Raw genomic sequence first — 564,333 nt, forward strand, 5'->3', positions numbered from 1 at the left:
GTAGATTGCCTTTACTGTGATGTTCCTTCTTCAGTAGATAGCCTGTAGTGTGATGTTCCTTCTTCAGTAGTAGCCTTTACTGTGGTGTTCCTTCTTCAGTAGATTGCCTTTACTGTGGTGTTCCTTCTTCAGTAGATAGCCTGTACTGTGGTGTTCCTTCTTCAGTAGATAGCCTGTAATGTGGTGTTCCTTCTTCAGTAGATTGCCTGTACTGTGGTGTTCCTCCTTCAGTAGATTGCCTTTACTGTGGTGTTCCTTCTTCAGTAGATAGCCTGTACTGTGGTGTTCCTTCTTCAGTAGATTGCCTTTACTGTGGTGTTCCTTCTTCAGTAGTAGCCTGTACTGTGGTGTTCCTTCTTCAGTAGATTGCCTTAACTGTGGTGTTCCTTCTTCAGTAGATAGCCTGTACTGTGGTGTTCCTTCTTCAGTAGATAGCCTGTACTGTGGTGTTCCTTCTTCAGTAGATAGCCTGTACTGTGGTGTTCCTTCTTCAGTAGATTGCCTGTACTGTGGTGTTCCTTCTTCAGTAGATAGCCTGTTCTGTGATGTTCCTTCTTCAGTAGATTGCCTTTACTGTGGTGTTCCTTCTTCAGTAGATAGCCTGTACTGTGGTGTTCCTTCTTCAGTAGTAGCCTGTACTGTGGTGTCCTTCTTCAGTAGATTGCCTTTACTGTGGTGTTCCTTCTTCAGTAGATAGCCTGTACTCTGGTGTTCCTTCTTCAGTAGATAGCCTGTACTGTGGTGTTCCTTCTTCAGTAGATAGCCTGTACTGTGGTGGTCCTTCTTCAGTAGATAGCCTCTACTGTGGTGTTCCTTCAGTAGATAGCCTGTGCTGTAGTGTTGCTTCTTCAGTAGATAGCCTGTACTGTGGTGTTCCTTCAGTAGATAGCCTGTGCTGTGGTGTTCCTTCTTCAGTAGATAGCCTGTGCTGTAGTGTTGCTTCTTCAGTAGATAGCCTGTACTGTGGTGTTCCTTCAGTAGATAGCCTGTGCTGTGGTGTTCCTTCTTCAGTAGATAGCCTGTGTTGTGGTGTTCCTTCTTCACTAGATAGTCTGTTCTGTGGTGTTCCTTCTTCAGTAGATAGCCTGTGCTGTGGTGTTCCTTCTTCAGTAGTTAGCCTGTACTGTGGTGTTCCTTCAGTAGATAGCCTGTACTGTGGTGTTCCTTCTTCAGTAGATAGCCTGTACTGTGGTGTTCCTTCTTCAGTAGATTGCATTTACTGTGGTGTTCCGTCTTCAGTAGATAGCCTGTGCTGTGGTGTTCCTTCTTCAGTAGATAGCCTGTGCTGTGGCGTTCCTTCTTCACTAGATAGCCTGTACTGTGGTGTTCATTCAGTAGACAGCCTGTGCTGTGGTGTTCCTTCTTCAGTAGATAGCCTGTACTGTGGTGTTCCTTCAGTAGATAGCCTGTGCTGTGGTGTTCCTTCTTCAGTAGATAGCCTTTGCTGTGGTGTTCCTTCTTCACTAGATAGTCTGTGCTGTGGTGTTCCTTCTTCAGTAGATAGCCTGTGCTGTGGTGTTCCTTCTTCAGTAGATAGCCTGTACTGTGGTGTTCCTTCAGTAGATAGCCTGTACTGTGGTGTTCCTTCTTCAGTAGATATCCTGTACTGTGGTGTTCCTTCTTCAGTAGATAGCCTGTACTGTGGTGGTCCTTCTTCAGTAGATAGCCTCTACTGTGGTGTTCCTTCAGTAGATAGCCTGTGCTGTGGTGTTCCTTCTTCAGTAGATAGTCTGTGCTGTGGTGTTCCTTCTTCACTAGATAGTATGTGCTGTGGTGTTCCTTCTTCAGTAGATAGCCTGTGCTGTGGTGTTCCTTCTTCAGTAGATAGCCTGTACTGTGGTGTTCCTTCAGTAGATAGCCTGTACTGTGGTGTCCTTCTTCAGTAGATAGCCTGTGCGGTGGTGTTCCTTCTTCAGTAGATAGCCTGTGCTGTGGTGTTCCTTCTTCAGTAGATAGCCTGTGCTGTGGTGTTCCTTCTTCACTAGATAGCCTGTACTGTGGTGTTCATTCAGTAGACAGCCTGTGCTGTGGTGTTCCTTCTTCAGTAGATAGCCTGTGCTGTGGTGTTCCTTCTTCAGTAGATAGCCTGTACTGTGGTGTCCTTCTTCAGTAGATTGCCTTTACTGTGGTGTTCCTTCTTCAGTAGATAGCCTGTACTCTGGTGTTCCTTCTTCAGTAGATAGCCTGTACTGTGGTGTTCCTTCTTCAGTAGATAGCCTGTACTGTGGTGTTCCTTCTTCAGTAGATAGCCTGTACTCTTGTGTTCCTTCTTCAGTAGATAGCCTGTGCTGTGGTGTTCCTTCTTCAGTAGATAGCCTGTACTGTGGTGTTCCTTCAGTAGATAGCCTGTACTGTGGTGTTCCTTCGTCAGTAGATATCCTGTACTGTGGTGTTCCTTCTTCAGTAGATAGCCTGTACTGTGGTGGTCCTTCTTCAGTAGATAGCCTCTACTGTGGTGTTCCTTCAGTAGATAGCCTGTGCTGTAGTGTTGCTTCTTCAGTAGATAGCCTGTACTGTGGTGTTCCTTCAGTAGATAGCCTGTGCTGTGGTGTTCCTTCTTCAGTAGGTAGCCTGTGCTGTAGTGTTGCTTCTTCAGTAGATAGCCTGTACTGTGGTGTTCCTTCAGTAGATAGCCTGTGCTGTGGTGTTCCTTCTTCAGTAGATAGCCTGTGTTGTGGTGTTCCTTCTTCACTAGATAGTCTGTTCTGTGGTGTTCCTTCTTCAGTAGATAGCCTGTGCTGTGGTGTTCCTTCTTCAGTAGTTAGCCTGTACTGTGGTGTTCCTTCAGTAGATAGCCTGTACTGTGGTGTTCCTTCTTCAGTAGATAGCCTGTACTGTGGTGTTCCTTCTTCAGTAGATTGCATTTACTGTGGTGTTCCGTCTTCAGTAGATAGCCTGTGCTGTGGTGTTCCTTCTTCAGTAGATAGCCTGTGCTGTGGTGTTCCTTCTTCACTAGATAGCCTGTACTGTGGTGTTCATTCAGTAGACAGCCTGTGCTGTGGTGTTCCTTCTTCAGTAGATAGCCTGTACTGTGGTGTTCCTTCAGTAGGTAGCCTGTACTGTGGTGTTCCTTCTTCAGTAGATAGCCTTTGCTGTGGTGTTCCTTCTTCACTAGATAGTCTGTGCTGTGGTGTTCCTTCTTCAGTAGATAGCCTGTGCTGTGGTGTTCCTTCTTCAGTAGATAGCCTGTACTGTGGTGTTCCTTCAGTAGATAGCCTGTACTGTGGTGTTCCTTCTTCAGTAGATATCCTGTACTGTGGTGTTCCTTCTTCAGTAGATAGCCTGTACTGTGGTGGTCCTTCTTCAGTAGATAGCCTCTACTGTGGTGTTCCTTCAGTAGATAGCCTGTGCTGTGGTGTTCCTTCTTCAGTAGATAGTCTGTGCTGTGGTGTTCCTTCTTCACTAGATAGTATGTGCTGTGGTGTTCCTTCTTCAGTAGATAGCCTGTGCTGTGGTGTTCCTTCTTCAGTAGATAGCCTGTACTGTGGTGTTCCTTCAGTAGATAGCCTGTACTGTGGTGTCCTTCTTCAGTAGATAGCCTGTGCGGTGGTGTTCCTTCTTCAGTAGATAGCCTGTGCTGTGGTGTTCCTTCTTCAGTAGATAGCCTGTGCTGTGGTGTTCCTTCTTCACTAGATAGCCCGTACTGTGGTGTTCATTCAGTAGACAGCCTGTGCTGTGGTGTTCCTTCTTCAGTAGATAGCCTGTGCTGTGGTGTTCCTTCTTCAGTAGATAGCCTGTACTGTGGTGTTCCTTCAGTAGATAGCCTGTACTGTGGTGTTCCTTCTTCAGTAAAACGCCTTTACTGTGGTGTTCCTTCTTCAGTAGATAGCCTGTACTGTGGTGTTCCTTCTTCAGTAGATATCCTGTACTGTGGTGTTCCTTCTTCAGTAGATTGCCTTTACTGTGGTGTTCCTTCTTCAGTAGATAGCTTGTACTGTGGTGTTCCTCCTTCAGTAGATTGCCTGTACTGTGGTGTTCCTTCTTCAGTAGATAGCCTGTACTGTGGTGTTCCTTCTTCAGTAGATTGCCTTTACTGTGATGTTCCTTCTTCAGTAGATAGCCTGTAGTGTGGTGTTCCTTCTTCAGTAGTAGCCTGTACTGTGGTGTTCCTTCTTCAGTAGATTGCCTTTACTGTGGTGTTCCTTCTTCAGTAGATAGCCTGTACTGTGGTGTTCCTTCTTCAGTAGATGGCCTTTACTGTGGTGTTCCTTCTTCAGTAGATAGCCTGTACTGTGGTGTTCCTTCTTCAGTAGATTGCCTTTACTGTGGTGTTCCTTCTTCAGTAGTAGCCTGTACTGTGGTGTTTCTTCTTCAGTAGATTGCCTTTACTGTGGTGTTCCTTCTTCAGTAGATAGCCTGTACTGTGGTGTTCCTTCTTCAATAGATAGCCTGTACTGTGGTGTTCCTTCTTCAGTAGATAGCCTGTACTCTGGTGTTCCTTCTTCAGTAGATTGCCTGTACTGTGGTGTTCCTTCTTCAGTAGATAGCCTGTTCTGTGATGTTCCTTCTTCAGTAGATTGCCTTTACTGTGGTGTTCCTTCTTCAGTAGATAGCCTGTACTGTGGTGTTCCTTCTTCAGTAGTAGCCTGTACTGTGGTGTTCCTTCTTCAGTAGATTGCCTTTACTGTGGTGTTCCTTCTTCAGTAGATAGCCTGTACTCTGGTGTTCCTTCTTCAGTAGATAGCCTGTACTGTGGTGTTCCTTCTTCAGTAGATAGCCTGTACTGTGGTGTTCCTTCTTCAGTAGATAGCCTGTACTGTGGTGTTCCTTCTTCAGTAGATAGCCTGTACTCTGGTGTTCCTTCTTCAGTAGATAGCCTGTACTGTGGTGTTCCTTCTTCAGTCTTCAGTAGAAAGCCTGTACTGTGGTGTTCCTTCTTCAGTAGATAGCCTGTACGGTGGTGTTCCTTCTTCAGTAGATAGCCTGTACTCTGGTGTTCCTTCTTCAGTAGATAGCCTGTACTGTGGTGTTCCTTCTTCAGTAGATAGCCTGTACTGTGATGTTCCTTCTTCAGTAGATTGCCTGTACTGTGGTGTTCCTTCTTCAGTAGATAGCCTGTACTGTGGTGTTCCTTCTTCAGTAGATAGCCTGTACTGTGGTGTTCCTTCAGTAGATAGCCTGTGCTGTGGTGTTCCTTCTTCAGTAGATAGCCTGTACTGTGGTGTTCCTTCTTCAGTAGACTGCCTTTACTGTGGTGTTCCTTCTTCAGTAGATAGCCTGTGCTGTGGTGTTCCTTCTTCAGTAGTAGCCTGTACTGTGGGGTTCCTTCTTCAGTAGATTGCCTTTACTGTGGTGTTCCTTCTTCAGTAGATAGCCTGTACTGTGGTGTTCCTTCTTCAGTAGATAGCCTGTACTGTGGTGTTCCTTCAGTAGATAGCCTGTACTGTGGTGTTCCTTCTTCAGTAGATAGCCTGTACTGTGGTGTTCCTTCTTCCGTAGATAGCCTGTGCGGTGTTGTTCCTTCTTCAGTAGATAGCCTGTGCTGTGGTGTTCCTTCTTCAGTAGATAGCCTGTGCTGTGGTGTTCCTTCTTCACTAGATAGCCTGTACTGTGGTGTTCATTCAGTAGACAGCCTGTGCTGTGGTGTTCCTTCTTCAGTAGATAGCCTGTGCTGTGGTGTTCCTTCTTCAGTAGATAGCCTGTACTGTGGTGTTCCTTCAGTAGATAGCCTGTACTGTGGTGTTCCTTCTTCAGTAGATAGCCTTTACTGTGGTGTTTCTTCTTCAGTAGATAGCCTGTACTGTGGTGTTCCTTCTTCAGTAGATATCCTGTACTGCGGTGTTCCTTCTTCAGTAGATTGCCTTTACTGTGGTGTTCCTTCTTCAGTAGATAGCCTGTACTGTGGTGTTCCTCCTTCAGTAGATTGCCTTTACTGTGGTGTTCCTTCTTCAGTAGATAGCCTGTACTGTGGTGTTCCTTCTTCAGTAGATTGCCTTTACTGTGATGTTCCTTCTTCAGTAGATAGCCTGTACTGTGGTGTTCCTTCTTCAGTAGTAGCCTGTACAATGGTGTTCCTTCTTCAGTAGATTGCCTTTACTGTGATGTTCCTTCTTCAGTAGATAGCCTGTACTGTGGTGTTCCTTCTTCAGTAGTAGCCTGTACAATGGTGTTCCTTCTTCAGTAGATATCCTGTACTGCGGTGTTCCTTCTTCAGTAGATAGCCTGTACTGTGGTGTTCCTTCTTCAGTAGATAGCCTGTACTGTGGTGTTCCTTCTTCAGTAGATTGCCTGTACTGTGGTGTTCCTCCTTCAGTAGATTGCCTTTACTGTGGTGTTCCTTCTTCAGTAGATAGCCTGTACTGTGGTGTTCCTTCTTCAGTAGATTGCCTTTACTGTGGTGTTCCTTCTTCAGTAGTAGCCTGTACTGTGATGTTCCTTCTTCAGTAGATTGCCTTTACTGTGGTGTTCCTTCTTCAGTAGATAGCCTGTACTGTGGTGTTCCTTCTTCAGTAGATAGCCTGTACTGTGGTGTTCCTTCTTCAGTAGATAGCCTGTACTGTGGTGTTCCTTCTTCAGTAGATTGCCTGTACTGTGGTGTTCCTTCTTCAGTAGATAGCCTGTTCTGTGATGTTCCTTCTTCAGTAGATTGCCTTTACTGTGGTGTTCCTTCTTCAGTAGATAGCCTGGACTGTGGTGTTCCTTCTTCAGTAGTAGCCTGTACTGTGGTGTTCCTTCTTCAGTAGATTGCCTTTACTGTGGTGTTCCTTCTTCAGTAGATAGCCTGTACTCTGGTGTTCCTTCTTCAGTAGATAGCCTGTACTGTGGTGTTCCTTCTTCAGTAGATAGCCTGTACTGTGGTGTTCCTTCTTCAGTAGATAGCCTGTACTCTGGTGTTCCTTCTTCAGTAGATAGCCTGTGCTGTGGTGTTCCTTCTTCAGTCTTCAGTAGAAAGCCTGTACTGTGGTGTTCCTTCTTCAGTAGATAGCCTGTACTGTGGTGTTCCTTCTTCAGTAGATTGCATTTACTGTGGTGTTCCTTCTTCAGTAGATAGCCTGTGCTGTGGTGTTCCTTCTTCAGTAGATAGCCTGTGCTGTGGTGTTCCTTCTTCACTAGATAGCCTGTACTGTGGTGTTCATTCAGTAGACAGCCTGTGCTGTGGTGTTCCTTCTTCAGTAGATAGCCTGTACTGTGGTGTTCCTTCAGTAGATAGCCTGTGCTGTGGTGTTCCTTCTTCAGTAGATAGCCTGTGCTGTGGTGTTCCTTCTTCAGTAGATAGCCTGTGCTGTGGTGTTCCTTCTTCACTAGATAGCCTGTACTGTGGTGTTCATTCAGTAGACAGCCTGTGCTGTGGTGTTCCTTCTTCAGTAGATAGCCTGTGCTGTGGTGTTCCTTCTTCAGTAGATAGCCTGTGCTGTGGTGTTCCTTCTTCAGTAGATAGCCTGTGCCGTGGTGTTCCTTCTTCCGTAGATAGCCTGTGCTGTGGTGTCCCTTCTTCACTAGATAGCCTGTACTGTGGTGTTCATTCAGCAGACAGCCTGTGCTGTGGTGTTCCTTCTTCAGAAGATAGCCTGTGCTGTGGTGTTCCTTCTTCAGTAGATAGCCTGTACTGTGGTGTTCCTTCAGTAGATAGCCTGTGCTGTGGTGCTCCTTCTTCAGTAGATAGCCTGTGCTGTGGTGTTTCTTCTTCACTAGATAGTCTGTGCTGTGGTGTTCCTTCTTCAGTAGATAGCCTGTGCTGTGGTGTTCCTTCTACAGTAGATAGCCTGTACTGTGGTGTTCCTTCTTCAGTAGATTGCCTTTACTGTGGTGTTCCTTCTATAGTAGATAGCCTGTACTGTGGTGTTCCTCCTTCAGTAGGTAGCCTGTGCTGTGGTGTTCCTTCTTCAGTAGATAGCCTGTGCTGAGGTGTTCCTTCTTCAGTAGATAGCCTGTGCTGTGGTGTTCCTTCTACAGTAGATAGCCTGTACTGTGGTGTTCCTGCTTAGAAAGCCTGTACTGTAGTGTTCCTTCTTAGATAGCCTGTGCTGTGGTGTTCCTCCTTCAGTAGATAGCCTGTGCTGTGGTTTTCCTCCTTCAGTAGATAGCCTGTGCTGTTGTGTTCCTCCTTCAGTAGATAGCCTGTGCTGTGGTGTTCCTTCTTCAGTAGATAGCCTGTGCTGTGGTGTTCCTTCTTCAGTAGATAGCCCGTGCTGTGGTGTTCCTCCTTCAGTAGATAGCCCGTACTGTGGTGTTCCTTTTTCCGTAGATAGCCTGTGCTGTGGTGTTCCTTCTTCAGTAGATAGCTTGTGCTGTGGTGTTCCTTCTTCAGTAGATAGCCTGTGTGGTGGCGTTCCTTCTTCACTAGATAGCCTGTACTGTGGTGTTCATTCAGTTGACAGCCTGTGCTGTGGTGTTCCTTCTTCAGTAGATAGCCTGTGCTGTAGTGTTCCTTCTTCAGTAGATAGCCTGTACTGTGGTGTTGCTTCAGTAGATAGCCTGTGCTGTGGTGTTCCTTCTTCAGTAGATAGCCTGTGTTGTGGTGTTCCTTCTTCACTAGATAGTCTGTTCTGTGGTGTTCCTTCTTCAGTAGATAGCCTGTGCTGTGGTGTTCCTTCTTCAGTAGTTAGCCTGTACTGTGGTGTTCCTTCAGTAGATAGCCTGTACTGTGGTGTTCCTTCTTCAGTAGATAGCCTGTACTGTGGTGTTCCTTCTTCAGTAGATTGCATTTACTGTGGTGTTCCGTCTTCAGTAGATAGCCTGTGCTGTGGTGTTCCTTCTTCAGTAGATAGCCTGTGCTGTGGTGTTCCTTCTTCAGTAGATAGCCTGTTCTGTGATGTTCCTTCTTCAGTAGATTGCCTTTACTGTGGTGTTCCTTCTTCAGTAGATAGCCTGTACTGTGGTGTTCCTTCTTCAGTAGTAGCCTGTACTGTGGTGTTCCTTCTTCAGTAGATTGCCTTTACTGTGGTGTTCCTTCTTCAGTAGATAGCCTGTACTCTGGTGTTCCTTCTTCAGTAGATAGCCTGTACTGTGGTGTTCCTTCTTCAGTAGATAGCCTGTACTGTGGTGTTCCTTCTTCAGTAGATAGCCTGTACTCTGGTGTTCCTTCTTCAGTAGATAGCCTGTGCTGTGGTGTTCCTTCTTCAGTCTTCAGTAGAAAGCCTGTACTGTGGTGTTCCTTCTTCAGTAGATAGCCTGTACTGTGGTGTTCCTTCTTCAGTAGATTGCATTTACTGTGGTGTTCCTTCTTCAGTAGATAGCCTGTGCTGTGGTGTTCCTTCTTCAGTAGATAGCCTATGCTGTGGTGTTCCTTCTTCAGTAGATAGCCTGTACTGTGGTGTTCCTTCAGTAGATAGCCTGTACTGTGGTGTTCCTTCTTCAGTAGATAGCCTGTACTGTGGTGTTCCTTCTTCCGTAGATAGCCTGTGCGGTGGTGTTCCTTCTTCAGTAGATAGCCTGTGCTGTGGTGTTCCTTCTTCAGTAGATAGCCTGTGCTGTGGTGTTCCTTCTTCACTAGATAGCCTGTACTGTGGTGTTCATTCAGTAGACAGCCTGTGCTGTGGTGTTCCTTCTTCAGTAGATAGCCTGTGCTGTGGTGTTCCTTCTTCAGTAGATAGCCTGTACTGTGGTGTTCCTTCAGTAGATAGCCTGTACTGTGGTGTTCCTTCTTCAGTAGAAAGCCTTTACTGTGGTGTTCCTTCTTCAGTAGATAGCCTGTACTGTGGTGTTCCTTCTTCAGTAGATATCCTGTACTGTGGTGTTCCTTCTTCAGTAGATTGCCTTTACTGTGGTGTTCCTTCTTCAGTAGATAGCTTGTACTGTGGTGTTCCTCCTTCAGTTGATTGCCTGTGCTGTGGTGTTCCTTCTTCAGTAGATTGCCTTTACTGTGATGTTCCTTCTTCAGTAGATAGCCTGTAGTGTGGTGTTCCTTCTTCAGTAGTAGCCTGTACTGTGGTGTTCCTTCTTCAGTAGATTGCCTTTACTGTGGTGTTCCTTCTTCAGTAGATTGCATTTACTGTGGTGTTCCGTCTTCAGTAGATAGCCTGTGCTGTGGTGTTCCTTCTTCAGTAGATAGCCTGTGCTGTGGTGTTCCTTCTTCACTAGATAGCCTGTACTGTGGTGTTCATTCAGTAGACAGCCTGTGCTGTGGTGTTCCTTCTTCAGTAGATAGCCTTTGCTGTGGTGTTCCTTCTTCATTAGATAGTCTGTGCTGTGGTGTTCCTTCTTCAGTAGATAGCCTGTGCTGTGGTGTTCCTTCTTCAGTAGATAGCCTGTACTGTGGTGTTCCTTCAGTAGATAGCCTGTACTGTGGTGTTCCTTCTTCAGTAGATATCCTGTACTGTGGTGTTCCTTCTTCAGTAGATAGCCTGTACTGTGGTGGTCCTTCTTCAGTAGATAGCCTCTACTGTGGTGTTCCTTCAGTAGATAGCCTGTGCTGTGGTGTTGCTTCTTCAGTAGATAGTCTGTGCTGTGGTGTTCCTTCTTCACTAGATAGTATGTGCTGTGGTGTTCCTTCTTCAGTAGATAGCCTATGCTGTGGTGTTCCTTCTTCAGTAGATAGCCTGTACTGTGGTGTTCCTTCAGTAGATAGCCTGTACTGTGGTGTTCCTTCTTCAGTAGATAGCCTGTACTGTGGTGTTCCTTCTTCCGTAGATAGCCTGTGCGGTGGTGTTCCTTCTTCAGTAGATAGCCTGTGCTGTGGTGTTCCTTCTTCAGTAGATAGCCTGTGCTGTGGTGTTCCTTCTTCACTAGATAGCCTGTACTGTGGTGTTCATTCAGTAGACAGCCTGTGCTGTGGTGTTCCTTCTTCAGTAGATAGCCTGTGCTGTGGTGTTCCTTCTTCAGTAGAAAGCCTTTACTGTGGTGTTCCTTCTTCAGTAGATAGCCTGTACTGTGGTGTTCCTTCTTCAGTAGATATCCTGTACTGTGGGGTTCCTTCTTCAGTAGATTGCCTTTACTGTGGTGTTCCTTCTTCAGTAGATAGCTTGTACTGTGGTGTTCCTCCTTCAGTTGATTGCCTGTACTGTGGTGTTCCTTCTTCAGTAGATAGCCTGTACTGTGGTGTTCCTTCTTCAGTAGATTGCCTTTACTGTGATGTTCCTTCTTCAGTAGATAGCCTGTAGTGTGGTGTTCCTTCTTCAGTAGTAGCCTGTACTGTGGTGTTCCTTCTTCAGTAGATTGCCTTTACTGTGGTGTTCCTTCTTCAGTAGATAGCCTGTACTGTGGTGTTCCTTCTTCAGTAGATAGCCTGTACTGTGGTGTTCCTTCTTCAGTAGATAGCCTGTACTGTGGTGTTCCTTCTTCAGTAGATTGCCTTTACTGTGGTGTTCCTTCTTCAGTAGTAGCCTGTACTGTGATGTTCCTTCTTCAGTAGATTGCCTTTACTGTGGTGTTCCTTCTTCAGTAGATAGCCTGTACTGTGGTGTTCCTTCTTCAGTAGATAGCCTGTACTGTGGTGTTCCTTCTTCAGTAGATAGCCTGTACTGTGGTGTTCCTTCTTCAGTAGATTGCCTGTACTGTGGTGTTCCTTCTTCAGTAGATAGCCTGTTCTGTGATGTTCCTTCTTCAGTAGATTGCCTTTACTGTGGTGTTCCTTCTTCAGTAGATAGCCTGTACTGTGGTGTTCCTTCTTCAGTAGTAGCCTGTACTGTGGTGTTCCTTCTTCAGTAGATTGCCTTTACTGTGGTGTTCCTTCTTCAGTAGATAGCCTGTACTCTGGTGTTCCTTCTTCAGTAGATAGCCTGTACTGTGGTGTTCCTTCTTCAGTAGATAGCCTGTACTGTGGTGTTCCTTCTTCAGTAGATAGCCTGTACTCTGGTGTTCCTTCTTCAGTAGATAGCCTGTGCTGTGGTGTTCCTTCTTCAGTCTTCAGTAGAAAGCCTGTACTGTGGTGTTCCTTCTTCAGTAGATAGCCTGTACTGTGGTGTTCCTTCTTCAGTAGATTGCATTTACTGTGGTGTTCCTTCTTCAGTAGATAGCCTGTGCTGTGGTGTTCCTTCTTCAGTAGATAGCCTGTGCTGTGGTGTTCCTTCTTCACTAGATAGCCTGTACTGTGGTGTTCATTCAGTAGACAGCCTGTGCTGTGGTGTTCCTTCTTCAGTAGATAGCCTGTACTGTGGTGTTCCTTCAGTAGATAGCCTGTGCTGTGGTGTTCCTTCTTCAGTAGATAGCCTGTGCTGTGGTGTTCCTTCTTCAGTAGATAGCCTGTGCTGTGGTGTTCCTTCTTCACTAGATAGCCTGTACTGTGGTGTTCATTCAGTAGACAGCCTGTGCTGTGGTGTTCCTTCTTCAGTAGATAGCCTGTGCTGTGGTGTTCCTTCTTCAGTAGATAGCCTGTGCTGTGGTGTTCCTTCTTCAGTAGATAGCCTGTGCCGTGGTGTTCCTTCTTCCGTAGATAGCCTGTGCTGTGGTGTCCCTTCTTCACTAGATAGCCTGTACTGTGGTGTTCATTCAGCAGACAGCCTGTGCTGTGGTGTTCCTTCTTCAGTAGATAGCCTGTGCTGTGGTGTTCCTTCTTCAGTAGATAGCCTGTACTGTGGTGTTCCTTCAGTAGATAGCCTGTGCTGTGGTGCTCCTTCTTCAGTAGATAGCCTGTGCTGTGGTGTTTCTTCTTCACTAGATAGTCTGTGCTGTGGTGTTCCTTCTTCAGTAGATAGCCTGTGCTGTGGTGTTCCTTCTACAGTAGATAGCCTGTACTGTGGTGTTCCTTCTTCAGTAGATTGCCTTTACTGTGGTGTTCCTTCTATAGTAGATAGCCTGTACTGTGGTGTTCCTCCTTCAGTAGGTAGCCTGTGCTGTGGTGTTCCTTCTTCAGTAGATAGCCTGTGCTGAGGTGTTCCTTCTTCAGTAGATAGCCTGTGCTGTGGTGTTCCTTCTACAGTAGATAGCCTGTACTGTGGTGTTCCTGCTTAGAAAGCCTGTACTGTAGTGTTCCTTCTTAGATAGCCTGTGCTGTGGTTTTCCTCCTTCAGTAGATAGCCTGTGCTGTTGTGTTCCTCCTTCAGTAGATAGCCTGTGCTGTGGTGTTCCTTCTTCAGTAGATAGCCTGTGCTGTGGTGTTCCTTCTTCAGTAGATAGCCCGTGCTGTGGTGTTCCTCCTTCAGTAGATAGCCCGTACTGTGGTGTTCCTTTTTCCGTAGATAGCCTGTGCTGTGGTGTTCCTTCTTCAGTAGATAGCTTGTGCTGTGGTGTTCCTTCTTCAGTAGATAGCCTGTGTGGTGGCGTTCCTTCTTCACTAGATAGCCTGTACTGTGGTGTTCATTCAGTTGACAGCCTGTGCTGTGGTGTTCCTTCTTCAGTAGATAGCCTGTGCTGTAGTGTTCCTTCTTCAGTAGATAGCCTGTACTGTGGTGTTGCTTCAGTAGATAGCCTGTGCTGTGGTGTTCCTTCTTCAGTAGATAGCCTGTGTTGTGGTGTTCCTTCTTCACTAGATAGTCTGTTCTGTGGTGTTCCTTCTTCAGTAGATAGCCTGTGCTGTGGTGTTCCTTCTTCAGTAGTTAGCCTGTACTGTGGTGTTCCTTCAGTAGATAGCCTGTACTGTGGTGTTCCTTCTTCAGTAGATAGCCTGTACTGTGGTGTTCCTTCTTCAGTAGATTGCATTTACTGTGGTGTTCCGTCTTCAGTAGATAGCCTGTGCTGTGGTGTTCCTTCTTCAGTAGATAGCCTGTGCTGTGGTGTTCCTTCTTCAGTAGATAGCCTGTTCTGTGATGTTCCTTCTTCAGTAGATTGCCTTTACTGTGGTGTTCCTTCTTCAGTAGATAGCCTGTACTGTGGTGTTCCTTCTTCAGTAGTAGCCTGTACTGTGGTGTTCCTTCTTCAGTAGATTGCCTTTACTGTGGTGTTCCTTCTTCAGTAGATAGCCTGTACTCTGGTGTTCCTTCTTCAGTAGATAGCCTGTACTGTGGTGTTCCTACTTCAGTAGATAGCCTGTACTGTGGTGTTCCTTCTTCAGTAGATAGCCTGTACTCTGGTGTTCCTTCTTCAGTAGATAGCCTGTGCTGTGGTGTTCCTTCTTCAGTCTTCAGTAGAAAGCCTGTACTGTGGTGTTCCTTCTTCAGTAGATAGCCTGTACTGTGGTGTTCCTTCTTCAGTAGATTGCATTTACTGTGGTGTTCCTTCTTCAGTAGATAGCCTGTGCTGTGGTGTTCCTTCTTCAGTAGATAGCCTATGCTGTGGTGTTCCTTCTTCAGTAGATAGCCTGTACTGTGGTGTTCCTTCAGTAGATAGCCTGTACTGTGGTGTTCCTTCTTCAGTAGATAGCCTGTACTGTGGTGTTCCTTCTTCCGTAGATAGCCTGTGCGGTGGTGTTCCTTCTTCAGTAGATAGCCTGTGCTGTGGTGTTCCTTCTTCAGTAGATAGCCTGTGCTGTGGTGTTCCTTCTTCACTAGATAGCCTGTACTGTGGTGTTCATTCAGTAGACAGCCTGTGCTGTGGTGTTCCTTCTTCAGTAGATAGCCTGTGCTGTGGTGTTCCTTCTTCAGTAGATAGCCTGTACTGTGGTGTTCCTTCAGTAGATAGCCTGTACTGTGGTGTTCCTTCTTCAGTAGAAAGCCTTTACTGTGGTGTTCCTTCTTCAGTAGATATCCTGTACTGTGGTGTTCCTTCTTCAGTAGATTGCCTTTACTGTGGTGTTCCTTCTTCAGTAGATAGCTTGTACTGTGGTGTTCCTCCTTCAGTTGATTGCCTGTGCTGTGGTGTTCCTTCTTCAGTAGATAGCCTGTACTGTGGTGTTCCTTCTTCAGTAGATTGCCTTTACTGTGATGTTCCTTCTTCAGTAGATAGCCTGTAGTGTGGTGTTCCTTCTTCAGTAGTAGCCTGTACTGTGGTGTTCCTTCTTCAGTAGATTGCCTTTACTGTGGTGTTCCTTCTTCAGTAGATTGCATTTACTGTGGTGTTCCGTCTTCAGTAGATAGCCTGTGCTGTGGTGTTCCTTCTTCAGTAGATAGCCTGTGCTGTGGTGTTCCTTCTTCACTAGATAGCCTGTACTGTGGTGTTCATTCAGTAGACAGCCTGTGCTGTGGTGTTCCTTCTTCAGTAGATAGCCTTTGCTGTGGTGTTCCTTCTTCATTAGATAGTCTGTGCTGTGGTGTTCCTTCTTCAGTAGATAGCCTGTGCTGTGGTGTTCCTTCTTCAGTAGATAGCCTGTACTGTGGTGTTCCTTCAGTAGATAGCCTGTACTGTGGTGTTCCTTCTTCAGTAGATATCCTGTACTGTGGTGTTCCTTCTTCAGTAGATAGCCTGTACTGTGGTGGTCCTTCTTCAGTAGATAGCCTCTACTGTGGTGTTCCTTCAGTAGATAGCCTGTGCTGTGGTGTTGCTTCTTCAGTAGATAGTCTGTGCTGTGGTGTTCCTTCTTCACTAGATAGTATGTGCTGTGGTGTTCCTTCTTCAGTAGATAGCCTATGCTGTGGTGTTCCTTCTTCAGTAGATAGCCTGTACTGTGGTGTTCCTTCAGTTGATAGCCTGTACTGTGGTGTTCCTTCTTCAGTAGATAGCCTGTACTGTGGTGTTCCTTCTTCCGTAGATAGCCTGTGCGGTGGTGTTCCTTCTTCAGTAGATAGCCTGTGCTGTGGTGTTCCTTCTTCAGTAGATAGCCTGTGCTGTGGTGTTCCTTCTTCACTAGATAGCCTGTACTGTGGTGTTCATTCAGTAGACAGCCTGTGCTGTGGTGTTCCTTCTTCAGTAGATAGCCTGTGCTGTGGTGTTCCTTCTTCAGTAGAAAGCCTTTACTGTGGTGTTCCTTCTTCAGTAGATAGCCTGTACTGTGGTGTTCCTTCTTCAGTAGATATCCTGTACTGTGGTGTTCCTTCTTCAGTAGATTGCCTTTACTGTGGTGTTCCTTCTTCAGTAGATAGCTTGTACTGTGGTGTTCCTCCTTCAGTTGATTGCCTGTACTGTGGTGTTCCTTCTTCAGTAGATAGCCTGTACTGTGGTGTTCCTTCTTCAGTAGATTGCCTTTACTGTGATGTTCCTTCTTCAGTAGATAGCCTGTAGTGTGGTGTTCCTTCTTCAGTAGTAGCCTGTACTGTGGTGTTCCTTCTTCAGTAGATTGCCTTTACTGTGGTGTTCCTTCTTCAGTAGATAGCCTGTACTGTGGTGTTCCTTCTTCAGTGGATAGCCTGTACTGTGGTGTTCCTTCTTCAGTAGATTGCCTGTACTGTGGTGTTCCTCCTTCAGTAGATTGCCTTTACTGTGGTGTTCCTTCTTCAGTAGATAGCCTGTACTGTGGTGTTCCTTCTTCAGTAGATTGCCTTTACTGTGGTGTTCCTTCTTCAGTAGTAGTCTGTACTGTGGTGTTCCTTCTTCAGTAGATTGTCTTTACTGTGGTGTTCCTTCTTCAGTAGATAGCCTGTACTGTGGTGTTCATGTGGTGTTCCTTCTTCAGTAGATAGCCTGTACTGTGGTGTTCCTTCTTCAGTAGATAGCCTGAACTGTGGTGTTCCTTCTTCAGTAGATTGCCTGTACTGTGGTGTTCCTTCTTCAGTAGATAGCCTGTTCTGTGATGTTCCTTCTTCAGTAGATTGCCTTTACTGTGGTGTTCCTTCTTCAGTAGATAGCCTGTACTGTGGTGTTCCTTCTTCAGTAGTAGCCTGTACTGTGGTGTTCCTTCTTCAGTAGATTGCCTTTACTGTGGTGTTCCTTCTTCAGTAGATAGCCTGTACTCTGGTGTTCCTTCTTCAGTAGATAGCCTGTACTGTGGTGTTCCTTCTTCAGTAGATAGCCTGTACTGTGGTGTTCCTTCTTCAGTAGATAGCCTGTACTGTGGTGTTTCTTCTTCAGTAGATAGCCTGTACTCTGGTGTTCCTTCTTCAGTATATAGCCTGTACTGTGGTGTTCCTTCTTCAGTCTTCAGTAGAAAGCCTGTACTGTGGTGTTCCTTCTTCAGTAGATAGCCTGTACGGTGGTGTTCCTTCTTCAGTAGATAGCCTGTACTCTGGTGTTCCTTCTTCAGTAGATAGCCTGTACTGTGGTGTTCCTTCTTCAGTAGATAGCCTGTACTGTGATGTTCCTTCTTCAGTAGATTGCCTGTACTGTGGTGTTCCTTCTTCAGTAGATAGCCTGTACTGTGGTGTTCCTTCTTCAGTAGATAGCCTGTACTGTGGTGTTCCTTCAGTAGATAGCCTGTGCTGTGGTGTTCCTTCTTCAGTAGATAGCCTGTACTGTGGTGTTCCTTCTTCAGTAGACTGCCTTTACTGTGGTGTTCCTTCTTCAGTAGATAGCCTGTGCTGTGGTGTTCCTTCTTCAGTAGTAGCCTGTACTGTGGGGATCCTTCTTCAGTAGATTGCCTTTACTGTGGTGTTCCTTCTTCAGTAGATAGCCTGTACTGTGGTGTTCCTTCTTCAGTAGATAGCCTGTACTGTGGTGTTCCTTCTTCCGTAGATAGCCTTTACTGTGGTGTTCCTTCTTCAGTAGATAGCCTGTACTGTGGTGTTCCTTCTTCAGTAGATAGCCTGTACTGTGGTGTTCCTTTCTCAGTGTAAAGCCTGTGATGACGTGTCCTTCCTTTGGTGTAAAGCCTGTATCTTGTTGCCTCCTTTTGGTGAACAACCTGTATCTTCTTCTATCCTGTGGAGGACAGCCTGTGTCTTGTGAAATAAGATGTTGGATGATTAATCTAAATGTAAGGAAGGGGGCAGGGTCTGATGTTCCAATTAGACTCCCTGACACCTGGAGGGACAAAATAGTGTGTGTTGTAAAACTAATCCTATGTCTTTCTTTCTGAAGTTACAGCTGGCTGAGCATTGAAGTTGTATGAATCATTCTGCTGTGAGTGTTAGAATGCCTCTGCTAAACAGGAGACTCTGGAAATGAATAATTCTGACATCAGATGCATCCTTGCTCTGTCTTTGTATCTAAATAATCAATATGAGAGCAGAGAGATTGTGTGTAGTTTATGTATTGGTGTGGGTTGGTTTCTGCTAGTCTGTTTAGGTGCATTAGTGTGTTCGAATATATGTGTGTGTTTTCTTGAGTGTGTGTGCCTTTTTCCTGTTAATCGTATTGTTACTGTTTGTGTTTTTGTTTATGGTAATGTGTGCACATGCATACATATGTGTGAATCTGCTTGTGCCTTTCATTGTATTGGGTTTGCTTGTATGGATTTGTGTAGTTTCTGTTTGCCTTCTTCTCTTTTTATTTATGTTTTGGATTTGTGCACAGCCAGAGAGAAAAGCAAGTGATTGGAATTTTCTCAGTGTAGAGGAGGAACTAAAAGGTGGGTGGAGAGGGGGTGGAGAGGGGGTGAAGAGGGGGTGGAGAGGAGGTGAAGAGGGGGTGGAGACAATAACAAGCATGACTATAAGTCATCAGTTCCCTTATTTACCTCTGCTCAGAGCTACAAGTCTAACTGAATAAATATTGTAATTAAAAGTTGCAGAAAAAGAACTTGCAGAACAGGATTGCACCAGAAGACAAAACACACAGCTGTACACCGGACGCACCTGTGATTTCAGACAGTAAGTGATGTTTATTTAACCCTTTGCGGGGTCGCCTGTGTTGAGATTGTGAACTCCAGGCAGGTTGTGTGGTGTATTTTACTCTCTGTGGTTGGGACGATGATACAAAGATCCGATGAGAAATTCAAAACAGTGTCCTCTTGTTTGGAGAGGACACTGGCAGCTGGTTGATGCTTTAACCAAGGAAAAGAGGTGAGGCTGGATGCTGGTCGACCCCCCTCAAAACCTACCCGGGATTGTACCCCCCATGATAATGTTGTAATTCGGACCTTCAAATTGGTCTATCTTTCAAGATGTTTGTAAAATGTGTTTTCTCCTGTAACTACTTAAGTTGGAGGTTACATGAAGGACTTCTGCTACATTATGTTGGTGCCCTGGCACCACTGTGTGTGCTTTATATACAAATGCAAGGGTATTTGGCAACAATCTAAACAATGAATTTTATTTGTGATGGATGTGTGGTTAGGTCAGAGGATACTGCCAGACTCTAGGCAGACTCAAGGTCAAGGAATGTCTGCTGATGCAAGTAGTGTACAGAGGCAGAAGAGCGGCAGAGGCACACACCAGGAAAGAACAGCACAAGCAGCACAGGAGCAAGAAAGAGAAGGGAAAACAACCTTAATGTGAACAGGAAACTGAACCAGTAATGGTCAGAGACTCTGGGCTACAACTAGGGCTGTTCACAGGAAAGACTCAGAACTTCCAAAGCAACAGGGAATGTCAATGTCTCTGTGCAGATCACTGTTACAGATAGTCACCCTGTAAACCCCATAGAAAGGACGCAGCAAAGGTGATTCTTTACCTGGGGGCAGATGGACCAACTTAATTTGTATTCGCAAAAAAGCAGCGTTTGTGACTAAAAATTCGCAAAACGGTATGTAGTGGGGAAATCGCATCGCAAAATTAAGGAATCTCAAATTGCGTTTCCTTAAATGCTATGCAACAAGCATTCAATTTTTGGGATTTCTCCTTAAGAAATCGCAAATTACCACCAACTTCAAGTTGGTGGTAATTTGCAATTTCTTTCACAAATGCACTTTTTGACATTTGTGAAGGTGCTATGTGGCGCACATACATGCCCTTAGGGCATGTATGTGTGCCATATGCGCACACATGTTCATTTCAGGGGTGCATCAGGGTGTCCTTATGACACCCTTGCACCCTTGAAATTATTCTCAATTTGCGATTCTCAAATTGCGAATCGCAAATTGAGAATGACTTCCCATTCATTCCTATGGACCTCCTGGCCCATAGAAATGAATGGGAAAGTATTCCTTAATTGCGATTTCGCAATTTGCTATCGCAATTAAGGACAAATAAGAAATCGCTAAAAATTTGCAATTTTTTACATACATCCTTTTTGCAATTCTCAAATAGCGATTTTCAAAAAATCGCTATTTGGAGAATCGCAAACAGTGATTTTCATACATATGCCCCCTGGTCCGTAGAGCACAAGTAAGGATTGTACTTACATACACGAGACAAGCCATTATGGATCCAGCAGGAGACACAGTGGTGATCCATAAAACAAATAGATATAACACACTGTCACAGGTAAGACACTTAAGAATACATGTAGCACAAGACACAGGGTGGGACATGCACTGCCATCGGAAGCTGGAAGCCAACATCTGTGCAAATAAATGCCACCTATACACAGGGGTAGAAAAAATAGCACACTTTCCAGACCCAAGAGCCCAGAAGGAGAAACAAAGAGAAAGCACTAGAAAGCAATCTTAGAGCTGTAGCAAAGGGTCAAGATCATGGTATACAAGGGAAAAACAGAGAACAAATGAGAAAGAACAAGCAGCAGCATTCCAGGAAATGTAACAAGCCGGAGACTGGAACTTTAAGGGAACAAGAGACTGCAAGAGAAATACTGAGAAAATGAAAAAAACAAAGGGAAACATGTGGAAGACTGGGGAGAAAATATAAGAGTTATGACAAGCCAAGGATTATGCAAAGGGAATGAATAACAGAAACAGAAAAAACGAACTAAGAAGAGTTAGAAAGGAAGATGCCCAGGGGAAGCACTTGAATGAAGAAAAGGGCAGAGAAAGGAGTAAAGCAAAAACAAGGCAAAGGGGAGAGAAATCTGTCAAAAGTGACACAGGAAGAAAACACAGGCTCTGGCTAAAGCAAGAAACTGGACAGGAAAACATGCAATAAGAGGTCTGGTACACAGACACTCATAATTCAATGCACACACAAGGAACAAATTTCAATGCACAAACAAGGAACAAAATTCAATGCACAAACAAGGAACAAAATTCAATGCACAAATAATTTGCAGATAATAAGCAGTCTGAGACAGCAACACGGCCTGGGCGGAATCTCAAGACAAGTCACAGGTGGGTATTATTCCCATCAAACAATCCTGGAGGCGAGATTCTAGTCATGAGGAACAACAGGACGACTCCTATAGAAAGGAATGCACATTCAATGCCGGGTCTGAGCAAATACTTGGAAGTGAATTATGGGACCCTAGTGCAAGGAAGCAACTGTAGGTTTTCCAATGTCCCCAAGGTCGAAATGGGAAGCAGGTAGAAGGCATACACGGACTGTGCATTAGTTTTAGGGGTGATTTCCAAGCTGCATTTGGCCCATGTACAGCCTCCGCCAAAGGTGCAATGATGGAATTGTGACGGTTATATTGCAAAGGCTTTTTTTTGTTTTCTTAATAATTTTGTTGCTGCTTGACACATTTTTTAAAAAAGTGCGCCAATTTTCGGATCGTCAACGCATGTTTCCTGTTGCAGCTGCTATTACCCATTGCTTGTGAATAAAGGCAGTCCCTGCAGCTTGTTCCCTCTCCGCCTGGGCATGCTGTCATAACCTAAACCTTTGTAAAGAGTTTGATTGACAGAGCACAACCCAATCAAGTTACAAAAACAGGACTCCAGTGAGTCAACAGTAACATAGGCAGAAACAGATCCAATGGTATATGTAGCCAAAATTATGTTATTCTTAAGTCTTCTTCTTTGTTGACCCACAGAGACAGAAACAAAAACAGCCGACACGTGTTTCGTCTTGAGACGACTTTTTCAAGGCTAAGAACAGAAGTTCTAATCAGAACTTAATGTGTGATGACACTTTCTGAATTGCACTCAATGTGTTCATAACAGAATAACCGGGCTCTCAATCTGATGAAGCGAAAGTATCTTGTAATCCAATCCGCACAGTCCGATTAAATGTATGCAAAGTACGCAAAGGCTCTTTCAGATGTGAGACACATAAGTGTCCAGCAGTTAAAATAACGGTGTCCGTATGTCAGAGAAATATTATTATCAAGTTCATCCACTTAGTAAACGGAGCCCATATGAGTACAGAAATAGATACGCAAAAAAGGGTAAAAGTAAAAAAACTCACGCGCTAGAGCGGTTCTCCGGGGAACGTCTGGGCAGGAAGCCTCACTTGATAATGAATATCTTCCAGCCGCTCACAAGGTCGGACAGCCCGTCTGAGTAGAAGCTGCTTGCTATTGGATACACACCTCTAGGGCAAGATATGCAGACATTTTGCCATGGGCTAGTGACAGGAAGAATTCTCAAAGGCAATCTAAGAAAGTGAGCCCCCAGGCCCAAATGGTTTTCCTCTAGAGTGTTTAAACGTTTGAGCTGAAAGATAATTGGACCACTGTGAGTCATGTTGCATGAATCCAGGGATGAAGGATGCCTCCGCAAAGACATTAGAGCTGCCACAATGGTCCTGCATCACAAACAGGGCAATCCTTAGAAGAGGTGTTCCTTGTATAGACCCATTACAATGCTCACTATGGAGGTCACATTTTTAGCAAACAACTTTGCAAATCACCTACTAGACATAAGGCATTAGACTCTGTGGAGTTGCCTAATCTCTTTGGTATTTGTAGAAAATGGTAATTGGCCTTGGGTTTCTTTCCTGTGTTTGCTTATTATAAACTAGACCTGTGTCTATGGTCCAAGTCAACTGTGTGCGTGCTGTAGGGGGTGTTTAGTTTGATGGGAGGGTCCAGATAGGTAGCCCTATTCCCCCTATTGTGTGTCTGGGCACTGGAGTGGCTGATATGTCAGATAAGGTAATATTTTGCAAAAGTCAACCATACCTGCTACTTGCATTTGTAAGCTACTGTAGTGAACTTGAAAATACGGTGAACTTGTGACCTGCCACTGCAGTTGAATGCTGCAGAAACTGTTACTATGGAAACGGATTAAGTAGAATGGGGAAGGGTTGAAAGTTAATTGTGGATTTAAAATGTGAAAAGGTGACTTATATTTATGATATGTTACTAAATTAGGTTTTTCTAAATCAGTACTATGTGTAGAAGTACTCTGTTGTTTTCTAAAAACTAGTATTAATAGAAGTAGGTTTTTAAACTCCCGTATGGAATCGTGGCACCATCGCGACGCTACACTGCGACAGTTCTGGCACTTTTAGAAGACAGTTTCAAAGAGTTAATATGTCTAGTCAATATAAATGTGTTTGACAATTTGAATTAATGTAGGAATCAATTAGATTTGTTACTTACATTTATTTGGGTGCAGAAAGAGAGGGAACGTTTGCCATTACTGGTTTTACCTTGTTGAGAGTGGTGCATTACATTTATTGTGTGCAACAGAAAATCTCTTCTGAGTTTCTGATATTTCATATTCGGCAATACTATTGGACAGGTGAGTTACACATCTGTGAGGTGTGATATGTATTATGCAGTAGTGCTTTACTCTTTGTAGTGGTATTTTTATATTTGAAATGCTTTATTTTCAAACTTTTGAAATTATTCAAGAACTGTGATGTTTGAAATATGTTATGAAATTTAGAGAAGTATATTGAAGTTTGTTTTATTGTACTGAAATGATGATTAAAATCGATTGTGCATAGTAACATGTGTATATTGGTAGATAGATTCGCGATTATGGTAGTTTGTATTAATTTAACAAGGATGCCTCAGCATTGGAAGAGCACTCAACGGTGTCCTTATACCATCAGGTAAGTCTCAGCCTCACTGCAGCTCGCTCCTCCACTGCCTCATGTTAATCTTGCCACCGACGCATTTCAAGGCTAAACGCCTCTCCTTCATGGGCTTTAACAAGAAAAACCGGCATTGCAAACATCCCCTCCATGAGCAGTTTTTATTTGACAAACACGCCCACAGTGGGCTTGGCTTGACTTGCCTACAGAACACATCCTTTAAATTCCTATACCTACTAAGGAAACTAATTAGGCTTAAATTGTGATGACGCATCTAAACCTACTAAAGGGAAATAAAGATTTGCTCACATCTGAACTGCATGTCCCAGAATGCATCTACAAAGATGTGCATTCAGTAATGCCCATTGAGAGCCTAAAAGTGAATGAAAAGCACATGAAACAGATGGTGAGCTCAAGGTGTGTCATTCCAGCATGCCCATAAAGAAGGGGACCTAACCCTGAAACGCGTCAACGAATTATGCAAATGATTTGGGAAAGCGAAGGCAAAGTTATGCATCGTACTTGGTGAGGCATGCTGGGAGTGCTCTCCTAATGCTCCTGGCATATTGTTGAAAATAGTTTGTATTGGTGTGCAGAAATGTACATTTTAAGTACACCGCATAATTGTAGGTGTCGGTTTCAAAGTGGAAGTGCAGTCTGTCAAGTTTTAAGGTGTGCATGGACTTGTGACTGAGGTATGTCTCTACCTGCATATGTATTCTCATACGTGTTATGCATCTAAAGATGCTGGAGGCATAAAACACAGATCTACATCTATCTGTTTATTTCTTTTATGTATGATAGTACTAGGAAAATGTGTAGACACGTGCATGCTTTCAGGAATATGATAAGACATACAACGCTGCCTTACGAGGCCAATACAGAGCTACAGACCTTATAATAAATTAGAAATACCATTAACATATCAGGAACATCAAAATCAGTTCCAAGGCGCCCTACCACACACATTACACAACATTCGACTAGGACCCTCAGCAATGAAGGAGCTACATGGCTGGTCCTAGTGGCCTACCCATCATACCAAATTTACACCGCTAAATATATGTGAAATACCCCAGGTCGCTCCCCACGCCGCACGGCTCCTCCTGCTGTGCCCGTGTCTCTGCCCCACTGCTGCCGCTGCCGAGGGTTCGTCGCTGGTGTGCCCCTTGTGACTGTGTTACGCTTCCACTGTATTGCTAATCTGTTTTTCTCCTAACTTGGCATTTGTATTTTTGTAATTTTGGTTTTCTGCTCCTAGGCGTTCCTTTTGTGCCTATGCCCTCTGTGCCCCCCCTACTCCCCGCTTCCCGCCGCTGCTTCCCTGCGGCCCGCCCCCTTTTGCCTTTTGTCTCCCATGCCCTCGCCCATTGGCTGCCCCGCTCCCGCCTCCCAGCTGCTCCTCCCTCCCACTTCGCCTCTTATGGAGGACGGCGCGCGGAAGCGCGCAGCGGGCACGCCTCCGGCGCGCCAAATGCAAGCCCGTCTGCACCCGTCTGCGCCTGGACCGTGCCCAACGCCAGAACCCCTGGCCTCCGCAGGAACCAGGACACCCGACTGAGATACAACACCGCCGCCCTGAACGCACTCAACACCGGACGACCACCCCTCTGCTACCGAGCCACCCCGAAGCGCACCCACGGACCCTTCACCTGCCTAGCCTGCAAATTCACTAGCCTCCGAACCTGCACCCCGCCCGCTGGACCTAATATCAACAACAACCACCTCAAGTGCATCCTCCTCAACACCCGCTCCGTCCACAAGCACGCCATTGAACTCTGGGACCTCCTCAACACAACAGCAGCGGACGTCGCCTTCCTCACGGAAATCTGGATGAACGCCTCCTCGGCCCCTGACATCGCCATAGCCATCCTGGATGGCTACAAGATCACCCGGAAGGACCGCGTCAACCAAACCGGAGGAGGATTCGCTATCATCTACAGGAACACCATCTGCGTCACGACCAACGCCGAAGACACACTCTCCACCGCCGAACACCTACACTTCCAGATCCACACCGACCCCAAAACCACACTCAGAGGAACCCTCATCTACAGACCCCCGGGCCCGCACACACAATTCAGTGAAACCATCGCCGACTTCGTCAGCCCGCACGCACTAACCTCACCAGAATACATCCTCCTAGGGGACCTGAACTTCCACCTGGAGAACAACAAAGACAACAACACCACCACCCTGCTCGCCAACCTCGCCAACCTCAGACTCAAGCAACTGGTGAACACCCCCACCCACTACGCCGGCCACACGCTCGACCCCATCTTCTCCACTAGCAACCACGTCTCCTTCAGCCACTCCACCGGACTACACTGGACCGACCACAGCTGCATCCACTTCACCTACAAGATGCTGGAGCAGAGTCACCACAGACCAGCTAACCACATCACTGAGCCAGAACCCACCAGCCGACACCACTGACACCAACGACGCAGCTCACAATCTCGCACAGTGGATCACCAACTGCGCCGACGACTTTGCTCCACTGAAAACCCCCCCAGGCAAGACCAGCAACAGGAAAACCACTTGGTTCACCGACGCCCTCAAAGACTCAAAGAAAGCATGACAGTCCTCAAGAACGCCACTCGCGAACACCACCAGCTGATCCGCACCACCAAAAGGACATCATTCAAAGAGCGACTGGACAACAACACCCACAACAGCAAGGAACTCTTCAGCATCGTAAAAGAGCTCTCCCACCCCAGCGCCAGCAACAACGACATCACACCGTCACAAGACCTCTGCAACTCCCTTGCCACTTTCTTCTACCGCAAGATCGCAGATATACACAACAGCTTTGACGCCCAGACTCCGCCTCCAGTCACCAAATCAACGATCCCCACCACCACCCTAAGCAACTGGACCCCAATCAGCACAGAAGACACCACCCACATCATGAACACCATCCACTCGGGCTCTCCCTCTGACTCATGCCCCCATCACATCTACAACTAAGCCGACACCATCATCGCAACCCACCTCCAGAATGTCAAAAACAACTCCTTCGCATCAGCCACCTTCCCAGAGAGCTGGAAGGACGCAGAGATCAACGCCCTTCTGAAAAAACCCACAGCTGACCTCAAGAACTTCCGCCACATCTCTCTTCTTCCCTTCCCGGCTAAAGTCATCGAGAAGACCGTCAATAAACAGCTGACTGCATTCCTCGAGGCAAACAACTCGCTCGACCCATCCCAATTTGGATTTCGAGCCAACCACTGCACCGAGACAGCCCTCATCGCAGCCACCGACGACATCAGGACCCTGATGGACATCGGGGAGACAACCGCCCTCATCCTCCTAGACCTCTCAGCCGCCTTTGATACCGTCTGCCACCGCACCCTAATAACCCGCCTCCACAACACTGAGATCCAAGGAAAAGCACTGGACTGGATCACCTCGTTCCTCTCCAACAGAACCCAGAGAGTCCGCCTCCCGCTGTTCCGCTCCACGGCCACCAAGATCATCTGCGGCGTACCCCAAGGCTCCTCACTCAGCCCAACCCTCTTCAATATCTACATGAGCCCCCTCGCCGCCATCGCACGCCAACACAACCTCAACATCATCTCCTACGCCGACGACACCCAGCTGATACTCTCCCTCACCAATGACCCATCCACCGCCAAAACCAACCTCCAGGAAGGAATGAAAGATGTTGCGGAATGGATGAAGCTCAGTTGGCTGAAACGGAACTCAGACAAGACGGAGGTCCTCATCCTCAGACAATCCCCATCACCCTGGGACGACTCCTGGTGGCCCACAGCACTGGGCACCGCACCGACACCCACAGACCACGCACGCAACCTGGGATTCATCCTGGACTCCTCCCTCACGATGACCAAACAAGTCAACGCCATCTCATCCTCATGCTTCAACGCCCTGCGCATGCTCCGAAAGATCTTCTGGTGGATCCCCACAGAAACCAGAAAGACGGTCACCCAGGCCCTCGTCACCAGCCGACTGGACTACAGGAACGCCCTCTACGCAGGAACCACAGCCAAACTCCCAAAACGACTTCAGGGCATACAGAACGCCTCCGCACGACTCATCCTCAACATTCCTTGCCACAGCCACACATCTGCCCACCTGAGAAACCTGCACTGGCTCTCTGTCAGCAAGAAGATCATGTTCAGACTTCTCACCCATGCAAACAAAGCACTCCACGACATGGGGCCCGAATACCTCAACAACCGCCTCTTGTGCTACACTCCTACCCGCCAGCTCCGCTCTGCCAACCTCGCTCTCGCAACCGTCCCACGGATCCGCAGAGCCACCACCGGAGGAAGATCGTTCTCCTACCTGCCCGCCAAGACTTGGAACTCCCTTCCCGCACACCTACGACTAACCCAGGACCATCTCACCTTCAGGAAACACCTCAAGACCTGGATATTCGAGCAGTAGCAGCCCGCCCCTCTCCCCTCAGCGCCTTGATACCCTCGCGGGTGAGTAGCATGCTCTATCAATGTATTGATTGATTGATTGATTGATTGATTGAAATGCACACTCTCTATACTGGTCTAGTTAAACTATGTAGATGCATAACGCCGTTTGGTATGCACACAGTAACAACTGCTCCAGTGAGAGCTGTTTAAACTGTCCACTCACAGTTAGCTGTGCCTGCGATTAGTCCTGTAACTATCAATGCTATTATGGGCAAGATTCCCATCATATGTGTGGAAATTCTGTTCTAAATTGCACAAAAAGACAAATCAGCTTGGAACTGTGTTTCCCCATATGGGACCCAGGATAAACAGAGAATCCTCAAAATATGCTTGTCACTCGGGATGATTCCCCCACTAGACGACTATGACACTTGGGGTACACCTTTTGCTGTATATTATACCATAACTCATGCCACACCATTACTTGCTGTTGTGTCTGAAGTGCTAAACCTGATTCAAAATAAATATGAACTTAATTGGCAACTTTGCTACAGTATCCTCAATCATATTAAGTAACATTAAAGGGGAAGCAGCAGTACTGGCGATACACCAACACCTTGTACGAGTTGCTGCTGTAGACCAGGAGTGCGAGTTACCAAAATGTATTGCGGAAACCTATACATCTACAGGTCATGATAATTTGGGGGCAGACCAAATAAGTTACCGCTTAAAGGTAGTTCCGAAAAAGACTATACCATACATGCACCAGATGCATCAGAGGCTTCTAAAAAATGCTGGGACAAACAAAAGAATACAGAAAAAAAAAATCACTGGATGGATCTCTGCAACCGGCGACCTCAGATAAATGTTATAATTGCTGGAACAGTGATTAATTAAAACAGCCTGAAAGGTATCAGTACACTGATACACATCCTTCTAGTTCCTTTCAAGATTCATCGGAAAAATGTTCTGAGAGAGGGGAACAATAAGAGTGCAGACAAGAAGAGTATGTGAAACTAAAAAAGGACTCACAATGCTCTACTGACAAAAAAAAAGGAAGAGAAGCGTCGACAACAAAAACATCAATCTAAAAAGAAGAAGTTTGCAAGAATGTGCCTGACATATTGAGAAATATCCTTTAAGACAAGACATGGGCAGTGACTCAGCTAGACAGCGCAGCAGAGATCCCAATAGTTTGCCTGAATCTTTGAGAGTTTCTGGATGTGAAAGCAACACATTACTTTATTGAAATCAAAACTCCAGATCACTGTGTCAGCCCTCCAGACAGACTATACAAATCAAACATACAGATTGAGGGTGACATAATGCAGACTGTTAAAGTAATATTCTGAGAGAAACTAACACTTAGTGATATTCTCTTAGTGGAGGTAGATTGTCCACCGTAGTTTATAAGAACAGCCCCATAAGGAGAGGAAGAAATGTTGCCATCTTTCTCTGTGCTTGTCCCTGAAGAAGTTAAACAAGCATATGGCGCAGAATGGGTCCCTACACAAGCCATGTCATTATGCCGCAACCATGTAGGCTGGGATAAGGATTTCCCTTATCACATTATACCCATAAGGTCCAGCCTGCAAGTACAACCACAGTACTTACCTCATTAAACATGAAGCAAAAGCCTCTGTGAGAGAAATTCTCTCACGGCTAGAGTACCAGGGAGTAGTTGAACCATGTTCATCTCCAATGAATAATCCCTTATTTACGGTATAAACCAGATCATTCCTATTGCATAGTCTTAGGCTACAGAGAGTTATACATACACATTTGCAATTCAATTCAGTATGGTTTTATTACATACCATAGTCCATAAAAAATAAAAAACAATCTTATCTATTTCTAACATTTATTCTGCCAAGACATGGTGCCTGAAAGGAGAGATGTGACATTTGTTTCCATGCTTGGCCCACAACACCACTTTTACTGGCTACCCCAGGGGAATAAGAGCATTCCTGGACTGTTTGCTGCCCGAGTATCATCACTTCTACATGATATAGACCCAGAAGCCTTTTCAATCAATCAATCAATCAATCAGTAGTGTGGCTAATCACCCGTGAGGGTATCCAGGTGCTGGGTTTCTCATCTTAGTCAAAAAGCCAGGTCTTGATTGTCTTCCTGAAGTCTGTCAGTAAGGGTGCTGCTCTGAGCTGGCGAGGGAGAGTGAGCAAGGACTTGGCGGCGAGCTGAGAGAAGGAGCCGCCACTATGTCTTCGGCCATTGGAGGTTTCTCAGGTGTTGGGTCCATTTGTGCATGTTGAAGATCAATCTGACTGCACCATTCTGTATCAGGTGGTAGGGGGGGAAGAATCTAACTTATTGTTTTCTGTTACAGGAAGAGTTACAGGGCAATCCAGAGTCTGCAAGGTACAGAAGGGTACTATATGCAGCAGCACAACAAGGGTGCTAAGCCAAGGATACCCATGGATGTCTTAGCATTGTCCCCAGAAAGAACGACGGCGCCCCGTTAGTCCTATGGGTGGTTGTGGGTCTAAGCAACCGGGGACTGCCTGGAACGCTCTGCCCACCTTTTGGGGGGATTGAGTAAGGGCGTGGACTGGCGGTCCACTGATGGGAGTAGTGGCCCCTCCCAAAAATGGTAACCACCGATTGGCGACGGCCACGGTGTAATTTGGCTCATCAGGCGGGCAGGCGGCATAGGGGCTAGCCTGCCCTACGATATTCACTCCACTGTACAACAATGTACACAACTGTTTACATGTCATTCCATCCCACTCTACTCTGTGGTACAGTAATCTTCTCTGCTCCACTTCTCCATAGTATGCCACTGCCAATCAACTCGACCATTCTCTACAATACTATCCAAAACTGTTGTGCTCTACCCCACCCCACTCAAGTGTACTGTGCTCCACTCCACACCACAACACTGGATCCTACTCTATGCGACTGTATGATACTCTACGCTGCTCCACTGTCCAATACTCTGCTCCACTCTATGCAACTCCACTCTTCAACACTGTATAACACTCCATGCCACTCTATGACACTCTGCTCCACTCTATGCAACTCCACTCTACAACACTGTACAACACTCCATGCCACTCTATGACACTCTGCTCCACTCTATGCAACTCCACTCTACAACACTGTACAACACTCCTTGCCACTCTATGACACTCTGCTCCACTCTATGCAACTCCACTCTACAACACTGTACAACACTCCATGCCACTCTATGACACTCTGCTCCACTCTATGCAACTCCACTCTACAACACTGTACAACACTCCATGCCACTCTATGACACTCTGCTCCACTCTATGCAACTCCACTCTACAACACTGTACAACACTCCATGCCACTCTGTGACACTCTGCTCCACTCTATGCAACTCCACTCTACAACACTGTACAACACTCCATGCCACTCTATGACACTCTGCTCCACTCTATGCAACTCCACTCTACAACACTGTACAACTCTCCATGCCACTCTATGACACTCTGCTCCACTCTATGCAACTCCACTCTACAACACTGTATAACACTCCATGCCACTCTATGACACTCTGCTCCACTCTATGCAACTCCACTCTACAACACTGTACAACACTCCATGCCACTCTATGACACTCTGCTCCACTCTATGCAACTCCACTCTACAACACTGTACAACACTCCATGCCACTCTATGACACTCTGCTCCACTCTATGCAACTCCACTCTACAACACTGTACAACACTCCATGCCACTCTATGACACTCTGCTCCACTCTATGCAACTCCACTCTACAACACTGTACAACACTCCATGCCACTCTATGACACTCTGCTCCACTCTATGCAACTCCACTCTACAACACTGTACAACACTCCATGCCACTCTATGACACTCTGCTCCACTCTATGCAACTCCACTCTACAACACTGTACAACACTCCATGCCACTCTATGACACTCTGCTCCACTCTATGCAACTCCACTCTACAACACTGTATAACACTCCATGCCACTCTGCTCCACTCTGCTCCACTCTATGCAACTCCACTCTACAACACTGTACAACACTCCATGCCACTCTATGACACTCTGCTCCACTCTATGCAACTCCACTCTACAACACTGTACAACACTCCATGCCACTCTATGACACTCTGCTCCACTCTATGCAACTCCACTCTACAACACTGTACAACACTCCATGCCAGTCTATGACACTCTGCTCCACTCTATGCAACTCCACTCTACGACACTGTACAACACTCCATGCCACTCTATGACACTCTGCTCCACTCTATGCAATTCCACTCTACAACACTGTACAACACTCCATGCCACTCTATGACACTCTGCTCCACTCTATGCAACTCCACTCTACAACACTGTACAACACTCCATGCCACTCTATGACACTCTGCTCCACTCTATGCAACTCCAATCTACAACACTGTACAACACTCCATGCCACTCTATGACACTCTGCTCCACTCTATGCAACTCCACTCTACAACACTGTACAGCACTCCATGCCACTCTATGACACTCTGCTCCACTCTATGCAACTCCACTCTACAACACTGTACAACACTCCGTGCCAGTCTATGACACTCTGCTCCACTCTATGCAACTCCAATCTACAACACTGTACAACACTCCATGCCAGTCTATGACACTCTGCTCCACTCTATGCAACTCCACTCTTCAACACTGTACAACACTCCATGCCACTCTATGACACTCTACTCCACTCTATGCAACTCCACTCTACAACACTGTACAACACTCCATGCCACTCTATGACACTCTGCTCCACTCTATGCAACTCCAATCTACAACACTGTACAACACTCCATGCCACTCTATGACACTCTGCTCCACTCTATGCAACTCCACTCTACAACACTGTACAGCACTCCATGCCACTCTATGACACTCTGCTCCACTCTATGCAACTCCACTCTACAACACTGTACAACACTCCGTGCCACTCTATGACACTCTGCTCCACTCTATGACACTCTGCTCCACTCTATGCAACTCCAATCTACAACACTGTACAACACTCCATGCCACTCTATGACACTCTGCTCCACTCTATGCAACTCCACTCTACAACACTGTACAGCACTCCATGCCACTCTATGACACTCTGCTCCACTCTATGCAACTCCACTCTACAACACTGTACAACACTCCGTGCCAGTCTATGACACTCTGCTCCACTCTATGCAACTCCAATCTACAACACTGTACAACACTCCATGCCAGTCTATGACACTCTGCTCCACTCTATGCAACTCCACTCTTCAACACTGTACAACACTCTGTGCCAGTCTATGACACTCTGCTCCACTCTATGCAACTCCAATCTACAACACTGTACAACACTCCATGCCACTCTATGACACTCTGCTCCACTCTATGCAACTCCACTCTACAACACTGTACAGCACTCCATGCCACTCTATGACACTCTGCTCCACTCTATGCAACTCCACTCTACAACACTGTACAACACTCCGTGCCAGTCTATGACACTCTGCTCCACTCTATGCAACTCCAATCTACAACACTGTACAACACTCCATGCCAGTCTATGACACTCTGCTCCACTCTATGCAACTCCACTCTTCAACACTGTACAACACTCCATGCCACTCTATGACACTCTGCTCCACTCTATGCAACTCCACTCTTCAACACTGTACAACACTCCATGCCGCTCTATAACACTCTGCTCCACTCTATGCCCTTCAAGTCTACGCCACTGTACTTCACTCTATGGCTCTCTAGTCCATTCCACTCCACTCTGTGCCACTCCACTTTACATAAAGAAAGATTGATAGGCGGAATGCTGAAAAATGACAAACATTCACCCCCAGTACAGTAATCCATTGTTTATTGCTCACCATGTGTGGTATCCTGCTTTCTTCTCTGCTTTGTCCTTTCTCAGTGTTCTGTACTCTGCTGCTCAGCCAGTCTTGTGATGTCATAGAATGTTCCTCCTGTGTATGTTTAAGTGTATCAGTCAGTTGCTGTATGTAAGCTGAGCTGCAGGGTTGCTGCTCCCGGTGGGGCTGTACATGCTTACTTGGATTATTATGTTGTTTATCTTGTAACTTCTTCCCAAGAATAAACCTTCAACTTGGATACCGCTACCACTGAGTCTACCTTCATTTTCTTTGAATTCCACACTGGTGACGAGCAAAAAACGACTCACTTGGGAAAAAAGGACTTCACTGAACTTATAAAGGTCATGTTTGCAACTATAGAAAAGAAGAGACATATTAAAAAAAATTCTTGCTTGCGTCTGGCTGCCTCACCGGTGACTAGTTCCAACGGACAGCCTCAACCCAGAGCATTGTTTTAACCATTGCTGACGTAGCTTTACTTCTAAATTATCTGCAACACGCTCTAGGTAGAAGAGAACTTCAGACGTGACGCCGACCTGCAGGGCAAACTCCTTTGTGTTTCAACATGGCGAGGGTTGTGATTACACTGTATTCCTGAGGGGTTCAACACACATTGCCGGTCATTTCTTCGTTCTGAACTGTGTGGTGAGGAAATCGGCAACAGAATACTCGGCACCAGAGTTCGGATATTGGTGTCATTTTCCTTATTTTCCCTGCACAGTTCATTGATTTATTGTAATTAATTATTTTGTCAAATTCAATTGTAAACAAAATGTCATTAAGTATAGTTTATGTTTGGTTGCTGCCTGTCTTTATATGCTCATACCATGATAGTTTTGTAAGGTATAATTCGTATGGCTCCGCTGAATTTTATTCCGTTATTTATGTGTAAGCATTTAATGAGATGCTGCAAGTATGGACTTGGCCATTCTTGTTTCATAATGTTAATATTCTGCACTTTTATACGTGTGTTCTTTCTCGTACAATTCATTGCCGGATCCTTCTGTTTACAGCTGCTGATGTTAAGTTGGTTACTCTATGCACGTGCTTACGGCTATATTTCTGTGTGAGCAAGTTATTTAGCTCTTTCTATTCTCTTTTTATAGTGTTTCTTTTAAATCTGAAGTTTGCTGGTGCTGAGCCAATGAGGTGCTCAATTCTGTTTATGCTTTCTGGTGCTGAGCCAATGAGGTGCTCAATTCTGTTTACGCTTTCTGGTGCTGAGCCAATGAGGTGCTCAATTCTGTTTACGCTTTCTGGTGCTGAGCCAATGAGGTGCTCAATTCTGTTTACGCTTTCTGGTGCTGAGCCAATGAGGTGCTCAATTCTGTTTACGCTTTCTGGTGCTGAGCCAATGAGGTGCTCAATTCTGTTTACGCTTTCTGGTGCTGAGCCAATGAGGTGCTCAATTCTGTTTACGTTTTTTGGTACTGAGCCATTAAGGTGCTCAATTCTTTGTGTTGGTGGTGGTGAGCAAGTTATTTAGCTCTACGTGTTTTTGACAGTGTTTCCTTTAAATGTTATGTCTATTTGTGATGGGCCATTGAGGTGCTCAATTCTTTTTACGCTTTCTAGTGCTGGGATTGCATTGTACTTGCGTCCTAAACTATTGTGGTGGTAAACCTTTATTTGAAGTGACTTGTTGTGAACATCATTTTTAAGCTCAATGTGGGGGCACCTAACATTGATTAGTGTTGAGCATAATTATTTCTTCCCAAACCACTTTTACAGAGCATGTTCGCTCCACCTTTCCATTTGCTTTTGTCCGGTGGTGGACTGAAATCCGTTAAGTGAGGGTTTTCACTTATTCCTTGCATGTATTGCGGTACACTATTCTTTTTGGTTGTTCTGGGTGTTGAGACACATTAATGGGCTCAAAGCCATTTTCATTATGTTTTATGTTATTGAACACTTCTCCCTGCTGTTGAAATGGTGTGTGAGTGTGTGTTCTGAGTCCTTTGAATTCCTTTCTCTTCTATATTCTGTTATCACCTTCTTAATTCTTGCCTCCCTAGTTGTTATTGTCTCTGTTAGAGAGGGAGGTGTGTGGTATCTTGCTTTCTTCTCTGCTTTGTCGTTTCTCTGTGTTCTGTAATATGCTGCTCAGCCAGTCTTGTGATGTCATAGAATGTTCCTCCTGTGTATGTTTAAGTGTATCTGTCAGTTGATGTATGTAGGCTGAGCTGCAGGGTTGCTGCTACCAGTGGGGCTGTACATGTGTACTTGGATTATTATGGTGGCCAGTCGTAGGCCGTAGGTTTCCTCATCTTCCGCTTTATTGTTTTATTGTATTTCATTGTTGTGTCTGTGACTGCTGTTGTTCTGTCTTCCCCTGCTGCCTGTTCATGGTCCGTGCCTGTTTTCTTCCCTCTGTTCCCCTCGCTGTCCCTGTGTCTCTCAGCCCAGTTTTCCCTTCTGTTCCCCTCGCTACCCCCGTGCCTCTCTGCCAGTTTTTGCCTTCTGTTTCTCAGCTGCCCCTGTATTTTTGTGCCCTGTTTGTCTTCTGTGCCACTCGTTTTCCCTGTATCTCTGTGCCCTCTTGCCTTCTGTGACACTCGTTTTTCCTGTATTTCTGTGCCCTTTTTGCCTTCTGTGCCACTTGTTTTTTCCCTGTATTTCTGTGTCCTCGTGCTTTCTGTGACACTCGTTTTCCCTTAATTTTGTGCCCTTTCTGCCTTCTGTGCCACTCGTTTTCACTAGTTTTCCCTCGTTGTTTGTGCCCTTTTGCCTTCTGTTCCCTTCTTCGTCCCTCACCGCCCCCCGCCGCTGCGTCCTCTGTGGCCCGCCCCCCTGACTGCTCATTCCCTGCCCCCGCCTCCCGCCTCCCAGCTGCTCCTTCCTTCCACCTCCCCATATAGGCCGGCCGCTGCGCGGTGAGGAGAGCTACCCTTGACCCCGCCAGGTAGCACAGTGCCGCCTGTGTGTCCCTGCCCCAGCTGCCGCTGCTGAGGAAGTTTGAGGCCCTCCACCACCCGCAGGCTACCATCTGCACCTCATCTCTGGTGGCCAGTGGTAGACCTTAGGTTTCATCATCTTCCGCTTTATTGTTTTATTGTATTGCCTGTATTTCATTGTTGTGACTGCTGTTGTTCTGTTTTCCCCCGCTGCTTGTTTGTGGTCCGTGCCCATTTTCCTTTCTCTGTTCCCCTCGCTGTCCCCGTGTCTCTCAGGCTGGTTTTTCCTTCTGTACCCCTCACTGCCCCCGTGTTCCTGCCTGGTTTTTCCTTCTCTATCCCTCACTGTCCCCTGTGTCTCTGCACAGTTTTTCCTTTTCTACCCCTCGCTGCCCCCGTGTCTCTGCCCAGTTTTTCCTTCTGTACCCCTCGCTGCCCTGTGTCTCTCAGCCTGGTTTTCCCGTCTGTTCCCCTTGCTGCAATCGTGCCTCTCTGCCCGTTTTTGCCTTCTGTTTCTCAGCTGCCCTGTATTCTTGTGCCCAGTTTGCCTTCTGTGCCACTCGTTTTCCCTGTATCTCAGGGCACTCTTGCCTTCTGTGACACTCGTTTTTCCTGTATTTCTGTGCCCTCTTGCCTTCTGTGACACCTGAGGCAAGCCCGTCTGTGCCCGTCCACATCTGGACCACGCCCAGTGCCAGAACCCCTGCCCCCCCGAACCCGCCAAGACGAACGCCGCCACTACGACGCCAGCACTCTGCACGCTCTCAACTCCGGACAGACCCACACCTGCTTCAAGGCCGCCCCGAAACCCACACACGGTCCCTTCACCTGCCGGAACTGCAGCTACATCAGCCTCAGAGCGGATGAACCACCCGCCAAGAAAGACCCCAACCACCTCCGATGCATACTACTGAACAACCGGTCTGCACGCAAACACGCCGTTGAGCTCTGGGACCTGCTCAACACAACATCCCCGGACATCGCCTTCCGGACAGAGACCTGGTTGAACGACTCCTCTGCACCCGACATCGCCATAGCCATCCCAGACAGCTACAAGATCACCCGCAGAGACAGCACCAACGGAGTCGGAGGAGGAATCGCCATCATCAACAAGAACAGCATCAGGACCGCGACTAGCACCGACGACATGCTTAGCACCGCCGAAAACATGCACTTCCAGATCCACACAGACCCTAACTCCACCCTCAGAGGCCCCCTCGTCTACCGACCCCCCAGACCCCACCCCAGTTCAGCGACTCCATCGCCATCTTTATCAGCACGCACACCCTGACCTCCACCGACTACATCCTACTCGGAGATATGAACTTTCACCTTGAGAACAACAATGACAACAACTCCACTACCCTGATCGATAACCTCGCCAAACTCGGACTGAAGCAACTTTTCACAACGCCCTCCCACTCCGCCGGCCACATGCTCGACCCCGTCTTCTCTTCAAGCCTGCACGTCTCAGTCAGCCACACCACCGAACTCCTCTGGACCGACCAACGCTGCATCCACTTCACCTTCCAGAAACCTACCACACACCACCGCACCCAACAGATCCCCCGCCGCTGCTGGAGCAAAATCACCTAAGACCAACTACATGCAAACCCTCACTCTCAGCCCACCCACCGAACCCTCCAACACCAACAACGCTGCCCACAGCCTCAGACGCTTGATTGAGGACTACGCCAACACCCTCGCCCCGCTGAAGAAACCCCCCACAGGGACACCAGCAAGAGGGCCAAGTGGTTCACCACAGAACTCCTTGCCTCCAAGCAAGCCTGCCGGAAACTAGAGAAGCAATGGCACAGTGAACATACTCCGGACAGCCACAGAGCACACAAGGACGCCACAACCCCCACCTCAACAGGGCAGCCAAGAGGACCTCCTTCAAAGACAGCCTCGACAACAACGCACACAATAGCAAGGAGCTCTTCAACATCGTGAAGGAACTCTCCAACCCCAGCTCCAACACCAATGACATCCCGCCGTTGCAAGCCCTGTGCGACTCCCTCGCCACCTTCTTCCACCACAAGATAGCAGACATCCACGACAGCTTCAACACCCAGATAGCCCCAACAGACAGCAACACAACACACCCTCCGCACACCATTGACCACGACCCCCTGCTAGCCTGGGCCAGCGTGAGCGTTGATGACACCATCAAGACCATGAGCACAATCCACTCCAGCTCTCCGTCAGACCCATTCCCGCACCACGTCTTCAACAAAGCAAGCAGCTCCATCACACCCCACCTGCGCAACGTCATCAATCTCTCCATCTAGACCGCGACCTTCCCAGGGAGCTGGAAACACGCCGAGATCAACGCCCTACTCAAAAAACCTAAGGCAGACCCAAGAGACCTCAAGAACTTCCGGCCCAACTCCCTGCACCCCTTCCTGGCCAAGATCATCAAGAAAATTGTCAACAGACAGCTAACCGGATACCTCGAAGAAAATAGAATCCTGGACCCTTCCCAGTCAGGGTTCCGCAGCAACCACAGCACCGAGACTGCCCTCATCACCACCACCGACGACATCAGGACCCTGCTGGACAACGGTGCAACCGCAGCCCTCATCCTCCTAGACCTCTCCGCCGCCTTCTACACCATCTGCCACCGCACACTACGCGCATGCCTCCATGCTGCAGGGATCCGAGACAAGGCTCTGGAATGGACCACTTCCTTCCTCTCCAGCAGAACCCAGAGCGCCCGCCTCCCCCCATTCCGTTCCAAAGCCTCCTAGATCATCTGCAGCGTACCCCAGGGATCCTGCCTCAGCCCAACACTGTTCAACATTTACATGTCCCCGCTCGCACATGTCACCCGACAGCACAACCTCAACATAATCTCCAATCTCCTACGCTGAAGACACTCAACTGATCCTCTCCCTCACCAAGGACCCCATCACCGCCAAAGCCAACCTCCACGAAGGAATGAAGGCCGTCACCAACTGGATGAAGATCAGCCATCTGAAGCTGAACTCGAACAAGACGGAGGTCCTCATCCTTGGCTCCAACCCTTCAGCCTGGGACGACAGCTGGTGGGCGACAGCACTGGGGGCAGCCCCGACACCCACCGACCACGCATGCAACCTGTGAATCATCCTTGACTCAATGCTCTCAATGACCAAGCAAGTCAACACCGTCTCCTCCTTCTGCTTCAACACCCTCCACATGCTCCATTTCATTTACTGTTTGCTTGGGAGACATTATTTTGTGAGTATCCTTTTTGTTCAATGTTTAGAAATGGGTTTGTTTTATGGTCCCATACATGGGTTTACAGTCATGCTGCCTTTCGCATCAGTCATGGGGTACTTTTTGTTGGTTTTCTTTCCAGGACCTTCCTCAGACGAGGTGGGAAATTTGCATTGTTTGGACGTATGGCAGTCTTTACTGTGGTACTTGGTTGTGGTAAATCATTCTGGAACGAGGAAGCATTTCAGTGACTTGATCCTGCACAGTATGGTGCAGTCTGCTACAGCAGTAACTGAGTTGCAGGAGACCTCTTAGTAGAGATCTGTATGGCTGTGACATGGGCTATTCTATCCACTTTTGTTCATCACTATAAGATTGCTGAGTTGGGACCTCTGGATCCGGTTTTGAGCACAGAGTTTTGACTTCTATGTAGGGATCGAGGTATCTCTGTATATGATCTGGGCACTCTATTAAGCTGTGAGTTTAATGCACAGTTGTCCTTTTCCATTACATTGTTTGGACGTATGACGGTCTTTAATGTGGTACTTGGTTGAGTTAAAGTCATTGTGGAAGAAGGAAGCATTTAGGTGACTTTTGGTGCTGCACAGTATGGTGCAGCCCTCTACAGTGGTGGCTGAGTTGCAGGGGACCTCAGTGGTGGAGATTTGTAGAGCTGTGACATGGACTACTCCATCCACTTTTATCCATCACTGTTAGATTACTGAGTTGGGTTGGCTGTTAAAGATCTGGGCACTCTATTAAGTTGGCTATTTGCAACTCAGTTGTCTGTTTTAATTTACTTGCTACATCTCATTGGTTAAGAAGGAAGGCAAGGGAGGGATGGGAGGTAATGCGTCTATTACTTACTGATAATGGCTTTAATCCTAGTCCTACTCTCTTGCCTTCCTTCAAGGTCCCTCCCGCTCTCCCAGTATGGAACAGCTGAGTTTCTGGTTTGGCTTGTTTACGTACAGAACGAGGTGGGGGTGCTTTTTTCTAAAGAGGGTAGGGGTCTTTTGGAAGCAAGGGAGCCTCATTGGTAAAGAAGGAAGGTGAGGCAGTAGGATTAGGAGTAATGCTGTTATTGTAAGTAATGGGCGCATTAAAGAAGGAGGCATGGAGCACAAAGACAGAAAGGCGGCCTGTGGCAAAAACAAACACAGGCTGCAAACAATGGCCACCTCTGCATGACCAGCAAAGAAGCCACGGAAAACAAAGAACTAATGACTACCTATGACAAACACACACACACTGGCCACATGCATGGGCAGCAAAAAAAGGAGGTATGGAGAAGAAAGAATACATGCAGCCTACGGCAAAAACATGCACTGACTACACAAAATGGCCACCGCCTCTGGTCCAGCTTAGAGAGGGACATGGAGTACAAAGAAGAAGTTGCACTGTTCTGTCAGACCACTTTCCTCTCCCTTGAAGAAACAACTTGCTACATTGCATGCAAAAATAATATTTACTCATTGAGTATGGGCCCACACATGCAACTGCTCTTTACCCACTGAAAGCAATGGCAGAGCTGAAAATTAAATGAAGTTTAGAAATTCTCCAACCATAGTACATCAAACATGACAGACATGCACAAACTCACGAAAATGGTAGTCAAGCTCATGGGTTAAAATAAGTTAGATGAGAACAACGGAAGGAGCCTGGCTTCATGGGCCTGGACTGCAGGAGCCACTCCAACCCGAGCCAGCAGCAGGCACTGGAAGGCAAACAATAACATATATTTAGAATTCCATACAAGGCCATCCATCACAACCTGCAGTGAGAACACGTTTTATTGACATTAATTGTATTGACACTGCAATGGTTACCTTTATAATGAAGCCCTTTGAATATGGTTGCTGTCCATATTGATTTTATTGGTGGTGAGATTTCAAAACATGGCGTGTCTGGTTTTACTAATGTGTTGACACCCTGATGAAGGCAGTAGGCCTGCCCCATTTAAATATCCTTCATATTGTGATGTTGCATGAAGTATTAATGGGAGTATTGTTATTGTAGGTTCAGCATCCAAGGAGATTTCCTTCCACAGTATTAGTGGCAAGTTTGTAATCAAGAGAAATAAATCAAAGAAAAAGCAGTGTCTGGATTAACATTTATTGAGCGTTATTGTTAGTTGCCAGTGGATTGGATTACGAGCCCACACCTCGCCCTTGAGTAGCCCTTGGTCTGCTCTGATTTGCTGCCCTGAGAGACTCAAGAGCTGCTATGAGGTACTTGGTTCCCAGTAAAGAAACAAATCTGAACTTATTACTAGTTAAGGCCTCATGTCCTTCCCAACTAATAACCAATTTTCTGTAATAAGCGCTTGGGATTGGAAGACTGACGCTTTCCAACTCCTTTTAAATGCTTCTCTTTTCTGAGCTTTGCTGCTTTAACTTTAATGCTGCTCCACAGAAGAACCAGGTTTCATGTCAAAAGAGTGAGATGTAGATTTTTGTTCCTCAATGTCCAGCCCATTCTTAATTTTTTATTTACTCTGCTGTTTGTTATCACTAAAATGTCCTAGTTTACTGAGAGATGGAGAATGAACCAGGTCAGTCCAGAGTAAACTAGTCTTTTCATTCTTTTCCACAGCCTCAAGGATGCTGCTGAAGACTCTTCTTCTGGTCCTGAGTGTCGTTGCCCTTCTTGCTGGCTTCGGTGAGTACGGACTCAGACTGAGGAAGGGGTAGTAATGTCATCGGTCAATCAATCAAACCACTTTATTTGGTTAATGAAAACCATAAAAGTACCATACTTAAATCACAAAACGATACATAAATCACATGCAACACACAGTAAAATGTCATAACCGAATCATCTCAAATAAGGGCGACATAAGACAATATAGAAGGCTATAAATCAGAGTACATGAGGTTCCATAAAAATCTTAGCTGTAGATAAAACAATTAAAACAGTGCATCACTGCGATAAAATAATTTAAGGCAAGTATTAAAAGATTAATAATATAAGCTTTGCGAATACTCTTATGATAACCTTGGGTGCCGTATTTTCCTAAGTCTTACAGCAGCGACAAAAAGCTTGCAATGTTCAAAAATCTCCCGTGGGTCATTAAGCAGCTGTAAGTGCAGCAAAGCAGTTTTGATCTATATACAACCTTTCCCCATTAAAATCGGAACTAGGAACCTCCTGCGAATATCACGATAATGGTCACAGAACATAGTAAAATGCATTGTTTCCTGAATCTAAATATTGTCACATGAACAGGGACCTAAATCACACGTCGTACTCCAGCCTTGCGAATTACCCAGAAAAAAGTGAATTAAGTTAAAATAAAATCTGGTTAAAAGCAGGCAGTGGGACTGCTTTGTGACAATCCTCAAGTAAGGTTCAAACTCGGGGTAGGATTTTAACAAAAAATGGTCTATAACAGACAGTTTCATTAACTCAATCTCCTCCCGCTCTACCGGCTTCAGATTCAGAAAGTGTATTTTTACCCACGCCAAGTCATCTTTTCTTATTTTATCAGGGAAATCAAAAAGGGCTGAACATCCAAGCCTAGTTTGATGTCCTTAACATAATTTAGCCATGGAATATTGTTAACTCGGTCCAGGGTGAAAAAATCACTAATAATCTTATGATTCAGAGTTAATTGGGGGCTGAGCCAAGTTTTAAGCCAACAGAGCACCGGGCCAGCCTCAGCCTGTCTGCCACATAACGAACACCTAACTCTCGATGAATCACAAAAGTACGAGTGGATTGGGAGACAGACAAGAGGGTACGTAGGATTTTTTTTTCAACTGTCTGTAGCCCTCCATTGACTTGTAACCCCAAATGGCCAAGCCATATAGTACAATGGCTAAACATTTGGACCTGTAAATATTGATCATGGCCTCTGTTTGTTTGGCCCCCAGTCGCTGTGCAAATCCATTCACAGCGGCCGTCAACCTTGCCATCACATTCATTTTTAATTTCTGTTGTGGAAACCAGTAACCCCTGTCATCAAAAAGTACTCCTAGATAGGTAAAGAAGGTCACCCTAGTCAGTTCAGCACCTTCGCAAAGGAATGCTTTTGTTTTTTTATGTTTCCAGCCCATGGTCATTATGTGTAATTTGACTATGTTAACCACTAGATCCAAAGATTTCATGTAGGCCCCAAAGGAGTCTAAAAGCTTTTGGACCCCTACAGCTGTGCAGGCTAATAGGACGGCATTGTCCGCGTATAGGAGCACAGGACCGAGCCTGTCCCCTTCCCGCGGTATGTCCAGACTAGCCGTTTCTAAAAACTAGTAGTGGTGCTAGAATACAGCCTTGGCCAACGCCGCTACCAGATGTAAAGTGCCTAGTGTATTTTCCGTCTTGGTTGAGCCCAACCCTTGCAGTGAGATCCCTGTGTAGGTCAGCCAGGAAGTAGACTACATTTATATTGATGCCCATTTCTAGTAGGATATGCCAGATATTGGATCAATTTACCAGGTTGAAAGCCGGTGAGAGATCCATAAATACCCGCTAAAGCATATCCTCTTTAGCTATAGTGTATTTGCCGACGAATAGATATAAATTTAGACACTGATCCAAAGTACCCCTACCACTTCGAAAACCATATTGAAAATTAGGTAAAACCTCATTTTTTTCCAACCAATCCATTAACTTAGTTGAAATCACTCTCCCTAAAACTTTAACTGAGGAATCTATTAGTGAAATTCGTCCTATAGCAGCGTGGGTCCCCTTACTGACCCTTTTTGAAAACCGGAATGATGATAGAAGATGCCCACGATGGCAGGGAACCCTGACAACTAGACACATTAAAAACTTCTGTCAGGATTTTAGCCCAGAGGATGGATTTTGTTTATATAAATCCGCTGTAACACCATCTTATTTCTAGTCATTTGTATAATCGCCAATTCTACTTCACCTTCATTAAAAACTTAATGAGGCCCTTCTAGGTTCACAACTAGTTGGTGCTTCCAGGCTATCAGTGGCTTCGTATATGGTTTCAAAATGAGAAAGCCCCTGGGCTTCTGTGATATTGCATTCAATGGGGGCTTTTCCTTGCCCCGATTAAAAAAGGTTTGTTATAAATGGCCCAGAAGCTAGAGCTATCTTTTATAACCTTTATTGATAGTAGAGCACTCCAGGCTTTTTCTTTGATTTTCTTTTTTTATATAGATAGGGCAAGCTTGTACTCCTTTCGTAACCTAGCTATGTAGTCTCGGTCTTGTGAGGTCTTTTCAGTTCCGCTATCAATTTTCGGTGTGCTTCAGACCAGTTACTGTCAAACCTTTCCCTCCTATGGAATGCCTAAATCTTGTTGGTAGGGTGAGGTCTGATGCTACCTGCACACAGATGCGTTCAAAGGCTAAAGGACCCCCTTGACCCTGTCTGGAGTTATCAAGAAAGGTTACAATCATATCCCCAGCCTTCTCACAAAGGTCCTGGAATAAGAGGTCCGGGAGTACGTTGGCCCATTTTAGCCTCCGCCCTTGAAGAGTAGTAATGTCATGTAATGATGACCAAAGGCTGTTGAAATAAAGTCCACATTTGTAAAGCGCACAATCACCCGTAAGGGTCTCTAGGCGCTGGGGGCCGTCGGGAAGATTAAGCGAGCTATTGCCCAGAGTCACATGGTGCTGGGCTAACCTGCCGCCGGAGCCGGGGATCGAACCGTGGTCCCCAGATTCCAGCGTCAGTCGCCCTGGCCGCGGCGCCACACCTCTCCTTAACCTGACCTAGAGAGGTGAAGAGTGCAACATAAAGCTCAGTAGCATCTAAAGTGCTACTAGTGATGCAAGTCCAGTCCGAGTGAAAGAATATGTAAAGCAATGAACTCTAAGATTAGAGGCAGCTGCAGGCATGTGCCTGAGATGCTTCCTCAGTTGAATAGAATCCAACACATTCCAAGAGAGACGATTTGTACTAGTAATTAATGTATTGACCACATATGTGTATCAAGAAACCGCTTCCAAACACGCCCAGCAACATTCACACCTGAGACCTTCTAGAGGTGCCTGGAGCACAAGGAATGCATTTAATGAGCTATGACGTCCACTCTGCACATTCCCCCCTGAGAGACTGGGGGGCATATATACCGACATGTCACGCAGTGTAGCAAGACACCTTGCTGCGTTGCACTGCAAGACACTGCGAGACACGAAAAGGGCAGGAGTGCGCCATATTTAAGACAATGCTGCACACTCCTGTCTTTTACCAGCACTGGCGTACAATATGCTGCCTAGCACCAACGCAGGCACCCTTGCACCATGGCTTTACCTGAAGCCATCTATCCCTAGAAGTGGACTATCCTCAGCAGGCAACGGGGCCTTCATATCCACATGGTCTTCATGTCTCTCCACTCTGGGGATAATCCATCTATCCCTAGAGGTGGACTCTCCTCAGCAGGCAACGGGGCCTTGATACCCACATGGTCTTCATGTCCCTCCACTCTGGGGATAATCCATCTATCCCTAGAAGTGGGATGTATGACGTTACAATGCATGCTATTACAACGCATGTCTTTACGACACAAGTTTTACAACGCAAGTCGTTACAACGACTTGCGTTGGGGGGCGCTGGGTAGTGAATAGTATAATTTACTATTCCAACTCCAGTCCCCGTGGATAGTAGGGAAGGTGTTGGAAACTATTCCCTATCCTAGAGCGACCCCCAGCGCAAGTCGTTGTAAAAGCTGCGTTGTAATGGTTGCGTCGTAAAGGCACTTCATTGTAAAAGTTGCGTTGTAAAGGATTTTCCCCCTAGAAGTGGACTATCATCATCAGGCACCTGGGCCTCGATACCCACATGCTCTTCATGTCTTTTCACTCCAAGGATCATCCAACTATCCCTAGAGGTGGGCTCTCCTCAGCAGGCAATGGGGCCTTGATACCCACATGGTCTTCATGTCTTTTCACTCCAAGGATCATCCTTCTATCCCTAGAGGTGGACTCTCCTCAGCAGGCAAAGGGGTCTTGATACCCACATGGTCTTCATTTCCCTCCACTCTGGGGATAATCCATCAATCCCTAGAAGTCAATCAATCAATCAGTGACACTTGTAGAGCGCGCTACATACCCGTAGGGTCTCAAGGCGCTGGGGGGTGGGGGGGGGTGCCGCTACTGCTCGAACAGCCAGGTCTTCAGCTTCTTCCTGAAGGAGAGGTGGTCTTGGGTCAGGCGCAGGTCGGGAGGGAGGGAGTTCCAGGTCTTGGCGGCCAGGTAGGAGAAGGACCTTCCTCCTGTAGTCGCTCTTCGGATGCGGGGGACGGCGGCGAGGGCGTGGTTGGCTGATCGGAGGTGGCGTTTGGGAGCGTAGAAGTTGACTCGGCTGTTGAGGTAACTCGGGCCTCGGTCGTGTAGGGCTTTGTGTGCGTGGGTGAGGAGGCGGAAGGTGATTCTTTTGTTGACGGGGAGCCAGTGAAGGTCTCTCAGATGTCCGGAGATGTGGCTGGTTCGTGGGATGTCGAGGATGAGTCTGGCTGAGGCGTTCTGGATCCGCTGGAGTCTCTTCTGGAGCTTGGCGGTGGTACCGGCGTATAGGGCGTTGCCGTAGTCCAGACGGCTGGTGACGAGGGCCTGGGTGACGGTCTTCCTGGTCTCGGTGGGGATCCACCAGAAGATCTTCCGTAGCATGCGTAGGATGTTGAAGCATGCCGAGGAGACGTTGTTAACTTGCCTGGTCATGGAGAGGGAGTAGTCCAGGATGAAGCCCAGGTTGCGTGCATGGTCTGTCGGTTTGGGTGCGGTGCCCAGGGCGGGAGGCCACCAGGAGTCGTCCCAGGCGGAGGGTGAGGAGCCCAGGATGAGGATCTCCGTCTTGTCCGAGTTCAGTTTCAGGCGGCTGATCGTCATCCACTCGGCTACCTCTTTCATCCCTTCGTGCAGGTTGGCTCTGGCGGCGGCGGGGTCGTTGGTCAGGGAGAGGATCAGCTGGGTGTCGTCGGCGTAGGAGATTATGCTGAGGTTGTGTTTGCGTACGATGGCCGCGAGGGGGCTCATGTAGACGTTGAAGAGGGTGGGGCTCAGAGATGATCCTTGGGGGACGCCGCAGATGACTTCGGAGGCCTCTGACTTGTACGGTGGTAGGCGGACTCTCTGTGTTCTTCCGTCGAGGAAGGAGATGATCCATTCCAGAGCCTTCTCCTGAATTCCGACGTTGCTGAGGCGCTGCACTAGGGTGCGGTGGCAGACAGTGTCGAATGCCGCGGAGAGGTCCAGGAGGATGAGGGCCGCTGTTTCTCCATTGTCCATCAGGGCTCGGATGTCATCGGTGGCGGCGATGAGGGCGGTCTCGGTGCTGTGGTTGGCACGGAAGCCGGACTGTGAGGGGTCGAGGGATCCGTTTGTCTCGAGGAAGGCGGCCATCTGCTTGTTGACGGTCTTCTCGATGACTTTGGCTGGAAACGGGAGAAGCGAGATGGGGCGGTAATTCTTGAGGTCGGTGGGGTCCGCTGTTGGTTTCTTGAGTAGAGCGCTGAGTTCGGCGTGTTTCCAGCTCTCCGGGAAGATGGTGGTGTCGAAGGATGTGTTGATGATGTCTCGCAGGTGGGGTGCGATGACAGCGTCGGCCTTGTTGAAGACGTGGTGAGGGCAGGGGTCGGTCGGTGATCCGGAGTGGATGGAGTTCATTGTGCGGATGGTGTCTTCGGTGCTGATCGGGGTCCAGGCGTGGAGGATGGTGGTGGGGGGTGGTTGTTCGGTCATGGTGTGCGTTGGTTGGTTGTTGAAGCTGCTGTGTATGTCCGTGATCTTGTTGTGGAAGTATGAAGCGAGGGAGTTGCAGAGGTCTTGCGATGGGGTGACGTCGTTGTTTCCTGCGCTGGGGTTGGAAAGCTCTTTCACGATGTTGAAGAGTTCCTTGCAGTTGTGTGCGTTGTTGTCCAACCGGTCCTTAAATGCTGTTTTCTTGGCGGCGCGGATCAGCTGGTGGTGTTTCCGGGTGGCAAGTTTGTAGGAGGTCCTGTTGTCCGGTGTCGGTTCCCTTTTCCAGACTTTCTCGAGGGCTCGGCAGTTCTTCTTGGAGCTCTTGAGTTCGTTGGTGAACCATGGGGCCTTCTTGCTGCCGGGTCTGCTAGGCGGGGTCCTCAGAGGGGCGAGTTCGTCCGCGCAGTTGCTGATCCACTTCGTGAGGTTGTCGGCGGCCTGGCTGGGGTTCGCTGAGCTGGCAGGAGGGTGCTGGCTCAGGGAGGTGGCGAGCTGGTCTGCTGTGATCTTGTTCCAGCTTCTGCGGGCGGCCTGTTGCTGGTGTTGGTGGGTCGTCGTTCTCTTGAAGGTGAAGTGGACGCAACTGTGGTCCGTCCATTGAAGCTCTGTGGCGTGGCTGAACTCGATGTCTGTGCTGGAAGAGAAGACTGCGTCGAGTGTGTGTCCGGCGAGGTGGGTGGGGGTGGACACCAGTTGCTTGAGTCCAAGGTTGGCGAGGTTGTCGAGCAGGGTGGTGGTGTTGCGGTCGTTGTTGTTCTCCAGATGGAAGTTGAGGTCTCCCAGGAGGATGTAGTCAGCGGAGGGGAGGGCATGCGGGCTGACGAAGTCGGCGATGTCCTCGCTGAATTGTGTGCGTGGTCCAGGGGGTCGGTAGATCAGTGTGCCTCTGAGGGTGGTGTTCGGGTTGGTGTGGATCTGGAAATGCAGGTGTTCGGCGCTGGTCAGGGTGTTGTCGGTGCTGGTCGTGAGACGGATGGTGTTCCTGTGGATGATGGCGATGCCTCCTCCCATCTGGTTGGCGTTTCGGTCCCTCCGGACGATCTTGTAGCCCTCTGGGATGGCGATGGCGATGTCGGGAGCTGAAGAGGCGTTCATCCAGGTCTCCGTGAGGAAGGCAACGTCAGGGGCTGTGGTGTCTAGGAGGTTCCAGAGTTCGATGGCGTGTCTGTGGACGGAGCGGGTGTTGATCAGGATGCACTTGAGGTGGGTGCTGCTGGAGTTCGACTTAGCGGGTGTTGGTGCGAGGCAGGTCCGGGTGCAGGAGAACTTGCAGGCGTGGCAGCTGAAGGGTCCCTGGGTGCGTCGTGGTGTGGCTTGGTGGCACTCTGGGCGTCGGCCGGTGTTGAGTGCGCTGAGGGTGGCGGCTGAGTACGTCCTGCGGGTCGGTCGGGATCGTCGAGGTCCAGGGGTCCTGGCCCTGGGCGCGGTCCAGGCGCGGACAGGCGCAGACGGGCTTACCTTTGGCGCGCCTTCGGCGCACAATCGGCGCGCCCGCTGCGCGTCAACGCTGCGCGTTCGCACGGTCGCCATTTAAGGCGAAGTGCGCGGGTGGGCGGAGCAGCTGGGAGGCGGGAGCGGGGAGGGTACAGAATAGAAAAAGGGCAGGGAAAAGCGGCGTTGGCGGGAAGGGAGGGCGGAGGGCGGCGGGCAACAAGGAAGGAAAGGCAAAACACGGGGAAAAAGAGATTAAGACAAAACAGGCACAAGTAATCGCAAAAACAAGGGAAAAATCAGATTAAAACAAGCAGGCACAAATTCTCGTCAAAACAAAGGGCAAAAACAACCGCAGCGGCGGCAACCGGCAAACGAGGCAGCAGCGAGGCACAGGCAGGCAAGGGGCACACGCAGCAGCTGGTGGCCGTGCGGCGCGGGGGTGTCCCACAAGTGGACTATCCTCATCAGGCACCTGGGCCTTGATACCCACATGGTCTTCATGTCTCTCCACTCTGGAGATAATCCATCAATCCCTATCGTGGGCTCCCTCAGCAGGCAACGGGGCCTTGATACCCACATGGTCTTCATGTCTTTCGACTCTGTGGATAATCCTTCCTAAAGTGCTGCCAAGAACAAGTGGGGTATTTTATCTCTTCTAATAAAGTGCTTATTATGAATATACATTTAACCTGACATTGACTTGCAGATACCCCTCATGGACCTTATTTATGCTCAATGGAGGTGAACCCTGCAAGGGAGTCCAAGGTTTGACGAGATTACACCAACACAAAATACTGCAGTACTAAGCAACTAAGTACCAAGGGCCATATTATCAAGCAAGGGCGATACATTATCGCCCCTTTTATCTGCAGGAAACTGCCATTAAAGCGGCGATAATGGGCTTAATAATATACCCTTGTGAATTCCCATAGAAGCCCAGGTTAACACCAGAACGTGGGCTTCTATGCGAATTCACAAGGGAGTATTATCAAGCCCATTATCGCCGCTTTAGGGTCAGTTTCCTGCCGATAAAATCAGCGATAATGTATCACCCTTTCTTGATAATATGGCCCTGAGTTCTTGACAAATCCAGTTCGGGGAGGGGGGACAAAGGAAAGAGACAAGTGTCAGGTGACAAAGAGGTTCTCTAAACAAAGTGATTGTGTGCTGCCCTGGGCGAGATGCAATGTAGAGCGTCAGCTATCCATTCGGGAGAGATCGGTTGCGAAAAAGGTCTTTGGCTGGCTTTTGAACTTTGGAAAGGAGGGGTTAGTCCTGATATGGACTAGGATGGAGTTCCAAATTGTGTGCGCATTTCTAGAGAAGGAGCATGATAGGCCTTTTTGTTTGCGAGTTTTTGGAGAAATGAGAAGTAGAGAGTTAGTACTCCAGAGGTTCCTGGTCTGACCGGCTTTGTTAAGTGTAGAGGCCAGGTATGGGTGTTTACCGTTATGCAGGGATTTGTGTGCGAGACAGCCAGTCATTTCCAGTTGATGGGAGGTTGCCTGGGTAGATTGTGGTCTTCTTTTCTGGGGGGCAGGATTATATTGGGCAATCTGTGGTTGATGTCCAAGGAGAGCTCAATATTGGTGATCTTCTCATTAAAGAAATTGGCAAAGTTGTTACATAGTTCAAGTACAAGTGGAAGTTTATTGTCTAATGATATTAAAGAGTTCTTTGGGTCAATTTTTGGCATTGTTTAGTGCATTACAGTAGAATTCGTTTTTTTTGTTCTTGAGGTGTTTTTTATATTCCCTACGTTTAGATTTGTGTAGGCCGCTGTGGACTATGGTCGGGTTGTTTCTCCAGAGTCTTTCTGCAGCTCTTAGTTTTCTTCTTTCTGAGTTTAGGTCATTGTTGAACCAAGATCTTTAAGAAACGGACATGGCTTTCTTTGTTTTCAGGGGGCAAACTGGTCGAGAATAGAGGTCATTGTTGCATTGTAGTGCGAGGTGAGTTTAGTTGTCGAAAGGTCACCTGCGGAGGTGGGAATGAGTGAGCGTACCCTTTCTTCTAGGCAGGCAAAGGGGATCTGTCTTAGATTACTCACCCAATGGGGGGATTCCTGTGTACGATGTAGGTGGTGGCATGTCTGGATGGCATCTATAGGACAGATCGTGTACATTTTACAGATGAGGGTCACAGAGTCTTCTTCATCAACTTTAGACTCTGCATAGGTACTTACTTGTTGGTACCAAAATCTCTCAAGAAACACAACAGCTCTTTTTAGACCCACCCAAGATCTAAACACATAAGCTTGATGTATATCTGAAAAATATTGTGTACCCAACTCGTTGAACTCGTGCACCCAACGCTCGGTGGAGCGGCGCACCCTACACGATAGAAATCGTGCATCCAACGCTTGCACATCAGGGGACCATGCTGAGCCACGCTGGATGCGCCACTCCTGATTTTACCGCAAAAAAAATAGCACCTATCACTAATTTCTATTATCCCCGGGGACCCTATCCCCTGAGGCCTATATGCAATGCTGGGGACCGTGGAGGGAGCCCCAATGCCCCCATGGTCCCAGCAGGCTCCCTGCGTCCTTCGGGAGCCGGTATTGCTTTTCCACATGAGGAGCTGGTAACATACAGCTCCCGGTGTGGAAAAGCATTATGGTTTGGATTTTGAAAGAGAAAGCAGGTTTCCCTGCTCTGTCTTTCAAAATCACAACCAAGTTTGCTATGGGAGAGCGGGAGCTGCAAGACTTCCGCCCTCTCATAGCAAACAGCAGTGTCCCGGGGTGGGCACCCCGAGACACTGCAGGAGCTGGCCCTGGGGGGTGGCAGTCCCCAGGGCCCTCAATGGCTCCAGGAGGGGGGCCAAGGTTGCCCCCTCTCCCACAAAACACAAAGCCCCAGGGGATGGTGTTCTTCGGGGCTTGGGGGGCCTTTAAGTACCCCCACCACTTTTTAGAAAGCCCCAGGGTTAGCAGTCCCCGGGGCTAGGGGGCCATTGAGCCCCCCCACCCATGTATTTTGCTGGGGGAGTCCTTTGAGCTCCCCAACCATTTATTTTGTAGCCCCGGGGGATGGTGGTACCCATGGCAGGGGAGCCCCTCTGGACCCCCATAACAGCGCTTTGTTTTATTGTTATTTTTTTTTACAGCAGGATCCGCGCACCCTGCGTGCATTTTGCCGTTTAAAACAAATATATATATTTTGGGGTATCCTGGGGGTTTTTGTGGGACCCCTAAGCAGGTCTAGATGGTCATGGCTTTTCTACCCTGCCCCATTCATACGATTTGCACACTTGTTGAACTGATTACTTCAGCCTCGCTTCTACCGAAGCACAAAATGGCTGCCAACACTTCCTGGTTTGGAGTGTTGACAACCAGTTGACAGCAAATTACCATGCAGCTCGTGATCGGAGGGGTGCGCTTAGGGTGCGCTCAGGATGCGCTGATCCACCGCGGCCTTAGATATATATGTGATTTTACTTTAGATTTTCTCAGCAACTACTGAACAGATGTACACCATTTAAGTAAAAGGCACCTGTCTGGCGCAAGGGTTACCTCTTTGCCAAATTTGGTGTAATTCTGTTCAGCAGTTCTGGCTGAAGCTGCGATGAACCTTTTTTCTCGGCCCCCGCTTTACGAATCACCCCGAAACTTCCAGGATAGGAGCAGATCGGCCCACCAGTTTTGAAAATTTCGCAAAGATTCGCCAACCGGCACCAAGGTTATTCCAAATAGAATGTTGTGGATTTCCTATGGATAAGAAGTCCTAACTATAACTACGTACTTGCGACTGCCAGTAGGTAACATACATAGTAATTGTATATATATATATTTTAATTGTATTTATATAGCATCTTCAACCCCTGATGAGGCATAAGTTGGTATTTTTTAGTTCCCAAAACCATCCCCTTCCCAACATTAAGCTACAGAGTGAAGTTGTATGTTTGAGTGTAAACTGTAAATACCATCACTAGGTGGGGACACATTTCTAAATGTTATTTGCCCATCATGGTTACCGAAATAAACATTACTCCCTTCATAACCCACTATAATACAAGGCCCAACTCTAGAGACTGTGTAAGAAAAGAAAGAGAATTCATGATTTTTCCCAAATGTGTTATAATAGCCAAGTATTTAGCATTACAGTCAAAGAATAATTTTAGTAATAAAGCATTGGCAAAATCAAATGTCACTTACCACAGTGAGTATCAGCCATTTCCTGGTCCAGCGATGAGATTAGATAACCACCCCAAGACTGACGCCTATTAGCTACTATCCTAATACTTTACATACAAATGCACTTCAGGGAAAACTCTAACACAAGTTACATTTAGTGTGCAAGGACAGTCTCAAAGAATAATACCATGTGGGTTCCATGTTAGAATGCTTGCCATGCAAAGAAATGTTGAGGAGCAATTCAGGAAATATTATTTTACAATGCATGAGAAATGTCCCTTCACCAACCATGGCACTTGAAGTCAATGAAGCCTCACTGTGGTACTCTGCACAAGTTCTAGATCCCTTCTGTAAAGGCACATTTCTCAGGACTTTGAAAAGTACTGCTTCATTTTTGACCACTTCCATAACTCTGAGGGGATAAGCGCCTAGTTCAATGCCTATGTTGCAGAACCTGTCCCAGAGAATAGCAATGTTCAGGTGCACCAGCATTGGCATAGAAAGTTATGTCAGTGGCCATATTTAGCAAATTATGTACTAACTGTTTTGGTGTTGCCTGTCTCGAGTTCCAAAGTTGAGAGGGTCTTTTCACACATAAAAGTTTATATCGGAAGGAAAGAGCGAGCGAGCGTGACCATGACATACTGAAAAAGCATTGTATGGTGCACTACAATAACTTTAATTTGTAGAAATGCATTTGGACCTCATACATGCGGTACATACACTGTCTGTATGGCATGCAGTACAGAGACCCTGCATTAATAAAAGCAAAACATTCCATAAACACCGGAAAAACACTGTTTCTGTTGTTTTTAATGGTGCAAAAATGTGTAATTACTGATAACCACTGTTCGTTTAAGGGATTGAAATCACTGGAAAACACTGAAAAAAAACACAAGAATTTACCAAAAATAGAAACTGAAAACAGGGAAGCCTATACATTACTCATGACATGATCCATGACATCACTAATGACATCTCAAATGACATCACTGATGACGCCGTCCAATGAGTGTAAGAGTTTATGACTGTTAAACATATATCCTAAAATACTATAAAACTTAAAGTAGTATACCAGGGTTACTTCTATTGATTGATACTACTTTTAATATATATGATATGTGTGACTGTATGTATCCTTGTGCATATAAGTGTGTGAGTGGCCGTATAAGTGGTGGTGTAATGGCTGTGTGGGTGAGTCAGATGCTGTGTGAGTGGGTGTATTGGTGAGTGAGTTGGTATGCCAGTGGATGTATGGGTGGATGAGGGACAGTGTAAGTAGCTCTAGCGGTGTGTTTAAGTTTAAGTGTTTATTTATTAACTGTATAATTAATTAAAATCATTGCAGTAAAAGCAATTGACCTATTGAATCTGAAACAGTGATAAAACTTCAGTTTATAGTAAAAAAAGAATTTTGATAAAGGGGATTTGACGCCCACCCCAGTTCCACCATGATCAGCCTTCCCCAGGGTTTGTGATCATGGACATGTGGTCTTATTCACAATCCAGAATCCCACTTTGTTGTGTGAAAATGGGTAGCATTACAAAACTGTGACTCGTTCACCTTGACCTCTAGTCAGTTATCCTATAAGGCGCTATCCTAGAGGGGGTACTGGAAGTGCGAAAAGGCATCAGTGCTCAATGAAAACCCCCTTATCTAACTTCGCTGCATTTACGGTGCTCTTCTCTGGAGTTTTATTACATTTGTTAGCCGCTTTTAAGGCACTCCTGATGTAATGGATACATTTCCCCAGTCTTGGAAGGGTCATTGTGCTCGAAGTAGAAAAGCACATGGCTAACGCTTCACTGCAGGATTTTATTCCATTGGTGGTACAAATCGGGTGCAGTAGTCACCGACGTTCATCGATGAGATTGGAGCAACAGCATAGGAGGTGCAGACATGATTCCCTCTTGTAGGTGCACAGTCTACAGTTTGGGGCTTCCCCCCTTCGGGCCCATGAAGGATAGAAATCCCAAATTCCTAGAGTGATTATTCTCACAGACAGAATTTTACTTCGGGCCAATAGAGTAAGAGCTTCGCTTTGGGAAGGCTAAGCTTTGCCTGCCGTATAGGAGCTATTCAGCGGATCTAAGTGTGAACTTGAACGGAGAGATTTGCGGTCGAGATCTAATGAGGTTTCACGGACTTGTTTGTTTATGGCTCTTTTCCAAGCATTCAGGGGAATTTCAGGCTGTGATATGCTCTCTTCCACTATCTTCAATGTTTCAATTGCTTTTTCAAGGCTGGTGTGCCAGGTCATGCATTGCTCTACAAAAATAGATCTCAGTTGGTGTTTTAGTGTGTTATCTGGGGCCCTTAAAATCCTGGGATAGAGCTTTATAATCTCCCCCTGGCATATTAATTCCGACCTCGCCACGCCTAGTTCCAGCCTTACCCTTGCTTTCCTTGCTGACCTCGGGATATGAAGCACTGTTTTGTATGCTTTAGATTGTGCTAAATTGAGACAGGTGTGCAGTGACCGGGGAAGGCCAGGTGGCCATAGCTTATTGCTGATGAAGTTTCACTTTTAAAATTTTCAGTATTGGACCGGCAGTTGGACTGATCAGGTGGTTGCTTAATTCCTTTAGTAGGTGTTTGACCTTATTAGCCCTGGTGCTCTGATGTTTCAAGTGGGTGTTCGCCTTAGCCCGTTCCGTCAGACAAACCACTAGGTAATCGCCATTGTGCTTTCTTTTTCGGGTGGTAAGTCCCAAAACTAAAATAAAGGTCTTTCCTCGATTTACTGTCAGGTTGTTGATGTTATTGAAGCGATTTAGTGCATTTAGGACTCTTTGTAGGCCAATCTTCATGTGATCCATTATGGCTGTGTCGTCAGCGTATTGGAGCACCGGTAGCCTCATGTTTCCTAGTCTTGGTGCTACATGGCAAGCTGCTTTTAGGGCATCCCACAGATCCGCCGTATATAGGTTAAAAAGGATGGGTACAGCACAGAGCCTTGCTTCAGCCCTTTCCCCGTGGTTATTTTAGGGGACACTCACCTGGCACTGGTTTTACCCCATAACCAAGTGTCTTCATATAGTGATCTTATTTCCTTCAGTAGGTTTGGTGGAATGCCCCAGTTTTCTAGCTTCCACCATAATCTTCTATGAACAACTTAATCGAAGGCTGTAGTATAATCCATGAAGCAGCAGAAAAGTGGAGGGTGGTTCTTCACGGTTGCCTGGGCCGATAAGTATTCTAGTGCCAATACATTGTCCATGGTCGATGCCTGTGACCTGAAGCCAGTCTGGTAAAAAGGTATGATGCTATTCTCTTCCACCCATGTCTCCAAGTCCTTTAGTAGTAGGCGGGCTTAAGCCTTGGCTTTGAGGTCAAGTAGGGTGATGAGCCTGTAATTTGATGGCTTTGAACGGTCTCCTTTTTGAAAAATAGGGACCAAGATGGAGCCCCTCCAAGAATCAGGGGTTATGGCTGTCTGGAAAGTGTTGTTGTATAACGGAGTAAGCATTGCTGCCCAGAAATCGGGGGCCTTTTCGAAGACCAGAGCTGGTGTCTCATTAGGCCCAGGGGCCCCATCGTTCTTCATGTTCTTGAAGGTCTTGATGACCATGTGGGGATTTATCTGGGCTGGTGGTGTACAGTATGTTTCCACCGGAGTTCTATTACCCACAGACCAGTTGCATTGGCCAGCGATCATATCTCCTGGCTTGTTGTTTGGTTGCCGGTCGCGGCCCATCCCACCACTGGCACCTTCTGTGCTATCTTTGTATGAGGGGGCGATTGCATAGAGCTGCTTATCTTGGATCAGCCAGTCCTTTTCTGCTTCTCCGTTATCTCTTGAAATTCCACTACTACTCAGCTTGTTTATATGTCTCCACAGTTGTGCTGGGTTATTCTGCTTAATCAAGGAGAAGCCATTCCCTTTCCATGGTGGCATTGTTATGTTCCCATATTTTCTTCCTTAGTGCTGCCCTCAATGATGCAACCGACGGTCCCTCCGATGGTCCACCCCCTTTTTTCTTTTTTACGAGGTCCTTACGAAGAAGCCGTTTGCCATCTTGTATGTCTTTGTTTGGCCCTGTGCTGCCACATCTTGGTTGCCCTTTGGACCTGGGTGGTTGTGGCTGGGAGTTCCAGAGCTTTGCTTGTAGGTCTCTACTGGTGGGCAGTGAGGTTTCTGATGTGCACGGTCTAATGGTTTTATTATCTAAGACCAGATTCACAAGAGTTGCATCAATGGGAACTCAAAACAGCCACCACCCCATGTTGTTAATTCACAAGTGCAAGCGATTGCTAAAGAAAGAAAAAAAATGGTTCCCTGAGCAACAGCAAAATATATATATATCTGTTTTATATAGTCAGATTCTTGATCGTAAGTCCATGAATAATAATGATATCAAGTGTTAATCCGCAGTTTTTATTCTTGTGTTCTGCGTTCTCAAGAAGACTTGTTTACACACAAATTCAGTTCTCAGATAATACAGCCAACAGCCACAGCCGACACCTGTTTCGTCTATGGTACAATATCCAAAAGACTTCCTCAGGGCTGTAATAAATAAATATACAATCCAATTACCATCTACCACATCTATCAGTCAAAGTTAGGCCTAACCTCCACCAAAAGAAGGGAATAAGAAACGGAAACCGAGAAATAGAGAGCACCCATAATGTGCATAACTCCTACCAATCACCAAAGGAAGTAAATAGGGCCTGGTTTTTATCATCAGTTAAAATCATATGATGATCCAACACCTCTATTTTCATACCAAGAGTGTTCCAAGAAAATCAAAACCAATTAGTAAATCTAATCATAATAAGTGCATCAAAATGTGAGTTTAAAGACAATCAAATAACCCCATGCTCAACAAATTACCAGATTAAAGCTACTCACCTTGAGCAACATATTCAATATAATCAACCAATTCTTCATTCATAAACATCACCATAAAACCTAATTTAATAGGAGAACACGACTACTATCAAATCTGGTCCTGGTATTATACTGGAATCAGTATTATCTATAAGTCCATTTAATAATACCTAACCCTATTGAATTAAAATACACACTTACCTAAATCCAAGTATAGTACATATCATTCACGTAATTCTGGCTCAGAGATAACAGTCTTTGCAAGCAACCAGTCCACGGACAATCTTCTCCTGTCCAGGGTCTCCTTATGCAAAAAGACACAAAACTTTAATAGGAAGCTGATTCCCGCTTCCCATTACCAACATTCTTCTCATTCATGTATATCAAATTGTATGAGTCAGCAATACACCCTAAAAGCCAATTACTATATAATTGTAATGTGTCTTTTTGCATTAGGAGACACTGGGAGCTGAGTGGGAGTTCACAAAAGGGTGTCCACCTTGTTGGCCATACTCCCTTCTCCACCAAAGCAGTCAGCATTAACTTAGAGGCAATGAGTAAAGTATTTACACAACACGTCAAACAGTAATAAAGTGACAACACAACACAGGAAAAATCCCACTTCAATTTACAAAAATAGAGCAATGTTGGATGAATAATTTAAGACCATAGTGACAAAATCCAATCAGTGGAACTGGAGATATGCAATTTTAAGAGTTTTACGAAAATATGGACCCTAAAAGCACAAAGCAACCCACATGTTTATCTTGTCATGGGAGACTGGTGGAAGTCAAAAGTTCAGGCAGTCCCACTGAAATGTAACCTTCTCAAAATCTGGCGGGAAGTGTACAGTTTGAGGTGGAGCGGGCCGCGAGGAGCACCGAGATTGCCATAGATTGTCGTAGATGTAGCGGGAAGAGTCGGCTAGGCACCGTGGACTGTCATTGCTACAGCGTGAAGATACTGTTGGGGGTTGCAGATGATCATTGCTGGAGCTTCACTCTGGGGGTCACCGCAGGGTATTGAACCTGTAGCACAACGTGCAGATCTCATGTTAATGGTAGTCACAAGCGCTGCTGTAGAGCAAAGAGTCAAGCTCACAGGAGCTTCGCATTGACAATCAGCATGGGCGGCAAGATCTTGGCATAAAGTGGCATGTTTGTGGTCACAAAGAGGCCAAAACTTCAGGAAGTGGTTAACTGAGACCATATCAAGGGTCCAGGACCGGAAGGACACCCTTGGAGGCCAGGAACTCACTCCAGCAGAGCCACCAGGCCTCAGGAAGGTCCAGCAGCAAGTCCAGGCAGCAGGCTCAGGTAGGAAGTTGCACAGATTCCACTGGAGCTTGTTGTTTCCTTGTAGCTCAGGACAGAAGGTTAATTAGCGGACCCTTGAAGTCACTTCAGCCTATAGTGATAGGTACAGGTTGAGTCTTACATCTCATTAAGCAGAACAGCTGGCCAGAAGAGTATCAGTCCTTCTTTCAGCAGAGCAGCACCGCAATCCTTCATTTGTAGTATCCACATTTTCAGGAGTGTACTAAAGAGTTGGGGGCCTGAAGTCCACTGTTTATCCTTGGTGCCTGCCTTTGAAGTAGAAGAAGTTTCTAATGGCTTCCACCCCTAGAGGAGTTTGGAATTTCCTACCGCCCTGTCCTGGCCCCAGATTGTCTGTGATCACAATAGTCCACAGTCAAACCCTTGGGAGTTTGCTGGAGCAGTAGCTTTGAAATGTTAGTGTGACAGGTGACAGCTTCACCTTGTAATCTGGACAGAGATGGCCCATCCTGACAACACCCATTCCCCTTTGTCTCACTTGTTTGGGAGGATTACACAAAGACAAACTACATTAGTCATGTGACCCAGGAAAAGGCTGCAAGCACCAACTGTTGGAACAAGAAAATGAAAGCTTTCTAAAAGTAACATTATCAGAAATGTGACTTAAAATCTGACTTTACCATTAAGAAGAGCTTTAAATTGCAACTTTTCAGACATCAGTATCAATATTACTCCCTGTGCCCAATTGAAAGTTATGACTTTATAAATGTAATCAATAAGCCAAATTTACTATGTTTTAAGGAAGAGAACACATGTACTTTAGCACTGGTTAGCAGAGGTAAAGTGCACAGAGTCCTAAAAGCCAACGAAAATGGGTTCAGATAACAGGAGGGTGAAGGCACAATATTTGGAGAGTCCAACATGGGGTTATCAAATAAATTCCATTGTCTACATTTTTTCTCCTGCTAGAAAAGTATTTTTATTAGTGCATTCCCAACCGTCATGTCAACATATTTGTTTTCTGTCACAATGCCTCTCTCATGTGTATGACAGCAGCTTAACTCATATGAGTATCTTAAACCGTCTCCTTGATTTTTTTCTTTAAAAGCACTTTGTCAGAAGTTCCTAAAATGTAATATTTTTTGTGATGCACATTTTGATGTTATTCGCATAGTTTTGTTTTGTCTGTCTGATGCACAGAAAACCATCAATTGGAATTTGAAAGGTCAGTAAAAATACACTGACAGGGGACTGTGCATCACTGATGAATTAATTATGTCCCAACTCATCTAGACAAATCTACTGGATGGTGTCTCCAGGCTTTTTGTTTCCCATAATGCGCGATTTGTATGAGCCGGGAAGCTACCTAATTAAAAGTAGAAAGATTGAAGTGTGAACACTTTAAAAGTATTTTTAATAAAGATCTGTTTAATGGGAGCTGACCTCAGAATTAATTAGGGTGCATTTAAATGTCAGTAGTACTTCTCTCTTTTCTTGTCTCTGTATTACTTGAAAACTATTATTGATAAAGGTGAATAAATATTAAAGTTTATCTATAAATATATTCTCCTTCTTTTAAGACACTGCAGATGTTCGACTGACAGGCTCCAAAGCCCCCTGTGCTGGGATTGTACAGGTGAGGCTGATTAGAAGCTGGAAAAGAGTCTGTGACAGCCAATGGGACATGAAGGATGCTGCTGTGGTGTGTAAAGAGCTGAGCTGTGGAGTTCCAAATTCAGTCCCTCCAGCCTCAGCCTTCGGAGCACAGAAGAATGATCCAGTTGAGATTTCTGATGTCCAGTGCAAAGGAGATGAAAACAGCCTGCTGCAGTGTCCCTACAGCACCAAGACACAGGACTTTTGTTATGATGGGAGGTATGCAGCCGTGAACTGCACAGGTAAGAGCTGCAAAACCACTTCTGGCTGACATGGAATCCAAACTCAATAAAACCTACTGCAGAGTACAGGACTTCCCCCATCTACCACCTCATGATCACCATTCTCTTGCAGTTTATGATAGAGTGCTCCCAACTAAAATTGTATGACCTATTTAGTGCAACCACACATCCTCCTGCAGCACTACTTCCCTTTCCACACAGCGTGATTACTAGGGGTGGGTGGAATTTACATAGTTGCGCTACACAAAGCTCCGCGAAACTGTAATAAATCTCCGTGAGCACGGAGAGTTCCGCGAACATGCGGAATTGCTTGTTCTGCCCGTTCGAGATGCCTTTTTCCTGTTTGCGAACGCTGTTTGCATGCTCGGGGGAAAATATCTCGCAAACACGCATTTTGAAAGCGCGAACAAGCAAAAAATTCCGCGAAGCCTCGGGACATGAAATTACCCAAATTCTGCAAGCGGAACGGAATTTACCGCCCAGGCCTAGTGATTACACCTCCTACTGCATAACTTCTTCCATTTCCATCCAATATGATTACACCTTCTCCTTCAGCATTTCTTCACTTTCTTTCCATTGTGATTACACTGATTCCTACAGAATGTCTTCCCTTTCTATCTAGTGTGATTACATTTCCATTCTGCATAGCTGTTTACCTTTCCATCAGTGTGAATATATCTACTCCTACATCACCTCTTCCCTTTATATCTAGTGTGATATCACCTCTTTCAATAGCAGTTCTTACCTTTCCATCCATTGTGATTACCCTTGCTCCTGCACAAATTATTTCCATTTTATCCAGTGTGACTGATTTTTATCTCCTACAGCACTTCTTTCCTTTCCATCTAGTTTGATTAGACAACCTTTTACACTGCTTTTCCCCTCTATCTAGTTTCATTACATCTCCTCCTACAACAGTGCTCTCCTTTCCATCCAATGTGATTACACCTCTGCCTAAAACACCTCTTCCCTTTCCATCCAGGGTGACTACACCTCCTCCTGTACAGCTGCTTTCCTTTTTATTCAGTGTGATTATATCTCCTATGTAGGAGAGTAGGATCTGCTTCTTATAGTTTCCCCCACTTTTTGCTGATGTTTCAGTGTTTTTCGACTTTAGTCTGGCTAGGGCCCTGCTATCCTGGACCCCAGCCTAGCTGCTTCCGCTCTAAATTGATTAACAGTACTTTAGGTACACTCCATATTGGATTCTGGGGTACCCTTATAAGTCCCTAGTATATGGTATACTATGTACCCAGGACATAGGTACACCTCAGGCCTCCCAGGGGCTGCAGCATGTATTGTGCCACCCCGGGAAGCCGTCCAAAATGACACCACAGGTCTGCTACTGCAGCATGGGTAAGGTGGTGTATGCACCCCTTACTGAGATATAGGTGTTGTATCCTGCTTCTCACTGCTCTTCTCTCATTCTTGTCCTTTCTTAGTCTCTTGTCCTCTCCTGCTCAGCCTGTCTCTATGATGTCATCCTTAGTTCTATCTGTGTATCTTTAAGTGTACTGTCCGTTACCTTGGAGGCTGAGCAGCAGGGCAGCTGCTCCCGGTGGGGCATTTACCTTAACCGTTACTGAAACCTGGATTACTACCTTATCTAAATGCTGTACTTGATTATTTAACTACCAAGAATAAACATACCTCCTGACACAGCAAACAAGAATTCATCTTTCAATTATTGGATGTGACACTGGCGACGATTTAAGGAAAGAAACCATGCCTGATCAAAAAGTATTTTTTTTTTGGTTGCTGTTGGAGGAGGAGCCATGCTACCGCTGCTGCCTGCCGCCACACTCGGCTTTCAGCCTGCTGCCTGCTTGTTGTTGTTGGCAGCTTGTAGGCTGCTCTCACCCGCGGCCACGGCCGCCTCACGGCCGCCTCTATCTACTGGCTCTTATCTACGGCCGCCGGTCCGCCTGCCTGGTCCCGCTGGTTTTACTGCAGCTCCCAGCCAGTGAATCAGTGAGCCATCTGAGCTCCCGGTTCCGGTCCGTCCACCGGCTGACTCCCGCTTGTTCCCAGCTGTCTGCTGGTGCCTCGTCCGGGTTTGAAGGCCAGGAGGTGCTGCATGATTTCACCGTGGACCGGAGGACGGGACTGATGACGGTAGGACAGACGACATCAGAAGATTTGGAAAGGGAGGTGAGAGGAGCAAGACGGTCTTCGAGTGTGGGTTGCAGCGAGCTTCATTCTCCATAAAATACGGGCAGTGCATAAACTGTGAAAGAAAGACTCTATTTGTCATCTGTTGGAGGTTTTGGTCAGAGATCCCGTGAGCCAATCCGCAAGTGCGGTAAAAACAAACAGTAAGGCGGAGCCGGAGGTTGGCGTTAGTGCCGCGAGTGCCACGAGGCGGGTGCCGAGAGTACATGCTCCAGTATGACTGACTTTGAGTGAACTGCTTAGGCGAACAAAGGACGAAGTGGGAGGTTGCTGCTGGTTACCACGTGGCCATGTTCGTGAGGCCGTTTCTGCAGTGGGAGCCGCTTGAACTCTGGGCACCCTGAACGCCCTGAACGCTGTCCAAAAGCGTCAGGAGCCGCGAGAAAAGTCTCTGGTAGCGGCCGGAGTCGCAAGAGCATTTCTGTAGTGGTTGGAGCTGCGAGAGCCTCTTGTAGCGGCCGGAACCGCTAAAATCTACCTTGTGGCGGCCGGAGCCGCGAAAGCTTCCCTGCAGCGGCCGGAGACGGAAAAACCTTCTGCAGTGGCCGGAGCCGCGGAAAAACACCATGCAGCGTTCAGAGCCTCTAAAGCCACCCTGCAGCGGCCGGAGCCGCGAAAGCCTTTTGCAGCGGCTGGGGCCGCGAAAGGCATTTCACAAGCAGTGGAGCTGCGAAAGACTTTCTGTTAGCAGCAGCAATGATAGGAGGAGGAGTAGTAAGAGCTTCCAGTAGCGCCGAACAACGTGGATCTGCATGAGTGGCGTCTGCAGCCTGTCCAGGAGATTAGAGCATCCAGAAATTTGGCAAGTAGACAGGCAGGCTTCAATACGGTACTCTGTGGACAGCTGCCGCAGCCGCCTACAAACAAACAAACAAACTAATAATAATTATTGATGGAGGAGCACGTCTGAACGTGAATTAGCTTGAAGGAACACTGCCTGAAAGGAAAGGGGAAACTGTAGTCTTGGATTATAGTCTTGTGTATATATACATATATATACCAGCAGTGTTACTGTGTAGCGTTTTTAGGCAACCTCAGCCCTTGTCTTTCTGTACTCCCTTTCGCACTTTTTTTTTCTAATGACAGCAAATAAATTAAGGTCAGGGCACTTATAGGTGTGCAAAAACAAAATCAAATCCCCTACGAAATAAGGATGTCTCTGCCATATTGACTAAAGGAAAAAAATCAATGATTTAGTCTATGTGAAAGGGGAAAGGATACAATCCCCAAAGTTACATCAAATACTGTAATAATTGGAGACAGAGGGGAAAATGCGAGTGGGATTAGAAAAGAGTGTGAAAAGGTAAATACTGCTGAAGAGTCCCATATTACTGGTAGTAATTCTAGAGGAGGAGAATCCCGAGAATCCCGAGAACTCCAAGAACCCCAGAGACATCCAGCGCGAAGTCCTGGGGATCAAATCAGTTCTTTAATTCCGCAGGTAACCTTGGGACCTGCTCTAATAACAGTAGATGTGACTGTACATAGAACACCACACGCTTCCCATGGTTCCATAGAAGAGCCCCTTGGTCCTAACCCAGCTGAGGATGTTCAAAGTAATGATTTTACTCTCCCGGATCTAGAGTTAGAACTCTGCAGGAGATGTGTTTCTTGTGATGCTAGCAAGATTATAGAACTAGAAAATACTCCTACAAAAGCAGGTTTAAAATTATGCAGCAGTACGCCATCAAATAAATCAAACAGTTCCCTTTTGCACTCCCTCACCTCTATGACCCCTGATTTAAATATTAATGATACCTCTTCCAGTCAAATACCTAGGAAGGAGATATTGGTCTCGGACTCACTATTATCCTTAGAATATCTAATATCCTCTATTTTAACGCTACAAGAAAAATTTGTAGGAGGTTCTGATTGTGTGTTGGAAACTGTAACCCAAATCCTAAAGGTATTGTTAAAAATCAATCAGGAGAAGGAGGTTAGTTTAAAAACTGATCTCAAACAAATAGAAGGAGAAGTAAAAATAGAAGATGTTGCGGTGAATATACTTGAGAATGCAAATAGTCATCAAATCTATATTAAGCATGACGTTAGTTCTCAAACGGAAAAGCAAATGAACAAATCGATACAGCTAAATTAGGATTCAGCCCAAGAACAAAAAGACTCAGTAGACTCAGCGAAAAGGATAGATAAGGAAGTTTTCCCCATTTTTAGAACCCAGTTAAATGATGAGAAAGAAGATGCTTTAGGAATAGTACACTTGGAAAAAAAAGAGAAAAATTAGAAAAGTGGAAAGAATAGAGGGAAAAAGATTAAATGAATACGAAGAATCTCAAAAAAGAAGCAGCGGAGAATCTGTTTTAAAGAAAATATAGAAGCCCCTGGTATTAAGGAATCTTCCGCTGAATCTCTGTAAAATGCATCACAAGATATGATTCAGGAAAATGAAGCTAATCTCGTGAGTCCAGAGACTAAAGATCCAGTATTAGGGCCAATAGTGGCCTATGAAGCTCCCATCTCAAATATCGCATATCCCACAACAGTATTTGATAATTTCACAATAGAGGGGTCTTCATCCGTGATAACGCAGAGCAGCAGAAGTCTGATAGTCTTTCTTCTTCAGCGCTTAATCCTTTGGCTATTCCCTTTTCCGACATTGTGAAAAGTAATGTTAGATCAAAGAAAACTGAGGTTGATCACATCAGGGAAAGTATAGACACATTCCAATTAGATTTTATACCTCTGTTTGATACGGATTTAAAACTAAATAGGTCTCGGCTTCTCAAATGTTTCCAGGAGATTGAAAGTTTAAAACTTATTCAAAGTAGTGATATAAGGTTAGTCTCCCTTTTAGAAACAGAAGTTGGCTATATATCGAGGGTAAGATTTAATTCCAAAATTGTTGTTAACCTTGTAGTTCAATGGTCAGAAGACCTACAAAGTAGGGGGATCAATGTTACCCCTTTCTCAGAGAACCCCGAATCAGAACCCTCGATAATAAGTTCATGCCAACACAGATAGTTTCATGTAGTAAAGATTGCCCGCATGATACGGAGGAATTAAAAATCTGTATTACAAAAAGCGGCAGACGAGTGAATTTTAAAGATTCAGTTTCACTCTATTCTCAAGGGAACTATAAAGAAGAGAGCTCTAACTGGAACTGGCTTCCTGGTGTTCTATTGAGTAGTTCTAATAATAAACTTCCTCAACAGCTATCCCTTTAGTAATGAATTAAAAATAATACCTTGGAATGCTGCAGGAATAAAGAACAATAAGGAAAAGTCACACTACATATGTACACTTGGTGCAAATATGATTTGTCTACAAGAGACCTGGTGTACAGAGGAAATTCTATGTAAGGATTATTTTACTTTAGATTGTTCGGCAGTTCCATCTAGGAGAGGACATGCAAGGGGAGGAGTGGCATGCCTGTTGTCAAATAAGATAAAATGGAACTATAACTGCAATAAAGATCCTAGTAACCTTTTTCTGGCAATAACGTTATATAACTCGAATAATGATGTAAATTGTAAACCATTGACGTTGATAAATGCTTATATTCCTCCTGACGCCTGTCATGATACACTTTTGAGGAAGGTTTTCTCTTATATTAAAAAAGTCAATGAAGCAGAACTCTCCTCTCATATGGTTTTGGTAGGGGATCTGAACTGTAAATTTTCGAATTCCACTTTGGACATATTCCGAAATGAGGAAAAAGAAGAATCCTTACAGATCCCACAAGCTCTTCTCCCACAAAATATTAAGACAAATAAGAGGGGAAAAATGCTTTTGGATGAGTTATCAAAAGTTGATGGCATTGTAGTAAATGGAAGACTTCCCTCTGATAAACCAGCAAATTTTACTTGTAAATCTAACAACAGAGAATCTATTTTAGATTACGTGGCAGTGGGAAGTATATCCTTTTTCTTATTGAAGGATCTTAAGGTTTCCAATTCTCTCTATAGTGACCATAAGATATTAACTCTTACTGTAAATTTAGATCTTCTTGGGTGTGACCCATGGTCACTAAACAGAAAAGCAGTTAGTTTCACTAAGAATTCCGGGAAATGCTATTGGGATACCAAGGCTATTTTGGGTTTGGATGCTATCTTAGAGGCTACTGTAGAGAACTTGGCTAACTGGAATGGATCAGAAGTTGCTAGTTTTATTGATTTTATGATGAAATTGATAGCTTATGTTAGGAAGTCAAATAAAAAAAGAAGTATTAAAGTAGCCCCTAAATCCTTACATTCATTTAATCTTGTAATAAATAAGCTGATTAGAGAACAGTACCTTCACTACTCCTCTGATAGATATCGCACAATATTGCTATTAAAGAGGAGGAGGACTATGGCAAAGGCAAAGTTAAGAAAAGAGAGGGAAGATAAAATTTGCATAAACTTGAGAGAAGCAGTGTCTAAACGCCAAGTAAGAAAGTATTGGTCTCTCATTGGGGAGGGATGTGGAGCTAGATCATGTCCTCTCCCAATTGCTATTGAGGAGCATAAATGGGTTAGTTATATACAGGACCTATATGCGAGTAATGCAGCTACAATGGTATGCACTGCATTAAAGGAAGATCTATCTTTATATGGCTCGCCATCTGAAAAAGATATTGAAATGGCAATCAAGGGGATGCGGTCCTCCGGGGCGATGGGCCCGGATGAGCTTCCGATTACGGTTTTAAAACAAAACAGTAAAATGTGGAGTAAAATCCTTTATCCGGTGTTTAACTACTGCTATGTAAACAAAACGGTTCTTCCATCCTGGAAGGGGAGTATAGTGCTCCCCCTTTTTAAGAAGGGAGACCGAGATGCCCCAAAAAACTATTGTCAAATTACCCTCTTAGATGCAATAGGTAAAGTTTTCGCCAAATGCCTCCTGATGCAAATAAATGAATGGGTAAACGGGGCTGACATTTTACCTTGTGAACAAACAGGTTTAGGTCTAAACATGGAACTATGGATAATCTAACGGCTTTACAGGTAATAAATGAAAAATATGTTAGAGTCAGAGGTGGAAGAGTGTACACAGCGTTTATAGACTTCTCCACAGCATTTGATAAAGTAGATCGATTATTGCTGTGGGGAAAATTGTCGAACCTGGGTATGCCAGCCATCCTCTTGGAGTTGGTCCGTGCCCTCTACACAGATACCTGGTGTAGAGTCTTATTGGGAGGGGAAAGAGGTCTCTCCCAAATAATTCCCACTGTAAATGGCCTAAAACAGGGATGCTTATTGGCCCCCCTACTTTTCTCCCTTTATATCTCTGACCTTCCTTATGTTCTGTCTCAAGGTGAAGGCATTGCTCCATTATTGGGGGGGAAATCAATTGTTTGTTTACTTTATGCAGACGACATTTTAATATTGGATCTGACCCCGAGGGGATTAAATAGTCGTGTTCAGATGCTCCATGAATATGCAGAGGCCCATTTTTTAAAGATAAATGTAACTAAAAGCAAAGTAAAGTGCATGCATGGTAGAAAAAAGGTGAAGTATGGAAACTTCGTTTGGTCTGTAGGTGGGCAAAAACTTGTAAAATCCTATGTTTTCTTGGGAAAAACGGTGTGTAGCAACTTAAGTGATAAAGCACACATAGAAAATAGTACTCTTAAAGCAATTACACAGGGGAAAAGTTTGGGCTCCCTTTACAGATCAACCGGAAGGAGACACTTTGGAATGCTATTGGAGGTCTTTCGTGTTAAAATTCCTTCCTCCTTGTTATATGGTATGGAATTACTTGACCTAGGAAAATGGGGTTTGTTAAATATAACAGAAGGCAAAATTTTACGGAGCCTAGCCTCAGTTAACTCTGCTTGTCCTGTGGCCACTTTAAGATTGGAATTTGGATTAAGAAGTACCTGGGTACAGGGCCTTGCAGGGATAGTACGTTGGGTTAGAAGTCTTGTAAAGGGTGAGATAGGTACAATAAGAATTACTGGGAAGTCTAAATGAGCAATCTCTAATTGTTAAAAATTTTAGAGCTGCGGTAGACTTACTCCAGCTAGATGTAACCGCACTTTTCACCCTAACACCATATAAATTAAAAGCGACTCTGAAACAGGCTACCTGGAAATTAAGTTTTTCAAGGGATAGGGAAGCCCGCATCTTAAAGAGAGGCACTGATCCGTCTATTGACTCCTGTATGATAAACAAAGCACAGGCATATATTACTTGGAACCTGCCTCATGGAGTGCGCCGTTTTTGGTATTATTGAGGCAAGGTTTACTCCCCTTAAACAACTTAATATCTAAATGGTATGGTTCCTCTCCAGCCTGTAATTTGTGCAATAATCCTGTCCAGGACATTATGCATGTACTATTTACTTGTCCTGCTCTACTATCATGTCGTCGTAAATGGATAAGGCCTATTTTATTTCATCTTTCCTGGCAAACCGTACCCAGACAGTAAAGTTGGGAGATTTCTATTCCCCTATCTCTGCACTCCCTTGTGGAGTCCCACAAGGCTCCTCGCTAAGCCCTATGCTTTTCAATATCTATGTAGCGGACTTGGCGAGGATAATAAAGGCCTATGGGATACAGCTTACATCGTATGCAGATGATACCCAGCTGGTGCTGGGTATCCACAAGGATGGTCACACTGTAGCAGCCAACTTCCAGAAAGCTATGCTTGAGGTCAGTAGCTGGATGGCCCTGAACTGCCTTCGCCTCAACTCGGATAAGACCGAGATTATGACCTTCGGAAGACTCTCCCCTGAATGGTCTTATGGTTGGTGGCCAGAAAAGCTAGGCCCCCCACCTGTTCCAGTGGAAAAAACCCGAAATTTGGGAGTGATCTTTGACACTAAGTTGGTCTTTGACCTTCATACCAACAAGGTTGTGTCATCATCTTTTTTCATTCTGAAAAAAATAAAGAAGTTGCTGCCTTACCGCCCGCCGTCAGCTGGGAAGACTCTGGTTTCTACCCTAGTCTTCTCCAGGATAGACTATGGGAATGCACTCTTCCTTCATACTCAGAAGCGTGTCACAACGAAGCTGCAATCTATTCAGAATGCGGCTGCTAGGATTCTTCTTAACATCCCTCGTCGCAAATCCACCACTTTCGGTATTCGTCAGCTTCATTGGCTGAGAGTCGAGAGCCGCGTTAAGTTTAAGGCCCTCTGTATTGCTTATAAGGCTGTACATGGCACGGGACCTAGGTTCTTGGTTGAAGCCTTTCAACTGTATACTCCCAGCAGGCAATTAAGATCGGCCAATATCAGTCTCCTCCCTGTGCCACGCACAAGATCGGTCACCTGGGGAGACAGGCGCTTTCTTGTGGCCACTCCAAAACTTTGGAACCTTTTGCCACTAGCCATCAAAACCGCCCGAATCTGATGAGCTTTCGCAGGCTCTTGAAAACATGGCTGTTTAATCAGTAAGAGGATGGTTTGATGATAGACTCCAGTTGCTCTACAGCGCCGAGACACCTTCGGGTATTTGTCGCGCTATAAAAGTTGCGTAAATAAAATAAATAAATAAAAATAAATATTTGTTTTTCTTTATCTATTCTCTCTGCCCGGGATCTGACAGATTCCATCTATGTACCACCAAATTTTGTCATAGAATTTTTTACTTTTTTAAGTGTTTTTTAGATATATATTGAAACATGTACTTGCTGGGTATTTTAGTGAAAATTGGTTTTACTGTGATTTTTTATTATATTTATAACATTTGTATATTATAATTGAATGTTTTGAAAATGTAAATTTCAAATTTTATGTGGATCTCTTCAGGGTTCCAAGATCATAAATAAAATAAATTGAATTGATAGGATCATAAAGATACTGCAACAGAAGAAACTATCTGAACCTCATGCCCAACCTCTTGAGTGCCCCACCGGTGTCTACAACTACCGGCAGCCAGAAGAAAGTTGGGTTTGGACATGTTAAAGTACGCCTATACATTGGATGTTTAAGTTGTCACCTTCTGTTTGAAATCTGCTTTTACATATTATAATATTCAGCTACATGTGGAGACTCCCTGCCTTACAGTCATCTTACAAAAGGAAGTGATTCGATTTGAATAACTTGGAACTTGTACATGGATACTTTATGCTGCCTGCTACCAACTTTCATGTGACTGAAAATGAGTAGATAATGTATTCAGAAACAAACTTTGCTGCCATCAGAGTTGTGAAATAATCTAGCGTTGGTGTGATGTGAACAGTTATCAATTTTGGTTGTGCATCTGAGATGAGCCGGAGAGTCTGTGAACCCTGCTGAGATTACTTGGTGTACTTTAAAGGAAATTCCTGCCTCCCCGATGGTATCATCCTTCGCAATACTTTGGGGAAAAGGTGCCTTTTATGGACTTTTATGTGCGCTCTACCATGGCCATTGGCATGCAAAAGCGTGCCATTAGCCACTCTGCCCCTCGTCAAAAGCGTGCTGCCATTTTGTGGTTGGTCGTGGCTCAGAGTAAAGGTTAATCAAGGCAGTTTCCGAGAAGGATCTGGTGGATATTTTCTTTTCCGCCTGGATCGTTTGGTGGATTTTTGTGGTGGTGAGGTGACGACTTCGTGGAGACAGCTATGGGTTCGGGTGAGATGTCGCTCACCATATCTTCTTCAGTGTAGACTATGTTGTGTTTACAATCTTCTTGCAGTTGGTGACAGTCTCTATGTGGAAAAGTTTACCGGAGTTTTCAGAAAGCTGCCTCCGAAAATTAGACAACGGTGACTACATTTATTTTTTTTATTTGTTATGTTTAAAATATTGCTAATTGCACCTTGCATTTCAATTAATTTACGAACTGTGCTGTTGGTCTGATGTTTTACAGTTTATTGTAATTTATTACCTGTTATATGATACTTTATGCAAGCCATTTTATGCTGGTCTGTTCATAATTCTTCCTTTGAAGCTCAGGGTGGCTCAGAGCTGGGCATCCTAATCTTTTTGTGGGGAGCCATTTTTGTGCTCAATATATTTATTGAGGTGCGCTATCCCGTTTATCGTTCAGTTGTTTAGTTTACTTGTCCTGGACCTCGTTAGGGCTCAATTAGTTTGAGGTGTATAATGCTATTTATTATTACAGGTAATGAGCAATTGTGACGATCGATTCTGTCTATGTTTACCTGTACTGAAATTAAGCATTTGATGCTCAATTTATTTGAGGAGTTCATTTCCATTTGTATTTTCTGGAGGTTAGTTGTAGGGATTTTAATTCTGCTACGTTTGTTGGAGCCATTTATTTGCTCAATATCTATTGAGGTGCTCCATTCTTGTTATGCTTATTGCTGAAGGGCCATACAGGGCTCAGTGCTTATGATGAGCCATAGGGGTGCTCAGTTTTATTTCGTATTGCTAGTGAGCCATTTATTTGCTCGACTTTTGTTGAGGTGCTCAGTGTTATCTATGCTTACCTCTATTTAATTAGAAGGGTTCATATTACATTTTCATGCTCAGTGTTTGTAAGGAGCCGTAGATGTGCTCAGTTATATATATGCTTAAATTTTGTGACCCACTTTGGTGCTCTGCTTTGCTAGAGGTGTTCTATTCGTATTGAGATTGTCAGTTCTATTTCGTATTACTGGTGATGAGCCTAGGGCTCAATTCTCTTGGAGCTTATGTATGCTCAACCACTTCGGTGCTATATGCTTTTTAGAGGTGTTCAGATTTCATTTATGATTGACGGTACTGAACCTTTATTGCTCAAATTTTCATTGAGGTGTTCAGTTCCATTTTCATTCTAATGTTGATTTTGTCAAGTGGTTTACCAAAACCACTTTTATTCTTGTTAGCTCATGGTGTTGGTACAATGTTGGTACCTTCACACTTACCTCTTCTCTTCACCATTCTGAAGAGGGTGTTTATTTTTGTGCTTTTTATGTTGTTCCTTTATTCTACACTTCTGCTCTCTGTTTTATCTTCTTCAACTTTCCGTTTAAAGGGGGAAGGTGTATTGTATCCTGCTTCTCCCTGCTCTTCTCTCTTTCTTGTCCTTTCTTAGTCTCTTGTACTCTGCTGCTCAGCCTGTCTCTATGATGTCATCCTTATTTCTATTTGTGTATCTTGAAGTGTACTGTCCGTTACCTTGGAGGCTGAGCAGCAGGGCAGCTGCTCCCGGTGGGGCATTTACCTTAACCTTTACTGAAACCTGGATTACTATCTTATCTAAATGCTGTACTTGATTATTTAATTACCAAGAATAAACATACATCCTGACACAGCAAATAAGAAGTCATCTTTCAATTATTGGATGTTACAATAGGTTCACTGTGTCTCTCCATATCACTGCACATGTAAACCTATCAGTCACCCCTATGGCAGGCCTTTACAATCTTGATGGCAGGGTGCTGGGTTTCATGTGAGAGAGTGCCATGCATGAGCAGAGCCCAATAGCAGGTTTCAGAACCTTTATTACGGGGTTGTTTGTGATGCAGCCAAACCATATACTCTTAAGTGCATTATAACCTTGCGGTAAATGCTAACTTTGGAATGGCTGCATAGAAACATGTTGTGTTTGGTGTCAAACACATTGGAATCATACCCCCACACAAGTAAATGGTGTGGGAGAATGATCCCACCCTTCTAGAGGGAGAAACATGACAGCACTGGTATACCCGTACCAACTCAACAGAGCCCTGGCATCACAAAATGGATGCTGCAGCCACAGACATGAGTCTGGCCTCCTGCTGCTGGATGATACTCCAGCAGGGGAGGCCTATACAATAGGTTTACTGTCACAGGGAGGTGTGGCCACCTCACAGACAGGCTTTAAGTGTATTGGGGCTTGGTGGGTGCACTCCAAGAGTGCTATGAACTCTGCACTGGGGGCACATTTGGTGTCCCTGTGCATAGTCCAGCTCAAACTGGTTTGCTGGGACTACCAACCCCTGCTCTGGTGAGAAACTGGACAAAGGAAATGGGTGTAGCCACCCCTCCTTCCTGACCCTCCCATAGATGGGTCCTTAGAGTTTGTCCCATCCTTCCTTGGGTATAAGATAGGAACCCCTGGCTACAGGACTTTATATTTACCTGGACGAATCTCAGATACATAATCTTGGAACTTCGAGGATCTACAAGGTGCTACATGACTGAAGAATCTCCCTTGGAGTAAAGGAGTTATACCCGTACAAAGTAGGCACCTAAGCCACATCTGACTGGTTTGTATCTCCGAAGTTCCCGCCGGACTCCAAAGAATCTACAATACAGGAGGTGGGTCCCCAGACTTCGCACAGGCTGACCCGAGCTCCCTGCAAAGCTGAGACCCGTAGCCCTCGTGAGGACTGCGGAACCAGAACCCCTGGATACCGTGCACATTTGCAAGTGCATATGCTTCTTGTTAATCCTTGAGGCTGTGCTTTGCACTCCTTGTAGTCCATACCCCGAGCAGCGTTTTCACCGAAGATTTCTGGCCTACACTCATGAGTGTCCCGTGGGCTGGTATTGTGTGATTCCTCTCGTGGTCCCTTCGAGATCCCTGGTCCGTCGACTGGTGGGTCCCTATGAGGCAACTCTAACTTTAATTGGGCTTATCTGGTTGCTCCAGATGTGCTCTGACTCTCCATTGCTTGGGGAGTCCCAGGACCGTGCTGGTCCGCACCAAAGCATCTTTTCTCTTAAGAAAAATCCTAAACTTACTACCATTTTGGTATTCACAGAAGGCACTTACTCATTTCGGTATTCACAGAAGTTAGGACTCCTAACTTTAGGACTTCTAAATGCCTTCTGTGAATACCGAAAGTCTTAAAGTTAGGATATTTCTCGGTTTAGGAGTAGTAAAGTTAGGACTCCTACCTTTAGGACTCCTAAATGCCTTCTGTGAATACCGAAAGTCTTAAAGTTAGGATTTTTCTCAGTTTAGGAGTAGTAAAGTTAGTACTCCTAACTTTACTACTCCTAAACTGAGAAACATCCTAACTAGGACTCCTAACTTCTGTGAATACCGAAATGAGTAAGTGCCTTCTGTGAATACCAAAATGAGTAAGTGCCTTCAGTGAATACCAAAATGGTAGTAAGTTTAGTATTTTGTCTTAAGTTAGTTCTGTGAATCGGGCCCACTGTCATTACACCTCCTCCTGCAAAGCTTCTTCCCTTTCCATCAAGTGTTATTACACCTGCTCCTGCACAGCTTATTCCTTTTCCATCCAGTGTCATTACACATACTCCCACAAAACGTCTTCCCTTTCTATTGAGTGATTACACCTCCTCCTACAAGACTTTTTCCCTTTCTATTCAGTACACCTCCTCCTGTACATCTTCTTCCCTTTCCATCCAGTGCCATTACACCTTCTCCTGCACAGCTTCTTCCTTTTCTATTCAGTGTGATTACACCTCCTCCTCTACAGCTTCTCCCCTTACCATCCAGTGTGATTACACCTCCTCCACCAGCACTTCTTCCCTTTCCATCAAGTTTGATTACACCTCCTCCTGCACAGCTTCTTCTCTTTCCATCCTGTGCCATTATACCTTCTCCTACAAGACTTCTTCCCTTTCTTTTCAGTGTAATTACACCTCCTCCTATAATACTTCTTCCCTTTCCATCCAGTGTGATTATGCCTCAACCTGCACAGCTTCTTCCCTTTCCATCAAGTGTGATTACACCTCCTCCTACAACACTTCTTCACTTTCTATTCAGTGTGATTACACCTCCTCCTACAAGACTTCGTCCCTTTCCATCGAGTGTGATTACACCTCCTCCTGCACAGCTTCTTCTCTTTCCATCTTGTGCCATTATACCTTCTCCTACAAGACTTCTTCCCTTTCTTTTCAGTGTAATTACACCTCCTCCTATAATACTTCTTCCCTTTCCATCCAGTGTGATTACACCTCCTCCTACAAGACTTCTTCCCTTTCCATCCAGTGTGATTACACCTCCTCCTGCACAGCTTCTTCCATTTCCATCCTGTGTCATTACACCTTCTCCTACAAGAATTCTTCCATTTCTTTTCAGTGTAATTACACCTCCTCCTACAACACTTCTTCCCTTTCTATTCAGTGTGATTACACCTCCTCCTACAAGACTTCTTCCCTTTCCATCCAGTGTGATTACACCTCCTCCTGCAGCACTTCTTCCCTTTCCATCCAGTGTGATTACACCTTCTCCTACAAGACTTCTTCCCAATCCATCCAATGTGATTACACCTCCTCCTACAACACTTCTTCCCTTTCCATCCAGTGTCATTACACCTCCTCCTGCACAACTTCTCCCCTTTCTATCCAGTGTGATTACAACTCCTCCTGCACAGCTTCTTCCCTTTCCATCCAGTGTCATTACACCTCCTCCTGCACAGCTTCCTCCCTTTCCATCCAGTGTCATTACACCTCCTCCTGCACAGCTTCTTCCCTTTCCATCCAGTGTGATTACACCTCCTCCTGCACAGCTTCTTCACTTTCCGTCTAGTGTGATTACTCCTCCATTTACAACACTTCTCCCCTTTCCATCCAGTGTCATTACACCTCCTCCTGCAAGACTTCTTCCCTTTCCATCCAGTGTGATTACACCTCCTCCTGCACAGCTTCTTCCCTTTCCATCCAGTGTCATTACACCTCCTCCTGCACAGCTTCTTTCCTTTCCGTCCAGTGTGATTACACCTCCATTTACAACACTTCTCCCCTTTCCATCCAGTGTCATTACACCTCCTCCTGCAAGACTTCTTCCCTTTCCATCCAGTGTGATTACACCTCCTCCTGCACAGCTTCTTCCCTTTCCATCCAGTGTGATTACACCTCCTTCTGCCCAGCTTCTTCCCTTTCTATTCAGTGTCATTACTATCCTTATTGTATGCCGCACTCTTACTATCCGTGTCGGATGCCACACTCTTACTATCCTTGTGGGATGCCGCAGTCTTACTATCCTTGTCCGATGCTGCAGTCTTACTATCCTTGTCGGATGCCACACTCTTACTATCCTTGTGAGATGCCACACTCTTACTACCCTTGTGGGATGCCACAATAATACTATCCTTGTGGGATACTGCACTATTACTATCACTGTGAGATGCCACACTCCTACTATCCTTGTGGTGTGCCATGCTCTTACTATCCTTGTGTGATGCCACACTCTTACTACGATTGTGGGATGCCACAATAATATTGTCCTTGTGGGATACTGCACTATTACTATCTTTGTGGGATGCCGCGCTCTCATGTTGTGGGATGACACACTCTTACTATCCTTGTGGGGTGCCACATTCTGACTATCCTTGTGGGATGCCAAACTCTTACTATCCTTTTGGGAAGCCAAACTCTTATTAACCTTTGTGGGATGCCACACTGTTACAATCCTTGTGGGGTACCAAACTCTTACTATCCTTGTGGGATGCCACACTCATAGTATCCTTGTGGTATACCACACTCTTACTATCCTAGTGGGATCCCGTTCTATTACAGTCACTCAGGGATGCTGCATTCTTACTATCCTTGTGGGATGCCACACTATTACTAGCACTGTTGATGCCACACTCTTACTATCATTGTGGGATGCTGCACTCATACTATCCTTGTGGGATGCCACACTCATACTATCACTGTAGGATGAAACACTCTTACTATCCTTGTGGTATGCTGCACATATCCTCGTGGGATGTCGCACTCTTACTATCCTTGTGGTATGCTGCACATATCCTTGTGGGATGACGCACTCTTACTATCATTGTGGGATGCTGCACTCATACTATCCTTGTGGGGTGCCACACTCATACTATCACTGTAGGATGAAACACTCTTACTATCCTTGTGGTATGCTGCACATATCCTCGTGGGATGTCGCACTCTTACTATCCTTGTGGGATGCCACACTCATACTATCCCGGTGGGATGCTGCACTCTTACTATCCTAGCGGCATGCCACACTTTTTCTGTCACTGTGGGATGCCCAGTCTTACTATCTTTGTGGGAGGCCACACTCTTACTAGCACTGTTGATGCCACACTCTTACTATCACTGTGGGATCCCACACTCTTACTATCATTGTGGGATGAAGCACTCTTACTATCCTTGTGGTATGCTGCACATATCCTCGTGGGATGCCACACTCTTACTATTCTTGTGGGATGCCACACTCTTACTATCCTAGCGGCATGCTACACTCTTTCTATCACTCTGGGATGTCCAGTCTTACTTTCTTTGTGGGAGGCCACACTCTTACTATCCTTGTGGGATCCTGTTCTATTACAGTCACTCAGGGATGCTGCACTCTTACTATCACTGTGTGATGCCACACTCTTACTTTCCTTGTGGGATGCTGCACTCTTACTATCACTGTGTGATGCCACTCTCTTACTATCATTGTGGGAAGTTGCACTCATACTATCCTTGTGGGATGCTGCACTCATACTATCCTTGTGGGATGACGCACTCATACTATCCTTGTGGGATGACGCACTCATACTATCCTTGTGGGATGACGCACTCATACTATCCTTGTGGGATGCTGCACTTTTACTATCCTTGTATGATGTCGCACTCTTACTATCCTTGTGGGATGCCACACTCTTACTATCCTTGTCGGATGCCGCACTCATGATATCCTTGTGGGATGGCACACTCTTACTATCCTTTTGGCAAAAAGTAAGTACCATAACACACAAAATGCACAACTGTGGTCAAGGTCATGTGTATATGGTAAATGAGTAAGTTATCCTCTCTCAACACCCCTGTGATGTCATACACCTAACTTGGGGAGACATCCCTTAAGGATAAGAACCTTCACTCACCCGAAGGTGACATGCTTCATCATATGGGTCCCCCTTACCAGTGTGGAAAACCTAGTCCACACTGGGAGCTACTACTCCGGGATCTTAAAGGAGGAGCTCAGAGATGTTTTATGGGCAAAGGGATGATAATCCCATATGTGAGCAAAATAGGTGTAGTGAGAATAGCAGCGCTGTGTACAACATCAACAAGTGAGTTTAAAACTATCTAAGGGGATACACTAACTATTTTATTGATGTGCTCCGCTTGACAGGGTTAAAAAAGGAACAGCACAGTGGTATAGAGGTAGAACCACTGTCACTAAGTGGTCGACATGTTTCAGCCTCTTGATCACAAGGTATCATCGGCTTTCTTCAGGACCAGTTGAGAAAGATGTGATATTGCTGCTGCCAATATGTGACAAAAACAAAATTAAATTGAAATAATACTACACCGGTATTCCTGTCTTATATTCTGGTGATCAGGTCATACCCAGGTATCTGCAGGGTGAAATAGCAAAACGAAAAGAGAGAAACATATACACATTTGGTCAAAATCACACATGTACCTTAGATATATATCATCTGTTTTAATGGTGTCAAATATTTAGGGTTGTTACACTCATAAGGACTTACCCTCAATAAGTAGGAAATCCTGCCTCACCTCTACCTGGCAGGCTGCTCTGGGAGGAGGCCCCGCACTAAGGGGAAAATTTAATACATATTCATGTATCTATACTTTTTACCTGCAAAAGGCAGACTGTCCAACAGGTACATAATACAAATTCCAAAATAAGGCTCAACTAAAAAGGAGTTTAAAGGCACTCAAAAGGTATTTACAATGCACTGACCCATAAAAACACATGAAGGTGCATAGAGGGAGGAAATTCTTATAACTAGGTCTCTTCCCTCAGTCTTAATTGGGGAACGCACATTCAGTGGTCTTTAATAATTTCCCCCATAGACCCTCAATCTACGGTAGTTTTTCATAAAAAGTAAGTACCACCTACGCAATCCTAAACACCTTAGGCAAATATCAAGCAGGGAACCATGAACTCACTAGCATCACCTATACTAGGAAAAACAACCTGCTAAGAATAAAAATACATTCAGAGGTATAGGCAGAAAGCATTACACATGATGCAGAAATCACATTAGGCAGGTAACCACATTTGTGCAAAAGATCACATAGGGCATAAACACGTACCCCACAAAAGGGCACAACACATGGAACTGTCCCCAGGCCAACTGGCCTCTCAGGGGCTGAAACGCCCTGTGTCCAAAATGTTAGAGCAGGCTGCGCAGGCAGCCAAAGGAGATGCGCAAGGGGCCTAAACGTAGTAGCTGCCCACTAAGTGCTGGGCAGCTGGGAATCTCCTCTGGGCTTCCACAAGGAACAGTAGGTTCCAAGAACAATGTGGGAGCCTCCTGGGCTCTGGCACAGCCGTGCCCCAACCACGCGAGAAACAAGATCTCTGACCCTGTTCACCAGGCAGGTCACTCCCCTCACCGCCACGCAGCCCCCTGTGTGACCGTGCTCCGGCCGCCTCTAGCTGCCGCCTCTGTACATTCTGTTGTGCCCATCCTTTGCCTATCCTCTGACCATCTTCCCTGACCCCTGTGCCCCCTCGTTCCCCCCGCCTCCTGTGTCCCTGCCGTTTCCCGCCTCTGCGTCCCTGCGGCCCCACCCCCTTGCCCCCCATTGGCCGCCCCGCTACCCACCTCCCAGCTGCTCCTCCCTCCCTCTGCCCCTCATATGGAGGCCGTCTGCATCTGGACCGCGCCCAGCGCCAGAACCCCAGGACCCCGTGCCCCCCGCAACGCCAGACTGCACTACGACTCTGACACTCTACATGCACTCAACACCGGACAAGACCACCCCTGCTACCGGGTCACCCCGAAGCGCACCCAAGGGCCCTTCGCCTGCCGGAACTACAGATTCACCAGCATCCGTCCACCAGACCACCAACCAGAGAACCCAACCATCTCCGCTGCATCCTCCTCAACACCCGCTCCGCTCGTAAGCACGCCATCGAACTCTGGGACCTCCTAGACTCCACCACCCCCGACATCACCATAGCCATCCCTGAGGGCTACAAGATCTTCCGCAGAGACTGCACCAACTGAGCTGTAGGGGGAATCGCCATCATCCACAAGGACACCCTCAGAGTCTCGACCAACACAGACGACACCCTCACCACTGCCGAACATATGCACTTCCAGATCCACACCTACCCCAACACAACCCTCCTAGGAACACTCGTCTACAGACCACCCGGACCAAGACCACAGTTCAGCGACACCATCACCGACCTCGTCAGCACCCACGCCCTTGTTTCCTTGGACTACATCCTTCTTGGGGACCTGAACTTCCACCTTGAGAATAACAACAACGCCAACTCCACCGCCCTGATAGACAACCCCGCCAACCTCGGACTAAAACAGCTCGTGATGACACCCACCCACGCCGCCGGACATACGCTAGACCTCATCTTCTCCACAAGCCCCCACGTCTCCTTCAACGACATCACCGAACCCCACTGGACCAACCACAGATGCGTCCACTTCACCTTCAGGAAGCCCACAACACACCACTGCACCCAACATCTGCCACCCTGCTGCTGGGGTAAGGTCACCAAGGACCAACTGACTACAACCCTCGCCCTGAGACCACCCGCCGACCCCACCAACCCCGACACTGCCACAACCAACCTCAAACAGTGGATCAACGACTGCGCCAACACCCTCGCCCCTCTCAAGACCTCCGTAACCAACCACACCAACAATAAAGCTGCTTGGTTCACCGAAGACCTCCGGATCTCTAAGCGCACCTGTCGCAAGCTGGAGAAGAAATGGCTCCACGACCAAAGACCAGACAGCCACACAGCCCACAAGAGCGCCACCTGCAAACACCGCTAACTAATCAGGACCACCAAGAGGACCGCCTTCAAGGACCGCCTTGACAACAACGCACACAACTCCAAGGAGCTCTTCAGCATCGTGAAAGAACTCTCCAACCCCAGCTCCAACACCAACGACATACCACCATCACAAGACCTGTGCGACTCCCTGGCCACCTTCTTTCACCGCAAGATCACCGACATCCACGACAGCTTCATCTCCGAGACCCCCGCACCCACCACCGAGTCCACCACCCCCGCGACCACCACCCGCATCAGCCGCCTGACCGCCTGGTCCAATGTCAGCGACGAAGACACCATCAAAACCATGAACTCCATCCACTCCGGATCCCCATCCGACCCCTGCCCTCACCACGTCTTCAACAAAGCCAGCACAACCATCGCGCCCCACCTCCGGAAAACTATCAACAGCTCCTTCGAGACAGCACCTTCCCGGAAAGCTGGAAGCACGCCGAGATCTACGCCCTCCTGAAGAAACCCAAGGCAGACCCCAAGGACCTCAAGAACTTCGACCCATCTCCCTGCTCCCGTTCCCGGCGAAAGTGACCGAGAAGATTGTCAACAAACAGCTAACCCGCTACCTCGAAGATAACAACATCTTGGACCCTTCCCAATCCGGTTTTCGCTGCAACCACAGCACCGAGACCGCCCTCATTGCCGCCACTGATGACATCAGGATCCTAATGGACAAAGGAGAAACAGCCACCCTCATCCTCCTGGACCTATCAGCAGCCTTTGACACAGTCTGCCACCGCACCCTATCAGCACGCCTCCATGAGGCCGGAATTCAAGAGAAGGCCCTGGCCTGGACTACATCCTTCCTCTCCGGCAGAACCCAGGGCGTCCGCCTCCCACCCTTTCGCTCAAAAAACACCGAGATCATCTGCGGCATCCCACAGGGATCCTCCCTCAGCCCAACGCTGTTCAATATCTACATGGCACCACTCACCTACATCGCACGCCAACATAACCTCAACATCATCTCCTACGCCGACGACACCCAGCTGATCATATCCCTCACCGAAGAACCCCACACCGCCAAAGCCAACCTCCACAGAGGAATGAAGGCCGTAGCCGACTGGATGAAGGACAGCAGACTGCAGCTGAATTCAGACAAGATGGAGGTCCTCATTCTCGGACCCACCCCATCAGCCTGGGACGACTCGTGGTGGCCCACATCGCTTGGCACAGCCCCGGAACCCACAGACCATGCATGCAACCTGGGGGTCATCCTCGACACCACCCTCTCCATGACCAGGCAAGTCAACGCCGTCTCTGCATCCTGCTTCAACACCCTCCGAATGCTCAGCAGGATCTTCAAGTGGATCCCTCCCGACACGAGAAGAACCGCCACCCAGGCTCTCATCACCAGCAGACTCGACTACGAGAACGCCCTCTATTCAGGAACAACTACCAAGCTCCTGAGACGACTACAACGAATCCAGAACGCCTCGGCACGTCTGATCCTCGACGTCCCCTGACGCAGCCACATCACACCCCACCTGAGGGGCCTACACTGGCTCCCCGGTAACAAAAGGATCACCGTCAAAATCCTCATCCACGCACGCAAGGCACTGCACAACACCGGACCTACATACCTCAACAACTGTCTCAGCTTCCACATCCCCACCTGTAGCCTCTGCTCAGCCAACCTCGCCCTCGCCACAGTTCCTCGGAACCGAAAAACCACCGCCGGCGGCAGATCCTTCTCCTACCTCGCCGCCAAGACCTGGAACGCTCTCCCTACCAGCCTACGACAGACTCAGGACCTGCTGGCCTTCAGAAAACTTCTCAAGACCTGGCTCTTCTGTCAGTAGCGGCCTACCCCCCAAGCGCCTAGAGACCCTCACGGGTATGTAGCGCGCTTTAGAAATGCATTGATTGATTGAAGATGCCCCTTGGAGCCTCGTGGGCTCGAGAAGAGATGCTTCCAACACTGGGGGAAGCGGCCCACTGCCAGCCGGGGCCGCTCTATCACCCTAAATGCCCCTGTCATTGGAGTCCACCCTATGGGGACTCGGAACCAACAAATGCCCCCTCAACGTCGGAGGAGCCTCTCGGGCTCGAAATTACAAATGCCCCCACACGTCGGGATTAAATTGAGAGCAGCCCGCTGCCTCCCGTGGCCGCTCTATAACAAAAGAAATGCCCCCGATGTTGGGGCCACGTGGGCTCAAAACACGACAATGCCCCCTTCTTCAACAATGCCCCCTTCAGCGTGGGAGTGGTCCGCTGCACTGCGGGCCCGCTCGGGGAGAACAGGGACCGGCGATGGGAGGCAACATCCCACTCACCTGGGACTCCCTCATGGTCTCCTCTCCCTCTCAGCGACTCTTCTGGGCGGGGGCAGCTCGGGAGGAGCCCTCCTTCTTGGGCTCCACTGGCGGCCTCCTTTTACTGGTCCTTGGCTATGGCTGCGGGGCTCTCCGGTGGGAGACACACGCAGGGCTCACACCGGCGTCATCCCCCGCCCTCGTCTCAGCGAGGGCTACCGTAGGCTCCCTCTTTAAAGTAAAAGCGCTGAAGCCGGGTGGCACCCGCAAAATAAATAATAAAACTGGGTGGGCACCCGTATTAAATTATAAACAGCACATAAAGACGCAGGGTGGGTACCTGCGCACGGGGGATGATTAAACACCGAACCAGCGAATACCACGCAGCAACGGGGCATGGCCCAGGGCTACCAGGAGGAGAAGCGCTCCTCAGGATACAAAATGGAAACCAGCGCTTCCCAGGCGCTGTAGACAAAGGTTAAGAACAAAAATCCTTAGGAAGAAAGAGGGGCAAAGTCTGGGCCCAGGGGCCAGCTCACAGGGCCCTCCAGGCAGGGAGGCAGTCCCCTGTGGTGGTCCTCCTGGCACCCAGCAGCAGCAGCAGGCCCCCCCTCAAGTTAAGGTCAGCAGAGAACATTTTGTAAGGGGTCACAACCCCTTTTTATACACCTAAATCCTTTGTCTGTTTCTGTAGGGTGGGGGGAAAACCAGTCGTAGCTGGTTTTGGAGCACTCTGTTATGCTCAGCCCCTCTCACCATTCACTAATCAGGCTAGGGACATCAGTCGCACCACAGGGAGCGGAGCCAGCATTGTGTGGGGAAAGCCCAGCCTTATTCAGGTCCCAGGTGCACCCCTCCCACCCATCTGGCTGTCAATCTGGCTGTCAATCTCCCTATTCACCACCGGGGCACACCCATCCTGACTCCTTGAACCAGGCTCACCAGCCAGCTGCAGCCAATCACACGCCAGACAGCCAATTCACATAAATTACACAGACATGCCAACTTCTAGAAGTGGCACTTCCACACTAGGCACATTAACGCCGCACACATCATCGCGCAACATTTAATCACACGAGTCTGCACATACCAAACTCGACCCTGCAATCCCCACACATCAGGAACTAACATGGACAAATACATTCCCCTTGCATTCCTATGGGAGGGCAGGCCAATCTCACCACACGCACTCAGAGTGCGCACGCACTTTACACTAGGACACAGTGAAAGTGCGCAGAAGCCAAAATAACTAGCACCAAGTCACAATTAAAAGCAAACAGTTTAGGGGTGAACCTGTCAGAAGGGCCAAGTCCAACACACACTCTTACTATCCGACCCTTGACCCCCACCAGGTAGGTCGCTCCCCTTCTGAACTGACCGCCTGTGTCTCCCTGCCCCAGCTGCCGCTGCTGAGGAAGTCGAGGCCCTCCACCAACCGCAGGCTACCACCTGAGCTTCATCCCTGTTGCCCAGAGGTAGGCCGTAAGTAGGTTTGTTCATCCTCCGCTTTATTGCTTTTATTGTACTGCCTTTATTTTCATTGTTGTGTCTGTGACTGCTGTTGTATGTTTTCCCCCGCTGCCTGTACGTAGTCCGTGACCCTTTTTCTTCTTCCATCTGTTCCCCTCGCTGACCCCGTGCTCTCTCTACCCGGTCTTTCTTTCTGTACCCCTCGATGCCCCCGTGTCTCTGCCCGGTTTTCCCTTCTGTTCCCCTTGCTACGCCCGTCCCTCTCTGCCCGTTCTGCTTTCCGTTCTTAGCTGCCCCTGTATTTCTGTATTCTGTATTTTGCCTCTTTGCCACTCGTTTTTCCGGTATTTCTGTGCCCTTTTTGCCTTCTGTGCCACTCGTTTTTCCCTCATTTTTGTGCCCCTTTTGCCTTCTGTTGCCCTCGTTTTTTGTGCCATTCTGCCCTCTGATCCACTCGTTTTTTTTGTGCCCTTCTGCCCTCTGTGCCACTCATTTTTTGTGCCTTCCTGCCCTCTGTGCCACTCGTTTTTCCCTTGTTTTTGTGTCCCTTTTGCCTTCTGTTCCACTCATTTTCTGTGCCATTCTGCCCTCTGTTCCACTCGTTTTTTTGTGCCCGCTGTGCCACTCGTTTTTCCCTCATTTCTGTGCCCCTTTTGCCTTCTGTTCCACTCGTTTTTTGTTCCCTTTTGCCTTCTGTGCCACTCGTTTTACCCTTGATTTTGTCCCCCTTTTCCTTCTGTTACCTGTTGTCCATCACAGCCCTCACCGCTGCGTCCCCTGCAGCCCCGCCCCCCTGACTGCCCATTGTCCATTTGCTGCCCCCGCCTCACAGCTGCTCCTCCCTCCCACCGCCTCATAAATGACAGCTGCTGCCCGTCTGCGCCGCTAGCGCGGCGAAGGCGTGCCTAAGGTGAGTCTGCCTGGAACGTGCCCAGCGCCAGAACCCCTGACCCGTGCACCCGCCACGACGACCGCCACCACTACGATGCCAGCACTCTGCACGCTCTCAACTCCGGACGGAGCCACACCTCCTTCAAGGCCGCCCCCAAACGCACACACGGCCCCTTCACCTGCCGGAACTGCAGCTACACCAGCCTCAGAGCCGACGAACCACCCGCCAAGAAAGACCCCAACCACCTCCGATGCATACTACGGAACACCCGCTCCACACGCAAGCATGCCGTCGAGCTCTGGGACTTGCTCGACACAACAGTCCCGGACGTCGCCTTCCTGACAGACCTGGTTTAACGACTCCTCCGCACCCGACATCATTATAGCCATCCCAGACGGCTACAAGATCACCCGCAGAGACCATTCCAACGGAGTCAGAGGAGGAATCGCCATCGTCCACAAGAACAGCCTCAGCGTCTCGACTAGCACCGACGACGCGCTCAGCACCGCCGAACACATGCATTTCCAGATCCACACAGAGCCTAATTCTACCCTCAGAGGCACCCTCATCTATCAACCCCCCCGACCCCGCCCCCAGTTCAGCGACTCCATCGCCGAATTGATCAGCACGCATGCCCTGACCTCCACCAACTACATCCTCCTCGGAGACCTCAACTTTCACCTTGAGAACAACAATGACAACAACTCCACAACCCTGATCGATAACCTCGCCAACCTTGCACTGAAGCAACTCGTCACAACGCCCAGCCACTCGCCCGGCCACACGCTCGAACCCGTCGTCTCCATCAGCCACACCACGGAACTCTTCTGGACTGACCACCGCTGCATCCACTTCGCCTTCCAGAAACCCACCACACACCACCTCACCCAACACATCCCCGCCGCTGCTGGAGCAAAATCACCGAAGACCAACTACACGCAAACCTCGCTCTGAGCCCACCCACCGAACCCTCCAACAACGATGAAGCTGCCCACAGCCTCAGACGCTGGAGCGAGGACTGCGCCAACACCCTCACCCCACTGAAGAAACCCCCCCACAGAGACACCAGCAAGAGGGCCAGCTGGTTCACCCCAGAACTCCTAGCCTCCAAGCAAGCCTGCCAGAAACTAGAGAAGAAATGGCACAGTGAACAAACTCCGGACAGCCACTCAGCACACAAGGACGCCATCCGCAACCACCACCACCTCATCAGGGAGGCCAAGAGGACCTCCTTTAAAGACCGCCTCACCAACAACACACACAATAGCAAGGATCTCTTCAACATCGTGAAGGAACTCTCCAACCCCAGCTTCTACACCAACGGCATTGCGCTGTTGCAAGACCTGTGCGAATCCCTCGCCACCTTCTTCCACCGCTAGATAGTAGACATCCACAACAGCTTCAACACCCAGACAGCCCCAACAGACAACAACACAACAGACCATCGACCACGACCCCCTCCTAGCCTAGGCCAGCGTGAGCATCGATGACACCATCAAGACCATGCGCTCAATCCACTCCGGCTCTCCGCCAGATCCATTCTCGCACCACATGTTCAACAGAGCAAGCAGCTCCATCGCACCGCACCTGCGCAACATCATCAATCTCTCCCTTGAGACCGCGACCTTCCCAGAGATCTGGAAACACGCCGAGATCAAGGCCCTACTCAAAAAACCTACGCCAGACCCAAGAGATCTCAAGAACTTCCGACCCATTACTCTGCTCCCCTTCCCAGCCAAGGTCATCGAGAAAACCATCAACAGACAGTTAACCCGATACCTTGAAGAAAACAGAATCCTGGACCCTTCCCAGTCAGGGTTCCGCAGCAACCACAGCACAGAGACTGCCCTCATCGCGGCTACCGACAACATCAGTACCCTGCTGGGCAACGGCGAGACCGCAGCAGTCATCCTCTTAGACCTCTCTGCTGCCTTCAACACTGTCTGCCACCGCACACTACGCACATGCCTCCATGCTGCAGGGATCCAGGACAAGGCTCTGGATTTGACCACCTCCTTCCTCTCCGGCAGAACCCATAGCGTCCGCCTCCCCGCATTCCATTCCAAAGCCTCGGAGATCATCTGCAGCGTACCCTCAGCCCGACGCTGTTCAACATTTACATGGCCCCCTCGCACATGTAGCCCGACAGCACGACTTCAACATAATCTCCTTGGCCGACGACACTCAGCTGATCCTCTCCCTCACCAAGGACCCCATCACCGCCAAAGTCCACGAAGAAATGAAGGTCGTCGCCGACTGGATGAAGACCAGCCGTCTAAAGCTGAACTCGGACAAGACAGAGGTCCTCATCCTCGGCTCCAACCCTTCAGACTGGGATGACTCCTGGTGCCCGACGGCCATGGGGGCAGCCCCAACACACACCAACCACGCATGCAACATGGGAATCATCCTCGACTCAATGCTCTCGATGACCAAGCAGGTAAACGCCGTCTCCTTCTCCTGCTTCAATACCCTCCGCATGCTCCACAAGATCTACAGATGGATCCCGACAGATACAAGAAAGACGGGCATCCAGGCCCTCGTCAGCAGCAGACTCGACTACGGAAACACCTTGTATGCAGGAGCCCCAACCAAGCTCATCAAACGACTACAACGCATCCAAAACGCCTCAGCACGACTGATCTTCGACGTACCACGCCACAGCCACGTCACTCCTCACATGAGAAACCTGCACTGGCTCCCCCTCGACAAGAGGATATCCTTCAAGCTCCTCACCCACAAACACAAGGCACTCCGCAAGACTGGCCAAGCCTACCTCAACAGACGGCTCTCCTTCTACATCCCCAAACACTAGCTATGCTCTGCCAACCTCTCAATCGCCACCGTCCCGCGCATCCGAAGAACAACCACCGGTGGGAGATACTTCTCCCACCTCGCCGCCAAGACATGGAACACCCTCACACTGAGCCTACGACAGACCCAATACCTGCTGACCTCCAGGAGGATACTCAAGACCTGGTTGTTCGATCAGTAGCGGCCCCCTCAGTGCCTTTAGACCCTCGCGGGTATGTAGTGCACTTTACAAATGATTGATTGATTGATCCTTGTGGGATGCCACACTCTTACTATCCTTGTGAGATGCCACACCCTTACTATCCTTGTGGGATGCTGCACTTTTACTAAGCGTGTGGGATGCAACACTATTACTATTCTTGTGGGATGCCACACTCTTACTATCCTTGTGGGATGCTACACTCTTACGATCCTTGTGGGATGCCACATTCTTACTATCCTGGTGGGATGCCACACTCTTACTATCCTTGTGGGATGCTACACTCTTACGATCCTTGTGGGATGCCACATTCTTACTATCCTTGTGGGATGCTTTACTCTTACTATCCTTGTGGGATGCCGCACTCTTACTATCACTGTGGGATGCCACATTCTTACCATCCTTATGGGATGCCACACTCTTACTATCCTTGTGGGATGCTGCACTCTTACTATTCTTGTGAGGATGCCAAACTCTTACTATCACTATGGGATGCCACGCTCTTACTATCCTTGTGGGATGCCACACTCTTACTATCACTGTGGAATGCTGCACTCATGATATCCTTGTGGGATGCCACACTCTTACTTTCCTTGTGGGATGCCACAATCTTGCTATCCTTGTGGGATACTGCACTCTTACTCTCAGTGTGAGATGCCACACTCTTACTATCCTTGTGGAATGCGCACTCTTACTATGCTTGTGGGATGCCACACTCTTACTTTCATTGTGGGATGCCACACTCTAACTGTCACTATGTGATGCCACACTATTACTATCCTTGTGGGATGCAGCACTCTTACTATCTTTGTGGGATCCCCTTCTCTTTTATCACTCAGGGATGCTGCACTCTTACTATCCTTGTTGTATGCCGCACTCTTACTATCCTTGTGGGATGCCGCACTCTTACTATCCTTGTGTGAAGCGTACTCTTACTATCCTTGTGGGATACCACACTCTTACTATTCTTGATGAACGATTCACTCTTACTATCACTGTGGGATGCCGCACTCTTACTATAATTGTGGGATACAGAACTCATACTATCCTTGTAGGATGCCGCATGCTTGCCATCATTGTGGGATGCCACACTCTTACTATCACTGTGGGATGCCGCACTCTTACTATCATAGTGTGAATGCACAATCTTACTATCCTTGTGGGATGCTGCACTCTTACTATCCTTGAGGGGATGCCAAACTCTTACTATCACAGTGGGATGCCGCGCTCTTACTATCCTTGTGGGATGCCGCACTCTTACTTTCACTGTGGGATGCGCACTCTTAATATCATTGTGTGATGACACACACTTACTATCGCTGTGGGATGCCAAACTTGTACTATCCTTGTGGGATGCCACACTCCTACTATCACAGTCGGGTGCCACACTCTTACTATCATTGTGGGATGCCTCACTCTTCCTATCCTTTTGGGATGCCACACTATTACTATCCTTGTGAGATGCCACACTCTTACTAACATTGTGGGATGCCACACTCTTACTATCCTTGTGAGATGCCGCACTCTTACTATCATTGTGTGATGCCATACTCTTACTATCCCTGTGGGATGCCACACTTTTACTACCCTTGTGGGATCTCCTTCTCTTGCAATCACTCAGGGATGTTACACTTGTACTATCCTTGTGGGATGCCGCTCTTTTACTATCCTTGTGGGATGCCACACTCTTACTATCACTGTGGGATGCCGCACTCTTACTATCCTTGTGGGATGCTGCACTCTTACTATCACTGTGGTATGCTGCACTCTTACTATCCTTGTGGGATGCCACACTCTTACTATCCTTGTGGGATGCCACATTCTTACTATCCTTGTGGGATGCTGCACTCTTACTATCCTTGTGGGATGCTGCACTCCTACTATCGCTGTGGGATACCATACTCTTACTCTCCTTGTGTGATGCCACTCTCTTACTATATTTGTGGGATGCTGCAATCTTATTATCCTTGTGGGACGCCACACTCTTACTATCACTGTGGGATGCTGCACTCCTACTATCATTGTGTGATGCCACACTCTGAATATCCTTGTGGGATACAGCACTCTTACTATTCTTGTGGGATGTCGCATTCTTGCTATCACTGTGGGATGTCGCACTCTTACTATCACTGTCGCATGCCGCATTCTTACCATCCTTGAGGGGATGCCAAACTCTTGCTATCTCTGTGGGATGCCATACTCTTACTATCCTTGTGGGATCACACTCTACTATCAATGTGGGATGCTGCACTCTTACTATCCTTGTGGGATGCTGCACACTTACTATCCTTGTGGGATGCTGCACTCTTACTATCCTTGTGGGATTTCGCATTCTTGCTAGCACTGTGGGATGCCGCACTCTTACTATCACTGTTGCATGCCGCATTCTTACCATCCTTGAGGGGATGGCAAACTCTTGCTATCTCTGTGGGATGCCATACTCTTACTATCCTTGTGGGATCACACTCTACTATCACTGTGGGATGTGCACTCTTAATATCATTGTGTGATGCCATACTCTTACTATCACTGTGGGATGCCATACTCGTACTATCCTTGTGGGATTCCACACTCCTACTATCACTGTGGGGTGCCACACTCTTACTATCATTGTGAGATGCCTCACTCTTACAATCCTTTGTGAGAAGCCACCCTCTTGCTTTCACTGTGGGATGCCACAATATTACTATCTTTGTGAGGTGCCACACTCTTACTATCACTGTGGGATGCTGCACTCTTACTATAATTGTGTGATGCCACTCTTACTGTCACTGTGTGATAAGACACTTTTACTATCCTTGTGGGATGCCACACTCTTACTATCCTTGTGGGATGCCACACTCTTACTATCCTTGTGTGATGCCGCACTCTTACTTTCCTTGTGCGATGCCGCACTCTTACTATCCTTGTGGGATGCCGCACTCTTACTATGCTTGTGGGATGCCGCACTCTTACTATCCTTGTGGGATGCCGCACTCTTACTTTCCTTGTGTGATGCCGCACTCTTACTATCCTTTTGCGATGCCACACTCTTACTATCATTGTGGGGTGCCACACTCTTACTATCCTTGCGGGATGCCACACTCTTACTATCATTGTGGGGTGCTGCACTCTCAGTATCATTATGGGATGCTGCACTCTTACTATCATTGTGGGGTGCTGCACTCCTACTATCCTTGTGGGATGCCACACTCTTACGATCAGTGTGGGGTGCTGCACTCTTACTATCACTGTGGGATGCCGCACTCTTACTATAATTGTGTGATGCCACTCTTACTGTCACTGTGTGATAACACACTTTTACTATCCTTGTGCGATGCCACACTCTTACTATCCTTGTGGGATGCCACACACTTACTATCCTTGTGTGATGCCGCACTCTTACTATCCTTGTGGGATGCGGCACTCTTACTATCCTTGTGGGATGCCGCACTCTTACTATCCTTGTGGGATGCCGCACTCTTACTATGCTTGTGGGATGCCGCACTCTTACTATCCTTGTGGATGCCACACTCTTACTATCCTTGTGGGATGCCACACTCTTACTATCCTTGTGGTATGCTGCACTTTTACTATCCTTGTGGGATGCCACACACTTACGATCCTTGTGGGATTCCGCACTCTTACTATCATTGTGGGATGCCGCACTCTTACTATCATTGTGGGGTGCTGCACTCTCAGTATCATTGTGGGATGCTGCACTCTTACGATCATTGTGGGGTGCTGCACTCTTACTATCCTTGTGGGATGCCACACACTTACTATCCTTGTGGGATGCCGCACTCTTACTATCATTGTGGGGTGCTGCACTCTTGCTATCATTGTGGGATGCCACACTCTCAGTATCATTGTGGAATGCTGCACTCTTACTATCCTTGTGGGATGCCGCACACTTACTATCCTTGTGGGATGCTGCACTCTTACTATCATTGTGGGGTGCCGCACTCTTACTATCATTGTGGGATGCTGCACTCCTTCTATCCTTGTTGGATGCCACACTCTTACGATCATTGTGGGGTGCTGCACTCTTACTATCACTGTGGGATGCCGCACTCTCACTATCATTGTGGGACATCACACTCTTACTATTTAGCTACAATTTAACTGAGCTTGAATAGATTGCAAATGTTATGACCTTTTACCTGCTCTTATTACCCATCTGTTTACAATGAACCACAAAGTGACTGGGCTTATGTTACTTTTGTTTGACCTTTTTATTGATATATTCCCAATGTACATATAGTGGTTTAACTGATGATTTGCACAAATAAAGAAGCTTTAAGACAAATGTAAAATGTTGACATATTACCTGATTTTGTAACTGTTGCTTGATATGTCATCTGCACATGTGTTTCCAGGTCCTGATGAGGTCCGGTTGGTCAACGGCACATCTGTCTGTTCTGGGAGAGTGGAGGTCAAACACAATGGAGTTTGGGGGACGGTGTGTGATGATTCCTGGGATCTGAATGATGCTTCAGTTGTCTGCAGACAGCTCGGATGTATTTCAGTGAAAGAATATGAGTATAATCCAACATTTGGAAGAAGTTCTCTGCCTGTAAGGATGAGTAATCTTCAGTGCAAAGGAGATGAGGCTGCTCTATGGAAATGTCCACAACAAGGCTGGGAGCACAATACCTGTCCTACAGGAAGGGACGCTGGGGTGACCTGCACAGGTAAGGAATGGAATCCAAGTGAAATAAAGTAATCTTTCCTCAAAAAATGGATTGAACGGATAGTGCAAGCACATATCTCGGGCAAGATGCAAAGTGAAAGATTACAACACACAATATAGTCTGACTGTAATGACTACTGATGTAAGTTCTGTCCTGGCTTTCCTCTGAGAAAGTCATAGATTCTCACCCAACACATAGGCAGCAGTCACCCAGAGACAGGCACTCTGGCACTCACTCTCCCTTCTGTACCAAATTAACAGAGCACTCACTTGCCAGTATCTACCCACACATCTGGAACCACTGAAGAGCATTCTACAAATGGCCACTAGATTCTCCAGAGTACTGAGGGATCACTCCCAGATCTGTCTAGAATTATCATTCCCCCACTTCTGAAAGTAACTAATGAGTCACATCTTTAAGGAACTTCTTGATTTGCAGAATCGATACCTCTTACAGTCTCAGCACTGGATTTCATCCCAGAAGTGACCTATGTACCTGTCCACCACAGTAAACGGTACTTCCTCCCTTCATCTACAGTGCTCAGCAGCTGTGTAGCTAGGTTTGCGCTCGATTGTTCCCCTACAGACAGACATTGAGTCTGATACACGTCATGATTAACAATTATATTTATGTACTCTAGAACCGTTTGTTTACAGTGCTGTAATACTACAATCATTAGCACAGAAAACAACACCTAGTCATGCATGCGGTTAACCAAACACAGTACACCAAACCAACACAGTAAACTAAACACAGTACACCAAACCATCACGGTAAACCAAACACAGTACACCAAATCAACACAGTGAATCAAACACAGTACACCAAACCAACACGGTAAACCAAACACAGTACACCAAACCAGCACAGTGAACCAAACACAGTACACCAAACCAACACAGTAAACTAAACACAGTACACCAAATCAACACAGTGAACCAAACACAGTACACCAAACCAACACGGTAAACCAAACACAGTACACCAAACCAGCACAGTGAACCAAACACAGTACATCAAACCAACACAGTGAACCAAACACAGTACACCAAACCAACACAGTGAACCACACACAGTACACCAAACAAACATGGTAAACCAAACACAGTACACCAAACCAACACGGTAAATCAAACACAGTACACCAAACTAACACAGTGAACCAAACACAGTACACCAAACCAACAGAGTAAACCAAACACAGTATACCAAACCAACACGGTAAACCAAACACAGTGCATCAAACCAACACAGTAAACCAAACACATTCACATAGTGTCAACCTGTGCTCAGCACGGATTCCCATTAAGTGGTCCTCAATTATGACAGTACATTTCTGCTACAGCTCTCTGACTCAGGCAGTAGACACCTGGAGTAAAATGACACCTAAATGTTCTTACAATATATCTGTGTCTAATAATGTTAGTTGTAAAATGTTCCAGAGAATACATAATATGGTAAATAGTATGGTATATGTGTGTGTGTGCAAAGGGAGATGCTAACATCATTACTTACTGGAGTGAAAATGTGGGATTCCCTCCATTCAAAGTGGGAGGGGAGGAAGGGGATTTGTTCCCACATGTTAGGAGGGGATCACTAAAATAATATCGGGGGACAGAATATCGACCATCAAAAATATCGTTGACAAAATATCGACAGTCAAAATATCGAGTTTCTATCTACAAACAGGTAAGTACAAAAATATCGAGTTAAAAATATCGTTTACAAAAATATAGTTGTAAAAAATATCGTATTTACTAAAAACAGTGCTAAATTAAATTAATATTAATAATTAATTACTAAAATATACTTAAAATTACTTAAATGAACTTATAATAATTAAATAATTAATGAAAGTTAAATAATTTTTTTTATTTCATATTTATTAAAACATATATATATAGTAACTAAATATAATAAAATAATACCCAAAACCTGAAAACTGACCCTGAACCCTAAAAAATACCCCTTTACCCAAAAACCCAAAACTGACCCTAAACCCTAAAAATACCCCTTTACCCAAAAACTGAAAACTGACCCTGAACCCTAAAAATACCCCTTTACCCAAAAACTGAAAACTGACCCTGAACCCTAAAAATACCCCTTTACCCAAAAACTGAAAACTGACCCTGAACCCTAAAACTACCCCTTTGCCCAAAAACCCAAAACTGACCCTGAACCCTAAAAATACCCCTTTACCCAAAAACCCAAAACTGACCCTGAACCCTAAAAATAAAAACGAATTTTTTTACTATCTATATTATATACTTACATATTTTCACTTTCTATATTATTTACAGTCGATATTACTTCACTTACCTTAAAAACGATATTTTGGCTGTCTATATTCTGTCCTGTCGATATTTTGTCCAAACGATATTTTTGACTCGATATTCTGTCCAAACGATATTTTGGAGTCGATATTATGTCTGTGCACCGTTAGGAGGACCTCTCACAATACCATTCCAGTGCAAGATTAGGGATCTGGTTGTCTGAATGGATGGAGTTGGATAAAACTTCAATTCCGAAGTTCCTGCTGAAATTGTACATGATGGAACAATCAGATAATGCATTTCCTCGTTCCATTAAGGTGGATGCCGTCCTGGCAACCTTAATTGGGACAACAGCATTGAATCCTGGGGAATGAGTTCAAACTGAGACCCCAAATAAGAAAGTAGTTTCAGCTTTAAGAAAGGTTTTTTCCACCAAGAAGATGGCACTAACATTTTATGTGGTGCAGTCCAGGGTTAGAGACTTTGATAAGTTATCAGAAGCCAGTCATAAAGGTACAGACTGTGCAGAGTTATTAATGGCAATGGAACAACAATCACAAATTCACTTGACATAATCAAGACTAGAGCAATGTCAGCTGAGTCTGTGGATTCAGTTGGAAGGAATTCATGAAAGTGAAAGTGGAAATTAGAAGCATCCGAAAACTGTCTTCTTAAAGATTTCTTTTGAGAGCAAAATGCAATTTGGATCTTAGCTTGATAGTGATACAGCACCAATTCCAATAATTGATCAGGGATCGATACTCAACAATTTGCTACAATGGCCTATATACATTCAACGGGTATCCCTGATGCGCTGGGGTCAATTTGTTTAATTCATTACATATTTCTTTTATAAATCTCCTAGGACATTTGTTTAAATAACTAATCTTGACATGAACTCTTCTTCTACTTGGTTGATGGACCAATTCGTTGAATAGTTGAAGATAATGATAAATACTAACTCACTAACCATTTGTCAAAAACTAATTACAGACTCTCAGTAAGGTTATTAAATGAGTTTTTATCTCAGAATTAAAGGTAAATGCTCATCTGAATCAGGTCATGATTATAAACATCGAATCTCACAACCAAAGAAATAATCAAATTGATACAGACCCATTCTGCAACGACATTATGCAATGAAAGAGTGGATAGAGTAAAAGACAATGGATTCAGCAAAAATAATTATGCCAAACAAATATTACCTAACGGAGGGATAGATGTAGAGACATCAGATTTGTCTAAAATAATGCATATCAATATATTGTTGACGGAGTGAATAGGTGGAGAGACAAAAGATTCATCAATAAATGAATTAATGCTGAGATTCTGAGTTGTCTAAATACAAACCTATCGGACTGTAGGAAATACCACCCCCTGGACCAGGAGATGATGGTGGTTCCTAAAAAGGTAATCAGGAAACGCAAGCTATTTGGTCAGGATCAGGGCAGGAAAGAAACAGCTAGGCCTCTCTGCAAACCGAAGGACAGCAACGCATTTCCCCTCTTCCCACCTGTTAGCCTAAGCTTCTTTTTATTCCCGACACGCCCCTAAAGGTACCATAATTATAGTCTAAGATGACATGTCCATCCCTCAAATGTTGTATTTTACTTTCTAACTTGCACAGGGATTGGTGAGAAGGGAAGGTGTCGTTGTCACACCACCATGAGTTTGCATTTACTCAACAACTTTATTGTGTAAGAAGGTTTCCATGGTCAAAATTTCAGTTTATTCATGCTTTCCCCATATAAGATGCATTTTTGTACATTCTTCTTTCATCAGTCAATATTTCCGCAGAGCACATCCCCGGTCTCACACTTGAGTACAACAATTGGCAGTCATCTGACGCTCTGGCTTTCATTCGTTCGTGTCATCTGCGATGCTCAGCACATCTTGCTTATCTCATGTCAGAGCAGACTCGTTCCGACGAAACCATCCACAGCAACCACAGCACCGAGACCGGCCTCCTCGCCACCACTGACGACATCCTCATGCTACTGGATCAGGGACACAGCTCTGCCCTCATCCTTCTAGACCTCTCTCGCAGTGTTCAACACCGTCTCACATCGCACGCTCGCAGCCAGACTTCACTACGGAGGAATAAATGGAGTCGCCCTCGACTGGATCCAATCCTTCCTCTTCGGCAGAACCCAGAGGATCTGACTCCCTCCCTTCCTCTCCACACCCACAGAAATCAGCTGCGGAGTACCCCAGGGATCATCACTCAGCCTCACGCTCTTCAACATCTACATGGCCCCCCTCGCCGCCATCATCAGACAACATGGGCTCAGCATCGTGTCCTACGCCAACGACACCAAGCTCATACTCTCGCTCACAAAGAAACCAGATTCTGCTTCCAGATGATATGCAACTTGTCTTTTCAATGGAAGGGAATCAAGCGGTACCATTGGACAGATTCCATGAGTGCTTAGGGACAACTCCTTCTAATTTAATGGAGATAAACAGAAACTGTGTATTGTACAGCGAACAAAATACCTCATCCACTCCCAGTTCACTTCTGGCCCACCACTACAGAAAAACCACAAATTCCAACTGTTAGATTTGGGGGTCTCTGGTTGGCACAGGTAGGTACTTGTGACAAGCAGGGACCCTCTCCTCTAGTCAGGACAAGGGGATTACACTCCTAAAATAACCCCTGCTCACCCTCTAGGTAGCATGGCGAGAGCAGTCAAGGCTTATTTCAGAGGCGTTTTAAGTGAAGCAGTTGTGACCACATACAGTAACCCAGTGACAACACTACAAATGGACACCACACAGGTTTTATATAAAAAATGAGTAGACTTTATATAGAGTTACCACAAGACCATAAATGACAAAAATACACACTATGATTACTTTAAGATGGTAGATTTAAGCTTAGTTCAGTTCAGTTCTTAGATGCGACACTCTGCGTCAATGTACCTTAGGTTGCGTTGCGCTTCCATGACAAGTAATGTCGCAGCGATGGGAATGCAGCAACGTTCAGATACAAAGAAATGAAGACATGAAGATCTTCCAGATGTGGCACGCAGGTTTTGTTTGCTGTGAAGGTAGGTGTAGTCGTAGTCACAGCCAATAGTCCTCATCCCACATGGCCCAGGAATACCCCCATGCACCATGCTCACCTCACAGGGAGTGGAAAAGTACTGCCAAGAAGGCTGACACTGGGCTTTGATGTGGGGACATTTGCCTATTTCTCCCCTGAGGCAGAAGCCGGGGGCGCTCTGTACTATCCCTGTTTACTCGCGAATTTCCAGAAATTTAGCGAAGCTAAGCTCGTTTTAAAAAACTGTAGATATTTTAATCTGTAATTTTTAATTACCTAGTCATTCGTACTTCGGGGCGAGATTTGCGTCGCACTGAAGGTACCAACACCTCATTTCCTCGCACGGCGCAGCCCATTCAGGCGCTGACACCGTGACTTGATCCACCTCAGCTGCCATCATGCTGGGAGGAAAGGGTTGCGGTCCAGTTGTTGGACGCCTCCCGCCCTCCCAGGATACTTAAGGGGCGTTACTCGAAACTGTGCAGACATTTGCCTATTTCTCCCCTGAGGCGGAAGCCGGGGGCGCTCTGTACTATCCCTGTTTACTCGCGAATTTCCAGAACTTTAGCAAAGCTAAGCTCGTTTTTAAAAACTGTAGATATTTTAATCTGTCATTTTTAATTACCTAGTCATTCGTACTTCGGGGCGAGATTTGCGTCGCACTGAAGGTACCAACACCTTATTTCCTGGCACGGCGCAGCCGATTCAGGCGCTGACACCGTGACTTGATCCACATCAGCCGCCATCTTGCTGGGAGAAAAGGGTTGCGGTCCAGTTGTTGGACGCCTCCCACCCTCTTCTAACATGTATAAAAACACCTGGCCTCCCCGTCCTTCCCCTGGTCCAGACGCCCCAGACCCCCGTGTCCAATATTCGAACACTACGTTGCACAAGTTGCGCCCACGCGATCATAATGACTGCCTAAAGCTTGATCCTATATTCATCCCCGGTCCATCCATGCAGTAATGCCCTCATTGTAAGGCTTCCATTCTTCTGACAAATAAAACAAATCTCTCCGGCAACAAAAATACTCGGTTCGGTTCAAGTAACTTTATTTCGATTCCTCAAAGGAAATCATAAAAGTATACAACATTTTTAAGAATAAACCAACAGTAAATCACAATACATTACTATGTAATCTAAAACAAAAAAGGAAAAAAGAAGAAACATCATAATACATTATTACATAATTCTAATTTACACAAGATAAATCAATAACGGTTTCTGATTGCAAGAGCCGATCTAATAAAACTTAATACAGCATTACAGATCTTTTCAGTTGACAATGATAACAAATATTCATAACCTTCTTTATAATAGGGCGTTCCAAGGGATAATAATAATGGTCTAATGAAGGAATTTCTTGGGTCTTTATACAAGGTACAAAATAAAATAAGGTGCAAGGTATTCTGTGACACCTTATTATTACAGGGACAGCAAGGTAATGTCCCCTTCCAACCCCCCTGCTTTGGAAAAGCAAAAAGGAAGTGTAAGGTTCCGAGACGAAACCTAGTGAGATAGAAACGCCCTTGCGTATTAAATAAAATGGGCGCACTAATCTTCCCTGAACACGTAGTACCTGTTCATTCATTTTCAAGGATCCCAATTTTTGGCTATATGCTTTTTTTATAATTCTCTTAGAATCCTTTTTCAAAATATCAGGATTTTTAAACATAATGTCTAACCCGATTTTATCAAAGGTGTCTCTGACATATCGGAGCCAAGGGATTTCCCCAAAATGCTCAAGTTTGAGACAATCTGTAAGAATATCTTTCGTCAATTTCAAATCATCAGATTGCCAAACTTTAGACCATAATACTAAAGGTGCAACATGAATAGTATCACAAACAAACTCAATTCCAACCTCACCATGACAGAAAGAGTTTGAAGTACCCGAAGGAACGCATAATAAACGTTTTAAGAATTTGTTCTCCATAATCTGTATTTTGTCACAATTCTGTGACCCCCAGACGCCAGCACCATATGTTATAGCAGAAATGCATTTGGCTTGGTACAAAGATATCATTTCAGCAATGCGTCGTTGTCCTAACTTACTGGCAAAGCGAAAGAGAGCCTCATTTAACTGTGAAACCTTTTGAACTCGGTTTAACAACAGCGGTTCCCAATTCAGTTTTTTGTTAAAAAGGTTACCCAGATAATTGAAGTTATCAACTTTCTCAATGCTAAAATCCCTCACCTTAAAGTTGCGGGTTTTTACATTCTTTAAACCACACATCATGGCAAAGGATTTGGTAAAATTGACCCCAAGGTCTAATTCTCCCATAAACGTAGTAAAGGCATTCAGACAAGTCTGCATGCTATTGGGGGTAAGGGTCATTAGGACAGTGTCAACAAAAATACTCCTACGAGCACATTGATAGCACTTACAAACGTCCGTTCACTTGGTAAACATAGACAGGATATAGCAGACCTGATAGAGGATAGGAAATTAGACATATTATTCATGACTGAGACATGGATGGACAACACATCTGACCCAGACATAGTCATTGCGGTCCCAAGAGGCTTTGCGGTTTATAGACAGGATAGACAGCGCAAAAAAGGGGGAGGGCTAGCCATTATCGCTCGCGACACATTCAATGTGAGGACCTTCGCTATCCCCTCATCCTCTTGTGAAGCCATGCAATTTGCCATCAATCTATCCCCCTCCAATAATTTAAGAGGGATTCTCGTATACAGACCACCAGGACCACGGTCAGATTTCCTCACTGATTTAAGCTCTATCCCCGAGTCTCTTGCACTTGAAGAATCATTAACAGTACTGGGTGACTTTAATTTCCACTTAGATAAATTAGAGGACAGGGATATGTCCTCTCTTCTTTCGGATATGAATACCCTTGGTCTCCCCCTATTGGTCAATTCCCCCACTCACGACGGCGGCCACACTCTGGATGGCATCTTCTCCAATTTGGAGGATTTTCATATAACTCACATCCTCCCACTCACATGGTCGGATCACCATGCCATTCTGGGCTCAATTACCATCTATGAAACACCTATACCCAAAGTACCCTTTTAAAGCCTGGAACGACATAGTTAGCTCAAGCCTAAAAATTTTACTAGATAATTCCCAGCCTGTATTTTCCACTGACCCTAATACAGCCACTAAGCAATTCCAGGATTGGCTGGGCATTGCCACAAATTCACTGGTTCCTCTCAAACATGTGACCAGAAATAGATCGGTCCCCTCTGCCCCATGGTTTACCGAAAACCTAAGGACCCAGAAACAACTCTGTAGGAACAAGGAGAGGCACTGGCGGACGTCCTACAGCGAAGAAAACAAAATTCGCTATAAGGAGACGTTGGTCAAATACAAATCCATGATCTCTGAGGCTAAGAAGAAGTAGTTCAGCGAACGGATAGAGCTAGCCAAGAATTCCTCCAAAGAACTTTATGATACTACCAAGCAGCTAGCAGGGTACTCCCCTGATCTAAACCCACCTCCCTCTCAATCCCTCTGTGATGTCTTGGCCACTTTCTTCTTTACAAAGGTCAACGAAATTTTTTCAGCCTTCTCGGATAATATCAACACCCCCTCAAGCATCATTAACCTCAAACACTCTGTTCCCAAATTTACCCACTTCAAAGACATCACTGACGCTCAAACAGCGGATATCATCACCACGATCAAAACTGGTTCTGCACTAGACCCATGCCCCTTTAAAATTCTCCCACCAATCATGGACTCCCTGATACCCGCCATTACCCAAATCTGTAATGCCATGTTTAGATCAGGAACCTAACCAGATTGACTCAAAAAAACTCTCCTTAAACCATTATTAAAAAAATCACATCTTGATAAGGACGAACTGAAAAATTACCGGCCAATAGCAAGCCTCCCATTTCTGGCAAAAGTCGCTGAAAAAGCTATGAACTCTGTTATCTGAATTCATAGAGGAACATCACCTACTTGACAACTCCCAATTTGGGTTCCGTAGGTTCCATGGCACTGAGACCGCCTTGATTAAAGCCGCAGACGACATTAGAACTATTCGAGATCAGGGAGGAACAGCAGTAGTAGTACTACTAGATTTATCTGCAGCTTTTGACACGGTCGATCATTCGATCTTGGTCGACCGTGTCGAAAAAATGGGCATTCAACAAACAGCTAAAAAACTACTGGCATCTTTCCTGTCCGAAAGAACTCAGGCTGTTACACTGGGATCGTTCCAATCGTCCAACCTGTCTCTGCCATGCGGGGTTCCACAAGGCTCATCCCTGAGTCCGACACTCTTTAACATCTATGTGTCGGACCTAGCTAACATCATTCGGGCACATGGGATGAGCCTAACCTCGTATGCGGACGACACGCAGTTAGTCCTGGCCGTCAAAAACAACGGCGACAAGGTGGCCGAGAGTTTCAAAGAAGGAATGTTGGCAATTGGGGCCTGGATGGCCTCCAATTGTCTAAAACTCAACTCCGAAAAGACGGAAGTTGTCATATTTGGACAACTTACTCCAAGTTGGTCCCCTGCATGGTGGCCCACGGCTTTCGGAACCCCGCCTAAACCTGCCCTAAAGGTAAGGAACCTGGGCGTTGTTTTTGACGACCACCTCAACTTCGTCTCCCATGCCAACTAAATCGCCTCCTCAGCCTTCCACAAATTACGCTTAATAAAGAAAATCATTCCCTTCCTTCCTGAAACGGCCGGCAAAACCTTAGTGACCTCTCTAGTGCTGTCCACTTTGGACTACTGTAATGGTCTTTTTGCAAACGCTCAGGTTAGGGTTATTAAAAAAATGCAGACCGTTCAAAACTCAGCAGCAAGACTACTTGCCAGAATCCCTAAATACAAGTCTGCGACTGACACCATCAGAAACCTTCATTGGCTCCCTATCAGAAGCAGGATTAAGTTTAAAACTCTCTGCATTGTATACAAGGCACTGCACAAACAAGGACCCTCGTTTCTCAAAGAACAATTGATCCCTTATTGTCCTTCCAGATTACTTCGATCTACCACCCACAATGATTTAGTGGTCCCCCGCACCAAAACTGTTTCTTGGGGAGAACGCAGGTTCTTGGTCTCGGCACCTAAATTGTGGAATACCTTGCCCCAGTCAATTAGGACCAATCCCACTCTCCGGTCCTTCCGCAAACAGCTAAAGACCTGGCTGTTTAACCAGTAACACCGGAACACACTTTCCGCAGCAGGAGAATTTTCTGCAGATATTGCAGCGCAGAGACGCCCACGGGCATTTGTTCGCGCTTTATCAAATGTCAAAATAAATAAATAAAGGCATTGCTGCGACTTGGGCTCCAACAAACAACAAGACAACACTGTAAGCCATCACGCCCTCCCAGGATACTTAAGGGGCGTTACTCGAAACTGTGCAGACATTTGCACTGCATCACTCACTCCCAGGGAAGCAGACTCCCGGGAACAAAGGTTTTGTTTGCTTGGAAGGTGTGTGTAGCCAAAAGCATGATCAATCAATCAATCATAGACATTTATAGAGCGCTCTACTTACCCGGAGGGTCTCAAGGCGCTAGGGGGGGGTGCTGCTACTGCCCGAACAGCCAGGTCTTGAGCTTCTTCCTGAAGGCGAGGTGGTCTTGGGTCAGGCGCAGGTCGGTCGGGAGGGAGTTCCAGGTCTTGGCAGCCAGGTAGGAGAAGGACCTTCCTCCTGTTGTCGTTCTTCGGATGCGGGGGACGGCGGCGAGGGCGTGACTGGCTGATCGGAGGTGTCGTTTGGGAGCGTAGAAGTTGATGCGGTTGTTGAGGTAGCTCGGGCCTTGATCGTGTAGGGCTTTGTGTGCGTGGGTGAGGAGACGGAAGGTGATTCTCTTGTTGACCGGGAGCCAGTGCAGGTCTCTTAGGTGTCCGGAGATGTGGCTGTGTCGTGGGATGTGGAGGATGAGTCTGGCTGAGGCGTTCTGGATCCATTGGAGTCTCTTCTGGAGCTTGGCGGTGGTTCCGGCGTAGAGTGCGTTGCCGTAGTCCAGTCGGCTGGTGACGAGGGCCTGGGTGACAGTCTTCCTGGTCTCGGTGGGGATCCACCGGAAGATTTTCCGTAGCATGCGCAGGATGTTGAAGCACGACAAGGAGACTGCGTTGACTTGCTTGGTCATGGAGAGGGAGGAGTCCAGGATGAAGCCCAGGTTGCGTGCGTGGTCTGTCGGTTTGGGTGCAGTTCCCAGGGCGGGGGGCCACCAGGAGTCGTCCCAGGCGGAGGGCGAGGATCCCAGGATGAGGACTTCCGTCTTGTCCGAGTTCAGCTTCAGGCGGCTGGTCGCCATCCACTCGGCTACTTCTTTCATTCCTTCGTGGAGGTTGGCTCTGGCGGCGGCGGGGTCGTTGGTAAGGGAGAGGATCAGCTGGGTATCGTCGGCGTAGGAGATGATGTTCAGGTTGTGTTGGCGTGCGATGGCCGCGAGGGGGCTCATGTAGACGTTGAAGAGGGTTGGGCTCAGCGAGGATCCTTGGGGTACGCCGCAGATGACTTCGGTGGCCTTTGATTTGTACGGAGGTAGGCGGACTCTCTGGGTTCTTCCGTCGAGAAAGGAGATGATCCATTCCAGTGCCTTCTCCTGGATTCCGACGTCGTAGAGGCGCTGCACTAGGGTGCGGTGGCAGACGGTGTCAAAGGCCGCGGAGAGGTCTAGGAGGATGAGCGCCGCTGTTTCTCCGTTATCCATCAGGGTTCGGATGTCATCGGTGGCAGCGATGAGGGCGGTCTCGGTGCTGTGGTTGGCTCGGAAGCCAGACTGTGAGGGGTCGAGGGATCCGTTCGTCTCAAGGAAGGCGGCCAGCTGCTTGTTGACGGTCTTCTCGATGACTTTGGCTGGAAACGGGAGGAGCGAGATGGGGCGGTAATTCTTCAGTTCGGTGGGGTCCGCTGTTGGTTTCTTGAGTAGAGCGCTGAGTTCGGCGTGCTTCCAGCTCTCAGGGAAGGTGGCGGTGTCGAATGAGGTGTTGATGATGTCCCGCAGGTGGGGTGCGATGACAGCGTCGGCCTTGTTGAAGACGTGGTGAGGGCAAGGGTCGGTCGGAGATCCGGAGTGGATGGAGTTCATCGTGCGGACGGTGTCTTCGGTGCTGATAGGAGTCCAGGCGCGGAGGGTGGTGGTGGGGGGCGGTGGTTCGGTTGAGTCGGGCGTGGCGTTCGTCGGTTGGGTGTTGAAGCTGTTGTGTATGTCCGCGATCTTGTTGTGGAAGTAGGAGGCGAGGGAGTTGCAGAGTTCTTGCGATGGGGTGATGTCGTTGTTTCCGGCGTTGGGGTTGGAGAGCTCTTTCACGATGTTGAAGAGTTCCTTGCAGTTGTGTGCGTTGTTGTCCAGTCGGTCCTTGAATGCAGTTTTCTTGGTGTCGCGGATCAGCTGGTGGTGCTTCCGGGTGGCAAGCTTGAGGGTGGTCATGTTGTCCGGTGTTGGCTCCCTTCTCCAGGCTTTCTCGAGGGCTCGGCAGTTCTTCTTGGAGCTCTTGAGTTCGTCGGTGAACCATGGGGCCTTCTTGCTGCCGGGTCTGCTGGGCGGGGTCTTCAGTGGGGCGAGTACGTCCGCGCAGTTGCTGATCCACTTCGTGAGGTTGTCGGCGGCCTGGCTGGGGTTCGCTGAGCTGGCGGGAGGGTGCTGGCTCAGGGCAGCGGCGAGCTGGTCGGCTGTGATCTTGCTCCAGCTTCTTCGGGCAACCTGTTGCTGGTGGTGGTGGGTCGTCGTTCTTCTGAAGGTGAAGTGGACGCAGCTGTGGTCCGTCCAGTGGAGTCCAGTGGCATGGCTGAAGGTGATGTCTTTGCTGGATGAGAAGACGGCGTCGAGTGTGTGTCCGGCGAGGTGGGTGGGGGTGGTCACCAGCTGCTTGAGTCCGAGGTTGGCGAGGTTGTCCAGCAGGGTGGTGGTGTTGCGGTCGTTGTTGTTCTCCAGGTGGAAGTTGATGTCCCCCAGGAGGATGTAGTCAGCGGAGGGGAGGGCATGCGGGCTGATGGGAGTCGTAGTCACAGCTAACAATCCTCCACCCACATGGTCCATCAAGCACACCTTAAACTATGTCCATCTCACAGTGTGTGGAAAAGTACTGCCAAGATGGCTGACACTGGGCTTTGCTGTTGGGAGCACAAGGCCCTGTTGGGACTTGTGTTCAACCAAACACCAGGACACCACTGTCAGCCATCTTGCCAGCACTGCGTCACTCACTCACTCACTCACAGGGAAGCAGAGTCCCCGGAAGGATGTTTGGTTTTCTGGGAAGGTAGGTGTAGTCAAAAGCATGATGGGAATTAAAGTCACAGCCAATAGTCCTCATCCCACATGGCTCAGGAATACCCCATGCACCATGCTCACTTGGAGCAGAAACATACTGGCAAGATGTCTGATACTGGCCTCTGGTGTGGGGAGCACAAGGCCCTGCTGGTAGTAGTGCTCAAACAAACCCTCCACATGCTCCGGATTCTGCCGGTGGTCTTCCCAGACCTGGATAGGCAGTTGAAGGCCAGACAGCAGCAAGGAGGGGGTGAGTCCATGAATATTTGGTATATATAATACAATCTGCAGTTTGCACTCCTTCAGCCTTGTTACACTCCCACAGTGTGTCTGTCTACTCACACAAGTACCATGTGGCTAAATTTGGTGATGCCACATTCTCATCTGATGACCAGGTTTATCCCTTCCCCTCTTTAACATGTGTCACTTGGGTTGTGTGTATTTGCTGTTGTCCAAGGGAATGTTGAGAGCCACATCTGCATCAGGGGCATTGAATTGAGCATCATGGAATTGCGCATTGGGGGACAACATAAACTTAGAATGGTGCCAGACTGATTCCATGCACTCCCGCTGGATATGTTGTCCCTTGGTTCAGCTCACAGTGCCACCATTAAATCTTCCGAATGTAGACAGGCAGAGAAAAGTTCTGGTAACTAATGAACATGACAACCCTTTTCCCTCAGGAACCGTGGTTACAGACCTAAAACTTTTTGTTCAGTCACTCATGCTCTCTTTCACTCAGAGAACTATACAAGGAATACTCGAAGGGAGGTTTTTCAATATTTATTGAACATATGTTATTCTAGTTTAGAAAATATGGGCTGTAATAATTAATAGACAGAAGCAGACAAAGAATATGATGAGTGTCAAAAGAGTGAATAAAACAAAGAGATCCAATACCTTGTGGATACAGTTTATATATGCATACAAATACAGTATTATAACAATCTAGTGTACGTCTATGATGCAAACCCTAACCGACGTGACTAGGGTGTGAATGTCTAGTCCGCCAAGAAACCCCCTTATGGAGGATATAAGTATAACCCCTTTACCTGGAAGGTAAGAATGTTGGAGCCCATCTTGGTCAGGAACTGAACACCCTTAAGGTAGGTGTCTGTCAGCTGCTAGTCAAAAACGTCAGCATGCAGGGACCCCTTGAAGTCAGCAGAAGTTTCGCCTCTCGTTATGTTAGGAAACAAAAGGCTATATATAGAAAATGTCCTCCTTGCCAAGAGCCGAGATTGTGATCGGGCAACCATTGTTTGTGCTCTACAGATAGATGTGTTGCTATATGGACGTAAATATCAAACATTTGTATCACACATGTGAGGGCCTTGCACCTAATGCCAAGGCTGTGTGATAGTGTTCTCACAAAGTTCTTTTATATCAACAAGGTCAGTGTTTCTTACCCAAGCATTGTAAATGCAAATGTGTGTCAAAGGTCGATGTGACAAAGGGAAGGCAACTCTAGGAAAGAACCATGCACATTTAAAGTGACACTATTTCCTTCCAGGCTTAACCCGGGCCCATGACAGCCCCAGAGCCTGAGTGAGCATCCTGTGAGGGGGAAGATTACCCCATGATTGCATGTTTCTGGCCTCTCTCTTCACAAATGAAAAAGCCTTGTTGGGAGTAGGCGAGGTTGGACGAGGAGAAAGGACCGCAGCAGCTGGCTTTCACACCAGCAAACTAGCAAATGCCTGCTAAGCAGCAGCCATCTTGAATGCGCACGCAAACCTCCTGGTGGAGGCTGCATACCAACTAACCCCGTGATTATGCAGACACGAGAGTAATATAGCGGAGAATCAAAATATACCGCTACCGAAAAAACATCTACTCACGTGCATGAGGGTTTTTTACCAAGGGACATCCCACTTACCTGTAAAATCCAGGTTAGCAGGACAAGTGATCCTTCCTCCCCCCAATTGACTGATGATATTATGTTCCAAGGAAACTGGATGGATCACATATCTTTTCCTTCTCCCCTTCCAATGATTGATGAGTAATCCAGCATAGGATCACCAGAGTATATTAAGGGCCTCATTTATATTTTGGGGGATAGTTTACTCCGTCAGAATTGTGAAATGATATTCCATTCACTGACATATAAATTCCATTATATTCCATTGGATTTATATTTTGGCAGAAGGGATATCCGACACCATTTGGATGGAGTAACCTGTCCACCAACATATAAACCATGCACTTAATGGATTACTTGACCTTTGTGACCTTTTCTGCAGTGCACTGCAAGGAAAGTGGTTTATTATAGGGTGTGGTTGTGTGACCTCACTGTGTAATAAACTTACTACCTGTACTGGGTCTAGTGAGGCTCGTTTGTGAAAACTCAGCTCAACCCAGTTTAATGTTCACGGCCTCCTTGTGAGGGCTTGACTGAGGGCTAATTGTAATGTTCTAACTTTGCAGATTCATAGTGAGTGTTACCTTTAGGTGGAAGCACCCATGAATGGATTATTGCTCACCTCTGACATCTGCTGTGTCCTGCACTTCATGAGCTCAGAACCTGGAACTGAGCTTCTCAGGTTCTGTGGTGAATAATTTTAGTACCAATAAACTAAGTAATAGTAAAGAACACCTAAAGTTGGAGATTGTATGGGATGAAGCTTTATATAAATGCTTTAAACAAAGGAATTAATAAGGGCAACAGTAATAAACGTTGGCTGCCAAACGCATAGTCAGCTAACCCAATTTAGAGTCCAGTGGACAACCAGGTTAACACTAATAGAGCAAAATTTAATCCTTCAGTGTAAATCTTTCTCTGAGGCCCAGAGTAAGCATGAGACGTCAGAGGTAAGCCATTCCACCATCCACCTTTCACAGAGTGGGTGGTCAGATGGCTTTTTTTACTCTCTGTCAAATTCACGAATATCCTGGCAGTGAGTGACAGTTAAAATAAATAATGTGATACACCTACACTGGGGGAGAAAAGAAAACTTCCTTGGTGTTGGGGCTGTTTGTTTTTACTTATCCACAAACAAACTCCCACTCTAAATGACTTTGTATAAAGTGCTGTGATGGTGGTTCTTACAAACCCATAGAGTGGTCTTAGGACCGACAGTTAGCTTTACATTTTGTGGGTGAAAGTTTGCTGGACATACCACCCTGGCTGCCTTCACTCCATCTGCCAAACTCTAAACCAGGCCACCACAGTTGGAATTATAGACTGCTGAATTCTATAGTCTAATATTTTAATATTCTTCTTGGAAAGACTCTAATATTCTTAAAGTTATCCATTCAAAACGCTCTCAGGGAACTGATTTTATTTTGTAGATGCAAATGATTGTTTAAGACCAGCAACTCATGTTGCATCATGTATTAACAACAGCTTATGTGTACTCATTTAATGTACCTATGTATTTAATGGTGAGCTTGTGCTATACGCCAGAATCTCTAAATGGCATGATTCAGTCTCAGACCTTTTTTTAGATCTTGTTATGGCTATACATTCAGAATTGACTGTAGGACCATGCTCAGCTTCTCAGATCTGTCTGCCCATGTGGGAGCTCAGGGAGGAGAAGCAGTGAAAGCTGCTGACTGCTGATAGTGGATCTCTTTACTGACCTTTCAATGTCTCCCTTCTAGTAGTGGTCACTGTACTCAATATCTGATCCCTTCTCTCTCACTGGTCACAGGTGAAGCTGATGAGGAAGGGTATCTCTTTACTGACCTTTGAATGTACTCAATATCTGTTCCTTTCTCTCCCATTGGCCACAGGTGTTGTCGATGAGATCCGCTTGGTCAATGCTGGTGACGAATGCAGCGGGAGGGTGGAGATCCGGCATGGGAAGCGATGGGGGACGGTCTGCGATAATCACTGGGATCTGAAGGACGCTGAGGTGGTCTGTAGACATCTTGGATGCGGATCAGCTTTAAGAGCACCAGGTAACAATGGAGTGTTTGGAGCAGGATGGTACCCGGTGTGGCTGAGTCGGGTTCGATGCACGGGAGCAGAGGCGTCCTTCTTCGATTGTCCTCATGATGCGTGGGGACATGATGCCTGTCACATCAGAAGTGATGCTGGAGTGCAATGTTCAGGTAAGAGAAAGAAGAACAAAGGGAAGTATTCAGTTATGAAAACTAATGTCATTAAAGATGTGAATGTAGTAATGCTATGACTGCTGAAGGATTGGATTGGATTCCCAAAAACAGGGTATCCAGAGTGTGATACAGGATGACTCATTGATAGTGCCAGCCAATCACATTGCCTGGGTCTCTCTTGTATACTGTTTCATCATGGTAAGGAATTACCATAAAATATAAATGCCAGCACCTCTACTGGGTCAAGCATGAGAGGAGGCAGCACAGCTTCAAGAGTCAATCAATAAGCAGGTATCTTCAATCAGACCCTGCCTGCTTCTGGAGAAACCCCCAAATCTTGGGAAGGAGGTTTGGGGGCCTTGAATGTTCAGCCCTGTGTATCTGTGCTTCCATGTGAGTTGGGGTGGTGATGGTTGGAGCAACAGAGAAGGTGAATAGGAGGATAAAAGACAGAACAGACAGACAGCAGTGAACAGAAAGGAGAGAGTTGGAAAGGTATTTTATTTAACTGGGTTAATAGTTTTTAGGTTTTTTTCTTCATCTCATTGTTTTGATTTATTTTATTTAAAATAATGTTTATATAATGACTGATCAAGCTGATATCTTTTACAAGCTACTGTTTTTATCTACCTACGTCCATTTCTTGGTGTTTTTAAGGCCCGTATCTGAACTTTAATTACGCTGGAGTAATTGGAGTAATTTCTGTACACCTGCTCACGAAAAATTTGGGGGATAAATTCTCCAATGAGAGCACATTTATTGAGCATGAGTGCCTTATTGCACGCGCTACTTACATTCTGCTTCATTCAGTAAATTCCATAGCACAAAATGCTTCTTCACATCCATTTTGTGTTAATAAAATAGTGCTAAAACATGGATTAAGTTGGGGTAAATCCGACTCTAAAAGCACATTTGCTGAGTGGCTTCTCACGCTCACTGTTCATGTTCTTTTGCATTCAGCATATTTCTTCCCTCACGTCCAATATGGACATTATAAATAGTACTAAGCCCAGAATTACTCCTCTTGCGGAATTCTGCATGATCTTGCGGAATTCAGAAGAAATTCAATATGATTAGGCTACACAGCTTTACACAAGCTATGCCCACTAATTGTTTTTACTTCTAGAGACCTAGGCCCAAGCTCCCACTCACTTTGGACTGGTCATGTGACAAGTCTAAAGCCCTTTTAAGACCCGACCCACTGCCGCGAGGCCTCGCCTCACTGCGCTCCTTGTCTCTCCCTCTCCATCTACTCCCAATCTTCTCCCACCAACTCCTTCACACTTTCACTTGGACTTGTGCTTTGTACTCTGCCTTTTGTGCTGTGTTGTGCTTGGCATCTCTGAAATTTGTTTTCTATGCCCTTTTGTCTTTTGAGCTTTTTCTGCTTCATTGCCAGTTTGTCTTTTGTGCCTTTTGTCTTTTGTACCCATTTCATAGCTCAGCCCAGTCTTCTGTGTTCTTTCCAAGTCATTTTGTGCCTGTTTTTGTTTCCTTGACTTGTTGCTTTTTCTGCTTTTGCTCCTCTTGTCTCACCCACTTCTCCCTTCACCACAGGAACTACCCCCACATGCTCCCTCCCTCGCTTTTTCCACATCCATCCTCCGCCCTCTCCTTACCTGTTCTCCCCATGCCTTCTCCCACTATGGATTCCCACCTGTCTGTAGCCTGAACCTTACGCTCCTCCGTCTCCTAGGACATACCTAATGGTGGCCACTGTGCGACCCCATTGAGCAGGTGCCTAAGCCCCAGTTTCCAATTACCTTGGACTGGTCCACTAACCAATCAAATGCCCTCCTTGGACCCGGCTGCCTGCCTCGCTGTGCTCCTCCTTTCTCCTTTTCCATCATCTCTCCTTCTTCTCTCTGCTCTAACTCACTCATTCACACTCTCGCTTTGACCTGTGTTTTATACTCTTTTTTTTTTTTAACTTTATTTTAGAAATTTTTACATCGAAGACAATTCCGGCAAGGTGCATTATTGTTACACATCAAATCTCCATGCATAGGACAAGCGTCTGACGAGTCAGCAGTACACATTTTACAACATGGCAATTATGCAGTAACAGGTGACAATGAAATATGACAGTCCAGCGTAGAAGGTAACATAGTCAGGCAGTGAGTTGACCAAATGACCTCAAGGAGTGGTGTGACCGTCCCTGAAGCAGACACTGGAGTGTAGGGGGTCAGCTCCATTGAGGGTCAGAGCAGACGTAGTTTGTCATGAGAGGTCAGCCCATACTGGCAATTCCGCTCTATTGTCTAGTATGTTAAGCAAAGTAAGGGCCGTGACACTTAAACCATAAGGCGATAAGCATAGTTACATCGATTAAGCTGGGGATCAAGAGGAGCCAGGGAGAAGCGGGCCGGGGGCTGGCGTGGTCTCGCCAGGACTAGCAGTAGTACGGGAAAGGTAACCTCTCAAGGGGTCCCATATGTCACGTGGGCGTGAAGCAGTTGGTAATAGTTCAGAATATGTAGTTAGCTGTTCCTGACAATAAGTGAGATCGTGCAACCAGTCTTTGAATTTAGGGGCCCTGCCCCTGCCCCATCGACACGCCACCCTCCGTTTCGCAACTAGTAGAGCCAGTGCAATAAATTTGCGATGTGTAGCCTGTATGGGTTCCACGTAGCCCAATAGCGCCAGGACTGGGGAAGGAGGTATATCAGTGTGGATCATGACAGAGAGTGCAGCTATTACCTGAATCCAGTAGAGCCTAACTGTGTCACATGTCCAGGCTAAATGCAAGAAGTCAGCCCCGGGGGCATGGCATCTATCACAATTGTCTGTGGTGCGGAGTTTAAGTCTGTACATTCGGGCAGGGGTAAAACGCAGACGATGTAAGAACTTATAGTGGATAATTCTATGTCTGTTGAAGGCTGAATGCCCACTGTTTGTCAGTGAGGGGTCTGTACAGCTCCTGGTCCCACTTTAGTTTGGCTGCCAAGGATGGGTAATTGATTTGTGTGTGCACTGTCTTACAAATTAACGATACCAATTTGCGAGGGACGTCAGTGTCGAGTACAAGCTGTAAAGGGGTGAGGGCGTCAGGTTCATGTGGAAAGTCAGGTGTAAGTGCTCGAATTCCCTGGCGAAGCCTAATGTAGAGGAATACGTCGAGTGGTGTGGGCTGTATCCCTTCATATAGGTGTGCCATAGAGCGAAAAGTGCCATCTTGGTAGAGGTCTCCCCAGGTTGTCACGTGTAATCTGTGTAGCAATTTACGGAATCCCGGTTCTTGCAATAAGGGCATAGCGGGGTGATACACTAGCAGCAATGCCGGGGCATACAGCATCGACACTTCAAGCTTAGCAGCTATTCGGGCCCACGCGGTGATTGTGCTGAACACTGTCGTGGATGTTTTGTCTCTGCCGTCCACCACCGTATGAAGAGCACCATCTATAGGGAGAGGGTGAGCCAGCCAGTGTTCAGCGGCCAGCTGGGGCATATATCTAGGTTGGTGGAACCAGAAAGAAGCATAGTGGGCCTGAGCCGCTTGGTAATATAATTAAAAATTCGGAATAATGAAACCACCTTGGGAGTTGGGTCTAATCAGGACATCCCATTTTAAACGAGGAGATTTACCGCCCCAGACAAGTTTATTGAGCTCAGATCGGAGCTGCTGGAAAAAGGATTTGCCAGGATAGAACGGGATGTTCAAAAAGAGGTATAGTAATTGCGGGAGGATCACCATTTTGATCAGGGATGCTCTGCCCGCCATAGAAAGGGGTAGTGTAATCTAACGGGCAACATTATCAATGATGCGATTCATAGTAGTGCCATAATTGGCACGCATAAGCTCATCCCTATCTCTCTCTATGTGTATACCCAGATATTTAAAATCACCGTCGCTCCAGGCAATGGGGTAGTCCAATTCAAATCGCGATGTGGAGGGGGTAAGTGGAAATATGCAGGACTTACTCCAGTTAATTTGGACACCTGAAAGTCTTCCAAATTGTATGAATTCCCGTAGAATAGGGTTCAAATTGTCACAAGGGTTGCGTATATACAAAGTTATATCATCAGCATACATTGATATCAATATTTGCCTTTGAAGACAACGAAGTGCGCTGTCGTTATGACGTTGCCGCAGCTTTGCGGCTAGAGGTTCCGTGGCGATCGCGAAGAGGAGAGGCAAAAGGGGACATCCCTGTCTGGTCCCCCTGGTAATGGGGAATACCTCCGACAGTCTACCATTTATAAGGAGTTTGGCAACAGGGCGATCGTAAAGGAGCCGAATCCAGGAAATGAAAATCACTGGAAAGCCCATCCTCTCCAAGATGCTAAATACATAGTCCCATTCCAGGGAATCGAATGCTTTAGTAGCATCAAGAAATATAGCAGCCATGGGCAGGTCTTCATGCACTGAGTTGAGGATTGTAAAAAAGGTACGCAAATTATGAGGAGTGGCCCTGTGTTTTATACTCTGCTTGGTGTCTGTCCATGCCTATCGTCTGTGCTCGTTTCTCCTTTTTGCTTGCCTCTTGTGCTCTTTTTTTGCTTTTTCTGCTAGTTTGTCCTTTGTGTCAGTTTGTCTTTTGTACCCATTTAATTGCTCATCCCAGACTTCTGTACCCATTTTTTGTGCCCTTTCCTATCCTTTTTGTGCTCATATTTGTGCCCGCTTTATTGTCTTGGGTTGTTTTTTCTGCTTTTGTTCCTCTTGTCTCTCTCATTTTTCTCTTCTTTTTGGGGACTCCTCCCCCTTTCCTTACCTGTTCTCCCGTGTGCCTTCTCTTACTGCAGTAACCCCCCGAAGCTCCTGCCCCACCCGCGACCTACTTAATGGCGGCTGCTGCGTGACCCCATTGAGCCTTCACCCCAGCTCCCACTTACCTGGCCCTTCTTCCAGTCAAAGGCCCGACTCAGAATTGGCCGCCTGCTGCAAAGCCCTTGGATTTACTCATAAAAGCCTCATTCATATTACCGAACACACACTCGACCCAATCTTCACAGCCCACAGCAAGAGTTCCTTCAGCGACATCACTCCACTCAAAGTACACTTCTACACCAAAGCACCCCACTCCAGTAAAGCAAAACCAGTCAAAAACTTCAGTCGCAACTGGAACAACATAACAGAAGCAAACTGGACCCAAACCCTCAGATCCAACCAACCTATCCTCACAGGTGGCCTGTAGAACTACCTATCCACTTTCCACAACTGGACCTCAGACTGTGCCAACACCTTTGTTCCAATGAAGAAGATCAGGCATACAAGAATTCACATTCAAGCATGTTGATATAAGGAATACCTGAGACTTCAAGTGTCTTCTCAAAAAACTAGAAAGAAGATGGAAAACCAGAAGACAAAACCTCTAGTGACACCAACAAATCCGCACTCAGAAGCTACCTCGTCCAGATCAAAGAAGCCAAGAAAGCTGTCCTTGTGCTCATGCTAGAATCCTGGTACAACTCTGGCAAAGAGCTCTTAAACATTGTCAAAGTATTCATCAATCCAAAAGCTGCCTCCAATACCATCATCCCCCACAGGTCATCTGCAATGACCTTTCTGAGTTTTCCCCAATTAAATACTTAAGATCAACACCAACTTTGCATTCCCAACCTACCATGATAGACATCAGTACCGCAAACCCCTTCACAAAAAGAGCACCCACATTCTGTAGCCCTCTCACCACAGATGACACTGCCAGAATGATGCAGACCACCCACTCAGGGTTCACTGCAGACCCTGCCCTCACCACATAGACATCTTGGGAAGCACACTGATCAGCACTAACATTACCACCATAATCTACAACTCCATTTTCAAGGGAAACTTCCCAGAAAGCTGGGAACATGCAGACATCCTTGCCTGACCAGAAAGATGTCAGCACCACAGACCCATCTAGCTCCTTCCTTTCCTAGCCAAAGTATTGGAGAAAGAGTTCAGCAAGCAACTCTCTGCCCATCTTGAACAGCAACACCTCCTGGACTTCACCGAGTCAGGGTTCCACAGGAACAACAGCACAAAAACTGCCCTCCTGGGAGCAACAAATGACATCTGGTCCATCATGAACAGAGGGAAAACCATCACTCTCAGCCTGTGTGACCTCTCAGTGACCTTAAAACCCATCTCCCATGGCAATCTAATTGCCAGATTCCAGGACTCAAGAATGCAAGGGCCTGCCCAATGCTGGATTGCCTCCTTCTCCAACGAGTCAGAGTCCCCACTTTCACCTCTAAACATTCAAAGCTTCTCTGTAGAGTCTCCAAGGGCTCTTTCATCAACCTATTTCTGTTTAATGTGTGCATGGCACCCCTAGTCCACACTATCAGAGCCCACAGCATCAACACAGACTCCTACACCTACACCATCGACACTCAACTCATACTGACACAAACAAAACCACTAGGTTCAATTTCACCTTCTGCATGTTCACCGTGGCCAACTGAATTCGAGAGAACTTCCTTAAACCCATAAAAGACAAAATGGAGATCCTGATTTTCAGAAACAAGGGATCATCTTGGGACTCCTCTTGATGGCTACCCGACTTAGGTTCCACGCCCACATTCACAGACCATGCCAGAAACGTTGTCATCAACCTCAACAAAAACCTCCCAATAAAAAGCATGTCTACGCTCTGGTTACATCCTGCTGCCTCATCCTCAGAATGCTTCACAAGATTTTCAAAGGACTCCAGGCTTACAAGGCGCATTGTCACCTAGGCGCTCATAACCAGTAGACTCCACTATGACAACTTTAACTACGTCAGCATCTCCAAGAAGCTCACACAAAGATTCAATACCATCCAAAGCACTGCCACCAGACCCCTCATACAACCATGCCTGCAAAGCCTTTCACAACATTTGACCAGCATACCTCAACAACCGACTTCCACTCTACCAACCTTCCAGACAGCTACGCTCCATATCTTTTTTCCTCTTATGAGTCCCATGCATCTGCATACGCAAGCCAGGCCGGCACACCTTCTCCTTCATCACTGCCAAGCACTGGAACTAACTTCCTCAACACACCAGGATGGCTACTGCGCTTGTCAATTCCTGCAAGAAACTGAAGACCTGGCTGTACAATTAGGAGCACCTAATTACCATCGCTGGGGATAATCTACAAATCCACATAAGATACCATAACGTAAACTCGATAAAAATACAACAGTTCAACAAAACCACCCCCAAAAGACAAACTGAACTGTACAATTCAACAATGCCTAAGTAAGGTAGGGAGAGATGGAAGGTAGATAATGAAAGGGGAAATAGCAAGAATTTAAAGAGTGGTAGAAAGAGGAAAATGGAAGGGTATAAGAGCGAATGGTTGAACATCCCCTCAACTTTATACAATAACATGTGTCTGAGGAAGCTGTTGAAATTACCATGGATGGATTTCAAGCTGTAATTCTGCAATCTTTTGTATCCCAGTCACGGCCATCGCCCCTTGGGTAGAAGAATAGAAAGTTTTGAAAATTGAACATAGTCACTTGAGGGTGCAACTTTCTCATCTTATCGCCCTTATAGAGGAAAGTGTTATTGTGAAGTGCACCGTGGAAAGCAGACCATGGCATCTTTAAGCATCTCTCACAATTGTGAACACTTACAATGTGATAGTAGGTGACACTTCTAAGGAAGTCAAAATTAAACAGGAGATCAGGCTCGCTTTATTGGACAATATTTATATGATACACCTCAAATTCTATATGCAGCTGCAAAAGCCTAATGCACATGAGACTTTGAATGCTCCCAATAAACTGCTGACGGTGGATAGTGGCCTGTGACCCCCCAGAAGACACTTCTCCTGGCTAATGCAAGTTAATTTCATGTGTGCATGCAACTCGGTCACTGGATTTATTGCAAAAATCTCTGAACCTGAACATGCCAAATTTGAGGCCCTTGCAGGTGCACCTTTTTAAGACCGGGGTGTGACATCCTGTAGAAGTGTACACTTTTACTGCGAATAGTACAATTATCAATTAAGTAAGAAAATACATAAAGAAATCATTGAATGAATCAGTAAAGAAAGAAAGAAATTGAGCTTTTTTGCAAAGGTCAAAATCCAAAGTAGCTGACTTGTTTCCTGCATGCAGTGGCACTAGAACTTCAGGGTTGGAGCTTAAGATTCCTGATCACCATTTTTTGATTAAATCAGTTTTTATTGATTTTGGTTTTACATCTCCATGAAAGGCAACTTACATTGTGGAAAGCCAACCATACACCGAACCATTAATCAATATTAAAGAGACATTCCATTTGAGCAGATATTAAACATAACATGCATGTCAATGACGTTGTTGTCTCAGACACAAGATGAACCTCAACAGTTAGTCCATTTCATCAAGGGTAAAGGGTACAGTACAATAGTGGCATGGTTCCATTAGCATGTTGTACAGAGTCCTTTCAGGACATTCAGCGTGGGCAATTGAACAGATGTTATAGGCAAGAACAAACCTAACTCCAAACCAATAACAGCAGCATTGACCGTTGTGTGCTTCATCATCTCTCACATTGTCCCCCCACCCCATCGTCTCATGGCGTGGTACCAGCCAGACAGCCGTCTTCACTTTCATTGACTGCGGTGATGTCCACCCAGGTGTCAGATGGTGTATGTGCGTGTACATGGTATTACGGTTATCTACTGGTGGGATACCTGCCACTCTCTACAGACACACATCCCTCATTCTTAGGCTGTCCCTCAAGGCTGCCATCTTCTATTTGCTTTAAGGCCAGGAGTAGTCCTCCCACTGCGCCGCTATAAGTTCTTTCTGTAGCCCCAACAGGATGGCAATTCCCTCTGCTTTGGCCCATGCCAGGGACGAGTACCTCCATGCCCGTAAATGTGACGGGTCATGTGCCTTCCACCTCTTAGTTAGAAGCCGCTTAGCGACCACCAATCCCAGGTCAAGGAACCGAGATGAGACTTTTGTGGCCGGGGTTCTCCGGAAATAGTGTAACAAGTAAAGAGGGCACTCAAAGGGTATGTTGCAACCTGTACATGTGTGTAGTAGCCCACTGACTGCCCGCCAATATGTATGTAGTTTGTGACAGCTCCACAGCATATGTACCAGTCCAGCCCCTGGTTTGGTGCAGCGAGGACATACTGCGTCTTTGCGGTGGAACTATCAAGTATCTATTAATTGTCTCGGGGGTGAGGTATGCTCTGTAGACTATGAACAATTGTATTTGTCTGAACCTCATGTTTTTGGGTATTCACACTGTGCTCTTTATGATCTTTTCCCATTCCCTGTCCTAAAGTTGTCACTCTAGGTCTGCTTCCCATTTGCGGCGGAGTGGATCCAGACTTATCGCTGCATGTGTGCGGAGGGACGCCACAAACCAGCGAACCAAGTGTCTGCCACGCCCCATAACATAGAGGTACTGTACAGTGAGGTGTTGGCTCGGCTCCGTGTTCGTGTCCCCCATCTAGATGTGAGTATCGCAATCAGCAAGTGTGCCTCAGGAATTGCCCCGGTGGCAGTCCCGCCTCCTCAACCAGGGATTCATATGGTATAAGTGTGCCATCCCGATACAAATCTCCCAGGGTTTGTATATCCGCTTTGCGCCACTCTGTACGTTCAAGAGGTGTAAGCAGCCCAGGCCCGCTAGCGGAACCTTCCAATGGTATGGCTGGTGCGTAGGGGACTAGTGCTCTGATGAGATACAGACTGCGGCGGTAGCACTTATACACCACCGCTAGGAGAAGCGGTGTCGGCGTTGGCGCTTTGGTGGCAGGGTGAAAGAGTTTGGTTATATGATCCAGAGAGCGGGGAGATTATGTGGTCGCAATGACTTCACGACCTCTATCTGCAAGCCAGTGGGCTATCCACTGCAATTGTGCAGCAAAATAGTAGTGTTCAAAACAAGGCTCAGCAAAACCCCCTTGGTCAGTGGGCAGGTACAACTTTGCCAATGCCATCTTGTGTTGGGCGTTTCCCCAGAGGAAGTCCCTGAGTAATTAAGTGAGTGTGTCAAAGAAGGACGCCAGAACATATATAGGAAGATTAGCAAAGTAATATAGGAGACGGGGAAGGATCACCATCTTGGATAGTGCTACCCTGCCAGTGACCGTTAGTGGAGGCGTTTTCCAGAAGTGTACCTGTGACTTGATGGCCGACAAGGTCCTTCCCAGGTTGCCATCAAAGAGGTCTGTCGGCTGACGGTATATCTAAATTCCTAGATAATGGAAGGTGTCAGTCTTCCATTGCACCCTTGCACCATTTAGAGTATAACCCGGGTCTTGGGTTCCCTCCCTGAATGCATAAAGACAGGACTTGTTAGCATTCGAGTCTCGAGAGGGTGGCAAAGTCACGCAGTGTGTGTGTCAGCTGATCTGGTATATTTTCCTCGTCTCTCATAAAGACCAGGAGGTCGTCTGTGTACAACGACACTTGGTGCACCGCATCTCCCAGGGGTATTCCATCTCCCAGTGTTGCTCGCAATGCCGCCACCAGGGGTTCGATTGCCAGTGCGAACAGGAGGGGTGATAGCGGGCACCCCTGCCTGGTTCCCCTACGTATTGGTATGGTGTCAGAAATGTATGGGCCCAGCCGCACCCGGACTGTGGGATGTTTGTATAATAGGCCAATCATCTGGAGAAACCCCAGGCCCAGCTCATATCGCAACAGCACTGCCTCTAGATAGCTCCATTCTAAACAATCAAAGGCCTTCTCCAGGTCCAGCACAAAGTATCCCGCTCTGGGCCACATTAGCACACTATCCGACGGCACCCTAAAAAACCTTTGCAAATTCAGTGATGTGCTATGCTAGGGCACAAATCCATTTTGGTCGCGTGAACCAATTCGGGAACCACCATTGCCAATCGCTCCGCTAACACTTTAGCGAGTATCTTGTGGTCCGGTTGAGGATCACCAGGGGTCTGCACGATCTTAGGTTTGTAGGGTCCTTATCTGGATTGAGCTGGAACACCAGGTAAGCCTCGCGCATCGATGGGGGCAGTGTGTGTTCCTCCAGAGCTATGGTGTAAAGGGTGTGTAGTCGTTGCAACAGAGTCTCCCAGTAGGCCTTGTAATATTCGGCAGGTAGGCCATCTGGTCCCGGTGTCTTCCCAGATACCATGGACCGAATTGCCTCCCCAATTTCCTCAAAAGTAAGGGACCATTGAGCACCTCCTGGTGTGCTTCTGAGTCTGTGGGCAGCTGGACAGGCTTGAGAAATCTCTCCAGATCAGGCCGGAGCAGCATCCCTTAGATTGGTACAGTTGCATGTAATTTTCCGATATCACCCTGTGAATCTCACACTGTGTGTACACCAGGCCCCCTCCGGTGTACATATGGCTCCGATTGCGGTGTGACTAATCTCTTGCTTCAGCAGCCAAGCCAGCAGATGGCCCGCCCTGTCCGCTGTGGCTTGTGTACGAGCTGTGTGGGCCATATAATTGTGGGACCGCAATCGCTCCATGAGTTTCGCATGTTGTGTCCTAAGACTCTTCAGATGGCCCGAATGTCTGCCTCCGACCTCTCCCTCGCGTTCATAATGGAGTAATTGCGATTCTAGGTGGTTGAGTGATAATGTTAGTTGTTTATGTATTGTCCATGTGGCTCCGAGGCAATGATCCCTAACAGCAATTTTGTGGGCATCCCATTCCACTAGTCTCTTCATTGAGTTTGAAATACTCGAGAACCTTTGTCTACAATGATGAGTGGAATTCGGGGTCTTCTAGTGCGTGTGGTTGGAGGCGCCATGTGGGTATGGGAGAACGATCGGCTTCCCAACTGAGCTGGAGTCTCACAGGGTTGTGATCAGAGTGTGTCCGCCCTGATGCCTCAACTAGCAGGATTAGGGATTGGGAGCCCACCACCCTATCCAGTCGGACATGCAGGTCATGTACTACAGAGTAATAGGAATAAATACGTTCATTAGGGTGAAGGGCACGCCACATGTCTAGCAATGCCCAATGTGAGAGCCAGTCTTTGAGCGCCTGCGCATTTGACACAGCAGGCATCTTCCGGAAGGGTGGAAGGATCTGTCCATGCGGACATTGAGCACCGAATTGAAGTCCCCACCCAGTAACCAGGCAAGCCCAACGTAAGGGGTCAGCACTGTAGACAACTGTGTTAGGAACAAGGGCTGGTCTTCGTTTGGAGCAGATATTGAGCCCAGCAATATCAATTGACCATTAATTGCCCCCCACACTAAGGTGTATCTGCCTTCAGAGTCTGTCACCACGTCTGATTAATGTGCCCCGTGCATGCGCTGAGTATACCGTGCCATACACCTGTCCCATCCAGCACCTACGCAATCTGTCCAGTTTCGGCTGTGTCATGTGTGTTTCCTGCAATAGGGCAATTCCAGCCGAGTGTCTCTGGAGGTAAGCTAATATGGAATAGCGTCACTTGGATGTGTGCATGCCGAATATGTTCCATGTGATTATGTTAGCACACCCCATTTCTGGTGGGTTTAATCAACAGGGGTGTCAAGGCCAGGACGTGCCATGGGGCACGGGGGTCGGGGACAGGTAAATGTGTTTCGGCTTGCTGCAACAAAAAGAATAGATGAACTAAGAACAACTTAAAATATGTGTCGAACATTGCGAAATATCCGTCCAAACCTCTGTAACAACTAAGTAGTACAAACTAGGTCAGTGTGTTGCCTTGTTGTATATCATTTTAGATTCCAAATGGATTTTCCCGATTCATGCCCTTATGTAGGTACAATTCATATTGCCCTTATATAGGCATAGAAATCAAGCCCTTATTTAGGCATAGCCTATGCTACCCAAATACAGGCATGGCTAGTTCCATCCGTTCACCAAACGTCACAACGATTTCTTGAAAAACCAGCTGAAGCCATTAGGGACTTCCCCTTGCTTGAATATTGATTTCTCCAAGAACCCAGTTAGTTTTACATTGAACAACTATTCCCCAAGGGGTTCATTATGATGTTCATATAACTGACTTTACGTCAAACTATGGCACTATGGCATTCCTAAACACCTTCAAGGTATAAATATACTTTAACTTGCTATGGCAAACTACGGTGGTTCGGAGCAGTTCGACTATCTACTTGCCCGACGCAGCTCGCTACAGCAAGTGCCGAAGGAAGCCAACTCTCCAGCTGACGCACTGATCAAGAGGCTTCCCTTCTCCTGCTGAGAATCCAGCTCCAGTGTTTCCAAGCTCCCCTTGCGGGGTGTTGGGAAATCGAGTCCCGAGACTGAGATACCAGACCTCCTTCATTCTAAACCAATGTATGGAGTTGATTAGAACCTAGAGAAACCTTTGACAGATTCTTGGCAAAGAAACTAAAACCTATGCTACATAATACTTACTTCTTCCCGCGTACTAGACTTAGGTTAGGTTCATTGGGGTAGGTGTATTTTAGAAGCACCAGTAGAGTATTTTAGACTATGTTATTTATGTATGTATTTTTATATGGCTTAGAAACCATACAATGCTTTTACAGTATTATTTTATATTACTGTTCACGCTGTACGCATTATACTTTGCAGTCTACCTAACAATTGTAGTAGTTCACTTCTCTTGCATGAGAAGACTGTCCAAGAAACTTTTTATTGAAAACGCCCGGCTCTCTATTTCTCTGCAACCCTATAGAAACGAAGCATGCACGATTGACTGAGTGAAATACTTTTCTATTGTTTCTGCAACTCTGAGAGATATATTCTTATTCTTGGGAAACAAAGTTGTCATGTTTATGCGGTTGTGAGAAACTAATCCCTTATTGTGAATTCGAGAAAGTTTCTAGTGACCTATGAGGTAGCTGGCACTCACTATTAAGTTCAATATATTCGATAGAGACCTAGTCGACCTCAGTCCTACGTCTAATCTGTAGGATATATTATTCCAATGCGCAGAGCCTATTAGGAATATAGGAACTACACTGCATGGCGTCTAACGTTTGGTAAGGCACTAATTAAAGGCTAGATACTAAAGTAACTCAGTCCTGCTTTTCTCAGAGACCCATTTTTTCCGTAATACTCCACTAGACGTCTGGAGTGGGTAAAAGGATAAAATATCCGCCATAGCTGAGTAGGACGAAAATCCTATGTATTCTTTTTTGGTTTATTCAACGTTGAAGGATACAGTGTTCCAAAATATTGTGCACCTTATCTTTGTTTCCTCGAAACTTGCTCTGCAAACTTTCAGTCAACAAAATGCCGGATGGCAACAACACCGAAACCGGTGGAGCTGCGGATGCTCCAGCCATGGCAGCTTTTGACATTACAGGTTTTATTGAAACCGACGAGGATGCTATACGCATTCCAAAAAATTTAAGAAAAGCCATTACTATAAAACTCATACAAAATGGCTTTATCATCAAGAGGTTTTAGAGTAGTATTTGTGATAGAAGCACATGAATATCACCAGACAGAGGTATTCTATTCATGGATAACCTTCCCTGAAGCAAATCCAGTAACTAAAGTGTTTAACTTCTACAAAGAAGATGAAGCCCCAACGGAATACATTCCTTTCGAGGATGTTGAATTTCCATTCACATACCAAGAGCATGCACTCTGGTTTAAAGGCGCCCTGAAACATATAAATCACATTACCAGGCTTGGTTCAGTAGGTAGACCAGGAGCAACATGGCCGGTGTTAGCTGGCTATACACCACATCCTCAAATCGAAGCAGTATTTCCTGATACCACCCCTCATGAGAAACACAGAATTCTAATTTCTTAAACTCATGGTGTTCCATCTATGGCGGTAATACCAGACGTCCTGAAACAGATTCAAAATGAATACGGGGCAGAGCCTGCTTTAAATCTGGGTATGCAATTACCGAAGGATTTCAAACAGGTCTCAACAATAATATTAGCAAATATGAAAGGTGAAGCAGCATCCGTGGCGATCCGCCAGAAATTAAGGCAATTCGATGTAACTGAGCAACCTCAGGTACTAGCCAGAATAATTGAAAAATCCTATGAAGAATTAGGCAGAGACAGTATGGATGGTCAACCAGTTAAACCATAACTGACTGAATGTCCTGAAAGGGTCTTTATTAAAAACACTCCTACTCCTCTAAAAAAGAAGTGGGAGAACACTATACAAACTTCTAAAGAGAAGCATTCTCTTTCCCGAGGTAGGTCTGCTCAAAAGGAGCCCTCTGAAAGGAGATATAACCTCAGGAATAGGGATGATTTGAGAAAACCTGATAGATATCAAGATACTGACACATTCCTCATGTACCTTTCAGACTTCATCACAGAAATCGGAAAGAAGAGGACAGTCAGAACAGAAGGAAGAACGCATAAAATCCAAAGACGATCAACACGTTCAGAAAAACAAGAAACCTCAATTCAACAAAAAGAAGGTAGCAGGTCTAAAGATTAGACATGCCGATGATCTTGAAGACACAACTCAAGAAGGGGGAATGGGCTCAAACAATGTTGGACAGCGCAGCAGAAGTCACCATAGCTCGCAAGTACTTGAAAGATCATCTGGAGACAGTGGACTTGAATGAGTACATTCAAGTTCAAACTGCAGATACCAGGGTTAGTGTCCCACTAAGTTATATGAAGTAACACTCCGGACGGAATGGAGATATAACAAGAAAAATAAGAGCACTCTTTTGGGAGAAACTCACTCAGGATTATGACATTCTTCTCGCTGAACAAGATTGGCCACCTGAATTTGTCAGGGAGTGCCCACATGGCGAAGACATCATTATGCTAGCCTTCTCCAATCATATTCAAATTCATAAAAAAATATACCTATGCTAGGAAATGGGCAGTACAGCATTATATACAAATCATGTAGGATGGGATAAGGATTCTCCCCACCATGAAATCAACTAAAAACTCAACCAACTGCACAAAGGCAGTACCCAGTTAAGCAAGAAGCTAAAAAACAGGTCAGGGAGATCTTAGATCAACTTGAATACCAAGGGGTGATTGAAACATGCACCTCGTCTATGAACATCCTTTGTTTCCTTTCTCTAAACCAGACAATAAATATCGTCCAGTTTTAGATTACAGACATTTAAACTCTTGTTGCAAAACGTTTGCAGTACAAAAAGCACATAGTACAGCATTATTGAATAACATTGTGCGTAAAAAATATAAAACCACATTAGATATTTCAAATGGTTTCTTCTGTCAAAACATTGCACCAGAAAGCAGGTATCTGACCGCTTTCTCCATTATGTGGACACAGCGTCACCTCTGTCGTCTCCCTCAGGGATTCAAGAATAGTCCTAGGTTATTTTCAGCTAGAGTAACAGAGTTACTACAAACATATGATGATGACGCTCTATCATATGTAGATGACATCTATCTGACAGACGATGACTTGGATAGGCACTTGAACAGGGTGAACACAATGATACTTGGCTTCGCCTCTGAAGGCTAAAAATTCAATTTTAAGAAATCGAGAATTGCCCACCTCCACGTCCTTTTCTAGGATATGATTTATCAAGTGAAGGTAAACACCTGGCAGCCAACTTTTTAGAAAAATGTGCGCTGCTCCAACCTCCAAAACCACTGAAAAACTTACAGTTGATTCTAGGTTTCCTGAACTTCAGAAAAACATACATTCTAAATTACACAGAATGGGTTAAACCTCTCTACGAATTAATCAAACCTGATTTCAAAACAGTTAATTGGACACAAAAACACACAGAAATGTTGCGTTCTGTGCAAACAGACATGTTAGAAACAAAACATTTTCAAGCACGCTTAAACGTACGCAATTTGGTGATCTGAATGTAGTATACTTGTAAAGCGCACAGCTGCCCCAGCAACGGGGCGTCCCGGCGCTGTATAACTCTGGAGAACCCGTCCTGGCTTTCCCTGTGGGATGGTCCCTTGCTGGGAGTCCCCAAGGTGGAGCCAGGCATCCCCGGAATTGGTGGGGCCGTTGTGGAGATTAGGCAAGCTAATGCCCAGAGTTGCCGAGTGGAACCCCTGATTAGAGTAAGCACCGAAGCGAGAATTATCGAGTCCGCTGATCAAGTTCCACGACCCTGCCGCGTCGGGAATTGAACCCTGGTCCCGGGCTGAATTCTGCTCTCAGGCCTGCCGCCTCTAACCAGTGAGCCACACTACTCCACTCATCAATCATTCCAGGAAGATGCGGATTCACGTAATTGACCTTTAATGAAGGAGAAAAAGTACCGATAGCTTATAAATCGCACTTGTACACACAAGCAGAAATGAAATTCACTTCTACAGAAAAAATTCTGACAGCGGTTCCAACTGCAGTAGCAAAAGAGAAAGTCCTCGAACAGGGTAAACACATTATGGTCGTTTCACCTGTACCTGCCTTAGAGGCAGGGACAAAAGCTAGAATTCCGAATGCTAAAGCATTACATCCGAGATGGATACAATGGGTTCATTCTCTTGCTGCAACAGATGTTGAATACGTTTTTGACCAATACTTGAAAACACAAGAATTTCTACAATACGAACATGAACGTCCTCTGCCTATTGAGATTCTGCCACTAGAACATTACAGATGTATAATATATACAGACGGATCAGCTCAGCCCGCAATTGGGGGTAAAGAAGCATATAGTGCCGCGTGCGCGATTGTTAAAGGTTTCTGGCCCAATGGTAAATTCCGACCCATGGTTACAAAAACTCAATCTCTAGGAGACTGTACAGCTCAGCGAGCTGAACCACAGGCTTTTAAGATGGAGCTTAAAAATACTGATCGCGAATTTCCCATACTCATAGTTGCGATTCATATTACTGCGTCCAATTGTAGCAGGGTTTCCGTTCTCCCACAGAACTGTGCACAGAGGATTGGAACCTCAGCGAATTAGGGTGACCCAAAACTCACCTCAGTACCCAAAAACCCCTTACCGAGCTAGCTACAGTGTCTCATTGGTCATAGCAACACTCCCAATGTTTAGACAAACCAGAACATGAACTTGCAATACCTCAGGTTACGTGGAACACATGAACACTCTTTCGTTATACAATCATTTCAACCGAGAACGTGGAGTAAATGAGGACACGTGCACATTTGAAATATTTATTTACTAATGCCGTTTTCTCAAGCGCAGTATCTTAGATAATACAAGGAAACATATTATCATAAGCAAAGTTATCAGCATAGTTACTAGTCCATAGAAAGCGAACGGTGACAGCATGCTATTATGCTGAAATGAATAAGTGCTAACCACACATAATTCTCACGCTCCCTAACTGGTATATTACATTAATATATTAGAAGGTCTCTCTGGGTTTTAGCAGGGCGGGCCCATACCTCAAGATCCTAGTATGAAGAGATCACATCTGCTCCCACCAGCTCTCTGCATGCGAACCGCATCAAGTGTGTATGTGTGCACCAAGCATTGCAATATAAAACGCGCTTGAAGCCAGAATTTGGCAGGAGCTGCACTTGTGTTATGTCTATGAAGGTGCGGAGATCAGTTCTCATAACAATCTGTGTTGTGTTATCCTTGTAGCTTCAGCACTCACTGTACAGACATAGTTTATTAAGCAAAGCTGATTCGAGAGCAATAACATATTATTCTCATGTAAACTACTAGGTTGAAATCTAAATCAACAATTATGCATCGTGTGCAGAAGCAGCAAAAGGAAACAATGGCGTTTAAACATTTAATGAGCCTATGCTAACTTAACACGGTATTCAGATGAACAGTAGCTATATGACAGCCCCCCCATGATCCGAGCAAGGATAAGATAAGATAACATAAGGGCCATCACTTGAGAGCAGAGTTCAAGAACTATGAGCCTGGTGTATACTTTAAAAATATTGGTAAAACTTTGGCATAATGAAACAATTTGAAAAAGCCAGAGTTCATGTTTGCTCAAGGCAATAGGCCTGGGAAGGTTAAAAGAATTGTAACACATTCTGCAAAAATAATGTCAGTAGGAAGGTAGTAGGCAGGATCTGAAAGCTGGAAAAGTTTTTAGGACATGACCGTATATGCAAAATAAGCAGCAACAGCCTCCAACATAAAATCACCGTCTTCATCCGAAAACAGTTCAGCCACCCAATTTAAAAGTGGAAAAGAACAGACGTGTTCTCCTAGTACCGGAGCCTCTATTACCATCAGAGGACAACTCGGTGGGTTTTCAAGAAAGCTCAGTGCCAAGAAATCTTGCGCTGCTGTGAGTATGTTCCAAGGATCCATTAGTCCATGCATCGCTGCTAAGGCCATAATCCTTTCGCCAGTACAAACCAACTCGTGAGTAACGACGGAACTCATCAGCTGATTAAAATCGACGTCAGGAGAAACCGGTCGGCAGAGACACAAATCAATGGCCCAGTCAAAATCACAGCTTAGGCAATGAAACACAGGCTGGACACAGGTGAAGTAGGAAAATCGAAATGATAATCCATATGCCGTGCTTAAAATCGCAAGCGGCAGTGTGCCATAGTATTCAAGCATCCGGTTGCGAAACGGCGCCAGAAGGGGCTGGGCGGCTTCTTCCACATGTGGGGCATCCAAATTTAATGAAGCAAAAAATCACCAGAACGGCTGCAGCTAGTGCCAGTAAAACCGGGAATCCACCAAACAAACTCGAAAAAATGGAATGAAAGAAAGCAGGGATGACTCCAAATATTTTCTCAAATGAAGTAACAAGACTGCTGCTAACCGTTTAAAAAAAATGTGCCAGCCCTGTTGTGGAGGACGCGTTAAAGATAGAATGAACCATCTCGCTGAAATGCAACGGTAAATCAGTATTTAAAAGAGCCTGTACCTCAGTTCGGGTGTTAGCTATGTGAAGCAAGAAAGTTTCCCGTGCCGAACTCATGGCCACTTCTTTCTGGGAGAATAGAGCTCTTATTCTGCTCATGCCGTTGAACTCCGCTGTCAAGGTTGGGATGCGCGGCCAGATGGAAACATCCCTATTCTCATGTGTGGGTGGGTACAGTACATTTCTGCAGCAAACTACACGCTCAGCTACAGTTACCGCATAAGGAACACCTTTTATTAACCCACAACAATCCTCATTATTCAAAAGTAAATAAATTCCGTTTCCCAATAAGGTAAAAGTTGGGATGATCGCTGGAACTGGCGTCCCTTTTAAAACACAGGCTAAATTTGGCCGGTCCTGATTGCAAGAACCGTGTAATTGTATGTGCCTACACATTAATGAATGATCAGGTGTCTCTGTACACTCCTCCCCATTCAGATAAACCTCTTGTCCATCTTTCAAACATCTGTAAGTGAAAGGAAGGGACCACACTTCATGAAGGAAACCACTACCTAACGGTTCATATCGACCAATCGCAATATATCGCATACAATTTGTAAATTTATACAAAGCAAAAGGCAACTTTATTAAACCGTGGATAAGCCACGTTGCAGCAGTGGCCTCTGCCACAGAAAAAGGCAAGGACTCTAATCTCTCAATATGTAACATTGAAAAAGAAGCATCCCGCATGGAAAGCAAGCGCTGCTTGTTAGTCAAATTAAAAGGGGCAAAGAGGGATGAAACGTTCATGTAGGTCCATGGCACTTTGCCAGCTTTTAACGTCTGTAGGGTCCATGCAAATTGCATGATCGAACTCAATTGATTTTGACCATGGTATAATACAGATACTTCATCCTGTACAATATCCACAACAGAGGACACAATATTATCTAAAGTGTAAATGCGGGAAGAAAGCATGTTAATACTATTATCAACTACTGCAAGCACTTTCTCAAGATTAGCGTGATCAATTGCCCTAAGGCGTGTCGCTGCCTCAACCTGTGATGTTTTCCAGATTTCATTGTAAATTGCATATATCCATCTCTTTGATCTACCACTAGCCGGGCCTTTTATGAAATCATTCAAATCTACATCTTCATTCAGTTTCGAAAGATGAAGTTTTACAGCAGCCAATGTAGAATGTTTCAGCCAATTCTGACATAAATTGCCCACTGAATAAGTTGTGACAGTATGGACCATGTCAAAACGGGGATCCAGTTTAATCTGTTTAAACCCATCAGATAAACCTAGAAAACGGTGCTGGCACGAATCCGCACTACGGTGCCACATCAGCCAACATTTAGGATCCATACTGGATATGTTAAAGGAAGAATTAAGTGAAAGGGTCTGTAATTCTCTAATGGAAAACTGTGCAAAATTACTCCAGCCAGTGTATTCCTCTAAATCTGGGACAGTTGGGGTATTTAATTTTTTAGAAGTAGCCAATCCAAAGCAAGTAGTTTGGGAAATTGTTTCATTCAAAAACAGCATATGATTTGGGATGAGACATGCACGGTGCAGAGCCTCTGTGCCTTGTACCTGCCAGGCTCTTGAACCCCAAACTGATTTGAGGTCAATTGTTTCCTTCCATAGCTCGTAGCCTCCAGTAACTAACTGATCAAGGAAGGACTTCGAGTACAATAATTTGGTATCGGTAAGTCTAACCTTGAACGTCGGCTTATTCGAAATTTTTAAATAAAAAGACTCGGACTGGACTGATTAAAGTCAGCAAAATAAGTGTACTTTTTTAGAAATGTATCTGAACTGCCTTGTTTAGGTGCTGGGCAATGTTCCCACTGTGTAAAATTAACAGTATTCCTCCTGGAAGATGTTTTGTGTAAGAAGTGATTGCCAAAATGTTGGAAGCAAAACAAATCACCATAAAGCGGATTCTAAATATAAATCCTCAGCATCAAAGGCAGCATAGTATTTCAAATCAGAAAATAAACTTTCTACTGCATGAACATCCCAATCATCAGAACGTATGTTTTATTTAACTACATCCCCCATGTTCACTCTAAGGACATTAGGAACATTAACCACTTCTGTAGGGCCATGAATTTGAAATCTAACTGCATTCCACACAATTCCATCAAGGACTGGCCAGGCAGTGATGTTAACGAATGTCAAGTCTCTTTTCAATCTGTGTGCAGAATGTGACGAGGAAAGTGGGGCCAAAGTTCCATTGAGATGTCTAATGCATGTTCTTTCCTCGACATAGTGTCCATTGATGAGTCGAAAAAAATAAAACACAAAACCAATTGACATAAAAAGGTAAAATGAAAAAAGTATCAGCCAAATGTATGTCCAGGGTGGAATTAAAAAATGTTTTTTAAACAACGTGGCATAAACTGCAAAACGTGAGGGTTTCTGCGAGGCAATGGAAACAGTGTCAAATGAAAATCTTGATTCAGTGGCCAAACGGGTTTGCAGGTCAGGCATCGATAAGTCAGTGGGGTAAGTGTAATCGATATCATCATGGTCTGTACCAGGCAAAGTACTTAATAAAGGACTGGAAAGGGCAGGTAATTCGATGGCCACATCAGGCTCAGGATTTGATGTAGTAGCCAAAACTGAATTTCTCACCATGGAAGGACAGGATACAGCTGGTGTCATACTAAGAAGAATCGGCCATTCTGTGTACCTTGACATTGTCAATGGAGATAAACCTGTTTTCTTTACGACCTGGAAGAGGGGGTAAAATGACTGTTCTTGTGCCCTTCACTCCAAGGACTGGGACCGGAGCTCGATAGGAAGGTCCAAATTCTTTCTTGTTTTCGATCTTCTCCCGAACCAGTTCTCCAACTTGGGGTAGCCAGCCAACTACCAGGATCAGCAATGCATCATCCGATGTGGAGGGCAAATGTTCCTTTGCAAGACTGTCTCTGGTCTTTTGTAGATCCTGTAAAACATTGCAATGTTCATCTGCGTTAAAGGTTGTGGCGCGAACCACACAGTCTAGACCGTCAAGGTCAGGGACGTACATCTTGATGCCAAAGAGCATTTCATATGGGGTCCGCCCACCCAGAGACCTTCTAGGGAGATTATTAAGAGCACGCTGCACGCCATTGAGTTGGGCCAGCCAGTTTCTGCCAGTGCCTATAACTCGGGCTGTCAAAGATTGCTTTAAGTCGCGGTTCATTCGCTCTACTACACTATTACCCTCAGGTCTGCAGGGAGACGAAAACTTGACTTGGACCCCCATCGAAGTCATGGCATCCTTGTACGCCTTAGAGGCGAAAGCCAGACCCTGATCCGAATGGAAGGTACCACAGGCAAAAATTCCCACAAAGACACGCAAATCTCTAATGACAGTCCGTGAATCAGCGCTGCGATGGGGCCAAATCCATTCAAAGCGTGTGCATGAATCAACTGCTACTAAGATGTACTTATAATACGCAGTATCAGAGGAAAATGGACCGCAGTGATCCAAATAAACACAACCAAGGGGTTTATTTGAGATGTACAACTGTGTCTGTGGCGGACGCGCAGCAGTAGAAGGTTTAATCTGCTGGCAAATGTCACATTGAAGGACATAGTCGCGCGTCTGTTTGTACAGTCCCCGCCATCAGAAACTCTGTTGTAATTGAGTTACAGTGGCCGAGACGCCCGCATGCGCAGACGCCACACCTTCATGAGCCGCTGTAATCAAGCTAGCCCTGCGATCCGAGTTGGGAATCAAACGTTCACTAACATCAGGTATTTTCACAAAAGGAACTTTTTCGGGACTTAAGTGGTATGTGTACTTTGAAGGGAACCCCGCAGGATGTTTACCTCCCTTCTCAGTGGCAGCCACTGCCGCCAAGATGCCGCTGATTTCGCTGCTTCATCAGCAAGCGAGTTACTGACAGCGTGAACTCCTACACGCTGGTGGCCGAGAGTATGAATTACAAAAACAAGTGGCAGTAGAGCCTTAAGCTCAGCCACTCGAACCCAGATCATCTTGTGTTTTATTGTGCAACCCTTGGAATCACGAAAGTCATTCTGAATCCAAAAGAACAAGTTTTCATTGTAAGACTGGACACAGTAGTAAGAATCACTCACGATAAGAGTCGTCACACTCGGATCTGCGTACTCCAACGATAGTAAAAGAGCACGAAGCTCTGCCAATTGTGCAGTGCAGTCCCCTAGAGTCTGCGAATGCACTACTCTGGACTTGAACTCATTGTTCACCATGGCACCGACCACAATAGCGCATGCGGAAACGTAGGCATGTTTAGAGCCATGAGCAACCTGTGCCGAACCATCAGTGTAAATGATGCAATGGAAATCCTCCAAAGGTCGCATTGCTATAGGAGCAGGATGAACGAATTCATACTGCAAGTACTCCTGCAACCGCAATGAGGCGTCAAAAATAAACGTGACATCCGTGGATGTCAAGGAAGCAGCCCATTGAATCCACCGAGGGTGCAAAGCTTTCGAATTTGGTACACTGGCTTTCGTAACTGACTCCAAGTGAGGACATGGTGTAACAACCAACATGCGTTTTCCCTGTGACAGTGCACGTTCCTTCAGAATCGCCATCTGCACAGCCGTTAAAACCTTTTCCACAGTGGAAAACCGCATTTCAGCCGAAGTGTACAAGTGTGACTTGTAAGCAATAGGTACTGTATCTCCTTCATTAAAAGTCAGGTACGTGAAAACCACCGTCCCAGGAATAATTCTTATCACCAGGTTAGTGTGGTTATCACGAGTCAGTAGAAATTTAGAAGCTAGCAGATCAGCCTGCAAAGATTGCAAAATGGCTGAATGTTCAGGCAGCCAGCATGATTTGGAAAAAGTAGGTTGTATCAAAGCATACAAAGGCTTGATACGCTGGGCATATTCCGGAATGTATGTCCTTCCGAAATTCAGAAAGCCCAGTAAAGACTGTAATTTTTTCAATGTTGTAGGAGCGAGCAATTGTGCGCATTTCTCCAGGAAGTGAGGAGCCAAACCTCTACCTTCATTGTTGAGTTCATAGCCCAGAAACCACACTGTGTACTCTGCAATGTGCGACTTCGCAAAGTTAAATTTGTAACCCATGTCTGCAAAGGTACAAATTATGCTGTTGAAGCGACACAGATGCTCCCAAATTTTGTCGTCTGTGAGATAAATGTCATCCACATACGAACAAGCATCCGGATCGATTCTCTCCAAAAGAGAGACTATGCGGGCAGTGAAAATTCCAGGACTATTCTTATAGCCCATTGGAAGACGCCGGAATTGTTTTTGGACCCCGGCTGAAGTAAAACTGGTCCATTGGGAACTAAGACCGTCCAATTTGTGGGCATAAAAACCATTGGAAATGTCAAGCGTCGTTTTAAAACGCTTACGCACAAGACTATTCACGAGTGCAGAGCCGTGAGTATTCTGTACTGAACAGTTACGGCAATGCGAGTTTAAATGCCTATAATACAAAACCAAACGATACGTTCCGTCCGGCTTTGTCACAGTAAAAAGGGGGTTATTCATCGGGGCGCTTACCAAAAACGGAATTGACCATAACCGGATTGAGTTTTAAACCGCCATGTTCCGTTTGAACAGCCGGACCCCCCGGGGGACCACCCGGGAGATGACGGCCAATGTATTGCACTAATGCACGAATCACGGCAATTGAAACAACATGTAGTCTACGAATATCCGCTAGGGGACACGCGCCGTGATTCGGATGCGGGGTAAATCCAGCCAACGCAGGCCAATTTGTGCCTGGAATGGACAAAGGACCTAACCTCGCAGCGGATAAAGAATGGGGTAGGGCGCCACCAAACCAAACGCGATGCTGCCAATGATCAATAGGTATTTCCAGTGCCCTGTACAGTGTATATTCAGCCGGTACAGGTGAGGGCGTGTAAGTGTGGAACACACCAGAATTTGCGTCCACTGCCGGAAACGTCACCCACGAGTAAAATAGTTCGTAAGGGTACGCCGGATCTGCACACACCACCAAAATCACCGCCAAGCCATCTACCGGGACTTGGAAAGTCTGTAAATGGTTGCGCACCGCAATGCGACTATGCTGCGGAATGTCCACAGCCTGTGCCATGATTACACTGGAACTACAGAAAAACAAAGTAAACTTTGTAGCACAACTAGGTAGTAATTCAAAGAAACCGTTTTAGATAGATTCAAGCTTGAAAAGACCTATAGAAAAAAGAGGTAGGTTTGTCCGACACCACCGTTTTCCGGAAACGACAGTGAAGGGGTTAAGGATTGAATGATATACTACTCAAGTGTCATGATATAAGACCACCAACGTATGGGCGCCATGTAGCAGGGTTTCCGTTCTCCCACAGAACTGTGCACAGAGGATTGGAACCTCAGCGAATTAGGGTGACCCAAAACTCACCCCAGTACCCAAAAACCCCTTACCGAGCTAGCTACAGTGTCTCATTGGTCATAGCAACACTCCCAATGTTTAGACAAACCAGAACATGAACTTGCAATAATTCAGGTTACGTGGAACACATGAACACTCTTTCGTTATACAATCATTTCAACCCAGAACGTGGAGTAAATGAAGACACGTGCACATTTGAAATATTTATTTACTAATGCCGTTTTCTCAAGCGCAGTATCTTAGATAATACAAGGAAACATATTATCATAAGTAAAGTTATCAGCATAGTTACTAGTCCATAGAAAGCGAACGGTGACAGCATGCTATTATGCTGAAATGAATAAGTGCTAACCAAACATAATTCTCACCCTCCCTAACTGGTATATTATATTAATATATTAGAAGGTCTCTCAGGGTTTTAGCAGGGCGGGCCCATACCTCAAGATCCTAGTATGAAGAGATCACATCTGCTCCCACCAGCTCTCTGCATGCGAACCGCATCAAGTGTGTATGTGTGCACCAAGCATTGCAATATAAAACGCGCTTGAAGCCAGAATTTGGCAGGAGCTGCACTTGTGTTATGTCTATGAAGGTGCGGAGATCAGTTCTCATAACAATCTGTGTTGTGTTATCTTTGTAGCTTCAGCACTCACTGTACAGACATAGTTTATTACGCAAAGCTGATTCGAGAGCAATAACATATTATTCTCATGTAAACTACTAGGTTGAAAGCTAAATCAACAATTATGTATCGTGTGCAGAAGCAGCAAAAGGAAAAAATGGTGTTTAAACATTTAATGAGCCTATGCTAACTTAACACGGTATTCAGATGAACAGTAGCTATATGACACAATCTTACAATAAATATCTGCAGACCTGGGTTCTGCCTATTGAGATTCTGCCACTAGAACATTACGGATGTATAATATATACAGACAGATCAGCTCAGCCCGCAATTGGGGGTAAATAAGCTTATAGTGCTGTGTGCCCGATTGTTAAAGGTCGCTGGCGAGATGGCAAATTCTGACCTATGGTCACTAAAACTCAATCTCTAGGAGATTGTACAGCTCAGCGAGCTGAACTACAAACATTCAAGATGGCGCTTGAAAATATTGATTGCGAATTCCCCACACTCATTGTGTTCAATCTTACAATGAATACTTGCAGAACTGGATTAAAAACGGTTTCAAAGATGCAAAAGGTGGCACAATCAAGCATAAGTTGCTTTGGGAACAGATAGTCATGTTACAGAAAGAACTACAAAACACTCACGTGAAACGCACACTGAGTCATCAACCTGATGGCGTTCACATTGCAGGGAATTCATTGGCTGATGAAGCCGCGAAGGCAGCTGTGCAAACGGCTTCCGTAGCTGCAATCACTCATTCAAAAACGAAAATAGACGGCTAAATAATGCAAGCTGACAATGCTTCAAGCAAAGACAGTGGTAAAACATTATGAGTTGAGTTGAGTTGAGTTGGGTTTTGTAAAGCGCGTAGCTACCCTAGGGCGTCCCAGCGCTGTCTTGACCTAATTCCAGAGGGGAGAACAGAAGAGTTTACAGATTTATGGGAAGAGCCAGGTTTTTAGTTGCCTTCGAAAGGCCAGGTGGTTATGTTCTCTCCGCATGGCGAGTGGGAGGGCGTTCCACAGTTTTGGGGCATTGTAGGAGAACAAGCATCCCCTGGAACGGGACTTTTTTATTCTGGGAACGCTGGCAAGGGAGAGGGAGTCTGACCTAAGTTGCTTGTTAGAATGGTGGGGTTTGACGAGGGGTAACAGGATCGGAGGGCCTCTGCCTTGCATTATTTTGTGCGAGATGCATAAGGTCTTAAAGGTAATCCTTTCTTTGACCGGGAGCCAGTGTAGGCTTTTAAATGCTGGTTTAGCCGAGCATCTCGCTTTGGTTCCGGTTAGGAGTCTGGCCGCAGCATTCTGGGCGCATTGTAGTCTAAATCATCAAAAGGCTTTCCACTCAAATACTCTTATGTAACTGATGCAAATAATGTTTCGTTTGCTCGAATCCCTGGAGTGGGGGATAGAGTAATTCCAAACATGGAACATAGATTAGGACTAATCTTAGCAGCACATGAAGGGCTCGCCTATGCAGGTGTTTCCACCACAGTGTCGTTATTAAAAGAAAGATACTGGTGGCCGTGCATGAGGAAACAAACCAGAAACTATGTATTGGAATGTTCAATCTGCCAAAAGATGAAAGTCTCTAATGTGAAACGTCCTGCGCATACGCCCCTGTTAATTTCAGATAAACCATTAGCTTGCGTTTACCTGGATCACTGCGGTCCCTTGCAGAGGGATGGTAACTATAAATATCTCATGGTCGCAGTGGATTCGTGTTCAAGATTCATTTGGTTGTGGCCTCAGCACTCGGCTGACGCTCGAACTGTTATAAAAGATTTACGCAATCGGCACACTACATTTTGACCAGGGTCCTACGTTTAGCTCTCGGGCTTACAAGGAGGCCATGGCCAATCTGGGCGCCTGACCCTGTAGTGGAAAGTCAGGAGTTATGTGATGCAATATTGACCTTTTTCCATTCTGAAATCGTGGATACTTATGACACCCTGGAATCCCTCAATCATGAGCTGGGACCTCCCCCCTATCCTGTCCTTCCCACGGTGGGGTGCCAGGCTGATAATCCCATTCCTAGTTTTCTGAACTTCCCTCTCCTTACTTTGGAGCGGATCAATCAGCTTCTTGATACCTCCAAATCTGGCTCCTCTGTAGATCCCTGTCCACTTAGGGTTCTGAAGGCCTGTAGGGAAGGGGGTATCCCTCCTCTTATGGAGGTGATGAACTCTGCAATTATGGAGGGAATCTTCCCTCTCTCATGTAAAATGGCGGTCGTCAAACCCCTTCTGAAGAAGGCCACTCTGGACCCTGGGGTACTGAAGAACTTTTGGCCTATCTCTCTTTTGCCTGCTCCCGCACAAATCTTGGAAACACATCTTAATCGTCACCTTAGCTCCTTTTTGGAGGACTCTACTCTCCTAGATGCGTCCCAGCACAGCTTTAGAAAATTACATAGCACCGAATCTGCCCTCACTATGGTCATTAATAACATCCGCCTGAAGGTCGACAAGGGTTACACGACTATCTTGGTCCTGCTCGACCTCATGGCGGCCTTCGATACTCTGTCTCCCTCTATTCTAATCACTCGAGATAGGAGTCGGAGGTCCAGCCTTAAGTCTCTAGACCTCCTTTCTCAGCCAAAGAGAACAAAGGGTGAAGCTGGGTGAGTTCCTTTCTCCATCTAAACCTGTGCAGTGTGGGGTCCCACAGGGCTCCGCATTAAGCCCCATACTTTTTAACATCTATGTGGCCCCCCTTGCCAGGGTTGTGAGATCTTTTGGGCTTGAGGTGTTGTCGTATGCCGACGACACCCAAATTATGGTTTCTCCTACCCAGTCAGTGAGGGACTCTGCCCTGAACTTTAGAAACTGTATGGAGGCTATCTCTAGTTGGATGATCCAGAACTTTCTGAAGTTAAATGGGGAGAAGACGGAGGTCTTGATCTTTGGGGGAAAGCAGGACATCTGGTCTAAGGACTGGTGGCCAGCTTCCCTTGGGGAATGCCCCCTTCCATGCCAATTTGCTAGAAATCTAGGGGTTCTTTTAGATACCTCGCTCTCTTTCAATCGTCAGGTCAGTAGGACGGTTTCCACCTGTTGCGGTATCATTCGGATCCTCAGAAAGATCGCCCACTATCTCTCCCCTGAAGCTTGGAAGCAAGCCGCCATGGCACTTGTCTCTTCAAGACTGGACTACTGCAATGCACTGTATGTGGGTATTAACAAGAGTCTTATCCACCGATTGCAGATAGTCCACAATGCGGTGGCTAAAATGGTTCTTGGTCTTCCCAGATTATCCTCAGCATCTTTGGCGAGAAGAAATCTGCACTGGCTGCCCATCCAGTCTAGGATCTCTTTTAAGATTCTATGTCTTGCGCATGGGGCTGTGTATGGGACTGGTCCAGATGATATTAGGTCCCTCCTCCACTCTTACATCCCCACGAGATCTCTACGCTCATCTAATAAAAATCTTCTCCTAGTCCCCAGATTTACAAAAGCTACATGGGGAGGTAGAGCTTTTTCCATCTTAACTCCCAGATTATGGAATTCTTTTCCCCCTGAATTTACAGGACAATCCTCATCTGTGCTTTTCCATAAAGCTTTGAAGACCTGTTTTTTTACTGAGGCTTACCAGTAATGGTGCATTAAGGGAATTACATCTTGATGATCTGTTTTGCGCCTTGATGCCCTTGGGCTAAGTTGCGCAGTAAAAGTCGCCTTTCATTCATTCATTCATTCATTGCGGTACCCTAGTCCATTCCATCCTGAGGGAAATGCGGTAGTGGAAAGAAAAAAACGGGACGTAAAGCAATCTATACCAGCTAGGGTATTAGGCTCGGGTGACGGGTGGGTCAAACACCTAATAGGTGTCCAACGTAGTCTTAACAATCTGCCATGAAGTTCTCTAGGAGGTATCACTCCATATGAAATCCTTTATGGTACTAGAATGATTGTGTCGGACCTCGATTGTCAGACTTCAGTGGTAGAACAAAAACCCTTTGATATCAAAGACCGTTTGGCTATTTTCCAGGACTTAAATGAAATCAGGTCAAGCCAAAGAAATGTGTTCCTGAAGCCAAGAACCACTGAAGAGAAACCGACAGTCCCAGCAAGGCCTGTCTGGATTCCACGGATCAAGAACAGTTTTACTGCCGTCCTTGCTGGTAAAAAGGAGAACAGGTTCATGTCCATCGACCTGGTCAAACCACATCATGTGGCCGATCATAAGTAGTAGGCCAAGTGGACTCCAAAAATTTAGCAGATGCCTGAATCTGGCTACTATCCAAGAGGTTCAAACTGAGAGACTCTTCACCTTTGAAGAATCTGCAGTGCGAAAAGAAGGACTATGCAACAAAGCCATGGAACTTGTACCTCTTGAGACCCATATAATAGTTCATCAAGAAACACCTGCCTACAATGAAATAGCATCTGACTATCCAAATGTAACAAGTGATCAAGTGGTTCCGGCGATTTCATTAAATCCTGATGCAATCCCTACAATTGACAGAACTGCCTCCGGCAATTTCATCAACTTTAATACATTTTCCAAGGATCCCAGCAAACCTGAAACGACGCCAGCAAAAAAAACTTTCAAAGAACAAGCAACAGAACGTTTTCATCATCTGGAAAAGACTTATCTGGTTTCACCATGGATAGAACTTTGGATTGTGTTGGGTGTACTTTTTCTTCTACTTTGGTTGACCCTGGTAATAACTTTGGGAACGCTGATCATGGAAAATATGTTAAAAAGGACACAGCAAGTAAGAACATCAACTCACTCCTCAAGCCACACAAATCATCTCATCATGAACAAAGAGACTTGTCATCATTGAACATCACAGCAGTTCCTATACCTGGTGGTACAGCATGGGACAGAACTGATTTTGACATTTTTGGCCTTGCAGAGCTGTTGAAGATTCCACACCAATTCAAGATTTCCTTGAGTGACTTTGTTTCATCCAGTACCTTTTCTGATGATTGAGACTTCGAGACTATTAATAATATGATGTCAGACTTAGAAATGTCTGCAAAATTTACAAATCATGAATACTTAGAAGGTTCATCAGATTATGAACAAATGTATTGTTATAATCAGTATGGTCACCATTTCTTGCATAAATCTGCAAATCCTAGAAATGTTTATAATTATAATCAATGGGAACATTGTCCAACGCCACCAAAGGGTAGCTCAAAAACATTTTGTGGCAAATTTCCGTACTTTTCAGGCTTTAATGAAACCAATCCAGATTCATTTTACTTTAAGAATGTTAATAAGACAGGAAAGAAAAGTATGTATGACAAATACCAAGAAAATGTATTCTGCTGCCTTTTAGGCTCAGTTGTCTTCACTAGGTTTTGACTTTTGGAGAGATAACATTGAGAAAAAAACTGTCTGGGCACAAAGGATTGTCAAGTGCAGGGATTAGAAGCTTTGTTTAGAGCCTGCATCATCCCAGAAGAAATACTGTTTTTGACTGACACTGTTCATCAGACATCTTGTCTTGGGTTAGCCAAGAAAAAAGATTTAAACAAACCGTCCTTACCCAAACCAACACCTGATAGTAACAACACTTCAGAGGGGGAGGTTGACGTGAATACTATTTTGCATCACAACAGAACAGATCCAGATTGAAAAAAATGGTTAATCTGGCCCACAGACACAAACAACTGTCAAGATAGATTCCTGAAAAAGACACAAGGGTTCACATTCACTAGGCCAGATCCAAGATATGTTCAGGGACAGCATCCAGGAATAGTAACATCATACACTGTAGGGAAACTGTGTCTTGAGTGGCTACGAAAATCTACACTAAAAGAAGTACAACAACATTTATCTTTACTTAAAGATGGCGCTGACCTGAGGGACTTCTTACAAGGACCTATTAAATTGCGTCATAAACGTTTTATATACGCCGGTATCTATGCTACGTATAATGAATTATGAAAGAGTATGCAAGCAGAGACTGCAGAACGAATACGAGAAATTGATCGTATTAACTTAGAGAAATCTCTCTATGTAGTTGACAATGGGTTAACGACTCTGACATCCAGGATATATTCTTTGGACAGCATAGTACCCTCTGCCATAGACATCATGGAACAAGACTTGGTCATGTTGCAACATGTTCAGTCGCAATTGCGTTCTATCATGCTATTGGGCTGAACGTTACAAAACCTTCATTCAGGCTATGTGCCTTGGCTTCTAATCAACACCATGTCACTGTTTCATTAATTTAATCTGACAGATAAACAGATCAATTTGGCACAGAGGGGAGCAGACTATCCGGTGCTGAGCATTGAAAAACTGGAAAGGTTGCCATTAACTGTTTCTGAAAAGCCAGCAACAGAATGGATAATACATGGAACAAACACTCTGCCTGTTACAATTTTTCATTTTCAGTATGGCCTAAAACATATACCAGCAGGCATATATGAAAGGTTGGATAAAGAATACATCAAGACATCCTGGGATTTATCATACACACACAGATGTTGGAGTGGGGGGAAAGAAGTGTTTCTTAGTGGTAGCAATTGCGAAAACGCACTAAGCGGTTCTCTCCTTTGTCAGGGACTAAGCCTACACAGGGCCTGTGATGGTTCCTCTAAAAATGTATCCAAGATAAAAGATTTAAACAATCCGTCCATACCTACACCGACACCTGATAGTAAAAACACTACAGAAGGGGTGGTCGACGTACAAACTATTTTTCTTCAAAACAGAACCGATCCAACTTGGAAAAAAATGGTTAATCTGGCCCACAGACACCAACAACTGTCAAGATAGATTGCTGAAAAAGACGCAAGGGTTCACATTCACTAGGCCAGATCCAAGATATATCCAGAGACAACATCCAGGGATAGTTACATCATAAAGTGTGGGGAAACTCTGTCTTGAGTGGCTACACAAATCTACACTAAAGGAAGTAAAACAACACTTATCTTTACTTAAAGATGGCGTTGATATAAGGGACTTCTTACAAGGACCTACTAAACTGCGTCATAAACGTTTCATATACGCCGGTATCTATGCTGCTTATAATGAAGCATGGAAGATTACGCAAGCAGAGACTGCAGAAAGTATATGAGAAATTGATCGTATTATCTTAGAGAAATCTCTCTCTATAGTTGACAATGGGTTAATAACTCTGTCATCCAGAATATATTCTTTGGACAGCATACTATCCTCTGCCATAGACATAATGGAACAGGACTTGGTCATGTTGCAACATGGTCAATCACAATTGCGTTCTATAATGCTACTGGGCTGGACGTTGCAAAGCCTTTGCTCAGGCTATGTGCCTTGGCGTCTAATCAATACCACGTCATTGTTTTCTGAATTTGACCTTACAGATAAACAAATCACACTGGCACAGAGGGGAGCAGACTATACGGTGCTGAGCATTGAAAAACTGGAAAGATTGCCATTAACTGTTTCTGAGAAACCAGCGACAGAATGGATAATACACGGTACAATCACTCTGCCTATGACGATTTTCCATTTTTAGTATTGCTTAAAACATATACCAGCAGGCCTATATGAAAGGTTGAGTAAAGAATACATCAAGACATCCTGGGATTTACCTTATACACACAGATGTTGGAGTGGGGGGGAAAAAGTGTTTCTTAGTGGTACAAATTGGAACAACGCACTAAGTGGTTCACTTGTATGTCAGGATATTAATTTACACAGAGCCTCCGATGGTTCCACAAATAACTTATCATGCCACCTGCAAGGTTCACCGGCTGCAGTGATTGATCCAATTTTTAGCCATCTTTCTAATGGAAGTTACCTCATGTTGAATGATCACAGCTGCTGTGGCATGTTGCCAGGTTTATCCTTCTCGTAACTGTGTCAGCCAGGTTCACTTGCTGTATGCAAGTATTGGTTCTAAAAACCAAGAAAGACCGGGAGTCACCGTTATGGCCTTCACTGAACATCTCTTCTATACAAATTGATACTTTGAGCAGAATGAAAGCCATTCTTTAAAAAAAAAAAAAGTGCCACTGACCTGGGCCAAAGAGACGTATGATCTGCAAGTTGCAAGGACTTCTGCAGAGATACATGTCCTTTTAACAACAAATTACCCTATGCATTTCTTGGAAATGTTAGGTCGTATCTTAAACATGTCTGATATGAGTGGTATTGAACATGTATTTAAGACAGTTTTTCGGGACTGTTAGCACCCTTTGAAGCAGTCCTAGGAATATTTCTAAACTTCGTGCACTCTGTGTTTGGTGGGTTGCCTCTCATTTTGGGACTCGCTGTAGGAATACTATTTTTGCTCCTATTGCTGCGATAAGGCGAGCCAATCCACAAGCAATACCCAGTTCACCATGGAAAACACTCTTCTGGCGATGAAGTGTCGTGAGCTCATCGTCCAAATTTTGGGACTACCTCGTCTAAGAGAATTTAATACCACATGGTTTCTATCATTCACACAAATTTGGCAAGATTGCATCTTACCTGTTTTACGATGCCTGCTATGCAGAGAAGAATGTGTGTTGGACATCTGTTTTACACTACCATCAGTCCAGCCAAAGGATGTCGATACCTTGCTTGGACCAGTAACGGCTCATGAACTGTGTTGTCCCCAGCGGTTACCAATTCGGATGACGGCATTCATTGAGATCTCACAGACGCAAATTACGACTGCTGAGGTACGAGAAACGACAGGCGCACAGGTACCAACTTATTCGAACATTGCTAATACGACCAATGCTGATGGCGATGCTTCACATCAATGTGCGATTGATCTTCTTAACGAGGTACTCCAACTTTCACCTACAATGGTAGACACATTTAACGTTTAACTAAAATGTTTAACTCTTGATACTCTTTTGTCGAGTAACCAAGTGACTGTCATAATTTGATAGAATTGACCGTATATGTGCAAATCCTTCCCATTATCAAGTGTATTTTATCTCTTGTCTGTTTTTACCACAGCAACTTTTGCATATGTGTACTTAAAAACATGTTCTGTAGTGATTCGACTTGTTCGCAAATTTGAATTCGATATGGAGATGCTCAATATGCTTTTCTGTCTCAACATAACTGGCAACTAGTTTTCCTGCATATATTACCGTCACGTTAGAAATACTTGTAAGTGAACAGTAATCATGTTTTGAAGTAATCGTAAGTAATGCAATTACAATATCGGTCTATTACTTCACAATACTCGCATTGGCACTCAAGACCATTCCGAATTTTCGCAGGACACATTATCCTCATGATGAGACATCCATAATTAGACCATGACACTTTCCCAAAATCGTGCATTTACTTTTAACCAAGCATTCCATTTTCCACACATTAATCACATGATGGCCTCCGTGTCCACACTGTCAGTGAGACACAGCATTTTTGACAGTCAGCGCTTTAGTCTTTTTACGTGACTGACGCTTTTTAAGACACTTCCGGCCCCCTCTCTTGTTCTCCAAACAAACTCCGTTGAGAGACGAGCAACTTCGTGCAGCCTGTTACACCAGGTAGGAGTTCGTCCGTTACCAAACCAACGAGGCGTTACCATTTCAGTGTACCGACACCTTTCCCTCGCTCACTAGCGATTCCTGATTCTCCCCTTTTAAATTTACAGGCTCCAGTTTACCATGGACGAACCCGCCCGCGTTTCATCACCCTTATTTTGCACCCTGACTACCTTCAGCCATACCGGCATGTGAGAACCAACATACCGGTTCGGAATTATCACCGGTCTATAAGTGAGTAACCAAAGCATGGGGTATCTTATTTCTGTAATTTCTCAACTGCCATACTTTAGTTACTAATTAGGGTTCTCCGTTTGCCCCACTTTTCTTTCTTTCCATAGACTTTCCGTACAAGCGCATCAAGGTAGGCGACTGTTCTGGTCGTGCGGCACCAGTTTTGCCTTTAATTATACTTAGACGCAACAACAGCACCTATTGTTGCGCCCTCCCTTACTACATGATAGAGTTTGCAAACGTGACCCCCTTTTTAAATTAATTATGGTGACCGCTTTGGCCTCTTCACATGGCCTACAGTATCCTCATCTTTTGATCTCATACACACGCTACGCACTCAGTGCAAAATGTTTTTGGCTTGGTTGATTAAGAATGTTTGTAATTTTGCTATTATGTTTTTGCATCTATTTTGTCACTTTCACCGCACATGTGCACGCACTACTATTATAATATTTTGAACTCCAAAGTTACGTTGAACTGACAGGTATGCGACTTATATCTTCCCTTTTTGTGTCCCAGGGTCATTGACCTTTACAGTACAACTATTTTCGCATGACCTTGTGTTGTTTTAACCGCCACAGATTAATTCCACACACTGGCGCAATTTTCTCGCATCTTAACATGGGTAAGATATGTATTTTCAGACCGTGTTTATTCGTTTTGTCGTACTCTTTCTGTCTGCGTTTCGAATTGTCACAGTTGGTTACGCTCACTTATTCCCTGAGAAGCACTCTGTTAATGTGCTGGCCAGGTGAATCACTTATTATTCCCCTCCCAGTTTCTAAAATCCTTGCGAATAACTACCATGTATGCCTTCCAAGTGATTTAAAAACTCCAGATACCCTGTTCCTGTCACATTGTAGTTAGTGATACATGCTTCTTCCTTTGTTTATTAAAATTTTGGTCTCAATAGGGTTTCCACTGTTAATGGATGTTATGTGTATACACCTCACCAATTTAGTGCTCCCACTTTGCTAGGTATATTCCTATTGTGATTCACTGCATCATTCATGTACTTTCTTCTTGCCACATTGTTCCCCAGCCCTGAAGAGTCACAGGCACTGACCTGTTGGCAAAACACGTGTCGGCTGGCGTTGTTGTAATTTTTCACATGAAAATCTTCACAAAAACTACTCAAAAAGAAAACCACAGGTGTTGACCACGCCATTAACTTCTAATGTATTAACCTATGATCATACATGTCTGCCCAGCATTGTAATAAAGTATACTCTAGTAAGAGTTTCTTAGCTCTTTCTCTCTTTCCGGAGGTTTTGGGTTTACCTCTGTTCTGGCTGCACCACATATTCACACTCCCCACAAGTCCATATCGGACAAGGTTACCTGTACGAGCGCCATTTTCCTGCTACCCCAAAACCCTTTTCAGAAGCATTTAGCACATTTTTTACTGACTTGGAAGATTTGATGTTTTCTCCAAACAATAACACTGACTTTTGATTTGGCACACAGTGTTCTGAGAGACCCTGAATTCGACCTTCATTTTTCAAAACAAAGTTTCTAACTTGAGACTCTATTCTTTCTATGATCTACTTTTTGTTTTTCCAAATTTGTACTTTTTAATTTTTTGGCACAAAGTAATCTGCTCATAGTAGATATTTATCAAAATAACAATTCCTAGGCAACTATGGGGTCTTGTAAGGATAGCAGATACATTGACACAATACTGATAAAGGTACAATAATAATAACCCATTTTAATACCATCTCTAGTACAATTAAGGAAGCTTTGTGGGTTGAAAGGAAAAACTTTTTAAAGTCCAATAGGAAATGGTTCGATAGGAACTGCACTAGAGCCTTAACAAAGCTTAGACTTGCAATTCATAAAAGACCACGGGATGTAATCCCAATTAGAATTGCTAGGAAGGACTACAACTTAGCACTGAAGGACAGGAAGGCCTCGATAAAAAGGGAGGCTTGGGACAATCTATGCGCTGCCTCAAAATCAAAGGATCCGGCTGCTTTTTGGAGGGTTATTAATACCCCCCTTTTATATGAACAAAAAGCACGCTTAGAAATTGCTATCACAGAAGATGAGTGGGTGGCTCATTTTTCTTCCCTTTATAAGGCTGTGGAACCAACCCCTGACACAGGCCAGGATGTGGGGATGTTAAAGTTAGACACTACCAGAACTTTGACTGTAACCCTTCCAGAAGTTATATCAAGTTTGAAGGCGACTAAGGGGGGCAAGGCAGCAGGGCCAGACGGCATACCAGCTGACCTCTATAAAGCTAACATCGAATTATGGGGGCCACTGCTGGTTCAGCTTTTTAATGCCGCCTTGGTAAATAGCCCAATTTCTACCTGGTTTACATCGGTAATAGTCCCAATTTTTAAGAAAGGGGACAGGCTAAGCTGTACTTGCTATAGGCCAATTTCATTATTGGACTCCTCTATAAAAATTTTGGGTAGAGTGATTTTAGCAAAACTACAGAGCTGGGCTGAGGATAATGGGGTGTTAAGTGATTTCCAATTTGGGTTCCAAAAGGGTTTGGGGACCATAGAGCAAGGTCTGAATCTTTTCACCTTGCAACAGAAATATATAAAGGTTAAAAAACAACGTCTATACCTCACTTTTGTTGATTTAACATCAGCCTTCGACTGTGTGTCACACACCAAATTATGGTCAATTATGGCCGAATTGGGGGTAGACAATGCCATTATATGTTTTCTGAGAGAACTTTATTCTGGGGCCACTGCTAGTGTCAGGTACGGAAATAATGGTGAATGCAGTAGACAATTTGGGATTGGTCGGGGTGTGCGCCAAGGGTGCGTTCTAGCCCCCTTTTTATTCCTGTTATATATAAATGGAATGGAGAAGCATCTCGTGCAGGAGGGCAGAGACATGCCTATGGTGAGAGGTAGGCCTGTCCCTGCACTGATGTACGCTGATGATGCCGTTCTGATGGCACGCACACCAATGGCTTTACAAACTTTGGTTACAGCCTTTAACACCTTCATGCTTGGTTTAGATTTGAAAATTAATTGTTCTAAAACTTTATCTATGTTCTGTGGGTCCAGAACAAGCAAGCATTTGAAGCCAATCTTTATAAATACCAATCCCTTAGAAAGGACCCCTACCTTCCCGTATCTGGGGATATTGTTCCATGAAGGTGGCTCATGGACTACAGCAATTCATGCGAGATCTCTGTTATTTTCTAAGACCATTATGGCCCTAAAATGCTTTATGAAAAAATTAGGTAAAAACCCATAAAGGAGATTTTAACTGTTTATAATGCAACCTGTATATCTGTAGCCACTTATGGTGCCGGATTATGGGGGTATTCAAATGTTAGCGTGATTCAAACCATGGAAAACAAGTTCTTATGTCACATTTTGTCCGTACCCCAAAGTACTGCAACGATGATATGCCATGCTGAATTGGGTATACCCTATATTACAGATACTATTAAAATTCAGCCAGTTCTTCTTTGGCATAGGGTTTGGACAAACGAGGAATGTGCTGTCAATCGGGTCATTTTAAAGGACATCATGGCATTGGACAATATTAGCAACTTTAAATGGATAGGCTTCGTCAAAAAATTTCTTGGGAAAATAAATCTTGAATCTTGATAAAGGTACAAAAACACAAATTAATAAAGGTAAAACAGTGTACAGGAAGGTGGACTGAAAGACAATGTCACAAAGATCTGATTTATTTTAAATATACAGCATAAGTTTATTAAAATACATGTAACAAATAATCAATAAGAAAAATGATATGGGGGATTCTAACATTCATAATCCATCACATTTAAAACCACGTTGCAAAAGTCAAACATATATTCATAAAAACAGCCAAGTGGATGAATGAGTAATCTCTACGCACGTTTCGGCGTTAGACACGCCTTCTTCGGGAGAACCACTTTAGAATTCTAAAAAAAGATAAAATGTATAAACAGACATGTCTTACAAATGTACACTGCCATGAATCACATATGCTAGTGAGCATATAAAGAGGCTGAAATAGCGTGGCTGGTTGGTGCCAGGTAGAAGAGAAAAGAAAGTCCAAATCACCAAACCCATAGGTGCAAAAATGCGCTCGAAATTAACGTGAATGTGAGGGGAGTATCTTCTATAAAGGTGTGGAAAAGATGGAAAGGCCACCCTAAATTTAGGTAAGAATATGCTAATACAAGTGAGGACCCCACGGGATAACGGTGACATGATGAATTTTAGAGACCCTTACCTAAAACAGCGTTTAAAGATAAACGAAAAGGTGGGTTGCAGGTGTCATAATCAGGTGGTGCATAATACGTCTGCCGTCCTTAAACAAGGCAATAACATAGGATTAGACAGACAAAAGGGGGTAGGAAACTCCCTAATTTGAATAAAACTGCAAAATAAGTTTTGATGAAAAGTTACCTATTTGTGGAAAGGTGATGGGAAAGTCACAATGGGATTGCAGACATCTATATGCACAATGTTGTAGCTAACCTTCAGTTAGGTGTTGGACGGTAAGAGTTAATTTGATGCCGTCCTTAAGATATGAGGCAACCTTTGTTGAAAACAATGCAAGAAAAAAATAGCTCAATGTAAAATCTTGCTATCGGGGGTGACAATAATGTGGAGCTAATGGGCTCAATGCTAAATATACCTTCTATAATGTTCAGCGTTTATATGATGTATGCGATGTCTTGCTCGCCTCCAGTAAAACTTTGTATAACAAGAAAAGCAAAATGATAAAAGTACTTAACACGTAAACTGCTGGGATCACTTAGGGTCAATCTGTTGAAGAAAGGGTTGGGAATTATATAAATGATGGTATAGCGCTACCTGTTTTATCAAAAAGATAGAACAATATAGTGTGGAATGGAATATTACCTGAATAGATTGAGGGTTAATTTTCGTTTAGTGGTTTACATCGGGCGTTGATGGCCCCTTGAAACCAGTGGCAGTATCTAAAATAAAAATGCAATAGGAGGTGTCTTAGGTCTGATGCATTACGCTCGATATTATCGAAATTAACAGTGCTCTAATGCTAGCTACTCGGTTTTGTACAGGTCAAATGAGTGCGTGGCTTTAATTAAGGAATTGCATTAGAGAATCGTGTGGATGTATTGGGGCGCTAGTTGCTCGGTATAACAAAGAAAGGGTGCCACAATGTCAGCTAATCCAGATAGGAGGACTTACTTGCCGTGATGGTGCGCCCACAGCGTCTGGAGGGATTCTGGTATGAGTAACGGATCGGGCCGCACGCCACATTATGTATTGAGAACGCCGGGGCGCGGAGGCGTGGACAGCCAAGGGCGGCTCAATTAGATGACGTCATGTGTGGTGGACCAGGTCCGTCGGGAAAACAACTAGACTGGGGGTAGTACAGAAAGCTCAATCAATCAATCAATCAATCAATCAATCAGTGACACTTATAAGCTGAGGTGTAGACATGAATGAAAGACTGCCGTTTATTTAGTGTTATATACTGCTCATAGTAGAACCATTCATAGAGCACTAGACATTCTTTGAAAAGCTTACAAGAGACAATATTGGACCTTGTCCTCATTCAAACAGTTTATATAATCGACCATGGAATGGTCTTGACTTTTTTCTGTAATTAAGAGCCATTTCATAAATGTAGTTTCATGATTCATTCGGAAAGCATTTCAATTATCAAATTATATGCTTTGAAGGAAACATTGGTTTAAATGCGTACAGCAAAATGATCTTTTCATGTACAACCAGTACTGATGCATTTTTATGTATTTTGGGTGGGTTTAACACATCATGTTTAGATATGTTTTACTGTGTTTAGAACTTAGGGGCAGATGTATCAAGCGTTTTTTTGTCGCAAACGCTGCGAATCGCAAAACAGCAGCGTTTGCGTAAAAAAAACAGGATATGCAATGTATGAAAAAAATCGCATCGCAAAATTAAGGAATCGAAAAATTTGCGATTCCTTACTTTTGCGCTACCATTTAAGGAATGGCAAAAAGCGATTCCTTAAATGGTATGTAAGAAACAAGAAAGTTTCGCGAATTCACACTAAGAAATCGCAAATTACCACCAACTTGTAGTTGGTAGTAATTTGCTAATTCTCTTACAAATGTAAAGGTGGCATGTAACGCTCATACATGCCCTTAGGGCATGTATGTACGCCATATGCGCACACATATCAATTTCAGGGGGGCAGCAGGGTGTCCTCAAGACACCCTTGCACCCTTGAAATTATTCTCAATTTGCAATTAGCAAATTGCGAATCGCAAATTGAGAATCATTTCACATTCCTTCCTATGGGCCTCCTGGCCCATAGAAATGAATGGGAAATTATTCCTTAATTGTGATTAGCAATTTGCTAATCACAATTAAGGAATTTTAAGAAATCGCTAAAAAATAGCGAATTTCTACATACATACCAGGCAGAGGTCATCAGAAATTTCAGTTGATGGTGAGGAAGAGCTGCTGACCACCAACGTGTTTTGTGTTTAGGAGTCCAATCGTTCTTTAGGATGTGGAGATCCAAGGGTCGTAACCGGTTCCCGGGCGTCTTGTTTTGCCCCTCTTATTTTCTCCAGACTCGGGCCGCAGTCCCTGATTTCACACTTTGCATTGTCCCTCGCCGTCCGCATCGCCTGGTTCTCCTGCCTCTTAGGTGGTCTCCATCCGGGTCTGAAGGTCTTGTGTCTGTCCACAACCCACCTCTTCCAGCCAATCCCAGGCCTCCAGAGGAGAGTCAAAGAAGCGGGTCCCTTCTTTCGTAACCACTCGCAGCTGGGCCGGGAATAACAGCGAGTACGGTAGCTCCAGAACTCTGAGCTGGCACTTCACCTCCGCGTAGGTGCTTCTACGACGCTGCACAAGGGCGGTGTAGTCTGGGAAGAGCATAACTTGACTACCGCTCACCTTGAGGCTTTCCATCTTGCGAGTTTCATGCAGTACCGCATCTCTATCCCTATAGTGGAGCAGTTTAAAAATGAATGGTTGTGGCCTGCCTCCTGGTTGGGGTTTCTGTGCCGGCACGCGGTGGGCTCTTTCCACCGCAAACTGCATTGACAATGTTCCCTGGGGCAGGAGATCTCGCAGCCAACGCTTTGTGTATTGCTCTGGGTTCCTTCCTTCCTCACCCTTTGGCAGACCCACCACGCAAATGTTGTTGCGGCGGGAGCGTCCCTCTGCATCTTCTGCTCTATCTTAAAGGGCGTGAATGTGGTCTATCATGTCTTGTAGAGCAGCTGTATGGCTTTGAGTAACAGGCTGGAGTTCCCTGAGCGTTTGGCCCTGTGCAGTGACTTTTTCAGCCAGTTTACAATGATTTGCATGGAGTATCGTGAAGTCCGAGGTAACCTTTTCTATCCGTGTTTCCAGAGAGGTTCTGGTGTGTTCTAATGCGGCATTGATTTTCTCCACTGGTGTGAGTACTGAGTCCATTTTGGCTGCCAGGGACGTGGTCATCACCTCCATCTTTCCCCCAGCACCCATGCACATGGGGTCCCAGCTGCCCGTGCGTAGGGGTCCCTGCTGCATCTTGGCTCACATCCAGCCCAGCACAAGCTGTTGCGCAGTGGGCATTCGCTACTAGCTACTAGAGGCGTTGTCACACTGGTAGTACTATCACTTTGAAGATTTCAGGTAGGCACCTGGTTTCCGCACCTGCATGAGCCACTTAAGAGATGCGACCAGGCGGTGCCGCCAGTGGCAGCCGCACCACTTGTCACCGTCCATGTGCGAGGTTGTGCGCTCTGGCCTGTGGGTCCCATGTACAGCCTCCTCTTTAATAGTCTTCCAGTGAGGTAGGGATCCCGGATTTCCAGCAGGTTGACAGTTGACAGCAACTCTTAGCAGGAGGAAGTCTGGTTACATCAAATTGTGTGTAGCGGGGTGCGATGTTGCAGGTCCTCGCAGCTGCAGGACAATGTAGTAATTACGGGTGTCCCGAAAGGCGGCTAGCTGTGTGGGCCCTGTCTCTGCATGTTGTGGTGCCTTTTGTGCATGAGAATGAGGATCCGTAGCTCCGACTCACATTCAGCGCCACCTCCGTGCTCCTCCTCAGCGCTCATCAGCGGTTAATACAGCGCGGTTGCTTATTGAGGATCAGTGCCCCTAGGCCGCAATAGACTCCCTCGTGCAGACCTCTCCCCGAACCTCCTTTCTCTGCCTTTGACGGGGCAGGCCACCTCAGCTTCCCATCTCCGGCGCCTGCTGTTTACTTCGTCGGTGAAATCTTCGCTTGTCTCCCAGGCCCCAAAATGGGGGTGTTCCCTGTGTTCACCCGCTTGACTTCACTAGGCCACACACCCAGGGGCCGGACAGTGTTCCTGCAGGCTGCCTCTGCCCACCAGCATCAGCACAGGTCCACCGAGGCCCCCTGCTGCAAGCGCTGTGTGTCTGCCGTCGTTGCTACGGAAGGGAAAATGAACTGCTTACTAGTGAGGCTACAACAAGAGAAGTGAGCAGCTTTTTCTAACTGTCTGCACTCACCGGGTTGCTCCAGTGCAGGGTGGCTCCAACCACTGCTGTGCAGCCTCCAGGCTACCCAGAGTCTTCACGGAGTCTCAGGCTTACCCCGCAGGGGCCTGGTTTGCTGCACAGTGGCCACCCACGCACAACAGCAGCAGCAACACGCTGGGGACCCAACTCACCAGGCTTGTCACTGCCGAGGTGAGTTGCAATTGTGCCACCGCAAGGCAAAGTCTGGGATGTGCCGCTGCGCCGCTCCTGGTGTCTTGTAATGAGGCCTCTGGCCCTCCACTCCAGCCATTCTCCGCCGCCGAGGGGGGGCCCCCACCTAATCACAGTCGTCCGCCTCCTGCCGTTCGCTGCCCGCGCACGGCTTTGCTGCTTATGGGCCTCAGTTTTTGTCCCCTCGGTGATTGCAGTCCCAGGGGGCAAAGCAGCACAGTTCGGGGCTTTCCGTTGCAGTGATGCCCCAGCTGCCTGGCCCCACATATTTCCAACGGGGAGGGGTGCTCTACCCTATCACAGGAGTCGCTGTTCAATCACGGGTGATCACGCCCTGCCGTGGATTGCCCATGCGCGGCCTAACAGTCAGTAGGCCCCCGTTTTTCTTACCACAGCAGTTACAGCCCCGGGGGGCAAAGCGGCACAACTCAGGGGTCTCCGACTGCAGCGATGCCTCAGCCGTCCACCCCCACTTGGTTCCGACGTGGATGACTATTCTCTGCCGCTGTAGGAGCAGCCGACTAAGCGCGGGCGACCTTCTTCCATCCCGGATTGCCCGTGCGCGGCCTCACAGCTAGCAGGCTCCTTCAATCCTCACCAAAAACGGCCGCAGTTCCGATGGGCGAAACGACTCAGCTCAGGGTTCACTGGATGCAGCAATTCCTTAGCTGCCTGGTCCCACTTGTTACCGACGTGTATGGCTCACTTTCAGGATAAGTTTGATGGATTAAAGGGGGATATCAGTCTGAGCGTTAAGGACTCACGTCCGCCATGTTGGCTGGCTAGCCATGCCCCCCATGATTCACCATGCTTTAATTGCTGGGTTGTAGGGACCCAATGATTAGCAGCGATTTCTCCAGGTAATCAACACTCAGCTGGTCTTAGTGTTTTTTGTGACAGTGAAGAAACTTTAAATTATGTGTTCATAAATATTGTTCTGACCCCAAAAGTTAGGCTTGTTCCAGCGTCACTCGGAATATTTTCAAGAATTGCATTGATAAAGATTTGTACCTGGTACCTTACAGTATTGGCTGATTCTGGAGCCAAAGTGTATCTTTCTCTTAATACCTTAACTCCTGACACCTTTTTTTGGCTATTTGTCATAATGCGCTCTTAGGCATTCATAACTTATTTCCATATTAGCTATCTGTGGCAAAGTTGTGTCTCAGGATAGCTGTGTTCACCTTCCTTGTGAAAGATTAGGGCTCCAATGTTGCCAGCACTGACCTTTCAACCTGCTGCAATCAATAGGACTTCTTCTTGTACTCTGCCTCTCCTTGGCACTTCCTAGACACTCTGACACTGAGAGACTGAGCAGCAGCCCTAGATAGCTTCAGTGAACATGGACCACAACAAACACAGGAGCAAACCTGCAAAACAAATATTCAAGATATGCCCCCTAATCATTAGGTTGTGTAGACCATTTTGCTCATCAGTTGATGGAACCTCTTCATCAGTCGCAAGAACCTCTTTTTTACAGTATCTGCACAAATCTCCCAGATCTGAGAAGATTGTCTCGCGGCATCTCTAATTTCTGCAGGTTCTTCCAGGTACTTTCCCTTGACCTTTGGATTATAATATCTTTAATATTCGAGTCCTATGTGAGGAGCCCAGGGTTTGAGGTAAAAATTACACATGTAGGTAACCCCTCCCCCACCACTGCTCCAGTGTTCTCAGTCTTTAACATGCAAGGTGTGAGGAAGTAGCCCCTCCACCACTACCATCTATTCATATATCAAATGCTGCAACACATTAATTGTATAAATACTTTTTTCAGACAGTAGCTCAAATATTGTTCAACCAACGGACACCGAGAAAAACTATGCAACAATAAAACAACTGCAATGAGTCCCTCTCCTCGATAGAAGGCTTTTTACAGAAACAGCTTTGATCCTCCTCAAACTCTCGGCAGCCTTTGGCAAAGTATGCCACCACATACTGATCGAAAAACTCCACCACATCGGCATTCAAGGGGACGCGCTTAGATAGATCACTTCCCTCCTCACAGGAAGAACCCAACGGCTCCACCTCCCACCTTTCACCTCTGAATCCAAGGAGATCACCTGCGGCGTCCCCCAGGTCTCTTAACACAAATATGACCCGCTGTCCAACATCATCAGAAACAACTTCAACAGATGCATGACAAACATCACTGACTAGATGAAGAACAACTGCCTGCAGATGAACACAGACAAGATGGAAGTACAGAACTTTGGCAACAGCAGCTACACATCGAATGACTCCTGGTGGGCATCAGACCTAGGACCCGCACCCTCTCACTCCGATCATGCCAGAAACTTCTGAATCATCATTTACAACAAGATCACAGTGAAATCACAGATCAACACCATTTCCTCTGCCTCTGCACTGTGCGCATGCTACGTACGATCCTCAAGTGGCTACCCCTACACATGAGTCACACTGTGACACAAGCCCTCATCACCAGCCAACCTATGGTATGCCCTCTGCGTAGGAATTGCCACACGCCTCCTACAGAGACTTACAACCATACAGAACACTGCAGCCAGACTCATCCTTGCCCTTCCCCGATGAACCCACATCATATCCTACCCTAGGCAACTCCACTGGCTCCTCATACAGAAGAGATGCCAATTCAAGCTGCTGATCCACTCATACAAGGCTCTACACAACCTACATTACCCACCACCTGAATGTCCACCAATAGTCACGAAGATAATGCTCCACCTCCCTTGCACTTGCCCATACTCCCTGCATCTACCGGAGCAGAAGTGGTGGATGCTCCTTCTTCCACATCACAGCAAAGGTCTGGAACAGTCTACCCACGCACCTCTGGGCCATCACCTCACTTCCGGAATTCTGAATGGCCCTCAAGAGCTGGCTGTTCGAATAACCTGCAAGCACCTGGATAACTTATTGGGTGATTAGCCGCACTTTATGCATCCAGATTGATTGATTGACAGTCTGTTGCGTGAAAGATGAGACGTTTGTTGCAGGTAAACACGCGTATCTTGCTTCTAAATCAATATTTCTAGTTATGTATACACTACATGGAGCACATTATTCATCAGACAGGAGTTCAAAAGGCTTACAGATGAAGCCAGTTCACCTCAACAGGCTCTCTTTGTATATAGACTGGGCTAGGTTTATTAATGGATTGCGTTGCCCTCGCGTCACACAAGGTGATGCAAGGGCAACGTCATCCATAGATCAGATTTGCCAAGTCACGCAGGGCCACCCTGTGTGGACCTGTGTGGCGTGGTAAAGCTGAAGTAAGACAAGGTGGCGCAACTTACTGTCTGCATAAATCTGCCATGGGAGGGCATAAAATATTAACCAATACTAGTAGACATGGGAAAGCCTCAGAATTCCATGCCTTCCCAGGGAAACGCTACAAGAAATATCTTTACGTCTACTCGTTGTTTCCTCTTTCAAAGTGGGCAGCATTCTGCAGCACACTTAGAAAGAGGAAAAAACTCTGACGATTGTTTCTGTGCAGGAAAGTGTACCTTCCTACACAAAAACAATCCTGCCTGTAACCCAGGCAACCTTGCAACATGGTGTAAGGGTGTCTGCGTTGGCACTAGGCAGCGGTTTGTGCACCAGCTTCGGCAGAGAACAGGAATGCGTCATATCTTGATAGATATGGTGCCTTCCTGCCGTTTCCCTTCCATGCAGTGCAGCAAGATGTCTTGGTGCGTTGTCTGAAAATATTATAAATCTGGGCCCGAGACTCTAGAACAAGCACCTATTGATCCTTAAACATGCTGGTTTGGTGAAGAGATCCAGGGAACGTCTCAACACAGACTGTATCATTTTCCCTCTACACACTGTGAGACATTTGCTGATATAGTCTGCATTCGTACACATTTATTGTTTGGGCATCTATTCCTATTTAAAGCAAGGGTTAATGATTTTATTTTCATTTGTTTCTCTTTATAGAGAAGAGGAAACTTCAACCACAGATGTACAAAGGTAAATGAGTTTTCAAGAATATATGCATATGTTTACACTTGTTTTGCCATAGGATATATTGTGATTCATGTTTGCTAATTTTTTTATATAGCTTATCACAGTTTTGATCATACTACTGACCATACTGATAAGTGCTTAGCTCTTACCACGTGTCCCTACAGACACACCCTTAGTACGTGGCCATGATTGTGACTGAACCGTGGTGTAAGCGCTTCAACTAGGTTTGGAATACCTGCTTTGCGGCTCCATAAGAAAGCTAGGAGCTAAGGGCCAAATATATTAATATATTGCTTTGACCTTGCGTCAAGCAAGCTAACATAAGGTTTACAAAGCCACGCAGCCCACCCTGTACGGCCCTGCATTGCTTGGTAGTTCTGGAGTAACACAGCGTAGGGCAAGTCTTGGGCCAGAGGTACTCGGCCCCTCAGAAGACATCCCATGGATGGAGCGAGGGTGTTACCACACATCCACCAATGGATTCTGAAGCATTTCCAGATTTACGAACACTGTTGACAAATATTTATATAATTTCTCCTCTTTGTTTCCTCCGCTGCACACATAGAAAGAGGAAAACAACTCGGATTACTGTTTTTGGGCAGGAAGGTGTCCCTGCCTGCCCAAAAAATTCTACCCGCAATGCAAGCAGACTTGCACCATGGTGCAAGTGGTGCCTGTTTTGGTGCCAAGCAGCAGTTGTGTGCCAGAGCAGGCAAAGATCAGAAATGTTTATTGTAGGGTAAATAGCGTTTCCTGGCTTGTGGATGTAAAAAGCAACTATTGGTCGAGTGGAAAAAGCATTTAAAAAGGAGTAAAGTGCTGAAATAGAAATAAAATATATAATTTGGCTGCAAATGCAATTAGCAATGCTGTGCCACTGGTTGGAGCCTGAAGGTGTTCCATTATGATAAAGATCAGAAATGTGCCATATTTGTACAGATACACCACAATCCTGACCTCTTCTTTATATGCAATATAGCGCCGTAAGGTGTTTTGCTAGATTTTATTGTGTGAAATAATGATAAAGCAGTATATCAATTCCTCATGAAATAGGTTGTAGGTGTTCACAAACATTGTTTGACTGTCCCACAACAGAAATCATTGCCACACTTCTCATAGATCACCCATCTTGGGCGGATTTGCCTGACTTGATAAATCTAGAGTAACGCAGTGGAGCACGAATCATTGCGTTGTGTTGCTCTGACTCGGGAAGACTTTTCATTGGTGCAGCGTGGGTGTTCCCACGCATTGACCCATGGATTTTGGTGCATTTTTAGATTTACCATTACTGGTAAACATGGCAATGCAGCAAACCCCTACGCCTCCCCAGGTGGGACATAATGAGGGAAAAACATCTTTGTTTCTCCTTGTTACTTCCTCTTAATATGTGTGCTGCCCCAAAGGCTACAGTAAAAAAAATGCCAACTTTCTAAAAGTTTCAATAACAAAAGTAAACTAACCATCACTTTAAAAAAAAAATCTTTATTTGTTTGATTAGAGAAAGCAGAAAGAAGAATAGCGACAATCCCGCACAACTTCCCACACAGGGGGCACATGTAGAGGCAAAAAAGCAAGGATTATGAGTTCCAAAGAGCGGTAGCCATGCAGCCCATAAGGCAGTTCAACGGGGCATTAGGGCAGCGAGGCGCAAGACAACACTGGTCACAATTCAAGACCTCGATGGGCGTGACGCCCCGAGAGACCGGAACATTAGAACCCATACACATCGCCTACCGTACAGGTCTCTTGTATGCCTCATTTATCATTGAGGGTGTCTCAAACAACGAACCAACAAAGAACTTACCCCACCTCCCACCCTTCCCACCCCCCCAGGTGATGGCGACATCATACAATAATTCATTCAACCTAATTCCACAATCATACCTGAAATAAGTGGAGAGCCCGCACCGTAGACGGGCACACTGCAGAAGGTAACCCATTCGAAAGGAAGCGGACCAAGGGTCCCCAGCGGAATACAAAGTTCTTGAAATTGCCCAAGAAGATGTCTGCTACTCGTTCCATGCTCAGCAGCTGCCACAACTTCGCATGCTACCGGGACAGTGCTGGGGCCTCCGGTTTTTTCCAGGCCGCTGCCAGAGTAAGTTTGGCGGCTCCGACACATAGCCACAAGATGTTTTTATCAGCTCGGGTCTGGTGCTCGAGAGCTGGGTCCCGAAGCCCCAGTAGCACATGGGCCATCGAGTCAGCTATCGGGTAACCAAGAATCTCTTTGATGTGGGAGAGGATCTCCTCCCAGTATGGGCGGATGATCGGGTAGTCCCACCAGATATGGCAGAAATCTCCCAGCAAACCACAGCCCCTCCAGCATCTGTCCGACATAGACAGGAAGATGCAATGTAACTTGGCTGGGTGCAGATACCAGTCCATGAGAGTTTTGAGATGGGCGTCCCTCAAAGCCACCGAATGGTTATGTGCCGTGATGTCCCGCCATAGGGACGACCACTCAACTTCAGAAATCTCTCGTCCGATGATTTCCTCCCAGTGATCCATATACCTGGGGCGAGGTGATACGGCGGAAGTAAGCAGCAGGTTATAAAGAAAGGAGATAGCGCCCCTCATGGCAGTGGTCCGCAAGATGAAGGCCTCAAAGGGAGAGGGGGGCCTTGCGGCTGCCTCATTGCCAATGGCGTTGTGGCCCAATGCAGTAGTTGGAGGTGGCGGAATCTTTCGGATGCAGGGACTCCGCATACAGTTGGCAAAGGTAAGCGGGGCATGGCCATGAAACAGGTGCGTGAGAGCCATACATCCTCCCTCCCTCCATATCTCAAAAGGCCCTTCATGCAACGCCGGTGGGAAGGCCGGGTTGAAGTGTATTGGCGTAAGGGGGGATGGGAACGTAGTCCAGTGTTCATCGCTAGACACTGTGTCCCAAACCTTCAGGGTGGTGCCAGTGGGGGTACTGATGTACGCGTTTTTGGGCCTATCCTTCTTAGGCTTCCACGCCAGATCCCAGATCGACCTCCCCGCTACACTCCTGTCCATATGCAGCCAATGTTTTTCCGAGAATTGCTGGGACCACTCCACCAAAACTCGTAACTAAACTGCTTTGTAGTATAGGTGCATATCGGGGAGGCCCACACCTCCCTCCTTACGCGGCCGACGCAGAGTAGCAAAGGAGAACCGCGCCCTACCCCCTTGCCACATAAAGCGAAGCATCTGGGTCTTGAGGCGCCGGAAGAAATCCATATCCATTGGTATAGGGAGTGCCTGGAAAAGATATAAAAACTTGGGCAGGAGGACCATCTTTAGCGCGTGAATTCTGCCCAGCCACGAGATGTGCTTTGGTTTCCAGAATTATGCTATGTGGGTTAAAATTGAAATAACAATGTGTACCTTTTCCCACATATGAATACATTTTTTAAAAAAAAAGGAAATAATGAATGAATTGAAAATTAAATTTTTATGGTAAACAGAAGGAACGTGTTTATCCATTTTGCTCTCAGTAATTGCAATAATCAAATACATGAAGGGTAGGCTAATCTTTTGTTTATAAAATATTTAATGTATGACACATCATTGCGCAAGGAGTTACAGATACGTCAGTATTTCTGACGTATCTGTATGGCGCAAAAGTGGCACATTGCTGGAGTGTGTCACAAAAGTGACGCAACTCCAGCAATGTATCCTTTCACATGGGGCTTGCTGTGAGGCAGGCGTAAGAAATTGGCGCATTTGTGTCCTAGAAGTGGCGCAGTGAAATCACATAGATTTCACTGCGTCACTTCAACAACCCTTTCTTGCGTCAATACGCCCTCCTTGCATACATTATACCTGGCGCAGGTATAATGTGGCGCAGGGGTTTACAAAGTGACGCATCTACCTAGATACGTCACTTTGTAAATATGGCTCAACAAGGCGCATTTTTTACGCCACTGGTGTGTGGCAAAAAGTGACGCACCAGCGGCGTAAAAGTGACGCATCGACTCATAAATGAGGCCCCAGGTATATATCAAATATATATGTATTTATTTCTAACACAACCCCTCTGCACTCTTTATGAGGTTAGAGATCGAAATACATTACAAGTTACTCATTAAGCATACTATAAGTTGCACAAATACAGTTCTGCCCTAGGGGCCTCACGAACCATATACTAAGTAAGTGGTATAAGAACCACTTCAAAAATAGTGAATAGGCCTAGGGCCTAGGGAATCGCTGGGGCTACACTACAGAAACAAAGGTTAGGAAGTAGGAGGCCCACGGGCGGCGCCTGAAGTGTGGGAACACAGTGTGAGTCAAATCCGGGAGACCAGAAAGCACAAACTCAGGGGAAACACGCCAAAAGATGCCAAGTCTAACAGTAGATGATCCAATGCTTTGTGGGAAATATAGTCCTGATCTCAGGAAATTGAAGGTGGCTACGTTCTCCCTGGACCTTGTGACGCTGAAGTACTGATTTGCTGACCTTACCACTACCAAGACTTGTTGGTGACCGGTCTGGTTGCCACTCCCTTTCCTCGACATTTCAACAAGAGGCAACCATGCAACACCTTGAACTGACCATGACAGTGGCCTCGTAGTTGACCTTTTGCACACATGTCCTCGCTAGCACAGTCTTATCTATAATCCCTGTTCTCCCAAGGCTTTTGCTTCAGCACCAAAGACAGCCAGGACAACTCTGCACTCAGGCTTCTGAGGCCAGGTAAAATTGAACTGACAGTAGTCGCTTGGTCCGGGGACCTGCATCACCTTAACACTCTGTGGGTTCTCCATAACTCGACCTGCAAGTGACCGATTGTCACTTATACCTTTTGCAAGGGGAAAATCCATTACAACGCATGCATTAAAACACAATGCTTTTACAACGCAGCCGTTACAACAATTACCAGCACCTTCCCTGAGGTAAGCACCCGCTGGTGTTAGAATAGTAAATTAGATAGTAATGAAGCTTGCTTAGTAAAAGCCACCTTGTAAAAGCATGCGTTGTGATAGTTTGCATTGTATCGTCAAACATCCCTTTTTCCCATTGACCGCAATGGCAAAGTTTACAGCATCGAATTGGGCTGATATATGAATTCTTCTAAAAAACCTAACTCCAGTTCTATGCATCTAATTGTGTTCATTTTGATGTATTATTTCTTTAAAAATCTGCTTTTCTTATAAATTGGAGTCGGATTTTCTTTGAGCCGGGTCAATTACTTATCTTCCATGTTGGTACTCTAAAATGCGAAAGACATGTTTCTCTGGAAAAGCCTGACTGCTCTCTGCCGCACTTCTAGGAGTGAGCTAAGGATTTATTATTGTGAATCCAAGGAGCATATTTTGGGCATCTTTTAAACATTACATGGTGAAGCCTAAACAGCATCACCACATAATACTCCAGTTTCCTACAACTACTGCAAGGCCTGGAGGCGCTAGAGAACTAATGAGGCATCCCTGCCAGACGGAATAATGATCGGACTAAATTACCGCGTTTAAGGCCGTGCCCGTGGATCTACAGGCAGAATTGCTGATCGGCACACCCCAGGCAACTGATGATGCAGCCATAGTGTTGTAATATTGTCTCAAAGTGTAGAAAAATGCTGATATAGACTGCTGGGACGACCGGGCTGAAAGCTGGCAAGATGGCGGCCATCGCGCTGTATTAATGCACAGCTCCCTATGCTGAAAACTCCGCTACTGGGCCAGATTGCAGTCTGTGAATGTAGCGACACTGCGAAATGACGGAAAACCGGCAAATCCCCAACATAAGAACACTCTGAGGCATTTTGGAGCGCTCTACTACTTAGGCGCGAAAACAGCATAGCGTAAAATAACCGCGATGTACGCGAGAAATGCACGACAACCACATCGGTTGCTTTGAACCTCAGCTGCTCTACCCGACCATGATCTGGGAATATAATCACTGGGGTAAGACTCATGGAAATGCATGAATGTCACCTGTAGCGCGGAGAGGCATGATCACAATGGCGACCCCTTAATTAGCGCTGCATCCTGTGGCATACTGTGGTTAATGGTGACATGGCGCCACAAAAGATCGAGCTGATGCACCTCCACTGGTACTGACATCCTGGGCTGGTGGACTGCACAGAGACCCCCATACATGCGTAGGTGCAGAATGCAAGTGTCGAGAACGTCTGCTTAATTATATGCCACTTTCTACTAATGCAAGCGGGCAGGTTTGCGGTTTGCGCAAGAGGTATAACAACACTTATTGCTGACTGCTGATATCGCTGCGCAGCGGGAACACAGGTCCATTTGAACTGGGGAGGTCATCCTGAGCGGGAGCTAGAAACGATCCCTGACAAAACCCACACTGCGGATTGCCACTTCTATTGCAGGACACATCTGTGCTACCGCCGAAATTACGCACTATTGGGCCACGCAGATAATATCCACTGATGTGAGCTGTCATCCACCTCTGAACCCCTGTACATCTACTGGTGACTACACTGCTCATACTGACCACAGAGAACAAATGTTGGGTTGACTACTGCGGCAGCACACGTGGCAAAGGCGGCGTGCTGAGGAAGAAGCGCAAGAAGGTGGGAATAACCGCAGCTCACAACTTCAGTCAGATTCAAATATACCATTAAACAAGCTATCCCCCACTTAAGCAACAATGGGAAAACCGGAGACGCAACGGCCACAACTAACTTTTGAATCGCGTAGATCGGTACGCGGCCCCACGAATGTAACCGAAGACGAGGCAGGTACGGATGGCGCCAAGGAGAACAGTATGAAAGCCATATTGAAAGCTATTCAAACTAGCCTCCAGGACATCAACGGCAAACTGGACCACCTAACTTGTCGTATGGATAACATGGTGGCGAAAATGGATAGACAAGGCGAGAGGCTAGATGAAGCGGAAAAACGATTGTCGGCAGTGGAGGATGAAGCACACGCTAGTACCACCAAATGCGGCGGGATGGACAAGATACTAGAGGTAATCAAGAACAAGGCCGAAGATTTAGAGGCACGCTCAAGAAGAAATAACATTCGAAAAGCGGGAATACCGGAGTCCGCCAACACAGGCTGCATGGAGCCGTATGTTGAGGAACTCTGCAGAGCGGTTTTCGGTGCAGACCACCTATCATCCATCTTCATACTAGAGCGAGCTCATCGCTCCTTGGCGCCTAGACCACCACTGGGTACGTCCCCTCGGCCTATTGTAGCAAGGGTGTTGAACTACCGTGACCGGGATGGTATACCGAGGATGGCACGGGAACGGAAAGATATTGAATATCAAGGCAATCGACTGGAGTTCTTTCCAGACTACACATTGGCAGTGCAACAGGCTCGGAAGGAATTTACCAATGCAAAGACCAAGCTGCGGAATGTGCAGATTGAATATGCGATGTTATATCCAGCCCGCCTGAAAGTCACCTGGAATGGCAAAACGACGATACTCCCCACACCAAAAGCTGCCCACGACTTCATTAAGAAAATTCACGAGCATGGGAAAGAAGGGAAACAATTGGATCGGGCGCAAGACTCTGAGTGACTGCCTGATGCTACATCTGTTCCTTATCAGGGACACCATGCGTAAGTGTAACAATGGAGGTGTACCCCGAGAACTGCAACCGTAAGGTAATGTGTGACTGATCGCTGATGGCAGTGGATCACGAACTAATCTGATCGCTGTATATGCCGCGCTCTTTCAGCCAGATGGGTTAACTTCTGCAGGTACTACGTGACTTTATGGTGTCCTACGACATAAATACAGCTATTATGTATATGGAGTTGAATAGCTGCATTATGGAACTTGGCGAAATGGCAGATGTCTGAATGATGACTATAGCCTCTGCTACTCAACTGGACGCTGAGGTGTATTACAAGTTATCATATTCTACACTCACCTGACTTTATGTGAATGACAATCCTAAATTCCGACTGATGATATAGTGCCTCCCCCCCCCCCTCCTCTCCTCCTTTAGTAAGCCTGACTGGGCCAAGGCGCCTAACACTAACTGACTACCACTTAGAGGATGCCGGGCAAAGGGGTTTTTACCTTCTCTTACTGCACAGCATATGATCCATTACGATCTGGGGACCAGGTCGTGCAAACTAACTGTTGAGAAGGCGGTGATACAATCAGACCTATTATCTCATGGTGGGAGGGGGGCAAATACAAAAAGTACCCCGCAGAATGAACGATTACAAAATGGTTGTTTTCTACCCACACAGTTTTTACCTATGGAACCTGGCATGACCAGGCCGTTTAACTATTTGCACAAACATCTGCTAATGATTCTCTTGTGTGTAACCCACGGTTACTGTCTGCCACTAAGATATATCCCATTCACATCCATTAGCTTGGATGGAGATGTGTACCCTCGGCGGGCCTCCTAATGGGTGCTCCCCGACCTGGTTTTCTGTTGTTGGTAGTTTTCTGTTTGGGAATGGCTTTGGAAGGATTAGGCTGCTGATGTGGGTGGGGGGGAGTGGGGAAAGGGAAATGTTTTGTTTCATGAACCAAAGCACTTAAGAAGCATTGCTGAACTCTGGGTTCTACAAAATGTATGCGATATATTGATGTTATGCACGTCTTGCTGGCTCTGTGACATACAGGTAACTGACCGCTCTGTCATACGACAATTATTGTCACACATAACAATTGGTTATGGCCTCCAACATGCCCAGTAACACAACGCTGAGCATAATCACGTGGAATATTTGGGGCTTCACGAACCCAAAACAAAATACGACAGATATTTGCATGTATAGATAGGTGGCATGTCGATATTATAATGTTACAAGAGACCCACATGGCTCCACATGCATCTAAAACTGTAGGCACATGATGGGCGGAAACAGTACATCACTCTGCGTATTTCTCTTAGTCTAGGGGAGTGTCCATTTTGGTAAAAAGGGGCACAAATCTCCGAGTGGAGAGCACGATTATTGATAAAGTAGGGCGGTATGTATTACTGAAGGGAATACTATGAGGGCAACGGGTGGCACTACTTAATACATATGGCCCCAACATAGACTCCCCGGAATTCTTCCACGAGATTTGGCAGCATTTACAGGAGGAACTAGACAGGACTCTGTTTTGGGGAGGAGACTTTAATTTAGCCTTGAGCGATCACCTGGACAGGTCGGGACTAACGTCTGAACCTCATAGGAGAGCAAGAGCAAAGATATTGGACAAAATGGCTGACTTGCAGCTATATGACATTTGGAGAGTTAAAAATCCAACGACATAAGAGGCCACACACACCTCCGCGCCTTACAATAGCTGGTCCCGCATTGATTACTGGCTGGGGTCGAAACGTGCATTGTCGTGGGCCACGGATGTGAAACATTTACCAAAAACATTGTCAGATCATAACCCTGTAATATTGACCCTTTAGATTCCACATTACACACCCCCGCCATACAGTTGGAGATTTAATGCCACAGCACTCACTGACTCAGTGTACGCGGACACTGTAGCCAAAGCAATTAAAGATTATTTCTCAAGCAACGAAGGCTCCACAGACAACCCATGCCTGCTTTGGGAGGCTTTTAAAGCGACAATACGAGGAGTTTGCATAAGCACATCGACTGGAATATTGCGGGACATAAGGGCACAACTTACACGCTGTGAGGCGCGCCTCAAAGAACTAGACACTGCATATAACAACACGCAGGACTTGACCATACTAGATGACATTCGACAAACTCTCACAGAATATCAATCATTCGCTCAGGACGAGATTAAGTACATACATAAACACCCCACTGCTAGGAGATTTGGAGAGGGTGGGAGGTCGGGAAGAGTATTGGCGGCCAGAATATGTGAGGGCCACAAACAACAAACAGTCTTGCAAATAAAGGACGTGGGAGGTAATCTATACACAGATACACAAGGGATATTGAGTGGCTTGTGAGAACTTATAAAACATTGTATACAGCACAACCCACCACATCAACGGCTGATATCTTCACTTATCTGGAGAATGTAGCCATTGCGTGGCTCTCTGATACACAAAGGACATACCTATCCCTTCTGATCACTGTAGAGGAGGTAACAGACACGATCAAATCCCTACCCAATGGCAAAGCCCCGGGTACGGCCGGGTTCACGGGCGAATTTTACAAAGCCCACGTAGATATGATAGCACCCCGCCTGGTAGAAATGTTTGGAGCAGCATTTGAAAACGGCATCTTACCCTCAACCCTGCGGGAAGCAGTTATAATAGCGCTACTGAAACCCGCGAAAGATCCAGACAAATGCGACTCTTATAGGCGATTGTCGCTAATAAATGTTGACTCCAAAATTTTTGCCAAAATACTAGCTACACGATTACAACCCCTCATGACAAATTTAGTCCTCCCTGACCAATCCGGATTCATACCCTCTAGATCCACGTCACATAACACCAGGACGTTATTTGCCCTCTCCCACTACCTGACCCCAAATACCAAAGCGGTGGCGGTCATGTTGGATGCCGCCTAGGCTTTTGATTCCATCGAAAGGACTTATCTAATTGCGGTCCTTCAGAGAATGGGATTCCCCCCGATGTTTGTCCAATGGGTGAAACTCTTATATAGCAAGCCGGTGGCTAAGATCCGCCAGTAGGATAGCACTGGAGTTAATCACAACTGATAAGGCAAATCTGAGAGCACCCCAGACGGGCCATGTACTCTCTATGTAGAGAAAAGGGAGAAAGGGCAGACCTGCTTGAGGGCAGGAGGGGAGGGCCGACCGAACAGTCAGTATGAACAACAGTGGACAAGCCACCCCCCTGCCCTCGAGCAGGACCCCCCACCCCCAACCAGGCATTTCTGCTTTCTCGCAGTGCGAGAAAGCAGTAATATAAATGGTACTTATTACCAATTATGTTTCTGCCTTCTCGCACCTCGAGAAAGCAGGGGGGCGGCTCCCAACTGCCCCTATAGAGGAGACTCTTAGCGGTGAGTAGTCTGCGCTTCGCAAAATACTGGATATTCATGTTCTGTTTATTTCATGGTATTGGACTTGGGCCTTTTTGGCAGGTTCACCCATAAACGTTTTGCCTTTAGCATCTGGCACGGTGAGGGGTGATTTTAGACCTCTGCGCACTTTAGCACTGTGGCCCAGTGTAAAGTGCGTGTGCACTCTGAGTGTGTGTGCTGAGAGTGGCCTACCCTCTCATAGGAATGCATGGGGGATATGTGTGTCCATGGTAGTTCCTGATATGTGGGGGATGCAGGGTCGAGTTTGGTATGTGCGGACTCGTGAGAATAAATGCTGCGCAATGGTGTGCACAGATTTATTGAATCTAGTGTAGAAGTGCCATTTTTAGAAGTTGGCATTTCTGTGTCCTGTGAGATGTGAATTGCCTGTCTGGCTTGTGAGTGACAGGGGCTGGCTGGTGTGCCTGGCTCCAGGAGCCAGGGTGAGTCTGCCCGGTGGTGAATAGGGAAATATGCATGTAGATGGGAGGGAGGAGTTGCACCTGGGACCTGAATAGGGCTGGGCCTTCCCTCCACAATGCTGGCTCCACCTCCTGTGGTGCGTCTGATGTCCCTGGCCTGTCCTGTGAATAGGGAGAAGGGCTAAGCAAAACAAAGTGCTCAAGAACCAGTTGCATCTGGTTTTCACCTTGCCCTGCACCTTTGAGACAAAGGGAATGTGTGTATAAAAAGGGGCTGTGACCCCATGAAAATGTTCTTGTTCTTTGACTGGAATCTACCAGGGGTGTGCTGCTGCTGGGGGACAGTGGTAGGCTTGCCTCCCTGGGCTCTGCCCTGCCCCTGGATGCCTAGAGGACTTCTTTCTGGGGCCCTTCTGCCTTGCCCTGGAACCCTTTTGGCTTTACCTTTCTTTCCAGCTCCAAGGACCTTTTGCAGCATGGGAGCGCTGTATTTTACTTTAAGAGTGCTAGCCTGTCAAGCGCTTTATTTTCCCCTAGGGAGCCTTTTTCCTTCGCCTGGTAGCACTGGGCTGTGCATCGTTGCTGCATTATGTCCGCATATTTTAATATTCCCTTGCAGGTGGCCACCCTGCAATTTTTCCACTTATTTAATTATTTCGAGGCGCAGGTGCCCACCCTGCGTCTCCGTTTGGATTTGTTAATTACTTACAGGTGCCCACCCCACTTATTTCTTTAGTTATACTGCGGGTGCCCACCCAGCTCGTAACTCCATTGCTTCTCACGAGTGAGCCTACCCCTCGTTTTCACTGCCGAGAATTGCCGTTGCCATCCCGCCGCGGCCGCCCCGGAAGTCAGGGCAGCCTGCCTGTGACATGGGCAGGGCCGCGGCAGGAACGGAAGAAATAGGCGGTAGCCGAGAGCCTCACGGGCTCCAGATCCCAAGTCCCGGTCCCGAGATGGGGGACCGGGTGAAGCCTGGCGCATTGTAAAGGCGAGGCTCTCGTGAGGAGAGAGAGCCCCACAAAGCGCCACAGCCTGTTTCTTGTGGAGGGGGCACGAGGCACGTTGCCGGTGCCTGCCCCCGCCACATCCACAATGAGGAGAGTTCCGCCCAGATCAGCCCTGTGAGTGAGGCAGGGCTGGGGGCGCAGCATGACCAAGTGATGTTCCTGATTGAGGCACAAGGCTACTTGGACTTCTGGGTGGCCCCGTCTCGCAGCGGGCTGCTCCAACAGTGGGCAGGTTTTATTTTAAGAGCCCCGTGGCTCCAACATTTGGGGGCAGTGTTTAAAGGGTCCAGAGGGGCCAGTGGTATCTCCCTCAGTTTTAGCCTCATTATCCCCGAGCCTCATTGGCTCTGCCAGGTGCACATTTGTCTAAAGCGCCAGCGCGCTCCACAATGCTGGGGTGGCCAGTTCTTCCCCTTGGTGAGTTCACCATTATTTCAGGAGCCAGTGTGCTCCCAGGCACATGTTTGCTTTCTGAGCCTAGAGGGCTCCAACGTTTGGCGCATTTATTTCAAGGGCCCATGAGGGAACGTACCGCAGTTAACTTTCACAGCTGCCCAGACTCGGAAAAAAATGCAGTACCTTGCTAAAGTTAAAGTCTACCACAGAGCCATATGTAGGGCTCGTGCGGCTTATTATTCCCAAGAGTTCAAACGCAGTTCTAATCCTACGAAGCTGATCTTTAAAGTTCTTAAAGACCTGACTGCTAAAAGAGCTCCAGCCGCCGAGATATGCTCAGTGTCCCACTGTGAAGAGCTTGCTTCCTTTTTTCTGGAAAAGGTGCACACTATCTATCGCTCCTTCTCGGGGGCCAATCAGACGGAAGTTACCCGGATGCAGCGCGTGCAGAATGCGGCGGCCAGGGCCCTGGTGGGTCTTCCTAGATTCTGTTCAGCGAAGGAAACTATCCGGAAACTCCACTGGCTCCCCATGGCTCAAATGATTGCGTTTAAGACCCTATGTCTTTCCTTCAAGATTCTTAAACTGTCTTCTCCCCAGATCCTAGAACACCTCCCTTTGTCCCCTCTCGTTCTTTGAGGTCATTGGGTCAAAATGTGACTACAGTTCCACGGTTCAAACGTTGCAGAGCGGGAGGGCGCTCCTTCCGCTTTCGTGCGGCCAAGCGCTGGAACTCTCTACCAGCTCACATCCGTGCCCTAGATGACCTGCTTATGTTCAGGAGGGCTATTAAAACCTACCTTTTCCCTTCTGGACCTTAATGTACTGTTCCACTGCTACTTCTCTTCTTTTTGTTATGTATGCTATGTTCTTTCTGCCAGTCAAAGCGCCGGGACGCCCCTTAGCTGGGGCAGCTGTGCGCTACACAAGTTATTATACCATAACATAACATAACATTTATGTGACAGGTTAACGCTGGGTATAGTGTCTGCCAGTGATTACTGGCTGTGTTCTAAGTTCATATATATTCTTTCTTTTACTATTCGTACCAAGTGCTAATTCTGACAGTGGCCCACGTGGCCCTGTAATGTGTAAATAATCCCTTGCAAATATTGCCGTGCCAGTTGGCACAGTGTATATTGTGTGATTACTATCTGATGTTTTTTTATTATAATTCAAAGGCTATTCTTATACATAACCTTGTGTGGAGTTCCTTTTTGTGGTGTGCCTAGGGTGTTGCCGCTGTGTGTGTGTGATGTGCAAATGCTTTACACATCGCCATCGAGATACGCCTAAGTGCTCGTGCCAAGCTACCAAGGGGTTATCTTTGGAGTGTTATTCCCTTTTCCTGACTGGAGTTGTGGTCTCTGCCTGGCTTTGGTGCAAGCGTTAGCCAACCAGAAATCCAACCGGAGATCCCTATTTCAAACATTGGTATTTAGAACATCCTAGACAAGGTCAAACAACAATGCCCCTTGTTATTGTCTCTGGTCTGGAACTGGAACCATGACATAGCACAAGAGCACAGCACCTGTTTATGAGCACAGAAGTGTTGTCATTTAACCCCTTCCACGCTGATGACGAGCTCAGCTCGTCATGAGGTACACCTCTCGTACTCTCATGACGAGCTGAGCTCGTCATGTAACGCGGTATTTACAAAACTTCAGCGCAAAGCGGGAAAGGCCGCCGTGCATGGGGTTAATGGAGGGAAAAAACACTCATGGAGCGAAAGTTCAGAGCCGAGATCACTACGTCAGCTAAGATATAGAACGTCCATCTGTGTATGCTAAGGTACGGGGTCCACTACTAATCACAGAGATCTATGATATATAATCATTTAGCTTGAGTAGGAAGAGGGGGGTTAGGTTACTCTGTCTTATACCATGACAGGGCTTTTTCTAGCATATGGTTCAATAGTCTTGCTAATCAGGCCTGCGCGTAGTTCGAAGGAGGTTTGCTATGCGGAACTCTGCGAAGTGACTAAAAAACTCCACGGAGTTCCGCAAGTAGCGGAGTACAGTGTGAACTGACGTTCGCACTGAAACTTCCTGCCGCTCGAGTATAAGTTCTGCCCCATTGGCAGCTCACGGTCGCGAACTTACCTTTGGTGAGCAGGAGCGGAGAGTTTTCTACACTCTATGAGTTCCGTGGAGCGCAGAGTGCAGAAAACTCCGCAAATGGATTGGAGTTCACCGCCCAGGCCTATATGCTGTTTCTTATATGTAATTGTTTTCTAATTGTGGCACAAATACTGCTTTTTGGGTCAGAATAGTTTAAACAAACATTCTAAATTTCCTTTTTTGTCATGTATTTATCTTACTGTGTACGAGTGAGAGAGAGAAAGGGTGTGTCCTGTTACCGTGATACATGAGAGAGTCGAGAGGGTTGTATTCGGGGGTGCCAATTCACTTGTTTCTCTGGTAGGGTTATGAGGGCAAGTGGGTCATTATAGCTAGTCAGGCACGGGCTCATAGGTACTGAGGTGTAATGGTGACTCAGTCCCTACATGTGGATGTTCTATGGTCCCAAACATGGTTCAGTTTCTGGGCAGAATCCCTGCTACAAAGGTAATGCCTCCCTTCTTGACAGGATGGCCAGTGAAGTGGCCTATCAAGGTGGTGAGCTTTAAAGCATGCACTGCCTCTGACTCCCCCAGTAGGAAGCTGCCCTCCCCCTGTCCCCAGGTGCATTTGCACCCAGGCTGATGGGAAAATTAGTTAGTCAGAGGGAATACACCCCCAGAAGGCTAGCCAGACTGCTAGTTTGGGGTCCTGGTCTGTACAGCCAAGGAAGGTTTCTGCCATTTCTAGAAGTGACAGGATAGAGGATTCCTGTGTACAAGTGTCTGCCTATAGCCTTGTCTTTGTTTGTGAGCGGGTACAACAGGGAATTGGTGTCTGCAAAACCCCTGTCCCTTGTTCCTGAATGCATGTAAAAATACATCAGTGTCTGCATGTAGTCATGTCCTGTATTCCTGGTTGGATGTAATAAGAAACCAGTGTCTCCAATTAGCTCTGACTGTTATTATTGAACTAGTATAATAGAACATGTCCCTCATTGTTGGATGAAGTGAATAGGAAACTGGTGTTATCTGCATGCAGCCCTACTTATTGGTTAATGGCTGTAATAGAAAGCCGGTGTCTGCATGCAGTCCCGCCTCTTATTGTTGGATTGATGTAATACGAAGCCGGTGTCTGCATGCAGTCATGTGCCTTATTGTTTGATTGATGTAATACGAAGCCGGTGTCTGCATGCAGTCATGTGCCTTATTGTTGGATTGATGTAATACGAAGCCGGTGTCTGCATGCAGTCATGTGCCTTATTGTTGGATTGATGTAATACGAAGCCGGTGTCTGCATGCAGTCATGTGCCATATTGTTTGATTGATGTAATACGAAGCCGGTGTCTGCATGCAGTCATGTGCCTTATTGTTTGATTGATGGAATACGAAGCCGGTGTCTGCATGCAGTCATGGGCCTTATTGTTTGATTGATGTAATACGAAGCGGGTGTCTGCATGCAGTCATGTGCCTTATTGTTGGATTGATGTAATACGAAGCCGGTGTCTGCATGCAGTCATGTGCCTTATTGTTTGATTGATGTAATACGAAGCCACTGTCTGCATGCAGTCATGTGCCTTATTGTTTGATTGATGTAATACGAAGCCGCTGTCTGCATGCAGTCATGTGCCTTATTGTTTGATTGATGTAATACGAAGCCGGTGTCTGCATGCAGTCATGTGCCTTATTGTTTGATTGATGTAATACGAAGCCACTGTCTGCATGCAGTCATGTGCCATATTGTTTGATTGATGTAATACGAAGCCGGTGTCTGAATGCAGTCATGTGCCTTATTGTTTGATTGATGTAATACGAAGCCGGTGTCTGCATGCAGTCATGTGCCTTATTGTTGGATTGATGTAATACGAAGCCGGTGTCTGCATGCAGTCATGTGCCTTATTGTTTGATTGATGTAATACGAAGCCGGTGTCTGCATGCAGTCATGTGCCTTATTGTTTGATTGATGTAATACGAAGCCGGTGTCTGCATGCAGTCATGTGCCTTATTGTTTGATTGATGTAATACGAAGCCGGTGTCTGCATGCAGTCATGTGCCTTATTGTTTGATTGATGTAATACGAAGCCACTGTCTGCATGCAGTCATGTGCCATATTGTTTGATTGATGTAATACGAAGCCGGTGTCTGAATGCAGTCATGTGCCTTATTGTTTGATTGATGTAATACGAAGCCGGTGTCTGCATGCAGTCATGTGCCTTATTGTTGGATTGATGTAATACGAAGCCGGTGTCTGCATGCAGTCATGTGCCTTATTGTTTGATTGATGTAATACGAAGCCGGTGTCTGCATGCAGTCATGTGCCTTATTGTTTGATTGATGTAATACGAAGCCGGTGTCTGCATGCAGTCATGTGCCTTATTGTTTGATTGATGTAATACGAGGCCGGTGTCTGCATGCAGTCATGTGCCTTATTGTTGGATTGATGTAATACGAAGCCTGTGTCTGCATGCAGTCCCGCCTCTTATTGTTTGATTGATGTAATACGAAGCCGGTGTCTGCATGCAGTCATGTGCCTTATTGTTTGATTGATGTAATACGAAGCCACTGTCTGCATGCAGTCATGTGCCATATTGTTTGATTGATGTAATACGAAGCCGGTGTCTGAATGCAGTCATGTGCCTTATTGTTTGATTGATGTAATACGAAGCCGGTGTCTGCATGCAGTCATATGCCTTATTGTTTGATTGATGTAATACGAAGCCGGTGTCTGCATGCAGTCATGTGCCTTATTGTTTGATTGATGTAATACGAAGCCGGTGTCTGCATGCAGTCATGTGCCTTATTGTTTGATTGATGTAATACGAAGCCGGTGTCTGCATGCAGTCATGTGCCTTATTGTTTGATTGATGTAATACGAAGCCGGTGTCTGCATGCAGTCATGTGCCTTATTGTTTGATTGATGTAATACGAAGCCGGTGTCTGCATGCAGTCATGTGCCTTTTTGTTTGATTGATGTAATAGAAAGCCGGTGTCTGCATGCAGTCCCGCCTCTTATTGCTGGATTGATGTAATACGAAGCCGGTGTCTGCATGCAGTCATGTGCCTTATTGTTTGATTGATGTAATACGAAGCCGGTGTCTGCATGCAGTTATGTGCCTTATTGTTTGATTGATGTAATACGAAGCCGGTGTCTGCATGCAGTCATGTGCCTTATTGTTTGATTGATGTAATACGAAGCCGGTGTCTGCATGCAGTCATGTGCCTTTTTGTTTGATTGATGTAATACGAAGCCGGTGTCTGCATGCAGTCATGTGCCTTATTGTTTGATTGATGTAATACGAAGCCACTGTCTGCATGCAGTCATGTGCCATATTGTTTGATTGATGTAATACGAAGCCGGTGTCTGAATGCAGTCATGTGCCTTATTGTTTGATTGATGTAATACGAAGCCGGTGTCTGCATGCAGTCATGTGCCTTATTGTTGGATTGATGTAATATGAAGACGGTGTCTGCATGCAGTCATGTGCCTTATTGTTTGATTGATGTAATACGAAGCCGGTGTCTGCATGCAGTCATGTGCCTTATTGTTTGATTGATGTAATACGAAGCCGGTGTCTGCATGCAGTCATGTGCCTTATTGTTTGATTGATGTAATACGAGGCCGGTGTCTGCATGCAGTCATGTGCCTTATTGTTGGATTGATGTAATACGAAGCCTGTGTCTGCATGCAGTCCCGCCTCTTATTGTTGGATTGATGTAATACGAAGCCGGTGTCTGCATGCAGTCATGTGCCTTATTGTTTGATTGATGTAATACGAAGCCACTGTCTGCATGCAGTCATGTGCCATATTGTTTGATTGATGTAATACGAAGCCGGTGTCTGAATGCAGTCATGTGCCTTATTGTTTGATTGATGTAATACGAAGCCGGTGTCTGCATGCAGTCATATGCCTTATTGTTTGATTGATGTAATACGAAGCCGGTGTCTGCATGCAGTCATGTGCCTTATTGTTTGATTGATGTAATACGAAGCCGGTGTCTGCATGCAGTCATGTGCCTTATTGTTTGATTGATGTAATACGAAGCCGGTGTCTGCATGCAGTCATGTGCCTTATTGTTTGATTGATGTAATACGAAGCCGGTGTCTGCATGCAGTCATGTGCCTTATTGTTTGATTGATGTAATACGAAGCCGGTGTCTGCATGCAGTCATGTGCCTTTTTGTTTGATTGATGTAATAGAAAGCCGGTGTCTGCATGCAGTCCCGCCTCTTATTGCTGGATTTATGTAATACGAAGCCGGTGTCTGCATGATGTCATGTGCCTTGTTGTTTGATTGATGTAATACGAAGCCGGTGTCTGCATGCAGTAATATGCCTTATTGTTTGATTGATGTAATACGAAGCCGGTGTCTGCATGCAGTCATGTGCCTTATTGTTTGATTGATGTAATACGAAGCCACTGTCTGCATGCAGTCATGTGCCTTGTTGTTTGATTGATGTAATAGAAAGCCGGTGTCTGCATGCAGTCCCGCCTCTAATTGCTGGATTTATGTAATACGAAGCCGGTGTCTGCATGCAGTCCAGCCTCTTATTGTTTGATTGATGTAATACAAAGCCACTGTCTGCATGCAGTCATGTGCCATATTGTTTGATTGATGTAATACGAAGCCGGTGTCTGAATGCAGTCATGTGCATTATTGTTTGATTGATGTAATACGAAGCCGGTGTCTGCATGCAGTCATATGCCTTATTGTTTGATTGATGTAATACGAAGCCGGTGTCTGCATGCAGTCATGTGCCTTATTGTTTGATTGATGTAATACGAAGCCGGTGTCTGCATGCAGTCATGTGCCTTATTGTTTGATTGATGTAATACGAAGCCGGTGTCTGCATGCAGTCATGTGCCTCATTGTTGAATTGATGTAATACGAAGCCGGTGTGTGCATGCAGTCATGTGCCTTATTGTGTGATTGATGTAGTACGAAGCCGGTGTCTGCATGCAGTCATGTGCCTTATTGTTTGATTGATGTAATACGAAGCCGGTGTCTGCATGCAGTCATGTGCCTTATTGTTTGATTGATATAATACGAAGCCGGTGTCTGCATGCAGTCATGTGCCTTATTGTTTGATTGATGTAATACGAAGCCGGTGTCTGCATGCAGTCATGTGCCTTATTGTTTGATTGATGTAATAGAAAGCCGGTGTCTGCATGCAGTCCCGCCTCTTATTGCTGGATTTATGTAATACGAAGCCGGTGTCTGCATGCAGTCCAGCCTCTTATTGTTTGATTGATGTAATACGAAGCCGGTGTCTGCATGCAGTCATATGCCTTATTGTTTGATTGATGTAATACGAAGCCGGTGTCTGCATGCAGTCATGTGCCTTATTGTTTGATTGATGTAATACGAAGCCGGTGTCTGCATGCAGTTATGTGCCTTATTGTGTGATTGATGTAATACGAAGCCGGTGTCTGCATGCAGTCATATGCCTTATTGTTTGATTGATGTAATACGAAGCCGGTGTCTGCATGCAGTCATGTGCCTTATTGTTTGATTGATGTAATACGAAGCCGGTGTCTGCATGCAGTCATGTGCCTTATTGTTTGATTGATGTAATACGAAGCCGGTGTCTGCATGCAGTCATGTGCCTTATTGTTTGATTGATGTAATACGAAGCCACTGTCTGCATGCAGTCATGTGCCTTATTGTTTGATTGATGTAATAGAAAGCCGGTGTCTGCATGCAGTCCCGCCTCTTATTGCTGGATTTATGTAATACGAAGCCGGTGTCTGCATGCAGTCCAGCCTCTTATTGTTTGATTGATGTAATACAAAGCCACTGTCTGCATGCAGTCATGTGCCATATTGTTTGATTGATGTAATACGAAGCCGGTGTCTGAATGCAGTCATGTGCCTTATTGTTTGATTGATGTAATACAAAGCCGGTGTCTGCATGCAGTCATATGCCTTATTGTTTGATTGATGTAATACGAAGCCGGTGTCTGCATGCAGTCATGTGCCTTATTGTTTGATTGATGTAATACGAAGCCGGTGTCTGCATGCGGTCATGTGCCTCATTGTTGAATTGATGTAATACGAAGCCGGTGTGTGCATGCAGTCATGTGCCTTATTGTGTGATTGATGTAATACGAAGCCGGTGTCTGCATGCAGTCATGTGCCTTATTGTTTGATTGATGTAATACGAAGCCGGTGTCTGCATGCAGTCATGTGCCTTATTGTTTGATTGATGTAATACGAAGCCACTGTCTGCATGCAGTCATGTGCCTTATTGTTTGATTGATGTAATAGAAAGCCGGTGTCTGCATGCAGTCCCGCCTCTTATTGCTGGATTTATGTAATACGAAGACGGTGTCTGCATGCAGTCCAGCCTCTTATTGTTTGATTGATGTAATACAAAGCCACTGTCGGCATGCAGTCATGTGCCTTATTGTTTGATTGATGTAATACGAAGCCGGTGTCTGAATGCAGTCATGTGCCTTATTGTTTGATTGATGTAATACGAAGCCGGTGTCTGCATGCAGTCATGTGCCTTATTGTTTGATTGATGTAATACGAAGCCGGTGTCTGCATGCAGTCATGTGCCTTATTGTTGGATTGATGTAATACGAAGCCGGTGTCTGCATGCAGTCATGTGCCATATTGTTTGATTGATGTAATGCGAAGCCGGTGTCTGAATGCAGTCATGTGCCTTATTGTTGAATTGATGTAATACGAAGCCGGTGTGTGCATGCAGTCATGTGCCTTATTGTGTGATTGATGTAATACGAAGCCGGTGTCTGCATGCAGTCATGTGCCTTATTGTTTGATTGATGTAATACGAAGCCGGTGTCTGCATGCAGTCATGTGCCTTATTGTTTGATTGATGTAATACGAAGCCACTGTCTGCATGCAGTCATGTGCCTTATTGTTTGATTGATGTAATACGAAGCCGGTGTCTGCATGCAGTCATGTGCCTTATTGTTTGATTGATGTAATACGAAGCCGGTGTCTGCATGCAGTCATGTGCCTTATTGTTTGATTGATGTAATACGAAGCCACTGTCTGCATGCAGTCATGTGCCTTATTGTTTGATTGATGTAATACGAAGCCGGTGTCTGCATGCAGTCATGTGCCTTATTGTTTGATTGATGTAATACGAAGCCGGTGTTTGCATGCAGTCATGTGCCTTATTGTTTGATTGATGTAATACGAAGCCGGTGTTTGCATGCAGTCATGTGCCTTATTGTTGGATTGATGTAATACGAAGCCGGTGTCTGCATGCAGTCATGTGCCTTATTGTTTGATTGATGTAATACGAAGCCACTGTCTGCATGCAGTCATGTGCCTTATTGTTTGATTGATGTAATACGAAGCCGGTGTCTGCATGCAGTCATGTGCCTTATTGTTTGATTGATGTAATACGAAGCCGGTGTCTGCATGCAGTCATGTGCCTTATTGTTTGATTGATGTAATACGAAGCCACTGTCTGCATGCAGTCATGTGCCATATTGTTTGATTGATGTAATACGAAGCCGGTGTCTGAATGCAGTCATGTGCCTTATTGTTTGATTGATGTAATACGAAGCCACTGTCTGCATGCAGTCATGTGCCTTATTGTTTGATTGATGTAATACGAAGCCGGTGTCTGCATGCAGTTATGTGCCTTATTGTGTGATTGATGTAATACGAAGCCGGTGTCTGCATGCAGTCATATGCCTTATTGTTTGATTGATGTAATACGAAGCCGGTGTCTGCATGCAGTCATGTGCCTTATTGTTTGATTGATGTAATACGAAGCCGGTGTCTGCATGCAGTCATGTGCCTTATTGTTTGATTGATGTAATACGAAGCCGGTGTCTGCATGCAGTCATGTGCCTTATTGTTTGATTGATGTAATACGAAGCCACTGTCTGCATGCAGTCATGTGCCTTATTGTTTGATTGATGTAATAGAAAGCCGGTGTCTGCATGCAGTCCCGCCTCTTATTGCTGGATTTATGTAATACGAAGCCGGTGTCTGCATGCAGTCCAGCCTCTTATTGTTTGATTGATGTAATACAAAGCCACTGTCTGCATGCAGTCATGTGCCATATTGTTTGATTGATGTAATACGAAGCCGGTGTCTGAATGCAGTCATGTGCCTTATTGTTTGATTGATGTAATACAAAGCCGGTGTCTGCATGCAGTCATATGCCTTATTGTTTGATTGATGTAATACGAAGCCGGTGTCTGCATGCAGTCATGTGCCTTATTGTTTGATTGATGTAATACGAAGCCGGTGTCTGCATGCGGTCATGTGCCTCATTGTTGAATTGATGTAATACGAAGCCGGTGTGTGCATGCAGTCATGTGCCTTATTGTGTGATTGATGTAATACGAAGCCGGTGTCTGCATGCAGTCATGTGCCTTATTGTTTGATTGATGTAATACGAAGCCGGTGTCTGCATGCAGTCATGTGCCTTATTGTTTGATTGATGTAATACGAAGCCACTGTCTGCATGCAGTCATGTGCCTTATTGTTTGATTGATGTAATAGAAAGCCGGTGTCTGCATGCAGTCCCGCCTCTTATTGCTGGATTTATGTAATACGAAGACGGTGTCTGCATGCAGTCCAGCCTCTTATTGTTTGATTGATGTAATACAAAGCCACTGTCGGCATGCAGTCATGTGCCTTATTGTTTGATTGATGTAATACGAAGCCGGTGTCTGAATGCAGTCATGTGCCTTATTGTTTGATTGATGTAATACGAAGCCGGTGTCTGCATGCAGTCATGTGCCTTATTGTTTGATTGATGTAATACGAAGCCGGTGTCTGCATGCAGTCATGTGCCTTATTGTTGGATTGATGTAATACGAAGCCGGTGTCTGCATGCAGTCATGTGCCATATTGTTTGATTGATGTAATGCGAAGCCGGTGTCTGAATGCAGTCATGTGCCTTATTGTTGAATTGATGTAATACGAAGCCGGTGTGTGCATGCAGTCATGTGCCTTATTGTGTGATTGATGTAATACGAAGCCGGTGTCTGCATGCAGTCATGTGCCTTATTGTTTGATTGATGTAATACGAAGCCGGTGTCTGCATGCAGTCATGTGCCTTATTGTTTGATTGATGTAATACGAAGCCACTGTCTGCATGCAGTCATGTGCCTTATTGTTTGATTGATGTAATACGAAGCCGGTGTCTGCATGCAGTCATGTGCCTTATTGTTTGATTGATGTAATACGAAGCCGGTGTCTGCATGCAGTCATGTGCCTTATTGTTTGATTGATGTAATACGAAGCCACTGTCTGCATGCAGTCATGTGCCTTATTGTTTGATTGATGTAATACGAAGCCGGTGTCTGCATGCAGTCATGTGCCTTATTGTTTGATTGATGTAATACGAAGCCGGTGTTTGCATGCAGTCATGTGCCTTATTGTTTGATTGATGTAATACGAAGCCGGTGTTTGCATGCAGTCATGTGCCTTATTGTTGGATTGATGTAATACGAAGCCGGTGTCTGCATGCAGTCATGTGCCTTATTGTTTGATTGATGTAATATGAAGCCACTGTCTGCATGCAGTCATGTGCCTTATTGTTTGATTGATGTAATACGAAGCCGGTGTCTGCATGCAGTCATGTGCCTTATTGTTTGATTGATGTAATACGAAGCCGGTGTCTGCATGCAGTCATGTGCCTTATTGTTTGATTGATGTAATACGAAGCCACTGTCTGCATGCAGTCATGTGCCATATTGTTTGATTGATGTAATACGAAGCCGGTGTCTGAATGCAGTCATGTGCCTTATTGTTTGATTGATGTAATACGAAGCCGGTGTCTGCATGCAGTCATGTGCCTTATTGTTGGATTGATGTAATACGAAGCCGGTGTCTGCATGCAGTCATGTGCCTTATTGTTTGATTGATGTAATACGAAGCCGGTGTCTGCATGCAGTCATGTGCCTTATTGTTTGATTGATGTAATACGAAGCCGGTGTCTGCATGCAGTCATGTGCCTTATTGTTTGATTGATGTGATACGAAGCCGGTGTCTGCATGCAGTCATGTGCCTTATTGTTTGATTGATGTAATACGAAGCCGGTGTCTGCATGCAGTCATGTGCCTTATTGTTTGATTGATGTAATACGAAGCCACTGTCTGCATGCAGTCATGTGCCATATTGTTTGATTGATGTAATACGAAGCCGGTGTCTGAATGCAGTCATGTGCCTTATTGTTTGATTGATGTAATACGAAGCCGGTGTCTGCATGCAGTCATGTGCCTTATTGTTGGATTGATGTAATACGAAGCCGGTGTCTGCATGCAGTCATGTGCCTTATTGTTTGATTGATGTAATACGAAGCCGGTGTCTGCATGCAGTCATGTGCCTTATTGTTTGATTGATGTAATACGAAGCCGGTGTCTGCATGCAGTCATGTGCCTTATTGTTTGATTGATGTAATACGAGGCCGGTGTCTGCATGCAGTCATGTGCCTTATTGTTGGATTGATGTAATACGAAGCCTGTGTCTGCATGCAGTCCCGCCTCTTATTGTTTGATTGATGTAATACGAAGCCGGTGTCTGCATGCAGTCATGTGCCTTATTGTTTGATTGATGTAATACGAAGCCACTGTCTGCATGCAGTCATGTGCCATATTGTTTGATTGATGTAATATGAAGCCGGTGTCTGAATGCAGTCATGTGCCTTATTGTTTGATTGATGTAATACGAAGCCGGTGTCTGCATGCAGTCATATGCCTTATTGTTTGATTGATGTAATACGAAGCCGGTGTCTGCATGCAGTCATGTGCCTTATTGTTTGATTGATGTAATACGAAGCCGGTGTCTGCATGCAGTCATGTGCCTTATTGTTTGATTGATGTAATACGAAGCCGGTGTCTGCATGCAGTCATGTGCCTTATTGTTTGATTGATGTAATACGAAGCCGGTGTCTGCATGCAGTCATGTGCCTTATTGTTTGATTGATGTAATACGAAGCCGGTGTCTGCATGCAGTCATGTGCCTTTTTGTTTGATTGATGTAATAGAAAGCCGGTGTCTGCATGCAGTCCCGCCTCTTATTGCTGGATTTATGTAATACGAAGCCGGTGTCTGCATGCAGTCATGTGCCTTGTTGTTTGATTGATGTAATACGAAGCCGGTGTCTGCATGCAGTAATATGCCTTATTGTTTGATTGATGTAATACGAAGCCGGTGTCTGCATGCAGTCATGTGCCTTATTGTTTGATTGATGTAATACGAAGCCACTGTCTGCATGCAGTCATGTGCCTTGTTGTTTGATTGATGTAATAGAAAGCCGGTGTCTGCATGCAGTCCCGCCTCTTATTGCTGGATTTATGTAATACGAAGCCGGTGTCTGCATGCAGTCCAGCCTCTTATTGTTTGATTGATGTAATACAAAGCCACTGTCTGCATGCAGTCATGTGCCATATTGTTTGATTGATGTAATACGAAGCCGGTGTCTGAATGCAGTCATGTGCATTATTGTTTGATTGATGTAATACGAAGCCGGTGTCTGCATGCAGTCATATGCCTTATTGTTTGATTGATGTAATACGAAGCCGGTGTCTGCATGCAGTCATGTGCCTTATTGTTTGATTGATGTAATACGAAGCCGGTGTCTGCATGCAGTCATGTGCCTTATTGTTTGATTGATGTAATACGAAGCCGGTGTCTGCATGCAGTCATGTGCCTAATTGTTGAATTGATGTAATACGAAGCCGGTGTGTGCATGCAGTCATGTGCCTTATTGTGTGATTGATGTAGTACGAAGCCGTTGTCTGCATGCAGTCATGTGCCTTATTGTTTGATTGATGTAATACGAAGCCAGTGTCTGCATGCAGTCATGTGCCTTATTGTTTGATTGATGTAATACGAAGCCGGTGTCTGCATGCAGTCATGTGCCTTATTGTTTGATTGATGTAATACGAAGCCGGTGTCTGCATGCAGTCATGTGCCTTATTGTTTGATTGATGTAATAGAAAGCCGGTGTCTGCATGCAGTCCCGCCTCTTATTGCTGGATTTATGTAATACGAAGCCGGTGTCTGCATGCAGTCCAGCCTCTTATTGTTTGATTGATGTAATACGAAGCCTGTGTCTGCATGCAGTCATATGCCTTATTGTTTGATTGATGTAATACGAAGCCGGTGTCTGCATGCAGTCATGTGCCTTATTGTTTGATTGATGTAATACGAAGCCGGTGTCTGCATGCAGTTATGTGCCTTATTGTGTGATTGATGTAATACGAAGCCGGTGTCTGCATGCAGTCATATGCCTTATTGTTTGATTGATGTAATACGAAGCCGGTGTCTGCATGCAGTCATGTGCCTTATTGTTTGATTGATGTAATACGAAGCCGGTGTCTGCATGCAGTCATGTGCCTTATTGTTTGATTGATGTAATACGAAGCCGGTGTCTGCATGCAGTCATGTGCCTTATTGTTTGATTGATGTAATACGAAGCCACTGTCTGCATGCAGTCATGTGCCTTATTGTTTGATTGCTGTAATAGAAAGCCGGTGTCTGCATGCAGTCCCGCCTCTTATTGCTGGATTTATGTAATACGAAGCCGGTGTCTGCATGCAGTCCAGCCTCTTATTGTTTGATTGACGTAATACAAAGCCACTGTCTGCATGCAGTCATGTGCCATATTGTTTGATTGATGTAATACGAAGCCGGTGTCTGAATGCAGTCATGTGCCTTATTGTTTGATTGATGTAATACGAAGCCGGTGTCTGCATGCAGTCATATGCCTTATTGTTTGATTGATGTAATACGAAGCCGGTGTCTGCATGCAGTCATGTGCCTTATTGTTTGACTGATGTAATACGAAGCCGGTGTCTGCATGCGGTCATGTGCCTCATTGTTGAATTGATGTAATACGAAGCCGGTGTGTGCATGCAGTCATGTGCCTTATTGTGTGATTGATGTAATACGAAGCCGGTGTCTGCATGCAGTCATGTGCCTTATTGTTTGATTGATGTAATACGAAGCCGGTGTCTGCATGCAGTCATGTGCCTTATTGTTTGATTGATGTAATACGAGGCCGGTGTCTGCATGCAGTCATGTGCCTTATTGTTGGATTGATGTAATACGAAGCCTGTGTCTGCATGCAGTCCCGCCTCTTATTGTTTGATTGATGTAATACGAAGCCGGTGTCTGCATGCAGTCATGTGCCTTATTGTTGGATTGATGTAATACGAAGCCACTGTCTGCATGCAGTCATGTGCCATATTGTTTGATTGATGTAATACGAAGCCGGTGTCTGAATGCAGTCATGTGCCTTATTGTTTGATTGATGTAATACGAAGCCGGTGTCTGCATGCAGTCATATGCCTTATTGTTTGATTGATGTAATACGAAGCCGGTGTCTGCATGCAGTCATGTGCCTTATTGTTTGATTGATGTAATACGAAGCCGGTGTCTGCATGCAGTCATGTGCCTTATTGTTTGATTGATGTAATACGAAGCCGGTGTCTGCATGCAGTCATGTGCCTTATTGTTTGATTGATGTAATACGAAGCCGGTGTCTGCATGCAGTCATGTGCCTTATTGTTTGATTGATGTAATACGAAGCCGGTGTCTGCATGCAGTCTTGTGCCTTTTTGTTTGATTGATGTAATAGAAAGCCGGTGTCTGCATGCAGTCCCGCCTCTTATTGCTGGATTTATGTAATACGAAGCCGGTGTCTGCATGCAGTCATGTGCCTTGTTGTTTGATTGATGTAATACGAAGCCGGTGTCTGCATGCAGTAATATGCCTTATTGTTTGATTGATGTAATACGAAGCCGGTGTCTGCATGCAGTCATGTGCCTTATTGTTTGATTGATGTAATACGAAGCCACTGTCTGCATGCAGTCATGTGCCTTGTTGTTTGATTGATGTAATAGAAAGCCGGTGTCTGCATGCAGTCCCGCCTCTTATTGCTGGATTTATGTAATACGAAGCCGGTGTCTGCATGCAGTCCAGCCTCTTATTGTTTGATTGATGTAATACAAAGCCACTGTCTGCATGCAGTCATGTGCCATATTGTTTGATTGATGTAATACGAAGCCGGTGTCTGAATGCAGTCATGTGCATTATTGTTTGATTGATGTAATACGAAGCCGGTGTCTGCATGCAGTCATATGCCTTATTGTTTGATTGATGTAATACGAAGCCGGTGTCTGCATGCAGTCATGTGCCTTATTGTTTGATTGATGTAATACGAAGCCGGTGTCTGCATGCAGTCATGTGCCTTATTGTTTGATTGATGTAATACGAAGCCGGTGTCTGCATGCAGTCATGTGCCTCATTGTTGAATTGATGTAATACGAAGCCGGTGTGTGCATGCAGTCATGTGCCTTATTGTGTGATTGATGTAGTACGAAGCCGGTGTCTGCATGCAGTCATGTGCCTTATTGTTTGATTGATGTAATACGAAGCCGGTGTCTGCATGCAGTCATGTGCCTTATTGTTTGATTGATGTAATACGAAGCCGGTGTCTGCATGCAGTCATGTGCCTTATTGTTTGATTGATGTAATACGAAGCCGGTGTCTGCATGCAGTCATGTGCCTTATTGTTTGATTGATGTAATAGAAAGCCGGTCTCTGCATGCAGTCCCGCCTCTTATTGCTGGATTTATGTAATACGAAGCCGGTGTCTGCATGCAGTCCAGCCTCTTATTGTTTGATTGATGTAATACGAAGCCGGTGTCTGCATGCAGTCATATGCCTTATTGTTTGATTGATGTAATACGAAGCCGGTGTCTGCATGCAGTCATGTGCCTTATTGTTTGATTGATGTAATACGAAGCCACTGTCTGCATGCAGTCATGTGCCTTGTTGTTTGATCGATGTAATAGAAAGCCGGTGTCTGCATGCAGTCCCGCCTCTTATTGCTGGATTTATGTAATACGAAGCCGGTGTCTGCATGCAGTCCAGCCTCTTATTGTTTGATTGATGTAATACAAAGCCACTGTCTGCATGCAGTCATGTGCCATATTGTTTGATTGATGTAATACGAAGCCGGTGTCTGAATGCAGTCATGTGCATTATTGTTTGATTGATGTAATACGAAGCCGGTGTCTGCATGCAGTCATATGCCTTATTGTTTGATTGATGTAATACGAAGCCGGTGTCTGCATGCAGTCATGTGCCTTATTGTTTGATTGATGTAATACGAAGCCGGTGTCTGCATGCAGTCATGTGCCTTATTGTTTGATTGATGTAATACGAAGCCGGTGTCTGCATGCAGTCATGTGCCTCATTGTTGAATTGATGTAATACGAAGCCGGTGTGTGCATGCAGTCATGTGCCTTATTGTGTGATTGATGTAGTACGAAGCCGGTGTCTGCATGCAGTCATGTGCCTTATTGTTTGATTGATGTAATACGAAGCCAGTGTCTGCATGCAGTCATGTGCCTTATTGTTTGATTGATGTAATACGAAGCCGGTGTCTGCATGCAGTCATGTGCCTTATTGTTTGATTGATGTAATACGAAGCCGGTGTCTGCATGCAGTCATGTGCCTTATTGTTTGATTGATGTAATAGAAAGCCGGTGTCTGCATGCAGTCCCGCCTCTTATTGCTGGATTTATGTAATACGAAGCCGGTGTCTGCATGCAGTCCAGCCTCTTATTGTTTGATGGATGTAATACGAAGCCGGTGTCTGCATGCAGTCATATGCCTTATTGTTTGATTGATGTAATACGAAGCCGGTGTCTGCATGCAGTCATGTGCCTTATTGTTTGATTGATGTAATACGAAGCCGGTGTCTGCATGCAGTTATGTGCCTTATTGTGTGATTGATGTAATACGAAGCCGGTGTCTGCATGCAGTCATATGCCTTATTGTTTGATTGATGTAATACGAAGCCGGTGTCTGCATGCAGTCATGTGCCTTATTGTTTGATTGATGTAATACGAAGCCGGTGTCTGCATGCAGTCATGTGCCTTATTGTTTGATTGATGTAATACGAAGCCGGTGTCTGCATGCAGTCATGTGCCTTATTGTTTGATTGATGTAATACGAAGCCACTGTCTGCATGCAGTCATGTGCCTTATTGTTTGATTGCTGTAATAGAAAGCCGGTGTCTGCATGCAGTCCCGCCTCTTATTGCTGGATTTATGTAATACGAAGCCGGTGTCTGCATGCAGTCCAGCCTCTTATTGTTTGATTGACGTAATACAAAGCCACTGTCTGCATGCAGTCATGTGCCATATTGTTTGATTGATGTAATACGAAGCCGGTGTCTGAATGCAGTCATGTGCCTTATTGTTTGATTGATGTAATACGAAGCCGGTGTCTGCATGCAGTCATATGCCTTATTGTTTGATTGATGTAATACGAAGCCGGTGTCTGCATGCAGTCATGTGCCTTATTGTTTGACTGATGTAATACGAAGCCGGTGTCTGCATGCGGTCATGTGCCTCATTGTTGAATTGATGTAATACGAAGCCGGTGTGTGCATGCAGTCATGTGCCTTATTCTGTGATTGATGTAATACGAAGCCGGTGTCTGCATGCAGTCATGTGCCTTATTGTTTGATTGATGTAATACGAAGCCGGTGTCTGCATGCAGTCATGTGCCTTATTGTTTGATTGATGTAATACGAGGCCGGTGTCTGCATGCAGTCATGTGCCTTATTGTTGGATTGATGTAATACGAAGCCTGTGTCTGCATGCAGTCCCGCCTCTTATTGTTTGATTGATGTAATACGAAGCCGGTGTCTGCATGCAGTCATGTGCCTTATTGTTGGATTGATGTAATACGAAGCCACTGTCTGCATGCAGTCATGTGCCATATTGTTTGATTGATGTAATACGAAGCCGGTGTCTGAATGCAGTCATGTGCCTTATTGTTTGATTGATGTAATACGAAGCCGGTGTCTGCATGCAGTCATATGCCTTATTGTTTGATTGATGTAATACGAAGCCGGTGTCTGCATGCAGTCATGTGCCTTATTGTTTGATTGATGTAATACGAAGCCGGTGTCTGCATGCAGTCATGTGCCTTATTGTTTGATTGATGTAATACGAAGCCGGTGTCTGCATGCAGTCATGTGCCTTATTGTTTGATTGATGTAATACGAAGCCGGTGTCTGCATGCAGTCTTGTGCCTTTTTGTTTGATTGATGTAATAGAAAGCCGGTGTCTGCATGCAGTCCCGCCTCTTATTGCTGGATTTATGTAATACGAAGCCGGTGTCTGCATGCAGTCATGTGCCTTGTTGTTTGATTGATGTAATACGAAGCCGGTGTCTGCATGCAGTAATATGCCTTATTGTTTGATTGATGTAATACGAAGCCGGTGTCTGCATGCAGTCATGTGCCTTATTGTTTGATTGATGTAATACGAAGCCACTGTCTGCATGCAGTCATGTGCCTTGTTGTTTGATTGATGTAATAGAAAGCCGGTGTCTGCATGCAGTCCCGCCTCTTATTGCTGGATTTATGTAATACGAAGCCGGTGTCTGCATGCAGTCCAGCCTCTTATTGTTTGATTGATGTAATACAAAGCCACTGTCTGCATGCAGTCATGTGCCATATTGTTTGATTGATGTAATACGAAGCCGGTGTCTGAATGCAGTCATGTGCATTATTGTTTGATTGATGTAATACGAAGCCGGTGTCTGCATGCAGTCATATGCCTTATTGTTTGATTGATGTAATACGAAGCCGGTGTCTGCATGCAGTCATGTGCCTTATTGTTTGATTGATGTAATACGAAGCCGGTGTCTGCATGCAGTCATGTGCCTTATTGTTTGATTGATGTAATACGAAGCCGGTGTCTGCATGCAGTCATGTGCCTCATTGTTGAATTGATGTAATACGAAGCCGGTGTGTGCATGCAGTCATGTGCCTTATTGTGTGATTGATGTAGTACGAAGCCGGTGTCTGCATGCAGTCATGTGCCTTATTGTTTGATTGATGTAATACGAAGCCGGTGTCTGCATGCAGTCATGTGCCTTATTGTTTGATTGATGTAATACGAAGCCGGTGTCTGCATGCAGTCATGTGCCTTATTGTTTGATTGATGTAATATGAAGCCGGTGTCTGCATGCAGTCATGTGCCTTATTGTTTGATTGATGTAATAGAAAGCCGGTCTCTGCATGCAGTCCCGCCTCTTATTGCTGGATTTATGTAATACGAAGCCGGTGTCTGCATGCAGTCCAGCCTCTTATTGTTTGATTGATGTAATACGAAGCCGGTGTCTGCATGCAGTCATATGCCTTATTGTTTGATTGATGTAATACGAAGCCGGTGTCTGCATGCAGTCATGTGCCTTATTGTTTGATTGATGTAATACGAAGCCGGTGTCTGCATGCAGTTATGTGCCTTATTGTGTGATTGATGTAATACGAAGCCGGTGTCTGCATGCAGTCATATGCCTTATTGTTTGATTGATGTAATACGAAGCCGGTGTCTGCATGCAGTCATGTGCCTTATTGTTTGATTGATGTAATACGAAGCCGGTGTCTGCATGCAGTCATGTGCCTTATTGTTTGATTGATGTAATACGAAGCCGGTGTCTGCATGCAGTCATGTGCCTTATTGTTTGATTGATGTAATACGAAGCCACTGTCTGCATGCAGTCATGTGCCTTATTGTTTGATTGATGTAATAGAAAGCCGGTGTCTGCATGCAGTCCCGCCTCTTATTGCTGGATTTATGTAATACGAAGCCGGTGTCTGCATGCAGTCCAGCCTCTTATTGTTTGATTGATGTAATACAAAGCCACTGTCTGCATGCAGTCATGTGCCATTTTGTTTGATTGATGTAATACGAAGCCGGTGTCTGAATGCAGTCATGTGCCTTATTGTTTGATTGATGTAATACAAAGCCGGTGTCTGCATGCAGTCATATGCCTTATTGTTTGATTGATGTAATACAAAGCCGGTGTCTGCATGCAGTCATGTGCCTTATTGTTTGATTGATGTAATACGAAGCTGGTGTCTGCATGCGGTCATGTGCCTCATTGTTGAATTGATGTAATACGAAGCCGGTGTGTGCATGCAGTCATGTGCCTTATTGTGTGATTGATGTAATACGAAGCCGGTGTCTGCATGCAGTCATGTGCCTTATTGTTTGATTGATGTAATACGAAGCCGGTGTCTGCATGCAGTCATGTGCCTTATTGTTTGATTGATGTAATACGAAGCCACTGTCTGCATGCAGTCATGTGCCTTATTGTTTGATTGATGTAATAGAAAGCCGGTGTCTGCATGCAGTCCCGCCTCTTATTGCTGGATTTATGTAATACGAAGACGGTGTCTGCATGCAGTCCAGCCTCTTATTGTTTGATTGATGTAATACAAAGCCACTGTCTGCATGCAGTCATGTGCCTTATTGTTTGATTGATGTAATACGAAGCCGGTGTCTGAATGCAGTCATGTGCCTTATTGTTTGATTGATGTAATACGAAGCCGGTGTCTGCATGCAGTCATGTGCCTTATTGTTTGATTGATGTAATATGAAGCCGGTGTCTGCATGCAGTCATGTGCCTTATTGTTGGATTGATGTAATACGAAGCCACTGTCTGCATGCAGTCATGTGCCATATTGTTTGATTGATGTAATACGAAGCCGGTGTCTGAATGCAGTCATGTGCCTTATTGTTTGATTGATGTAATACGAAGCCGGTGTCTGCATGCAGTCATGTGCCTTATTGTTTGATTGATGTAATACGAAGCCACTGTCTGCATGCAGTCATGTGCCATATTGTTTGATTGATGTAATACGAAGCCGGTGTCTGAATGCAGTCATGTGCCTTATTGTTTGATTGATGTAATACGAAGCCGGCGTCTGCATGCAGTCATGTGCCTTATTGTTGGATTGATGTAATACGAAGCCGGTGTCTGCATGCAGTCATGTGCCTTATTGTTTGATTGATGTAATACGAAGCCGGTGTCTGCATGCAGTCATGTGCCTTATTGTTTGATTGATGTAATACGAAGCCGGTGTCTGCATGCAGTCATGTGCCTTATTGTTTGATTGTTGTGATACGAAGCCGGTGTCTGCATGCAGTCATGTGCCTTATTGTTTGATTGATGTAATACGAAGCCGGTGTCTGCATGCAGTCATGTGCCTTATTGTTTGATTGATGTAATACGAAGCCACTGTCTGCATGCAGTCATGTGCCATATTGTTTGATTGATGTAATACGAAGCCGGTGTCTGAATGCAGTCATGTGCCTTATTGTTTGATTGATGTAATACGAAGCCGGTGTCTGCATGCAGTCATGTGCCTTATTGTTGGATTGATGTAATACGAAGCCGGTGTCTGCATGCAGTCATGTGCCTTATTGTTTGATTGATGTAATACGAAGCCGGTGTCTGCATGCAGTCATGTGCCTTATTGTTTGATTGATGTAATACGAAGCCGGTGTCTGCATGCAGTCATGTGCCTTATTGTTTGATTGATGTAATAAGAGGCCGGTGTCTGCATGCAGTCATGTGCCTTATTGTTGGATTGATGTAATACGAAGCCTGTGTCTGCATGCAGTCCCGCCTCTTATTGTTTGATTGATGTAATACGAAGCCGGTGTCTGCATGCAGTCATGTGCCTTATTGTTTGATTGATGTAATACGAAGCCACTGTCTGCATGCAGTCATGTGCCATATTGTTTGATTGATGTAATACGAAGCCGGTGTCTGAATGCAGTCATGTGCCTTATTGTTTGATTGATGTAATACGAAGCCGGTGTCTGCATGCAGTCATATGCCTTATTGTTTGATTGATGTAATACGAAGCCGGTGTCTGCATGCAGTCATGTGCCTTATTGTTTGATTGATGTAATACGAAGCCGGTGTCTGCATGCAGTCATGTGCCTTATTGTTTGATTGATGTAATACGAAGCCGGTGTCTGCATGCAGTCATGTGCCTTATTGTTTGATTGATGTAATACGAAGCCGGTGTCTGCATGCAGTCATGTGCCTTATTGTTTGATTGATGTAATACGAAGCCGGTGTCTGCATGCAGTCATGTGCCTTTTTGTTTGATTGATGTAATAGAAAGCCGGTGTCTGCATGCAGTCCCGCCTCTTATTGCTGGATTTATGTAATACGAAGCCGGTGTCTGCATGCAGTCATGTGCCTTGTTGTTTGATTGATGTAATACGAAGCCGGTGTCTGCATGCAGTAATATGCCTTATTGTTTGATTGATGTAATACGAAGCCGGTGTCTGCATGCAGTCATGTGCCTTATTGTTTGATTGATGTAATACGAAGCCACTGTCTGCATGCAGTCATGTGCCTTGTTGTTTGATTGATGTAATAGAAAGCCGGTGTCTGCATGCAGTCCCGCCTCTTATTGCTGGATTTATGTAATACGAAGCCGGTGTCTGCATGCAGTCCAGCCTCTTATTGTTTGATTGATGTAATACAAAGCCACTGTCTGCATGCAGTCATGTGCCATATTGTTTGATTGATGTAATACGAAGCCGGTGTCTGAATGCAGTCATGTGCATTATTGTTTGATTGATGTAATACGAAGCCGGTGTCTGCATGCAGTCATATGCCTTATTGTTTGATTGATGTAATACGAAGCCGGTGTCTGCATGCAGTCATGTGCCTTATTGTTTGATTGATGTAATACGAAGCCGGTGTCTGCATGCAGTCATGTGCCTTATTGTTTGATTGATGTAATACGAAGCCGGTGTCTGCATGCAGTCATGTGCCTCATTGTTGAATTGATGTAATACGAAGCCGGTGTGTGCATGCAGTCATGTGCCTTATTGTTTGATTGATGTAATACGAAGCCGGTGTCTGCATGCAGTCATGTGCCTTATTGTTTGATTGATGTAATACGAAGCCGGTGTCTGCATGCAGTCATGTGCCTTATTGTTTGATTGATGTAATACGAAGCCGGTGTCTGCATGCAGTCATGTGCCTTATTGTTTGATTGATGTAATAGAAAGCCGGTGTCTGCATGCAGTCCCGCCTCTTATTGCTGGATTTATGTAATACGAAGCCGGTGTCTGCATGCAGTCCAGCCTCTTATTGTTTGATTGATGTAATACGAAGCCGGTGTCTGCATGCAGTCATATGCCTTATTGTTTGATTGATGTAATACGAAGCCGGTGTCTGCATGCAGTCATGTGCCTTATTGTTTGATTTATGTAATACGAAGCCGGTGTCTGCATGCAGTTATGTGCCTTATTGTGTGATTGATGTAATACGAAGCCGGTGTCTGCATGCAGTCATATGCCTTATTGTTTGATTGATGTAATACGAAGCCGGTGTCTGCATGCAGTCATGTGCCTTATTGTTTGATTGATGTAATACGAAGCCGGTGTCTGCATGCAGTCATGTGCCTTATTGTTTGATTGATGTAATACGAAGCCGGTGTCTGCATGCAGTCATGTGCCTTATTGTTTGATTGATGTAATACGAAGCCACTGTCTGCATGCAGTCATGTGCCTTATTGTTTGATTGATGTAATAGAAAGCCGGTGTCTGCATGCAGTCCCGCCTCTTATTGCTGGATTTATGTAATACGAAGCCGGTGTCTGCATGCAGTCCAGCCTCTTATTGTTTGATTGATGTAATACAAAGCCACTGTCTGCATGCAGTCATGTGCCATATTGTTTGATTGATGTAATACGAAGCCGGTGTCTGAATGCAGTCATGTGCCTTATTGTTTGATTGATGTAATACGAAGCCGGTGTCTGCATGCAGTCATATGCCTTATTGTTTGATTAATTTAATACGAAGCCGGTGTCTGCATGCAGTCATGTGCCTTATTGTTTGATTGATGTAATACGAAGCCGGTGTCTGCATGCGGTCATGTGCCTCATTGTTGAATTGATGTAATACGAAGCCGGTGTGTGCATGCAGTCATGTGCCTTATTGTGTGATTGATGTAATACGAAGCCGGTGTCTGCATGCAGTCATGTGCCTTATTGTTTGATTGATGTAATACGAAGCCGGTGTCTGCATGCAGTCATGTGCCTTATTGTTTGATTGATGTAATACGAAGCCACTGTCTGCATGCAGTCATGTGCCTTATTGTTTGATTGATGTAATAGAAAGCCGGTGTCTGCATGCAGTCCCGCCTCTTATTGCTGGATTTATGTAATACGAAGACGGTGTCTGCATGCAGTCCAGCCTCTTATTGTTTGATTGATGTAATACAAAGCCACTGTCTGCATGCAGTCATGTGCCTTATTGTTTGATTGATGTAATACGAAGCCGGTGTCTGAATGCAGTCATGTGCCTTATTGTTTGATTGATGTAATACGAAGCCGGTGTCTGCATGCAGTCATGTGCCTTATTGTTTGATTGATTTAATACGAAGCCGGTGTCTGCATGCAGTCATGTGCCTTATTGTTGGATTGATGTAATACGAAGCCGGTGTCTGCATGCAGTCATGTGCCATATTGTTTGATTGATGTAATACGAAGCCGGTGTCTGAATGCAGTCATGTGCCTTATTGTTTAATTGATGTAATACGAAGCCGGTGTCTGCATGCAGTCATGTGCCTTATTGTTTGATTGATGTAATACGAAGCCGGTGTTTGCATGCAGTCATGTGCCTTATTGTTTGATTGATGTAATACGAATCCGGTGTTTGCATGCAGTCATGTGCCTTATTGTTTGATTGATGTAATACGAAGCCAGTGTCTGCATGCAGTCATGTGCCTTATTGTTTGATTGATGTAATACGAAGCCGGTGTCTGCATGCAGTCCATCCTCTTATTGTTGGATTGATGTAATACGAAGCCGGTGTCTGCATGCAGTCATGTGCCTTATTGTTTGATTGATGTAATACGAAGCCGGTGTCTGCATGCAGTCATGTGCCTTATTGTTTGATTGATGTAATACGAAGCCGGTGTCTGCATGCAGTCATGTGCCTTATTGTTTGATTGATGCAATACGAAGCCGGTGTCTGCATGCAGTCATGTGCCTTATTGTTTGATTGATGTAATACGAAGCCGGTGTCTGCAAGCAGTCATGTGCCTTATTGTTTGATTGATGTAATACGAAGCCGGTGTCTGCATGCAGTCATGTGCCTTATTGTTTGATTGATGTAATACGAAGCCACTGTCTGCATGCAGTCATGTGCCTTATTGTTTGATTGATGTAATACGAAGCCGGTGTCTGCATGCAGTCATGTGCCTTATTGTTTGATTGATGTAATACGAAGCCGGTGTTTGCATGCAGTCATGTGCCTTATTGTTTGATTGATGTAATACGAAGCCGGTGTTTGCATGCAGTCATGTGCCTTATTGTTTGATTGATGTAATACGAAGCCAGTGTCTGCATGCAGTCATGTGCCTTATTGTTTGATTGATGTAATACGAAGCCGGTGTCTGCATGCAATCCAGCCTCTTATTGTTGGATTGATGTAATACGAAGCCGGTGTCTGCATGCAGTCATGTGCCTTATTGCTTGATTGATGTAATACGAAGCCGGTGTCTGCATGCAGTCATGTGCCTTATTGTTTGATTGATGTAATACGAAGCCGGTGTCTGCATGCAGTCATGTGCCTTATTGTTTGATTGATGTAATACGAAGCCGGTGTCTGCATGCAGTTATGTGCCTTATTGTTTGATTGATGTAATACGAAGCCGGTGTCTGCATGCAGTCATGGGCCTTATTGTTTGATTGATGTAATACGAAGCGGGTGTCTGCATGCAGTCATGTGCCTTATTGTTGGATTGATGTAATACGAAGCCGGTGTCTGCATGCAGTCATGTGCCTTATTGTTTGATTGATGTAATACGAAGCTGGTGTCTGCATGCAGTCATGTGCCTTATTGTTTGATTGATGTAATACGAGGCTGGTGTCTGCATGCAGTCATGTGCCTTATTGTTGGATTGATGTAATACGAAGCCTGTGTCTGCATGCAGTCCCGCCTCTTATTGTTTGATTGATGTAATACGAAGCCGGTGTCTGCATGCAGTCATGTGCCTTATTGTTTGATTGATGTAATACGAAGCCACTGTCTGCATGCAGTCATGTGCCATATTGTTTGATTGATGTAATACGAAGCCGGTGTCTGAATGCAGTCATGTGCCTTATTGTTTGATTGATGTAATACGAAGCCGGTGTCTGCATGCAGTCATATGCCTTATTGTTTGATTGATGTAATACGAAGCCGGTGTCTGCATGCAGTCATGTGCCTTATTGTTTGATTGATGTAATACGAAGCCGGTGTCTGCATGCAGTCATGTGCCTTATTGTTTGATTGATGTAATACGAAGCCGGTGTCTGCATGCAGTCATGTGCCTTATTGTTTGATTGATGTAATACGAAGCCGGTGTCTGCATGCAGTCATGTGCCTTATTGTTTGATTGATGTAATACGAAGCCGGTGTCTGCATGCAGTCATGTGCCTTTTTGTTTGATTGATGTAATAGAAAGCCGGTGTCTGCATGCAGTCCCGCCTCTTATTGCTGGATTTATGTAATACGAAGCCGGTGTCTGCATGCAGTCATGTGCCTTGTTGTTTGATTGATGTAATACGAAGCCGGTGTCTGCATGCAGTAATATGCCTTATTGTTTGATTGATGTAATACGAAGCCGGTGTCTGCATGCAGTCATGTGCCTTATTGTTTGATTGATGTAATACGAAGCCACTGTCTGCATGCAGTCATGTGCCTTGTTGTTTGATTGATGTAATAGAAAGCCGGTGTCTGCATGCAGTCCCGCCTCTTATTGCTGGATTTATGTAATACGAAGCCGGTGTCTGCATGCAGTCCAGCCTCTTATTGTTTGATTGATGTAATACAAAGCCACTGTCTGCATGCAGTCATGTGCCATATTGTTTGATTGATGTAATACGAAGCCGGTGTCTGAATGCAGTCATGTGCATTATTGTTTGATTGATGTAATACGAAGCCGGTGTCTGCATGCAGTCATATGCCTTATTGTTTGATTGATGTAATACGAAGCCGGTGTCTGCATGCAGTCATGTGCCTTATTGTTTGATTGATGTAATACGAAGCCGGTGTCTGCATGCAGTCATGTGCCTTATTGTTTGATTGATGTAATACGAAGCCGGTGTCTGCATGCAGTCATGTGCCTCATTGTTGAATTGATGTAATACGAAGCCGGTGTGTGCATGCAGTCATGTGCCTTATTGTGTGATTGATGTAGTACGAAGCCGGTGTCTGCATGCAGTCATGTGCCTTATTGTTTGATTGATGTAATACGAAGCCGGTGTCTGCATGCAGTCATGTGCCTTATTGTTTGATTGATGTAATACGAAGCCGGTGTCTGCATGCAGTCATGTGCCTTATTGTTTGATTGATGTAATACGAAGCCGGTGTCTGCATGCAGTCATGTGCCTTATTGTTTGATTGATGTAATAGAAATCCGGTGTCTGCATGCAGTCCCGCCTCTTATTGCTGGATTTATGTAATACGAAGCCGGTGTCTGCATGCAGTCCAGCCTCTTATTGTTTGATTGATGTAATACGAAGCCGGTGTCTGCATGCAGTCATATGCCTTATTGTTTGATTGATGTAATACGAAGCCGATGTCTGCATGCAGTCATGTGCCTTATTGTTTGATTGATGTAATTCGAAGCCGGTGTCTGCATGCAGTTATGTGCCTTATTGTGTGATTGATGTAATACGAAGCCGGTGTCTGCATGCAGTCATATGCCTTATTGTTTGATTGATGTAATAGAAAGCCGGTGTCTGCATACAGTCCCGCCTCTTATTGCTGGATTTATGTAATACGAAGCCGGTGTCTGCATGCAGTCCAGCCTCTTATTGTTTGATTGACGTAATACAAAGCCACTGTCTGCATGCAGTCATGTGCCATATTGTTTGATTGATGTAATACGAAGCCGGTGTCTGAATGCAGTCATGTGCCTTATTGTTTGATTGATGTAATACGAAGCCGGTGTCTGAATGCAGTCATGTGCCTTATTGTTTGATTGATGTAATAGAAAGCCGGTGTCTGCATGCAGTCCCGCCTCTTATTGCTGGATTTATGTAATACGAAGCCGGTGTCTGCATGCAGTCCAGCCTCTTATTGTTTGATTGATGTAATACGAAGCCGGTGTCTGCATGCAGTCATATGCCTTATTGTTTGATTGATGTAATACGAAGCCGGTGTCTGCATGCAGTCATGTGCCTTATTGTTTGATTGATGTAATACGAAGCCGGTGTCTGCATGCAGTTATGTGCCTTATTGTGTGATTGATGTAATACGAAGCCGGTGTCTGCATGCAGTCATATGCCTTATTGTTTGATTGATGTATTACGAAGCCGGTGTCTGCATGCAGTCATGTGCCTTATTGTTTGATTGATGTAATACGAAGCCGGTGTCTGCATGCAGTCATGTGCCTTATTGTTTGATTGATGTAATACGAAGCCGGTGTCTGCATGCAGTCATGTGCCTTATTGTTTGATTGATGTAATACGAAGCCACTGTCTGCATGCAGTCATGTGCCTTATTGTTTGATTGATGTAATAGAAAGCCGGTGTCTGCATGCAGTCCCGCCTCTTATTGCTGGATTTATGTAATACGAAGCCGGTGTCTGCATGCAGTCATGTGCCTCTTATTGTTTGATTGATGTAATACAAAGCCACTGTCTGCATGCAGTCATGTGCCATATTGTGTGATTGATGTAATACGAAGCCGGTGTCTGAATGCAGTCATGTGCCTTATTGTTTGATTGATGTAATACAAAGCCGGTGTCTGCATGCAGTCATATGCCTTATTGTTTGATTGATGTAATACGAAGCCGGTGTCTGCATGCAGTCATGTGCCTTATTGTTTGATTGATGTAATACGAAGCCGGTGTCTGCATGCGGTCATGTGCCTCATTGTTGAATTGATGTAATACGAAGCCGGTGTGTGCATGCAGTCATGTGCCTTATTGTGTGATTGATGTAATACGAAGCCGGTGTCTGCATGCAGTCATGTGCCTTATTGTTTGATTGATGTAATACGAAGCCGGTGTCTGCATGCAGTCATGTGCCTTATTGTTTGATTGATGTAATACGAAGCCGGTGTCTGCATGCAGTCATGTGCCTTATTGTTTGATTGATGTAATACGAAGCCGGTGTCTGCATGCAGTCATGTGCCTTATTGTTTGATTGATGTAATACGAGGCCGGTGTCTGCATGCAGTCATGTGCCTTATTGTTGGATTGATGTAATACGAAGCCTGTGTCTGCATGCAGTCCCGCCTCTTATTGTTTGATTGATGTAATACGAAGCCGGTGTCTGCATGCAGTCATGTGCCTTATTGTTTGATTGATGTAATACGAAGCCACTGTCTGCATGCAGTCATGTGCCATATTGTTTGATTGATGTAATACGAAGCCGGTGTCTGAATGCAGTCATGTGCCTTATTGTTTGATTGATGTAATACGAAGCCGGTGTCTGCATGCAGTCATATGCCTTATTGTTTGATTGATGTAATACGAAGCCGGTGTCTGCATGCAGTCATGTGCCTTATTGTTTGATTGATGTAATACGAAGCCGGTGTCTGCATGCAGTCATGTGCCTTATTGTTTGATTGATGTAATACGAAGCCGGTGTCTGCATGCAGTCATGTTCCTTATTGTTTGATTGATGTAATACGAAGCCGGTGTCTGCATGCAGTCATGTGCCTTATTGTTTGATTGATGTAATACGAAGCCGGTGTCTGCATGCAGTCATGTGCCTTTTTGTTTGATTGATGTAATAGAAAGCCGGTGTCTGCATGCAGTCCCGCCTCTTATTGCTGGATTGATGTAATACGAAGCCGGTGTCTGCATGCAGTCATGTGCCTTATTGTTTGATTGATGTAATACGAAGCCGGTGTCTGCATGCAGTCATGTGCCTTATTGTTTGATTGATGTAATACGAAGCCGGTGTCTGCATGCAGTCATGTGCCTTATTGTTTGATTGATGTAATACGAAGCCGGTGTCTGCATGCAGTCATGTGCCTTATTGTTTGATTGATGTAATACGAAGCCGGTGTCTGCATGCAGTCATGTGCCTTATTGTTTGATTGATGTAATACGAAGCCACTGTCTGCATGCAGTCATGTGCCATATTGTTTGATTGATGTAATACGAAGCCGGTGTCTGAATGCAGTCATGTGCCTTATTGTTTGATTGATGCAATACGAAGCCGGTGTCTGCATGCAGTCATGTGCCTTATTGTTGGATTGATGTAATACGAAGCCGGTGTCTGCATGCAGTCATGTGCCTTATTGTTTGATTGATGTAATACGAAGCCGGTGTCTGCATGCAGTCATGTGCCTTATTGTTTGATTGATGTAATACGAAGCCGGTGTCTGCATGCAGTCATGTGCCTTATTGTTTGATTGATGTAATACGAAGCATGTGTCTGCATGCAGTCCCGCCTCTTATTGTTTGATTGATGTAATACGAAGCCGGTGTCTGCATGCAGTCATGTGCCTTATTGTTTGATTGATGTAATACGAAGCCACTGTCTGCATGCAGTCATGTGCCATATTGTTTGATTGATGTAATACGAAGCCGGTGTCTGAATGCAGTCATGTGCCTTATTGTTTGATTGATGTAATACGAAGCCGGTGTCTGCATGCAGTCATATGCCTTATTGTTTGATTGATGTAATACGAAGCCGGTGTCTGCATGCAGTCATGTGCCTTATTGTTTGATTGATGTAATACGAAGCCGGTGTCTGCATGCAGTCATGTGCCTTATTGTTTGATTGATGTAATACGAAGCCGGTGTCTGCATGCAGTCATGTGCCTTATTGTTTGATTGATGTAATACGAAGCCGGTGTCTGCATGCAGTCATGTGCCTTATTGTTTGATTGATGTAATACGAAGCCGGTGTCTGCATGCAGTCATGTGCCTTTTTGTTTGATTGATGTAATAGAAAGCCGGTGTCTGCATGCAGTCCCGCCTCTTATTGCTGGATTTATGTAATACGAAGCCGGTGTCTGCATGATGTCATGTGCCTTGTTGTTTGATTGATGTAATACGAAGCCGGTGTCTGCATGCAGTAATATGCCTTATTGTTTGATTGATGTAATACGAAGCCGGTGTCTGCATGCAGTCATGTGCCTTATTGTTTGATTGATGTAATACGAAGCCACTGTCTGCATGCAGTCATGTGCCTTGTTGTTTGATTGATGTAATAGAAAGCCGGTGTCTGCATGCAGTCCCGCCTCTAATTGCTGGATTTATGTAATACGAAGCCGGTGTCTGCATGCAGTCCAGCCTCTTATTGTTTGATTGATGTAATACAAAGCCACTGTCTGCATGCAGTCATGTGCCATATTGTTTGATTGATGTAATACGAAGCCGGTGTCTGAATGCAGTCATGTGCATTATTGTTTGATTGATGTAATACGAAGCCGGTGTCTGCATGCAGTCATATGCCTTATTGTTTGATTGATGTAATACGAAGCCGGTGTCTGCATGCAGTCATGTGCCTTATTGTTTGATTGATGTAATACGAAGCCGGTGTCTGCATGCAGTCATGTGCCTTATTGTTTGATTGATGTAATACGAAGCCGGTGTCTGCATGCAGTCATGTGCCTCATTGTTGAATTGATGTAATACGAAGCCGGTGTGTGCATGCAGTCATGTGCCTTATTGTTTGATTGATGTAATACGAAGCCGGTGTCTGCATGCAGTCATGTGCCTTATTGTTTGATTGATGTAATACGAAGCCGGTGTCTGCATGCAGTCATGTGCCTTATTGTTTGATTGATGTAATAGAAAGCCGGTGTCTGCATGCAGTCCCGCCTCTTATTGCTGGATTTATGTAATACGAAGCCGGTGTCTGCATGCAGTCCAGCCTCTTATTGTTTGATTGATGTAATACGAAGCCGGTGTCTGCATGCAGTCATATGCCTTATTGTTTGATTGATGTAATACGAAGCCGGTGTCTGCATGCAGTCATGTGCCTTATTGTTTGATTGATGTAATACGAAGCCGGTGTCTGCATGCAGTTATGTGCCTTATTGTGTGATTGATGTAATACGAAGCCGGTGTCTGCATGCAGTCATATGCCTTATTGTTTGATTGATGTAATACGAAGCCGGTGTCTGCATGCAGTCATGTGCCTTATTGTTTGATTGATGTAATACGAAGCCGGTGTCTGCATGCAGTCATGTGCCTTATTGTTTGATTGATGTAATACGAAGCCAGTGTCTGCATGCAGTCATGTGCCTTATTGTTTGATTGATGTAATACGAAGCCACTGTCTGCATGCAGTCATGTGCCTTATTGTTTGATTGATGTAATAGAAAGCCGGTGTCTGCATGCAGTCCCGCCTCTTATTGCTGGATTTATGTAATACGAAGCCGGTGTCTGCATGCAGTCCAGCCTCTTATTGTTTGATTGATGTAATACAAAGCCACTGTCTGCATGCAGTCATGTGCCATATTGTTTGATTGATGTAATACGAAGCCGGTGTCTGAATGCAGTCATGTGCCTTATTGTTTGATTGATGTAATACGAAGCCGGTGTCTGCATGCAGTCATATGCCTTATTGTTTGATTGATGTAATACGAAGCCGGTGTCTGCATGCAGTCATGTGCCTTATTGTTTGATTGATGTAATACGAAGCCGGTGTCTGCATGCGGTCATGTGCCTCATTGTTGAATTGATGTAATACGAAGCCGGTGTGTGCATGCAGTCATGTGCCTTATTGTGTGATTGATGTAATACGAAGCCGGTGTCTGCATGCAGTCATGTGCCTTATTGTTTGATTGATGTAATACGAAGCCGGTGTCTGCATGCAGTCATGTGCCTTATTGTTTGATTGATGTAATACGAAGCCACTGTCTGCATGCAGTCATGTGCCTTATTGTTTGATTGATGTAATAGAAAGCCGGTGTCTGCATGCAGTCCCGCCTCTTATTGCTGGATTTATGTAATACGAAGACGGTGTCTGCATGCAGTCCAGCCTCTTATTGTTTGATTGATGTAATACAAAGCCACTGTCTGCATGCAGTCATGTGCCTTATTGTTTGATTGATGTAATACGAAGCCGGTGTCTGAATGCAGTCATGTGCCTTATTGTTTGATTGATGTAATACGAAGCCGGTGTCTGCATGCAGTCATGTGCCATATTGTTTGATTGATGTAATACGAAGCCGGTGTCTGAATGCAGTCATGTGCCTTATTGTTGAATTGATGTAATACGAAGCCGGTGTGTGCATGCAGTCATGTGCCTTATTGTGTGATTGATGTAATACGAAGCCGGTGTCTGCATGCAGTCATGTGCCTTATTGTTTGATTGATGTAATACGAAGCCGGTGTCTGCATGCAGTCATGTGCCTTATTGTTTGATTGATGTAATACGAAGCCACTGTCTGCATGCAGTCATGTGCCTTATTGTTTGATTGATGTAATACGAAGCCGGTGTCTGCATGCAGTCATGTGCCTTATTGTTTGATTGATGTAATACGAAGCCGGTGTCTGCATGCAGTCATGTGCCTTATTGTTTGATTGATGTAATACGAAGCCACTGTCTGCATGCAGTCATGTGCCTTATTGTTTGATTGATGTAATACGAAGCCGGTGTCTGCATGCAGTCATGTGCCTTATTGTTTGATTGATGTAATACGAAGCCGGTGTCTGCATGCAGTCATGTGCCTTATTGTTTGATTGATGTAATACGAAGCCACTGTCTGCATGCAGTCATGTGCCATATTGTTTGATTGATGTAATACGAAGCCGGTGTCTGAATGCAGTCATGTGCCTTATTGTTTGATTGATGTAATACGAAGCCGGTGTCTGCATGCAGTCATGTGCCTTATTGTTGGATTGATGTAATACGAAGCCGGTGTCTGCATGCAGTCATGTGCCTTATTGTTTGATTGATGTAATACGAAGCCGGTGTCTGCATGCAGTCATGTGCCTTATTGTTTGATTGATGTAATACGAAGCCGGTGTCTGCATGCAGTCATGTGCCTTATTGTTTGATTGATGTGATACGAAGCCGGTGTCTGCATGCAGTCATGTGCCTTATTGTTTGATTGATGTAATACGAAGCCGGTGTCTGCATGCAGTCATGTGCCTTATTGTTTGATTGATGTAATACGAAGCCACTGTCTGCATGCAGTCATGTGCCATATTGTTTGATTGATGTAATACGAAGCCGGTGTCTGAATGCAGTCATGTGCCTTATTGTTTGATTGATGTAATACGAAGCCGGTGTCTGCATGCAGTCATGTGCCTTATTGTTGGATTGATGTAATACGAAGCCGGTGTCTGCATGCAGTCATGTGCCTTATTGTTTGATTGATGTAATACGAAGCCGGTGTCTGCATGCAGTCATGTGCCTTATTGTTTGATTGATGTAATTCGAAGCCGGTGTCTGCATGCAGTCATGTGCCTTATTGTTTGATTGATGTAATACGAGGCCGGTGTCTGCATGCAGTCATGTGCCTTATTGTTGGATTGATGTAATACGAAGCCTGTGTCTGCATGCAGTCCCGCCTCTTATTGTTTGATTGATGTAATACGAAGCCGGTGTCTGCATGCAGTCATGTGCCTTATTGTTTGATTGATGTAATACGAAGCCACTGTCTGCATGCAGTCATGTGCCATATTGTTTGATTGATGTAATACGAAGCCGGTGTCTGAATGCAGTCATGTGCCTTATTGTTTGATTGATGTAATACGAAGCCGGTGTCTGCATGCAGTCATATGCCTTATTGTTTGATTGATGTAATACGAAGCCGGTGTCTGCATGCAGTCATGTGCCTTATTGTTTGATTGATGTAATACGAAGCCGGTGTCTGCATGCAGTCATGTGCCTTATTGTTTGATTGATGTAATACGAAGCCGGTGTCTGCATGCAGTCATGTGCCTTATTGTTTGATTGATGTAATACGAAGCCGGTGTCTGCATGCAGTCATGTGCCTTATTGTTTGATTGATGTAATACGAAGCCGGTGTCTGCATGCAGTCATGTGCCTTTTTGTTTGATTGATGTAATAGAAAGCCGGTGTCTGCATGCAGTCCCGCCTCTTATTGCTGGATTTATGTAATACGAAGCCGGTGTCTGCATGCAGTCATGTGCCTTGTTGTTTGATTGATGTAATACGAAGCCGGTGTCTGCATGCAGTAATATGCCTTATTGTTTGATTGATGTAATACGAAGCCGGTGTCTGCATGCAGTCATGTGCCTTATTGTTTGATTGATGTAATACGAAGCCACTGTCTGCATGCAGTCATGTGCCTTGTTGTTTGATTGATGTAATAGAAAGCCGGTGTCTGCATGCAGTCCCGCCTCTTATTGCTGGATTTATGTAATACGAAGCCGGTGTCTGCATGCAGTCCAGCCTCTTATTGTTTGATTGATGTAATACAAAGCCACTGTCTGCATGCAGTCATGTGCCATATTGTTTGATTGATGTAATACGAAGCCGGTGTCTGAATGCAGTCATGTGCATTATTGTTTGATTGATGTAATACGAAGCCGGTGTCTGCATGCAGTCATATGCCTTATTGTTTGATTGATGTAATACGAAGCCGGTGTCTGCATGCAGTCATGTGCCTTATTGTTTGATTGATGTAATACGAAGCCGGTGTCTGCATGCAGTCATGTGCCTTATTGTTTGATTGATGTAATACGAAGCCGGTGTCTGCATGCAGTCATGTGCCTCATTGTTGAATTGATGTAATACGAAGCCGGTGTGTGCATGCAGTCATGTGCCTTATTGTGTGATTGATGTAGTACGAAGCCGGTGTCTGCATGCAGTCATGTGCCTTATTGTTTGATTGATGTAATACGAAGCCAGTGTCTGCATGCAGTCATGTGCCTTATTGTTTGATTGATGTAATACGAAGCCGGTGTCTGCATGCAGTCATGTGCCTTATTGTTTGATTGATGTAATACGAAGCCGGTGTCTGCATGCAGTCATGTGCCTTATTGTTTGATTGATGTAATAGAAAGCCGGTGTCTGCATGCAGTCCCGCCTCTTATTGCTGGATTTATGTAATACGAAGCCGGTGTCTGCATGCAGTCCAGCCTCTTATTGTTTGATTGATGTAATACGAAGCCTGTGTCTGCATGCAGTCATATGCCTTATTGTTTGATTGATGTAATACGAAGCCGGTGTCTGCATGCAGTCATGTGCCTTATCGTTTGATTGATGTAATACGAAGCCGGTGTCTGCATGCAGTTATGTGCCTTATTGTGTGATTGATGTAATACGAAGCCGGTGTCTGCATGCAGTCATATGCCTTATTGTTTGATTGATGTAATACGAAGCCGGTGTCTGCATGCAGTCATGTGCCTTATTGTTTGATTGATGTAATACGAAGCCGGTGTCTGCATGCAGTCATGTGCCTTATTGTTTGATTGATGTAATACGAAGCCGGTGTCTGCATGCAGTCATGTGCCTTATTGTTTGATTGATGTAATACGAAGCCACTGTCTGCATGCAGTCATGTGCCTTATTGTTTGATTGCTGTAATAGAAAGCCGGTGTCTGCATGCAGTCCCGCCTCTTATTGCTGGATTTATGTAATACGAAGCCGGTGTCTGCATGCAGTCCAGCCTCTTATTGTTTGATTGACGTAATACAAAGCCACTGTCTGCATGCAGTCATGTGCCATATTGTTTGATTGATGTAATACGAAGCCGGTGTCTGAATGCAGTCATGTGCCTTATTGTTTGATTGATGTAATACGAAGCCGGTGTCTGCATGCAGTCATATGCCTTATTGTTTGATTGATGTAATACGAAGCCGGTGTCTGCATGCAGTCATGTGCCTTATTGTTTGACTGATGTAATACGAAGCCGGTGTCTGCATGCGGTCATGTGCCTCATTGTTGAATTGATGTAATACGAAGCCGGTGTGTGCATGCAGTCATGTGCCTTATTGTGTGATTGATGTAATACGAAGCGGGTGTCTGCATGCAGTCATGTGCCTTATTGTTTGATTGATGTAATACGAAGCCGGTGTCTGCATGCAGTCATGTGCCTTATTGTTTGATTGATGTAATACGAGGCTGGTGTCTGCATGCAGTCATGTGCCTTATTGTTGGATTGATGTAATACGAAGCCTGTGTCTGCATGCAGTCCCGCCTCTTATTGTTTGATTGATGTAATACGAAGCCGGTGTCTGCATGCAGTCATGTGCCTTATTGTTGGATTGATGTAATACGAAGCCACTGTCTGCATGCAGTCATGTGCCATATTGTTTGATTGATGTAATACGAAGCCGGTGTCTGAATGCAGTCATGTGCCTTATTGTTTGATTGATGTAATACGAAGCCGGTGTCTGCATGCAGTCATATGCCTTATTGTTTGATTGATGTAATACGAAGCCGGTGTCTGCATGCAGTCATGTGCCTTATTGTTTGATTGATGTAATACGAAGCCGGTGTCTGCATGCAGTCATGTGCCTTATTGTTTGATTGATGTAATACGAAGCCGGTGTCTGCATGCAGTCATGTGCCTTATTGTTTGATTGATGTAATACGAAGCCGGTGTCTGCATGCAGTCATGTGCCTTATTGTTTGATTGATGTAATACGAAGCCGGTGTCTGCATGCAGTCTTGTGCCTTTTTGTTTGATTGATGTAATAGAAAGCCGGTGTCTGCATGCAGTCCCGCCTCTTATTGCTGGATTTATGTAATACGAAGCCGGTGTCTGCATGCAGTCATGTGCCTTGTTGTTTGATTGATGTAATACGAAGCCGGTGTCTGCATGCAGTAATATGCCTTATTGTTTGATTGATGTAATACGAAGCCGGTGTCTGCATGCAGTCATGTGCCTTATTGTTTGATTGATGTAATACGAAGCCACTGTCTGCATGCAGTCATGTGCCTTGTTGTTTGATTGATGTAATAGAAAGCCGGTGTCTGCATGCAGTCCCGCCTCTTATTGCTGGATTTATGTAATACGAAGCCGGTGTCTGCATGCAGTCCAGCCTCTTATTGTTTGATTGATGTAATACAAAGCCACTGTCTGCATGCAGTCATGTGCCATATTGTTTGATTGATGTAATACGAAGCCGGTGTCTGAATGCAGTCATGTGCATTATTGTTTGATTGATGTAATACGAAGCCGGTGTCTGCATGCAGTCATATGCCTTATTGTTTGATTGATGTAATACGAAGCCGGTGTCTGCATGCAGTCATGTGCCTTATTGTTTGATTGATGTAATACGAAGCCGGTGTCTGCATGCAGTCATGTGCCTTATTGTTTGATTGATGTAATACGAAGCCGGTGTCTGCATGCAGTCATGTGCCTCATTGTTGAATTGATGTAATACGAAGCCGGTGTGTGCATGCAGTCATGTGCCTTATTGTGTGATTGATGTAGTACGAAGCCGGTGTCTGCATGCAGTCATGTGCCTTATTGTTTGATTGATGTAATACGAAGCCGGTGTCTGCATGCAGTCATGTGCCTTATTGTTTGATTGATGTAATACGAAGCCGGTGTCTGCATGCAGTCATGTGCCTTATTGTTTGATTGATGTAATACGAAGCCGGTGTCTGCATGCAGTCATGTGCCTTATTGTTTGATTGATGTAATAGAAAGCCGGTCTCTGCATGCAGTCCCGCCTCTTATTGCTGGATTTATGTAATACGAAGCCGGTGTCTGCATGCAGTCCAGCCTCTTATTGTTTGATTGATGTAATACGAAGCCGGTGTCTGCATGCAGTCATATGCCTTATTGTTTGATTGATGTAATACGAAGCCGGTGTCTGCATGCAGTCATGTGCCTTATTGTTTGATTGATGTAATACGAAGCCACTGTCTGCATGCAGTCATGTGCCTTGTTGTTTGATTGATGTAATAGAAAGCCGGTGTCTGCATGCAGTCCCGCCTCTTATTGCTGGATTTATGTAATACGAAGCCGGTGTCTGCATGCAGTCCAGCCTCTTATTGTTTGATTGATGTAATACAAAGCCACTGTCTGCATGCAGTCATGTGCCATATTGTTTGATTGATGTAATACGAAGCCGGTGTCTGAATGCAGTCATGTGCATTATTGTTTGATTGATGTAATACGAAGCCGGTGTCTGCATGCAGTCATATGCCTTATTGTTTGATTGATGTAATACGAAGCCGGTGTCTGCATGCAGTCATGTGCCTTATTGTTTGATTGATGTAATACGAAGCCGGTGTCTGCATGCAGTCATGTGCCTTATTGTTTGATTGATGTAATACGAAGCCGGTGTCTGCATGCAGTCATGTGCCTCATTGTTGAATTGATGTAATACGAAGCCGGTGTGTGCATGCAGTCATGTGCCTTATTGTGTGATTGATGTAGTACGAAGCCGGTGTCTGCATGCAGTCATGTGCCTTATTGTTTGATTGATGTAATACGAAGCCAGTGTCTGCATGCAGTCATGTGCCTTATTGTTTGATTGATGTAATACGAAGCCGGTGTCTGCATGCAGTCATGTGCCTTATTGTTTGATTGATGTAATACGAAGCCGGTGTCTGCATGCAGTCATGTGCCTTATTGTTTGATTGATGTAATAGAAAGCCGGTGTCTGCATGCAGTCCCGCCTCTTATTGCTGGATTTATGTAATACGAAGCCGGTGTCTGCATGCAGTCCAGCCTCTTATTGTTTGATTGATGTAATACGAAGCCGGTGTCTGCATGCAGTCATATGCCTTATTGTTTGATTGATGTAATACGAAGCCGGTGTCTGCATGCAGTCATGTGCCTTATTGTTTGATTGATGTAATATGAAGCCGGTGTCTGCATGCAGTTATGTGCCTTATTGTGTGATTGATGTAATACGAAGCCGGTGTCTGCATGCAGTCATATGCCTTATTGTTTGATTGATGTAATACGAAGCCGGTGTCTGCATGCAGTCATGTGCCTTATTGTTTGATTGATGTAATACGAAGCCGGTGTCTGCATGCAGTCATGTGCCTTATTGTTTGATTGATGTAATACGAAGCCGGTGTCTGCATGCAGTCATGTGCCTTATTGTTTGATTGATGTAATACGAAGCCACTGTCTGCATGCAGTCATGTGCCTTATTGTTTGATTGCTGTAATAGAAAGCCGGTGTCTGCATGCAGTCCCGCCTCTTATTGCTGGATTTATGTAATACGAAGCCGGTGTCTGCATGCAGTCCAGCCTCTTATTGTTTGATTGACGTAATACAAAGCCACTGTCTGCATGCAGTCATGTGCCATATTGTTTGATTGATGTAATACGAAGCCGGTGTCTGAATGCAGTCATGTGCCTTATTGTTTGATTGATGTAATACGAAGCCGGTGTCTGCATGCAGTCATATGCCTTATTGTTTGATTGATGTAATACGAAGCCGGTGTCTGCATGCAGTCATGTGCCTTATTGTTTGACTGATGTAATACGAAGCCGGTGTCTGCATGCGGTCATGTGCCTCATTGTTGAATTGATGTAATACGAAGCCGGTGTGTGCATGCAGTCATGTGCCTTATTCTGTGATTGATGTAATACGAAGCCGGTGTCTGCATGCAGTCATGTGCCTTATTGTTTGATTGATGTAATACGAAGCCGGTGTCTGCATGCAGTCATGTGCCTTATTGTTTGATTGATGTAATACGAGGCCGGTGTCTGCATGCAGTCATGTGCCTTATTGTTGGATTGATGTAATACGAAGCCTGTGTCTGCATGCAGTCCCGCCTCTTATTGTTTGATTGATGTAATACGAAGGCGGTGTCTGCATGCAGTCATGTGCCTTATTGTTTGATTGATGTAATACGAAGCCGGTGTCTGCATGCAGTCATGTGCCTTATTGTTTGATTGATGTAATAGAAAGCCGGTCTCTGCATGCAGTCCCGCCTCTTATTGCTGGATTTATGTAATACGAAGCCGGTGTCTGCATGCAGTCCAGCCTCTTATTGTTTGATTGATGTAATACGAAGCCGGTGTCTGCATGCAGTCATATGCCTTATTGTTTGATTGATGTAATACGAAGCCGGTGTCTGCATGCAGTCATGTGCCTTATTGTTTGATTGATGTAATACGAAGCCACTGTCTGCATGCAGTCATGTGCCTTGTTGTTTGATTGATGTAATAGAAAGCCGGTGTCTGCATGCAGTCCCGCCTCTTATTGCTGGATTTATGTAATACGAAGCCGGTGTCTGCATGCAGTCCAGCCTCTTATTGTTTGATTGATGTAATACAAAGCCACTGTCTGCATGCAGTCATGTGCCATATTGTTTGATTGATGTAATACGAAGCCGGTGTCTGAATGCAGTCATGTGCATTATTGTTTGATTGATGTAATACGAAGCCGGTGTCTGCATGCAGTCATATGCCTTATTGTTTGATTGATGTAATACGAAGCCGGTGTCTGCATGCAGTCATGTGCCTTATTGTTTGATTGATGTAATACGAAGCCGGTGTCTGCATGCAGTCATGTGCCTTATTGTTTGATTGATGTAATACGAAGCCGGTGTCTGCATGCAGTCATGTGCCTCATTGTTGAATTGATGTAATACGAAGCCGGTGTGTGCATGCAGTCATGTGCCTTATTGTGTGATTGATGTAGTACGAAGCCGGTGTCTGCATGCAGTCATGTGCCTTATTGTTTGATTGATGTAATACGAAGCCAGTGTCTGCATGCAGTCATGTGCCTTATTGTTTGATTGATGTAATACGAAGCCGGTGTCTGCATGCAGTCATGTGCCTTATTGTTTGATTGATGTAATACGAAGCCGGTGTCTGCATGCAGTCATGTGCCTTATTGTTTGATTGATGTAATAGAAAGCCGGTGTCTGCATGCAGTCCCGCCTCTTATTGCTGAATTTATGTAATACGAAGCCGGTGTCTGCATGCAGTCCAGCCTCTTATTGTTTGATTGATGTAATACGAAGCCGGTGTCTGCATGCAGTCATATGCCTTATTGTTTGATTGATGTAATACGAAGCCGGTGTCTGCATGCAGTCATGTGCCTTATTGTTTGATTGATGTAATACGAAGCCGGTGTCTGCATGCAGTTATGTGCCTTATTGTGTGATTGATGTAATACGAAGCCGGTGTCTGCATGCAGTCATATGCCTTATTGTTTGATTGATGTAATACGAAGCCGGTGTCTGCATGCAGTCATGTGCCTTATTGTTTGATTGATGTAATACGAAGCCGGTGTCTGCATGTAGTCATGTGCCTTATTGTTTGATTGATGTAATACGAAGCCGGTGTCTGCATGCAGTCATGTGCCTTATTGTTTGATTGATGTAATACGAAGCCACTGTCTGCATGCAGTCATGTGCCTTATTGTTTGATTGCTGTAATAGAAAGCCGGTGTCTGCATGCAGTCCCGCCTCTTATTGCTGGATTTATGTAATACGAAGCCGGTGTCTGCATGCAGTCCAGCCTCTTATTGTTTGATTGACGTAATACAAAGCCACTGTCTGCATGCAGTCATGTGCCATATTGTTTGATTGATGTAATACGAAGCCGGTGTCTGAATGCAGTCATGTGCCTTATTGTTTGATTGATGTAATACGAAGCCGGTGTCTGCATGCAGTCATATGCCTTATTGTTTGATTGATGTAATACGAAGCCGGTGTCTGCATGCAGTCATGTGCCTTATTGTTTGACTGATGTAATACGAAGCCGGTGTCTGCATGCGGTCATGTGCCTCATTGTTGAATTGATGTAATACGAAGCCGGTGTGTGCATGCAGTCATGTGCCTTATTCTGTGATTGATGTAATACGAAGCCGGTGTCTGCATGCAGTCATGTGCCTTATTGTTTGATTGATGTAATACGAAGCCGGTGTCTGCATGCAGTCATGTGCCTTATTGTTTGATTGATGTAATACGAGGCCGGTGTCTGCATGCAGTCATGTGCCTTATTGTTGGATTGATGTAATACGAAGCCTGTGTCTGCATGCAGTCCCGCCTCTTATTGTTTGATTGATGTAATACGAAGCCGGTGTCTGCATGCAGTCATGTGCCTTATTGTTGGATTGATGTAATACGAAGCCACTGTCTGCATGCAGTCATGTGCCATATTGTTTGATTGATGTAATACGAAGCCGGTGTCTGAATGCAGTCATGTGCCTTATTGTTTGATTGATGTAATACGAAGCCGGTGTCTGCATGCAGTCATATGCCTTATTGTTTGATTGATGTAATACGAAGCCGGTGTCTGCATGCAGTCATGTGCCTTATTGTTTGATTGATGTAATACGAAGCCGGTGTCTGCATGCAGTCATGTGCCTTATTGTTTGATTGATGTAATACGAAGCCGGTGTCTGCATGCAGTCATGTGCCTTATTGTTTGATTGATGTAATACGAAGCCGGTGTCTGCATGCAGTCATGTGCCTTATTGTTTGATTGATGTAATACGAAGCCGGTGTCTGCATGCAGTCTTGTGCCTTTTTGTTTGATTGATGTAATAGAAAGCCGGTGTCTGCATGCAGTCCCGCCTCTTATTGCTGGATTTATGTAATACGAAGCCGGTGTCTGCATGCAGTCATGTGCCTTGTTGTTTGATTGATGTAATACGAAGCCGGTGTCTGCATGCAGTAATATGCCTTATTGTTTGATTGATGTAATACGAAGCCGGTGTCTGCATGCAGTCATGTGCCTTATTGTTTGATTGATGTAATACGAAGCCACTGTCTGCATGCAGTCATGTGCCTTGTTGTTTGATTGATGTAATAGAAAGCCGGTGTCTGCATGCAGTCCCGCCTCTTATTGCTGGATTTATGTAATACGAAGCCGGTGTCTGCATGCAGTCCAGCCTCTTATTGTTTGATTGATGTAATACAAAGCCACTGTCTGCATGCAGTCATGTGCCATATTGTTTGATTGATGTAATACGAAGCCGGTGTCTGAATGCAGTCATGTGCATTATTGTTTGATTGATGTAATACGAAGCCGGTGTCTGCATGCAGTCATATGCCTTATTGTTTGATTGATGTAATACGAAGCCGGTGTCTGCATGCAGTCATGTGCCTTATTGTTTGATTGATGTAATACGAAGCCGGTGTCTGCATGCAGTCATGTGCCTTATTGTTTGATTGATGTAATACGAAGCCGGTGTCTGCATGCAGTCATGTGCCTCATTGTTGAATTGATGTAATACGAAGCCGGTGTGTGCATGCAGTCATGTGCCTTATTGTGTGATTGATGTAGTACGAAGCCGGTGTCTGCATGCAGTCATGTGCCTTATTGTTTGATTGATGTAATACGAAGCCGGTGTCTGCATGCAGTCATGTGCCTTATTGTTTGATTGATGTAATACGAAGCCGGTGTCTGCATGCAGTCATGTGCCTTATTGTTTGATTGATGTAATACGAAGCCGGTGTCTGCATGCAGTCATGTGCCTTATTGTTTGATTGATGTAATAGAAAGCCGGTCTCTGCATGCAGTCCCGCCTCTTATTGCTGGATTTATGTAATACGAAGCCGGTGTCTGCATGCAGTCCAGCCTCTTATTGTTTGATTGATGTAATACGAAGCCGGTGTCTGCATGCAGTCATATGCCTTATTGTTTGATTGATGTAATACGAAGCCGGTGTCTGCATGCAGTCATGTGCCTTATTGTTTGATTGATGTAATACGAAGCCGGTGTCTGCATGCAGTTATGTGCCTTATTGTGTGATTGATGTAATACGAAGCCGGTGTCTGCATGCAGTCATATGCCTTATTGTTTGATTGATGTAATACGAAGCCGGTGTCTGCATGCAGTCATGTGCCTTATTGTTTGATTGATGTAATACGAAGCCGGTGTCTGCATGCAGTCATGTGCCTTATTGTTTGATTGATGTAATACGAAGCCGGTGTCTGCATGCAGTCATGTGCCTTATTGTTTGATTGATGTAATACGAAGCCACTGTCTGCATGCAGTCATGTGCCTTATTGTTTGATTGATGTAATAGAAAGCCGGTGTCTGCATGCAGTCCCGCCTCTTATTGCTGGATTTATGTAATACGAAGCCGGTGTCTGCATGCAGTCCAGCCTCTTATTGTTTGATTGATGTAATACAAAGCCACTGTCTGCATGCAGTCATGTGCCATTTTGTTTGATTGATGTAATACGAAGCCGGTGTCTGAATGCAGTCATGTGCCTTATTGTTTGATTGATGTAATACAAAGCCGGTGTCTGCATGCAGTCATATGCCTTATTGTTTGATTGATGTAATACAAAGCCGGTGTCTGCATGCAGTCATGTGCCTTATTGTTTGATTGATGTAATACGAAGCTGGTGTCTGCATGCGGTCATGTGCCTCATTGTTGAATTGATGTAATACGAAGCCGGTGTGTGCATGCAGTCATGTGCCTTATTGTGTGATTGATGTAATACGAAGCCGGTGTCTGCATGCAGTCATGTGCCTTATTGTTTGATTGATGTAATACGAAGCCGGTGTCTGCATGCAGTCATGTGCCTTATTGTTTGTTTGATGTAATACGAAGCCACTGTCTGCATGCAGTCATGTGCCTTATTGTTTGATTGATGTAATAGAAAGCCGGTGTCTGCATGCAGTCCCGCCTCTTATTGCTGGATTTATGTAATACGAAGACGGTGTCTGCATGCAGTCCAGCCTCTTATTGTTTGATTGATGTAATACAAAGCCACTGTCTGCATGCAGTCATGTGCCTTATTGTTTGATTGATGTAATACGAAGCCGGTGTCTGAATGCAGTCATGTGCCTTATTGTTTGATTGATGTAATACGAAGCCGGTGTCTGCATGCAGTCATGTGCCTTATTGTTTGATTGATGTAATATGAAGCCGGTGTCTGCATGCAGTCATGTGCCTTATTGTTGGATTGATGTAATACGAAGCCACTGTCTGCATGCAGTCATGTGCCATATTGTTTGATTGATGTAATACGAAGCCGGTGTCTGAATGCAGTCATGTGCCTTATTGTTTGATTGATGTAATACGAAGCCGGTGTCTGCATGCAGTCATGTGCCTTATTGTTTGATTGATGTAATACGAAGCCACTGTCTGCATGCAGTCATGTGCCATATTGTTTGATTGATGTAATACAAAGCCGGTGTCTGAATGCAGTCATGTGCCTTATTGTTTGATTGATGTAATACGAAGCCGGCGTCTGCATGCAGTCATGTGCCTTATTGTTGGATTGATGTAATACGAAGCCGGTGTCTGCATGCAGTCATGTGCCTTATTGTTTGATTGATGTAATACGAAGCCGGTGTCTGCATGCAGTCATATGCCTTATTGTTTGATTGATGTAATACGAAGCCGGTGTCTGCATGCAGTCATGTGCCTTATTGTTTGATTGATGTAATACGAAGCCGGTGTCTGCATGCAGTCATGTGCCTTATTGTTTGATTGATGTAATACGAAGCCGGTGTCTGCATGCAGTCATGTGCCTTATTGTTTGATTGATGTAATACGAAGCCGGTGTCTGCATGCAGTCATGTGCCTTATTGTTTGATTGATGTAATACGAAGCCGGTGTCTGCATGCAGTCTTGTGCCTTTTTGTTTGATTGATGTAATAGAAAGCCGGTGTCTGCATGCAGTCCCGCCTTTTTATTGCTGGATTTATGTAATACGAAGCCGGTGTCTGCATGCAGTCATGTGCCTTGTTGTTTGATTGATGTAATACGAAGCCGGTGTCTGCATGCAGTAATATGCCTTATTGTTTGATTGATGTAATACGAAGCCGGTGTCTGCATGCAGTCATGTGCCTTATTGTTTGATTGATGTAATACGAAGCCACTGTCTGCATGCAGTCATGTGCCTTGTTGTTTGATTGATGTAATAGAAAGCCGGTGTCTGCATGCAGTCCCGCCTCTTATTGCTGGATTTATGTAATACGAAGCCGGTGTCTGCATGCAGTCCAGCCTCTTATTGTTTGATTGATGTAATACAAAGCCACTGTCTGCATGCAGTCATGTGCCATATTGTTTGATTGATGTAATACGAAGCCGGTGTCTGAATGCAGTCATGTGCATTATTGTTTGATTGATGTAATACGAAGCCGGTGTCTGCATGCAGTCATATGCCTTATTGTTTGATTGATGTAATACGAAGCCGGTGTCTGCATGCAGTCATGTGCCTTATTGTTTGATTGATGTAATACGAAGCCGGTGTCTGCATGCAGTCATGTGCCTTATTGTTTGATTGATGTAATACGAAGCCGGTGTCTGCATGCAGTCATGTGCCTCATTGTTGAATTGATGTAATACGAAGCCGGTGTGTGCATGCAGTCATGTGCCTTATTGTGTGATTGATGTAGTACGAAGCCGGTGTCTGCATGCAGTCATGTGCCTTATTGTTTGATTGATGTAATACGAAGCCGGTGTCTGCATGCAGTCATGTGCCTTATTGTTTGATTGATGTAATACGAAGCCGGTGTCTGCATGCAGTCATGTGCCTTATTGTTTGATTGATGTAATACGAAGCCGGTGTCTGCATGCAGTCATGTGCCTTATTGTTTGATTGATGTAATAGAAAGCCGGTCTCTGCATGCAGTCCCGCCTCTTATTGCTGGATTTATGTAATACGAAGCCGGTGTCTGCATGCAGTCCAGCCTCTTATTGTTTGATTGATGTAATACGAAGCCGGTGTCTGCATGCAGTCATATGCCTTATTGTTTGATTGATGTAATACGAAGCCGGTGTCTGCATGCAGTCATGTGCCTTATTGTTTGATTGATGTAATACGAAGCCGGTGTCTGCATGCAGTTATGTGCCTTATTGTGTGATTGATGTAATACGAAGCCGGTGTCTGCATGCAGTCATATGCCTTATTGTTTGATTGATGTAATACGAAGCCGGTGTCTGCATGCAGTCATGTGCCTTATTGTTTGATTGATGTAATACGAAGCCGGTGTCTGCATGCAGTCATGTGCCTTATTGTTTGATTGATGTAATACGAAGCCGGTGTCTGCATGCAGTCATGTGCCTTATTGTTTGATTGATGTAATACGAAGCCACTGTCTGCATGCAGTCATGTGCCTTATTGTTTGATTGATGTAATAGAAAGCCGGTGTCTGCATGCAGTCCCGCCTCTTATTGCTGGATTTATGTAATACGAAGCCGGTGTCTGCATGCAGTCCAGCCTCTTATTGTTTGATTGATGTAATACAAAGCCACTGTCTGCATGCAGTCATGTGCCATTTTGTTTGATTGATGTAATACGAAGCCGGTGTCTGAATGCAGTCATGTGCCTTATTGTTTGATTGATGTAATACAAAGCCGGTGTCTGCATGCAGTCATATGCCTTATTGTTTGATTGATGTAATACAAAGCCGGTGTCTGCATGCAGTCATGTGCCTTATTGTTTGATTGATGTAATACGAAGCTGGTGTCTGCATGCGGTCATGTGCCTCATTGTTGAATTGATGTAATACGAAGCCGGTGTGTGCATGCAGTCATGTGCCTTATTGTGTGATTGATGTAATACGAAGCCGGTGTCTGCATGCAGTCATGTGCCTTATTGTTTGATTGATGTAATACGAAGCCGGTGTCTGCATGCAGTCATGTGCCTTATTGTTTGATTGATGTAATACGAAGCCACTGTCTGCATGCAGTCATGTGCCTTATTGTTTGATTGATGTAATAGAAAGCCGGTGTCTGCATGCAGTCCCGCCTCTTATTGCTGGATTTATGTAATACGAAGACGGTGTCTGCATGCAGTCCAGCCTCTTATTGTTTGATTGATGTAATACAAAGCCACTGTCTGCATGCAGTCATGTGCCTTATTGTTTGATTGATGTAATACGAAGCCGGTGTCTGAATGCAGTCATGTGCCTTATTGTTTGATTGATGTAATACGAAGCCGGTGTCTGCATGCAGTCATGTGCCTTATTGTTTGATTGATGTAATATGAAGCCGGTGTCTGCATGCAGTCATGTGCCTTATTGTTGGATTGATGTAATACGAAGCCACTGTCTGCATGCAGTCATGTGCCATATTGTTTGATTGATGTAATACGAAGCCGGTGTCTGAATGCAGTCATGTGCCTTATTGTTTGATTGATGTAATACGAAGCCGGTGTCTGCATGCAGTCATGTGCCTTATTGTTTGATTGATGTAATACGAAGCCACTGTCTGCATGCAGTCATGTGCCATATTGTTTGATTGATGTAATACGAAGCCGGTGTCTGAATGCAGTCATGTGCCTTATTGTTTGATTGATGTAATACGAAGCCGGCGTCTGCATGCAGTCATGTGCCTTATTGTTGGATTGATGTAATACGAAGCCGGTGTCTGCATGCAGTCATGTGCCTTATTGTTTGATTGATGTAATACGAAGCCGGTGTCTGCATGCAGTCATGTGCCTTATTGTTTGATTGATGTAATACGAAGCCGGTGTCTGCATGCAGTCATGTGCCTTATTGTTTGATTGTTGTGATACGAAGCCGGTGTCTGCATGCAGTCATGTGCCTTATTGTTTGATTGATGTAATACGAAGCCGGTGTCTGCATGCAGTCATGTGCCTTATTGTTTGATTGATGTAATACGAAGCCACTGTCTGCATGCAGTCATGTGCCATATTGTTTGATTGATGTAATACGAAGCCGGTGTCTGAATGCAGTCATGTGCCTTATTGTTTGATTGATGTAATACGAAGCCGGTGTCTGCATGCAGTCATGTGCCTTATTGTTGGATTGATGTAATACGAAGCCGGTGTCTGCATGCAGTCATGTGCCTTATTGTTTGATTGATGTAATACGAAGCCGGTGTCTGCATGCAGTCATGTGCCTTATTGTTTGATTGATGTAATACGAAGCCGGTGTCTGCATGCAGTCATGTGCCTTATTGTTTGATTGATGTAATAAGAGGCCGGTGTCTGCATGCAGTCATGTGCCTTATTGTTGGATTGATGTAATACGAAGCCTGTGTCTGCATGCAGTCCCGCCTCTTATTGTTTGATTGATGTAATACGAAGCCGGTGTCTGCATGCAGTCATGTGCCTTATTGTTTGATTGATGTAATACGAAGCCACTGTCTGCATGCAGTCATGTGCCATATTTTTTGATTGATGTAATACGAAGCCGGTGTCTGAATGCAGTCATGTGCCTTATTGTTTGATTGATGTAATACGAAGCCGGTGTCTGCATGCAGTCATATGCCTTATTGTTTGATTGATGTAATACGAAGCCGGTGTCTGCATGCAGTCATGTGCCTTATTGTTTGATTGATGTAATACGAAGCCGGTGTCTGCATGCAGTCATGTGCCTTATTGTTTGATTGATGTAATACGAAGCCGGTGTCTGCATGCAGTCATGTGCCTTATTGTTTGATTGATGTAATACGAAGCCGGTGTCTGCATGCAGTCATGTGCCTTATTGTTTGATTGATGTAATACGAAGCCGGTGTCTGCATGCAGTCATGTGCCTTTTTGTTTGATTGATGTAATAGAAAGCCGGTGTCTGCATGCAGTCCCGCCTCTTATTGCTGGATTTATGTAATACGAAGCCGGTGTCTGCATGCAGTCATGTGCCTTGTTGTTTGATTGATGTAATACGAAGCCGGTGTCTGCATGCAGTAATATGCCTTATTGTTTGATTGATGTAATACAAAGCCGGTGTCTGCATGCAGTCATGTGCCTTATTGTTTGATTGATGTAATACGAAGCCACTGTCTGCATGCAGTCATGTGCCTTGTTGTTTGATTGATGTAATAGAAAGCCGGTGTCTGCATGCAGTCCCGCCTCTTATTGCTGGATTTATGTAATACGAAGCCGGTGTCTGCATGCAGTCCAGCCTCTTATTGTTTGATTGATGTAATACAAAGCCACTGTCTGCATGCAGTCATGTGCCATATTGTTTGATTGATGTAATACGAAGCCGGTGTCTGAATGCAGTCATGTGCATTATTGTTTGATTGATGTAATACGAAGCCGGTGTCTGCATGCAGTCATATGCCTTATTGTTTGATTGATGTAATACGAAGCCGGTGTCTGCATGCAGTCATGTGCCTTATTGTTTGATTGATGTAATACGAAGCCGGTGTCTGCATGCAGTCATGTGCCTTATTGTTTGATTGATGTAATACGAAGCCGGTGTCTGCATGCAGTCATGTGCCTCATTGTTGAATTGATGTAATACGAAGCCGGTGTGTGCATGCAGTCATGTGCCTTATTGTTTGATTGATGTAATACGAAGCCGGTGTCTGCATGCAGTCATGTGCCTTATTGTTTGATTGATGTAATACGAAGCCGGTGTCTGCATGCAGTCATGTGCCTTATTGTTTGATTGATGTAATACGAAGCCGGTGTCTGCATGCAGTCATGTGCCTTATTGTTTGATTGATGTAATAGAAAGCCGGTGTCTGCATGCAGTCCCGCCTCTTATTGCTGGATTTATGTAATACGAAGCCGGTGTCTGCATGCAGTCCAGCCTCTTATTGTTTGATTGATGTAATACGAAGCCGGTGTCTGCATGCAGTCATATGCCTTATTGTTTGATTGATGTAATACGAAGCCGGTGTCTGCATGCAGTCATGTGCCTTATTGTTTGATTTATGTAATACGAAGCCGGTGTCTGCATGCAGTTATGTGCCTTATTGTGTGATTGATGTAATACGAAGCCGGTGTCTGCATGCAGTCATATGCCTTATTGTTTGATTGATGTAATACGAAGCCGGTGTCTGCATGCAGTCATGTGCCTTATTGTTTGATTGATGTAATACGAAGCCGGTGTCTGCATGCAGTCATGTGCCTTATTGTTTGATTGATGTAATACGAAGCCGGTGTCTGCATGCAGTCATGTGCCTTATTGTTTGATTGATGTAATACGAAGCCACTGTCTGCATGCAGTCATGTGCCTTATTGTTTGATTGATGTAATAGAAAGCCGGTGTCTGCATGCAGTCCCGCCTCTTATTGCTGGATTTATGTAATACGAAGCCGGTGTCTGCATGCAGTCCAGCCTCTTATTGTTTGATTGATGTAATACAAAGCCACTGTCTGCATGCAGTCATGTGCCATATTGTTTGATTGATGTAATACGAAGCCGGTGTCTGAATGCAGTCATGTGCCTTATTGTTTGATTGATGTAATACGAAGCCGGTGTCTGCATGCAGTCATATGCCTTATTGTTTGATTAATTTAATACGAAGCCAGTGTCTGCATGCAGTCATGTGCCTTATTGTTTGATTGATGTAATACGAAGCCGGTGTCTGCATGCGGTCATGTGCCTCATTGTTGAATTGATGTAATACGAAGCCGGTGTGTGCATGCAGTCATGTGCCTTATTGTGTGATTGATGTAATACGAAGCCGGTGTCTGCATGCAGTCATGTGCCTTATTGTTGAATTGATGTAATACGAAGCCGGTGTGTGCATGCAGTCATGTGCCTTATTGTGTGATTGATGTAATACGAAGCCACTGTCTGCATGCAGTCATGTGCCTTATTGTTTGATTGATGTAATAGAAAGCCGGTGTCTGCATGCAGTCCCGCCTCTTATTGCTGGATTTATGTAATACGAAGACGGTGTCTGCATGCAGTCCAGCCTCTTATTGTTTGATTGATGTAATACAAAGCCACTGTCTGCATGCAGTCATGTGCCTTATTGTTTGATTGATGTAATACGAAGCCGGTGTCTGCATGCAGTCATGTGCCTTATTGTTTGATTGATGTAATACGAAGCCACTGTCTGCATGCAGTCATGTGCCTTATTGTTTGATTGATGTAATAGAAAGCCGGTGTCTGCATGCAGTCCCGCCTCTTATTGCTGGATTTATGTAATACGAAGACGGTGTCTGCATGCAGTCCAGCCTCTTATTGTTTGATTGATGTAATACAAAGCCACTGTCTGCATGCAGTCATGTGCCTTATTGTTTGATTGATGTAATACGAAGCCGGTGTCTGAATGCAGTCATGTGCCTTATTGTTTGATTGATGTAATACGAAGCCGGTGTCTGCATGCAGTCATGTGCCTTATTGTTTGATTGATGTAATATGAAGCCGGTGTCTGCATGCAGTCATGTGCCTTATTGTTGGATTGATGTAATACGAAGCCACTGTCTGCATGCAGTCATGTGCCATATTGTTTGATTGATGTAATACGAAGCCGGTGTCTGAATGCAGTCATGTGCCTTATTGTTTGATTGATGTAATACGAAGCCGGTGTCTGCATGCAGTCATGTGCCTTATTGTTTGATTGATGTAATACGAAGCCACTGTCTGCATGCAGTCATGTGCCATATTGTTTGATTGATGTAATACGAAGCCGGTGTCTGAATGCAGTCATGTGCCTTATTGTTTGATTGATGTAATACGAAGCCGGCGTCTGCATGCAGTCATGTGCCTTATTGTTGGATTGATGTAATACGAAGCCGGTGTCTGCATGCAGTCATGTGCCTTATTGTTTGATTGATGTAATACGAAGCCGGTGTCTGCATGCAGTCATGTGCCTTATTGTTTGATTGATGTAATACGAAGCCGGTGTCTGCATGCAGTCATGTGCCTTATTGTTTGATTGTTGTGATACGAAGCCGGTGTCTGCATGCAGTCATGTGCCTTATTGTTTGATTGATGTAATACGAAGCCGGTGTCTGCATGCAGTCATGTGCCTTATTGTTTGATTGATGTAATACGAAGCCACTGTCTGCATGCAGTCATGTGCCATATTGTTTGATTGATGTAATACGAAGCCGGTGTCTGAATGCAGTCATGTGCCTTATTGTTTGATTGATGTAATACGAAGCCGGTGTCTGCATGCAGTCATGTGCCTTATTGTTGGATTGATGTAATACGAAGCCGGTGTCTGCATGCAGTCATGTGCCTTATTGTTTGATTGATGTAATACGAAGCCGGTGTCTGCATGCAGTCATGTGCCTTATTGTTTGATTGATGTAATACGAAGCCGGTGTCTGCATGCAGTCATGTGCCTTATTGTTTGATTGATGTAATAAGAGGCCGGTGTCTGCATGCAGTCATGTGCCTTATTGTTGGATTGATGTAATACGAAGCCTGTGTCTGCATGCAGTCCCGCCTCTTATTGTTTGATTGATGTAATACGAAGCCGGTGTCTGCATGCAGTCATGTGCCTTATTGTTTGATTGATGTAATACGAAGCCACTGTCTGCATGCAGTCATGTGCCATATTTTTTGATTGATGTAATACGAAGCCGGTGTCTGAATGCAGTCATGTGCCTTATTGTTTGATTGATGTAATACGAAGCCGGTGTCTGCATGCAGTCATATGCCTTATTGTTTGATTGATGTAATACGAAGCCGGTGTCTGCATGCAGTCATGTGCCTTATTGTTTGATTGATGTAATACGAAGCCGGTGTCTGCATGCAGTCATGTGCCTTATTGTTTGATTGATGTAATACGAAGCCGGTGTCTGCATGCAGTCATGTGCCTTATTGTTTGATTGATGTAATACGAAGCCGGTGTCTGCATGCAGTCATGTGCCTTATTGTTTGATTGATGTAATACGAAGCCGGTGTCTGCATGCAGTCATGTGCCTTTTTGTTTGATTGATGTAATAGAAAGCCGGTGTCTGCATGCAGTCCCGCCTCTTATTGCTGGATTTATGTAATACGAAGCCGGTGTCTGCATGCAGTCATGTGCCTTGTTGTTTGATTGATGTAATACGAAGCCGGTGTCTGCATGCAGTAATATGCCTTATTGTTTGATTGATGTAATACGAAGCCGGTGTCTGCATGCAGTCATGTGCCTTATTGTTTGATTGATGTAATACGAAGCCACTGTCTGCATGCAGTCATGTGCCTTGTTGTTTGATTGATGTAATAGAAAGCCGGTGTCTGCATGCAGTCCCGCCTCTTATTGCTGGATTTATGTAATACGAAGCCGGTGTCTGCATGCAGTCCAGCCTCTTATTGTTTGATTGATGTAATACAAAGCCACTGTCTGCATGCAGTCATGTGCCATATTGTTTGATTGATGTAATACGAAGCCGGTGTCTGAATGCAGTCATGTGCATTATTGTTTGATTGATGTAATACGAAGCCGGTGTCTGCATGCAGTCATATGCCTTATTGTTTGATTGATGTAATACGAAGCCGGTGTCTGCATGCAGTCATGTGCCTTATTGTTTGATTGATGTAATACGAAGCCGGTGTCTGCATGCAGTCATGTGCCTTATTGTTTGATTGATGTAATACGAAGCCGGTGTCTGCATGCAGTCATGTGCCTCATTGTTGAATTGATGTAATACGAAGCCGGTGTGTGCATGCAGTCATGTGCCTTATTGTTTGATTGATGTAATACGAAGCCGGTGTCTGCATGCAGTCATGTGCCTTATTGTTTGATTGATGTAATACGAAGCCGGTGTCTGCATGCAGTCATGTGCCTTATTGTTTGATTGATGTAATACGAAGCCGGTGTCTGCATGCAGTCATGTGCCTTATTGTTTGATTGATGTAATAGAAAGCCGGTGTCTGCATGCAGTCCCGCCTCTTATTGCTGGATTTATGTAATACGAAGCCGGTGTCTGCATGCAGTCCAGCCTCTTATTGTTTGATTGATGTAATACGAAGCCGGTGTCTGCATGCAGTCATATGCCTTATTGTTTGATTGATGTAATACGAAGCCGGTGTCTGCATGCAGTCATGTGCCTTATTGTTTGATTTATGTAATACGAAGCCGGTGTCTGCATGCAGTTATGTGCCTTATTGTGTGATTGATGTAATACGAAGCCGGTGTCTGCATGCAGTCATATGCCTTATTGTTTGATTGATGTAATACGAAGCCGGTGTCTGCATGCAGTCATGTGCCTTATTGTTTGATTGATGTAATACGAAGCCGGTGTCTGCATGCAGTCATGTGCCTTATTGTTTGATTGATGTAATACGAAGCCGGTGTCTGCATGCAGTCATGTGCCTTATTGTTTGATTGATGTAATACGAAGCCACTGTCTGCATGCAGTCATGTGCCTTATTGTTTGATTGATGTAATAGAAAGCCGGTGTCTGCATGCAGTCCCGCCTCTTATTGCTGGATTTATGTAATACGAAGCCGGTGTCTGCATGCAGTCCAGCCTCTTATTGTTTGATTGATGTAATACAAAGCCACTGTCTGCATGCAGTCATGTGCCATATTGTTTGATTGATGTAATACGAAGCCGGTGTCTGAATGCAGTCATGTGCCTTATTGTTTGATTGATGTAATACGAAGCCGGTGTCTGCATGCAGTCATATGCCTTATTGTTTGATTAATTTAATACGAAGCCGGTGTCTGCATGCAGTCATGTGCCTTATTGTTTGATTGATGTAATACGAAGCCGGTGTCTGCATGCGGTCATGTGCCTCATTGTTGAATTGATGTAATACGAAGCCGGTGTGTGCATGCAGTCATGTGCCTTATTGTGTGATTGATGTAATACGAAGCCGGTGTCTGCATGCAGTCATGTGCCTTATTGTTTGATTGATGTAATACGAAGCCGGTGTCTGCATGCAGTCATGTGCCTTATTGTTTGATTGATGTAATACGAAGCCACTGTCTGCATGCAGTCATGTGCCTTATTGTTTGATTGATGTAATAGAAAGCCGGTGTCTGCATGCAGTCCCGCCTCTTATTGCTGGATTTATGTAATACGAAGACGGTGTCTGCATGCAGTCCAGCCTCTTATTGTTTGATTGATGTAATACAAAGCCACTGTCTGCATGCAGTCATGTGCCTTATTGTTTGATTGATGTAATACGAAGCCGGTGTCTGAATGCAGTCATGTGCCTTATTGTTTGATTGATGTAATACGAAGCCGGTGTCTGCATGCAGTCATGTGCCTTATTGTTTGATTGATTTAATACGAAGCCGGTGTCTGCATGCAGTCATGTGCCTTATTGTTGGATTGATGTAATACGAAGCCGGTGTCTGCATGCAGTCATGTGCCATATTGTTTGATTGATGTAATACGAAGCCGGTGTCTGAATGCAGTCATGTGCCTTATTGTTTAATTGATGTAATACGAAGCCGGTGTCTGCATGCAGTCATGTGCCTTATTGTTTGATTGATGTAATACGAAGCCGGTGTTTGCATGCAGTCATGTGCCTTATTGTTTGATTGATGTAATACGAATCCGGTGTTTGCATGCAGTCATGTGCCTTATTGTTTGATTGATGTAATACGAAGCCAGTGTCTGCATGCAGTCATGTGCCTTATTGTTTGATTGATGTAATATGAAGCCGGTGTCTGCATGCAGTCCATCCTCTTATTGTTGGATTGATGTAATACGAAGCCGGTGTCTGCATGCAGTCATGTGCCTTATTGTTTGATTGATGTAATACGAAGCCGGTGTCTGCATGCAGTCATGTGCCTTATTGTTTGATTGATGTAATACGAAGCCGGTGTCTGCATGCAGTCATGTGCCTTATTGTTTGATTGATGCAATACGAAGCCGGTGTCTGCATGCAGTCATGTGCCTTATTGTTTGATTGATGTAATACGAAGCCGGTGTCTGCAAGCAGTCATGTGCCTTATTGTTTGATTGATGTAATACGAAGCCGGTGTCTGCATGCAGTCATGTGCCTTATTGTTTGATTGATGTAATACGAAGCCACTGTCTGCATGCAGTCATGTGCCTTATTGTTTGATTGATGTAATACGAAGCCGGTGTCTGCATGCAGTCATGTGCCTTATTGTTTGATTGATGTAATACGAAGCCGGTGTTTGCATGCAGTCATGTGCCTTATTGTTTGATTGATGTAATACGAAGCCGGTGTTTGCATGCAGTCATGTGCCTTATTGTTTGATTGATGTAATACGAAGCCAGTGTCTGCATGCAGTCATGTGCCTTATTGTTTGATTGATGTAATACGAAGCCGGTGTCTGCATGCAATCCAGCCTCTTATTGTTGGATTGATGTAATACGAAGCCGGTGTCTGCATGCAGTCATGTGCCTTATTGCTTGATTGATGTAATACGAAGCCGGTGTCTGCATGCAGTCATGTGCCTTATTGTTTGATTGATGCAATACGAAGCCGGTGTCTGCATGCAGTCATGTGCCTTATTGTTTGATTGATGTAATACGAAGCCGGTGTCTGCATGCAGTTATGTGCCTTATTGTTTGATTGATGTAATACGAAGCCGGTGTCTGCATGCAGTCATGGGCCTTATTGTTTGATTGATGTAATACGAAGCGGGTGTCTGCATGCAGTCATGTGCCTTATTGTTGGATTGATGTAATACGAAGCCGGTGTCTGCATGCAGTCATGTGCCTTATTGTTTGATTGATGTAATACGAAGCTGGTGTCTGCATGCAGTCATGTGCCTTATTGTTTGATTGATGTAATACGAGGCTGGTGTCTGCATGCAGTCATGTGCCTTATTGTTGGATTGATGTAATACGAAGCCTGTGTCTGCATGCAGTCCCGCCTCTTATTGTTTGATTGATGTAATACGAAGCCGGTGTCTGCATGCAGTCATGTGCCTTATTGTTTGATTGATGTAATACGAAGCCACTGTCTGCATGCAGTCATGTGCCATATTGTTTGATTGATGTAATACGAAGCCGGTGTCTGAATGCAGTCATGTGCCTTATTGTTTGATTGATGTAATACGAAGCCGGTGTCTGCATACAGTCATATGCCTTATTGTTTGATTGATGTAATACGAAGCCGGTGTCTGCATGCAGTCATGTGCCTTATTGTTTGATTGATGTAATACGAAGCCGGTGTCTGCATGCAGTCATGTGCCTTATTGTTTGATTGATGTAATACGAAGCCGGTGTCTGCATGCAGTCATGTGCCTTATTGTTTGATTGATGTAATACGAAGCCGGTGTCTGCATGCAGTCATGTGCCTTATTGTTTGATTGATGTAATACGAAGCCGGTGTCTGCATGCAGTCATGTGCCTTTTTGTTTGATTGATGTAATAGAAAGCCGGTGTCTGCATGCAGTCCCGCCTCTTATTGCTGGATTTATGTAATACGAAGCCGGTGTCTGCATGCAGTCATGTGCCTTGTTGTTTGATTGATGTAATACGAAGCCGGTGTCTGCATGCAGTAATATGCCTTATTGTTTGATTGATGTAATACGAAGCCGGTGTCTGCATGCAGTCATGTGCCTTATTGTTTGATTGATGTAATACGAAGCCACTGTCTGCATGCAGTCATGTGCCTTGTTGTTTGATTGATGTAATAGAAAGCCGGTGTCTGCATGCAGTCCCGCCTCTTATTGCTGGATTTATGTAATACGAAGCCGGTGTCTGCATGCAGTCCAGCCTCTTATTGTTTGATTGATGTAATACAAAGCCACTGTCTGCATGCAGTCATGTGCCATATTGTTTGATTGATGTAATACGAAGCCGGTGTCTGAATGCAGTCATGTGCATTATTGTTTGATTGATGTAATACGAATCCGGTGTCTGCATGCAGTCATATGCCTTATTGTTTGATTGATGTAATACGAAGCCGGTGTCTGCATGCAGTCATGTGCCTTATTGTTTGATTGATGTAATACGAAGCCGGTGTCTGCATGCAGTCATGTGCCTTATTGTTTGATTGATGTAATACGAAGCCGGTGTCTGCATGCAGTCATGTGCCTCATTGTTGAATTGATGTAATACGAAGCCGGTGTGTGCATGCAGTCATGTGCCTTATTGTGTGATTGATGTAGTACGAAGCCGGTGTCTGCATGCAGTCATGTGCCTTATTGTTTGATTGATGTAATACGAAGCCGGTGTCTGCATGCAGTCATGTGCCTTATTGTTTGATTGATGTAATACGAAGCCGGTGTCTGCATGCAGTCATGTGCCTTATTGTTTGATTGATGTAATACGAAGCCGGTGTCTGCATGCAGTCATGTGCCTTATTGTTTGATTGATGTAATAGAAATCCGGTGTCTGCATGCAGTCCCGCCTCTTATTGCTGGATTTATGTAATACGAAGCCGGTGTCTGCATGCAGTCCAGCCTCTTATTGTTTGATTGATGTAATACGAAGCCGGTGTCTGCATGCAGTCATATGCCTTATTGTTTGATTGATGTAATACGAAGCCGATGTCTGCATGCAGTCATGTGCCTTATTGTTTGATTGATGTAATTCGAAGCCGGTGTCTGCATGCAGTTATGTGCCTTATTGTGTGATTGATGTAATACGAAGCCGGTGTCTGCATGCAGTCATATGCCTTATTGTTTGATTGATGTAATAGAAAGCCGGTGTCTGCATACAGTCCCGCCTCTTATTGCTGGATTTATGTAATACGAAGCCGGTGTCTGCATGCAGTCCAGCCTCTTATTGTTTGATTGACGTAATACAAAGCCACTGTCTGCATGCAGTCATGTGCCATATTGTTTGATTGATGTAATACGAAGCCGGTGTCTGAATGCAGTCATGTGCCTTATTGTTTGATTGATGTAATACGAAGCCGGTGTCTGAATGCAGTCATGTGCCTTATTGTTTGATTGATGTAATAGAAAGCCGGTGTCTGCATGCAGTCCCGCCTCTTATTGCTGGATTTATGTAATACGAAGCCGGTGTCTGCATGCAGTCCAGCCTCTTATTGTTTGATTGATGTAATACGAAGCCGGTGTCTGCATGCAGTCATATGCCTTATTGTTTGATTGATGTAATACGAAGCCGGTGTCTGCATGCAGTCATGTGCCTTATTGTTTGATTGATGTAATACGAAGCCGGTGTCTGCATGCAGTTATGTGCCTTATTGTGTGATTGATGTAATACGAAGCCGGTGTCTGCATGCAGTCATATGCCTTATTGTTTGATTGATGTATTACGAAGCCGGTGTCTGCATGCAGTCATGTGCCTTATTGTTTGATTGATGTAATACGAAGCCGGTGTCTGCATGCAGTCATGTGCCTTATTGTTTGATTGATGTAATACGAAGCCGGTGTCTGCATGCAGTCATGTGCCTTATTGTTTGATTGATGTAATACGAAGCCACTGTCTGCATGCAGTCATGTGCCTTATTGTTTGATTGATGTAATAGAAAGCCGGTGTCTGCATGCAGTCCCGCCTCTTATTGCTGGATTTATGTAATACGAAGCCGGTGTCTGCATGCAGTCATGTGCCTCTTATTGTTTGATTGATGTAATACAAAGCCACTGTCTGCATGCAGTCATGTGCCATATTGTGTGATTGATGTAATACGAAGCCGGTGTCTGAATGCAGTCATGTGCCTTATTGTTTGATTGATGTAATACAAAGCCGGTGTCTGCATGCAGTCATATGCCTTATTGTTTGATTGATGTAATACGAAGCCGGTGTCTGCATGCAGTCATGTGCCTTATTGTTTGATTGATGTAATACGAAGCCGGTGTCTGCATGCGGTCATGTGCCTCATTGTTGAATTGATGTAATACGAAGCCGGTGTGTGCATGCAGTCATGTGCCTTATTGTGTGATTGATGTAATACGAAGCCGGTGTCTGCATGCAGTCATGTGCCTTATTGTTTGATTGATGTAATACGAAGCCGGTGTCTGCATGCAGTCATGTGCCTTATTGTTTGATTGATGTAATACGAAGCCGGTGTCTGCATGCAGTCATGTGCCTTATTGTTTGATTGATGTAATACGAAGCCGGTGTCTGCATGCAGTCATGTGCCTTATTGTTTGATTGATGTAATACGAGGCCGGTGTCTGCATGCAGTCATGTGCCTTATTGTTGGATTGATGTAATACGAAGCCTGTGTCTGCATGCAGTCCCGCCTCTTATTGTTTGATTGATGTAATACGAAGCCGGTGTCTGCATGCAGTCATGTGCCTTATTGTTTGATTGATGTAATACGAAGCCACTGTCTGCATGCAGTCATGTGCCATATTGTTTGATTGATGTAATACGAAGCCGGTGTCTGAATGCAGTCATGTGCCTTATTGTTTGATTGATGTAATACGAAGCCGGTGTCTGCATGCAGTCATATGCCTTATTGTTTGATTGATGTAATACGAAGCCGGTGTCTGCATGCAGTCATGTGCCTTATTGTTTGATTGATGTAATACGAAGCCGGTGTCTGCATGCAGTCATGTGCCTTATTGTTTGATTGATGTAATACGAAGCCGGTGTCTGCATGCAGTCATGTTCCTTATTGTTTGATTGATGTAATACGAAGCCGGTGTCTGCATGCAGTCATGTGCCTTATTGTTTGATTGATGTAATACGAAGCCGGTGTCTGCATGCAGTCATGTGCCTTTTTGTTTGATTGATGTAATAGAAAGCCGGTGTCTGCATGCAGTCCCGCCTCTTATTGCTGGATTGATGTAATACGAAGCCGGTGTCTGCATGCAGTCATGTGCCTTATTGTTTGATTGATGTAATACGAAGCCGGTGTCTGCATGCAGTCATGTGCCTTATTGTTTGATTGATGTAATACGAAGCCGGTGTCTGCATGCAGTCATGTGCCTTATTGTTTGATTGATGTAATACGAAGCCGGTGTCTGCATGCAGTCATGTGCCTTATTGTTTGATTGATGTAATACGAAGCCGGTGTCTGCATGCAGTCATGTGCCTTATTGTTTGATTGATGTAATACGAAGCCACTGTCTGCATGCAGTCATGTGCCATATTGTTTGATTGATGTAATACGAAGCCGGTGTCTGAATGCAGTCATGTGCCTTATTGTTTGATTGATGCAATACGAAGCCGGTGTCTGCATGCAGTCATGTGCCTTATTGTTGGATTGATGTAATACGAAGCCGGTGTCTGCATGCAGTCATGTGCCTTATTGTTTGATTGATGTAATACGAAGCCGGTGTCTGCATGCAGTCATGTGCCTTATTGTTTGATTGATGTAATACGAAGCCGGTGTCTGCATGCAGTCATGTGCCTTATTGTTTGATTGATGTAATACGAAGCATGTGTCTGCATGCAGTCCCGCCTCTTATTGTTTGATTGATGTAATACGAAGCCGGTGTCTGCATGCAGTCATGTGCCTTATTGTTTGATTGATGTAATACGAAGCCACTGTCTGCATGCAGTCATGTGCCATATTGTTTGATTGATGTAATACGAAGCCGGTGTCTGAATGCAGTCATGTGCCTTATTGTTTGATTGATGTAATACGAAGCCGGTGTCTGCATGCAGTCATATGCCTTATTGTTTGATTGATGTAATACGAAGCCGGTGTCTGCATGCAGTCATGTGCCTTATTGTTTGATTGATGTAATACGAAGCCGGTGTCTGCATGCAGTCATGTGCCTTATTGTTTGATTGATGTAATACGAAGCCGGTGTCTGCATGCAGTCATGTGCCTTATTGTTTGATTGATGTAATACGAAGCCGGTGTCTGCATGCAGTCATGTGCCTTATTGTTTGATTGATGTAATACGAAGCCGGTGTCTGCATGCAGTCATGTGCCTTTTTGTTTGATTGATGTAATAGAAAGCCGGTGTCTGCATGCAGTCCCGCCTCTTATTGCTGGATTTATGTAATACGAAGCCGGTGTCTGCATGATGTCATGTGCCTTGTTGTTTGATTGATGTAATACGAAGCCGGTGTCTGCATGCAGTAATATGCCTTATTGTTTGATTGATGTAATACGAAGCCGGTGTCTGCATGCAGTCATGTGCCTTATTGTTTGATTGATGTAATACGAAGCCACTGTCTGCATGCAGTCATGTGCCTTGTTGTTTGATTGATGTAATAGAAAGCCGGTGTCTGCATGCAGTCCCGCCTCTAATTGCTGGATTTATGTAATACGAAGCCGGTGTCTGCATGCAGTCCAGCCTCTTATTGTTTGATTGATGTAATACAAAGCCACTGTCTGCATGCAGTCATGTGCCATATTGTTTGATTGATGTAATACGAAGCCGGTGTCTGAATGCAGTCATGTGCATTATTGTTTGATTGATGTAATACGAAGCCGGTGTCTGCATGCAGTCATATGCCTTATTGTTTGATTGATGTAATACGAAGCCGGTGTCTGCATGCAGTCATGTGCCTTATTGTTTGATTGATGTAATACGAAGCCGGTGTCTGCATGCAGTCATGTGCCTTATTGTTTGATTGATGTAATACGAAGCCGGTGTCTGCATGCAGTCATGTGCCTCATTGTTGAATTGATGTAATACGAAGCCGGTGTGTGCATGCAGTCATGTGCCTTATTGTTTGATTGATGTAATACGAAGCCGGTGTCTGCATGCAGTCATGTGCCTTATTGTTTGATTGATGTAATACGAAGCCGGTGTCTGCATGCAGTCATGTGCCTTATTGTTTGATTGATGTAATAGAAAGCCGGTGTCTGCATGCAGTCCCGCCTCTTATTGCTGGATTTATGTAATACGAAGCCGGTGTCTGCATGCAGTCCAGCCTCTTATTGTTTGATTGATGTAATACGAAGCCGGTGTCTGCATGCAGTCATATGCCTTATTGTTTGATTGATGTAATACGAAGCCGGTGTCTGCATGCAGTCATGTGCCTTATTGTTTGATTGATGTAATACGAAGCCGGTGTCTGCATGCAGTTATGTGCCTTATTGTGTGATTGATGTAATACGAAGCCGGTGTCTGCATGCAGTCATATGCCTTATTGTTTGATTGATGTAATACGAAGCCGGTGTCTGCATGCAGTCATGTGCCTTATTGTTTGATTGATGTAATACGAAGCCGGTGTCTGCATGCAGTCATGTGCCTTATTGTTTGATTGATGTAATACGAAGCCAGTGTCTGCATGCAGTCATGTGCCTTATTGTTTGATTGATGTAATACGAAGCCACTGTCTGCATGCAGTCATGTGCCTTATTGTTTGATTGATGTAATAGAAAGCCGGTGTCTGCATGCAGTCCCGCCTCTTATTGCTGGATTTATGTAATACGAAGCCGGTGTCTGCATGCAGTCCAGCCTCTTATTGTTTGATTGATGTAATACAAAGCCACTGTCTGCATGCAGTCATGTGCCATATTGTTTGATTGATGTAATACGAAGCCGGTGTCTGAATGCAGTCATGTGCCTTATTGTTTGATTGATGTAATACGAAGCCGGTGTCTGCATGCAGTCATATGCCTTATTGTTTGATTGATGTAATACGAAGCCGGTGTCTGCATGCAGTCATGTGCCTTATTGTTTGATTGATGTAATACGAAGCCGGTGTCTGCATGCGGTCATGTGCCTCATTGTTGAATTGATGTAATACGAAGCCGGTGTGTGCATGCAGTCATGTGCCTTATTGTGTGATTGATGTAATACGAAGCCGGTGTCTGCATGCAGTCATGTGCCTTATTGTTTGATTGATGTAATACGAAGCCGGTGTCTGCATGCAGTCATGTGCCTTATTGTTTGATTGATGTAATACGAAGCCACTGTCTGCATGCAGTCATGTGCCTTATTGTTTGATTGATGTAATAGAAAGCCGGTGTCTGCATGCAGTCCCGCCTCTTATTGCTGGATTTATGTAATACGAAGACGGTGTCTGCATGCAGTCCAGCCTCTTATTGTTTGATTGATGTAATACAAAGCCACTGTCTGCATGCAGTCATGTGCCTTATTGTTTGATTGATGTAATACGAAGCCGGTGTCTGAATGCAGTCATGTGCCTTATTGTTTGATTGATGTAATACGAAGCCGGTGTCTGCATGCAGTCATGTGCCATATTGTTTGATTGATGTAATACGAAGCCGGTGTCTGAATGCAGTCATGTGCCTTATTGTTGAATTGATGTAATACGAAGCCGGTGTGTGCATGCAGTCATGTGCCTTATTGTGTGATTGATGTAATACGAAGCCGGTGTCTGCATGCAGTCATGTGCCTTATTGTTTGATTGATGTAATACGAAGCCGGTGTCTGCATGCAGTCATGTGCCTTATTGTTTGATTGATGTAATACGAAGCCACTGTCTGCATGCAGTCATGTGCCTTATTGTTTGATTGATGTAATACGAAGCCGGTGTCTGCATGCAGTCATGTGCCTTATTGTTTGATTGATGTAATACGAAGCCGGTGTCTGCATGCAGTCATGTGCCTTATTGTTTGATTGATGTAATACGAAGCCACTGTCTGCATGCAGTCATGTGCCTTATTGTTTGATTGATGTAATACGAAGCCGGTGTCTGCATGCAGTCATGTGCCTTATTGTTTGATTGATGTAATACGAAGCCGGTGTTTGCATGCAGTCATGTGCCTTATTGTTTGATTGATGTAATACGAAGCCGGTGTTTGCATGCAGTCATGTGCCTTATTGTTGGATTGATGTAATACGAAGCCGGTGTCTGCATGCAGTCATGTGCCTTATTGTTTGATTGATGTAATACGAAGCCACTGTCTGCATGCAGTCATGTGCCTTATTGTTTGATTGATGTAATACGAAGCCGGTGTCTGCATGCAGTCATGTGCCTTATTGTTTGATTGATGTAATACGAAGCCGGTGTCTGCATGCAGTCATGTGCCTTATTGTTTGATTGATGTAATACGAAGCCACTGTCTGCATGCAGTCATGTGCCATATTGTTTGATTGATGTAATACGAAGCCGGTGTCTGAATGCAGTCATGTGCCTTATTGTTTGATTGATGTAATACGAAGCCGGTGTCTGCATGCAGTCATGTGCCTTATTGTTGGATTGATGTAATACGAAGCCGGTGTCTGCATGCAGTCATGTGCCTTATTGTTTGATTGATGTAATACGAAGCCGGTGTCTGCATGCAGTCATGTGCCTTATTGTTTGATTGATGTAATACGAAGCCGGTGTCTGCATGCAGTCATGTGCCTTATTGTTTGATTGATGTGATACGAAGCCGGTGTCTGCATGCAGTCATGTGCCTTATTGTTTGATTGATGTAATACGAAGCCGGTGTCTGCATGCAGTCATGTGCCTTATTGTTTGATTGATGTAATACGAAGCCACTGTCTGCATGCAGTCATGTGCCATATTGTTTGATTGATGTAATACGAAGCCGGTGTCTGAATGCAGTCATGTGCCTTATTGTTTGATTGATGTAATACGAAGCCGGTGTCTGCATGCAGTCATGTGCCTTATTGTTGGATGGATGTAATACGAAGCCGGTGTCTGCATGCAGTCATGTGCCTTATTGTTTGATTGATGTAATACGAAGCCGGTGTCTGCATGCAGTCATGTGCCTTATTGTTTGATTGATGTAATACGAAGCCGGTGTCTGCATGCAGTCATGTGCCTTATTGTTTGATTGATGTAATACGAGGCCGGTGTCTGCATGCAGTCATGTGCCTTATTGTTGGATTGATGTAATACGAAGCCTGTGTCTGCATGCAGTCCCGCCTCTTATTGTTTGATTGATGTAATACGAAGCCGGTGTCTGCATGCAGTCATGTGCCTTATTGTTTGATTGATGTAATACGAAGCCACTGTCTGCATGCAGTCATGTGCCATATTGTTTGATTGATGTAATACGAAGCCGGTGTCTGCATGCAGTCATATGCCTTATTGTTTGATTGATGTAATACGAAGCCGGTGTCTGCATGCAGTCATGTGCCTTATTGTTTGATTGATGTAATACGAAGCCGGTGTCTGCATGCAGTCATGTGCCTTATTGTTTGATTGATGTAATACGAAGCCGGTGTCTGCATGCAGTCATGTGCCTTATTGTTTGATTGATGTAATACGAAGCCGGTGTCTGCATGCAGTCATGTGCCTTATTGTTTGATTGATGTAATACGAAGCCGGTGTCTGCATGCAGTCATGTGCCTTTTTGTTTGATTGATGTAATAGAAAGCCGGTGTCTGCATGCAGTCCCGCCTCTTATTGCTGGATTTATGTAATACGAAGCCGGTGTCTGCATGCAGGCATGTGCCTTGTTGTTTGATTGATGTAATACGAAGCCGGTGTCTGCATGCAGTAATATGCCTTATTGTTTGATTGATGTAATACGAAGCCGGTGTCTGCATGCAGTCATGTGCCTTATTGTTTGATTGATGTAATACGAAGCCACTGTCTGCATGCAGTCATGTGCCTTGTTGTTTGATTGATGTAATAGAAAGCCGGTGTCTGCATGCAGTCCCGCCTCTTATTGCTGGATTTATGTAATACGAAGCCGGTGTCTGCATGCAGTCCAGCCTCTTATTGTTTGATTGATGTAATACAAAGCCACTGTCTGCATGCAGTCATGTGCCATATTGTTTGATTGATGTAATACGAAGCCGGTGTCTGAATGCAGTCATGTGCATTATTGTTTGATTGATGTAATACGAAGCCGGTGTCTGCATGCAGTCATATGCCTTATTGTTTGATTGATGTAATACGAAGCCGGTGTCTGCATGCAGTCATGTGCCTTATTGTTTGATTGATGTAATACGAAGCCGGTGTCTGCATGCAGTCATGTGCCTTATTGTTTGATTGATGTAATACGAAGCCGGTGTCTGCATGCAGTCATGTGCCTCATTGTTGAATTGATGTAATACGAAGCCGGTGTGTGCATGCAGTCATGTGCCTTATTGTGTGATTGATGTAGTACGAAGCCGGTGTCTGCATGCAGTCATGTGCCTTATTGTTTGATTGATGTAATACGAAGCCGGTGTCTGCATGCAGTCATGTGCCTTATTGTTTGATTGATGTAATACGAAGCCGGTGTCTGCATGCAGTCATGTGCCTTATTGTTTGATTGATGTAATACGAAGCCGGTGTCTGCATGCAGTTATGTGCCTTATTGTTTGATTGATGTAATACGAAGCCGGTGTCTGCATGCAGTCATGGGCCTTATTGTTTGATTGATGTAATACGAAGCGGGTGTCTGCATGCAGTCATGTGCCTTATTGTTGGATTGATGTAATACGAAGCCGGTGTCTGCATGCAGTCATGTGCCTTATTGTTTGATTGATGTAATACGAAGCTGGTGTCTGCATGCAGTCATGTGCCTTATTGTTTGATTGATGTAATACGAGGCTGGTGTCTGCATGCAGTCATGTGCCTTATTGTTGGATTGATGTAATACGAAGCCTGTGTCTGCATGCAGTCCCGCCTCTTATTGTTTGATTGATGTAATACAAAGCCGGTGTCTGCATGCAGTCATGTGCCTTATTGTTTGATTGATGTAATACGAAGCCACTGTCTGCATGCAGTCATGTGCCATATTGTTTGATTGATGTAATACGAAGCCGGTGTCTGAATGCAGTCATGTGCCTTATTGTTTGATTGATGTAATACGAAGCCGGTGTCTGCATGCAGTCATATGCCTTATTGTTTGATTGATGTAATACGAAGCCGGTGTCTGCATGCAGTCATGTGCCTTATTGTTTGATTGATGTAATACGAAGCCGGTGTCTGCATGCAGTCATGTGCCTTATTGTTTGATTGATGTAATACGAAGCCGGTGTCTGCATGCAGTCATGTGCCTTATTGTTTGATTGATGTAATACGAAGCCGGTGTCTGCATGCAGTCATGTGCCTTATTGTTTGATTGATGTAATACGAAGCCGGTGTCTGCATGCAGTCATGTGCCTTTTTGTTTGATTGATGTAATAGAAAGCCGGTGTCTGCATGCAGTCCCGCCTCTTATTGCTGGATTTATGTAATACGAAGCCGGTGTCTGCATGCAGTCATGTGCCTTGTTGTTTGATTGATGTAATACGAAGCCGGTGTCTGCATGCAGTAATATGCCTTATTGTTTGATTGATGTAATACGAAGCCGGTGTCTGCATGCAGTCATGTGCCTTATTGTTTGATTGATGTAATACGAAGCCACTGTCTGCATGCAGTCATGTGCCTTGTTGTTTGATTGATGTAATAGAAAGCCGGTGTCTGCATGCAGTCCCGCCTCTTATTGCTGGATTTATGTAATACGAAGCCAGTGTCTGCATGCAGTCCAGCCTCTTATTGTTTGATTGATGTAATACAAAGCCACTGTCTGCATGCAGTCATGTGCCATATTGTTTGATTGATGTAATACGAAGCCGGTGTCTGAATGCAGTCATGTGCATTATTGTTTGATTGATGTAATACGAAGCCGGTGTCTGCATGCAGTCATATGCCTTATTGTTTGATTGATGTAATACGAAGCCGGTGTCTGCATGCAGTCATGTGCCTTATTGTTTGATTGATGTAATACGAAGCCGGTGTCTGCATGCAGTCATGTGCCTTATTGTTTGATTGATGTAATACGAAGCCGGTGTCTGCATGCAGTCATGTGCCTCATTGTTGAATTGATGTAATACGAAGCTGGTGTGTGCATGCAGTCATGTGCCTTATTGTGTGATTGATGTAGTACGAAGCCGGTGTCTGCATGCAGTCATGTGCCTTATTGTTTGATTGATGTAATACGAAGCCGGTGTCTGCATGCAGTCATGTGCCTTATTGTTTGATTGATGTAATACGAAGCCGGTGTCTGCATGCAGTCATGTGCCTTATTGTTTGATTGATGTAATACGAAGCCGGTGTCTGCATGCAGTCATGTGCCTTATTGTTTGATTGATGTAATAGAAAGCCGGTGTCTGCATGCAGTCCCGCCTCTTATTGCTGGATTTATGTAATACGAAGCCGGTGTCTGCATGCAGTCCAGCCTCTTATTGTTTGATTGATGTAATACGAAGCCGGTGTCTGCATGCAGTCATATGCCTTATTGTTTGATTGATGTAATACGAAGCCGATGTCTGCATGCAGTCATGTGCCTTATTGTTTGATTGATGTAATTCGAAGCCGGTGTCTGCATGCAGTTATGTGCCTTATTGTGTGATTGATGTAATACGAAGCCGGTGTCTGCATGCAGTCATATGCCTTATTGTTTGATTGATGTAATAGAAAGCCGGTGTCTGCATACAGTCCCGCCTCTTATTGCTGGATTTATGTAATACGAAGCCGGTGTCTGCATGCAGTCCAGCCTCTTATTGTTTGATTGACGTAATACAAAGCCACTGTCTGCATGCAGTCATGTGCCATATTGTTTGATTGATGTAATACGAAGCCGGTGTCTGAATGCAGTCATGTGCCTTATTGTTTGATTGATGTAATACGAAGCCGGTGTCTGAATGCAGTCATGTGCCTTATTGTTTGATTGATGTAATAGAAAGCCGGTGTCTGCATGCAGTCCCGCCTCTTATTGCTGGATTTATGTAATACGAAGCCGGTGTCTGCATGCAGTCCAGCCTCTTATTGTTTGATTGATGTAATACGAAGCCGGTGTCTGCATGCAGTCATATGCCTTATTGTTTGATTGATGTAATACGAAGCCGGTGTCTGCATGCAGTCATGTGCCTTATTGTTTGATTGATGTAATACGAAGCCGGTGTCTGCATGCAGTTATGTGCCTTATTGTGTAATTGATGTAATACGAAGCCGGTGTCTGCATGCAGTCATATGCCTTATTGTTTGATTGATGTAATACGAAGCCGGTGTCTGCATGCAGTCATGTGCCTTATTGTTTGATTGATGTAATACGAAGCCGGTGTCTGCATGCAGTCATGTGCCTTATTGTTTGATTGATGTAATACGAAGCCGGTGTCTGCATGCAGTCATGTGCCTTATTGTTTGATTGATGTAATACGAAGCCACTGTCTGCATGCAGTCATGTGCCTTATTGTTTGATTGATGTAATAGAAAGCCGGTGTCTGCATGCAGTCCCGCCTCTTATTGCTGGATTTATGTAATACGAAGCCGGTGTCTGCATGCAGTCATGTGCCTCTTATTGTTTGATTGATGTAATACAAAGCCACTGTCTGCATGCAGTCATGTGCCATATTGTTTGATTGATGTAATACGAAGCCGGTGTCTGAATGCAGTCATGTGCCTTATTGTTTGATTGATGTAATACAAAGCCGGTGTCTGCATGCAATCATATGCCTTATTGTTTGATTGATGTAATACGAAGCCGGTGTCTGCATGCAGTCATGTGCCTTATTGTTTGATTGATGTAATACGAAGCCGGTGTCTGCATGCGGTCATGTGCCTCATTGTTGAATTGATGTAATACGAAGCCGGTGTGTGCATGCAGTCATGTGCCTTATTGTGTGATTGATGTAATACGAAGCCGGTGTCTGCATGCAGTCATGTGCCTTATTGTTTGATTGATGTAATACGAAGCCGGTGTCTGCATGCAGTCATGTGCCTTATTGTTTGATTGATGTAATACGAAGCCGGTGTCTGCATGCAGTCATGTGCCTTATTGTTTGATTGATGTAATACGAAGCCGGTGTCTGCATGCAGTCATGTGCCTTATTGTTTGATTGATGTAATACGAGGCCGGTGTCTGCATGCAGTCATGTGCCTTATTGTTGGATTGATGTAATACGAAGCCTGTGTCTGCATGCAGTCCCGCCTCTTATTGTTTGATTGATGTAATACGAAGCCGGTGTCTGCATGCAGTCATGTGCCTTATTGTTTGATTGATGTAATACGAAGGCACTGTCTGCATGCAGTCATGTGCCATATTGTTTGATTGATGTAATACGAAGCCGGTGTCTGAATGCAGTCATGTGCCTTATTGTTTGATTGATGTAATACGAAGCCGGTGTCTGCATGCAGTCATATGCCTTATTGTTTGATTGATGTAATACGAAGCCGGTGTCTGCATGCAGTCATGTGCCTTATTGTTTGATTGATGTAATACGAAGCCGGTGTCTGCATGCAGTCATGTGCCTTATTGTTTGATTGATGTAATACGAAGCCGGTGTCTGCATGCAGTCATGTGCCTTATTGTTTGATTGATGTAATACGAAGCCGGTGTCTGCATGCAGTCATGTGCCTTATTGTTTGATTGATGTAATACGAAGCCGGTGTCTGCATGCAGTCATGTGCCTTTTTGTTTGATTGATGTAATAGAAAGCCGGTGTCTGCATGCAGTCCCGCCTCTTATTGCTGGATTGATGTAATACGAAGCCGGTGTCTGCATGCAGTCATGTGCCTTATTGTTTGATTGATGTAATACGAAGCCGGTGTCTGCATGCAGTCATGTGCCTTATTGTTTGATTGATGTAATACGAAGCCGGTGTCTGCATGCAGTCATGTGCCTTATTGTTTGATTGATGTAATACGAAGCCGGTGTCTGCATGCAGTCATGTGCCTTATTGTTTGATTGATGTAATACGAAGCCACTGTCTGCATGCAGTCATGTGCCATATTGTTTGATTGATGTAATACGAAGCCGGTGTCTGAATGCAGTCATGTGCCTTATTGTTTGATTGATGTAATACGAAGCCGGTGTCTGCATGCAGTCATGTGCCTTATTGTTGGATTGATGTAATACGAAGCCGGTGTCTGCATGCAGTCATGTGCCATATTGTTTGATTGATGTAATACGAAGCCGGTGTCTGAATGCAGTCATGTGCCTTATTGTTTGATTGATGTAATACGAAGCCGGTGTCTGCATGCAGTCATGTGCCTTATTGTTGGATTGATGTAATACGAAGCCGGTGTCTGCATGCAGTCATGTGCCTTATTGTTTGATTGATGTAATACGAAGCTGGTGTCTGCATGCAGTCATGTGCCTTATTGTTTGATTGATGTAATACGAAGCCGGTGTCTGCATGCAGTCATGTGCCTTATTGTTTGATTGATGTAATACGAGGCCGGTGTCTGCATGCAGTCATGTGCCTTATTGTTGGATTGATGTAATACGAAGCATGTGTCTGCATGCAGTCCCGCCTCTTATTGTTTGATTGATGTAATACGAAGCCGGTGTCTGCATGCAGTCATGTGCCTTATTGTTTGATTGATGTAATACGAAGCCACTGTCTGCATGCAGTCATGTGCCATATTGTTTGATTGATGTAATACGAAGCCGGTGTCTGAATGCAGTCATGTGCCTTATTGTTTGATTGATGTAATACGAAGCCGGTGTCTGCATGCAGTCATATGCCTTATTGTTTTATTGATGTAATACGAAGCCGGTGTCTGCATGCAGTCATGTGCCTTATTGTTTGATTGATGTAATACGAAGCCGGTGTCTGCATGCAGTCATGTGCCTTATTGTTTGATTGATGTAATACGAAGCCGGTGTCTGCATGCAGTCATGTGCCTTATTGTTTGATTGATGTAATACGAAGCCGGTGTCTGCATGCAGTCATGTGCCTTATTGTTTGATTGATGTAATACGAAGCCGGTGTCTGCATGCAGTCATGTGCCTTTTTGTTTGATTGATGTAATAGAAAGCCGGTGTCTGCATGCAGTCCCGCCTCTTATTGCTGGATTTATGTAATACGAAGCCGGTGTCTGCATGATGTCATGTGCCTTGTTGTTTGATTGATGTAATACGAAGCCGGTGTCTGCATGCAGTAATATGCCTTATTGTTTGATTGATGTAATACGAAGCCGGTGTCTGCATGCAGTCATGTGCCTTATTGTTTGATTGATGTAATACGAAGCCACTGTCTGCATGCAGTCATGTGCCTTGTTGTTTGATTGATGTAATAGAAAGCCGGTGTCTGCATGCAGTCCCGCCTCTAATTGCTGGATTTATGTAATACGAAGCCGGTGTCTGCATGCAGTCCAGCCTCTTATTGTTTGATTGATGTAATACAAAGCCACTGTCTGCATGCAGTCATGTGCCATATTGTTTGATTGATGTAATACGAAGCCGGTGTCTGAATGCAGTCATGTGCATTATTGTTTGATTGATGTAATACGAAGCCGGTGTCTGCATGCAGTCATATGCCTTATTGTTTGATTGATGTAATACGAAGCCGGTGTCTGCATGCAGTCATGTGCCTTATTGTTTGATTGATGTAATACGAAGCCGGTGTCTGCATGCAGTCATGTGCCTTATTGTTTGATTGATGTAATACGAAGCCGGTGTCTGCATGCAGTCATGTGCCTCATTGTTGAATTGATGTAATACGAAGCCGGTGTGTGCATGCAGTCATGTGCCTTATTGTGTGATTGATGTAGTACGAAGCCGGTGTCTGCATGCAGTCATGTGCCTTATTGTTTGATTGATGTAATACGAAGCCGGTGTCTGCATGCAGTCATGTGCCTTATTGTTTGATTGATGTAATACGAAGCCGGTGTCTGCATGCAGTCATGTGCCTTATTGTTTGATTGATGTAATACGAAGCCGGTGTCTGCATGCAGTCATGTGCCTTATTGTTTGATTGATGTAATAGAAAGCCGGTGTCTGCATGCAGTCCCGCCTCTTATTGCTGGATTTATGTAATACGAAGCCGGTGTCTGCATGCAGTCCAGCCTCTTATTGTTTGATTGATGTAATACGAAGCCGGTGTCTGCATGCAGTCATATGCCTTATTGTTTGATTGATGTAATACGAAGCCGGTGTCTGCATGCAGTCATATGCCTTATTGTTTGATTGATGTAATACGAAGCCGGTGTCTGCATGCAGTTATGTGCCTTATTGTGTGATTGATGTAATACGAAGCCGGTGTCTGCATGCAGTCATATGCCTTATTGTTTGATTGATGTAATACGAAGCCGGTGTCTGCATGCAGTCATGTGCCTTATTGTTTGATTGATGTAATACGAAGCCGGTGTCTGCATGCAGTCATGTGCCTTATTGTTTGATTGATGTAATACGAAGCCGGTGTCTGCATGCAGTCATGTGCCTTATTGTTTGATTGATGTAATACGAAGCCACTGTCTGCATGCAGTCATGTGCCTTATTGTTTGATTGATGTAATAGAAAGCCGGTGTCTGCATGCAGTCCCACCTCTTATTGCTGGATTTATGTAATACGAAGCCGGTGTCTGCATGCAGTCCAGCCTCTTATTGTTTGATTGATGTAATACAAAGCCACTGTCTGCATGCAGTCATGTGCCATATTGTTTGATTGATGTAATACGAAGCCGGTGTCTGAATGCAGTCATGTGCCTTATTGTTTGATTGATGTAATACGAAGCCGGTGTCTGCATGCAGTCATATGCCTTATTGTTTGATTGATGTAATACGAAGCCGGTGTCTGCATGCAGTCATGTGCCTTATTGTTTGATTGATGTAATACGAAGCCGGTGTCTGCATGCGGTCATGTGCCTCATTGTTGAATTGATGTAATACGAAGCCGGTGTGTGCATGCAGTCATGTGCCTTATTGTGTGATTGATGTAATACGAAGCCGGTGTCTGCATGCAGTCATGTGCCTTATTGTTTGATTGATGTAATACGAATCCGGTGTCTGCATGCAGTCATGTGCCTTATTGTTTGATTGATGTAATACGAAGCCACTGTCTGCATGCAGTCATGTGCCTTATTGTTTGATTGATGTAATAGAAAGCCGGTGTCTGCATGCAGTCCCGCCTCTTATTGCTGGATTTATGTAATACGAAGACGGTGTCTGCATGCAGTCCAGCCTCTTATTGTTTGATTGATGTAATACAAAGCCACTGTCTGCATGCAGTCATGTGCCTTATTGTTTGATTGATGTAATACGAAGCCGGTGTCTGAATGCAGTCATGTGCCTTATTGTTTGATTGATGTAATACGAAGCCGGTGTCTGCATGCAGTCATGTGCCATATTGTTTGATTGATGTAATACGAAGCCGGTGTCTGAATGCAGTCATGTGCCTTATTGTTGAATTGATGTAATACGAAGCCGGTGTGTGCATGCAGTCATGTGCCTTATTGTGTGATTGATGTAATACGAAGCCGGTGTCTGCATGCAGTCATGTGCCTTATTGTTTGATTGATGTAATACGAAGCCGGTGTCTGCATGCAGTCATGTGCCTTATTGTTTGATTGATGTAATACGAAGCCACTGTCTGCATGCAGTCATGTGCCTTATTGTTTGATTGATGTAATACGAAGCCGGTGTCTGCATGCAGTCATGTGCCTTATTGTTTGATTGATGTAATACGAAGCCGGTGTCTGCATGCAGTCATGTGCCTTATTGTTTGATTGATGTAATACGAAGCCACTGTCTGCATGCAGTCATGTGCCTTATTGTTTGATTGATGTAATGCGAAGCCGGTGTCTGCATGCAGTCATGTGCCTTATTGTTTGATTGATGTAATACGAAGCCGGTGTTTGCATGCAGTCATGTGCCTTATTGTTTGATTGATGTAATACGAAGCCGGTGTTTGCATGCAGTCATGTGCCTTATTGTTGGATTGATGTAATACGAAGCCGGTGTCTGCATGCAGTCATGTGCCTTATTGTTTGATTGATGTAATACGAAGCCACTGTCTGCATGCAGTCATGTGCCTTATTGTTTGATTGATGTAATACGAAGCCGGTGTCTGCATGCAGTCATGTGCCTTATTGTTTGATTGATGTAATACGAAGCCGGTGTCTGCATGCAGTCATGTGCCTTATTGTTTGATTGATGTAATACGAAGCCACTGTCTGCATGCAGTCATGTGCCATATTGTTTGATTGATGTAATACGAAGCCGGTGTCTGAATGCAGTCATGTGCCTTATTGTTTGATTGATGTAATACGAAGCCGGTGTCTGCATGCAGTCATGTGCCTTATTGTTTGATTGATGTAATACGAAGCCGGTGTCTGCATGCAGTCATGTGCCTTATTGTTTGATTGATGTAATACGAAGCCGGTGTCTGCATGCAGTCATGTGCCTTATTGTTTGATTGATGTAATACGAAGCCACTGTCTGCATGCAGTCATGTGCCTTATTGTTTGATTGATGTAATAGAAAGCCGGTGTCTGCATGCAGTCCCGCCTCTTATTGCTGGATTTATGTAATACGAAGCCGGTGTCTGCATGCAGTCCAGCCTCTTATTGTTTGATTGATGTAATACAAAGCCACTGTCTGCATGCAGTCATGTGCCATATTGTTTGATTGATGTAATACGAAGCCGGTGTCTGAATGCAGTCATGTGCCTTATTGTTTGATTGATGTAATACGAAGCCGGTGTCTGCATGCAGTCATATGCCTTATTGTTTGATTGATGTAATACGAAGCCGGTGTCTGCATGCAGTCATGTGCCTTATTGTTTGATTGATGTAATACGAAGCCGGTGTCTGCATGCGGTCATGTGCCTCATTGTTGAATTGATGTAATACGAAGCCGGTGTGTGCATGCAGTCATGTGCCTTATTGTGTGATTGATGTAATACGAAGCCGGTGTCTGCATGCAGTCATGTGCCTTATTGTTTGATTGATGTAATACGAAGCCGGTGTCTGCATGCAGTCATGTGCCTTATTGTTTGATTGATGTAATACGAAGCCACTGTCTGCATGCAGTCATGTGCCTTATTGTTTGATTGATGTAATAGAAAGCCAGTGTCTGCATGCAGTCCCGCCTCTTATTGCTGGATTTATGTAATACGAAGACGGTGTCTGCATGCAGTCCAGCCTCTTATTGTTTGATTGATGTAATACAAAGCCACTGTCTGCATGCAGTCATGTGCCTTATTGTTTGATTGATGTAATACGAAGCCGGTGTCTGAATGCAGTCATGTGCCTTATTGTTTGATTGATGTAATACGAAGCCGGTGTCTGCATGCAGTCATGTGCCATATTGTTTGATTGATGTAATACGAAGCCGGTGTCTGCATGCAGTCATGTGCCTTATTGTTTGATTGATGTAATACGAAGCCACTGTCTGCATGCAGTCATGTGCCTTATTGTTTGATTGATGTAATACGAAGCCGGTGTCTGCATGCAGTCATGTGCCTTATTGTTTGATTGATGTAATACGAAGCCGGTGTCTGCATGCAGTCATGTGCCTTATTGTTTGATTGATGTAATACGAAGCCACTGTCTGCATGCAGTCATGTGCCTTATTGTTTGATTGATGTAATACGAAGCCGGTGTCTGCATGCAGTCATGTGCCTTATTGTTTGATTGATGTAATACGAAGCCGGTGTTTGCATGCAGTCATGTGCCTTATTGTTTGATTGATGTAATACGAAGCCGGTGTTTGCATGCAGTCATGTGCCTTATTGTTGGATTGATGTAATACGAAGCCGGTGTCTGCATGCAGTCATGTGCCTTATTGTTTGATTGATGTAATACGAAGCCACTGTCTGCATGCAGTCATGTGCCTTATTGTTTGATTGATATAATACGAAGCCGGTGTCTGCATGCAGTCATGTGCCTTATTGTTTGATTGATGTAATACGAAGCCGGTGTCTGCATGCAGTCATGTGCCTTATTGTTTGATTGATGTAATACGAAGCCACTGTCTGCATGCAGTCATGTGCCATATTGTTTGATTGATGTAATACGAAGCCGGTGTCTGAATGCAGTCATGTGCCTTATTGTTTGATTGATGTAATACGAAGCCGGTGTCTGCATGCAGTCATGTGCCTTATTGTTGGATTGATGTAATACGAAGCCGGTGTCTGCATGCAGTCATGTGCCTTATTGTTTGATTGATGTAATACGAAGCCGGTGTCTGCATGCAGTCATGTGCCTTATTGTTTGATTGATGTAATACGAAGCCGGTGTCTGCATGCAGTCATGTGCCTTATTGTTTGATTGATGTGATACGAAGCCGGTGTCTGCATGCAGTCATGTGCCTTATTGTTTGATTGATGTAATACGAAGCCGGTGTCTGCATGCAGTCATGTACCTTATTGTTTGATTGATGTAATACGAAGCCACTGTCTGCATGCAGTCATGTGCCATATTGTTTGATTGATGTAATACGAAGCCGGTGTCTGAATGCAGTCATGTGCCTTATTGTTTGATTGATGTAATACGAAGCCGGTGTCTGCATGCAGTCATGTGCCTTATTGTTGGATGGATGTAATACGAAGCCGGTGTCTGCATGCAGTCATGTGCCTTATTGTTTGATTGATGTAATACGAAGCCGGTGTCTGCATGCAGTCATGTGCCTTATTGTTTGATTGATGTAATACGAAGCCGGTGTCTGCATGCAGTCATGTGCCTTATTGTTTGATTGATGTAATACGAGGCCGGTGTCTGCATGCAGTCATGTGCCTTATTGTTGGATTGATGTAATACGAAGCCTGTGTCTGCATGCAGTCCCGCCTCTTATTGTTTGATTGATGTAATACGAAGCCGGTGTCTGCATGCAGTCATGTGCCTTATTGTTTGATTGATGTAATACGAAGCCACTGTCTGCATGCAGTCATGTGCCATATTGTTTGATTGATGTAATACGAAGCCGGTGTCTGAATGCAGTCATGTGCCTTATTGTTTGATTGATGTAATACGAAGCCGGTGTCTGCATGCAGTCATATGCCTTATTGTTTGATTGATGTAATACGAAGCCGGTGTCTGCATGCAGTCATGTGCCTTATTGTTTGATTGATGTAATACGAAGCCGGTGTCTGCATGCAGTCATGTGCCTTATTGTTTGATTGATGTAATACGAAGCCGGTGTCTGCATGCAGTCATGTGCCTTATTGTTTGATTGATGTAATACGAAGCCGGTGTCTGCATGCAGTCATGTGCCTTATTGTTTGATTGATGTAATACGAAGCCGGTGTCTGCATGCAGTCATGTGCCTTTTTGTTTGATTGATGTAATAGAAAGCCGGTGTCTGCATGCAGTCCCGCCTCTTATTGCTGGATTTATGTAATACGAAGCCGGTGTCTGCATGCAGTCATGTGCCTTGTTGTTTGATTGATGTAATACGAAGCCAGTGTCTGCATGCAGTAATATGCCTTATTGTTTGATTGATGTAATACGAAGCCGGTGTCTGCATGCAGTCATGTGCCTTATTGTTTGATTGATGTAATACGAAGCCACTGTCTGCATGCAGTCATGTGCCTTGTTGTTTGATTGATGTAATAGAAAGCCGGTGTCTGCATGCAGTCCCGCCTCTTATTGCTGGATTTATGTAATACGAAGCCGGTGTCTGCATGCAGTCCAGCCTCTTATTGTTTGATTGATGTAATACAAAGCCACTGTCTGCATGCAGTCATGTGCCATATTGTTTGATTGATGTAATACGAAGCCGGTGTCTGAATGCAGTCATGTGCATTATTGTTTGATTGATGTAATACGAAGCCGGTGTCTGCATGCAGTCATATGCCTTATTGTTTGATTGATGTAATACGAAGCCGGTGTCTGCATGCAGTCATGTGCCTTATTGTTTGATTGATGTAATACGAAGCCGGTGTCTGCATGCAGTCATGTGCCTTATTGTTTGATTGATGTAATACGAAGCCGGTGTCTGCATGCAGTCATGTGCCTCATTGTTGAATTGATGTAATACGAAGCCGGTGTGTGCATGCAGTCATGTGCCTTATTGTGTGATTGATGTAGTACGAAGCCGGTGTCTGCATGCAGTCATGTGCCTTATTGTTTGATTGATGTAATACGAAGCCGGTGTCTGCATGCAGTCATGTGCCTTATTGTTTGATTGATGTAATACGAAGCCGGTGTCTGCATGCAGTCATGTGCCTTATTGTTTGATTGATGTAATATGAAGCCGGTGTCTGCATGCAGTTATGTGCCTTATTGTTTGATTGATGTAATACGAAGCCGGTGTCTGCATGCAGTCATGGGCCTTATTGTTTGATTGATGTAATACGAAGCGGGTGTCTGCATGCAGTCATGTGCCTTATTGTTGGATTGATGTAATACGAAGCCGGTGTCTGCATGCAGTCATGTGCCTTATTGTTTGATTGATGTAATACGAAGCTGGTGTCTGCATGCAGTCATGTGCCTTATTGTTTGATTGATGTAATAGAAAGCCGGTGTCTGCATGCAGTCCCGCCTCTTATTGCTGGATTTATGTAATACGAAGCCGGTGTCTGCATGCAGTCCAGCCTCTTATTGTTTGATTGATGTAATACAAAGACACTGTCTGCATGCAGTCATGTGCCATATTGTTTGATTGATGTAATACGAAGCCGGTGTCTGAATGCAGTCATGTGCCTTATTGTTTGATTGATGTAATACGAAGCCGGTGTCTGCATGCAGTCATATGCCTTATTGTTTGATTGATGTAATACGAAGCCGGTGTCTGCATGCAGTCATGTGCCTTATTGTTTGATTGATGTAATACGAAGCCGGTGTCTGCATGCGGTCATGTGCCTCATTGTTGAATTGATGTAATACGAAGCCGGTGTGTGCATGCAGTCATGTGCCTTATTGTGTGATTGATGTAATACGAAGCCGGTGTCTGCATGCAGTCATGTGCCTTATTGTTTGATTGATGTAATACGAAGCCGGTGTCTGCATGCAGTCATGTGCCTTATTGTTTGATTGATGTAATACGAAGCCACTGTCTGCATGCAGTCATGTGCCTTATTGTTTGATTGATGTAATAGAAAGCCAGTGTCTGCATGCAGTCCCGCCTCTTATTGCTGGATTTATGTAATACGAAGACGGTGTCTGCATGCAGTCCAGCCTCTTATTGTTTGATTGATGTAATACAAAGCCACTGTCTGCATGCAGTCATGTGCCTTATTGTTTGATTGATGTAATACGAAGCCGGTGTCTGAATGCAGTCATGTGCCTTATTGTTTGATTGATGTAATACGAAGCCGGTGTCTGCATGCAGTCATGTGCCATATTGTTTGATTGATGTAATACGAAGCCGGTGTCTGAATGCAGTCATGTGCCTTATTGTTGAATTGATGTAATACGAAGCCGGTGTGTGCATGCAGTCATGTGCCTTATTGTGTGATTGATGTAATACGAAGCCGGTGTCTGCATGCAGTCATGTGCCTTATTGTTTGATTGATGTAATACGAAGCCGGTGTCTGCATGCAGTCATGTGCCTTATTGTTTGATTGATGTAATACGAAGCCACTGTCTGCATGCAGTCATGTGCCTTATTGTTTGATTGATGTAATACGAAGCCGGTGTCTGCATGCAGTCATGTGCCTTATTGTTTGATTGATGTAATACGAAGCCGGTGTCTGCATGCAGTCATGTGCCTTATTGTTTGATTGATGTAATACGAAGCCACTGTCTGCATGCAGTCATGTGCCTTATTGTTTGATTGATGTAATACGAAGCCGGTGTCTGCATGCAGTCATGTGCCTTATTGTTTGATTGATGTAATACGAAGCCGGTGTTTGCATGCAGTCATGTGCCTTATTGTTTGATTGATGTAATACGAAGCCGGTGTTTGCATGCAGTCATGTGCCTTATTGTTGGATTGATGTAATACGAAGCCGGTGTCTGCATGCAGTCATGTGCCTTATTGTTTGATTGATGTAATACGAAGCCACTGTCTGCATGCAGTCATGTGCCTTATTGTTTGATTGATATAATACGAAGCCGGTGTCTGCATGCAGTCATGTGCCTTATTGTTTGATTGATGTAATACGAAGCCGGTGTCTGCATGCAGTCATGTGCCTTATTGTTTGATTGATGTAATACGAAGCCACTGTCTGCATGCAGTCATGTGCCATATTGTTTGATTGATGTAATACGAAGCCGGTGTCTGAATGCAGTCATGTGCCTTATTGTTTGATTGATGTAATACGAAGCCGGTGTCTGCATGCAGTCATGTGCCTTATTGTTGGATTGATGTAATACGAAGCCGGTGTCTGCATGCAGTCATGTGCCTTATTGTTTGATTGATGTAATACGAAGCCGGTGTCTGCATGCAGTCATGTGCCTTATTGTTTGATTGATGTAATACGAAGCCGGTGTCTGCATGCAGTCATGTGCCTTATTGTTTGATTGATGTGATACGAAGCCGGTGTCTGCATGCAGTCATGTGCCTTATTGTTTGATTGATGTAATACGAAGCCGGTGTCTGCATGCAGTCATGTGCCTTATTGTTTGATTGATGTAATACGAAGCCACTGTCTGCATGCAGTCATGTGCCATATTGTTTGATTGATGTAATACGAAGCCGGTGTCTGAATGCAGTCATGTGCCTTATTGTTTGATTGATGTAATACGAAGCCGGTGTCTGCATGCAGTCATGTGCCTTATTGTTGGATGGATGTAATACGAAGCCGGTGTCTGCATGCAGTCATGTGCCTTATTGTTTGATTGATGTAATACGAAGCCGGTGTCTGCATGCAGTCATGTGCCTTATTGTTTGATTGATGTAATACGAAGCCGGTGTCTGCATGCAGTCATGTGCCTTATTGTTTGATTGATGTAATACGAGGCCGGTGTCTGCATGCAGTCATGTGCCTTATTGTTGGATTGATGTAATACGAAGCCTGTGTCTGCATGCAGTCCCGCCTCTTATTGTTTGATTGATGTAATACGAAGCCGGTGTCTGCATGCAGTCATGTGCCTTATTGTTTGATTGATGTAATACGAAGCCACTGTCTGCATGCAGTCATGTGCCATATTGTTTGATTGATGTAATACGAAGCCGGTGTCTGAATGCAGTCATGTGCCTTATTGTTTGATTGATGTAATACGAAGCCGGTGTCTGCATGCAGTCATATGCCTTATTGTTTGATTGATGTAATACGAAGCCGGTGTCTGCATGCAGTCATGTGCCTTATTGTTTGATTGATGTAATACGAAGCCGGTGTCTGCATGCAGTCATGTGCCTTATTGTTTGATTGATGTAATACGAAGCCGGTGTCTGCATGCAGTCATGTGCCTTATTGTTTGATTGATGTAATACGAAGCCGGTGTCTGCATGCAGTCATGTGCCTTATTGTTTGATTGATGTAATACGAAGCCGGTGTCTGCATGCAGTCATGTGCCTTTTTGTTTGATTGATGTAATAGAAAGCCGGTGTCTGCATGCAGTCCCGCCTCTTATTGCTGGATTTATGTAATACGAAGCCGGTGTCTGCATGCAGTCATGTGCCTTGTTGTTTGATTGATGTAATACGAAGCCGGTGTCTGCATGCAGTAATATGCCTTATTGTTTGATTGATGTAATACGAAGCCGGTGTCTGCATGCAGTCATGTGCCTTATTGTTTGATTGATGTAATACGAAGCCACTGTCTGCATGCAGTCATGTGCCTTGTTGTTTGATTGATGTAATAGAAAGCCGGTGTCTGCATGCAGTCCCGCCTCCTATTGCTGGATTTATGTAATACTAAGCCGGTGTCTGCATGCAGTCCAGCCTCTTATTGTTTGATTGATGTAATACAAAGCCACTGTCTGCATGCAGTCATGTGCCATATTGTTTGATTGATGTAATACGAAGCCGGTGTCTGAATGCAGTCATGTGCATTATTGTTTGATTGATGTAATACGAAGCCGGTGTCTGCATGCAGTCATATGCCTTATTGTTTGATTGATGTAATACGAAGCCGGTGTCTGCATGCAGTCATGTGCCTTATTGTTTGATTGATGTAATACGAAGCCGGTGTCTGCATGCAGTCATGTGCCTTATTGTTTGATTGATGTAATACGAAGCCGGTGTCTGCATGCAGTCATGTGCCTCATTGTTGAATTGATGTAATACGAAGCCGGTGTGTGCATGCAGTCATGTGCCTTATTGTGTGATTGATGTAGTACGAAGCCGGTGTCTGCATGCAGTCATGTGCCTTATTGTTTGATTGATGTAATACGAAGCCGGTGTCTGCATGCAGTCATGTGCCTTATTGTTTGATTGATGTAATACGAAGCCGGTGTCTGCATGCAGTCATGTGCCTTATTGTTTGATTGATGTAATATGAAGCCGGTGTCTGCATGCAGTTATGTGCCTTATTGTTTGATTGATGTAATACGAAGCCGGTGTCTGCATGCAGTCATGGGCCTTATTGTTTGATTGATGTAATACGAAGCGGGTGTCTGCATGCAGTCATGTGCCTTATTGTTGGATTGATGTAATACGAAGCCGGTGTCTGCATGCAGTCATGTGCCTTATTGTTTGATTGATGTAATACGAAGCTGGTGTCTGCATGCAGTCATGTGCCTTATTGTTTGATTGATGTAATACGAGGCTGGTGTCTGCATGCAGTCATGTGCCTTATTGTTGGATTGATGTAATACGAAGCCTGTGTCTGCATGCAGTCCCGCCTCTTATTGTTTGATTGATGTAATACGAAGCCGGTGTCTGCATGCAGTCATGTGCCTTATTGTTTGATTGATGTAATACGAAGCCACTGTCTGCATGCAGTCATGTGCCATATTGTTTGATTGATGTAATACGAAGCCGGTGTCTGAATGCAGTCATGTGCCTTATTGTTTGATTGATGTAATACGAAGCCGGTGTCTGCATGCAGTCATATGCCTTATTGTTTGATTGATGTAATACGAAGCCGGTGTCTGCATGCAGTCATGTGCCTTATTGTTTGATTGATGTAATACGAAGCCGGTGTCTGCATGCAGTCATGTGCCTTATTGTTTGATTGATGTAATACGAAGCCGGTGTCTGCATGCAGTCATGTGCCTTATTGTTTGATTGATGTAATACGAAGCCGGTGTCTGCATGCAGTCATGTGCCTTATTGTTTGATTGATGTAATACGAAGCCGGTGTCTGCATGCAGTCATGTGCCTTTTTGTTTGATTGATGTAATAGAAAGCCGGTGTCTGCATGCAGTCCCGCCTCTTATTGCTGGATTTATGTAATACGAAGCCGGTGTCTGCATGCAGTCATGTGCCTTGTTGTTTGATTGATGTAATACGAAGCCGGTGTCTGCATGCAGTAATATGCCTTATTGTTTGATTGATGTAATATGAAGCCGGTGTCTGCATGCAGTCATGTGCCTTATTGTTTGATTGATGTAATACGAAGCCACTGTCTGCATGCAGTCATGTGCCTTGTTGTTTGATTGATGTAATAGAAAGCCGGTGTCTGCATGCAGTCCCGCCTCTTATTGCTGGATTTATGTAATACGAAGCCGGTGTCTGCATGCAGTCCAGCCTCTTATTGTTTGATTGATGTAATACAAAGCCACTGTCTGCATGCAGTCATGTGCCATATTGTTTGATTGATGTAATACGAAGCCGGTGTCTGAATGCAGTCATGTGCATTATTGTTTGATTGATGTAATACGAAGCCGGTGTCTGCATGCAGTCATATGCCTTATTGTTTGATTGATGTAATACGAAGCCGGTGTCTGCATGCAGTCATGTGCCTTATTGTTTGATTGATGTAATACGAAGCCGGTGTCTGCATGCAGTCATGTGCCTTATTGTTTGATTGATGTAATACGAAGCCGGTGTCTGCATGCAGTCATGTGCCTCATTGTTGAATTGATGTAATACGAAGCCGGTGTGTGCATGCAGTCATGTGCCTTATTGTGTGATTGATGTAGTACGAAGCCGGTGTCTGCATGCAGTCATGTGCCTTATTGTTTGATTGATGTAATACGAAGCCGGTGTCTGCATGCAGTCATGTGCCTTATTGTTTGATTGATGTAATACGAAGCCGGTGTCTGCATGCAGTCATGTGCCTTATTGTTTGATTGATGTAATACGAAGCCGGTGTCTGCATGCAGTCATGTGCCTTATTGTTTGATTGATGTAATAGAAAGCCGGTGTCTGCATGCAGTCCCGCCTCTTATTGCTGGATTTATGTAATACGAAGCCGGTGTCTGCATGCAGTCCAGCCTCTTATTGTTTGATTGATGTAATACGAAGCCGGTGTCTGCATGCAGTCATATGCCTTATTGTTTGATTGATGTAATACGAAGCCGATGTCTGCATGCAGTCATGTGCCTTATTGTTTGATTGATGTAATTCGAAGCCGGTGTCTGCATGCAGTTATGTGCCTTATTGTGTGATTGATGTAATACGAAGCCGGTGTCTGCATGCAGTCATATGCCTTATTGTTTGATTGATGTAATAGAAAGCCGGTGTCTGCATACAGTCCCGCCTCTTATTGCTGGATTTATGTAATACGAAGCCGGTGTCTGCATGCAGTCCAGCCTCTTATTGTTTGATTGACGTAATACAAAGCCACTGTCTGCATGCAGTCATGTGCCATATTGTTTGATTGATGTAATACGAAGCCGGTGTCTGAATGCAGTCATGTGCCTTATTGTTTGATTGATGTAATACGAAGCCGGTGTCTGAATGCAGTCATGTGCCTTATTGTTTGATTGATGTAATAGAAAGCCGGTGTCTGCATGCAGTCCCGCCTCTTATTGCTGGATTTATGTAATACGAAGCCGGTGTCTGCATGCAGTCCAGCCTCTTATTGTTTGATTGATGTAATACGAAGCCGGTGTCTGCATGCAGTCATATGCCTTATTGTTTGATTGATGTAATACGAAGCCGGTGTCTGCATGCAGTCATGTGCCTTATTGTTTGATTGATGTAATACGAAGCCGGTGTCTGCATGCAGTTATGTGCCTTATTGTGTGATTGATGTAATACGAAGCCGGTGTCTGCATGCAGTCATATGCCTTATTGTTTGATTGATGTAATACGAAGCCGGTGTCTGCATGCAGTCATGTGCCTTATTGTTTGATTGATGTAATACGAAGCCGGTGTCTGCATGCAGTCATGTGCCTTATTGTTTGATTGATGTAATACGAAGCCGGTGTCTGCATGCAGTCATGTGCCTTATTGTTTGATTGATGTAATACGAAGCTACTGTCTGCATGCAGTCATGTGCCTTATTGTTTGATTGATGTAATAGAAAGCCGGTGTCTGCATGCAGTCCCGCCTCTTATTGCTGGATTTATGTAATACGAAGCCGGTGTCTGCATGCAGTCATGTGCCTCTTATTGTTTGATTGATGTAATACAAAGCCACTGTCTGCATGCAGTCATGTGCCATATTGTTTGATTGATGTAATACGAAGCCGGTGTCTGAATGCAGTCATGTGCCTTATTGTTTGATTGATGTAATACAAAGCCGGTGTCTGCATGCAGTCATATGCCTTATTGTTTGATTGATGTAATACGAAGCCGGTGTCTGCATGCAGTCATGTGCCTTATTGTTTGATTGATGTAATACGAAGCCGGTGTCTGCATGCGGTCATGTGCCTCATTGTTGAATTGATGTAATACGAAGCCGGTGTGTGCATGCAGTCATGTGCCTTATTGTGTGATTGATGTAATACGAAGCCGGTGTCTGCATGCAGTCATGTGCCTTATTGTTTGATTGATGTAATACGAAGCCGGTGTCTGCATGCAGTCATGTGCCTTATTGTTTGATTGATGTAATACGAAGCCGGTGTCTGCATGCAGTCATGTGCCTTATTGTTTGATTGATGTAATACGAAGCCGGTGTCTGCATGCAGTCATGTGCCTTATTGTTTGATTGATGTAATACGAGGCCGGTGTCTGCATGCAGTCATGTGCCTTATTGTTGGATTGATGTAATACGAAGCCTGTGTCTGCATGCAGTCCCGCCTCTTATTGTTTGATTGATGTAATACGAAGCCGGTGTCTGCATGCAGTCATGTGCCTTATTGTTTGATTGATGTAATACGAAGCCACTGTCTGCATGCAGTCATGTGCCATATTGTTTGATTGATGTAATACGAAGCCGGTGTCTGAATGCAGTCATGTGCCTTATTGTTTGATTGATGTAATACGAAGCCGGTGTCTGCATGCAGTCATATGCCTTATTGTTTGATTGATGTAATACGAAGCCGGTGTCTGCATGCAGTCATGTGCCTTATTGTTTGATTGATGTAATCCGAAGCCGGTGTCTGCATGCAGTCATGTGCCTTATTGTTTGATTGATGTAATACGAAGCCGGTGTCTGCATGCAGTCATGTGCCTTATTGTTTGATTGATGTAATACGAAGCCGGTGTCTGCATGCAGTCATGTGCCTTATTGTTTGATTGATGTAATACGAAGCCGGTGTCTGCATGCAGTCATGTGCCTTTTTGTTTGATTGATGTAATAGAAAGCCGGTGTCTGCATGCAGTCCCGCCTCTTATTGCTGGATTGATGTAATACGAAGCCGGTGTCTGCATGCAGTCATGTGCCTTATTGTTTGATTGATGTAATACGAAGCCGGTGTCTGCATGCAGTCATGTGCCTTATTGTTTGATTGATGTAATACGAAGCCGGTGTCTGCATGCAGTCATGTGCCTTATTGTTTGATTGATGTAATACGAAGCCGGTGTCTGCATGCAGTCATGTGCCTTATTGTTTGATTGATGTAATACGAAGCCGGTGTCTGCATGCAGTCATGTGCCTTATTGTTTGATTGATGTAATACGAAGCCACTGTCTGCATGCAGTCATGTGCCATATTGTTTGATTGATGTAATACGAAGCCGGTGTCTGAATGCAGTCATGTGCCTTATTGTTTGATTGATGTAATACGAAGCCGGTGTCTGCATGCAGTCATGTGCCTTATTGTTGGATTGATGTAATACGAAGCCGGTGTCTGCATGCAGTCATGTGCCTTATTGTTTGATTGATGTAATACGAAGCCGGTGTCTGCATGCAGTCATGTGCCTTATTGTTTGATTGATGTAATACGAAGCCGGTGTCTGCATGCAGTCATGTGCCTTATTGTTTGATTGATGTAATACGAGGCCGGTGTCTGCATGCAGTCATGTGCCTTATTGTTGGATTGATGTAATACGAAGCATGTGTCTGCATGCAGTCCCGCCTCTTATTGTTTGATTGATGTAATACGAAGCCGGTGTCTGCATGCAGTCATGTGCCTTATTGTTTGATTGATGTAATACGAAGCCACTGTCTGCATGCAGTCATGTGCCTTATTGTTTGATTGATGTAATACGAAGCCGGTGTCTGCATGCAGTCATGTGCCTTATTGTTTGATTGATGTAATACGAAGCCGGTGTCTGCATGCAGTCATGTGCCTTATTGTTTGATTGATGTAATACGAAGCCGGTGTCTGCATGCAGTCATGTGCCTTTTTGTTTGATTGATGTAATAGAAAGCCGGTGTCTGCATGCAGTCCCGCCTCTTATTGCTGGATTTATGTAATACGAAGCCGGTGTCTGCATGATGTCATGTGCCTTGTTGTTTGATTGATGTAATACGAAGCCGGTGTCTGCATGCAGTAATATGCCTTATTGTTTGATTGATGTAATACGAAGCCGGTGTCTGCATGCAGTCATGTGCCTTATTGTTTGATTGATGTAATACGAAGCCACTGTCTGCATGCAGTCATGTGCCTTGTTGTTTGATTGATGTAATAGAAAGCCGGTGTCTGCATGCAGTCCCGCCTCTAATTGCTGGATTTATGTAATACGAAGCCGGTGTCTGCATGCAGTCCAGCCTCTTATTGTTTGATTGATGTAATACAAAGCCACTGTCTGCATGCAGTCATGTGCCATATTGTTTGATTGATGTAATACGAAGCCGGTGTCTGAATGCAGTCATGTGCATTATTGTTTGATTGATGTAATACGAAGCCGGTGTCTGCATGCAGTCATATGCCTTATTGTTTGATTGATGTAATACGAAGCCGGTGTCTGCATGCAGTCATGTGCCTTATTGTTTGATTGATGTAATACGAAGCCGGTGTCTGCATGCAGTCATGTGCCTTATTGTTTGATTGATGTAATACGAAGCCGGTGTCTGCATGCAGTCATGTGCCTCATTGTTGAATTGATGTAATACGAAGCCGGTGTGTGCATGCAGTCATGTGCCTTATTGTGTGATTGATGTAGTACGAAGCCGGTGTCTGCATGCAGTCATGTGCCTTATTGTTTGATTGATGTAATACGAAGCCGGTGTCTGCATGCAGTCATGTGCCTTATTGTTTGATTGATGTAATACGAAGCCGGTGTCTGCATGCAGTCATGTGCCTTATTGTTTGATTGATGTAATACGAAGCCGGTGTCTGCATGCAGTCATGTGCCTTATTGTTTGATTGATGTAATAGAAAGCCGGTGTCTGCATGCAGTCCCGCCTCTTATTGCTGGATTTATGTAATACGAAGCCGGTGTCTGCATGCAGTCCAGCCTCTTATTGTTTGATTGATGTAATACGAAGCCGGTGTCTGCATGCAGTCATATGCCTTATTGTTTGATTGATGTAATACGAAGCCGGTGTCTGCATGCAGTCATGTGCCTTATTGTTTGATTGATGTAATACGAAGCCGGTGTCTGCATGCAGTTATGTGCCTTATTGTGTGATTGATGTAATACGAAGCCGGTGTCTGCATGCAGTCATATGCCTTATTGTTTGATTGATGTAATACGAAGCCGGTGTCTGCATGCAGTCATGTGCCTTATTGTTTGATTGATGTAATACGAAGCCGGTGTCTGCATGCAGTCATGTGCCTTATTGTTTGATTGATGTAATACGAAGCCGGTGTCTGCATGCAGTCATGTGCCTTATTGTTTGATTGATGTAATACGAAGCCACTGTCTGCATGCAGTCATGTGCCTTATTGTTTGATTGATGTAATAGAAAGCCGGTGTCTGCATGCAGTCCCGCCTCTTATTGCTGGATTTATGTAATACGAAGCCGGTGTCTGCATGCAGTCCAGCCTCTTATTGTTTGATTGATGTAATACAAAGCCACTGTCTGCATGCAGTCATGTGCCATATTGTTTGATTGATGTAATACGAAGCCGGTGTCTGAATGCAGTCATGTGCCTTATTGTTTGATTGATGTAATACGAAGCCGGTGTCTGCATGCAGTCATATGCCTTATTGTTTGATTGATGTAATACGAAGCCGGTGTCTGCATGCAGTCATGTGCCTTATTGTTTGATTGATGTAATACGAAGCCGGTGTCTGCATGCGGTCATGTGCCTCATTGTTGAATTGATGTAATACGAAGCCGGTGTGTGCATGCAGTCATGTGCCTTATTGTGTGATTGATGTAATACGAAGCCGGTGTCTGCATGCAGTCATGTGCCTTATTGTTTGATTGATGTAATACGAATCCGGTGTCTGCATGCAGTCATGTGCCTTATTGTTTGATTGATGTAATACGAAGCCACTGTCTGCATGCAGTCATGTGCCTTATTGTTTGATTGATGTAATAGAAAGCCGGTGTCTGCATGCAGTCCCGCCTCTTATTGCTGGATTTATGTAATACGAAGACGGTGTCTGCATGCAGTCCAGCCTCTTATTGTTTGATTGATGTAATACAAAGCCACTGTCTGCATGCAGTCATGTGCCTTATTGTTTGATTGATGTAATACGAAGCCGGTGTCTGAATGCAGTCATGTGCCTTATTGTTTGATTGATGTAATACGAAGCCGGTGTCTGCATGCAGTCATGTGCCATATTGTTTGATTGATGTAATACGAAGCCGGTGTCTGAATGCAGTCATGTGCCTTATTGTTGAATTGATGTAATACGAAGCCGGTGTGTGCATGCAGTCATGTGCCTTATTGTGTGATTGATGTAATACGAAGCCGGTGTCTGCATGCAGTCATGTGCCTTATTGTTTGATTGATGTAATACGAAGCCGGTGTCTGCATGCAGTCATGTGCCTTATTGTTTGATTGATGTAATACGAAGCCACTGTCTGCATGCAGTCATGTGCCTTATTGTTTGATTGATGTAATACGAAGCCGGTGTCTGAATGCAGTCATGTGCCTTATTGTTTGATTGATGTAATACGAAGCCGGTGTCTGCATGCAGTCATATGCCTTATTGTTTGATTGATGTAATACGAAGCCGGTGTCTGCATGCAGTCATGTGCCTTATTGTTTGATTGATGTAATACGAAGCCGGTGTCTGCATGCGGTCATGTGCCTCATTGTTGAATTGATGTAATACGAAGCCGGTGTGTGCATGCAGTCATGTGCCTTATTGTGTGATTGATGTAATACGAAGCCGGTGTCTGCATGCAGTCATGTGCCTTATTGTTTGATTGATGTAATACGAATCCGGTGTCTGCATGCAGTCATGTGCCTTATTGTTTGATTGATGTAATACGAAGCCACTGTCTGCATGCAGTCATGTGCCTTATTGTTTGATTGATGTAATAGAAAGCCGGTGTCTGCATGCAGTCCCGCCTCTTATTGCTGGATTTATGTAATACGAAGACGGTGTCTGCATGCAGTCCAGCCTCTTATTGTTTGATTGATGTAATACAAAGCCACTGTCTGCATGCAGTCATGTGCCTTATTGTTTGATTGATGTAATACGAAGCCGGTGTCTGAATGCAGTCATGTGCCTTATTGTTTGATTGATGTAATACGAAGCCGGTGTCTGCATGCAGTCATGTGCCATATTGTTTGATTGATGTAATACGAAGCCGGTGTCTGAATGCAGTCATGTGCCTTATTGTTGAATTGATGTAATACGAAGCCGGTGTGTGCATGCAGTCATGTGCCTTATTGTGTGATTGATGTAATACGAAGCCGGTGTCTGCATGCAGTCATGTGCCTTATTGTTTGATTGATGTAATACGAAGCCGGTGTCTGCATGCAGTCATGTGCCTTATTGTTTGATTGATGTAATACGAAGCCACTGTCTGCATGCAGTCATGTGCCTTATTGTTTGATTGATGTAATACGAAGCCGGTGTCTGCATGCAGTCATGTGCCTTATTGTTTGATTGATGTAATACGAAGCCGGTGTCTGCATGCAGTCATGTGCCTTATTGTTTGATTGATGTAATACGAAGCCACTGTCTGCATGCAGTCATGTGCCTTATTGTTTGATTGATGTAATACGAAGCCGGTGTCTGCATGCAGTCATGTGCCTTATTGTTTGATTGATGTAATACGAAGCCGGTGTTTGCATGCAGTCATGTGCCTTATTGTTTGATTGATGTAATACGAAGCCGGTGTTTGCATGCAGTCATGTGCCTTATTGTTGGATTGATGTAATACGAAGCCGGTGTCTGCATGCAGTCATGTGCCTTATTGTTTGATTGATGTAATACGAAGCCACTGTCTGCATGCAGTCATGTGCCTTATTGTTTGATTGATGTAATACGAAGCCGGTGTCTGCATGCAGTCATGTGCCTTATTGTTTGATTGATGTAATACGAAGCCGGTGTCTGCATGCAGTCATGTGCCTTATTGTTTGATTGATGTAATACGAAGCCACTGTCTGCATGCAGTCATGTGCCATATTGTTTGATTGATGTAATACGAAGCCGGTGTCTGAATGCAGTCATGTGCCTTATTGTTTGATTGATGTAATACGAAGCCGGTGTCTGCATGCAGTCATGTGCCTTATTGTTGGATTGATGTAATACGAAGCCGGTGTCTGCATGCAGTCATGTGCCTTATTGTTTGATTGATGTAATACGAAGCCGGTGTCTGCATGCAGTCATGTGCCTTATTGTTTGATTGATGTAATACGAAGCCGGTGTCTGCATGCAGTCATGTGCCTTATTGTTTGATTGATGTGATACGAAGCCGGTGTCTGCATGCAGTCATGTGCCTTATTGTTTGATTGATGTAATACGAAGCCGGTGTCTGCATGCAGTCATGTGCCTTATTGTTTGATTGATGTAATACGAAGCCACTGTCTGCATGCAGTCATGTGCCATATTGTTTGATTGATGTAATACGAAGCCGGTGTCTGAATGCAGTCATGTGCCTTATTGTTTGATTGATGTAATACGAAGCCGGTGTCTGCATGCAGTCATGTGCCTTATTGTTGGATGGATGTAATACGAAGCCGGTGTCTGCATGCAGTCATGTGCCTTATTGTTTGATTGATGTAATACGAAGCCGGTGTCTGCATGCAGTCATGTGCCTTATTGTTTGATTGATGTAATACGAAGCCGGTGTCTGCATGCAGTCATGTGCCTTATTGTTTGATTGATGTAATACGAGGCCGGTGTCTGCATGCAGTCATGTGCCTTATTGTTGGATTGATGTAATACGAAGCCTGTGTCTGCATGCAGTCCCGCCTCTTATTGTTTGATTGATGTAATACGAAGCCGGTGTCTGCATGCAGTCATGTGCCTTATTGTTTGATTGATGTAATACGAAGCCACTGTCTGCATGCAGTCATGTGCCATATTGTTTGATTGATGTAATACGAAGCCGGTGTCTGAATGCAGTCATGTGCCTTATTGTTTGATTGATGTAATACGAAGCCGGTGTCTGCATGCAGTCATATGCCTTATTGTTTGATTGATGTAATACGAAGCCGGTGTCTGCATGCAGTCATGTGCCTTATTGTTTGATTGATGTAATACGAAGCCGGTGTCTGCATGCAGTCATGTGCCTTATTGTTTGATTGATGTAATACGAAGCCGGTGTCTGCATGCAGTCATGTGCCTTATTGTTTGATTGATGTAATACGAAGCCGGTGTCTGCATGCAGTCATGTGCCTTATTGTTTGATTGATGTAATACGAAGCCGGTGTCTGCATGCAGTCATGTGCCTTTTTGTTTGATTGATGTAATAGAAAGCCGGTGTCTGCATGCAGTCCCGCCTCTTATTGCTGGATTTATGTAATACGAAGCCGGTGTCTGCATGCAGTCATGTGCCTTGTTGTTTGATTGATGTAATACGAAGCCGGTGTCTGCATGCAGTAATATGCCTTATTGTTTGATTGATGTAATACGAAGCCGGTGTCTGCATGCAGTCATGTGCCTTATTGTTTGATTGATGTAATACGAAGCCACTGTCTGCATGCAGTCATGTGCCTTGTTGTTTGATTGATGTAATAGAAAGCCGGTGTCTGCATGCAGTCCCGCCTCTTATTGCTGGATTTATGTAATACGAAGCCGGTGTCTGCATGCAGTCCAGCCTCTTATTGTTTGATTGATGTAATACAAAGCCACTGTCTGCATGCAGTCATGTGCCATATTGTTTGATTGATGTAATACGAAGCCGGTGTCTGAATGCAGTCATGTGCATTATTGTTTGATTGATGTAATACGAAGCCGGTGTCTGCATGCAGTCATATGCCTTATTGTTTGATTGATGTAATACGAAGCCGGTGTCTGCATGCAGTCATGTGCCTTATTGTTTGATTGATGTAATACGAAGCCGGTGTCTGCATGCAGTCATGTGCCTTATTGTTTGATTGATGTAATACGAAGCCGGTGTCTGCATGCAGTCATGTGCCTCATTGTTGAATTGATGTAATACGAAGCCGGTGTGTGCATGCAGTCATGTGCCTTATTGTGTGATTGATGTAGTACGAAGCCGGTGTCTGCATGCAGTCATGTGCCTTATTGTTTGATTGATGTAATACGAAGCCGGTGTCTGCATGCAGTCATGTGCCTTATTGTTTGATTGATGTAATACGAAGCCGGTGTCTGCATGCAGTCATGTGCCTTATTGTTTGATTGATGTAATACGAAGCCGGTGTCTGCATGCAGTCATGTGCCTTATTGTTTGATTGATGTAATAGAAAGCCGGTGTCTGCATGCAGTCCCGCCTCTTATTGCTGGATTTATGTAATACGAAGCCGGTGTCTGCATGCAGTCCAGCCTCTTATTGTTTGATTGATGTAATACGAAGCCGGTGTCTGCATGCAGTCATATGCCTTATTGTTTGATTGATGTAATACGAAGCCGGTGTCTGCATGCAGTCATGTGCCTTATTGTTTGATTGATGTAATACGAAGCCGGTGTCTGCATGCAGTTATGTGCCTTATTGTGTGATTGATGTAATACGAAGCCGGTGTCTGCATGCAGTCATATGCCTTATTGTTTGATTGATGTAATACGAAGCCGGTGTCTGCATGCAGTCATGTGCCTTATTGTTTGATTGATGTAATACGAAGCCGGTGTCTGCATGCAGTCATGTGCCTTATTGTTTGATTGATGTAATACGAAGCCGGTGTCTGCATGCAGTCATGTGCCTTATTGTTTGATTGATGTAATACGAAGCCACTGTCTGCATGCAGTCATGTGCCTTATTGTTTGATTGCTGTAATAGAAAGCCGGTGTCTGCATGCAGTCCCGCCTCTTATTGCTGGATTTATGTAATACGAAGCCGGTGTCTGCATGCAGTCCAGCCTCTTATTGTTTGATTGACGTAATACAAAGCCACTGTCTGCATGCAGTCATGTGCCATATTGTTTGATTGATGTAATACGAAGCCGGTGTCTGAATGCAGTCATGTGCCTTATTGTTTGATTGATGTAATACGAAGCCGGTGTCTGCATGCAGTCATATGCCTTATTGTTTGATTGATGTAATACGAAGCCGGTGTCTGCATGCAGTCATGTGCCTTATTGTTTGACTGATGTAATACGAAGCCGGTGTCTGCATGCGGTCATGTGCCTCATTGTTGAATTGATGTAATACGAAGCCGGTGTGTGCATGCAGTCATGTGCCTTATTGTGTGATTGATGTAATACGAAGCCGGTGTCTGCATGCAGTCATGTGCCTTATTGTTTGATTGATGTAATACGAAGCCGGTGTCTGCATGCAGTCATGTGCCTTATTGTTTGATTGATGTAATACGAGGCCGGTGTCTGCATGCAGTCATGTGCCTTATTGTTGGATTGATGTAATACGAAGCCTGTGTCTGCATGCAGTCCCGCCTCTTATTGTTTGATTGATGTAATACGAAGCCGGTGTCTGCATGCAGTTATGTGCCTTATTGTTGGATTGATGTAATACGAAGCCACTGTCTGCATGCAGTCATGTGCCATATTGTTTGATTGATGTAATACGAAGCCGGTGTCTGAATGCAGTCATGTGCCTTATTGTTTGATTGATGTAATACGAAGCCGGTGTCTGCATGCAGTCATATGCCTTATTGTTTGATTGATGTAATACGAAGCCGGTGTCTGCATGCAGTCATGTGCCTTATTGTTTGATTGATGTAATACGAAGCCGGTGTCTGCATGCAGTCATGTGCCTTATTGTTTGATTGATGTAATACGAAGCCGGTGTCTGCATGCAGTCATGTGCCTTATTGTTTGATTGATGTAATACGAAGCCGGTGTCTGCATGCAGTCATGTGCCTTATTGTTTGATTGATGTAATACGAAGCCGGTGTCTGCATGCAGTCTTGTGCCTTTTTGTTTGATTGATGTAATAGAAAGCCGGTGTCTGCATGCAGTCCCGCCTCTTATTGCTGGATTTATGTAATACGAAGCCGGTGTCTGCCTGCAGTCATGTGCCTTGTTGTTTGATTGATGTAATACGAAGCCGGTGTCTGCATGCAGTAATATGCCTTATTGTTTGATTGATGTAATACGAAGCCGGTGTCTGCATGCAGTCATGTGCCTTATTGTTTGATTGATGTAATACGAAGCCACTGTCTGCATGCAGTCATGTGCCTTGTTGTTTGATTGATGTAATAGAAAGCCGGTGTCTGCATGCAGTCCCGCCTCTTATTGCTGGATTTATATAATACGAAGCCGGTGTCTGCATGCAGTCCAGCCTCTTATTGTTTGATTGATGTAATACAAAGCCACTGTCTGCATGCAGTCATGTGCCATATTGTTTGATTGATGTAATACGAAGCCGGTGTCTGAATGCAGTCATGTGCATTATTGTTTGATTGATGTAATACGAAGCCGGTGTCTGCATGCAGTCATATGCCTTATTGTTTGATTGATGTAATACGAAGCCGGTGTCTGCATGCAGTCATGTGCCTTATTGTTTGATTGATGTAATACGAAGCCGGTGTCTGCATGCAGTCATGTGCCTTATTGTTTGATTGATGTAATACGAAGCCGGTGTCTGCATGCAGTCATGTGCCTCATTGTTGAATTGATGTAATACGAAGCCGGTGTGTGCATGCAGTCATGTGCCTTATTGTGTGATTGATGTAGTACGAAGCCGGTGTCTGCATGCAGTCATGTGCCTTATTGTTTGATTGATATAATACGAAGCCGGTGTCTGCATGCAGTCATGTGACTTATTGTTTGATTGATGTAATACGAAGCCGGTGTCTGCATGCAGTCATGTGCCTTATTGTTTGATTGATGTAATACGAAGCCGGTGTCTGCATGCAGTCATGTGCCTTATTGTTTGATTGATGTAATAGAAAGCCGGTGTCTGCATGCAGTCCCGCCTCTTATTGCTGGATTTATGTAATACGAAGCCGGTGTCTGCATGCAGTCCAGCCTCTTATTGTTTGATTGATGTAATACGAAGCCGGTGTCTGCATGCAGTCATGTGCCTTATTGTTTGATTGATGTAATACGAAGCCGGTGTCTGCATGCAGTCATGTGCCTTATTGTTTGATTGATGTAATACGAAGCCACTGTCTGCATGCAGTCATGTGCCTTATTGTTTGATTGATGTAATAGAAAGCCGGTGTCTGCATGCAGTCCCGCCTCTTATTGCTGGATTTATGTAATACGAAGCCGGTGTCTGCATGCAGTCCAGCCTCTTATTGTTTGATTGATGTAATACAAAGCCACTGTCTGCATGCAGTCATGTGCCATATTGTTTGATTGATGTAATACGAAGCCGGTGTCTGCATGCAGTCATGTGCCTTATTGTTTGATTGATGTAATACGAAGCCGGTGTGTGCATGCAGTCATGTGCCTTATTGTGTGATTGATGTAATACGAAGCCGGTGTCTGCATGCAGTCATGTGCCTTATTGTTTGATTGATGTAATACGAAGCCGGTGTCTGAATGCAGTCATGTGCCTTATTGTTTGACTGATGTAATACGAAGCCGGTGTCTGCATGCGGTCATGTGCCTCATTGTTGAATTGATGTAATACGAAGCCGGTGTGTGCATGCAGTCATGTGCCTTATTGTGTGATTGATGTAGTACGAAGCCGGTGTCTGCATGCAGTCATGTGCCTTATTGTTTGATTGATGTAATACGAAGCCGGTGTGTGCATGCAGTCATGTGCCTTATTGTGTGATTGATGTAATACGAAGCCGGTGTCTGCATGCAGTCATGTGCCTTATTGTTTGATTGATGTAATACGAAGCCACTGTCTGCATGCAGTCATGTGCCTTATTGTTTGATTGATGTAATACGAAGCCGGTGTCTGCATGCAGTCATGTGCCTTATTGTTTGATTGATGTAATACGAAGCCGGTGTCTGCATGCGGTCATGTGCCTCATTGTTGAATTGATGTAATACGAAGCCGGTGTGTGCATGCAGTCATGTGCCTTATTGTGTGATTGATGTAATACGAAGCCGGTGTCTGCATGCAGTCATGTGCCTTATTGTTTGATTGATGTAATACGAAGCCGGTGTCTGCATGCAGTCATGTGCCTTATTGTTTGATTGATGTAATACGAAGCCACTGTCTGCATGCAGTCATGTGCCTTATTGTTTGATTGATGTAATAGAAAGCCGGTGTCTGCATGCAGTCCCGCCTCTTATTGCTGGATTTATGTAATACGAAGACGGTGTCTGCATGCAGTCCAGCCTCTTATTGTTTGATTGATGTAATACCAAGCCACTGTCTGCATGCAGTCATGTGCCTTATTGTTTGATTGATGTAATACGAAGCCGGTGTCTGAATGCAGTCATGTGCCTTATTGTTTGATTGATGTAATACGAAGCCGGTGTCTGCATGCAGTCATGTGCCTTATTGTTTGATTGATGTAATATGAAGCCGGTGTCTGCATGCAGTCATGTGCCTTATTGTTGGAGTGATGTAATACGAAGCCGGTGTCTGCATGCAGTCATGTGCCATATTGTTTGATTGATGTAATACGAAGCCGGTGTCTGAATGCAGTCATGTGCCTTATTGTTGAATTGATGTAATACGAAGCCGGTGTGTGCATGCAGTCATGTGCCTTATTGTGTGATTGATGTAATACGAAGCCGGTGTCTGCATGCAGTCATGTGCCTTTTTGTTTGATTGATGTAATACGAAGCCGGTGTCTGCATGCAGTCATGTGCCTTATTGTTTGATTGATGTAATACGAAGCCACTGTCTGCATGCAGTCATGTGCCTTATTGTTTGATTGATGTAATACGAAGCCGGTGTCTGCATGCAGTCATGTGCCTTATTGTTTGATTGATGTAATAGAAAGCCGGTGTCTGCATGCAGTCCCGCCTCTTATTGCTGGATTTATGTAATACGAAGCCGGTGTCTGCCTGCAGTCATGTGCCTTGTTGTTTGATTGATGTAATACGAAGCCGGTGTCTGCATGCAGTAATATGCCTTATTGTTTGATTGATGTAATACGAAGCCGGTGTCTGCATGCAGTCATGTGCCTTATTGTTTGATTGATGTAATACGAAGCCACTGTCTGCATGCAGTCATGTGCCTTGTTGTTTGATTGATGTAATAGAAAGCCGGTGTCTGCATGCAGTCCCGCCTCTTATTGCTGGATTTATGTAATACGAAGCCGGTGTCTGCATGCAGTCCAGCCTCTTATTGTTTGATTGATGTAATACAAAGCCACTGTCTGCATGCAGTCATGTGCCATATTGTTTGATTGATGTAATACGAAGCCGGTGTCTGAATGCAGTCATGTGCATTATTGTTTGATTGATGTAATACGAAGCCGGTGTCTGCATGCAGTCATATGCCTTATTGTTTGATTGATGTAATACGAAGCCGGTGTCTGCATGCAGTCATGTGCCTTATTGTTTGATTGATGTAATACGAAGCCGGTGTCTGCATGCAGTCATGTGCCTTATTGTTTGATTGATGTAATACGAAGCCGGTGTCTGCATGCAGTCATGTGCCTCATTGTTGAATTGATGTAATACGAAGCCGGTGTGTGCATGCAGTCATGTGCCTTATTGTGTGATTGATGTAGTACGAAGCCGGTGTCTGCATGCAGTCATGTGCCTTATTGTTTGATTGATATAATACGAAGCCGGTGTCTGCATGCAGTCATGTGACTTATTGTTTGATTGATGTAATACGAAGCCGGTGTCTGCATGCAGTCATGTGCCTTATTGTTTGATTGATGTAATACGAAGCCGGTGTCTGCATGCAGTCATGTGCCTTATTGTTTGATTGATGTAATAGAAAGCCGGTGTCTGCATGCAGTCCCGCCTCTTATTGCTGGATTTATGTAATACGAAGCCGGTGTCTGCATGCAGTCCAGCCTCTTATTGTTTGATTGATGTAATACGAAGCCGGTGTCTGCATGCAGTAATGTGCCTTATTGTTTGATTGATGTAATACGAAGCCGGTGTCTGCATGCAGTCATGTGCCTTATTGTTTGATTGATGTAATACGAAGCCACTGTCTGCATGCAGTCATGTGCCTTATTGTTTGATTGATGTAATAGAAAGCCGGTGTCTGCATGCAGTCCCGCCTCTTATTGCTGGATTTATGTAATACGAAGCCGGTGTCTGCATGCAGTCCAGCCTCTTATTGTTTGATTGATGTAATACAAAGCCACTGTCTGCATGCAGTCATGTGCCATATTGTTTGATTGATGTAATACGAAGCCGGTGTCTGCATGCAGTCATGTGCCTTATTGTTTGATTGATGTAATACGAAGCCGGTGTGTGCATGCAGTCATGTGCCTTATTGTGTGATTGATGTAATACGAAGCCGGTGTCTGCATGCAGTCATGTGCCTTATTGTTTGATTGATGTAATACGAAGCCGGTGTCTGAATGCAGTCATGTGCCTTATTGTTTGACTGATGTAATACGAAGCCGGTGTCTGCATGCGGTCATGTGCCTCATTGTTGAATTGATGTAATACGAAGCCGGTGTGTGCATGCAGTCATGTGCCTTATTGTGTGATTGATGTAGTACGAAGCCGGTGTCTGCATGCAGTCATGTGCCTTATTGTTTGATTGATGTAATACGAAGCCGGTGTGTGCATGCAGTCATGTGCCTTATTGTGTGATTGATGTAATACGAAGCCGGTGTCTGCATGCAGTCATGTGCCTTATTGTTTGATTGATGTAATACGAAGCCACTGTCTGCATGCAGTCATGTGCCTTATTGTTTGATTGATGTAATACGAAGCCGGTGTCTGCATGCAGTCATGTGCCTTATTGTTTGATTGATGTAATACGAAGCCGGTGTCTGCATGCGGTCATGTGCCTCATTGTTGAATTGATGTAATACGAAGCCGGTGTGTGCATGCAGTCATGTGCCTTATTGTGTGATTGATGTAATACGAAGCCGGTGTCTGCATGCAGTCATGTGCCTTATTGTTTGATTGATGTAATACGAAGCCGGTGTCTGCATGCAGTCATGTGCCTTATTGTTTGATTGATGTAATACGAAGCCACTGTCTGCATGCAGTCATGTGCCTTATTGTTTGATTGATGTAATAGAAAGCCGGTGTCTGCATGCAGTCCCGCCTCTTATTGCTGGATTTATGTAATACGAAGACGGTGTCTGCATGCAGTCCAGCCTCTTATTGTTTGATTGATGTAATACCAAGCCACTGTCTGCATGCAGTCATGTGCCTTATTGTTTGATTGATGTAATACGAAGCCGGTGTCTGAATGCAGTCATGTGCCTTATTGTTTGATTGATGTAATACGAAGCCGGTGTCTGCATGCAGTCATGTGCCTTATTGTTTGATTGATGTAATATGAAGCCGGTGTCTGCATGCAGTCATGTGCCTTATTGTTGGAGTGATGTAATACGAAGCCGGTGTCTGCATGCAGTCATGTGCCATATTGTTTGATTGATGTAATACGAAGCCGGTGTCTGAATGCAGTCATGTGCCTTATTGTTGAATTGATGTAATACGAAGCCGGTGTGTGCATGCAGTCATGTGCCTTATTGTGTGATTGATGTAATACGAAGCCGGTGTCTGCATGCAGTCATGTGCCTTTTTGTTTGATTGATGTAATACGAAGCCGGTGTCTGCATGCAGTCATGTGCCTTATTGTTTGATTGATGTAATACGAAGCCACTGTCTGCATGCAGTCATGTGCCTTATTGTTTGATTGATGTAATACGAAGCCGGTGTCTGCATGCAGTCATGTGCCTTATTGTTTGATTGATGTAATACGAAGCCGGTGTCTGCATGCAGTCATGTGCCTTATTGTTTGATTGATGTAATACGAAGCCACTGTCAGCATGCAGTCATGTGCCTTATTGTTTGATTGATGTAATAGAAAGCCGGTGTCTGCATGCAGTCCCGCCTCTTATTGCTGGATTTATGTAATACGAAGACGGTGTCTGCATGCAGTCCAGCCTCTTATTGTTTGATTGATGTAATACAAAGCCACTGTCTGCATGCAGTCATGTGCCTTATTGTTTGATTGATGTAATAGAAAGCCGGTGTCTGCATGCAGTCATGTGCCTTATTGTTTGATTGATGTAATACGAAGCCGGTGTCTGCATGCAGTCATGTGCCTTGATGTTTGATTGATGTAATACGAAGCCACTGTCTGCATGCAGTCATGTGCCTTATTGTTTGATTGATGTAATACGAAGCCGGTGTCTGCATGCAGTCATGTGCCTTATTGTTTGATTGATGTAATACGAAGCCGGTGTCTGCATGCAGTCTTGTGCCTTTTTGTTTGATTGATGTAATAGAAAGCCGGTGTCTGCATGCAGTCCCGCCTCTTATTGCTGGATTTATGTAATACGAAGCCGGTGTCTGCATGCAGTCATGTGCCTTGTTGTTTGATTGATGTAATACGAAGCCGGTGTCTGCATGCAGTAATATGCCTTATTGTTTGATTGATGTAATACGAAGCCGGTGTCTGCATGCAGTCATGTGCCTTATTGTTTGATTGATGTAATACGAAGCCACTGTCTGCATGCAGTCATGTGCCTTGTTGTTTGATTGATGTAATAGAAAGCCGGTGTCTGCATGCAGTCCCGCCTCTAATTGCTGGATTTATGTAATACGAAGCCGGTGTCTGCATGCAGTCCAGCCTCTTATTGTTTGATTGATGTAATACAAAGCCACTGTCTGCATGCAGTCATGTGCCATATTGTTTGATTGATGTAATACGAAGCCGGTGTCTGAATGCAGTCATGTGCATTATTGTTTGATTGATGTAATACGAAGCCGGTGTCTGCATGCAGTCATATGCCTTATTGTTTGATTGATGTAATACGAAGCCGGTGTCTGCATGCAGTCATGTGCCTTATTGTTTGATTGATGTAATACGAAGCCGGTGTCTGCATGCAGTCATGTGCCTTATTGTTTGATTGATGTAATACGAAGCCGGTGTCTGCATGCAGTCATGTGCCTCATTGTTGAATTGATGTAATACGAAGCCGGTGTGTGCATGCAGTCATGTGCCTCATTGTGTGATTGATGTAGTACGAAGCCGGTGTCTGCATGCAGTCATGTGCCTTATTGTTTGATTGATGTAATACGAAGCCGGTGTCTGCATGCAGTCATGTGCCTTATTGTTTGATTGATGTAATACGAAGCCGGTGTCTGCATGCAGTCATGTGCCTTATTGTTTGATTGATGTAATACGAAGCCGGTGTCTGCATGCAGTCATGTGCCTTATTGTTTGATTGATGTAATAGAAAGCCGGTGTCTGCATGCAGTCCCGCCTCTTATTGCTGGATTTATGTAATACGAAGCCGGTGTCTGCATGCAGTCCAGCCTCTTATTGTTTGATTGATGTAATACGAAGCCGGTGTCTGCATGCAGTCATATGCCTTATTGTTTGATTGATGTAATACGAAGCCGGTGTCTGCATGCAGTCATATGCCTTATTGTTTGATTGATGTAATACGAAGCCGGTGTCTGCATGCAGTTATGTGCCTTATTGTGTGATTGATGTAATACGAAGCCGGTGTCTGCATGCAGTCATATGCCTTATTGTTTGATTGATGTAATACGAAGCCGGTGTCTGCATGCAGTCATGTGCCTTATTGTTTGATTGATGTAATACGAAGCCGGTGTCTGCATGCAGTCATGTGCCTTATTGTTTGATTGATGTAATACGAAGCCGGTGTCTGCATGCAGTCATGTGCCTTATTGTTTGATTGATGTAATACGAAGCCACTGTCTGCATGCAGTCATGTGCCTTATTGTTTGATTGATGTAATAGAAAGCCGGTGTCTGCATGCAGTCCCACCTCTTATTGCTGGATTTATGTAATACGAAGCCGGTGTCTGCATGCAGTCCAGCCTCTTATTGTTTGATTGATGTAATACAAAGCCACTGTCTGCATGCAGTCATGTGCCATATTGTTTGATTGATGTAATACGAAGCCGGTGTCTGAATGCAGTCATGTGCCTTATTGTTTGATTGATGTAATACGAAGCCGGTGTCTGCATGCAGTCATATGCCTTATTGTTTGATTGATGTAATACGAAGCCGGTGTCTGCATGCAGTCATGTGCCTTATTGTTTGATTGATGTAATACGAAGCCGGTGTCTGCATGCGGTCATGTGCCTCATTGTTGAATTGATGTAATACGAAGCCGGTGTGTGCATGCAGTCATGTGCCTTATTGTGTGATTGATGTAATACGAAGCCGGTGTCTGCATGCAGTCATGTGCCTTATTGTTTGATTGATGTAATACGAATCCGGTGTCTGCATGCAGTCATGTGCCTTATTGTTTGATTGATGTAATACGAAGCCACTGTCTGCATGCAGTCATGTGCCTTATTGTTTGATTGATGTAATAGAAAGCCGGTGTCTGCATGCAGTCCCGCCTCTTATTGCTGGATTTATGTAATACGAAGACGGTGTCTGCATGCAGTCCAGCCTCTTATTGTTTGATTGATGTAATACAAAGCCACTGTCTGCATGCAGTCATGTGCCTTATTGTTTGATTGATGTAATACGAAGCCGGTGTCTGAATGCAGTCATGTGCCTTATTGTTTGATTGATGTAATACGAAGCCGGTGTCTGCATGCAGTCATGTGCCATATTGTTTGATTGATGTAATACGAAGCCGGTGTCTGAATGCAGTCATGTGCCTTATTGTTGAATTGATGTAATACGAAGCCGGTGTGTGCATGCAGTCATGTGCCTTATTGTGTGATTGATGTAATACGAAGCCGGTGTCTGCATGCAGTCATGTGCCTTATTGTTTGATTGATGTAATACGAAGCCGGTGTCTGCATGCAGTCATGTGCCTTATTGTTTGATTGATGTAATACGAAGCCACTGTCTGCATGCAGTCATGTGCCTTATTGTTTGATTGATGTAATACGAAGCCGGTGTCTGCATGCAGTCATGTGCCTTATTGTTTGATTGATGTAATACGAAGCCGGTGTCTGCATGCAGTCATGTGCCTTATTGTTTGATTGATGTAATACGAAGCCACTGTCTGCATGCAGTCATGTGCCTTATTGTTTGATTGATGTAATACGAAGCCGGTGTCTGCATGCAGTCATGTGCCTTATTGTTTGATTGATGTAATACGAAGCCGGTGTTTGCATGCAGTCATGTGCCTTATTGTTTGATTGATGTAATACGAAGCCGGTGTTTGCATGCAGTCATGTGCCTTATTGTTGGATTGATGTAATACGAAGCCGGTGTCTGCATGCAGTCATGTGCCTTATTGTTTGATTGATGTAATACGAAGCCACTGTCTGCATGCAGTCATGTGCCTTATTGTTTGATTGATGTAATACGAAGCCGGTGTCTGCATGCAGTCATGTGCCTTATTGTTTGATTGATGTAATACGAAGCCGGTGTCTGCATGCAGTCATGTGCCTTATTGTTTGATTGATGTAATACGAAGCCACTGTCTGCATGCAGTCATGTGCCATATTGTTTGATTGATGTAATACGAAGCCGGTGTCTGAATGCAGTCATGTGCCTTATTGTTTGATTGATGTAATACGAAGCCGGTGTCTGCATGCAGTCATGTGCCTTATTGTTTGATTGATGTAATACAAAGCCGGTGTCTGCATGCAGTCATGTGCCTTATTGTTTGATTGATGTAATACGAAGCCGGTGTCTGCATGCAGTCATGTGCCTTATTGTTTGATTGATGTAATACGAAGCCACTGTCTGCATGCAGTCATGTGCCTTATTGTTTGATTGATGTAATAGAAAGCCGGTGTCTGCATGCAGTCCCGCCTCTTATTGCTGGATTTATGTAATACGAAGCCGGTGTCTGCATGCAGTCCAGCCTCTTATTGTTTGATTGATGTAATACAAAGCCACTGTCTGCATGCAGTCATGTGCCATATTGTTTGATTGATGTAATACGAAGCCGGTGTCTGAATGCAGTCATGTGCCTTATTGTTTGATTGATGTAATACGAAGCCGGTGTCTGCATGCAGTCATATGCCTTATTGTTTGATTGATGTAATACGAAGCCGGTGTCTGCATGCAGTCATGTGCCTTATTGTTTGATTGATGTAATACGAAGCCGGTGTCTGCATGCGGTCATGTGCCTCATTGTTGAATTGATGTAATACGAAGCCGGTGTGTGCATGCAGTCATGTGCCTTATTGTGTGATTGATGTAATACGAAGCCGGTGACTGCATGCAGTCATGTGCCTTATTGTTTGATTGATGTAATACGAAGCCGGTGTCTGCATGCAGTCATGTGCCTTATTGTTTGATTGATGTAATACGAAGCCACTGTCTGCATGCAGTCATGTGCCTTATTGTTTGATTGATGTAATAGAAAGCCAGTGTCTGCATGCAGTCCCGCCTCTTATTGCTGGATTTATGTAATACGAAGACGGTGTCTGCATGCAGTCCAGCCTCTTATTGTTTGATTGATGTAATACAAAGCCACTGTCTGCATGCAGTCATGTGCCTTATTGTTTGATTGATGTAATACGAAGCCGGTGTCTGAATGCAGTCATGTGCCTTATTGTTTGATTGATGTAATACGAAGCCGGTGTCTGCATGCAGTCATGTGCCATATTGTTTGATTGATGTAATACGAAGCCGGTGTCTGAATGCAGTCATGTGCCTTATTGTTGAATTGATGTAATACGAAGCCGGTGTGTGCATGCAGTCATGTGCCTTATTGTGTGATTGATGTAATACGAAGCCGGTGTCTGCATGCAGTCATGTGCCTTATTGTTTGATTGATGTAATACGAAGCCGGTGTCTGCATGCAGTCATGTGCCTTATTGTTTGATTGATGTAATACGAAGCCACTGTCTGCATGCAGTCATGTGCCTTATTGTTTGATTGATGTAATACGAAGCCGGTGTCTGCATGCAGTCATGTGCCTTATTGTTTGATTGATGTAATACGAAGCCGGTGTCTGCATGCAGTCATGTGCCTTATTGTTTGATTGATGTAATACGAAGCCACTGTCTGCATGCAGTCATGTGCCTTATTGTTTGATTGATGTAATACGAAGCCGGTGTCTGCATGCAGTCATGTGCCTTATTGTTTGATTGATGTAATACGAAGCCGGTGTTTGCATGCAGTCATGTGCCTTATTGTTTGATTGATGTAATACGAAGCCGGTGTTTGCATGCAGTCATGTGCCTTATTGTTGGATTGATGTAATACGAAGCCGGTGTCTGCATGCAGTCATGTGCCTTATTGTTTGATTGATGTAATACGAAGCCACTGTCTGCATGCAGTCATGTGCCTTATTGTTTGATTGATATAATACGAAGCCGGTGTCTGCATGCAGTCATGTGCCTTATTGTTTGATTGATGTAATACGAAGCCGGTGTCTGCATGCAGTCATGTGCCTTATTGTTTGATTGATGTAATACGAAGCCACTGTCTGCATGCAGTCATGTGCCATATTGTTTGATTGATGTAATACGAAGCCGGTGTCTGAATGCAGTCATGTGCCTTATTGTTTGATTGATGTAATACGAAGCCGGTGTCTGCATGCAGTCATGTGCCTTATTGTTGGATTGATGTAATACGAAGCCGGTGTCTGCATGCAGTCATGTGCCTTATTGTTTGATTGATGTAATACGAAGCCGGTGTCTGCATGCAGTCATGTGCCTTATTGTTTGATTGATGTAATACGAAGCCGGTGTCTGCATGCAGTCATGTGCCTTATTGTTTGATTGATGTGATACGAAGCCGGTGTCTGCATGCAGTCATGTGCCTTATTGTTTGATTGATGTAATACGAAGCCGGTGTCTGCATGCAGTCATGTGCCTTATTGTTTGATTGATGTAATACGAAGCCACTGTCTGCATGCAGTCATGTGCCATATTGTTTGATTGATGTAATACGAAGCCGGTGTCTGAATGCAGTCATGTGCCTTATTGTTTGATTGATGTAATACGAAGCCGGTGTCTGCATGCAGTCATGTGCCTTATTGTTGGATGGATGTAATACGAAGCCGGTGTCTGCATGCAGTCATGTGCCTTATTGTTTGATTGATGTAATACGAAGCCGGTGTCTGCATGCAGTCATGTGCCTTATTGTTTGATTGATGTAATACGAAGCCGGTGTCTGCATGCAGTCATGTGCCTTATTGTTTGATTGATGTAATACGAGGCCGGTGTCTGCATGCAGTCATGTGCCTTATTGTTGGATTGATGTAATACGAAGCCTGTGTCTGCATGCAGTCCCGCCTCTTATTGTTTGATTGATGTAATACGAAGCCGGTGTCTGCATGCAGTCATGTGCCTTATTGTTTGATTGATGTAATACGAAGCCACTGTCTGCATGCAGTCATGTGCCATATTGTTTGATTGATGTAATACGAAGCCGGTGTCTGAATGCAGTCATGTGCCTTATTGTTTGATTGATGTAATACGAAGCCGGTGTCTGCATGCAGTCATATGCCTTATTGTTTGATTGATGTAATACGAAGCCGGTGTCTGCATGCAGTCATGTGCCTTATTGTTTGATTGATGTAATACGAAGCCGGTGTCTGCATGCAGTCATGTGCCTTATTGTTTGATTGATGTAATACGAAGCCGGTGTCTGCATGCAGTCATGTGCCTTATTGTTTGATTGATGTAATACGAAGCCGGTGTCTGCATGCAGTCATGTGCCTTATTGTTTGATTGATGTAATACGAAGCCGGTGTCTGCATGCAGTCATGTGCCTTTTTGTTTGATTGATGTAATAGAAAGCCGGTGTCTGCATGCAGTCCCGCCTCTTATTGCTGGATTTATGTAATACGAAGCCGGTGTCTGCATGCAGTCATGTGCCTTGTTGTTTGATTGATGTAATACGAAGCCAGTGTCTGCATGCAGTAATATGCCTTATTGTTTGATTGATGTAATACGAAGCCGGTGTCTGCATGCAGTCATGTGCCTTATTGTTTGATTGATGTAATACGAAGCCACTGTCTGCATGCAGTCATGTGCCTTGTTGTTTGATTGATGTAATAGAAAGCCGGTGTCTGCATGCAGTCCCGCCTCTTATTGCTGGATTTATGTAATACGAAGCCGGTGTCTGCATGCAGTCCAGCCTCTTATTGTTTGATTGATGTAATACAAAGCCACTGTCTGCATGCAGTCATGTGCCATATTGTTTGATTGATGTAATACGAAGCCGGTGTCTGAATGCAGTCATGTGCATTATTGTTTGATTGATGTAATACGAAGCCGGTGTCTGCATGCAGTCATATGCCTTATTGTTTGATTGATGTAATACGAAGCCGGTGTCTGCATGCAGTCATGTGCCTTATTGTTTGATTGATGTAATACGAAGCCGGTGTCTGCATGCAGTCATGTGCCTTATTGTTTGATTGATGTAATACGAAGCCGGTGTCTGCATGCAGTCATGTGCCTCATTGTTGAATTGATGTAATACGAAGCCGGTGTGTGCATGCAGTCATGTGCCTTATTGTGTGATTGATGTAGTACGAAGCCGGTGTCTGCATGCAGTCATGTGCCTTATTGTTTGATTGATGTAATACGAAGCCGGTGTCTGCATGCAGTCATGTGCCTTATTGTTTGATTGATGTAATACGAAGCCGGTGTCTGCATGCAGTCATGTGCCTTATTGTTTGATTGATGTAATATGAAGCCGGTGTCTGCATGCAGTTATGTGCCTTATTGTTTGATTGATGTAATACGAAGCCGGTGTCTGCATGCAGTCATGGGCCTTATTGTTTGATTGATGTAATACGAAGCGGGTGTCTGCATGCAGTCATGTGCCTTATTGTTGGATTGATGTAATACGAAGCCGGTGTCTGCATGCAGTCATGTGCCTTATTGTTTGATTGATGTAATACGAAGCTGGTGTCTGCATGCAGTCATGTGCCTTATTGTTTGATTGATGTAATAGAAAGCCGGTGTCTGCATGCAGTCCCGCCTCTTATTGCTGGATTTATGTAATACGAAGCCGGTGTCTGCATGCAGTCCAGCCTCTTATTGTTTGATTGATGTAATACAAAGCCACTGTCTGCATGCAGTCATGTGCCATATTGTTTGATTGATGTAATACGAAGCCGGTGTCTGAATGCAGTCATGTGCCTTATTGTTTGATTGATGTAATACGAAGCCGGTGTCTGCATGCAGTCATATGCCTTATTGTTTGATTGATGTAATACGAAGCCGGTGTCTGCATGCAGTCATGTGCCTTATTGTTTGATTGATGTAATACGAAGCCGGTGTCTGCATGCGGTCATGTGCCTCATTGTTGAATTGATGTAATACGAAGCCGGTGTGTGCATGCAGTCATGTGCCTTATTGTGTGATTGATGTAATACGAAGCCGGTGTCTGCATGCAGTCATGTGCCTTATTGTTTGATTGATGTAATACGAAGCCGGTGTCTGCATGCAGTCATGTGCCTTATTGTTTGATTGATGTAATACGAAGCCACTGTCTGCATGCAGTCATGTGCCTTATTGTTTGATTGATGTAATAGAAAGCCAGTGTCTGCATGCAGTCCCGCCTCTTATTGCTGGATTTATGTAATACGAAGACGGTGTCTGCATGCAGTCCAGCCTCTTATTGTTTGATTGATGTAATACAAAGCCACTGTCTGCATGCAGTCATGTGCCTTATTGTTTGATTGATGTAATACGAAGCCGGTGTCTGAATGCAGTCATGTGCCTTATTGTTTGATTGATGTAATACGAAGCCGGTGTCTGCATGCAGTCATGTGCCATATTGTTTGATTGATGTAATACGAAGCCGGTGTCTGAATGCAGTCATGTGCCTTATTGTTGAATTGATGTAATACGAAGCCGGTGTGTGCATGCAGTCATGTGCCTTATTGTGTGATTGATGTAATACGAAGCCGGTGTCTGCATGCAGTCATGTGCCTTATTGTTTGATTGATGTAATACGAAGCCGGTGTCTGCATGCAGTCATGTGCCTTATTGTTTGATTGATGTAATACGAAGCCACTGTCTGCATGCAGTCATGTGCCTTATTGTTTGATTGATGTAATACGAAGCCGGTGTCTGCATGCAGTCATGTGCCTTATTGTTTGATTGATGTAATACGAAGCCGGTGTCTGCATGCAGTCATGTGCCTTATTGTTTGATTGATGTAATACGAAGCCACTGTCTGCATGCAGTCATGTGCCTTATTGTTTGATTGATGTAATACGAAGCCGGTGTCTGCATGCAGTCATGTGCCTTATTGTTTGATTGATGTAATACGAAGCCGGTGTTTGCATGCAGTCATGTGCCTTATTGTTTGATTGATGTAATACGAAGCCGGTGTTTGCATGCAGTCATGTGCCTTATTGTTGGATTGATGTAATACGAAGCCGGTGTCTGCATGCAGTCATGTGCCTTATTGTTTGATTGATGTAATACGAAGCCACTGTCTGCATGCAGTCATGTGCCTTATTGTTTGATTGATATAATACGAAGCCGGTGTCTGCATGCAGTCATGTGCCTTATTGTTTGATTGATGTAATACGAAGCCGGTGTCTGCATGCAGTCATGTGCCTTATTGTTTGATTGATGTAATACGAAGCCACTGTCTGCATGCAGTCATGTGCCATATTGTTTGATTGATGTAATACGAAGCCGGTGTCTGAATGCAGTCATGTGCCTTATTGTTTGATTGATGTAATACGAAGCCGGTGTCTGCATGCAGTCATGTGCCTTATTGTTGGATTGATGTAATACGAAGCCGGTGTCTGCATGCAGTCATGTGCCTTATTGTTTGATTGATGTAATACGAAGCCGGTGTCTGCATGCAGTCATGTGCCTTATTGTTTGATTGATGTAATACGAAGCCGGTGTCTGCATGCAGTCATGTGCCTTATTGTTTGATTGATGTGATACGAAGCCGGTGTCTGCATGCAGTCATGTGCCTTATTGTTTGATTGATGTAATACGAAGCCGGTGTCTGCATGCAGTCATGTGCCTTATTGTTTGATTGATGTAATACGAAGCCACTGTCTGCATGCAGTCATGTGCCATATTGTTTGATTGATGTAATACGAAGCCGGTGTCTGAATGCAGTCATGTGCCTTATTGTTTGATTGATGTAATACGAAGCCGGTGTCTGCATGCAGTCATGTGCCTTATTGTTGGATGGATGTAATACGAAGCCGGTGTCTGCATGCAGTCATGTGCCTTATTGTTTGATTGATGTAATACGAAGCCGGTGTCTGCATGCAGTCATGTGCCTTATTGTTTGATTGATGTAATACGAAGCCGGTGTCTGCATGCAGTCATGTGCCTTATTGTTTGATTGATGTAATACGAGGCCGGTGTCTGCATGCAGTCATGTGCCTTATTGTTGGATTGATGTAATACGAAGCCTGTGTCTGCATGCAGTCCCGCCTCTTATTGTTTGATTGATGTAATACGAAGCCGGTGTCTGCATGCAGTCATGTGCCTTATTGTTTGATTGATGTAATACGAAGCCACTGTCTGCATGCAGTCATGTGCCATATTGTTTGATTGATGTAATACGAAGCCGGTGTCTGAATGCAGTCATGTGCCTTATTGTTTGATTGATGTAATACGAAGCCGGTGTCTGCATGCAGTCATATGCCTTATTGTTTGATTGATGTAATACGAAGCCGGTGTCTGCATGCAGTCATGTGCCTTATTGTTTGATTGATGTAATACGAAGCCGGTGTCTGCATGCAGTCATGTGCCTTATTGTTTGATTGATGTAATACGAAGCCGGTGTCTGCATGCAGTCATGTGCCTTATTGTTTGATTGATGTAATACGAAGCCGGTGTCTGCATGCAGTCATGTGCCTTATTGTTTGATTGATGTAATACGAAGCCGGTGTCTGCATGCAGTCATGTGCCTTTTTGTTTGATTGATGTAATAGAAAGCCGGTGTCTGCATGCAGTCCCGCCTCTTATTGCTGGATTTATGTAATACGAAGCCGGTGTCTGCATGCAGTCATGTGCCTTGTTGTTTGATTGATGTAATACGAAGCCGGTGTCTGCATGCAGTAATATGCCTTATTGTTTGATTGATGTAATACGAAGCCGGTGTCTGCATGCAGTCATGTGCCTTATTGTTTGATTGATGTAATACGAAGCCACTGTCTGCATGCAGTCATGTGCCTTGTTGTTTGATTGATGTAATAGAAAGCCGGTGTCTGCATGCAGTCCCGCCTCTTATTGCTGGATTTATGTAATACGAAGCCGGTGTCTGCATGCAGTCCAGCCTCTTATTGTTTGATTGATGTAATACAAAGCCACTGTCTGCATGCAGTCATGTGCCATATTGTTTGATTGATGTAATACGAAGCCGGTGTCTGAATGCAGTCATGTGCATTATTGTTTGATTGATGTAATACGAAGCCGGTGTCTGCATGCAGTCATATGCCTTATTGTTTGATTGATGTAATACGAAGCCGGTGTCTGCATGCAGTCATGTGCCTTATTGTTTGATTGATGTAATACGAAGCCGGTGTCTGCATGCAGTCATGTGCCTTATTGTTTGATTGATGTAATACGAAGCCGGTGTCTGCATGCAGTCATGTGCCTCATTGTTGAATTGATGTAATACGAAGCCGGTGTGTGCATGCAGTCATGTGCCTTATTGTGTGATTGATGTAGTACGAAGCCGGTGTCTGCATGCAGTCATGTGCCTTATTGTTTGATTGATGTAATACGAAGCCGGTGTCTGCATGCAGTCATGTGCCTTATTGTTTAATTGATGTAATACGAAGCCGGTGTCTGCATGCAGTCATGTGCCTTATTGTTTGATTGATGTAATATGAAGCCGGTGTCTGCATGCAGTTATGTGCCTTATTGTTTGATTGATGTAATACGAAGCCGGTGTCTGCATGCAGTCATGGGCCTTATTGTTTGATTGATGTAATACGAAGCGGGTGTCTGCATGCAGTCATGTGCCTTATTGTTGGATTGATGTAATACGAAGCCGGTGTCTGCATGCAGTCATGTGCCTTATTGTTTGATTGATGTAATACGAAGCTGGTGTCTGCATGCAGTCATGTGCCTTATTGTTTGATTGATGTAATACGAGGCTGGTGTCTGCATGCAGTCATGTGCCTTATTGTTGGATTGATGTAATACGAAGCCTGTGTCTGCATGCAGTCCCGCCTCTTATTGTTTGATTGATGTAATACGAAGCCGGTGTCTGCATGCAGTCATGTGCCTTATTGTTTGATTGATGTAATACGAAGCCACTGTCTGCATGCAGTCATGTGCCATATTGTTTGATTGATGTAATACGAAGCCGGTGTCTGAATGCAGTCATGTGCCTTATTGTTTGATTGATGTAATACGAAGCCGGTGTCTGCATGCAGTCATATGCCTTATTGTTTGATTGATGTAATACGAAGCCGGTGTCTGCATGCAGTCATGTGCCTTATTGTTTGATTGATGTAATACGAAGCCGGTGTCTGCATGCAGTCATGTGCCTTATTGTTTGATTGATGTAATACGAAGCCGGTGTCTGCATGCAGTCATGTGCCTTATTGTTTGATTGATGTAATACGAAGCCGGTGTCTGCATGCAGTCATGTGCCTTATTGTTTGATTGATGTAATACGAAGCCGGTGTCTGCATGCAGTCATGTGCCTTTTTGTTTGATTGATGTAATAGAAAGCCGGTGTCTGCATGCAGTCCCGCCTCTTATTGCTGGATTTATGTAATACGAAGCCGGTGTCTGCATGCAGTCATGTGCCTTGTTGTTTGATTGATGTAATACGAAGCCGGTGTCTGCATGCAGTAATATGCCTTATTGTTTGATTGATGTAATATGAAGCCGGTGTCTGCATGCAGTCATGTGCCTTATTGTTTGATTGATGTAATACGAAGCCACTGTCTGCATGCAGTCATGTGCCTTGTTGTTTGATTGATGTAATAGAAAGCCGGTGTCTGCATGCAGTCCCGCCTCTTATTGCTGGATTTATGTAATACGAAGCCGGTGTCTGCATGCAGTCCAGCCTCTTATTGTTTGATTGATGTAATACAAAGCCACTGTCTGCATGCAGTCATGTGCCATATTGTTTGATTGATGTAATACGAAGCCGGTGTCTGAATGCAGTCATGTGCATTATTGTTTGATTGATGTAATACGAAGCCGGTGTCTGCATGCAGTCATATGCCTTATTGTTTGATTGATGTAATACGAAGCCGGTGTCTGCATGCAGTCATGTGCCTTATTGTTTGATTGATGTAATACGAAGCCGGTGTCTGCATGCAGTCATGTGCCTTATTGTTTGATTGATGTAATACGAAGCCGGTGTCTGCATGCAGTCATGTGCCTCATTGTTGAATTGATGTAATACGAAGCCGGTGTGTGCATGCAGTCATGTGCCTTATTGTGTGATTGATGTAGTACGAAGCCGGTGTCTGCATGCAGTCATGTGCCTTATTGTTTGATTGATGTAATACGAAGCCGGTGTCTGCATGCAGTCATGTGCCTTATTGTTTGATTGATGTAATACGAAGCCGGTGTCTGCATGCAGTCATGTGCCTTATTGTTTGATTGATGTAATACGAAGCCGGTGTCTGCATGCAGTCATGTGCCTTATTGTTTGATTGATGTAATAGAAAGCCGGTGTCTGCATGCAGTCCCGCCTCTTATTGCTGGATTTATGTAATACGAAGCCGGTGTCTGCATGCAGTCCAGCCTCTTATTGTTTGATTGATGTAATACGAAGCCGGTGTCTGCATGCAGTCATATGCCTTATTGTTTGATTGATGTAATACGAAGCCGATGTCTGCATGCAGTCATGTGCCTTATTGTTTGATTGATGTAATTCGAAGCCGGTGTCTGCATGCAGTTATGTGCCTTATTGTGTGATTGATGTAATACGAAGCCGGTGTCTGCATGCAGTCATATGCCTTATTGTTTGATTGATGTAATAGAAAGCCGGTGTCTGCATACAGTCCCGCCTCTTATTGCTGGATTTATGTAATACGAAGCCGGTGTCTGCATGCAGTCCAGCCTCTTATTGTTTGATTGACGTAATACAAAGCCACTGTCTGCATGCAGTCATGTGCCATATTGTTTGATTGATGTAATACGAAGCCGGTGTCTGAATGCAGTCATGTGCCTTATTGTTTGATTGATGTAATACGAAGCCGGTGTCTGAATGCAGTCATGTGCCTTATTGTTTGATTGATGTAATAGAAAGCCGGTGTCTGCATGCAGTCCCGCCTCTTATTGCTGGATTTATGTAATACGAAGCCGGTGTCTGCATGCAGTCCAGCCTCTTATTGTTTGATTGATGTAATACGAAGCCGGTGTCTGCATGCAGTCATATGCCTTATTGTTTGATTGATGTAATACGAAGCCGGTGTCTGCATGCAGTCATGTGCCTTATTGTTTGATTGATGTAATACGAAGCCGGTGTCTGCATGCAGTTATGTGCCTTATTGTGTGATTGATGTAATACGAAGCCGGTGTCTGCATGCAGTCATATGCCTTATTGTTTGATTGATGTAATACGAAGCCGGTGTCTGCATGCAGTCATGTGCCTTATTGTTTGATTGATGTAATACGAAGCCGGTGTCTGCATGCAGTCATGTGCCTTATTGTTTGATTGATGTAATACGAAGCCGGTGTCTGCATGCAGTCATGTGCCTTATTGTTTGATTGATGTAATACGAAGCTACTGTCTGCATGCAGCCATGTGCCTTATTGTTTGATTGATGTAATAGAAAGCCGGTGTCTGCATGCAGTCCCGCCTCTTATTGCTGGATTTATGTAATACGAAGCCGGTGTCTGCATGCAGTCATGTGCCTCTTATTGTTTGATTGATGTAATACAAAGCCACTGTCTGCATGCAGTCATGTGCCATATTGTTTGATTGATGTAATACGAAGCCGGTGTCTGAATGCAGTCATGTGCCTTATTGTTTGATTGATGTAATACAAAGCCGGTGTCTGCATGCAGTCATATGCCTTATTGTTTGATTGATGTAATACGAAGCCGGTGTCTGCATGCAGTCATGTGCCTTATTGTTTGATTGATGTAATACGAAGCCGGTGTCTGCATGCGGTCATGTGCCTCATTGTTGAATTGATGTAATACGAAGCCGGTGTGTGCATGCAGTCATGTGCCTTATTGTGTGATTGATGTAATACGAAGCCGGTGTCTGCATGCAGTCATGTGCCTTATTGTTTGATTGATGTAATACGAAGCCGGTGTCTGCATGCAGTCATGTGCCTTATTGTTTGATTGATGTAATACGAAGCCGGTGTCTGCATGCAGTCATGTGCCTTATTGTTTGATTGATGTAATACGAAGCCGGTGTCTGCATGCAGTCATGTGCCTTATTGTTTGATTGATGTAATACGAGGCCGGTGTCTGCATGCAGTCATGTGCCTTATTGTTGGATTGATGTAATACGAAGCCTGTGTCTGCATGCAGTCCCGCCTCTTATTGTTTGATTGATGTAATACGAAGCCGGTGTCTGCATGCAGTCATGTGCCTTATTGTTTGATTGATGTAATACGAAGCCACTGTCTGCATGCAGTCATGTGCCATATTGTTTGATTGATGTAATACGAAGCCGGTGTCTGAATGCAGTCATGTGCCTTATTGTTTGATTGATGTAATACGAAGCCGGTGTCTGCATGCAGTCATATGCCTTATTGTTTGATTGATGTAATACGAAGCCGGTGTCTGCATGCAGTCATGTGCCTTATTGTTTGATTGATGTAATCCGAAGCCGGTGTCTGCATGCAGTCATGTGCCTTATTGTTTGATTGATGTAATACGAAGCCGGTGTCTGCATGCAGTCATGTGCCTTATTGTTTGATTGATGTAATACGAAGCCGGTGTCTGCATGCAGTCATGTGCCTTATTGTTTGATTGATGTAATACGAAGCCGGTGTCTGCATGCAGTCATGTGCCTTTTTGTTTGATTGATGTAATAGAAAGCCGGTGTCTGCATGCAGTCCCGCCTCTTATTGCTGGATTGATGTAATACGAAGCCGGTGTCTGCATGCAGTCATGTGCCTTATTGTTTGATTGATGTAATACGAAGCCGGTGTCTGCATGCAGTCATGTGCCTTATTGTTTGATTGATGTAATACGAAGCCGGTGTCTGCATGCAGTCATGTGCCTTATTGTTTGATTGATGTAATACGAAGCCGGTGTCTGCATGCAGTCATGTGCCTTATTGTTTGATTGATGTAATACGAAGCCGGTGTCTGCATGCAGTCATGTGCCTTATTGTTTGATTGATGTAATACGAAGCCACTGTCTGCATGCAGTCATGTGCCATATTGTTTGATTGATGTAATACGAAGCCGGTGTCTGAATGCAGTCATGTGCCTTATTGTTTGATTGATGTAATACGAAGCCGGTGTCTGCATGCAGTCATGTGCCTTATTGTTGGATTGATGTAATACGAAGCCGGTGTCTGCATGCAGTCATGTGCCTTATTGTTTGATTGATGTAATACGAAGCCGGTGTCTGCATGCAGTCATGTGCCTTATTGTTTGATTGATGTAATACGAAGCCGGTGTCTGCATGCAGTCATGTGCCTTATTGTTTGATTGATGTAATACGAGGCCGGTGTCTGCATGCAGTCATGTGCCTTATTGTTGGATTGATGTAATACGAAGCATGTGTCTGCATGCAGTCCCGCCTCTTATTGTTTGATTGATGTAATACGAAGCCGGTGTCTGCATGCAGTCATGTGCCTTATTGTTTGATTGATGTAATACGAAGCCACTGTCTGCATGCAGTCATGTGCCTTATTGTTTGATTGATGTAATACGAAGCCGGTGTCTGCATGCAGTCATGTGCCTTATTGTTTGATTGATGTAATACGAAGCCGGTGTCTGCATGCAGTCATGTGCCTTATTGTTTGATTGATGTAATACGAAGCCGGTGTCTGCATGCAGTCATGTGCCTTTTTGTTTGATTGATGTAATAGAAAGCCGGTGTCTGCATGCAGTCCCGCCTCTTATTGCTGGATTTATGTAATACGAAGCCGGTGTCTGCATGATGTCATGTGCCTTGTTGTTTGATTGATGTAATACGAAGCCGGTGTCTGCATGCAGTAATATGCCTTATTGTTTGATTGATGTAATACGAAGCCGGTGTCTGCATGCAGTCATGTGCCTTATTGTTTGATTGATGTAATACGAAGCCACTGTCTGCATGCAGTCATGTGCCTTGTTGTTTGATTGATGTAATAGAAAGCCGGTGTCTGCATGCAGTCCCGCCTCTAATTGCTGGATTTATGTAATACGAAGCCGGTGTCTGCATGCAGTCCAGCCTCTTATTGTTTGATTGATGTAATACAAAGCCACTGTCTGCATGCAGTCATGTGCCATATTGTTTGATTGATGTAATACGAAGCCGGTGTCTGAATGCAGTCATGTGCATTATTGTTTGATTGATGTAATACGAAGCCGGTGTCTGCATGCAGTCATATGCCTTATTGTTTGATTGATGTAATGCCGCTCACTTGCTCCATTCTCCACTATCTTTTACCTGAGGATAGTTGTTTTGCTGTCTGCCGCCCACGGAGGATTCCACGGACCAGAGGGGTCATTTTGCAGATCGCGCTGCTGGTGGGAGCAGTACCGCATTCGGCGGATACTCTGCACGCTCCCAGCGTGCGCTTGATTGGGGAATAAACTACTGCTGACCACACCGGGGGACTGCGAGGACCAGCAGCCTCTAGCCCTTACAGCTGGTGCCTCTTCCCCCGGCGGCCACGCCCCCTCATTACCGGCTATTTACTTTTCGCGCCACCCGCTCCGCGGGTGCCGCTCACTTGCTCCATTCTCCACTATCTTTTACCTGAGGATAGTTGTTTTGCTGTCTGCCGCCCACGGAGGATTCCACGGACCAGAGGGGTCATTTTGCAGATCGCGCTGCTGGTGGGAGCAGTACCGCATTCGGCGGATACTCTGCACGCTCCCAGCGTGCGCTTGATTGGGGAATAAACTACTGCTGACCACACCGGGGGACTGCGAGGACCAGCAGCCTCTAGCCCTTACAGCTGGTGCCTCTTCCCCCGGCGGCCACGCCCCCTTGGAACACCATAAGAACTAGTTCTGTCCCTCCCGCAGCGCGGGACGAAGCCCGGGCAAAGGGCGGGCCCGTTTAAGCCCGTTCAAGCCTGTGCAAGACTGGACTGGGCCATTTTATTTCTGGTTGGTTTTATTACCCCCTTCTTATTGAATGTTACTTTTTTATAGTATTTTAACTTGTACCCCTGAAATCGTTCCTTTTAATTCCACCTACAGTAGTGAGTTTTTAATTTACGCTCAGCATGTCTCCTAGAAATACAAGGAACACTGTCAAAAAACAGGCCCTGGCCGCGGCAGAGGTCATTGGCCCGATAGACCAATTTATCACTAAGGCCAATGTTGCCATTGAGCAGGGTATTATACTACTGAATCGTCGAGTCTCCCAGGACTTGGCTATAGCGAGACGTTCTTCTATGGGCCTATTGGCCACCGCAGTAACCCCCCAACGTCCAGTAGAAATACCCCTGCCAGTGACAATGCATGCGGAGGTACACACGGTGCCCAACACGGTGGACCTCTCGGCAACCTTGAACTTGTCAGATTCTCGTATGTCACTTGAAAAATCCCCACTTATATTTGCTACCCATAGTGCCCTTGATCCCTCCCCAGTCACAGATAGGGGTATACGCGAAGGCGCTATCCCCAAAAGAAAGTCTAAAAGAAGGAAAACTGCTCATTCAGAGCATATTGCTACTTCCCCACCTATGACTATCCCAAAAACCCCCTCTATTACGTATCTCCCTTCCCAATCCACTAATCTTGCTCTAACTTCCCCCCAATCACCACTTCCTGTGCTAGCACCTGCAACGACTCTCACTGCTGATAATCTAACTCTTAGCAGCCATAGTAGCTATGATAGTGATAGCAGCCTGGATGATTATGGTAACTTAACTAACAATACCTGTGGTAACGATAGCCTATTGCTCACCAAAATAGGTGAATTACTTAAGTCATACTTAACTCCTATAGAAAAGGTACTACATCAGCTGCAATCTCAATTAGCTCAATTAACTCAATTGTCTTCAGTTCCTGATCTAAATAAGGGTAACACAAAAAATCCCAATTTAGTACAAGGGAACCCCTTAGTAGATACTATCAAAACCAGTAAGCCTAACCCCCCAAAAACCATTTTACCCAACAACAACACTAACCAAAAGGCCCCGTTGAAACCCATTCAAAAGCAACCACCACCGCCTCAGCTTAAGCCTCAAGCCCCACAGAAGACATCGAACCCTTTACCACTTCCACCTCTGACCAACTCTAATGATCAGTCGTCCAATCAACAAATAACCCCTCCTACGCCTTCCCTTCCTACACCAGCCCCTCCGGTCCCAAAGCAACAATCGCTCGGATTTAACAACGTCCCTAGAAACCGGAGGAGAGGGGGTCGTTCCGTACATCTCCCACCTGAGGCATCCCCCTATGTGGTTATCCTGACAGGTGTTCCGGAACTCCCCCCCAGTCTAGACGAGCCAATCTGGTCACTAAAAAATAAAGTTATATACTGGTTGTCCAATAATAGACCTTTAACATCTTTTTTGGACAACAGAGTTACTACCGTTCGCAGAGTGCCATGGCTCGGCACTGTGCCCAAAAACATCCAGGGCGACTGCATTATAGTGAACTTTGAAGACCCTAATACTGTTGAGCACATTTGCTCCTGGGGCGACCGTACATCTGCCGAAGGGATAGCTACCCGCAACTTGTCATACTTCTACCCCCCGGCTCCCCGTCACAACACCGGTCCCCCCTGGAGTTGGATGAGAGTGGGTAATTGGGATGGGAATAGAGACCATGGTCACCGGGCAGGTTATGGCTTTTCCAATTCTACTTCTGGTCATCATTCCAACTGGAGAGGTCCACCATTATCCAACAGGTACGAATGTTTGGATATGGTTGACTGACCATCAGTCCCCTCCGATAACAATACTCAAGACCCTATTGGAACTCAGATTCTTACTACTCACTCTTCCAGTAAAAACCGGGTGGTAACGCCCAACCATTTTCCCCCGCTTGGTGCTGGCATCGAGTTTCTTTCTCCTCTGCCAAAGATCTCCTTGCACTTGTCATCTTCACAGGTCTGTGTTCTTAGCCCTGCTCCTCTTATAATCCCTGAGGAGCCGCAAAAAAGGCAACAAAACAGTTTACCTTCACCACCCTGTTTATCTAACAACACTGCCTCTTCCTTTATTCCTTCCCCTTGTATCTGTGATCTAATACCCCCCGATACCTTGTCGATCTCCAACCCCCTTTTACCCCCAACCAGGGATCTTACAATCATGTATTGGAACGTAGCGGGCCTTAGATCTAAAACACAGCTCCAGTCCTGGATCGACCTGGTTAACAGGCATGACATAGTCTGCTTCCAGGAAACCTGGGCCATTGAGCCGATTCATATCCAGGGTTTTAAAACCTTTCATATGTCCGCTACTCCATCGGTTCAAGGAAGACATAAGGGTGGCCTGGCCACCTACGTATCCAACCGAATTCCTTTTATTATGACTGAAATATCCCAGATGTCTGAAATCTTCCAAATTCTCAAGTTTACTGTTAAAAGCTCCGTTTATTATGTTATAAATATGTATAATAATGTACCACATGTTGACTGTGTAAAGTCATTGACAGAAATCACTTCATTTTTACATGACCAGAAAGTTAAAAATGCACAGTCACAATGTTATTTCGTGTGGGGTGGGGACTTTAATGTCTACCTATGTACTAACTCCAACAAAGGTTTATGCGGCCTTGAAGATGAGTATGACTCCCCCATCACCCACTTTATTCACTCTAGCCTAGGGTCAGCTTTTAATGCTTGTTTATTTTCACTGGAACTTGAATTTGCGAATGAATTGGTGACCCCTGCTGTCGATTTTAAGCCAACATTCCATGGTAGAGGACTGTTGTCCACAATCGACTTCATTTTGTGTTCTCAGATCTTAGGAACCAGATTGAAAAAATTTTCTACTGGCACAGACCCCTCTAGTGACCATTTTCCCAACAGCATTACTATTACTCTTAATTCTGTTCCCTCATCCCGCACCAAGTCCAGCATCTTAACACAGCAATCCCTGGAGATGGGCAGAACTAACGGGTACACAGTAAAGTGGTCTAAGATCAACCCCAAAGAGGTTACCGAAAGGGTTATCCAACAAACCCTCCCACAAATTTACATCTGCTTAGAGGAGATCTCATCCCCTCAGCTGATCCTGTCTAGTTTTGCCAAGATCTTAGAAGCTATGCGGCAGGAGCTTATCCGCCACCATAACAAGAAGGAAGAGAAAGAAAGTCGAGGGTGGTTTGACTCTGATTGTCGTAGGGCCCATAGTGCACTCAAACGAGCCCTTCATAGTCAAAACAGGGATGTAGCCTTAATCTCACATTTAAGAAAACAATATAAATTGGCCCTAAAAGCCCGCAAACGGGAAATAAAAAATAACCTTTGGGCCCAACTCCACGAGAGCATAAAATCAAAGGACAGTACGCTATTTTGGCGAACAGTCAAATCTCCATTTTTGGCGGATGACGCCGCTTCTTCCCATTTAGACGTGGCAGTACCCGCTGAAAAATGGGTGACCCATTTCTCTCAGATATTTGGGGATTCAACCCCATTTACCGATGTTATTACATCCGGGGAGGCCAATACCAACAGTGATAACACCTACCCAATTGACATCTACTTTGACCTTGGAGATGTGAATACAGCACTAACGTCTTCCAAGACTGGGAAAGCCCCTGGACCTGACGGGGTCCCATTAGACATCTTTGTGAATAACCTTGAATTATGGTCCCCAATAGTCACTCAAGTCATGTCCGCAGTCTCTCAGGTCGGTTTAATCGATTCTTGGTCTACCTCTGTGCTTCTTCCCATCTTTAAAAAGGGGAACCGAGATAATCCAGCTTGCTACCGACCAATCTCCCTCTTGGACTCGCTGGGTAAGGTCGCTGGGAGACTCCTCCTGGAACGTCTCCAGGATTGGGCAAAGGAGAACAAGGTCATCACAGACCTCCAGTTTGGGTTCCAAGAGGGCCTGGGCACGGTGGAGCAGGCTCTTAACCTCACCTTACTTATGGGGAAATACGCCTGGGCTAAAGGTGGCAATCTCTACCTAGTTTACGTGGATTTAAGTTCCGCATTCGATTGCGTAATCCACTCCAAGCTATGGGAGATTTTAAATAAACTGGGTGTAGACCCCCCAATCCTGAAGTTTCTCCGAGAGCTTTACTCGGATGCCAAAGCCTGTGTGAGGTATGGCATCAACGGAGAGCTAACGGATTCATTCCGAATTACAAAAGGAGTAAGACAGGGGTGCGTCCTTGCTCCATTCCTATTTAACATCTACACTAACGGTCTGGAGCAAGCGATGCTGATAGGGAATAAGGACCTCCCCTGTATAAAAGGTCGCCCGATTCCAGCATTGCTTTATGCCGATGACTCGGTAATCTTAGCAAGGACACCTAATCAGCTCCAGTTGCAACTTGATAAGTATTGCCAATACATGCTCTCTCTTGGTCTTAAAATCAACAAATCCAAGACTTTTGTCATGTATGTTGGCAAGAAAGCCCAGAAATGTAAATCTATCTATATTGAGAATACTAGGTTAGATAGTGCTAGGAACTATCCGTATTTAGGAATCCTCATTGACCATCAACTGTCATGGAAACCTGCCATATCTAGCAGGAAATCGCAGTTCCAACGCACAACATCAGCACTGACCTCATTCTCTAGGAAGCTGGGCAAGCCCGCCCCTGCAGTAATACTGCAAATTTATCAAGCTAAGTGCATGAGTGTGGCTACCTACGGAGCAGGTGTATGGGGCTATGTCCCTGTCGATGACCTCCAAGTAGTCGAAAATGATTTTCTGAAGTATATATTAGCCCTCCCCAGAAGTGCTTCCAATTACGGTAGCCATATGGAGCTCGGTAGGGATTACATATCTGACTTCATAAGGTACCAACCGATTCTCCTTTGGCACCGTATATGGACCAAGGAGCAATGTCTCCTAACCCGGTCGCTAATAACAGACTGCCTGACTCTGACCCATTGGAAGAAGATTCCTTGGCTGTTGTACGTTTTTAAATTTCTGAATGATTTGAACTGCTTAGAGTTTTTTATAAACCCTACGTCACTCACTACCATATCAAGAAGGTTTTTAAAGAACTTATGTGTCTCGCATCTGAGTGATTTACGTCTGTGCTCAGAAATCGGCAAACAGTCGACCAACCATCTAATGATGATTCAATCCTCCTATGGCCTTCAACCTTATCTGTCCTTTTTTCTGTCTAATTATGATAGATATGTTTTAACTCGATTTAGATTTAATTCTTTTTATCGTCTTGTTTCATTTCCCATGCCCTCTGATTGGTCACGTGATATGATCAAATGTCCCTGTGACGATTGTACTCCTCAGTCTACATTACATGTAATTTTATTTTGTACCTTTTATGACAATCCCCGCAAACGTTGGTTGGTTCCTCTGCTTAGATTTTTAAGATTGAGAAGATGCAGACCTGCCCTTTTGGCATTACAATGTCTAGATTCCCCTTTTGTTGCAAAAACAGTCGCTTATTATTTAAAAGCTTGTATAAAAATTCGTTCTCAACTTGCGGCCCATGCGCAGTAAATATCTATTTTTATACCACTGTTATTTCGGGTACCAATATTGAGCAAACTGATTATATGCTTAAACTGATGCATTATCTCATATAGTAACCAATTTTTATATGAAAAGTAAAATGTTGCAAATAACCGTATATGTACTGTATGATTTCACCTGTACTTTTATGGTTGTAAATTCAACCGAATAAAGTTACTTTTTGATTTGATTTTGATTTGATTGATGTAATACGAAGCCGGTGTCTGCATGCAGTCATGTGCCTTATTGTTTGATTGATGTAATACGAAGCCGGTGTCTGCATGCAGTCATGTGCCTTATTGTTTGATTGATGTAATACGAAGCCGGTGTCTGCATGCAGTCATGTGCCTCATTGTTGAATTGATGTAATACGAAGCCGGTGTGTGCATGCAGTCATGTGCCTTATTGTGTGATTGATGTAGTACGAAGCCGGTGTCTGCATGCAGTCATGTGCCTTATTGTTTGATTGATGTAATACGAAGCCGGTGTCTGCATGCAGTCATGTGCCTTATTGTTTGATTGATGTAATACGAAGCCGGTGTCTGCATGCAGTCATGTGCCTTATTGTTTGATTGATGTAATACGAAGCCGGTGTCTGCATGCAGTCATGTGCCTTATTGTTTGATTGATGTAATAGAAAGCCGGTGTCTGCATGCAGTCCCGCCTCTTATTGCTGGATTTATGTAATACGAAGCCGGTGTCTGCATGCAGTCCAGCCTCTTATTGTTTGATTGATGTAATACGAAGCCGGTGTCTGCATGCAGTCATATGCCTTATTGTTTGATTGATGTAATACGAAGCCGGTGTCTGCATGCAGTCATGTGCCTTATTGTTTGATTGATGTAATACGAAGCCGGTGTCTGCATGCAGTTATGTGCCTTATTGTGTGATTGATGTAATACGAAGCCGGTGTCTGCATGCAGTCATATGCCTTATTGTTTGATTGATGTAATACGAAGCCGGTGTCTGCATGCAGTCATGTGCCTTATTGTTTGATTGATGTAATACGAAGCCGGTGTCTGCATGCAGTCATGTGCCTTATTGTTTGATTGATGTAATACGAAGCCGGTGTCTGCATGCAGTCATGTGCCTTATTGTTTGATTGATGTAATACGAAGCCACTGTCTGCATGCAGTCATGTGCCTTATTGTTTGATTGATGTAATAGAAAGCCGGTGTCTGCATGCAGTCCCGCCTCTTATTGCTGGATTTATGTAATACGAAGCCGGTGTCTGCATGCAGTCCAGCCTCTTATTGTTTGATTGATGTAATACAAAGCCACTGTCTGCATGCAGTCATGTGCCATATTGTTTGATTGATGTAATACGAAGCCGGTGTCTGAATGCAGTCATGTGCCTTATTGTTTGATTGATGTAATACGAAGCCGGTGTCTGCATGCAGTCATATGCCTTATTGTTTGATTGATGTAATACGAAGCCGGTGTCTGCATGCAGTCATGTGCCTTATTGTTTGATTGATGTAATACGAAGCCGGTGTCTGCATGCGGTCATGTGCCTCATTGTTGAATTGATGTAATACGAAGCCGGTGTGTGCATGCAGTCATGTGCCTTATTGTGTGATTGATGTAATACGAAGCCGGTGTCTGCATGCAGTCATGTGCCTTATTGTTTGATTGATGTAATACGAATCCGGTGTCTGCATGCAGTCATGTGCCTTATTGTTTGATTGATGTAATACGAAGCCACTGTCTGCATGCAGTCATGTGCCTTATTGTTTGATTGATGTAATAGAAAGCCGGTGTCTGCATGCAGTCCCGCCTCTTATTGCTGGATTTATGTAATACGAAGACGGTGTCTGCATGCAGTCCAGCCTCTTATTGTTTGATTGATGTAATACAAAGCCACTGTCTGCATGCAGTCATGTGCCTTATTGTTTGATTGATGTAATACGAAGCCGGTGTCTGAATGCAGTCATGTGCCTTATTGTTTGATTGATGTAATACGAAGCCGGTGTCTGCATGCAGTCATGTGCCATATTGTTTGATTGATGTAATACGAAGCCGGTGTCTGAATGCAGTCATGTGCCTTATTGTTGAATTGATGTAATACGAAGCCGGTGTGTGCATGCAGTCATGTGCCTTATTGTGTGATTGATGTAATACGAAGCCGGTGTCTGCATGCAGTCATGTGCCTTATTGTTTGATTGATGTAATACGAAGCCGGTGTCTGCATGCAGTCATGTGCCTTATTGTTTGATTGATGTAATACGAAGCCACTGTCTGCATGCAGTCATGTGCCTTATTGTTTGATTGATGTAATACGAAGCCGGTGTCTGCATGCAGTCATGTGCCTTATTGTTTGATTGATGTAATACGAAGCCGGTGTCTGCATGCAGTCATGTGCCTTATTGTTTGATTGATGTAATACGAAGCCACTGTCTGCATGCAGTCATGTGCCTTATTGTTTGATTGATGTAATACGAAGACGGTGTCTGCATGCAGTCATGTGCCTTATTGTTTGATTGATGTAATACGAAGCCGGTGTTTGCATGCAGTCATGTGCCTTATTGTTTGATTGATGTAATACGAAGCCGGTGTTTGCATGCAGTCATGTGCCTTATTGTTGGATTGATGTAATACGAAGCCGGTGTCTGCATGCAGTCATGTGCCTTATTGTTTGATTGATGTAATACGAAGCCACTGTCTGCATGCAGTCATGTGCCTTATTGTTTGATTGATGTAATACGAAGCCGGTGTCTGCATGCAGTCATGTGCCTTATTGTTTGATTGATGTAATACGAAGCCGGTGTCTGCATGCAGTCATGTGCCTTATTGTTTGATTGATGTAATACGAAGCCACTGTCTGCATGCAGTCATGTGCCATATTGTTTGATTGATGTAATACGAAGCCGGTGTCTGAATGCAGTCATGTGCCTTATTGTTTGATTGATGTAATACGAAGCCGGTGTCTGCATGCAGTCATGTGCCTTATTGTTGGATTGATGTAATACGAAGCCGGTGTCTGCATGCAGTCATGTGCCTTATTGTTTGATTGATGTAATACGAAGCCGGTGTCTGCATGCAGTCATGTACCTTATTGTTTGATTGATGTAATACGAAGCCGGTGTCTGCATGCAGTCATGTGCCTTATTGTTTGATTGATGTGATACGAAGCCGGTGTCTGCATGCAGTCATGTGCCTTATTGTTTGATTGATGTAATACGAAGCCGGTGTCTGCATGCAGTCATGTGCCTTATTGTTTGATTGATGTAATACGAAGCCACTGTCTGCATGCAGTCATGTGCCATATTGTTTGATTGATGTAATACGAAGCCGGTGTCTGAATGCAGTCATGTGCCTTATTGTTTGATTGATGTAATACGAAGCCGGTGTCTGCATGCAGTCATGTGCCTTATTGTTGGATGGATGTAATACGAAGCCGGTGTCTGCATGCAGTCATGTGCCTTATTGTTTGATTGATGTAATACGAAGCCGGTGTCTGCATGCAGTCATGTGCCTTATTGTTTGATTGATGTAATACGAAGCCGGTGTCTGCATGCAGTCATGTGCCTTATTGTTTGATTGATGTAATACGAGGCCGGTGTCTGCATGCAGTCATGTGCCTTATTGTTGGATTGATGTAATACGAAGCCTGTGTCTGCATGCAGTCCCGCCTCTTATTGTTTGATTGATGTAATACGAAGCCGGTGTCTGCATGCAGTCATGTGCCTTATTGTTTGATTGATGTAATACGAAGCCACTGTCTGCATGCAGTCATGTGCCATATTGTTTGATTGATGTAATACGAAGCCGGTGTCTGAATGCAGTCATGTGCCTTATTGTTTGATTGATGTAATACGAAGCCGGTGTCTGCATGCAGTCATATGCCTTATTGTTTGATTGATGTAATACGAAGCCGGTGTCTGCATGCAGTCATGTGCCTTATTGTTTGATTGATGTAATACGAAGCCGGTGTCTGCATGCAGTCATGTGCCTTATTGTTTGATTGATGTAATACGAAGCCGGTGTCTGCATGCAGTCATGTGCCTTATTGTTTGATTGATGTAATACGAAGCCGGTGTCTGCATGCAGTCATGTGCCTTATTGTTTGATTGATATAATACGAAGCCGGTGTCTGCATGCAGTCATGTGCCTTTTTGTTTGATTGATGTAATAGAAAGCCGGTGTCTGCATGCAGTCCCGCCTCTTATTGCTGGATTTATGTAATACGAAGCCGGTGTCTGCATGCAGTCATGTGCCTTGTTGTTTGATTGATGTAATACGAAGCCGGTGTCTGCATGCAGTAATATGCCTTATTGTTTGATTGATGTAATACGAAGCCGGTGTCTGCATGCAGTCATGTGCCTTATTGTTTGATTGATGTAATACGAAGCCACTGTCTGCATGCAGTCATGTGCCTTGTTGTTTGATTGATGTAATAGAAAGCCGGTGTCTGCATGCAGTCCCGCCTCTTATTGCTGGATTTATGTAATACGAAGCCGGTGTCTGCATGAAGTCCATCCTCTTATTGTTTGATTGATGTAATACAAAGCCACTGTCTGCATGCAGTCATGTGCCATATTGTTTGATTGATGTAATACGAAGCCGGTGTCTGAATGCAGTCATGTGCATTATTGTTTGATTGATGTAATACGAAGCCGGTGTCTGCATGCAGTCATATGCCTTATTGTTTGATTGATGTAATACGAAGCCGGTGTCTGCATGCAGTCATGTGCCTTATTGTTTGATTGATGTAATACGAAGCCGGTGTCTGCATGCAGTCATGTGCCTTATTGTTTGATTGATGTAATACGAAGCCGGTGTCTGCATGCAGTCATGTGCCTCATTGTTGAATTGATGTAATACGAAGCCGGTGTGTGCATGCAGTCATGTGCCTTATTGTGTGATTGATGTAGTACGAAGCCGGTGTCTGCATGCAGTCATGTGCCTTATTGTTTGATTGATGTAATACGAAGCCGGTGTCTGCATGCAGTCATGTGCCTTATTGTTTGATTGATGTAATACGAAGCCGGTGTCTGCATGCAGTCATGTGCCTTATTGTTTGATTGATGTAATACGAAGCCGGTGTCTGCATGCAGTCATGTGCCTTATTGTTTGATTGATGTAATAGAAAGCCGGTGTCTGCATGCAGTCCCGCCTCTTATTGCTGGATTTATGTAATACGAAGCCGGTGTCTGCATGCAGTCCAGCCTCTTATTGTTTGATTGATGTAATACGAAGCCGGTGTCTGCATGCAGTCATATGCCTTATTGTTTGATTGATGTAATACGAAGCCGGTGTCTGCATGCAGTCATGTGCCTTATTGTTTGATTGATGTAATACGAAGCCGGTGTCTGCATGCAGTTATGTGCCTTATTGTGTGATTGATGTAATACGAAGCCGGTGTCTGCATGCAGTCATATGCCTTATTGTTTGATTGATGTAATACGAAGCCGGTGTCTGCATGCAGTCATGTGCCTTATTGTTTGATTGATGTAATACGAAGCCGGTGTCTGCATGCAGTCATGTGCCTTATTGTTTGATTGATGTAATACGAAGCCGGTGTCTGCATGCAGTCATGTGCCTTATTGTTTGATTGATGTAATACGAAGCCACTGTCTGCATGCAGTCATGTGCCTTATTGTTTGATTGCTGTAATAGAAAGCCGGTGTATGCATGCAGTCCCGCCTCTTATTGCTGGATTTATGTAATACGAAGCCGGTGTCTGCATGCAGTCCAGCCTCTTATTGTTTGATTGACGTAATACAAAGCCACTGTCTGCATGCAGTCATGTGCCATATTGTTTGATTGATGTAATACGAAGCCGGTGTCTGAATGCAGTCATGTGCCTTATTGTTTGATTGATGTAATACGAAGCCGGTGTCTGCATGCAGTCATATGCCTTATTGTTTGATTGATGTAATACGAAGCCGGTGTCTGCATGCAGTCATGTGCCTTATTGTTTGACTGATGTAATACGAAGCCGGTGTCTGCATGCGGTCATGTGCCTCATTGTTGAATTGATGTAATACGAAGCCGGTGTGTGCATGCAGTCATGTGCCTTATTGTGTGATTGATGTAATACGAAGCCGGTGTCTGCATGCAGTCATGTGCCTTATTGTTTGATTGATGTAATACGAAGCCGGTGTCTGCATGCAGTCATGTGCCTTATTGTTTGATTGATGTAATACGAGGCCGGTGTCTGCATGCAGTCATGTGCCTTATTGTTGGATTGATGTAATACGAAGCCTGTGTCTGCATGCAGTCCCGCCTCTTATTGTTTGATTGATGTAATACGAAGCCGGTGTCTGCATGCAGTTATGTGCCTTATTGTTGGATTGATGTAATACGAAGCCACTGTCTGCATGCAGTCATGTGCCATATTGTTTGATTGATGTAATACGAAGCCGGTGTCTGAATGCAGTCATGTGCCTTATTGTTTGATTGATGTAATACGAAGCCGGTGTCTGCATGCAGTCATATGCCTTATTGTTTGATTGATGTAATACGAAGCCGGTGTCTGCATGCAGTCATGTGCCTTATTGTTTGATTGATGTAATACGAAGCCGGTGTCTGCATGCAGTCATGTGCCTTATTGTTTGATTGATGTAATACGAAGCCGGTGTCTGCATGCAGTCATGTGCCTTATTGTTTGATTGATGTAATACGAAGCCGGTGTCTGCATGCAGTCATGTGCCTTATTGTTTGATTGATGTAATACGAAGCCGGTGTCTGCATGCAGTCTTGTGCCTTTTTGTTTGATTGATGTAATAGAAAGCCGGTGTCTGCATGCAGTCCCGCCTCTTATTGCTGGATTTATGTAATACGAAGCCGGTGTCTGCCTGCAGTCATGTGCCTTGTTGTTTGATTGATGTAATACGAAGCCGGTGTCTGCATGCAGTAATATGCCTTATTGTTTGATTGATGTAATACGAAGCCGGTGTCTGCATGCAGTCATGTGCCTTATTGTTTGATTGATGTAATACGAAGCCACTGTCTGCATGCAGTCATGTGCCTTGTTGTTTGATTGATGTAATAGAAAGCCGGTGTCTGCATGCAGTCCCGCCTCTTATTGCTGGATTTATATAATACGAAGCCGGTGTCTGCATGCAGTCCAGCCTCTTATTGTTTGATTGATGTAATACAAAGCCACTGTCTGCATGCAGTCATGTGCCATATTGTTTGATTGATGTAATACGAAGCCGGTGTCTGAATGCAGTCATGTGCATTATTGTTTGATTGATGTAATACGAAGCCGGTGTCTGCATGCAGTCATATGCCTTATTGTTTGATTGATGTAATACGAAGCCGGTGTCTGCATGCAGTCATGTGCCTTATTGTTTGATTGATGTAATACGAAGCCGGTGTCTGCATGCAGTCATGTGCCTTATTGTTTGATTGATGTAATACGAAGCCGGTGTCTGCATGCAGTCATGTGCCTCATTGTTGAATTGATGTAATACGAAGCCGGTGTGTGCATGCAGTCATGTGCCTTATTGTGTGATTGATGTAGTACGAAGCCGGTGTCTGCATGCAGTCATGTGCCTTATTGTTTGATTGATATAATACGAAGCCGGTGTCTGCATGCAGTCATGTGACTTATTGTTTGATTGATGTAATACGAAGCCGGTGTCTGCATGCAGTCATGTGCCTTATTGTTTGATTGATGTAATACGAAGCCGGTGTCTGCATGCAGTCATGTGCCTTATTGTTTGATTGATGTAATAGAAAGCCGGTGTCTGCATGCAGTCCCGCCTCTTATTGCTGGATTTATGTAATACGAAGCCGGTGTCTGCATGCAGTCCAGCCTCTTATTGTTTGATTGATGTAATACGAAGCCGGTGTCTGCATGCAGTCATGTGCCTTATTGTTTGATTGATGTAATACGAAGCCGGTGTCTGCATGCAGTCATGTGCCTTATTGTTTGATTGATGTAATACGAAGCCACTGTCTGCATGCAGTCATGTGCCTTATTGTTTGATTGATGTAATAGAAAGCCGGTGTCTGCATGCAGTCCCGCCTCTTATTGCTGGATTTATGTAATACGAAGCCGGTGTATGCATGCAGTCCAGCCTCTTATTGTTTGATTGATGTAATACAAAGCCACTGTCTGCATGCAGTCATGTGCCATATTGTTTGATTGATGTAATACGAAGCCGGTGTCTGCATGCAGTCATGTGCCTTATTGTTTGATTGATGTAATACGAAGCCGGTGTGTGCATGCAGTCATGTGCCTTATTGTGTGATTGATGTAATACGAAGCCGGTGTCTGCATGCAGTCATGTGCCTTATTGTTTGATTGATGTAATACGAAGCCGGTGTCTGAATGCAGTCATGTGCCTTATTGTTTGACTGATGTAATACGAAGCCGGTGTCTGCATGCGGTCATGTGCCTCATTGTTGAATTGATGTAATACGAAGCCGGTGTGTGCATGCAGTCATGTGCCTTATTGTGTGATTGATGTAGTACGAAGCCGGTGTCTGCATGCAGTCATGTGCCTTATTGTTTGATTGATGTAATACGAAGCCGGTGTGTGCATGCAGTCATGTGCCTTATTGTGTGATTGATGTAATACGAAGCCGGTGTCTGCATGCAGTCATGTGCCTTATTGTTTGATTGATGTAATACGAAGCCACTGTCTGCATGCAGTCATGTGCCTTATTGTTTGATTGATGTAATACGAAGCCGGTGTCTGCATGCAGTCATGTGCCTTATTGTTTGATTGATGTAATACGAAGCCGGTGTCTGCATGCGGTCATGTGCCTCATTGTTGAATTGATGTAATACGAAGCCGGTGTGTGCATGCAGTCATGTGCCTTATTGTGTGATTGATGTAATACGAAGCCGGTGTCTGCATGCAGTCATGTGCCTTATTGTTTGATTGATGTAATACGAAGCCGGTGTCTGCATGCAGTCATGTGCCTTATTGTTTGATTGATGTAATACGAAGCCACTGTCTGCATGCAGTCATGTGCCTTATTGTTTGATTGATGTAATAGAAAGCCGGTGTCTGCATGCAGTCCCGCCTCTTATTGCTGGATTTATGTAATACGAAGACGGTGTCTGCATGCAGTCCAGCCTCTTATTGTTTGATTGATGTAATACCAAGCCACTGTCTGCATGCAGTCATGTGCCTTATTGTTTGATTGATGTAATACGAAGCCGGTGTCTGAATGCAGTCATGTGCCTTATTGTTTGATTGATGTAATACGAAGCCGGTGTCTGCATGCAGTCATGTGCCTTATTGTTTGATTGATGTAATATGAAGCCGGTGTCTGCATGCAGTCATGTGCCTTATTGTTGGAGTGATGTAATACGAAGCCGGTGTCTGCATGCAGTCATGTGCCATATTGTTTGATTGATGTAATACGAAGCCGGTGTCTGAATGCAGTCATGTGCCTTATTGTTGAATTGATGTAATACGAAGCCGGTGTGTGCATGCAGTCATGTGCCTTATTGTGTGATTGATGTAATACGAAGCCGGTGTCTGCATGCAGTCATGTGCCTTTTTGTTTGATTGATGTAATACGAAGCCGGTGTCTGCATGCAGTCATGTGCCTTATTGTTTGATTGATGTAATACGAAGCCACTGTCTGCATGCAGTCATGTGCCTTATTGTTTGATTGATGTAATACGAAGCCGGTGTCTGCATGCAGTCATGTGCCTTATTGTTTGATTGATGTAATAGAAAGCCGGTGTCTGCATGCAGTCCCGCCTCTTATTGCTGGATTTATGTAATACGAAGCCGGTGTCTGCCTGCAGTCATGTGCCTTGTTGTTTGATTGATGTAATACGAAGCCGGTGTCTGCATGCAGTAATATGCCTTATTGTTTGATTGATGTAATACGAAGCCGGTGTCTGCATGCAGTCATGTGCCTTATTGTTTGATTGATGTAATACGAAGCCACTGTCTGCATGCAGTCATGTGCCTTGTTGTTTGATTGATGTAATAGAAAGCCGGTGTCTGCATGCAGTCCCGCCTCTTATTGCTGGATTTATGTAATACGAAGCCGGTGTCTGCATGCAGTCCAGCCTCTTATTGTTTGATTGATGTAATACAAAGCCACTGTCTGCATGCAGTCATGTGCCATATTGTTTGATTGATGTAATACGAAGCCGGTGTCTGAATGCAGTCATGTGCATTATTGTTTGATTGATGTAATACGAAGCCGGTGTCTGCATGCAGTCATATGCCTTATTGTTTGATTGATGTAATACGAAGCCGGTGTCTGCATGCAGTCATGTGCCTTATTGTTTGATTGATGTAATACGAAGCCGGTGTCTGCATGCAGTCATGTGCCTTATTGTTTGATTGATGTAATACGAAGCCGGTGTCTGCATGCAGTCATGTGCCTCATTGTTGAATTGATGTAATACGAAGCCGGTGTGTGCATGCAGTCATGTGCCTTATTGTGTGATTGATGTAGTACGAAGCCGGTGTCTGCATGCAGTCATGTGCCTTATTGTTTGATTGATATAATACGAAGCCGGTGTCTGCATGCAGTCATGTGACTTATTGTTTGATTGATGTAATACGAAGCCGGTGTCTGCATGCAGTCATGTGCCTTATTGTTTGATTGATGTAATACGAAGCCGGTGTCTGCATGCAGTCATGTGCCTTATTGTTTGATTGATGTAATAGAAAGCCGGTGTCTGCATGCAGTCCCGCCTCTTATTGCTGGATTTATGTAATACGAAGCCGGTGTCTGCATGCAGTCCAGCCTCTTATTGTTTGATTGATGTAATACGAAGCCGGTGTCTGCATGCAGTCATGTGCCTTATTGTTTGATTGATGTAATACGAAGCCGGTGTCTGCATGCAGTCATGTGCCTTATTGTTTGATTGATGTAATACGAAGCCACTGTCTGCATGCAGTCATGTGCCTTATTGTTTGATTGATGTAATAGAAAGCCGGTGTCTGCATGCAGTCCCGCCTCTTATTGCTGGATTTATGTAATACGAAGCCGGTGTCTGCATGCAGTCCAGCCTCTTATTGTTTGATTGATGTAATACAAAGCCACTGTCTGCATGCAGTCATGTGCCATATTGTTTGATTGATGTTATACGAAGCCGGTGTCTGCATGCAGTCATGTGCCTTATTGTTTGATTGATGTAATACGAAGCCGGTGTGTGCATGCAGTCATGTGCCTTATTGTGTGATTGATGTAATACGAAGCCGGTGTCTGCATGCAGTCATGTGCCTTATTGTTTGATTGATGTAATACGAAGCCGGTGTCTGAATGCAGTCATGTGCCTTATTGTTTGACTGATGTAATACGAAGCCGGTGTCTGCATGCGGTCATGTGCCTCATTGTTGAATTGATGTAATACGAAGCCGGTGTGTGCATGCAGTCATGTGCCTTATTGTGTGATTGATGTAGTACGAAGCCGGTGTCTGCATGCAGTCATGTGCCTTATTGTTTGATTGATGTAATACGAAGCCGGTGTGTGCATGCAGTCATGTGCCTTATTGTGTGATTGATGTAATACGAAGCCGGTGTCTGCATGCAGTCATGTGCCTTATTGTTTGATTGATGTAATACGAAGCCACTGTCTGCATGCAGTCATGTGCCTTATTGTTTGATTGATGTAATACGAAGCCGGTGTCTGCATGCAGTCATGTGCCTTATTGTTTGATTGATGTAATACGAAGCCGGTGTCTGCATGCGGTCATGTGCCTCATTGTTGAATTGATGTAATACGAAGCCGGTGTGTGCATGCAGTCATGTGCCTTATTGTGTGATTGATGTAATACGAAGCCGGTGTCTGCATGCAGTCATGTGCCTTATTGTTTGATTGATGTAATACGAAGCCGGTGTCTGCATGCAGTCATGTGCCTTATTGTTTGATTGATGTAATACGAAGCCACTGTCTGCATGCAGTCATGTGCCTTATTGTTTGATTGATGTAATAGAAAGCCGGTGTCTGCATGCAGTCCCGCCTCTTATTGCTGGATTTATGTAATACGAAGACGGTGTCTGCATGCAGTCCAGCCTCTTATTGTTTGATTGATGTAATACCAAGCCACTGTCTGCATGCAGTCATGTGCCTTATTGTTTGATTGATGTAATACGAAGCCGGTGTCTGAATGCAGTCATGTGCCTTATTGTTTGATTGATGTAATACGAAGCCGGTGTCTGCATGCAGTCATGTGCCTTATTGTTTGATTGATGTAATATGAAGCCGGTGTCTGCATGCAGTCATGTGCCTTATTGTTGGAGTGATGTAATACGAAGCCGGTGTCTGCATGCAGTCATGTGCCATATTGTTTGATTGATGTAATACGAAGCCGGTGTCTGAATGCAGTCATGTGCCTTATTGTTGAATTGATGTAATACGAAGCCGGTGTGTGCATGCAGTCATGTGCCTTATTGTGTGATTGATGTAATACGAAGCCGGTGTCTGCATGCAGTCATGTGCCTTTTTGTTTGATTGATGTAATACGAAGCCGGTGTCTGCATGCAGTCATGTGCCTTATTGTTTGATTGATGTAATACGAAGCCACTGTCTGCATGCAGTCATGTGCCTTATTGTTTGATTGATGTAATACGAAGCCGGTGTCTGCATGCAGTCATGTGCCTTATTGTTTGATTGATGTAATACGAAGCCGGTGTCTGCATGCAGTCATGTGCCTTATTGTTTGATTGATGTAATACGAAGCCACTGTCAGCATGCAGTCATGTGCCTTATTGTTTGATTGATGTAATAGAAAGCCGGTGTCTGCATGCAGTCCCGCCTCTTATTGCTGGATTTATGTAATACGAAGACGGTGTCTGCATGCAGTCCAGCCTCTTATTGTTTGATTGATGTAATACAAAGCCACTGTCTGCATGCAGTCATGTGCCTTATTGTTTGATTGATGTAATAGAAAGCCGGTGTCTGCATGCAGTCATGTGCCTTATTGTTTGATTGATGTAATACGAAGCCGGTGTCTGCATGCAGTCATGTGCCTTGATGTTTGATTGATGTAATACGAAGCCACTGTCTGCATGCAGTCATGTGCCTTATTGTTTGATTGATGTAATACGAAGCCGGTGTCTGCATGCAGTCATGTGCCTTATTGTTTGATTGATGTAATACGAAGCCGGTGTCTGCATGCAGTCTTGTGCCTTTTTGTTTGATTGATGTAATAGAAAGCCGGTGTCTGCATGCAGTCCCGCCTCTTATTGCTGGATTTATGTAATACGAAGCCGGTGTCTGCATGCAGTCATGTGCCTTGTTGTTTGATTGATGTAATACGAAGCCGGTGTCTGCATGCAGTAATATGCCTTATTGTTTGATTGATGTAATACGAAGCCGGTGTCTGCATGCAGTCATGTGCCTTATTGTTTGATTGATGTAATACGAAGCCACTGTCTGCATGCAGTCATGTGCCTTGTTGTTTGATTGATGTAATAGAAAGCCGGTGTCTGCATGCAGTCCCGCCTCTTATTGCTGGATTTATGTAATACGAAGCCGGTGTCTGCATGCAGTCCAGCCTCTTATTGTTTGATTGATGTAATACAAAGCCACTGTCTGCATGCAGTCATGTGCCATATTGTTTGATTGATGTAATACGAAGCCGGTGTCTGAATGCAGTCATGTGCATTATTGTTTGATTGATGTAATACGAAGCCGGTGTCTGCATGCAGTCATATGCCTTATTGTTTGATTGATGTAATACGAAGCCGGTGTCTGCATGCAGTCATGTGCCTTATTGTTTGATTGATGTAATACGAAGCCGGTGTCTGCATGCAGTCATGTGCCTTATTGTTTGATTGATGTAATACGAAGCCGGTGTCTGCATGCAGTCATGTGCCTTATTGTTTGATTGATGTAATACGAAGCCGGTGTCTGCATGCAGTCATGTGCCTCATTGTTGAATTGATGTAATACGAAGCCGGTGTGTGCATGCAGTCATGTGCCTTATTGTGTGATTGATGTAGTACGAAGCCGGTGTCTGCATGCAGTCATGTGCCTTATTGTTTGATTGATATAATACGAAGCCGGTGTCTGCATGCAGTCATGTGACTTATTGTTTGATTGATGTAATACGAAGCCGGTGTCTGCATGCAGTCATGTGCCTTATTGTTTGATTGATGTAATACGAAGCCGGTGTCTGCATGCAGTCATGTGCCTTATTGTTTGATTGATGTAATAGAAAACCGGTGTCTGCATGCAGTCCCGCCTCTTATTGCTGGATTTATGTAATACGAAGCCGGTGTCTGCATGCAGTCCAGCCTCTTATTGTTTGATTGATGTAATACGAAGCCGGTGTCTGCATGCAGTCATATGCCTTATTGTTTGATTGATGTAATACGAAGCCGGTGTCTGCATGCAGTCATGTGCCTTATTGTTTGATTGATGTAATACGAAGCCGGTGTCTGCATGCAGTTATGTGCCTTATTGTGTGATTGATGTAATACGAAGCCGGTGTCTGCATGCAGTCATATGCCTTATTGTTTGATTGATGTAATACGAAGCCGGTGTCTGCATGCAGTCATGTGCCTTATTGTTTGATTGATGTAATACGAAGCCGGTGTCTGCATGCAGTCATGTGCCTTATTGTTTGATTGATGTAATACGAAGCCGGTGTCTGCATGCAGTCATGTGCCTTATTGTTTGATTGCTGTAATAGAAAGCCGGTGTCTGCATGCAGTCCCGCCTCTTATTGCTGGATTTATGTAATACGAAGCCGGTGTCTGCATGCAGTCATGTGCCTTATTGTTTGATTGATGTAATACGAAGCCGGTGTCTGCATGCAGTCATGTGCCTTATTGTTTGATTGCTGTAATAGAAAGCCGGTGTCTGCATGCAGTCCCGCCTCTTATTGCTGGATTTATGTAACACGAAGCCGGTGTCTGCATGCAGTCCAGCCTCTTATTGTTTGATTGACGTAATACAAAGCCACTGTCTGCATGCAGTCATGTGCCATATTGTTTGATTGATGTAATACGAAGCCGGTGTCTGAATGCAGTCATGTGCCTTATTGTTTGATTGATGTAATACGAAGCCGGTGTCTGCATGCAGTCATGTGCCTTATTGTTTGATTGATGTAATAGAAAGCCGGTGTCTGCATGCAGTCATGTGCCTTATTGTTTGATTGATGTAATACGAAGCCACTGTCTGCATGCAGTCATGTGCCTTATTGTTTGATTGCTGTAATAGAAAGCCGGTGTCTGCATGCAGTCCCTCCTCTTATTGCTGGATTGATGTAATACGAAGCCGGTGTCTGAATGCAGTCATGTGCCTTATTGTTTGATTGATGTAATACGAAGCCGGTGTCTGCATGCAGTCATATGCCTTATTGTTTGATTGATGTAATACGAAGCCGGTGTCTGCATGCAGTCATGTGCCTTATTGTTTGACTGATGTAATACGAAGCCGGTGTCTGCATGCGGTCATGTGCCTCATTGTTGAATTGATGTAATACGAAGCCGGTGTGTGCATGCAGTCATGTGCCTTATTGTGTGATTGATGTAATACGAAGCCGGTGTCTGCATGCAGTCATGTGCCTTATTGTTTGATTGATGTAATACGAAGCCGGTGTCTGCATGCAGTCATGTGCCTTATTGTTTGATTGATGTAATACGAGGCCGGTGTCTGCATGCAGTCATGTGCCTTATTGTTGGATTGATGTAATACGAAGCCTGTGTCTGCATGCAGTCCCGCCTCTTATTGTTTGATTGATGTAATACGAAGCCGGTGTCTGCATGCAGTCATGTGCCTTATTGTTGGATTGATGTAATACGAAGCCACTGTCTGCATGCAGTCATGTGCCTTATTGTTTGATTGATGTAATACGAAGCCGGTGTCTGAATGCAGTCATGTGCCTTATTGTTTGATTGATGTAATACGAAGCCGGTGTCTGCATGCAGTCATATGCCTTATTGTTTGATTGATGTAATACGAAGCCGGTGTCTGCATGCAGTCATGTGCCTTATTGTTTGATTGATGTAATACGAAGCCGGTGTCTGCATGCAGTCATGTGCCTTATTGTTTGATTGATGTAATACGAAGCCGGTGTCTGCATGCAGTCATGTGCCTTATTGTTTGATTGATGTAATACGAAGCCGGTGTCTGCATGCAGTCATGTGCCTTATTGTTTGATTGATGTAATACGAAGCCGGTGTCTGCATGCAGTCTTGTGCCTTTTTGTTTGATTGATGTAATAGAAAGCCGGTGTCTGCATGCAGTCCCGCCTCTTATTGCTGGATTTATGTAATACGAAGCCGGTGTCTGCATGCAGTCATGTGCCTTGTTGTTTGATTGATGTAATACGAAGCCGGTGTCTGCATGCAGTAATATGCCTTATTGTTTGATTGATGTAATACGAAGCCGGTGTCTGCATGCAGTCATGTGCCTTATTGTTTGATTGATGTAATACGAAGCCACTGTCTGCATGCAGTCATGTGCCTTGTTGTTTGATTGATGTAATAGAAAGCCGGTGTCTGCATGCAGTCCCGCCTCTTATTGCTGGATTTATGTAATACGAAGCCGGTGTCTGCATGCAGTCCAGCCTCTTATTGTTTGATTGATGTAATACAAAGCCACTGTCTGCATGCAGTCATGTGCCATATTGTTTGATTGATGTAATACGAAGCCGGTGTCTGAATGCAGTCATGTGCATTATTGTTTGATTGATGTAATACGAAGCCGGTGTCTGCATGCAGTCATATGCCTTATTGTTTGATTGATGTAATACGAAGCCGGTGTCTGCATGCAGTCATGTGCCTTATTGTTTGATTGATGTAATACGAAGCCGGTGTCTGCATGCAGTCATGTGCCTTATTGTTTGATTGATGTAATACGAAGCCGGTGTCTGCATGCAGTCATGTGCCTCATTGTTGAATTGATGTAATACGAAGCCGGTGTGTGCATGCAGTCATGTGCCTTATTGTGTGATTGATGTAGTACGAAGCCGGTGTCTGCATGCAGTCATGTGCCTTATTGTTTGATTGATGTAATACGAAGCCGGTGTCTGCATGCAGTCATGTGCCTTATTGTTTGATTGATGTAATACGAAGCCGGTGTCTGCATGCAGTCATGTGCCTTATTGTTTGATTGATGTAATACGAAGCCGGTGTCTGCATGCAGTCATGTGCCTTATTGTTTGATTGATGTAATAGAAAGCCGGTGTCTGCATGCAGTCCCGCCTCTTATTGCTGGATTTATGTAATACGAAGCCGGTGTCTGCATGCAGTCCAGCCTCTTATTGTTTGATTGATGTAATACGAAGCCGGTGTCTGCATGCAGTCATATGCCTTATTGTTTGATTGATGTAATACGAAGCCGGTGTCTGCATGCAGTCATGTGCCTTATTGTTTGATTGATGTAATACGAAGCCGGTGTCTGCATGCAGTTATGTGCCTTATTGTGTGATTGATGTAATACGAAGCCGGTGTCTGCATGCAGTCATATGCCTTATTGTTTGATTGATGTAATACGAAGCCGGTGTCTGCATGCAGTCATGTGCCTTATTGTTTGATTGATGTAATACGAAGCCGGTGTCTGCATGCAGTCATGTGCCTTATTGTTTCATTGATGTAATACGAAGCCGGTGTCTGCATGCAGTCATGTGCCTTATTGTTTGATTGATGTAATACGAAGCCACTGTCTGCATGCAGTCATGTGCCTTATTGTTTGATTGATGTAATAGAAAGCCGGTGTCTGCATGCAGTCCCGCCTCTTATTGCTGGATTTATGTAATACGAAGCCGGTGTCTGCATGCAGTCCAGCCTCTTATTGTTTGATTGATGTAATACAAAGCCACTGTCTGCATGCAGTCATGTGCCATATTGTTTGATTGATGTAATACGAAGCCGGTGTCTGAATGCAGTCATGTGCCTTATTGTTTGATTGATGTAATACAAAGCCGGTGTCTGCATGCAGTCATATGCCTTATTGTTTGATTGATGTAATACGAAGCCGGTGTCTGCATGCAGTCATGTGCCTTATTGTTTGATTGATGTAATACGAAGCCGGTGTCTGCATGCGGTCATGTGCCTCATTGTTGAATTGATGTAATACGAAGCCGGTGTATGCATGCAGTCATGTGCCTTATTGTGTGATTGATGTAATACGAAGCCGGTGTCTGCATGCAGTCATGTGCCTTATTGTTTGATTGATGTAATACGAAGCCGGTGTCTGCATGCAGTCATGTGCCTTATTGTTTGATTGATGTAATACGAAGCCACTGTCTGCATGCAGTCATGTGCCTTATTGTTTGATTGATGTAATAGAAAGCCGGTGTCTGCATGCAGTCCCGCCTCTTATTGCTGGATTTATGTAATACGAAGACGGTGTCTGCATGCAGTCCAGCCTCTTATTGTTTGATTGATGTAATACAAAGCCACTGTCTGCATGCAGTCATGTGCCTTATTGTTTGATTGATGTAATACGAAGCCGGTGTCTGAATGCAGTCATGTGCCTTATTGTTTGATTGATGTAATACGAAGCCGGTGTCTGCATGCAGTCATGTGCCTTATTGTTTGATTGATGTAATATGAAGCCGGTGTCTGCATGCAGTCATGTGCCTTATTGTTGGATTGATGTAATACGAAGCCGGTGTCTGCATGCAGTCATGTGCCATATTGTTTGATTGATGTAATACGAAGCCGGTGTCTGAATGCAGTCATGTGCCTTATTGTTGAATTGATGTAATACGAAGCCGGTGTGTACATGCAGTCATGTGCCTTATTGTGTGATTGATGTAATACGAAGCCGGTGTCTGCATGCAGTCATGTGCCTTATTGTTTGATTGATGTAATACGAAGCCGGTGTCTGCATGCAGTCATGTGCCTTATTGTTTGATTGATGTAATACGAAGCCACTGTCTGCATGCAGTCATGTGCCTTATTGTTTGATTGATGTAATACGAAGCCGGTGTCTGCATGCAGTCATGTGCCTTATTGTTTGATTGATGTAATACGAAGCCGGTGTCTGCATGCAGTCATGTGCCTTATTGTTTGATTGATGTAATACGAAGCCACTGTCTGCATGCAGTCATGTGCCTTATTGTTTGATTGATGTAATAGAAAGCCGGTGTCTGCATGCAGTCCCGCCTCTTATTGCTGGATTTATGTAATACGAAGACGGTGTCTGCATGCAGTCCAGCCTCTTATTGTTTGATTGATGTAATACAAAGCCACTGTCTGCATGCAGTCATGTGCCTTATTGTTTGATTGATGTAATACGAAGCCGGTGTCTGAATGCAGTCATGTGCCTTATTGTTTGATTGATGTAATATGAAGCCGGTGTCTGCATGCAGTCATGTGCCTTATTGTTGGATTGATGTAATACGAAGCCGGTGTCTGCATGCAGTCATGTGCCATATTGTTTGATTGATGTAATACGAAGCCGGTGTCTGAATGCAGTCATGTGCCTTATTGTTGAATTGATGTAATACGAAGCCGGTGTGTGCATGCAGTCATGTGCCTTATTGTGTGATTGATGTAATACGAAGCCGGTGTCTGCATGCAGTCATGTGCCTTATTGTTTGATTGATGTAATACGAAGCCGGTGTCTGCATGCAGTCATGTGCCTTATTGTTTGATTGATGTAATACGAAGCCAATGTCTGCATGCAGTCATGTGCCTTATTGTTTGATTGATGTAATACGAAGCCGGTGTCTGCATGCAGTCATGTGCCTTATTGTTTGATTGATGTAATACGAAGCCGGTGTCTGCATGCATTCATGTGCCTTATTGTTTGATTGATGTAATACGAAGCCGGTGTCTGCATGCAGTCATGTGCCTTATTGTTTGATTGATGTAATACGAAGCCGGTGTTTGCATGCAGTCATGTGCCTTATTGTTTGATTGATGTAATACGAAGCCGGTGTTTGCATGCAGTCATGTGCCTTATTGTTGGATTGATGTAATATGAAGCCGGTGTCTGCATGCAGTCATGTGCCTTATTGTTTGATTGATGTAATACGAAGCCACTGTCTGCATGCAGTCATGTGCCTTATTGTTTGATTGATGTAATACGAAGCCGGTGTCTGCATGCAGTCATGTGCCTTATTGTTTGATTGATGTAATACGAAGCCGGTGTCTGCATGCAGTCATGTGCCTTATTGTTTGATTGATGTAATACGAAGCCACTGTCTGCATGCAGTCATGTGCCATATTGTTTGATTGATGTAATACGAAGCCGGTGTCTGAATGCAGTCATGTGCCTTATTGTTTGATTGATGTAATACGAAGCCGGCGTCTGCATGCAGTCATGTGCCTTATTGTTGGATTGATGTAATACGAAGCCGGTGTCTGCATGCAGTCATGTGCCTTATTGTTTGATTGATGTAATACGAAGCTGGTGTCTGCATGCAGTCATGTGCCTTATTGTTTGATTGATGTAATACGAAGCCGGTGTCTGCATGCAGTCATGTGCCTTATTGTTTGATTGTTGTGATACGAAGCCGGTGTCTGCATGCAGTCATGTGCCTTATTGTTTGATTGATGTAATACGAAGCCGGTGTCTGCATGCAGTCATGTGCCTTATTGTTTGATTGATGTAATACGAAGCCACTGTCTGCATGCAGTCATGTGCCATATTGTTTGATTGATGTAATACGAAGCCGGTGTCTGAATGCAGTCATGTGCCTTATTGTTTGATTGATGTAATACGAAGCCGGTGTCTGCATGCAGTCATGTGCCTTATTGTTGGATTGATGTAATACGAAGCCGGTGTCTGCATGCAGTCATGTGCCTTATTGTTTGATTGATGTAATACGAAGCCGGTGTCTGCATGCAGTCATGTGCCTTATTGTTTGATTGATGTAATACGAAGCCGGTGTCTGCATGCAGTCATGTGCCTTATTGTTTGATTGATGTAATACGAGGCCGGTGTCTGCATGCAGTCATGTGCCTTATTGTTGGATTGATGTAATACGAAGCCTGTGTCTGCATGCAGTCCCGCCTCTTATTGTTTGATTGATGTTATACGAAGCCGGTGTCTGCATGCAGTCATGTGCCTTATTGTTTGATTGATGTAATACGAAGCCGGTGTCTGCATGCATTCATGTGCCTTATTGTTTGATTGATGTAATACGAAGCCGGTGTCTGCATGCAGTCATGTGCCTTATTGTTTGATTGATGTAATACGAAGCCGGTGTTTGCATGCAGTCATGTGCCTTATTGTTTGATTGATGTAATACGAAGCCGGTGTTTGCATGCAGTCATGTGCCTTATTGTTGGATTGATGTAATATGAAGCCGGTGTCTGCATGCAGTCATGTGCCTTATTGTTTGATTGATGTAATACGAAGCCACTGTCTGCATGCAGTCATGTGCCTTATTGTTTGATTGATGTAATACGAAGCCGGTGTCTGCATGCAGTCATGTGCCTTATTGTTTGATTGATGTAATACGAAGCCGGTGTCTGCATGCAGTCATGTGCCTTATTGTTTGATTGATGTAATACGAAGCCACTGTCTGCATGCAGTCATGTGCCATATTGTTTGATTGATGTAATACGAAGCCGGTGTCTGAATGCAGTCATGTGCCTTATTGTTTGATTGATGTAATACGAAGCCGGCGTCTGCATGCAGTCATGTGCCTTATTGTTGGATTGATGTAATACGAAGCCGGTGTCTGCATGCAGTCATGTGCCTTATTGTTTGATTGATGTAATACGAAGCTGGTGTCTGCATGCAGTCATGTGCCTTATTGTTTGATTGATGTAATACGAAGCCGGTGTCTGCATGCAGTCATGTGCCTTATTGTTTGATTGTTGTGATACGAAGCCGGTGTCTGCATGCAGTCATGTGCCTTATTGTTTGATTGATGTAATACGAAGCCGGTGTCTGCATGCAGTCATGTGCCTTATTGTTTGATTGATGTAATACGAAGCCACTGTCTGCATGCAGTCATGTGCCATATTGTTTGATTGATGTAATACGAAGCCGGTGTCTGAATGCAGTCATGTGCCTTATTGTTTGATTGATGTAATACGAAGCCGGTGTCTGCATGCAGTCATGTGCCTTATTGTTGGATTGATGTAATACGAAGCCGGTGTCTGCATGCAGTCATGTGCCTTATTGTTTGATTGATGTAATACGAAGCCGGTGTCTGCATGCAGTCATGTGCCTTATTGTTTGATTGATGTAATACGAAGCCGGTGTCTGCATGCAGTCATGTGCCTTATTGTTTGATTGATGTAATACGAGGCCGGTGTCTGCATGCAGTCATGTGCCTTATTGTTGGATTGATGTAATACGAAGCCTGTGTCTGCATGCAGTCCCGCCTCTTATTGTTTGATTGATGTTATACGAAGCCGGTGTCTGCATGCAGTCATGTGCCTTATTGTTTGATTGATGTAATACGAAGCCACTGTCTGCATGCAGTCATGTGCCATATTGTTTGATTGATGTAATACGAAGCCGGTGTCTGAATGCAGTCATGTGCCTTATTGTTTGATTGATGTAATACGAAGCCGGTGTCTGCATGCAGTCGTATGCCTTATTGTTTGATTGATGTAATACGAAGCCGGTGTCTGCATGCAGTCATGTGCCTTATTGTTTGATTGATGTAATACGAAGCCGGTGTCTGCATGCAGTCATGTGCCTTATTGTTTGATTGATGTAATACGAAGCCGGTGTCTGCATGCAGTCATGTGCCTTATTGTTTGATTGATGTAATACGAAGCCGGTGTCTGCATGCAGTCATGTGCCTTATTGTTTGATTGATGTAATACGAAGCCGGTGTCTGCATGCAGTCATGTGCCTTTTTGTTTGATTGATGTAATAGAAAGCCGGTGTCTGCATGCAGTCCCGCCTCTTATTGCTGGATTTATGTAATACGAAGCCGGTGTCTGCATGCAGTCATGTGCCTTGTTGTTTGATTGATGTAATACGAAGCCGGTGTCTGCATGCAGTAATATGCCTTATTGTTTGATTGATGTAATACAAAGCCGGTGTCTGCATGCAGTCATGTGCCTTATTGTTTGATTGATGTAATACGAAGCCACTGTCTGCATGCAGTCATGTGCCTTGTTGTTTGATTGATGTAATAGAAAGCCGGTGTCTGCATGCAGTCCCGCCTCTTATTGCTGGATTTATGTAATACGAAGCCGGTGTCTGCATGCAGTCCAGCCTCTTATTGTTTGATTGATGTAATACAAAGCCACTGTCTGCATGCAGTCATGTGCCATATTGTTTGATTGATGTAATACGAAGCCGGTGTCTGAATGCAGTCATGTGCATTATTGTTTGATTGATGTAATACGAAGCCGGTGTCTGCATGCAGTCATATGCCTTATTGTTTGATTGATGTAATACGAAGCCGGTGTCTGCATGCAGTCATGTGCCTTATTGTTTGATTGATGTAATACGAAGCCGGTGTCTGCATGCAGTTATGTGCCTTATTGTGTGATTGATGTAATACGAAGCCGGTGTCTGCATGCAGTCATATGCCTTATTGTTTGATTGATGTAATACGAAGCCGGTGTCTGCATGCAGTCATGTGCCTTATTGTTTGATTGATGTAATACGAAGCCGGTGTCTGCATGCAGTCATGTGCCTTATTGTTTGATTGATGTAATACGAAGCCGGTGTCTGCATGCAGTCATGTGCCTTATTGTTTGATTGATGTAATACGAAGCCACTGTCTGCATGCAGTCATGTGCCTTATTGTTTGATTGATGTAATAGAAAGCCGGTGTCTGCATGCAGTCCCGCCTCTTATTGCTGGATTTATGTAATACGAAGCCGGTGTCTGCATGCAGTCCAGCCTCTTATTGTTTGATTGATGTAATACAAAGCCACTGTCTGCATGCAGTCATGTGCCATATTGTTTGATTGATGTAATACGAAGCCGGTGTCTGAATGCAGTCATGTGCCTTATTGTTTGATTGATGTAATACGAAGCCGGTGTCTGCATGCAGTCATATGCCTTATTGTTTGATTGATTTAATACGAAGCCGGTGTCTGCATGCAGTCATGTGCCTTATTGTTTGATTGATGTAAAACAAAGCCGGTGTCTGCATGCGGTCATGTGCCTCATTGTTGAATTGATGTAATACGAAGCCGGTGTGTGCATGCAGTCATGTGCCTTATTGTGTGATTGATGTAATACGAAGCCGGTGTCTGCATGCAGTCATGTGCCTTATTGTTTGATTGATGTAATACGAAGCCGGTGTCTGCATGCAGTCATGTGCCTTATTGTTTGATTGATGTAATACGAAGCCACTGTCTGCATGCAGTCATGTGCCTTATTGTTTGATTGATGTAATACGAAGCCGGTGTCTGCATGCAGTCATGTGCCTTATTGTTTGATTGATGTAATACGAAGCCGGTGTTTGCATGCAGTCATGTGCCTTATTGTTTGATTGATGTAATACGAAGCCAGTGTCTGCATGCAGTCAATTCGCCTTATTGTTTGATTGATGTAATACGAAGCCGGTGTCTGCATGCAGTCCAGCCTCTTATTGTTGGATTGATGTAATACGAAGCCGGTGTCTGCATGCAGTCATGTGCCTTATTGCTTGATTTATGTAATACGAAGCCGGTGTCTGCATGCAGTCATGTGCCTTATTGTTTGATTGATGTAATACGAAGCCGGTGTCTGCATGCAGTCATGTGCCTTATTGTTTGATTGATGTAATACGAAGCCACTGTCTGCATGCAGTCATGTGCCTTATTGTTTGATTGATGTAATAGAAAGCCGGTGTCTGCATGCAGTCCCGCCTCTTATTGCTGGATTTATGTAATACGAAGCCGGTGTCTGCATGCAGTCCAGCCTCTTATTGTTTGATTGATGTAATACAAAGCCACTGTCTGCATGCAGTCATGTGCCATATTGTTTGATTGATGTAATACGAAGCCGGTGTCTGAATGCAGTCATGTGCCTTATTGTTTGATTGATGTAATACGAAGCCGGTGTCTGCATGCAGTCATATGCCTTATTGTTTGATTGATTTAATACGAAGCCGGTGTCTGCATGCAGTCATGTGCCTTATTGTTTGATTGATGTAAAACAAAGCCGGTGTCTGCATGCGGTCATGTGCCTCATTGTTGAATTGATGTAATACGAAGCCGGTGTGTGCATGCAGTCATGTGCCTTATTGTGTGATTGATGTAATACGAAGCCGGTGTCTGCATGCAGTCATGTGCCTTATTGTTTGATTGATGTAATACGAAGCCGGTGTCTGCATGCAGTCATGTGCCTTATTGTTTGATTGATGTAATACGAAGCCACTGTCTGCATGCAGTCATGTGCCTTATTGTTTGATTGATGTAATAGAAAGCCGGTGTCTGCATGCAGTCCCGCCTCTTATTGCTGGATTTATGTAATACGAAGACGGTGTCTGCATGCAGTCCAGCCTCTTATTGTTTGATTGATGTAATACAAAGCCACTGTCTGCATGCAGTCATGTGCCTTATTGTTTGATTGATGTAATACGAAGCCGGTGTCTGAATGCAGTCATGTGCCTTATTGTTTGATTGATGTAATACGAAGCCGGTGTCTGCATGCAGTCATGTGCCTTATTGTTTGATTGATGTAATACGAAGCCGGTGTCTGCATGCAGTCATGTGCCTTATTGTTGGATTGATGTAATACGAAGCCGGTGTCTGCATGCAGTCATGTGCCATATTGTTTGATTGATGTAATACGAAGCCGGAATCTGAATGCAGTCATGTGCCTTATTGTTTAATTGATGTAATACGAAGCCGGTGTCTGCATGCAGTCATGTGCCTTATTGTTTGATTGATGTAATACGAAGCCGGTGTTTGCATGCAGTCATGTGCCTTATTGTTTGATTGATGTAATACGAATCCGGTGTTTGCATGCAGTCATGTGCCTTATTGTTTGATTGATGTAATACGAAGCCAGTGTCTGCATGCAGTCATGTGCCTTATTGTTTGATTGATGTAATACGAACCCGGTGTCTGCATGCAGTCCAGCCTCTTATTGTTGGTTTGATGTAATACGAAGCCGGTGTCTGCATGCAGTCATGTGCCTTATTGTTTGATTGATGTAATACGAAGCCGGTGTCTGCATGCAGTCATGTGCCTTATTGTTTGATTGATGTAATACGAAGCCGGTGTCTGCATGCAGTCATGTGCCTTATTGCTTGATTGATGCAATACGAAGCCGGTGTCTGCATGCAGTCATGTGCCTTATTGTTTGATTGATGTAATACGAAGCCGGTGTCTGCAAGCAGTCATGTGCCTTATTGTTTGATTGATGTAATACGAAGCCGGTGTCTGCATGCAGTCATGTGCCTTATTGTTTGATTGATGTAATACGAAGCCACTGTCTGCATGCAGTCATGTGCCTTATTGTTTGATTGATGTAATACGAAGCCGGTGTCTGCATGCAGTCATGTGCCTTATTGTTTGATTGATGTAATACGAAGCCGGTGTTTGCATGCAGTCATGTGCCTTATTGTTTGATTGATGTAATACGAAGCCGGTGTTTGCATGCAGTCATGTGCCTTATTGTTTGATTGATGTAATACGAAGCCAGTGTCTGCATGCAGTCATGTGCCTTATTGTTTGATTGATGTAATACGAAGCCGGTGTCTGCATGCAATCCAGCCTCTTATTGTTGGATTGATGTAATACGAAGCCGGTGTCTGCATGCAGTCATGTGCCTTATTGCTTGATTGATGTAATACGAAGCCGGTGTCTGCATGCAGTCATGTGCCTTATTGTTTGATTGATGTAATACGAAGCCGGTGTCTGCATGCAGTCATGTGCCTTATTGTTTGATTGATGTAATACGAAGCCGGTGTCTGCATGCAGTTATGTGCCTTATTGTTTGATTGATGTAATACGAAGCTGGTGTCTGCATGCAGTCATGGGCCTTATTGTTTGATTGATGTAATACGAAGCGGGTGTCTGCATGCAGTCATGTGCCTTATTGTTGGATTGATGTAATACGAAGCCGGTGTCTGCATGCAGTCATGTGCCTTATTGTTTGATTGATGTAATACGAAGCTGGTGTCTGCATGCAGTCATGTGCCTTATTGTTTGATTGATGTAAATACGAGGCTGGTGTCTGCATGCAGTCATGTGCCTTATTGTTGGATTGATGTAATACGAAGCCTGTGTCTGCATGCAGTCCCGCCTCTTATTGTTTGATTGATGTAATACGAAGCCGGTGTCTGCATGCAGTCATGTGCCTTATTGTTTGATTGATGTAATACGAAGCCACTGTCTGCATGCAGTCATGTGCCATATTGTTTGATTGATGTAATACGAAGCCGGTGTCTGAATGCAGTCATGTGCCTTATTGTTTGATTGATGTAATACGAAGCCGGTGTCTGCATGCAGTCATATGCCTTATTGTTTGATTGATGTAATACGAAGCCGGTGTCTGCATGCAGTCATGTGCCTTATTGTTTGATTGATGTAATACGAAGCCGGTGTCTGCATGCAGTCATGTGCCTTATTGTTTGATTGATGTAATACGAAGCCGGTGTCTGCATGCAGTCATGTGCCTTATTGTTTGATTGATGTAATACGAAGCCGGTGTCTGCATGCAGTCATGTGCCTTATTGTTTGATTGATGTAATACGAAGCCGGTGTCTGCATGCAGTCATGTGCCTTTTTGTTTGATTGATGTAATAGAAAGCCGGTGTCTGCATGCAGTCCCGCCTCTTATTGCTGGATTTATGTAATACGAAGCCGGTGTCTGCATGCAGTCATGTGCCTTGTTGTTTGATTGATGTAATACGAAGCCGGTGTCTGCATGCAGTAATATGCCTTATTGTTTGATTGATGTAATACGAAGCCGGTGTCTGCATGCAGTCATGTGCCTTATTGTTTGATTGATGTAATATGAAGCCACTGTCTGCATGCAGTCATGTGCCTTGTTGTTTGATTGATGTAATAGAAAGCCGGTGTCTGCATGCAGTCCCGCCTCTTATTGCTGGATTCATGTAATACGAAGCCGGTGTCTGCATGCAGTCCAGCCTCTTATTGTTTGATTGATGTAATACAAAGCCACTGTCTGCATGCAGTCATGTGCCATATTGTTTGATTGATGTAATACGAAGCCGGTGTCTGAATGCAGTCATGTGCATTATTGTTTGATTGATGTAATACGAAGCCGGTGTCTGCATGCAGTCATATGCCTTATTGTTTGATTGATGTAATACGAAGCCGGTGTCTGCATGCAGTCATGTGCCATATTGTTTGATTGATGTAATACGAGGCCGGTGTCTGCATGCAGTCATGTGCCTTATTGTTTGATTGATGTAATACGAAGCCGGTGTCTGCATGCAGTCATGTGCCTCATTGTTGAATTGATGTAATTCGAAGCCGGTGTGTGCATGCAGTCATGTGCCTTATTGTGTGATTGATGTAGTACGAAGCCGGTGTCTGCATGCAGTCATGTGCCTTATTGTTTGATTGATGTAATACGAAGCCGGTGTCTGCATGCAGTCATGTGCCTTATTGTTTGATTGATGTAATACGAAGCCGGTGTCTGCATGCAGTCATGTGCCTTATTGTTTGATTGATGTAATACGAAGCCGGTGTCTGCATGCAGTCATGTGCCTTATTGTTTGATTGATGTAATAGAAAGCCGGTGTCTGCATGCAGTCCCGCCCCTTATTGCTGGATTTATGTAATACGAAGCCGGTGTCTGCATGCAGTCCAGCCTCTTATTGTTTGATTGATGTAATACAAAGCCACTGTCTGCATGCAGTCATGTGCCTTATTGTTTGATTGATGTAATACGAAGCCGGTGTCTGAATGCAGTCATGTGCCTTATTGTTTGATTGATGTAATACGAAGCCGGTGTCTGCATGCAGTCATGTGCCTTATTGTTTGATTGATGTAATACGAAGCCGGTGTCTGCATGCAGTCATGTGCCTTATTGTTGGATTGATGTAATACGAAGCCGGTGTCTGCATGCAGTCATGTGCCATATTGTTTGATTGATGTAATACGAAGCCGGAATCTGAATGCAGTCATGTGCCTTATTGTTTAATTGATGTAATACGAAGCCGGTGTCTGCATGCAGTCATGTGCCTTATTGTTTGATTGATGTAATACGAAGCCGGTGTTTGCATGCAGTCATGTGCCTTATTGTTTGATTGATGTAATACGAATCCGGTGTTTGCATGCAGTCATGTGCCTTATTGTTTGATTGATGTAATACGAAGCCACTGTCTGCATGCAGTCATGTGCCTTATTGTTTGATTGATGTAATACGAAGCCGGTGTCTGCATGCAGTCATGTGCCTTATTGTTTGATTGATGTAATACGAAGCCGGTGTTTGCATGCAGTCATGTGCCTTATTGTTTGATTGATGTAATACGAAGCCAGTGTCTGCATGCAGTCATGTGCCTTATTGTTTGATTGATGTAATACGAAGCCGGTGTCTGCATGCAGTCCAGCCTCTTATTGTTGGATTGATGTAATACGAAGCCGGTGTCTGCATGCAGTCATGTGCCTTATTGCTTGATTGATGTAATACGAAGCCGGTGTCTGCATGCAGTCATGTGCCTTATTGTTTGATTGATGTAATACGAAGCCGGTGTCTGCATGCAGTCATGTGCCTTATTGTTTGATTGATGTAATACGAAGCCACTGTCTGCATGCAGTCATGTGCCTTATTGTTTGATTGATGTAATAGAAAGCCGGTGTCTGCATGCAGTCCCGCCTCTTATTGCTGGATTTATGTAATACGAAGCCGGTGTCTGCATGCAGTCCAGCCTCTTATTGTTTGATTGATGTAATACAAAGCCACTGTCTGCATGCAGTCATGTGCCATATTGTTTGATTGATGTAATACGAAGCCGGTGTCTGAATGCAGTCATGTGCCTTATTGTTTGATTGATGTAATACGAAGCCGGTGTCTGCATGCAGTCATATGCCTTATTGTTTGATTGATTTAATACGAAGCCGGTGTCTGCATGCAGTCATGTGCCTTATTGTTTGATTGATGTAAAACAAAGCCGGTGTCTGCATGCGGTCATGTGCCTCATTGTTGAATTGATGTAATACGAAGCCGGTGTGTGCATGCAGTCATGTGCCTTATTGTGTGATTGATGTAATACGAAGCCGGTGTCTGCATGCAGTCATGTGCCTTATTGTTTGATTGATGTAATACGAAGCCGGTGTCTGCATGCAGTCATGTGCCTTATTGTTTGATTGATGTAATACGAAGCCGGTGTCTGCATGCAGTCATGTGCCTTATTGTTTGATTGATGTAATACGAAGCCGGTGTCTGCATGCAGTCATGTGCCTTATTGTTGGATTGATGTAATACGAAGCCGGTGTCTGCATGCAGTCATGTGCCATATTGTTTGATTGATGTAATACGAAGCCGGAATCTGAATGCAGTCATGTGCCTTATTGTTTAATTGATGTAATACGAAGCCGGTGTCTGCATGCAGTCATGTGCCTTATTGTTTGATTGATGTAATACGAAGCCGGTGTTTGCATGCAGTCATGTGCCTTATTGTTTGATTGATGTAATACGAATCCGGTGTTTGCATGCAGTCATGTGCCTTATTGTTTGATTGATGTAATACGAAGCCAGTGTCTGCATGCAGTCATGTGCCCTATTGTTTGATTGATGTAATACGAAGCCGGTGTCTGCATGCAGTCCAGCCTCTTATTGTTGGTTTGATGTAATACGAAGCCGGTGTCTGCATGCAGTCATGTGCCTTATTGTTTGATTGATGTAATACGAAGCCGGTGTCTGCATGCAGTCATGTGCCTTATTGTTTGATTGATGTAATACGAAGCCGGTGTCTGCATGCAGTCATGTGCCTTATTGCTTGATTGATGCAATACGAAGCCGGTGTCTGCATGCAGTCATGTGCCTTATTGTTTGATTGATGTAATACGAAGCCGGTGTCTGCAAGCAGTCATGTGCCTTATTGTTTGATTGATGTAATACGAAGCCGGTGTCTGCATGCAGTCATGTGCCTTATTGTTTGATTGATGTAATACGAAGCCACTGTCTGCATGCAGTCATGTGCCTTATTGTTTGATTGATGTAATACGAAGCCGGTGTCTGCATGCAGTCATGTGCCTTATTGTTTGATTGATGTAATACGAAGCCGGTGTTTGCATGCAGTCATGTGCCTTATTGTTTGATTGATGTAATGCGAAGCCGGTGTTTGCATGCAGTCATGTGCCTTATTGTTTGATTGATGTAATACGAAGCCAGTGTCTGCATGCAGTCATGTGCCTTATTGTTTGATTGATGTAATACGAAGCCGGTGTCTGCATGCAATCCAGCCTCTTATTGTTGGATTGATGTAATACGAAGCCGGTGTCTGCATGCAGTCATGTGCCTTATTGCTTGATTGATGTAATACGAAGCCGGTGTCTGCATGCAGTCATGTGCCTTATTGTTTGATTGATGTAATACGAAGCCGGTGTCTGCATGCAGTCATGTGCCTTATTGTTTGATTGATGTAATACGAAGCCGGTGTCTGCATGCAGTTATGTGCCTTATTGTTTGATTGATGTAATACGAAGCCGGTGTCTGCATGCAGTCATGGGCCTTATTGTTTGATTGATGTAATACGAAGCGGGTGTCTGCATGCAGTCATGTGCCTTATTGTTGGATTGATGTAATACGAAGCCGGTGTCTGCATGCAGTCATGTGCCTTATTGTTTGATTGATGTAATACGAAGCTGGTGTCTGCATGCAGTCATGTGCCTTATTGTTTGATTGATGTAATACGAGGCTGGTGTCTGCATGCAGTCATGTGCCTTATTGTTGGATTGATGTAATACGAAGCCTGTGTCTGCATGCAGTCCCGCCTCTTATTGTTTGATTGATGTAATACGAAGCCGGTGTCTGCATGCAGTCATGTGCCTTATTGTTTGATTGATGTAATACGAAGCCACTGTCTGCATGCAGTCATGTGCCATATTGTTTGATTGATGTAATACGAAGCCGGTGTCTGAATGCAGTCATGTGCCTTATTGTTTGATTGATGTAATACGAAGCCGGTGTCTGCATGCAGTCATATGCCTTATTGTTTGATTGATGTAATACGAAGCCGGTGTCTGCATGCAGTCATGTGCCTTATTGTTTGATTGATGTAATACGAAGCCGGTGTCTGCATGCAGTCATGTGCCTTATTGTTTGATTGATGTAATACGAAGCCGGTGTCTGCATGCAGTCATGTGCCTTATTGTTTGATTGATGTAATACGAAGCCGGTGTCTGCATGCAGTCATGTGCCTTATTGTTTGATTGATGTAATACGAAGCCGGTGTCTGCATGCAGTCATGTGCCTTTTTGTTTGATTGATGTAATAGAAAGCCGGTGTCTGCATGCAGTCCCGCCTCTTATTGCTGGATTTATGTAATACGAAGCCGGTGTCTGCATGCAGTCATGTGCCTTGTTGTTTGATTGATGTAATACGAAGCCGGTGTCTGCATGCAGTAATATGCCTTATTGTTTGATTGATGTAATACGAAGCCGGTGTCTGCATGCAGTCATGTGCCTTATTGTTTGATTGATGTAATATGAAGCCACTGTCTGCATGCAGTCATGTGCCTTGTTGTTTGATTGATGTAATAGAAAGCCGGTGTCTGCATGCAGTCCCGCCTCTTATTGCTGGATTCATGTAATACGAAGCCGGTGTCTGCATGCAGTCCAGCCTCTTATTGTTTGATTGATGTAATACAAAGCCACTGTCTGCATGCAGTCATGTGCCATATTGTTTGATTGATGTAATACGAAGCCGGTGTCTGAATGCAGTCATGTGCATTATTGTTTGATTGATGTAATACGAAGCCGGTGTCTGCATGCAGTCATATGCCTTATTGTTTGATTGATGTAATACGAAGCCGGTGTCTGCATGCAGTCATGTGCCATATTGTTTGATTGATGTAATACGAGGCCGGTGTCTGCATGCAGTCATGTGCCTTATTGTTTGATTGATGTAATACGAAGCCGGTGTCTGCATGCAGTCATGTGCCTCATTGTTGAATTGATGTAATACGAAGCCGGTGTGTGCATGCAGTCATGTGCCTTATTGTGTGATTGATGTAGTACGAAGCCGGTGTCTGCATGCAGTCATGTGCCTTATTGTTTGATTGATGTAATACGAAGCCGGTGTCTGCATGCAGTCATGTGCCTTATTGTTTGATTGATGTAATACGAAGCCGGTGTCTGCATGCAGTCATGTGCCTTATTGTTTGATTGATGTAATACGAAGCCGGTGTCTGCATGCAGTCATGTGCCTTATTGTTTGATTGATGTAATAGAAAGCCGGTGTCTGCATGCAGTCCCGCCTCTTATTGCTGGATTTATGTAATACGAAGCCGGTGTCTGCATGCAGTCCAGCCTCTTATTGTTTGATTGATGTAATACGAAGCCGGTGTCTGCATGCAGTCATATGCCTTATTGTTTGATTGATGTAATACGAAGCCGGTGTCTGCATGCAGTCATGTGCCTTATTGTTTGATTGATGTAATACGAAGCCGGTGTCTGCATGCAGTTATGTGCCTTATTGTGTGATTGATGTAATACGAAGCCGGTGTCTGCATGCAGTCATATGCCTTATTGTTTGATTGATGTAATACGAAGCCGGTGTCTGCATGCAGTCATGTGCCTTATTGTTTGATTGATGTAATACGAAGCCGGTGTCTGCATGCAGTCATGTGCCTTATTGTTTGATTGATGTAATACGAAGCCGGTGTCTGCATGCAGTCATGTGCCTTATTGTTTGATTGATGTAATACGAAGCCACTGTCTGCATGCAGTCATGTGCCTTATTGTTTGATTGATGTAATAGAAAGCCGGTGTCTGCATGCAGTCCCGCCTCTTATTGCTGGATTTATGTAATACGAAGCCGGTGTCTGCATGCAGTCCAGCCTCTTATTGTTTGATTGACGTAATACAAAGCCACTGTCTGCATGCAGTCATGTGCCATATTGTTTGATTGATGTAATACGAAGCCGGTGTCTGAATGCAGTCATGTGCCTTATTGTTTGATTGATGTAATACGAAGCCGGTGTCTGCATGCAGTCATATGCCTTATTGTTTGATTGATGTAATACGAAGCCGGTGTCTGCATGCAGTCATGTGCCTTATTGTTTGACTGATGTAATACGAAGCCGGTGTCTGCATGCGGTCATGTGCCTCATTGTTGAATTGATGTAATACGAAGCCGGTGTGTGCATGCAGTCATGTGCCTTATTGTGTGATTGATGTAATACGAAGCCGGTGTCTGCATGCAGTCATGTGCCTTATTGTTTGATTGATGTAATACGAAGCCGGTGTCTGCATGCAGTCATGTGCCTTATTGTTTGATTGATGTAATACGAGGCCGGTGTCTGCATGCAGTCATGTGCCTTATTGTTGGATTGATGTAATACGAAGCCTGTGTCTGCATGCAGTCCCGCCTCTTATTGTTTGATTGATGTAATACGAAGCCGGTGTCTGCATGCAGTCATGTGCCTTATTGTTGGATTGATGTAATACGAAGCCACTGTCTGCATGCAGTCATGTGCCATATTGTTTGATTGATGTAATACGAAGCCGGTGTCTGAATGCAGTCATGTGCCTTATTGTTTGATTGATGTAATACGAAGCCGGTGTCTGCATGCAGTCATATGCCTTATTGTTTGATTGATGTAATACGAAGCCGGTGTCTGCATGCAGTCATGTGCCTTATTGTTTGATTGATGTAATACGAAGCCGGTGTCTGCATGCAGTCATGTGCCTTATTGTTTGATTGATGTAATACGAAGCCGGTGTCTGCATGCAGTCATGTGCCTTATTGTTTGATTGATGTAATACGAAGCCGGTGTCTGCATGCAGTCATGTGCCTTATTGTTTGATTGATGTAATACGAAGCCGGTGTCTGCATGCAGTCATGTGCCTTCTTGTTTGATTGATGTAATAGAAAGCCGGTGTCTGCATGCAGTCCCGCCTCTTATTGCTGGATTTATGTAATACGAAGCCGGTGTCTGCATGCAGTCATGTGCCTTGTTGTTTGATTGATGTAATACGAAGCCGGTGTCTGCATGCAGTGATATGCCTTATTGTTTGATTGATGTAATACGAAGCCGGTGTCTGCATGCAGTCATGTGCCTTATTGTTTGATTGATGTAATACGAAGCCACTGTCTGCATGCAGTCATGTGCCTTGTTGTTTGATTGATGTAATAGAAAGCCGGTGTCTGCATGCAGTCCCGCCTCTTATTGCTGGATTTATGTAATACGAAGCCGGTGTCTGCATGCAGTCCAGCCTCTTATTGTTTGATTGATGTAATACAAAGCCACTGTCTGCATGCAGTCATGTGCCATATTGTTTGATTGATGTAATACGAAGCCGGTGTCTGAATGCAGTCATGTGCATTATTGTTTGATTGATGTAATACGAAGCCGGTGTCTGCATGCAGTCATATGCCTTATTGTTTGATTGATGTAATACGAAGCCGGTGTCTGCATGCAGTCATGTGCCTTATTGTTTGATTGATGTAATACGAAGCCGGTGTCTGCATGCAGTCATGTGCCTTATTGTTTGATTGATGTAATACGAAGCCGGTGTCTGCATGCAGTCATGTGCCTCATTGTTGAATTGATGTAATACGAAGCCGGTGTGTGCATGCAGTCATGTGCCTTATTGTGTGATTGATGTAGTACAAAGCCGGTGTCTGCATGCAGTCATGTGCCTTATTGTTTGATTGATGTAATACGAAGCCGGTGTCTGCATGCAGTCATGTGCCTTATTGTTTGATTGATGTAATACGAAGCCGGTGTCTGCATGCAGTCATGTGCCTTATTGTTTGATTGATGTAATACGAAGCCGGTGTCTGCATGCAGTCATGTGCCTTATTGTTTGATTGATGTAATAGAAAGCCGGTGTCTGCATGCAGTCCCGCCTCTTATTGCTGGATTTATGTAATACGAAGCCGGTGTCTGCATGCAGTCCAGCCTCTTATTGTTTGATTGATGTAATACGAAGCCGGTGTCTGCATGCAGTCATATGCCTTATTGTTTGATTGATGTAATACGAAGCCGGTGTCTGCATGCAGTCATGTGCCTTATTGTTTGATTGATGTAATACGAAGCCGGTGTCTGCATGCAGTTATGTGCCTTATTGTGTGATTGATGTAATACGAAGCCGGTGTCTGCATGCAGTCATATGCCTTATTGTTTGATTGATGTAATACAAAGCCGGTGTCTGCATGCAGTCATGTGCCTTATTGTTTGATTGATGTAATACGAAGCCGGTGTCTGCATGCAGTCATGTGCCTTATTGTTTGATTGATGTAATACGAAGCCAGTGTCTGCATGCAGTCATGTGCCTTATTGTTTGATTGATGTAATACGAAGCCACTGTCTGCATGCAGTCATGTGCCTTATTGTTTGATTGATGTAATAGAAAGCCGGTGTTTGCATGCAGTCCCGCCTCTTATTGCTGGATTTATGTAATACGAAGCCGGTGTCTGCATGCAGTCATGTGCCTCTTATTGTTTGATTGATGTAATACAAAGCCACTGTCTGCATGCAGTCATGTGCCATATTGTTTGATTGATGTAATACGAAGCCGGTGTCTGAATGCAGTCATGTGCCTTATTGTTTGATTGATGTAATACAAAGCCGGTGTCTGCATGCAGTCATATGCCTTATTGTTTGATTGATGTAATACGAAGCCGGTGTCTGCATGCAGTCATGTGCCTTATTGTTTGATTGATGTAATACGAAGCCGGTGTCTGCATGCGCTCATGTGCCTCATTGTTGAATTGATGTAATACGAAGCCGGTGTGTGCATGCAGTCATGTGCCTTATTGTGTGATTGATGTAATACGAAGCCGGTGTCTGCATGCAGTCATGTGCCTTATTGTTTGATTGATGTAATACGAAGCCGGTGTCTGCATGCAGTCATGTGCCTTATTGTTTGATTGATGTAATACGAAGCCACTGTCTGCATGCAGTCATGTGCCTTATTGTTTGATTGATGTAATAGAAAGCCGGTGTCTGCATGCAGTCCCGCCTCTTATTGCTGGATTTATGTAATACGAAGACGGTGTCTGCATGCAGTCCAGCCTCTTATTGTTTGATTGATGTAATACAAAGCCACTGTCTGCATGCAGTCATGTGCCTTATTGTTTGATTGATGTAATACGAAGCCGGTGTCTGAATGCAGTCATGTGCCTTATTGTTTGATTGATGTAATACGAAGCCGGTGTCTGCATGCAGTCATGTGCCTTATTGCTTGATTGATGTAATACGAAGCCGGTGTCTGCATGCAGTCATGTGCCTTATTGTTTGATTGATGTAATACGAAGCCGGTGTCTGCATGCAGTCATGTGCCTTATTGTTTGATTGATGTAATACGAAGCCGGTGTCTGCATGCAGTTATGTGCCTTATTGTTTGATTGATGTAATACGAAGCCGGTGTCTGCATGCAGTCATGGGCCTTATTGTTTGATTGATGTAATACGAAGCGGGTGTCTGCATGCAGTCATGTGCCTTATTGTTGGATTGATGTAATACGAAGCCGGTGTCTGCATGCAGTCATGTGCCTTATTGTTTGATTGATGTAATACGAAGCTGGTGTCTGCATGCAGTCATGTGCCTTATTGTTTGATTGATGTAATACGAGGCTGGTGTCTGCATGCAGTCATGTGCCTTATTGTTGGATTGATGTAATACGAAGCCTGTGTCTGCATGCAGTCCCGCCTCTTATTGTTTGATTGATGTAATACGAAGCCGGTGTCTGCATGCAGTCATGTGCCTTATTGTTTGATTGATGTAATACGAAGCCACTGTCTGCATGCAGTCATGTGCCATATTGTTTGATTGATGTAATACGAAGCCGGTGTCTGAATGCAGTCATGTGCCTTATTGTTTGATTGATGTAATACGAAGCCGGTGTCTGCATGCAGTCATATGCCTTATTGTTTGATTGATGTAATACGAAGCCGGTGTCTGCATGCAGTCATGTGCCTTATTGTTTGATTGATGTAATACGAAGCCGGTGTCTGCATGCAGTCATGTGCCTTATTGTTTGATTGATGTAATACGAAGCCGGTGTCTGCATGCAGTCATGTGCCTTATTGTTTGATTGATGTAATACGAAGCCGGTGTCTGCATGCAGTCATGTGCCTTATTGTTTGATTGATGTAATACGAAGCCGGTGTCTGCATGCAGTCATGTGCCTTTTTGTTTGATTGATGTAATAGAAAGCCGGTGTCTGCATGCAGTCCAGCCTCTTATTGCTGGATTTATGTAATACGAAGCCGGTGTCTGCATGCAGTCATGTGCCTTGTTGTTTGATTGATGTAATACGAAGCCGGTGTCTGCATGCAGTAATATGCCTTATTGTTTGATTGATGTAATACGAAGCCGGTGTCTGCATGCAGTCATGTGCCTTATTGTTTGATTGATGTAATATGAAGCCACTGTCTGCATGCAGTCATGTGCCTTGTTGTTTGATTGATGTAATAGAAAGCCGGTGTCTGCATGCAGTCCCGCCTCTTATTGCTGGATTCATGTAATACGAAGCCGGTGTCTGCATGCAGTCCAGCCTCTTATTGTTTGATTGATGTAATACAAAGCCGGTGTCTGCATGCAGTCATATGCCTTATTGTTTGATTGATGTAATACGAAGCCGGTGTCTGCATGCAGTCATGTGCCTTATTGTTTGATTGATGTAATACGAAGCCGGTGTCTGCATGCGCTCATGTGCCTCATTGTTGAATTGATGTAATACGAGGCCGGTGTCTGCATGCAGTCATGTGCCTTATTGTTTGATTGATGTAATACGAAGCCGGTGTCTGCATGCAGTCATGTGCCTCATTGTTGAATTGATGTAATACGAAGCCGGTGTGTGCATGCAGTCATGTGCCTTATTGTGTGATTGATGTAGTACGAAGCCGGTGTCTGCATGCAGTCATGTGCCTTATTGTTTGATTGATGTAATACGAAGCCGGTGTCTGCATGCAGTCATGTGCCTTATTGTTTGATTGATGTAATACGAAGCCGGTGTCTGCATGCAGTCATGTGCCTTATTGTTTGATTGATGTAATACGAAGCCGGTGTCTGCATGCAGTCATGTGCCTTATTGTTTGATTGATGTAATAGAAAGCCGGTGTCTGCATGCAGTCCCGCCTCTTATTGCTGGATTTATGTAATACGAAGCCGGTGTCTGCATGCAGTCCAGCCTCTTATTGTTTGATTGATGTAATACGAAGCCGGTGTCTGCATGCAGTCATATGCCTTATTGTTTGATTGATGTAATACGAAGCCGGTGTCTGCATGCAGTCATGTGCCTTATTGTTTGATTGATGTAATACGAAGCCGGTGTCTGCATGCAGTTATGTGCCTTATTGTGTGATTGATGTAATACGAAGCCGGTGTCTGCATGCAGTCATATGCCTTATTGTTTGATTGATGTAATACGAAGCCGGTGTCTGCATGCAGTCATGTGCCTTATTGTTTGATTGATGTAATACGAAGCCGGTGTCTGCATGCAGTCATGTGCCTTATTGTTTGATTGATGTAATACGAAGCCGGTGTCTGCATGCAGTCATGTGCCTTATTGTTTGATTGATGTAATACGAAGCCACTGTCTGCATGCAGTCATGTGCCTTATTGTTTGATTGATGTAATAGAAAGCCGGTGTCTGCATGCAGTCCCGCCTCTTATTGCTGGATTTATGTAATACGAAGCCGGTGTCTGCATGCAGTCCAGCCTCTTATTGTTTGATTGACGTAATACAAAGCCACTGTCTGCATGCAGTCATGTGCCATATTGTTTGATTGATGTAATACGAAGCCGGTGTCTGAATGCAGTCATGTGCCTTATTGTTTGATTGATGTAATACGAAGCCGGTGTCTGCATGCAGTCATATGCCTTATTGTTTGATTGATGTAATACGAAGCCGGTGTCTGCATGCAGTCATGTGCCTTATTGTTTGACTGATGTAATACGAAGCCGGTGTCTGCATGCGGTCATGTGCCTCATTGTTGAATTGATGTAATACGAAGCCGGTGTGTGCATGCAGTCATGTGCCTTATTGTGTGATTGATGTAATACGAAGCCGGTGTCTGCATGCAGTCATGTGCCTTATTGTTTGATTGATGTAATACGAAGCCGGTGTCTGCATGCAGTCATGTGCCTTATTGTTTGATTGATGTAATACGAGGCCGGTGTCTGCATGCAGTCATGTGCCTTATTGTTGGATTGATGTAATACGAAGCCTGTGTCTGCATGCAGTCCCGCCTCTTATTGTTTGATTGATGTAATACGAAGCCGGTGTCTGCATGCAGTCATGTGCCTTATTGTTGGATTGATGTAATACGAAGCCACTGTCTGCATGCAGTCATGTGCCATATTGTTTGATTGATGTAATACGAAGCCGGTGTCTGAATGCAGTCATGTGCCTTATTGTTTGATTGATGTAATACGAAGCCGGTGTCTGCATGCAGTCATATGCCTTATTGTTTGATTGATGTAATACGAAGCCGGTGTCTGCATGCAGTCATGTGCCTTATTGTTTGATTGATGTAATACGAAGCCGGTGTCTGCATGCAGTCATGTGCCTTATTGTTTGATTGATGTAATACGAAGCCGGTGTCTGCATGCAGTCATGTGCCTTATTGTTTGATTGATGTAATACGAAGCCGGTGTCTGCATGCAGTCATGTGCCTTATTGTTTGATTGATGTAATACGAAGCCGGTGTCTGCATGCAGTCATGTGCCTTCTTGTTTGATTGATGTAATAGAAAGCCGGTGTCTGCATGCAGTCCCGCCTCTTATTGCTGGATTTATGTAATACGAAGCCGGTGTCTGCATGCAGTCATGTGCCTTGTTGTTTGATTGATGTAATACGAAGCCGGTGTCTGCATGCAGTGATATGCCTTATTGTTTGATTGATGTAATACGAAGCCGGTGTCTGCATGCAGTCATGTGCCTTATTGTTTGATTGATGTAATACGAAGCCGGTGTCTGAATGCAGTCATGTGCATTATTGTTTGATTGATGTAATACGAAGCCGGTGTCTGCATGCAGTCATATGCCTTATTGTTTGATTGATGTAATACGAAGCCGGTGTCTGCATGCAGTCATGTGCCTTGTTGTTTGATTGATGTAATAGAAAGCCGGTGTCTGCATGCAGTCCCGCCTCTTATTGCTGGATTTATGTAATACGAAGCCGGTGTCTGCATGCAGTCCAGCCTCTTATTGTTTGATTGATGTAATACAAAGCCACTGTCTGCATGCAGTCATGTGCCATATTGTTTGATTGATGTAATACGAAGCCGGTGTCTGAATGCAGTCATGTGCATTATTGTTTAATTGATGTAATACGAAGCCGGTGTCTGCATGCAGTCATATGCCTTATTGTTTGATTGATGTAATACGAAGCCGGTGTCTGCATGCAGTCATGTGCCTTATTGTTTGATTGATGTAATACGAAGCCGGTGTCTGCATGCAGTCATGTGCCTTATTGTTTGATTGATGTAATACGAAGCCGGTGTCTGCATGCAGTCATGTGCCTCATTGTTGAATTGATGTAATACGAAGCCGGTGTGTGCATGCAGTCATGTGCCTTATTGTGTGATTGATGTAGTACAAAGCCGGTGTCTGCATGCAGTCATGTGCCTTATTGTTTGATTGATGTAATACGAAGCCGGTGTCTGCATGCAGTCATGTGCCTTATTGTTTGATTGATGTAATACGAAGCCGGTGTCTGCATGCAGTCATGTGCCTTATTGTTTGATTGATGTAATACGAAGCCGGTGTCTGCATGCAGTCATGTGCCTTATTGTTTGATTGATGTAATAGAAAGCCGGTGTCTGCATGCAGTCCCGCCTCTTATTGCTGGATTTATGTAATACGAAGCCGGTGTCTGCATGCAGTCCAGCCTCTTATTGTTTGATTGATGTAATACGAAGCCGGTGTCTGCATGCAGTCATATGCCTTATTGTTTGATTGATGTAATACGAAGCCGGTGTCTGCATGCAGTCATGTGCCTTATTGTTTGATTGATGTAATACGAAGCCGGTGTCTGCATGCAGTTATGTGCCTTATTTTGTGATTGATGTAATACGAAGCCGGTGTCTGCATGCAGTCATATGCCTTATTGTTTGATTGATGTAATACAAAGCCGGTGTCTGCATGCAGTCATGTGCCTTATTGTTTGATTGATGTAATACGAAGCCGGTGTCTGCATGCAGTCATGTGCCTTATTGTTTGATTGATGTAATACGAAGCCGGTGTCTGCATGCAGTCATGTGCCTTATTGTTTGATTGATGTAATACGAAGCCACTGTCTGCATGCAGTCATGTGCCTTATTGTTTGATTGATGTAATAGAAAGCCGGTGTTTGCATGCAGTCCCGCCTCTTATTGCTGGATTTATGTAATACGAAGCCGGTGTCTGCATGCAGTCATGTGCCTCTTATTGTTTGATTGATGTAATACAAAGCCACTGTCTGCATGCAGTCATGTGCCATATTGTTTGATTGATGTAATACGAAGCCGGTGTCTGAATGCAGTCATGTGCCTTATTGTTTGATTGATGTAATACAAAGCCGGTGTCTGCATGCAGTCATATGCCTTATTGTTTGATTGATGTAATACGAAGCCGGTGTCTGCATGCAGTCATGTGCCTTATTGTTTGATTGATGTAATACGAAGCCGGTGTCTGCATGCGCTCATGTGCCTCATTGTTGAATTGATGTAATACGAAGCCGGTGTGTGCATGCAGTCATGTGCCTTATTGTGTGATTGATGTAATACGAAGCCGGTGTCTGCATGCAGTCATGTGCCTTATTGTTTGATTGATGTAATACGAAGCCGGTGTCTGCATGCAGTCATGTGCCTTATTGTTTGATTGATGTAATACGAAGCCACTGTCTGCATGCAGTCATGTGCCTTATTGTTTGATTGATGTAATAGAAAGCCGGTGTCTGCATGCAGTCCCGCCTCTTATTGCTGGATTTATGTAATACGAAGACGGTGTCTGCATGCAGTCCAGCCTCTTATTGTTTGATTGATGTAATACAAAGCCACTGTCTGCATGCAGTCATGTGCCTTATTGTTTGATTGATGTAATACGAAGCCGGTGTCTGAATGCAGTCATGTGCCTTATTGTTTGATTGATGTAATACGAAGCCGGTGTCTGCATGCAGTCATGTGCCTTATTGTTTGATTGATGTAATATGAAGCCGGTGTCTGCATGCAGTCATGTGCCTTATTGTTGGATTGATGTAATACGAAGCCGGTGTCTGCATGCAGTCATGTGCCATATTGTTTGATTGATGTAATACGAAGCCGGTGTCTGAATGCAGTCATGTGCCTTATTGTTGAATTGATGTAATACGAAGCCGGTGTGTGCATGCAGTCATGTGCCTTATTGTGTGATTGATGTAATACGAAGCCGGTGTCTGCATGCAGTCATGTGCCTTATTGTTTGATTGATGTAATACAAAGCCGGTGTCTGCATGCAGTCATGTGCCTTATTGTTTGATTGATGTAATACGAAGCCACTGTCTGCATGCAGTCATGTGCCTTATTGTTTGATTGATGTAATACGAAGCCGGTGTCTGCATGCAGTCATGTGCCTAATTGTTTGATTGATGTAATACGAAGCCGGTGTCTGCATGCAGTCATGTGCCTTATTGTTTGATTGATGTAATACGAAGCCACTGTCTGCATGCAGTCATGTGCCTTATTGTTTGATTGATGTAATATGAAGCCGGTGTCTGCATGCAGTCATGTGCCTTATTGTTTGATTGATGTAATACGAAGCCGGTGTTTGCATGCAGTCATGTGCCTTATTGTTTGATTGATGTAATACGAAGCCGGTGTTTGCATGCAGTCATGTGCCTTATTGTTGGATTGATGTAATACGAAGCCGGTGTCTGCATGCAGTCATGTGCCTTATTGTTTGATTGATGTAATACGAAGCCACTGTCTGCATGCAGTCATGTGCCTTATTGTTTGATTGATGTAATACGAAGCCGGTGTCTGCATGCAGTCATGTGCCTTATTGTTTGATTGATGTAATACGAAGCCGGTGTCTGCATGCAGTCATGTGCCTTATTGTTTGATTGATGTAATACGAAGCCACTGTCTGCATGCAGTCATGTGCCATATTGTTTGATTGATGTAATACGAAGCCGGTGTCTGAATGCAGTCATGTGCCTTATTGTTTGATTGATGTAATACGAAGCCGGTGTCTGCATGCAGTCATGTGCCTTATTGTTGGATTGATGTAATACGAAGCCGGTGTCTGCATGCAGTCATGTGCCTTATTGTTTGATTGATGTAATACGAAGCCGGTGTCTGCATGCAGTCATGTGCCTTATTGTTTGATTGATGTAATACGAAGCCGGTGTCTGCATGCAGTCATGTGCCTTATTGTTTGATTGTTGTGATACGAAGCCGGTGTCTGCATGCAGTCATGTGCCTTATTGTTTGATTGATGTAATACGAAGCCGGTGTCTGCATGCAGTCATGTGCCTTATTGTTTGATTGATGTAATACGAAGCCACTGTCTGCATGCAGTCATGTGCCATATTGTTTGATTGATGTAATACGAAGCAGGTGTCTGAATGCAGTCATGTGCCTTATTGTTTGATTGATGTAATACGAAGCCGGTGTCTGCATGCAGTCATGTGCCTTATTGTTGGATTGATGTAATACGAAGCCGGTGTCTGCATGCAGTCATGTGCCTTATTGTTTAATTGATGTAATACGAAGCCGGTGTCTGCATGCAGTCATGTGCCTTATTGTTTGATTGATGTAATACGAAGCCGGTGTCTGCATGCAGTCATGTGCCTTATTGTTTGATTGATGTAATACGAGGCCGGTGTCTGCATGCAGTCATGTGCCTTATTGTTGGATTGATGTAATACGAAGCCTGTGTCTGCATGCAGTCCCGCCTCTTATTGTTTGATTGATGTAATACGAAGCCGGTGTCTGCATGCAGTCATGTGCCTTATTGTTTGATTGATGTAATACGAAGCCACTGTCTGCATGCAGTCATGTGCCATATTGTTTGATTGATGTAATACGAAGCCGGTGTCTGAATGCAGTCATGTGCCTTATTGTTTGATTGATGTAATACGAAGCCGGTGTCTGCATGCAGTCATATGCCTTATTGTTTGATTGATGTAATACGAAGCCGGTGTCTGCATGCAGTCATGTGCCTTATTGTTTGATTGATGTAATACAAAGCCGGTGTCTGCATGCAGTCATGTGCCTTATTGTTTGATTGATGTAATACGAAGCCGGTGTCTGCATGCAGTCATGTGCCTTATTGTTTGATTGATGTAATACGAAGCCGGTGTCTGCATGCAGTCATGTGCCTTATTGTTTGATTGATGTAATACGAAGCAGGTGTCTGCATGCAGTCATGTGCCTTTTTGTTTGATTGATGTAATAGAAAGCCGGTGTCTGCATGCAGTCCCGCCTCTTATTGCTGGATTTATGTAATACGAAGCCGGTGTCTGCATGCAGTCATGTGCCTTGTTGTTTGATTGATGTAATACGAAGCCGGTGTCTGCATGCAGTAATATGCCTTATTGTTTGATTGATGTAATACGAAGCTGGTGTCTGCATGCAGTCATGTGCCTTATTGTTTGATTGATGTAATACGAAGCCACTGTCTGCATGCAGTCATGTGCCTTGTTGTTTGATTGATGTAATAGAAAGCCGGTGTCTGCATGCAGTCCCGCCTCTTATTGCTGGATTTATGTAATACGAAGCCGGTGTCTGCATGCAGGCCAGCCTCTTATTGTTTGATTGATGTAATACAAAGCCACTGTCTGCATGCAGTCATGTGCCATATTGTTTGATTGATGTAATACGAAGCCGGTGTCTGCATGCAGTCATGTGCCTTATTGTTTGATTGATGTAATACGAAGCCGGTGTCTGCATGCAGTCATGTGCCTCATTGTTGAATTGATGTAATACGAAGCCGGTGTGTGCATGCAGTCATGTGCCTTATTGTGTGATTGATGTAGTACGAAGCCGGTGTCTGCATGCAGTCATGTGCCTTATTGTTTGATTGATGTAATACGAAGCCGGTGTCTGCATGCAGTCATGTGCCTTATTGTTTGATTGATGTAATACGAAGCCGGTGTCTGCATGCAGTCATGTGCCTTATTGTTTGATTGATGTAATACGAAGCCGGTGTCTGCATGCAGTCATGTGCCTTATTGTTTGATTGATGTAATAGAAAGCCGGTGTCTGCATGCAGTCCCGCCTCTTATTGCTGGATTTATGTAATACGAAGCCGGTGTCTGCATGCAGTCCAGCCTCTTATTGTTTGATTGATGTAATACGAAGCCGGTGTCTGCATGCAGTCATATGCCTTATTGTTTGATTGATGTAATACGAAGCCGGTGTCTGCATGCAGTCATGTGCCTTATTGTTTGATTGATGTAATACGAAGCCGGTGTCTGCATGCAGTTATGTGCCTTATTGTGTGATTGATGTAATACGAAGCCGGTGTCTGCATGCAGTCATATGCCTTATTGTTTGATTGATGTAATACGAACCCGGTGTCTGCATGCAGTCATGTGCCTTATTGTTTGATTGATGTAATACGAAGCCGGTGTCTGCATGCAGTCATGTGCCTTATTGTTTGATTGATGTAATACGAAGCCGGTGTCTGCATGCAGTCATGTGCCTTATTGTTTGATTGATGTAATACGAAGCCACTGTCTGCATGCAGTCATGTGCCTTATTGTTTGATTGATGTAATAGAAAGCCGGTGTCTGCATGCAGTCCCGCCTCTTATTGCTGGATTTATGTAATACGAAGCCGGTGTCTGCATGCAGTCCAGCCTCTTATTGTTTGATTGATGTAATACAAAGCCACTGTCTGCATGCGGTCATGTGCCTCATTGTTGAATTGATGTAATACGAAGCCGGTGTGTGCATGCAGTCATGTGCCTTATTGTGTGATTGATGTAATACGAAGCCGGTGTCTGCATGCAGTCATGTGCCTTATTGTTTGATTGATGTAATACGAAGCCGGTGTCTGCATGCAGTCATGTGCCTTATTGTTTGATTGATGTAATACGAAGCCACTGTCTGCATGCAGTCATGTGCCTTATTGTTTGATTGATGTAATAGAAAGCCGGTGTCTGCATGCAGTCCCGCCTCTTATTGCTGGATTTATGTAATACGAAGACGGTGTCTGCATGCAGTCCAGCCTCTTATTGTTTGATTGATGTAATACAAAGCCACTGTCTGCATGCAGTCATGTGCCTTATTGTTTGATTGATGTAATACGAAGCCGGTGTCTGAATGCAGTCATGTGCCTTATTGTTTGATTGATGTAATACGAAGCCGGTGTCTGCATGCAGTCATGTGCCTTATTGTTTGATTGATGTAATACGAAGCCGGTGTCTGCATGCAGTCATGTGCCTTATTGTTGGATTGATGTAATACGAAGCCGGTGTCTGCATGCAGTCATGTGCCATATTGTTTGATTGATGTAATACGAAGCCGGTGTCTGAATGCAGTCATGTGCCTTATTGTTTAATTGATGTAATACGAAGCCGGTGTCTGCATGCAGTCATGTGCCTTAATGTTTGATTGATGTAATACGAAGCCGGTGTTTGCATGCAGTCATGTGCCTTATTGTTTGATTGATGTAATACGAATCCGGTGTTTGCATGCAGTCATGTGCCTTATAGTTTGATTGATGTAATACGAAGCCAGTGTCTGCATGCAGTCATGTGCCTTATTGTTTGATTGATGTAATACGAAGCCGGTGTCTGCATGCAGTCCAGCCTCTTATTGCTGGATTGATGTAATACGAAGCCGGTGTCTGCATGCAGTCATGTGCCTTATTGTTTGATTGATGTAATACGAAGCCGGTGTCTGCATGCAGTCATGTGCCTTATTGTTTGATTGATGTAATACGAAGCCGGTGTCTGCATGCAGTCATGTGCCTTATTGTTTGATTGATGCAATACGAAGCCGGTGTCTGCATGCAGTCATGTGCCTTATTGTTTGATTGATGTAATACGAAGCCGGTGTCTGCAAGCAGTCATGTGCCTTATTGTTTGATTGATGTAATACGAAGCCGGTGTCTGCATGCAGTCATGTGCCTTATTGTTTGATTGATGTAATACGAAGCCACTGTCTGCATGCAGTCATGTGCCTTATTGTTTGATTGATGTAATACGAAGCCGGTGTCTGCATGCAGTCATGTGCCTTATTGTTTGATTGATGTAATACGAAGCCGGTGTTTGCATGCAGTCATGTGCCTTATTGTTTGATTGATGTAATACGAAGCCGGTGTTTGCATGCAGTCATGTGCCTTATTGTTTGATTGATGTAATACGAAGCCAGTGTCTGCATGCAGTCATGTGCCTTATTGTTTGATTGATGTAATACGAAGCCACTGTCTGCATGCAATCCAGCCTCTTATTGTTGGATTGATGTAATACGAAGCCGGTGTCTGCATGCAGTCATGTGCCTTATTGCTTGATTGATGTAATACGAAGCCGGTGTCTGCATGCAGTCATGTGCCTTATTGTTTGATGGATGTAATACGAAGCCGGTGTCTGCATGCAGTCATGTGCCTTATTGTTTGATTGATGTAATACGAAGCCGGTGTCTGCATGCAGTTATGTGCCTTATTGTTTGATTGATGTAATACGAAGCCGGTGTCTGCATGCAGTCATGGGCCTTATTGTTTGATTGATGTAATACGAAGCGGGTGTCTGCATGCAGTCATGTGCCTTATTGTTGGATTGATGTAATACGAAGCCGGTGTCTGCATGCAGTCATGTGCCTTATTGTTTGATTGATGTAATACGAAGCCGGTGTCTGCATGCAGTCATGTGCCTTATTGTTTGATTGATGTAATACGAGGCTGGTGTCTGCATGCAGTCATGTGCCTTATTGTTGGATTGATGTAATACGAAGCCTGTGTCTGCATGCAGTCCCGCCTCTTATTGTTTGATTGATGTAATACGAAGCCGGTGTCTGCATGCAGTCATGTGCCTTATTGTTTGATTGATGTAATACGAAGCCACTGTCTGCATGCAGTCATGTGCCATATTGTTTGATTGATGTAATACGAAGCCGGTGTCTGAATGCAGTCATGTGCCTTATTGTTTGATTGATGTAATACGAAGCCGGTGTCTGCATGCAGTCATATGCCTTATTGTTTGATTGACGTAATACGAAGCCGGTGTCTGCATGCAGTCATGTGCCTTATTGTTTGATTGATGTAATACGAAGCCGGTGTCTGCATGCAGTCATGTGCCTTATTGTTTGATTGTTGTGATACGAAGCCGGTGTCTGCATGCAGTCATGTGCCTTATTGTTTGATTGATGTAATACGAAGCCGGTGTCTGCATGCAGTCATGTGCCTTATTGTTTGATTGATGTAATACGAAGCCACTGTCTGCATGCAGTCATGTGCCATATTGTTTGATTGATGTAATACGAAGCAGGTGTCTGAATGCAGTCATGTGCCTTATTGTTTGATTGATGTAATACGAAGCCGGTGTCTGCATGCAGTCATGTGCCTTATTGTTGGATTGATGTAATACGAAGCCGGTGTCTGCATGCAGTCATGTGCCTTATTGTTTAATTGATGTAATACGAAGCCGGTGTCTGCATGCAGTCATGTGCCTTATTGTTTGATTGATGTAATACGAAGCCGGTGTATGCATGCAGTCATGTGCCTTATTGTTTGATTGATGTAATACGAGGCCGGTGTCTGCATGCAGTCATGTGCCTTATTGTTGGATTGATGTAATACGAAGCCTGTGTCTGCATGCAGTCCCGCCTCTTATTGTTTGATTGATGTAATACGAAGCCGGTGTCTGCATGCAGTCATGTGCCTTATTGTTTGATTGATGTAATACGAAGCCACTGTCTGCATGCAGTCATGTGCCATATTGTTTGATTGATGTAATACGAAGCCGGTGTCTGAATGCAGTCATGTGCCTTATTGTTTGATTGATGTAATACGAAGCCGGTGTCTGCATGCAGTCATATGCCTTATTGTTTGATTGATGTAATACGAAGCCGGTGTCTGCATGCAGTCATGTGCCTTATTGTTTGATTGATGTAATACGAAGCCGGTGTCTGCATGCAGTCATGTGCCTTATTGTTTGATTGATGTAATACGAAGCCGGTGTCTGCATGCAGTCATGTGCCTTATTGTTTGATTGATGTAATACGAAGCCGGTGTCTGCATGCAGTCATGTGCCTTATTGTTTGATTGATGTAATACGAAGCAGGTGTCTGCATGCAGTCATGTGCCTTATTGTTTGATTGATGTAATAGAAAGCCGGTGTCTGCATGCAGTCCCGCCTCTTATTGCTGGATTTATGTAATACGAAGCCGGTGTCTGCATGCAGTCCAGCCTCTTATTGTTTGATTGATGTAATACGAAGCCGGTATCTGCATGCAGTCATATGCCTTATTGTTTGATTGATGTAATACGAAGCCGGTGTCTGCATGCAGTCATGTGCCTTATTGTTTGATTGATGTAATACGAAGCCGGTGTCTGCATGCAGTTATGTGCCTTATTGTGTGATTGATGTAATACGAAGCCAGTGTCTGCATGCAGTCATATGCCTTATTGTTTGATTGATGTAATACGAAGCCGGTGTCTGCATGCAGTCATGTGCCTTATTGTTTGATTGATGTAATACGAAGCCGGTGTCTGCATGCAGTCATGTGCCTTATTGTTTGATTGATGTAATACGAAGCCGGTGTCTGCATGCAGTCATGTGCCTTATTGTTTGATTGATGTAATACGAAGCCACTGTCTGCATGCAGTCATGTGCCTTATTGTTTGATTGATGTAATAGAAAGCCGGTGTCTGCATGCAGTCTCGCCTCTTATTGCTGGATTTATGTAATACGAAGCCGGTGTCTGCATGCAGTCCAGCCTCTTATTGTTTGATTGATGTAATACAAAGCCACTGTCTGCATGCGGTCATGTGCCTCATTGTTGAATTGATGTAATATGAAGCCGGTGTGTGCATGCAGTCATGTGCCTTATTGTGTGATTGATGTAATACGAAGCCGGTGTCTGCATGCAGTCATGTGCCTTATTGTTTGATTGATGTAATACGAAGCCGGTGTCTGCATGCAGTCATGTGCCTTATTGTTTGATTGATGTAATACGAAGCCACTGTCTGCATGCAGTCATGTGCCTTATTGTTTGATTGATGTAATAGAAAGCCGGTGTCTGCATGCAGTCCCGCCTCTTATTGCTGGATTTATGTAATACGAAGACGGTGTCTGCATGCAGTCCAGCCTCTTATTGTTTGATTGATGTAATACAAAGCCACTGTCTGCATGCAGTCATGTGCCTTATTGTTTGATTGATGTAATACGAAGCCGGTGTCTGCATGCAGTCATGTGCCTTATTGTTTGATTGATGTAATACGAAGCCGGTGTCTGCATGCAGTCATGTGCCTTATTGTTGGATTGATGTAATACGAAGCCGGTGTCTGCATGCAGTCATGTGCCATATTGTTTGATTGATGTAATACGAAGCCGGTGTCTGAATGCAGTCATGTGCCTTATTGTTTAATTGATGTAATACGAAGCCGGTGTCTGCATGCAGTCATGTGCCTTATTGTTTGATTGATGTAATACGAAGCCGGTGTTTGCATGCAGTCATGTGCCTTATTGTTTGATTGATGTAATACGAATACGGTGTTTGCATGCAGTCATGTGCCTTATTGTTTGATTGATGTAATACGAAGCCAGTGTCTGCATGCAGTCATGTGCCTTATTGTTTGATTGATGTAATACGAAGCCGGTGTCTGCATGCAGTCCAGCCTCTTATTGCTGGATTGATGTAATACGAAGCCGGTGTCTGCATGCAGTCATGTGCCTTATTGTTTGATTGATGTAATACGAAGCCGGTGTCTGCATGCAGTCATGTGCCTTATTGTTTGATTGATGTAATACGAAGCCGGTGTCTGCATGCAGTCATGTGCCTTATTGTTTGATTGATGCAATACGAAGCCGGTGTCTGCATGCAGTCATGTGCCTTATTGTTTGATTGATGTAATACGAAGCCGGTGTCTGCAAGCAGTCATGTGCCTTATTGTTTGATTGATGTAATACGAAGCCGGTGTCTGCATGCAGTCATGTGCCTTATTGTTTGATTGATGTAATACGAAGCCACTGTCTGCATGCAGTCATGTGCCTTATTGTTTGATTCATGTAATACGAAGCCGGTGTCTGCATGCAGTCATGTGCCTTATTGTTTGATTGATGTAATACGAAGCCGGTGTTTGCATGCAGTCATGTGCCTTATTGTTTGATTGATGTAATACGAAGCCGGTGTTTGCATGCAGTCATGTGCCTTATTGTTTGATTGATGTAATACGAAGCCAGTGTCTGCATGCAGTCATGTGCCTTATTGTTTGATTGATGTAATACGAAGCCGGTGTCTGCATGCAATCCAGCCTCTTATTGTTGGATTGATGTAATACGAAGCCGGTGTCTGCATGCAGTCATGTGCCTTATTGCTTGATTGATGTAATACGAAGCCGGTGTCTGCATGCAGTCATGTGCCTTATTGTTTGATTGATGTAATACGAAGCCGGTGTCTGCATGCAGTCATGTGCCTTATTGTTTGATTGATGTAATACGAAGCCGGTGTCTGCATGCAGTTATGTGCCTTATTGTTTGATTGATGTAATACGAAGCCGGTGTCTGCATGCAGTCATGGGCCTTATTGTTTGATTGATGTAATACGAAGCGGGTGTCTGCATGCAGTCATGTGCCTTATTGTTGGATTGATGTAATACGAAGCCGGTGTCTGCATGCAGTCATGTGCCTTATTGTTTGATTGATGTAATACGAAGGCGGTGTCTGCATGCAGTCATGTGCCTTATTGTTTGATTGATGTAATACGAGGCTGGTGTCTGCATGCAGTCATGTGCCTTATTGTTGGATTGATATAATACGAAGCCTGTGTCTGCATGCAGTCCCGCCTCTTATTGTTTGATTGATGTAATACGAAGCCGGTGTCTGCATGCAGTCATGTGCCTTATTGTTTGATTGATGTAATACGAAGCCACTGTCTGCATGCAGTCATGTGCCATATTGTTTGATTGATGTAATACGAAGCCGGTGTCTGAATGCAGTCATGTGCCTTATTGTTTGATTGATGTAATACGAAGCCGGTGTCTGCATGCAGTCATATGCCTTATCGTTTGATTGACGTAATACGAATCCGGTGTCTGCATGCAGTCATGTGCCTTATTGTTTGATTGATGTAATACGAAGCCGGTGTCTGCATGCAGTCATGTGCCTTATTGTTTGATTGTTGTGATACGAAGCCGGTGTCTGCATGCAGTCATGTGCCTTATTGTTTGATTGATGTAATACGAAGCCGGTGTCTGCATGCAGTCATGTGCCTTATTGTTTGATTGATGTAATACGAAGCCACTGTCTGCATGCAGTCATGTGCCATATTGTTTGATTGATGTAATACGAAGCAGGTGTCTGAATGCAGTCATGTGCCTTATTGTTTGATTGATGTAATACGAAGCCGGTGTCTGCATGCAGTCATGTGCCTTATTGTTGGATTGATGTAATACAAAGCCGGTGTCTGCATGCAGTCATGTGCCTTATTGTTTAATTGATGTAATACGAAGCCGGTGTCTGCATGCAGTCATGTGCCTTATTGTTTGATTGATGTAATACGAAGCCGGTGTCTGCATGCAGTCATGTGCCTTATTGTTTGATTGATGTAATACGAGGCCGGTGTCTGCATGCAGTCATGTGCCTTATTGTTGGATTGATGTAATACGAAGCCTGTGTCTGCATGCAGTCCCGCCTCTTATTGTTTGATTGATGTAATACGAAGCCGGTGTCTGCATGCAGTCATGTGCCTTATTGTTTGATTGATGTAATACGAAGCCACTGTCTGCATGCAGTCATGTGCCATATTGTTTGATTGATGTAATACGAAGCCGGTGTCTGAATGCAGTCATGTGCCTTATTGTTTGATTGATGTAATACGAAGCCGGTGTCTGCATGCAGTCATATGCCTTATTGTTTGATTGATGTAATACGAAGCCGGTGTCTGCATGCAGTCATGTGCCTTATTGTTTGATTGATGTAATACGAAGCCGGTGTCTGCATGCAGTCATGTGCCTTATTGTTTGATTGATGTAATACGAAGCCGGTGTCTGCATGCAGTCATGTGCCTTATTGTTTGATTGATGTAATACGAAGCCGGTGTCTGCATGCAGTCATGTGCCTTATTGTTTGATTGATGTAATACGAAGCAGGTGTCTGCATGCAGTCATGTGCCTTTTTGTTTGATTGATGTAATAGAAAGCCGGTGTCTGCATGCAGTCCCGCCTCTTATTGCTGGATTTATGTAATACGAAGCCGGTGTCTGCATGCAGTCATGTGCCTTGTTGTTTGATTGATGTAATACGAAGCCGGTGTCTGCATGCAGTAATATGCCTTATTGTTTGATTGATGTAATACGAAGCTGGTGTCTGCATGCAGTCATGTGCATTATTGTTTGATTGATGTAATACGAAGCCACTGTCTGCATGCAGTCATGTGCCTTGTTGTTTGATTGATGTAATAGAAAGCCGGTGTCTGCATGCAGTCCCGCCTCTTATTGCTGGATTTATGTAATACGAAGCCGGTGTCTGCATGCAGTCCAGCCTCTTATTGTTTGATTGATGTAATACAAAGCCACTGTCTGCATGCAGTCATGTGCCATATTGTTTGATTGATGTAATACGAAGCCGGTGTCTGAATGCAGTCATGTGCATTATTGTTTGATTGATGTAATACGAAGCCGGTGTCTGCATGCAGTCATATGCCTTATTGTTTGATTGATGTAATACGAAGCCGGTGTGTGCATGCAGTCATGTGCCTTATTGTGTGATTGATGTAGTACGAAGCCGGTGTCTGCATGCAGTCATGTGCCTTATTGTTTGATTGATGTAATACGAAGCCGGTGTCTGCATGCAGTCATGTGCCTTATTGTTTGATTGATGTAATACGAAGCCGGTGTCTGCATGCAGTCATGTGCCTTATTGTTTGATTGATGTAATACGAAGCCGGTGTCTGCATGCAGTCATGTGCCTTATTGTTTGATTGATGTAATAGAAAGCCGGTGTCTGCATGCAGTCCCGCCTCTTATTGCTGGATTTATGTAATACGAAGCCGGTGTCTGCATGCAGTCCAGCCTCTTATTGTTTGATTGATGTAATACGAAGCCGGTGTCTGCATGCAGTCATAAGCCTTATTGTTTGATTGATGTAATACGAAGCCGGTGTCTGCATGCAGTCATGTGCCTTATTGTTTGATTGATGTAATACGAAGCCGGAGTCTGCATGCAGTTATGTGCCTTATTGTGTGATTGATGTAATACGAAGCCGGTGTCTGCATGCAGTCATGTGCCTTATTGTTTGATTGATGTAATACGAAGCCGGTGTCTGCATGCAGTCATGTGCCTTATTGTTTGATTGATGTAATACGAAGCCGGTGTCTGCATGCAGTCATGTGCCTTATTGTTTGATTGATGTAATACGAAGCCACTGTCTGCATGCAGTCATGTGCCTTATTGTTTGATTGATGTAATAGAAAGCCGGTGTCTGCATGCAGTCCCGCCTCTTATTGCTGGATTTATGTAATACGAAGCCGGTGTCTGCATGCAGTCCAGCCTCTTATTGTTTGATTGATGTAATACAAAGCCACTGTCTGCATGCGGTCATGTGCCTCATTGTTGAATTGATGTAATACGAAGCCGGTGTGTGCATGCAGTCATGTGCCTTATTGTGTGATTGATGTAATACGAAGCCGGTGTCTGCATGCAGTCATGTGCCTTATTGTTTGATTGATGTAATACGAAGCCGGTGTCTGCATGCAGTCATGTGCCTTATTGTTTGATTGATGTAATACGAAGCCACTGTCTGCATGCAGTCATGTGCCTTATTGTTTGATTGATGTAATAGAAAGCCGGTGTCTGCATGCAGTCCCGCCTCTTATTGCTGGATTTATGTAATACGAAGACGGTGTCTGCATGCAGTCCAGCCTCTTATTGTTTGATTGATGTAATACAAAGCCACTGTCTGCATGCAGTCATGTGCCTTATTGTTTGATTGATGTAATACGAAGCCGGTGTCTGAATGCAGTCATGTGCCTTATTGTTTGATTGATGTAATACGAAGCCGGTGTCTGCATGCAGTCATGTGCCTTATTGTTTGATTGATGTGATACGAAGCCGGTGTCTGCATGCAGTCATGTGCCTTATTGTTGGATTGATGTAATACGAAGCCGGTGTCTGCATGCAGTCATGTGCCATATTGTTTGATTGATGTAATACGAAGCCGGTGTCTGAATGCAGTCATGTGCCTTATTGTTTAATTGATGTAATATGAAGCCGGTGTCTGCATGCAGTCATGTGCCTTATTGTTTGATTGATGTAATACGAAGCCGGTGTTTGCATGCAGTCATGTGCCTTATTGTTTGATTGATGTAATACGAATCCGGTGTTTGCATGCAGTCATGTGCCTTATTGTTTGATTGATGTAATACGAAGCCAGTGTCTGCATGCAGTCATGTGCCTTATTGTTTGATTGATGTAATACGAAGCCGGTGTCTGCATGCAGTCCAGCCTCTTATTGTTGGATTGATGTAATACGAAGCCGGTGTCTGCATGCAGTCATGTGCCTTATTGTTTGATTGATGTAATACGAAGCCGGTGTCTGCATGCAGTCATGTGCCTTATTGTTTGATTGATGTAATACGAAGCCGGTGTCTGCATGCAGTCATGTGCCTTATTGTTTGATTGATGCAATACGAAGCCGGTGTCTGCATGCAGTCATGTGCCTTATTGTTTGATTGATGTAATACGAAGCCGGTGTCTGCAAGCAGTCATGTGCCTTATTGTTTGATTGATGTAATACGAAGCCGGTGTCTGCATGCAGTCATGTGCCTTATTGTTTGATTGATGTAATACGAAGCCACTGTCTGCATGCAGTCATGTGCCTTATTGTTTGATTGATGTAATACGAAGCCGGTGTCTGCATGCAGTCATGTGCCTTATTGTTTGATTGATGTAATACGAAGCCGGTGTTTGCATGCAGTCATGTGCCTTATTGTTTGATTGATGTAATACGAAGCCGGTGTTTGCATGCAGTCATGTGCCTTATTGTTTGATTGATGTAATACGAAGCCAGTGTCTGCATGCAGTCATGTGCCTTATTGTTTGATTGATGTAATACGAAGCCGGTGTCTGCATGCAGTCCAGCCTCTTATTGTTGGATTGATGTAATACGAAGCCGGTGTCTGCATGCAGTCATGTGCCTTATTGCTTGATTGATGTAATACGAAGCCGGTGTCTGCATGCAGTCATGTGCCTTATTGTTTGATTGATGTAATACGAAGCCGGTGTCTGCATGCAGTCATGTGCCTTATTGTTTGATTGATGTAATACGAAGCCGGTGTCTGCATGCAGTTATGTGCCTTATTGTTTGATTGATGTAATACGAAGCCGGTGTCTGCATGCAGTCATGGGCCTTATTGTTTGATTGATGTAATACGAAGCGGGTGTCTGCATGCAGTCATGTGCCTTATTGTTGGATTGATGTAATACGAAGCCGGTGTCTGCATGCAGTCATGTGCCTTATTGTTTGATTGATGTAATACGAAGCCGGTGTCTGCATGCAGTCATGTGCCTTATTTTTGATTGATGTAATACGAGGCCGGTGTCTGCATGCAGTCATGTGCCTTATTGTTGGATTGATGTAATACGAAGCCTGTGTCTGCATGCAGTCCCGCCTCTTATTGTTTGATTGATGTAATACGAAGCCGGTGTCTGCATGCAGTCATGTGCCTTATTGTTTGATTGATGTAATACGAAGCCACTGTCTGCATGCAGTCATGTGCCATATTGTTTGATTGATGTAATACGAAGCCGGTGTCTGAATGCAGTCATGTGCCTTATTGTTTGATTGATGTAATACGAAGCCGGTGTCTGCATGCAGTCATATGCCTTATTGTTTGATTGATGTAATACGAAGCCGGTGTCTGCATGCAGTCATGTGCCTTATTGTTTGATTGATGTAATACGAAGCCGGTGTCTGCATGCAGTCATGTGCCTTATTGTTTGATTGATGTAATACGAAGCCGGTGTCTGCATGCAGTCATGTGCCTTATTGTTTGATTGATGTAATACGAAGCCGGTGTCTGCATGCAGTCATGTGCCTTATTGTTTGATTGATGTAATACGAAGCCGGTGTCTGCATGCAGTCATGTGCCTTTTTGTTTGATTGATGTAATAGAAAGCCGGTGTCTGCATGCAGTCCCGCCTCTTATTGCTGGATTTATGTAATACGAAGCCGGTGTCTGCATGCAGTCATGTGCCTTGTTGTTTGATTGATGTAATACGAAGCCGGTGTCTGCATGCAGTAATATGCCTTATTGTTTGATTGATGTAATACGAAGCCGGTGTCTGCATGCAGTCATGTGCCTTATTGTTTGATTGATGTAATACGAAGCCACTGTCTGCATGCAGTCATGTGCCTTGTTGTTTGATTGATGTAATAGAAGCCGGTGTCTGCATGCAGTCCCGCCTCTTATTGCTGGATTTATGTAATACGAAGCCGGTGTCTGCATGCAGTCCAGCCTCTTATTGTTTGATTGATGTAATACAAAGCCACTGTCTGCATGCAGTCATGTACCATATTGTTTGATTGATGTAATACGAAGCCGGTGTCTGAATGCAGTCATGTGCCTTATTGTTTGATTGATGTAATACGAAGCCGGTGTCTGCATGCAGTCATATGCCTTATTGTTTGATTGATGTAATACGAAGCCGGTGTCTGCATGCAGTCATGTGCCTTATTGTTTGATTGATGTAATACGAAGCCGGTGTCTGCATGCAGTCATGTGCCTTATTGTTTGATTGATGTAATACGAAGCCGGTGTCTGCATGCAGTCATGTGCCTCATTGTTGAATTGATGTAATACGAAGCCGGTGTGTGCATGCAGTCATGTGCCTTATTGTGTGATTGATGTAGTACGAAGCCGGTGTCTGCATGCAGTCATGTGCCTTATTGTTTGATTGATGTAATACGAAGCCGGTGTCTGCATGCAGTCATGTGCCTTATTGTTTGATTGATGTAATACGAAGCCGGTGTCTGCATGCAGTCATGTGCCTTATTGTTTGATTGATGTAATACGAAGCCGGTGTCTGCATGCAGTCATGTGCCTTATTGTTTGATTGATGTAATAGAAAGCCGGTGTCTGCATGCAGTCCCGCCTCTTATTGCTGGATTTATGTAATACGAAGCCGGTGTCTGCATGCAGTCCAGCCTCTTATTGTTTGATTGATGTAATACGAAGCCGGTGTCTGCATGCAGTCATATGCCTTATTGTTTGATTGATGTAATACGAAGCCGGTGTCTGCATGCAGTCATGTGCCTTATTGTTTGATTGATGTAATACGAAGCCGGTGTCTGCATGCAGTTATGTGCCTTATTGTGTGATTGATGTAATACGAAGCCGGTGTCTGCATGCAGTCATATGCCTTATTGTTTGATTGATGTAATACGAAGCCGGTGTCTGCATGCAGTCATGTGCCTTATTGTTTGATTGATGTAATACGAAGCCGGTGTCTGCATGCAGTCATGTGCCTTATTGTTTGATTGATGTAATACGAAGCCGGTGTCTGCATGCAGTCATGTGCCTTATTGTTTGATTGATGTAATACGAAGCCGGTGTCTGCATGCAGTCATGTGCCTTATTGTTTGATTGATGTAATACGAAGCCGGTGTCTGCATGCAGTCATGTGCCTTATTGTTTGATTGATGTAATACGAATCCGGTGTTTGCATGCAGTCATGTGCCTTATTGTTTGATTGATGTAATACGAATCCGGTGTTTGAATGCAGTCATGTGCCTTATTGTTTGATTGATGTAATACGAAGCCAGTGTCTGCATGCAGTCATGTGCCTTATTGTTTGATTGATGTAATACGAAGCCGGTGTCTGCATGCAGTCCAGCCTCTTATTGTTGGATTGATGTAATACGAAGCCGGTGTCTGCATGCAGTCATGTGCCTTATTGTTTGATTGATGTAATACGAAGCCGGTGTCTGCATGCAGTCATGTGCCTTATTGTTTGATTGATGTAATACGAAGCCGGTGTCTGCATGCAGTCATGTGCCTTATTGTTTGATTGATGCAATACGAAGCCGGTGTCTGCATGCAGTCATGTGCCTTATTGTTTGATTGATGTAATACGAAGCCGGTGTCTGCAAGCAGTCATGTGCCTTATTGTTTGATTGATGTAATACGAAGCCGGTGTCTGCATGCAGTCATGTGCCTTATTGTTTGATTGATGTAATACGAAGCCGGTGTCTGCATGCAGTCATGTGCCTTATTGTTTGATTGATGTAATACGAAGCCGGTGTTTGCATGCAGTCATGTGCCTTATTGTTTGATTGATGTAATACGAAGCCGGTGTTTGCATGCAGTCATGTGCCTTATTGTTTGATTGATGTAATACGAAGCCAGTGTCTGCATGCAGTCATGTGCCTTATTGTTTGATTGATGTAATACGAAGCCGGTGTCTGCATGCAGTCCAGCCTCTTATTGTTGGATTGATGTAATACGAAGCCGGTGTCTGCATGCAGTCATGTGCCTTATTGCTTGATTGATGTAATACGAAGCCGGTGTCTGCATGCAGTCATGTGCCTTATTGTTTGATTGATGTAATACGAAGCCGGTGTCTGCATGCAGTCATGTGCCTTATTGTTTGATTGATGTAATACGAAGCCGGTGTCTGCATGCAGTCATGTGCCTTATTGTTTGATTGATGTAATACGAAGCCGGTGTCTGCATGCAGTCATGTGCCTTTTTGTTTGATTGATGTAATAGAAAGCCGGTGTCTGCATGCAGTCCCGCCTCTTATTGCTGGATTTATGTAATACGAAGCCGGTGTCTGCATGCAGTCATGTGCCTTGTTGTTTGATTGATGTAATACGAAGCCGGTGTCTGCATGCAGTAATATGCCTTATTGTTTGATTGATGTAATACGAAGCCGGTGTCTGCATGCAGTCATGTGCCTTATTGTTGGATTGATGTAATACGAAGCCTGTGTCTGCATGCAGTCCCGCCTCTTATTGTTTGATTGATGTAATACGAAGCCGGTGTCTGCATGCAGTCATGTGCCTTATTGTTTGATTGATGTAATACGAAGCCACTGTCTGCATGCAGTCATGTGCCATATTGTTTGATTGATGTAATACGAAGCCGGTGTCTGAATGCAGTCATGTGCCTTATTGTTTGATTGATGTAATACGAAGCCGGTGTCTGCATGCAGTCATATGCCTTATTGTTTGATTGATGTAATACGAAGCCGGTGTCTGCATGCAGTCATGTGCCTTATTGTTTGATTGATGTAATACGAAGCCGGTGTCTGCATGCAGTCATGTGCCTTATTGTTTGATTGATGTAATACGAAGCCGGTGTCTGCATGCAGTCATGTGCCTTATTGTTTGATTGATGTAATACGAAGCCGGTGTCTGCATGCAGTCATGTGCCTTATTGTTTGATTGATGTAATACGAAGCCGGTGTCTGCATGCAGTCATGTGCCTTTTTGTTTGATTGATGTAATAGAAAGCCGGTGTCTGCATGCAGTCCCGCCTCTTATTGCTGGATTTATGTAATACGAAGCCGGTGTCTGCATGCAGTCATGTGCCTTGTTGTTTGATTGATGTAATACGAAGCCGGTGTCTGCATGCAGTAATATGCCTTATTGTTTGATTGATGTAATACGAAGCCGGTGTCTGCATGCAGTCATGTGCCTTATTGTTTGATTGATGTAATACGAAGCCACTGTCTGCATGCAGTCATGTGCCTTGTTGTTTGATTGATGTAATAGAAAGCCGGTGTCTGCATGCAGTCCCGCCTCTTATTGCTGGATTTATGTAATACGAAGCCGGTGTCTGCATGCAGTCCAGCCTCTTATTGTTTGATTGATGTAATACAAAGCCACTGTCTGCATGCAGTCATGTACCATATTGTTTGATTGATGTAATACGAAGCCGGTGTCTGAATGCAGTCATGTGCCTTATTGTTTGATTGATGTAATACGAAGCCGGTGTCTGCATGCAGTCATATGCCTTATTGTTTGATTGATGTAATACGAAGCCGGTGTCTGCATGCAGTCATGTGCCTTATTGTTTGATTGATGTAATACGAAGCCGGTGTCTGCATGCAGTCATGTGCCTTATTGTTTGATTGATGTAATACGAAGCCGGTGTCTGCATGCAGTCATGTGCCTCATTGTTGAATTGATGTAATACGAAGCCAGTGTGTGCATGCAGTCATGTGCCTTATTGTGTGATTGATGTAGTACGAAGCCGGTGTCTGCATGCAGTCATGTGCCTTATTGTTTGATTGATGTAATACGAAGCCGGTGTCTGCATGCAGTCATGTGCCTTATTGTTTGATTGATGTAATACGAAGCCGGTGTCTGCATGCAGTCATGTGCCTTATTGTTTGATTGATGTAATACGAAGCCGGTGTCTGCATGCAGTCATGTGCCTTATTGTTTGATTGATGTAATAGAAAGCCGGTGTCTGCATGCAGTCCCGCCTCTTATTGCTGGATTTATGTAATACGAAGCCGGTGTCTGCATGCAGTCCAGCCTCTTATTGTTTGATTGATGTAATACGAAGCCGGTGTCTGCATGCAGTCATATGCCTTATTGTTTGATTGATGTAATACGAAGCCGGTGTCTGCATGCAGTCATGTGCCTTATTGTTTGATTGATGTAATACGAAGCCGGTGTCTGCATGCAGTTATGTGCCTTATTGTGTGATTGATGTAATACGAAGCCGGTGTCTGCATGCAGTCATATGCCTTATTGTTTGATTGATGTAATACGAAGCCGGTGTCTGCATGCAGTCATGTGCCTTATTGTTTGATTGATGTAATACGAAGCCGGTGTCTGCATGCAGTCATGTGCCTTATTGTTTGATTGATGTAATACGAAGCCGGTGTCTGCATGCAGTCATGTGCCTTATTGTTTGATTGATGTAATACGAAGCCGGTGTCTGCATGCAGTCATGTGCCTTATTGTTTGATTGATGTAATACGAAGCCGGTGTCTGCATGCAGTCATGTTCCTTATTGTTTGATTGATGTAATACGAAGCCGGTGTCTGCATGCAGTCATGTGCCTTATTGTTTGATTGATGTAATACGAAGCCACTGTCTGCATGCAGTCATGTGCCTTATTGTTTGATTGATGTAATAGAAAGCCGGTGTCTGCATGCAGTCCCGCCTCTTATTGCTGGATTTATGTAATACGAAGCCGGTGTCTGCATGCAGTCCAGCCTCTTATTGTTTGATTGATGTAATACAAAGCCACTGTCTGCATGCAGTCATGTGCCATATTGTTTGATTGATGTAATACGAAGCCGGTGTCTGAATGCAGTCATGTGCCTTATTGTTTGATTGATGTAATACGAAGCCGGTGTCTGCATGCAGTCATATGCCTTATTGTTTGATTGATGTAATACGAAGCCGGTGTCTGCATGCAGTCATGTGCCTTATTGTTTGATTGATGTAATACGAAGCCGGTGTCTGCATGCGGTCATGTGCCTCATTGTTGAATTGATGTAATACGAAGCCGGTGTGTGCATGCAGTCATGTGCCTTATTGTGTGATTGATGTAATACGAAGCCGGTGTCTGCATGCAGTCATGTGCCTTATTGTTTGATTGATGTAATACGAAGCCGGTGTCTGCATGCAGTCATGTGCCTTATTGTTTGATTGATGTAATACGAAGCCGGTGTCTGCATGCAGTCATGTGCCTTATTGTTTGATTGATGTAATACGAAGCCGGTGTCTGCATGCAGTCATGTGCCTTATTGTTTGATTGATGTAATACGAAGCCACTGTCTGCATGCAGTCATGTGCCTTATTGTTTGATTGATGTAATACGAAGCCGGTGTCTGCATGCAGTCATGTGCCTTATTGTTTGATTGATGTAATACGAAGCCGGTGTCTGCATGCAGTCATGTGCCTTATTGTTTGATTGATGTAATACGAATCCGGTGTTTGCATGCAGTCATGTGCCTTATTGTTTGATTGATGTAATACGAATCCGGTGTTTGCATGCAGTCATGTGCCTTATTGTTTGATTGATGTAATACGAAGCCAGTGTCTGCATGCAGTCATGTGCCTTATTGTTTGATTGATGTAATACGAAGCCGGTGTCTGCATGCAGTCCAGCCTCTTATTGTTGGATTGATGTAATACGAAGCCGGTGTCTGCATGCAGTCATGTGCCTTATTGTTTGATTGATGTAATACGAAGCCGGTGTCTGCATGCAGTCATGTGCCTTATTGTTTGATTGATGTAATACGAAGCCGGTGTCTGCATGCAGTCATGTGCCTTATTGTTTGATTGATGCAATACGAAGCCGGTGTCTGCATGCAGTCATGTGCCTTATTGTTTGATTGATGTAATATGAAGCCGGTGTCTGCAAGCAGTCATGTGCCTTATTGTTTGATTGATGTAATACGAAGCCGGTGTCTGCATGCAGTCATGTGCCTTATTGTTTGATTGATGTAATACGAAGCCGGTGTCTGCATGCAGTCATGTGCCTTATTGTTTGATTGATGTAATACGAAGCCGGTGTTTGCATGCAGTCATGTGCCTTATTGTTTGATTGATGTAATACGAAGCCGGTGTTTGCATGCAGTCATGTGCCTTATTGTTTGATTGATGTAATACGAAGCCAGTGTCTGCATGCAGTCATGTGCCTTATTGTTTGATTGATGTAATACGAAGCCGGTGTCTGCATGCAGTCCAGCCTCTTATTGTTGGATTGATGTAATACGAAGCCGGTGTCTGCATGCAGTCATGTGCCTTATTGCTTGATTGATGTAATACGAAGCCGGTGTCTGCATGCAGTCATGTGCCTTATTGTTTGATTGATGTAATACGAAGCCGGTGTCTGCATGCAGTCATGTGCCTTATTGTTTGATTGATGTAATACGAAGCCGGTGTCTGCATGCAGTTATGTGCCTTATTGTTTGATTGATGTAATACGAAGCCGGTGTCTGCATGCAGTCATGGGCCTTATTGTTTGATTGATGTAATACGAAGCGGGTGTCTGCATGCAGTCATGTGCCTTATTGTTGGATTGATGTAATACGAAGCCGGTGTCTGCATGCAGTCATGTGCCTTATTGTTTGATTGATGTAATACGAAGCCGGTGTCTGCATGCAGTCATGTGCCTTATTTTTGATTGATGTAATACGAGGCCGGTGTCTGCATGCAGTCATGTGCCTTATTGTTGGATTGATGTAATACGAAGCCTGTGTCTGCATGCAGTCCCGCCTCTTATTGTTTGATTGATGTAATACGAAGCCGGTGTCTGCATGCAGTCATGTGCCTTATTGTTTGATTGATGTAATACGAAGCCACTGTCTGCATGCAGTCATGTGCCTTATTATTTGATTGATGTAATACGAAGCCGGTGTCTGCATGCAGTCATGTGCCTTATTGTTGGATTGATGTAATACGAAGCCGGTGTCTGCATGCAGTCATGTGCCTTATTATTTGATTGATGTAATACGAAGCCGGTGTCTGCATGCAGTCATGTGCCTTGTTGTTGGATTGATGTAATACGAAGCCGGTGTCTGCATGCAGTCATGTGCCTTATTGTTGGATTGATGTAATACGAAGCCGGTGTCTGCATGCAGTCATGTGCCTTATTGTTTGATTGATGTAATGCGAAGCCGGTGTCTGCATGCAGTCATGTACCTTATTGTTTGATTGATGTAATACGAAGCCAGTGTCTGCATGCAGTCATGTGCCTTATTGTTGGATTGATGTAATATGAAGCCGGTGTCTGCATGCAGTCATGTGCCTTATTATTTGATTGATGTAATACGAAGCCGGTGTCTGCATGCAGTCATGTGCCTTATTGTTGGATTGATGTAATACGAAGCCGGTGTATGCATGCAGTCATGTGCCTTATTGTTGGATTGATGTAATATCGAAGCCGGTGTCTGCATGCAGTCATGTGCCTTTTTGTTTGATTGATGTAATACGAAGCCGGTGTCTGCATGCAGTCATGTGCCTTATTGTTTGATTGATGTAATAGAAAGCCAGTGTCTGCATGCAGTCATGTGCCTTTTTGTTTGATTGATGTAATACGAAGCCGGTGTCTGCATGCAGTCATGTGCCTTATTGTTTGATTGATGTAATAGAAAGCCAGTGTCTGCATGCAGTCATATGCCTTATTGTTTGATTGATGTAATACGAAGCCGGTGTCTGCATGCAGTCATGTGCCTTATTGTTGGATTGATGTAATACGAAGCCGGTGTCTGCATGCAGTCATGTGCCTTATTGTTGGATTGATGTAATACGAAGCCGGTGTCTGCATGCAGTCATGTGCCTTATTGTTTGATTGATGTAATACGTAGCCGGTGTTTGCATGCAGTCATGTGCCTTATTGTTTGATTGATGTAATACGAAGCCAGTGTCTGCATGCAGTCATGTGCCTTATTGTTGGATTGATGTAATACGAAGCCGGTGTCTGCATGCAGTCATGTGCCTTATTGTTTGATTGATGTAATACGAAGCCGGTGTCTGCATGCAGTCATGTGCCTTATTGTTTGATTGATGTAATACGAAGCCGGTGTCTGCATGCAGTCATGTGCCTTATTGTTTGATTGATGTAATACGAAGCCGGTGTCTGCATGCAGTCATGTGCCTTATTGTTTGATTGATGTAATACAAAGCCGGTGTCTGCATTCAGTCATGTGCCTTATTGTTTGATTGATGTAATACGAATCCGATGCCTGCATGCAGTCATGTGCCTTATTGTTGGATTGATGTAATACGAAGCCGGTGTTTGCATGCAGTCATGTGCCTTATTGTTTGATTGATGTAATACGAAGCCGGTGTCTGCATGCAGTCATGTGCCTTATTGTTTGATTGATGTAATACGAAGCCGGTGTCTGCATGCAGTCATGTGCCTTATTATTCGATTGATGTAATACGAAGCCGGTGTCTGCATGCAGTCATGTGCCTTATTGTTTGATTGATGTAATACGAAGCCACTGTCTGCATGCAGTCATGTGCCTTACTGTTTGATTGATGTAATAGAAAGCCGGTGTCTGCATGCAGTCCCGCCTCTTATTGCTGGATTTATGTAATACTAAGCCGGTGTCTACATGCAGTCCAGCCTCTTATTGTTTGATTGATGTAATACAAAGCCACTGTCTGCATGCAGTCATGTGCCTTATTGTTTGATTGATGTAATACGAAGCCGGTGTCTGCATGCAGTCATGTGCCTTATTGTTTGATTGATGTAATACGAAGCCGGTGTCTGAATGCAGTCATGTGCCTTATTGTTTGATTGATGTAATACGAAGCCGGTGTCTGCATGCAGTCATGTGCCTTATTGTTTGATTGATGTAATACGAAGCTAGTGTCTGCATGCAGTCATGTGCCTTATTGTTTGATTGATGTAATACGAAGCCGGTGTCTGCATGCAGTCATGTGCCTTATTGTTGGATTGATGTAATATCGAAGCCGGTGTCTGCATGCAGTCATGTGCCTTTTTGTTTGATTGATGTAATACGAAGCCGGTGTCTGCATGCAGTCATGTGCCTTATTGTTTGATTGATGTAATAGAAAGCCAGTGTCTGCATGCAGTCATATGCCTTATTGTTTGATTGATGTAATACGAAGCCGGTGTTTGCATGCAGTCATGTGCCTTATTGTTTGATTGATGTAATACGAAGCCGGTGTCTGCATGCAGTCATGTGCCTTATTGTTTGATTGATGTAATACGAAGCCAGTGTCTGCATGCAGTCATGTGCCTTATTGTTGGATTGATGTAATACGAAGCCGGTGTCTGCATGCAGTCATGTGCCTTATTATTTGATTGATGTAATACGAAGCCGGTGTCTGCATGCAGTCATGTGCCTTATTGTTGGATTGATGTAATACGAAGCCGGTGTATGCATGCAGTCATGTGCCTTATTGTTGGATTGATGTAATATCGAAGCCGGTGTCTGCATGCAGTCATGTGCCTTTTTGTTTGATTGATGTAATACGAAGCCGGTGTCTGCATGCAGTCATGTGTCTTATTGTTTGATTGATGTAATAGAAAGCCAGTGTCTGCATGCAGTCATATGCCTTATTGTTTGATTGATGTAATACGAAGCCGGTGTCTGCATGCAGTCATGTGCCTTATTGTTGGATTGATGTAATACGAAGCCGGTGTCTGCATGCAGTCATGTGCCTTATTGTTGGATTGATGTAATACGAAGCCGGTGTCTGCATGCAGTCATGTGCCTCATTGTTTGATTGATGTAATACGAAGCCGGTGTTTGCATGCAGTCATGTGCCTTATTGTTTGATTGATGTAATACGAAGCCAGTGTCTGCATGCAGTCATGTGCCTTATTGTTTGATTGATGTAATACAAAGCCGGTGTCTGCATTCAGTCATGTGCCTTATTGTTTGATTGATGTAATACGAATCCGATGCCTGCATGCAGTCATGTGCCTTATTGTTGGATTGATGTAATACGAAGCCGGTGTTTGCATGCAGTCATGTGCCTTATTGTTTGATTGATGTAATACGAAGCCGGTGTCTGCATGCAGTCATGTGCCTTATTGTTTGATTGATGTAATACGAAGCCGGTGTCTGCATGCAGTCATGTGCCTTATTGTTTGATTGATGTAATACGAAGCCGGTGTCTGCATGCAGTCATGTGCCTTATTGTTTGATTGATATAATACGAAGCCACTGTCTGCATGCAGTCATGTGCCTTATTGTTTGATTGATGTAATAGAAAGCCGGTGTCTGCATGCAGTCCCGCCTCTTATTGCTGGATTTATGTAATACTAAGCCGGTGTCTACATGCAGTCCAGCCTCTTATTGTTTGATTGATGTAATACAAAGCCACTGTCTGCATGCAGTCATGTGCCTTATTGTTTGATTGATGTAATACGAAGCCGGTGTCTGCATGCAGTCATGTGCCTTATTGTTTGATTGATGTAATACGAAGCCGGTGTCTGAATGCAGTCATGTGCCTTATTGTTTGATTGATGTAATACGAAGCCGGTGTCTGTATGCAGTCATGTGCCTTATTGTTTGATTGATGTAATACGAAGCCACTGTCTGCATGCAGTCGTGTGCCTTATTGTTTGATTGATGTAATACGAAGCCGGTGTCTAAATGCAGTCATGTGCCTTATTGTTTGATTGATGTAATACGAAGCCGGTGTCTGAATGCAGTCATGTGCCTTATTGTTGGATTGATGTAATACGAAGCCGGTGTCTGCATGCAGTCATGTGCCTTATTGCTTGATTGATGTAATACGAAGCCGGTGTCTGCATGCAGTCATGTGCCTTATTGTTTGATTGATGTAATACGAAGCCGGTGTCTGCATGCAGTTATGTGCCTTATTGTGTGATTGATGTAATACGAAGCCGGTGTCTGCATGCAGTCATATGCCTTATTGTTTCATTGATGTAATACGAAGCCGGTGTCTGCATGCAGTCATGTGCCTTATTGTTTGATTGATGTAATACGAAGCCAGTGTCTGCATGCAGTCATGTGCCTTATTGTTTGATTGATGTAATACGAAGCCGGTGTCTGCATGCAGTCATGTGCCTTATTGTTTGATTGATGTAATACGAAGCCGGTGTCTGCATGCAGTCATGTGCCTTATTGTTTGATTGATGTAATACGAAGCCGGTGTCTGCATGCAGTCATGTGCCTTATTGTTTGATTGATGTAATACGAAGCCGGTGTCTGCATGCAGTCATGTGCCTTATTGTTTGATTGATGTAATACGAAGCCACTGTCTGCATGCAGTCATGTGCCTTATTGTTTGATTGATGTAATAGAAAGCCGGTGTCTGCATGCAGTCCCGCCTCTTATTGCTGGATTTATGTAATACGAAGCCCGTGTCTGCATGCAGTCCAGCCTCTTATTGTTTGATTGATGTAATACAAAGCCAATGTCTGCATGCAGTCATGTGCCATATTGTTTGATTGATGTAATACGAAGCCGGTGTCTGAATGCAGTCATGTGCCTTATTGTTTGATTAATGTAATACGAAGCCGGTGTCTGCATGCAGTCATATGCCCTATTGTTTGATTGATGTAATACGAAGCCGGTGTCTGCATGCAGTCATGTGCCTTATTGTTTGATTGATGTAATACGAAGCCGGTGCCTGCATGCGGTCATGTGCCTCATTGTTGCATTGATGTAATACGAAGCCGGTGTGTGCATGCAGTCATGTGCCTTATTGTGTGATTGATGTAATACGAAGCCGGTGTCTGCATGCAGTCATGTGCCTTATTGTTTGATTGATGTAATACGAAGCCGGTGTCTGCATGCAGTCATGTGCCTTATTGTTTGATTGATGTAATACGAAGCCACTGTCTGCATGCAGTCATGTGCCTTATTGTTTGATTGATGTAATAGAAAGCCGGTGTCTGCATGCAGTCCCGCCTCTTATTGTTGGATTTATGTAATACGAAGACGGTGTCTGCATGCAGTCCAGCCTCTTATTGTTTGATTGATGTAATACGAAGCCGGTGTCTGAATGCAGTCATGTGCCTTATTGTTTAATTGATGTAATACGAAGCCGGTGTCTGCATGCAGTCATGTGCCTTATTGTTTGATTGATGTAATACGAAGCCGGTGTTTGCATGCAGTCATGTGCCTTATTGTTTGATTGATGTAATACGAATCCGGTGTTTGCATGCAGTCATGTGCCTTATTGTTTGATTGATGTAATACGAAGCCAGTGTCTGCATGCAGTCATGTGCCTTATTGTTTGATTGATGTAATACGAAGCCGGTGTCTGCATGCAGTCCAGCCTCTTATTGTTGGATTGATGTAATACGAAGCCGGTGTCTGCATGCAGTCATGTGCCTTATTGTTTGATTGATGTAATACGAAGCCGGTGTCTGCATGCAGTCATGTGCCTTATTGTTTGATTGATGTAATACGAAGCCGGTGTCTGCATGCAGTCATGTGCTTTATTGTTTGATTGATGCAATACGAAGCCGGTGTCTGCATGCAGTCATGTGCCTTATTGTTTGATTGATTTAATACGAAGCCGGTGTCTGCATGCAGTCATGTGCCTTATTGTTTGATTGATGTAATACGAAGCCGGTGTCTGCATGCAGTCATGTGCCTTATTGTTTGATTGATGTAATACGAAGCCACTGTCTGCATGCAGTCATGTGCCTTATTGTTTGATTGATGTAATACGAAGCCGGTGTCTGCATGCAGTCATGTGCCTTATTGTTTGATTGATGTAATACGAAGCCGGTGTTTGCATGCAGTCATGTGCCTTATTGTTTGATTGATGTAATACGAAGCCGGTGTTTGCATGCAGTCATGTGCCTTATTGTTTGATTGATGTAATACGAAGCCAGTGTCTGCATGCAGTCATGTGCCTTATTGTTTGATTGATGTAATACGAAGCCGGTGTCTGCATGCAGTCCAGCCTCTTATTGTTGGATTGATGTAATACGAAGCCGGTGTCTGCATGCAGTCATGTGCCTTATTGCTTGATTGATGTAATACGAAGCCGGTGTCTGCATGCAGTCATGTGCCTTATTGTTTGATTGATGTAATACGAAGCCGGTGTCTGCATGCAGTCATGTGCCTTATTGTTTGATTGATGTAATACGAAGCCGGTGTCTGCATGCAGTTATGTGCCTTATTGTTTGATTGATGTAATACGAAGCCGGTGTCTGCATGCAGTCATGGGCCTTATTGTTTGATTGATGTAATACGAAGCGGGTGTCTGCATGCAGTCATGTGCCTTATTGTTGGATTGATGTAATACGAAGCCGGTGTCTGCATGCAGTCATGTGCCTTATTGTTTGATTGATGTAATACGAAGCCACTGTCTGCATGCAGTCATGTGCCTTATTGTTTGATTGATGTAATACGAAGGCGGTGTCTGCATGCAGTCATGTGCCTTATTGTTTGATTGATGTAATACGAAGCCGGTGTCTGCATGCAGTCATGTGCCTTATTGTTTGATTGATGTAATACGAAGCCACTGTCTGCATGCAGTCATGTGCTATATTGTTTGATTGATGTAATACGAAGCCGGTGTCTGAATGCAGTCATGTGCCTTATTGTTTGATTGATGTAATACGAAGCCGGTGTCTGCATGCAGTCATGTGCCTTATTGTTGGATTGATGTAATACGAAGCCGGTTTCTGCATGCAGTCATGTGCCTTATTGTTTGATTGATGTAATACGAAGCCGGTGTCTGCATGCAGTCATGTGCCTTATTGTTTGATTGATGTAATACGAAGCCGGTGTCTGCATGCAGTCATGTGCCTTATTGTTGGATTGATGTAATACGAAGCCGGTGTCTGCATTCCTTCATGTGCCTTATTGTTTGATTGATGTAATACGAAGCCGGTGTCTGCATGCAGTCATGTGCCTTATTGTTGGATTGATGTAATACGAAGCCGGTGTCTGCATGCAGTCATGTGCCTTATTGTTTGATTGATGTAATACGAAGCCGGTGTCTGCATGCAGTCATGTGCCTTATTGTGTGATTGATGTAATACGAAGCCGGTGTTTGCATGCAGTCATGTGCCTTATTGTTTGATTGATGTAATACGACGCCGGTGTCTGCATGCAGTCATGTGCCTTATTGTTGGATTGATGTAATACGAAGCCGGTGTCTGCATGCAGTCATGTGCCTTATTATTTGATTGATGTAATACGAAGCCGGTGTCTGCATGCAGTCATGTGCCTTATTATTTGATTGATGTAATACGAAGCCGGTGTCTGCATGCAGTCATGTGCCTTATTGTTGGATTGATGTAATACGAAGCCGGTGTCTGCATGCAGTCATGTGCCTTATTATTTGATTGATGTAATACGAAGCCGGTGTCTGCATGCAGTCATGTGCCTTGTTGTTGGATTGATGTAATACGAAGCCGGTGTCTGCATGCAGTCATGTGCCTTATTGTTTGATTGATTTAATACGAAGCCGGTGTCTGCATGCAGTCATGTGCCTTATTGTTGGATTGATGTAATACGAAGCCGGTGTCTGCATGCAGTCATGTGCCTTATTGTTTGATTGATGTAATACAAAGCAGGTGTCTGCATGCAGTCATGTGCCTTATTGTTTGATTGATGTAATACGAAGCTGGTGTCTGCATGCAGTCATGTGCCTTATTGTTTGATTGATGTAATACGAAGCCGGTGTCTGCATGCAGTCATGTGCCTTATTGTTGGATTGATGTAATATCAAAGCCGGTGTCTGCATGCAGTCATGTGCCTTTTTGTTTGATTGATGTAATACGAAGCCGGTGTCTGCATGCAGTCATGTGCCTTATTGTTTGATTGATGTAATAGAAAGCCAGTGTCTGCATGCAGTCATATGCATTATTGTTTGATTGATGTAATACGAAGCCGGTGTTTGCATGCAGTCATGTGCCTTATTGTTGGATTGATGTAATACGAAGCCGGTGTCTGCATGCAGTCATGTGCCTTATTGTTTGATTGATGTAATACGAAGCCGGTGTCTGCATGCAGTCATGTGCCTTATTGTTTGATTGATGTAATGCGAAGCCGGTGTCTGCATGCAGTCATGTGCCTTATTGTTTGATTGATGTAATACGAAGCCAGTGTCTGCATGCAGTCATGTGCCTTATTGTTGGATTGATGTAATACGAAGCCGGTGTCTGCATGCAGTCATGTGCCTTATTATTTGATTGATGTAATACGAAGCCGGTGTCTGCATGCAGTCATGTGCCTTATTGTTGGATTGATGTAATACGAAGCCGGTGTATGCATGCAGTCATGTGCCTTATTGTTGGATTGATGTAATATCGAAGCCGGTGTCTGCATGCAGTCATGTGCCTTTTTGTTTGATTGATGTAATACGAAGCCGGTGTCTGCATGCAGTCATGTGCCTTATTGTTTGATTGATGTAATAGAAAGCCAGTGTCTGCATGCAGTCATATGCCTTATTGTTTGATTGATGTAATACGAAGCCGGTGTCTGCATGCAGTCATGTGCCTTATTGTTGGATTGATGTAATACGAAGCCGGTGTCTGCATGCAGTCATGTGCCTTATTGTTGGATTGATGTAATACGAAGCCGGTGTCTGCATGCAGTCATGTGCCTTATTGTTTGATTGATGTAATACGAAGCCGGTGTTTGCATGCAGTCATGTGCCTTATTGTTTGATTGATGTAATACGAAGCCAGTGTCTGCATGCAGTCATGTGCCTTATTGTTGGATTGATGTAATACGAAGCCGGTGTCTGCATGCAGTCATGTGCTTTATTGTTTGATTGATGTAATACGAAGCCGGTGTCTGCATGCAGTCATGTGCCTTATTGTTTGATTGATGTAATACGAAGCCGGTGTCTGCATGCAGTCATGTGCCTTATTGTTTGATTGATGTAATACGAAGCCGGTGTCTGCATGCAGTCATGTGCCTTATTGTTTGATTGATGTAATACAAAGCCGGTGTCTGCATTCAGTCATGTGCCTTATTGTTTGATTGATGTAATACGAATCCGATGCCTGCATGCAGTCATGTGCCTTATTGTTTGATTGATGTAATACGAAGCCGGTGTCTGCATGCAGTCCAGCCTCTTATTGTTGGATTGATGTAATACGAAGCCGGTGTCTGCATGCAGTCCCGCCTCTTATTGCTGGATTTATGTAATACGAAGCCGGTGTCTGCATGCAGTCCAGCCTCTTATTGTTTGATTGATGTAATACAAAGCCACTGTCTGCATGCAGTCATGTGCCATATTGTTTGATTGATGTAATACGAAGCCGGTGTCTGAATGCAGTCATGTGCCTTATTGTTTGATTGATGTAATACGAAGCCGGTGTCTGCATGCAGTCATATGCCTTATTGTTTGATTGATGTAATACGAAGCCGGTGTCTGCATGCAGTCATGTGCCTTATTGTTTGATTGATGTAATACGAAGCCGGTGTCTGCATGCGGTCATGTGCCTCATTGTTGAATTGATGTAATACGAAGCCGGTGTGTGCATGCAGTCATGTGCCTTATTGTGTGATTGATGTAATACGAAGCCGGTGTCTGCATGCAGTCATGTGCCTTATTGTTTGATTGATGTAATACGAAGCCGGTGTCTGCATGCAGTCATGTGCCTTATTGTTTGATTGATGTAATACGAAGCCACTGTCTGCATGCAGTCATGTGCCTTATTGTTTGATTGATGTAATACGAAGCCGGTGTCTGCATGCAGTCATGTGCCTTATTGTTTGATTGATGTAATACGAAGCCGGTGTCTGCATGCAGTCATGTGCCTTATTGTTTGATTGATGTAATACGAATCCACTGTCTGCATGCAGTCATGTGCCTTATTGTTTGATTGATGTAATACGAAGCCGGTGTCTGCATGCAGTCATGTGCCTTATTGTTTGATTGATGTAATACGAAGCCGGTGTTTGCATGCAGTCATGTGCCTTATTGTTTGATTGATGTAATACGAAGCCGGTGTTTGCATGCAGTCATGTGCCTTATTGTTTGATTGATGTAATACGAAGCCAGTGTCTGCATGCAGTCATGTGCCTTATTGTTTGATTGATGTAATACGAAGCCGGTGTCTGCATGCAGTCCAGCCTCTTATTGTTGGATTGATGTAATACGAAGCCGGTGTCTGCATGCAGTCATGTGCCTTATTGCTTGATTGATGTAATACGAAGCCGGTGTCTGCATGCAGTCATGTGCCTTATTGTTTGATTGATGTAATACGAAGCCGGTGTCTGCATGCAGTCATGTGCCTTATTGTTTGATTGATGTAATACGAAGCCGGTCTCTGCATGCAGTTATGTGCCTTATTGTTTGATTGATGTAATACGAAGCCGGTGTCTGCATGCAGTCATGGGCCTTATTGTTTGATTGATGTAATACGAAGCGGGTGTCTGCATGCAGTCATGTGCCTTATTGTTGGATTGATGTAATACGAAGCCGGTGTCTGCATGCAGTCATGTGCCTTATTGTTTGATTGATGTAATACGAAGCCACTGTCTGCATGCAGTCATGTGCCTTATTGTTTGATTGATGTAATACGAAGGCGGTGTCTGCATGCAGTCATGTGCCTTATTGTTTGATTGATGTAATACGAAGCCGGTGTCTGCATGCAGTCATGTGCCTTATTGTTTGATTGATGTAATACGAAGTCACTGTCTGCATGCAGTCATGTGCTATATTGTTTGATTGATGTAATACGAAGCCGTGTCTGAATGCAGTCATGTGCCTTATTGTTTGATTGATGTAATACGAAGCCGGTGTCTGCATGCAGTCATGTGCCTTATTGTTGGATTGATGTAATACGAAGCCGGTGTGTGCATGCAGTCATGTGCCTTATTGTGTGATTCATGTAGTACGAAGCCGGTGTCTGCATGCAGTCATGTGCCTTATTGTGTGATTGATGTAATACGAAGCCGGTGTCTGCATGCAGTCATGTGCCTTATTGTTTGATTGATGTAATACGAAGCCGGTGTCTGCATGCAGTCATGTGCCTTATTGTTTGATTGATGTAATACGAAGCCGGTGTCTGCATGCAGTCATGTGCCTTATTGTTTGATTGATGTAATAGAAAGCCGGTGTCTGCATGCAGTCCCGCCTCTTATTGCTGGATTTATGTAATACGAAGCCAATGTCTGCATGCAGTCCAGCCTCTTATTGTTTGATTGATGTAATACGAAGCCGGTGTCTGCATGCAGTCATATGCCTTATTGTTTGATTGATGTAATACGAAGCCGGTGTCTGCATGCAGTCATGTGCCTTATTGTTTGATTGATGTAATACGAAGCCGGTGTCTGCATGCAGTTATGTGCCTTATTGTGTGATTGATGTAATACGAAGCCGGTGTCTGCATGCAGTCATATGCCTTATTGTTTCATTGATGTAATACGAAGCCGGTGTCTGCATGCAGTCATGTGCCTTATTGTTTGATTGATGTAATACGAAGCCAGTGTCTGCATGCAGTCATGTGCCTTATTGTTTGATTGATGTAATACGAAGCCGGTGTCTGCATGCAGTCATGTGCCTTATTGTTTGATTGATGTAATACGAAGCCGGTGTCTGCATGCAGTCATGTGCCTTATTGTTTGATTGATGTAATACGAAGCCGGTGTCTGCATGCAGTCATGTGCCTTATTGTTTGATTGATGTAATACGAAGCCGGTGTCTGCATGCAGTCATGTGCCTTATTGTTTGATTGATGTAATACGAAGCCACTGTCTGCATGCAGTCATGTGCCTTATTGTTTGATTGATGTAATAGAAAGCCGGTGTCTGCATGCAGTCCCGCCTCTTATTGCTGGATTTATGTAATACGAAGCCGGTGTCTGCATGCAGTCCAGCCTCTTATTGTTTGATTGATGTAATACAAAGCCACTGTCTGCATGCAGTCATGTGCCATATTGTTTGATTGATGTAATACGAAGCCGGTGTCTGAATGCAGTCATGTGCCTTATTGTTTGATTAATGTAATACGAAGCCGGTGTCTGCATGCAGTCATATGCCTTATAGTTTGATTGATGTAATACGAAGCCGGTGTCTGCATGCAGTCATGTGCCTTATTGTTTGATTGATGTAATACGAAGCCGATGTCTGCATGCGGTCATGTGCCTCATTGTTGAATTGATGTAATACGAAGCCGGTGTGTGCATGCAGTCATGTGCCTTATTGTGTGATTGATGTAATACGAAGCCGGTGTCTGCATGCAGTCATGTGCCTTATTGTTTGATTGATGTAATACGAAGCCGGTGTCTGCATGCAGTCATGTGCCTTATTGTTTGATTGATGTAATACGAAGCCACTGTCTGCATGCAGTCATGTGCCTTATTGTTTGATTGATGTAATCGAAAGCCGGTGTCTGCATGCAGTCCCGCCTCTTATTGTTGGATTTATGTAATACGAAGACGGTGTCTGCATGCAGTCCAGCCTCTTATTGTTTGATTGATGTAATACGAAGCCGGTGTCTGAATGCAGTCATGTGCCTTATTGTTTAATTGATGTAATACGAAGCCGGTGTCTGCATGCAGTCATGTGCCTTATTGTTTGATTGATGTAATACGAAGCCGGTGTTTGCATGCAGTCATGTGCCTTATTGTTTGATTGATGTAATACGAATCCGGTGTTTGCATGCAGTCATGTGCCTTATTGTTTGATTGATGTAATACGAAGCCAGTGTCTGCATGCAGTCATGTGCCTTATTGTTTGATTGATGTAATACGAAGCCGGTGTCTGCATGCAGTCCAGCCTCTTATTGTTGGATTGATGTAATACGAAGCCGGTGTCTGCATGCAGTCATGTGCCTTATTGTTTGATTGATGTAATACGAAGCCGGTGTCTGCATGCAGTCATGTGCCTTATTGTTTGATTGATGTAATACGAAGCCGGTGTCTGCATGCAGTCATGTGCCTTATTGTTTGATTGATGCAATACGAAGCCGGTGTCTGCATGCAGTCATGTGCCTTATTGTTTGATTGATGTAATACGAAGCCGGTGTCTGCATGCAGTCATGTGCCTTATTGTTTGATTGATGTAATACGAAGCCGGTGTCTGCATGCAGTCATGTGCCTTATTGTTTGATTGATGTAATACGAAGCCACTGTCTGCATGCAGTCATGTGCCTTATTGTTTGATTGATGTAATACGAAGCCGGTGTCTGCATGCAGTCATGTGCCTTATTGTTTGATTGATGTAATACGAAGCCGGTGTTTGCATGCAGTCATGTGCCTTATTGTTTGATTGATGTAATACGAAGCCGGTGTTTGCATGCAGTCATGTGCCTTATTGTTTGATTGATGTAATACGAAGCCAGTGTCTGCATGCAGTCATGTGCCTTATTGTTTGATTGATGTAATACGAAGCCGGTGTCTGCATGCAGTCCAGCCTCTTATTGTTGGATTGATGTAATACGAAGCCGGTGTCTGCATGCAGTCATGTGCCTTATTGCTTGATTGATGTAATATGAAGCCGGTGTCTGCATGCAGTCATGTGCCTTATTGTTTGATTGATGTAATACGAAGCCGGTGTCTGCATGCAGTCATGTGCCTTATTGTTTGATTGATGTAATACGAAGCCGGTGTCTGCATGCAGTTATGTGCCTTATTGTTTGATTGATGTAATACGAAGCCGGTGTCTGCATGCAGTCATGGTCCTTATTGTTTGATTGATGTAATACGAAGCGGGTGTCTGCATGCAGTCATGTGCCTTATTGTTGGATTGATGTAATACGAAGCCGGTGTCTGCATGCAGTCATGTGCCTTATTGTTTGATTGATGTAATACGAAGCCACTGTCTGCATGCAGTCATGTGCCTTATTGTTTGATTGATGTAATACGAAGGCGGTGTCTGCATGCAGTCATGTGCCTTATTGTTTGATTGATGTAATACGAAGCCGGTGTCTGCATGCAGTCATGTGCCTTATTGTTTGATTGATGTAATACGAAGCCACTGTCTGCATGCAGTCATGTGCTATATTGTTTGATTGATGTAATACGAAGCCGGTGTCTGAATGCAGTCATGTGCCTTATTGTTTGATTGATGTAATACGAAGCCGGTGTCTGCATGCAGTCATGTGCCTTATTGTTGGATTGATGTAATACGAAGCCGGTGTCTGCATGCAGTCATGTGCCTTATTGTTTGATTGATGTAATACGAAGCCGGTGTCTGCATGCAGTCATGTGCCTTATTGTTTGATTGATGTAATACGAAGCCGGTGTCTGCATGCAGTCATGTGCCTTATTGTTGGATTGATGTAATACGAAGCCGGTGTCTGCATGCAGTCATGTGCCTTATTGTTTGATTGATGTAATACGAAGCCGGTGTCTGCATGCAGTCATGTGCCTTATTGTTGGATTGATGTAATACGACGCCGGTGTCTGCATGCAGTCATGTGCCTTATTGTTTGATTGATGTAATACGAAGCCGGTGTCTGCATGCAGTCATGTGCCTTATTGTGTGATTGATGTAATACGAAGCCGGTGTTTGCATGCAGTCATGTGCCTTATTGTTTGATTGATGTAATACGACGCCGGTGTCTGCATGCAGTCATGTGCCTTATTGTTGGATTGATGTAATACGAAGCCGGTGTCTGCATGCAGTCATGTGCCTTATTATTTGATTGATGTAATACGAAGCCGGTGTCTGCATGCAGTCATGTGCCTTATTATTTGATTGATGTAATACGAAGCCGGTGTCTGCATGCAGTCATGTGCCTTATTGTTTGATTGATGTAATACGAAGCCGGTGTCTGCATGCAGTCATGTGCCTTATTATTTGATTGATGTAATACGAAGCCGGTGTCTGCATGCAGTCATGTGCCTTGTTGTTGGATTGATGTAATACGAAGCCGGTGTCTGCATGCAGTCATGTGCCTTATTGTTTGATTGATTTAATACGAAGCCGGTGTCTCTATGCAGTCATGTGCCTTATTGTTTGATTGATGTAATGCGAAGCCGGTGTCTGCATGCAGTCATGTGCCTTATTATTTGATTGATGTAATACGAAGCCGGTGTCTGCATGCAGTCATGTGCCTTATTATTTGATTGATGTAATACGAAGCCGGTGTCTGCATGCAGTCATGTGCCTTATTGTTTGATTGATGTAATGCGAAGCCGGTGTCTGCATGCAGTCATGTGCCTTATTATTTGATTGATGTAATACGAAGCCGGTGTTTGCATGCAGTCATGTGCCTTATTGTTTGATTGATGTAATACGACGCCGGTGTCTGCATGCAGTCATGTGCCTTATTGTTGGATTGATGTAATACGAAGCCGGTGTCTGCATGCAGTCATGTGCCTTATTATTTGATTGATGTAATACGAAGCCGGTGTCTGCATGCAGTCATGTGCCTTATTATTTGATTGATGTAATACGAAGCCGGTGTCTGCATGCAGTCATGTGCCTTATTGTTGGATTGATGTAATACGAAGCCGGTGTCTGCATGCAGTCATGTGCCTTATTATTTGATTGATGTAATACGAAGCCGGTGTCTGCATGCAGTCATGTGCCTTGTTGTTGGATTGATGTAATACGAAGCCGGTGTCTGCATGCAGTCATGTGCCTTATTGTTGGATTGATGTAATACGAAGCCGGTGTCTGCATGCAGTCATGTGCCTTATTGTTTGATTGATGTAATGCGAAGCCGGTGTCTGCATGCAGTCATGTGCCTTATTGTTTGATTGATGTAATACGAAGCCAGTGTCTGCATGCAGTCATGTGCCTTATTGTTGGATTGATGTAATATGAAGCCGGTGTCTGCATGCAGTCATGTGCCTTATTATTTGATTGATGTAATACGAAGCCGGTGTCTGCATGCAGTCATGTGCCTTATTGTTGGATTGATGTAATACGAAGCCGGTGTATGCATGCAGTCATGTGCCTTATTGTTGGATTGATGTAATATCGAAGCCGGTGTCTGCATGCAGTCATGTGCCTTTTTGTTTGATTGATGTAATACGAAGCCGGTGTCTGCATGCAGTCATGTGCCTTATTGTTTGATTGATGTAATAGAAAGCCAGTGTCTGCATGCAGGCATGTGCCTTTTTGTTTGATTGATGTAATACGAAGCCGGTGTCTGCATGCAGTCATGTGCCTTATTGTTTGATTGATGTAATAGAAAGCCAGTGTCTGCATGCAGTCATATGCCTTATTGTTTGATTGATGTAATACGAAGCCGGTGTCTGCATGCAGTCATGTGCCTTATTGTTGGATTGATGTAATACGAAGCCGGTGTCTGCATGCAGTCATGTGCCTTATTGTTGGATTGATGTAATACGAAGCCGGTGTCTGCATGCAGTCATGTGCCTTATTGTTTGATTGATGTAATACGTAGCCGGTGTTTGCATGCAGTCATGTGCCTTATTGTTTGATTGATGTAATACGAAGCCAGTGTCTGCATGCAGTCATGTGCCTTATTGTTGGATTGATGTAATACGAAGCCGGTGTCTGCATGCAGTCATGTGCCTTATTGTTTGATTGATGTAATACGAAGCCGGTGTCTGCATGCAGTCATGTGCCTTATTGTTTGATTGATGTAATACGAAGCCGGTGTCTGCATGCAGTCATGTGCCTTATTGTTTGATTGATGTAATACGAAGCCGGTGTCTGCATGCAGTCATGTGCCTTATTGTTTGATTGATGTAATACAAAGCCGGTGTCTGCATTCAGTCATGTGCCTTATTGTTTGATTGATGTAATACGAATCCGATGCCTGCATGCAGTCATGTGCCTTATTGTTGGATTGATGTAATACGAAGCCGGTGTTTGCATGCAGTCATGTGCCTTATTGTTTGATTGATGTAATACGAAGCCGGTGTCTGCATGCAGTCATGTGCCTTATTGTTTGATTGATGTAATACGAAGCCGGTGTCTGCATGCAGTCATGTGCCTTATTGTTCGATTGATGTAATACGAAGCCGGTGTCTGCATGCAGTCATGTGCCTTATTGTTTGATTGATGTAATACGAAGCCACTGTCTGCATGCAGTCATGTGCCTTATTGTTTGATTGATGTAATAGAAAGCCGGTGTCTGCATGCAGTCCCGCCTCTTATTGCTGGATTTATGTAATACTAAGCCGGTGTCTACATGCAGTCCAGCCTCTTATTGTTTGATTGATGTAATACAAAGCCACTGTCTGCATGCAGTCATGTGCCTTATTGTTTGATTGATGTAATACGAAGCCGGTGTCTGCATGCAGTCATGTGCCTTATTGTTTGATTGATGTAATACGAAGCCGGTGTCTGAATGCAGTCATGTGCCTTATTGTTTGATTGATGTAATACGAAGCCGGTGTCTGCATGCAGTCATGTGCCTTATTGTTTGATTGATGTAATACGAAGCTGGTGTCTGCATGCAGTCATGTGCCTTATTGTTTGATTGATGTAATACGAAGCCGGTGTCTGCATGCAGTCATGTGCCTTATTGTTGGATTGATGTAATATCGAAGCCGGTGTCTGCATGCAGTCATGTGCCTTTTTGTTTGATTGATGTAATACGAAGCCGGTGTCTGCATGCAGTCATGTGCCTTATTGTTTGATTGATGTAATAGAAAGCCAGTGTCTGCATGCAGTCATATGCCTTATTGTTTGATTGATGTAATACGAAGCCGGTGTTTGCATGCGGTCATGTGCCTTATTGTTTGATTGATGTAATACGAAGCCGGTGTCTGCATGCAGTCATGTGCCTTATTGTTTGATTGATGTAATACGAAGCCAGTGTCTGCATGCAGTCATGTGCCTTATTGTTGGATTGATGTAATACGAAGCCGGTGTCTGCATGCAGTCATGTGCCTTATTATTTGATTGATGTAATACGAAGCCGGTGTCTGCATGCAGTCATGTGCCTTATTGTTGGATTGATGTAATACGAAGCCGGTGTATGCATGCAGTCATGTGCCTTATTGTTGGATTGATGTAATATCGAAGCCGGTGTCTGCATGCAGTCATGTGCCTTTTTGTTTGATTGATGTAATACGAAGCCGGTGTCTGCATGCAGTCATGTGTCTTATTGTTTGATTGATGTAATAGAAAGCCAGTGTCTGCATGCAGTCATATGCCTTATTGTTTGATTGATGTAATACGAAGCCGGTGTCTGCATGCAGTCATGTGCCTTATTGTTGGATTGATGTAATACGAAGCCGGTGTCTGCATGCAGTCATGTGCCTTATTGTTGGATTGATGTAATACGAAGCCGGTGTCTGCATGCAGTCATGTGCCTCATTGTTTGATTGATGTAATACGAAGCCGGTGTTTGCATGCAGTCATGTGCCTTATTGTTTGATTGATGTAATACGAAGCCAGTGTCTGCATGCAGTCATGTGCCTTATTGTTGGATTGATGTAATACGAAGCCGGTGTCTGCATGCAGTCATGTGCCTTATTGTTTGATTGATGTAATACTAAGCCGGTGTCTGCATGCAGTCATGTGCCTTATTGTTTGATTGATGTAATACAAAGCCGGTGTCTGCATTCAGTCATGTGCCTTATTGTTTGATTGATGTAATACGAATCCGATGCCTGCATGCAGTCATGTGCCTTATTGTTGGATTGATGTAATACGAAGCCGGTGTTTGCATGCAGTCATGTGCCTTATTGTTTGATTGATGTAATACGAAGCCGGTGTCTGCATGCAGTCATGTGCCTTATTGTTTGATTGATGTAATACGAAGCCGGTGTCTGCATGCAGTCATGTGCCTTATTGTTTGATTGATGTAATACGAAGCCGGTGTCTGCATGCAGTCATGTGCCTTATTGTTTGATTGATATAATACGAAGCCACTGTCTGCATGCAGTCATGTGCCTTATTGTTTGATTGATGTAATAGAAAGCCGGTGTCTGCATGCAGTCCCGCCTCTTATTGCTGGATTTATGTAATACTAAGCCGGTGTCTACATGCAGTCCAGCCTCTTATTGTTTGATTGATGTAATACAAAGCCACTGTCTGCATGCAGTCATGTGCCTTATTGTTTGATTGATGTAATACGAAGCCGGTGTCTGCATGCAGTCATGTGCCTTATTGTTTGATTGATGTAATACGAAGCCGGTGTCTGAATGCAGTCATGTGCCTTATTGTTTGATTGATGTAATACGAAGCCGGTGTCTGTATGCAGTCATGTGCCTTATTGTTTGATTGATGTAATACGAAGCCACTGTCTGCATGCAGTCATGTGCCTTATTGTTTGATTGATGTAATACGAAGCCGGTGTCTAAATGCAGTCATGTGCCTTATTGTTTGATTGATGTAATACGAAGCCGGTGTCTGAATGCAGTCATGTGCCTTATTGTTTGATTGATGTAATACGAAGCCGGTGTCTGCATGCAGTCCAGCCTCTTATTGTTGGATTGATGTAATACGAAGCCGGTGTCTGCATGCAGTCATGTGCCTTATTGTTTGATTGATGTAATACGAAGCCGGTGTCTGCATGCAGTCATGTGCCTTATTGTTTGATTGATGTAATACGAAGCCGGTGTCTGCATGCAGTCATGTGCCTTATTGTTTGATTGATGTAATCCGAAGCCGGTGTCTGCATGCAGTCATGTGCCTTATTGTTTGATTGATGTAATACGAAGCCGGTGTCTGCATGCAGTCATGTGCCTTATTGTTTGATTGATGTAATACGAAGCCGGTGTCTGAATGCAGTCATGTGCCTTATTGTTTGATTGATGTAATACGAAGCCGGTGTCTGCATGCAGTCATGTGCCTTATTGTTGGATTGATGTAATACGAAGCCGGTGTCTGCATGCAGTCATGTGCCTTATTGTTTGATTGATGTAATACGAAGCTGGTGTCTGCATGCAGTCATGGGCCTTATTGTTTGATTGATGTAATACGAAGCCGGTGTCTGCATGCAGTCATGTGCCTTATAGTTTGATTGATGTAATACGAAGCCGGTGTCTGCATGCAGTCATGTGCCTTATTGTTTGATTGATGTAATACGAAGCCGGTGTCTGAATGCAGTCATGTGCCTTATTGTTTGATTGATGTAATACGAAGCCGGTGTCTGCATGCAGTCATGTGCCTTATTGTTGGATTGATGTAATACGAAGCCGGTGTCTGCATGCAGTCATGTGCCTTATTTTTTGATAGATGTAATACGAAGCTGGTGTCTGCATGCAGTCATGGGCCTTATTGTTTGATTGATGTAATACGAAGCAGGTGTCTGCATGCAGTCATGTGCCTTATTGTTTGATTGATGTAATACAAAGCCGGTGTCTGCATGCTGTCATGTGCCTTATTGTTGGATTGATGTAATACGAAGCCGGTGTCTGCATGCAGTCATGTGCCTTATTGTTGGATTGATGTAATATCGAACCCGGTGTCTGCATGCAGTCATGTGCCTTTTTGTTTGATTGATGTAATACGAAGCCGGTGTCTGCATGCAGTCATGTGCCTTATTGTTTGATTGATGTAATAGAAAGCCAGTGTCTGCATGCAGTCATATGCCTTATTGTTTGATTGATGTAATACGAAGCCGGTGTCTGCATGCAGTCATGTGCCTTATTGTTGGATTGATGTAATACGAAGCCAGTGTCTGCATGCAGTCATGTGCCTTATTGTTGGATTGATGTAATACGAAGCCGGTGTCTGCATGCAGTCATGTGCCTTATTGTTTGATTGATGTAATACGAAGCCGGTGTTTGCATGCAGTCATGTGCCTTATTGTTTGATTGATTTAATACGAAGCCGGTGTCTGCATGCAGTCATGTGCCTTATTGTTGGATTGATGTAATACGAAGCCGGTGTCTGCATGCAGTCATGTGCCTTATAGTTTGATTGATGTAATACGAAGCCCATGTCTGCATGCAGTCATGTGCCTTATTGTTTGATTGATGTAATACGAAGCCGGTGTCTGCATGCAGTCATGTGCCTTATTGTTTGATTGATGTAATACGAAGCCGGTGTGTGCATGCAGTCATGTGCCTTATTGTTTGATTGATGTAATACAAAGCCGGTGTCTGCATTCAGTCATGTGCCTTATTGTTTGATTGATGTAATACGAATCCGGTGCCTGCATGCAGTCATGTGCCTTATTGTGAGATTGATGTAATACGAAGCCGGTGTCTGCATGCAGTCATGTGCCTTATTGTTGGATTGATGTAATACGAAGCCGGTGTCTGCATGCAGTCATGTGCCTTATTGTTTGATTGATGAAATACGAAGCCGGTGTCTGCATGCAGTCATGTGCCTTATTGTTTGATTGATGTAATAGAAAGCCAGTGTCTGCATGCAGTCCCGCCTCTTATTGTTGGATTGATGTAATACGAAGCCGGTGTCTGCATGCAGTCATGTGCCTTATTGTTTGATTGATGTAATACGAAGCCGGTGTCTGCATGCTGTCATGTGCCTTATTGTTGGATTGATGTAATACGAAGCCGGTGTCTGCATGCAGTCATGTGCCTTATTGTTGGATTGATGTAATACGAAGCCGGTGTTTGCATGCAGTCATGTGCCTTATTGTTTGATTGATGTAATACGAAGCCGGCGCCTGCATGCAGTCATGTGCCTTATTGTTTGATTGATGTAATACGAAGCCGGTGTCTGCATGCAGTCATGTGCGTTATTGTTTGATTGATGTAATACGAAGCCGGTGTCTGCATGCAGTCATGTGCCTTATTGTTTGATTGATGTAATACGAAGCAGGTGTCTGCATGCAGGCATGTGCCTTATTGTTGGATTGATGTAATACGAATCCGGTGTCTGCATGCAGTCATGTGCCTTATTGTTGGATTGATGTAATACGTAGCCGGTGTCTGCATGCAGTCTCGCCTCTTATTATTTGATTGATGTAATACGAAGCCGGTGTCTGCATGCAGTCATGTGCCTTATTGTTTGATTGATGTAATACGAAGCCGGTGTCTGCATGCAGTCATGTGCCTTATTGTTTGATTGATGTAATAGAAAGCCAGTGTCTGCATGCAGTCCAGCCTCTTATTGTTGGATTGATGTAATACGAAGCCGGTGTCTGCATGCAGTCATGTGCCTTATTGTTTGATTGATGTAATACGAAGCCGGTGTCTGCATGCAGTCATGTGCCTTATTGTTGGATTGATGTAATACGAAGCCGGTGTCTGCATGCAGTCATGTGCCTTATTATTTGATTGATGTAATACGAAGCCGGTGTCTGCATGCAGTCATGTGCCTTATTGTTTGATTGATGTAATACGAAGCCGGTGTCTGCATGCAGTCATGTGCCTTATTGTTTGATTGATGTAATACGAAGCCGGTGTCTGCATGCAGTCATGTGCCTTATTGTTTGATTGATGTAATACGAAGCCGGTGTCTGCATGCAGTCATGTGCCTTATTGTGTGATTGATGTAATACGAAGCCGGTGTCTGCATGCAGTCATGTGCATTATTGTTTGATTGATGTAATACGAAGCTGGTGTCTGCATGCAGTCATGGGCCTTATTGTTTGATTGATGTAATACGAAGCCGGTGTCTGCATGCAGTCATGTGCCTTATTGTTTGATTGATGTAATACGAAGCCGGTGTCTGCATGCTGTCATGTGCCTTATTGTTGGATTGATGTAATACGAAGCCGGTGTCTGCATGCAGTCATGTGCCTTATTGTTGGATTGATGTAATATCGAACCCGGTGTCTGCATGCAGTCATGTGCCTTTTTGTTTGATTGATGTAATACGAAGCCGGTGTCTGCATGCAGTCATGTGCCTTATTGTTTGATTGATGTAATAGAAAGCCAGTGTCTGCATGCAGTCATATGTATTATTGTTTGATTGATGTAATACGAAGCCGGTGTCTGCATGCAGTCATGTGCCTTATTGTTGGATTGATATAATACGAAGCCAGTGTCTGCATGCAGTCATAAGCCTTATTGTTGGATTGATGTAATACGAAGCCGGTGTCTGCATGCAGTCATGTGCCTTATTGTTTGATTGATGTAATACGAAGCCGGTGTTTGCATGCAGTCATGTGCCTTATTGTTTGATTGATTTAATACGAAGCCGGTGTCTGCATGCAGTCATGTGCCTTATTGTTGGATTGATGTAATACGAAGCCGGTGTCTGCATGCAGTCATGTGCCTTATAGTTTGATTGATGTAATACGAAGCCCATGTCTGCATGCAGTCATGTGCCTTATTGTTTGATTGATGTAATACGAAGCCGGTGTCTGCATGCAGTCATGTGCCTTATTGTTTGATTGATGTAATACGAAGCCGGTGTGTGCATGCAGTCATGTGCCTTATTGTTTGATTGATGTAATACAAAGCCGGTGTCTGCATTCAGTCATGTGCCTTATTGTTTGATTGATGTAATACGAATCCGGTGCCTGCATGCAGTCATGTGCCTTATTGTGAGATTGATGTAATACGAAGCCGGTGTCTGCATGCAGTCATGTGCCTTATTGTTGGATTGATGTAATACGAAGCCGGTGTCTGCATGCAGTCATGTGCCTTATTGTTTGATTGATGAAATACGAAGCCGGTGTCTGCATGCAGTCATGTGCCTTATTGTTTGATTGATGTAATAGAAAGCCAGTGTCTGCATGCAGTCCCGCCTCTTATTGTTGGATTGATGTAATACGAAGCCGGTGTCTGCATGCAGTCATGTGCCTTATTGTTTGATTGATGTAATACGAAGCCGGTGTCTGCATGCTGTCATGTGCCTTATTGTTGGATTGATGTAATACGAAGCCGGTGTCTGCATGCAGTCATGTGCCTTATTGTTGGATTGATGTAATACGAAGCCGGTGTTTGCATGCAGTCATGTGCCTTATTGTTTGATTGATGTAATACGAAGCCGGTGCCTGCATGCAGTCATGTGCCTTATTGTTTGATTGATGTAATACGAAGCCGGTGTCTGCATGCAGTCATGTGCGTTATTGTTTGATTGATGTAATACGAAGCCGGTGTCTGCATGCAGTCATGTGCCTTATTGTTTGATTGATGTAATACGAAGCAGGTGTCTGCATGCAGTCATGTGCCTTATTGTTGGATTGATGTAATACGAATCCGGTGTCTGCATGCAGTCATGTGCCTTATTGTTGGATTGATGTAATACGTAGCCGGTGCCTGCATGCAGTCTCGCCTCTTATTATTTGATTGATGTAATACGAAGCCGGTGTCTGCATGCAGTCATGTGCCTTATTGTTTGATTGATGTAATACGAAGCCGGTGTCTGCATGCAGTCATGTGCCTTATTGTTTGATTGATGTAATAGAAAGCCAGTGTCTGCATGCAGTCCAGCCTCTTATTGTTGGATTGATGTAATACGAAGCCGGTGTCTGCATGCAGTCATGTGCCTTATTGTTTGATTGATGTAATACGAAGCCGGTGTCTGCATGCAGTCATGTGCCTTATTGTTGGATTGATGTAATACGAAGCCGGTGTCTGCATGCAGTCATGTGCCTTATTATTTGATTGATGTAATACGAAGCCGGTGTCTGCATGCAGTCATGTGCCTTATTGTTTGATTGATGTAATACGAAGCCGGTGTCTGCATGCAGTCATGTGCCTTATTGTTTGATTGATGTAATACGAAGCCGGTGTCTGCATGCAGTCATGTGCCTTATTGTTTGATTGATGTAATACGAAGCCGGTGTCTGCATGCAGTCATGTGCCTTATTGTGTGATTGATGTAATACGAAGCCGGTGTCTGCATGCAGTCATGTGCATTATTGTTTGATTGATGTAATACGAAGCCGGTGTCTGCATGCAGTCATGTGCATTATTGTTTGATTGATGTAATACGAAGCCGGTGTCTGCATGCAGTCATGTGCCTTATTGTTTGATTTATGTAATACAAAGCCAGTGTCTGCATGCAGTCACGTGCCTTATTGTTTGATTGATGTAATACGAAGCCGGTGTCTGCATGCAGTCATGTGCCTTATTGTTTGATTGATGTAATACGAAGCCAGTGTCTGCATGCAGTCACGTGCCTTATTGTTGGATTGATGTAATACGAAGCCGGTGTCTGCATGCAGTCATGTGCCTTATTGTTGGATTTATGTAATACGAAGCCGGTGTCTGCATGCAGTCATGTGCCTTATTGTTTGATTGATGTAATACGAAGCCGGTGTCTGCATGCAGTCATGTGCCTTATTGTTTAATTGATGCAATACGAAGCCGGTGTCTGCATGCAGTCATGTGCCTTATTGTTGGATTTATGTAATACGAAGCCACTGTCTGCATGCAGTCATGTGCCTTATTGTTTGATTGATGTAATACGAAGCCGGTGTCTGCATGCAGTCATGTGCCTTATTGTTGGATTGATGTAATACGAAGCCGGTGTCTGCATGCAGTCATGTGCCTTATTGTTTGATTTATGTAATACAAAGCCAGTGTCTGCATGCAGTCACGTGCCTTATTGTTTGATTGATGTAATACGAAGCTGGTGTCTGCATGCAGTCATGTGCCTTATTGTTTGATTGATGTAATACGAAGCCAGTGTCTGCATGCAGTCACGTGCCTTATTGTTGGATTGATGTAATACGAAGCCGGTGTCTGCATGCAGTCATGTGCCTTATTGTTGGATTGATGTAATACGAAGCCGGTGTCAGCATGCAGTCATGTGCCTTATTGTTTGATTGATGTAATACGAAGCCGGTGTCTGCATGCAGTCATGTGCCTTATTGTTTAATTGATGTAATACGAAGCCGGTGTCTGCATGCTGTCATGTGCCTTATTGTTGGATTTATGTAATACGAAGCCACTGTCTGCATGCAGTCATGTGCCTTATTGTTTGATTGATGTAATACGAAGCCGGTGTCTGCATGCAGTCATGTGCCTTATTGTTTGATTGATGTAATACGAAGCCGGTGTCTGCATGCAGTCATGTGCCTTATTGTGTGATTGATGTAATACGAAGCCGGTGTCTGCATGCAGTCATGTGCCTTATTGTTTGATTGATGTAATACGAAGCCGGTGTCTGCATGCAGTCATGTGCCTTATTGTTTGATTGATGTAATACGAAGCCGGTGTCTGCATGCAGTCATGTGCCTTATTGTTTGATTGATGTAATACGAAGCCGGTGTCTGCATGCAGTCATGTGCCTTATTGTTTGATTGATGTAATACGAAGCCGGTATCTGCATGCAGTCATGTGCCTTATTGTTTGATTGATGTAATACGAAGCTGGTGTCTGCATGCAGTCATGTGCCTTATTGTTTGATTGATGTAATACGAAGCCGGTGTCTGCATGCACTCATGTGCCTTGTTGTTGGATTGATGTAATACGAAGCCGGTGTCTGCATGCAGTCATGTGCCTTATTGTTGGATTGATGTAATACGAAGCCGGTGTCTGCATGCAGTCATGTGCCTTATTGTTTGATTGATGTAATACGAAGCCGGTGTCTGCATGCAGTCATGTGCCTTATTGTTGGATTGATGTAATAGAAAGCCAGTGTCTGCATGCAGTCATGTGCCTTATTGTTGGATTGATGTAATACGAAGCCGGTGTCTGCATGCAGTCATGTGCCTTATTGTTTGATTGATGTAATACGAAGCCAGTGTCTGCATGCAGTCATGTGCCTATTTGTTGGATTGATGTAATACGAAGCCGGTGTCTGCTTGCAGTCATGTGCCTTATTGTTTGATTGATGTAATACGAAGCCGGTGTCTGCATGCAGTCATGTGCCTTATTGTTGGATTGATGTAATACGAAGCCGGTGTCTGCATGCAGTCATGTGCCTTATTGTTAGATTGATGTAATACGAAGCCGGTGTCTGCATGCAGTCATGTGCCTTATTGTTGGATTGATGTAATATGAAGCCGGTGTCTGCATGCAGTCATGTGCCTTATTGTTTGATTGATGTAATACGAAGCCAGTGTCTGCATGCAGTCATGTGCCTTATTGTTGGATTGATGTAATACAAAGCCACTGTCTGCATGCAGTCATGTGCCTTATTGTTTGATTGATGTAATACGAAGCCGGTGTCTGCATGCAGTCATGTGCCTTATTGTTTGATTGATGTAATACGAAGCCGGTGTCTGCATTCAGTCATGTGCCTTATTGTTGGATTGATGTAATACGAAGCCGGTGTCTGCATGCAGTCATGTGCCTTATTGTTTGATTGATGTAATACGAAGCCGGTGTCTGCATGCAGTCATGTGCCTTATTGTTGGATTGATGTAATACGAAGCCGGTGTCTGCATGCAGTCATCTGCCTTATTGTTTGATTGATGTAATACGTAGCCGGTGTCTGCATGCAGTCATGTGCGTTATTGTTTGATTGATGTAATAGAAAGCCAGTGTCTGCATGCAGTCCCGCCTCTTATTGTTTGATTGATGTAATACGAAGCCGGTGTCTGCATGCAGTCATGTGCCTTATTGTTTGATTGATGTAATACGAAGCCGGTGTCTGCATGCAGTCACGTGCCTTATTGTTGGATTGATGTAATACGAAGCCGGTGTCTGCATGCAGTCATGTGCCTTATTGTTGGATTGATGTAATACGAAGCCGGTGTCTGCATGCAGTCATGTGCCTTATTGTGTGATTGATGTAATACGAAGCCGGTATCTGTATGCAGTCATGTGCCTTATTGTTGGATTGATGTAATACGAAGCCGGTGTCTGCATGCAGTCATGTGCCTTATTGTGTGATTGATGTAATACGAAGCCGGTATCTGTATGCAGTCATGTGCCTTATTGTTGGATTGATGTAATACGAAGCCGGTGTCTGCATGCAGTCATGTGCCTTATTGTTTGATTGATGTAATACGAAGCCGGTGTCTGCATGCAGTCATGTGCCTTATTGTTTGATTGATGTAATACGAAGCCAGTGTCTGCATGCAGTCATGTGCCTTATTGTTGGATTGATGTAATACGAAGCCGGTGTCTGCATGCAGTCATGTGCGTTATTGTTTGATTGATTTAATACGAAGCCGGTGTCTGCATGCAGTCATGTGCGTTATTGTTTGATTGATGTAATACGAAGCCAGTGTCTGCATGCAGTCATGTGCCTTATTGTTGGATTGATGTAATACGAAGCCGGTGTCTGCATGCAGTCATGTGCCTTATTGTTTGATTGATGTAATACGAAGCCGGTGTCTGCATGCAGTCATGTGCCTTATTGTTTGATTGATGTAATACGAAGCCGGTGTCTGCATGCAGTCATGTGCCTTATTGTTTGATTGATGTAATACGAAGCCGGTGTCTGCATTTAGACCTGATGTCTTATTATTGGATGTATGTAATAGGATGCCAGGGTGCACATTCAGACCTGTACCCTACTGTTGGATTGACGTAATAGAAAGCCGGTGTCTGCATGAAGTCCTCTCATTTATTGTTGGATGGCTGTAATAAAAGGCCTGTCTCTGCATTGAGCCCTGTCTCTTTTGCTTAGATGGGTGTAATCGGGAGCCTGTCTCGGATGCAGCCTGCCCTTTGGCTCAGCAGGTCTTGTCTGGAGCACAAAGAGTATTTGTTTTGATTTGTTCCTACTACAGGAGCCAAGAGACACCTTTCAGACATGGATTTACAAGGGTGGGTTTCTGTTGAGTCCAGAAATAGTCACACTCCTGCTTCAGTCTGTTCTCCTCCTCTCTATCTTTGTCCAGTGTAGATAATAATGAGCTACCTCAGGTCTGACCCACCTAGACATCATGTGATAACACTGGAGAGGGAATATAGCACACATGATCCCAGTGAACTGGAGATCATCTTCCTTATAGAACATGTCTGAAGGCATTTCCAGGTTTTATGGTCATCTTAAAGGTAGGGTTTCTTTATACTGTCTCATGAATGAAGAGCGGTGGACAGACAGGAGAATGCACAGATGGACGACGGGGGGTGGATACAAGGAAAAGGGTCGACAGAAGGAAGTGGATGGGCTTAGAAGGATGGAGATGGATTAGAAAGAAATACCTGAGAGCCGGACAGACAGGAGGATGCACAGATAGACAATGGTGATGATGGACAGGTGGAAGGGATAATGGACAGATGAATGGATGGATGACAGAAGGAAGCTGCTGGGGTCAGAAGGGTGGAGAGGGATACGAAGTACCTGAGAGCTGGACAGACAGGAGGATGCACAGATGGACAATGGGGGGTCATAGACAGCTGGAAGGATGGGTGACAGAAGGAAGCTGCTGGGCTCAGTGGTGTGAAGACAGATAAAACATGAGGTCCTGACAGCTGAACGGAGTAACCGTGTCTTTTCCTCCTCAGAATCCATCTTCCTGGATCCGAACACAGCTCACCCTGCACTCAACATCTCCGCAGATGGAAAGAGAGTCACAAGGCTTCCTAATAAACAGAATGTTGCCAAGAATGCAGAGAGATTTTGGCAAAATGTATGTGTTCTTGGAACTGTAGGCTTCACCTCTGGGAGGCATTACTGGGAGCTGATGGTGCCCAAGCGCAGTGTCGAAACATTTTCTGTTATGTTGTGGTATGTAGGGGTGGCCAGGCAGTCTGTTACTAAGAATGCCCTTACACAGATGGTTCGGCCTGAGAGCGGCTTCTGGGTTTTGACGCGAGTTAAATTTGTTTCTAAGATTTACCCTGTGCCTGCTTATCTTTCGAGAGGGCTTCCCTTAGTAAGCCCCATTGGAGTTTACCTGGACTTCGAGGGGGGGCTGGTGTCATTCTTCAATGCTCAGACCCAGGAGCACCTCTTCACCTACACAGACACCTTCACAGAGAAGGTCTTTCCTGTGGTTTGTAGCTACATGTCCTCAGCCATAGAGCTGAGGTAAACAGTGGAGGGGAGGCCTGCAGATGTGTGTCTTTGATCATTAGTGGAAGAGCTGCTGTCAATCATGATCAGAACTGATTTACCTGTTTCAAGGCAGTCATTTCTATTTATAAAGATTCTCGATTTTGGATTTGAATTTCTCATGTGTTTTGTTTCGTGCTGAAAGTTGCAACAACACGTCTACAGAAGTAACAGACATTTGTTTCTGCCAATTCATGGTTTATAATAAATAATGTGCAGGTTTTCAGGTATTACAAGTCTGTTGTCATTGCTCTCACCTCATCATTCACACTGTCAGGCACATTCAGTCCATGGATCACTTTCTGCTAGACATTGAGACTCAAGGTAGAATATAGCTCATTGGGTCAGGTACCGTCTGCATAAATCACCTTGTAACCTGCAGGCCACAGCCGCGTTCACGTTTTTTGCAAGAAGAAACTTCGATTTAGTTCAGAAATAACATCCCCTTCCGATTTTGTCAGTAGTGGTCGTATAAGCTTGATCTGTCTGCAGCCTTCGACACCATCTCTCACCATGTGACAGCCTGGACTGAGGGACGCTGCCTTAAGCCTGCTTGAGTCATTTTTAGTGAAGAGAACTCTCAAAGTCAGCTGCACGAACTTTAGGACTCATGCGCTCCATCGGTTCCACGTGTCGTCCTATGCGGATGACACCCAAATCATCGTCTTCATCTCTGATGTCTGGGAAGGGGTGGCAGACATGTTTAGGTCCTGTTGGGATGAAGTCAGCTTTTTGATGAGGGAGAACTGTTTTTTAGCGTGGAAAATTAGATCCGGACTCACTGTTGGTGACCGAAAACCTGCGCCACTGTACCTGTTCCGGTGGGTGCGACAACAAATCTGGGGGTGATCTTTGACAATACTTTGGCATTTGACACCCAGGTCAATAGAACGGTGAGTTCTTGTTCATGTTTTTGTATCATTAAGACCTGGAAGAAAATTCTTCCCTTTCTTCCTGCAGAGTTAAGGGTGTCAGTATCCATTGCTCTTATTACATCTCACCTTGGTTATTGAAATGTACTTTATTCAAATGCCAATCAGTATTCCTTGAATAAGCTTCAGGTCATCCAAAATGCACATGCTATTCGGTTGGTCTTGGATCTGCCTTAAAAAATCTCCATTGGCAAACACACGGAAGTGATGGATGGAGCGGTGAATCTTTTCAGACACTCACCCCCAGTCACAGATTTGGGTTGAATCCATCATCGTTCTTCACCATCCCAGTTCAGACAGAGCTTTGGCAGCCAGTAAGGAAGCAGGTGACTTTTAAACCCCTGTGCCTTGTACATAAGGCTCGCCACCAACAGGGCTCATGGTGTCTTAGGGCCGCCTTCACCTGGTTTGATCCTAGTGGACCTCTGAGATCAGTAGGAGCAAGTAAAGCTAATAGTTCCTAGGCTCTGGACCGCGAGATGGGGGAACGAGCATTCACGGTGGCAGCCGCCAGGTTTTGCAAATATTAGGAGTCTGAAATGATACGCTATTTTTGTTGCCAGGTGAAAACCCAGTTATCTGTATAACTTCAAATTGTCTTGGGCGACCTTCTGATGCTTTTATGCATCCTCTTCTCTAGGGTTGTCCCCTCCCTCTGGTTTCTTACTTGGTGACCGTGCTTTGATGCCTATTGGTTTTATGTGCTTATAAATTCAAACTCAAAATTCTGATTAAAAATTCAAGAAGTACTAGACCAAAAATCAATTTCTTAACCAGTTGATAGTTCAATTTTTTGAGTAAACCATGCTAGAATCCTCACACTGCTCCAGTAGTTGTGCCTTCCTATTCAATTCAGAATCCTTCTACCCGCCTCAGTGCTTGTCAGCCTCTGGATTCAACACCTATGAGCCCCTCCTGTATGCTCCACACTCTGGGGCATATTATCAACAAATAGCGATATTTATCGCTAAATAAGCTTAGCGTCATTTTTATTACCGCCATAGCTCGCCGGATGTTATCGCAAAGATAACGTGCTATTAGCAACGTTTATCTCAAATGCGATAAAATATCCGGCGATAGCGGCTCAATGCGTGAATATCACTGGAAAACCAGCAATATTCAGGCATTAACGCCAATTGGGTCGTAACCTGAATATGCAACTTCCATTGGATATACAGGTTAAGAAGTGGTCTGAGCAGGCGTTAGTTTTCAGTGATATTTTTTTACCACTACGCCTGCGTTGATAATAGGCGATAGCGATGTTAGCGGCTGTTTTCAGGTTGGGTACGCCCATTTTACATGTCATTAGCGATAAATATCGCTGACATGCAAAGCGGGCCCCAAACCTCTCGCTATCGCCTACAAACAGCGTGCTAATAGGGCGATGAAATTATCGCTGCTTTTCGGCCAAAAACAGCTGCAAAAGCAGCGATGATTTCATATCGCATGCCTTGCTAATATGCCCTTCTGATCCTTAGCTAGAGACAACCACAACTGTTTGGAAGAGTTTGCACCATCAGCAGTGGTGTTGTGACTGCGGTGGCCCTGCGGTGGCCCTTAGATAATCTGTATCCGGTATCCGGTGGCGCCCAGTTTGCATAGGAGGGGATGGTCTTTCTATGAATAAGGTTCAAAACAACATATAGGAACAACATTAATTAAGAAAAGGCTGACTCAAAAGAAGAATTTGAGAGTAGTAAATTGGAGAAAACTATGAAGCTTCATCAAAATATAAAGGAATAAAATAGAAGTGAAATATAGTCCGTTTAATAAAGCATCAAAAATCATTTGCCATGGAGGCACAAAGCTTTTCAAATAGATGCAGCAACAAGGAAAATCTAAAAGAGACCTAGTCCCTAATCTATATTACTTTCACGCAGCACTGGAAGCCACCGTGCTGTGCTGCGCTGAGTGAAAGGGGAGGAATGCACCATGTTTCACATTATGCAACGCATTCCTGTCCTTTCCTTGCACTGGCGCACTTTTGGCCGCATAGCTCCAACGCAGGCACCTTTGCGTCAAGGCGCTAGGGTGCCTGCACTGTAGTGATACAGTGGGACAACTGCTAAACTTACAAATGACACATAAACTATCTCAGATTTCTTTGACACAAAAATAATAAAAGTGTATGATACCTTTATGGACCCCGAGCCTACAGTTATGACTGATTTAGGAGATACTGAGCCACCCGCTACCTCTTTAAATCAATTCCATCCTATCACCCTCATTGAGGCACTGAAAGAAATACAAAAAATGCAAATCAGGGGCACCTGATGATCCATGTCCACCTAAACTCTGGAAAATGATGTCGGACGCAATTGTAGTTCCCCTTTTACATATATGGAACACGTCCATTGAAACTGGCACGTTTCCGGATTGCTGGAAACAGGCCACGCTCCTCCCTTTGAAAAAAAAAAACAACGGCGCGCCGGATGACCTGAGCAATCTCCGACCCATTTCCCTACTAGCAGCCCCTGGAAAAATGCTCGAAAAGCTGATCCAACGTCAGCTAAATAGCTTCATTGAAGAAAAAGGCGCCTTACATGAAACTCAGTCAGGCTTCAGGGCCGGTTTTAGCACCGAGACGGCCCTTATTGAGGTTGCTGAGTCGATCAGGTGGTCCTTAGATTCAGGAGCATCAGCTATGCTGGTGCTCCTGGATCTATCACCTGCATTTGATACGGTGGATCACGGCAGACTGCTGCTGCGGCTGAAGGACATAGGCCTAGAAGACAAGGCACTTATTTGGCTCCACTCCTACCTCACAGATCGGTCCCAGAAAGTGGCGCTGGGTACCTTCTCCTCTAAACCCAAACGCCTCTGGTGCGGTGTCCCGCAGGGGTCGGCACTCAGCCCTTTGCTGTTTAATGTCTATCTGGCCCCACTTTTTACTCTGATTGCTAAATGGGGGGTCAAGGCAATTTCGTATGCAGATGATACGCAATTAGTCTTCCCCTATAAAGATACGTCCGAGGCAGCTTTTAGTAAAATTAGGGGCTGTCTTTGAGACGTGGCTAGCTGGATGAACACAAATAAACTAAAAATGAATGCTAGCAAAACGGAGGTGTTATTTTTGGGAAAACATAAACATCCCCCCCCGGACTTGTGGTGGCCACCTGAAATGGGCCCAGCCCCATCTCCCGGAGCCCATGCTAAAAATCTGGGAGTAAGATGGGATGAGAATCTTTCCTTCTTGCCTCACATACAACAGCTCACCGCCGGCTGCCTGCATAAACTTAGAAATCTTTGAAAATTTCTGTCTCTTCTACCAGTCGAGTGTCGCAAAATGGTAGTTCACGCGACAGTTACATCTCGACTAGACTACTCAAATGGCCTCTACCTTGGTCTGCCCAAATATCTGGTGCAACGCCTACAGATCGTGCAGAATGCGGCTGAGAGACTGATAAAACGCATTCCCTTTAGGTATCATGTCTCTCCGCATCTGCACGAGCTACATTGGCTCCCAGTGGCAAGTAGAATAAAATTCAAGGTGTTAACCTTGGCGTTCAGAGCGCTAAAAGGTACCTGCCCCAACTATTTAAAACGTTGACTCCCCCGATACCACCAAGAGCGACAGCTGCGATCTAACTCTATGCTTAAGCTAACTATCCCACGTGTGAGGAAAGCTAGACTTGGAGGCAGGTCCTTCTCGGCGGGCACGGCGAAACTTTGTAACACCTTGCCCTCTGCCATCCAATCTGCCACGGCAGAAGCTAGCTTTAGGAAGCTCCTAAAAACTTGGCTTTTTATGCAATAAAACTTGAATTTCTTCCTGGCTCTTCGCTCGCTGCTGAAAGACTCGTTAGCGCCCTGACACCTCACCCAGAGGTAGCTGTTCGCGCTTTAGAAGCATCTGTATTATTATTATTATTATAAACCAACTTTGACACCTTTTGAACAAACCATGATAGATGTGCACAAATTTTACCTTTGAGAAAATCTCCAGAAATATCCGGTAAAGCATCATAAAAAGCCTGCAGAAGAGTGTCGACTAGACGAAATATTAAATAAAATAACATAAGTTCTATTTCACTAAATTGCATTGGTGTATTCTTTTGATGCATAATCGAAAAGTGATTACTCACGTGTTATAGACATTTTATTAACCATCTTTATTAAATCATTAATGTATGTCAAGAATTCATGAAAACTAATGTACTCTAGATGACATATTATGTGCTAATGGGGAGTTTCATTCTAAAACTCCATCTTTGCTTATGTGAAAATGAACACCTAGAGAGAAAAGAGAAAATGGTGCTGCACTTATGTATTAAAAGCTAATGCTTTGAAACTTTCAGAGAATGATCTTCATATATGTACTAATCTAAATCACCTGATAAAATATTAGTTATTCGGAATTTAAAATAATTTTACACATTGGTACTTTGGAAATGCAGTAATACATCACAGTTACACATGCTATTTACAGTGACTTTAACCTCCTTTCTAATTGCAAAGAAGCTGAAAACAAAGTTTGAATCTTTTATTTCTCCATGAAAATGTATATTTCAATACTTTATATTCTTTGCTTGTATTAGCTTATATTGAATCCAGTCCTGCCTGTTTGCACGCATGTTCTTTGTTCTGCTCGACTTCGTTCTTAGGCAAATGTTCTCTAAGATTGCCAAGTGAATTGAAACTAGGTTTTATTTCAAGAGTTCCCACTGCATGCAAGGTCTATTAGACACAAATTCTGATACTTTGGGAACATCTGCCTGAGAAACTGTCCTCTTGAACTTGCTTGTGTGCCTTTACTAAAGGATCTTTGTTTAACAGGATACACCTACTGGATTGTCTGACAACTTACGTATTCTGCACCGCCTATGTTTCTATATTATGTGTCTTCTTTATGTCGCAGGACAAGTCACCCTATACAAACTGACCAATGGACTGATTGGTCCGATCAAGTGAGGTGACCAATGAGGGCTCACCCTAGAACCTGTGGATTATATTATACACTGATTTGACGTAAACAGAAGAGCTCTCATCCACCTTTCGTGGGAAAATGTTCCTTCTTGCGTATTTTCCTTTGCTAATCTATTCTTTGGTTCCAGATGTGCCTTTGCGGACTCCGTACTGACGCATACGCTGTGTGCCCCTTGGCGGTCTCTTTCCCTCATGGGAGACTGCACTGAGCTTGCATATCTCATGCCCCTTCCTGACCTTTCCAGAGCTTTGGTCACTCTATGCCAAATTTGAATTAATTAAGCTATTCTGCATTTTGAATCAGGCTTAAGTACTAATGCCTTTTTAAATCTTAATAAAAGTTAACTAAATCAGACTGTCTCTGTCTTACTATGGTTTATTTCCATTTGATTGTGTGTTTCAATTGATTTATTGATGACTGGAAGGGATAGAATTAGAGAAATCTCTGGATATCGAGTACTAATGCTGTTGTTCTCTATATATTTAACTGAAGTACTGGTTTGTATAATATTGGACCTTCTAAAGTTCTTCAGGATATTTTGTCTGCCAGACCTAATCCTTTATTTGTATATTGTAATCTTGAGAGTCGTATATATGAAGTTAATTATCAGTTTGAAGAGCAGTTATCCAAATCCTGGCCCTCATTGGATGGCTGATTGAGCTCCTCATATCACACCCCTCTCGGCTCAAAGCAAGGTCTATTGGAGGACCAAGAGATTACAAAAAGGGCCCAAAAGGCTAGAACAGTAATTCTGGCAGCGTGTCGGATAGTTTTCTGTCCAATGAAGTGAGGATAAGAGGGGGTTTCTAATGAGATCCCTATTTTGAGATCCCTAAAGCAAATATTTTCCCATATTGCTCAAATCCAAAGCTGTATGTTCTGTTGAAGATGCCAGTACTGGAGGATTGAGGCGAAGACGATTTAAAACAGTGGTGTGAGTATCAACAGGGTTCTGCATTACAAATGCCTATGCTTAAATTGCAGTGAAGTGATTTGGATGTGTCAGGTTATGGGAAGTGGTTAGAGACCATGGTTGGGTGATGCGGTTTATGCAAAGAAGTTAAAGTTGTTGTCAGGTCCATGGTGCCCTAAGACCCCTGGATAGATACATACACATATGGGCGATCTCAGTGTGGCATACTCTGAGAAAGTTCTCTGCTGTGTTTCTGAAGGTGCTGTTCATGAGAAGTCATCAATAGTACCACTAAGTGAAGGAAATTTTCTTTTGTGAGATTGATGGATACATTTGTTACAGGTGCTCTCAGTCCACAGGTAGAGCTTGTGACGATTAGAGAGAGATCTCGCTGGACAAGATTTTACTTGAAGTGCATGATAAGTTCAGATAGACTATTGGGTTTATGAACCCCTTTCATGCGTCGGACGTCAGAGTGGGCATGTGCGGAGGACGGCCGGGGGCTGTCCATACCCCGCCTACTCATTATTCACCAGCACTGCGGTGGAATTTGCGCCACAGTCAAGGTGTTAAAACATCTTATCTTAGAGAATCTGTACTTTCTATAGCAGAGCAGATAGGTTTGTGGAAGTAGCATGCATTATATGAGAAATTATGCCTAGAAGAAAACTCGCTTGAAGGATTGTTAAGGAGGGGTAGCTTCTGCGAGGAATGAGTTCAATGTTACTGTGTGCCGCGCTGGTATAGGTTAGTTGGTTTAAGACCGCACTGGGATAGGTTAATAGGTTAAGGACGTCACAGAGAACCACATTGGTATTGGTTGGTTGGAGCTGAACAAGGAAGGGTAAAGGAAATTTGATGAAGAGAATCACTTGTGAAGGACAATTTTATAATCAGTGAAAAATGAAAATGTTAAAGAATTTGAAGAGCTTGATTAAGGGACGTTTACCCATACCCACTATAGAAGGGGATCCAATACCACCAGCATTATTCATGGCACAATAGCGAGAATGCTATGCTTGTAAATGGCTCAAAAACTGGATGAAATATACCAAGAATGATGAATTAGCATTTTTGAGAATTTGGGGAGACAGGAGTATGAGATTAAACCGCCTATTAAGCCTATGCCATTTGAGGCACTTGATGATTGGGAACAGATGGCCCACCAAAAAGAGAAGCAGAAATTTCGGGGGAGGTACGAGAATACTTTGAATCGATATGTTGAGGCCAGATAAGATACACAGCAGAAAGCTTGGAGGAAGGATATAGCAGGCAGAACGAGATTGATTGCTAATTTACCGCGCAAGCGGATGTTAGACACATTTTTGCTGCTAGTTGTGTTACCTGATGTACTTTTAACCTGTATTATTTTAAAAACAGATTTAAGTGTTTTTACCTGCATAGTCGCGCTACTCCCCGGTCCACCGCAGCAACTACATGCTGATTGCGTGGAGGGAGGTACAGCGCTCGTACTTCCGGTTTGTCCCAAGTCGGGCAGCCATACTACCGGTCAGGATGGTCTAGTCTCCCCCCACCTCCCGGACTACTAAAGGGTGGGATTCCCGGGCGCTCGACAGATTGATTGCTAATTTGCCGCGCAAGCGGGTGTTAGACACATTTTTGCTGCTAGTTGTGTTACCTGATGTACTTTTAACCTGTATTATTTTAAAAACAGATTTAAGTGTTTTTACCTGCATAGTCGCGCTACTCCCCGGTCCACCGCAGCAACTACATGCTGATTGCGTGGAGGGAGGTACAGCGCTCGCACTTCCGGTTTGTCCCAAGTCGGGCAGCCATACTACCGGTCAGGACGGTCTAGTCTCCCCCCACCTCCCGGACTACTAAAGGGCGGGATTCCCGGGCGCTCGACAGATTGATTGCTAATTTGCCGCGCAAGCGGGTGTTAGACACATTTTTGCTGCTAGTTGTGTTACCTGATGTACTTTTAACCTGTATTATTTTAAAAACAGATTTAAGTGTTTTTACCTGCATAGTCGCGCTACTCCCCGGTCCACCGCAGCAACTACATGCTGATTGCGTGGAGGGAGGTACAGCGCTCGCACTTCCGGTTTGTCCCAAGTCGGGCAGCCATACTACCGGTCAGGACGGTCTAGTCTCCCCCCACCTCCCGGACTACTAAAGGGCGGGATTCCCGGGCGCTCGACAGATTGATTGCTAATTTGCCGCGCAAGCGGGTGTTAGACACATTTTTGCTGCAAGTTGTGTTACCTGATGTACTTTTAACCTGTATTATTTTAAAAACAGATTTAAGTGTTTTTACCTGCATAGTCGCGCTACTCCCCGGTCCACCGCAGCAACTACATGCTGATTGCGTGGAGGGAGGTACAGCGCTCGCACTTCCGGTTTGTCCCAAGTCGGGCAGCCATACTACCGGTCAGGACGGTCTAGTCTCCCCCCACCTCCCGGACTACTAAAGGGCGGGATTCCCGGGCGCTCGACAGATTGATTGCTAATTTGCCGCGCAAGCGGGTGTTAGACACATTTTTGCTGCTAGTTGTGTTACCTGATGTACTTTTAACCTGTATTATTTTAAAAACAGATTTAAGTGTTTTTACCTGCATAGTCGCGCTACTCCCCGGTCCACCGCAGCAACTACATGCTGATTGCGTGGAGGGAGGTACAGCGCTCGCACTTCCGGTTTGTCCCAAGTCGGGCAGCCATACTACCGGTCAGGACGGTCTAGTCTCACCCCACCTCCTAATCTATTTAGGGTGTAACCTCACGCGCAGAGGTGACGCGCAGCGGTAGCGCCTTGAGCGCGCCGAAGAGGCGCCAAAGAGAAGCCAGTCTGCGCCAGTCCGCGTCCAGACGCTTCCAGCTTCCGGCCCGGCATTATGGTAGGACACGTATTCGTTATAATGCTCCTTTTTTGCATTCCTTACGACCTCCAGTCGATTCACGTTGTTTACATTCGGTTCCTCCTATCAATAGTAGCGCCGGCTGTAAAACATGTCACTGGTGTTCATCCGCGACTCCAGCCTTACACTGTTGTACGCATAATAAAAACATGTATCTTCTTAACTGCCGGTCCCTGCCCAAACACCACACGGAACTAGCGTTATTGATCGAGGAGCTCAATCCGGAGGCCCTTTTTCTAACTGAGACATGGCTCCAACTACAAAATGACCCAGCATTAGTATGGGCTATTCCCCAGGGCTATACCATCAAACGACTGGACCGCCAGTCTGGGAGAGGGGGAGGGTTGGCCATCATATATAGAGATACCTATACATGTCGTGTCACCTCCTCCACCACGTTAGCCTGTGAGAGCCTATGCTACGCTCTTCAATTCTCTCCTACCTTCACCTTTTCCGGCATTTTAGTTTATCGACCACCTGGTCCACTGGGCAATTTCATCACTGACATGACGGACTTGGCAGCTAACCTGGTGGTCACCGGAGCAAATCTCACCTTGCTAGGCGACCTAAACATGCACCTAGATGATCCGTTGGATGGTGCCGCCAATAGCCTTCGTTCAAACCTTCAGGCATTGGGCCTATCTCTAAAGGGGTTCCTTGCAACACACAACAAAGGACACCTTCTAGACCATGTCTATAGCAATCTAGACACTCTTTTAACCGAAGCACCGATTTCACTACCTTGGACTGACCATTTTTTAATTCCCCTTACCTGGCCCATAGGCACTCCCCCTACACCACAAACCCAGGAGAAATTTTGGGGTAGGAAGTGGAGCTCTTTATCGCCCCTTAAATGGGAACAAGTCCTCTCTAAACATCCACCTAAAAAAACGAGTAACTCCAATACGGCAGCCCTCAACTTTGACAATTGGATTTCGGAGACTCTTGACCAAGTTCTTCCGAAAAGCTCTCTGCAAACTATAAAAAGACCTAAAGTTGCTCCCTGGTATTCTCCTGCTCTTAGAACTTTGAAACAAGGATGCCGCAAAGCGGAGAGAGCTTGGAGGAAAGATCGTTCTCAGATGAAGGGCTCAGAGTACAGAACCGCAATTAGGCACTATAAAAATCAAATAAAAACTGCCCAGGCGGAGTTTTATGGCACTAAAATCACTCGGGCAGTGAATGCACCTAGAGAAATGTTTAAAATCGTAAAATCTCTGATCTCTCCTCCCCCGGAGCTCCTAGCATCGGACGGTGCGCAGGCCCGTTGTGATAATCTCGCCATTTTTTTCTCTCAAAAAATTCAAACTATATACTCCCTATTTCCAACAGGGGGGAATGACCTGGGTCTGACGTCTACGTCAGACTCTGACCTACCCTTGTCCTGTTCACTGGCCACCATCCCCCTCCTGGATCTTGAGTCACTGGATAAACTGGTCCATAAAGTTACCTCGGGTTCCCCGAACGACCCGGCCCCCCCGCAGGCCCTAGTCAAAGTGATTGACACTATCTGCCCATACATCTTAGACGTCCTTAACATCTCCATCACTTCTAACTCTGTTCCAGCCCCATGGAAGTGTGCGATGGTCAGGGCCTTGCTAAAGAAACCAAATTTGGATCAGAACGACCTGTCCAACTTTCGTCCAATATCGTTACTCCCCTGGATGAGTAAACTGGTGGAAAGACATGTTAACAAGGTCTTGGTGGACTATCTGGAGTCTAACGGCCTACTATGTGTCTCTCAGACGGGGTTCCGTCCTCAGCATGGCACTGAGACGGCCCTTCTGGCAGTAACGGAGGCAGCTAGAGCCATAATGGACCAGGGAGGAAAAACAGCCATTATTTTGCTCGACCTAAGTGCCGCGTTCGACACAGTCAACCATGCCACACTATTACATCGTTTGAAGGGCATGGGTGTGTCGGGCGCGGCCCTTGCGTGGCTGACCTCCTTCCTGGACGAGCGATCCTTCCGGGTGTTTGAGGGTGAGGTGGTTTCATCTAAGCATCCGCTTAGGTGTGGTGTTCCTCAGGGCTCCTCCCTGAGCCCCACCCTTTTTAACATTTACATGCAGCCTCTAGAGGGGATAGTCCACCCGTTCGGTGTGCGTATTATTACATACGCCGATGACACCCAACTGGTGGTCTCCCTGGACCACTCGGAGGGCTCATCTAACAGCTTGGGCCCTTGTCTAGAGGCTGTTGCTAAGTGGATGCAATCTTCCCACCTCAAACTCAATGGGCAAAAAACCGAGATCATGTTATTGGGCAATTCTTCTCTGACCAACTTAATTTCCATCTGGCCCCCATGTCTCGGTATCCCCCCCCCCCCCCCCCAAGCCCCTGATAAAGAGCTTGGGAATCTGGCTCGACAAAGCACTGGACTTTTCAGCTCAAGCCAGTAAAACTGCCTCCACCTGCGTCGGGCTGATGAAAATGCTCCGCAAAGTGCTCCCGTTGCTCCCAATCCAGGCGAGGAGGGTCATGGTGCAGGCCCTTGTACTCTCTCGCTTGGACTATGGGAATGTGTTATATCTGGGAGCCCCTGCGGCAGTGGTCAACAGGCTCCAGGTCACCCAAAACTGTGCCGCACGACTGCTGCTCAACATCCCTCGCTGGCAATCTGCCAGGAAGGCGCTTAAGGACCTCCATTGGCTCCCGGTGGCTGCTCGAGCGCATTTTAAAGCCATGTGCATTCTGCACAAATCTTTCCATCGAACAGGCCCGGCTATTCTGCATTCTCTAGTGTCACCCTACACCCCCCCAGAGCCCTTCGCTCTGGAACATTGCATTTGGCAACCACATCCAGAGTAAAGAGGGCCAGGTGGGCGGCCGCTCCTTCAGCCATACAGCGGCAAGGCTCTGGAACTCTCTGCCTCTGACCTTGAGGGAGGACAGTAATTTACAGTCCTTCAGGAAGGCCTTAAAGACCCACCTGTTTGCAAAAGCGTACTAACTACCCGTAGGCCCGTCACAGTAATCAGTCTAAAGCGCTGCGAGGCCTCCGGGTAGTTATGCGCTATAGAAATGTAATTTTTCATTTCATTTCATTTCATTTCAGAACGAGCTCAAATGTATCCTGTATTCGTTGTAGAGAAAGAAGGTGAAGGGAAGCGCTGCAGTGTAGTTCCTATATTTCCATTAAGCTCTGCGCATTGGAATAATATATCCTATAGATGTGACATAGGACTGAGGTCAGTATGTCTCTATCGAATATACTAAACTTAATTGTGAGTGCCAGCTAGCTCAGAGGTCACTAGAAACTTTCTCTAATACACAAGAAGGGATTAGTTTCTGACAAGGGCATAAACATGACAACTTTGTTTCCCTAGGACTGGAACAAATATCTTCAGAGTCGTGGAAACAATAGATAACTATGTTCCTTCTTGCGTATTTTCCTTTGCTGATCTATTCTTTGGTTCCAGATGTGCCTTTGCGGACTCCGTACTGACGCATACGCTGTGTGCCCCTTGGCGGTCTCTTTCCCTCATGGGAGACTGCACTGAGCTTGCATATCTCATGCCCCTTCCTGACCTTTCCAGAGCTTTGGTCACTCTATGCCAAATTTGAATTAATTAAGCTATTCTGCATTTTGAATCAGGCTTAAGTACTAATGCCTTTTTAAATCTTAATAAAAGTTAACTAAATCAGACTGCCTCTGTCTTACTATGGTTTATTTCCATTTGATTGTGTGTTTCAATTGATTTATTGATGACTGGAAGGGATAGAATTAGAGAAATCTCTGGATATCGAGTACTAATGCTGTTGTTCTCTATATATTTAACTGAAGTACTGGTTTGTATAATATTGGACCTTCTAAAGTTCTTCAGGATATTATGTCTGCCAGACCTAATCCTTTATTTGTATATTGTAATCTTGAGAGTCGTATATATGAAGTTAATTATCAGTTTGAAGAGCAGTTATCCAAATCCTGGCCCACATTGGATGGCTGATTGAGCTCCTCATATCACACCCCTCTCGGCTCAAAGCAAGGTCTATTGGAGGACCAAGAGATTACAAAAAGGGCCCAAAAGGCTAGAACAGTAATTCTGGCAGCATGTCGGATAGTTTTCTGTCCGATGAAGTGAGGATAAGAGGGGGTTTCTAATGAGATCCCTATTTTGAGATCCCTAAAGCAAATATTTGCCCATATTGCTCAAATCCAAAGCTGTATGTTCTGTTGAAGATGCCAGTACTGGAGGATTGAGGCGAAGACGATTTAAAACAGTGGTGTGAGTATCAACAGGGTTCTGCATTACAAATGCCTATGCTTAAATTGCAGTGAAGTGATTTGGATGTGTCAGGTTATGGGAAGTGGTTAGAGTCCATGGTTGGATGATGCGCTTTATGCAAAGAAGTTAAAGTTGTTGTCAGGTCCATGGTGCCCTAAGACCCCTGGATAGATACATACACATATGGGCGATCTCAGTGTTGCATACTCTGAGAAAGTTCTCTGCTGTGTTTCTGAAGGTGCTGTTCATGAGAAGTCATCAATAGTACCACTAAGTGAAGGAAATTTTCTTTTGTGAGATTGATGGATACATTTGTTACAGGTGCTCTCAGTCCACAGGGAGAGCTTTTGACGATTAGAGAGAGATCTCGCTGGACAAGATTTTACTTGAAGTGCATGATAAGTTCAGATAGACTATTGGGTTTATGAACCCCTTTCATGCGTCGGACGTCAGAGTGGGCATGTGCGGAGGACGGCCGGGGGCTGTCCATACCCCGCCTACTCATTATTCACCAGCACTGCGGTGGAATTTGCGCCACAGTCAAGGTGTTAAAACATCTTATCTTAGAGAATCTGTACTTTCTATAGCAGAGCAGATAGGTTTGTGGAAGTAGCATGCATTATATGAGAAATTATGCCTAGAAGAAAACTCGCTTGAAGGATTGTTAAGGAGGGGTAGCTGCTGCGAGGAATGAGTTCAATGTTACTGTGTGCCGCGCTGGTATAGGTTAGTTGGTGTAAGACCGCACTGGGATAGGTTAAGGACGTCACAGAGAACCACATTGGTATTGGTTGGTTGGAGCTGAACAAGGAAGGGTAAAGGAAATTTGATGAAGAGAATCACTTGTGAAGGACAATTTTATAATCAGTGAAAAATGAAAATGTTAAAGAATTTGAAGAGCTTGATTAAGGGACGTTTACCCATACCCACTATAGAAGGGGATCCAATACCACCAGCATTATTCATGGCACAATAGCGAGAATGCTATGCTTGTAAATGGCTCAAAAACTGGATGAAATATACCAAGAATGATGAATTAGCATTTTTGAGAATTTGGGGAGACAGGAGTATGAGATTAAACCGCCTATTAAGCCTATGCCATTTGAGGCACTTGATGATTGGGAACAGATGGCCCACCAAAAAGAGAAGCAGAAATTTCGGGGGAGGTACGAGAATACTTTGAATCGATATGTTGAGGCCAGATAAGATACACAGCAGAAAGCTTGGAGGAAGGATATAGCAGGCAGAACGAGCTCAAATGTATCCTGTATTCGTTGTAGAGAAAGAAGGTGAAGGGAAGCGCTGCAGTGTAGTTCCTATATTTCCATTAAGCTCTGCGCATTGGAATAATATATCCTATAGATGTGACATAGGACTGAGGTCAGTATGTCTCTATCGAATATACTAAACTTAATTGTGAGTGCCAGCTAGCTCAGAGGTCACTAGAAACTTTCTCTAATACACAAGAAGGGATTAGTTTCTGACAAGGGCATAAACATGACAACTTTGTTTCCCTAGGACTGGAACAAATATCTTCAGAGTCGTGGAAACAATAGATAACTATGTTCCTTCTTGCGTATTTTCCTTTGCTGATCTATTCTTTGGTTCCAGATGTGCCTTTGCGGACTCCGTACTGACGCATACGCTGTGTGCCCTTTGGCGGTCTCTTTCCCTCATGGGAGACTGCACTGAGCCTGCATATCTCATGCCCCTTCCTGACCTTTCCAGAGCTTTGGTCTCTCTATGCCAAATTTGAATTAATTAAGCTATTCTGCATTTTGAATCAGGCTTAAGTACTAATGCCTTTTTAAATCTTAATAAAAGTTAACTAAATCAGATTGCCTCTGTCTTACTATGGTTTATTTCCATTTGATTGTGTGTTTCAATTGATTTATTGATGACTGGAAGGGATAGAATTAGAGAAATCTCTGGATATCGAGTACTAATGCTGTTCTCTATATATTTAACTGAAGTACTGGTTTGTATAATATTGGACCTTCTAAAGTTCTTCAGGATATTTTGTCTGCCAGACCTAATCCTTTATTTGTATATTGTAATCTTGAGAGTCGTATATATGAAGTTAATTATCAGTTTGAAGAGCAGTTATCCAAATCCTGGCCCACATTGGATGGCTGATTGAGCTCCTCATATCACACCCCTCTCGGCTCAAAGCAAGGTCTATTGGAGGACCAAGAGATTACAAAAAGGGCCCAAAAGGCTAGAACAGTAATTCTGGCAGCATGTCGGATAGTTTTCTGTCCGATGAAGTGAGGATAAGAGGGGGTTTCTAATGAGATCCCTATTTTGAGATCCCTAAAGCAAATATTTGCCCATATTGCTCAAATCCAAAGCTGTATGTTCTGTTGAAGATGCCAGTACTGGAGGATTGAGGCGAAGACGATTTAAAACAGTGGTGTGAGTATCAACAGGGTTCTGCATTACAAATGCCTATGCTTAAATTGCAGTGAAGTGATTTGGATGTGTCAGGTTATGGGAAGTGGTTAGAGTCCATGGTTGGATGATGCGCTTTATGCAAAGAAGTTAAAGTTGTTGTCAGGTCCATGGTGCCCTAAGACCCCTGGATAGATACATACACATATGGGCGATCTCAGTGTGGCATACTCTGAGAAAGTTCTCTGCTGTGTTTCTGAAGGTGCTGTTCATGAGAAGTCATCAATAGTACCACTAAGTGAAGGAAATTTTCTTTTGTGAGATTGATGGATACATTTGTTACAGGTGCTCTCAGTCCACAGGGAGAGCTTTTGACGATTAGAGAGAGATCTCGCTGGACAAGATTTTACTTGAAGTGCATGATAAGTTCAGATAGACTATTGGGTTTATGAACCCCTTTCATGCGTCGGACGTCAGAGTGGGCATGTGCGGAGGACGGCCGGGGGCTGTCCATACCCCGCCTATTCATTATTCACCAGCACTGCGGTGGAATTTGCGCCACAGTCAAGGTGTTAAAACATCTTATCTTAGAGAATCTGTACTTTCTATAGCAGAGCAGATAGGTTTGTGGAAGTAGCATGCATTATATGAGAAATTATGCCTAGAAGAAAACTCGCTTGAAGGATTGTTAAGGAGGGGTAGCTGCTGCGAGGAATGAGTTCAATGTTACTGTGTGCCGCGCTGGTATAGGTTAGTTGGTGTAAGACCGCACTGGGATAGGTTAAGGACGTCACAGAGAACCACATTGGTATTGGTTGGTTGGAGCTGAACAAGGAAGGGTAAAGGAAATTTGATGAAGAGAATCACTTGTGAAGGACAATTTTATAATCAGTGAAAAATGAAAATGTTAAAGAATTTGAAGAGCTTGATTAAGGGACGTTTACCCATACCCACTATAGAAGGGGATCCAATACCACCAGCATTATTCATGGCACAATAGCGAGAATGCTATGCTTGTAAATGGCTCAAAAACTGGATGAAATATACCAAGAATGATGAATTAGCATTTTTGAGAATTTGGGGAGACAGGAGTATGAGATTAAACCGCCTATTAAGCCTATGCCATTTGAGGCACTTGATGATTGGGAACAGATGGCCCACCAAAAAGAGAAGCAGAAATTTCGGGGGAGGTACGAGAATACTTTGAATCGATATGTTGAGGCCAGATAAGATACACAGCAGAAAGCTTGGAGGAAGGATATAGCAGGCAGAACGAGCTCAAATGTATCCTGTATTCGTTGTAGAGAAAGAAGGTGAACGGAAGCGCTGCAGTGTAGTTCCTATATTTCCATTAAGCTCTGCGCATTGGAATAATATATCCTATAGATGTGACATAGGACTGAGGTCAGTATGTCTCTATCGAATATACTAAACTTAATTGTGAGTGCCAGCTAGCTCAGAGGTCACTAGAAACTTTCTCTAATACACAAGAAGGGATTAGTTTCTGACAAGGGCATAAACATGACAACTTTGTTTCCCTAGGACTGGAACAAATATCTTCAGAGTCGTGGAAACAATAGATAACTATGTTCCTTCTTGCGTATTTTCCTTTGCTGATCTATTCTTTGGTTCCAGATGTGCCTTTGCGGACTCCGTACTGACGCATACGCTGTGTGCCCCTTGGCGGTCTCTTTCCCTCATGGGAGACTGCACTGAGCCTGCATATCTCATGCCCCTTCCTGACCTTTCCAGAGCTTTGGTCTCTCTATGCCAAATTTGAATTAATTAAGCTATTCTGCATTTTGAATCAGGCTTAAGTACTAATGCCTTTTTAAATCTTAATAAAAGTTAACTAAATCAGATTGCCTCTGTCTTACTATGGTTTATTTCCATTTGATTGTGTGTTTCAATTGATTTATTGATGACTGGAAGGGATAGAATTAGAGAAATCTCTGGATATCGAGTACTAATGCTGTTGTTCTCTATATATTTAACTGAAGTACTGGTTTGTATAATATTGGACCTTCTAAAGTTCTTCAGGATATTTTGTCTGCCAGACCTAATCCTTTATTTGTATATTGTAATCTTGAGAGTCGTATATATGAAGTTAATTATCAGTTTGAAGAGCAGTTATCCAAATCCTGGCCCTCATTGGATGGCTGATTGAGCTCCTCATATCACACCCCTCTCGGCTCAAAGCAAGGTCTATTGGAGGACCAAGAGATTACAAAAAGGGCCCAAAAGGCTAGAACAGTAATTCTGGCAGCGTGTCGGATAGTTTTCTGTCCGATGAAGTGAGGATAAGAGGGGGTTTCTAATGAGATCCCTATTTTGAGATCCCTAAAGCAAATATTTGCCCATATTGCTCAAATCCAAAGCTGTATGTTCTGTTGAAGATGCCAGTACTGGAGGATTGAGGCGAAGACGATTTAAAACAGTGGTGTAGCTCCCGGTGGCTGCTCGAGCGCAGTTTAAAGCCATGTGCATTCTGCACAAATCTTTCCATCGAACAGGCCCGGCTATTCTGCATTCTCTAGTGTCACCCTACACCCCCCCAGAGCCCTTCGCTCTGGAACATTGCATTTGGCAACCACATCCAGAGTAAAGAGGGCCAGGTGGGGCGGCCGCTCCTTCAGCCATACAGCGGCAAGGCTCTGGAACTCTCTGCCTCTGACCTTGAGGGAGGACAGTAATTTACAGTCCTTCAGGAAGGCCTTAAAGACCCACCTGTTTGCAAAAGCGTACTAACTACCCATAGGCCCGTCACAGTAATCAGTCTAAAGCGCTGCGAGGCCTCCGGGTAGTTATGCGCTATAGAAATGTAATTTTTCATTTCATTTCATTTCATTTCAGAACGAGCTCAAATGTATCCTGTATTCGTTGTAGAGAAAGAAGGTGAAGGGAAGCGCTGCAGTGTAGTTCCTATATTTCCATTAAGCTCTGCGCATTGGAATAATATATCCTATAGATGTGACATAGGACTGAGGTCAGTATGTCTCTATCGAATATACTAAACTTAATTGTGAGTGCCAGCTAGCTCAGAGGTCACTAGAAACTTTCTCTAATACACAAGAAGGGATTAGTTTCTGACAAGGGCATAAACATGACAACTTTGTTTCCCTAGGACTGGAACAAATATCTTCAGAGTCGTGGAAACAATAGATAACTATTTTACTCAGTCAATCGTGCATGCTTCATTTCTACAGAGTTGGAGAGAAATAGTGAGATGGGCGTTTTCAATAAAAAGTTTATTGAACAGTCTTCTTTCTCATGCAAGAGAGGTGAACTGCTACAATCGTTAGATAGAATGTAAAGTATAATGCATACAGCGAGAATAGTATTATAAAATAATACTGTAATAGCATTGTCTAGTGCTATGACATAAAAATACATACATAAATAGCACAGGCTAAAATACTCAACTGGTACTTCCAAAATACGCCTACCCCAATGTACCTAACCTAAGTCTAGTACGAGGGAAGAAGTAAGTATGGTCTTTAGCATAGGTTTAGTTTTTACTAAGAACTGCCAAAGGTTTCTCTAGGTTCTAATCAGCTCCATACCTTAGAATGAAAGAGGTTGGTATCTCTGTCTCTGACTCGATTTCCCAACACCCCGCAATGGGAGTCAGAAACACTGAAGCTGGTTTTGTCGGTAGAGGAGGGCAGCTTCCTGATCAGTGCGTAAGGTGGAGAGTTGGCTTCCTTCAGCACTTGCTGTAGCGAGCTGCGTCGGCCAAGTTTATAGTCGAACTGCACCAAACCACACCGTGCTTTGCTATTGCAAGTGAAGGTATATTTATACCTTGAAGGTGTTTAGGAATTCCAGCTTTGGTGTAAAGTCGGGCATATGAACATCATGGATGAACCCCTAAGGAAAAGTTGTTCATGCATTATAATGAATTTATTGAAGAAATGAATATCCAGGCTAGGGGAAGTCCCTTACAGCTTAAGAGTCTGGTTTTCCAAGAAATCGTTGTGACGTTGGTGAACAGGTGGAAGTAGACATGCCTTTATTTGGGTAGAATGGGCTATGCCTAAATAAGGGCTTGATTTCTATGCCTATATAAGGGCAACATGAATTGTACCTATATAAGGGCATAACTCGGGAAAAATCATTCGGGATCTAAAACGCCATACAACAACTCAGGGAAAAGAAAAACCATCTTGAGGATCCACAGACACTTCTTTTGGCTGGAGAATTCCTGCATGAATTATTACTGAACCATCAACCACCTTATATTGAGGATCAGCCACAGAGTACAGCAGATTCATATAGGGGAACATTCCTGCTGCCCAATACCCCATGCTCCTTTCACACCCATGAGTGTCACGACAGGAACGCCCGATGCAAATAATCAGAGTGTTTTAAATGGCCTGATGCTTTGACTGTTCCAGTGTCCATAGGTCCTGTAGTTCCTTCATATCAGATTGGGAACAGAGGAAAACACTCACATACTTTGGCCGTCCCTACAGAGATGAATGGTTCAACCTCTACTCCTGCAGATTTGAGACTAAGACACCCTACTCAGATGTCTCTAATTTCAACCTCAGCAGGTATTTCTTGTAGAACCAACATTGGTTCAAATGTGCAAATCATCCAATTAAATTCCTCAAGCGAAAGGTCAGGACAAGCTCAGTCCTTTCAGACTTTTCAGACCTTTCAGATCTCTCAGACCATTTAGGTACCTGGAAATGGTATAGTAACCCTTTGTGGGTAACACAGAATGCCATTGGAAACACTCTCCCAATGGGATCAACGGATTCTGATACATTCAACCCCTACTGCAGAGACGGAAGGTCAGTGTGAGGATTTACTTGGGGATGCTTTAGAGGGGCAAACAGGTCCTACTTCACAGGAACTCAATGATTAGCTTAAAAAAAGCATGGTCACTCCGGTTAATGAGATGGGTGTTAGAAGAAATGGAGGGAATACTTCAGAGACCAAAAAGGATAAGTCTCTCAACGTTGCAAGACTCAAGGTGGAATTGAAGGATTATTGGAACAATAAGCCCCACTAATATAATCACTTATCAGGATGATTAACTATTGTTCATCTGCAAGGATATTCTCAGTCGTGCTAGAACCACACAGGAAAAATTGTTTGAATTGGGGCAGAAATATAGGGTGGATGTACATAAATCTAAGACATTATAAACACCTAATAAATGTAGATTTTAGTGAAGGAGATATCGAAAACATGATGAAACCAAAAGCGAAACTGAGCGACGGACTTGATGGATTACACCTCACTTTAGTGCTGCAAGTGATTTTTCTAGAGTTGTGCAAAACTTCTCCAGCACTTGTCACACTTCAGTGCCACTGAGTACAGATTGTAACTTCAATGTAGAACAGGAAGGAGGAGCACCGGAAAAATGTATGTAAATTCATAGTATTTTCTTCAAAATTGTTCTTTATTCAAATCACAAAACCAGCCAACGTATTTTGTTCCCAAACATGAAGCTGGGGAACTTCATCAGGGCTTAATGAGTTATAGTAAGCTCAACTAACTATAACAGCGGAATTTCTATGGTTTTGTATGAGTAAGATGTCCAACTAACTATAACGTTCCTGAAACCTATGTTTTTTTCAGTGAATTTCAAAGGTTTTTTAAATGCTAATTTGTAACTATAACGTCCCTGAAACCTATGTTTTTTTCAGTGATTTTAAATTATCATTCTGTTCTCAACCTAGTGAAAACAGCCGATATCCCCAGATTTCCAGCAGTAGCTTCCGCAAACAAATTCGCCACAAATGAGAGTAACAACTAACGGTAATAATATGCAGAGTAGACGTTCCTGTGCAAAAATAACACAAAAATACCACTTCCTGATATATTCAATGAGCAGCCAAATCTGGGGTCCGATCCAAAAACAAGCAATAAGCCGCGTTCGCAGTAGGAATCTAACATTTGCCTTTTACTGGTGTATACCAGGACGACTACCTACAGTGTAAAAGGGAGCCCAGCCCACAATCACATCTGAAGAACAACATATGTTATAAAGTTACTGATCATGCAGCTCCGACACCCATGACGGCCACAACACCCACTGCCACGAGCCTCGGAACGTCCATCCCGGACCACCCCCCTCCCTACTACCATGAGGCAGCGCAGAACAGGACAGCGGACCTTCCCAAAACGGCATGGTCCCTCAGCCACACAATACACCGGGTGTCCAGGCGGGCCCTATTGAAAGGGAAGGGGCCCAGTGCTTCAGTCTAGGATCATGCTAGCCGCTTCTGTCTGGGAGGTTTGCTTTGGGCTGTGAAATGAACAATTGTCGAGGACTGGCCCCGGCAGAGCCAAGCATGTTGCACTTGTGGTGTGCCCGTATAAGGTGCTGCCTTGGATCTGTTGGAAGTCCTGGTTCACCAGGCAAGGACTGAGCAGGTGGTGGCAGCCCTCTGCTGAGTGTGGTGAAAGGACGTGGTGTGGACCTCAAGGTGACTTTCTGAGCCTTTCACTGGGGAGATCTTTATGGCCTCTGATCAGTCTTTGTGCTGTCAGCATGGAGTCTGGGACGTGGATTAAATGGGGCCTGAGTCAGGCATGTCCCACTCATTGCCCTACAGTGCTTCTGTTGGCCTGGATGGTATCTGCAGGTAAGGGGTTCCTGTGGTGGGATGGGTTCCACTAAGGGGACATAGTCATCATGAGAGGCTGTGATAGAAGCATAGAGTACATGAGTAACTACTGTGGGTGAGGGTCAGTGGCCGGTAAAGGGGCTTGTATGGTGACCTTGTTGAGTGAGGAGTCTGGGCTCTATAGTCTCCAAACGGGAACTACCAGTGACCAGTCAAACTTTGGGCAGGTTTAGACATGGCTGCTTTGTTGACATCAGTGTTGAAGCACTGACCCCATGCCAGGAATGGTGTGGTGGATGCAGCGTTGCGTGACCTAGGGCACGGATGTCACTATACCTGCTCAGGCCATGTAGGCGGTTAGTGTCCTGGATGCATCTGATGTAGAACCAGAAGGGTTCTTAGAGGAGTCTGGGTTCCCTGTAAGGATAGGTGGTCACATGGTTAAGTTAGAGGAAGGTCTCAGAGGTAGAGGTCATCGGTGTATGGTGTTTCTGATCAGAACCCATTGCTATTTGTTACTGCTCAGTAGATTAAGAGTTCCCATGAATGATGACTATCCCTTCACTACTTTTAACTGGCAGCAGAGTGTGTTGAAAATGTTCTCCGCCCATTCTGTATGCTTTTGCTTTTTGTATCACCCAGTTTTGTACTTTCAACTGTGGGTGAGTCTCACTACAGGTGCCTCACCTACAGAAATCACATGCCAAATGGACTGTATATTTACTGCCAGTGTCCGCCTTTTAAGATAGGGCAGCTGCAATGCAGCAAAGGTGAGAGGTACTAGGCTGGTTACATATGAACACTTGTACATACACGTGTGTACATGTGCTGGTGATGAGCCTGGGAGAATACTGATGGATACAGCCAAGTACATGCACACAAGTAACCTGGTGCTGAGGGGACTCTGCAAGATTAGATATTGACCTGGGGAAGGCCTTATAATGCTAGTGTACACTAATAGGGAAAGTCAGGGTGAGGACCAGTTGCAGTAAATCCAGGGACTTCTGCACCCAGAGACAAAGACCAGGAGCAAGACTAGTTCCGGGAGCCCGGAGAACCAGCTCTCTCTGGAGTATACCACTTTTGGAGGGGAGGATGTCTGTTATAACTGCCCCTGTTGGCTAGAGCTCACTATCAGGAGTAAAATGAGCTCAGAATCATCAAGATTCACCCAACAGGGGGTGGGGGGCGTGGTCTCCCCGCGCTGCAGGATGGCCGCTTGCTGAGGACGCTCTGCCGGCCGGACCAAAATCCTCACAATATACGAGGCTTAGAAGAGCCATCAACCCCTGCAAACCGCGCCAGAGCTTTACCTGTAGTGTGGTGAGGAGAACGAGCCGAGTCTAACCGGCTGCCATGGAGGGGAAGGCTTGCGGTGATCGTCTGGCCTGCCCTCCGAGATACAGGCCCAGCTTCCCATAGGCCGAGAGGAGGTGCGCCGCTTCCTGATGCCGAGCACGGCTGCCACCTCTGATTCGACATCCTTGGCTCGCGAAGGTAGCTGAGGGATGGAGACTTTGTGGGGCCACCAATGTGCTCCTTCCTACTCTGCTGGCTGAGCCTGTGGCCTGGGCCACTGCCTGGCCGTGATCTTGGGTGAGGATCTTCATGGTTGGAGGCCCCACTGGAGACAACATTGGCTGGACCTACCCGCCACTAGGGAGCGAGCGGAGTTTACTGCGCGGCTGCATTCTGGCAGCCTGAAAGCCGGGAGCGCCGTGCACAGCCACTGGCGCATCACAGAGATCAGAGTGTGGCACAAGGTGCGGAGAGGATCAGCGCATGCTGGTGGGGTGCCGTGCACAGCCACTGGTGCATCACAGAGATCAGAGTGTGGCAAAAGGTGAGGAGAGGATCAGCGCATGCTGGTGGGGTGCCGTGCACAGCCATTGGTGCATCACAGAGATCAGAGTGTGGCACAAGGTGAGGAGCGGATCAGTGCATGCTGGTGGGGTGCCGTGCACAGCCACTGGCGCATCACAGAGATCAGAGTCTGGCACAAGGTGAGGAGAGGATCAGCGCGTGAAGGTGGGGCGCCGTGCACAGTCACTGGCGCATCACAGAGATCAGAGTGTGGCACAAGGTGAAGAGAGGATCAGGGCTTGCTGGTGGGGTGCCGTGCACAGCCACTGGTACATCATAGAGATCAGAGTATGGCACAAGGTGAGGAGAGGATCAGCGCGTGAAGGTGGGGCGCCGTGCGCAGTCACTGGCGCATCACAGAGATCAGAGTGTGGCACAAGGTGAGGAGAGGATTAAGGGCTTGCTGGTGGGGTGCCGTGCACAGACACTGGCGCATCACAGAGATCAGAGTGTGGCACAAGGTGAGGAGAGGATCAGGGCTTGCTGGTGGGTTGCCGTGCACAGACACTGGCGCATCACAGAGATCAGAGTGTGGCACAAGGTGAGGAGAGGATCAGGGCTTGCTGGTGGGTTGCCGTGCACAGCCACTAGCGCATCACAGAGATCAGAGTGTGGCACAAGGTGAGAAGAGGATCAGGGCGTGCTGGTAGGGTGCCTGCACAGCCACTGGTGCATCACAGAGATCAGAGTCTGGTACAAGGTGAGGAGAGGATCAGGGCTTGCTGGTGGGTTGCCGTGCACAGCCACTAGCGCATCACAGAGATCAGAGTGTGGCACAAGGTGAGAAGAGGATCAGGGCGTGCTGGTAGGGTGCCTGCACAGCCACTGGCGCATCACAGAAATCAGAGTGTGGGACAAGGTGAGGAGAGGAGCAGTGCATGCTGGTGGGGTGCCGTGCACAGCCACTGGTGCATCACAGAGATCAGAGTCTGGCACAAGGTGAGGAGAGGATCAGCGCGTGAAGGTGGGGCACCGTGCACAGTCACTGGCGCATCACAGAGATCAGAGTGTGGCACAAGGTTAGGAGCGGATCAGCGCATGCTGGTGGGGTGCCGTGCACAGCCGCTGGCACATCACAGAGATCAGAGTGTGGCACAAGGTGAGGAGCGGATCAGCGCATGCTGGTGGGATGCCGTGCACAGCCACTGGCGCATCACAGAGATCAGAGTGTTGCACAAGGTGAGGAGAGGATCAGGGCATGCTGGTGGGGTGCCGTGCACAGCCACTGGAGCATCACAGAGATCAGAGTGTGGCATAAGGTGAGGAGAGGATCAGCGCGTGCTGGTGGGGTGCCGTGCACAGCCACTGGAGCATCACAGAGATCAGAGTGTGGCACAAGGTGAGGAGAGGATCAGCGCGTGCTGGTGGGGTGCCGTGCACAGCCACTGGCGCATCACAGAGATCAGAGTGTGGGACTAGGTGAGGAGCGGATCAGCGCGTGCTGGTGGAGTGCCGTGCACAGCCACTGGCGCATCACAGAGATAAGAGTGTGGCACAAGGTGAGGAGAGGATCAGTGCGTGCTGGTGGGGTGCCGTGCACAGCCACTGGATCATCACAGAGATCAGAGTGTGGCACAAGGTGAGGAGAGGATCAGGGCGTGCTGGTGGGGTGCCTGCAACTCCGACTGCGCTAAGATTCGGGCAGTTGTAGAGACTGTCGATCCATGTGGGCCATGGACACTGGTGTCTGAGACCTGCTGGCGATCTCCTGACTGATGCCCCGTTTGTGTGACTTTCACTTGGCATTTGTTCCCATTTTCTGCTCTATCCTATGGGCCCAGCCATCCTTGTGCAGCTAAGTAAGGTGTGGTGCCCCCCGCCTTTGTTTCACAGTGCACTGCCCCAGGGGTGTCCCCCACCTTTGTTTCACAGTGTGGTGCCCCAGGGGTGCCCTCCCCCGCCTTTGTTTCACAGTGCGCTGCCCCAGGGGTGCCCCCCGCCTTTGTTTTACAGTGCGCTGCCCCAGGGGTGCCCCCCTGCCTTTGTTACACAGTGCACTGCCCCAGGGGTGCCCCCGCCTTTGTTTTACTGTGCACTGCCCCAGGGGAGCCCCCCGCCTTTGTTTTACAGTGCGCTGCCTCAGAGGTACCCCCCGCCTTTGTTTCACAGTGCGCTGCCCCAGGGCTGCCCCCTCCGGCTTTGTTTCACAGTGCGCTGCCCTGGGGGTGCAGCTGAAGGGATCCCCTTCATTCCATTGCACTCACCTCTCAGGCTGCGATTATAAATTGGCCCACGTCAGGTGTGTTTTCTTGTATAGCACTCCCTGAAAATCCAATCACCTTTGGGCGCTCCAAATTTTCTTCAGATAATGGAACAGGCCAAGTGAGAGTTTATGATTGTTCCTGTTGGAAAGGCGACCCCAGGGGAGACAGAAGGTGTCTGACTGTCCGCCCCGAGTCCCACCTCTCTCTGTGGAATAGGCCGAGCGCCGTAGGGAGGCCTCCTTGGCGAGGCTCCTCTCCTACAATCGTAACAGCAGAGCAATCACACTACTTACAGATAGACACCACACAGGAAGGATATTCACAAGAATCTTTATATAAGTAATCAAAGCAAGTTCTTGGCAGGGTAGCGGCAAGGATCGAGGGATCCATAATGTCGTGGTCTCGGGCAAAGGGGGTAGCGGGACAGTCTTGGCACCCACTGGTGCGTGGATAGTTCAAGGGTTCAGGCCGCAACAGCGTCAGCAGGGCCTCGGAGATAGTTCAGCTGGGTCAGGCCGCGACAGCGTCAGCAGGGCCTCGAAGATAGTTCAGCTTGGTCAGGCCGCGACAGCGTCAGCGTGGCCTCGAAGATAGTTCAGCTTGGACAGGCCGCGACAGCGTCAGCAGGGCCTCGAAGGTGGTTTAGCTTGGTCAGGCCGCGACAGCGTCAGCAGGGCCTCGAAGGTGGTTTAGCTTGGTCAGGCCGCGACAGCGTCAGCAGGGCCTCGAAGGTGGTTCAGTTTGGTCAGGCCGCGACAGCGTCAGCAGGGCCTCGAAGATAGTTCAGCTTGGACAGGCCGCGACAGCGTCAGCAGGGCCTCGAAGATAGTTTCAGGTGCAAGAGTTCGGATCAGGATCAGCCGCGATGAGGTCAGCAGGGCTTCGACTCCAGATACAACTGCCGTCTTGATCCGGGGCTGGCCCAGATATAGGACTGGAGGGCTTTGATGTCCGGACCCTCGCGCCTGGGGGTCAGAGGGGCCGGGATGAAGGTGTCCAGACACCCAGCAGGGGGGCGGAGCCAGCGCCCAGGGAGCCTGGAGAGCGATCGATACCAGGCGTCCGGGGGCGGTGGAAGGCCCATCGAGACTCTCCTCCTCCGGGATCTGGTCGAGTGGCCACTTTACCACCTAGGAGGATCCTGGTGCCTCAATGTCTGGGCTTCGCTGGGGCCGGGCCCGGAATGGCTGCGGCCACGTGTTCGGGGCTTGAGGGTCCCAAGATGGAGTCGGGCCGGAAAGGGTGGCCTGGTCAGGGTGCCAGGCTGGCAGCGTTGGCGAGCAGGTTCCGCCGGGGTACCAGGGAGGGGGAGAGCTGTAGGTGGCCGGGGAGGCTGCTCGCGCCGATGGTTCGTGAATGTGCGTGTCAGGGGGGTCGATAGTAGGTAAATGGAGGGCTGATGTCGTCCTGGGGCCTCCATGCGGACGGGGTCGGACCACGCCACGAGGCCGTGTCCAACACACGTCCCCTCCAGCTGAAGGTGGGGAGAGTCACCCATCTTCCTGGGGGCTCTCTTCATCACAAGGTGAGGAGAGGATCAGCGCGTGAAGGTGGGGCGCCGTGCGCAGTCACTGGCGCATCACAGAGATCAGAGTGTGGCACAAGGTGAGGAGAGGATTAAGGGCTTGCTGGTGGGGTGCCGTGCACAGACACTGGCGCATCACAGAGATCAGAGTGTGGCACAAGGTGAGGAGAGGATCAGGGCTTGCTGGTGGGTTGCCGTGCACAGACACTGGCGCATCACAGAGATCAGAGTGTGGCACAAGGTGAGGAGAGGATCAGGGCTTGCTGGTGGGTTGCCGTGCACAGCCACTAGCGCATCACAGAGATCAGAGTGTGGCACAAGGTGAGAAGAGGATCAGGGCGTGCTGGTAGGGTGCCTGCACAGCCACTGGTGCATCACAGAGATCAGAGTCTGGTACAAGGTGAGGAGAGGATCAGGGCTTGCTGGTGGGTTGCCGTGCACAGCCACTAGCGCATCACAGAGATCAGAGTGTGGCACAAGGTGAGAAGAGGATCAGGGCGTGCTGGTAGGGTGCCTGCACAGCCACTGGCGCATCACAGAAATCAGAGTGTGGGACAAGGTGAGGAGAGGAGCAGTGCATCGAGGCGGAAAAACCGGGACAGGCCATCAGCGTTGGCGTGGTCACTGCCAGGGCGATGCTCCACAGTGAAATCCATGCCTTGGAGGGAGATGGACCATCGCAGCAGTTTGGGATTTTCGCCACGCATGTGCATCAGCCACCTTAGGGGCCGGTGGTCAGGCTGCACCCGGAAGTGGGTGCCGAAGAGGTAGGGCCTGAGTTTCTTGAGGGCCCACACGACAGCGAAGGCTTCTCTCTCGATGGTGCTCCATCGCTGTTCTCGGGCCAGCAGCCGCCGGCTGATGAAGGCCACAGGATGGTCAGTTCCCGCGGAGTCCATTTGCGATAGGACCGCCCCGATGCCGTGTTCCGAGGCGTCGGTCTGGACCACAAACTCTCGGCTGTAGTCGGGGGCCTGGAGCACAGGGGCGGTACACATGGCTGCTTTCAAGGTCTCGAAGGCCACCTGACACGCGGGTGTCCACTGCACTTTCTGTGGCCGGTTCTTCGAGGTCAGTTCCGTGAGGGGCCCCACAATGCTCCCATAGTTCTTGATAAAACGCCGATAGTACCCCGTGAGCCCCAGGAAGGCTCGGACGGCGGTCTGGTTGACCGGGGGTTCCCAGGCTAGGATGGCGTCGATCTTGGGTTGGAGGGGAGCCACTTGGCCGCTCCCCACTTGGTGTCCCAGATAGGTCACGGACCCTTGGCCTATCTGGCATTTGCTGGCCTTCACAGTTAGCCCGGCCCGGCGGAGGGCTGTCAGGACTTCCCAGAGGTGTTTCAGGTGCTCAGCCCAGTGGAGGCTGTAGACCGCAATGTCGTCTAGGTAGGCGGCACTGAACTCTTCTAGCCCCGCCAGTACTTTGTTTACTAGTCTCTGGAAGGTGGCCGGGGCGTTTTTCATGCCGAAGGGCATCACCTTGAACTGGAAGTGGCCGTCGGGTGTGGAGAAGGCTGAGCGCTCCTGGGCGCCAGGGGTGAGGCCGATCTGCCAATACCCGGCGGTGAGGTCGAAGGAGCTGAGGTACTTGGCGGCCCCCAGGCGGTCGATCAGTTCATCGGCCCGGGGGATGGGATGTGCGTCGGTTCTCGTAACAGCATTCAGCCCCCGGTAGTCGACGCAAAACCGGAGTTCTGGCGGGGTGCCAGGTGCGGCGGCCTTGGGGACCAGGACCACTGGGCTGGCCCAGGGACTGTCGGAGGGTTCGACTACCCCCAGGGCCAGCATCTTGGTGACTTCCGTCTGGATGCAGGCCCGAACTCGGTCGGGGACCCGGTAGGCCCGGTGTCGTACTGGCTGCTCTAGGCCCTGGATCATTCCCTTGAGTGTCCGGTTGAACCGCTCCACAAGTCCATTCCCTTGGGGATGATACGGGGTGGTGAACTTATATGTGACCCCGCACTGTTGCCACAGGGACCGCATATACTTAGATATAAAGTTTGTGCCCCGATCGCTCACGAACTCCCGGGGGAATCCTACTCGGGAGAAGATCCCCATCAAGGCTCGCCCCACCACGGGAGCGGTGATGGTTCTGAGGGGGATGGCCTCAGTATAGCGGGTGGCGTGGTCCACCAGGACAAGTATGAAGCAATGCCCTTGCGAGGTTTGAGGGTCCAGGTGCCCCACAATGTCTATTCCCACTCGCTCGAAGGGGGTGGTCACTACTGGAAAAGGCTGGAGCGGGGCCTTCACCTTCCCCCCGCTCTTTCCGCTGGCTTGTCATGTCGGGCAGGTGCGGCAGTGGTTATGTACATCAGTGCGCATTTTGGGCCAGTAGAAATGGGTCACCAGGCGGCTGTAAGTTTTGTCCTACCCCAGGTGCCCTGCGAGGGGCACATCGTGCGCCAGGTTCAAAAGGAAGTCTCTGAATCGCAGGGGAACCACTAGCACTCGGCTGGCCCCCAGCTCGGCAATTTTCTGTTCACTATATAGGAGGTCGTGGTCCCAGTAGACTCAGTGGGACCCGGAGGTGTCCCCGGTAGCTTGGGCAGCGGCTTGTTGGCGGGTCCCCTCGAGGGAAGGGCAGGTCTTCTGTTCCTGCCGAAACTGTTCTCGGGTGGGACCACCCTCTTGGCGCCATTGGGCGAGTTCGGGGATGTCGCTGAGCTCGTGGTGGTTTCCGGGCTCCGAGGGCCTGGTCTCGGAGTCGCATTCTTCATGGATGGCAGAGGGTGGGGGCTCGGGCCACTCCGGCTCTTCGGTCGGGGCGGCCTCGGTCGCTGCCGGGGCTCGGGCCGCCATAGATCGGGTCGTCGCACAGACCCACTCTGGTAATCCCATCATTCCTAGGTGCTCTCTCCGCTCGACTTGGGCCCAGGGAGAGCTCTCGAGGTCGTTCCCAAGGAGGCAGTCCACGGGGGCGTCGTCCCGGACGGTCACCTTGAGGGTGCCCGACACTCCCCCCATTCGAAGGGAATTCGGGCCATCTGGCATAGAGTTTCGGAGTTGTCGGCGGCCCTCACGGGGCAGCGTACGTTCGGGATGATCTGTTCGGGGGTCACCAAGTGGCAGCGGACGGCCGTCACACTGGCTCCCGTGTCTCGATGGGCTTCGGTCCGTCGTCCATTGATGTGGACCCACTGACGGTATTTTCGAGTGTTGCTCGGTAGCAGGGCCTGGGGGACCAGGTCTCTATTGCCCAGGCAGGCTAGGGCCATGGCGGCCGGTTCATACTCGATTTGATCTTCCTCGTAGACCTCTACGTCTTCTTCTCCCTCTTCTCCCAGAGCTGCAGCAGCGAACTGGCGGGTCGGAGGCCCAGTGGTGCCGGGACGCTGGTTCATGGGGCAGAGGGGGTCACTGACATAGTGACCGGTCCGCTGGCATCTGTGGCAAGTAATGTTCGGGTGGGGCCCCGGCCGTGCTGGGGGGTCCCTCTTCAGGGACGGCGAAGTGTTACTCGGGGGGGACCCTGGAGGGGGGCCCCGGCCCGAGGCCGGGGGGAAGCTTCGGCTCTGGTTCTGTCCTCCTCCGCCTCCCCGCTGGCGGGGGTGCCCCCGGCCGCCCTGACCGGTTTCTCCTATCGGTGTTCGGGGGACCCGGGTGCTCACCCATCGATCCGCCTCGACGGCGAGTTTCCGGGGCTCGGTTAGCTTGCTGTCGAGTAGATGCTGTCTGAGCTCGACAAAGCAGTTGTTGGAGAGGTGCTCCCAAACGATGAGGTCGAACAGCTGCTCGTAGGTGGACACTTTGCTGCCCTTTATCCATCCTTCCAGGGCCCTGCTATAAAAGTTCACGTACTCGACCCACGTGGTACCGGGGATTTTCTTGCAGTCTCTGAATCTCTGCCGGTACATCTCGGGGGTGAGGCCATACCGGACAAGCAGGGCGTCCTTCATGTGGTCATAGGAGGACATTACGTCGTCTGCCAGCTCCAGCAGGGTGTCTCTTCCTTCGCTGACGAATCTCCCCCAGAAGCCGGCACCCCAGTCTTTTCGCGGAATGCGGTGCGCGGTCATGGCAACTTCGTACGCCTTGAACCATTGCTGGATATCGTCATTCTTGTAGTACTCCTTGACGATATCCTTCGGGATGTGGACCTTTGGGTCGGCAGGAGGTGGGGGGTTCCGGGCTACCGTGGCGCCAGCCTCTTCGAGTTTGGCTTTGATTTCGAGTTCTTTGAGGCCACGCTCGTGTTCGTATGCGAGTTTTTTTTCTTCCAATTCTCTTTGCCGCCGCCTCTCTTCCAGATCTCCCTCTAATCGCAGTTGTTCAAGGGCCATTTTCTTTTCTGCTAATTGGAGTTCTCCGTCCAGCCGGAGTCGGGCGAGCTCTAGTTCATGGAGCCGACTCCTCTCTCGCTCCCGGTCGTCTTCGTGGGAGAGACCCGGGTCCCTGTTGGCGGTTCTTTCCTCTATGGGGGCTATGACGGTACTCACGGGTACTTCTCGGACAATGTCATCGTTCGTTTGGGGTGGGGTCTCTCTGGTCTCCACCCAGGTTTGCAGCGCTTCTTTGAAATCGTCCTTTGTGCTTAGTCCGGTGGTAGCGATACCCAAGTCTTTGCAAAATTGTTTAAGTTCTTTATGGGTATACTCCTCTAACAGGTCTTTCTGGAATTCTGCAGTCGTTCCGGCTTCCTTAGTAGTCATCGTGGCTGTGGGTCTCTGTCAGTAGTGACGTGTTACTCGCTGTACGATTTGCGTGGGCTCGGATCCCGTCGCTTGCCACCAATGTTGGAAAGGCGACCCCAGGGGAGACAGAAGGTGTCTGACTGTCCGCCCCGAGTCCCACCTCTCTCTGTGGAATAGGCCGAGCGCCGTAGGGAGGCCTCCTTGGCGAGGCTCCTCTCCTACAATCGTAACAGCAGAGCAATCACACTACTTACAGATAGACACCACACAGGAAGGATATTCACAAGAATCTTTATATAAGTAATCAAAGCAAGTTCTTGGCAGGGTAGCGGCAAGGATCGAGGGATCCGTAATGTCGTGGTCTCGGGGAAAGGGGGTAGCGGGACAGTCTTGGCACCCACTGGTGCGTGGATAGTTCAAGGGTTCAGGCCGGGACAGCGTCAGCAGGGCCTCGGAGATAGTTCAGCTGGGTCAGGCCGCGACAGCGTCAGCAGTGCCTCGAAGATAGTTCAGCTTGGTCAGGCCACGACAGCGTCAGCAGGGCCTCGAAGATAGTTTAGCTTGGACAGGCCGCGACAGCGTCAGCAGGGCCTCGAAGGTGGTTTAGCTTGGTCAGGCCGCGACAGCGTCAGCAGGGCCTCGAAGGTGGTTTAGCTTGGTCAGGCCGCGACAGCGTCAGCAGGGCCTCGAAGGTGGTTCAGCTTGGTCAGGCCGCGACAGCGTCAGCAGGGCCTCGAAGATAGTTCAGCTTGGACAGGCCGCGACAGCGTCAGCAGGGCCTCGAAGATAGTTCCAGGTGCAAGAGTTCGGATCAGGATCAGCCGTGACGAGGTCAGCAGGGCTTCGACTCCAGATACAACTGCAGTCTTGATCCGGGGCTGGCCCAGATATAGGACTGGAGGGCTTTGATGTCCGGACCCTCGCGCCTGGGGGTCAGAGGGGCCGGGATGAAGGTGTCCAGACACCCAGCAGGGGGGCGGAGCCAGCGCCCAGGGAGCCTGGAGAGCGATCGATACCAGGCGTCCGGGGGCGGTGGAAGGCCCATCGAGACTCTCCTCCTCCGGGATCTGGTCGAGTGGCCACTTTACCACCTAGGAGGATCCTGGTGCCTCAATGTCTGGGCTTCGCTGGGGCCGGGCCCGGAATGGCTGCGGCCACGTGTTCGGGGCGTGAGGGTCCCAAGATGGAGTCGGCCGGAAAGGGTGGCCTGGTCAGGGTGCCAGGCTGGCAGCATTGGCGAGCAGGTTCCGCCGGGGTACCAGGGAGGGGGAGAGCTGTAGGTGGCCGGGGAGGCTGCTCGCGCCGATGGTTCGTGAATGTGCATGTCAGGGGGGTCGATAGTAGGTAAATGGAGGGCCGATGTCGTCCTGGGCCCTCCATGCGGACGGGGTCGGACCACGCCACGAGGCCGTGTCCAACAGTTCCTGCATCACAGAGCAATAAAATGTTTTTATTGAACGCTTTCTGCTTTATGGCACTCAATGCACAGCCCTCGAAAGAACTCAGGCAGGAGTCTGTCTTGCCATGATTTCCACTTGTGACCTTTGGCCCCTTTCATTACCTCATCCACCAGCTTTCTCACACTTTGTCACAACATGTCGCACGGAACTCTTTCTAGTGGCAAAGGCTGTCAGTCCTTGCGCTCAGGACATGAACCTCTCGCTCTGAACTCCAAAGCCCTCCATTCTCCGACCTCTCTGTTCAGTTCTTCCTCGCCTCTAACGCCAGCCTACGTGCGCGCCTCTGACGCCGGCCTACGTGCCGCACCGCTAACACCAGCCTACGTGCCGCGCCTCTGACGCCGGCCTATGTGCCGCGCCTCTGACGACGACCTACGTGCCGCGCCTCTGACGCCGGCCTACGTGCCGCGCCTCTGACGCCGGCCTACTTGCCGCGCCTCTGATGCCGGCCTACGTGCCGCGCCTCTGACGCTGTACTGAGAGAGAGAAGGGGTCCCAGTGTATAATTAGCAATTCACAAAAATTATAATCAAGACTAGAGAAACAATGAATGAATCTACACTGTTTTTATTCACAATGTAGATGTTAGTTGGATATAGTATCAAGCAATAAACATTCAAAAGGTTGTACAGTGCCCCAGGGGACAAGGGAAAGTGATAAGGTGAGGATAGTGTGGTTAGGGAATCGTGACAGTAAAATCAAACAATGACGCAGATGCATTTGTATGTCAATTTAAACAAGCAAAAGACCATAAGTTCAATGCATCGCTAGATCAAAATCATGCTCCAACTAATACATTAATGTTATGGTTTTGGCGTGAAGCTGATGGGCAAAAGAGCAGTTGTCGACGTTTCGACCCTCAGATTGTGCAGGAATTATTAGTACCCTTGCTGCGGGGTCTTCATCAGGACAGGATGGGGGCAGGCAACCTATTTAATACATATCAAAGGTTAATTATATTTAATTTTGCTACTTGTAACGAAACATAGTATGAATGATTAAAAATAGCACACTATTCAGGGCAGAGCATACCAAATCAATCGTTGCTCGTCTTCACTTTGATAATGGAATGGACACCTCATTTGTTGTGGACTTCGAATCCTAGGATTAAGAGATTGAGGAATTATTAAGGGATTGCTAATAAACTAGAGTAAGTGTATGAGAGACTCAAAGAGACCCTCATGTCTGGAATTAAAAAGGAGCGAATATGTCACAACCGACATTGCTATTTGGAGGAGATAGCAATTCGGCACAGTTGTAGTACATATACAAAAGATATTAACTCACATTAAGGACGAGCGTTTATGGAGGGATCTAATCAGGGCCCGGGGACGGTGGACAATGGATGGAGAATGGAGGATGGATCTGTGGGGAGAAGTACGATATTAAGTTTGGCAAAGTGAAACACAACCGAGTCCATACCGGACGGAAAATAAAACAGCTTACCCGAAGGTAGATAAGTGCTGTTCACATCCCCGTGGAATTCTAATTGTGAGGAAGTCATCAAATGAGCACCATCTGGGGAGAGATGGAAGACCCCCGGATATCGTATTAATGGTAGTGGGACCCCGAAAGTGGATTACAGAGAGCCGTAAGTGTGAAGAGTTACACCACTTACCAGAGGCAGAATGAATCCAGCTTCTCATCCGCTCGCGTCGGTAATGGCGAACGGAGCTTTCTGTTTGGGCTGTGACTATAGCAACCGTGTCACGTGACCGCACGGTGGCATGTGGACACCGTAGACAGACTATTAGCAGCAAAACTCGGGCAGTAGATCAGTAAAAAGACACTACTGATGTGCTAGGAGTTAGTATTAAAATCAAAAAATAAAGGAAAAATTACGGAGCAACTCGATGGAGAGCTCCTCAGTTATTACATTATTAAATTCCACTATAAATTGATTAATCGAAATGACAATCGTTCATTAGTTAATATTTCACAGATAGATGGGGATATCGATCGTTGTGTTAATTAAGTGATATTATGCAGAGAATGCACAGTATGAGTTACCTTTGATGAAAGTAAAAGCCATAAATCCAGAGGGAACATTGGTAATGAATCAACAGAAAAAACACTATAAGATTCCCATCAATTGATCATGGCATTACTGGTAATTAGACATGAAACATTGAAGGCACATTATATATGTCAATGGTTGTAATACAGATGCAGATACCCTGTAAGAAAACATGTGTACATGTTATCATACTTGATATAGCGTACCTGTCGTATGATGGTAAAGGCCATTTTATAGCAAGATGGATTACACAAAGCAGACCAATTGCCCATTGTCTCAGAAATTAAGGAACGTACATATCAAAGTTTGTAAAAACACCTTCAAGTCACCTATTAGGAGACATATGTACACAACTTATTCATTATCAGGCGTACCTGTCACATGACGGTATAGGCCCTTAGTTGTAGGATGAAGTGGGTCATCCAACCCAATTAGCCACTAACCGAAAATATAATCATAAAGGTAGATTAAGGCAGAGTCGCTAATTGGGAGAAGGAGCTATCATGTTCATTAAGGCCAGTATGAATTGAATCAAAGAAAAGCATCCACTTTAATTCTCGTGTGTTGAGAATACTGGTGATATTACCCCCACGGGGTCCTAGTATTGCTTTCTCTAGCACAACCCATTTGAGGCTTTCTGGAGGGTGTGCAGCCGATTTGAAATGGTCTACAAGTGGTGCACCCTGCACCTCGCATCTGATCCGGCTCATATGTTGGAGGATTCTCATTTTGGCCTTTTGTTGTGTCTGTCCAAAATAAATCAATTCACAAGGGCATGTTATCGCGTAGATTATATTGGAAGTGTTACAGTTACTGTGAGATTTGAGCTGGACTATCCGTTGGTTGTGCTCAAATTCCTTAGTTTGTATGGTGGTATTGCAGGCCTTACAATGGCCACATCTGAAGTGACCAATGATTGGTGGAAGGTTCCATAGGGAAGTGATGATTGGTTCTTCTGGAGTTGGTAAGAAAGATCGTACCACATAGTCTTTAACACTTTTGGCTTTCCTGAAAGCATGCAGTGGTGTACTCGTGTGGTTGACATCATCTGCAATCAAATTCCAATGATGGTTCACAATGCGTTTTATTTTGTTGCTTTTGGTAGAAAATGTTGTTACACACACAATTTTATTTTGTTGTTGATCAGTGCTGTCTTTTGGGGCAAGTAAATACTCCCGAGGATAGAACCAAGCACGCTTCCTTGCTTGTTTGACACTTGTCTGACGCTGGCCTACGTGCCGCGCCTCTGACGCCGGCCTATGTGCCGCGCCTCTGACTTCGGCCTACGTGGCACACCTCTGACAGCAGCCTACTTGCTTAAAATCTGCAGTGTTTTACATAAACAGATCACTGCTGACCAGGGCTTTAAGTGGGAGGAAAAAACTGGGGGTCTCTCAAAGGGACGTGGCCAGTGTAATTAGGGGCATGGCTTTAAAACACTTACGATAAAAATCTGTGTTTAGCATAGTGTGCCGCCCGACTTGCATTTTGCTGTATCTGTCAATGCATCCAGATATATGATACAACAAGAAGTAAGGACTATTGGCTTTGCCAATGATTATTTGTTGCATAATATAAATAAGCTGCAACTATGGTTATGAGTGGCATGGCTCACTGGTTAGAGGCGGCAGACCCAGAAGCAGAAAACGGCCCGGGACCAGGGTTCAATTCCCGACGGGGCAGGGTCGTGGACCAGGGTCAGCGGACTCGACAATTCTCGCCTCGGTGCCTACTCTAACCAGGGATCGCACTCGGTAACTCTGGGCATTAAGCTTGCCTCATCTCTACAACGGCCCCCTACAGAGGCCGGGGATGCCTGGTTTCACCTTGGAGATACCGAGAAGGGACCATCTCACATGGAAAGCCAGGACGGGTTCCCCAGCGGTCTCCAGCGCCGGGACGCTTACGGGCAGCCGGGCGCTTTACAAGTACAACACATTTACAAGTCCAACACAATACATATAATATTGAAAAAGCTTCCAATTAAAGCCCTGGTGACCCTACTACAATGTTGCTGCTCTTGTGGTTCAGAAAGAGAAGGAAATCCAGAAAGAAAATGACTCTTTAAAGGATTTCCCCTCCCCTACAACGCCCACCTGGCATGACGTCATGCTGTAACTTCTTCACTAGTGAGAAGTGAGCAGTGTGGGCAGCGCACATCAACGTGCCTGCTGTCTCAAAACGGGTCTCTATCAGGCTGTTTGCGCCCTTGCACTTTTTTCTAGACTGCAGTGACAGCAGACTGCTGTCACTGAAGCCAGAAAAAAAACAGACCGCCTGTGCCAGGCCTCAAAACAGAGCCCGATAGAGACCTGTTTCAAGCCCCCTTTAAAAAACTGCCAGTGCTTAGACCCTACTGCTGATCCCTCTGTTTTCTCCAACCATCCCCAGTGTCTCTACTTCCCTACATCTCAAGAAATAGTAACAACTAATTTTGTCACCACACCCATCTCTTCTCTAACAACCTACCGACTCCCTCGCCAGTGCTTAATTTGTATAAAAATAACTGCAAGGGCCCTCGTCAGGAGGCTACTGTATCTAGCACACCCCATTGCCACTACCAGTGCTGCCAATGACAGTACCTATAAAACTACTAACCATCAAACTGCTACTAGTGCGACACTTAAGACAGGTCAAGGCCCCTAAAGCCATAAAAACTGGCTTCGGTGGTAGGCGTTAGTTGTTTTGATGTATACAACCGCTATATAAATACAAACCTTTCTTCCTCTTCTATCCCTCCCAATCCAAATAACTGACTAACCTATCCACCACTTTAATTATTTTCATATTTCACGATACTAATTCAACACTAATCCATTATGGGTCCCGGAGTAGCGTGCTACTCGCCGAAAAAGCGCTTTGACGCCTCGTCAGGGATACTAAGCGCTATATAAGTGCAATTACAATACAATAATGAATTAATAACCAATTGAGGTTCTGCTCATATCTAAATTGCACAAACAGCACCACCATGTGGCAGCTGTCATAAGTGCCAGTGTTGACAATTAACTACCAGTGCCCAGCACAGGAAACTACCAGCTCAAGTTAAGCATTGCTCCCATCCAAAAAGATCTCCTTGGCCATCACATTCATCTCTCTCCGGTGCTCCTCTGTCTAGAGCCATCAGCCGCCTTTGGCATAGTTGACCATGTGACACAACTATCCTTTCTCAACTTAACTGTCATCAGGAGTATCATTAACTCCAAGACACCATCCCCGCCCCCCCACCTCCAGTGGACATATCAAAAGGACCGCTCCTTTTCTCGCTGTGTTCCACCTTCCTTGGTGACATTGTGTCTTCATTTGGATTCTCATATCGTCTGAGTGCCGAAGTCACTTACTAGTTTTACATCAAAGCTACAGTCGCGTGATTGACTGTCTCACCACCACCCACTCATTAAACTTCTCGGAAACTAAAGTCTTGTTGTTTCCAGCATGACCAGCTGCCTTCTCTCTAACTGACCCACTCTGCTTCACCCAGACCCTAAAATTTGCCCTTACTTCAAGAAACCTTGGAACCCGCTTCCACCGAAACATTAAATTGACATCTTACATAACTAATACAGCAACCAAAGTCAACATCAATGACTGACCGCATGCAAGATCCAACCCCTCTTTCCAGTCAGCAGTGCAAGAACATTCATTAACTCAACCGGACTAGGCAGGTTGGACTACTCCAATCAGTTACTAGCGGCCTTCCACTAAACTTGTTTTAACCCCGGAAAAGGTTACATATTTGGCAACTGATCACTGTATAACCTGTGAAAGTATTCTCCCTCCTTCTCCTACTGCCAACAAGCTGGCTTGCTCACCACCAAAAACAAGGCCATATGGAAGCTAATTGCACCTGCATTCAAGGTAGCCCATGGAATGGCCCCTAAGCACCTCTCCAACAGCCTGTGCAGCTACACACCTGCCTAGAATCTGTGATCTACTAAATTAAACTTTCTTGTCACACCCAAAACTTTGTGCCTCCACCATCTTTTAAAGCAACCGCTCACCACAGGATTTCAAAACAACATCGGGAAGTTTCTATCTGCTACCTAAAGGACACAAATGGATTCTAGTTCCTCATACTTCTGAAAATATGTATGTTTCATGCATGCATGTGGAAACAAAGGTAATGTACTTCTGTCTTCGTCAGAACCCACCGCAGAACTGGTGCAGTTAACCAGCCCCTTAACATACATTACAATATTGAAATGTGATGACGGAAGCGCTTGAAAAAAAACAGCAGAATCGGAACAAAATCCCGTAGCTGTTACCTCAGTCATCGATTAAAATGTTATTGCTGCTTCTGAATGAATACTTAATAAATACTAGTGCATTACTGTGTCTTTCCTGACACATATGTTGTAAAGCGCTCCGATACCCTCGGGTCTGGCCAGCGCTGTATAAAACTTAATATAAATAAACTTGAGACCACCACATTTGTCAGTAGCAAAGGGTCTCTTCACTCAGCCATCCACTGGTGTCATTTTGCCAAAATTGTAGTGTCAAGTTTTCCATGCTGGGTGTAACACTTGTAACTAGTAACAGTTGTTAACTAACACCATTGTGCAATCTAGGACTTGTATTTTCACATTTAACACTGCACGTATGGACTCAAAACATAAAGCATGAACAGTGCTGGTAGCAAAAATGTCACAACTGCGACTACTTGACAGTGACGCAAGATCACAGGGGTTGCAAACAGCCCCGAAGTCGCAGGACATGCTAATGTATTGAAGGTCCACGCCTTTCTTAAAGCGCTACAAGCTTCTCAAGTTTCCCAACTAAACCTGTTAATATTTCATACATTTGTCTTTCATTTCTATTTGCATTATGGTATTTGTAAGTCAAAGTCAAAGTCAAAATAACCTTTATTCGGATATTGCATTATCCATAAAAGCACACACATAATTATGTACATGGTCAGGTTAAAATCACATTAAAATACGGTAACAACTATGGCATTATCAGATAAAATGTACGTATACAGGACTCACCCTTAAACTAGCAGCAATATATATATAGAACACATGTTTAGCAGCATTATTTTAGGCACAGATTTTATAAACCGCATAGAGCATATATCCTAGTTAATAGGCCATCTAGGTAAAGTACAGAATGCAATGTTAGCCAGAGATCAAAGGTGGGCCGTTATCTATGCCTCCGTATTTACAAATGGAAATGCGGAGAAAAAGTGCAACTGTGCCAAGTGCTGATATGTAAGATCTCTAAAAACATGTTGGCCAGGTAGGCGTTAATTGTCAGGTTGTTGTGATTCACATATTTACAAATAGCAGCATGGGTTAAAGTGCAACTGTGCAAAGTGCAAAAAGGGCTCCTCCCAGTCTGTAAAGATCACATTAGTCCATGTAAATAGGTATTAATTCATAGAAATATGAGATCGAATGGCCATTTTTTAAAAAGTACACACACGGTATATTAATCCATCATCTTTAAGCTGCAGAACAGTCTTAAATGCCACATTAAAATCCTTTATACCTTTAGCTCTAAAGAATGGTATCAGGAGGAACTTGCTGTATTTTTGATAATGAGAACAGAAGAACAAAAAGTGCATTAGTGTTTGTTTTCCTGGGTTCTGACAAGGGCAAACCAGATTCTCAATGTTGGAGCAGTAGCCCATGGGGAAACACAATAGGTACTTTATGGATCCTGCTCTTAAGTGAGACAGAAGACTACGCTCCCAACAAGTAATCTCTTTAAGGAGGTAACCGGCTGGTATTAGCAAAGTGGATTCAATATCGCCTTCTATTTGAATATAGCGTTTCAGAGATGATATGGCTAGTTCTACATTGTGTCTGGTCTCCCCGTAATGCCTGTAGAGGATGTTACGGGTTGTCTTCCCGTTAATCCCCTCTAGTCCATTTGGATTATCAAACATGTGTTCAAGATTGACTGCTGCCAGGCTCGCCTGAACTTGGGCCAGCCATGGGATTTTAATACCCTGATCACATTTTAGGCAGTCAGCCAGGATTTCTCTTGTCAATGAGGCTTCGGGGGTTTTCCAAACCTTAATCCAGAACAACACAGGGCGTGCCTTAATGTAGTCCTCCAAATAAGACAGTTTCAGTTCAGTGTGGGTTATAAAAGTGGATGATGAAATTGGTAGACCCAAAAGCCTTCTGCAGAATCTGTTCTCCTCAGCCTGGGCATTATTTAAGTTTGAGTGTCCCCAAATTTCGGCCCCATACGTCATAATTGGAACGCATTGTGTCCTGTAGATTTTTAATAAGGACTGTACCACCTCAAATCTCTTAGGCTTGGGAAGGGTCAGTACAGAGTTTATGGCTTTAATAAACTTAGACCGACCATAGGCCAAGTGTGGGGTCCATGAACCGTTGTCGGAGAATTGTAAGCCCAGGTAGGGAAAAGTGGGAGTGCATAACAGTGATTCCTGGTCCAGGACGATCCTATTGATGTGGCTTTTTTTTGGGCCACAACACATTAAAAAAGATTTTTTTTAATTGGTGCAAAGGTCAAGACTATACATAAAATCCACAAATCCCCTCACTAAAATCCTCAGGGCATTTGGTGTACGACCCATTAAAACTGCATCGTCAGCATAGAGTAGGGCGGGGAGTTTAGTGCCATTTATTATAGGGACGTCGGGAGTTAGGTCAGACAAAACATTGTGGAGTTTGTTAATGTATAAAATGAATAAAAGAGGGGCAAGGACGCACCCTTGTCTAACACCTTAACCAACCGTTATGTCTCCTGACACTGCTCCATCCATACTTATCCTTACTCTGGCTTTTAAATCTCTATGGAGGTATGCCAGAAAGTATACCAAATTATTATCCAGACCATAGTCCAAGAGGCGTTGCCAGAGCCTTGATCTGTTAACGAAGTCGAAAGTGGACGAAAGGTCAATAAAAGCCAGGTACAGTGGACTGTGTCGAGCGATGGTATATTTTCCTATTATTAGGTTCAGGTTCAGACACTGTTCCACTGTACCAAGGTGACTTCGGAATCCCAACTGGCATTTATTTAGAATGTTTTCTTCCTCTGCCCATGCCCTGATTTTATTGAATAAAACTCTACCTAATTGTTGCGGTTCAGAAGGAGGGACACTGTAAATGTAAATGTAAATGTGTTGTATTTGTATAGCGCGAACAGTAACCCGGAGGCATCCCGGCGCTTGTACTCCTACCACAAGGGAACCCCTCCTGGCTTTTCCTTGTGAGGTGTCCACTCCTGGGCATCCCATGGTGAAACCAGGCATCCCTTGTGCATCGGGGGCCGTTGTGGAGACTAAGCAAGCTATTGCCCAGAGTTGCAGCGTGGGGCCCATGCTTAGATTCGGCACTGAGGCGAGAATATCCGGTCAGAGGAATTTAAGCCCGATCCCGCCGAGGCGGGAATCGAACCCTGGTCCCTGGCCAGCGTTCTGCATCAAGGTCTGCCGCTCTAACCATTGAGCCACACTTCTACACTGAGGCGGGAGCGTGGTAAAGAGGGTTTTATTTTTATAAATGTCTTTTTTCGTCTCTGGGTAAGTCTTTCTCTAGCCAAAGCCGCCGGATCCAAGGTATCCGCTAGGGTGTTGGTCCGTCCTGGACTCGCATGCCGGCGCTCGGGTTCTCTGGGTGCGTGGTCGTCCTCTCTCACCGTGTTCCAGCGCCACATGCGGAGAGAAAAGGAGACTCTCAGTACGGTGTACAAAAGTGGGCAGTGTCAAAGAGGGAACCCGGGAAGTAGGGACACCGGTGCACTATGTACACGACGTGATGGGGCTAGGGGGGAACAGAGAAATAGCCAAGAAAAAAAAGGGGGGGTTTTGGTGCTCGGGAGGAAAAAGTGCCACGAAGACAATGAGGACGGGGCTGTACCACATTACTCTGAGGCGTCCCGCCTCCCAAGCCACCCAGCCACCCGGTCACGCACCTGGGAGAGCCACACTCCTCCTTGAGCGTGGCTGGACACAGGGCGGTAACGTTGGCCTCCTGGCTTGTTCCCTCGGTCCTCGCCGCTTCCGTTTTCTCGCTCTCCGCTCTTCTCCCCGGTACGCCTCGCTCCGCTCTCCTCTTCGGTGCTCCTCGCTCCGCTCTCCTCCTTGATGCCGTAGCACACCGCACTTCCTTGTTCCGTGCCTCTTAGAGGATTGATTGGATGTACGTCATCCGTGGGCAGGTCCGCTTCCTCCGCTCTCATTGGCAGGTACAGCGATGACGCTGTAGGGGGGTGTGGCTCCGTCTCGGCCCCGTAATAGATACACGCCTCTCCTTGTCTCTGTTCCCACCAGCTGGAAGAGCCTGTCTCCCACGGTTCCTGGGACGACGGAAGAGAGGGAGGACATGAGTCATGAGTCCACCAGTCGGGACTCGGTGTATAGTTCGATACTGTCCCGGCCTCCCTGCTACACTAATATTTTGAGGGTGTTGTCGATTAGTGAGATCCGCCTATAGCAACTAGGATCCGATCTTGATCCTTTTTTAAAAATTGGTATGATTACAGAAGTTGACCATGTACTGGGGATATCAGTTGTAATTAGGTTATTAAAAACATTTAATAGTAGGGGGGCCCATAATTCCTGTTCTGATGTTATAAGGTCTATCGGTAGGCCGTCCGTGCCTGGGGCTTTATTGCCCGCGCTCTGGATATTGCCTCCTCAACCTCACCTATAGTTAATGTAATTTCGGTAGGACACATATTAGACAAGTAATTATTGCAGTATAATGGGGGGCATATATCTTAGAAAAGTGGGCGACCCATACTTCGCTAGAGATATTGCAGTCGAGGGGAGTGGAAGGGTACCCAAGAGTTCTTAGGGATTTGGTTGTGGACCAAAAGATAGTTGTATTTTTGGTGTTGGCAGCACAGGCCAGATTATCCCAGTGTTCTTTCAGGACGGTGTCACGCCTGAGTCTTAATTCCCTTTTATAGTTGGACCTTAGTACACGAATAAGGATGGGATCTCTGGGGTGTGCCGACAAAGCCACTCTCAACTCCCTATTAGCTCTGGGGCAGATGTTATCAAACCATTTAGGGTCGGGGTTACGTGTGCCCACTGGTCTAGAGATCAGATTTTTTATACCTAAACATAATTCGTTAAATGCACAGACGGCCTCAGGATTAGGGTCTGACAGGACCAGGCACATCTCGCATAGAGTGGGGTATGCTTTTACCACCTTCACAAAAATCTCTTTATAGTCTAGACCTCTCCATTTAACTCTCAGGGAATCAGTAGAGAGATGTAAGTTGCTTGCTCCCAATTCTTTCCTGAAATTGGCGCGACGTGCTACCTTTAACAGGACAGTTATGGGGTTATGATCTCCAAAAGTGGACGGCTTTACCTCTGCCCCAAGGAGGTGACCTTTTAACAAGGTAGATAGAAAAACATAGTCAATAACTGACGCTCGTCCTAATCCTCTATATGTGGGCATTGGATTCCCGTTGATGTTAATTGGGGCAATATCCATCACATTTAGGAGACTTGAGTTTACTAGGTGATCTATTTACTCATACCCCCTTTTACATGGGTTGTGAGTGTTTAAGTCAATAGGGAGTCCGTTGACACCTCTTCCAATCTTTGAATTAAAATCACCCCCCAGACAGATCCCCGCCAAGTTATATTTCCCTAATAAGTTGTCTCGATCCATAATGAAATTAAAAAGTTGTGCAAAATTAGGGTTCTGGGTTGTTAAAAAATCATTATTATAAAAATTAATAAAACAAATAGAAGCACCCCATGTGTAGATTAGAACTTGGAAGTTAGTAGACCCGGTAGGGATTAGTTTTGTTTTACCCCCTGAGGCGATTCTGGTCCATATTGATAGACCCCCCTATCGGTCTACCGTGGGTGGGGATGGCAGGAACGATGTTGAAGCATTCGTATCCCTCGAGATATAACTCTTTGGAGGCCCAGGTCTCTTGGAGCAGAAGAACATCAAGTGCTCTAATCATATCCACCCACTCTACTAGTTTTAAGTTTTGGGGCTAGGCCTGCCACATTCCAACTTAGGACCTTCAGTATGGATTCAGAACTATCAACTTGGCAGGAGTTAGACGCCTCAGAGTGGACAGGAACGGTCACGTCCATGTTCCTACACACCTTCAGGCTATTAGATGTGGTTGTCTCAGAGGGTCAGTCGAGGGTGTCCAAGTCAGAGATAGCCAAGTATTGATTTGAAGACTGGGGGAAACTAGAGACTGAATGTTGTGTCAGTGGGCATTTATAAAAGAAACCAAGAGATAAAGCGTAAATATTAGTTTGGTTAAAACTGCTAGTTTCCTTAACTCCAAGTATGGATCCAAGAGTCCTCGGGTGTGAAAAATTAATGACAATACAGTCCCCTTTGATGGTTTTTGGTGCGGGTCCCACCCAGCCCACCCTGCGGACCATTAGGATTTCGCGCATGTCGGGCCTTTTGAACCTCTTATGTTTAGCCAACCAATCCCTACATTTATTTCTTAGCTGTACCCATGATTCTGATTTATTTTTCTGTAGGGGAGGAACCCCTGCAAGAACTAGAACATATGGGCAAGATGGGGGTGGCAGGTTCAGAATGTCCTTATTAGGTTCATCAGGCCCTTTATTCACAGCCACAGCTGTGCTAACATTATCTATCGTTCTGCTATAAGCAGGGTTTGAATTAGCATCGCATGATATACCGGGCCGTGAAGATATGTTACAATCAGTGAAGGATGGCATAGCTTTTACAGTTCGGGTTACTGGAGGTGCGGGGGAGGGCAATGATGTCCCTGATGGCATAGGTTTTACAGCTTTGGGTGCTGGGGGTGCAAGGATAAGTGATTGTCTTCCAGGCATGTGAATTCTCTGAGTATTAGCAAGATTGGTAAATTCATTATTTTCTTTGTTTGACAGTGTGGGTTTCAGGGTTAGGCTTTCCAAGCGATCTAATCGTTTCCACAACCTATCAAAGCTTGAATCTACAAACCCTTTAATGCGATTACACACTGTGTCAACAATAATATCAATTGCAATGTCCCCCAATGTATAGTCTGAAAAGCCTGTTGTGTAGACTTTGTTTCCATAAAATTGCATTGTAAGTCCTCCTCAACTACGATGATTGGAACGGTGGTATCACTACCTCGGTCACTGATTGGCATTCGATCTGAGGCAGGGTCAATGTTCGGGTCAATAGTTGTGGAGTTGCCCTCAAGGCATTTATTTAGAGTTGCACTTTGGGATTTCAGGCAGGGTGGCTGTTTTCTTTTGGGTTTGGGGCAGGGTGGTTTTGATGCCTTCCTATTCTTTTTGGTCCCACATTTTTCAGGGTCAGGCATGGTGGGTGCATTTGCTATTAATGAGGGGTCAGTCTGGCTGGAGTCAGCTTCGACGTTGGCAACTAGACCGGTCAGGTCAGGTCCTTCTAAGTCCAGAGAGATTTCTCCTATTGCAGTCTGAGGTAAGTGTACAGTTACTGCGTGTGTCAGTGATTGTGCCAAGTTATTATCTGAGATGTCGTGAGGGTTTGTGCTAAGTTGTTTAAAGGAGCCCACGGACAATCTTCTCTTCGCCATCTGAATTTCATTGCTCACCAGGATCATAGCATGCTCCAGTACAGTGTCAATGGTATTTAAATTGGTCGCGGTGGCTATGGCACCATTCTTTCCCATTTTTTCAACAGATGAATTACAGGTAATGGAAGTAACTTAAGAACAACTCACCATTTGTCTGTCAGAAGCGAATTATCAAGGGAGTGGCCCAGCCCTGCCTCCTCCTGCCCCGGATGTCCACAGATGGACCGCCCTCTGCTCGGGCTCAGCCCGGCATGTCCCGCACGCGTCCCGCGACGTGGAGGGAGCCTCTCCGCTTTTGATGCGCCTCCGGGCAGGATGGTAGGCGGAAACTGGAAGTTGGCCGCTGTGCAGCCTGGGATCTGTAGTCTCCCCCAACTGCGGCCGCGAGGTGGTTGGAAGCGGCGGCAGGGGAGACACACAGCTTTAGCCCCCCAGGTGCGGCAGAGTCAGCAGGGACCCAGCAGGTATGTGGACGCTCAGCTCCGTGGTATTTTTAGTCCTCAATTAAAAAAGTTCTAACATAATTACTGGCAACAAACACACTTAGGTGAGCTACACCAACATAGAATCTTGACACTTCAGTCAGTTAAAAGCAATGTTTATTTAGACCTTATTCTTTAAACTGCAGTACCCACAATACAATTATTATAACAGAAGATAAGTACACAATCAGTAACACACGATAAAAAACAACATATTCATCAATGGGTTCTTGTTCCAGGATATGCTTTTTGATGTCCAATACAAACTAAGGTTCACTGAGTAGTTACAAAAACGTACTTACACATTAAAATTCTACCCGTATGGTACAAAGAAGGAAGAATGAATTCATATTAATTTAAAATTTATAAATAATCATCATAAAATCACTAAAATCCAAGATAAATCTAAAACTTTTACAGTATTTTGCTAAGAGCTTTTTACAACCTTCGTAAATATTCCAATAGCTATAGCAATCTCTAAATTAGGTATTTTTGTAAGTAATCAATCGCCTGCGCACGAGACCGTATTTCATATTTTACAAAAAGAGGCCTCAAGTGCAATTTATGCTGAGGGATAAGCGCCATACAATCTATCAAAATATGTGGCATATCACCCTTAATGCCTAGCAAACATTTACAATTCCCATCCGGGTGGAGCCTAATGGCCTCCTCTCTCTGTTTCGACAGCCATGGATTAATACCTATCCTACCTATCCTAACTCTTAAAACTTCAGATCTAAGCCACTTATTCGGTAGGGTATCCAAATAAGGGTAGCAAGATTCATTTTGCCAGGCTGACAACATAAATTGAACGGACGATTTCCCGCTCAAATAGCCTTGATCAATTGTTCTGGACAGCGCAAGGCGTTGAGTCCTGAGCTCCTTCTTGAAAAATTCAGCCAGATGTGACTGTTGGCAGAATCTCACCTTTAAGTTCTCTGCAACCTTAATCAATTTCCTTCTTATCTCCTTGGCCCAATTTAGATCTTTTGATTCAATCTCCTTCCTACACCAGAGGGAGACCTTCTGCACCCCCCCCCCACACCCCGGTGCCTGTCGGCTCCACAACCTTAATAAATTTATTTGGGCCTGTACACTCCATGAAGTCGTACCTAGCTCTAATCTAATCGCCTGAACCATTGCTGAGCTGGGGAGCGAAAGTAGGGATTTCAGGCGTTTACCGTCCTCAATCCCAATTATCTTTGCCGCCAAGCCAAAGTACTTCTGAACCATACAGGGCTTGAGGAGGGGTCATTGCATGAAACGCCTGAAGCACAGGTCTATGTGACATGTCACCAAACTCACTATTAAATCTTTTCAGCCGAAACAATGAAATACGAGCTTTTGCTTTTTGGGCTGTTCAGTGTGCTTTCCACTTTAAGGAGCTTTAGAGCCAGACCCCAAGGTATCTATATTCTTTTACTACCTCCAACTGTAAAGAGTCTAGATACCAACTAAAACCTAAGTCTCTTTTTCCAAAACACAAGATTTTAGTTTTATCCAGGTTTACAGTTAGGGACTTTAACACGCAATATTCTTGGAAGACATTCAATTTCCTTTGAAGGCCCATCGCTGTATGGTCAAAAATCACCAAATCGTCTGCGTAAAGCAGACAAGATAATTTTATACCATTCATTTTAGGGCTGGCGCTTCTATCCATCTCTAAGGTCTTTGGGAGGTCAGCAAGAAAAATGGTAAACAAGAGCGGCATCTGCACGCAGACTTGTCTGAGGCCATTTCCAATTTGTATTTTGGGAGTTAAGGACCCTTCCTTATCCGTAATAATCTGAGCCCAGTTCTCAGTATGTAGCTCTTTTATTAAAGCAAGGAGAACTTCAGGAATTTTATTCTTTCTAAGGGTTTCCCACAGGCATTTCCGATCCACTAGGTCGAATGCCGCACGGAAGTCGACAAAGCAGCAATAGAGCTTCCCATTTTTCTCAACTGACTTCCTTGCGACACCCCACAATGCTAGGCAATGATCATTTGTCGAGTGGCCGTCTTTGAACGCCCCTTGCTCTATTGGCACGACTGAACAGTCCTCAACCCATTCTTTTAATCTTCCTAATATTATCTTCGTAAACACTTTTTCTCCGATATCTAGAAGATTAATCAATCTGTAATTTTTAGGGTCATCCATAGCACCCTTCTTATGGACCGGGCAAATTACTGCCCCCCTCCAATTACTCAGTATCTTTCCCAGCTCTAAAATCCGTAAAAACATATGAGATAAAAATGTTGCCCACCATTGAGGCTGGGTTTTCAGTATTATTGCAGGGAGGTTATCGGGGCCGGCCGCCCTAGTCAGGTTTAGACTTCATATTGTTTTACTAACATTTGTTACTGAAAAGTCTGCTTTTAAGTCCCCTACCAGATCTATCCAATTCATAGGCTCGTCTATCACCACGGCACCACTGGGGCTATACAATTCCCTTAAATACTCAGCCCATACAGCTTCTCCCACTACACAATTCATTGCCCCCATCGTATGCCCTGCTGCTCCTTTTATTAATTGCCAGAACTGGTGACTATTCTTTGATTCAATAGCTTCCAGGAGATTTGCCCAAGATTTTTCTTTATAAGCTCTTTTTGTATCAGTGATTAACCTTTTCTAATCCCTTTTCAGTTTTATCAGGTTTACCGATCCAGGCAAATTATAATTAACTTTAAGGTTACGTACTTCTCTCCTTATTTCTCTCTTCTTTGCTAGGCATACAGCTGAAAACCATTTTAATTGCCTAACCCGTGGATTTTGTTGGTTTATTTCACCTACTTTTGCTTTTTTTAATTCCACTTGAAGACAATGCATCACCTGAGATATTTTTTTCTCAAACCAATCCAGATTTTGCCATCGTGGGCTCTCCAAGACTAACCTCTGTTGTAATTTTAGCACCTTTTCTATATACTCATCCGTTAGTCTGGTGGTAGCCCGTCTCGGGTACTCTACATTTTGGGTAATTACAGTCTGACGCTTAGATAACACCACATCCTGTATCTCAAACTGGAGTAGATTATGGTCACTATTTCCCATTTGAGAAACCATAAAACCCTTCATTAAGGCAAAATTCCAGGCAAGCGTAAAAACATAGGCAATCGGGCAATACTGCGCACCTATTTTAAATGTTTTCTTCGCAGGACAGTCCGTTTCTGACCGGCCGTTTAAACAAAATAGACCCTTTGTAGCTAAATGGTTTACTAACTTTAGATCTTGCTGTGAGGAAACACAGTCTTTGAAGGTTGCCATGCTTATATCATAGACTTCCATGATTTCTATATGCTGTGGGTCAGACTTAGAGGGGTTCAATTTGTGATTAAAATCACCCATCATAAGAAAAATATCGGAGTCATACTTTTCAGTCAGATAATCCAGATCTTCTTTGAAAAGCCTCAGCTCTACCCCATATTCATCTTTAGACCCCCATTGCATATACACATTTATAAGCACAACGTTTTCAAGTTTATTTTCTTTAACATTTAGGAGTACTCTACATGCCAAAAGCCATTTACATTTGACGCTTAGTTTTATTGCGTCTTTCACCTTACTAGAAGACCGCAGCATCATCAACCCTCCAGCTGGGCGCCCAAAGCTTTTTTTCCGCGCCGGGAGGTGGAGTTGAATATAGCCATCAAAGGTAGGGGTTTTGTCGCATAGCCATGTTTCTTGGAGACAAATAATATCATACATCTGAATCAAAATGCTTACACTCCCTAGTTTTATCACGTCTCCAAGGCCATTTACATTCCAAGATACTATATATATGGTCTCCATGCCTGCTTTTTATTCACCGCCTCTTCCTTCCAAGTAGGAAGAACAGCTCCACCGTCTTGACCCAAAAGAAGCTCTTTGCTTCTTCATCATAGGAATACCAACAGGAGGACCAACTTTTGACCTGTTTCTTTGGGACTAAGAAAGGAAAAGCAGAGCAGAGAGAACTATCTCCTGATGGATTGTGCTTTGCATCTGGATCTGTTATGGGCTGGTCAAAAAGCAACCTCCTGCAGGTTTACACAGGCTCCGCCTGATATTGCGGCATAGATTTGCAAATTTTGTGACACATACCTAGATATTTTGTGGGGATTTTGCTGCCCTTTATTTGACTTGTAATCATTGCTTTTCAGCCTTAGATTAATGGAAACTGTTTTAGCAGAGTGTTCCACTTCGAAAAGTGCCTGAGAGTGTTTGTTTGCAATATTCTCCTTTGTGGTAACATTCTTGAGCTTAGGTTAAGCCATTTACAACGTTTCAAATCGGAAGCCCGCATGCAACACGAAGCATTATGTAAAGGCATGCGAGTCCCTTGATCCACCTGCTGCCAGTTTCAAAGTAAAGTAGAATATGTGATGCTGCTGATAAGGAAGGCCACATTTACAACACCCTGTTTCGAAACTAATGTGTATAGAGACACTGGAACTCACATACCTAGAGACACAGGGACAGCTCCATTGAGGCATACTGAAGCTGTACAGAGACACTACAACTCACAGAGGTCATCAGTTTGAAGCTGAACAGAGACAGCAGAGCATCATTCGTTAGACACACACTGCACATGGTAACATGTCAAGTCAAGTCAAGTAATTTGTATAGCGCGCTACATACCCAGAGGGTCTCAAGGCGCTTGAGGAGGGAGGGGAATTACTCGTCGAATATCCAGGTTTTAAGTTGCTTTCTGAATGCTAGGTGGTTTTGAGTGAGGCCGAGGTGAATGGGGAGTGAATTCCAGGTTGTAGCCGCCAAGTAGGAGAAGGATCTTCCTCCCATGGTCGTTTTGTTGATGCGTGGAACAGCAGCAAGGGCTTGGTTGGAAGAGCGTAGCTGGCGGGAGGGGGTGTAGAAGGAAACTCGCGTGTTGAGGCATTCGGGTCCGAGTTCGTAAAGTGCTTTGTGTGCGTGGGTGAGGAGGCGGAATGTTATCCTCTTATTGACAGGGAGCCAGTCTTTCAGGTGATTAGAAATGTGATCTTTACGCGGGATGTCTAGTATGAGTCTGGCTGATGCGTTCTGGATGCGTTGGAGTTTTTTCTGAAGTTTTGGGGTGGTACCGGCGTATAGGGTGTTTCCGTAGTCCAGGTGGCTTGTAACCAGTGCGTGGGTGACCGCTTTTCTAGTTTCGGTGGGGATCCAGCGAATTTTATTTTTTGAGCATGCGAAGAATGTTGAAGCAAGATGATGAAAAGGCGTTGACTTGTCTGGTCATCGAGAGTGAGGAGTCCAGGATGACGCCCAGGTCCCGAGCGTGGTTTGTCGGGATGGGTTCTTTTCCAAGGGCCGCTGGCCACCAAGAGTCGTCCCATGCGGAGGGGGAGGTACCTAAGATAAGGACTTCTGTTTTGTCTGAATTCAGTTTCAGACGGCTGAGCTTCATCCATTCTGCTACTTCTTTCATTCCTTGATGTAGGTTGGTTTTGGCGGTGTTAGGGTCATTGGTGAGTGAGAGGATCAGTTGAGTGTCGTCAGCGTAGGAGATGATGTTGAGGTTGTGTTGGCGTGCGATGGTCTCGAGGGGGCTCATGTATACGTTGAAGAGGGTGGGGCTGAGTGAGGATCCTTGTGGCATGCCACAGATGACTTCAGAGGCCTCTGACTTGAACGGTGGGAGGCGGACTCTCTGAGTCCTTCCGGCAAGGAACGAGGTGATCCATTCCAGAGCTTTTCCTTGGATTCCGATGTTTCTAAGGCGATGTAACAGGGTGCTATGACAGACTGTGTCGAAGGCTGCGGAGAGGTCAAGGAGGATGAGGGCGACTGTGTCTCCATTGTCCAGTAGAGTTCGAATGTCGTCTGTTGCTGCGATGAGTGCGGTCTCAGTGCTGTGTTTGGCTCGGAAGCCGGACTGTGAGGAGTCGAGGGAATTGTTTGTTTCGAGGAAGGTGGCGAGCTGGTTGTTGATTGCTTTCTCGATGACTTTGGCCGGGAATGAAAGGAGCAAGATGGGGCGGAAGTTTTTGAGTTCGGTGGGGTCAGCTGTGTTTTTTTTAGAAGGGCGCTGAGTTCGGCGTGTTTCCAGCTTTCCGGGAAGGTGGCGGAGTTGAGGGAGCAGTTGATGACGTCTCGGAGGTGTGGTGCTATGATGGAGTCTGCTTTGTTGAAGATGTGGTGAGGCCATGGGTCTGTGGGGGATCCTGAGTAGATGGAGTTCATCAGGCGGATGGTGTCTTCAGTGGAGATTGGGTTCCAGTCATTAAGGATGTTCAAGGGGGGTGAATGTTCGGCAGAGAGTTGGGTGGGTTGGTCTTCGGGTTGGTTGTTGAAGCTGTTGTGGATGTCTGCGATTTTGTCGTGGAAGAACGAAGCTAAGGAGTCGCAAAGGGTTTGAGAGGGAGTGATGTCGTTGGAGTTAGCAGTGGGGTTGGTAAACTCTTTGACGATGTTGAATAATTCCTTGCTGTTGTGGGTGTTGTTGTCTAGTCTGTCTTTGAATGCGGCTTTCTTGGCTGTCCGGATCAGTTGATGGTGTATGCAGGTGGCATTTTTGAAGGCGTCCCTGGTGCTGGTGTTTGGGTCTTTTTTCCAGGCCTTATCGAGGAAGCGACAGAGTTTCTTGGATTTCTTAAGCTCATCGTTGAACCAGGGGGCGTTTTTGCTGCCTAGTTTGATTTGACGTATTTTCAAGGGTGCTAGGTTGTCGGCGCTGTGAGTTAGCCATTGTGTGAGGTTGATGGCTGCTTGGTTAGGGTTCGACGAATAGGCTGGGGGGTTTTGAAGAAGCGATGTGGAGATCTGATCGATGGTGATTTTGTTCCAGTTTCTTCGCAGAGTGGGTTGAGGGTTGTTGTGGATTGTGGTCTTTTTGTAGGTGAAGTGAACGCAGCTGTGGTCCGTCCAATGGAGTGCTGTGGTGAGATTGAAGGAGATGTGCTTGCTGGAGGTGAAGATAGGGTCGAGTGTGTGTCCTGCGCAGTGGGTGGGGGTGTTAACTAGTTGTTTGAGTCCTAGGTTGGCGAGATTGTGCAAAAGAGTGGTGGTGTTGCTGTCGTTGTTCTTTTCCAGGTGAAAATTGAGGTCTCCCAGTAGAATGTAGTCCTCGGAGGGGAGGGCGTGAGGGGTGATGAAGTCAGTGATGTCTTCACAGAATTGTGCACGGTGTCCTGGTGGTCTGTAGAGGAGTGTGCCTCTGAGTGTGGTCTTGGGGTCGGTGTGGATCTGGAAGTGAAGGTGTTCGGCGCTAGCGAGGTTGACGTCTGAGCTGGTTGAGATGCGGATGGAATTTTTATGGACGATGGCGATGCCTCCTCCTGTTTGTTTGGTGCGGTCCTTTCGGATGATCTTGTAGTTTTCCGGGATGGCTATGGTGATGTCTGGAGCTGAGGAGGTGTTCATCCAAGTTTCTGTTAGGAAGGTGACGTCCGTAGAAATGGTGTCTAGTAGATTCCAAAGGTCGATGGCGTGTTTGTGGACCGAGCGGGTGTTGAGCAGGATGCATTTTAGGTGGTTGGTGTCGGATCTCTGTTTGGTGTTTGTGGGTGTGGGGTTGGTCTTGGTGCCGTCAAACTTGCAGAAGTTGCAAGTGAAGGGCCCATGGGTGTGTCCAGGTGCAGCTTGGGCGCAGTTGGGGAGTCGGCCGGGGTTTAGTGCTAAGAGGGTGGAGGCGTCGTATGTAATGCGGGAGGGGTGGGTGGTACGGGAACCAGGGGTCTGGCGCTGGGCGCGGTCCAGGCGCGGACGGGCGTAGACGGGCTTACCTTTGGCGCACCTTCGGCGCGACCGCTGCGCGTGGACGCTGCACGTAGGTCCATCTGTCTTAAATGTAGAGTGGAGGGGGGCGGAGCGTGGGCGGGTCAGCTGGGAGGCGGGAGCGGTGAGGAGACAAGGGCCACGAGACAACAAACAACCAAATGGCAGGAAGCGAAACTGGGGCACAAAGACAAAAAATGCTTTTCAAAACGCTGAAATTACACAGCAGTGCAGCGCAATTAATTAAATATTAATACAGGCAACTTGGCTAAAATGCGAAGGCAGATAACGATACCAGGCGCTATGTCTGCGTTGCAGCGCTCTGAGATTGCAGGCGATGTCGCCGAGGCAGGCAATCCAATTTAGCTGGAGGAGGGGTGCAGGCAGAGAAGGGGCTGAGGCAGGGAGCGTCTGGGAGCGACCTCCACGGAGCGAGTCCACGGAGCGAGGACAACATGGACAGTAATACATGCACACTGTGTCGAGACAAAGGAATTTGTACAGAGGCACTATACAGAGACACATAAAAGCAGACAGCCATGCTGCACAGTGATACCCAAAATGTAAAGAAAAAATATGGATGAGACCCATTCAGGTGGACTAAAACTATTCAGAGACACCAGGACATACCCTATTAGATCGACCCAACCTGTACAGAGGCACCAGAAAAAAAGACACGTTAGACATACCCTAGCAGTGCAGGTACACAAACAGACACAGAGAGATAGAAGCTATTTAAAGACACTACAACAGGCATAACACAGTAAAAGAAACATGAATAATGAAAGAGAAACTCCAAAGAGACACATGAATACCAATGGATACATAAAGACACAGCAAACCATACTTCACTGAGACATGTCATGAGACAGAAATATGGTAATCAACAAATGCAAGGGAACAAGCATTTGCAATGCAATAGGTCTCACAGTTTTGAGAGTTTAAACTTTTGGCATTGTAAAGGAGAATGCCTTTCATTTTTGTGATTTGATAATAAACACATAAATAAAAGGCATTGTCATTTATAATGGCAGTAGCTCAAACGCTCATAAATGGGAGACCTATTTTATTTCACAGAAGTGACCGTCATTGTCCCGGGCGTGCTGAATGGTGCAGGAAAGCATGTTGCGCCTGCAGTAGGAGAAACTCATTAAAGAAAATAGTGCTTACAGACTAAATAAGACAAACCATGTAACAACAGAAGTAAAAGGGCCAGTGGTCATGGTAAGTTACAAATAAAGACAAGGCGGTACTAAGGAGGGACTAACAAGCCGCTTAATGGATCAGAAGCCAGCCTTTACAAAGGACAATGACACAAGCCAATGAAAAATATGGGCAGAGAGTGAGTGGCACTTCAAGTCCCCACCTAAATACACCATGCCTCGCAGAGCAACGCATGCGCTGACCAGGTTGACCTATAAATGGGTGGTGGTAATAATAATAGGGCACTATCAATCAATCAATCAATCAACCAGTGATTTGTATAGCGCGCTACTCACCCCGAAGGGTCTCAAGGCGCTGGGGGGAGGGGTCCGTTACTGCGCGAAAACCCAGGTCTTGAGTTGCTTCCTGAAGGAGAGGTGGTCCTGGGTCAGCCGTAGGTGGGTGGGGAGGGAGTTCCAAGTCTTGGGCGCCTGGTAGGAGAAGGATCTTCCTCCAGCGGTGGCTCTGCGAATGCGTGGCATGGCGGCGAGGGCGAGGCTGGCCGATTGTAGCTGGCGGGTGGGTGTGTAGAAAGTGAGGCGGCTGTTGAGGTACTCCGGGCCCCTGTCGTGGAGAGCCTTGTGTGCGTGGGTGAGGAGTCTGAACGTGATCCTCTTGTTGACGGGAGCCAGTGCAGGTCTCTCAGGTGGGTCGAGATGTGGCTGTGGCGAGGGATGTCCAGGATGAGTCGTGCGGAGGCGTTCTGTATGTGCTGGAGTCTTTTCTGTAGTTTGGCGGTGGTTCCCGCGTAGAGGGTGTTTCCATAGTCCAGTCAGCTGGTGACGATTGACTGGGTGACTGTCTTCCTGGTTTTGGTGGGGATCCATCGGAAGATCTTGCGGAGCATGCGCAGGGTTTTGATGATACAGCGTTGACTTGTCTGGATCGAGAGGGAGGAGTCCAGGATGAAGCCCAGGTTTCGTGCGTGGTCCGTTGGCTTGGGGGTGGTGCCCAGGGTAGGGGGCCACCAGGAGTCGTCCCAGGCGGCGGGCGATGATCCCAGGATGAGGACTTCCGTCTTGTCTGAGTTCAGTTTCAGGCGGCTGTTCTTCATCCACTCGGCGACGTCTTTCATCCCTTCGTGAAGGCTGGTTCTGTCGGTGGCGGGGTCATTGGTGAGGGAGAGGATCAGCTGGGTGTCGTCGGCGTAGGAGATGATGTTGAGGTTGTGTTGGCGTGCGATGGCTGAAAGTGGGCTCATGTAGACATTGAAGAGGGTGGGGCTGAGTGAGGATCCTTGTGGTATGCCGCAGATGACTGCGGTGGCCTCGGATCTGAACGGGGTCGGTGGACTATCTGGGTTCTTCCGGCAAGGAACGAGATGATCCACTCCAGAGCCTTCCCTTGGATTCCGATGTTGCTGAGGCGCTGTACTAGGGTGCGGTGGCAGACAGTGTCGAATGCTGCAGATAGGTCCAGGATGATGAGGGCCGCTGTTTCCCCGTTGTCGAGCAGGGATCTGATGTCGTCGGTGGCTGCGATGAGGGTGGTCTCGCTGCTGTGGTTGGCTCAGAAGCTGGACTGCGAAGGGTCGAGGGATCCGTTTGTCTCGAGGAAGGCGGCGAGCTGTCTGTTGACGATCTTCTCGATGACTTTGGCAGGAAAAGGGAGAAGTGAGATGGGGCGGAAATTCTTGAGGTCGGTGGGGTCCGCTGTTGGTTTCTTCAGGAGGGTGATGAGCTTGTCGTGCTTCCAGCTCTCCGGGAAGGTGGCGGTGTTGAAGGAGATGTTGATGATGTCCCGGAGTTGGGGTGCGATGATGGAGTCGGCTTTGTTGAAGACGTGGTGGGGGCGGTGGGCGGTTGGAGATCCGGAGTGGATGGTGTTCATCGTGCGTGTGGTGTCTTTGGTGCTGACTGGGGTCCAGTTGCAGAGGGTGGTAGTGGGGGGGCGTTGGTTCGGTGCTTGGGTGCGTGGTCTGTGCGCCGAAGCTGTGTGTATGTCGGCGATCTTGCGGTGGAAGAAGGTGGCGAGTGAGTCGCAGAGGTCTTGCGAGGGTGTGATGTCGTTGTTTCCGGCGTTGGGGTTGGAGAACTCTTTTACGATGCTGAAGAGTTCCTTGCTGTTGTGGGTGTTGTTGTCCAGTTGTTCTTTGAATGTTGTCCTTTTGGTGGTGCGGATCACCTGGTGGTGTTCGCGGGTGGTGTTCTTGAGGGCAGTCATGTTTTCTGTGGTCTGGTCGAGGCGCCAGGCTTTCTCGAGGGTGCGGCAGTTTTTTTTGGATGTTTTGAGTACGTCGGTGAACCAGGAGGCTTTCTTGCTGCCGGGTCTGCTTCTTCAGTGGTGCGAGGTCGTCGTCGCAGTTGGTGAGCCACTGTGTGAAGGTGCGGGCTGCTTCGTTGGGGTCCGTTGCACTGGCGGGAGGGTTCTGGCTGAGGGAGTGGTGAGCTGGTCGGCGGTGATCTTGCTCCAGCTTCTGCGAGGAACCTGTTGTGGGTGGTGGTGGGTCATGTTTCTTCTGAAGCTGTAGTGGACGCAGCTGTGGTCAGTCCACTGGAGTCAGGTGGAGTGGCTGAAGGAGATGTGCTTGCTGGAGGAGAAGATGGGGTCAAGCGTGTGGCCGGCGTAGTGGGTGGGGGTGTCCACCAGTTGCTTGAGTCCGAGGTTGGTGAGGTTGTCCAGCAGGGCGGTGGTGTTGCAGTCCTTGTTGTTCTCCAGGTGGAAGTTGAGGTCCCCTAGGAGGATGTAGTTAGAGGAGGCGAGGGCGTGCGGGCTGATGAAGTCTGCGATGTCTTCGCTGAATTGTGTGCGTGGTCCTGGGACTTTGTAGATGAGGGTACCTCTGAGGGTGGTCTTGGGGTCGGTGTGTATCTGGAAGTGGAGGTGCTCAGCGGCAGTGAAGGTGTCGTCGGAGTTGGTCGTGATGCGGATGGTGTTCCTGTGGATGATGGCGATGCCTCCTCCGGTCTGGTTGACGCGGTCCCTCCGGGTGATCTTGTATCCATCCGGGATGGCTATGGCGATGTCGGGCGCTGAGGAGGTGTTCATCCAGGTTTCCGTGAGGAAGGTGACGTCTTGTGAGGTTGTGTCGAGGAGGTTCTAGAGTTCGACGGCGTGTCTGTGGACGGAGAGGGTGTTGAGCAGGATGCACTTAAGGTGGGTGTTGCTGGTGCCTGGTCTTTTGGGTGCGGTGCAGGTCCGGAGGCAGATGAACTTGCAGGCTTGACAGGTGAAGGGTCCATGGGTGCATTTCGGGGTGGCTTGATAGCAGGCGGGGTTCCGGTCGGGTTAGAGTGCGTGGAGGGTGGCGGCATCATAAGTCCGTCGTGTGGGCTGGCATCAATGAGGGCCAGGGGTCCTGGTGCTGGGTGCGGTGCAGGCGCGGACGGGCGTAGACGGGCTTGCCTTTGGCACGCCTTCGGCGCGCAATCGGCACGCCCGCTGTGTCTGAACGCTGCGCGTACGCGTGGACTCTGCCATAAATGGAGAATGGGAGGGAGGAGGGAGGGAGGAGCAGCTGGAAGGCGGGCGCAGGGTGGCAAATGGGAAGGGGAGAGGGTACAGTGAGAAAAGGGGGCGGGCCGCAGGGGAGCAGCGGCAGGGATCGGGGAGAGGGAAAAGCAGGAAACGGTGAAACACAAGCGGAGAAAAGGCAAAAACACAAGTGGAAAAAGGCAAGGACACAAGTCAGGGGCACCACACAGGGGAGGAAACAATATGCAGAGCTGGCACAGAGAAAGAGGGAGAAGCCGGAGAGGCAGGAGTCACGGCCTCAGGGGTGGCGGCGGGCAGGCGGTGGTAGCGAGGGGCACCGAGCGCACTCAGGGAGAGCCACACGGTGGGTGGAGCGACCGTCTCTGACGAGGTCAGGTCAGGTCACCGCTCCCCGTCGCGTGGAAGCACCCTAAATGGTCAGTGGGAGGGAGGAGCAGCTGGGAGGTGGGCGCGGGGTGGCGAATGGGAAGGGGAGAGGGTACAGCCAGAAAAGGGGGGTGGGCCGCAGGGAAGCAGCGGCAGGGATCGGGGAGTGGGAAAAGCGGAAAACGGTGAAACACAAGCGGAGAAAAGGCAAAAACACAAGTGGAAAAAGGCAAGGACACAAGTCAGGGGCACCACACAGGGGAGGAAACAATATGCAGAGCTGGCACAGAGAAAGAGGAGAAGCCGGAGAGGCAGGAGTCACGGCCTCAGGGGCGGCGGCGGGCAGGCGGTGGTAGCGAGGGGCACCCAGCGCACTCAGGGAGAGCCACTCGGCGGGTGGAGCGACCGTCTCTGACGAGGTCAGGTCACAACTATCATGTTACAGAATGCTGCCAGACTCCCGCCTTCCACTTCGAGTACAGAGCCCTATGGCTAATATACGTGACTTTTATCATATACATGCCCTAGGATGCTATGCGTTCTCCGTGGTAATATAGTGTAGACAGTTCCCCTAATTATGGCAGTTATCCGTGATAATGCACACTCCCCATGTGAATATACACCCCGATAATGGATATTGTTATAAATAAACACAGTCTCTATGGCAATATACGTTCTAAGTGCTGATAGGCGGTTCCGAAAGCCATATACGTACAGGTCTCTGTTGGGAATATACATACTCCTTTTTTTCCTGTAGGGTGCCTTTTGATTGAGACCAGCTGAAAGCTCCTCTAGCAAAATGCAAGGCATCTCTGAAAGGGCGAGCATGTGCACGGAGCTCAGCCTACCGTTTTGAAAAGTGCTCACCACCCAAAGTATGTGTGTTGTTTTTGTCTACCTGTGAGTATTTCTTTTATATGAAGCCCTAGTGTATAACCTCAAATCCAAGTTTACCTTTTGAGAGTTCTATACTTGACATTTCTATCAATGAACATGTTGAGTGCAAAACAAAAAGCTGTGTCTTCGAGGGCTGCAGCCCTCCTTCCCTCTCGCCCCCTTCTTCTATTTCTACCCCTCTGCTTCTCTTGCCTCAATCCTACCTGTCCCACCCCAGCCCCCGCACCGTTCACCCCACCCTTCTCCTTCTATCTCTCTTCAGCACCTTCTCTGCAACCCGTTCCCTCACCACTGATTTCACTTATCCTCCATCCCCTGCCGTCTGTGCGATCTACACTGCCCCTTTCCTCTCACCAATTCCACGTCCCTGTCTCCCGCCTGCCCTGCTCTTCACCACAAGCCATATCTTATTCCACTTTTTCTACCCCTATCTTCTCCAGGATACAAGAGACCATCTACCCTATTGCACATTTTCCGCCTCGCACCACCTTTTCTTTTTTATTCTGCCTGTCTGTCCCTCCCCCGCCCATTTATATTTCTGCGCATGTTTTTCTCCCTATTATAGGCCTGCTCTGCCCATTCCCGTCCTGTTCCTCCCTGTCCCCTCCCCTCACTTCCCTATTTGGCCTTCTCTGCTCTCCTGAATGCACAATTTCAGCTCTATCGGGTTCTTTCCCCGCGTGCTGCTCTCCCTTCTAGTTTTCCTTGCCCTCTCCCGCTCTGTAAAAGGCACCCACTTTTCTGAGTCACTGCCTCTCCACCTGCCAATGCTCTTCTTCTCGTTTTCCAGTTTCCATGTTCTTCCTTCCCTTTCCACGCCTCAAGCACCCCCTCTCATTCCGATAGCACACCTCTATCTTTCTCGTATGTTTCCTCTCTCCACCTTTTCTCTAATTTCACTTCATTTTTAGGTCTCGGCTAGAAGCGCGCAAATCGCTTTCTCACCGAGAACTAAAGTCGTCGGCTCAGCCCCAAGGGATCCAACCACCGCCGTCCTATGATCAGCGGCATGGAGTTCTTGATGAGTATCCCCACACCACTAGAGCCCGTGGTAAAACCGGCAAGTGCACGAAGGGTGACTATATGTTATTTAGCATGTATAACCAAATCTGTCAAGGGCCTTGCAATGGTTCCCTAACAGGTGTGTCTCCTGGAGGAGAACAACATCAGGGGCATGTCTGCGAAGGTATTGAAGCACTGTAGTGCGTTTGATCTTGTTTTGTAAGCCGTTTACATTCCAGGATACTATATTAACCTGTTGTTCCTTTGGTGTGTGCGTCATAGTCCTCTATCATATCAAGCTTGAGGGATGGCAACCCAGCCCTTCCACCTCCAACCTCCCGCCACCTTGCTGATGATGCTAATGGAGCCATAACTCGTACATAATACAAAAACAAACTCAGGAAATAAAAGCGGATTGACCCGAACACCCAGGGAGACAATTGTCTCAGCCCCCCGCCTCAAGCTTGCCTCCCCATAGTGCATTCTGAGCCATAACGAACACATCATAGAAGAAGAAAAAATAGAAAATCACATAAGTAACCTTTACCCCCAAATTCCCAAAACTTTCCCCCCTCCCTGCTACCCTGCTATGTCTGCCAACAGGGCCAGACATCCCCCAACATGCAGAGCGCATATAGCCCTCAGGTGCCCCCCCATTAATATCTCCAGTACATTAGGGGCTCCCCCCGCAATCTAACCTCCGGGATAGAACCCAGAGCTACCCTCAGTGCCCAGTCAATGCAGACATGAAAGAGTCAATATACTTCACATGTACGTTTGCCGGGTCCTGCACTGCCAACCAGTCCGGGCCATCTCACCCAATGTCCGGCGAGGCCGACAGACTGTGAGGTCCATTCCTGTCAGGGGGCATAATATCCCCCCGCTGCCGGCGTGCTCTCCCCGCTGAATCTATTGAGGATGTCAGAGACCGCGACGCCGTGTTCCTCCAGCCATCCAACGATCCGAGGCCCTCCGACGCAGCCAAGCGTTCTTCCAACCAGGAGTGGACATCCTCCGGGGAGGTGAAGAAAAAGGATTTCCCATCAGCCAACAGTTTTAGTTTCGCTGGAAAGAGCATCATATATTTAATGCTCTTTTCCCTGAGCACTCTCTTCACTCCATCAAAGGATCGGCGCTCCTGTTGGACCTTCAGTGTATTGTCTGGGAAAAGGCGGATAGTAGCATTGTCGAGCCGCAGATCTCCATGGTGGCGGGACGCCATCAGGATAGCACCCCGATCACGATAATTAAGGATCCGTGCAATAATTGTCCACGGTGGGGCCTCCGGAAGTGGCGGGGGGACCGGCGCTGGATGGGCTCGCTCAATAGCGAAGAACTTCGAGAGGCGTTGGGGCTTTAGGTGGTTGAGGATGAGGTCTTCCATAAACAAGTCCACGCTCGGCCCCTCCATCTTCTCCGGCACACCCACCACGCGTATATTGTTTCTGCGAGCCCTCCCTTCCTAATCCTCTAGGTGGGCTTCCACCACCTTCTGTTGGTGCGATAGGCGCTGGACCTGTTGCTGCAGGTGTTTGGTGGTACTCTGGATTTCTGCAATATCTGCTGCATTTTGAGTGGCTTTCTCCGACATTGTATTCAAGTCTGCACTTTGTAACGCCATTTCGACAGACACCTTGTCAATTTTCGATTCCAGCGTGGTCCCCAGTATTTGGATTGCCTGCATGATCGATGTCAAGGATGGCTCTTGCACGTCTGACAGGGAGCCTCACCCCCTCCGCCCGTGACGGTCGTGTAGTTGTCCATGGTATTGGGCTGGGGCATCGCAGATTTTTTGGGCCGTATGGCCGCCTCTGCAACACTAGACCCACCGACCAGGGGGGGGAGAGGGGGGCCCGCTTCCGCAGATATCTCTTCAGCCGACCCCCCGACGTTAGCACCGCGGTCTTTTAGGGTCTCGCACCGGTACATTAGTGGAGATCACCTTCAGTCCCCTAATCAATGCGACCCCTCCACACTGTGGGCGCTCCTCCAGCCCTCACTCAGGTGCTGCATGCCAGGCTCAAGGTACCATGTTCAGGTCCTCCACCCGTGGTATTGCACCCTGACCAGGGCTCACTCCCGCCGAGTATTCGGCGCCTGTCTGCCTGGGGCGTTTTCCACTCGCCTCCAAGCATCGCCCTCATCTCTGTGTTGCGCCTTCCGTTACGCAGAGCCCTGCTCCCGCCTTGCTCATATGCCCTTCCAGAGCGCCAACTGCCGCCTTCGCCACGGATCTTGGGGGGTAATGCACACTTTCCTAGCCCCTTTAGCACCAGTAAGGCCTGCTCGCCATAATGCTGGCCACTGCCGGCTGTATCACCTTGCTGCTGTGGGTGCCTTCTGAATGCTGCTGCCAGGGACCCCGGGGTCAGCATGCCTCACTCTGCACCCGTCACCGGTGCCGTCCGCGCCATCCAGGACCCACTCAGTCAGCCGCCGGGCCCTCTGCTCACCTGGCGCTGGTCTCCCGGGCCTGCTGAACCACTGCCGGGGGCGCCCTTCACCACCCTGTAGGCCTCCGGGGCCACCGGGTCTCAGGCAGTCACCGCGGTACCACCAGGGGGTTAAATGCAAAGTGGGCAGATCGCCCAGTACCATAGTTCCCCAGGTGCCGTCACTCGGCCGCCAGGACAGTGGGGCTGCAGGGGAGAAGTGTAGTGGGCGGTTCCAGTCCACTCTGGGTCTGCCACTCGCGTGGCTCGTGATGCCGAGATAGTCCCTACACCGCCGTCCTCAGGATCACGCGAGGCCGGTGCTCAGGACAGCCCCATCCACCATGTAGGCCACAGGAGGCCCTGTTCTGTAGACGGCCGCCGCAGCACTTAGAGCAGGATCGCTCGGCACCGGAGCCTATTTCCCACGCAGGGCTGGCCTCTAGGATCGATAGAGACTTGGGGCAGATTTACAAGCCCCTGTGCGCCACTTTTGCGCCTCCGTTGCATCACTGCTGTGATGCAGCGGCGGCGTAGAGCTAGCGCCATGCTGCAACAGATTTACAACGTGATGCATCTAGGGAGATGCGTCATGTTGTAAAGCCCTACGCCACATGAACCCTGCTTTCATGTGGGAGTTCCGGCGCAGGGTGGGCATTCCGACGCAGGAACGCCTCGAAAAAGTGCAAGATTTCACTCAGTCACTTTTTCAATGTCGCTGTGTCAAAACCTTGCGCCTGCTTCAAGCAGGCGTAAGGCTTGACGCACCACGTTGTGTTTAGGCAGGCCACGTGCTTTGCTGGATTTGCGTCGCGATTGCAACACGACTCCAGCAATGCGCCACCCTTCCATCGGGAGATGTGTCACGCATCTGTTTACCCTTGTGCCATCATGTGTCACATTGTAATTGCGGCGCATCTGTGGTGGCGCAAGGGTAAACTTGCATGACGCATCTTATTTGGTGCATCTCTGCTGATTTGCAGGGATGCGCCTGTCATCATAAATCTGCCCCTTCCTTTTTCAGATTTGAGAGATCTCCACACAGAGCAAAATCGTGAACAATATCCTCTCTATAATGCACAGCGACGTCAGCACGTACCTTTGCCCTCTCCCCATTTAGCGATCTTATAAGGAATGTACAGAGAGTGTAATAGAGAAAAAAACATTTCTTATAACACTGTGCTTGTAATTTAACAGAAATACTTTTTCTAAAATAGACTGCGCGGTTGCAGAAGAATAATTTTGAGTAGAGTATAAGTTGATCCAATTGTGCATTCTTTTGGCCCTAATAGTTTATCAACTACATCACTTTTTAAAAAACCCAGCTGATCCCTCGCTTTTTGTCACAAAAAATCTTTCACCTGGAGGTATTTAAAGAAAATCCCTCTGATCGATATTAATTTCAATTTTGAGATCATTAAATGATATTATACCCAAGGGAGAAAGAAAAACCACGCCCTACACAGCTCAGCCTTAATCCAGTTATACATGTGTTGATCGCTAAAAATCTCACGTAAAATCATATTTTTCGCCAGGGGCGTATAAAAATTCAGTCTGCCAATCCCCAACAATCTGCGAACCTGAAGTCCATACCTTAAAAACCCCTTGAAGCGTCTTATAGCGTACTGTTTTATAGTAACTAAGGGCCATATGTAGGTAATCTACATTTACCGATTTTAAAATACCGAATTTTACCGATTCAGTATATCAGAATCGGTAAATGGTATGCAGATAAAAATTCTGTAAATATTCCCGAATCGGTAATATTCGGTATTTATGAATCGGTATTTACCGATCTGGTAATTCCCATTTATTCCTATGGGCCTGGAGGCGGAGAATGAATAGGAATGAATGAGAAGCCATTCACTATTACCGATTCGGTAAATACCGAATCGGTAATAGGGGGAACATTTTCAAGGGTGACAGGGTGTCACATTGACACCCTGTTGCACCCCTGAATAGTGCATGGGTGCACATGTGGCACACATACATGCCCTAAGGGCATCTATGTCTGCTACATGGCACTTTTAAAAAAGCAAATATTTGCTTTTTTAAAGGTATTCGGTATTTACCACCAACTTGTAGTTGGTGGTAAATAACGAATCTTTAAATGAAAAATGCACTCACTTGAGTGCTCTCTACATTAAGGATTCGGTAATTTACTGAATCGGTATTTAAATTACCATTCGGTAAATTACCGAATCCTCAAACCTGCCTCCTACATCTCAAACCCTAAATACCGACCGGTATTGGGCTACCTACATTTGGCCCTAAATTCTAGCTGCTGCCATATCAACCCCATGCCCCCTTTCCAGTTAAAAGTTCATGCCGGAAAGGCACACGGTCTACCATCCCACCATCAGGGCAGTCTCACAGCAGAATAACACCCAGTTAATAATGTAGTAGTCCAAAAATATAGCTTCAAATTTGGTACAACCCACCCGCCTTTCTCTCATGGTAGCATAAGAAATGTAAGAGCTCTTTTGGATCTAGAATAGGCCGCGAGAACAAATCTTCCATTTTCTTAAGCCATTGAGTTGAAAATTCCAATGGAATAGCCCAGAAGAAATAAAGAATTTTGTAGAAAAAAGTATCTTAACGACATTAATTCTACCCACTAGGAATGAAGATTGTTTAATCTGCAAAGGTCATGTTTAGTCTTACTAATAAGGGGGTCCCACCGCTGCCACCAATGTTAGAAATGGGGTAGCCAATTCTACGCGGGGTAGCATGGAGCAGAGCGGGCAGGCCAAACTCCTGAGGACATGTGTGAAGCATCCATGCAGTACCCACAGACGACACACCATTGCATTGCATTTAACATTAACAAGGCGTCTCACACCACACATTGCCTATTCAGTAACCTTTACCATGGGGGAGACATCCTACATGTTGGGGGGTGAAAAGCGAAAAATTTCGGGGGGAAAGGGCCAAGTCCAACACAACTCCCCCCCAGCCAAAAGCCAGGGTAGACCAATCATTGCCTTGATGGGCTTCCCTGCTTGGGGCAGAAAGAGGTGGACGCAGGCCCGCAACTGCAGGGGCATCTGCAGGTTCTTTGCCATTCTGGAACCCGATGGTTCCCTCTCGCAACCCTCCCTTCACCAACCAAACCACCCCACTGGTGTTCTCTAGTGGGATGTGGCCAGGACTGGCCTCTAGGCCATCCAGAAGTCTCTGGCCCTCATTCTCTCACAGAGTGGGAGGCTTTAGTCTCAGGCCCGTAGTACCCTTTGACCACTCTCCTTCTACCAAACTGCCACTGGTCTCCACACCTGGGGTCCGAACCCTCAGGCTGACCAGCCACCAGGGGCGAGGCTCTCCTCCCCCTAACTCTCCTTTTGGGGTTCCGCCCTCTCCTTCTCCTGGGGACACCCTCAGACAACCACTCTCTCCTCAACCTGGAGTCGAAATCCTCAGGCTGAACCAGTGACAGGGGCGAGTCCTCCCTCCCCCTGCACCCCCTCCGAAAGTTTCGCACCCTCCTAACTGGAGTAGTACCCCTGAGAGTCAAATCTGGGGGGACTCTGATTACAGATGTCCCACCCGCCAGGTCCGGCAAACCCTCAACCTGGCCACACAACCTGGGATCTGCGCCTTGTGGCTGAGCCGGTGACAGGGGAGAGACCTTCCTCCCTCTGCACCCCCTCCCAGAGTTCCGCACCCTCCTACCCGGAGAAGCACCCTTGGGAGTCAAACTGGTAGGGACCTTAATTATAGGTACCCCACCCTCCAGGTCAGGCAACCCCTGAACCTGGAATCCCAGTCCAGGATCTAAACCCTGTGACTGGTCAGACCCCCGAACCACTGGAGCTCCGATTACTGATGCTCCAGGTTCTCCTGACACGAGGGGATCCCCTTTACTGGAAGGCACATCAGGATAGCCTAGGCTCCCAACCTGGGGTTCACTTACCAAACTCTCCAGGCCCTCTGGAATTCGCGTCAGGCTTTCTTTCCGCCCCTCCCACGGATACGAATTGTTGGGTCCTGAAGAGGAGCTACAGGGGCCTGTCCAACGAATCCCTTGGCCCCCTCATCGCCAATTTCAAGCCTCCCCCTTCTCAGGACATTGATACCACTACCCGCGAGCTCGCAAGCACCATCTCTAGGGCTGTGGACACTCTCGCCCCGCTTAAGTCCCACTACTGTGCCAGGAAACGCCCGTCAGCGCTCTGGTACTCAGATTCCCTTAGATTACAGAGACAGGAGTGTAGGAGGCAAGAAAGGCTATGGAGAGCCCAGCCCGACGCTGACGGACGGACCCAGCACAAAAATCTCCTTAAGAGTTATAAAGCGGCGGTGTTGGCCGAAAAGCAAACTTACTTTTCCAATCTAACCTCTTCCCTCACTTCTCCTGGAGACCTTTTCAAAATTGTAGACACCTTATCTCTCGTCCAACATCCTGACCCCATAGTACCCTCGCAAGAACTCTGTGATCAGATCTCCACCTTTTTCCACACTAAAATATTGGACATTTACACAGCACTCCAGACTCATAATCTCACCCATGTCCCTCTTCCCAGTCTTGAGCATATCCCAGCCCCCAATGAAACCTACACCAGCTTTCCCCTTCTTACGGCTGAGGTCCTCGACAAGCTCCTGGACTCTATCAAGTCAGGATCTCCCCTCGACCCCTGTCCGCTTAAAATCCTAAATAATTGCAGGGAAACCTTACTTCCCCCGCTGTTGGAAGTTATTAATAGGGCTATCTCCAGTGGATCATTTCCCGCATCCTGGAAGACTGCCATCGTTAAGCCCCTCTTGAAAAAGGCCTCCCTGGATCCTGGGACCTTGAAGAACTTTCGTCCCATTTCCCTTCTTCCTGCTCCAGCCAAGATGCTGGAGGCTCATCTGAATTTCCATCTTAGCGCCTTTCTTGATAAGACCTGCCTGTTCGACCACTCTCAGCATGGCGTTCGAAAGGCGCACAGCACTGAGTCAGCCCTCACAGTGGTGGTCAATAACATCCGCGCTAAGGTTGACAGAGGTCAGACTACTCTTCTGATCCTGCTCGACCTTACAGCCGCATTGGAAACCCTGTCCCCAACCATTTTGGCCTCCTGTCTCAGTGAGATGGGGGTGGAGGGTCTAGCTCTGAGCCTCCTCACTTCCTTCCTTACTCATCGGGAGCAAAGGGTCAAATTGGGTGACTTCCTTTCCACCGCCAAGCCCCTGCAGTGTGGGGTCCCGCAGGGTTTCTCTCTGAGCCCTACGCTCTTCAACGTTTATGTGGCCCCACTTGCTAGGCTTGTTAGGACTTTTGGACTGGAAGTGCTCTCGTACGCCGATGACACCCAGATCATGGTCTCTCTGTCGCAATCTGTCGAGTCCACGGCCCTAAACTTTAGAAACTGCATGGAAGCTGTGGCAGGTTGGATGGCCTCGAACTTCCTCAAGCTAAATGGGGAAAAGACTGAGATCCTTGTCTTTGGTGGAAATAAGGAGGTTTGGTCAGCCGACTGGTGGCCACAGATATTGGGAACATGCCCCCAGCCCTCTCCCGTCGCCCGTAACCTGGGAGTCATATTTGACACCTCACTTGCCTTCGACAAGCAAGTTAACAGAACGGTCTCAACCTGTTGCGGGCTCCTAAGGGTGTTAAGAAAGCTCACCCACTACCTCTCCCCTGACGCCCGGAAACTTGTCTCTGTTGCCCTCCTATCCTCGCGCCTGGACTACTGCAATGCCTTATATCTTGGCATGAGCAACAAACTAATCCATCGCCTGCAAGTCGTCCAGAACGCTGCAGCGAGGTTTGTCGTCAATGCCCCCAGACGCTCCTCAGGAACCCTGATCAGGAAAAATCTTCACTGGCTCCCCGTGTATGCCAGGATAAAATTTAAAACCCTGACCATCACCCACCGGGCTCTTCAAGGTGCTGGTGCTGAGGGCATCAGGTCCTTAGTCTCAACCTACGCCCCTGGTAGGGCCTTGCGCTCTGCCAGCCAGGATTTGCTAACCGTCCCTCATGTTGCTAAAGCGAGATGGGGAGGTAAGGCGTTCTCCTCCCTCGCTCCTAGACTTTGGAACAAGCTCCCCTTGGAACTCAGGAACCAAGAATCTCTTGTCCTTTTCCGAAAAGGCCTTAAAACCCTGCTCTTCACTGAAGCCTACTCTTAGGCACCCTATACTCCCTATATACGTACTTGGCTATTTTCCATCATCTGCGCCTTGACGCCTTCGGGCAAAGTTGCGCACTACAAATCCCCATTCAAATCAAATCAAATCTGTGACTGTGGTTGGGGCACCTCGGGACACCTCCCCGTCTCACTCCCTCCTGTAGATGGGATGTGAGGCCCTACAACCCTCTCACTATCCTGGGACCTAGCTGGGCTACTCCTCACCTCTCCCGCCTCACTGGGTAGGAAGATCCCTGCACCACTCCCTTCAGGATCACTCCCCAATGTCCTCTCAGACTCTCTGGCACGTACCCAAAGGTCTGCCTCCCATGCAAGTTCCCTGGGGTCTGAGAACCCACAAAGCAACAGATGGTGACACAGACGTGGGAAACAACTCCTCAGCGTGTGCTCTCTAATGACTGCATGGCACAGCCCTTCCCAATCCTCCACTGCTCTACTCACCACTCATTCCTCCAATGCAGTCCAACACTCCTCCTCAAACTCTCCCCAGGACTGGTGGGACAGTTTTCCCCTGCCCCTGAACACTAACCCGTCCCCCTCCTCCTGGGAATCAGGCACGGTCTCCTAGGGTTTGGGAGTGGGACTCCCTGCACCGGAACCACTCTCGCTGCCACCACTGGATCCCACCCTCACCGGTGAATCCAGACCAAAAAAACAACCACTCTCAGGGGACAACCTACCCACCTGAGCTACTCTCTCTCTGGCAAAGGCCCTCTCCGCCTCTGCCATCCTCTCTTGAGCTAGGACCATACCCGGTCTGTAGCCTCTGCTCTTCCACTCTCAGCTGAGCTAACTCCTTGGCATGCATGAGCTTTGCCAGCGTTAGTCGATGCTCCCTTACTTCCCTTCTGTCTACCCACTCTTCTGGGGACCGGGAAAGGGATGGGGCAGTGCCCCCGGGACTGGACCCAGTGCGAGACTCCCTATCTACGGTGTCCTCCTCAGCTACTGGCGTCTCCGCCCTATCAAACTCTTCCTCCTCCTCATCCGAATAACCACCCTATGGACTGAGAGCCCTCCCTCTGGCCTCTACCAAATCCACCCTTCAAATACTCGGGTGGGTAATCAGACAGGTCCCCACCGATCTCTAAGGGCTCCCCCCCTCTTGAGGGTCTCATAGAGAAACAACTTTCTTCTAATGTTGCCTACTGGGGGTATCTCTCTCTCCTTGCAGAAATCTATCACTTCCTGCTCGGTGTACTCCATGAGTTCGTCCTCATCATAAACCAACCCCATCGAGGCGAGGTACACCCGGGACACACCCACAGTGGAACAAGGGGACCCAATTCAAAACACCTTTAGGAGGAAATACAATAATGATAAAGAAACCACAATAATCAGGCAAACAATAATCCCCACAAAACTGTGATTACTTTTCAGACCTCTATTTGCAATGTAACCTGTAGCCACTGTGGTACTGCGCAAACACAAGTCCTATCCCACCGCTGCCACTAATGTTAAAAATGGGGTTGCCAATTCTACAGGGGGTAGCATGGAGCAGAGCGGGCAGGCCAAACTTCAGAGGACATGTGTAAAGCATTCACGCAGTACCCACAGACAACACACCAGGCACACCACAAAAGATACACGACACTGCTTCTGGTTGGAAAATGAATACGTTGTGTGTTGTCTCCAACCTGCAAAGGTAAACACAATAATAGCAGTAATCACAAACGGGCGCTAACTAGCGCCAGGGCAATGAATGCAAGGGGGATTATTTACATGGGAAATGGGACAAGAATAAAAGATTAAGTCCTTGATTCCATGGCTGAAATGAAAAGGATGTTAGCAAATGCATAAACATAGGGTCAATATTGCAGGGCAAAATCAGGCCTTAATCCTTGGCATCACCTAGAAGCAAGCTGTAAGGGTGAAATCAGACATTAGGCAGGAACACAACCGGACTTGCGTTAGCACCTCCTGCAAAAAAACCTCACGCACCTAGCATCAACACCTGGCATAGGGTGGAGCAGGCCTAAAACATGGGGCATGAAACCTTTAGCAAGATATTCAGCATCACTTTAGCATAGCATTTGCATAGGCAACAACTTTGATATCAAGCCTAGGCAGGCATCATGAGGCAGGAACCCCTGCGAATAAATTTCATAGCCTGACTTGCACCCCAGGCATACAAAGGTAACAGGGAGCCACTATTGGCTTAAAACCCTCACTAGCCAGGGGTCAACCTTGTCTCCTACGACAGCCAACCAGCACTTAATTTGGGCAGTGGACCAGTTCAGGGGGACCCTCAGCCACTACCTCCCCTGGGCCAGGGCCTCCTCGGCTTAACGGGGTCTAACAGGGCTCAACAGCAGTTCTCAGCAGGAGTAGGGCGGCCTCCGTTGCAGCAAAGTATAAGTCCCCGAGGCGGGAGCTCACCACGAAATGCTGGCACCGGTGGTTGGGCACCGACAGTATGCCCCGATACACCCCCCAACACAATCTGTTTGAGCCCCACACTCACCGGGCTCTTGGCAATGTCTCCACGCTTCTGCTCCTCGCTCCGGGCTTCCTGGGCAGTAGGGTGGGAGGCAGGCACCGACAATGTGCCTCGAGGCCTAACCAGACAGACGCAGACACTGCTCCCCGAGCGGAGGTGGGGTAGGCTCCTGCCCTATTTACAAGGCTGAGAGGCATTAGGATCTGTCACGGTAGCGCTTAGGTACACAAAAGCAGCCTCTTCCAGCTGCGCAGCGCTAACCACCTCACAACGCTTCTCCTCAGCCCAGCTCCTCATACAGCACTTCTAGATCACAGCGCTTAGCAGGCAGCACTTATCCAGGGCCAGGCAGCCCTTCCAACAGTCCATTGCTTGGTTGAAGCGGCCCTTTGCAGGCACACACAGCAGGCATTACAGTTCAGGCACTTCAGGACTACCCAGGACTTCTGCAGCACAGCGCTTCCACGATTATAGTGCTTAGCAGGCACTCAGCAATTCAGTTCTTTAACAGGCCAGCGCTTCCCAGATTATAGCGCTTGGCAGGCAATCAGCAGGGCAGTCTTGGTCCAGGGCTCTTGGGACATAAGCAGTCTTCTGCAGGCCAGCACTTCCAGGCACACAGTGCAAGGGGGGCGGACAGTCCCATCAGCAAGCCCCGCTGCATCAGTAACACTCCTCACCTCCTGAGGTGGGGGTTCCAAGATGCTCCTTCCCTTCCAGGCGCTTCTTTGCGCAACGCTTGCGTGGCGCAAGGTCCCGGCAGCTCCATGAACCTAGGGGGACCCTCCTTCCTCAGGGGCCCGGGGGACAGAGCAGTAGGCACTACTGGGCCAGGTCAGCAGGTAGTGGGGGCATCATCAAAACAGGGTGGTAGGCTTTCACCATCCCAACTGCAGCGTGGCCCTCCTCCCAAACGGCAGCCTGAACTCCTGAAGTGGGGCTTCACAAGCTGTGGGGACAGTAGGGGGGTCCTAGATGGGTGTAGGGCCCAGCAAATAGGCCCAAGTGGTGGTATCCCCTTGCAGCAGGTCCCCTCATATTCCTGTCCCAGCTCTGTCTCTGCTCATCACATCTCTACTGCTCTCCCTATACCAGAAAGGCTGGAAGCCTCTAGAATTCTCAGGTGAACTAGTTCTAACTGGCTCAGGAGGAGGAGTAGAGCACCCTGGGTGCCAGACTTTCCCTCCAAATCTAGGAAGGGTTGGGTACCTAACATCTAGACTGCTAACCTCCTGCAGTCAGGTGGCACAACGCACAGCCATGGCAGCCATTTTAAAAACACAACATTTCACCAGGGTACATTTTACAATGGGGGAAATTGACAAGTGCTCACACCATTGCATGCCATTACATACTAACAAGGTGTCTCACACCACACATGGCCTATACAGGTGTATTACCATGGGGGAGACATTTAAAATTAAGAGGGCAAAAAGCAAAAAAGTTTGGGGGAAAAGGGCCAAGTCCAACAACTATATACCTAGTTTAGCTGTAATATTGACTCCAAGGAAAACTGCATTTTCCACTATCTGATTGTCCATCAACGTTATTTTCTTATTGATAACTATCTGAGTCCTATCTTTATTCAATACATATCCAGAAGTCTCCCAAATTTTACAGTCTCTTCAGACACCACTTTCAGTGCCAGTAAGGGGTCAGAGGTCACAAGGGCAATATCGTAGGCCTACGCCAATATTTTTGTGTCCCACCTTGTACTTATATCAGTAGAATTGCCAAATAATATTCAAGCCTGTGTGCCAAGTGGTCAATATATATTTCAAACACCGAGAGATCAAAAATGGCTCTGAAAGTACCCCATTTGCAAGTACCCTGGCCACAGGTTTAATATATAACATTTTGATCGCTTAAATAAAGTCCTTACCAACACCCACCATTACAACAGCAGCCCAGAGAAAGTGCCAGGAGGACCTATCAAAGACTTTTTCTTCCAGGGATAATCCTATGTTGCCAGACAGAGACTATCTTATGTATTAGCGGCACTAAATGTGAGGCTAGAATCATTGAGCATATTTTAGAATCTCCATTAATTAAGGTTATCGGGCGACAAGAACCTAGTTCCTATTCTGTTTTTTTCTTTTTTCCTTTTTTTAGAAATACCAGAAATACCAAGCTTGAAGGCCTACCTCCCCAATAAAATGATCAAACAATTTAGGGCTAGATGTAGGTGGGCAAATACTGGTCGGTAACGGCCGAAAATCAGTAAATTTCCCGATACCGACCGGTATTTAGCCCGTTGCGATGTAGGAGGCTGGATTTAAGGATTCAGTAATTTACTGATTCCCTAGTTTAAGGAATCGGTAAATTACCAAATCCTTAAATCCTAAGTAGGGAGCACTCAAGTGAGTGCGTTTTTGGTTTAAGGATTCGTTATTTACCACCAACTACAAGTTGGTGGTAAATAACGAATACCTTTAAAAAAGCAAATTTGTGCTTTTTTAAAAGTACCATGCGGCAGACATACATGCCCTCAGGGCATGTATATGCTCCACATGTGCACACATGCACGATTCAGGGGTGCAACAGGGTGTCAATGTGACACCCTGCCACCCTTGAATATGCTCCCCCTATTACCGATTTTGTATTTACCGAATCTGTAATTGTGAATGGCTTCCCATTCATTCCTTTGGGCCTCCAGGCCATAGGAATGAATGGGAAGGTATTCCTTATTACCGATTCGGTAAATACTGAATCGGTAATAACCAATATTACCGAGTAAGTAAAATTTACCGATTTTTTTACCTACATTCTATTTACCGATTCCTAAATACCGAATCGGTAAAATTCGGTATTTAGGAATCGGTAAATAGAAATTACCTACATCTAGCCCTAAGTCATGTACTCCTTGAGCTTCCCAGAAAACACCCTGTAAAACTCGATAGGAATACACTTAGTGCCTGTGGCTTTACCGGCCGACAGACTAGTCAACACAAGAAGAATCTCAACCCACTGTGGGGAGCCTTCCAACTGTTCTTGCTCTTCAGCAGAAACTTTGTTACAGGGAATTGTGTCTAAATACTCTTGTACCTCCCTAAAGTCCCCCTCTGTGCTGGCCAAGTAAAGGGATTGATAATATTTCTAAAATGATGCCCTAATTTCAACTGGATCGGATACCAGTCTCATAGCTGGATCTTTTATTTCCCTGCCCTCATTTTGCATGATCTTTGATCTGGTTCTTATAGCTAGGTGGTGGCAACTCTGCTTGCTACATAGGATATTTCCTTCCAAACCATGAATTTATATGTGGCTTTCTTAGCCAATATTTTGGCAATTGCCATTTTAGCTACAGCCACCCCTAGTTAGGCCACCCCCACCTCACCCCCTTGTTGCGTGTCTGTAACCAAACCTTCTTCTGCCGTGGCTAAAGCTGACTGAAGAGCCTGTAAGATGTGTCTACCTCTTCTTTTAACATTCACTGAAAACTGTAAAGTTTCCCCATGGATACCTGCCTTCATGGTGTCCCAGACCCCTCTATTGATGCACTCTCCTTCAAAAAGGTAGGGATCCCATTCATCAAGTGTTTGAGACATTCTTCATTTGCACGAAGAGCTCGTTTAAAACTCCATGACGTCGCCTTAGGTTTGAGCCCTTCCCCTTTGACTTCTACCACTAAGGGATTATGATATGATAAAATATGAGGGTGCCTTTCTATTGCACAGTCTTGGTTTAAGAGATTTGATACAAACACATAATCCAGCCGGGCAGGTTATTGATGTGGTGAAGAAAGAAAAGAAGGTATACCCAGTTCTAAAGGGCATTGAGCATTCCATAAGTCACCCAAAGCATGATCTCGACGGAGACCCATCAAGGCCTGTAAAACCTTGGGTTTCTTCCCTTGTATAAACCCAGTCCTCCTCCAAAGACCAACTCCTCGGCAGGTTAAAGCTGAAATCCTCACATAAGATAACAGACAATGGCCACAGTGCTAATTCACTAGATAATGAGCTGGGGTCATCCACAATACATCCACATTTTGAACATAAAGTATATTTGTCCCTAATGCATGTCTGGCATTCAGAAATAACCCATCATGGCTACTCATAGCGCCCTTAACGGGCAACAAAAACTACGAGATAGATCCCCCTCACGTTGAGCATCAACTTAACTCCTCACAACACGCATGCGTCCAGAATCCAACGCAAGCGCACCATGACCTATCCCGAACAACACTACCGAGACCCACTGCGCATGCGCACTTACGCGCACTACCTTCTCGCATATGCGCCGCAAGGGCTACCATGATACGGCGTTTTAGCTCGCACCCCTCCCTCTCTTTCTACCTTACACAGGTGATCCGTATTTAGCGAGTAGCATAAATAAGAAACCAGGCGGCCCATTCACCTCCTATCGGGCGCCGCGGAAGGACGAATAGGTCGAAGGAGGAACCAGACCGAACTACTCGTGAGTAAACAAGACCACTAGACCTGCGAATGGGGTAAGCACCAACTCTTTCTCCCTACAGGTTAGACAGCCTTGTACAACTCTTTTATCTCCACAGGGTCTCTTTCTCTGCCAGGCGACCCCTGAGGCTTTTTACAAAGAAATAACAGAGTGAGGACCTAGTATCCATACTTACCTGTACCTCACCTTTCGTTTTTTTAGCCCACCACCTTTCACTAACGGTTTTATTAAACCCTCACCAGTTTCATGCAGTTGCCATGAGCTCACACTAGCCGTATATAGGTCATACACCACCTTATAAGCCGGCAATTAGTGGTTTAAAGACTTACCACTCTAATATGACTCTACCCTGTACGTCTTGTCTTTGTTCTATGTGTTCTGTGTAGTAAAGCTTGAGGGAATCCCCCTCTAACAGTTACAGCGCCTTAGCGTGCGCTACACATAGCCAAAGAATTACACAAACACTTAATTTAAGTTTATTATAATTTATTTTGCACCTTTTTCACATATCCTATTGGTCCTGAGGAAAGCCAGCTTAGAATTCAAAAGGCACTGGCTGAAACATGTAGACCACACTGGACGTTGGAGGCCATCACAGCACTCCTACTCTCGTCCCTTTGCCTTTTTAATCTGCTAACAGAGGCCCAGTTTATTAAAACTTGTTAACCCTCGGGTGCGGGGACCTTCTGTATAGCCTTTTAAACTTCACTTCTCTCACCTTGTCACTGCACACTCAGTAATATACCAGCTCCGCAGTCACCTGGCGTTGCAGCACACCCGGGGCACATTCGGTGCCACTGTGGTGGGCCCGATGATGAAGCATGCCACCGACTAGGTCGGTGGGTGATGCCATAACTTTCCCACACAAAAATGTGTGGAAACAGTCATTCTTTCAGTATAATTTGATGTTTGCAGGGGATTCTAGGTATGAAAACGGTGGGGGATCCACCCAAGCTATACCTCACTGAAATTCCCTGGGTGTCTAGTTTTAAAAAAGATATAGGGGCATATTATCAAGGGGGGCGATAGGCACTTTTTGCCGGTTCAGCGGCGAAAAACCTATCGCCCTATTATCAAGCTGTCGCTAACAGCATTTAGCGACAGCTTGAAGGTGTTAGCGAGCGGTTTGGGGCCCGCTTTGCATGTCAACGATATTTATCGCTAATGACATGCAAAGTGGGCGTACCCAACCCGTTAGCGACTGAAAGCAGTCGATAACGTCGCTATCGTCTATTCACAAGGCTGGTGTAGCGATGGAAATATTCCCGCTATCGCCAAAAACTAACGCCTGCTCTGACCAGTTCTTAGCCATGTTATCCAATGGGAGGTGGATAACATGGCTAAGAACATTTAGTCGCTAATGCGAGAATATCGCTATATTCTCGCATTACACCGCTATTGCTGGATATTTTAGCGCTATGGAGAAAAACGTTGCTAATAGCATGTTTTCTCCGCTAAAATATCCAGCCATAGGCAGCGATAAAAAAAAAGTCGCTAAGCGCATTTAGCGATAAATATCGCTGGTTGTTGGTAATATGCCCCATAGTCTTGCTAGGTATCCTTAGGGGCCGGAGACGTAGCTATGGGGAGCCGGGGGAGGGGGGCGGTCTGCCGCAGGCTGCACTATTTTGGGGGTGGCCGGGCGCCGCCTCAGCAGTATCGTAATCAACACGACACTGATACTAAATCATCATTGGCAGCCAAAGTGTGTTGCACTGCATAACTAAGCCTTGATTGGCCAGTGTGTGGAAATGCTACTGCATTGCACGCACCACCTAAACCTATTTTAAAAGTGTACCTTCACGTTTTGGTCCGGGGCCGTCTATCTGGTAGTGCGCATAAGTGCTACCAATGAAGGCCCTGCAAACATTTATCATGCAGAGCCCGCCCATGGCAGACTTGTAAAGTGTACTGTTGTTTAGCGGGCTGTGCGCACCAACGCACGTGGTGACGTGCATGAATGCATCCAGTGACTGACACCTCAACACAGCAGGCCACCTCAAGCTGTTTACCCAAACCGACTCTCTCCCAGTCTCAGCCCATAAGACAGTGGTTCCCAATCTGTGCTGGGACGCCACTGTACGTCGTTAAAACTAGCCAGGGGCACCGCAAACAGATACACATCAATTTGGGAACCACTGCACTAATCCCTTCCTTTTACATTGCTGCTACTTTGCTCCACGACCTAAATTAAAAGTTGTGCTTTCTGTTCTGCAGTAACTGAACCTTTCCTTCCAGGGAGCTGATCTCTTTAGTAGGTCACAGCAAGACAGTTTAGGGCGTGGAAGTAGGTAGTGCTGTGGCTCCGATGTAGAAGTTGCGCCATCAGGAGAGCTACTGCCAGCATCAGCCAAAGGTAGCCACAAAGGTCGGCTTAATGGCCTTGACAAGCGCGGATAGCATGGCCCAGGCAGCTGACTTGCATAGGTAAGAAAGAGTGCATGTGCTCAAAGGTGCCTCACTGTTTTATTAGAAAGGAGCAACGTGGAAGCCCTTTACTTGCTGCCTGTTTGCTGTTGCCAGTGTGCGGAGCCTGCAGGTGGTGATTTTGTAAACACAGTGCCATCATCTTATCCTGTGTTGTTAGCAATCAAATTGAATTAGATTATTAGTGACTTTCTGAAGAGTTGTGCACACTTGCTCTGCAGTGCTAAAGCGAGGATATACCGTTCTGAGATATAGAATACAAAAAACATGGGGGCCTTTTAGCAACAATTTGCTATAATTATCGCAAACCTCGCTTAGCTTGAATTTTGTTATCGCCTCATATAACTGGATTTTATCGCAGAGATAACGCAGTATTACCAACGTTTATCTCCAATGCGATATAAAATCCAGCGATCGCGGTGAAACCCATGTTTAACGTGAGATTTCCATCGATAAAAATCCTATCGCTAAGGAAAATCTCGCTAATAGGCAGGTGAGGACTTAGCCGTAGAATGCACCTCCCGTTGACTAATATGGCTAAGTCAGGTTTTTACCAGGTATAAAATCCTGGCGCTAATCGCTATTAGCACGTGTTTTTTTATCGCGCCGCAGGTATTGCTAATTTGGGATAGCTGTGTTAGCGACTGCTTTCAGTCGCTAACAGGTTTGGTACGCCCACTTTGCATGTCATTAGCGATAAATATCCCTGGCATGCAAAGCGGGCCCCAAACTAGTCGCTATTGTCTAAAAGTTGTTGATAACTGCTGTTAGCGACAGCTTTCTGATAGGGCGATACAAATATTGCCAATTTAGCGGGAAAAAGTCCCGCTAAAGCGGCGATATTGCCCTTGCTAATATGCCCCACATTTCCCCAAGAGCAAAAATTAGAGTTTCTTGCATCAGTTGGACTGCTTCAACTCAGCATATAACCAGTTTGTAAACCGTCCGTAACTTGTAGCCAGAACTTGAAACCAACTACTTGTAGCAATCAAAATTTTTGATTTTCGTATTTAAAATGATTTTTCTCCAGTGGCTATTAGGTGTAGAATTTCAGCATTGCAAGAGCACGCGCAGTTGGGGTCTTTCAGATTATCCTACAGTAACACTGTGCTCCGAGATGTTAGACTTGCTCCCAGTCAGTGACACTCCACGTATCTTAATATGCTGTTCCCTTTAGGCTTTCTTTTTTATTGCACACAATCGCATTGCCCTGCTTAGAGTTAAGAGTATGCTTTGGATCTGCAATTAAGAATGAACATATTCTAAGAAGCAAATAGGTCAGACTTTTTTTGTAATGCATGTTTTGTAACACAGGTGAAAATAATGATGATTGTGGTTTGTGATTAATTTTTGTACGTCTGTGTTTGTATGGATTTTTCAGTGCATAACAGGTACATTGCTTTATCCATGTAATATATACATAGTTCAAATTTGGATTGATAGTGCTACAGTTAAGATGGGTCAGATAAATTAAAACATGATCACTTTATCAACATAAAACAAGCTAGAATCGTAAAATCTGTTACAAGAAAATTTGGATGGAATAATAGTAGGAGGGGACTGAAAGCGGGCTCAAGGTTAGTCCCCACCTGCTGCGGCATTGACTAAGTGCTACTAGTACTTGAGGGGGAAAGAGTTTCCACGGGTCAGCAATTCCAAGATGACCAACTCATTCCCTGGACAAACTGATGGGGCTTGAGGGGAGACGGTCAACACCTCACCCCTGGATGTAGAATGAGACTGCTGGCATACGGAGTGAGCTTCAGTGGAGAAGCGAGAGCAGGGCCAGGATGACCACTACTCCACGTGCACACGGTGTGCGCACTGCGGGCATACAGAGAGGAGACAAAAAGTAAACACCTCATCTCAGAGACGCTGCAGGAGCACCACTGGCTCACAGTGTCCAGCAAAGGCTGGATGGAAGGACCTCTAGCACCTGCATCCATGAATGTGCACATGGCTGCCACTGTGGGGGCGGCAGGCACGAGGGAGGCTGTATGATATTTTACCTTCATCGGCTTCATCCCAATTATTTTCAGGGAGAAAAATGGAAGTACTCCCAAGGCCAGGGTTCCATCACCCCACCCGCAAAAAAGAGTAACAAAATGGGGAGCCACGGCCAACAGCCAATAGGTCAAGGGAGCCGTGATTTGAAAAAGTTTGGGAACCAGTGCCATGAGCTAGTGAGTTGCTTGACGTGTCACTCTGACTGAGTGAGTCAGTTGAACCACGGGCGCCTGGCTGGGGCAGGTCGTGTGAGGGTAACACTTTTACTTTCAACTCTCCTTGTGCTGCGTGCGGGTCGTTGGGAGATTCGAGCAACAGCAGGTACGTTTTCCCCTAGTTTATACACAATTTTTTGAGGTGGCACTTCTGAAAAGATAAAATGTGCGTCAATCTGGGGGTGAGATTAGGGAAAGGAGGACGGCGCACCAAATAGAAGTGCTTTCTGTGTCGTGTGTAGAGAGAGAGAGTACGTTGCAGGCTCTGGCCTTGCCATTGGACAAGGGAACAAACCTTCACAGTAACAGGAAAAGTGTTTTAAATGGGCCTGCACATGTAAAAAATCTTCTGTTCGGCAATGGAACATTATTTTGCAGTTTTCTAGCAGTGTAATTGTGTTTAAAACAGAAGAAAGTTCCTTGTATATTGAGCAGTTTTGGGCAAGGATTCTGCTCCTACACAGAACTGTGCACAGAGACCCAGGAAACTCACCTTAGTGCCTAGAAACCCTAACCAGCTAGCATCAGTGCCTCATTAGCTCTTCGTCCTATAGCAAAGGAACCAATAACTAGACAGAACATGCGACTTAGGTTACTCTAAGGAATGGTGGGAATCAAGAACACTCTTTCCTTATACTCTCATACCAGTCCACAACAGGAGTAAGGAAGAGACTCAGGAAAGGTTAAAATATTTATTTTAACGACGTGCTGTAATATGCAGTATCTTTGCTAGCATAAGCATACATATGATTAGAAATATTATGATCAACATTGTTACAATTCCATAAAACACAAAAGGAGAAATCATATTATAATGATGGTGAAAATAGGTACTATAGCGCCTTGTGAATCACCCTCCCTAGATAGGAACTTTGTTTTATTAACTAAATAAGGTCTCGTAGGCTTGTTTTGGGGACCCCCATACCATAAGATCAGCAGGGGTGAATCACATCGGGATCTGCAAAAGCTCTCTCTCTCTGGAAACAGAATTCTTCCAAGTGCCTGAAATCATGGTTAGAGTGTGATATTAAAGGCACCAGAATCTCAGTTGGCGCACAGCTGCATCTGTGTTATGGCTAACAACGTGACCTGATCACTTCAAACCACAGCTATTCTGTTATGATAACCTTGAAGTCTCGAGCACTCACTGTGATGCTGCAAAACAAGCCTTTCTCGTGCGAAGTAATGTGCGCAGCCTAACTTACAATAACAGCTAAAGGCAGTGTCGGGTGCAAAAGCAGCAAAAAGGTAAAATGGCGTTTAAATTTCTAATAAGCTCATGCTAACATAACAGTGTATACATACTAGGCTCAAGCCTCACTACAAAACAAAATGTCAAGTTAACTCTGGTGATAAACTGACCTGCTGGGGAGAGATGGGAGTTTCGTCTAGTGGCATTTTTCACTTTTGTAAGGTGGCCCAGAGGGTTAATATCGTAGCTGCCACGTATTCACATTGCTGATGTGACATTCCATGTTTGCAGTGACTTATGAGTGACATTCCACAGCAAAACGTAACACTTCAAAAACACTTCATACTGTGTTAAAATATTGAGCTGTATATTCATTGTGCTTTAAGTCATAAACTTGGACATTGTAGTAATATAAATACAGAAGTCGTTAACCTCCACTCCTTACCTCCCTGCCAGCCAAAAATCTGTTCCTTTACTGACTGGTTACATTCATCTACAGTGACGGAATTAATCCATAAGATTTCATAATGCAAACAAATGCATTTCCTACTGATTGGATTTATCTTTAAACATACAGTGTGCCTTTATTTTGAATGCTGTTACCTATAGGTGAAGACAATCCAAACTAGTGACTGAATAAACCTATTTCGTCCTCCAACCCTCTTCCCCCTCCTCAGGCCTGCTACTGCCCCAGCTGCAGCACTCAAGTTAGTCTAGTGATCAGGTGCCCTGGACTCACCTGTAGTATCCTGAAGGTGCTGCAGGGCAAAGCCGGCAGAGTGCGTGGTGAAACTCAGTGTGGTGGACCGGTCTGCAGACATTGCTGAGGTTACCTACAGGCCCAAAGCCTGCCCGACATGGCTGCTCTTTGACCTTCTTAGTCACTGACTCTTGCTGTTACACTAGGTGCTCCTAAGTATTAGTTAGCAGTGCCCCCTTTAAACTGTTCCTGCCACCGCCCACTGGGCTATCGACAGGTACCCCTTTGTGATCGAAGGCCAGGCACTGGTGATGGCTAAGTTGCTTGCCATCTTTAGGCAAACTGTCCAAAGGGCTGAATCGGGGCAGTGCACAGCAGAAAAATTACCCCACACTGTTCCAGTGCCAGCTGCCTGCCAGCAGCACAATCAGAGAGAGCACCCTGTGAGAGTCTCACAATGCTGTTTGCGTGGTGCACTTGGTAACAGGAAAACAAAGCAAAATTCATCCACTGGCTGGGATAATCGTTGCAGGCTTTTTGTTGATGGTACAGAAGTGCCGGATCCTGGCTGTGTTTATGTTCTGCAGTGACACCAGACGACCAGGTGGAGGGCCGGGCCTGGTGCAAATATATTCAAGCTGCAGGGCAGAAGTATATGTGTGTTTTGAGAGACGGTTTGACACTATAGGTCACAACGATACTCTCTAACAGCCAAAGCGTAGTCGGTTATAAGCTCCGAATTGCGGCGCTGGACAACCAGTAGCGGAGCAGGTGCTGGCAGTGGCTGCTTTTATCATAATATATAGTGACGTGTTGTGATTCTTCCAGGAGGTATAGTATATGTGATTAACTAATTTTAGTGCGGTGATGTGGACATCAGTACTAAAATGCCTTAGTCCAACCCCTGATGCGTGGTACTTGGCAAGACTGTAATACACCTGCTGCAAAGGAGCTGTGCCATGCATATCAAAGAATAATATTTTAAGGGCACAGCTCAGTGAGTTACTGCTTTTGTCACAGAGATTCTGTTGTTACTGCGTAGTTCATAAGTTACATTCGTAATCTAGAACAGTGAGCTATGAACTGCTATCTAAGAGCTGCGTGGTACATGTTAGAAAGTGATGTTTTTTTTCCCAGTCTTTCCATTTTGATGTTGCTAAGAAATGTTTGTTTGAGTAGAAATACATTTGTATTAAAGTCGATCCTAAACTCTGTGTTATGTTCTGAGTCTGTCCTTCTCCAGACCAAGCACACTTAAAAAGTCCCTACCAGCATGGGTGGCTTATGAATCTTACACCTTTTGGTGGTCATTGCCTTATGAAACATTTTCTATGCACTAATTCACAAATGTATGATTCATTGTGTCTGGATGTGTGATTTTGAAAATGTGGAAAGGTTTCGCTTGAGGAGCAGGGATTAATGGAGTCCTTTTTAAATGTGGACTGTAATATCTACAGTTATAAATAAAGCAAGCATTCAAGCCTTTTGGCATCCTGGCTGTTAGATAAGATGTTTGTTACTGATGAGGTATGTTTCACACAAGAGTCCCTATTAGGCATACTATGTAGTATTGCGTTCAATTCTGATCTGCTTTCGAGGCACCATGTTTGTTGAGACAAAGTGTGGTGGGGCAGCACATGCAAAGAAGGTGGGACTGTGTCTGACAAAGGGTAGGGTGTTGAAAATGTACTGGAGAAGGTTAATTATGCATTTCCAATGAATGCATGATGATGCATGAAGTACAATAATGTATGAGATTTCATAAATACTAGATGGAACCTCTGCTGTGAGAGAACTCCTGTTGAGGCGTGCACCACATGCTGTACACACACACACACACACGACTCCCTTATGATGTCCCATTCTTTTTCATCTTCTTTGTCTCAGGGTAGTAATAGTTAGGGATGTCTCTCAGCCTTGACATTATCATTATCCCATACATACTAGATGGTACCTCTACCTTGACACTCTTATTTAGAGGCATACTCCCATTCTGTGTGAACCGTCTTTCTCCAAGGGCAGCAGCAGGCAGGAGTGTCTCAGAGCTTAGCCAGTAGAATTTTTCCATACACACTAAATGGTATCCTTGTTTTGAGAGTTCTCATGTAGAACATGCTCCATAAGTAGCATGCACACACAGTACTCCCTAGTGCTGACCCCAGTCTGTTTGCCCTATCTTTCACCCAGTACAGTTGCAGGCAGGGGTGTCTCTGAGCTTAGCCACTAGCACCCTTCCACATATACACAATGATAGAGATCTCTTGTAAAACATGCACCATAAACAGTATGCAACTTTATACTCCCCAGAGCTGCCCCGGTTCTGTTTCCGTGTGAACAGGACATGGAGAACCCTATATGCCAACGCGAAGAAGGGTAATTGTGTTATATTCCATCAATGGTTCTGTGGAACTTATTTATGTTCTACTTCAATCTTATTGTAAAACAAATGTGTGTAGACTCAATTCTAGTAGTCAGAAGAAAGGTACAGGGTGTCTTCTTATTTGAATAGAAGTTAATTTGTTGTCTAGGAACGATATAGCTCATAAATTGAAAAATAGAAAATACTCTCATGTAATGAAAGATGTAATGAAGATGAACTCCAAACATCTGCGTTTTTGACACGGTGTTCTGTGCTGTAAATAGGAACTGCATTGCTGACATGGATCATATTTAGGGTTTTTATTATGGCCATTATTGAGAAAGGTGTATATATTTTCGTTCACACTTTGAGCATTATTAAGATATTGATCCATGCTTTTGCCTTGAAATTTAAGGAGCTGATTATAGTGCCCATTAGTGATTCATTGCAAAGTTAGTTTTAGGAGCTGCTCTGCTTAAAGCCATGAGTGGCTGATAGGCTTAAAGGAGTTGCACAGCCTGAGATGTCACTGATCAATGGTGATATGAGAGCCCGACAGTGCGTATGATGATGAACTATTAGCGGCGATACTACGTGTCTCTATGTCTCTCAGACCTCTTTCAAGTGCTCACGGTCCTTTTTCCCCAGCATCCCTCCCCCCCCCAGGGGCGGCAATCTGAGGCATAGCCCCGGGTGCCGCAAGCTCTAGCTACGCCTCTGGGGTCTTCTTTCACTGTGAAAATGTGGTGTATCCACCTTGCGTTTTGGCCCGTTTCCTGTTTCGGGTGCTGTAAATGTTTAGGTTTGCAAGGGTTTCTGGGTAACAGAACCTGGTGAGAAGCAGTCAAGTCACTCCATCCTGGATTCCCCTGGGTGTCTAGGTTTAAAAATGTATAGGTTTGCTAGGTTTCCTTAGGTGGCGGCAGTGCTAGGGTGCAAAAACTACAGTTAGGGACTTTGCAAAAAAAGGGTCATTTGTCACAGTGAAAATGTGGTGTGTCCACCTTGCATTTTGAGCCATTTCCTGTCTCGGGCACTAGGCCTACCCACACAAGGGAGGTACCATTTTTATAGGGAGACTTAGGGTAACACAGAATTGTAGAGCAACTGTTATTACATTTTGACTTTTGATGCATTTCTGCCTTCCAAATGTAAGACAATGTGTAAAAAAGAAGTCACTTTGAAAAAAGACCTTTAATTCTCATGCTAGTATGGGTACTCCCAATTTCGGAAATTTGCAAATATCTACTGTTTCTAAACTCTATATTTTGTTCCCCTTTCAGAAATATGTAGGTGTCTTTCATAGCAATTTTTCCATATATACATTTTCCCAAAATAATTGCTATATACCCGGTACATATTAAAAACCATTGAAAGAAGCTGCTCAGTCTTTGACTCTGGGTTCGTCGGGTTCTTGGTGAACCTACAAGTCCTATATATCCCCACAACCAGAATGGTCCAGCAAATGTAACAGTATATTGCTTTCAAACAGATGTCATAATTAGAAGAAGTTACAGGTGAAAATGTTGAGACAAATTGCTGTTTTTTCAACTAATTTTCCATTTTTCCTTTATTTAATTGTTAGTTTCTATGAAGAAACCTTGAAGGATCTACACAAATGACCCCTTGATGAATTCAGAATTTTGCCTACTTTTTTCAAATGTATAGCTTTCCAGGATCCATTTATGCTTTCACACCCATTTCTACCATTAACTGGAAGGAGGCTGAAAGCACAAAAAATATCAAAAATAGGCTATGTCCCAGAAAAATGCCAAAACTGTGTAAATAAATGTTGGCTTTCTGACAAAAGTCTGTAATTCTCTTAAAGCTGGGAAAATTGTGATTTCAGCCCTGCAAACCCCTTTTTGCAGTGAAAAAACGAGACAGTTTCATTTGCAGCACTTTTTTCCCATTTCTTTCCCTAAAAAACAAAATGTAGCTGTATTTTGGCTAATGTCTGCGTCCCCTCCAGGAGAATCCACAAACCATGGCTACCTTTAGAATTCCCATGATGTTGGAAGAAAAGGACTCAAATTTGGCATAGATACCTTATTTGGTCAAAAGGTTACAGGGGCCTAAGCACAAACTACCCCATATTGCCAAAGAAAGGCTTAGCACGGGGGAGGCCTAGCAGCGAAGCGGTTACGTGAGTAGGTGACAACATTAACGTTTTGAACTAAAAAAAAACCGTACACATTCACCAGTCATAGTTATCAGAGCTAATTTTAGCTTGCACCCCTGCCATGCACTGCATATGACCTCACATAGTGCATCAATTATGACATGTTCTATGACATCATTTATGACATCACTGATGACATCTCAAATTACATCATTGCTCATGTAAGGGGTGTTAGTTACTAGAATAGCCTTATATCAAGGGTGTTGCTGCTGTACATTGCAGGAAAGTTTTCTTAGTTTTTTTAAACTTGTGGTCATTTACTTTGCACTAAAGTATGTTTTGCACAATTACAATGCAAATAATCCAATGGATATATGTATATGTATGTATATGTGTAGGTTTAAAATGAATGCATATCACTTAATTTATCACTTAATTTATCATAAATATTGTTTAACAATTAAAAGTTATTTTATGACAAGTAAATATTTTATATTTACCGACATGTCATTTTTTAAATTAAGTTAAAGATTGAAAATATTATTATTTAAAAACATCTTTTTTTATTCAAGCAGAACGGTTTCTAAAAAATTTAATTTTCTTTAAGAATTAATGGTTTTTGAGGGTTCAGTGATGGGTCATATTCTATTTTTGATGTTTTATCGGGTTTATGGGTGTCTCAATTATTAGGGGGTTGAAATAGTTTTTCCATTTCATAGATGGTAGTGATTGGGGGTAGTCTGAGGATTTTACATGGGTCAGACTGAGGCCCTCAATATCTGCGGTTTATCCATTTTGTTTGAAAAGTCTTCAGATCAGCACACAGAGCTCACGGGGCCTGGATATGAGCTCCTGCTTGGCACTGTGGTACAGAATGTATTTTGCATTTATTTTCTATCACCTGATGTTTTCCAGCTGAAGAGCCATCTCATGACTCTCAGCACAGAGCATACAAAACAAATTCTGAATGTGTAAACAGGTGTACCATAGTCTTCAAAATAGTTTTGGTTCTTTGCTGATTGTCCTTGGGAATGGATTCTTCCAGGGGTCTAGCCATCATTCAAAGTTCTTACCTGCTTGGTTACAGAAGGAGATCATGCCTTGTTGCTTAGGTAAAACAATGCTGCAGTTTTTCATATGAAAGAGTTAACATGTTTGGCCAGAGTATCAAAAGAAAGGAATTGAGATCCATAAATATGTCTTCAACCCTAAGTGGTTGATTTGCAGAATGCGCTCCCTGAGCGTCCTAAGGCTGTGGGTCTGATGGTCTCCACCGGCTGTCGATCTGAGGGTCTTCAGAGGCCATGGACTGGTCTCCAGAGGCAGGTGGGTCTGATGGCCTCAGGAGGCTCAGAGGCCGTAGCTCTGATGGTCCCCAGAGACCAAAGATTCAATGATCCTCAGAGGCTACAACTGCAATGGACTGTGTAGTTGAGTCCACATTTGAACTGGGTGCAGACAGTGGTCACAGTAAAGCAGAGATTCAAGGCATTGTTAAGAGTCCCTTTAGCAAGATTTCCCCAATAAATGAACCTATGAAAGAACTCTACCACTTAAGTCTCATTCTGAATGGTCCACACTCTTTGACATAAGTGGTAGATCTTATTACCTCACACATAAGAGTCATACGTTTTGTATCTTCTGGTAAATACTGGGTACAATTAAAACATTCACCCCACATTAAATGTTTTCAAATCAAAGCTGATGTAATTTAAAGGGAGGGAAATGGCAAGAATAAAAAAAATAATAATAGCCTGGGTTATACGATATTGGACACATGAGGATATATAGGGTCACAAATGAGTGTGGCGCTATTAGCTAAAAGTAATCTTTGGAGTGTGTTTAATAAAAATGTGGAGAACTCGCGATGGAGGTTTATTGCACACATTGGAAATTATAATGTTTACTTCACCATCTGTGTTCTCTCTGCACCTAATCAGTATGCTCTTCCTATATTTAATCTCCTACTGTTTTCTGGAGTTAATTCAATGGCGCCACCCAAATTTCCTCTGCAGGGATTTTGACATCACTCAGACCAGCTCTGGGCTAGTTACACAAGTCATTGAGTCACATTCTCTTTCGCACATATGGAGGGCCAATTGGAGCTCTGAATGGGGTTCACTTTTCACTCAGCTGCACACCATGGGTTGTCACCTACAGATACATCCTTGGTCAGCAGTATGATCATACCAGCTCTCAATATCAAAACAAATCCTCAGATCATCTCAGACCATAATGCTATATCACTATATATTAAGTCGCCAGGGATGAATTTAGGTATCGCACCATCGGTGGTCATTTGATCCGAAAGTACTATTAGATACCATATACATGACTAATATGTCCAACTGTTTGAGACTATTTATACATTTTAACAAGGGCTCTGCCTCTTCCATTGCGATATGGGATGCTCGGAAGACTATGATCCGCGGCCACACTCTCAGTTATACTATGCAACATATTAAGCTTAAGAAAACATTGGAGGCAAAACGTTGTACCAGTTACAGTGGAATACTCTTCTTGGATGTGTAAAGTCAGCTGGAAAGTGCTGAGGTAATATATGACCATCTTACTGCTATTCATATGACTTATTTTGACTCGGGTATATCTAATGTTGCTGTCAAAACATGTTATATTATGTTAAGTGGATTCATGTAGTGCGCTAACCACCTGTGAGGCTATCCAAGCACTTGAGCAGGTGTGTAGCCTCTAGGTCCCACAGCCTAGAGACAAGTCTTCAGCTTCCTGCAGAATCCAAGAACCAAGGAGGTGCTGAGGGAAGTTGTTCCAGATATTGGGTGCAATGTACAAGATTGAGTAACATTCAGTTCTGCATTTGTGGCTATGGGAAGTGTGTGCAAGTGAGAGTGTGCTGGTCCAATGTTGTGTGGTGCTTTTGATGCATGCATGCGGAGTTTGAATTGGCTGGGTTTGTGTAGTGGAAGCCAATGGAGCCCTCCAAGGTGTTGAAAGATGTGGGTGATATATGGGAGGTTAGGATGAGTGTTCTGTGGTGCTCTGGATGGTCTGGAGTCTGTGTAGGAGTTGTTTGGAAATCTCGGCTTAGAGTGTGTTGCAGTAAATGAGTCTACTTGTGATGAATGCTTGGGTGACTGTACTTCTGGTGTTCTGGGGGCAACCACAACATCTTGTGTAGCTTGCATAGGATGTGAACACTGTAGGAACTAACTGCATTGACTTGTGCTGTTTTTAAAATTTAACAGAAGGATCCTGAAAGATGGTTTGGGATTGGAACAGTGCCATCAGGTTCCTTAGTTACACTATAGTAAGGGTAATCTGGTGTAGTTTGGTAGGCCGCATTTGCTTACTCATCCTGATCAATTTCTAAAGCTGTCTTTGGCGGGTCAAAGAGGCATATCATGATTTTGTACGAGAAAAAAAGGCCCCTATGGTCATGGGCGAAAAGAGCGTGCACCTATTATATGAAATATAAAATTTCATACAAATATGAATTGGATTTAACTCAGGTTATTCCTGTTTTACATTGGCACCTTTAAACGTATTTTGGTTTACATGTGTTCCCCTAGCTGATTGGAGTCTAGCACAAATCATTGGAACCTTCAATAAGCACATGCAAATTCACGGCTTCTCTCCACACTTTGAATATTGTTTCCATTTGCCCAAAATCCACTAATCTGCATTACAAGTATATACGTCCATTACTTTTAACTTTGAGTTTCCTGCAAGTGAGGCCTGCTCTATTATATTTGCACTTTTTAGATATCTATATAGTTTGTTTCTGTGTATCATGGTGTTTAGCTGCGTTGTTTAATTCCTCCCGGTGGATTGTGTGTATTATGTCTTACCGGCTTTAACGAAGGATCTATTTATTATATATGCTTTTATAATTAACAGAGTTAGATTGAATAATTTTGATTTTTGACTTGACCTGACTTGTGCTGTCATGTTGAGTTTATCTTTCAGGAGGATTCCCAGATTTCTGGGGTGATCAGAGTCCTTTGATGTGGGTTCCAGGTTCCAGCTCAGTTGGCCGCCAGGTCCCAGGGAGCATTCTTGCTTCAAAATTGTTGGAGTTAAGCTTCAGGCAGCTGGTTCTCATCTATTCTGCTACATTGTGCATGCAGTTGGTGAAGTTGATTCTGGTGGTGTTTGTCTTTAGGGTGAAATTGTGATTATTCCAATGTAATCAGAGTAATTTAAGTAAGTATGCACTAGTTTTTTGAGGTGTAATTGCCAAACGTTTACAATTATGCCAGCTTGAGTGATTAAGAGTAATTTGGGGCAACATTTCTATCGCACAAGCAGAGGAACAAAGTACTTAGAGAGAGCAAGTGGCTACTGGCTACTGCTTTTTGTGTCCTATAACAATTAGTGCTATTCTCGTAGCACAACATGCATCCTATGGCCCATTTTGGACATGAGGGTGCATTTTGCACAAACAAAATAGTGCTAAATCCTGGATTATGCTTCTCTCATAATTACTCATAACTATGAGTAATTGTGCAGTAATCACAAGTAATTACACTACAGAGAATTATGACAGCTATGCCCACCCCTAGTTGTCTTGTCGGTCAGGGAGAGGATGGGTTGGGAGTCATCAGCATTGGATATGATGATTATGACTAAAGATTTGATGATTTTAGCGTGAAGAGTTACATAGATGTTGATCACAGTGGGATTGAGAGATGAGGTCTAAGTGACCCTGAAATATAATTCTTGGATTCAGATGTGTAGGGAGGTAGTCTGAATCTCTGGGTTCTTCCTGTGAGGATGGAGTCTATCCAGTTGAGGGCCGGTCCTTTGAGTCTTCTGAAGAGTGTGTGGTGAGAGATTGTATTAAAGGCTGTGGGGAAGTCGAGCAGGAACAGGGATGCGGTCTCTCCATGATCCGTTCTGGCTTATGTGTCCTCTATGACTGTAATGAGTGCAGTTTTGTTGCTACGGTTACTTCTAAATCCTGATTTGTTGTGGTCTACAAGGAAGTGTAGTTTGGGGTGATATAGATGTTGTTTGCAGATTAGTGAAGAAATGGGATGTTTGCTATAATTTCAGATCAGACACTTTGGGCATCCTATCTGTTTTTCATGAATTTGATTCAACCCTACATTGCGAGGAGTGTTCCTGCACAAAAGAGTTGATTGCGGGTAACCTCAATGGCAGTGTGTTTTCCACAGTTAACAACTTGCCAAGGTGGGGTATTAATTGCACTACTAACTATAACTGAGCTTAGGAAAGCTAAATATCAAGGAAACTCATGTTATATTGACAAAAATCTGTAACCGGACTTCTGGATTCTTGATACGTCAGCTCAGCCATCTATTTATGGGTTGGTATTGCATCTAGTACTAAGGATATAATTGGTCTTGACTATGATGCACTATTTGCATTATTCTGCAAATGGGAAAGACTACTATTGGACCTGGCCCTCCCTGCACGGTCACCCACATACTCTTTGACTCTCCTACTCTATTTTTTGGTGAACTAATTTGTGTTGGCCTTAGGACTCTGAGAACATTATCATTTCAAACCAGTGCTCAAGTGCTTGCGCTCTTTCCTCTAAAACATGGTTGAGTTGGCTTAAACCCAATTGGCATATTTAATTTACTTGTAAGTCCTGTGTAGAGTCGTAAACACTTAACGATGTTTAATATGGGAGAATCAGGTAAGTCTAGCAGCACCCCTAATTTCTAGAACTTCGGACAATTCTTCTCTATATGGAAGGAGTTCAAATGTCGACCATAGGCGACGCCAGCATAAAAGGGGTCGGAGACATAGCACTTCCTCCAATTCCATCAATCCCAGATCTAGACGTAATGTAATTAGAGGAGTACTACGTGGCAATCTAAATAGATTCCTAATGTATTGATTCTCGACCTGCAGTAAAGATTTAGGCTTACAGTAGCCCCAGAGTTCTGCGCCATACAGTGCACCCCCACGTGCCTGAACCTTATAAATTTCCAGCGCCGGGCTAACAGCGCTCATGTCTGATTTAATAAAGACCTTCAAAATACCCCTGTTGACTGGGCTAACTTTAATGTTGACTTCAGCATATGAATATGAATTGGATTTAACTCAGGTTATTCCTGTTTTACATTGGCACCTTTAAACGTATTTTGGTTTACATGTGTTCCCCTAGCTGATTGGAGTCTAGCACAAATCATTGGAACCTTCAATAAGCACATGCAAATTCACGGCTTCTCTCCACACTTTGAATATTGTTTCCATTTGCCCAAAATCCACTAATCTGCATTACAAGTATATACGTCCATTACTTTTAACTTTGAGTTTCCTGCAAGTGAGGCCTGCTCTATTATATTTGCACTTTTTAGATATCTATATAGTTTGTTTCTGTGTATCATGGTGTTTAGCTGCGTTGTTTAATTCCTCCCGGTGGATTGTGTGTATTATGTCTTACCGGCTTTAACGAAGGATCTATTTATTATATATGCTTTTATAATTAACAGAGTTAGATTGAATAATTTTGATTTTTGACTTGACCTGACTTGTGCTGTCATGTTGAGTTTATCTTTCAGGAGGATTCCCAGATTTCTGGGGTGATCAGAGTCCTTTGATGTGGGTTCCAGGTTCCAGCTCAGTTGGCCGCCAGGTCCCAGGGAGCATTCTTGCTTCAAAATTGTTGGAGTTAAGCTTCAGGCAGCTGGTTCTCATCTATTCTGCTACATTGTGCATGCAGTTGGTGAAGTTGATTCTGGTGGTGTTTGTCTTTAGGGTGAAATTGTGATTATTCCAATGTAATCAGAGTAATTTAAGTAAGTATGCACTAGTTTTTTGAGGTGTAATTGCCAAACGTTTACAATTATGCCAGCTTGAGTGATTAAGAGTAATTTGGGGCAACATTTCTATCGCACAAGCAGAGGAACAAAGTACTTAGAGAGAGCAAGTGGCTACTGGCTACTGCTTTTTGTGTCCTATAACAATTAGTGCTATTCTCGTAGCACAACATGCATCCTATGGCCCATTTTGGACATGAGGGTGCATTTTGCACAAACAAAATAGTGCTAAATCCTGGATTATGCTTCTCTCATAATTACTCATAACTATGAGTAATTGTGCAGTAATCACAAGTAATTACACTACAGAGAATTATGACAGCTATGCCCACCCCTAGTTGTCTTGTCGGTCAGGGAGAGGATGGGTTGGAAGTCATCAGCATTGGATATGATGATTATGACTAAAGATTTGATGATTTTAGCGTGAAGAGTTACATAGATGTTGATCACAGTGGGATTGAGAGATGAGGTCTAAGTGACCCTGAAATATAATTCTTGGATTAAGATGTGTAGGGAGGTAGTCTGAATCTCTGGGTTCTTCCTGTGAGGATGGAGTCTATCCAGTTGAGGGCCGGTCCTTTGAGTCTTCTGAAGAGTGTGTGGTGAGAGATTGTATTAAAGGCTGTGGGGAAGTCGAGCAGGAACAGGGATGCGGTCTCTCCATGATCCGTTCTGGCTTATGTGTCCTCTATGACTGTAATGAGTGCAGTTTTGTTGCTACGGTTACTTCTAAATCCTGATTTGTTGTGGTCTACAAGGAAGTGTAGTTTGGGGTGATATAGATGTTGTTTGCAGATTAGTGAAGAAATGGGATGTTTGCTATAATTTCAGATCAGACACTTTGGGCATCCTATCTGTTTTTCATGAATTTGATTCAACCCTACATTGCGAGGAGTGTTCCTGCACAAAAGAGTTGATTGCGGGTAACCTCAATGGCAGTGTGTTTTCCACAGTTAACAACTTGCCAAGGTGGGGTATTAATTGCACTACTAACTATAACTGAGCTTAGGAAAGCTAAATATCAAGGAAACTCATGTTATATTGACAAAAATCTGTAACCGGACTTCTGGATTCTTGATACGTCAGCTCAGCCATCTATTTATGGGTTGGTATTGCATCTAGTACTAAGGATATAATTGGTCTTGACTATGATGCACTATTTGCATTATTCTGCAAATGGGAAAGACTACTATTGGACCTGGCCCTCCCTGCACGGTCACCCACATACTCTTTGACTCTCCTACTCTATTTTTTGGTGAACTAATTTGTGTTGGCCTTAGGACTCTGAGAACATTATCATTTCAAACCAGTGCTCAAGTGCTTGCGCTCTTTCCTCTAAAACATGGTTGAGTTGGCTTAAACCCAATTGGCATATTTAATTTACTTGTAAGTCCTGTGTAGAGTCGTAAACACTTAACGATGTTTAATATGGGAGAATCAGGTAAGTCTAGCAGCACCCCTAATTTCTAGAACTTCGGACAATTCTTCTCTATATGGAAGGAGTTCAAATGTCGACCATAGGCGACGCCAGCATAAAAGGGGTCGGAGACATAGCACTTCCTCCAATTCCATCAATCCCAGATCTAGACGTAATGTAATTAGAGGAGTCCTTTGATGCAGATAACTTCGAGTCTTCTGAAGAGTGTGTGGTGAGAGATTGTGTTGAAGGCTGTGGGGAAGTTGAGCAGGAACAGGGATCTGGTCTCTCCATGATGCGTTCTGGCTCATGTGTCTCCTATGACTGTAATGAGTGCAGTTTGGTTGCTATGATTACCTCTAAATCCTGATTTGTTGTGGTCTACAAGGTAGTGTAGTTTGAGGTGGCATAGATGCTGTTTGGAGATTAGTGATTGCTATCATTTCATCTCAGAGACAGGGGCTGTCAGACTTACATTCCTAGTATCTAAAATGGGATTGTCCAGATAATAACAGACACTTTGGGTATCCTACCTGTTTTTCATGAACCCTACATTGCGAGGCGTGTTCCCGCACAAAAGAATTGTTTGAGGGTAACCTCAATGGCAGTGTGTCTTCCACAGTTAACAACTTGCCACGGTGCAGTATTAATTGCATCACTAACTATAACTGAACTTAGGAAAGCTAAATATCAAGGAAACTCATGTTATATTGACAAAAATCTCTACCAAAGATCTGGATTCTTGATACGTCAGCTCAGCCATCTATTTGGGGGTTCAGATTGTATCTAGTACTAAGGATATAATTGGTCTTAACTATGATGCCCTTTTCAATTAATTGTTTGCATTATTCTGCAAATGGGAAAGACTACTATTGGACCTGGCCCTCCCTGTAAGGTCACCCACATACGCTTTTACTCTCCTACTCTATTTTTTAATGAACTCAAGTTTGTTAGCCTTGGGACTCTGCCCACATTATAATTTCAAACCGGTGCTCAAGTGCTTGCGCTCATTCCTCTAAAACATGGTTGAGTTGGCTTAAACCCAATTGGCATATTTAATTTACTTGTAAGTCCTGTGTAGAGTGGTAAACCATAAACTAGGGGTGGATTGAACTCACGGATTTACACTCCACAGAATTCCATGGAGATACCTAAAAACGTCACAAGATTCCGCAGAGTACTGTGAGCAGAAGAGTATCAGTACTCCATGCTGCTTGCACTGATTTTTATTGCCAGGACCTCCTCCCAATCTGGAAAATCAGCGCATACGGCACCAAATTGGGTGCCAGAGGGCTCTGCTTCTTTCAGCCACTTGAGTAGAATGAATGGCAGCTTTCACAATGTAAGAGGCAGCTTTCTCAATGCATGTGGTAGCGGCCTGCTGCAAGCACCAGTGTTGAGAAATCTCACCGGGGGCAGTCTAGCCCGTCCTGACTCGTGCAGATCCGGTTGCTCCCCTCTGTCCTCCTGGGTATCGTAGCGCTACTCATAAGCTGCCTGTGCTCTGTGCTTTGTTCCTAATATTTCATCACTGCGCCGCATTGTCTCTCATCCTGGCTCTGACATTAGCGCTGCTTTGCTGCTTTGTTTACTGATTGCACTGTGCTTAATTTCATAGCGCCGACTTGTACTTTCAAGTGCTCTGTTCATTGCGCTGCTCTGTGACCCCTCACTGCGTCCACCACTCAGCCATTTGATTTGTGGATTTATTATTTCTGTAATAGCGCTCCAGTGCTCGCCCCAACCTCTCCCTGCTTACTGTTGTTGTTATTGTTGCAGCCATTTGCTGGCTGTGACGTCCAAGCCCGGCCCTCCAATCACGCTCCCGCCTCCCAGCTGAGCCTGCCTCCCACTGATAGTATAGGACGACCCATCCCCCTCCGAGAGCTGTAACCGTCCTGACTCGTGCAGATCCGGTTGCTCCCCTCTGTCCTCCTGGGTATCGTAGCGCTACTCATAAGCTGCCTGTGCTCTGTGCTTTGTTCCTAATATTTCATCACTGCGCCGCATTGTCTCTCATCCTGGCTCTGACATTAGCGCTGCTTTGCTGCTTTGTTTACTGATTGCACTGTGCTTAATTTCATAGCGCCGACTTGTACTTTCAAGTGCTCTGTTCATTGCGCTGCTCTGTGACCCCTCACTGCGTCCACCACTCAGCCATTTGATTTGTGGATTTATTATTTCTGTAATAGCGCTCCAGTGCTCGCCCCAACCTCTCCCTGCTTACTGTTGTTGTTATTGTTGCAGCCATTTGCTGGCTGTGACGTCCAAGCCCGGCCCTCCAATCACGCTCCCGCCTCCCAGCTGAGCCTGCCTCCCACTGATAGTATAGGACGACCCATCCCCCTCCGAGAGCTGTGACCGTCCTGACTCGTGCAGATCCGGTTGCTCCCCTCTGTCCTCCTGGGTATCGTAGCGCTACTCATAAGCTGCCTGTGCTCTGTGCTTTGTTCCTAATATTTCATCACTGCGCCGCATTGTCTCTCATCCTGGCTCTGACATTAGCGCTGCTTTGCTGCTTTGTTTACTGATTGCACTGTGCTTAATTTCATAGCGCCGACTTGTACTTTCAAGTGCTCTGTTCATTGCGCTGCTCTGTGACCCCTCACTGCGTCCACCACTCAGCCATTTGATTTGTGGATTTATTATTTCTGTAATAGCGCTCCAGTGCTCGCCCCAACCTCTCCCTGCTTACTGTTGTTGTTATTGTTGCAGCCATTTGCTGGCTGTGACGTCCAAACCCGGCCCTCCAATCACGCTCCCGCCTCCCAGCTGAGCCTGCCTCCCACTGATAGTATAGGACGACCCATCCCCCTCCGAGAGCTGTGACCGTCCTGACTCGTGCAGATCCGGTTGCTCCCCTCTGTCCTCCTGGGTATCGTAGCGCTACTCATAAGCTGCCTGTGCTCTGTGCTTTGTTCCTAATATTTCATCACTGCGCCGCATTGTCTCTCATCCTGGCTCTGACATTAGCGCTGCTTTGCTGCTTTGTTTACTGATTGCACTGTGCTTAATTTCATAGCGCCGACTTGTACTTTCAAGTGCTCTGTTCATTGCGCTGCTCTGTGACCCCTCACTGCGTCCACCACTCAGCCATTTGATTTGTGGATTTATTATTTCTGTAATAGCGCTCCAGTGCTCGCCCCAACCTCTCCCTGCTTACTGTTGTTGTTATTGTTGCAGCCATTTGCTGGCTGTGACGTCCAAGCCCGGCCCTCCAATCACGCTCCCGCCTCCCAGCTGTCCCTCCCCCGCCCCCTCCCCCCCCCCCTATCCATTTATGGACAGATGCACCCACGCGCAGCGTCCACGCGCTACGTACACGCCGATGGTGCGCCAAAGGTAAGCCCGTCTACGCCCGTCCGCGCCTGGACCGCGCCCAGTGCCAGACCCCCTGCCCCTCGCGCTGCCCAGCCCCCCCGCACTACCTACGATACCGCCACTCTCCTAGCCCTTAACCCCGGTCGCGCCCCCAACTGCGTCCAAGCCGCTCCTGGACGCACCCATGGACCGTTCTCCTGCTACTCCTGCAAATTTAGCGGCACCGACAACATCTCCGCTACGACCACACCACAGATTCCCGACCCCAACCACCTACAATGCATCCTTCTCAACACCCGCTCGGTCCACAGGCACGCCATTGACCTTTGGAACCTACTAGACACCATCTCTCCTGACGTCGCCTTCCTAACGGAAACATGGATGAACGCTTCCTCCGCCCCTGACATCGCCATCGCTATCCCTGATGACTATAAGATCACACGCAAGGACCGCACCGACCATACAGGAGGAGGAATCGCTATCGTCCATAAGAAATCCATCCGCATCTCTACCAGCTCCGACGCCAACCTCGCTAACTCCGAACACCTTCACTTCCAGATCCACATCGACCCCAAGACAACTCTCAGAGGCACCCTCCTCTACAGACCACCAGGACCCCGCGCAAAATTCAGTGAAGACATCACGGACTTCATCACCCCACACGCGCTCCCCTCCAAAGACTACATCCTTCTGGGAGACCTCAACTTCCACCTTGAAAAGATCAACGACCGCAACACCGCCACCCTCTTAGACAACCTCGCCAACCTCGGACTTAAACAACTGGTCACTTCCCCCACCCACATCGCAGGTCACACACTCGACCCCATCTTCACCTCCAGCAACCATGTCTCCTTCAGCCACACTACGGATCTCCTCTGGACTGACCACAGCTGTGTTCACTTCACCTACAACAAGCCGAAACCCATCATCCACCTCCAACCAACTCTACAAAGAAACTGGAACAAAATCACCACGGATCAGATCTCCACATCGCTCCTTCGAACCTCCCCAGCCCTCTCCTCTAACGCCAACGAAGCCGCCTCCAACCTCACCCTTTGGTTATCCAACACCGCCGACACCTTAGCACCACTGAAAAAACGTCAACACAAACTTGGCTACAAGAAGGCCTCATGGTTCAACGATGATCTCAAGAAGTCCAAGAAACTGTGCCGCTCCCTTGAAAAGGCCTGGAAAAAAGACCCATCCACCAGCAACAAGGACGCCTTCAAAAGCGCCACCCGTACTCACCACCAACTGATCCGAAAAGCCAAGAAAACAGCATTCAAGGATCGACTTGACAACAACGCCCACAACAGCAAGGAACTTTTCAACATCGTCAAGGAATTTTCCAACCCCTCGGCCAACTCCAACGACATCACCCCCTCTCAAACCCTCTGCGACTCCCTAGCCTCTTTTTTCCACAACAAGATTGCTGACATCCACAACAGCTTTGACAACCAACCCGGAAGCCAACCCACCCTACCATCTGCTGACCATCTTCCTCCCGTAAACACCCTTAACGCCTGGAACCCAATCTCCACTGAGGACACCATCCGCCTGATGAATTCCATCCACTCTGGATCCCCCACAGACCCATGCCCTCACCACATCTTCAACAAAGCAGACTCCGTCATAGCTCCGCACCTCCGAGACGTCATCAACTGCTCCTTCAACTCCGCTACCTTCCCAGAAGACTGGAAACACGCTGAACTCACCGCCCTTCTGAAAAAACCAACAGCAGACCCCACCGAACTCAAAAACTACCGCCCCATCTCGCTTCTTCCATTTCCGGCCAAAGTCATCGAGAAAGCTGTCAACAACCAGCTCGCCGCCTTCCTCGAAGCCAACAAATCACTCGACCCCTCACAATCTGGCTTCCGAGCCAAACACAGCACTGAGACCGTCCTCATCGCAGCAACAGACGACATTCGAACTCTACTGGACAATGGAGACACAGTCGCCCTCATCCTCCTCGACCTCTCTGCAGCCTTCGACACAGTCTGCCACAGCACCCTTTTACAACGCCTCAGAAACATTGGAATCCAAGGAAAAGCACTGGAATGGATCACCTCTTTCCTCACCGGAAGAACACAGAGAGTCCGCCTCCCACCATTCAAGTCTGAGGCCTCTGAAATCATCTGCGGCGTACCTCAAGGATCCTCACTCAGTCCCACCCTCTTCAACGTATACATGAGCCCCCTCGCGGCCATCGCCCGCCAACACAACCTCAACATCATCTCTTACGCGGACGACACTCAACTGATCCTTTCTCTCACCAAGGACCCCAGCACCGCCAAAACTAACCTACACGAAGGAATGAAAGAAGTCGCCGAATGGATGAAACAAAGCCGTCTGAAACTGAACTCAGACAAAACAGAAGTCCTCATCTTAGGTACATCCCCCTCTGCATGGGACGACTCCTGGTGGCCGGAAGCCCTCGGAAAAGCACCCATCCCGACAAACCACGCACGGAACCTTGGCGTCATCCTGGATTCTTCACTCTCAATGAACAGACAAGCCAGCGCCGTATCCTCTTCCTGCTTTAACATTCTTCGCATGCTCAGAAAAACATTTCGCTGGATCCTTTCCGAAACAAGGAAAACAGTCACCCACGCTCTAGTCACGAGCCGACTGGACTACGGAAACACCCTCTACGCAGGTACCACCGCTAAACTCCAGAAGAAACTACAACGAATCCAAAACGCCTCAGCCAGGCTCATATTAGACATCCCACGCAACGAACACATCTCTGGTCACCTTAAAGACCTCCACTGGCTACCCGTCAATAAGAGGATCACTTTCCGACTGCTTACCCACGCACACAAATCACTCTACGACATCGGACCAGATTGCCTCAACTCTCGACTGTCCTTCTACACCCCCTCCCGCCAACTTCGCTCTTCCAGCCAAGCCTTCGCCACTGTACCTCGCATCAACAAGACCACCATGGGAGGCAGATCCTTTTCATACCTGGCTGCCAAAACATGGAACTCACTCCCCGCTTACCTTCGCCTCACCCAGAATCACCTAGCGTTCAGAAAGCAGCTTAAAACGTGGATATTTGACAAATAATCCTCCTCCCCTTCCTAAGCGCCTTGAAACCCTCTGGGTATGTAGTGCGCTATACAAATTTTATGACTTGACTTGACTTGACTTGACTTGTTTGTGCTCTCCAACTTAACTCTGGACATCTGTGAGCAAGAAATAAACACCACCACATGGCAGAGTTTTTCCAGAAATCTGTTCTGCAAGTAGAGCACGGCGTGAGCAAGACTAAGCAAACTCTGCTGGAGGAGCAGAGTTTACCGTCCACCCCTAGCATAGACTCAGGTGTTGTAAATACAACCAGTAGGTGTTAGAACTGGGGGTCTCTAGTTGGCAATGGTTTGCACCTTTTTCCAAATAGGGACCCTTGCTTTTAGTCAGGGTAAGGGAACTACACTCCTAAAATATCCCCTGCTCAACCCTGTGGTAGATTGGCACGAGCAGGAAGGCTTATTTCATCGGCAGCAGTGTGCAAAGCATTTGTGAACCCATACAATATTAAAGTGAAAACACTACAGATGGACACCACACTGGTTTTTATAAAAAATAAGTATTCTTTATATAGACTTTACTCAAGACCTAAATGACAAAAATCCACAATACAGTATTAGAAAAATAACTTTTAGATGGTAGAAATAACTTAATTCAAAGTTGATGTTAAATGCAACACATTTCTCACGAAGTACCTTTGGATGCTTAACGCAAGATAAACAAAAGGTTCGCAGGGAGAACGATGCGTTTGTTCCTTGCTTCGGGGAGGTGATGCGTCTGTTCCACTGCTTGCACAAAGTAGGCGATGTGTCTGTTCCTTACCAGAGAGGAGGTATTGCGTATCTCGTATTGCGTTACGGTTACGATGCAACAAGATGGTGCCATGATGCGAGGTTCCGGTGCGATGATACAAGATGGCACCTTTGATGCGATGTGACAATGTGAAGAAGATGCGTGCAAGTCCGATGGCCGTGCAGCAATTCTGGAACTTCTGAGCCTTGAAAAGGCCCTGCGATATGCTTTTGGGGCCCAGATCGTTTCTTACGCTGATGACACCCAGCTCCCCTTCACATGTAGGAAGGGTGAGGATTTTGATGGGGAGAGCATTCGGGAATGTCTCTGGGCTGTCTTCAACTGGTTTCAGCAGAACAGCCTTAAATGTAACTCTGACAAGTCAGAGGTGCTGTTCTTTGGCTGTACCTCAGACCCTGACTGGCAGGCATGGTGGCGGATTGACATGTTCCCCCCAGCTCAGGCATCCCAGTTGGCAAAAAATCTGGGAGTTAAGATCGATAAAGGTCTGACACTGAGATCCCAGATCTTCGGTCTTATGGGCACATGTTTCGGCATCCTTAAGATGCTCCGGAAGTTTCGCCCTCTGCTCACAGAAGAGCACAGGAGGATCACGGTTCAAGCCTTGATTGGCTCTAGGCTGGACTACGCCAACGTCCTCTATCTGGGCCTTCCGGACTATCTGGTACAGCGGCTGCAGGTCGTGCAGAATTCTGCTGCACGTGCAATTTTTGGGCTTCGCAGGCGAGACAGAGTGTCCGGCCTTCTGCAGTCGCTCCATTGGCTGCCTATCCGGAAGCGGATAGTTTTTAAGGCGTTGACCCTGGCTCATAAAGCGCTTTTTGGCTCGGGAGCTAAATATCTTCAGCGTAGGCTTGCTTTCTACCGACCGGCCAGATCTCTGCGTTCTGAATCTTTGGCTCTCGCGGTGGTTCCCCGAGTGAAGAGGGCACGTATTAGGGGCGTTCCTTTAGTTTAAGGGCATCACAGCTCTGGAACACTCTGCCTCTGGCCTTACGGAGTACTGCTAATCTCCAGTTGTTCAGGAAGGGACTGAAAACTTGGCTTTGTACCCTTTAGTTTATGTCACTCTGCTGTTTAGGATGTTTTTAGTGGTTATGTTTTTTTGTTAAATGAGCTGCCAATAAAGCGCCGGTACACTCCATTGGAGTAGCCGTGCGCTATATAAATCAAATGTAACATAACATAACATAACATAACATTCTCCGGTGATGCGATGGCGACCCTTGCGGTGGCGACATGCTTCTCCGGTGATGCGATGACAAACAGCTGAGACGGAGACATGCTTCTCGGTTGATGCGACGGCAACAGCTGTGGCTGCGACACACTTCTTTTTGTTGAGTCGCACTTCCAGCTCCCAACAATATGCCGGCTTCTGCTTTTGTCCCTATTCTTGCTATATGCGTGTAGGTTGAGAATCCTAATTATGGTGGTATATATATATATATTTATTACACCCTAACTTTAGTAAATTAGGTTATGAAGGTGTCCTGGAGTACAGTGCATTGCATTAGAGTCAGATTCTGAGAGAAGGACAGAGAAAAAGGTATTGTGCATCTAAGTACTTCCCTAAATGTAATGGGGAAGCATGAATGTTTCCTGGCTAGGTAAGGAAATTAAATGTAGGGTTTCCAAAGGTTGAACATCACTGAGTACTCCAGGTCTCTCCATTAGAAGAATGTTTCCCTTGAGCAATTAGGTGTTTTTGTGTAATAACGTGTGTATTCAGTTGAATCAATCAGACATATATAACGTGGAATGTCATTATTAGAATATGGATCCAGATATCTGCATATAATCAAGTAGAAGAATCCTATTTCATACATGTCATCCAACAGTATAAGTTCACCTAGGCCTTAGGATTCAATTTGAATTTTCCTCATGAAATCTCCTTGGCTTTCAGTGAACTGATTGATTAACTGAAAAATGGTTTTGTGCAAGGTATTGGTGATCTCACCCTCTGCAGGCAATGGAATGTCAACTTGTTAGTTTCAATGGAACTGATGGAGAGAATATTCGAAGACTGAACTGCTTTAGTTAGCTACATCACGCTAAAAGGGCCGTTCTGAGGGATATAAATTAGGTTTTCTCATATATACCGGAGTGTCAGAACATGTATATTTTGTTAGCATGATGTATCTATATCCCCTGTGCTTCATATGTATATAACATAACCCAAATATAACATAACCCACATATGATTTAGTTGGTAGGAAAAGGGTTATCCTTCTTTAATTTGTCCCATGAATGGAGTAGGCCGGGAACTAGACATACGCCATCTTGCTGTGATCACGTGTTACTCTCCAGCAGTTGTCCGGTCCCAGTTCATTTGAGTTATTGAGAGCAGCTGAAAGTAAACTCTTCTCCTGCTCTCCAGAGACTCAAGGTCGCATCTGGCTTTGGGTGCGATAAGCACATTCCTGGAGGCGCCGTGCCTACTAGACGAAAGGGAGTCACCCTTCCTGCCCTCCCCAGTAATAGATAGCTATGCCTTTGTTCCTATCCAAGCTGTGCCATATATGGTCCCTTCCTGGAGCTAGGGGGCCAAGTGGTGTTTTTCCTTTTACGGTGACTTCCTGTGTTCATCTGAAAGTATATAGGTTCTGTTGTGACTGTAAGCCAGCAGTCTTCTCTGCGCACCGGATGGGCGAAGTCAGAGAGGCTCCCCGATAGAGTATTTTGCTTAATAAATGATTGAACCTTCTTCACTGCCAACTGACTGATTATTTTGTAATGGGATTTGGGCTGTTGGTAGGTAAAGCCCTTGATGATATTTTTGCAGTACTTCAGAGTCCCTAATCTTACTATTCAGATCCCTCAATATTGTGTCAATACATAATCTTTCATGCGAACAAAAAAATGATATATTATCGTAATAATTGCTAAAGTCTTAACATATGAAAAGAAATGGACCTCACTGTTCCCACTATAAAAAAAACATCACACACCCTAGTCCTACCTGCCCCTTAGAAATGCAGAGACTTTTACTGAACAATGGTGTCTCTTTTACCTTTAAAAGGTGAGCAAGTCGCTTTTATAGGGACAGGCAGTATTCTGGGCTGGCAGTTGTTGAGGTGAAGCAGAGGTTCTGGCTGGCATGCCAATATGTAGGAGAAAAATCTATTAAAGTAAGACAGAACAATTTTACACAATAATATGGTTTTAATCAATCAATCAATTGGGAAAAATAAGCCACTCTCAAACAGAGACCAAAGGCTGAAGTTCAAAGTTTAGGAAAACACACAATTGTATATATATGCAAAAAAACACAAAAACATAGGTTAAAAATTCCTCTATGTTGCAAATACCAAGCTGGGCAGATAAGATAGTAAACACTGTACATGCCTATGTTCTGCAGAAACCCCCTCTTGGGTGGTTTTCTTTTACTTCTCAGATTAATGGTGAGATAATCATGGAAACATGTTTTTGTTTTTCTGCATAGTGATTGCTTATATCTTGTTTGACTTTAATGGGGCCAACCAAGCCGATCTAACTTTAACATATTCTCAACAGACTTGGGCTAAGGTAGAATCCACCCTTTTGGACAGCCTGTACTCGATTTTCCATGACAAATCAAAAAAACTATTTACATTGTTGGCCTCTGGAAGTGTTTGTTTAACAGATAGAAATGTGGTGACCTTTTTCTGTGACATCGATACTAACTATTGATGTCCTGTCAAGTTTGAGTCTGCAAAGAAATATAATTTATTTATGTGTTGCAGGGCAGCTAAATATTCCATGTAACTTGTATGTGTTTTTCCTAAAACTAATGTGCACGGTGACCTATGTATTTCCGCGAAACCCTCAGTTATCTTTTTCAGCACAACCATTTATTGGCCTTGGACAGTTCACTACTTACATAGGTTTAAAACTATCCCTCTTCTGAAATGTCTGTATTGTGGCTTGGGATTTTATATTTGTGTGTATGTGTCTACAAAATGTATTCCTATTATTTCCGCAGATCACTTTCAGTGTATTGCCTGAGCCATGGTGTTCTGACTTTGGTGGATAGCCTCTGGCTAGATGTTACCTTTAGTGTCTAGGCTGTGCTCTATTGATCCTCCTTTGGTCGCGAGGTAGATAGACTACAGCTAAGTTCTCCTCTTTTAGTTTAGATCCTATGATGTCATGTTTTTCCTGGGGTAGACAGCCTTTGATATGGTGTTTCTCCTTCAGTGTATCATTTTTGCAGTCGTGTTATTCCTTCAGTGAATAGTCTTTGCTGTGCTGGGCCTTCTTTGGTAGACAACCTGTGCTGAGGTGTGGTGGTCCTCTTTTGGTGTATACGCTGTGTTGTGGTATTCCTCATGGGGTTGATAACCTGTGCTGGGGTGATGTTCCTTTAGTACACAGCCTGTACCATGATCTTCTTCCATTGGTAAATAGTTCTTGCCATGTTGTATTTCCTCGGGTGTGTAGCTTGCACTATGGTATTTCTGATACATAAAACAGCCTGTGACCTGGTGCTCTTTCTTCAGGAGATATGCAGAATTATGGTGGTGTTCCTTTGATTGAAAGGCTGTCTCATTATTTTTACCCTTCTGTTGAAAGTCTATGTTGCCATGTTCAGCTTTTAGTGGAAAGCCTGTGCTGTGGTTTGGTGTTCATCATTTGGTGTATAACCTGTGCTGTGGTGCTCTCCTTTCAATAGACAGTCTGTTGTGTGGAGTTCTTTCTGTGATAGACAGCAGTGCTGTGTTGTGGTGTCCCTCCTTTATTGGATTGTGGCAGGGATTCTGCACATACTCAGACCTATGCGCAGGAAACCAGGACCTCTGTGTATTGTGGTGTACCAGAAAACCCACCTCGGTGTCCAGAACCCCAATCTGACTAGCTATAGTGTCTCATTTGTTCTCCGTACTATAGAGAAGCTACCAATGATTAGACATCCTAGAACATGTCAGTCCGACCCTCTCAGGAATCACGGGAAGAAGAACACTCTTTCATTTAAACACTCATACTTGTCCACAACGTGAGTAAACAGAGACACTAAATAGTTTAAAATGTTTATTTTAACTAACATACTCTATAATGAAGGCCACGAGCGAATACTAGCAGCAAAATGCATAACAACAATATAATCAGCATGGTTACAATTCCATATAGCACAAAAGGGAACACCATATTATAAATGGTCTGCATGTCCTCACTTTTAGATTTGTGTACATCCAAGTCATTTTAATTTTCCAAGGGGAGAGGAGGCATTATAAGGTGGGTGGAGGGGGGGTGGAGCGCAGGTGGAGACTATACCAAACAAGACTTTAAGTCATCAATTCCCTCTCTTCAGAGCTACAAGTCCATGGATTGAAAGGTTTTGTTCATCACAATTCTAACCGGATACATTTTGTACTTGCAGAAAAAGACCTTGCAGAACAGGATTGGCCCGGAAGGCAAATCACACAGCTGGAAACCGGGTGTACCTGTGATTTCAGACATTAAGTGATGTATATTTTACTCTCATTGGAGACGGTTCTGTTAGATATTGTAAACTCCAGGCAGTTTGTGTATTTCACACTCTGAGCAGGCAGCTATTTTAATGATTGTAAACTCCAGATTTAACAAACCTACCCTTCTTCACACAAACCCAATCATTCACATTGACAAATGCAAATCTAACATTTTCACTCTGAACTGCTCTTCCCCTATTCTCATTTTTTCCAAAAAACAAATCTCTCATCCATGTTTGACTCATATTATACACACACTTTCTACCTCTCATTTTTTCAAAAGGAGTTAAATCGCCCATACTCCTAGGGGTATTCCTATAACACCAAAGAATTTCACTCAACGTTTGTTTGCAATCCTTTCCATTATACATAGCTAATTGCAAACCTTCCTTAAATACTCTGATCCACCTTTCCACAATACCATTACTTTGTGGATAATAAACCGAAGCACGTCTATGAATAATCCCATGACGTTTTAAAAACTCTTTCATCTCTAAGAAAATAAACTGTACACCATTATCCGTTGTGACAGATTCAGGAAACCCTACTTTCTCAAAAATGTCATTCAAGAATTGTATTACCACCTTAGAAGTAATATTAGACACAATTTTTACCTCAGGCCATTGTGACATTTGATCAATAAGTATGATGGCATATGTTGAATTCTTATTAAAGCACATAGGACCCACAATATCTAAAGAAACAGATTGCCATGCACGACTAGGCCTTGACATTGGTGAATGCTCATAATAAAAGTTTTCTGGGATTTATCACTTAAACAGCATTCCATGCAATCTCTGACCTTACGCTCTATAGCCTTATCCATAGCTGGCCACCAAAATTCACTCCTAACCTTTCTCTTCATGCATGTCATTTCAGGATGACCTTCATGGGCCATTTCTAAAATATTTTGTAGTAAATCACGTGGTACAACCAATTGTAATCCTCTAACTAATATTTCATCTTTCACAGACAACTCACGGGCAACTTGAAAGAAAGGAAGCAAATCTTCGGTTAAATCAGCCTTCCTAGGCCAGGATGACTTTACATATTCAACAACCTTTTTGAGAATTAAATCATTTTCACATGAAATTCTCCATTCTGTTTCTTGTATACATCCCTTTGACACTTCACATATAGAAATTAAATTTTCCAAGTCAACATCTTCTTCAACAACATGGTCATCAGGAACTGGTAATCTTGATAGACAATCTGCCAATATGTTTTTTATCCCTGGCAAATATTCCACTTTGAAATGGAAATCTTGCAGCTTATACTGCCATTGTGCGATTCTGGGTGTAGCTTTACCACATCCCAAATCTACCAACAGACGATGATCTGACCTTACTTTGAAAACGGTACCATACACATATTTTCTGAAATATTCAATGCCCCACCAACAAGCAAGTGTCTCCTTTTCTAAAGTTGAATATTTGAATTCTGCTCCCCTTAATGGTCTTGAAGCAAAACCAATAGTGACCAAATGACCTTTTTGATCTTGCATTAATACTGCACCAATACCCACATTACTAGCATCAGACACAATTATTGAATTATATGCTGTGTCAAATGTTGCTAATGCAGGAGCAGCAGAAATGCATTTTTTTAATTCTCTGAATTCTCTTACAGTTGTCATCCCACACAAATGATATGTTCTTGTTCATGAGGTGTTTCATATATATACAGTCTTGTCAGAAAATAAAGGTATAAATTTCGCTTAATATTCTGCAAGTCTCAAAAAAGATCTAAGCTGATCTTTGTTTTCGGGATGAGGAGCAGATTTAATGGCTCTGATTAAATTTTGTTTTGGAGAAATTCCATGTTTGTTTATCGAGTGGCCCAAATAATCAACGGACGACACACCAAATTTACATTTTTCTTTGGTCAGTGTTAATCCATTGTCTTGCAATATACAAAAAACTCTGTGTAAAGTATCTATGTGTTCAGAATTATTAGAAGCAAAAATGAATATGTCGTCCTGAAAATATAACACATTATCAATGTTCTTGAATAAATTGTGCATTATTCTTTGAAAAACTGATGATGCTGAAATTAGTCCAAAAGGCATCCGTTTATACCTAAAGGCCCCTTCTGAAGTAATGAATGAAGTGAGATGTTTACTATCTTCATGTAAAGCAATCTGGTGGTAAGCGTTTGACAAATCAACAGTATAGAATACGGACGCACCTTTTAGTTTTGTAAACATCTCATTGATATTGGGTAACAGATGTCTGTCGACTCACACACAGTTGTTCAAATCTCTCAAATCTACACATAACCTAACTTTACCGTTAGGTTTGTGTGCTACCACAACTCGAGATAACCACTCTGAGGATTCTATTTCCTCTATAATATCAAGATCGCACAATCGTTGAAGTTCAGATTTAACCGCTTCTCTTAAATGTAAAGGAACATTTCTGACCTTATGGACTCTTGGAACTGCATTTTGTTTAAGAATGATCTTATGCACAACATTTTTTAGAAGACCCAGTTTTGAGGATGGAAACACTTTAGGGAATCTTTTTTCCCATCGGCTGCTGGATCGGAGTCTACATGCAAAATTAAGTCTGAGTACCCTAAAACTTGGTCTGCGTGATTAGGATCCAAAGTGATCTTTTAATTCCTTTGTTGAGGCCAACCTAAAAGACACGACCCGTCTCTTGCTACATATATTTTAGATGAAATTATTTTACCCTTGAAGCTTAAAGTGGTTCTAAAAAAACCTAAAACATCAATGTTTTTTTTTACCATAGCCAACTAACCTAATATCAGGAGGTAGTAAGGACATGTTGGAAAATTCTTTTAACCATTCTTCCCCTATAATAGTATGTCTGGCTCTAGAGTCAGCCATTACTTTTGCCTCTTTACCACCAATATCTACTGTACAGTATGGTGCGTCCTTTGCATCACTATTAATCTCATACACAGCCAACAGATATTCATCATCATCAATATCATTTCCGACCTCTCTTATACTACCATCATTCTCACCCCTTCGATCAAAATTTCTATTTTTGAATTTGTTTATGTTCCTACACATTCTGGTATAATGTCCTTTCAATTTACAGTATCTACACACTTGTCCCACAGCAGGACACTTCTTGTCGTTAGCTAAATGGCCGGGAATTCCACATTTAAAACATATGTAGTCTTTTTTATCTTGAGCACATTGACCTTTGTATTTTGCTTTGTTGAAATTCGATTCGTCAGAATTGCCCTTTTTAATTGCATTAACTTCAGAAACGTTTTGGTCAGCAAGTTCCTTCAAACCCATTTTCATATCCTCAAACCTATGGGCAATATCTAAAGCCTTGTCCAACGTTAGGTCCTCCGCATCTAGTAATTTTGCCTGAAGTTTGACATCAGCCACTTTATGTACCATTTGATCTCTCAACATTTGATCATGGAACGTTACATATTGATGCTAAAATTCTCAAGTCATTCATAAATGAATCTATTGATTCATTAACTAGTTGACCCCTGCTGAGAAATTTGTGACGAGATACAACCTCAATAATTTTTTTTATGTAACGTTTATCCAGTTGCTTGATGGCATCTAGAAATACATCAGTGTCATCATCTGTTTCATTAATAATAGGTGGCAGATGACTTAAAACGTCTCTTCCTTCTGCGCCAAGACAATGTTTTGAAATAGCTAACTTTCGTTTGTCAGTATTATCGTCTCCACCAATGGCTTCCATGTAAGCTAAAAACCCTTCCTTCCAACGTTTCCTTTCCAAAACAGGTTCGCCAGGTGATGGTAAAAAGGGCGCAGGCACAGAAAAATTCTCCATTGCCTTTTATTGTTAATATTCACAATCCAACTGAAAATGAATGTACTAATAAAAATATAATATGCCAGAATTTTTGAAGTTTGTTATATGGAATAAGTGTCTTCGGAGAGAGAAAAAAATAAATAAATAGAAAAATAATATAGATGTTTTTATAAATGAACACAATTTCCATCCATAGCTGTAGCTAATGCCATCCAATGTAATTTATACCTTATGGTACATGACACCAAACCTGTGGGGTGACATCAGCTCAATAGCATTCACGTTGCTTAATGAACATCGCCATTGAACTGGTACATACCAAGTGTCATAAGTTCATGCAGTCTCTTGTTTACCCACGTTGCGCAATGAACTTGACACTGTCATCAGTTCATGCGATCACTCGTTTATTCGCATCACGCAATAAACTCGGCACTGTTTGTACATCAAAATGGCTGTGACGTTACGTATCTTTGTCCCAATTCAAAATGGCCGCCTCGTTTCTGCGTTATGACGTCATGCGCTCTCTTTGTCACGTGAGCGCGCTTAACTTAGTACCGATATTGAGGAAAGTACACAAAATTGAATAACTTCCTCACCGTTTGTGTCCTGACAACGCGGTTTTCTTTTAATTACATCGGAGAGCGCCAGCTTCAACCATAAGTAGCGCTTTTTGAGACATCATCTCCTTCGATGGAAAAGCAACTCGATCTGTTTCATCTTAAGTAAAAGCCTGGGTCATAACTGTCTGAGCTGGAATCCCGAACATCAAGATGTTCTAGATTCCAGATGACACATCAAGATACCACAACTGGTCCTACAGGTGCAGAGCATGTCACTATTGTAGGTTAATGTATCTGCTGGTCCTACAGGCGCAGAGCACGTCACTAGTGTAGGTTAATGTATGTGCTGGTCCTACAGGTGCAGAGCATATAACTAGTGTAGATTATTGAATGTGCTGGTCCTACAGGTGCAGAGCACGTCACTAGTGTAGGTTAATGTATGTGCTGGTCCCTCAGGCGCAGAGCATGTTACTAGTGTAGGTTAATGAATGTGCTGGTCCTACGGGCGCAGAGCACGTCACTAGTGTAGGTTAATGTATGTGCTAGTCCTACAGGAGAAGAGCACATCACTAGTGTAGATTAATGTATGTGCTGGTCCTACAGGAACAGAGCACGTCACTAGTGCAGGTTAATGTATGTGCTGGTCCTACAGGTGCAGAGCACGTCATAAGTGCAGGTTAATGTATGTGCTGGTCCTACAGGTACAGAGCACATCAACCCTGGCAAACAACACCCCAGAAAAGCCTCCTGGTTCACCACCAACCTCCAAGAAGCCAGACACACCTGCAGATGCTTAGACAAGAACTGGAGGTATTCCAAGACACACAACAGCTACTCCGTCTACAAGAAGGCGATGGCAGACTACCACAGCCAAATCAGAACAACCAAAAGGAGTTTCATCCACAACAAAATCCTAACCAACTCCACCAACTCCAAGGAACTCTTCAACGTCATCCAGGAACAGGAATGCACTAAACCACACAGCAAAACCATAGAAAGCCCCCTTCCCAGGACCACTGCGACAGGCTCGGAACCTTCTTTCACCTCAAGTTCAGAACACTCTACAACTACTTCATCGACCACCCTCAAGACACCTCAGTCAGCCCTTCACCTCCCCAAGACACCAGCCAATCCACCATCTCCAACTGGACACCAATCACAACCTTGGACACTGCGCAGCCATGAAAGGCATCCACTGGAGGGCCCCTACCAACATCTGCCCCCTGCACATCTACCACAGCTCCGCGGTACCCATTGCACCCCAACTGCAATACACCATCAACACCACCTTCAAAACAGGCACCTTCCCAGATGACTGGAAGCGCGCTGAGTTCAGGCCCCTGCTCAAGAAACCCATGGTGGACCCACCAACCTCAAAAACTACCGGCCCATCTCGCTTCTCCCCTTCGCAGCAAAGTGGCAGGAAAAGCAGTCAACAGGAAACTGACACGATTCATCAAAGAACACGCCGTCCTCGATCCATCCCAATCTGGATTCCGAGCTAACCACAACACTGAGACCGCCCTACTCGTCGCCACAGATGACATCCACACCCTCCTGCACCATTGCCATTTCGCAGCCCTCATCCTCCTCCACCTTCGACACCGCCTCTCATCGCAAACTAATCACCAGACTACGCGAGGCCAGCATACAAGGAACTGTCATAGACTGGATCCGCTCATTACTCACCGGAAGAAGCCAAAGGATCAGACTAACGCCCTTTCTCTCCGACTCCACCGACATCACCTGCGGAGTACCATGAGTGACATCTCTAACCCGACCCTGTTCAAAATCTACATGGCTCCCCTCTCAGCCATCGTCCAACAACACGGCCTCAACATCGTATCCTATGCTGATGACACGCAGCTCATCCTCTCCCTCACTAAAGACCCCACCACTGCCAAACTCAATTTACAGAGAGGAATGCAGTGGCAGTCTGGATGACCAATAAGTGCCTAAAACTCAACCCAGAGAAAACGGAAGTCCTCATCCTTGGAACCACCCCTTCAGCATGGGACAACACCTGGAGGCCCACCGCCCTCGGAAGCTCACCCACCCCCTCCGACCAAGCCAAGAACCTTGGCATCATACTCGACTCATCACTCACCACAAACCGAAAGGTCAACGACGTCACCTCCAGCTTTTTCAACACCCTCTGCATTGTCCGAAAGACCTTCAAATGGATCCCCCCCAAATCAAGTAAAACATTCAGCAATGCACTCATCACCAGCAAACTCGACTAGGGCAAGGCACTCTATGCCGGCATCAAAAAGTCCCTAATCCGCAAATTGAAAACAATACAGTACACCGCAGCTAAACTCGTCCTTGGCATCCCCCAGTATGAACACATCAGCCAACACCTGCGGTGACTCAACAGGCTCCTCACTCATGAATACAAGTGCGTGCACAACAACGCACCCAAATACCTCAACTACAGAATAAACTTCCACGTACCCAAAAGAAACCTGCGATTGTTCAACCTTGCACTGGTTAAAACACAGCGGATCCACAGAGCCAGATTAGGTAGAAGGGGGTGTTGGTCTCTCCCCATTGACTGAGTGAATGTTTGCCTTGGCATGGTTAGTGAAATGCATGTAGTAACAGATGCAGAACGCCAACGGTGGACTCCAGGCGCCGAAATGCATGCCCTTATTAGGAGAATGGATTTGGAGTGGTCCATGCTCCATTAATCCTCATAGATAGCAGCACTCCCAGCCTTCTCTGGGTCACCGAGGGTCTGTGGAGTCAGTGCCTGGATGTCAGTGCTCATCATATCAGATGAGAATTGGTGGCTTGCGGAATGGGAATGAGTCAAAGTGTTTCTACGGGAAAGGTTCTGTCTAGGGAATGCTGCCTCTTAAAATAGCATAAACCAGGAGAAGACATTGATGAGGCAAAGCCCACACTGAGAAGGAGAACCCTTATGCAGGTTACATCCCACCAGTTGATTCCTCCCTAAAACATGAGAGCTGTACCCTCTTAATGACTGCATGTGTCTGCAGTCCACTCGCCACAAGGGTCAGCGTGAGCGTAATCTCTCTGGGAAGGACCCCCCCCACTGTGGATTGTGGTTACATATGTGTATCACAGTCAGAGATGTAACCTTTAACAAAGCAGAGCTGGTGCACATGGCATAGGTACCTGCTCTATGGTGTTAACAGAAATGTCCTGAGCATAAATGTTATGGAATGGAAAGGTTTTAGATAGCATTGGCATCTGAGCTCTATTTAAGGGCACATGGAGAATGCTGGCCTGCACACTGGGCACATTAGGTAAGCAACTGGCACAGCTGAGCCCTTTAAAGAGAAGGGACTTTCCCTTTGTGACAGCACTGAGTACAGCCATATCTGTAGGTGATTATTGTCAGTACACATTTGGAAAAGTTGAGTGTGAGAAAATGGATTATTAGTTTGGGATCCAGTTAAAGGTTACAGTAATTTAAAATTGAGTTCAGCTTTTGGTAGCTATTTCATGGAGCAGACAGACTGAACTTAGAAAAAATATGTAAAGAATTCAATAGAATCACAACATTTAAAAGGTCAAATGCTCAATGCAATAAAAATCCGACTGCAATGCATCAAAAAGAGAAAGAATGAATACGCAACATGACACCAAAAGCATAATTATCTAAAAGGGGATCCGGAGATATGAATTTTTAAAGATTTAAGTGAAAACAGCACCAACATGTGCCAACTTTCGATTGTAGTCGATGGTTATGATGAACATAGACCTAGGAGTTGATTGGTCCCACTAAAGGTCTTGGAGTCAAACATTTTGAAAAACCTTCAAAGTCTCAATCCAAATTGCTATTTTTTTTTACATTTCCCTCAGTCTAAAACTTAATTGAATTAGAAAGCATGGAGTTAAAGTGGGGACTGTCACCAAAGAATAGAGGGGCATATTATCAAGGGGGTTTATCTCCGCTTTTTTGGCTTTAAAAGCCAAGAAAGCGGAGATAAAATTATCTCCCTATTACCAAGCTGTCGCTAACACCAGTTAGTGACAGCTAATAGGAGATAGCGACCATCTTGGGTCCCGCTTTGCATGTCAGTGATATTTATCACTAATGACATGCAAAGTGGGTGTGCCAAGATGTTAGCGACTGGAAACAGTCGCTAACATCGCTATCTCCTATTACCAACTTTTGGAGATATTCGCGCTAAGTGCGAATATCTCCAAAAGCTAACACCTGCCCTGAGCAGTTCTTCACCATGTTATCCAATGGGAGGTGGATAACATGGCTAAGAGCATTTGCTCGATAATGCATGAATATCGCTGACTTTTCAGCGATATTCATGCATTGCGGCCGTTTTTTATCGCATTTGCGATAAACCTTGATAATAACAAGGTTTATCTGCGATAAAAATCACCGATGTGCGGCGATAATTTTTGTCTCTAAACAAGTTAGAGACAAAAATTATCGCTAGTTGTTGGTAATATGCCCCAGAGTTTGTGCGTGTGAAGGAAGAAATCTTAGCTGTTTGATCAGCACATGAATGTAAGCAAATAAACCAATATGTGAAGATATACATTTGATCAGCACAGGAATGTCTTCATATGAAGCAGTCTAATATCCAAATAAAATGTAATACAGAAAAAATTCATAGGATCCTTTCTCCATATGGTTAAACTCACAACAGGGGAACGAGAACCATAACGTTTTTGGTAAAACATGTGTTAAATTTCGGGTAACTTCCACCCTGGTATATGGTGTTGATTCATTTTGACCCCATGGGGATTTTGGGGTCTCCTCAGGTAGGGGAACTGGTGGGGACAGTGTCAGTGAGACATAGACAAAAGGCACTCAGAAAATACTGGGCTATTGGGTCTAGAAAATCCTTTTTGTGGGATACCATAAAAATGCTGAAGAAAGACCCAGCCTGGAGAACTGGAGCATTCTCTTGAGGAAACAATATTCAGAATGATGCTGTTGGAATTGGAAAAAGAAAGAGAGACAATCACAATCTGTGTGGAAGAGGAAAAAGTGATGACATTGTTATCGTTTTTTTCCAGGACTTGTGGTTGCTACTTAGTCGCCCGACCCGGGATCCTTTCCGCGAGATTTGCTTCTTAGAGGTGCTCGACCAGCTTGGGGGCTCCTTGCTTTGGCAGTGCTCTGTTCAGAAGAGTTGCTGTACAGATCACGTGCTGGGATTGGGGAATGCCACATCGGCTATGGATGTCTTATGACTCTCATTCCAGAGAACATGTGATGACACATGATGAGTGGTCATGCAGGTACTTATAGTCCACCAAACCAAGAATGGGTAGGAAGTCCTGTTGGGTAACTCTGGATATCTTCTGCAAGTGATGGATGGACTGGATATTAGGAACAACAGTTGGACCAATATTGACAGATGAGATTTGCATTGGCTGGCCTCTGTGCTCAGTGGAGGTAAGGAGGAGTGCGGAGAAGTTGTGTTCTCACTAAGCATGCCAGGCATGTAGTCAACTAAGTTTTGAAGAAACATCTGTGTATAAAAGGAGATTTAAAGATTGAATTCATTCTGAGACCTAGAGGATTGTGATTCCTGTCCCCTGTTAATCTCTTGGTACAAAGTTGTTGAAATGATGGTGTTTACTTACTTTAGTTAATAATGGACTCATGAAATGAATCTGTCAGATCGTGGGTTGGCTGGTTACAAGTTTGAAGAAACATAAAGGGGGTGGACATGTTTAAAATATTCTTAACTTGGATGTATTAGATGCTTGGCAGGATATTTTCAATGGAGCTCAAAGACACTTTGAGTGAGATGCTGTCTACCCAGTTTTGAAATTGATGATAGCTTCTGTATTCAATAGAAATCATTCTGTTTTGCCACCTCTAAGATGCTACGTTATATGGTGTATGTGAGGAAGAGTCAGATACATATACCCTGGAACCCATTCACTTACCTCTTGCGACCCCGTTCTCCTGCTGTGAAAGGCTGCGTTCGACTCGTAGCGGGAAAGAAAGAGAAGAAAGGGTTAAACAACTCATCATTGACTCTCCCATGGAGGAAGAAGGCCGACCGCCCAACCGATGGACCAATCAGGGGCCCTGTACATAGGAGTAAGGTGAAGGGACACCGAAAGTTGTTTATTCACGCCGCATTGATTTCCTTAAATTTTGGTTGTGTGGGGGTCACAGCCAAAGGGGCTGAAAATTGTTTGTTTAAGAATCATAATGTTTTCTTTTGTGCATTGTTGTACGGGCGCAAGGTCAGGAATTGAACCCTGGAGATGACTGAATATCAGCAGCTGATCAAATAAGGCCTAATATCATGAGTGAAATCACATTGCACTAAATCATTGATGCCACAGTTTTAAGAAACCAGTTATAAGAGGGTCAATTTTTTAGTTGTTTATTCCTTGTCGGTCTAGTATATGCCTTGGTTTACCTCTTTTCTTTGGGGTGATTTTGCCTCCCATTTTCTTTGAGAAAGTGGAAGAGAGTGTGTAAGAAATGTGAGAGAGAGAATCTACCCTTTTATCACTATTCTTTTACCCCTCACCTATTCTTTTATTCTTTAAAATACAGCGTGTGAGCCATTGCCTTTTCCATTCACTCCGGGTGTGGTGAAGGATACTGTCCCAACCCCAACTCACCAAAAATACAGAAGATATTTATTGCCTGCCATTTTCTCCTCTTTTCAAGCCTCCTGGGGACATCTGCCTGGAGAAGACCACACTCAAAAAAAGAAGAAAAGAGAAAATATAACCACGTAGAGAAAACCAGGACTCAGAACACTAAATGTTCCAAGTACACCCAACCGGTCTAATTAAATATGCAAAAATTGAGAACATATCAAGCCTCCTGGATTCTGTTTCCACCCATCCCCCCCATAGGTGGTGTCAGAAGTGGGATCCAGGGAAATGGAGGCTAATATGCATAAAGTGGCAAAATAATGGAAACATTTCTAGCTGTGGCTTAAGAGGATGGAGAAAAATTACAAAAAGCCCTAATGGAACAAAGTCGAACCCAAGAGACTGTGAAAGGCAACCTGGCAGAAATAGTCAGTCAACAACAAGGTCATACCACCCTCCCCTCGGTGATCATGCAGAAATTTGTCAGCCAAGAGGATCCAGATGTCTTGTTTTCAAACTTTGAAAGAATGTCAGGAGCTGCCGCATGGCTTACCAATAAATGGGGACAATGTCTTGGCCCTCTTCTCTCTTGAGATCTCCAAGTCACATATCAAGCAGCTACCCCGCTTGGGATGACACCATACGAAGACATCAAGAAGAGTATTCTGAAACGGATGGGAGTGGATGAAGAAACATACAGGATCCGACTCCGACAAATCAGAGAAAGTCCTCAAGAAACCCCATGAGCCCTATAGTACAGGGTGCGAGACATGGCGGACCGATGGCTGAAGCCATTGACCTCCACTAAAGAGGAAATAATGGAGAAAGTGTATTTGTAGAGCAATACCTATCGTCCTTACATCCACCCATACAAAAATGGGTATGCCAACATACTCAACTCAGTCCGGAATCAGGCTCAGCCTACAATCCCTGTCCTCCAGCAACACTTCTCTCAGCAGTTAACATTGTAGCCCCCCAACTTACAGAAATCTTCAACTCCATGTTCCGCACAGGGGTTTATCCTACCATCTGGAAAGACACCCTTCTTAAATCCCTTTTGAAAAAACCTCACCTAGACGCCGAAGATACCAATAACTACAGGCCCATTGCCAGCTTGCCTTTTGTGGCAAAACTCGTTAAAAAATTGATGAATACACAACTATCCCAGTACATTGAAGTTAATTTCCTATTAGACGATACCCAGTTTGGCTTTCGCAAATATCACAGCACTAAGACGGCACTTATCAAAGCCACTGACGAGATAAGAACCATTCTCGATCAAAGAGGGACGGCAGTGCTCATTCTGCTTGATCTATCCGCTGCCTTTGACACGGTCGACCATAACATCTTGATCGACCGTGTCAATGCCATAGGCATCCAGGATGAAGCTAAAGATCTTCTTGCCTCCTTTCTCTCTAACCGCACCCAAACGGTTCAACTGGGCAATTTCAGCTCCGCTCAGATGACACTTCCCTGTGGCGTCCCCCAAGGCTCATCCCTAAGTCCTACGCTATTCAATGTCTATGTGACAGACCTAGCGAGAGCCATCAAGGACTGTGGGATGAGCCTAACATCTTACGCGGACGACACCCAGTTGGTCTTAGCCATAAAAAACAACATAATAGCGGCCAACTTTCAGCATGGAATGTTGACTATCAGTAACTGGATGGCAACTAACTGTCTCAAGTTAAACTCCAATAAAACGGAAGTAATGATATTTGGGAAGCTCTGCCCTATGTTGCCCGGAGCCTGGTGGCCCACTGAACTGGGCTCCTCGCCCATACCAGTCACCAGGGTAAAAAAACCTGGTAGTACTCCTGGATGATAAACTACCGTTGCTGCTCACGCAAACTCCATCGTCTCAGCATCTTTCTATAAGCTCAAATGCATAAAGAAGATCCTTCTCTTTCTTCCCCCTAACTCAGGTAAAACACTGGTCACAGCATTTGTCATGTCATCTCTAGACTATTGCAATGGACTCCTTATCAATGCTTAGCACAAAGATATTCATAAACTGTAGTCTGTACAAAACACAGCCGCAAGAATGCTTTCAGGCACCCCAAAGTTCAAACCTATCGCCCAAGTGATCAAAAATTACCATTGGCTGGCGGTAAAAAATCGAATAAAATTCAAGGCACTCTGTATAGCCTATAAAGCCTCCCGCAAACAAAGGCCTCATTTTCTCCTCAACTCCCTGGCATTCTACGCCCCCAACAGAGCATTACGATCCACGAATGCCCTCCTGATGACTGTACCACGGACTAAAACAGCCTCGTGGGGCGACCGTCGTTTCACTGTTTCAACAGCCAAACTTTGGAAATCCCTGGACATGGACATCAGATCCTGCTCTACTCTCACCATTTTCAGAAGAAAAATAAAAACCTGGTTATTTAACCAATAATTTCTCTTCCATTTCTCTTTTCTGCTTTCGTTCAAAGCGCCGAGACGCCCTTGGGCATTTGTTTGCGCTTTATAAGTTTCATAAATAAATAACTAAATAAATACATAAATAAATTAACCATGGGCAATGAACTCCGCTCTGCTAGCGGAGTTTGCAGAGATTTATTAATTACACAATCCATTAAAAACACGGAATTCAGGCAAAAACTCCATTCCTCCACGTAGCGGAGTCAGCAACTAAACTGCACCCACAAATGCTTTGATAAAGCAACTTTACACACTAAAAAGCATATAGACAATTCACAAAAGTAAACTTTGAAAATGAAAAACATCAGGCAATGAGAGAGGTGATGATTTTGGGGTCCCTCCTAACCTAGGGGGAGTGATGGCGCGCAGAACTACAAGCTCAATATACCATACTCACCTAGGCCCTTAAACCTTCACCCTTTGAACTAGTAATCCTGCTTCTACTTACAGCCTATCAGTACTTTAATTCCTTATAGGACTTACACCTATAATCCATGCATTACCAATCCTTGTCACCTATGTTATAAGTCCTGGGGATCAAAACATAGTTAGAATAATAGGTAACATTCAATAATTTACCTTTCCTGTAATAACCAAAAACTCAGGAGAAGTTTTGAACACGTTATCTATGCAAAATTCTATGAGTCAGGGGCCACAGCAGAGTGACCAGAAATTTTACAAGTAAGAATATAACCAATAAGACATGCGTATGCGAGAAATCACAGTAACACCTTTAGACATTGGTACCTGGGAAGGGTGAGAAAAAGAAATAGCACAAGGACATACCATATGGATTATATTTACCTAGAATGGTGTGAGGACCAACCCTGGCCATGGGCTGGGACAAGAAAGGGCTCCCAACTAATCAGGTGCCAACAGGACAGGAAAAGTGCAGAACAGGACAGGTAACCTCCACTAGTGCAGCACCAGCGTCACACCCCTCTCTACGCCAAATTAGTTACCCAGATTGGGTAATCGATAATTCTCCCTCAGCAAAACCCTGATTCTTCTGACAGAGTGCTCCGCCAGCACCTCTGCTCTCGATCTCCTATAACATGCGTTGGGTCAGTGCCAGGTCAGATAATCGGACAAGTCGGACTATTTCTCTAACTAAGCCTACCTAAGTGACACCATTTCCAGGGCAATGTACCACCCCTAAATGTTGCAAATCTATGTGTTCCCCTTCAGTAATTGGTCAGAAAGATGAGGCGAGGTCATCACACCATACTAAGATGAGATAATTTCAATTTACTATAGGTAATCAATGCTCCCGCCCATAATTTATTTTCCCATGAGTTTTATTCCACCCAGCAATATTGGTTTCAATTTGTATACATTGTATTTGAAACAGTTCATTTTTCTTCCCCTCCTGCGGTCAAATGTTCAGGTTCCCAGGAACATCGTGGGTAAGATGGGTCTTGGCAGGCATTCAATGGCAATGACTTCAGGGATTTCTGAGATCGACTGCGCAGCTGAAGCCTTTTCAATATAGAGATTTGGTCACCCTTCAGGCCCAAATACGAGCTAATAACAAAGTCAAAAAGAAACATATTGATATACAAAAATAAATGAATGCACTGTATGCCACCTATCTCTACTATAACCCCATTACTTTATTTTAACTATAGCATTAATAATTAAGCAGATCACACAGGTTTTAGTTTAAGATGGCATAAGCATTAGCATTTGAGGTTTGAAGCAGCCATTTCTGGCACTAGTGCGCAGAAGCAAGAAGTTCCCACCAAAAGCAAAGGACGTCATACCATGTAGATGTGGCAGACGCCTGCGCAAAAAAGTTCCAGCGTTTTCGGCGGCCATTTTAAGACACTCGAGTTACTGTTAGTAAAAGCTCATATTCAAGCTTCCCCATCTTACTAGAAATGTTAAGTAATGCAAATATTAGTAAACAAAACATGTTGATTAATTAATTATATGTTATTTCCAGAGGGCAAAGTCCAAGCAAGTTTCTATACGTGTAAAACCTTGCTCCATCAGGAGGACCAAGCAGATGACTTGAACACAAAGAGCATATCATGCAGAATGATTCAGTGGTGGTCCCATTCTCTTAGGACCACCCCAAGCACAGTTATGGTCAAAAATACAATCCCAACCAAAGGCTCTGAAAAGTATTATGGGATGAGATTAGCAGTGGCCAGAGAACATTATAGTATCCGATATCAAAACATTCCTCAAAGGGCAGCAGCTCTCCGGCTGACCTGAGAGCTAATACTATAAATTCTACAAAGAGCTGCAGTTCAACTAGTCGTTGCTAGGGTCCCCCAAGTCAAATGCTTTTGCATTTGACTCATAACGGACACCTAGTAACAACTAGTAGAACTGCAGCTTCATGAAAGGTTTTGAATGCTTTGCATTTGACTTGTGAGGGACACCTAGTAATGACTAGTAGAACTGCAGCTCTTTGTAGAATTATTTTTATATTGTATGCTATAGTATATCACAGGTGCAGGAAGAGATGTGAGAAGTTGTGTTCTCACTAAGCATGCCAGGACATGTAGTCAACTGAGTTTTGAAGAAACGTCTGTGTATAAAGGGAGATTTAAAGATTGAATTTATTCTGAGACCTTGATGATTGTGATTCCTGTCCCGTGTTTATCTCTTGGCACACAGTTGTTGAAATGCTAGTGTTTTCTTACTTTAGGTAAAAATGGACTCATGAAATGAATCTATCAGATCATGGGTTGGCTGGTTACAAGATTAGAGAAACACAAAGATGGCGACAAACTTTTGTGGCCCAGAGCCAGTGTTTTGCTGAAAGACACTTAGAATATGGTGAAAACACCTTCATACAGTAGGGTACACTATGGGTTGGGGTACCCCTGTGATTGGCATGACCTTCCCTGTAAGGCCCTAGTACATAATAGGGCAGGGGGATTAAATCTACCTCTAAGTCAGAGGTGCAGAGGCAAGAAAAGTGCAGAAAGAAGCAACAGAGGTGCCGTAAGAGGCAAGAGAGGTGCAGAAAGAAGCAAGTGAAATACAGAAAGAGGCAAAAGAGGTACAGAAAGACACAAGAGAGGTGTAGAAACAAGCAAAAGAAGTGCAGAAAGAGGCAATTGATGTACAGAAAGAAGCAAGAGCAGTGCAGAATTAACCAGCAGAGGTGCAAAAAGAGGCAAGAGGGGGAAAGAAAGTGGTAGGAGAGGTGCACAAAGAGGCAAGAAGCGTACAGAAAGAAGCAGGAGGGGAGCAGAAAGAAGGAAGAGAAATGCAGAAAGAAGCAACAGAGGTAATAGAGATATAGAAACAGGCAGGAATGATGCAAGAGAGGTACAGAAAGAGGGAAGAGGGGTACAGAAAGAGGCAATAGGGGTAAACAAAGATACAAGAGAATTGCTGAAAGAAGCAACAGAGGTGTAGAAAGAAGCAAGGGAAGTGCAGAAAGAAACAAATGAGCTGCAGAAAGAAGCAGGAGCAGTGCAGAAAGAATCAACAGAGGTTCACAAAGAGGCAAGAGAGGTGCAAAAGAGGTAGGAGAGGTACAAAAAGAGGCAAAGAGGTACAGAAAGATGCAGGATGGGTGCAAAAAGAACAGAGAGAAAGAAGCAACAGAGGTGTTGAAAGAGGCACGAAGGTTGCAGAGAGAGCAAGAGAAGTGCAGAACAAAGCAACAGAGGTACAGAAAGAGGCAAGAGTGGTGCAGAAACAGATGGGAAAGGTGCAGAACGAGGAAACAGGGGTGCAAAAAGAAGCAAGAGAGGTACAGAGAGAGACAAGAGGGATATAGAAAGAGGCAAGAGGGGTACAGAAAGAAGCAAGTGAGGTGCAGAAAGAGGCAACAGAAGTGCAGAAAGATGCAAGAGAGGTACAGAAAATAGCAAGAGATTTGCAGAAAGAGGCAAGAGAATTGCTGAAAAAAGCAACAGAGGTGTGGAAAGAAGCTAGAGATGTGTAGAAAGATGCAAGTGAGGTGCAGAAAGAGTCACGAGAGGTGCAGAATAAAGGCAAGAGAACAGCAGAAAGAGTTCGGAGGGATGCAATAAAGGTATAAGGGTCGATAAAGTAGCGAGAGAGGTGCAGAAAGAGCATTAGGAGTGCAAAAAGAAGCAAGAGAGGTACAGAAAGAGGGAAGACAAATGCATAAAGAAACAACAGAGGTGCAGAAAGAGACAACAGGGGTGCAGAAATAAGCCGGAGAGGTGCAGAAAGAGGCAATAGAAGTGCAGAAAGAAGCAACAGAGCTGCACTAAGAGGCAAGAGGGGTGCAGAAAGAGAAGAGAGACGTGCAGAAAGAAACAAAAGAGGTACAAAAAGAGGCAAGAGGGGTAGAGAAAGAGGAGAGAGAAGTGCAGAAAGAAGCAAAAGAGGTGCAGAAAGAGGCAAGAGAACTGCGGAAAAAGACAGGAGGGGGCAGAAAGAGGCAAAAGGGATACAGAAAGAGGCAAGAGGAGTGCAGAAAGAAGCAAGAGATGTACAGAAAGTAGCAACAGAGCTGCTTAAAGAGGCAATAGGGGTGCAGAAAGAGGAAAGGGTAGTGCAGAAAGAAGCAACATAGGTGGCAAAAGAGGCAAGAAAGGAGCAGAAACAGGCAAGAAAGGTACAGAAAGAGGGAACGGGTGTAGAAAGAGTTAAGAGGGATACAGAAATTTGCAAGTGAGGTGAAGAAAGAAGTAAGAGCAGTGCAGAACGAAGCAAGAGAAGTACCTAAAGAAGCAAGAGAGGTGGAGAAATAGGGAAGAGGGGTGCAGAATGAAGCATGAGGGATGCAGATATTTGCAAAAGAGGTACAGAAAGATGCAAGAGCAGTGCAGAAATAACCAACAGAGGTGCAAAAAGAGGCAAGAGGGATTTAGAAATAGATAAGAGAGATGCAGAAAGAGGCAAAAGGGGTACAGAAAGAAGCAGGAGGGGTGCATAAAGAAAGAAGAGAAGTACAGAATGAAGCAACAGAGGTACAGAAAGAGGCAAGAGAGGTGCTGATACAGGCAGAAAATGTACAGGAAGAGGCAAGCGGGTGCAGAAAGAGGCACAAGAGGTACAGAAAGAGGCAAGAGAGGTGCAGAAAGAGGGGAGAGGGGTGCAGAACGAGGCAAGAGGGGTGCAGAGAGAAGCAAGTGAGATACAGAAAGTGATAACAGAGGAGCAGAAAAAGGCAAGAGAGGTGCAGAAACAAGCAGGAGAAGTGCAGAAAGAGGCAAAAAGAGGCAAGATAATTGCTGAAAGAAGCAACAGAGGTGTAGAAAGAAGCAAGAGAAGTGCTGAAAGAAGCAAGAGAGGTTCAGAAAGAGGGAAGACAAGTGCAAAAATAGACAACAGGGATGCAGAAAGAAGCAACAGAGGTGCAGAAAGAGGCAAAAGAAGTATAGAAATATGCAACTGAGGTACTGAAAGAGGCAAGAGAGGTGCAGAAAGAGGGGGGAGGGGTGCAAAAAGAGGCAAGATGGTTGCAGAAAGAAGAAAGAGAGGTTCAGAAAGAAACAGGAGAAATGCATAAAGAAGCAGCAGGGGTGCAGAAGGAGGCTAGAGGGGTGCAGAAAGAGGCAAGACAAGTGCAGAAAGAAGCAACAGAGGTGCAGAAGTAGGCAAAAGAACTGCTGAAAGAGGCAAGAGAGTTGCAGAAACAGGCAAAAGGGGTGCAGAAAGAGGTAACAGGTGTGTAGACAGAGGCAAGAGAGGTGCAAAAAGACAGAAGAGGGGTGCTGAAACAGGTATGAGGGATACATACATTTGCAACACAAGTGCAGAACGAAACAAGAGCAGTGCATAATGAACCAACAGAGGTGCAGAACGAGGCAAGAGAACAGCAGAAAAAGGCAAGAGAGGTGCAAAAAGAGGAAGAGAAGGTGCACAAAGAGGCAAGAGGGGTAAAGAAAGAGGCCAGATGGGTGCAGAAAGAAGAACAGGGGTGCCAAAAGAGGCACAAAGGATGCAGAAAGAGGCAAGAGAAGTGCGTAAAGAAGCAACAGAGTTGCAGAAAGAGTTAATAGAGATGAAGAAAGAGGTAAGAGAGATGCAGAAAGAAGCAGGCGAGATGCAGAAAGAGGCAAGAGAGGTGCAGAAAGAAGAGCATGAGGTTCAGAAAGAAGAAAAAGAAGAGCAGAAAGTGGCAAGCGAGGTGCAGAAAGAGGTAAGAGAGGTATAGAAAGACATAACATGTGTGTAGAAACAGGCAAGGGAAATGCACAAAGAGGTAAGAGAGGAGCAGAAAGAAGCAAGAGAGCTGTAGAAAGAAGCACGAGATCAGCAGAAAAAAGCAACATAGGTGCTGCAATAGGCAAGTGAGGAGCAGAAAAGGGCAAGTGAAGTGCAGAAAGAGGCAAGTGAAGTGTAGAAAGAAGACAGTGAGGTGCAGAAAGAGGAAGAAATGTGCAGAAAGAAGCAAAAGAAATGCAGAAAGAGGCAAGAGAAGCAAAGAAAAAGAGAGGTTTGTGCACCATTAGTACCAATTTAACACTCAAATTTAACAATAAGTAACACGTGACCATTCCAGCTTTGCAAAGGGCCTACCACCATGCTGTAACACGTGACGCTGCATTTTTGTGAACATTTGAGCCGTTTGAGCTAAAAAAACAAGGATTTTTTTGTTCAAATCTGCAGATTAGGCACTAGATGATGGAATATTTGGTAAATGCGGAAAATGTTTAATTATGTGAAAATTGGTGCAGCAGAACAGTTGCATAATTCCAGGTGCCCTGCTCCTACCTCCAACTAAGTCCAGAAGTGCTCCTCAGTGGTTCCTTCTTTTTTGTGTCTCATTGAGTTTATAGTTTAGCTTCTATGGAAACAAGGAAGACTAAACCTGAGGTTACTGTTGTGAACGTATCTAGGACCCTATTTAAATATTCCCGATTCATGCCCTTATGTGGTTATAACAAATCATCTGCCAGAGTCATCAAAGACCCGCTTTGCGAGTCTTTAATAGCGATTCATAAGGAATCGCTCTTAAGGACTTGCAAAACGGGATTCATGTAGGAATTGCAAAGAATATTGCGATTCCTACATGTTCCTTATTTGCAGGCCCATAGGAATGAATGCGGAGTTATTGCTTATTTGCGAATAGCAATTTGCTAATCGCAAATAAGGATGCGATTTCAAGGGTGCAGGGGTGTCCAAAGGACACCCTGTAGCACCCCTGAAATGTGAATTTACACTGATGTTGTGCACACACATGTCCAAAGGACATGTGTGTGTGTAACATGCAACTTAGAAAAATGCATTTAAATGCATTTTTCTAAGTTTTCGCTATTTACCACGAGGTTTGACTTCGTGGTAAATAGCGGTCCTAAATTGCGAATTCGCAATTTTTAAATGTTTCATGAATAGCATTTAAGGAATCTCTAATAGAGATTCCTTAAATGCTAATCCTCGCAAATTTGCGAATTATTTATTAGCGATTTTTGCATTTGAGATGATGAATCCCAAATGCAAAAATTGCACTCGCAAAGGGCCAGATTCTCAGAATCTGGCCCTTTTGCTAGCGCATTTCGCTTGATGAATCTGGCTGCATATCCTTATAGAGGCATAAGAATCATGTCCATATTTAGTCATAGCCAATGCGGTCCAAATACGGCAAGGCTACTCCCATAGACTCCTAGAAAGTACAACGTGTTCTTTAAACAAACCAAGCCTCCGGCAGCCCGGGAATTCCCCCTGCTTTTGTTTTGATTTGTCCAAGAACTCCTGGAGTCCTGAAAGAACTGTAAGTTGTTAGTGACGTCTTATGTCCAACCTTACGTCAAAGTTGGCACCTTCCATGTATAAATATACCAGCATTTGCCTTAAACAAACACATGGTGGTTTGGAGCAGATCGGCTATCTACTTGCCCGACTCCCAGCTGATGCGAGTGCCGAAGGAAGCCGACCCTCCCATTGACGCACTGAGAGAGACGCTTTCTTTTCTCCTGCCGAGAAATCCAGCTCCAGTGTTTCCAGTCACCCTTGCGGGTTGCTGGGAGATCGAGTCCTGAGAGAGATACAAGACCTCCTTCATTCTATAACCAAGGTACCTGAGCTGATTAGATCCTTAGAGAATTCTTGATTCAGATTCTTGGCAAAAACTATCTTAACTTAAACTGCAGCTCACTTACTCACCTACTAGGCTTAGGTTAGGTACACCGGGCTAGGCGTATCTTAGAAGCACCAGTTAAGTACGTTTAGTCAATGATTTTATGTATGTATATATTTTATCCGTTTTAAGTATCTTATGGCTTAGAAACCATATAAATGCTTTTACAGTATTATTTCATAATACTCCTTTTACTGTAAGCACTTTACTTCATGACAAGTATTGCAATTGTGGCAATTCACTTCTCTTGCATGAGAAAGAGGACTGCTCAATAAATAACAACTTTTATTGAAAATCCCCGTCTCTCTATTTCTCTGCACTCCTGGTGAAACTAAGCATGCACGATTGACTGAATGAAATAGTTATCTATTGTTTCCGCAACTCTGGAGATATACTCCTTATTCTGGAGGGAGCAAAGTTGTCATGTTTATGCGGTTGTCAGAAACTAATCCCTTCTTGTCTATTCAGGAAAGTTAACTCATTCCTGTTTACTTGAGAAAGTTTCTAGTGACCTCTGAGCTAGCTGGCATTCATAATTAAGTCTAACATATTCAATAGAGACCTATTCGACCTCAGTCCTATGTCTAAACTATCGTTTATGTTATTCCAATGCCCAGAGCCAATTGGGAATATAGGAACTACACTATGTTCGACCTGACCTCGTGACGTGGTTCCCCCGTTCCTCCGCACCCCCGTTAGCCTAGCCCTGCACCTAGAAACCCCTGGTCTTCCCGTTCCCTGTCCACCACGCTCCCTACATGACCCTATCAACCGACGGCCAGCCCGGCATTCCACCATCCCCCTTCCCGGTACCGGGCACCCAGAACCTGCATCATCCCACGGGCCCCTAGCCGCCATTACCCTTCCCGAGGTCCCTGACTCCCTAGGCCTTGCATGACCCCGGCCCCAGCGAAACTTAGGCTCCAGATGCGCCATGCCCGGCAGGGGGGTAAAGGGCTACCTGACAAGGAGTTTCGATTCACCCCCGGCCTCCCCTGGGAGACTGGTTTCTCTCACTCCCCTCGCCTTCCCCTGTGGGCCAGTTTTGATCGCACCTCTGGCCTTCCCGAGAGCTGGCTCCAGACCCTGCTCGGCGTCTGGGAATTCCTGGGCGCATCTTCAAAGGGATCAAAGGACCAACCGATGACACACTCCGACGACCAGCCCCCGAGGCATGAGATCCCCGCCTGCGAGGGTCCGGACATCAAAGAGCCACTGCACTATATCAAGGGCCGCCCAAGAACTAGCGGGCAGTTGTATCCTGGACAAGAGAGCCCTGCTGATCTGTTCGCGGCTCAACCCTTGGGGAAAAGACTGGAAACTCTGAACTTATCAAGCCCTGCTGACGCTGTCGCGGCTTAACCTCGTGAAGAAGGAACTGGAACCTCGGAGCCCTGCTGACCTCATCGCGGCTCATCCTTGAACTCTAAGGACATTCGTTGAACACCCTGAGCCCTACTGAGGTGGTCGCAGCTCCTCAAGAACTGACAGACACTGTGTTCACTCCGGATCGAGCCCTGCTGACCTCGTCGCGGCTCGAGGAGTACTCTGGTCCGACTGGACCATCGACACTACCAACACGAGCTGGCTCGAGAAGAAGTGAGTGGATCAACCAGTACGGTCGCCATCTTCCAAGGAGAAGTAGGAGGGGAAAAAAGATAATATTCGAAAGAGTAACCTGATGGATGGGCATCTAAAAAATGGCATTTTCCCAAGGGACCTGCTCATTCAGTCCCGAGACCTCCGTCTCAAGGGTAAAAATCCAAAACACTTCCCTTTTGCCTCTCAGAGCATCAGTGTTCCCATCTTTCGGGCAGTGAATGCGTTCAAGTATGAGCCATTTCAAGTGCTCCACTGAGTGTTTCAAAGCCTTCCAAGGGGCGACCAGGGGGCCCCCTTCCATGAATTTCTAATGCATGATTTGTGTTCAGAGAAACGGGTCCTGAACCCCCTTCCCGTCTCACCCTTGGAGCACGGACAGAGGAGAAGATAAATCACATTGCTGGTTCGACAATTAGTCATTTCCTTGAAATTGATTTTTCTCTTGCCCCAATTCAATTCGGAAGTAGTTCTGACATGATCACAGGCATGGCAATCGCCACATCTGTGGCTTCCGAGAACAGAATTGGTACCACTGATGCTTCCTTGACTAGGGACAGGAAGGTCAGGGAGGGCAGCCCTGACTAACACATTCCTCAGATTTCTGTTGCGTCGAAACGCAAAAATAGGCTTTTTTTTTATCCAGGTTGACAACAATTAATGATGAATTGATCTATGACATGGCATGATATTGTAATACCCAACCGATTTCCACAAATAGCATAATGATGAAAATTGCCCACAGCTTAATTTGGTTCAAATATAAATTATTTTTCAAGTCTGTTACTTTATAAACCGAATTTAATACACATGATCAAAATAAATAGGGTGTCAATTACGATTCCATTCGGAAGGGCTCTGAATCGGATTTGGGTTTGCTGAATCCGATTCGGAACCCTTGCTGTGGACTGAATCGTGCACAGTTCCCAATGACCAATGGCAATGCCCGTAAATTAGTACGGCTGTCCAAATCAGTTCTGAAAGCCATTCGAATAGGTAAAGTCTTTCAGAGCCAAATCGTACAGCTCTGTGGACTCGTTTTCCAAGTGAGCAATGATGATGACCGATTCGGACAGCCGTTCCAAATTGGTTTCTCCGGAATGAAACGGCATATGGAATATGTCTTCGGGGGCCAATAGTAGGCCCTCCTTCACCCGGTCCGTCTAAATATTATCCGTGGGGGTACCCAAGGGCCTCCCCTTTCCAACCAACCCCAGTGTGGCAGGCACCATGGGGTTTCTGCCACAGGGTGCAAAGTTTTCCCCAGCCTTCCCTTTCTTCACTGGGAGCCTGTGTTCTCCTTTGGAACATAGGCTCCTATTGAATCAATGGAAGTCTGACCAAATCGTATCCGGAAGCAACCAGATACATCCAAATCGCTCATTCTGACTCACCCAATCTGAGTCATTTGAAGAGCATTCCGGGACCGATTCGGTGGGAATGTTTCATGGGTGAGATTGAAATCGGCCCCTAAGTATTTTGCTTATAATAATTCACTGTAATGACAATGACAATACTTTATTTGAGTGATTAATAAAAATCAATACAAAAAGAGAGCAATCCGTATAAAAACATATCTAAAATTAAATAAAATAATGTATATTTAGGAAGCATGTACAACATGGGACCTTCCACCTGTTTGGAAGTCAAGTTATGCTGCGATCAAAGTGTTCATTAGGGCTTGTCGCGCATGGTAGATGAATTTGGCAAAGTTGGCCATGTGTTTCACCGTGTCCAGCAAGTATAGTTGTTGGACTGCCTCTTTTACAGTACGCGTTCCCAGTTGAAGAAGGATGGGCCTTAGATGTATTCTGCGGACTAACAACAAGGCAGGGCAACATAATAGAATGTGAGGCAATGTTTCACGCCTGTAGTGGCAGAGGTGACACTCCGTGATTGCTGGGCTTAGTTTGACAGAAGGATACAGGTATTTTAAGGGGAGCGCATGCAATCTAGCAGCAAGAATCCTGTGTAGGGCTTCCCTGCCCAACGGCTGTGTGAGATGTGGTTTATGGCCGTTTGAAGTGTGGAGGATGCTTTGGGTCTCATGGAAGCCTCTAACTGTCAAAGTGTTGTATCTTATTAATGTTGCGTGTTCCCTTTATATGCTAATGTCTCATAGCCTGCTTACTGGATTCTGGAATGTAGAATCCAGGTGGCAGGCAGATCTTACTTGGTTACAGAAGGAGTTGGTTCTGGATACCTGTGGGGTTGATTTCACTAATAAACCTACTCTTCTTTATACAACGTGTACCTCCAGTCATTTCAGTGGCCACGAGGATGGGATGGAGCGCTAAAGAATCCACATTGAACCAAGCTGGAGCTGAATGAATTTACGGAGAATTATTGAAGGAACATTTTCCAACTTACTGAAATTTTTCAACCCCACAGGCTGACATCTACATATACCAGGTACCTTTGAATATTTAAATGAACTCTTCTATTTTTGATCTTCACTAAACTTCAAACTAACGACCTTCATTTGAATGTCAATCGCCTGCAACCTCTGAGTGATTTTGGCATTGCGCTTTGAACGAGGAGTGACTTTTAAATGAGGAACGTTTTTTTTTCCTTTCGTTTTCCTCTGCTTTTCGCTAGTGATCAAGCTGTAATGTCCGTGTAAATCCATGTGAACAGAGGTTCAGAAACGAAACACTTGCAGGGACACTGTGTTTACTTACAGTTTGGACGCGTGTTGTCATTCAAGAGCGCTGCGTGCTCATCTCGACATTCTGCTTCACCCGTCGCCTCCTTCCTCATCGCGCGTCATTCTACATCACGTGAAACGCGTCACAACGCATTCCTGACGCACGGCGGCCATCTTTATCACCACAGCAACCATAAACAAACAGCCTGCCACGGAGACATCGTTTTCAGATACTCTGAAAATACTAAAAACGGTACCTTATTTTTAACACTTTAATACACAGAATTAATTTACAAATAAGAGCTAACAACAAAGAATATTGCAGTTATTTTTACAACGAGTGAACTTGATGACAAAAGAAAAATTCTCATGAAGTTTGAGACTTTGCATTGACATTTAACAATCTGAACTATTCGCATCAATCAACAAGCTACCATTATTTTTCTTATTTTATTTTGCACAATTCTACAATGGATGTCAACTCTTCTGTCACTGCTCCTCCCAAATTTCTTCAAAATCCTGGTTCACCTTCCATGAATTGGGAGGATTGGTCTGAATCGTTTGAAACTTATTTAGAAGCTATTGGGGGAGATGTATTTTTACCATCTAGAAAATTAGCCTTACTTAAACACAATTTAGGTGTAGAAGGAAGAAAAGTTCTAAAAACCTTACCTGCAAGTAATCGTGTATTATCCACTGTTGTTGACACCATAGATGAAAGTAGTGAAACCAGTGAAACTAGCTCCAACGATGCATCCATAGATGTTTATTCTGAGGCTCTAAAAGCATTGGAAGAAAACTACGGGAAAAAAACCAGCATTGTAGTAGAAAGACATACATTTTTCTCCAGGGCACAATTACAAGGAGAAAATGTCCAACAATATGTAGCTTGTTTAAGGTCTTTAGCTATAACTTGCAAATTCAAAGATTTACACGAAGACATAATTCGAGACCAATTTATTAATAGAATTAGAAACATAAAAATTCAAGAGCGTTTACTTGAACTTAAAAATCCTTCGTTACAGAAAACCTTAGATACCGCAAGAAAAATGGAAAACACATCTCATTATGTCAAGGAATTAAGTTCCTCACAACAGAAAGACATTGATGGATCCAGTAGTGTTAGTGTTATAAGCAACAGCAAAATAAAAAATGATTTTAGAACTGACCACAAAGATACAAAAATTAATTTCTCAAAAAATAGAGGAAATTTTAACAAGCGGATTTGTTTCAGATGTGGCAGTCAGAAACATACTGCTGACTTCAACAAATGTCCTGCTGTTAAAGTTACTTGTAGCAAATGCAAAAAAATTGGTCATTTTGCAAAATGGTGCCGCACTGGCGATAATAGTAATTGAAAACGTTCAGTCAATTTTATCGAACCGCAAGATGAGAGTGAAGATGATGATAATGTAAATAGTGAAATTGAAGTAATGGTTATACAAGATGATTCTGTTTGTGAAATTTCAGATGACTATCAACCTCCCAAGTGTATTGTGAGGATAAATGATGATGACATGGCTCTGTGGGCAGATTCATGTTCGCCATATACCATTATAGATAAATATATGTGGGAAAATGGCAGTAAACCAGATCTAATTTACTCAATTGCATCTCCTAAAGGATATTGTGGTATAAAACTACCTATAATGGGGTATTATGATGCTCAGTTGACATTAAAGGGGAGATCCTGTTTAAGTCCTGTATATGTAGTTGAGCAAGGACGTGCCTTATTGGGGTGGAAGGATGCAAAGAAAATGGGTTTGATATTAGACCCCAACCATCCCGATCAGGTGCTATTATCCCAAGATTATGTTGATCAAGTTTTGTTAACTGAGGATAAGCAAATTTCGAAATGGGAATCTGTATTTCCAAAACTGTTCAGCAAAAATCTAGGGTGTTTAGTTAAATTTGAACACAAGATCATCCTTAAGTCTGACAACAAACCCGTTGTTCATAAAGTGAGGAATGTGCCATTTGCTTTGCGAGGCCCATTGAAAGAGGAATTAAATAGACTGTGTGAGGCCAAAGTAATTGAGCCTATCGAAGCATCTGATTGGCTTAGTCCTATAGTTTTAGCTCGAAAATCCAATGGAAAAATTAGGATGTGTGTGGACCTGAGAGATTTGAACAACAATATTTGGGTTGACCGTTATCCTCTTCCGCACATTAATGAAATGATATCTAGTATAAAGGACGCCATGTATTTTTCCTCTATCGATTTGTCAAATGCATATCATCAAATTAAGTTACACGAGGATTCCAAACATTTAACATCGTTCATTACTCCTGAAGGTGCCTTCCAATATCTAAGAATGCCGTTTGGTTTGGCTTCTGCATCTTCAGTGTTCCAGAGGGTTATGTGCAACATCTTGAAAAATGAGAAACATGTAAGAATTTTTCAAGATGACGTGTTAATTTGGGGTAATGATTTGTGTTCTCATGATAGGAATTTACATAGTGTTCTTAGTAAACTGCAAGATGCTGGGCTAACTGTGTGTGGTGAAAAATGTAAGTTTGGGGTAAAACAAATCGACTATTTGGGTCACACTATATCTAATGAGGGAGTTAAGCCGAAATTGAAGTTGTTGGATGCCATAGAAAAAGCTCCGCATCCAATCAATAAATATCAACTACGGTCCTTTTTGGGACTTGCGGAATATTATTCCAAGTTTGTCCCTAATTTTGCTGACAAGGTACATGAATTGAGGTTGCTGATGAAAAAGGGAGTGTCATTTAATTGGTCTACGTTATGTCAACTAGCTTTTGATAACATCAAAAAAGATATTACCAAGGCTGTTGCTTTGAAGCCATATGATCCTTGTCATACTTCAATTATTGTGGTTGATTCAAGTGCATATGGTTTGGGCGCTGTTCTTATGCAAAGAGATAATAAAGGCACTGAGAGAATTATCGCTTTCGCTTCTCGCACCCTTAAAGGAGCTGAACCATCTTACTCAGTAATTGAAAAAGAAGCTCTAGCATGTTGGTGGGGGGTAGATCACTTTAAGACATTTATTTGGGGTACGGCGTTTGAGTTGTGGACTGATCATAGACCCCTAATTGATATTTTTACAACCAAAGGTGCTTCAAAAGCCACACCTAGAATTGCGAAATGGTCTTACAGACTACAAGAATACAATTTCAAGATAAAATATGTACCAGGTCACAAGAACATCAATGCTGACTGTCTTTCACGTCTTCCATTGAATAGTGATGCTGTCAGTGCAGATGATGACAAGGATGAATGGTTAATTGCCAACATTGAGGATTCATGCAACAATGCTGTGAAAGAGCAGGAGTGGATAGAAGCTGTAGCTATGGATGATGTTTTACAGCAGATGATCAAAAAGTTACAGGTAGGTGTAGACCCATCCACGTTAAACAAGACAGATTTAGCTGATTACAAGATGGTATGGGGAGAGTTATCAATAGTTAATGGTATTCTTAGGAGAGGTGACAGATTAGTTGTGCCTTCTTCCCTTAAGGAAAAGATGTTAAATTTAATGCATGAAGGACATAGTGGCATGACCAGCATGAAAAGGAGGGCTAGGAATGATTTTTGGTGGATAGGCATGGACAAAGATATAGAAAGATGTGTTAGAAATTGTGTGGCATGCATGTGTAGTGATAAATCTCACAAATCACAAGAAACTACTATTTCTGCAACATCTTTTCCTGACAAGCCATGGGACAAGGTTGCCATGGACATCTGTGGTCCTTTTCATGTGAAAGGAATTGAAGACAAATATGCCATAGTTTTAGTAGATTTCCATTCCAAATGGCCTGAAGTAGCTTTTGTAAAAGACATCAAGGCTTCCAACATTATTAATTTTTGTGAAGAAATTTTTCGGAGAGAAGGGTATCCTAGCATGATTCTGTCTGATAATGGTCCGCAATTTGTAGCAAGAGAATTTGCTGATTATCTCAAAATGGTCGGCATCAAACATAACACTACTTCAGTCTATAACCCAAGAGAAAATGGTTTAGTAGAAAGATTTAACCGTGTTTTGAAAGAATGTATTCAGCTTGCTAACAACAATGGTGACAATTGCAAAGATACTGTCAAAAACATGTTATGGTCTTACAGAAATACTCCACACACTGCTACTGGAATATCTCCTTTTGTCCTTTTAAAAGGACATGAGGCAGGCTCCAAGGTCAAACCCAGGTGGATGTTAAAAGAAGTTGACGACTTAGTCAAGAATGACACAAAAATATCAGATAAAGTGCAAAGATACCAAGAAAAGTATGTTCGTGACCATAATATCAAGGTAAAGACATCATTGAAAACTTTTAAATGTGGTGATTGGGTACGTACACAAAATATGGAGAACAGGAAACCTGGTTCCTCCAAATGGTCAAAACCTAAACAAATTATATATACAATTGGAAATTTAGTCAAACTTGATGATGGGAAAAAATGGAATATAAGGAGTATAACAAAATGCAATGATCTGGAGTGCAAACTCCTTTCCGGTCAAAAATGTATCAATGTAGCATCTGAATCTGCAAAATCTTCGAAATCTAATTCAGGTGTGAAGGGGAGATGTGTTCGTCTTAAATCTAAACCAAATTGGATGAAGGATTATGAATGTACATAAACTATAAGTGTACTTATATTCTGATGCAGTTCAGATTTTATGCCCTTCTTTGATGTATATTTCTTCAAATGTATACTTAAATTTATATCATTTTATTTCAATTCCATCTGTCTTTCTTTGCTTTCTCAAACTTAGTTTTTACTTATTTAGGATTATCTTTTTCTTGTTCATCTTTTGTGTTTAATCATTTAGGAAGGGAGATATGTTGTATCTTATTAATGTTGCGTGTTCCCTTTATATGCTAATGTCTCATAGCCTGCTTACTGGATTCTGGAATGTAGAATCCAGGTGGCAGGCAGATCTTACTTGGTTACAGAAGGAGTTGGTTCTGGATACCTGTGGGGTTGATTTCACTAATAAACCTACTCTTCTTTATACAACGTGTACCTCCAGTCATTTCACAAAGATTCCATGTTCAGTTTTCGTGAGCACGTTCTTACTTGTTTTTTTATTGCTGTTTTGATGGTTGTGTATTTGATTGTATTGGGGTCCCAGTTCTCAATCGCTAAATTCAAGAGCTCTTTGGCTGAGGCTAGGCCGGCTGACCACGGGTTACCTGGCTTTTTAAATATTTTGTTTATAATGAACTTCATCGAGTTCTCTGGTGCCGTGGTGGTTAGGTAGTAGTATTTTGCTAAACTTGCTAGTTCTTCCAAAGATTGCCGGTTGAGATTGAATTCCAAGCGTATTAGAGTGTTCCTTGTGCAAGATGGTAGGCAAAATACCTTTTTTGTAGGCTGCACAGTTGAATTTTTCAAGGTCTTGCCCCAATTTTGCTGGGAACGCCTGTATGGCGTAATTGAGAGAGGGTAGTAGTTTTGCACTCAGAACTCGTCGGATTGCCGTAGTGGTTGGACTCTCCAAAGTGGCATTGAGCTTACAAATGGCGTAAGTGACCATTTTGGCTTTCTGCTGGAGCTTTTTTCGGTGGACCTGTGGCCGACCAGTTTCGTTGAGCCAAACCCCAAGGTAATTATATGATTGTGTACTTGATAGTAGTAATGGTCCTAGTCTCCATTTTATTAACTTCTTTTTTGGATAGCGGCCAAAGATGAGTATCTTGGATTTTGTTGGATTTGCAACCAGTTTGTTTTTGCCGTTGTACACTGCTAATGCTGTTAAGCCTTTTTGAAGGCCAACTTTGGTGTGGTCCAGGAGAACCAGGTCATCTGCATACTGAATCAATTGGATTCTGACTCCCCCGATCCTGGGAGTCGCCAGGTTTGCCCCCTGCAATGCGTTGCCCAGATCTGCTGTATATAAGTTAAAAAGAAGCGGGGCAAGGACGCAGCCCTGCTTTAGTCCGTGGTCGGTGCTGATCTTTTTCGTGGCTGATTCACAGGAAAGTTTAACTCTTACCCATCTTTGGGTGTACAGTGATCTGATAGCTTGGAGAAGTTTCGGACAGATGTTCCAGGCAGCTAGTTTCTTCCATAGAATATTTCGATCTACGCCGTCAAAGGCTGCTGTATAGTCGATGAAACAAGCAAAAAGGGGCTGATCGCCCTGAGCCGTTGATTGTTATATTAGGTATGATAGGGCAATAATGTTATCTATGGTGGAGCCTCCCGGGCGGAATCCTGTTTGATAGAAGGGAAGCAAGTTCTCCTTGGTGACCCAGTCTGTTAATTCCATAAGGAGAGAACTTGCATATGCCTTGCCCTCCACGTCCAATAAGGCAATCATTCGGTAGTTCTTAGGGTCTGTGCTTGGCCCTTTTTTGTAGATTGGATGTATTAGAGATCCTCTCCACGAGTCTGGGACATCTGTCAGGAGTCTGCACTCTGCATACAGCTGGCCCATGTTCTCTGCCCAAAAGTCGATGTCCTCCCTAAAGAGGGAGCCTGGGAACCATTTGGGCCGGGAGCCCCATTGTGGCGTATTTTTTTCAAAATTGCTCTCAAAGCCTTTTTTCCAGCAGGTGTAGCGTTAGCTGGAAGGGGCGTGGGTTCAGTCATTTCTTCGTTTAGATGGTCTTCCAGGGCTGTTTTCTTGCTTGAGTTTTTCTCTGGGGCGTTGGTGTAGAGAGTTTTTACATGGGCTATCCAAGTACTAGCATCAAGTGGGTTCTCCCTGTTGCAAGTTCCATGGGTAAGCTTATTTAAGTTACAAATGGGGGTGGGGTCGCACACTACTCACACACCGGCGGTGTCGCCCCTAAGGACTCTGGTCAATGTAGTAAAGTGTTCGTGATGCATCATCTTTCGATCTTCTGCTATCTTCGCTGTCTTCGCCATCCCTGGACACGTGTTTCGGGGTATTACCCCTCATCAGCAGGGATAGGCCGTGTACTGGGGTTGCCGATGGCTGCCAATATCTGCCAGGTATAGTACCACTCAGGCGCGTAGATGCGGGTTCCCAGGCTCGTCAGCCCGCTGCTCAAGGGAGCTTTAAAGTTACAAATGGGGGTGGGGTCGCACACTACTCACACACCGGCGGTGTCGCCCCTAAGGACTCTGGTCAATGTAGTAAAGTGTTCGCGATGCATCATCTTTCGATCTTCTGCTATCTTCGCTGTCTTCGCCATCCCTGGACACGTGTTTCGGGGTATTACCCCTCATCAGCAGGGATAGGCCGTGTACTGGGGTTGCCGATGGCTGCCAATATCTGCCAGGTATAGTACCACTCAGGCGCGTAGGTGCGGGATCCCAGGCTCGTCAGCCCGCTGCTCAAGGGAGCTTTAAAGTTACAAATGGGGGTGGGGTCGCACACTACTCACACACCGGCGGTGTCGCCCCTAAGGACTCTGGTCAATGTAGTAAAGTGTTCGCGATGCATCATCTTTCGATCTTCTGCTATCTTCGCTGTCTTCGCCATCCCTGGACACGTGTTTCGGGGTATTACCCCTCATCAGCAGGGATAGGCCGTGTACTGGGGTTGCCGATGGCTGCCAATATCTGCCAGGTATAGTACCACTCAGGCGCGTAGGTGCGGGATCCCAGGCTCGTCAGCCCGCTGCTCAAGGGAGCTTTAAAGTTACAAATGGGGGTGGGGTCGCACACTACTCACACACCGGCGGTGTCGCCCCTAAGGACTCTGGTCATTGTAGTAAAGTGTTCGCGATGCATCATCTTTCGATCTTCTGCTATCTTCGCTGTCTTCGCCATCCCTGGACACGTGTTTCGGGGTATTACCCCTCATCAGCAGGGATAGGCCGTGTACTGGGGTTGCCGATGGCTGCCAATATCTGCCAGGTATAGTACCACTCAGGCGCGTAGGTGCGGGATCCCAGGCTCGTCAGCCCGCTGCTCAAGGGAGCTTTAAAGTTACAAATGGGGGTGGGGTCGCACACTACTCACACACCGGCGGTGTCGCCCCTAAGGACTGTGGTCAATGTAGTAAAGTGTTCGCGATGCATCATCTTTCGATCTTCTGCTGTCTTCGCCATCCCTGGACACGTGTTTCGGGGTATTACCCCTCATCAGCAGGGATAGGCCGTGTACTGGGGTTGCCGATGGCTGCCAATATCTGCCAGGTATAGTACCACTCAGGCGCGTAGGTGCGGGATCCCAGGCTCGTCAGCCCGCTGCTCAAGGGAGCTTTAAAGTTACAAATGGGGGTGGGGTCGCACACTACTCACACACCGGCGGTGTCGCCCCTAAGGACTCTGGTCAATGTAGTAAAGTGTTCGCGATGCATCATCTTTTGATCTTCTGCTATCTTCGCTGTCTTCGCCATCCCTGGACACGTGTTTCGGGGTATTACCCCTCATCAGCAGGGATAGGCCGTGTACTGGGGTTGCCGATGGCTGCCAATATCTGCCAGGTATAGTACCACTCAGGCGCGTAGGTGCGGGATCCCAGGCTCGTCAGCCCGCTGCTCAAGGGAGCTTTAAAGTTACAAATGGGGGTGGGGTCGCACACTACTCACACACCGGCGGTGTCGCCCCTAAGGACTCTGGTCAAACGCCGCCGGTGTGTGAGTAGTGTGCGACCCCACCCCCATTTGTAACTTTAAAGCTCCCTTGAGCAGCGGGCTGACGAGCCTGGGATCCCGCACCTACGCGCCTGAGTGGTACTATACCTGGCAGATATTGGCAGCCATCGGCAACCCCAGTACACGGCCTATCCCTGCTGATGAGGGGTAATACCCCGAAACACGTGTCCAGGGATGGCGAAGACAGCGAAGATAGCAGAAGATCGAAAGATGATGCATCGCAAACACTTTACTACATTGACTTGAATCCTTAGGGGCGACACCGCCGGTGTGTGAGTAGTGTGCGACCCCACCCCCATTTGTAACTTTAAAGCTCCCTTGAGCAGCGGGCTGACGAGCCTGGGATCCCGCACCTACGCGCCTGAGTGGTACTATACCTGGCAGATATTGGCAGCCATCGGCAACCCCAGTACACGGCCTATCCCTGCTGATGAGGGGTAATACCCCGAAACACGTGTCCAGGGATGGCGAAGACAGCAAAGATAGCAGAAGATCGAAAGATGATGCATCGCGAACACTTTACTACATTGACTTGAATCCTTAGGGGCGACACCGCCGGTGTGTGAGTAGTGTGCGACCACACCCCCATTTGTAACTTTAAAGCTCCCTTGAGCAGCGGGCTGACGAGCCTGGGATCCCGCACCTACGCGCCTGAGTGGTACTATACCTGGCAGATATTGGCAGCCATCGGCAACCCCAGTACACGGCCTATCCCTGCTGATGAGGGGTAATACCCCGAAACACGTGTCCAGGGATGGCGAAGACAGCGAAGATAGCAGAAGATCGAAAGATGATGCATCGCGAACACTTTACTACATTGACTTGAATCCTTAGGGGCGACACCGCCGGTGTGTGAGTAGTGTGCGACCCCACCCCTATTTGTAACTTTAAAGCTCCCTTGAGCAGCGGGCTGACGAGCCTGGGATCCAGCACCTACGCGCCTGAGTGGTACTATACCTGGCAGATATTGGCAGCCATCGGCAACCCCAGTACACGGCCTATCCCTGCTGATGAGGGGTAATACCCCGAAACACGTGTCCAGGGATGGCGAAGACAGCGAAGATAGCAGAAGATCGAAAGATGATGCATCGCGAACACTTTACTACATTGACTTGAATCCTTAGGGGCGACACCGCCGGTGTGTGAGTAGTGTGCGACCCCACCCCCATTTTTAAGCTTATTTAAGTATTGCCAAAATTCTTGGGACTTGCTAGGGGCAAGCAGCTCAAAGATCTTCAACCATTTTTGTTCTGTTACTTCGCGTTTTACTTGCCAAACAGCTTTTGCGTGAGTTTTAGCCGCCTCTTGAAAGTCTTTTTTTACAGTGGTCGATCTGGTTTTTCGATAAGCTCTGCGTTCAGAGTTAAGTACTTTTGAGGATTTCTTAATTGCCGGCTGGAAACCCAGTTTATAGGTGGGATTATCGTGGGTTCTTTGATTGTTGCTCCCCCGAAGTTGGGTCGCTAAGACATATGCCAGAGCGGCCCACTCTCCAATTCTGCCCTGATCATTACGGGCGGTCTGCCAACCTTTCCAAGTTAATTTCCATGCAACAAACTTATGGGACGGAAGCGGTCCCCATTTTATTCTTCGAAGGAGTCTGTGTTGCTCATCCCCATTTGTGGCTCCTATGCGTGGAAGAGAGTGCCTAATATTCGCACTCATGGACAATTCTACTATTAGGGCGGCATGGTCACTTTCAGTCCGAGAGTGTACGTTATAGTTTGACATATGATTTTGTAGGCGATCACTTAATAGGATGTAGTCAATTGTTGTCTGATTATTAAAAGTAGGAGGAATCAGGGCAGTTGGGTTGTTTTTTGTAGTTATGCTGTGTGATGTTGCCAGCTTATAGACTCGCATTAACGCATTAAATCTTCTGGTGTTACAGTTATGGTGATTTTCATCGATGATTTGCCCTAAGTCGTGGATGTTGAAATCACCCAAAATGATTGAATCCATGCCTGCGTACCATACTAATAGGGTTTCAATCTCGTTTAGTAGGCAGGTCAGATTGTCGTTAGAGTGCGGTCCATGTCGATTATAGTAAACATTGATGAGGAGAATTGAAATCGGGCCATCGATCGTTGTGAATCCTTTCAAGATTCCAGCCAGGAACATGTCTGAAGTGTTCTGTATTGTTGAAAAATTTACTTTCAGAGCATGCTTTATATACGTTGAGATGCCCCCCGATGGTCTCCCAAAAATTTTAACCTTTTTTGCAGGTTTAAAATATTCGGCGTAGTTACCTATTGGTGTAGAGGAGGTGGCCCATGTTTCCTGTACACAGATTATGTCTGCTCCGACCATTAGTCTCACAGCTCCTGGGCTTTGCAAAGCTTTGTGTATCCCGGCGACATTCCAAGACACTATGTTAATGATTGGATTGTTTGTCGTGTTTTTTTTAAGGTCATTGTGTCTAATGATGGAGTTTATTGGTGCTGGATGGTTACCCGACTCTTGACCGGTGCTAATATTGCAAGAAACAAGCTCATTATGTCTGGTGTAACCCAGGGTGTTCTTTATTGTTGTCAGATGGATATTCGGAAGACAGTAAGTGTTGCTATTAGGAAGTGGTATTTAAGGCATGGGCAAGCCAAGACCAGTCTTTATTACTCTGTCCCGTGATTGAGCATGTCCGATTACCTCCTTCTGTATGTTTGAAGATTTGAATTGAATTACTGCTCCACTGTGCTGTTTGTGTGCCGCCTATTGTGCCATGTAGGATTGATCCGGTGGCAGGTAGGATTGGATGATAGATATTCCTGTTTTTCCGTCCCTTCAAGTCTTCATCTCCCTGTTGATTGTTATTGTCTTTCAAAATCTCAGGGTATTTTATCGGCGGATGGGCCTTGATTTTTATTCCCCAATTTTCCAGTTGAGTTTTGTGTCCCTTCAGTGCATTCGCCATTTTAAAATTAGAAAAAGTTATCTCTGTCGTTTCGTTTTGTTCACCAGGCCCTGGACCAGAGAAGGCCACCCTTACAATGTCTGTTGTTTTTATGTTCTCTAGTCCTGGGATGCTTTCGCAGAGTTTCAAGAGGTTCCCTCTGTTGAGGATGTCCCAGCTCCCTTGTGAGATATATTCAGGATAGAGCAATACTTTTAGGTTTTCGCGGTCTGAGTCTGACAACTGAATCGGATTCCGTGAATTAAAAGGAACCGCCGGAGCTTCAGGAGGTGCTGTTAGGTTCCATATGGGGTTGTCACCTTGGACTAATCCCTCCTCAATCATTTTTATTTTTACCGTCTGGATTTGTGAGTCAGTCCCAGCGATGGTGGTTTGGTTTGAGCGAGGTTGGTCGTCTTTGTGGCTTGCCCGACTGATAACTTTCACCCGTTGAATGTTGGATGTAGGTACCGTTTGACGGTCCTTGTGGACGTTTGGGTCGACAGGGTCAAATTTGTAAGTGTTATCATGACCGGGCTCGTAGGCCTGTGAGCCCTGTGCATAATTCAAGATGCTGCTTGGTGCGGGAGATTTTGCTGTTGGAACTTTAGCCAAGTTTTCGCCCAAGCCGCGTGGTAGGTTCTTGGGAGGTGTTATCATGGTGGATGTTACACTTGTTTGTATGTCTCTGTTTTGGTCTGCCAGTATTAGACCCCGGCTCTTCTGGTCATCACTGCCGGTGGTTTTATTATCCTTGTTTGCTGGCGCAAACCAATGCTCGATTTTTCCTTTTGCATAGATTTTGTCTTTTTTTATTTTATTTAACTTTTTCAGTTTTTTCTTGTTTTTTCTGGATAAGGATTGTCGACCTGGGGGCGATGGGTTCGAGTCGTCAAGTTTTCCGGGGTTATTGTTGGTTGTTTGATGGAATTGTGATCTTGAGTGTGAATTTAAATTTGGTACCTGAAAGTTGGGGCTCGATGAGCTTTTTAGTTCATTGATTTTCCTGGGTTCTCACTGGGCTATCCTGGCTGGCCTTTAAGCAGAGGTTTAGGTCCAAAGTGGGCTGTGTATCCCTTAGAGTAGTTTTGTTTGTTGAATCTTCACTTGGCCTAGAAGGCCCTGAAGGTGAATATGTGGCTTTTGTCTTGTTATTTGTGCTCTTTGCATTTGTTCTTGTTATTGAATTTTGAGGGGAGAAACGTGTTGTATTGTTCTTATTTCTATTTGCCTCGTATTTAAGATCCATGACTAATGTGCTCATTATTTCCGGGAGTTTTTCCAGGGACTGAAGTAACGGGGAGCACCCACAGCCGTTGGGTTTCATCGTAAGCTCTGTGTCTGCCTGCGCTCTGCGTATTAAGGAGTTTAAGTGCTCCAGTTTTGTGTCCACTCCGGTAATCAAGCTTGCTACGGACTGCAGAATGTTTATTTGGGTGTCAAGTTTGTCCGCGTGCATTAATGCGGCATTTCCCATTGATATCATGGCCTCATTAATTAATGCTAGATGGTTTTCTATTCTTTGTGAGGCCAAGATAGATTCCAGGAACGGCAACTGTTTATTTGAGTCTGTTAAACTTGACTCCAAATCTAAGACAAGATTTTCATTTTGTATATAGGCTACATAGTCGTCATTGTCCCCCAGTTTGATGGGTGCATACGGAGCCTTCAGGAAGCCCGGCTTAGATTTCAGCGGTGTACAAATAACCTTAAGGTTCACAGTGTTTTCTGTGGTGGTGTAAAATTCCTTGTTTGTTTCACTTCCCTCTGGAGCCATGTTTGATTGTGGTTCCGGAGGGTCGTAAGGCAAATTTATCGGAGCCAGTTTGTTGGTTCCTAGGTCATTGGCTCTGATTGATTTTAAATTGTCTTCAGCTAGTGTTTTATTACCCTTCACGATCAAAACTTTTGGAGACAGAGGAACAGTCAATGAGGGCTTTTGACTCAAAGTTTCATTTTTAGCTAAGCCTGATGGTTTGTTAGCGTTAAAGCAGTAAGTGTCAAGCCTGGAAGCATCAGGAAAAGTGTCAATTGGTTTTCCGTGGGCAGTAGAATTACCTTGTTTTATGTGGTGTGGAAAATATTTCCTGATGTCGTTGTTACCTTTAAGGCTGCTACTACTGCAAGTGCTTATGCTATTATTTGTGAATTTGGTGCAGTCTGTGTTGTCTGAGTCATCGTGATTGTACAGGCTTCCTGTTATGCCTACAATGCCTGTGTCCCCCTTTATGATTGAATTTGTGTTTTTGGCCTCTGTCCAAGAAGCTGATCCGGGAGCTGGGGAGGAGTTCGTACTTTCTACTCCCGTTTGTTTCCCATCGTGTTGGGTCCTATCCTGTGGGGACGTGTCCTGTCTTGTGTTATCTTTGCCCATGGGGTATAGCATCCTGGCTTTTTGACGTCGTGCGGATTTATGAGGACGATAGTTGGACTGGGGTTGTATGAGGCCTGCGTTCCTTGTTCGCATAATTGCTCCGCACGATAGTTGTGTGGCAGGGCGTAACAGTGCGAGGCTTTACGGGGGACGGGTTGACTCACCTTACTTCCCTTGCTGCTCTCAGCTGAGCTGGGGTCACCACGGCGTGGCGGTGGCGGCGCAGTGGTTCGCAAAATCAGGTGAGAACGTGGTCCCGAACCAGCACAGGAATCGGAGTCAGGGTGGGCTGTTCCGCTGTTCCTCTATGCCGCGGTGCCTACTGCTCTCAACAGCTCACAGATGCTGCTTGGGCACTGCACTCCCCTCCTCCTCCGTGCTCCTCCACTCTTCGAGTTCCAAACACCAGACACTGAGGTCACACTAGGTCACACTAGGCTCACACTAGGCTCACACTCCGTACCTCCGTACCTCCGTGGCTCACAGGGAACGCTGGTTACACTGTTTACACTGTTCTCTGTCCGTCATAGGGCTCCTGCCACAGCCTCACTTTTCTGGGCTCCCCGCAAGACACCAATGGTAGCTGAGCAGATCAGAGCCTGGCAGCTACACCGTGGTCCATAAACGCGCAGCCTCCCCTCAGGCTCACGAATGTCCCCTGGGCTCACGAGGTCCGCCACTGCCTCAGCCTCTTTTCAGTCTCCGCCGCCGAGTAGAGCCTTATCCTCCTCGCCTCGTATCCTCGCCTCGTGTCATCACCCCTGCCGCCCTGGGCTCACCACGGCCGCGGCCGCTCACGGGAGAGGCGAGGCGAGGCAAAGGCAGGCGGGCAGGCGGGCAGGCACACACTGGCGGGGGGGCCGGGCAGGCTGCTTCCCAACGCGACAGCAGGCGGGCGGGCGCGGGCGGGCTTGGCTCGGCTCGGCTTCGAAATGCGAACTCCCGGTGTGCCTCGGGAGAGCAGCAGCGCCGGAGCTGGCCGCAGCTGCAATGGAGGAACAAGCGGAGCCAAAGCAGCAGCAAAAACGTGGTGACTGGAGTTTCTCTCACAGCACAGAAACGGACTTCACTGTTGTGTCCTGTGTGATGCTCACTTTACCTTTTAAAAAGCATGACATTGAAAGTAAAGGTCATGTGATCAAGGCCCCTTGTGAGGTCGACCTTCATCTTGTCATTCTGCTCAAACAACTACAATTGCACTTGGATCTTGTGTGGCTCGTCACTTTCCCCGGACCAGGGATTGCTTTCATTTTATATATATGTATGCATGGAAAATAAACAAGAGTCACATCAGTTAACCTGTTGCGTGCGAGCGTCGGCCAATGGCCGTCGCAAGCACTACCTCGGTAGTGCTGCGCACATCAGTTGGCCAACGTGGCCCCGCCCACTCAATAGAACTCCAGCGCCGTGGCAGAATTTGTTCCACGGTTAAATAGTTAAGTGAGTAGGTGGATATGTCAGTGACAACATTAACGTTTTGAACTAAAAAAACATAGACATTCACCAGTCATAGTTAGCAGAGTTAATTTTAGCTTCACCCCTGCCATGCACTGCAACTGACATGTTCTATAACATCATTTATGACATCACTGATGACATCCCAAATGACATCACTGCTCACGTAAGGGGTGTTAGTTACTAGAATAGCTTTATATCAAGAGTGTTGCTGTCGTACATTGCAGGAAAGTGTCTTAGTTTTACGTTGTGGTCATTTACTTTGCACTAAAGTATGTTTTTCAATTACAATGTAAATAAACCAATGAATATATGTATATGTATGTATATGTGTAGGTTTAAAATGAATGCATATCACTTAATTTATCATAAATATTGTTTAACAATTTATAGTTATTTTATAACGTGTACATATTTTATAGTTACAGACATGTCAGCATTTTTTTAATTAAGTTATATATTGAAAATAATATTATTTAAAAATATCTTTTTTTATTCAAGCAGAATTGTTTCTAAAAAAAAATATTTTTCATCTTTAAAAATTAGTGGTTTTTGAGGGTTCAGTGATGGGTCATATTTGATTTGTAATGTTTTGTAGGTTTCATGGGTGTCTCAATTATTAGGGGGTTGAAATCGTTTTTCCATTTCATAGATTGGGTAATGATTGGGGTAGTCTGAGGATTTTACATGGGTCAGACTGAGGCCCTCAATATCTGCGGTTTATCTATTTTGTGTGAAAAGTCTTCAGATCAGCACACAGAGCTCAAGGGGCCTGGATGTAAGTTCCTGCTTGGCACTGTGGTACAGAATGTATTTTGCATTTATTTTCTATCACCTGATGTTTTCCAGCAGAAATGCCATCTCATGACACTCAGCACAGAGCATACAAAACAAATTCTGAATGTGTAAAGAGGTGTACCATGGTCTTCAAAAAAGTTTTGGTTCTTTGCTGATTGTCCTTGGAATGGATTCTTCAGGGGTCTTGCCATCATTCCAAGTTCTTACCTGCTTGGTTACAGAAGGAGATCATGCCTTGTTGCTTAGGTAAAACAATGCTGCAGTTTTTCATATGAAAGAGTTAACATGTTTGACCAGAGTATCAAAAGAAAGGAATTGAGATCCATAAATATGTCTTCAACCCTAAGTGGTTGATTTGCAGAATGCGCTCCCTGAGCGTCCTAAGGCTGTGGGTCTGAGGGTCTCCACCGGCTGTCGATCTGAGGGTCTTCAGAGGCCATGGACTGGTATCCAGAGGCAGGTTGATGGCCTTAGGAGGCTCAGAGGCCGTAGCTCTGATGGTCCCCAGAGACCAAGGCTTCAATGATCTCCAGAGGCTACGAGAGCAATGGACTGTGTAGTTGAGTCCACATTTGAACTGGGTGCAGACAGTGGTCACAGTAAAGCAGAGATTCAGGGCATGGTTAAGAGTCCCTTTAACAAGGTTTTCCCAACAAATGAACCTATGAAAGAACTCTAACACTTGAGTCTCATTCTGAATGGTCCACACTCTTTGACATAAGTGGTAGATCTTATTACCTCACACATAAGAGTCATACGTTTTGTATCTTCTGGTACATACTGGGTACAATTAAAACATTCACCCTACATTAAATGTTTTCAAATCAAAGCTGATGGAATTTAAAGGGAGGGAAATGGCAAGAATAAAAAAAATTAATAATAGCCTGGGTTATACGATATTGGACACATGAGGATATATAGGGTCACAAATGAGTGTGGCGCTATTAGCTAAAAGTAATCTTTGGAGTGTGTTTAATAAAAATGTGGAGAACTCGCGATGGAGGTTTATTGCACACATTGGAAATTATAATGTTTACTTCACCATCTGTGTTCTCTCTGCACCTAATCAGTATGCTCTTCCTATATTTAATCTCCTACTGTTTTCTAGAGCTAATTCAATGGCGCCACCCAAATTTCCTCTGCAGGGATTTTGACATCACTCAGACCAGCTCTGGGCTAGTTACACAAGTCATTGAGTCACATTCTCTTTCGCACATATAAAGGGCCAATTGGAGCTCTGAATGGGGTTCCCTTTTCACTCAGCTGCACACCATGGGTTGCCACCTACAGATACATCCTTGGTCAGCAGTATGATCATACCAGCTCTCAATATCAAAACAAATCCTCAGATCATCTCAGACCATAATGCTATATCACTATATATTAAGTCGAGCCAAGGATGAATTTAGGTATCGCACCATCGGTGGTCATTTGATCCGAAAGTACTATTTGATACCATATACATTACTATAGCCTTATAGCCCGCCGTAGAGAGCTATACCGGCTATTAAAGGCCTTCTCAAGCGTTAAAGGCCCGAGACGAAGGCGAGGGCCTTTACAAAGGTAAAGGGACTTTATCAGCCGATATAGCCCAGCTACGAAGGGCTATAAGGCTCTTAGAACATTCTGCCACTAGAGGGCAGAATGGTCTAACAAAAAATAACAAAGCCTTGTGGGAGCGTGAGGGGATTGGAATCCCCTCAGGCTCCCTGAAGCCTTTGTTGACAGCCAGAGCTGGGAACAAAGAAACATTGGAATGTTGGAGCTCCGGCCTTACACCAGCCATTATAAGCCCGGAGCACTCCATTGTTTTCAATGGAGCGCGATTGTTTGAGACTATTTATACATTTAACAAGGGCTCTGCGTCTTCCATTGTGGTATGGGATGCTCGGAAGACTATGATCCGCGGCCACACTCTCAGTTATACTGAGAGTTTTTCTTTTTTTTAAAACCATGTTTATTAGAGATTGCATACAACATGCACGTCTCTGTACCCCAGAGATAGCTGCAGGACATTTAGACTTCAAAAACATAATACAATCCAGTTTTCTGCCTAAATTCATAACAAGCAAGTGAATCAGCAAAGACAATCAAAACAATCCCAACCCTCCCACTCCCCCAACTCCCCCCCCAAACGCCCCCCCCCAAACCCCCCACCCCGTCGCACGGTCCTCATCACTCGTCTCCTCTCCATTTCATAGGATCCAAACCAAATGTACGCACTCAGCACTAGTCTCTTAACCCACATCCACCGGCGGGTCTTGATCTGCCGGAGGTTCGAGCCACAGGCCCCTAAAGTCCGCCCAGCGCTTCCAGATCTTATAATGTTTCCGTGGGCAGCCCCGGGCAACAAAAACTGGCCGCTCAAGCCCCATACAGAAATCGAGCCCCCTCTTCCATGCTACAACTGTAGGGGCACGTGTATCCTTCCAAGCTCTGGCCACATCTCTCTTGGCTAGGGTAAGACCCAACAAAAGCTAATGCCTCTTATATATGTTCCCTCCCACCCCATCTAGTACATGCAGGAGGCCCAGCCGAGGTGTACGGGGGAGCTCCCACCCTAGCCGGGCCAGCACAGGACAGCTCCATACCGTATGCAAGAATGTCCCAACCTCGAGCCCACATCGTAAACAGTCCGGGGACGCTACCAGGCCCGCCCGCCATAAGCGCTGTCTTGTGAAGTACACCCTATGGAGGTGTATCGAGATGGCGGCCTCTCGAGGCCCCGCCAATGCCTCCCTCCAATCCTCCTCCTCCAGCTCACCAACATCTTCCCCCCAGGACTCCCGCAGCTTCTGCAGTGAGGGGGAACAATGTGTAACTAGGGATTGGTATATGCGGGATATCTTTTTGGTACCAAGGTCCCCCATGAACACCTTGGCCTCCAGAGGACTAAACTCAGGGAGTGATTCTAACCCCTCCAGGCACGAGGCGAGGGCATGACGGAACTGGAGGTACTTAAAGAACTGAATGCGGTGCATGTCAAATTCCAGGCTCAGCTCCTGAAAGGACTTGATGGTCACCCCTGGTAATACCCCCCTGGTAATACGTCCCCCAGTGTGGAAATGCCAATGCTGTCCCACCCCCCAAACCCCTGTAGAGCTGCCAGACTAGGAAATCGACCATTGCGCCAGAGGGGAGTTTCGCCTGTCAGCGTGTTCCACCAACCCATTCGCCGCAGGGACTGCCTCCAAATCTGAAATACTAACTGTGTACCCGGTGGTAGTGACTTCCGAATCTGCGCATTGTATAATATGGTGTGAAGCGAGTGGCCACCCATAAGGAGGCGCTCCGGGGCATATGCCGTGTCCCCCCTATCCCCATACCACCAGCCATTTAACACGAGGAGATGGGATGCCTGATAGTAGGAAAGAATATCAGAAGTCGCCAAGCCACCACAGTGGGAGGAGAGAAAGCAAGTGCGCACCGCAACCCGTACAGTGCCTCCGGCCCATAGGAACTGTCCTAACACTGCATTCACCTGCCTGAACCAAGGAGAGGGAATGGGATAGATGTGATTCTGCAGCTGATATAGGAGTCTGGGGAGGGCGACCATTTTAAATGTTGCCGACCTGCCATAGATGGTCAGCGGCATGCAGGACCATGTTTTAATATCTGCTCGTGTCCGCCCCCACACCGGCACTACATTCTGCTCCCACGAGATTGCTGGGACCTCCGAAATGAAGACCCCCATGTATTTAATGCCTCCTGCCGCAACCTGTAACGCTGAGGCCCAGTCTCCCGCCCACGAATGCTCTCCCAACACCCAGAGGGTGGACTTGCTGTGATTCATGTGGAGCCCCGAGGTCTCCCCAAAGATCTGCATAATTTCCAGGATGCGCGGCCCTGACCTATGAATACCTGTTAGAAAAAAAGAGGATATCATCCGCGTAGAGTGCAATCTTGTCAGAGAGATTCCGGTCCCACTCGAACCCCCGTAGCTGCGCGTGAATGCGCACCCACGAGGCCAGTGGCTCCATAGCCAGGGCAAAAAGGTAAGGCGAGAGGGGACAACCCTGCCGGGTGCCCCGCCCGATGTTGAACCTGAAGGAAATATCCCCCGACACCCTGACCGAGGCGGTCAAGTCAGTGTACAGTAGCCGTACATACAATAGGAAATGCGGACCCAAATTGAGCCGCGGTAAGAGGGCGAATAGGTAGACCCAGCTCAGCGAGTCAAACGCCCTATCCATGTCGGCTAGCAGGAGCCCCGCCTGCACCCCAGTTTTCCGGACCGCCGCCACCGCCGCATAAGCTCTTCGAATATTATGCCGGGTCGCTCTCTGGGGCATAAATACGGCCTGATCAGGGTGTATAAGATCAGTCACAAAGGGAAGGAGGCGATTGGCCAGCTTCTTGGCCAGAACCTTTGCCTTCACAATTAGTAGAGAGATCGGGCGATATGATGCATGCTGCTCTTGGGGACGGCCCGGCTTGTGGAATACAACCACTTCTGCATGCCTCCAGTCAGGGGGGAGACTGCCCCGCTCCCTAGCCTCCTCCACTACTACTCTGTAATGAGCCTCGAGTTGCACGTGATACTTTTTGTAGAATTCGCTGGGGAACCCGTTAGGCCTAGGTGCCTTACCAGTGTTGAGTTCGCCCAGCGCTGTGCCCAGTTCCTCCTCCGTCAAGGGGAGCTCCAGGCGATCCCGCACCTCGTCCGAGACGCCCGTGGCAGCAGGTCAGCCAGGAATTTGTCTACCACGTCCGCGGGGAGACATTCATTCGGGGCATACAGACCGGCGTAATAGGTGGCAAAGCTTTCCGCCAATGCTGTGGGGTCCGTGACCGGGGTCCCCCCCTCATCTAGTATTGAGGCAGGGCCTGGGTCTGAAACGTGCCCTGACAGAGCCTATGAAGCATCGTCCCAGACTTCTCCCCCCATTAGTAGATCCGGCTGCGCGTAGCGAGCCATATCTGCTTGGCTTCGTCCATCAGCATGGATGCATACGATTGCTGCACCAGGAGGAGCTGTCCCACCGTGTGCGCCCCACCCTCCGTACTCGCTAGAAGTTCTAAAGTGCCAATGCGGGCCTCAGCCCGGACCAGGTCCTCCCGGCGTTTCTTCCTTGCTGCTGCGCACCATGCTATATCCACCCCCCTAAGTGTTGGCTTCATGGCCTCCCACACCGTGCTCACCTCCGCCACAGACCCAACATTCTCTGTCAAAAAGTGGGCGATGGCCTCCCCCATGTATTTCTGGTCGTCCGGCTGCTGTAGGTGCCACACCGAGAGACGCCACCTAAACGTCTGCTGCCCTTTATCCATGCAGACATCGACAGAGGTGGGGGAGTGGTCCGAGAGCCCGCGTGGCAAGATGTCTGCTGCCTCCACCCTATGAAGCACCGCTCTGGGGACAAATATGTAATCCAGTCTGGAAAATGACTTATGTACCGCAGATATGTAAGTGTAACCCCGGGCATTACCGTGTAAGTGACTCCAAGTGTCCACCCAATTGAGTCCCCGTGCCGTGGAGAAGTGTGGCTCACTGGTTAGAGGAGGCAGACCTGGAAGCAGAGGTCAGCCCGGGACCAGGGTTCAATTCCCGGCTCGGCGGGGTCTTGAGTCCTAAAATGTCCATGGACTCGACAATTCTCGCTCCGGTGCCTACTCAATTCACGGGTTCACACTCTGCGACTCTGGGCAATAGCTTGCTTAATCTCCACAACGGCCCCTCGCGGTGGGATGCCTGGCTTTCACCTTGCGGATACCCTGCCGGGGTTATCTCACAGGGGAATACCAGGACGGGTTCCCTAAGCAAGCGCTTAGAAACCGCTCGGTGATTTGCGCTATATAAATTCCTGTACATTTACATATCCTTAAGTTTAGTGGAGAGAGTCACCACCCCACATCCCCCAGGGCGAAACCTATCTGCATAACTGTCCATAACGTAAAATGTAAATTGATACTTGTATGTAAAATGTAAATTGATACTTGTATAGTGCACTACTCACCCGCAAGGGTCTCAAGGTGCTTGTACGAATACCGCTGTGGAACCCATCCTGGCTTTCCCTGTGAGGTGTCCACTCCTGGGCACCCCCAAGGTGGAGGCCAGGCATCCTTAGCGTTGTGGGGGCCATTGTGGAGATTAAGCAAGCTATTGCCCAGAGTTGCAGAGTGGGACTCCATGATTGGAATAGGCACCGAGACGAGAATTATCAGGTCCGTGGAATTTTTGAGCTCATGACCCGCCGAGGCGGGGAATTGAACCCTGGTCCCGGGCTAGACCTCTGCATCAGGGTCTGCCGCTCTAACCATTGTTTTTTTTTTTTTTTTTTATTATAGAAAAAACAGGAGGAAAACCCGTCAACCTTGTTGGGATTGGGGTAGGAAATGGTATACAAGGAACAATATCCCAACTGGTATTATTTGAAGACAAATATCAAGGATATCTCTACAGCATTATCCAAGAAGGAAACAAGGAGACTCAGTATGATTTTTCATATGTGCTCAAGGCATCATATATATCAATATTTTGAAGAATGTAGGGCAGGAAACAATTACAGTTAATAACAGCACTGCAATATAATAAATAACAAGTGACAGCCCAGAGTTCTACAAAGTGCATGGGTGCAAAGGTGAGTGGCACTACGGAGGCACATGTGACAGTGAAAACAGCGTAGATGGCGCAAGAAATAGTGGTGAACTAATATATACAGTGAGTAAAAACAGAGTGGTTTCCAAACAGTTCAATTAAAATTTCCATTTTTCATTTTTTTCTTCAAGAACCACTGAGTGAGAAGTGCCGAGAATCTTGCTGGGAAGTCGACGGTGTTTCGATCCGTATGAATGAGGATCATCATCAGGACTGTGGGGCTCAGTGCAGTGCGTCAGGTAGGTTTGAGGCCTGGGCTGGTGGTCCAATAGTTGAAATTCTATCTGGAGGCTTCAGGTGTCGTCCCGGAGGGGGGTAATTAACGTGTCCGGGAACGGATGTATGAAAACCTAATTGCCTGGGAGCAGAAGTCAGCAATAGAGGCAGAGAGGGGCAGGAGCCATGTGGTCCGCAGTGAATCAGGAGCCGGTCTCGGCGAGATCCGGGAGGAGGAGGAGGGCGAGTCAGTCTGAGGATTGTAACCACATTATGGAGAGGGGGACCTGAATGGTCCGGGATGAGGCGGGAGTAGATCTCGGTGTAGGTCGCGGGCGGGACGAGTAAATCTGGTCTCGATGTGAATCGGCCGGCGAGTGAAGCACTGTCTCTGAGTTGCTATCTAACCATTGAGCCACACTTCTCCACGTCATTCCAATCTCCCCTTATGACGGCCAGCACATCAGGGATATCCGCCCGTATCACAAACAGTTTTTCAACCAGGGACCATTGTAGGGGAGGCGGAGCATAGACACTCCCTAGGACCACCCGTTCCTCACCCACCATTCCTGAGATAACAATAAATCGACCCTGCGCATCCACCCATTGAGCTGAGTGGACATAGGGGATCCTGCGATGAATGAGGATGGCCACACCCCTAGAGCCCCTTGCAAAGCCATCGTGAAACACCTGCTGGTAGCCATTGCGCTGTAGACATAATGTTTTGGTGCCCAGTAGGTGGGTCTCTTGGAGCATCAGCACATCTGCACCCGCCCTTTTCGCCTGCCGCAGTACCGCCCCCTCTATACTAAGAGGTTTTTAAAATTAACATAATAAGGTTAAGAAAACGTTGGAGGCAAAACTTTGTACCAGCTACAGTGGAATACTCTTCTTGGATGTGTAAAGTCAGCTGGAAAGTGCTGCGGGAATATATGAGCATCTTCCTGCTACTCATGTGACTTAAAAGAAAACAGATTTAGGCTCAGGTATATCTAACGTTGCTGTCAAAACATGTTATATTATGGTAAGTGGATTCATGCAGTGTTCTATCCACCTGTGAGGCTATCCAAGCCCTTGAGCAGCAAGCACTTGAGCAGGTGTGTCGCCTCTGGACCACACAGCCTAGAGCCAAGTCTTTAGCTTCTTGCAGAATCCAAGAACCGAAGAGGTGTTGAGGTAAGTTGTTCCAGATATTGGGTGCAATGTACAAAAGTGAGAAACATTCAGTTTGTGGCTATGGGGAGTGTGTGCGAGTGAGAGTGTGTTGGTCCAATGTTGTGCGGTGCTTTCTATGCATGCATGCGGAGTTTGAATTGACTGGGTTTGTGTACTGGAAGCCACTGGAGCCCTCTAGGTGTGGCAAGATGTGGGTGATATGTGGGAGGTCTAAGATGAGTGTTCTGTGGTGCTCTGGATGAATCTACCACGGGTACTTTACACTACCACCTCTAAGGATGTGTGTTAGAACTGGCTATTTCTGGTAGGCTAAGGCTGACGCCAAAGCCAGCCAGAAATCCACCTTCTTATCCAGTGCCTCTGCAGGACCTCCTGCACACCACCAGAGGTACATCTCACGTGCAAGCTCCTTAAAAAAAACTCACACCAACTCCTCCAGTTCAACACAGCACTCATCCACACACTCCCCCTCCAGACTGGTGAGACAGTTCCTCACTGCCCCTGACTCTCAACCTGTACCCCTCTTACTGAGCACCAGGCACCATACTCTGGGAACTGGGAATGAGACTTCACGCACTGGACACATTTAAGCTGCCACCACTGGATCCTGCCATACTGGGGAATCCAGACACACACACTACACTCAGGGGATAACCACCCTCCCAAGCAAGCCATTTCTCCTCCACACTCCCTCTCTTCCATCTACCCACACAGGGACAGGAATTGGAACAGGGATTGGGCACTGGACCTAGCAAGGGATTCCTAATCTATGGGAACCTCCCCCTCTACAGGCATCCCACCCTGTCACTTTCTCTCATCTGCCACTAAACATAAAGCGCAGGAACACCATCTGAAAATGACACTCTTGAGGAAAAACAAAATCATAAACAATAATCCCAAACATGTGACTATCTGAAAAATGCAGAATTTTTGTAATGTAGCCAGCTGTCGCTGTGGCACTGCGCAAACACAAGTCCAAATCCCACCGCTGCCACCAATGTTAGAACTGGCGATTTCTGGTAGGCTAAGGCTGACACCAAAGCCAAGCAGAAACCACCATTCTAGTCAGGACAATGGAGTCACACGCCAAGATAACCCCTACTCACCCCCTTGGTAGCTTGGCACGAGCAGTAAGGCTAAACTCGGAGGCAATGTGTAAAGCATTTGCGCCAGCGCACAACAGCAACAACATCCTAAGCACACCACAAAAGGAACTCCACACAAGGTTATATTAAAATAACTTTTGTATTGTCAAAACACATCAGATAGAAATCACACATGTACATTGTGCCAACTGGCACGGGCAATATTCATAAGGGATTATTTACAAGACAGGGCCACATGGGCCACTGTCAGCATCAACACTTTTAGAAATAGAAATACTGTCAGAAATTAGAATAAAATAATATAAAATACTGTAGCACAACATAACAGTTATAAATCACATGCAGTAACTACTGGGAATAGGTAGGTACACACTACGCAATACTAATAACCATAGGCCTAGATCACGCATGGACACTTAACCTCTCTAGTATAAACTATACTAGGCAAAACACAACCACCTAAGAATGAAATACATTTAGGGGTAGAAGCAAGAACACATTACACATGATGCATCAAAAACACATTCAGCGGTGTAGGGAAAAAGGTAAACACATGATGCATAAAACATTCAGAGGTGTAAGGAAAGAAACAACACATGATGCATAAAAATACATTCAGAGGTGCAGGGAAAGAAAACACATGATGCCTAAAACATTCAGCGGTGTAATAACAAGACACATGATGCATCAAAAACATTCAGAGGTGGCAGGAAGGAAAACACAACTCAATAGCGCAAAGACACATGATGCCTAAAACATTCAGAGGTGCAAGGAAAAACCACACAATTGCGCAAAACCTACATAAGCCACCACCTGTGGCAGTCCCTAGGCCAACTGACCTTGTTGGGGCTAGGACGCCCTGTGTCTCAATGTCAGGGGCCTAAACGGTGCAGGTGCCCACTACTTGCTGGGCACCTGGGAACATCCCAAGACCTAAACGGTGCAGCTGCCCACTAATTGCTGGGCAGCTGGGAATCATCAGAAAAATGCGACAGGGCCCTCACTGACCCTTAGGCGCAAACTGCACCCACTGCTGGAGCCACACAGGCTCTAAAACAAAATAAACGTTGGAGCCACACAGGCTCTAAAACAAATATGCTCCATGGAGCCCTCAGGCTCTGAAACAACTGTGCCACCGTGGGGCTCTCTAAACAAACATGCCCCCAGACGCTGTGCCTACACAGGCACTGACCTGCGCCCCCATGGAGCTTCTCAGGGCTCTATAACAAATCTTGCCCCATCGTTGGAGTCCCTCCTGGACTCAAAACAGAAACCAAATTCCCCCGCGTTGGAGCCTCGCTAGGCTCTGAATGAAGAAATGCCCCTTGAGCCCTCTCAGGGCTCTACGCAAGAATGGCCGTCGTTGGAGCCTCGCTGGGCTCAAAACACGCAATGCCCCATGCATTTCTGGGGCTCCAAAACAACAATGGAGCGGGGTGACGGAGCCCCTCTCGGGGGACTCGGCATCAGGTGAGGCCTCACGGGCCTCTCTGCAACTAAGTACTCGCACTGGAGGGGAGGGGCGGGCACTGTCAATGTGCCCCGACGCCACTCCTCTCCCTCACTGCACTCACCGGGTCTGTTCTCTTCCGGCCGCAGGACATCTGCGGCTCGCGGTGGAGGCAGCCTCGCGCCCCCTTCGCCTCTGTTCACCACAGCCTCGGGGCTCTCCCCAGCACCACGGGAGCCCCGCCATGGCCACCTCGCTGGTCTCCTTTTTCTCCTCGGGCCGGCAGCCAATCACGGCGCGGCCCGGGGAAACGTCATCAGGGAATCCCGGGCCGGTCAGCCAATCCTAGCACGGCCCGGGGAGAACGTCGCAAGGGGTCCCGGGCCAGCAGCGGTGAAATCTTTGGGGCAAAAATGAAAGGTTGGCACCCACGGAGGTGGGCAATGCCGGGTGGGCACCGGCCTTAAAAATAAAGCGTTCCCAGCGCTCAGGATAAAAGAGAAGCGCTCCCAGCGCTAAAGGCCAACACAGCGCTCCCCAAGCGCTATAAGCAAGATAAAGCGCTTTTAAGCGCTAGAAGCAAAAAGGAAGCGCTCCCAGGCACTAAAGGGCAGGATAAAGCACTCCAGGGGATAGGAAGAAGGTCCACAGGATCCCAGGGCAAATCAAAGTCCCCCCATCAGCCCAGGCAAGGCAGAGGGGTCCCCCAGAAGTCCTCCAGGCATCCAGGGGCTGGGCAGGGCCCATGGATTCCCCTGGGCCCAAGCAGCAGCACGCCCCTGGCAGATTCAAGTCAGAAACAAAAACATTTTGGAAGGGGACACAGCCCCTTCTTATACACAGAAAAGTGTTTGAAGTCTTTGTGCAGGCAGTGTGAGAACCAGCTAGAACTGGTTATAGGGAAGTCCTTTCAGTATCAGGGACAGAGGGGGCAGTCGCCCAGCGGGGAGGTGGAGCCAGCATTGTGGCAGGCAGGCACAATCTCATTCACTCCCAGGTGCTATCTCAAACCAGACAGTCAATCCACAAGCAGGCCCAGGCACTCCTGGGCCAGGCTCTCCAGCCAATCACGCGCCAGCCACAGACTACACAAATATGCCAACTTCTCAAAGTGGCACCTCTAGACTAGACACAACCATGCCGCATACACCATTACGCAGCATTCAATCTCACGAGTTCGCACATATCAAACTCGACCCTGCACTCCCCACACATCAGGAACTACCATGGGCATACATATTCCCCATTCATTCCTATGGGAGGGCAGGTCACTCACCACACATACACAGAGAGCACACGCACTTTACACTGTACCACATTGAAAAAGTGCGCCAAGGCCTAAAATCACCAACACCAGGTTCCAGAAACAGGCTAGGAAAAAGCAAAAAGTTTCGGGGTGAACCTGCCAAAAGGGCCAGGTCCAACAATGTGTATTCAGATTGACAGGCCTCCTGAAGGGCGACCCGAGTTTGTAAAGGAAGCGAGGGAATTAAAACACTCAAACCCATCCAGAAATAAGGCTCTGGTTGCCCATGTCTCCTGAAACATTAAGATGTCGTATTTTTGTATGAATTCTATCCAGTCTGGCAGATTGATTTTGGAAGGCATGCCGTCGATATTCCAACCTAATATTTTTAAGCTGAGATCAGGGGCAAACTTGGCACAGATGGAAGGCAAGTTAGGAAGGCACTTGTGGGACACCCCGCGCCGCACGGCCACCAGCTGCTGCGTGTGCCCCCTCGCTGTGCCTAGCTGCCTCGCTGCCGGCCGACCCGGCTGTCGTTTGTTTTGTTTTTGTTTTTCCAATCATTTGCGCCTGTTTTTATTTCAGAGTCTTTTCCCCGTGTTAAGCGTTTTTGTCATTCATTTGTGCTTGTTTCAGAGTCTTTTTCCCGTGTTTAGTGTGTTTTCCCGTTGTTTTTCCAATCATTTGTGCCTGTTTTGCAAGTGTGCTTTGTTTTCCATCTGTGCCTGCTCCTTCGTAATCTCTGACCGCTCTGTCTCCCGCCCCCCTCGCCGCCCCCCGCTTCCCGCCACTACCGCCGACCCCGCCCCTTTTTTCCTTCTGTTCCCTCCCCGCTCCCGCCTCCCAGCTGCTCCGCCCACCCGCGCACTTCGCCTCATATGGCGACCGTGCTCCTTCGTAATCTCTGACCGCTCTGTCTCCCGCCCCCCTCGCCGCCCCCCGCTTCCCGCCACTACCGCCCCTTTTTTCCTTCTGTTCCCTCCCCGCTCCCGCCTCCCAGCTGCTCCGCCCACACGCGCACTTGGCCTCATAAGGCGACCGTGCGACACAGGTGAGTGTGACCCACCTGTGGGACACCCCCGCGCCGCACGGCCACCAGCTGCTGCGTGTGCCCCCTCGCTGTGCCTAGCTGCCTCGCTGCCGGCCGACCCGGCTGTCATTTGTTTTGTTTTTGTTTTTCCAATCATTTGCGCCTGTTTTTATTTCAGAGTCTTTTCCCCGTGTTAAGCGTTTTTGTCATTCATTTGTGCTTGTTTCAGAGTCTTTTTCCCGTGTTTAGTGTGTTTTCCCGTTGTTTTTCCAATCATTTGTGCCTGTTTTGCAAGTGTGCTTTGTTTTCCATCTGTGCCTGCTCCTTCGTAATCTCTGACCGCTCTGTCTCCCGCCCCCCTCGCCGCCCCCCGCTTCCCGCCACTACCGCCGACCCCGCCCCTTTTTTCCTTCTGTTCCCTCCCCGCTCCCGCCTCCCAGCTGCTCCGCCCACCCGCGCACTTCGCCTCATATGGCGACCGTGCGAACGCGCAGCGTTGACGCGCAGCGGGCGCGCCGATTGTGCGCCGAAGGCGCGCCAAAGGTAAGCCCGTCTGCGCCCGTCCGCGCCTGGACCGCGCTCAGTGCCAGGACCCCTGGCCCCCACCGACGGAAGCCGACCCGACGAACCTACAACGCCGCCGATCTCATCGCACTCAACACCGGCCGCTTCCCAGGATGTCATCGAGCCGCCCCGAAGCACACCCACGGACCCTTCAGCTGCCACACATGCAAGTTCACCTGCATCCGGACTCACCCTGCACCAGCACTCGCCAAGCCAAACACCAGCAGCAGCCACCTGAAGTGCATCCTGCTCAACACCCGCTCCGTCCACAGACACGCCGTAGAACTCTGGAACGTCCTCGACACCACAGCCCCCGACGTTGCCTTCCTCACCGAGACCTGGATGAACGCCTCCTCAGCGCCCGACATCGCCATCGCCATCCCGGAGGGCTACAAGATCACCCGGAGGGACCGCACCGCCAACCAGACGGGAGGAGGCATCGCCATCATCCACAGAGACACCATCCGCATCACGACCAACACCGACGACACCCTAACCACCGCCGAACACCTGCACTTCCAGATCCACACCAACCCGAAGACCACCCTCAGAGGCACCCTGATCTACCGACCCCCGGGTCCACGCACACGATTCAGCGAGGACATCGCCGACTTCATCAGCCCGCACGCCCTCCCCTCCGCCGACTACATCCCCCTAGGGGACCTCAACTTCCACCTGGAGAACAACAACGACCGGAACACCATCAGCCTGGTCGACAACCTCGCCAACCTCGGACTCAAGCAACTGGTGACCACCCCCACCCACCTCGCCGGACACACACTCGACGCCGTCTTCTCATCCAGCAAAGACGTCACCTTCAGCCACGCAACAGGACTCCACTGGACGGACCACAGCTGCGTCCACTTCACCTTCAAAAGAACGACGATCCACCACCACCAGCAACAGGTTGCCCGAAGAAGCTGGAA

The 564,333-nt window shown here is 45.3% G+C and overlaps 1 protein-coding gene across 1 annotated transcript; it reads left to right on the plus strand.

The window, feature by feature from the left end:
• The first annotated feature begins 18,258 nt into the window (after positions 1 to 18,258).
• On the plus strand, positions 18,259 to 400,141 carry LOC144806407 (CD5 antigen-like). Its single transcript, XM_078672771.1, has 7 exons — positions 18,259 to 18,371; positions 42,287 to 42,352; positions 61,610 to 61,927; positions 94,620 to 94,934; positions 112,207 to 112,527; positions 161,308 to 161,340; positions 397,446 to 400,141. Exons 2-7 carry the CDS (start codon positions 42,295 to 42,297, stop codon positions 397,973 to 397,975), a joined length of 1,575 nt encoding a protein of 524 aa, XP_078528897.1. The 5' UTR covers positions 18,259 to 18,371; positions 42,287 to 42,294; the 3' UTR covers positions 397,976 to 400,141.
• The last annotated feature ends 164,192 nt before the right edge of the window (positions 400,142 to 564,333 follow it).

The sequence above is a fragment of the Lissotriton helveticus genome, chromosome 1_2, assembly GCF_964261635.1.
Source record: "Lissotriton helveticus chromosome 1_2, aLisHel1.1, whole genome shotgun sequence".
Lineage (NCBI taxonomy): Eukaryota > Metazoa > Chordata > Amphibia > Caudata > Salamandridae > Lissotriton > Lissotriton helveticus.

Excerpts from the sequence above, each read along its gene's own strand:
- LOC144806407 (XM_078672771.1), top strand. The coding sequence starts at position 42,295 with ATGCTGCTGAAGACTCTTCTTCTGGTCCTGAGTGTCGTTGCCCTTCTT. Across the intron at positions 61,928-94,619 it reads TGCAGCCGTGAACTGCACAG|GTCCTGATGAGGTCCGGTTG; the intron begins GTAAGAGCTGCA and ends ATGTGTTTCCAG. Across the intron at positions 161,341-397,445 it reads TCAACCACAGATGTACAAAG|AATCCATCTTCCTGGATCCG; the intron begins GTAAATGAGTTT and ends TTTCCTCCTCAG.